Source organism: Castor canadensis, chromosome 4, assembly GCF_047511655.1.
Source record: "Castor canadensis chromosome 4, mCasCan1.hap1v2, whole genome shotgun sequence".
Classification (NCBI taxonomy): Eukaryota; Metazoa; Chordata; class Mammalia; order Rodentia; family Castoridae; genus Castor; species Castor canadensis.
In genome coordinates this window covers 123,367,929-123,786,286 of record NC_133389.1, presented here as the reverse complement: position 1 = coordinate 123,786,286, position 418,358 = coordinate 123,367,929, and the positions used below count along the sequence as shown (strand labels likewise).

Sequence of the window (418,358 nt, the reverse complement as noted above, 5' to 3'; positions counted from 1 at the left end):
TCTACCCTGACATTTATACACTAGAGTAGAATACAAAAGACAAACATACTCAATAACAAGGATAGTAATAGAAAATTTATATATTTCAAACGCTTGATATGCATCCAGTACTGTACTAAGGAATTAGCATGAATTATCTCATCTAATTCACATCATTAACATATGTGATGGGGTCTGTTCACATACCATTTTACAACATCAGTCATGGCTACTCTATTACCAAATCCAGTCCTAATTTTGGTCTTTCATGGCATAGAACTCACTAGCCTCTCCCTCCTTTGGAAGTTTGCCTATTTTGTTTCCTAAGACACCATAATCTTTAGGTTCTTATTCTCTGACCAGTGCTTTCTGTGGTTTGCTCTTTTTCTGCTGTCATTTATAAAAAGCTCTTCCATCATGCTCCATCCTAAGCCAAAACTAGTGTCATCGTGCCAATTCCAGGGGCTGAAGACATAACCAACTGTGGCAGTGAATCTTGATTTTCAATTTGATTAGATTCAGATGTGCCTAGCAGATCAGTAAAGCACACCTGTGGGTATGTCTGTGAGGGTGTTTCCAGAGAGAATTAACTAAGAAGGGAAGACCTGCCCTAAATGTAGGTGGCATATCCCATAGGCTGGGGCCTAGAAGAACGGAAAGATAAGAAGGAGAAAGCCAGGTAGTGTAAGCCTGTAATAATGTAAGCCTTTGTTATCTCTCTCTCTCTCTCTCTCTCTCTCTCTCTCTCTCTCTCTCTCTCTCTCTCTCCTTCCCCCGCACCTTGATGTGAGCTGCTCTGCTCCAGCCATGCCCTCCCTTCCATAATGGACTGACACCTCTTAATCAGTGAGCCAAACAGCCAAATAAATTTTTCCTCTCTTTAGTTGCTTCTGTCAGGCATTTTGTCATAGCAACAAAAAGTCTGACATATCATTCAACCCAAAATGTATTTGTTCTAGCAGCATTGGAATTTAGATCAAACATTTTGAATTATATTTCTAATTTTCCTTTTTAATTTGAGGAGGCAACCAATCCATTCAATCACTCATTGATAACCTGCATGAATTCCAGATGAAAACTTGATCCTTGTGGTTCTGATTCATTTCTGTGTGAATCATATTAACACTATATTCAAAGCTATGTGAATTCCCAAATTATACCTTTCAAGAGAGAAAGTACAATCTATACAGAGTCAACTGATGTGAACCTCAAACACACCTGTGCTGGGAGTTATTTTAGATGACTAAGTACCTAAGTACTTTCAAGCTTAATCATCTAAACTCAAAAATTTTATATGTCAGACCAAAACCATTCTGAAAAGATACATTTCAAGTTCCTTAACAAGGTAAAGTGAGCATAATTTTACCTTCTCCTAGATACTCAGGATCATCAATAAAAATATTAATAACAAATGATCCAGTCTAGAATAGATTTAAGACTCCAAGGATTGTTGTTATTATTATTATTATCATTATTTTGGGTGTACTGAAGTTTGAACTCAGGGCTTCACACTTACTAGGCAGGTGCTCTTCTACTAGCACCATGCCTCCAGCCTTCTCTGCTCTGATTATTTTGAGATAGGGTCTTTCTTTTTGCCCCAGTCAGCCTAGACCTTCATCCTCCTTTTTTAGGTTTCCCACCATCACTGGAATGACAGGCACAGGCCACCGTACACAACATTTTTCCATTGAGATGGGGGGGGTCTCATGAACTTTTGTCTGGGCTGTCCTCAAACTGTGAGCCTCCCAATCTCAGCCTCCCAATAGCTGACATGACAGGCATGAGCCACCACTCCAGCTCATTAACCCCATTACTAAATAGGACCAGAGAGTTGGTTTGAGTTCTTGGGACTATTATGGTAAGGTTTTATTGTTTGTGTGTTTGTTTGTTTTCTGCCTTTTTGTTAGCACCTGTCATTTCCTGCTGCCATCAGGTCACCTACCTGGGGTAGCTCCTTCTATATTTGTTTGCTGTTTTGTATGTCTGAGACTTTAGACAGCCTGTTAGAATTACAAAGTTCGTGTAAATGAATTCTGGCTAGAGCCCTGAGAGGTTTCACTTTGAATAAACTAAAGTTGTTCCCATGCTTTTTTTTTTTTTTAAAGCTTTTTTTAATATGTAGGGAATAAATAAAGAAGTGTGACATCAGTCCTGGCTTCTCCGTTGTTTTATTGGTTTTTGTGGCGTGTTCTACACCAGTTAGGTGGTGAGTTTCCCACCAGGGTCCAGGCCGTGCATGCACTTCACCGTGGACACACGTGGATGGAGATAAACCAGTCACGTGGACTAGCAATTCATTGCAATATTTCAGGAAAAGGCTTCCTGATGACTGTGGCAGGACACTGAAAGGCCCTGAAAGGCGTAAGGTGAATGCAAAATGCCACCTTTAAGCAGCTTGACATCTCAGGAGCTTGTGGTTGATTCTAATGAATGATCAGCTATGTTTATCTTTCTTTTCCCTGGAGCAAAAGCAAAGGAACCTCTTTCCTTTCAGTAGACTCTTGGTTCTGTATTTGTAAGTATCATTAAAGGCTATACAGTTTCTTAATGACAGGAAATTAAGGAATTTCTCTGTTCATCCTATCAGAACTATTTTTCCTTTTATTATTGGAAAGTTTTCTCCCCTCTCCCTCTCGGGGTCTCTAGGCACATAGTTGCTACGCAAGAAAGTCATTGGTTGAACGAGTAAAAGGATGAATGAATGGGTGGATGGGTGGTGAGTGGATAGACAGACGAATGAGAGATGGATGGAAACATGTCTCTGCATTGCTGTCTTCTGGAAACCTTCCAACATGGCATAGGATCCTCAGGATGCTTCATGGTACCTCTTCTTTAGGGACCTGCCTATCGAGGGGCCTCTCAAGCCTACAGAGAGTTCATGCAATAGAATATTAACAAAGACTCTTGCTTGTCTGTTTTGCAGACAAGGTGATGAAAACCTGACTGCCTTGGTGATGAGTAGAATTTCTCTGTTAATGGTTGGACAATCTTGTTTCTAGCACAAGTCAGTTCTGTCAAGCCCTTTGGCATCTACTTGGTTCTGGAACAGCTGTGCACTGGTTGGGGCCTGGATAGGAGTCCAAGTGTTTCCTCAGGGGCTCTGAAGCAATTAAAGTTAGGGCTTGTTCTTTGTCATGAGGCTGTTGGGTTTTGTGGTTTCTTTAAATCCTTGGCAACTACTAGCCCTGTTCTAGGGGACATCCTGCCTCTGATGTTCTGGAATACCACTGTCCCGGGGAGCCCTGCAAAGCCAAGTGTCAAGGATGCTGAGCCCACAGGGTACTGGAAGTCAGGGGCTCAGTTTCACAGAATCAGGCCAAGTTTCAGGGACTGTCACATCCCTGACCCTCTGGTCCTCCAGTCTTCCTCTCCCTTTCCTGGAGCTAAACCAGGCTTCTGGAGACAGTTTTCTGCTCTCCATGGGACTCCCTGATTGACATGTCCTCTCTCATTTTCTCTGCTCCAGTTCCATCTGCAGCTTCCTAAGCACAGCATGAGCAACTCAAATCTGATCTGATCCTGATATGGTGTACCTGAGAGGGCTTCGAGCCAAGACAAGAACACATGGTCATGAGAAAGGGAAGGTGTCTCCCTGGGAGGAAAAGAAGCCACATCTTTAAGGCATAGCGCTGGACATGGGAGTGCTCTGACAGTAGTAGTAGGGTATTTACATAGTGTTAAAGCGACTCCCACATGGTGTTAGTTGCAAAGGAGAAAAAATAACGGTTGTCAGGCAGTAGAGAAGTTGCATGACACCTTGAGCAGGTGATCAAATTTTTTTTTTTCAAAGACTGGTATTTTTAGATCATAGTGTAGTTTTTTTCTTTATTTTTTTTATTATTATTCATATGTGCATACAAGGCTTGGTTCATTTCTCCCCCCTGCCCCCACCCCCTCCCTTACCACCCACTCCACCCCCTCCCTCTTCCCCCCACCCCCTCAAGACCCAGCAGAAACTATTTTGCCCTTATTTCTAATTTTGTTGTAGAGAGAGTATAAGCAATAATAGGAAGGAACAAGGGGTTTTGCTGGTTGAGATAAGGATAGCTGTACAGGGCATTGACTCACATTGATTTCCTGTGCATGGGTGTGACCTTCTAGGTTAATTCTTTTTGATCTAACCTTTTCTCTAGTTCCTGTTCCCCTTTTCCTATTGTCCTCAGTTGATTTTAAGGTATCTGCTTTAGTTTCTCTGCGATAAGGGCAACAAATGCTAACTAATTTTTTAGGTGTCTTACCTATCCTCACCCTTCCCTTGTGTGCTCTTGCTTTTATCATGTGCTCAAAGTCCAATCCCCTTGTTGTGTTTGCCCTTGATCTAATGTCCACATATGAGGGAGAACATACGATTTTTGGTCTTTTGGGCCAGGCTAACCTCACTCAGAATGATGTTCTCCAATTCCATCCATTTACCAGCGAATGATAACATTTCGTTCTTCTTCATGGCTGCATAGAATTCCATTGTGTATAGATACCACATTTTCTTAATCCATTCGTCAGTGCTGGGGCATCTTGGCTGTTTCCATAACTTGGCTATTGTGAATAGTGCCGCAATAAACATGGGTGTGCAAGTGCCTCTGGAGTAACCTGTGTCATAGTCTTTTGGGTATATCCCCAAGAGTGGTATTGCTGGATCAAATGGTAGATCAATGTCTAGCTTTTTAAGTAGCCTCCAAATTTTTTTCCAGAGTGGTTGTACTAGTTTACATTCCCACCAACAGTGTAAGAGGGTCCCTTTTTCCCCACATCCTCACCAACACCTGTTGTTGGTGGTGTTGCTAATGATGGCTATTCTAACAGGGGTGAGGTGGAATCTTAGTGTGGTTTTAATTTGCATTTCCTTTATTGCTAGAGACGGTGAGCATTTTTTCATGTGTTTTTTGGCCATTTGAATTTCTTCTTTTGAGAAAGTTCTGTTTAGTTCACTTGCCCATTTCTTTATTGGTTTATTAGTTTTGGGAGAATTTAGTTTTTTAAGTTCCCTATATATTCTGGTTATCAGTCCTTTGTCTGATGTGTAGCTGGCAAATATTTTCTCCCACTCTGTGGGTGTTCTCTTCAGTTTAGAGACCATTTCTTTCAATGAACAGAAGCTTTTTAGTTTTATGAGGTCTCATTTATCTATGCTATCTCTTAGTTGCTGTGCTGCTGAGGTTTCGTTGAGAAAGTTCTTACCTATACCTACTAACTCCAGAGTATTTCCTACTCTTTCCTGTATCAACTTTAGAGTTTGGGGTCTGATATTAAGATCCTTGATCCATTTTGAGTTAATATTGGTATAGGGTGACATACATGGATCTAGTGTCAGTTTTTTGCAGACTGCTAACCAGTTTTCCCAGCAGTTTTTGTTGAAGAGGCTGCTATTTATCCATCGTATATTTTTAGCTCCTTTGTCAAAGATAAGTTGGTTATAGTTTTGTGGCTTCATATCTGGGTCCTCTATTCTGTTCCACTGGTCTTCATGTCTGTTTTTGTGCCAGTACCATGCTGTTTTTATTGTTATTGCTTTGTAATATAGTTTGAAGTCAGGTATTGTGATACCTCCTGCATTGTTCTTTTGACTGAGTATTGCCTTGGCTATTCATGGCCTGTTGTGTTTCCATATAAATTTCACGGTAGATTTTTCGATCTCTTTAATGAATGTCATTGGAATTTTGATGGGAATTGCATTAAACATGTAGATTACTTTTGGGAGTATCGACATTTTTACTATGTTGATTCTACCTATCCATGAGCATGGGAGATCTCTCCACTTTCTATAGTCTTCATCAATCTCTTTCTTCAGAAGTGTATAGTTTTCCTTGTAGAGGTCTTTCACATCTTTTGTTAGGTTTACACCTAGGTATTTGATTTTGTTTGAGGCTATTGTAAATGGAATTGTTTTCATACATTCTTTTTCCGTTTGCTCATTGTTAGTGTATAGAAATGCTAATGATTTTTCTATGTTGATTTTATATCCTGCTACCTTGCTATAGCTATTGATGATGTCTAGAAGCTTCTGAGTAGAGTTTTTTGGGTCTTTAAGGTATAGGATCATGTTGTCTGCAAATATTTTGGAGTTTCTGGGATATTTTGACAGTTTCTTTACCTATTTGTATTCCTTTTATTCCTTCTTCTTGCCTAATTGCTCTGGCTAGGAATTCCAGTACTATGTTGAATAGGAGTGGAGATAGTGGGCATCCTTGTCTGGTTCCTGATTTTAGAGGGAATGGTTTCAGTTTTCCTCCATTAAGTATAATGCTGGCTGTAGGTTTGTCATGTATAGCTTTTATAATGTTGAGGTACTTTCCTTCTATTCCTAGTTTTCTTAGAGCTTTTATCATGAAATGATGTTGGATCTTATCAAAGGCTTTTTCTGCATCTATTGAGATGATCAAGTGGTTTTTGTTTTTGCTTCTGTTAATGTGATTTTTACATTTATTGATTTTCATATGTTGAACCACCCCTGCATCCCTGGGATGAAGCCTACTTGGTTGTGGTGAATAATCTTTTTGATGTATTGTTGAATTTGGTTTGCCATTATTTTGTTGAGGATTTTTGCATCAATGTTCATTAAGGAGATTGGCCTATAGTTCTCCTTTTTGGAGGTGTCTTTGCCTGGTTTTGGGATAAGTGTAATACTGGCTTCATAAAATGTGTTTGGCAGTTTTCCTTCCCTTTCTATTTCATGGAACAGTTTAAAGAGGGTTGATATCAGTTCTTCTTTAAAGGTCTGATAGAATTCAGCAGAGAATCCATCAGGTCATAGACTTTTCTTTTTGGGGAGACTCTTGATTGCTGCTTCAATTTCATTTTGTGTTATAGATCTATTCAGGTGATTAATTTCCTCTTGGTTCAGTTTTGGATGGTCATATGTATCTAGAAATCTGTCCATTTCTTTAAGATTTTCAATTTATTTGAATATAGGTTCTCAAAGTAGTCTCTGATGATTTCCTGGACTTCCATGGTGTTTGTTGTTATCTTTTTTTTGATGGGTGAATTAAGTCTGTTAACATTAAGCGTTAGTACTGATAGGTATGTGGTGATTCCTGTCATTTAGTTGTCTTAGTTGTTTGAAGGTTTGATTGTGTGTACCTAAGTTGAGGTTACTCTCTACTGTCTTGCTTTTTCTTTTCCTGTGGTTTGGTGCTGCCTGTCTTTTCATGGTTAAGTTGGGTTTCACTTTCTGTATGCAGAATCCCTTGAAGAATCCTTTGTAGTGGTAGCTTTGTGGTCACATATTGTTTTAGATTCTGCTTATCATGGAAGACTTTTATTGCTCCATCTATTTTGAATGATAGTTTTGCTGGGTAGAGTATCCTGGGGTTGAAGTTATTTTCATTCAGTGCCTGGAAGATCTCACCCCACACTCTTCTTGCTTTTAATGTTTCTGTTGAGAAGTCTGCTGTGATTTTGATGGGTTTATCTTTGTATGTTACTTGTTTTTTCTCTCTTACAGCCTTCAATATTCTTTCCTTAGTTTCTGAACTTGTTGTTTTAATGATGACATGTCGTGGAGTAGTTCTATTTTGATCTAGTCTGTTTGGTGTCGTGGAGGACTCTTGCATCGGTATGGGAATATCTTTCTCTAGATTTGGGAAATTTTCTGTTATTATTTTGTTAAATATATTATGCATACCCTTTGCTTGCACCTCTTCTCCTTCTTCTATGCCCATGATTCTCAAGTTTGGTCTTTTGATGGAGTCAGTGAGTTCTTGCATTTTCTTTTCACAGGTCTTGAGTTGTTTAATTAATAGTTCTTTGGGTTTTTTTTCATTACCATTTCATCTTCAAGTTCTGAGATTCTGTCTTCTGTTTGTTCTATTCTGCTGGATTGGCCTTCTGTTTTGTTTTGCAGTTCTGTTTCATTCTTTTTTCTGAGGTTTTCCATATCCTGGGTGGTTTCCTCTTTAATGTTGTCTATTTTTGTCCTGAGTTCATTTATCTGTTTATTCATCGTGTTCTTTCTTTCACTTTGATGTTTATACAGTGCTTCTATGGTTTCCTTTATTTCTTCTTTTGCTTTTTCAAATTCTCTATTTTTGTCGTCTTGGAATTTCTTGAGTGTCTCCTATACATTTTGGTTGATCCTATCCAGTATCATCTCTATAAAATTCCCATTGAGTACCTGTAGTATGTCTTCTTTTAAATTATTCTTGTGGGCTTCATTGGGTCCTTCGGCATAGTTTATCTTCATTTTGTTGGTGTCTGGCTCTGAGTACCTGTTTTCTTCATTCCCCTCTGGTTCCTATACTAATTTTTTGCTGTGGGGAAACTGGTTTCCCTGTTTTTTCTGTCTTCCCATCATTGTCTTTGGTGTTGTTACTGTCCCTGTACTGTGTGCAGTTAAGTATTTTCTAGCTTGTAATAATAACAATGGTAATATTTAGAATGGAAGGGTGAGCTGAGATGGAAAGCAAGAAGTTAAAGAAATGGGAAAAACAAATACACAGACTGGAAGGAGAAAACAGAACAAGGTATCAGACAAGAAGGTTTCAAAGGTATAAATAGGGAGCTTTAGTGTACTAATCAACAGTAAGCTGAACAGACATTAGAGAGACAGAGAGAGGATTGAAAATCAAAAACAAAAAAAAAGATAAGAATAAAAATAAAAAATAAGTAAATGAAAGAAAAATCTATATATAAAAATGTATTAAAATAAAATGAAAAAATAGAAAAATTTTAAAAACCCAAAAAACCAAAAAACCAAAAAACCTCCAAGTTCAAATGCAATGAAGTTTCAGTCTTAATAATTTGGGTGTCCATCTCAGTCTCCAATCTTGGAGATGGTGCCTCAGATGTTGTTCTGTAGTTGTCTCATCGAATGGGACGCATAAAGTAGAATAAAACTACACACACACGCACAAAAAAAACCCCACCAAGTGTCCCAAGTTCAAATGCAATATAGTTTCAGTAAGTTTTTCAGCTTGCAGTGTAATTCGGTTGTTCTCTCATCAAAGGTAGGGAGAAAAAGAAAAAAAGAGTCTGGAGACAGTTCTGAGAATGGTATCTCCAGCTGTGGCTTGCCTGCCCGCTGCTGTCAGCCTGCTGTTGCTGGAGGCGTTATTTATGCAGATCTCAGGGGTGAGCTTAGCACTCACCTGGCCCTGCAGGCTTTGTTTGCTCAGATTTCTCCTGTGCGTGAGCCTCTGCTACAAGCTTTCCCCTTTCCAAGCACACTGGGAAAAGTGACACTGCACCCGCGTTGTCAGGCCTGTATGTTTATTTACAGTTCATGTGGGAGGTGGGTCTTCCCTCCTCTCCTGTGGAGTTTTCCTCCCACCACCACTTTCACAAGCTTTCCTGCTCCTGATTACTGGGCGGTGCTGCTGCTCCTGCCAGCCGCCATGTTTGTTTACAGTTCACGTGGGAAGTGGGTCTTCCCTCCTCTCCTGTGGAGTTTTCCTCCCTCTGCCACTCTCACAGGCTTTCCCGCTCCTGGTTGCTGGGCGCGCGCCCCCGCTCCCACCAGAGGCTCTCTGGCCAGGCTGGCTTGTTTATTTACAGTCCTGGGAAGGGTTCCCTTCTCCCAATCTTCGGCGCTCAGTGCGCCCCACCCTCTTTCCCACTTGTCTTTATTGCTCTTATTGCTTATTACTCAGTTTCTCTTTTTTTCCCCGGGTGAAGGTTGGTCTGTCCAGGGGACTATGCTGCTCTGGCCCATGGTTGTCTGTGGGAGTACCACATACCACGAAGCTCACCCGGTCTGTGTCTTCCCAAGCCATCTGGGTGCCGGCGACTGGCGGCCCGGGGGCCCTCCTGGTTTCTCCATTTAATGTGAAGTGGAGATTCTCTGCGCCGGCTGGAGATGTGGAGGGGTCAAAGTTATGCCTTTTCTTGGTGATTATTCCTGCAAAGTGTGTCTCCAGCGTCTCTCCAAGATTTCACTATAAGAGGCTCGCTTTCTGCTTCCTCCCTCTAGCCGCCATCTTGGAATCTCCCAGGTGATCAAAATTAATGTCATTTCATGTGGCTCTTGATGGGGTACCTGGGTATTACAAGTATCACTTGGGTAGCTAACCATGAGGAACCATCAAACCAATACACAAGGAAGAATGTGCTGTTCAAATAAAATGGTGTGTCCTGTTCAGGTTGGCAGCAAACATACTCAACTGGAATGATATAGGGAAGATTGGCATTGTCCCTGTACAAAGATGACACAAATTCATAAAAACAAAACAAAACAGTGCTGGGGTTGGTACAGGGGACCAACATTATAAAAATCAGATAAAAGAAAGCTAAAGAACACAATAGCTGACTCTAGTCTGGATCCTGTTCTGGGGGTGGGAAAGTGCTATAAGGTCATTAATAAGTCAAGCAATAAAATCCACATATGAAAGGTAGATTAAATAAAGTAACTTACCAAGTGTTATGGTTATATTAAAATATTCCTGTCCTTTGAGGTATCATTCAGGACATTAAGTATTTCACACACTGAAATATTTAAGGGTAAAGGGCCATGAGGCAAGTAACTTAACCTCAAATCATTCCAAAAAATTATGGTGTGTGTGTGTGTGTGTGTGTGTGTGTGTGTGTGTCTCACAGGGGAGAAACAAGCAAGTAAGGAGCTCCTTATAGTCTTCTTTTGTAAATGAACTTTTTCATTTTATTTCCAAATAAAATCTCAAAATAAAAATTTCAAAAAAAAAAATAAGCTAAATCCTAGCAATCACTCATCCTTTTTGAGATTGTCCAGTGGCCTCTGAGTCACATTAAGATTCTGATTTGGGTCCTAAATGCTCATTGCCTGCACATCGTTTGCCTATTGGAGGCCGGCTGTCTGTGTTTCTAACACTCTCTTCCCTTTCCCCTCAGTCTGAATTCTACTCCCAGCATCTGGGGGTCAGGGGCCCACTGTCAATGCAAGGCACCAGGGATGCTATTTTATCCAGGTCTCTTCACATGGTGCCTCCACTCATTCATGCTGCAGACATCTGTTTATGTCCCACTGTTATGGGTACTGGTCTGGACACCAAGGAGGTGTGTGGAGATGATGGAGCTACCATCCCTACTCACAGGAGCTCGGCATTGTGAGATGAAGAGATGGTCAGGGTGGGGTAGGGTACAGCTCAAAGGCCCACACTGCGTTTCTCAATCCACCTCTGTGCCAGAACCCCTAAGCAGCCAATTAAAAACAGCCTTCAGACCCCAAACTCCAGCCCTACCGAATTTCATTCTCTAGGTGTAAGACACCTACGTTTTACAATGGAATCTTCCAGATGCCAAAGCTGAAAACCTACGGCTCTGTCCTCCACTGCAGATTTAGACACCTGTGCACCTCTGGATGCTCAGCACCATAGACCCCTTGGAAATCCATTTCTATGGGATTCCTCAGAGCCCACTGGACTGAAAAAGCTATCGACAAAATGGCAGAGCCTAGGAATGCTCTGTAAGAAACAGGAGGTGCAAGGCTTTAGGAAAACAGAGATGAGGAAGGACCCTCACACAACCCCACTGGGAGACCCCATAGTGACACAGGAGAAGACTTATGGAAAGCCTGGGGTTGTCAGGTCCACATCCCACATGAGGAAAGAAAGAGCTAAGGAGGTCAGTGCCCCCAGTCTGGCACAGCTGAGGTGAGGTGCTCTTTGGGGGCTCCTGATGCAATCATGGAATTTTTAGGGGTTGGGGATGATGGTGAGCTGTCCACACCAACACTGTCAGTGTTTCCACTTGTCTGCATCGAGAGAAATGGTTCTGGATTGTCCATCCCAACTGCCACGGCAGGCTTCATGCACACAGAGTTCGAATGGAACCTCATCCCCTGAGTACTCTGTTATGGCCCCACAGCTGTGCCCATATACCAGGTTGGCCACCAGTGTTTCAAACTTAGGCAAGTCTGAATGCTCAGGTAGGCAACAGTGAGACCCAAGCCAGGTCTGCTGCACTGGTACCACATTGCTCCCATCAGATGCACTTGGTTAGTAGATTTCTGTCTCTGAGAGTCACATGGTTACAACTAGCTTCAGCTTGCAGTTTCCTTGGTACCCAACCAGCCTGCCACCAACCCCTTCCTCAACGCTGCTTTCTTCCTAAGTTCTACAGTGAGCTGTGAAGACCATGTGTGTGTTAATACATGGAATCCCAGCTCTGCCACTACCTTCTTTGTGCCTCAGTTGTCCCATCTATTAAACTGGGATGATAATCTGTATGTCAGTATTGCTTACTAAACATCAGCCACTTTCCACTTCTCTGCAGTCGAGAGTCATAAGTAATAGCCATTTGTCATTTGAAAAAAAAAAACCACATTTATAACCAGTCGTTTTGCTTGTTAGTTCGAATATTGATCTCAATTTGAACAGTTAGTGAATGGAAAAGACTTCATACACAGCAAGGATTCTCCACAGCTGTTTTTCAGCAGGCAGTCAGTTTTAAAGTATGTCTGGACCTTTCTGATTAGATGGTAGACAATTCCTGCCTCTGCCTGAGAATTCAGACTAATCACTGGTGAGGCTTGGTTGATGAGGTCTTTTGTGAACTCCCTCCCCAAATAAGAAATCTTTAACTTTTCACAAAAACCAATCTCATTTTGCTGCTGATTCCTCATTTTTCTAAATAAAAGTTTGGCCTCTGGGCTTTTGTAGGCAAATAACCCAAATCAAACCAAGCGGCGCTGCCAAGAGAAACATCTATGTTGTGCAAATCTACTGGAAGAAACATTTGGAATTACCATAAAGAAAGAGTGGCCCGTGGCCTGCTCAAACCGGAGGCCATGATACCATGATATTACGCCACTGGGCTGGAACGGCTGTTGAGATGCCCCAATGTAGACGCTGACCTATTTCAGAACTCACAGTCTTCAAGCTACTCTCTGACCTCAAGTCAAACACCACACACAGACACAGGGCCAGGTTCTGTGCCTAAGGCAGAGGCAGCCACCCTCAGGGAGGCCAGTTACTGTTCTGCATCAACATGACAGGAGGCAAGAGAAGCCTGAGGCATGAGACACCCTAGTTGTTACTAAGGTGACAGGGTCACCCAGCAGTAGGATGTCATTTGAAGAGATACATGTAAATGCTGATGGGAGGAGAGCGATAGGTAAACCAGGGTTCAACAGAACTCTAGCAAAGAATCCAAAGTGGCCCAGAGCAAGGTGCAGCCCCTACCCTCAGGTTGAGGGACCTGCTCCAGCAGTCTCCAGTGACCTTGGAGCCATGTCTGAAATGTCCTACCTAATAGAGCTTCCTTCACAGTTCTTCCTCACCAGACTACTCACAACTGTTGAAATGCAGGTCAAAATGGAACCCGGGACTGCTGGGTGCCTTTAGGACATTTTTGTGGCACTAAATGGCATTGAATTGCTTCCTAGCTGACCCTCAGCTCCCCTCCTATTGGATTTTCACCAGCTCTGTTGGCTCTTTCCAGAAACTCTGAGATGATAGATGATACTGGATTTCCTGCCTCTAGAACTGTGAGAAACAAATGTCTGTGGTTGAAAAGGAAAAAAAGTGTCTAGATAAAACAAAGAGGAATAGAAATGGTTTGAGGACATAAGGACAATAAAATTGTAATGGGAGTGTTTGGCAAAATGTAGGGGCCCAGTTGCTCTTCCTCTTCTCCACTTGGCCCAGAACATTCTGACCAAGAAGCTTGCCACACTTCTGTTCTCCCATCCATTCTTCACACGTGTACCCGGCTGTAGGAAATGAGCTCAGAGGCCTCAGTCAGCACGTGTAAGGCTCTCTCCCGCGTTAAAGGTCAGTGGCTAGACAGACAAAGAAAGCCCCTCGTTTCCCAGTGACCATGGACCTCATACTGCAATATATGTACATACCGGCTGGGGAGCCTGTTCCTGGTCCTTCTTCCAGTGACAGGTCTGGGTAGGGGTCAGAAATGTGCTGGGGGGGGTTGGGTTGATTTGGTTTGGTCTCACTATACAGCCCAGGCTGTCCTAGAACTGGAAATCCTGCCTCCGCCTCCTGAGTTCTGGGATCACATGCGAAGCCTCCACACCCACACTGGAATGTGAGTGTGTATTTTTCAAGTCCTTCTAGGTAATTCTAATGCAAGTAAAAAGAAGACACTTTTGAAAGACTGTTTTAATACCCTTTGCACATAATAATAAAGTCTTAGAGAAAAGTACAACTCCTAAAAAGAGTGAAAGATCATCGCCCTCTGCTTCTGTATACCAAAAAGAAGTCCTGGGGGCTTCTCAAGCTTTCACTGGATCCATCCACCTACTCCAGGATGGCCTCCTGGATGACTCTTGGTGTGCGCCTGTGCACAACAGCTGCTAAGTCTTTTTTTATTTTAGCTTTTTTATTTAAAAATTTTCTTTTTAAAAAATTTCTTTTATTCATATGTACATACAATCTTTGGATCATTTCTACCCCCTTACCCTTACCCCCTCCTTCCCCCCCCCCCTGCTTCCTCTCCCCCTCTACCCCCTCGCCACCAGGCAGAAACTTTTGCCCATATTTTAATTTTGTCGAAGAGGGAGTATGCTCTCCTTCATATGTGGACATTAGATCAAGGGCAAACACAACAAGGGGACTGGACTTTGAGCACATGATAAAAGCGAGAGCACACAAGGGAGGGGTGAGGATAGGTAAGACACCTAAAAAACTAGCTAGCATTTGTTGCCCTTAACGCAGAGAAACTAAAGCAGATACCTTAAAAGCAACTGAGGCCAATAGGAAAAGGGGACCAGGAACTAGAGAAAAGGTTAGATCAAAAAGAATTAACCTAGAAGGTAACACCCACGCACAGGAAATCAATGTGAGTCAATGCCCTGTATAGCTATCCTTATCTCAACCAGCAAAAACCCTTGTCCCTTCCTGTTGTTGCTTATACTCTCTCTTCAACAAAATTAGAAATAAGGGCAAAATAGTTTCTGCTGGGTATTGGGGCGGGGAGAGGGAGGGAGTGGAGTGGGTGGTAAGGGAGGGGGTGGGGCAGGGGGGAGAAATGACCCAAGCCTTGTATGCACATATGAGTAATAAAAGAAAAAAAAAAGAATTCAGGAGTTGCTTGTCTAGGTGGTTCTGGGCAAGGGTCTCTCAGGAGGTAGCATTTGGATGCTGGCTGGGGTTACAGACATCAAAGACCTGTTTAAGGCCGGGTAATCCACTTCTAAGATGGTTCTCTCATCTTAAGCTGGGAGATGAAGCTGGATGTTGAAACACACTAATGAGGATTTGTCTTCCTATGTCAGCCTCTTCGCAGGGCTGTCATGGTGCCCAAATGATGGAGTCTTCAACATCACACACTGTTACTTCGTCCATACTCTACTGGTCATCCAAGCCAGCACTGATTCAGTGTGGAAAGGGACCTGCATTAGTTTTCTATTGATGCATAGCAAGTCACCACAAAATTAGCACCTTAAACCTACACACATTTACTACCTACAATTCTGTATGTCAGATTCTGGGTGGACTTACTGAGTTCTCTGTTTAGGATATCACAAGGCTGAAAACAGAAAGAAATATTCACAAATAATGAATAGAAACAAATACTAAAATCATAAACCTAAATATAAACACATTAAAAATTATATTAAATGTAAATACTTGTTAGTTTGGTTATAAGATGTCTCCAAAAAAGGCTCATGTGTTAGGTAGGGCTGGGGATGTGGCGTACTGGTTGAGTGTTTGCCTAGCATGCGTGAGGCTCTGGGTTTGAGTGCCAGTACCATAAATAAACAAACAACAACAACAAAAAGGTTGTATTGAATGCTGGGTGCCCAATGAAGCAGTGTTCAGAGATGGGGCTTTGGGGAAGTGATTGGATCATGAGGAATCTGATTTTGAACATGGTGATCCATGGATGGAGTCATAATTCAGTGGCTTATTGGGAGGTGGGGCCTCGTTGGAGGAAGTAGGTCACTGGGGCATGCCCTGAGAAGATATATCTTGCCCCCAGCCCCTCCATTCTCTCTTCTCTGCTTCTTGGTTGCCACAGTGAGCAGGTCTGCACCATCGTGCCCCCTCCACCATGATGTTCTGATCACCTCAAGGCCAAAACTTTGGAGCAAGTTGATCACAGACTGAACCTTTGAAACTATGATCCAAAATAAATCTTTCTTCCTTTAAACTGCTCCTCTCAGGTATTTGTCACAATGAAAAAGTCTAACTACCACAGAAAATCTGTACCAGGAGTTAGGACATTGCTGTGACAACCTGATAATGTGGTTCAGAGCCTTACAGGAGGAATATGTAATGATCTGGAGAAGCATACGAGATGTGTAATCCCAGCGATTTAGGAGGCATAGATAGACAGATCATGATTTGAGGCCAGCCCAGGTAAAAGTTAGTGAAACCCTATCTCAAAAACAAGCTGGTGTATTAGAGGTGTGGCTCAAGTGGTAGAGTGCCTGCCTAGCAAGCATGAAGCCCTGAATTCAATCTCTAGTACTGTGCAAAAAACCCCCAGCAAGCTGGGCATCATGATGCCTGCCTGTGGTCCTAGATCCTAGATCCTTGGGAGTGGAGGTAGGAGGACTGTGGCTCAATACCAGCCCAGGAAAAGTTAGCTTTAGACACTATCTGGAAAACAAACTAAAACAAACAAACAAAAAAGACTGGTGGCATAGCTCAAGTGATAGAGCACTTTGCCTAGCAAGCATGAGGTCCTGAATTCAATCTCCAGTATCACCAAAAAAAACAAAAAAACAAAACAAAACAGTCTGGAAAAGCAGGCTAGAAAAATCTTGAAATGCCATAAGCAGAGCTTAAAGGGTGATTCTGGTGGGAGCTCAGAAGATCAGATGCTAGCCAGGCACCAGTGGCTTATGCCTGCACTCCTAGCTACACTAGAGGCTCAATCAGGAAGATCATGGTTTGAAGCCAGTCCTGGCTAATAGCTTGTGAGACTCTTGAAAAAAGAAAGAAAGAAAACACACACACACAGGGCTGGTGGAGTGGTTCTGAGTGGTAGAGCACCTGCTCAGCAAGCATGAGGCCCTGAGTTCAAAAAAATCAGATACTAACATAAAGGTGAACAGTGAAGGCCAGGTTTGTGAGGTTTCACATGGGAATAAAGACTCAATTTGTGTTACTTTGTGGCAAAGAATTTGTCTACATTGTGTCCATGCCCTGAGACCTTGTGGGAAGCTAAAATTAAAGGTGACTTAATAATTAATCTGACAGGAAATTTCAGGGCAGCCCAATATTCATACTGTCACATGGGTATTGCATTCTGCTTTTTGTTGCATTTATAGTGAGAACTGGGAACAAAAAGCCTACCAGAAGAGTTTCAAAAATTTGCATTTTGGCCAGAAAAGAAGCACATATAAAGTTCAGACCAAAGAAAATGTGGTTGTTGAAGAGATTAGCTCCACTAAATATAATTAGCACCAGGACACTGAGAAAGATGCCTTGAGGACATCTCAGGAATTGCCTGGGTCCCAACCTTCTCATATTCAAAATTGTAAAGAGTAAGCTCATTTGAAAGGCTTTGCATTGAGAAAGCTCAAAGGTGCCCTGCTAGCACAGGGCTGCCCAGAGGGTGTTTCCTTACATTCAGCCATCTGGGCACTCAGAGGCTGATGCAGCCATGGTCAAAGGGAGCCCAGCTATCGCACAAGCTAGCAGCAGAACTTAATATTGTCCATACGATGCTAGTTTTACAGAATGCAAGAAATATGGGGGCAAGAAGCTTCCACCCAGATTTCAAAGAAAGACCTAGAAAACCACACAATGTGTAGCAGGGTCCAAGTCCCTGTGGGAAGCCTCTGAAAGGGCAATATGAAGCAGTGAGAGTAAAGGCACAGACACTGTGGAGACCACAGGAAGTTGGAGTTGCACAACTTCCAATGTGGCACAACTGCTGAGGAAAGCTGCAGGTGGTGAGAGGAGCCAGCCCAGGAGAGAGGCCATGAGAGCTGCAGCCAGCAAGGCCATAGGGATAGGACTTCCCAAGACCTTTAGAGCTCAAATCACACCACTATTCTCTCTGGATGCTAGACATGTAGCTTAGGATTTAACATTTGCCTTGCTGGGTTTTGGTCTTGCTTTGTACCCATTCCTCCATTCTGTGACCCCATACCTCCCTTTTTGGAATGAGAATATTTACCCACCATTGCATATTGGAAGTACATAATTGTATACTTTTTGACTGTACAGGGGCTTACAGCTAAAATTTTTACCCTGAGTCTCTCTGGACTTGAACTTTTGGGAAATGCTGGAACTGTTAAGATTCTGAGGACTCTTAGAGATGGACTAAATGCATTCTGCATTGTGAGATGGACAAGAGTCTTTTGAGGGCCAGGGGCAGAATGTTATGGTTTGAATATGAGGTGGCCCCTACCAAAGGCTCATGTGTCGAAGGCTTGCTTCCCAATGCAGCAGTGCTCAAAGTGGGGCTTTTGTAAGTGATCAGATCATGAAGGCTCTGATTTCATCAATTGATTAATCCATTGATGGAGTCATAATTTGATGGCAATATTAGGAGGTGGGGCCTAACTGGAAGAATCAAGCCATTGACGACATGTACTGGAAAGATTTAAGTTGCCCTCAGATTTCTTCCTGTTTCTCATCCCTGCTTCTTGCTGCAACAAGGTGAGCAGCCTTCTCCGTCACACCCTCTCCACCATGCTGTTCTGCTTCATCTCAGACCCAAAGCAGTGGTGTAAGTTGGTCATGGACTGAAAATATGGTCCAAAATAAATCTTTGTTCCTTTAAACTATTTCTCTCAGATATTTATCACAGTAACAAAAAATTCTGACTAACATAATAGTCTACACATACAAGGTAAAAGACTGTAAGAATAATTTTTTAAATGTACTATGTGTTGTCTCCAAGAAATTCACTTAAGAACAGTAACAGTGAAGCTTATCCTAGGAATACACGGGTGATTTCAATAATTAAAATTAGTCAGTGTAGCACACTCTATCAATAGTATAGTATAAAGATAGCATCAGTTGACATTGAAAAAGAATTTGACAAATTCAGCATCAATTCATCATTAAAACTCTCAGCAAACTAGAAAAGTAGAAAGGACCCTCCTAAACTGATACTTTTCCCTCCAAAAGTGAGAACAAAGGAAGAAGGAGCTATTACCAATATTATTTAATATCGTAGTAGACATTCTATCCAATGCAATAAGGCAAGAGAAAGTGATAAAAGTCATACAAATTAGAAAAGATCAACAACAAAAACTGTCCCTATTAGTAGATGACATGATTTTCCATATGGAATATTGGAAGAAAGCTACAGAAAAGTCCTCCTAGAATAAGTGACTTTGGTAAGGTTGTAAGACATCAAGCAAGCTCACAAAAGTCTTGATTTCTATATGCTAGCAATGAGCAATTAGAGAGTGAGACTTTTAAAAGATACTATTTATAAAGTGGAATCTTAGATATAAATCTAACATTCAGGCTTAGCATGTTTTAAAAGTTCTTGTCAGATACTGGTGGCTCACACCTGTAATCCTAGCTACTTGGGAGGCTGAAATTATAAAGGATCACAGTTGGAGCCCAGCCAGGTCAAATAGTTTGCAACACCCCATCTCCAAAATAATCAGAGCAAAATGAATTGGGGTTGTGGCTCAAGCAGTCAAAGGCCTCTTTTGAAGTGTGAAGCCCTGAGTTCAAACCCCAGTTTCACACAAAAAAATTCTTACACTACTAAGGCATTTAAAAGTTCTATATGAAGAGCTGGGCACCATGGTGCATGCCTATCATCTCAGCACTCAGGAAGTTGAGGCAGAAGGATCACTTGATTCCAGGAGTTCAAGACTAGGCTGGGCAACAGAATGATCCCTTAGACACAGAAAAAGAGAAAAGCAAAAACCTTTTTTTAAAAAAAATTCTATATGAAAGCTCAAAAACAGACCAAAATAAGCCACAGTGTTAAGAGACAGTCAGGTGTTTCCCGTTGAGGAGACGGGCACAGCATAGGGTGGATTACAGGGACAACTGGGGTCTCTGCTCGGATTTTGTTTGTGGATATGGGAGTTGATATGTTTACTTTGTGATAATTCACTAAACAAAACAATTATTGATTGTGTGCTTTTCTGAAAAATGTGTTGAGTATCAAATAATTTTCAATAATAATGATAAACATAAAAGGGAATAAAGAGTGCACTTTGAAATTGTAGTTTGCATTTAGCATTCACCAACTAAACACCAGAAGAATGATCTGAGAAATAAATCAATTTAACCTCACCTAATTTACAGATATAATTAGCCTTCAATAAAATCTTTCATAAAATCTGCATCTGCATTACCCATATTTCCCTGTTATTATCTATCAACGACAGTAACTGTTATCACTGTGGCTAAAGTTGATAGTCCTTATAAAGAAAAAGGATGCTTTCTTTTGCAGGGTGAGCATAGGGTCAGAAGGCTGAGATAACCATCTCATATCTACACAAGGTCTGTCATTCCGGCACCCATAATTTATTTCCCTCCCTGTCCTCTGCTGTCCCCCACATAGGTACCTAAAGGATGCCCTTGAGACTATCCTTAAATGTTCATGTGTTCTTTAAAATTACAGAGAATTTTTGAAGGCCAGGTGTGGTGGGTAGTACACACCTGTAATTCTAGCACTCAGAGGTAGAGGCAGGAGGATCATGAGTTCAAGGCCAGCCTGGCTACTTAGTGAGGCCCTCTCAAAGTCCCCTACAATAATAAAATAAAATTTTGATGTACATAACTTTTAGTTTATACTGCCAACATAACGTTTTTGAGCAGCTGTCTCTGTTGTTCTGTGCACAGTTCCACATTGCTGACAGCTGCAGTTTACTTACCGTGCACCTAGTACTTTTTTATATGTTTGTTCCTTTTTTCATGAAGAGCAAAAAGCACTGCCAAGAGCATCCTCCTACCCTCCCCTATGTGAAAAGTTTCTCTGGAATGTATATTCAAGGTTGGGCACTATCATAAAGCATTGGTGCTTATCAGAATCCCAGAGACACAATCCTAAATGCTGAAGTTCAAAAAAAAAAAAAAATCCCTAAAGTCTAAAATCCCCCGCAAATCACAATCTCGAAATATTAAAATCCTAATTTTGAAATCCTGCATGTCCAAATCTCCCAAACCAAAAAGTCAACCTCAGAGGTTTAGAAATGTGAACTCTGAGGAAGTACACTTCAGTACAGCAATGATGGTAATCTCAGTTTAAAAATGTGTCATCTGTCTGTATTGGGATTCCTTCCAGCTGGTGAAATGCCAGGACCTTTTCATGAATTAAAGCTGCATTTGCCTGAAGCAGCAGGTGGAGTTACTGGCTGGATCAGAAATAATTATGTGCACCATATGAAAAGAAGGCACTTACACAACGCTGCTGCTGCCTGTTACCAGTACTGTCCACCATGTTCATGTCCCTATATGAGGTACATGTGGCATGGGTGTCCTCATACTCGAAACAACACAGAAGATGGGAAAACATAATACGGTATTCTCATGTCAGTCTATTTTAAATCATAGAGAGTTTCAAAAAGAGCAGTGCCATGTAGAAAATGAATGTGAATATATTCTCAGAGGAGAACCATGCCCTAAAAGAAAAAGAAAAAGAGAAAAACCCTCACTATTCATCTTCAGTCACTACTTCAAAATACGGTTGATGGTTGTGAAAGCCAGCCAGCCCTGTGGTCTACTTCTGTGCAATTCCTCATATCTATTCCTATAATACACTTTTTAATACATTGAATTTTCTATTCAGCTTTTATGTGTTTTTTCTTCTACTCTTTTGGCTTTCCCTCCACCCCCTTAAAATTGTCAGCATTCTTTTTTTTTTTTAAATAATTCACTATGCTACTTTTCATCTCTGAATCCACTGCAATGCTAGAGATATACAAAGACTATTGGAGAGTTCAAATTTGCTAAATTTTTGTAAATTTGACTCTGCAAAAGTACATTATCATATTAACTTTGTATGTCAGCATTGTGCATGTGTGTAAAAATGTTGAAACTTCTCAGTAAATGAAGAAATTTTCCTTTAGTACATCTGTATTTGTGAAAGATAAAATTTCTCTATGTCTTGGCCCTTTTCGCCACTGCACATGGGGTGTTGATCTTTGGTGGGTTTTGAGCAGTCTTGTCAAAAGACAGGTGGTCCACTTTGGAAAAAAATTTGGAGGTTACTTAAAAAGCTACACATTGATCTACCATTTGATCCAGCAATACCACTCTTGGGGATATACCCAAAAGAATGTGACACAGGTTACTCCAGAGGCACTTGCACACCCATGTTTATTGTGGCACTATTCACAATAGCCAAGTTATGGAAACAGCCAAGATGCCCCACCACTGATGAATGGATTAAGAAAATGTGGTGTTTGTACACAATGGAATTTTATGCAGCCATGAAGAACAAAATGTTATCATTTGCAGGTAAATGGATGGAATTGGAGAACATCATTCTGAGTGAGGTTAGCCTGGCCCAAAAGACCAAAAATTGTATGTTCTCCCTCATATGCGGACATTAGATCAAGAGCAAACACAACAATGGGATTGGACTTTGATCACATGATAAAGCGAGAGCACACAAGGGAGGGGTGAGGATAGGTAAGACACCTAAAAAACTAGATAGCATTTGTTGCCCTCAATGCAGAGAAACTAAAGCAGATACTTTAAAGCAACTGAGGCCAATAGGAGAAACAGACCAGGAACTAGAGAAAAGGTTAGTTCGAGAAGAATTAACCTAGAAGGTAACACATATGCACAGGAAACCAATGCGAGTCAACTCCCTGTATAGCTATCCTTATCTCAACTGGCAAAAACCCTTGTTCCTTCCTATTATTGCTTATACTCTCTCTTCAACAAAATTAGAAATAAGGGCAAAATAGTTTCTGCTGGATAGTGAGGGGTAAGGGGGGGTAAGGGGGGTAAGGGAGGGAGCAGGGGGCAGGGTAAGGGAGGGAACGGGGGTAAGGCGAAAGAAATGACCCAAACATTGTATGCACATATGAATAAAATAAAGATTTTTAAAAAACTATGTTATCCTAAAAAAAAAAAAAAAAAGACAGGTGGTCCAACGTGGTACTTCAGATGACTGTATTTATAAAGCTAGGTGTATACAGTCACCAACCATGGTGCTATACGTTTCACTTTGTCTTTGTTTTTTGTTTTGTTTTGTTTTTTGGTTTTTGGTTTTTTTCTTTGCAGTACTGGAGTTTCAACTCAGCACCTACACCAGCCCTTTTATATGAAGGGGGTTTTTTGAGATACGGTCTCAAAAACTATTTGCCAGGGCTGACTTCCAACTGCAATCCTCCTAATCTCTGCTTCCAGAGTAGCTAGGATTACAAGCATAAGCCACTGGCACCCAGCTCACTTTGACTTCATGAAGTCAGCAGATGAAGCATGGTTCATCTGCTTATAACTGCTATACCTAAATGACCGTCACTAACGTACGTGGGTGTTATGCCTGCAAAAATATATGTTATATTATTGCCTATTTTATTTTATAAAATAGCCTATGAAGTGCTCTGTCATGTTTTACATGTTTCTCAGATATTCCCCCCTTTAAAAATATAAATAAATATCTTTGAAAAGATTTTTTTTTTAGGGCTGGGGCTATGACTTAAGTAGTAGAGTGCTTGCCTAGGCAAGCACTGATCTCCAATCCCAGCAAAATTATGTTTTTGGATATCTCTTAGAATTTTAATCTTTTAAGATTTCAACCTTCAGGATTGTGTCTTTTGAAATAATGTCCCTAATTTATAACCCTTCGAATGAGTTAGAACATGTATATTTATCTCTGCTAGCTATAGGCAGAATGCTCTGTCTAGAATAGAATCTTACTAAACTTTCAGTTTGTTTTAGAGACTAAGTATTTCTTTCATAGTCATACTAATCTTATAGATTTCTGGTTCTGTGATTTACCCCTTTGTACTTTTTGCCCATTCTTCTACTCAGATTACAGGCACTTTTTACTAATTTAAACAAGTCCTCAGGCCAGATGTGATGGTGCACTGGCAATCCCAGCCCTAGGGAGGCTAATGCAGGAGGATTGTGAGTTCCCAGCAGCCTGGGCTACAGACTCCCCAAGTGGAGCGAGCTTTTTCTTGCTCCTGGTTATTACTGAACCTAACTGGGCCCAATTGGGGATGACAAGAGATTCAGAAAGGACAAAGGATAGAGAGACAGACATGCAGAAAGTTGGGGCCAGGTGTGTTGGGCATTCAGATGTAGACACACAACAGCCTCATTGTGTCTGTTCTCTATTATATTCTCTTTATTTACTCTGCTTCTTTTCTCTATCTTTATTCTTTAAGGCCTAAAACCTTGCTTCTAAAAGTCTTCTTTTCTATTCTTTAAAGTCTCTTTCCTTAGACTTGCTCTGTCCCGTGTTCTCTTAGCTTTTCTTTAGCATAATCTCTCTTAGAGTCTTTGTCCTCAGACTTGCACTGTCCCATGTTCTCTCATTAGCTTTAGCAATTCCCCTTTAGCAATCCCCCTTCAGCAATTCTTTTCCCTTCAGCAATCCTTCCTTTAGAAATTGTCCCTTCAGCAATTCTTCCTCCATCAAAAAGCCTCCCACATCCAAAAAGCCCCCCTTCATCCAAAGGCCTCATGTCCTCCTTCAGCGAGCCTTTTATATCCAGTGGTAAACAAGGAGGTGGAGCAGCAGTTCTGAGGGAAGGGCTTGACATTGTAACAAGAGGAACCTGTGTTCCTGCTTCTGAACAACTTAAGAAAAGCAGCTGAGCTTTATTTCGCCTTCTTGCTCTCTTCTGTGTCTGGGGCTGTGTCAAATCTCAGCCTGCAGATTATTTGATGTAAACTTCTTAGGAGAAGCAGCTGCTCTTCATCTTACTCTTGCCCTATTCTGCGGCTGGGGCTGTGCCAAACTCAGCCTATAGAACACTGAGTACAACTATGCTTATGTCCTCATAGGCTTCTCCTACTCCACTCCCCAAATCATCCCATTTTATTTTTTAAATGCTCCCAATGATGCCTGTTCCCCAATCCAAGGAGTTGTCTTGAAACCTCTGTTGTATGCCAGGGCTGTTAGGATCCAGTCTCTCAATCACAAGGTAAAACCTCTCTGTCTACGAGCCACCTGCAAGCAGCCTGTAGGGGACTCTTTGCAAGAGTGGGAAATCTCTTGGTCCATGGAGGTATCCCCAAATGCGTGGTTCCCCATACTTGATGTGCCAGAGCATCTTCCTGACCCTCCTCATCTGACACTGAATCAGAATCTCCAGACTGAACTTTACTTTTAAGGTGGGGCTGATGATTCAGTGCTTCCACTGCCCACAGCATCTCATTTCTGCCTCTCACACTCCTGTATGACTGGTTATAAGGGGTGAGTCCCACATCCCAGCTAAATACCAAAGGGAAAATCTTTTACTTCTTTCTTCTACCACTCTACTGCAATTCTTTTACCTTATTCTACCATATAATTTCTACTGCTCTACTGTAATTCTTCTACCTTATTCTACTGTAATTCTTCTATCATAATCTACCTTATAATTCTTCTACCATATTCTACCTTATAATTCTTCTTCTACCATATTCTACCTAATAATTCTACCTTATAATTCTATATCTTTTTCCTTTTACCTATCCTCTTTAACATAGCTCTTTAAAAGCCTATATATATAGTTTCCCAAGTTTTTACACCTGACTGTATTCAATTCACTCTCCCTCTCGCTTTGCTTTTTTTTCTGTTCCTTATTTTTCATTTCTATTATGTGCGCACTTCCTGGAGAGTGTCTTCTCATCTCAGGCTTTGAGTCCCCCCATAGTTAGGTCCCTGCAGTTAGGTCCCTGTTTGGGCGCCACCTGGAGTGAGCTTTTTTCTCACTCCTGGTTATTACTGAACCTAATTGGGCCTAATTAGGGGTGATGAGAGATGCACAAAGGACAAAGGATAGATAGACATGCAGAAAGTTGGGGCCAGGTGTGTTGGGCACTCAGATGGAGATGCACAACAGCCTCATTGCTTCTGTTCTCTATTATTCTCTTCATTTACTCTGCTTCTTTTCTTATCCTATTCTGCAGCTGGGGCTGTGCCAAACTCAGCCTACAGAACATTGAGAACAACTGTGCTTATGTCTTCATAGGCTTCTCCTACTCTGCTCTCCACACCCAGACACATACACAATTGATGAATTTGATACCAAACTAAGCATTTCTTTTCCAGGAGTGATACCATAACCACAATCCAATGTAAACAGACAGATGATCACATTGTAAATGAAGATATTTGCAGCAACCAAAGTTTTGAGGGAGCTCCCTTTCACTATGCTTAATCTCCCATTGACTCCAAAGCCAGTGCCATTACAGACCAATTTTATAGATGAGAAAGCTGACATACTCAAGATCAAATAGTTTATTAGAAGATAGAGGACAGCTTTAAACCATGATTTATCCAAATTAAAACTTGACGCTCTCAACAACTACCTTCTATTTTCTCTCATTGAAAATACCAGTCCTCCACTTGCACAACTGCTCTTGTATCTTATGTTTCCTTTTCTTTTCGCAAGGTCCATATTCCTTACCATCAGTCACCAACTCTGAGACATTTGTAATTCTACCCCACTACCTTTTGGGGGTTCATGATTGCACTACCAATTGTTTATATCCTAACCTCATCTCTCCAACCATGCTCATTTGCCCATTCTTTGGCCTCTTGTTCACTAATAGACAAGCTACACCCAACCTTCAATTTCTTTAGTCAGCGAGCCTTGTCTGCCTAACTTTCTAACAAGGACCACTACCCACTAGTACATCCTAGCAGTCATATCCAGCATTTCTCACAAATGAATGTGTTCCCCAGATTCTGTCCTCAGCCCTCTCTCATTGCATCTTACCTGCATGATTGCATGGAAACCACTGCAGGCTTGTGCATCTAGCAAAAGACAATTTACCACAAGTTAGCATGCTGTTAGCCCCCAGAACTATCCCAAACTCAACTCTATATTCCAAGAAAAATTTCCCCAACATGCTCCTTATTGAAGTGACCAGAGTCACTACCTGCTCAGTGCCCAGATTAGAAGCCTCATTACTCATGTCCCCCCACCTCACCTCCAGCATCCAATGGATTGGGCTGTTGAGCACCTTCTTTTAGCAGCTCCCTAGCTTTTTGTACATTTCCCGCAGATCTTGATTATTTCTCACATGGACCATCAAATAGAGCTCTTTTCCTCAAAACTGAAAAGAGGAAAGCATCACTCCCCTGCTCAGATATGAGTTGGGATGGCTCATTGGTTGAAAGTCCTTCTTGTAGCATCTGAAGGCCTCCTTTCCCCACATCCATGTGTGCTCTAAACCCCAACCACCTTACTCTCCTCCTTGACCTGTGGATGAAAGTCCTGTGCAGTCTTCAAGGCCACTTTCAAAAGCCATCTTCTTTGTTGAGAACTTTTTTTTTTTTTGGTGGAACTGGGGCTTGAACTCAGGGCTTCACCCTTACAAAGCAGGCATTCTACTGTATGAACCACACCTCCAGTCCACTTTGCTCTGGTTATTTTGGAGATAAGAGCTCATGAAATATTAGCCCAGACTGGCCTCAAATTATGATCCTTCCAATCTCAGCCTCCCAAGTAGCAAGAATTACAAGGGTGAGCCACTGGTATCTGATTTTTGAGCCTCCTTTGATCATCCAGGTGGAATTAATCCTCCAAGGCATTCCCATGGCACTTCACTCTAACAACTAATTTAAGTATGCTTAGACACGTATTTAAGGGAGGCAGTGTGGTTTCTGCCAGGCATGGTGGTACACACCTATAACCCCAGCACTGCAGCAATTAAGGCAGGAAGATTATGAGATCAAGGCCAATCTAGACTGACAGTGAGACCCTGTCTCAGAAAAAAAGAGACAATGGGTTTTAGAGTTAAACAAGGGTTTAAATTCCAACTCCTTTACTGACTTGTGACCTTATGCTAATTAGTTCATCTGGATCTAACTTATTCATCTCAAGTTGTCCAGTGTTCTCCTCTTGGTCTTTCTAACTTGCCAGAAATGGTAGTCAGTGGGCCATTCCATTCAATTATCTTTATGTCACCATTTCACAGTATTTGTAACAAGAGCAAATACTTTCACAAATACTTTTCTCAATTAGGTGGATAATTAGTTCACAAATTAGCCTTCCTCTTCAATCAACTCAGGATCTTGATCTAGTTCTCTCTCCTCTCTCTACTGTACCCAGTAGGCGTAGTTGGTAAAACAAAACAAAACAAAAGAAACCCAGCCAGCCAGCCAACCAAACAAACAAACAGAAAAACCATACCATGGGACAGTTAAGAGAAAGGAAATATACTTTGATGTTATGATAAATATCCTTGTGTTATAAAAATCCCTGCAACCTACCAGACTAAATGTTGGTGAGCTTAGAAACTAGGGGTGAGCTGGCAGAATGGTGCAAGTGGTAGGGCACCTGTCTAGCAAGGTGAGGCCCTAAGTTCAAACCCCAGTACCTTAAAAAAAAAAAGAAAGAAAAAAAGAGAGGGAAACACCTAATGGCACGTATGATGGGAGACCACCTTCTTGTTACCTCAAAGCTTGAGGTTTGTCTTATTTATTTTCCTCTATAAAATCAAATAGTATACCTAAGCATCAAACAGAAGACATAGAAGAACCAAAAGTACAATTTTTCTCAACAGATTTGAAAGACGTTTACTGTTTAAATCATCTTACAGACAAATAAAATTATGTGTAATAAACTCTAATACCAGTAGAGTTACTGTACGGTTATAATACAGATGAGAAACACAGGTTTTTATTTCATAAATAATGAATAATGGAGCCACGTATAGTGGTGCCTTTAGTCCCACCAACTCAGGAGCTGAGTTCACTTGGGCCCAGCTTGAGCATCATGGGAGATCCTGTATCAAAAAATAAATTAATAACAGAAAATTACAGAGAAAATAATTTCTTTAATGCATCTTTCTTTAAATGATCAAAGGGACTTCCAGGGTAAGATAGTGGAAAAGCAGCCTCCTCTGTGTGACTCCATGAATAATAAGAGCCAGGGTAATGAAGCATAGACTATATACCAAAGACAGAAAGACTGGAAGAGCATCATAAATCACAAAAGTGATGATAGGACACCTGAAAAGTTATGGAGAAACAAAAAGCTTTATAGAAAAAAGTAGGAAATAGCCTCCAGCTTCAAACATGGCTCCCTGGGGCAGAGGGAGCTGAACACACAACCATTAGGTAAGCCAGGTGGCCTTGGTGAAAATAGACTGGCAACCCTAACTGCAGGATAAGCCCACAGTTCTTGCAAGCCTTAAATCCAGTGGGGGATCTAGTGTGACAGTTACTCCTCCTCCTGCATGGCAGGCTAGCATGGTGGAAGAAAGCTCTCCTTTGTTACTTCCCATATGTCAGGGTGCTACAACCAAGAGCTATCTTGAGAGGGAATCTATTTGTTTCAGACTGAGTTACTCTATGGACCTTAACAAGGAACAATCACAGCACAGAGAGGCTGGGAACACCCTGTCACAGTGTCTGGATGGGAGACAAACAGGAGAGGTAATTGTGTTGAGGGGGAGGGACCTGCTGAGAAGCTTAAGCAATAGAAAGCTCTGATAGAGACAGGTGTGACAGCCAGTGGCTTCACCTTTGGTGGTAAGAAGAGAGGCACATCACTGACGATCACTGACAATCACTGAAGAAACAAAGCCCTTAGCCCAAGACTGAAGGATTGCTCAGACTCTGGAGCTTCCCCACATTGTGTTAGGTTTGATGGTGGGTGGGTCTCAGTGCTCTGAGTCCAGCTCCTGCAGGTTGCTTAATTTGTCCAGCCTCCTCTCTCTTGGATGGTGGCTAAGTGCTGGGAAGGATTGGAAAACACTGAGACTGGCAAGTAAAATGCTAATTTTCCTGGTTCTCCCATTCCAGTGTAGACCTCAGTTCTATGTTAGCTTCCCCCACACTCTTAACACTTTCAGGGGACATCTCTGCGAGGCTTGCATGGTTGCTGTCCCTGGAGATACAAACTGGGGGCCCTGTGGAGTGAGTAGGAATTTTCCCAGACCACCAGCTGCCAAGCTCATTGGGCCAGCAGTGGCTTCTGGTACACAAAGAATGGAAGCTTCTAAAGTGAATGCAACCCCTGAAGTAGACAATTGACCCTTGACCACCCAAGTCCTCAACCAGCCTGCATATAGCACAAGATTGCTACTAATTACCAAAAACTTCAGCTAGTTTTCTTCTGAGTGGTGCTAGGATAGAGACCAGTGCCTTCAGCAGGTCAGAGAATGGTTTTCTGATCTATATCCCAAGTCCAGCAGTAAGAAACTGCACCTCAACCCTGCCACTAACCCAGTGTTCCTGCCTGAACATTTCAACTGAAAGAATATAAGTGATTAACAATACCTGACTTCAAAGTATATTACAAAGCAGTAACAATAAAAACAACATGGTACTGGCACAAAAACAGACATGAAGACCAGTGCAACAGAATAGAGGACCCAGATATGAAGCCACACAACTATAACCAACTTGTCTTTGACAAAGGCGCTAAAAATATACAATGGAGAAAAAGCAGCCTCTTCAACAAAAACTGCTGGGAAAACTGGTTAGTAGTCTGCAAAAAACTCAAACTAGATCCATATATATCACCCTATACCAATATTACCTCAAAATGGATCAAGGTTCTTAATATCAGACCACAAACTCTAAAGTTGGTACAGGAAAGAGTAGGAAATACTCTGGAGTTAGTAGGTATAGGTAAGAACTTTCTCAATGGAACCCCAGCAGCTCAGCAACTAAGAGATAGCATAGATAAATGGGACTTCATAAAACTAAAAAGCTTCTGCTCATCAAAAGAAATGGTCTCTAAACTGAAGAGAACACCTACAGAGTGGGAGAAAATATTTGCCAGCTACACATCAGACAAAGGACTGATAACCAGAATATATAGGGAACTTAAAAAACTAAATTCTCCCAAAACTAATGAACCGATAAAGAAATGGGCAAGTGAACTAAATAGAACTTTCTCAAAAGAAGAAATTCAAATGGCCAAAAAACACGGGAAAAAATGCTCACCATCTCTAGCAATAAAGGAAATGCAAATTAAAACCATGCTAAGATTCCACCTCACCCCTGTTAGAATAGCCATCATTAGCAACACCACCAACAACAGGTGTTGGAGAAGATGCAGGGAAAAAAGAACCCTCTTACACTGTTGGTGGGAATGTAAACTAGTACAACCACTCTGGAAAAAAATTTGGAGGCTACTTAAAAAGCTAAACATTGATCTACCATTTGTTTTTTTTTTTTATCTTTATTTATTTTATTTTATTCATTTTTCTTTTATTATTCATATGTGCATACAAGGCTTGGTTCATTTTTCCCCCCTGCCCCCACCCCCTCCCTTACCACCCACTCCGTTGATCTACCATTTGATCCAGCAATACCACTCTTGGGGATATACCCAAAAGACTATGACACAGGTTACTCCAGAGGCACTTGCACACCCATGTTTATTGCAGCACTATTCACAATAGCCAAGTTATGGAAACAGCCAAGATGCCCCACCACTGACGAATGAATCAAAAACATGTGGTATCTATACACAATGGAATTTTATGCAGCCATGAAGAAGAACGAAATATCATTTGCTGGTAAATGGATGGAATTGGAGAACATCATTCTGAGTGAGGTTAGCCTGGCCCAAAAGACCAAAAATCGTATGTTCTCCCTCATATGCGGACATTAGATCAAGGGCAAACACAACAAGGTGATTGAACTTTGATCACAAGATAAAAGCAAGAGCACACAAGGGAGATATGAGGATAGGTAAGACACCTAAAAAATTAGCTAGTATTTGTTGCCCTCAAAGCAGAGAACTAAAGCAGATACGTTAAAAGCAACTGAGGCCAATAGGAGAAGGGGACCAGGAACTAGAGAAAAGGTTAGATCAAGAGGAATTAACCTAGAAGGTAACACACACAGCACAGGAAATTAATGTGAGTCAACTCCCTGTATAGCTATCCTTATCTCAACTAGCAAAAACCCTTGTTCCTTTCTATTATTGCTTATACTCTCTCTTCAACAAAATTAGAGATAAGGGCAAAATAGTTTCTGCAGGGTATTGGGGAGGTGGGGGGAGAGGGAGGGAGTGGGGTGGGTGGTAAGAGAGGGGGTGGGGGCAGGGGGGAGAAATGACCCAAGCCTTGTATGCACATATGAATAATTAATAAATAAATAAATAAATAAAAAAGAACATAAGTGATTAAAACCTCTGGCCACAGATTTATAAACCCCAATGCAGAAACACAAGATGTATAGAAAGACTAGGCAATGAGATTCTTCCAAAAGTCAACAATTCCACAATAATGGACTCTAATGATAGTGAAGTAAATGAAATCCCCACAAATTCAAGAGAATCATTGTAAGAATGATCAATGAAATTAAAGAGGACACACACACACACACACACACAACTGAATAAATTCAAAGAGAGTACAAATAAATAGGTATATGAGATCAATGCAGAAAATGAAAGATGAAATGAATAGAAATATGGAAATCTTGTAGAAAATCAAATTAAAATTCTGGAAATGAAAAGCTCAGTAAGTTAAACAAAACACTCAGTTGGAAGCCTTACCAATAGACTGGATCAAGTAGAATACAGAATATTAGGGGTTGAAGACAAGATAAATGAATTAGAACATTCAGATAATAATGAAGAAAAACAGTTAAAAGTACAAACAGAACATACAAGGCCTCTGGGGCACCATAAAAAACCAAACCTATGAATCATGAGCATAGAATAATGAGAAGAAATACAATCTAAACACATAGAAACATATTAAATAAAGTAATAGACAAGTTCCCAAATCTTGGGAAAAAGAATGGTCATCCAAGTACAGGTGGCTTTTAGAATGCCAAATAGACAAGACCAGAAAAGAACTTCACCACATCATATTATAGTTTAAAAATCAGGTATATAGAACAAGGAAAGAATGTTGAAAGCTACAAGAAAGAAGTGCCAAACCACCTATAAAGGCAAACCCATCAGAATAACAGATTTCTCAAGAGAAACTCTAAAATATAGGAGGGTGTGGAATGAGATATTCAATCCCTGAAAGAAAATAACTGCCAATCTAGATTACTGCACTCATACAGGAGGCAGAGAAGGGGAAGGAGTAGGAGGAGGAGGAAAGGAAGAGGGGGGGGAGTAATTTTCCACTTTTTTCTCCAATAATTGGAAAAACTGGAAGAAATGGATAAATTTGTAAAGGCACCTGTTCTACCAAAGTTGAATCAAGAAAATATAAATATCTTTAACAGACCAATAATGAGCAATGAGATTGAAGCAGTACTCATAAAAAACCAAAAACCTCCCAACAAAAGAAAGCCTAGGACCAGATGGATTCACTGTTACCATCTTTAGAAGACTGACATCAATGTTTCTCAAACTATTCCACAAAAGACAAAGGGAAACAACAACTTCCAAACTCATTCTATTAAAGCCAATATTACCCTGATACTATACCCAGATGAGGACACAACAAAAAATGAAAACTACAGATCAATTTCCTTAATGAAGATAGATGTAAAAACCATCAATAAAATACTTGCAAACTGAATTCAACAACACATTAAGAAGACCATATATCAAAGTTGATTTCATTTCAGGAATGCAAGATTGGTTCAACATACACAAATCAATAAATATAATAAAGCATATGACTAGAAAAGAATCACAGTCATTTCAACAGATACAGAAAAAACCTTTGACAAAATCCAACATCTCTTCATGATAAAAGCTATTCTAGTTTCTTCAGCATAATAAAAGCTTTATACGTCAGACCTACGGCAAACAAGATACTGAAGGGGGAAAAACTGAAATCGTTTCCTCTCAAATCAGGAACAAGACAAGGGTTTCCACTATCACCACTCTTGGTCAATACAGTGTTTGAATTCTTTTAACCAGAGCAATAAGGCAAGAGAAAGCAATGAAAGGGATACAAATACGAAAGGAAGAAGTCAAATTCTCCATTTGCAGATGATATGATCCTACATTTAAAAACCCCAAAGGACTTCATTAGAAGTCTTAGACCTGATCTACACTTTTAGCAAAGAAGCAGGATACAGAAAACAGTAGCTTTTCCATATACCAACAACAAACTCACTAAAAAAGAAGTCAGGAAAACAATCCCATTCACAGTAGACAAAAAAACAAAACAAAAACAAAAACAAACCCTAGGCATAGACTTAACCACCACAGATATTAAAGATTTCTACAATGAAAACTGTAAAGCACTAAAGAAAGAAATTGTAGAAGGAGACACTAGACAATGGAAAGACCTCCAATGTTCATGGATCGGCAGAATAAATATTATCCAGACGGCCATACTACCAAAAACAATACACAAATTCCATGCAATCCCCATCATACTTCCGATGTCATTCTTTACAAAAATAGGAAAACCAATCCTAAAATTCAGATGAAAACACAAAAGTCTCCAAACACTCAAAGCAATCCTAAGCAAAAAGAGCAAGGATGGAGGTATCACAAAAAGAAAAAAGGACATTTTAGGAGAAATGCTTCTAGACAAGCAACCAACCTGTATAGACTGGGAGTCAAGGCGATGGTGTCATCTTTTATAGACCTTCATCATGCCTGTCTCCTTTGGAAAAATAAACTGACTGGCAGTGATGTGAAGAAATCTTAAAAACCACAAGCTTGAAAAATCCAAATGTCATATGGGAAAAAGAATATGGAGGCAAATTTGCATAAGAAGGGCTCTGAAATTATCTATATGATGTAACTAGTTCTGAGAACTTAGATAAGTTAACAGGAAATGACTGGCAAAAGAACTATCAACCACTTCTTAAAAGAAGTCAGCAGGGCTGGTAGAGTAGATCAAGTGGTAGATCACCTGCCTGGCAAGTGTGAGGCCCTGAGTTAAACCCCCAGGACTGCCAAAAAAATAAATAAACTAGCTTGAGTATATGGATCAATATAAACAATGAAATTATAAAGATATTTTACCTCAAACAGAAATTCTCAAATATTGGCCAGGCACAGTGGCTCATGCCTGCAATCCTAGCTACTTGGGAGGTGGAGACAGAAGGATTGTGGTTAGAGGCCAGGTAGGGCAAAAAAAAAGTTAGTGACACCCTAACTCAAAAAACAAGTTTCACATAGTGGGGCATGTCTATAATCCCAGCAATGCAAGAGTCATAGTCCAAGGCCAGCCCAGGCAAAAAGTATGAGACCCTATTTTAAAACAGCCAAAGCAAAAAGGGCGTGGAGGCATGGCTTGAGTGGTGGAGCACCTGCCTAGCAAGTGCAAGGCCCTGAGTTTAACCTCAAGTACTGTCAAAAAAGAAAAAGAAAAAGAGAACTTCAAACATTTTAGTCCCAGAGCATTATTTAATTTCATCTAAATTTTCTCATTAATCTTAAGCACTTTCTACTTTTTTTTGGTGGCACTGGGATTTGAACTCAGGGTCTTGTGCTTGCTGGCAGGCACTCCACCACTTGAGCCACTCCATCAACCCAAGCACTTGGTCCTAGTTCTGTTTAGTCTTTCTTGTGGAACCAAACAGGCAGAGCTTCCAATACTTCCTGCCCTCCAACTCTGGGAATCAGCACACTGGGGGGGAATTAGCACACTGGGGGAGAACAGCACATCACGTCCTGGGGCCATTTCACCTTCTTTGGACTACTGGTGGAAGTGGGAGGGTTTGGGTTGGTGGATTCCCAGGGACTGAGTTGAGGGAAGAGTAAGATGCTAGTTTCTCTACCCATTGAAGGGCAAAGATGCTGGTAGCCTTGCATCTTGCTAGGTTTTTAACAGCTGGGGCTCTGGATTTGTAGGCCACTCCTCAACTTTTCAGCTCCTGCACAATTCCTAAGGCAGGTGACCAGTTACTGACATGACATACAAACCTGGCTCAAAGTTACTGACTGGCTGCCACTTGGAGACCCAGCTGTCTTCTGGACTATCATTGCAATGATTCCATCAAAGGAAGAACTGATGCAGTCATACACCATCTCTCTGTTATCTTTCACTTGTAGGTATGCATCACAATCATCATATTCAACCTGGTCTCTACTATTGACCAGCAAACTCAGCAAACCAGCCCACAGATGCTGCACGTTCTTTGGCAACCTCCAGGGCCATTTTCTTCCATATAGCTGGAGATGCAGTCATAAGCCTCTAAACCCACCTACCATTAACTCTTAAATCACTGAAACATATCTCATAATTTTTGATATAAAATCATTCCATTCCTCATACAATTTTTCTAACAGTAAGGATAATCTAGGTTATATTTTAATAATAACCATAAGAATCACAGCAAATTAAAACACCAGGGTTTTTTGCTCATGTTTATTTTGCTCATCTAGCACAGGGTAGTTTGTCCTCAAACTGGGACACAGGCTGACAGAGTATTCACCACCTAAAGCATAACCAGTTGCCACGATAGTGGAGAAACGACAAGGTAATCATGCCCTGGCTTTTAAGAATTCCACAAGGAAGCACAAATGACTTCGAATCCCATGGTGCTGGGCCAAGACTGCACCTAATTTCAAGTCCCAACATGGGACTGAAAGGAAACAAGATATTTGGTGGATGTTAATGACTCCACATCCTCCCATGCCTTTGTTTTGCTTCTCATGAGTCCGGCTATCATCTCGCTGGAAGAGATCTTTGCATTGTGTGACGCAATCTGCTCTCCACATCAGTACAATGTCTTTTTTTTTTTTTTTTTTTTTTCATTTTTCTTTTATTATTCATATGTGCATACAAGGCTTGGTTTATTTCTCCCCCCTGCCCCCACCCCCTCCCTTACCACCCACTCCACCCCCTCCCGCTCCCCCCCTCAATACCCAGCAGAAACTATTTTGCCCTTATCTCTAATTTTGTTGTAGAGAGAGTATAAGCAATAATAGGAAGGAACAAGGGGTTTTGCTGGTTGAGATAAGGATAGCTATACAGGGCATTGACTCACATTGATTTCCTGTGCGTGGGTGTTACCTTCTAGGTTAATTCTTTTTGATCTCACCTTTTCTCTAGTACCTGTTCCCCTTTTCCTACTGGCCTCAGTTGCTTTAAGGTATCTGCTTTAGTTTCTCTGCATTAAGGGCAACAAATGCTAGCTAGTTTTTTAGGTGTCTTACCTATCCTCACCCCTCCCTTGTGTGCTCTCGCTTTTATCATGTGCTCATAGTCCAATCCCCTTGTTGTGTTTGCCCTTGATCTAATGTCCACATATGAGGGAGAACATACGATTTTTGGTCTTTTGAGCCAGGCTAACCTCACTCAGAATGATGTTCTCCAATTCCATCCATTTACCAGCGAATGATAACATTTCGTTCTTCTTCATGGCTGCATAAAATTCCATTGTGTATAGATACCACATTTTCTTAATCCATTCGTCAGTGCTGGGGCATCTTGGCTGTTTCCATAACTTGGCTATTGTGAATAGTGCCGCAATAAACATGGATGTGCAGGTGCCTCTGGAGTAACAGTCTTTTGGGTATATCCCCAAGAGTGGTATTGCTGGATCAAATGGTAGATCGATGTCCAGCTTTTTAAGTAGCCTCCAAATTTTTTTCCAGAGTGGTTGTACTAGTCTACATTCCCACCAACAGTGTAAGAGGGTTCCTTTTTCCCCGCATCCTCGCCAACACCTGTTGTTGGTGGTGTTGCTGATGATGGCTGTTCTAACAGGGGTGAGGTGGAATCTTAGTGTGGTTTTAATTTGCATTTCCTTTATTGCTAGAGATGGTGAGCATTTTTTCATGTGTTTTCTGGCCATTTGAATTTCTTCTTTTGAGAAAGTTCTGTTTAGTTCACATGCCCATTTCTTTATTGGTTCATTAGTTTTGGGAGAATTTAGTTTTTTAAGTTCCCTGTATATTCTGGTTATCAGTCCTTTGTCTGATGTATAGTTGGCAAATATTTTCTCCCACTCTGTGGGTATTCTCTTCAGTTTAGAGACCATTTCTTTTGATGAACAGAAGCTTTTTAGTTTTATGAGGTCCCATTTATCTATGCTATCTCTTAGTTGCTGTGCTGCTGGGGTTTCATTGAGAAAGTTCTTACCTATACCTACTAACTCCAGAGTATTTCCTACTCTTTCTTGTATCAACTTAAGAGTTTGGGGTCTGATATTAAGATCCTTGATCCATTTTGAGTTGATCTTGGTATAGGGTGATATACATGGATCTAGTTTCAGTTTTTTGCAGACTGCTAACCAGTTTTCCCAGCAGTTTTTGTTGAAGAGGCTGCTATTTCTCCATCGTATATTTTTAGCTCCTTTGTCAAAGATAAGTTGCTTATAGTTGTGTGGCTTCATATCTGGATCCTCTATTCTGTTCCACTGGTCTTCATGTCTGTTTTTGTGCCAGTACCATGCTGTTTTTATTATTATTGCTTTGTAATATAGTTTGAAGTCAGGTATTGTGATACCTCCTGCATTGTTCTTTTGACTGAGTATTGCCTTGGCTATTCGTGGCCTCTTGTGTTTCCATATAAATTTAACAGTAGATTTTTCAATCTCTTTGATGAATGTCATTGGAATTTTGATGGGAATTGCATTAAACATGTAGATTACTTTGGGGAGTATCGACATTTTTACTATGTTGATTCTACCTATCCATGAGCATGGGAGATCTCTCCACTTTCTATAGTCTTCCTCAATCTCTTTCTTCAGAAGTGTATAGTTTTCCTTGTAGAGGTCTTTCACATCTTTTGTTAGGTTTACACCTAGGTATTTGATTTTTTTTGAGGCTATTGTAAATGGAATTGTTTTCATACATTCTTTTTCCGTTTGCTCATTGTTAGTGTATAGAAATGCTAATGATTTTTCTATGTTGATTTTATATCCTGCTACCTTGCTATAGCTATTGATGATGTCTAGAAGCTTCTGAGTAGAGTTTTTTGGGTCTTTAAGGTATAGGATCATGTCGTCTGCAAATAGGGATATTTTGACAGTTTCTTTACCTATTTGTATTCCTTTTATTCCTTCTTCTTGTCTAATTGCTCTGGCTAGGAATTCCAGTACTATGTTGAATAGGAGTGGAGATAGTGGGCATCCTTGTCTGGTTCCTGATTTTAGAGGGAATGGTTTTAATTTTTCTCCGTTAAGTATAATGCTGGCTGTAGGTTTGTCATATATAGCTTTTATAATGTTGAGGAACTTTCCTTCTATTCCTAGTTTTCTTAGAGCTTTTATCATGAAATGATGTTGGATCTTATCAAAGGCTTTTTCTGCATCTATTGAGATGATCAAGTGGTTTTTGTCTTTGCTTCTGTTAATGTGGTTTATTACGTTTATTGATTTTCGTATGTTGAACCACCCCTGCATCCCTGGGATGAAGCCTACCTGGTCGTGGTGAATAATCTTTTTGATGTGTTGCTGAATTCGATTTGCCATTATTTTGTTGAGGATTTTTGCATCAATGTTCATTAAGGAGATTGGCCTATAGTTCTCCTTTTTGGAGGTGTCTTTGCCTGGTTTTGGGATAAGTGTAATAGTGGCTTCATAAAATGTGTTTGGCAGTTTTCCTTCCCTTTCTATTTCATGGAACAGTTTAAGGAGGGTTGGTATCAGTTCTTCTTTAAAGGTCTGATAGAATTCAGCAGAGAATCCATCAGGTCCTGGACTTTTCTTTTTGGGGAGACTCTTGATTGCTGCTTCAATTTCATTTTGTGTTATAGGTCTATTCAGGTGATTAATTTCCTCTTGGTTCAGTTTTGGATGATCATATGTATCTAGAAATCTGTCCATTTCTTTTAGATTTTCAAATTTATTTGAATATAGGTTCTCAAAGTAGTCTCTGATGATTTCCTGGACTTCCATGGTGTTTGTTGTTATCTCCCCTTTTGCATTCCTGATTCTACTAATTTGGGTTTTTTCTCTCCTCATTTTAGTCAGGTTTGCCAGGGGTCTATCGATCTTGTTTATTTTTTCAAAGAACCAACTTTTTGTTTCATTAATTCTTTGTATGGTTTTTTTGGTTTCTATTTCGTTGATTTCGGCTCTTATTTTTATTATTTCTCTCCTTCTATTTGTTTTGGGATTTGCTTGTTCTTGTTTTTCTAGGAGTTTGAGATGTATCATTAGGTCATTGATTTGGGATCTTTCAATCTTTTTAATATATGCACTCATGGCTATAAACTTTCCTCTCAAGACTGCCTTAGCTGTGTCCCATAGGTTCCGGTAGGTTGTGTTTTCATTTTCATTGACTTCTAGGAACTTTTTAATTTCCTCTTTTATTGCATCGATGATCCATTCTTCATTAAGTAATGAGTTATTTAGTTTCCAGCTGTTTGCATGTTTTTTGTCTTTACTTTTGTTGTTGAGTTCTACTTTTACTGCATTGTGGTCAGATAGTATGCATGGTATTATTTCTATTTTCTTATATTTGCTGAGGCTTGCTTTGTGCCCTAGGATATGATCTATTTTGGAGAAGGTTCCATGAGCTGCTGAGAAGAATGTATATTGTGTAGAGGTTGGATGAAATGTTCTGTAGACATCTACTAGGTCCACTTGATCTATTGCATATTTTAGATCTTGGATTTCTTTATTGAGTTTTTGTTTGGATGACCTATCTATTGATGATAATGGAGTGTTAAAGTCTCCCACAACCACTGTGTTGGCGTTTATATATGCTTTTAGGTCTTTCAGGGTATGTTTGATGAAGTTGGGTGCGTTGACATTGGGTGCGTACAGATTGATGATTATTATTTCCTTTTGGTCTATTTCCCCTTTTATTAGTATGGAATGTCCTTCTTTATCTCGTTTGATCAATGTAGGTTTGAAGTCTACTTTGTCAGAGATAAGTATTGCTATTCCTGCTTGTTTTCGGGGGCCATTGGCTTGGTAAATCTTCTTCCAGCCTTTCATCCTAAGCATATGCTTATTTCTGTCGGTGAGATGAGTCTCCTGTAAGCAACAAATTGTTGGATCTTCTTTTTTAATCCATTTTGTCAAACAGTGTCTTTTGATGGGTGAGTTAAGTCCATTGACATTAAGTGTTAGTACTGATAGGTATGTGGTGATTCCTGCCATTTAGTTATCTTAGTTGTTCGAAGGTTTGATTGTGTGTACCTAACTTGATGTTACTCTCTACTGTCTTCCTTTTTCTTATCCTGTGGTTTGGTGCTGCCTGCCTTTTCATGGTTAAGTTGGGTGTCACTTTCTGTGTGCAGGATCCCTTGCAGAATCTTTTGTAATGGTGGCTTTGTGGTCACATATTGTTTTAGTTTCTGCTTATCATGGAAGACTTTTATTGCTCCATCTATTTTGAATGATAGCTTTGCTGGGTAGAGTATCCTGGGGTTGAAGTTATTTTCATTCAGTGCCCGGAAGATCTCACCCCACGCTCTTCTTGCTTTTAATGTTTCTGTTGAGAAGTCTGCTGTGATTTTGATGGGTTTACCTTCAGTACAATGTCTTGACAAGTCACCCTCTTCCCACAGCTGTGAGGGCTGCTCCTGTCCTTCAACCAGCACTCACAAATGCACAACTCTGTTTCTGAGCTTTCTACTCTGTGCCTATGGCCTATTTACCTTTCCTGCATCAATGGCACATAACCTAAATTGTGATAACAGACAGAACGAGCTTTCCCTCAGTTCTTATGGAAGAATTGTCTAGACTTACCTTGACCTCTAGAGTTCCATATAAAACTTAGAATCACCTTTGAATTGTGTACTTTTGAATTTTGACTGCACTAGCCATGACTATAGATCAACTGAAGGAAAAATAACATCTATGGAAGTAATGAGTCTATCAATTTATGACATGTACATTTGTTTAGTTCTTTTTGATCTATTTTGTTTTACTTAAGTCTTGCAAATGTATTATTCAGTGTTCAATACTTTTATGCTTTTGTAGATATTTTAAATTTTTTTTCCTTTTCTCATAGAGATACTTGATTTTTCTATATTATCTCCAGTAACCCATATAAAATCAACTTATCTTGTAGTGTTTTTGGATTTTCTTCCTTTTCAGTTATTACTTTTTATTTCTTTTGCTTACTTTATTGACCTCATTACAATGATGAATAGAAGAGAGGATATCTTATCCTGTTTCCAACCTCAAAGGAAAGTTTCCAATGTTGCATCATTAAATGATGTTTTCTATAGCTAATTCTTCTGTAGAAGCCTTTAACAGATTAAGGAAATTATCTTCTGTCGGTCCCTAATTTGTTAATAATTTTAACTACAAATGCATGTTAGCTTTTGTCACATTTGGGGTTTTTTTTTTTTTTTTTTTTTGCATTTATTAGATAATCCTAAAATTTTTGTCCCTTATCTGTTAATCTGACAAATTACATTGCCATTTTAATACTAAACCATCATTCCATTATTTGGGAGATGAGCCTAACTCAATCATAATTTACTATACAAAATTTCAAACATACATAAAATTTGAGAGAACATAAAAATTCCTACATGCCCATCCTCCAGCTTCACTAATTAACAGTTCACAGACAACCTCTTTTCACCCCATCTAGATTATGTAAAGCAAAGCCTAGACATTATTATGCTTCACTGTGTCTCTCTAGAAAAGTACTCTTTAAAAAATGTAGCCATAATTATTTTAGATGTCTCCTGTAAATAGTATATGTTGGTTTTCTATTTAATCTGGTCTGACAACCTTCAACTAGGAATTCAGGCCATTTGCAATTTAATATAATTACTATAAGTATGAATTTAAATTCCCACCTTCTAACATTTTATCTTCCTCTGCTGGCTATATTTCTTTTTAACTCTTTTCTTACTTTGAATTGCTTTTATTATTCCATTGCCCACTCTCACATTAATTTAGAAGTTTTACCCTCTTCCTACTCTATTTGAAAGATTTTTAAATTTTTCTCTAGAAATAGACTTTCCAAGGTGTAACATTCATCTTTTTCCATTAATATGTATTAAGTGTCCCTAAATACAGGATGAAGGGCAAAGCAACAGAGCTAACAACATAAGCTCCCCTGCCTCCATTACTGAAGAGCTAAAGTCTTAGATTGTTCTTCATTTTTCTTTTTAGTTTTGTTCTTTGGTGAGACTGGGGTTTGAACTCAGGGGTTTGCACTTGCAAAGCAGCGCTCTATCGCTTCAGACACATCTCCATTTTGCTCTGGTTATTTGGAGATGGGGGTCTCTCGACCTATTTGCCCGGGCTGCCTCACACCATGATCCTCCTGATCTCAGCCTCCCAAGTAGCTAGGATTACAGACAGGTGGCTTAGTTTTTCTTTTGAAGAATCTCTAGATTTACTACATTTTTCTTGTGTAAATATCACATACTTATAAAAAGAATCAACTATTTTACAAGCTGACTGTAGAGCCTGTCAAGTGTTTTATTACACCAATCCTTTCCATGTATTGATTTTTTGGGGGGAGGGGTTTTGGTTCATCATTTCAGAGGATCCAGCTGCCCTGAATCTTTATAAGTATCTTTGTACACGTTATGCCTATGATCACAATAATCTTAAAGTGAAGCATTATCTCCATTATACAGATGAGGAAACTGATTTCAGCAAGAGTAAATGGTGTTCCCAGGACCATACAGTCATTAAGTGGTGGGCTGGATTTGAATCCAGAGCTGTGTGTCTCTTAAATGTTTTTATTGCCATACCACCTGGCAGGATTTGTCAAATTGTAGGCTAGCAAGATATGGTATGCATTAACACTTTAAGACTGTATGATTTTTAGATATAATTCACATACCACAAAATTCATCCTTTTAAAGTATAAAATTGAGTGGCTCTCACTATAATATTCATAAAGCTGTACAACTGCCACCAATTCTAGAGTATTTTCATCTCCCACAAAAGAAACCCTGTCCCCATTAGCAGTCATTCCTTTCCCAAATCCTTGGCAAGCACTAATCTAGCCTCTCTGGATGGATTTACCTATCCTAGACATGTCATACGAATGGCCTTTTTGTGTAGCCTTTGTGTGGCTTCTTTATCATTTACCATATCTTTTCAAGGTCCATCGATGTTATGACATGTATTAGTACTTCATTCCTTTTATGACTGAATAATATTCTACTCTGTGGACATGCCACCTTTTAAAAATTCATTAACCAACAGATGAACATATTTTGAGTGAACATGTATTTTTCATTCACTCAGGTATGTGGTTAGGAGTAGAAATGCTGGGTCATATGGTTGGTTCTATGTTAAGCTTTCTGAGGAATTGCCAGAGTGAATGCATCACTTTATATTCCCACCAGCAACACATAAGGATTCCAACTTCTGCTTTTCTTCAACATTTTTATTGTCCTTTTAATTAAAACCACCCTAGTATCACACTAGTTTTGATTTGCATTTCCCTAATGAGTAATGAGGACTCAATTACTGCATACTTGTGTGTCATTTTTATCTTCTTTGAAGAAAAGTCTATTCTAGTCACTTGCCACTTTAAAATTGGGTTGTTTTATTAGTGATGAGTTCTTTACATATTCTGGAAATTAATCCTAACAGAAACTATTTGCAAATATTTTCTCCCATTCTATGGATTGTCTTCCACCTTTGAGGAGGGGTACTGGGGTTTGAACTAAGGGCCTCTTGCTTGCCAGGCAGGCACTCTACCACTTGAGCCATTCTGTCAGACCTTGTCTTCACTTTCTCATGTCCTTTTGTGTCCTTGAAACACAAAAGTTTAAATTCTAATAAAGTCCAATTTATCTTTCTAACGATCTCTATTACTACCAAACACTGACAGACACATATATTGAAATGCCATATAATGTATTATAATTTTATGTATTAATGTTCATTTAGCTATACTTACATATTTGTCACACATTTGTTTCTGTTTCTTTCTGAAATTCAATCTCCCACAAGGGAGATTTGTATTTTAATGAGTATTTGTTTTGTAGAGGATCTTTGGTAAAAAGTTGTTTTCCTTCAACACGTCAAAGATATTTCCTTTTGTTACTGCCTTCTTGTTCCCAATGTTCCTACTGAGAAATCTGTTAAGGCCACCCATCCTTTCTCCACTGGCATCTTTTTTTTTTCCTTCCTGTGTCACTATGGCGGGTCTAGGTATGGTTTCCTATTTATCTGATTTGGAATCTATTCAACTTCTTAAATTTATAAAGTGTTGTCACTCATCACTGCAGGAACCCTCCAGCCCTCTTGTCTCTTCCAGCATTGTCTAACCCCACACTTTCTGGGACTCCAACTACAAGAGTGTTTGATAGTCTCACTGTGTCCACTGTGGCTTCTACTTTTCTCATTTGTTTTCTTTTAGCCTCTGTGCTTTCTTCTGAATAGTTCCGATTTAGAACCCAGTTTACTAAGTCTTTTCTTAGCCACATCTCCTCTGTATTAAACAACCCCATTAAGTTTTTGATTTTGGTTATTGTTTTCAGAATCAGAATTACTTGGTTCTTTCTAAAAAAAAATTTTAAAAGTACCACTCTATGTATCAACTTCAGTATCTGGAACCCCTGTGGTCTGTTTCTATTCTTTTTCTTTTGACTCTCATTTATGAATATTGTCTCAACATGTTCCTTCACTTTATTTGAAATATTCTTAGGGCTATGGATGTAGCCCAGTGCTTGCCTACCTAGTGTGCATGAGGCCTTGAGGTTTGGTCCCCACCACTACCACCAAAACAAACAAAACCTTGAGAAATAATTTGAGAATTTAGATGACGTCCTTGTCCTCCACAGGATATCTTTAATGTCAGGTTTATTTTCCTTTCTGCTTCTATTGAGAATGTAGACTTACCATGTGGTTTTCAGTTATCAACTCCTTCCATAAGAACTCACATCTGGGCTAGTGAGGCCTCACTAGCCACAGTGAAATCGTATGCAACTTTTTATTTTTTTGGTGGGACTGAGGTTTGAACTCAGGGCTCTGCACTTGAAAAGCAGACACTCTATGGCTTGAGTCACACCTCCTCCAGTCCATTTGCTCTGGTTATTTTGGAGATGGGGGTCTCACCAAACTACTTTCCTGGGATGACCATGAACTGTGATCCTCCTGATCTCAGCCTCTCAAGTAGCTCCACTACAGGCATAAGCCACTAACACCCAGTAGCAAGTTTGGTTTAGGCTTTTTTGTTTGTTTTTTATATATAATATGCACAGCTAGGGATCAAACTTAGAGCCTTGTTTGTGCTAGGCAAGAGCTCTACTACCCCCAGTCCCTCTGTTGGGCTTTTTGCTCATTTCCCTAGTATATTTGTAGTTGGTTGAAGCCAATCTTTCAGTAGTGTTTTCTCTAGAAAGGCACATATTTTCATGCATAAAATTAGTTTTCTATGGTTCTGATACAAGAAGGTCAGAATGATCTTAAATAAAATCATTGAGTCACTTTCTTTTTTTAAAAAAAGTCTGTTCAACTTTGCCTTGCTTTATATATTGTTTATTAAAAAAAAAGACTTGTCTACTTCTCCTGTTCTTTTTCAGTCATTTGATCATAGTTTGCCTGTGAGCCCCCAAAACTTTATCTTTAGAGTCAAAAAGGTTTTCGAGAGCTGGTCTTGAAGTGGACTACTGAAGGTCAGTTATCCTGGTGCTAGTCTGTGTTCTCTTTCAATATGAACTTCTTTCATTTCAGGAAACAGACTAGCTATTTTTTTAAGCTTCCCATCTTAAAATCAATTTTTAGATCTGCAGAAGACTTGCATGGATAGTGCAAAAGTATTCCTATATATCCTTCACTCTCCTCTCCCTGTTACCTCACATAACCATAGCATTCAGAAATTACACTAGGTTACTACCACTAACAACAGGCCTTATTTGAAGTTTTCCATTTTTCAGTAACATCCCTTTTGGGTATCAATGTCTTATCCAAGATCCCACATTGCACTTAGTTATTTCTCCTTAGTCTTTCCCATTCTGTTAAGTCTTCAGTTTTTCCCCATCTTTTAACCTTGACATTTTCAAAGAGTACCAGAACTAGTAAGCTGGTCTGTAGAGCATCCTTTTGCTGGGTTTGTCTGATGTTTTCACATGATTGAAATGAAATTATATACTTCTCAACAAATTGTATTAAGGGGTTTAGAAGTGAGTATGCCTGGGGAAACTTTAATAACTTGACTAAAGTGGTGGTGTTGTGTCTCTACTAAGAAGTTACTACCTTTCCATCTTTCCCTTTGCAATTAACACAGACTTTAGGGGACATACTTTAAAGCTATACAAATCCTTGTTCTTTTTGCCCACTCATTTGGCATTTTAAGTTTTCTTCAGTCAGATGGGCTCTATTCCTTATACTCTTGTGCAGTTCCCTCCCACCGGGTTGGTGTTTGACAGAAGTATCTGGCCCTTCCAAGATTAGGTTATAAAGACACTGGAGTTTTCATCATAAGGATGAGCATACTTCTTTGTGTGTTCTCTTTCCCTCTCTTCTATCACTTGTTCTTGGGGAAATCAACTGCTGTGTTGCTAGCAGAACTATTGAGAGGCCCACATGGCAAGTCTCTGGCCAATAGCCATGTGAGTTTGGAAGCAGATCCTCTCTCTGGTGAGTGCAACCTTGGTTGGCACCTTAATTTCAGCCTTATAAAAGACCTTGGGCCAGAACCACCAAGCCAAACTGTTCTTGGATTCTAAATCTTCAGAAATGTAATGCAAACTGTTTTATAACACTAGGTTTTAGGGTAAATTGTTACACAGCCATGGATCTGAATCAGTCTGAATCACTTAATCTGCCACTACTAGAAGTCAGAAGTATTACCTATGTTCATTTAATAATCACATTAGGTATTGCCTCCACTGCACAAAGGAGAAACTAAAGTGTGGCAGTCACTGAATTAGCCACCAAAAGTCTTCATAATCATTTTTCTTCTGTGTTCCTCAAGCATAGGGATTCAAAAGGTAAAATATCTTTCCAGATTTCTCTACCACCTACTTTACTAACTATTGAGATGTATGTAAATGTGTGTTGGGAAAGGGCTTCTCTTGCTGAACAAAGGACAATGCCTTGGGAAGAGGCATTTGGCCTATTTGCCTTTATCCTAACTGGAAAACAAGGTAAACTGCCATCTTGCCTTCATTTGCATGGCAGCCTGGAGGTTAGCAGCTATTAGAATGAAACCAACAGAGTACTGATGTGGAAAATAGGAGGACCCTAGCCCTGTAATGATATCCTTGAACGGCTTCCCCTTCCTGGTATGCCTACTTTCAGATTTCTTTTTGTCTAAAAATCACAAACCCTTTACTTCTTCAAGTCATTGGTTAGTCAAGTTTTCTGTTGCCTGAAAGAGGCACATTGCTAAATAATATACTGAGGTAAGGAGAGGTAGTTCAAACACAGGCAGGTCCACTGACTCAAGCCCTAGACTCAAGACAGTAACCACCACCATCTGAATAAACACAAAAGCTACTTAGAAGTAGGTCTTGATGCACACATGAACAGTGGCCATGCAGAAGGGTAAATTCTGGCTATGTGGGAGTTAGAAAATTGTCTCCACATTACTCTCAAACTTTTCTACTTTCTCAGAAGTTAAGTTCTGGCTTCTACCTCTATCAGTTCTCTGGTTTGTAGCAATGACTCCCCAATCTAGCTCTTCATTTCAGAACTTTACCCTGACCACCTCACCTTCAAATTAATTCATTACTACATACCCATGTGGATGACTCACAGGAGCCTCAGGCTCAGTATGTCAAAATCTATGCACACCACATTCAACTTTATACCTCATCACCCCCTTTTACTACCTCTTACTTTTTCTGGCAGTACTATGGTTTGAACTCAGGGCCTCACGCTTGCTAAGCAGACACTCTAGCACTTAAGCCACTCTACTGTGGAGAGTGGATAGGTGTATCAAATAAGCTGCAGGTTTGAGTTTGGCACAGCCCCAAACCACAGAAGCATAGTTATGCCTGAGTTGGCACAGCCTCAGCTGCAGAAGTAGGCAAGATGAAGTACAGCTGTTTTTTCCTAAGATGTTTACGTTCAGAGAGAAGCTGTCACGGTTTCCTCCTGTCCCCAAGGATTACAATGCCACGTCTCCCTCCCCTGAGAACTGCCTCTCCACCTCGTTTTGTCACTATATATATTAAACTTGCTGGAGGTGGAGGGGGCTGGTGTGTCTCTATCCGAGTGTACAGCCTACCTGGCCCCAGTTTTATGTTGTCTTTTTTGGCATCTCCCGTCGCCCCCAGTTAAAATTTCTAGGACAAGCTCATGCAGGACACGAGACTCTACCAGCCCTCTAATGCTTCCTAACTCAAAATAACACTAGCAATCATCAGGTCAGAATACAGTGGTTTCTGTCACTGCCCTCACAGAAAACATCTTCATGTCTCCTGTGGCAACTAAATTACCTCCCTGAATGGTTTTTCCAAATCTTCCTGTTCCCTTCCTTTCCATTCCCTACACCAATGATTGGCCAGCTATGGCCTGCCTACAGTCTGCTTTTGTACACTGTTTCATTGGAACACAGACATGTTCATTCAGTTATATGTCTATGGATGCTTTTTCTTACAGCAGAATTGAATCATGTGACAGAAACCAGCTGGTCCTTTATAAAACAGGTTTGCATCTCTGCTCTAAACTAAGACGAAAAAATGAAGGCCATAAAGACCAAAATCCGTAAGTTGGCCCAAGCAGTCCCAATTAGATTCCGGCATCTTTTCTGCACCATCTCTATTCTGTTTTCTATGCTTCAACTTGTACTGTACTTCTTCGTTTCTTGAAATACATTGCAGTGCCTTTGTACTGAACCCTTCAGAATGCCCTCCCCCATGCCCTTCTTCACTTAATCCACCTCTACCCTTATTTCAGGTCTCAGCTTAAGCATCACTTCTTCCATGTACTCCCTATACTAAGTTCATTAGTATCCACAGTCCTCTGCCTAACTTGCTGAGAACTTCCAGTTGACCTATACCTACATAATGTGCTGTTTTCTACTACAGTGTAAGCAGATATGACCCTTTCTGTCTTGTTTAACATGGTAGTCCCAGCATGTAGCTTAGCATCTGGCACACAGTAAATACTTAATATTCTTTGCTCTGCCTCACTCCTCTAAGCTCTGTCCGTCCACATCTCTTGTCCCACCATAATTCCCCTACTTGGGTTAACTATCATGTTGTATCTGACCTCTCAATACATACCCAGTCTCCCTGTCTGGATATTTTTCCATAGTGCAACCAGACTCACTTTTCTAAAATGCAAATCTGATCACATCACTGTACTACTAAAGTCCTAAAAGAGCTTCCCATTGCTCTCAGTAAAAAGCATTAAACTCTTAAAATGACTTACAACACTCTTTAGTGGCTTAGATTCTACTTATCTAATCATTCTGCTTAGAGTCAGAATGATTCCCTTTCAGGTCCCTGTTTACAAGTGCTCTCTCGACTGTGGATTTTTGCAGTTTTTCCTATGCTTACCTTAAAAAAAGAAAAAAAAGTTCCTCACACTTCCTCTTTCACACCAATAACGTCTATACAATACTAGGGAGATCACCTTAGACATCTCTATCCCCAGTAGCCTCTTTACATGCCCCAAGTTTGATATGGAGGGCTCATTTATAGACCCTTCTTTTCTACTACCATCATCCCCAAACACATGCATTACTTGTAGCATTCATCAAACACAAAGCTATGTAAGATAAGGGACCATGTGACTCCTTTTCCACTGTATTTCTGGTATTTATCACAGTGCACAGAACATAGGATCTCAATAAATATTTACTAAATGAATTTAAATGTCTCAACACTAAAGAAATTTTTCATAATTTCAAAAGAAAACTTTGCAAGTTCCCATTAAATCTTATTTTGACTTTCAATCCTATAATCCAACATGTACCTCTCACTCATTTCAACCTTATTCTTTCATCAGCTTATATAATACCCTTACCTATTGCATCCACCTCTCTAATTGCCAAAATATGCATTAATTTATCAGCTTAATTTCTTTCCTTTGGTCCTACACTGGATCTTAGGGGCCCTACAGTCACAGAACATTTCTAATTGGCTCCATTAAATGGTTAGTTTTAACACCACTGGGCTCTCAATATGGCTTCTGTGGTGCTTCTCCTTATTTCTGGTCTGTTTTATCTTTTGGCATATATCTAAACTTTTACCACTCATCCCCAGCCCAAGTTCTGTTAGACCTACTCACTCTCAACACAAACTGGCTCCTGTCATCACGGGTAAGAGAAAATTAGACACAAATGTTTGTATTTTGCTCCAGACATTTTCTCTTAGACCTTTTTCTTTCCCTCTCCCAGCACAGGATTCACTAACTGTGCTCTTGACCCGATTTCTTCTAATGTGCTCTTGGGCTTTCCCTCATCAATTTGGTATTGACACATCTTACGCTAATTCACAAAAAGCCAACTCTACACAAGGTTCCATGGTATCTTTTCATTGTTGCATCAGTTGGAGTTACATTTATTTCACTGCTACTTGACTAATTCTATGCTTAGAGTCAGGATGATTACTATACACTAAGATAGCTGCTAATAGCTCTTCCATAGTTGATGTGCCTGACTAATAAATTTCTGTCCATTCTACCTCATCCCTGTTGAACTAAGTATTGCTTGATATTTCCAGCCAGATCATAAGGCTTTGAGCAAGGACTGTGTGCTTTGCACTGTGAGGGGACAGTACTCACAAGTCGTCAGCTCTCCCACAACCATTAACTACCAGACTTACCCACAGTGAATGCACCCTTGCCTTGACAATTTCATTCTAGTGGTTAAAACCATGTTTGTTTGTGTTTTTTCTTCCTATTCTGTTGTTTTCCAACACGACCTTAAATACTAGCCAACAACAGGAATCTCAATCAGCAAATCTACCTGATGATGGTAGAGAGAGTCTTGGGCCACATCTCCTTCTCTAATATTGTTATCTCTAAGCCTTCAGGGCTTTTAGTCAACATCTTTCCTAGATCACAGAAATCAATAAATGACAGAATACAAAAAAGCAAATGAAAAAAATCTGAGAAAGGAAATGGATTTCTAGCTGATCACTAGCTGGTGACCTTCAGAATGGAGGGACAGGGATAAGGATTGTAAATTCAAACAAAACCAGAGACTATTCAAAATAAATAATATCATAGAGCACTTTAAATTTTCAAAATCTAGTTGGGAACTTTCAAGAAAGCAGGGACAATAATGGTCCTCAGATCTACACACTCATTTCCTTCTTCCCCTATTCAAAACATACATACTTTGCAGGGGTCTGTGCAGAAATAGCTCTGCAAATAAAAGGCAAAAGGCAAAGCAAATCTTAAGGGATCTTTTAGGCCACGATCACTCACACATATTACTGCCAATATCTTTGAGGAAAAATGAGAAAAACATAAGCATTAAACATTTTAAGGATCTTTCACAAACCAAATGACAGTAGGTTTTTATTAACATATCTTACAGTGTTGACTATTCCTAGTTTTTTGACTTTCTGCTTAATTATAAAGGTTGATTTAGCTTCTACAGTAATGTACTGTATTTAAATGATCATTCATACAAGATATCACACTAGTACATTTTTTGAATAATATACACACATCACTCCAACTTGGACCTGCTAAATTTTTAAAAGTGGGTTTATAAATGGGACTTATAAAAATTATGGGGAAAAATTAAAGTTCTAGTTTAGCAGCATGCATGTATGTATTCAAGTACAATTTTCAACCAAGTGCTCTTTTAAAATTTACTGGTGACTAATTCACCAATATCAAAATAAACACTATCAAATACCCCAATTTTAAAGTTAAGGCTAATATTGTCACTTCACATCCATACACACAGCCACAAAACATTCCATTTTAAATATGCAGTAATCAAAGTCTGAATACATTATACCATGTATATATAGCATCAGAGCTTCAAGCTGTAGAATAATTCAAGTTCGTGAATCCTGTAACAGTATTTACTAGAGATGTAAATTAGCATTTTGCTCTTCAACCACACTTACAAATGATCTGGTATTCATAATGACCAATGCAAAAAATATGACAGGCTGAACTTATGATACAATATTTTAAAAAGTAGTGGTATGTTGGAAAGGACAGTGATTTAGTCAAACAGAATCATTCTAGTCTTACAGAAAGTTATCTTAACATTTTGGAAATGTATATAAAAATAGCAAGCTATTTCCATGTATTTTCTGATAGAGCTATAGGTAATTTTCTGATGTTTTGAACACATTTGAGTATGTACTGCTCTGCTTTCCCCATTTTAATGCAAGGCCATCATTTAATGTTCATTTTCATATTCTGTAAGGTCATATCATTCAATAACTTTTGGTGCATGGATCTGATGTCATTTTTTATATTTCATCATTAGATGCATTTAAGTTTATTTTTACACATAAAATGTAATTTTATATAATAAGTCATGAACTCCAAAGTACAAGAATTGCTCGATAGCATAATATATCATTGAATTACTGAATCATATGGAAAAAAATCTTGGTACCAATATGTAACAAGCTTTTCTGTAATCTTCCTTCTCTATTTGAGTGGGTTTTAGCTCAATTACTTCCATTCTTATTTAAAAATTCTACAAACATAAATTTCTTTTCACAGTAGTTTCTAAGAAGAGTACAGATGCATGGCTCATTCATGAGGGTCACCACCACTAAACCCTTTTTTTTCCTTGTAGGAAACCAAGCAGAATAGCAGTGATTACACTACATGAATACAAATAATGTAGCTGAACCTCTTGAGCTGATAGAAAGTTCCAAAATGTATGGTTCATCTGTTGGGAAGTATGAGCACTTCTAATCCAATCGTATAAACAAAAACTTGGTTGGTAATAAAAGGTGGGTATGCACAGAATCAAAATCTGCCATGTGTATGTTCTCAACCCTTTTGATTTTATTAGTAAAATCTATTTGGTACCAACTCTAATTCATCCAACTGAAATGGCAATTTGTTTTTTTTGCAGTGCTTAGGATTTAATCCAGGGCTTTGTGAATGTTAGGCAAGTGCTCTGTCACTGAGCTATACTCCACACAAATTTTGATTTTTAAGGACCGCCCCCTCACCCCACATATGCATCCCAGAATGTACTGTATTATATTACCAGCGGCTATCTACTTATTTTACATCTATTTCAATTATTTATGTGGGGAGAATATTTATGAAATTCCTGAGAATGAATTAAGTTTTCAGCAAAGCCTTAAACTTTTAGCAGATTCTTCACAATAAGAAAAAATTTTAAAGTTCTACTATTAGACCAATTTTTACTATACAATATTTCACATAAATCATGTTTTACATTTTTTTCTAATTACATACAGAAAAAATCTTAAATCAACACAAGAGTAACAGAGGAAAAAAGATGCATTATGTTAAGCAGATGCAAATTAAAACACAGAGCAATACAATTTCAAATTAATCACACCCACACTAAGTATCCATGAATAGCTGATATGCATTGCAGGGATGATAATTTCTGAATGATTTTGTGGACAAGTTGTGCTTTTTATTAATTGTGCACTTAAAAAAAGGACCACAAAAGAATGATTCAACTTATTTGTTTCCAGATACTTAAAAAAAATTATACCATTAACGTGATTTACCAAGCACCTAATTTTGGAAAGGCTTCATAGATGTATGTTTTCTCTTTTTCCCTCAGCAAGAGCATTAATCCCCCCAAATTAAGTTAAAGCTTACTTTTGATAAAATAAAATCTTAATGAAAATGATAGTGTAATGTAATGCCAAGGTGGTGAGTCATAGCCCATTATAATGTGGACCCCATCTTTTATTGATATGATCAAAAGTATGAGAAATCCATTGTTGCTCAAGAACTTTGTATCTTTCCTTACAAATGTAGAGAGGCTTGCCTCGCCTAGAATAAAAAGGAAAAAAAAAACACTATTAAAGGTAATATGATACAATAAAGATTTCACAGGCATTTCTTCTTTTAATTTGTTGTGGAAAAATCTTAGTAATTTGGTTTATTTCATGTTTTCTAAGTATGTTCAATAAGGAAAATACCTCAAAAACTATAATTAACCACTCTAAACTAGTGATTGTTGGATTTCTTAATATTTAAAAAAAGTATAATTATGAAGCCAGGAATTATCACACTGGTTTTTATTAACCAAGCTTCAATAACCCCCCAGATATATCCATGCCACTCTAACCTAAGATCCCGGTCTTCTTCTCCATGAGCATCCAAATATACGGAACCCCAGAGGCAGAAGCGGTGACCTCGAATGATGATAATTACTGATGCATTGATCAAAAGGAAAATCCCTGTTCCAGCACCACAGTTCTGAGAATGCTGAAAAAATTTAACAAAATCAAGAATATATTAATTAAATGCCTTCTAAATAATACAGATATTAACAAACTTAAATTAGATTTCATCTATGTTAAACTTATAACCCCATTTCCAATACTTTATTATTAATACATTAGGAAGAATTTGGGTAAGCATTATTAGGAAAGTAATTCAAAGCCAAGCTAATTCAGAGGCTAGCATTCCCCACAGCACAGGGATGTACCATTAAAAGACAGTTGGACAAGGGAGAAGAAATGGAATTGTGTTTAAGAAAGATTTTAGTTACTTACATATAGCCTGGTAGTTTTGTTTTTTACTCTTGCACTGAATTAAAAAGGAAAACACCTCCAAGTATAACATAAAATCCCTACACATATTGTGTTTAATTCAAAGACTACTTAAATTTGAAGAGCTGCCATGAACACATCTACCATACCACATTCCCATGAGGTCCAACTCTTCATACATTTTGTATGATTACTACTGCTTACCAATACACATTCACAGTAACTTTGTTGCTTGCAGCAAAGTCCTTTCAGGCATACAAAAGTACCACAAACAAGGCAAACAGCAGGGTCTTTAGGAACCTTGGTGCAGATACTACAGGTTTTTCTGTGGTAGTACTGAAAAATGGTGTTGTAATTCTCAGGCAACTGTAGTAGGTGTGGTAATTTCCATCTTGACTCTTGGATAAGCAAGGCCTAGAACATCCAAAACCAGTCATTAGTCCTATGTATTAAAGACATTAACACAAAATACTTATTTTCTAACAAGATTTAAAATTCACTTCCAAGAATGACAAAACTAGTACTTCAACAACTACCATTCTCTATTTTTCACATAGATCTCAAAAGATAATTTTTAGATTAAGCACCCTAAAAACAAAAGGCTTGTTATTTCTTTAAAAGAAAAATATTAGTATCTCTACACATGCATGGCAAATATATTTAAGTTTGCCCTTAAACAGGCTTAATGCAAAAGTTTTAAATAGATATAAATGTTTTGAAATCAAGTTTTGAACTTTCTCAGATAAACAATTCACAAGCTTTTTCTTTAGTGAAAGTCATAGTTATAATGCATTGTTTCTATTTTAATGTTTTATAATTTAGAATTGCTCTCTAGCATATGTAAAATTGCTCTTAGGATCATTTGTATCCACAAGCGCTGGAGCTATAATTCTTTTAATAAACTTTCTGCTTTTAAGAATGAAAAATAAATACCAAGTTAGTTACATTTCCATACAGAGTATACTTTATTTATTATTTCCAGTTGTATAAAACTACTGGTAATAGCACCAGATTTTCTAGATGTTATAAAAAAAGTAAAATAATAAAAAAAAAAAAGTAAAATAATAAAAAAAAAGTAAGATGTTACAAAAAAAAAGGTAAGATGTTATAAAAAAGGTATTATCTTAAGAAACTGTATAAATGGTAGGTAATTTATATGGTCTTTATCTCATATTACCTAAAGTCAGCCATAATCAATGTAATTCAATGGAGCAACGAAGGAGTTTGCTACTTACTGATGAGTTCATTAATAAAGTGGCATGGGAGCAATGATAAGAACAACATATAGGCTTAAACTATGCCACTTCCAATTCCTCTCTGCCCAACCTGGAACCCCAAAGAATGCAAATTCTGTAATGGGTTGATTACACTGGAATCCTTCCATTAAGCAGAAGGGATAGCAATCTATCTCCACTAAACTTACCACTTAGGATAGATTAGGCTGTGCATAATATGAGATGGCATCTCTGTAAGGATTTCAGTAAAAAAATAGAAAAGTAGAAATTTATGTTTACCTTACCTTTATTATTCACTTGAGTGTTTTAAAAACTAAGTCTAACCTGTCACTTCCATCTAAAATACTAATTTTTATTGTTCCCGATGCCTGATGTTCAAAATTAAAATTCTCATCTTATCTGAAACTTGGTTCTCCTTTCATCAGTTCTATTTCTACCCATGATTCCATTTCTCCACTTAATAGTTCCACAAATATTTAGTAGACAATTAGTCTCTACCAGACACTTTCTTGGAACTGGGGATTCAAGGATATAAATAAGAATTTCTGCTTTGTGAAGCTCCACTTAAGACATATAAATGACACAAATATGCCAGGCACAGTGGCTCATCCCTGTTATTCCAGCTACTAGGGAGGCAGAGAATGGGAGGATCAAGGTTCGAAGCCAATCCAGGCAAAAAGTTAGCAAGATCCCATCTCAACCAATAGGCAAGGCACAGTGAGACCATGTTTATGATCTAGGCAGGAGGCCGTAAGTGGGATGATCATAGTCTGAGGCCAGATGCAAAAACAAGAGATCCTACCTGAAAAATAACTAAAGCAAAAGGGGCTCGGGGGCATGGCTCAAGTGGCAGAGTACCTGCTCTGCAAACATGAGGTCCTGAGTTCAAACCTAGTACCTCCAAGAAAATAATAAAAATAAAAATATAAATTGATAAATATGGGATGAGGGTGTAACTGGGTGGTAGAAAGCATGCTTAGTATGTATATGAGACAAGCCCAGGGTTCAACCCCCACACCAAAAATGAATAAATAAATAAACAAATAAATAAATAAAAAGAAATGTGATAAATATGGCAACTGCTAGAGAAAGCGACAAAAGCACAGTTATATAGCAATATAGAGATAGGCAGTTAGAACTTAGAAGGAAGATGGGAATACTAGACCGATCTTTACAGAAGAGGTTAACAGTTATCTCAGCAAAGCCTTGAAGAGGAATTAATCCAACTGAAGGTTAGACAGTTGCTTTAGATAAAAGTAACAGCAATGAGCAGTGCTACAGCTGTTTCCAAATGTGGAGCACACTTATAAACACTCTTGTGACTTAAGCAAGGTAGTGTAGAGAAGTAGTACGGAATGAGGACAGAAACACAACCAAGATGTGAAGGCCTTTGCATGCCACGCAGAGCTCCATCCCTGAACGTGGAGGAAGCACAGCCTGAGAGCACACCATACACAACACTTAAGCAGAGCATGTTCTACCAGAGCTACAGCACACCAGTCACTGCTCTAATGATCTGAGTTAAAACCCCTAATATGTACATCTGGACACCACGTTCTATACATTTTTCTCAATGTCTCTTGCATTAGTTACTTTCTAATCTTTATCAGAAAAATAGTCCAGATTTTCTTCACCACTTAAGCAATCTCTGGTTTCCCTTGCTAACTAAAAAGCCTCACAATGGTACTTTCATCAAAAACTGTAGTTGTAGCTATAGAAGAATGTCTGTGCAGCAAACCACGCATTCACAGCCACCTGCTGTTGCCCCCACTCTACTGGTCTCCAACAATGACCCTTTCACCAGCTGAGCTGACAACACAGGCCCAGCACGTTTTAAAGTTAAGACTCAATTTTTTAAAAAAGAGACAGTTCTCCTTCAAACAAGAACACAAGTTCCTTGTTTCAAGTCTAGTGCTAGGCTTACTTCAGGAATTCAATAAAAATCTACTAACCTAAAACAAACTAAAAGTAACAACTAATACCTTATCTTTGTCAAATGGAGTATTTCTTCTTTTCTACTCATAAATGAAATCTATGCATAAATCATGTTTTCAACTGAGTCAGTTTAAAAAATCCTGCCAAGAACAAATGACCTGAAATTTAAGTCTTCATTATTAACTCTTCCCTATTAGCATAGCAACCTTCTGGCAAGTGAGTACTACTTTTTTTTTTTTTTTAACATACCTTCCCTTGTTCTGCATGCCTTTCCATGAATGATTTTGTCTCAAAACACCACTGAGTTATAATATCAAATGCTGGAATTGGCCAATCCAGACAAGAAGCACTGATGAACGGATGTTCAGTTTGGTAAAATGTTGGCAGAAGTCCCAGGCAGCTGGCAAGAACTGAAAATTCTTCTTCTTCCTTTTAGACATGAAATAGAAAAATCTCAAGATACTTCATCAAGAACATTTTCCACTACAGATATTTTAATTGTTATCCTCATCAATTACCTTAGGACAGTAAGAAAACTTTCTTAACTGAGTCAAGTGAAAAAAAAAAAGTGAAGGAGTAGGAGGAGCAACGAAAACAGGTTCCTAGCTGTTATGTCCAAATATCCCCAAAACATTTTTCTTTGAAATTTAACTACTAAGTATCATAGCATCTGCTTCCTTTATACACTTACTTTTAGATACAGTTGTTATATAACTGATGAATAGTCTATAGAAGCTAGTTATTCTATAAAACCAAAGTTAATTTAGGGCAAAGAAAAAGCTACTTTTAGCTTAAAAGGCATAGATTGAGCTGGGTATGGTGGTGCACACCTGTAATCCCAGTACTCAGGAAGCAGAGGATCTTAAACTGGAGGCACAAACAAAACAAAACAAAATCCCACAAAAACTAAAAACAAAAGCAAGGGCTGGGAATGTAGTTCATTGGTAGAGCACTTGCATAGCATACACAAAGCCCTGGGTTTGATATGAGCACTGGAAAAAGAAAAAGACACAGGTTGTCAGTGTGGCTAACAAGCAACATGGATAAAAACATGGGATTCACAAAAGGCAGCACTAAATAATTTGCCTTGACTTTGCATATGAGACAAAGTCAGTTAAAAAAGGAAGAGGAGTTTTTTTTTTTTTTAATCCTTAGAAAGATGTAGGAGCCAATCTGAAACTCTACTCAGAAATAAAAATCAAAGAAAAAGGGATTCAAGAATTTCTATACGTGGTACTGAATTTGAACTCAGGGCTTCACGCCTGCCAGGCAGGTGCTCTTCTGCTTGAGCCACTCTGCCAGCCTTTTTTGTGTTGGGTATTTTTGAGATATGGTCTCACAAACTATTTGCCCATGCTGGCCTCGGACCTTGACCTTCCCCATCTCAGCTTTTCAAGTAGCGAGGATTACAGGCATGAGACATCAGCACTGGGCTTCAACTCTCCCTTGTAACTGGATCAATTGCTACTGTCCTCAGGGATGGAATAAATGAGACTTCATAAATTCTCCTATTCTTACATGTATATTTTCTATTAAGAACTTTAAAAATAATTTAACCTTCCCTATAAGACTCTGAGCTCTGTAGAAGTGAGGACTGTATACTTCCAGTGAACATACATAATAGAGATTTAAAAAACATTTGCAAGACTGAGCTAATTATACACATTAAGTACAAAATTCCAAAATATGCCACAAGGAAAAATTAAGATGGAAACACAAAGTGATATATGTAAGCTGAAAAGATGTTAATTATTTAAAATTTCCAGAAATGAAGCTACAAATCCTCCATTTAGACAGCTCTACAAAGAAGGCATCTTTTTAAAAATATTTTACTGATGTATGATTTATATCCTATGACATTCACCCATATTAAATGTAGTTTGACAAATTTTGGTATATGTGTAGTAATAAAACCACCACTATATAAAATTATAGAGCAATTTCCATTTCCCCCAAAATTCACTCATGTTCCTATGCAGTCAATCTTTTTTTTTTTCATTTTTCTTTTATTATTCATATGTGCATACAAGGCTTGGTTCATTTCTCCCCCCTGCCCCCACCCCCTCCCTTACCACCCACTCCGCCCCCTCCCTCTCCTCCCCCCCAATACCCAGCAGAAACTATTTTGCCCTTATTTCTAATTTTGTTGTATAGAGAGTATAAGCAATAATAGGAAGGAACAAGGGTTTTTGCTGGTTGAGATAAGGATAGCTATACAGGGCATTGACTCACATTGATTTCCTGTGCATGGGTGTTACCTTCTAGGTTAATTCTTTTTGATCTAACCTTTTCTCTAGTACCTGTTCCCCTTTTCCTATTGGCCTCAGTTGCTTTAAGGTATCCTATGCAGTCAATCTTGACCTCTACTCTTGACCCCAAGAAACCACTGATGTGCTTTCCAGCATTACAGTTTTGGCTTTTTAAATTTTTCACATAAAGGGACTCATACAGTACATGGTGTGAATACGCTTTGTACCTGGTCTGTACATAGCTATGCCTGGCATCTTCACTTACAGTAGTATTTTGAGACTCATTCATGTTACTGTATATATTAGCATTTCATACCTATTAACTGCACAGCAGTATTCTATTATATAGAATATAGAAATTATATGAAATTTAATATAATGAATTTTAATGTATTTCTCTTGTATCCTTTAACCTTGCTGAACTTACTAGCTCATACATTCATGGGCTTCTGGGTCAGCTTTTCACTATTATGAATTAGGTTATTATAAACATTTATGTAAAAGTCTTTATGGAATTATGCCTTCTTTTCTTTTTTTAAGCAATACTGGGGTTTGAACTCAGGGTCTTGCACTTGTGAGGCAGGAGCTCTACCATCTGAGTCACACCCCTAGACTTTTGTTTTCTGAGCTAGTTTTCTTTTTATATATTTATATATTTTGACTCTAAATATTTTTCTAACTTCATCCTTCAAAATTCAATCACTGAGTCAATGTTCTCAATAAATGGCAGGTAATTACTCCCCCTTCATTGCTGCCTATGGTTAACTGTGTATACTATTACCAGTCAAAAAGAAATATATCTTCTAAAGTAAAAGAACATTTTGTATATATTTAGCTTTGTATATTCAAAATACATAAGACAAAAATATTTCTATACGTTTAAATTGAAAGTATCCCTAAAAAATCTACATGTGGTCAAATACAGAGGATAGTACCAATGATGGTATATCATTGACAAGGAAACATTTGTAATGGTTTCCTTTCTTTTGGTAGATACCCATGAGTAGAGTTCTTGGATTACATAGTAAATGTATATTTAAGTTTTTAAAAAAGAAACTGATAAACCTTTTCCAAACTGACTATACTATTTTGCATTCCTACCAATAATGAATGAGAATTCTAGCTACTCCAAATCCTCACTAACACTTGGCATTACCACTTGTGTACATTAATTTGTACTTCCCTAGTAACATGTTGAGTACTCTTCATCTATTTGTTGGCCATTCATACACATTCTTTCAAGAACTGACTGTTCAAACTTTTTTGCCTATTTTTAGGTTGGGTGTTTTTGTTTTCTTACTGAATTATAAGTTTTGATAAATGCTGCATATAAGTTCTTTGTCATAGGTATTTTTATTTTTTATCTTTTTTCCTCTGTTTTTATTATACTGAGTGGGGGTACATTGTGGCATTTACAAAAGTTCTTAAAATCTATCAAATATATCATACTTGAATTCACCACTTCTGTCACACAGATATTTTTAAATTGAGATATAATTCACTACCATAAAAACTACCCTCTACAATAAGGCAGCATTGCCACACTCTAATTCTAGTCTACTTTCATATCCTCTACTGTAATGAAATTACTTCATTTCAAGACTGTTCATTTGTAATGCATAGCTATACAGTGAATTTTAATTATCTTGTATCCTGTAACCTTTTAGCTCTAGTGATTTTTTAAAGGATTCCTACATAAAAAATAACCTAGTATATGAACAGAGATTGTTTTACATCTTCGTTTCTAATCTGGATGCCTTTTTTTATTTTTCTTGCCTAACTGCCTTGCTAGAAAACCTAGCACAATGCTGAAACCAGTGGTGGGAGCAGACATCCTTGTCATGTTCTTAGTCTTGTTTCTGACTTTCACTATTTAGTAGGATGTTATCTATGAGTTTTTTATGGTTATCCTTTATCAGGTTGAGAGAAAATTCTCTTATATTTCTAGGATGTTTTGTTCTGTTTTACCATGAAAGGGTGGTGGATTTTGTCAAATGCTTTTTCTTTTACTACTTAATTGTTTTTGTTTTCTATTAATAAGGCATAAAAATTGATTTCTCTTACGCCAAATGTGTCTTCCTAAGATAAACCCATTTGATCATGTTCGTATTTATTGCAACATTACTCACAATAACCAATGGAATCAACCTAAATGCCCATCAATGAGTTAATGAATAAATAAAATGTGATACACAAACAACGGAATATTATTCAGGCTTAAAAAAAGAAAGAAATCCTGCCATTTATGGTAACACATATGAACCTGAAGGACTATACTAAATTAAAAAGTAAGCCTGTTACAGGGAGACAAATACTGCAGGATCTTACTTATGCAATCTATAAAAGTCAGACTCACAAAAGGAGAGTAGGATGGTGGCTGACAGCAGCTGGGGCCAAGTGTGACAGGGGAAATGTTGGCCAAAGGGTATAAACATTCAGTTTAATAAGTTCTGGAGAGTCAATGTACAACATGGTGATTATATGTAATACAGCATTGTGTCTTTCAAGGAACTTGTCTATTTCATCTAAGTTGTCAAATTTATTGGCAAAAGTTATTCATAATATTCTCTTGAAAGTCTATATGAATGTATCCTCCTTCATTCTTGATACTGGTAATTTGTACTTTTTCTTTTTCCTAGCAATCTAGTGAGGCTCCTAATCTAGTGAGCTCCTAATTTAAAACCTATGTGTGGTTTTTCAGACTTAACCCTAGGCAACTACAAAGGCTTTCCTGAGAGGTCTCCTGGAGCAAAGCTGTCCTCCTACAATGGACGTGGTGCACAGTGGATGCACTGCAGCCTCTGAAGGGAATTTCAGTAAAGGTCACAGTCCACCTTGCATGGTTATGCTGTTTCACATACTTCCATTCCTAGTCCGCAGTGCATTTATCCCCAGTTTTCTTTATTTGAGGACTTGGACGGAAGTCTCCTCAGCAACCTCTGTGGAGGCCTCCCTAAGAAAGGGAGAGGGAGATATTTTGGAGACACTTTTCCTCACTCTCAGTACATAGTATTTGACCACTTCTATCCCAATGACCCCCAACCACCAACCCACAAAACTGCTACAGTTTGTTCTAGGATCCCTCAACAGTGAGATGACTTGCATATTTGCACTAATCCACCTGACCCTTGACCAGTGCACCACTCCATGGGGGAAGGTGGAACAGGGAGAATTGGTATTTTCTGCAGTTTCAGCCTATTGCTTACATCATCACAGTGGGTTATTAAAGGATTAACTCACTTCTGGTTTGTTGCTAACCTTAGTTGGCTATTCTGACACATGCTAGCTCAGCTCTCTCCACCTCAGCCAAGCAAATGACATCAAAATTTATCCATTTTATTGATCTTTGCAAAGAACCAAACTTTGGATTCACTGATTTTTCTCTACTGTTTCTCCACTACAACTTTGTTGGTTTCTCCTCTGATTTTTGTTATTTTTTTACCTTTTTACTTGTGAAAGAAAGTGGAATGTCATCCTAAAACAGTCTTCTTAGTTATACATATTTCTGAACTAAAGGCAACTAAGAAACAGCAAAGTGAAGAAGGGATCCTGCTTTCCATCTAAAGATAGAACACAAACTTTCCTTCACTGGACACAACTCTTGTCAGCTCAGATATGGCACCAAAAGACCTGCAAACAAGCCTTACTCCATTAGTTCACTGCCTTACATTTACCTTCTAATTTCTCATATGTAAAAATCTAAAACAGCTTTCCTTCTTGTTACCTCTTGAAAATTTGGTTTTTTTTTTGTTAAAGATGTTTTATAAGCCAGAGTTCCAAGCAACTGCTTTGAGTTACCTTTAAGGGTTTTCCAATGTGATGTGCATTGCACATGTTAATAAACTTGCTTGTTTTGCTTTTGTTAATCTGTCTTCTGTTACAGGGGCCTGTCCCAACTACAAATTTGTGAGGGATGAGGAGAAGTTATATTTCTTCCATGACTTTTTCTGGGTCTTATCTGCTCTATTTTTAGCTCTATACAGAAACATATTGATTTATTTTTTACATGGTAGAAATTTATATAAATGATTTTAACCTTCTTTCTTTTAAAATATAAGCATGTGAAGCTACAAATCTTCCTCTAAGGACTGCTTTTACTGCATTCCACAATTTCCCTCTTCTGTTTCCATTTTCAGTCAAAGATATTTTCTAATTTCCTGTGTTTTCTGCTTCAATCCAGTTATTTAGAAATGTGTTCTTTAATTATCACACACTCAGGGATTTTCTGTATTTTTTTTTGTTACTGATTTCTACTTTAATTTTGTGTGGTCAGAAAACACATTTTATGATTCAATTCTTTCAAACTTATATTTATTTTATGGACTGGTGAATGGAGTATTCTGGTGAATAATGTTCCACAAATACTTGTAAAAAAATTGCATTCTGCAACTATTTACTGGAGCAGTCTACAGATGTCAACTATATCAAGTTTATTGATAGTGTTGTTCAGATCTCCTTTATCCTAGTAGATTTTCTGTCTGCTTATAACTGATTACCAAGAAAGAATATTGAAGTCTGCCACTATGATTGTAGATCTGTCTATTCTTTCAATTCTGTCAGCTGTTACTTCATGCAACTTGGGGCTTCCTTGGTTCTTGTGTATGAATTTATAATATAAATTACAATAGCACTATTGAGAGAGAGCATTTACTTACAAAAAAAAACAACGGGAATATGGGAACTACCTAATGGTAGAAAAGTAGCAGTATTTTTTCAGTTTCTTTAATGACAGGAAATCTACCAATGGATAATAAATAATGAAGATCTATAAAATTTTTAATTCATAAGATACTTCAGGATTAGGTGGCCTCTCATATGAAGTAGATACTGGGTGGGTCACTAAAATGAGAGAACTTTAACTCAGGAATTTTTTTTTTTTAAGCTTCTGATTCCCCTTATTTAAAATTTCAATAAAATTGACAAGGATCACAGATTATTCTAAACGAAGAAAAAATTATGAGGCACTGTTTCTTTTAAGATCAATTACTACTCTATTTTCTAAAGATATATTGTATAACAAGAGGGTCACAGTAAATCAAAAATTCTCAACCCTAGGAAAGATGCAAATTAAAACTACATCCAAATGTAGCATTTTCCCACATGGAAAATCTGAAGGCAAAGATCAATGTGGTAGCACACTAAGAAGGCACAAGCACAGGGAACTTTCATACATTACTATGTTAACATAAATTGGCAAAACCTTAATGAAGGGCAGTTTACAATAACCGTCACAACTACAAATGGGGTCTCGCATGTGTGAGGCCATGAGTTCAATCCTCAGTAGCACAAAAACAAAACTACAAGTGGATGGAATGCTGACAGCAAATCACTGCTAAGAATTTGTCCTACAAATATAATTGAAAAATATCCCAAATAACATCTATACTATGTTCACTGTGGTATCATTTTGAAACACCAAAGGACTAGAAATACTCCAAAAGTATATTAGTAGGGCAGTGATTAAATAAATATATTCTACATCATAAAATGAAATACTCTAAATATACAAAACAGAATGAGGAAGGTCTTCATATATTGAATATGAAAATACCTCTAAGATGTGCTACTAGGGAAACATGCAAATTGTGGAACAGACTGTAAAAAGGGGGCTAAAGAGATAAAATATAAGCACATACACATTTGTTTATGTAGCATAAAATATCTAGAATACTACAGAGGAAATTTAGAGGCTAGAGAAGGGACAAAAGCGAGGTATTTTTTCACAAAATACCTTTATTGGTTTTTTTGAACTGTAAATATACAATAGGAATGTACCCACTCAAAAGTATTTGCCTATTCAAAAATATTTTTTTTGTAAACTTAATTGCTGTAGTACTATATCTACACTATTTAAAAATCAAGAAGTTAAAAACAGTATCATTAGACAATGTCCCTCCACCATCTTTGTTCTCCTTCTGAACAAATCTCAAACTTACTAGCCCAGCTCCTAGGTAAGAACTGGCCATAATTATGTATCTTTCCAGAATAGCTTACACAAATAAAAGACAATATGAATACTATTACTTCCTAACCTATTTGACTTAATTTAAGCACAACTTACCTTTAGTTACTTATCATATTTTTTGACATCTTCCCATATCAGCACATAGAAAACTTCCTATCTTTTCTTTTCTGCAGAAGTATATTACATTGTACTTAACCAGTTTCTCACTGATGAGCATTTGAGATGTTTTCATTTTTTTGGTATCACTGTAGGTATATTCAACTACCTATAAATCAATCACCATATTATTATACTGTGAGAAACATCTCTAGTGGAATACTAATGGTTGTACTGAGATCAAAGGGAATACAAATGTGATTTTATAGCAGTTCTTGCAGACTTAATACTAGTAGGAAATCACCTGTATTTCTTAAAAAAATGTTTTTGGGTAGCAAGCAACAACATAGCCCAGATGTTACTAGTATCTAGACTAAATACATTCAAATCCCAGATACTAATAATGTCTAAGCTAGGTGTGTTCAAATCCTTTCTGCTTAACTTACTAGCTGTAAGTCGTGAGCTAGTTGCTTCATCTCTCTGTGCCTGCTTCCTTGACCATAAACTGAGGATAAAAATAGATGCCTCATAGCTGTCATGAAGTTTAAATGAATTTAAATACAAGGCACTTAAAACAGTTCTTAGCATGTAGTTAGTGTATAATAAATGCTTGCAATCATTATTATTTGAGAAACTATTGACAGAAGAAAAAAGGATTAAAGGAGATATAATAGAATAGTGGTTTTCTTTTCTCTTTTTAATTTTATTAGCATAAATTAATTGTACAAAGGGGTTTTATATTTACAAATATGCATATAATGTACATTGATCAAATTCACCCTGTCTATATTAACAGCGGTGTTTTTCAACATTAACAAAGGTGTGTGGGACTGATCATCACAGGTCTCTGTGAGAATCTGGTAACTAGTTTTTTGCCAAGAAAATTACGCAAACTATTTTATAAATAAATTATCAAATTAAAAAGTCACCTGAAGTCCCTCTGTTAAAAAATTCAGAATTAGAGAATAAGTGCTAGGGGATATATTTAAGTAGTGAGAAAAGATAAAGGAATTATATATGATCATAATTATATAGCATCCCTAAAAGAATTAAAAGACAAACTATTGGAATAAAAGTTCATCAAGTAGTCAGTTATTAGAACACAGAAAAATCAACAGTATTCCCCTATGCCAGCAAAAGTAATCAGAGAATGTAACAGAAAATAATATGATTGAAGTAGAAACCAAGACCATAAAGCCTCTAGGATTAGCTTTATTAAAAATGCTCTTGATGTAATGGCTAACACTCAAGCGGCTGAGGCAGGATTGTGAGGGTGAGGCCAACCTAGGCCTTGTTTCCAAAAAGAAAAGAAAAAAAAAAATCAATGCTTTTGGCTTTAATTCAACATTTTAAGAATTCTATTGAAAAATATTAGAAGAGGCCTGAGTAAACACATTACACCATCAATTCAAAGAAATTCTAATCTAACATTGATCCTGGAAGAAACTTGACAAAGTGACATACATACATAAAATAAAGGTCAACTGGGGATGCAGCTCAGCAGAAAAGTGCTTGCCTAGCACATATAAAGCCCTGGGTTCAATCCCCAACACATAAAAGAAAAAAAGTACATACATAAGCTAACCAGGAAAAAATTAGCGAAAGTAAGTTAGAAAAAACATATAACGGGCAAAAGACACTCACCCTACAAGATATAATATGTATAATAAAACCACAGTAATGAACAGATGGTTACTAAGTACAGGAACAAAGAGCTTAACAACATATAATACAGAATCCAGAAATATTGAAATTTGATATAATGAAAAATCAGTACAAAAAAGTAAGATTATTTCATAAGTAGATTATTTTGTACATAGTGTTGGGGAAACTGTCTCAAATGGAGAAAAATATTAAGATCTTTACTTCATACCATACCATAAAATAAACCCCAGAACAAATCAGAAATTGAAATGTAAAGCTAAAACTATGAAAATAGCAGAAAATACAAAATAACTTTACAGTGTCAGATTGCAGAAGGATTTTTAAATAAGATTCCAAAAGCATAAAGTTATGAAGAAAAAAAATGATAGTTCTAAATTTAAAATTTCAATTCCACAAAGGAGACTACATTTAAATAAATAAAATCATGTGAAAAGATATCTGCAATGATTAGAAGTAACAGCAGGATAAGGACAGAAACTCAATTTTTAAAAATTGTCAAAGAATAGAAATAGGAAACACGTAGGGAAATTTAAATAGTTAATAAGAACATGAGCAGATGGACCAACTGTTTTTATAATTACAGAAATGCAAATAAAATTAACCATAAGCATATGCTTTGCACCCAACTGACTGGCAAATTTAGAACACTGGATAAGAAGCAGTCTGTCCAGTATATGGGGAAAAATAAGGACCCTCCCGCACTGCACTGGGGATGTGAACCGGGAGCAGCCATTTTGGAAAGCAAACAGCAAAATGTCTCCAATGTGTCCAGCAATTCCATAACTAGGAACAGAGCCTAGAGAAACTTCATATTAAAGTGTACAAGACATCAGGTTTACTATAGTAGTCAGTATTTTCCCATGGAAGCAAACAGTTGGAGACAGCCTACATGCTACCAATGGGGAATAAGTGGAGTGTGGGATATGTATCTACATCTATCTATATCTGTATCTCTATATCTCTATCTATCTATCTATCTATATATCAGAAAATCTTTGCTACAATAATACAGAATCGTTTAGTGCTGCATAATTTCAATGGCATAATATTTAGTTTTCTAAAAAGGAAGGACAGTGTCAGTTATGCAAATTAATCAACAACAAAAACCAACAAGCAGTTTATACTGACATATGTGTATTATTTCTTCTGAGAAGTAATGCTGCCCTCTACCACTTGAGCCACACCTCCAGCCCTACTTCTGAGAAGTAACAGATGAAAGTATTGTGTGGGCAACAAAAGGGAAATGATGATACGAGACATATTATGCACTGAGTTGTGTTCACAGCATTCCATGAGCTGAGGCGTATACCTCTATCTTTTCTCTCAACATAGAAAAGACAATTTCAGGTAGAGAAACAAATAAGGAAATCAATATAAACTGATCAAGTAAGGTAAACCCTACCTTCTAACTGATTTATTAGCTTACCCATTTTAGCTTAGACATCCTTCAATTACCTCCCTAAAAAACGACAACCAATTTTATAATAACTGATCGTTATAAACTGCTTTGTAAGTATCTTTGAACAAAGAAATATTTAGTCATTTCTCCCTAGGGGTTGTAAATGAATTAGTCTTCAGTTAACTTTGAGAAATACAAAAAAGAAAATATTGAGGAAAAATTGCTGAATAAAGATTTCCAATTAGAATCAAAGGTAATAAAAGAATAAATTTTAGTAAAAGTATGAAATATGACTATGAATAACACAAAATACTCTACAAGAAGAAAAGTGACACTGTCATAAAAGTACATATAACATTATGCCCATCCACACTGTAATTAATAAAAACAAAAAGCCAAAGTGAGTAAAGCATAAGAGCAGGAAAATACATACATGCACAAAGAATTACAGAAACCTATACAAAAAGAAAACAAACTTCTATGCAGAGCCCCACTTTTCTCACTTGTTGAGAAGACTGCCATTTAAATGGTCCAATTAGACCCTCAATTTGAATATACAAGCACTTTCTTCCATGCCCACAAATCTACTCTGTATTTCCTCTTCTATTAACTGTATCACAAAAGTTAACTCTCCCAGGCTCAAAATACACATACAGGGCTGAAGGCATGGCTCAAGAAGTAGACAGCCAGCCTAGCAAGCAGGAAGCCTTGAGTTCAAACCCTAGTGCCTCCAAACTAAACCAACAATGCTCCCCACAAGGACAGTATCACTCTTCCTTTTCTCTTGATTCCCACATGCTCAACTAAGTCCTGACTATTCTATGTCTGAAATCTCAAACTGCTCCCTGTCCTCTTCTACCTCCAATGTGTCCTTATCCAACTGGTCTTTCTGTTTTCAGTCCCTCCATTCCTCACAACCCAATCTTAAACTAAAGTTTTATCTTTAAATAAAATTGAATCATGTCATGGTTTTGTCCAATTTCTTTCAACAGTCCAAATTACCACATGTGAAAGTCAACATCCACTACAACTTTAAAAATTTTTTTTTATTTTTTAGATAGTGTCTCTCTCTGTAGCCCAGGCAGGCCTCAAACTTGTGACCCTACTGCTTCAGCCTCCCAAATGACGGGATTATAGTTATGTGCCACCATGCCTGGCTTACAACTTAATTTTAATCTCTTTCTGATTCTGTCTCTAACACTATTTCAAACACCCAATTCAACATATTTCTTCCTTGCTTTAGGCACACAGTTGGTGCTCCAATACAGGCATCTCTGAACACTCAAACTGCAGATCAACTTTCAATGCCCACTTCAAGAACTCCTACTTCTAGACATAAGCCGTAAGGTAGCAAGAACAGAAAGAACCATGGCCAATGGTCCTTAAAAGCAAAGAAAGTACAGTTGACAAAGAAAGATGTTGATTTTGTTTGGGCAATCTTCATGCTTAAGGATGCTAATTTTTTTTTTAACAGTTAATATTAAAAACCAAAAAAAAAAAAAAAGCAAAAGAAAAAAATCTACCAAATGAGAATTTTTAATTTGTTCAACTTTTTTTTTTTTTGGTCGTACTGGAGTGAACTCAGGGATTCATGCTTGCTAGGCAGGTACTCTACCACTTGAGCCACTCCACCAGATCTATTTTGTGTTGGGTATTTTCAAGATAGGGTCTCACAAACTATTTGCCAGGGCCGGCTTTGAACCACAATTCTCCTGATTTCTGTCTTCTGGAGTAGCTAGGATTATAGGTGTGAGCTACTGGCACCCAGCTTGTTCAACATCTTATAACTCTAAATAGGAGGTTTTGATGACAAATGTGCAGAATTTATCTACAAGCACTTGATAAAAACAAAAGAATCAAAGCATTTAACATAATGGTCAACTGCTTAAGACAAAATGAACAACAAAAAAACCTGCTTAATTCTGATATACTTCAGACATCCTAAGTATGACTGATACACATAATTCTTACATCAAATTCCCTGAAACTGAACGTCAGGGTCATATTCCATAAGCACACTGTGGGCTTACTTACCTTCTGATTTTCTACCCTGTTACTTTCTTGTCTACTCATTTTGACCCACAGTTGTATGGAACAGTTTAACCAGTAATAATTAATTCATTCACGTTTCAACACAATTGGTTACAAACCAAACATTTCATTGCTACAAAAATCATATAAATGCTATCATATCTTTAAACAACCAGTGTTCTGACCATCGTAACTTTTAAAAGGATATTAAAAGCAAATGATATTAGTAATAAAAAATGCCAAGAGACTAAATATGAGGGTCCTATTCAAGTATTGGGCACAAATTATCATCGATCTGATCCAAAACTGCTCAAATGTCCAACATTAACAATATTATCATAGAAAGGGTGGATGCTAATAAACACAAAAGTGTAAATATTGTATTTATTCCTTTGAGTTAAACTAACATATACTCATGACAGAGAGAGAGAGAGAGACGTAAGTATTATACTCTATATCCATATAATTCATAAAATTAGCTTATTATAAAAACAAGGCTCCCTATTCTCTACCTCAAATTATACCTGGCAACTAGGTAAATCTTCCCCAAAAAGGTGGTGCTGCAGAAGGCTGGTGATTCTGAGAAAAGGTAAGCAGAAGTCCTGTAAGTATTTTTCCATGGATTCAGGAGACCAAGCAATAGGACAAACCTAAAGTTAAAAGAGAAAATTTGAACAATTCGTTCTATAATAAACATACCTTTAAAAAAATTACATTCCTAATAGCAACAAAATCTACATTTTTAAAACTAAATAGCCACTACAGCTGATCTTAGCACAAGCATACCATTGCACACTCCTGAGTTCCTTCTTCATAGTATAACTTTCCTTTTGATAGTTCACTTATAACAAAGCTCAATAACACTTCATAAGACTTTTCTGCATCAGATGTATTCTAGGGAAAAATGAGGATATTAGTTACATTGGTCATTGAAAATTACAAAAAAGTTTCATTGGAAATAACTGTGGAATAAAACTGTAACTCTATTATTTTTCACGTATGCAGACTTCAGTTCTTCTAAATCTGGGTAAAACCATACACTTCTGGATTCACAATGAAGTTGAGTAGGCAGTCAAAGCTATTCTAATACTTCTTTAAAAGATGGGAAATAAATTACACAATGTATATGCAAAAATTCATTTTACCAGTAATGTCTAATCCTGAGAATTCGTCCTAGGGAAATAACACAAAAGAAAAATCTATATGCACAAGACATTCATTGCAGCACCATAATGGCAAAAAAGAGAAAAGAAAAAATTAGAAATAACCAACAAAAAGCAGGCAGTTGGCTGGGCATGGTGGCACATGATGGAATGCCAGCCATCTGGGAGGCATAGAAAGAGAGAATTTCAGTTAGATGCCAGTCCAGGCAAAAGAACATCAGCAAAACCCCATCTAAATCAACAAGTCTGGAGTGGTGATACCCTCTATGATCCCAGATACACAGGAGGCCACAGACAGGAGGATTATGGTCTGAAATCAAACCCTGTACCACCGAAAAAAAAAAAAAAGAAAGAAAAAAGAAATACACCACTTTATAGTCACTAAAATAAAAGGAAAGGATGACATGCAAGTTAAAGATAAAGCAATAATTTTAATAAGATGTCATTTACTTATTAACTATACTTTTAAAATATAAAAATATAATAAATGAGTAAACACTCACGGAATATAAGTTTATTCTGAACTTTTTCATGGCATTGATAACAAAATTTGCTATTCGGTGATACTTAGACCAAGTATTTTACAGTTCCTCATTGTTTCATTCAAGTTAGTGTATTCTTTTCGACTAGACTATAAACTCTAAAATGTCAGAAACTATGTTGTCCATTTACCATGTGTCCTTCATAACAAAAATCGGAGCAATAAGTATCTGGTGGCTAATGGAAGGAATTTATTTTGGTAATATTGAAGTTTTTCATCTTGGAATTTGCCTTTATATGGCTTTTTTTTGGGGGGAGGGTAACTGACATTTGAACTTGAGGCCTCACACTTGCTAGGCAGGTGCTCTACCACTTGAGCCACTATGCCAGCCCTCAATGTGTCTTTTTTGGTAATCAATTTTTGCATTATTTTAAAATTTCTCCTCTGCTTTCTGCTGTGTTTATTCAGCACATAGTATTATGACTTGATTCTAAACTATAAAAATGTATGTGACTCTCAGGCTGTTCTCCTTACACAGTGTGACCTGCCCCACCCTTGTCTACTTAACAACTATAACAGGATAGTTACTTGCTAATTATGATGGCCAATAAGTTTCACATAATTCATAAGAATTAATAACCCATTAAATATCAAAACAGAAATATATTGCTCTTAAAAATTGATTTAATCAAATTACTTTTTAAATAGGCAGCATTCACTTAAACCCAAAATATAGAAAACTGAAAATATAACCATGGATTTGCAACTTGTTAATCAATGTGACATATTTAAGATTCTCAGCCAGGTGCCAGTGACTCACGCCTATAATCCCAGCTAGCTACTTGGGAGACCGAAACAGGACTGTAGTTTGAGGACAGCCCAAGCAAAAAAGTTAGCAATACCCCATCTCAAAAAAATTGTAAGTCTCTATCTCAATGGAAAAAAAAAAAAAGCTGAGTGTGGTGGCGTGCACCTCTCATTCCAGCTTTAGTAGGAAGTTTTTTAAAATAGGAGGATTGCAGCCCAGACTGGCCTGGGCAAAAAGTGAAACCCTATCTCCAAAATAAGCAGCCCCAAAAGGGCTGGAGGCATAGTTCAAGTGATAGATCATCAGCCTAACAAGTGCAAAACCCTGAATTCAAACCCCAGTACTGAAAAAAAAAAAGATTCTACAATATATTATCCAGCCTAAAAGCTTCTTAAATTTAGTATACTCTTTTGAATCCAAGATTTATAGAATATAACAACAGAAAAGTATTTCAAGGATAATATTTTATGTTCAGATAATCCTAAATAAGTTCTATATCAACTCAGAAAGTTAAATATAATGTAATATTTACTAGTTTATTGAGAACTCCTCTCACCAAAGGAGAATTGGATGGGAAAAATTATTTAACTTTACACATACAGAAATGTAGGAAATCTTTGAAAAAAATCAAAGAGCAGGCTCATGAATCTTATGAAAGAATTTCTGAGAACATGGATATAAGACCCAGAGTCAAGATCAAAAGATTCCTGAGACAGGTGGCAAAAATAAGTGGATTAAATAAAGAAAAGGATCAAGAATTGACAGATATAAGAGGGTCTGTATTGGGTAGAATGCTTTGTCTAAATTATAATGTTTCTTAAACTTTGGGGGGCATTAAGCCCTTTAAGTATATTTTTGATGTGATGATCTGACCTCCAGCAAACAAAACAAAACTTATCCACAGATCTCAGATTAAGAAATTCTGGCATAAAGACTCTTAGCAAAATGCCATTGACCAAAAAAAAACAAAATTTATACACATTAATGATGATTTTTCCAGCAGAACTAGACCTCATTATGAAATTAACTCTAATATCATGGTCAAAAACACATAACATCTATATTTTTATTGCCCTAGGCTAGATTAGATCTGGCAAAAAGGTTTTCATTAGAATTATCATACCTGGGCTGGCAGAGTGTCTGAAATGGTAGAGTGCCTGCCTACAAAGCATGAGGCCCATGGAGTTTTGGTGGTACCCTAGTACCACCAAAAAAAAAAAAAAAAAAAAAATTATCATACCTAAAAGGAATTATGATGATGGAATAAATGAGTAAGACTCAATGAAGAAGGGAAGGAAAGACGGAAGTGACAGGCGGGAAGAACTAAAAGAATAAAATGAAAAAAGAAGAATGAATTATGTAGAAATCTAAGAACTTACAGAACTCACAGTGATATACTTCATAAATAAATACAGTCACTGCTATTATTTACAATCTGCTATGTATCTCAATGTTTAGATCTATTGTAGAAAAAACTAGTAATGTGGCAAACCAACCACCATAATTTTTTGTTTTAATTGGCTAATTTATACACATACATGCTAATATACTACTAATTTATGTCCTGTTGATACCATGCCTCATAGTAAGTGTTTATCAATTATGAATTGAGAAGAAAACTGATAGGATATTTCCCTGAATTGCATCATATTTCCTCTGTCACAGATTTATAACTGTTTTATTTTGTTACTAAATTCTCCTTTTAGCAGATAAATATAGACACAAATTACAAAGAAAGTTTTAAATATATAGTTTTTCATAACCAGACAGTTTACTAAGGAAACATTTAAACAATGACACAACGTAGAAATCTAACATACTTGGTCTGAATTCTATTTGAATACTAATAACCCAAATGTAAGATTAGATTGCATTCAGAGGAAATGAAAGAACACACAGAAGAAAGACAATTACAGAAGTCAAAGTTACCCAAGAATCAACTAAGAACAAGGGGAAAAAATGTTTAAGAAGAAGACGGGGCTGGAGGCATGGGTCAAATGGTAGAGCCCCTGCCTAGCAAGTGCAAAGCCCTGAGCTCAAACCCCAGTACCACCAAAAGTTAATTGAATGAATGAATAAATTAAAGGAAGAAGTCTGTTTTGCAAATTTAGCAAACAGAATTTTTAAAACAGAGAGGTCCATATATCATATAGTTCAAACTTCTCATTTACCCTTAAGAAATCTGAGGCTAAAACAGTTTTTATGCTTTGGTCAAAAAAGTAAAATCTCTACTCAGTGGCAGGAGATTGGCCTAGTAATCAGGTTTGATGGTCAACTGACCAATATCCTTAATTAAGGTATAATGCACTTTTCTATGTTAAATTTCTAGCTGGGTGCTAGTGTCTCACACTTGTAATCCTAGCTACTTGGGAGGCAGAAATCATGATGATCACAGCTCAAAGGCAGCCCAGACTAACGGTTCATGAGACCCTATCTTGAAAAACCCCTTCACAAAAAAAGGGGCTGGTGGAGTGGCTCAAGGTGAGGCCCTGAGTTTAAAGAGGCACAATTAAGAAAAGGTTAGGATTTTTTTCAGCTTAGACATGGAGACAAAAAGCCATCTTTGGGTTGTGATTGAGGATAGGGACAAAGAGAAGAAAAAATAATGAATAAATAAAATAGCTAAGTCTGCAGACAATTTACTATTCTGCTACTGAACTGGCTTTTTTTGTTTGGTTGGGATTTTTGTTTCTTTGTTTTCAAACAGAGTCTGGCTAGGATGTCTGCGCTGGCCTGGAACTCACTGTATAGTCCAGATTGGTTTCAAACTCATGCCTCCTGTCTTCAGCCTCTTGAGTGTTGAAATTAGAGGCATGTACCACATTCTCTCTCTCTCTCTCTCTCTCTCTCTCTCTCTCTCTCTATATATATATATATATATATATATATATATACACACACACACACACACACACAAATATATATGTTTAAGGCTTACAGAAAAGGCAAAACAAAACTTCTCAAATTTAAACAGATTAAGGCCAAGTTTAGAGACAGATGCAGAAGGCTGAACTGTGCGAGGAAACACTTTTAATTAGTTTTAGCCTGAAGGTGTTCCATTTACAATTCAAATACTGTTAACTTATTTGTCTTTCAAACACCTATTCTTGGGCTGGGGAGTGTAGCTCAGTGATACAGCAAAAATACAAAAAAAAAAAAATGTTGAGTCAAATACCTACTCTCATTTACCCATACCCTCAATGAAATGAGTTCCACAAACTACTGAATGACAAATTCAGAAAAGAGACTAACCTTCTTAAGAGCTCCAACATGTTTCCAGGCTGACCTATCTTCCTCACTGCATTTAACTGAAAGTGCTGCAAGAGCCTGTGTATACAGTAGGGTAAAAAGTACCTTCACAATGCAGGTGAAGTGCTCTACAAGAGAAAGAGAATATCATTATTTCTTTGGAATCTAGACAATTTGTATGGAAGATAATCTCACAAAGATATGCCTTTCCTTTTTTTAACACTTAAGCAGTTAGTAAAATGAAATTATAATGTGCTATATTTGCTGCTCAACAGACCTGAAGTTATATATGAAAGCAAAGCTCCTCTCTATACATCACAGAATATGTCAATGAGAAGCATTTAGCAGAATGGAAAGTATGCTCTCTTTTAGAAGACCAGAAAGCTAATGCTACTTAACCTGGAATACTCATGGAACCTTGCCAAATCCCCTCACTGGGCTTTAGGTACTCAATAACAATGTTTGAGAATCTCAGTGTTTAAAACCAAAATATCATCTACCTCTAATATGAGACATGGGGGCACACACTGTAACCCCAGAACCCAGGAGCCTAAGGCAGGAGTATCACAAGTTTCTGGCTACCATGAGCTACCTAGTGAGTTCCAGGCCAGCCTCAGCTACATAGGGTTTTGACCCTGTCTCAAAAAAATTTTATGAAAGGGGCAGGATATTGGGATGGCTTGAGAGACAGAACACCTGACTAGCAAGCGCTAAAACCTGAGTTCAAACCCGAAGACTGCCAAAAAAAAAAAAAAAGTGCTTGTAACATCAAAGATAATAACACACAAGATTCTAAACTTGAATCTGCATTTTTTTCTTCAAACTAAGTATTCCTTCTATAATAGCAGTATAATAGTATACTGCTTCCCTAGGAAGTGGATATTTCCATTTAATTCAGTTACTGGGGTCCAAAGTTTATAGGTATCTTTGATATTTTCTTTTCTCCTCCCCCATTAAAACAATAATCAAGTCTTGTCAATTATACTTAACAACCTACAGCCAAATTCCATCTTTCTTGCCTAGCTTAAGTGGTTTTGTAAGATCCCCAAGAATACTTTCAGGTTTGATGATTCACAGCACTATTAAGATCAGTATATTCATACCCATAGCTATCATTTATGGCACTGAAAGGATACAAATCAGTCTTCTCCCAGTACAATTACACAGAATGTGCTTAATTCCTCCATCAACAAGTTGTAAGAGCAGATGTGAATGTATACCAGGAAACCAAAGATTCAGTCCTCAAGGATCTTACTGTAGGCAAGCCATTCAGGCACTCTCTGCCCAGCATACACAAAAATTCCAGATCTCCAGGAGGGAAGCAGGTATGTTTAGCATGAACCACATCGTTTATACAGATAAGGCATAGTGAATCATGCTTATCAGTTCTAAAAATGGTAGTGCTCTCCTAAAATCCAAGCTCCCTAATGCCAGTCAAGACCCAAGCTTGCAACTAAGCCTTCTATGTTAATTCAACTTGCCCAGTAGTTTATCTGCATTACTTCTTAGTAATAGGTAGAAAATATTCGGGAAAAAATGGTCTGTACTGAACATGTACAGACTTATTTTTATCATTATTTTCTAAACAATGCAATGTAACTACTTTCATAGGATTTACACTGTATTAGTTATTGTACAGTGCAAATTATATTATTATAAAAATACACTGTACCATAAGTAATCTAAGAATTCCTTAAACATACCAGAGGAATGTAGGTATGTAGGTTATATACAAATACTATGTCATTTAATGTGGAGAACTTGAACATCTCTGGATTTTGATATCAATGGGGTCCTGGAACCAAGACATGGTTGTACAACTTTATTCACCTCTGTGGCTGGCTTATTTTATGTAGCATAATGTCCTCCAGGTTTATCTACATTGTTCTAAATGGAAGATTTCCTTCCTTTTTAAGGCTAAATAACATTTCTCTTTCTCTCTCTCTCTTTCTCCCCCTTCCATCTGTTCCTCCCTCCCTCCCTCCCTCTCCCTCTGTGTGTGTGTATACACATCCCATTTTCTTTATCCATTAATTCATCAACAGATACTTTTATTGTCACCATATCTTGGCTATTGACAATAATGCAGCAATGAACATGGGAGTGCAGATATCTCTTGAAGATAATGGTTTTATTTTTCCTTTGTATATATAGCCAGAAGTAGGATTGCTGCATCATATAATTCTATTTTTAATTTTTGGGGGCCTCCATACCCTTTCTACAATGACTGTACTAATTTTCATTCCTACTAATAGGTATAAGGGTTTCCTTTTTTCCACATCCTCACCAATGTTTATTAACTTTCTAACAGGTAAAAAGTGGTATTTCTTCGTGTGTGTGTGTGTGTGTGTGTGTGTGTGTGTGTTTCTTTTTTCAGTATTGGGGCTTGAACTTAGGGCCTCATACTTGCTAGGCAGGTGCTCTACCACTTGAGCCACTCTACCAGCCCTTCTTTGCAATTTTGATAATGAAATTCTCTGATGGTTATAAATACTGAAAAAAACTGATCTTTTAAAAAGAATTATTTGGTATCCTTCCACTAGGTCTCTTTATATAAGCTGAAACACTTTTCCTCGCCTCATAGTCTGGCTAACTCTTAAGTCAGCTGGATGAAATCTTAAAAGTCATTTCCTGAGGAAGTTTCCTTCAGTTTAAATTATGTTTGTATAAATGCACATGCCACACATGAGCTGTCTGTGATCCATGCTAATCATTTAGGGTGATGATGTCACATAAGCTGAGTTGGTCAGAGTAACCCCCTGGGATTATTATAATAAAGGTGAAGGGAAGATGTAAAGTGTGAGGCTGAAAGTGTCATTGGTCATGCTTCTGGCTAATGGCAGAACCTGTCTAAAGCAAGACTGAGAGGTAGGGCAAGATGACGGATTAGAAGCATCCACTGTTTTTGATTCCATGAATGAGAAGAGTCAAATAACACATGAGAGAACATATTCTGAAGAGAGAAAGAGAAGAAGAGCTTCAGGAAAAAAGTGTCCAGATGGCAGAAGAGCATGGAGAAACAAAGGCAACAGAGAAAAGCAGCAAACAGTTCCATGCCCTCTCCTCAGGTCTCAGGGGAGACCTGATGAAGCAATCACAAGGCAAGCCAGTTGACCTGGTGACAGACTGGCAATTCTAGTGGCAGGTAAAGCCCACAGCATGCCCCTAAGCCTTAAACCCAGTGCAGGGATTTGGTGAGACAGTGAATGCTCTGGTGTGGAAGGTTAGCCTCAGTGAAGAAAGACATTCTGTCGCCTATCTCTAAAAGCCATGGCAAGATGCAGTCTTGAGAGAGAACCTATTGTTTGAGACTCAGATACTCTGAAAATAAAGAAACAATCATGGTTGAAGAAGTCTTGGGATACCTGACCACAGTAGGTAGGAAATGGCCATTAGAGATGATCATGGAGAGGGAGAGGGTCTAACATGATTCCCCAGAGAAATACAAGTAACAGGGAGCTCAAGCAGCAAAGGGCATTGGTAGTTGGACGCCATGCCCTCTGCCCCATTCTCCCTGGTGAGACACAAATCCAATCTCATGAGGATCTCAGAGGACATGAAATACTGAGCCTGTGGTTACAGTAGTATTTGACCTCCAGAGCCTGCCTCTTAGCTGTGTTGGCTGCTAGATGGGTCTGAGGGCCTTAGCCCAGATGCTCCACAGTATAGTTCTTGAATTCTTAGCCAGAGCAATAAGGCAAGCAAAAGAAATAAAAATAATAGAAATAGGAAAGGAGCAAAGACAAATTATTCCTATTTACTGATGATATGATCCTATACTTAAAAGACCCTAAAGACTCCACAAAAAAACTCTTAGATCTGACAAACACTTTTGGGCAAAGTAGCAGAATACAAAATCAGCAGCTTTTCTATATACTAATAAGAACAGTGTGAGAAAGAAATCAAGAAAACAATACCATTCATAATAGCCTCAGAAAAATGCATAAACCTGACAAAGGTAATGAAAGACCTCTTCAATGGAAACTATAAAATCTTGGAGAATGAAACTGAAGACACCAGAAGATGGAAAGACCTCCATGTTCATGGATCAGAAGAATTAGTATGGTGAAAATGCCTATATTATAAAAAGCAATCTACAGATTCAATGAAATCCCCATGAAAATTCCAATGTCGTTATTTACAGAAATACAAAAGTCAATCCTAAACTTCATGTGGAAGCACAAAGGACCTTGAATAGCCAAAGGAATCCTAAGCAAAATGAGCAATACTGAAAGTATCTAAATACCAGACTTCAAGGGGCCATAGTAAAAAAAATAGCATGGAACTGATATAAAAATGGATACAAAACAAATGGAATAGAAAACCCAGAAATAAGCCCACACAGCTATAGCTATAGTCATCTGATTTTTGACCAAGGTGCCAAAAATATACAGCCTCTTCAATGAATGGTGTTGGGAAAACTGGATATCCACATGTAAAAGACTGAAGCTAGATGCCTATCTCTCACCCTGCACAAAAATCAATTCAAAATGGATCAAAGATTTAAATGTAAGACCTAAAACTTTGAAATTACTTAAGGAAAACATAGGGCAAACCCTTAGAAACAGGCATAGGTAATGACTTTCTGAATAGGATTCCTGTTTTTCAAAAAATAAGAATAAGAATTGGAAAATGGTATTATATCAAATTAAAAAGCCCCTGCACAGCAAAAGAAACAATTACCAAAATAAACAGACAACCCACAGAATGGAAGAAAATCTTTGCTAGCTATTTACCACACATAGGATTAACATCCATAATATATAATGAGCTCCAAAAATTGAACAGTAATACACATGTGCATGGAAGCAATACTAAGAGTCTCTCTGTATAGCTATCCTTATTTCAAACTAGCAAAAATGCTGTATCTTTCTTATTATTGCTTATGTCTTCTTTTCAACAAAATTGGAGAAGAGGGCAAAACAGGTTCTGCCTGGAAGACAGGAGGGGTAGGGGGAGAAATGGCCCAATGTGTGCACATATGAATTTTTTAAAAAGTTCTAACCAGCAGGACCTTGCCCTTTGCTAAGTGAAAACTGTTAAAACAATAAGTATATTTCCGAGAGGAAGGAAAAAAAGCAAAAAAAAATTGAACAAAAAAAGGACAAATTAATAAATGAGCAAATGAACTGAACATACAGTTCTCAAAAGAAGTAAAAATGGCCAATAAATACATAAAAAAAAGTTCACCGCCCACAGCCATAAAGGAAGTGCAAATCAAAACTACACTGAGATTCTATCTCAGCCTAGCCAGAATGGCTATCATGAAGAAAACAACAAATGTTGGCCAGGATGCAGGAGTGGGTTGGAAGGATCCCTTATACACTATTGCTGGGAATGTAAATCTACCCAGCCAATATGTAAATCAGTATGGAAGTTCCTCAAAAAACGAAAAATAGAACTACCATATGATCCTGCTATACTCCTCCTGAGTATGTATCTGAAGGCATGTAAGTTAGCATACAATAGACATATCTGTACACTCATATTTATAGCAGCACTATTGACAATAGCCAGACTATAGAATCAGCCTTTGTGTTCATTAACTGATGAATGAATAAAGAAAATGTGCTACATATACACAATGGAATATTATTCAGCCATAAAGAAAAATGAAATTATGTTATTTGCAGGGTACTGGATGAAACTGTAGATCATGTTAAGCAAAATAAGACAGATTGAGAAAGACAAATATCACCAATTGTCTCTCATATGTGGAACCTAGACCTAAAAAAAAAAAAAAACAATGACAGTAAATTGGGGGGAACTATTTGGGGTTGGGAACCAGCAGGAGGGGAAGGGTGAAAAGAGACAGTGAAGAGGTTTGAATATGACTGAAGTTTCATACTCATGTATGAAAATAGAATAAAGAGTCTGAATTTTAAAAGGAGAGCAGAGGGGATAACAAGAGTAATAGAGGAGATAAATTTATTAATTTATTTCCATACATAGGCATGTATGGAAATATCATAATGCAACTCCTATGTATAAATTAACATATGGTAATAAAAATAAAACATAAAACAAAAATTTAAAATAAAGAAAGACTAACTGAAGCTGACCCATGGCAAAAGGAGAGCACCAAGATGAAAAGAATTCTGCCAGCATCTCAACTCCTGGTTCAGGTTTACCCATAAACTGCCCCCAACTCTATAAGTTTGGTTACCTAAAAGCTAGTTTAAAATGGATTTCTTCTACTTGCAACAAAAATGTCCATCCTAAGAACTTAGCATATGGCAAGATACATACACAAAGAACTCAGTCTACAGACAGACGGACAGTAGATTACAAGCACGGACTGGGTGTGTTGGGAGCTAATAGGAGAAGAACTAATCTACACTAAAGTTGGAGCATTAAAAAATAAAAGACCCCAGTCCCAACCAGGAAAGTTAGTCATGAATAGGAAAAGAAACAAGGCATAACAAGGAAGGAAGGAACGTAATCAATAGGGAAGAAGAAGAGATCAGAAGCTGGAAGTAATCTTTATACTGAAGACCAAATGCTGCAAACTATAGGCTGACTGTCTGAAAGCAGCCTGCAGAAATATCTGGTCTGTCTTTACCTTGTTTTAAAAAAAAAAAAAGGCTGTTCCTAGTGATTACATAAGATAGATATAAAAGTTTGTTTGGGGGTGGGGGCCGGAAGTGGTAGTCCCAGCTATTCAGGAAGTGAAGGTAGGAAGATTTCGGCCTGAAGCCAACCAGGGCAAAGACCCTATCCAAAATATAACTAAGACAAAAAGGCTTGGAGGTGTGGCTCAAGTGGTAGAGCATTTGCCAAGCCCTGAGTTAAGGACAGCCCTCCCCCCACCCAAGAAAAAAAAAAAACATAAATAAATAAAGTTTGGGCAAAGTGCCAGGAGCTCACACCTATAATCCTAGCTACTTGGAAGGATGAGATTAGGAAGATCATGATTCGAGGGCAGCCAAGACAAATAATTCCTGAGACCCCATTACCAAAATAACCAGAGGCATGGCTCAAGCAGCAGAATGCCTGCTTTGCAAACATGAAGTCCTGAGTTCAAACCTTAGTCCCACCAAAAAAAAAAGGTTTGGTAAAGCAAAAGTATTAGCCTGATACTTGAAAAGTGAATTTTTTTCCTTGGAATTATAAATGTAATTTACATTCTTGATTTTCTATATCTCAACTACTGTGAAAACTAAACTACTCATTGCAATATTTCAGAAGATGAAGTTATTTTTGTCTTTATGTGCCATTTATCATTTAAAATTCTTGACATGTCACAATTAATGATATTAAAGTACATTTAAAATAAAGATCATATGTATATCTTTGCCTACATTTCCTATTTTTTTCCTCAAAATAAAATCCTAGAAAAGGAATAACTAGCTCAAAGAATTATTAACTTTCCATACAATTAGTCCACTAATAAACTCCAGAACCACAAAGCCTTGGTCTGAAGAAGCTATCAAAGAGTGCTGGGGTTGCATCAATAAGACAAGAGCCAATTTGAAGGATTTAAAGTTATTATTTACAATGAGACTGAAAGACAATGAAAATATTAAAATCTATGAATTTGTAATTGAACGTGAAATAAAAAAGCAATCATCTTCTTTGGAGAATGAGAAATCATTCTTCTATAAACTGGAAAAAGAAAAAATAAAGCATTTCACCAGATTTTCCTATATCAACTCTACCAAAGGGTAAGTAAAGAAAAAAAAAAAAGACTTCTTTTTATTAGAATTCCACCTAACAAAGTAATTAAGGAGTAAACCAAGGTAGTCATCAACACCCTCTAGTGACACATAAACAGGAACAAATGAAAATCATGTCCCCTGATCAAAGTTCTTAACACTACAAAGAAGTATTTCTGCAAAAGGAAATAAGTAACTGAATCCACTTATCTAAGTACATCTGTAGAAAACACACAGGGACAGAACATGTTACTAAACAAAACAATGGGCATGCAATTAACAAAATTTACATTATGGGAAATCACCAAGGACAAAAGACCCAGACCCTCCAACAAATCAAATGTTAGGAGGAAAGGGAGGGAAGGGAAATCACAGATTTAAAAGGGATATAACAATGAAATCCAATGTGTAGACCTTGTAAAAAAAAAAAAAATCATTTGTCTCCCAAGTACTGAGTCTAAAGAAAAAAGGGGGTGGGTGGGCTAAGGGGGTGGCTCAAGTATAGAACACCTGCCTAGCAAGCATGAGTTCAAACTCCAGTACCATCAAAAAAAAAATCATTTGTAAGAAGGAAAAATGGAAATCTGAACACTCACTGTATATTTAATGATATAAAGATGTAACTGCTCATTTTAGGTGTGTTCATAGTATTATGGTTATGTTTATTGAAAGAATTCTTATATTTTAGAGATATATACTGAGGACTATATAGGTAAAATAAATGTCATGTCTGGGATTTTCTTCAAAATAAACAAGGGTAAGGAGGAAGGAATGAATAGGTAGAAATATAAGTAAAACAATATTGGCCATGAGTTGATAATTTGTAAGTGCATAGGGTTTTGTCACTCTGCTTTTGCGGTTATAAATACTTGAGATATTCGAAAATAAACACTTATTTATAAAGTCTTGATTTATAGTAAAATAAACCTGAGATATTTCCTCTCTTACAGGGAATGGCAAATACAAACCAAACTTCTTTCTCTCGTTCATGGACCTTGCTTTTGAGATCTCAGAAGTCTATAATCACCAGTAAGAGAATACTGGAGACTTTACCCTATAAAGCAGAGTAGAGAAAAAAGTTGGCCTGGAAAGGGGTTCAAGTGGCAGACTGCCTACCTAGCAAGAACAGGGTCCTGAGTTCAAAACCAAAAGCACCACATTTTTTTTTTATTTTTAAACTCTGAAGATTCAAAATAAAAGAATTTTAGCCAAAGACATACAATTTTAAGTTTGATGTGGGTCTTTAAAGTGGTTTCTTAAAAGAGAGGGTAAAGTTCCTCCCTCAATTCTCCATCCTAGTCTCATAAACTAGATTGTGATAGCTGGAGGTCTAGCAACTACCTTATCACAGAAAGATAAAAGCTACACCATAAGGAATCTGTTGCTATAAAGTAAAAGCATAGACCTGCCTACTTTAACACTTTTTACATGAAATAAAAATAAGCTTTGATCTTATGTAAGTTATTGTGTATTTTTTTGTTCCTTTCTGTAATATATAACCAAACCTGAGCCTAAGTTATGAAATGTCCTTCCCCTTGAACATGAAGAACTAAACATGGATACCTGAAGACAGTGATGTATCCTAAGTTTCTTCTAAGCTTATTCTTTGGAAGACAGTAATGTAATGAGTATGATGACTGGTAAGACAAAAGAAAAACAAACATTTGTTTTTAATGTAGTTTGAGCTTTATATGAGACAATTAGTTTAAAAGTGCTAAAAAAAAAAAAAAAAAAAGCCTAAGCAGGGTTCAGGTAGATTTCTGCATCAACCTACTTTCAGATATAACCATGAGAACAATTTAACATTTAACATTTAAGTACATATAAAAGTTTCCTCCCTTTCCTTTACTAATAACAACTAATAACTAAAAAGTAACACAAGTACATATTTCTACAGTAAAAAGACAGACACAATAAAGACCTCCAATGTTAATTATTGGGTCAACAGAGAGTCAAAATAAAAATCTATATAAACAACTGTATTTCCTTTATATAAAACTCACCACATTTCAGAAAAAGCTGTCTGAGGAAAATTTAAGTTATGTCATATAATTACACTCTGAACTTCCTAGCAGTTAAAGTGAAGGTCTCAATGTGTAAAAGACTAAAAAAAATTAATTAAAAAATGTCAGTTTTTGTCTGGCCATGAATTTAAGAGGAATTCATCACAGTGACAGTGAGCAACATATTACATAATGTTTGATAGTATTTATTGTTTGTTTGTTTGTTTGTTTAGCTGGGACTGAACTCAAGGTCTTGCACTTGCTAGGCAGGCACTTTGCTACTTAAGTTATACCTCCAGTCATAATTAATTTATTTTTTGATTACAGTTTTTAGTAAAGAATTATGATTTGGATCTTAAATGTCCCCCAAAGGCTCATATGCTAAAGGCTGGGTCACCAGTCTGTAGAACTATTAGGAGGTAGTGGAACCTTTTGAAGTTGGGGTCTTCTGGAAGAAGTTAGGTCATCATGGCAGGCCTCTGAAAGGATACTGGGAGTCTAGCCCCTCCGCTCTTTTTCTTCCCTTCCCCTCCACTGTAACCGAAGCAGTTCCTCTACTACCTGCTTCCACAATGATGTGCTACTGCCTTGCCACAGACCCAAAGGCATCAGGACACAGTAACTATGGACTGAAATTTCTGAAACTGTAAGTCAACATACACCTTTCCTCCTTCACATTGATTGTCTCAGGTATTTTGTTACAGAAATGGAAAGCTGACTAATAAGATACAGATTGTTCAATCTCAAATTATTGTGAAATTTTAAGATATAATAAAGAGCACAGGTTTTAAGAGTAAATCTAACCACTGGTAAATTTAGTGACTTGTGATGGGTTTTTTGAGTAAGGGTCTTGTGAACTATTTACCTGGGGCTGGCTTCGAACTGCGATCCTCCTGATCTCTGCTTCCTGAGCAGCTAGGATTACAGGTATAAGGACCACCTGCGCCCAGCTCAAAAAACTAATTTTTTAAATGATATTACTTAAGGCATGTTTACTAACATTACAAATTTCTACAGAGGTTTTACCAAATCTATTCCATTCATTTAATCATTATTAAATTCAGCAGATCAATTTTCTTGAATCATTTGTAGCACAATTTTAGAATATGTTTCTACTGAATTAAATTATGTAGGTTTAGTTAACTCAGTGTATTGCAACCCCTTCAGCATTAACTACCTTCTGTTAAAAGGGCCAAGAGTTCCTCTATGACAATGATGTACCAGCTACAACTCTTAGTAAGTCCTTAACTATTAACTGAAATACTTTTCTCTTTAAATATAGATTATGAAAATAAAATTCTATCCATATGTCAAGTTTCTTTCCTTTAGCTTTTCAGGTTGATGTGCTAATTATAATTAGAAGGCAAATATTTAAATAAAACATTTAACTATTTTGAAGATAAAAAACAAAGTAACTTTTTATATTTCAAAAGTAATATGTGTAGTATAATTAGAAGAATACAACTGAAGAAAGCTACCATGATTCCCGGGCAACTGTTTCCCTAAACTAAGGAGGAAAACTAACCAAAGCAACACACACACACACCCTTAAAGAATGTGAAGCTAATTTTGCAAAGAGAAAAATTGCGCTGAGGCTATTTGACAGGTTTAGATTTTAAAGTCTATGAACACAACTGACTAAATTCATAGACAAAGTCAAACTCAAGAAAACCAATATTCAAAAATATCTGAATGTTGGAGGAAGAAGAACATGGAGAGTAACTGCTTATTTGTAAGTTTCTTTTGGGGCTAATGAAAATATTCTGGAAGTAGAAAATGGTGAAGGTTGTACAACATTGTAACTATACTAAATGACACTGCAATTATATACTTAAAAATTTTCTAAATAGCAAATCTTATGTCATATGACTCTTACAGCTTAAAAACATTAATTCAAAATTCATAGTGCTGGTATAAATAAAATATTACACTTATTTATTATTAAATTATTTTACCTTTACAGAATATCATAATTTACATGAAATATCATAGCTTGTCTATATTTAAGATATAAGATCACTTCCTTCCTTACCCTTACATAAAGGGACTTGTTAAATGACCAAGCTGAAGTACACCCAAAGAATGTCTTCCCCAGATGCTCATTATACTCTAACTTGTAACAGCAACAATAACAAAAAATGATTTTTCAACAGAGAATAATGTTAATTATCTGACAGAATATTTTAAATGCCTTAACGTGAAGACCATGGAACAATAATTAAAATGTTGCCAATATAATATGAAAACTGTTACTAAAATGCTATGTTACAACACTAATAGAACCACAATTAGTACTGTATTGAAATGCATATGTATGTAGATAATGTGCAGGCATTAAAGCTGACAGTTTGCTTTATTTTTTAACCTCTCATTTGTATTATCACTTCAATCTTTTAAAAACAAAGGTTTTCAGAGTGTTTTCTCCACATCTTTGCCTCTTATTGACTAACACTGAAAAGAATAAATTTACAAGAAAAAAGGTACTTTTGTTTCACTGTCACCTTCTAAAATGATTGCTATTTACTAATAACAGAAAAAAATGTTTTTTATCACAAAAAAATTCCATCAGAATGAATGTTCTAGTCACCCATATAATCTTCAAAACACTCATAATATAATCTAAGCATCTGAATTATAAACACCTACCTTTGCGTAATGGTTGGGGCATCATTAAGATCTGGATAAGTAAAAGGGATGTTACATCATGATAAAGAATTGGGACTTCAGGCTTTTGTTCTTCATTTCCAAGCCTAAAAGAAAAGTATACAATCACTTTATATAGTATTATATATTTTTTAAAAATCTAATTCACTTTATATTTCACACATATGTCTATGAAACAGAAACAAAACCTTTATTAAAAGAAAAAAAAGTGAGAACTCTCAAAAAGAAAAAGTTGGGAGTCTTTTTTTTTTTTTTGCCTAAAAGTGTAATTGTTTAAATAACTCATATATATCCTTTTTCTATTTTGAAAAAAATTACACAGAAAGCTTATTCTTACCAAAGAAAACAGCTAGCATACATTAACTTGAATATGAGTCTTTCTGATCTCTTAAATTACAGAAATCAAATGAAGCATTAAATGGAAAAGAAGAAAATTAGTTTTACTACAAATGTAGTAGTTCATGAGAAAGTATCACAAAATAAGTATGAAAGAATAAATACTCACATTATAAAAAAATGACAGGTACAGATCACAAACCAAGTCACATTGAAAAGGCCTGGCTAATATCTCTTATGAAAAAGTTGTGGCAACTTTATGACTAACATAAAAATCAAATAAAATCTTTAACGTTTACAAATTTTCAAAGAAAAGATTGTAATGACCAAAGCAAAACTTAAAACTTGCTGTAAAAACCAAAGCAGTAAATCTTAGGAAAGTATAGTACTAAAGAAAAACATAAGATATAAAAATAATTTTATATTTTAAAAGAATTTTTATTTTTAAAAGAATTCTTAAATTATCTTTAAAAGGTTAATTTTTATGTATGTATGTTGGTGCAGGGAATTGAACCTAGGACCTTACACACGCTAGGCAAGTGCTCTACCATTAAGATGAACCCTAACTCTATTAAATTTTTTAAATTGTATGTTTAATTTTTAATTATCAGAGAAGACACATAAATCTTAAGCTTCCAGAATTAGCTAAATTCTGAAACAATACTTCTGATTAGAATGGAATAGGCAAAAATTGTTTAATTCTTTACTAGGTTCTGTGATTCAAATTACTATATATGTACCAGGCTCCCGACACACTAGTGAATAAATTAATTCCTATTATTGCGAAGCATGTAACTGCCAGAGGAAGACCGCTCTTTAAATTTTTCCATTCTCTACAAATATCTCTTAATATACTATTCTTGTCTTTTTCACTAAGGCTATCGATCCTACTAGTATCTTGTCTCTCGAGTCTCTCTAACTTCTCTTCTCTTTACTTTATGAGCCCGAAGTTGAAAGAAAAGGGAGGAGGGGATGGGGGTTGGCGGGGAGAGAGAGAGAGAAGGAGAAGAGAGGAGAGTATCAATTTGGAGAGGCACTATTTCTATCATTCAAATCCACCATGCAAATAATTTTTCATATGATCAATAATGATCTCCTAATTATAAAATTTGTAGACATTTTAAATCCTTATCTTACTGCCTATGTCATGACTTTAGATATAGTTGAACACTACTGACTGGAAAATTCTCTTAGCTTTTGTGAAACACTCCCCAGGTCCCCTCTACCTCTTTGATTGTTCTTTAGTCTTCATGACAGGTTCTTCTTCCTCCAATTTACCTAGAAACACTGTCATTCCCCAAGGCTTCAATTTCCCTTTATTTTCACACTAAGGGTTCTATTTGAAAGACCCACTAGGGCTGAGGATGTAACTTAGTGGGAGATTGCTCGCCTAGCATATGTAAGACCCTGGGTTCCATTCCCAACACTGAAAGAAAAACAAAAACAAAATGCCATTGCTGAAAGACCTACCCTTGACCTCAGTTACCAGCTATATGTTAATGACTCACAAGTATATATGTCCAATCATGACTCTCTTGAACTCTGTATTTGAATACTCATTAATTCCACTTGTATGTATACATAACAGACAGCTCAAACTCAATGTGCCTGAAAATGAATCTTTCCATTCTACTCCATACTCACACTCCCATAATAGTTATGACCAACCTGTTCTCCTTTCTATAATCTTAAGAGTTATGTGGCATATTTCTTATATCCCCCAGCATTTAGCATAATGCTTAAAACATAATATTCATATAATAAAAGCACAATGAATAAATAAACTACAAAACAGAAGACATCTCAAACCCACTTGTTCTTGCTCACCCCATATTTAATTGCTATGAAATTCTGAAGATTCTATCTCTGTGCCTTCTTAAATATCCCTAGGATACTGCCTTATATTTATCAATCTCCTCAAAATATGCTTTTTTTCCTAATCTATCCTCTATACTGTTACTAAGGACAATATACCATGTTTATCATATCTCAATGTCTAGATTAATAAATAGAGTTATTAATAAAACTAGTGAGCTGGACATGGTGGCTTACATCTACAATTCCAGTAACTGGGAGGTGGTAAGTATAAGGAGTATAATCTGAGGCTGGCCTAGGGCAAAAGCACAAGATCCTACCTGAAAAATAACTAAAGTTAAAAAAAGAACTTGGAGCATGACTCAAGCAGTAGAGAACATGACTAGCAAGTTTAAGGCCCTGAGTTCAAACCCCAGTACTGCAAGAAAAAAACAACTGATTAAGCAAACAAATGAAAAATTAATGGAAAGGTGGATGGATGATGGATGGATGAATGAATGAACACAAAACAGGTAGCAAAAGAAAGAAAAACTAAGCAGCTAAAATTCAACTATATAGAAACTCAGAGATAAAATGAGTTGAGGAAAGAGATATCATGGTAAATTAATGAACTTATTGAGATTGAGGCTCACCAGTCCTACACAATCCTGCATTTCTGTGGTTTTATCAGAGTTCCTTTAATGAAACAAACCAAATGAGCTCCTTTAATGAAACAAACTGAATGACTTCAAAGGAATAATGGAAAAAAGATGAAGCCAGATCCAAAATGGGAGAAAAAAAGTGGGAGGAAAATAACAATTCCCTACCTATGTATAAAGAAAAAGATCCATTAAAAACTATATAGAATAAAAATGATTTTTGATTTTCAAACTGCCACTTGAAATCTAACAGCTGCCAGTAGACGCTAAGAATTAGAAGGCACTATCTGGACCCATTTAGGTTAGTCCAATCTCACCCTTGGGCAAAGATTCACTTTACTGCACTAAAATCAGACAGGCTTGAGAATTTCTTGCACCAAAACCTAAAGACCAACAAATCAGAGGACTTTTAGGTATTTTAAAATAAAAAAGTATGTTGGCTTCCATGATGGTGGAATAGAAGCTTCCTCCGAGTGACTCCATGAATGAGAAGTCAGGGTAACAAAGGACAGACCATATTCTAAAGAGAGAAGGAGATAAAGAACATGGGGAATCATAAAAGAAGCAACAGAACAGCTGGAAAACATGGAGAAAACAGAAAGGCCACGAAGAAAAAAATTAACAACCCATAGCTCCAACACTGTAGGGGAGAGAGAAAGGGTGGACAGGACCACAAAGTAAGTCAGGCAGCCCCTGACAAGAGACTGGTAGTCCTAGCCAGCCTTAACTCCAGTGCAGGGATTTTGTGTGACAATGACTCCTTATGCATGGCAGGCTGGTATTGGAAAAGAAATCCATTTTGTCACTTCCTGAACTTCAGAGTGCTATAGCCACATGTCATCTTGAGAAGGGGAATAGTTTTTGAAACTGAGATGCTCTGAAGACCTGAAAACAAGGAACAACCACAAATAGGGAGCCTGGGAACACTGCCACAGTGTGTGGGTGGGAGACCTCCATGGTAGGCAGTCATGGAGAGGGGTGGGGGCTCCAGCAGCCCAAGAAATAATAGGAAGAACTGTTCCAAATTAAAAAGCTTCTGCACATCAAAGAAAACAATTACCAGGGTGAAGAGAGCCTAAAAATGGGAGAAAATCTCTGCCAGCTATTCATCAAAGAATTAATATCCTGAATATATAAAGAGGTCAAAAAATGAAACACCAAAAGAACATAATTCAATTAATAAATGGGCAAATGAACAGACAGTTCTCAAAAAAAAGAAATACAAATGGCCAATAAATACATTAAGACATGCCAGCATCCTTAGCCATAAAGGAAGTATAAAATAAAACAGTATTGGGATTACATTTCACCACAGAAAGAATGGCTGTCATCAAGAAAACAATCAACATATACTGGTGGGAGGGGTAGAGAGTCCTTATTCACTGTAGTTGGGAGTATAAATTATTGCAGCAACTATGGAAATCAGTATGGGCATAGACCCAACAGAAACTAAGTGAGCATACAATAAGAGATACCTGTGGTCTATACCCATGTTTACTGCAACACTATCACAATAGCCAAGCTGGAATTGGTCTAGCTGCCCATCAACAGAGTAATGGACAAATAAAATGTGATCTATATATACACACAATGGAGAATTACTAGATCATAAAGAAGAATTAAATTATGTAATTTAAAGGGAAATGAATGAAACTAGCGATTACCACAGTAAGCAAAATCAGCTAGACTCAAAAAGATAAATATTGCATGTTTTCTCTCACATGCAGAATATAGACCTTTAAAAAAAAAAAAAAGAAAAAAAATGACATGAATGTTGGGGGGCAAGGGACATCAGGAAGAGTGAGGGATAAAAAGAGAGGGTGATGGAGGTATGTTCAAATTACATTCTATGCCTGTATAAAAACAACACAATGAAGTCCACTTAAAAATCTGTATTAAAAATAAATAATCCTAGCCGGGCACCGGTGGCTCATGCCTGTAATCCTAGCTACTCAGGAGGCAGAGATCACGAGAATTGTGGTTTGAAGCCAGCCTGGTCAAATAGTTCGTGAGATCCTATCTCAAAAAAACTTATCACAAAAAAGGGCTGGTGGAGTGGCGCAAGGTGTAGGCCCTGAGTTCAAATCCCAGTACCGCAAACAAACAAACAAAAAAAATAATCCTGAGTAGGCATTAAAAATTTATAACAAGTGCTGAGGATGTAACTCTATAATGGAGTGTATGCCTAGCATGTGCAAGACCATGGGTTTGATTTCCAGCACCACACACACACACACACAAAATCTACGTAAGTGGCAAATAAAAATTAATTTAAAGTTTATAGGTAAGATCATGTCTCTCTAAAATGAAATAAAGTTAGATAATTTTAAAATCATTGTATTAAAAACTGTGTAGAGACAAGTGGAAAAAAGTATCCCCAAATGTGTAAATTAAATATAGTTTATTAAAAATGGTGATTGTATAAGCAAATGAAAAACTTAGATAACAGAATTCTAGATTCTAGTTTATTTTATATTATATGTTACCTTTTGCAATATAAGTACTGAGTGTCTACCTTAAAAAAATTGAATAAATAACCAATCTAATCTTTCTCAAAATTACTTTTTTGCCTCTATTACTTATTTGCTTTATTGTTAATATTATTGCATATACTTTCAAATATTATTTAGAATTAGCCCAAATCTCCATATGCAGGTAAAAACTCCATACTTAGGATTGTATTATTTCATTCCATGTAGAAAACCATTTTTCTTACAAAGAAAGACAATACCCCCATTAGGATTATTCATATATACCTTGCTAAAAAGTTAGCATACCTTTATATTATGTACTAAGAAGGTACAATTAAAAGATGCTCAATACAGAAACATAGTATGCACACAATAGAATGATACAAAGAATGAATGAAATAAAGAATGTTACTAGTCGAGGAAATGGTATATTATAAAGATAATTATTTTCTCTGCAGATTGATTTATGAGTTTACAATATCTCCAATCAATGCTAATTCCACCACTCAGGAGGCTAAGTCATGAGGATCATAAGTTTGAGGCCAGCCTCCCTAACAAGACTGTTTCAAAAAATAAAATTCCAGTGAAAAAAATGTAAGTGAGGGGAAGGGTTTGAAAATGGCTTAAAGACCATCTGGAAAATAAACATGGAAGAATAGCAAAGAACAACTGGGAGGGGGGAAGAGAAATGAGAGGAACCTAAACCAACCAGATTATGTCCACATAATAAATTGCCTTAAGTAAACAAGCATGGCATTGTCACAGAAATAGGCATAGACAGATATAGATAGACATAGATAGACAGGCAAAACACTGAGAAAGCAAAAAAGAGCTGTGGGTGTGGCTCAAGTGGTACAAACTCTTGCCTAGTAAATGTGAGGTCCTGAAGTCAAACCACAGTAATGCCAAAAAAAAAAATAAAGATATGGTCATTCTGAAAAGCAATGTTGCACTATGTAACAGTGCATGGCTCGGTGAATATTTATCAAATGACTGATTAAGAATTTAAAATATTTATGTGCTCCATGAATATGAAATGTGAATGTTACTCCATAGTTCTGGGTATATCTGGCAGGTGTTAACACATCATATGATAGAAAACAAGCAAAAATTTAGTGATTAACAAGAAACAAGTAAATAAATTAAGCATATCATTTACAGAATTTTTAATGATATGGAATTTGGTTGTAATGTCTTAATTTAAAAAGCAGACTTAAAACTTATACAGCATGATTCAAATTATATTTCAAATTTCATGATATATATATATATATAAAGAAATGCCTAGAATGTTAACAGTAGTCACCATGTATAAATTTTTTTATTATTTCATTTTCTTTGTAAACACTTTTTGTATCTTATAGACACTGAACAATAAAAACAAGTTTTGCAATTAGAAAAAAAAAACAAAACAAAATTGGTCCCATGCATGTTGGCCACTATAATAAAAATAACTATTACAAGGACATATAAATGGATCTTTCCTGGCACATGGTAGGCATATAATTAGAATGGATGGATAGATACACCCCTCTATAGAAAAAAGAACCAATGTAGAGAACAGCATGGGCAAGACCCCATCTCCAAAATAAGCAGAGAAAAATGGACTGAAGGTGTGGCTCAAGTGGTAGAGTGCCTGTTTTGCAAATGCAAAGCTCTGACTTATAACCCCAAAAAAAGAAAGATCCAGTGGATTTGATGGGCTTAATACTATCATTGCGATAATTATCTTTTAAAATGCTGAATGTTTTAAAATACACATTTATTCCCACTAAGATTAGGAACAAGACAAGGATGTCTCCTTTCCCTGCTCCTTTCCATCACACTGGAAGTAGTAGGTAATACAATAAGACAAAAAAAATGAAATAAAAATATACAGGGTAAGAGAGAAAAAAATAAAACTGTCTTTTTGTTCACAGACAACCTGATCATCTATGCAGAAAATCTGAATGAAATAACAAACTAAACAAACAAATAAACAAGCAAAAAACCCCTCCTGCAACCAGTAAGTGATTATAGTAAGGTTGCAGGACAAGGTTAATAAAGTCAATACCTTTCCTCTATCTTGCAATGCATAAATGAATTAAAAACACAACATCATTTATGTTAGCATATCCCCAAAATGAAATACTTAGGTATGAATCTAGTAAAATACGTACAAAATCTACATGAAGAACACTATAAAACCGTGGTGAATGAAATCAAAGAACTAAACAAATGGAGAAACTCTCCATGATTGTTAATAGGGAGAGTTTTATTACCAAAATGTCAGTTTGTCACAACTTGATCTACAAATTCAATGTAATCCCAGTCAAAACCGTAACAAATTCTTCTGGGTGTTGACAAAATGATTCTAAAGTTATTTATACATAGAGCCCATAATGACTAACACAATATGGAAGGGAAACAGTCAAATTGGAAGGCTGATACTACCCAATTTCCAGGCTTACTATAAAGCTATAGTAATCAAGACAGTACGATACTGCTGAAACAACCGACAGGGGGAACAACAGAACAGAATAGAAATCAACACAGCTGAGCTCTTTTATCTTTGATAAACAGATCCACATAGGTGAGTCTTTTATTTTTGATAAAGGAGCAAAATCAATACAATGAGGAAAAGAAAGTCTTTTCAACAAATGGTGCTGAAATACTGGACATCCATATCCAAAAGAAAATAAAAGAAGCTAGACACAGACCTTACGCCTTTCACAAAAACTAACTTGAATGGATCACAGACCTAAATGTAAGGCACTAAAATATAAAACTCCTAGAAAATACCATGGGCATAGCGCTGACGGTTTAAGGTACAACACCAAAGACATGATCCATGGTGGAAAAAAGGATATGTTGGGTTTCATTAAAATTTAAACTTTCTTCTCTTTGAAAAACAACATCAAGAAAATGATAACATAAGCCACACACTGGAAAAAAGGACTTTCAGAAGGCAAGTTTGATAAAAGACTATTATCCAAAATATACACAGAACTCTTTAAAATTCAACAATAGGAAAACAAGTAATCCAAATTTAAAAAATGGTATCAAGGCCTTAATAAATACTTCAAAGAAGATATGCAGATGCCTAATAAGCATATAAAAAGTTGCTCCACATCGTATGTCATCAGGGAAACACAAATTTTAAAAATGAGATAATGCAAACAGGCAAAATCTGAAACACTGATGATACCAACTTCTGGTGAAGATGTGGAGCAATAGGAACTCTCATTCATTGCTGGTAGGAATGCAAAATAGAACAGCTATTTTGGAAGACAACTTGGTGGTTTTTTAAAAAACGAATCATACTATTACTATATGTTCCAGCAATCTTGGTATCTACCCAAAGGAGTTGAAACTACGTGTCTATAAAAACCTGCACACAGGTATTTATAGCACTTTTACTCACAATTACTAATACTTCGAAGCACCAAGATGTCCTTCAGTAGGTGAATGAATAAATATATTATGGTATATCAGACAAGGAATATTATTCACTGTTAAAAAGAAATGAGCTTTTGGGCCATGAAAAAATATGGAAGAACCTCAAATGCATATTGCCAACTGAAAAAAACCAATCTGAAAAATCTGCATACTATATGACTCCATCTACCTGACAGCCTTTCTAGAAAAGGCAGAATTATAGAGACAATAAAAAGATCAGTGATTGCTGGCATTATAGTGAGGAACGAATGGTTCTCAAAAACCACAGAGGAGGTTTTTGAGAACAGTAAAAGTACTTTATACTGTAATAGTAGACACACATCATTATATATGTATAAGAAACCCACAGAAAGTTCAACACCAAGAGTGAAACTTCATGTGAATTACAGGCTCTGAATGATTATAACTTCTCCATGTTGGCTCATCAGTAACAAACACACCACTCTGGTGGTAATGTTGAGAATGGAGGAGGCAATGCATGTGTAAGGACAAGGGGCACATGACAAATCTCTGTATCTTCCTCTTAATTCTATTGTGAACCTCAAACGGCTCTAAAAAGAAAAAAAAGTCTTTAAAACCAACATCATTAGACATAGAATTTTATGTTGGAAAAGTGTGAAGATGGGAAAATACAAAAAGATATTTTAATCAAAAAAATCTAACCAAGTGTGGTACACACCTATAATCCTAGCAGTAGGGAGGCTGAGACAGGAGAATCATGATCTTTTCATGTTAGTAAACAAAAAGGATCTTCACCCTTCTTTCCTTTTTTCTTTCTTTTATAATTTTAAATCTAGTATCATAGGAAGGTAAAGCAGTAGGACATTTGACAGCTACGTGGAAAAACAAAATCAGGTCCAATACTTACACCACATGCCATGATAAATTCTATGCAGATTAGGAACCTAAATGCAAAAATTAAAATCATAGAAATACTACAAGAAACATGAATGAAATGCTTTAGCTAGAGAGTAAGGGAAGACTTACTGTGAATTTGTATCTTCTACTAACTGGGTGAGCTTCTTCCAGGGATTATACTCAGAGTCGATGGTATAAAGCCGCATGTGCAAGGCTAATACATGGAACAGCTGATCTGAATAAATTAAAGAAAACATAATTAGAAAGTTCACACAATTCTTCTAGAACAAAATTGTCTCAAGAGTTCTAGTTATTTCATAAGGAAATCTGATTCCTTGACACTGTAATTCTTTAAAGTCCCAATTACTTCACATTGTCTTTTAGGGTAAATTATGACATATATCCAGATGAGTTCTACTAGAATCTAGATTATCCTTTATATAAATTCAGGAATGGTTTGTTTTCCTCACCTCCTCTCACAGATCTGTTTTTTCCTTGACTTTATGCTGCAGTTACACTACTGTGGTCACCTCCTAACTAAAACTCACTACTATTTTCAACTCCCTGTTCTGGGTAATACAGATAGTAATATCCCAACAGTTCACTGCTAGTTGACAAAGCTCTTTTTTGCCTAATATTTTTCTCTAAGTCTTGTTTAGATTGAGTAACAATAATTGCATCATCTTTTAGTTCAGCATGAAGAAACAATCACTGAAATAACTTTATTATTTAGTACTATTCTAGCTATTTTAATTTCTTACATCTGAATTAAAATGATATCCACCAGTTAGCTTTCAACAAAATTCTGCTAGTGACATTTAGAAGAAACATTTTTGTTTAAGATTCTGAAATTATTCAGGGAATAAAATCCTAAATTTTGCTTTTATGTCAGATTAAGATTTTGAAATCATTCAGGGGAAAAAAATCCTAAATTGTGCTTTTGTATCAAATGTCCCTTTTCTGGTATAAATGATAAGGATTGGATTAAATTATTCTGTCCCAAATACTCAAAGATATTTGTGAATCAAAAGTCAACTTCAAACAATACTTCTTGACGTATGATTAAAATTATTTGTTAAAAAAAAGTTGACTGAATGACACAAACCTATTGTTGTCACTTATTTCAAAACCAAATTTTGTGTCTCTAGTAAAAGAAATAGAAATTAACTATGCTTTTTGATTAACTTACTCAAGACCCGTCAATATAAAACTTGTGTGGTGGTTGTAGCGGAGGTGGTGTGTGTACATACAGTAGTTTGGAGAAGCCATTGTTAAGACATATGAGTACCAGAATATGAAAACAAAAAATGCCTGTTCCAGGGGCCAGGCATGATTGTGCATGCACGTAATTCCAGCTAATAGGGAGAAGAACACAGGAGGATCAAGGTTTGAGGCCAGCCTGGACAAAAAGTTAGTGAGACCCTATGTCAAAAACAAGCCTGGAGTGGTGATAAACACTGTAATTCTATCTACCCAGAGGTGGCAATAAGAGGACTGTGGTCTTAGGCCACCCCGCAGAAAGCGCAAAATTCTATGTGAAAAACAAACTAAAAAAGCAAAAGGACAGGGAGTGTGGCTTATGTATTAGAGCACTTTGCCTAGCAAATATGAGGTCCTGAATTAATTTTCTCCCCTCCCAAAAAGTTCCATTCTGTGAAGCACCATAGAGGAAATACATTCCTCTCATTTCAATATGATCTCTCTATATTGAAAGGAAGAATCAAAATATCTCACCCTGTTTCACTTGCTATTTGTAAATTAATGTATAGCCTAATTCCTCTGTTAAAAATTTTTTCATCCTTTTAATGGCTAAGAGTAGCTGAGTTAGCTGAGTTACTTATTACACGCCAAGCACTATGTTAACAGTTACTTTGTATCAATTGTCTCAATTTTTACAACTCAACTAGATAGACAACATTTCTATACCATATTTGAGACAAGTAAATTTCTCAACTATCCAGTTTTTTTCATAGTAGGCTAATTCCAAAGATGACACTGAGAACAAGAGATGTTTTAGCAGAGGGGTATCATGATGAGATATATATATATCATGATGAGAGAGATGTATTAGTAACTTTTATTCAATTCAATCACACATATTATTTTTATTATTTAAAAAATTATGTTTTTTTAAAGACTAAAACCTAAAAGTATCTAAAAGACTAATTTCTTCTAGTAGAAAAACATTAATATTATCTCATGTTGCAAGATAGGGAGTTTTGCATTCCTTTTATATAGATGTTAACTGGATTAAAGAGCTCTTTTTAATATCTCTTTTCAAGATGAAGGTCAATTATCTAAGTCTCCCTGATTTAATCAAAAGCTTAGAAGTTTCTATTTTACTAACCTACTTTGCATTGAAACCATGGTACCCAGAACAGAAACAATGTTGCAACTATCCTATTTTCTTAGTTCCTATCAAAAAGAATTCAACTTAAGAAAAGGAAACTTTATCTTCTTATAGTTCTTCCTGTTACTAAAGAAAGAAAGGAAAAACTTGCCAGGTCATTCTACTGTCCACTAGAAAAGCTAACAACAGAATTCAAGATTTGCTATTTCTTAGCTGTTTCTACCACCCAACTTTTCTTTGATATTTTTATGATTAAAAGTAAAAATCCCATTTTTAACAACAACAACAACACACACACACAAATTCACACACACATACACACACTCCTTCCCTTAACCCTGGGTCAAGTCTTAAAGCTGCAATATATTACAAAAATCTTCAATACTGACTTCAATCAGAACTAAAGAATAGCACAACTAATGAGGTATATCTACCTTTCTAAAACAATGCTGAAAATTATAGATATTCTGCCTGGAAGCGAGAGGGGTGAGGGGGAGGAGAAGGGGGACAAAAGGGAGAGATGTATACATATACAAATAAATGTATAAACAATTAAAAAAAGTAAACTATAGATAACTTCAGTAGAAAACCAAGAACTGACTAAAGAACCATTCATACCTTTTACTATATTGGTACAATTCATTATGCTTTCAAAATTTAGCATTTAGCCGTGAAAATACCATACAAATATTGAAGAACCTATAATCATGATCAAAAAGTTTAAAACTTAAAAAATAACAAAAAATGTACAGTATGACATTTAAAAGTTGAAAAATTATTAAAAATTTGAAAATAGCAAGAAGAATTAACTCCTTTTCTGAGTAACACATCTTAAACTTATTAAGTATGAGTTACATTCACAAAAGGGTTTGAAAATAAGAAACATTATTGAATTAACTGACAGGTGTGCTGTTATTTCAGCCAGTGGCTAACAAGAGCCAAGGTCCTGTACTGGCCATGTGTCCCTAAACAATTACATAACCCTAGTTTTATCAACTGCAGAATGGATATAATGCCACCACCCTTAGCTGTTATATGGCAATAGCAATATAGCAATAGCATACATGCAGACATATTATATACATATATACACACATATGTGCTTAGACATACATGGTAGTAAGAATAAATTCTAAATATGAAATAAATTTAATAAACTTGAGATTTTACGGTAAAATTATAGATTATGATAAATTACAAACATAGGGTTTTCCACATAAAACTTCCACTCCATAAACAATTTTAAGTTGTATTGAAATTTGCACTCAGAGTCTCTCTCATACTTCCTAGGCAGGCATTCTACCACCTGAGTCTTACCCCAGCCCTTTTCACCTTTAGTTTTTTGGTTTTTTTTTTTTTGAGATAGTTTCACACTTTTGCCTGGGGCTGGCCGGGGCCTGAGATCTTCCAATGTTCCCACGTAGCTAGAATTACAGATGTGCACCACCATGATCAGCTTGTTTTGTTGAGATAAGGTCTCACTAACTTTTTTGCATAGGCTGCGCTCAAACCAAAATCCTCCTGATCTCCACCTCTTAAGTAACTGAAATTTCAGATATTCATTACCACATCTGGCCCACAAACAAATATTAATACATACTCTTAACTCTCTTCTCTCTCTACCCTGAAGGTTTTGGTACCCCTCTTCCCTGTTTCTCCTCCAGTTCATTCTCAGATACATTATGTGCTCTTTTTCTTCTACTGCACCCTAAAGGATCACATTTTTCACAAGAAAGGAAAAGCATGCTTTCTTCATCCTCTTTCCCTCTCACTCTGCCTACATACTTCACCCAAGTCCATGTCTTCCACTTCTATCTCATAAGTTTATATAATTTACAAATCTCACTATTACTTCAGATGCTCAACAGGAACCTCAAGATCAATACATCCAAAACTAACTTGACTGTATGGCACGATCTAGCTCCAACATTTGTTTCCTTTTATAATCCCTATTTGAGTGTATGATATCACTGCCCATGCAAACATCCAAGGAAAAGCTTGAGAGTCATTCCCACATGCATGTTCAACTGATTTCCAATCCTACTGGTTCCTCCTCCTATTATGATCCATCCTTCTTCTCCACTAGGCCACTATATCATTTTTCCAACAGATTTACTCAACTCAGTATGCCTTTTGTTTTACCCTTTCTAATCCCTCTAAACAGTAAGTCTATTAACATTATTACATAATTGGTTGGTGAGTGAGCCCCTGAAGGAATAGGTATAGGAAGCCCTTCATGAGCTAGCCCTTATCTTCTTTTTCAGAATTATTTCTTAACCTTTTTTTTCCCTTTCTCCTCACAAGTATTCCCCAGTGTGTTACATCGTCTTGTTCTGTCTTTGCAAACTGTTCTCTAGGCCTAGAATAGTAACTTCTTGTTCTCCAGGGAAACTCAGTTCATTTTTCAAGAGCAAGTTCATATGCTCTTCTGCGAGGTTTTCTCTGATACCTCAGAAAATCTGATCATTCCTTGTTTTATGCATTCTCTATACCTTGAGTGAACTCTATTTTAGCACTTATACATCCTTACAATTATTTTTCACATTTTTCTCTCTTATTAGATGGTGAGATCTCCATAAGAAAGACAACTGTGTCTTCTCATATTTCTGCCTTCTAGGCTAGCACAGTGCTTGACAAGTAATAGGATTTTTAAAAACTAGGCTGAATATTCTATTATGAATAATCTATATTCCTAAAAAAAGATACAAGTATAAAATTCATGGTAGTTTTATTTTTATCCTCGTCTCTTTCTTTTATAAAGACAAATTGGTTTAGTAACCAAAAAACCAGCCAATTAATTAGCTCTAGGTTCTTTGGCCCAAAAGAGACTGACCTCTCAACTCTTCTAAAGCAGTGTTAAACTGACTTGTTCCTACCATCCTTTTCTCTATGCTGGTTGCTATGACAGCTCTCCTGAGACAACAAATTTCATTTTCTGCAATATCTAATCAATTCTTTACAACTGTGACAAGTCCAAGGCATTAAGATATGTTTAATCACAAGACACACATATCATTACAGAAACTGACAAAACAACATTGAAAGAATAATTTGTGCTAAAGATAACCTAAAAATTGTAAAAACTCTTATCTGGAATTAAAAAGGTAAAATTTAATAATCCTTTCTATCTATGTCAACATTAAGAAAAGGCTATTTTACCAAAATATCTATAAATTAAAAACACAACTCCAAGATTATTGTATAATTAAGAGTTTAACAAGTATGTCTAAGAATATCATACACACACATGCATATGCAAAATACTTTATTATGCCAATTTTTATAACCTCAAGAGTACCCACTTAAAAAAAACTAAACTCTAAGTTGTGTTTTAAAATCACTCAAAACACAAAAAAACTTTCAAAATTCTTCTCAAACAGATGTTTACTGAGCTCATGACCAGCTTCAAATTCTGTATGTCTGTCAGTTATTTCTAAACATGTAAGAAATCTAAAACTGGTAGATTAGTTCTTAGTATAACTCATAATGGTAATTAAGATATAAACATAATCATTAGCATTTCTAGACACTAATAATGAACAAACTAAGAAAGAATATATGAAAACAATTCCATTTACAATAGCCTCAAAAAAAAAAAATCAAATACCTAGGTATAAACTTAACATAGGATGTGAACGACCTCTACAAAAAAACTATATACCTCTGAAGAAAGAGATTGAGGAAGACTATGGAAAGTGGAGAGATCTCCCACGCTCATGGATTGGTAGAATCAACATAGTAAAAATGTCTATACTCCCAAAAGTAATCTACATGTTTAATGCAATTCCCATCAAAATTCCAATGACATTCATCAAAGAGACTGAAAAATTTATATGGAAACACAAGCGGCCACGAATAGCCAAGGCAATACTCAGTCAAAAGAACAATGCTGGAGGTATCACAATACTCAACTTCAAACTATATTACAAAGCAATAGCAATAAAAACAGCATGGTACTGGCACAAAAACAGACATGAAGACCTGTGGAACAGAATAGAGGATCCAGATATGAAGCCACACAACTATAACCAACTTGTCTTTGACAAAGGTGCTAAAAATATACAGTGGAGAAAACTGCTGGGAAAACTGGTTAGCAGTCTGCAAAAAAACTGAAACTAGATCCATGTTTATCACCCTATACCAATATGAACTCAAAATGGATCAAGGATCTTAATATCAGACCACAAACTCTAAAGTTGGTACAGGAAAGAGTAGGAAATACTCTGAAACTAATAGGTATAGGCAAGAACTTTCTCAATGGAACCCCAGCAGCACAGCAACTAAGAGATAGCATAGATAAATGGGACTTCATAAAACTAAAAAGCTTCTGCTCATCAAAAGAAATGGTCTCTAAACTGAAGAGAACACCCACAGAGTGGGAGAAAATATTTGCCAGCTAGCTACACATCAGACAAAGGACTGATAACCGGAATATATAGGGAACTTAAAAAACTAAACTCTCACAAAATTAATGGACCAATAAAGAAATGGGCAAGTGAATTAAATAGAACTTTCTCAAAAGAAGAAATTCAAATGGCCAAAAAACATAGGAAAAAATGCTCACCATCCCTAGCAATAAAGGAAATTCAAATTAAAACCACACTAAGATTCCACCTCACCCCTGTTTAAGAATACCACTAACAACAGGTGTTGGTGAGGATGTGGGGAAAAAGGAACCCTCTTACACTGTTGGTGGGAATGTAAACTAGTTACACTGTTGGTGGGAATGTAAACTAGTACAACCACTCTGGAAAAAAATTTGGAGGCTACTTAAAAATCTAAACATTGATCTACCATATGATCCAGCAATACCACTCTTGGGGATATATCCAAAAGACTGTGACACAGGTTACTCCAGAGGCACTTACACACCCATGTTTATTGCAGCGCTATTCACAATAGCCAAGTTATGGAAACAGCCAAGATGCCCCACCACTGATGAATGGATTAAGAAAATGTGGTATCTATACACAATGGAATTTTATGCAGCCATGAAGAAGAATGAAATGTTATCATTCACAGGTAAATGGATGGAAGTGGAGAACATCATTCTGAGTGAGGTTAGCCTGGCCCAAAAGACCAAAAATCATGTGTTCTCCCTCATATGTGGACATTAAATCAGGGGCAAACACAACAAGGGGATTGGACTCTGATCACATGATAAAGCCAGAACATACAAGGAAAGTATGAGGATAGGTAAAACACCCAAAAAACTAGATAGCATTTGTTGCCCTCAAGGCAGAGAAACTAAAGCAGATACTTTAAAGCAACTGAGACCAATAGGAGAAGGGGACCAGGAACTTGAGAAAAGCTTAGTTCGAGAAGAATTAACTTAGAAGGTAACACACATGCACAGGAAAGCAATGTGAGTCAACTCCCTGTATAGCTATCCTTATCTCAACTAGCAAAAACCCTTGGTCCTTCCTATTATTGCTTATACTCTCTCTTCAACAAAACTAGAGATAAGGGCAAAACAGTTTCTGCCTGGTAGCAAGGAGCTGGGGGGGTAAGAGGGGGGGAGGGGAAAGGAGAAATGACCCAAACATTGTATGCACATATGAATATAATAAAAAAGAAAAAAAAGACATAAACATATATTAAAGAGAATTGTATCACTGTTAAAATGTACCTAAGGTAAACTTAACTGGGTCTGCATTTCCAGACCATTTAAGATTTTAGTCTATCAGTCTAGTTATCTCTAGTTAAATAACTATCAATGAAAAAAAGTCTCAATTAGCCAAATGACTAGTGAATTTTCCACGGAACTGTCAATAGGAAAAAAAATCTCTATTCCTCTGTAACTAAACAAAGAAAAGAAATGTCTCTGACTTATTTCTCCCAGGACAAATGTAATTGGTGTGCATATACACCTCTCACAGCAAAGCCATTTTCCCCTGGTTCCTCCATACATCTCTGAGGAATTGCCATGGAGAGATGGGAAGAAGCTCCTCAAATGAAATCTGGGAACAACTCTAAGAAGAAAAGAACATCTGTAGATCAAGAGACCTTTCCTTATCCCATGCCTCAGCACTCCAGACAAGGAAGAGCTTGAGAGTATAGTGGCATTTATGGTAGAATTTTAGAGGGTTAAGGGATAAGTTTAATAAGTATTATCTGCAATAAAAATAATATAGTATATATAAAATCCTTCTGTTCCTATATCTAATACTATTTGATGCTTATACTGACCATGATAGATAACATCAGATGGTCAGCACAGGTATCATAACCCCCATTTCCACAACAAGGTAAAAAGTTGAGTGACTTTCCTGAAGTCCAACAGATAACAAATAGTCTAGGTCTTCTAAGTATAACCCACTGTTCTTTACAGAACTGTATTCTCTGTTGCCTCTAGTCAATAAGGGTACACACAAGTTTACTGTAGGATGGGGAAGTTCTGCTTACTTTGGAAAGGCTTCCCCACCCCTCATGTGAGAAACGGGAGATACTAAAGTAAACAGCTGTCTGTAATAACTTTCCTACTTTTAATGCTGCATTCCTCTTCTGCTTTCCTGGAGTTCCTATACCTCCACATTCAGGCAAACTATGCCACCTTTTCCTGGTTGCCTCAAGTATCGTAGATATTAGCAATAGCATCATCAAATTGTTCTCCTTCTACTTTCAGGTTTAAGTGACTAGCAGCCTCCCTTTTCACCTTTCCAACATGGTACTGAGAAAGGGGAACACAATTCTGCTTCTGTATATAGGTAGTCTTACAAAGCGGAGGAGAAAGGGCAGTACTTAGGACTTCTAATTTTCTCTTTACCCAAAAGAACACTCCATGAAGTCAACATTTCATTTAAAATATGTGAGAAGTGAAGTGGGGGGGCCTAATCTTCCCACAGAAGATCTTACTTGCCCTAAACCAAGAAAGCGCTGAGGATTCCTATGCCCTAATGGAAAAAGTTATTGTCTGTGGTACTTAGTACCTAGAATGCCCAAGGCATTAATGCCAAAGGGCCTGACCCACAAATCACAGACCCTTCAAGAAAGATTTTTAAATAATTTAGTTAAAATCACTCCTCTAATTCTAATTTTCATGCCACATTCTTACCCTCTACTTCACACCTCCCAAAATAATTATGTGATGGGAGTAAGTCCCATCCCATCCTAATAACCTCTCTCTTAACTGGTCATAAGAATGTCTGTTAAGTGTTAAAAAAAAAAAAAACCACCTGCAATGGACTTAATGTTTAATATGTCACCCCCCCCAAATTGTTGTGTTGAAATCCTAACCCAATGATATTGGGAGGTGGAGTTTTGGGAGGTAATTAGGTCATAACTGGGTGTTATACAAGAAGACTCCAAAGGGATGCCTGCTCCTTATACCATGTGAGAGTACAGTGAGAAAAGAGCTGGCTGTTATAAGGAAGCAAGCTATAACCAGACACTGAATCTGCAGGCACCCTGATATTGGAATTCCCAGACTTCAGAACTGGGAGAACCAACCACCAGTAGCTCATGCTTTATAATTCTAGCTACCATCAGAAGGATGGTAGTTCGAGGTCAGCCCAGACAAATAGTTCATGAGACCCATCTCCAAAATAACCAGAGCACCATGGACTGGAGGTATGGCTCAAGCAGTAGAGTGCCTTCTTGGCAAGCACAAATCCCTGAGTTCAAACCCCAATCACACAAACATACGTACACACAAACTGTGAGGAAATAAACTTCTGTTTTATATAAACCAGACACTCTATGGCATTTTGTTATTACTGAGTAGACTAAGATGAAAATCAAACTAAAAATTATTATCCGGCTCTTTCTCCTTACCACACATTGCAGTGGTAGAAATGCTGATGTCAAGATTTAGAATCTATAAGACTTGAATATGTATCATAAAATTGAAGTCTTATCTTAATTCTGGCTGAGTATTATATGAGGAACAGAATCTAAGAGTTTAAACCATCTGCCCACTAGTAAAGAATGGAGTAAGGATTCAAACCCAAGTACTTTGCCCTAGTCTTCTCCTCTATCTAGTCTACACTATGCAGCTTTTTTACAATCATCATCCTTTAAGAGGTTTGCCAAGTCCCTTGCCTATCACTGAAAGTCCTCAAACACAGAGAAATAAACAGTAAGTAGGGAAAAGGTGTCTAAGCTACATAACATTTAGACTAGATGACTGCTTAAGTAACTTTTCGTTCAAAGACTCTGATTCTATTTATCATGCTATTTCACTGATAGCCTCTACTTTATTTATTTAGGAATTAGTTAAAACGGAGAGCAAAAGAAAAGAGCTAAAATCTTCTGAATTTATAAGAAGTACAAAAAGAATAACCAAAAACAAAAACAAAAAAATTCCACCCAAGTCTTGCTGTATTCTATACTGTATGACTATAGATTATCTTATATATAATTCTGAAAGTTGGTAGACTATAACTCCTAGCCCAACTATTGAACTTTCACACTGACAGTGATGCTAATTAACGAGGGTAATTTCATATATGAAAAAAAACAAAGGCTAGTTCCCATGAACATTTCTAGTAAATAGATCATCCAGACTAACCCACTAATTTTGCAGATTAGGAAAATGGAACCATTAAGTGACTTGCCTAAGTATGTGCCTATTGACTCCTATTTTGGTGTTGTTTTCCACTATACATGTTTTTCTTTCTGAGACAGGATCGTGCTGTGTAGCTCAGACTGACCTCAAACTTTCAATCCTCTGACTAGTGCTCACAACCACACCAAGCTGCCACTATACCTACACCTTTCATGTTGGCCACAACATATGATTTCAGTCATTTGCTGTCTCCAGAAAAGAGATTTTTTTTCAAATACCACAAAATCAGCTTTTAACAATCAAAACTAGTAAATCACTGGTCTCAAGAGGCAATTCACATTTTTGTATTAATTTATGCATTTTGACCATTATAATAGTTTGATGGCCAGATTTTCCTCTTTTTATGTGGTAACAACAATATTATGATTCAGTCTATTTGCAGAATTCATAATTTTTTAATTTGAGAAAGATCTCTTTTAAATTTTAGATGTCAGAATTTTACCATTAATTGTTAACCAACAGGCCAGACTACTTAAGAGTAATTTTGGGAAAAATCACGTTTTCAACAATATCTTCATGCAACCTTACTAAAAGGAGAGATTAATGTCAAAATAATGTTCTCTAATTCTAAATTAACCACAAACTCATTCTTTGAGCAACTAAAAACTATTTTAAGTTGCCTGCATACATCTAAGCTGGGTTGCTTGCTATAAATTACATACACTGATGGAAGTCACTATAACGACTATGCATCATTTCCTGATAAGATCATAAATTTATCAAAATTAAGTAAATCAGAACTCCCAAATGAAAGTATCAAAACAAGAGCTTACTCTAGCCTCTCTTCATAAAGTTTAAGATTTTTTTCTTTTTTTTTGTTGTTTGTGGTGAAGATAGAACCCAGGGCCCTATGTATGCTAGGCAAGTGCTCTACCACTGATTTATACTCCCAAGCCCTAAAATTTAGTTTTTAATGCCTCTATAAAAATCATAGAATCTATGTGAGATGTAAACTTTGCCTTCCTAAGCTATAATAATAAGGAGAAAATCTCAGATCTAAAGATATGGAAAGATTTTGTTCTACCTGCTCCAATATTAATAATTATCAAATGACTTCTGAATGGTTTCAATGATTTCTACTTGAGATATATACTAAGAATATCACAGCAAAAAAGTGCTGAAAGACTGTAACTTCACCAAAATCTCTGAAGTTTTATATTTACTTTTTTCAAGTTACTTGAAAGAAAAAATAGAGTAAACTTAATATTTTTCTTAATAAAGTTATACCTTTAATTTTTATATGTGCTTGGCCCTACATTTGTTGCTAGCCAAGTTGATAGTGCTTATCAGTATACATACAAGTTTAACAGAAACTCTGTCACTTATCTTTTAAAGTCTGTTCAAATGCCAAGTCCACCCAAAACCACACTGATGCTATCAGATAGATATGATCTCAAACTTCCAAATTTCCTAGAACGTTATCTATAGCATCATTAGAACTTACCACCTTTTAAATCTTACAATAAGTGATCTAGAACCAGTCCCATCTGCTGAAAACAAGGTCCTAAATGACTGACATTGTTTGGTAGCTATGGGACTTGAGCCCTGACCCAGGAATCAGGAGCAAGGCTGTATGTGGAAGCTGACATAGATGGCTCTCAGAAGGATCAAGAAAGAACCAGCCAGTAAACTGGTGAGAAATACAGGAGAAATAAGCCCAGAGAAGGACTTAAGGTCTGAAGGGTGTCCCAAAGCAAAAACAGAATTCACAGTGAAAGGATGCCAAAAGAAAACAAATAAAATAAGCAAAAATCTTAACACAGCAGAGCCCAGAAAGATCCCAAGGCAACAGTGTGCAGTAGGATGTCTCTGACCAAGCCCATAGGTCTTAAAGGTTCTATTTCCTGTGGGGCACTTAAAGGCAGGGAATACGTCTTACATAACTGAACTTAGAGTCAGAAGAGCTGGGTTCAAGTGCAAGCTCTGACATTTTCCAGCTGTATGACTTGACAAGGCAACCACTCTGAACTTCAGTTTCCTTTTCTATGAGAAAGAGATAACACCTATTTCACATAGTCATTCTAAAGATTAAATAATTTATGTGTAAGTACTTTACAAACTTTAAAACCATGAGTAAAGTATTATTTAAGTACCACAGTATGCTACTATATATATGAACTAATTTTTCCCATTTGTTTCTCAGACACACTCTTAAGAATGGACTTTTATTTTGATTGGCCACTGGTAACTTTACCTCAACTATTTAAAAATTTGTTAGAAGCCAGGTGCTGGGGGCTCACGCCTATAATCCTAGCTACCTGGGAGGCAGAGATCAGTAGAATGGCAGTCTGAGGCCAGCCTGGACAAATAGTTCTCAAGACCCTATCTCAAAAATATCCAACACAAAAAATGGTTGGTGGAGTGGCTCAAGTAGTAGAGTGCCTGCCTAGCAAGCATGAGGCCCTGAGTTCAAACCCCTGTACCACAAAAAAAAAAAAAAATTATCAAGATACACATGTTAAATGGCATTGTTCTACTTTGTTTCATATTTATTTGACTTCTCAGCATAAATTAGGTAAGGAATGCTTTTCAGTTTCACTACAATAGAAATAACAATGTTCTTCTAGCTCCCAGCACCTTCCCCAGCGCTTCCGTGTGTGTGTGTGTGTGTGTGTGTGTGTGTGTGTGTGTGTGTGTGTTTGGTCTCCATCAGGTACCACTTAATCCTTTCCAGACAGAATTTATTAAATGTTTTTCTGACTAGGTGACTCTTCAGTATCATCAAGAAGTTGTGATGGAACAAAATTTCAAAACTGTAGTGTTCTTAGGATGATCAAAACAAACATTCCCTTATCACTTGCTTAATTATTTATTCTCCCCAAAGATATTATGAAAAAAGATACCTTAAAAATAAGATTTTTTTTAAAAAACAGTGAAGAGCAATGAATAGGAAAAGGAAAATACTGACATGAGAATTCCCTAGGAAAACAACAGAATTTTTGTTTGACAATATCATTGAATTCCACTGGAAGATGAAAAAATGACATATATGTATTCTCTGAGGTTCGATGAAATACTACCAATTTAAGTCCTGGTGTTCAACCTAATTTGAATTAGCTTTGAGTAAGTAACAAATACATTAAGTTTATATACTTGCAAAATAGTGGGATCTTATACAATATACAATGTATTCTACATAAATGACCCATAAGAACAGTTTTTATAAAGATTAACATAAACAATGCATTAAACAATTGAATAATAATAAGCCTTACATAAAATAAAAATATTAACACAAGTTTAGAATGAACTTCACCATCCCTTTTACTCACTAAAAGGGAAAGAAAACGTCTGGAAGTAACGCTCAATTTAACAACCGAAATCAAAATTGAGTTTGGTCACTGACAGGGATACCACTAAAATCTTATTAGTACAATCAGAATTCTGGATAAAGTCATCATTTACAAGATTGAATAAATTTAAGTGCCTTAGATAAAATAAAAAACATACAACTGTAATTCCTTTAATGAAACACTTTCTAGTAGAAGTTTCTACAATATTATCAGCCAATCCCAAACATCAATTAAGAATAAATAAGAGGTCCCATTTATCTATGCTATCTCTTAGTTGCTGTGCTGCTGGGGTTCCATTGAGAAAGTTCTTACCTATACCTACTAACTCCAGAGTATTTCCTACTCTTTCTTGTATCAACTTAAGAGTTTGGGGTCTGATATTAAGATCCTTGATCCATTTTGAGTTAATCTTGGTATAGGGTGATATACATGGATCTAGTTTCAGTTTTTTGCAGACTGCTAACCAGTTTTCCCAGCAGTTTTTGTTGAAGAGGATGCTATTTCTCCATCGTATATTTTTAGCTCCTTTGTCAAAGATAAGTTGCTTATAGTTGTGTGGCTTCATATCTGGATCCTCTATTCTGTTCCACTGGTCTTCATGTCTGTTTTTGTGCCAGTACCATGCTGTTTTTATTATTATTGCTTTGTAATATAGTTTGAAGTCAGGTATTGTGATACCTCCTGCATTGTTCTTTTGACTGAGTATTGCCTTGGCTATTCGTGGCCTCTTGTGTTTCCATATAAATTTAACAGTAGATTTTTCAATCTCTTTGATGAATGTCATTGGAATTTTGATGGGAATTGCATTAAACATGTAGATTACTTTTGGGAGTATAGACATTTTTACTATGTTGATTCTACCAATCCATGAGCATGGGAGATCTCTCCACTTTCTAGCAACTAAGAGATAGCATAGATAAATGGGACCTCATAAAACTAAAAAGCTTCTGTTCATCAAAAGAAATGGTCTCTAAACTGAAGAGAACACCCACAGAGTGGGAGAAAATATTTGCCAATTATACATCAGACAAAGGACTGATAACCAGAATATACAGGGAACTTAAAAAACTAAATTCTCCCAAAACTAATGAACCAATAAAGAAATGGGCATGTGAACTAAACAGAACTTTCTCAAAAGAAGAAATTCAAATGGCCAGAAAACACATGAAAAAATGCTCACCATGTCTAGCAATAAAGGAAATGCAAATTAAAACCACACTAAGATTCCACCTCACCCCTGTTAGAATAGCCATCATCAGCAACACCACCAACAACAGGTGTTGGCGAGGATGCGGGGAAAAAGGAACCCTCTTACACTGTTGGTGGGAATGTAGACTAGTACAACCACTCTGGAAAAAAATTTGGAGGCTACTTAAAAAGCTGGACATCGATCTACCATTTGATCCAGCAATACCACTCTTGGGGATATACCCAAAAGACTGTTACTCCAGAGGCACCTGCACATCCATGTTTATTGCGGCACTATTCACAATAGCCAAGTTATGGAAACAGCCAAGATGCCCCAGCACTGACGAATGGATTAAGAAAATGTGGTATCTATACACAATGGAATTTTATGCAGCCATGAAGAAGAACGAAATGTTATCATTCGCTGGTAAATGGATGGAATTGGAGAACATCATTCTGAGTGAGGTTAGCTTGGCTCAAAAGACCAAAAATCGTATGTTCTCCCTCATATGTGGACATTGGATCAAGGGCAAACACAACAAGGGGATTGGACTATAAGCACATGATAAAAGCGAGAGCACACAAGGGAGGGGTGAGGATAGGTAAGACACCTAAAAAACTAGCTAGCATTTGTCGCCCTTAATGCAGAGAAACTAAAGCAGATACCTTAAAGCAACTGAGGCCAATAGGAAAAGGGGACCAGGAACTAGAGAAAAGGTTAGATTAAAAAGAATTAACCTAGAAGGTAACACCCATGCACAGGAAATCAATGTGAGTCAATGCCCTGTATAGCTATCCTTATCTCAACCAGCAAAACCCCTTGTTCCTTCCTATTATTGCTTATACTCTCTCTACAACAAAATTAGAGATAAGGGCAAAATAGTTTCTGCTGGGTATTGAGTGGGGGAGCGGGAGGGGGTGGAGTGGGTGGTAAGGGAGGGGGTGGGGGCAGGGGGGAGAAATAAACCAAGCCTTGTATCCACATATGAATAATAAAAAAAAAAAAACAGAAGCTCAGGAAACTTACAATAAAAAAAAAAAAAAGAATAAATAAGAAAAATAACTTATGTAGTTAGAATGATAATGTCTACTAACTCAAACAGATGAGAAACTAACATTCCTTTATGTCAGCACCCTCTCCTTTAAAATACATTACTAAAGCACAGAGCACAAACAGAGTTTAGGTGGACACTTAAAAGAAAAACCTTCCACAGCCTTAAACTCTAGGAATCAAGTGGTAGTCCAAAATAAAATCTCAAAATTTATTATAAGCAATAAGACTTTTAAATAGGTACAAAAATAGTTAAAATTTCACACTTGCATCTTTATATTAGAAATTTTAAGGTACTTTTAATTACTCCTTTGCTTTAAAATCAATCCAAATAGACATCTTTTTGAAATACTATATATATGTATATGTGTGTATATATATATATATATATATATATATATATATATATAGTATATATATTTAATATATATATAGTGTACATGTATATACAGTTTAAAAGCCAGTATGTATGGATAATTTTGAATAATTATCATTTTTAGCATTTTCTAACCATTCTTCAAAAGAATGTATTATGTATTTTAAACAAGTTTTATTTCCTATAGCAATCACATTAGGCAGTACACTTCAACTCCAGTGAACTGGGGCCAATAATTAACTATACTGCAATATTAAATAAGATTACTTCTAGTATTCACATTAATTCTCTAAACAATGATTAATGAATGATACAATAGCATGAAAATCTAAGCTCATGAAAAAACGACTGTAAGTTCCAAATTACACTTCTCTAACTACTTCTACAGACAATGTTGAAGAATCATACTTACTTTATTGCACTTAAAGGCAAGCACCTCAATTTTAATACACTTATTAAACTATAACACAAAAATCTTCATTAATTAATAGCAACAATATAATAGGAATCTGTAGGCAATATAAGTTTTCTTTATAAAAAGATTTTTCTTACATCAACTCAGTATAAAAATTCCTTTAAAAAATTGAGTACAAGTTTTTATACCTAAGAATAACATACTTTGAAATTTTTGAACTAACAAATCTGATCAATTAGCATGGTGTTTATATACTGAGCAATCAGTACAGAAAGAACTAAATATTCATGATTCTTCTAAGTATAAGATTAGCCATTTAAAATATATATTACTATCAAAATTTATCATATAACAGACAGAATTTGAAAAGGCCACTTTCCCATATATGCTTTAAAAAATGACATTAAAGACATAAATAAAAATTTTCTAAAATTTAACACTGTTTAATACTTACTCAAACAAGACCTTTTGCCAGCTGTACTTGCACCACCTGAACACAAATTGCCTCCTCGGTGAATCAATTCAAGTTCTAAGTTAGTTCTATAAGTAAAGCATTAAAACATATTACAGTTATTAGGCTGAAGAGATTCTTTTTAATTTGCTCTAGTGATATGTCTGAATCAACCTAAGTGAAAAAGTTCTGCTACTTTATTATTTGCAAAAGCACAAATGATGCAGTACCAGTAATCATATTTTATCTGATATTGAGAAATAAAAAGGGTACAATTTATCCACCCTTACTTATATGTTCACATAAAAATTTGTATGTTCATCATATAATTGTTGCAAAGTCCCAACTGCTGGTAAATACTACAAACTAGGCCTTAAGGGAAATAAAGCCCTGTAGCATATTTCATAAACATGAATCTGCACATGAATCTGATGAAAGAATCTGTACTCCATCTGTCGGCCATTGGGTAAGTCATAAAAAGCACAAGGGCATACCAATTTTTCTACTAGAGAAATGGTTATCACTCATTGGAGCTAAGATAGTATCTGAAAATCAATATTAAGAAACAAAAAACAAATATCAAAGTATTATGAACAATTCATATAATAGCAGATCTCTTTTAGGGACTTCTACAATTACAGTTTTATTAAAATACACTGCTAAAAATCAATACTATTCACAAAGATCTGAAATTGCAAGGTATTAATTATTAACTTACAGAATAGTAATAATTAGTAAACTGACATTTCAAAAAGCAAATTTAAGCAGAATCTAAATGTTTACTAAAAAATAGTAACAAAATAACAATTATGCCAAAATAGTAAATAAAACTGGCTTACAATTTAAATTGTGTTATACTTAAAAGTATTCATCAACTTAAATATACCTTTATTTTTCACACCTGAAACTGAATTAACTAGTTTATATCCAAGATATGTCATATTAACTAGTTTATATCAAGATTTGACACTAATAGTGAGGTATCTTCCCCCCCTAAAAAAAAGCAACATTTTAAGATTACTCTTTGTAAGCAAATTCAAGAAAGACTATATATCCTATTTTATTTAAAACAAAACATTTTAAACTGGCTTTGAACATGAAATGTTTTTAAAATGCTATTTTTGTATATTTCTTATAAGAGCAAATTGTTAAAAATATTAATATTTTTAAGTCTGTACATTTGCCACCCATTTCTAAGGAATGTTTTAATCCTCTCTTCTCAGGGGGGTGGAAAGCAATTTAACATTGATAATGTTCCTGCTCAGAACTCCATCTGGTTGCTGCTGATAAGGGCATCTGTGTGACAAGGGAATTTTCCACCCTTCTGGCAATTTGCACTGCTCACTGAACCTCTAAAAACCTACCAGCAAGGAAGCAGGGACAAGGATTTCATATTAGTGGACAGAAAGCGAGCGGAGACCAGCATGTGTTCCTTCACCAAGGGAATATAAATGAGATCAATACATTTTGTTTTCACAAATCTTCTGTTGCCTAATCTGTAGAAAAAAATTAATGGCTATATTCTCTCATAAAACTAAGGTTTCCTAAGATAGTGCTTTTAAAAGTGCTAACCAAAAACATGAACAATTCTTACAAACCATACGTCAGAACCAGAATGACTACTTTTATTGCACCATATTTGCAAAAATATTCACTAAAATATAAGAATAATTCTGTTTACTAAATCACCAAACATGACTTTAAAGATGACAAGCGTGTGCTAGGAATTCATTTTAAAGGATACTTGAAATCAAACTATTAAATTCAATTTATTATTTCAGATTATGATTGGAAGATCTTCTGTACAACATTTCTTCTCTGTTAAAAACCAAAAACGACCTAACCAAAAGGTTAATATGTAATAATATCTAGGATCTAAAAAAATCAATGTCAGAGGCCCTAACCATCAATTTTTCCTTGCTCCATTTACTCCAAAATTGGCCCTTTAAGATTTGTGAGAGTAAAAAACACACAAATGGGTCATGTGCTGGATAGCTATCACCCCTCAAGGCTGAAAATCACAATACTTTGTTTCTGCCTCCCCAAATTGACGATGCAAAAGTAAAGACAGGCAAGGAGTAAAAGTTTCTGTGCTTCTTGTTCTTGGAAAAAAGCAAATTCTATTTTTTATATTTTCTAACATAAATATATTCAAATTCACTTGGGAGAAAATCTCTGCATTTGAAAGAATGATAAGAAAAGACTGCTGAAAGTCTATCATACTTAAGTCACCTAGATAGAGGTGTATGTGGATACACAAAAACTGCTCTGACTGCCCTCCAACTGCTTTTGCATAACCAAAGTCTGCCCTCTACAAGTTAGGCACTAGTTATTTTTCGTGTATAAATGTGTGCATACTTACACCACACATACATAAATTCACAACACAGACACTCAAAATCATATCAGCATCGTAGAAAGGGCCAAAGCTCTAGAAAAAGATCTGGTTTCAAAGCCTGAACCTACATTTTAATGGCTGTGCAATTTACTCAAGTTTCTCTGGGGGGCAGGGAAACACATCCACAGCACAGTCGATATCATATAAAAGATGCAACTTAAGTTACAGCTCTTCCAGAAAACCTTCTCCAGGCAGGAAAGAAGTATTTCCACACACTTTACATATCAATTTACTTATGTTCCTTTTTGAAGTTTTACAGCACTTTATCTAAGTGACATTTTAAAAAACACATTATATTCTGCTGTATATAAAGAGTTTATTAGTTTTGGTTCTCCGACTAAATTTTAAATTCCTGGAAAACAGTGACAAGTAATTTAGAAGTTACACAGCTTCTAAATTCCCAAAAGTTCCTATGAACATGTTTAAAAAAAAAAAAGTTCCTGGAACTGACAACTTCATTCTGATATCAACCAATTATGAGATTCTCTTTAGTCCCTGTAATTTATTATCTTCTTTTGCTGACCCTTATATTTCTTAAATGGAGCAGTGAAAAAAAAAAAAAAAGGGAAAAATTGGGGGACAGGAATTTTTTTTTATTTAAAAAAATTCATGATTTGATTCAGGCATAGTGGCTCCTGTCTGCAGTCCTACCTACTCAGGAGACTGAAGAGGACGGATTATTTAAGTATACACATTTGAGACCAGCCTGGGCAGCAAAGCAAGATTCCATCTCAAAAAAAGGAAAGAAAGAAAAAAAATTTCATAATTTGGCATTTTAGCAAGCATTCCTTTTATTTTGAACATAATTAGTTTACAAAGTTTAGATTTACAATAAAACTAAGTGAATTCATCCTGAGTACTTTACCTACTCATCATTTAAACTTGTCTGTCCACCTACATCTTAGATATTTCTATTTCATCTTTGTTCCATTTCCATTTTTCTTACAATATACAGGTCCAGTGCTACTCACCAGTGTCTCTAGACTATTACTTAGGTCCAAAAATCCTTGGAAATTTCAATTACTAAAATTCATGTCATTTGTTCTTTCAATTATGAAATGGTATTGAAGTAAGGAAAGCTTTCTTCCCCAGAACCAACTTTCCATAATCCATCTGAAAGACTAATATTTGTAACCGAATGGAAATTTTGGAAATACATTAAAACTTGAATAAGGTAATCTTGATTAATTTTTACATTATTTAATTTTAAAAAGATATTCCAGGGGCTAAGGGTGCAGTTCAGTGGTAGCCTTGCATGTGCAAGGCCCTGAGTTGAATCCCCAGCACCACCAGAGAGAGACAGAGTCAGAGAAACTGTCTTTCAAAGAAAAAAAAAAGCTCTCAAGCAGTTATTAAAGAAACACCTTTGCCAGAAATTATGTCTTTCTAACCATCAAAACTTTAAGCTCCATGAAGAGCAAATGAAATTATTTTTTCAGCTGTGAAAAATTCAGTTCTGAAAAAACTAGTATTCTATTCAAATTACCAATGCCATATATAAATAAATCTTCAGATTCTACTAGATTATACATTTAACTTAAAACTTAAATAATTCAAGGTAAGATTATTGCTAAATATTTAAACACTGCTAAATATTTTAATGTCTAACTTTTAGAAATAAGTATTTCTAAAACCATAAGGATTTATTATATTAGTTACTTGTTAGATACAAGATAGATTAAGCACTCTATCATGAGAAAAATGTATCTATTTAAATAGGCTAAACCATACTTTTTTCCTTCATGTTTTAATTGTTGAGTCAATTTGTTCTTTGTTTTCTTTGTAATAACTAAGTAAAATTTAGGGCATTGTAATCTCACTGTGAGAATTTTGCAATTATCACAAATAATTCCAATCAAAGGACAAGTCTTTTAAATGTTATATTCTTACATTTTCAGAATCATTGTCTTATGGCTTTAGAGTTTATCATTAGGGATCAAAGAAGAATCAGAAGGGCAGTATATTTTTCCTGTTTTTCTACTTATACTTTTACTAAAGCCTTTGACACCTGTCTCTGCTTTTTTATGAACTACAGCAAACAAAATGTGTCCCTCATTATCACCACCTTTACTTCATGTGTTATTTATATATTTAAAACCAGAAAGAGGGGTCTAAAATTGTAACTAAAATATATTTAAACAGTTTGATTTATCATACTATAGGAAAATTCCATGTATAGATCATTTCCTTTTGATCAGAAATTTTCTTGTAGAGCCAACTCTAATAAAATCAAAGTCATAAATGCATGAGTGACATAAATATGTGTGTGTTGCATAACTAAGTTGGTCTACATTCAACCAAGTTTTCTACAAGGCTATGATTATAATATTGAACAGAAGCTTTGTACAATCCTGGAGTTTTAGTGAAATTTAATTATATTCAATTTAGTTTTCATCCAAGTGTAATTACGCATGTGCAATAATTGATAATGATATAGAAATAAAGCATTTTGAATAAACAATAATAGCCTAATATAGGACTATGCAGACTAAAAAGCTGCTTTTTAATATTAGATCCTATTATATCAACCCTTGTCCAGGATTTGCACTTTCAGACCAAAGACTAATGTGCTTCATTCCTTGAGCTCTAACTTGCTTGTTGGCAATTTTTCTAAGTCTGTTTCCATTTTTCTTGGGTTCTAAAGGCTACATACTCTTTCTGTTATATTCTGCTCCAGGAGTGGGCACAGAGAATGGTCATGGTACACTGCATGCCTAACACAACCTGAACACAAGAAAGGTTAAAATATATATATAGTAATTGAAAAAACACTAAATCTTGACTCAAGAGATCTGACTTCTAATCATCCTCTGCCTAAGTAGCTGCATACAGGGAGTTCCCTTCCAAAGGTATCCATCCAGGGGTCTACACTATCATGTGTCGGCTTCCCCTATTTACATCTTTTATGGCTCTCCATTTTCAGTCAATTATTCTCTAAAATTTCTATCAATCTATTACTTAGGTGCTAAATACCTACTCAGTAAATGAGACTAATCCTTCCTAACCTGAAAGATGAGAAACAGTTCTATCTTCTCTTGAGCCTCCTACTCACTATAAACAGAGGTTTAGAACAACCTGATCTCTTGCTTCCTCTTCTTTATCTGGTTTCCTTAACTACCTGCCATTTTCTAGAATATTACTAGATCTTTCACTAGGTTAATGCAAACAAAGTTCTACTTCTTACTATTCTTGTTTTGCCATAAATTAAAAGTGTTTAACATATTACAATGTTTTGGTTCTCAGTATGGCCAGTTTTTGACAAGACTTCATCATATAAAATGCTCACATGTATCTGTCCCAAAATATGAATAATATACTTTTCTACAAATGTCCTGTAATGCTTAATAACACCTATTTGAATAGTCCATTAAAATAAAAAATTTAAAAACTCTTCAGGAAATAAAAGAAAAGTACATATTCATACTCCTCCTGGGAGGAGGAAAACTAACCATATTTCTCAACCAATACTAAAATTATACTCCCTTTAAGTAAATATAAATGTTAATAAATTTTAAAAGATTCACAAAACAATAAAGTGAACAATTAATAGTAAGTGAACACAAAAATATACACTGTATATACCTACCTTGCAACAGAGTACATAAAGAGAAAATCATTGTCTGGGGAGCCTGGGGTTTTGCTATAGTCTCTGTATTTCTTCTGAGTGGTATTTTTTATATCTTTCATTACAGATTCCATTTCTTTACTTAAGTTGGTTTCTGACTATAAAAAGTGCAAACAAACGTAGAAAGTTTATATTCATTTTCTTTAATAACGTCCTAAAACTACAAAGTTTGTTAAGGAATATATTAGGAAATTTGTTGATAAAAATCAAAATAGATCCAATATAAATATATTTAGTGCACAAACATAACACCAGTCAAAAACTACTTTCTGTTATAATCTTTCTAATTCTATATTATGATTGATAAAACTATAATCCAACTATGAATTAATGAATAGGATGACATTAAAATAATACTTTAGAACAAAGTTTCCATTTTTATTTTTTAAAGAAAACTTTCATTTAAGTTCAGATATTATTGTCAGATATTTTCAAAAAAATATTACCAATATCTCTTACTTCAAGCACATGAAAATTTGGATTTATAAAAGAAAAATATATCACAGATTCTAAAATTAGTTTCACTTGAGAAAGCAAATTGCCAAGAGATGAATCTTTCTGAATTGGTTTAATATATGAATTTCTGTTTCAAAAGTCAATTATTGACATATTCATAAATTTACATCATAAAGCATGCATAGTTGCCACTTCTCTTACAGACCATATCATAAATCTATAATGAAGAAAAATTCGTTTAAGAATTTAAACCAAATAAATCCTACCAGATGAGATAAAAGATGGGTTTACTTATACCAAACCCCACAGCAGACTGACTGGTGGTAAATGATCATACAATATTTTCTCCAGTATACACACATAGTAAATACATAAATGTGTGCATGTATGTAAATATATCTTCTTAGTCTTAATACAACAAATAGGAAATTTTTTAAATGGTTACGTTGTGTTTTACATTACTCACTCACACTACCTATCTAGTCATGTGTCAAATAATGACACCTCAGACAGTGACAGGCCATATATACAATGACAGTCCCATAAGATTATACTGCCTAGTGACATCACAGCCATTTTAGATTGTGTAAATATATTCTGTTATGTTTATGTGGCAGCAAAAATCACCTAATGACACAGTTTTTAGAATGCATCCCCTATTACTAAGCAATATATGTCTGTATATGGTTTGTATGTCTTGCTTTGTTTTTTTTTTTGCTTTGTTGGTGGTAGTGGAGTTTGAACTCAGAGCTTCATGCTTGTTAGGCAGGTACTCTACTTGAGCCATTCTGCCAGCCCTGTTTTGTTTTTAAATATTTCAACATTTTTTAAAAGCCTAACCATATTTAAACTTATAGGAGTTCATGATCTGGAAGATATTACATTAAAATTACAATGATTTGGACTAAGGAAAAGTATATATAACCTTTGATACTAATTATTTACAATTTTCATTTTTGTTTTTAGTAAGAAAAGAAGAGAAGATGAAGCCACTAAAATCAATTTCTACTACATGCACAAAAGTTTAGAGTAATTTAGAAACTGAAAAAAAAAATGAAAGCTGAAAAGCAAAGCTAAGTTAATCAGGATATTTCTGCCTTACACTGATGCTTACTGGGAAAGCTCCCGGCCGTCCCTGCAGCTCCTCCACTTCCTTTATGAGATCTTGTATGCTTCTGTTACTAGGACGTTGCCAAAGGTTATTTTCCACATTGCTTCCAGGATAACAAGGAAGAACACTGTTAGCAAACTGCCTACAGAGGGGGCAGGTGAATTCTCCTTTGTCCACTGAGAAGCCCTGAAGAACCTGGTCATTCTAAAAGATGAAATAAACATAAAGATGTATGATGCATACACTTACAGAAAATAAAGATTACACTAGTAAATGAGGTATCTCTTAAATGTCATGACCAAAATCTCTCCTTGTAGTACTAGCTTATCAAATCACTTCTTACACTATAACAATTATGTAATACTTGTCCTCACCAAAGAGCTGCTCTCAGTATGATACATTCAAATAATGAAGCAATCAACCTAAAGATTTAAAAAAATAACTTGAAAAGCAGTCCACATTCAAATGGGTTACTTTCTTCTCCCCCGCACCATTTTCATAATCTATAAGGGACAACTGGGGAGATTATCCCAGTGTTCATGTTCTTTGATATAGAATAGTTACTTTTAAAAGTAAATAAAAACTACAAAATGTCTCATGTGAGTGTCATCTAAGGTGTCTAACTGCTGAACACAAGTGATGGGACAGCTGATTTCATGCTCATTTAAAAACAACTGAATTCTACTTTTTACTTTTGGCATTAGTTTTTTAAGTCCTTAAAAATTTAACAACCTACCTTCTTAAATCCAATTCTACAAACACTAAGCTCCTACTATGTGTTCAGTGCTGTGATGGGTGATAGAATAAAGAATCAAGATGTATTGTCTTAAGGTACTCAAAATTTAAAATAAAATTAAACAAAATATACTGTGAAAAATTCAACAGAGAAGGCTTTCCAAAGAAGAGATGTGAGCTAAGATTTTAAGATACATAAGAATGTACTAAAAGGCTGAAGGAAGGGTCCTGGTCATAGAAGAACATTTTTGTGATAAGCTTCCCTGTAGCCTTAATTCCAAAAAATGCTAGGTCCTCTTTCATGCTATAATTGAAACCACGTTCTTTCCTGAAGTTTCCTCAGACACCCTCCAGTTTACTCTTACAATATCCCTCATACCTCCAGTGCTGGCTTGTGACAGTTACTCCTATATTCTCTTGTCTGTGGCTCATGTCATTTACTATCCCTCCTTTTCATTGTTGCCTACTGCCCTCAACACTGAAGACTGGTAAAGAGATCCACTTCCTCATTGCTCCAAGGCCTGCCATCTTCCCATGCAACTTCACTGTGTATATGTACAGCCAATCTTATACCCTAGTCCCTCAGCTCTTTGACTTCATCAACAACGATGGCTTTGACTTCCAATTCAGCACCTTATACAATGACTATTGCTCAGACTTGTAATAATCTCAAATTGTTCCATATTTGAAATATTAAATTCAAACATGTTACTTTCTATCGTCTCCTATCTCTTTTTGATTCCCTTCTTTTTATTCCAGTTTATCAGACCTGTCCTATTCTGCCTACACACTATGATGTACTACTTCAAAAACTCTTTGCAGGCTGAGGCCCTAGCACAGTGGTAGAATGCTTGCCTAGCATGAACAAGCTCCTGGGCTCAATCTTGGGTACCACAAAACAACAACAACAAAACCTCTGTTAGCAATACTTCTCCTCCCCTTCCATATGCCCTTCCATCATCTATACCTAACAAAACCATTACACAAAATTAATTCAATATATGCTTTTGCCAATTCTATGCTTAAACTCAATGTGCTCAAACTGAATGAAATAGCTTCTTGCTATGAACTATTTCCAATTTCCATTGAATCATGAATACTGCCTGGCAGTCTTTCTCCAACATCCTGGGAAGCACTCTCTCACTCAACTCCAACCCCCTTCCTCACTGGTCCAGTTCCTTAACCTACCCAATCCCTACCCCCTTTTATTCTAAGAACATGAAGCTCTCTACTTCAGAGAGGTATTTCCTCAGCTTTTTGCCTTCTCACTCCATAAGTACATAATTAATAAACTCCGTCAGTCCTTCCATCCACTTTATTCTTTCTACCCCCTTTGCTAATCTCTCCTAACTAGTTTCCCAAACATACTGCTGCATGATCTAATGTATCTAAGGTCTAATGTGAGACTTTATTATTTTAAATCAAAATCTCTCAATGACCACCATCATCTCTCATCTTTATTTCTTCCTTCTCTTCATGCTCCATACACAATTTATCACAAGTCTAGAATACCACCTTTCTAAGTAGATTTCAAACCTACAACATTCTCTCCATCTCCACTGCCAAAACCAAATCCAAGTCACCATTCTCTTACTTAAATGTGACCACCACCTTCTTTATTACTCTCTGTGATCCCCTTTCTAAACCATTGTCACAATGACCTTCTTGGACAATATCACTTTTTAAGAGCCTTTAATGGCTTTCTAAAGGAATCTACATAAAGTCCAAATTCTTTACATGGACCACAAAGTCCTTTATATAATCTGGCCCCTTATTAATCTCCACGCTGTCTCTCATCAATCAAGTACGTTACTTAACCAAATGTTCCAATAAGACCTTGTGTATACCTTATAACATTTAGCACTATTCATTTTTCAATAAATACATAGTAATCTCTTTGAGGAAAGGTCCTCTTATTCACTATTTTATCCTCAATGACAATCGTAGTTTCTAGAATACTGTAGCCATGAACAAATGTTTGTTTAATGAATGGTTAAATACAAGAGCATGAAAATGTATAGTGTGCTTAAGGTGCTATCAGCTGAAAAAGTTGTGTTTAAAGAAACAGGCCAGCCCAGATCATGGAGTGCCTGAATGCCACTCATAGCAGAGTGAACCTTATCCTGTAAGGAGGAAGCCAGCAAAGTGTTTTTAAGCCAACTACATTCATCATCAGATTTACATTTTAGGAAGATCAATGTAGTGACAGATTTACATTTTAGGAAGATCAATGTAGTGAATAAATTAGTCAGTGTAAGGAAATCAATTTGAAAGCAAATGCAATAGTCAAGATGAAAAGTGAGGGCATATACACAAAGGTAGCAATGGGAAGAAGGAAGGCAGAATCTAGTAAGTGAGATTCAGGAGACAGAATAAATACAATTTTGGTTAATGCCTAAAAATGACAGGTAAGGAATAGGAAGGAAGAAAGAAATAATTCTGAGTTAGGAACCCATGATTATAGGAGACCTGCTTTTACAGTAGATACGTTTTTAAGAAGTTGAACTGAAAGAGAAAAAGACTTCAGCCTGGAAATACAAGGTCAAGGGAAGGATTTTGAATGGGATAGAACTGAATAACTTTATGAACTGAGAAGGGACAGAAGAGGCAGCAAAACATGATATAGTAGAAAACAAGGTTACATACTGATCAATCAAGGTCTCTGAAATGTTGTGGAGGAAGACATCCTACAGAACAAACAGAAGTTGTTCCTGAAAAGAAGAAGAAATAGTACCTCCAAGAACAGAGAAAAAGAAGGGGTTGGCATGCAGTCATTTATTAGGGAATGAAAAAAAGCAAGGTAAGTGTGTGATAAAGGGACAAAAGGGACACTATTTTCTTATGGTGGCATAAGAAGAGATAGAAATAAAAGGGATCTTGGGGTTTAAGAGAAGAGTCAGGGATAGAAGAGGCAAAGGTCTGTAATAGCAGGAGAGGGAAATAATCAAAGCAGGTACATGAATTAATAAGTGTATGTATAGCCCATGGCCCTAATCTAAGCCACTGTTAGAAAATCACAAATTTGTGTTATCAGTTTACTTGGTTTTATGGTTGTTCTAGCAGGACCAGCTGTCTGCATCTAAATCAAAGGAGGCAGACTAAATGGGAGTAAAGGCAGAATAGGCAAAATATAAGAAAGTGAAATTAGGAAAGAGCTAAAAAAACTAGGAAAAAAGCCAAGGAGTTAGAAATGGTAATGAAAGTGAAAACAGGAGAAGCTGAGGAATCTCCATCTAATAAAATGATATGATAGGGTATGAGAGCTTACTATTTCAGAGCTAGAGAAGCAAAGTCTAAATTGTAGCTGTGGAGATCAGTTGGTAAAGTGAAGCCTAAAAATGAAAATCCCTTAAATTGAAGTGGCAGAATTGTGATGTACATGCTGTAAAAAGATTTAACACCTTAAAAGATACAAACACCTTTAAATTTTTTCCAATCAACTTACCCGTAACGATTCCATATATGATTTGTGACAATCTATATGCAACGTGTGGCCACAGGTTTGTACATAAACACCTCCTTCCCAGCCAATTGACACCGCCAAAAGACAAGAACTCTTTAAAAAAAGACAATTAAGCTTTATTTATTTATTTATTGTGATACTAGAGTTAGAACGCAGGGCCTCACACTTGGTAGGCAGGTGTTCTACCACCTGAGCCACTCCACTAGCCCTTTTTTGTGAAGGATATTTTCAAGACAGGGTCTTCACTTTCATTTTGCCTGGGCTGGCCTCAAACAGTGATATTCCTGATCTCTGCCTCCTGAGTAGCTAGGATTACAGTAGTGAGCTGCCAGCACCCAGCTATTTATTTATTGACACAGGGTCTCACTATGCAGTTCAGACTGGCCTGAAACTCACTATGTAGCCTAATCTGGCCCTGAACTCATAATTCTCCTGCAACTGCCCCCAGCGGGGATTACAGAAATGTACCACCATGCCCAGTTAAGATGATTAACTTTAAGTGAGTATGAACATATTTAAATATATCCACACAGACCTCTACATGATTTCATATTGTTATACTAATGTGGAGTTTGTAGTTTTGTTATACAAATTAACACTGACTAGACAGCCCTAAGGCAGTACCTTTAAAATCAGAATACCATGAAATTATAGCTTCCAAATACCTATGTTCATAATGAAAAAGAATAAATATGGACTAGCCATTCTCCACCCCATAAAATATAAGCTCCCAATATTAGAGTTTGCTATAAATTATACTGATGTTGATTATTTCATATGCTCTGATTGGTGGTTAATCTCTGTGATCTCTAACACTAACAACTTCCTTCTTTGAATGCTTACTTCCTTCTGGCTTCCATAATGCCACTCTCCCTTGGTGTTCTTTCCTTCTGTGTTTTCTAAGGCCCTTTTTAAAGACTATTCTTTCTTCATCTGACCCCAAGGTTCTATTCTCAGTGTTATTCTGTTCTCATTAAAACTATTCTCCCTATAGACTTGACTAGTAATTTCATTTACCCTGCAAGCCTGGATCTTTTGCCTGAGTGTTAGAAACATATACAGACTCTTGGTATCTGTGGGCATATGCTTCCAAGAAGACTGTCACTGAGGAAAATCTACAAATGCCCAAGATGCACAAAAATCAATACTGTACTCCAGATGCTTGATTCATTTTTCCCAAAATGTGGCCCAACTTCTACTAAAACCATGCTGTCTTTCAACAAATCTAAAAATTTCTACTTTATCACTTAGATTAAGCACATTAATTTTTCCTTTGCTTATTTGGGAACTATTTGCTTTTTGGAAGGCACATTTTCACAAAATTTATAGCAGGGAAACACTCAGCAGATCATACAATGATTTAACACAAATGACAGTGATGTGGGACTGACTGAGAGCTTCTGCATGGACTGAGCTATATAATGTGTGCATGAGTCTTTAAAATTTTTAGTTTTGAAATTTCTTTTGTATTAATTGAATGACTGATTTATTGACCATGGTTGGTCAAAATTATATGTAATAAATCCACAAGTAAGGTAGGCTTGCTGTACTCAGTTGCTAACCAGAAATCTCCAGTTCAGTGTCCTTCAGTAACATAAAATCTCTACATCAAAAATTTGTCATCCTCTCCATGAATCTTTCACTTCCTTCCCAGTTAAAAACTCCACATCAATATAGTCACCAAGTCAGAGAATTAAAAGTCAGTCTTCACAACCTTTATCTTCACATCATAACATTAGTTTCCAAACCCCTCTCAACCAATAAACATGCATAAGATTTTTCAAAATCTCTTTCTTGGAATTTTCATCATTTGGCCTTTGTCAAACAGCATTTGGGCCTGAACCTGAATCCACCCTCTAGTTTCTAAATAAATTGGCAGGTCAGCAATGGGGCACAAGGACTAACATGAGTGACAGTTACATGGTGAAAGATTTGAAAACTATCAAATAAGAATGTTTCTACATGTTTAAAAAACCGAGTAAACCTTTAAATTTTATTTTCATACTGGAAAAACTTTACATGTAAGATGACCAAATGATCTTTTAAATGATAGTGAAAAACATTCCAATATTAAATCAATACTCTTCATAAGTACCTGAAAGTTGAAAATACTACACAGTGCAAAATGCCTTTCCAGCTGATTTAAAAAGGTACAACAGCATAAATCAAATACTCACAGCAAGTGAGCAAGCTTCTACTGCTACAAATCAGAAAAACAACAGGAGGCCTGCTCGACTCTGTTTTATGTTTTAGGGTTATTTGAAATAGGAGATTTTGGTATTAGATCATTTGAGAACAATTTGTAGTCAGTTACTAAATAGGCTGCTCTCTTTAGCACTGTACTATAAAAATGTAATCTTTATTTTTAATAACAGTAGTTTTTAAAACTGAAGATGGGGGAGGGGTTGATAGCCCAAATAATGTATACACATGTGAGTAAATGTAAAAATTATAAAATAAAAAAAGGGTGGGGAGGGAACCATGTACCCTTAGGGTACCTGAAAATTAGCCTAAGTATATGTACAAGTCTGCCCAGATTTCCTCCTCCCAAGTCTCACAGGTCACTGGTGACCAGTAATGGCCCAGGATTTTCCCACCCTAAGTTACAGATGGTATAAAAAACACCTTAAAACAAAATTCATCCCCCCGCCCCGGTTTTTTTTTTTTTTTAACTGTGCCACTTCTTTACTTCTCCTGGCAAAGACCACACCTGCAGTCCCCTTCCCCCTTAAAAAAAAAAAAAAACCTGAAAATAGTAGTCATTTGTCTGTTAGATGTCTCATTTACTCTTGCTAGTCAAAAGTACAGAAAAGTACTAATATGAGATTAATATTTTGGAGACTTGTGCCAAGTACTTAGCACTGAATCTTCATGAAGTTAATATTTAAAACTCACCCAGTAGGGGGATGTTAGCCCTGTTTATAAGATAGGAATGAAAACCTAATGAAGATCACTATGTGTAAGTGACAGAGCCCAAGTCCAACCCCTAACTTCATGATTGCACAGCTCAAATTCCTTGCCTGTGTTACATCACATCTCTTGAACATAGTATTTCCAGTTTTGCCAGTGAATGTACTGACTTACATAACTAAATTTCTATATATTAACTCTGTAAAATGCATGCATTTGATGTGAAAAGGGAAGAATCTACAGTTTGATTCTATAATCAGTATGCATTAATAGTTCTCTATACAATCTGTTCTGGCTACAAACTCATGTACACCACATTAGAAGTAATCCCATAAGAAATCCAGGAAGCATCTACAACACAGACAACATGTTTAGCTCATGAGGGGACTGACTATAAAACCAATACAAGGCCCTAGACCCTCAAAGGCAAATAATCCAGAAAGCATGCCATATATAAGTAAAATAAATATTATGAACGTACATAGAAGTCATAAGGAAGGAATAAGAATCTCATAATCACTAACAAAAACAAAAGTCTAGTCCAGTTCAGATTTCAGTTCACAGTCTTTTTATTAAAAAAAAAAACTTTTTCTAGAAATGAGTAACTCTTCTGGCTTATAAAAAAGATACAGACAACCTTATCTCTCTTTATTAGATCTCCCCTTCCCTTCAATTATTATATTCTTAGGTCTTGGTTATATTTTGATTGAATCAAAATCCTAAATAGCTTTGAGATCCATTTAATTTAAAGCAATTCAAAATGATAAAATTAAAAGCAGGATTATGATAAATGAAATCTAAATAAAATGGCAGCAAAATTATACAAATAAGAACTTAACAATTTCAGGTTTTTTTGAAAAGATGGTATTTATTGGCTTCTGATTAATAAAGTAATATATGTACCCTGTAAAAAATTCAACTAGCAATAAGGAATATTAAAAGTGTGAAAGTGAAGCCAAGAGTAGTAGTGTATGCCTGTGATCTCAACTATGTGGGAAGCACAGGTAGGAGGATCATGGTTCCACACCAGCCTGGACATAAAGCAAGACCCTATATGAAAAATAACCTAAAGCAAAAAGGGCTAGAGGCATGACTCAAGTAGAAGAGTGCCTGCCTACCAAGCTCAAGTTCAAACACTGGTACTGCCAAAAAAAAAAGCGTGAAAGTGTTTGTTTGTACATGTGCATACATGTACCCAGAGGCTTTACAAAATAACCGTAATTTCATTTTAAAGTCTCAGGAAATATATCAAAGCATTATCCTTATTAACTACCCCAAACTGCCTCTTAAGGCCTAACCTGAGCTCTTCTATATAAGCCACCTTAAACATTCAAAACACTGCTTTACTTTTCTACTGACTTGTATTACATGCAAAGTGATCTAAAGAAACTCCTTAACCTAGTGCATTACTGCAGGAAAGACCATTCTAAACCCTTCACAGATGAGGAAATCAAGTCTTACAGTGTTTAAGGGATTTGACCAAGCTCACATAAGCTCAGAAATGGCAGAATCAGAATCAACTCTACGCAATGTCTCCCTAACTAGAACCACTAAGCTCCTCTAGGAGTCACCAAAAACCTTCGCAGTTCAGCCTACTAAGGAACCAGACTCTACTCTGGTTCTTATCATCACTAGCTTAGTTATTGTTTATTCTAATTAAATATTCTGTCTTCTTCCTATCCTACTAACTTCTTCCATTTAAACTAGCAAAATTTATAGGCAAGAAAGAAGTTCTATTTGGAAATCAATCAAGACAATCATCTCATATAGCTAACTAAAAATGATTTTATACTTTAAATTGTTATATGTTTATTTTATTCAAGATTTAGTAGATTCAAAAAACTACAACAGAATAAAGGAAATCACATTTGATAACCACTCAGGAAACATCAAAACTCATTCTCTCTCGTCTTTCTCCTCTCATTTCCTCTCCTCTCCTCTCCCTCACCCTCTCTCTCTTCCACGGATCCTTTCTCCCTCCTTCCTTCCCCAGTGCTAGAGATTGAACACATGCTTCAAACATGCTAAGCAAGAGCTCTACTGCTCTATCACTAAGCTATATTCCCAGCTGTAAACAGCAATTTAAAAAACAAGTTAACAACATTGATGCTATTAAATAAAGTTTATCTTCAAAGTTTAGAGACACTTCTGAGTACTAGAGCTTCCAGATACAATGAATTATATAAAAACCTATCAATTCATAAGTAGTCAGAAAAGACATGAAAGAAATCCTCCTTTACATTTTAAAAGGATCATAATGAGGTTCTATTGTGTGTCTTTACATGAAAGTAAAAGGAGACAGAAATCTTCACAAAATGCTCATATCCTATCTAAAAGTCTTTATAGTTAATGCTTATTATTTCACTGAATTGAATTGTGCATACTTCACAATAAATACCTAAAACACACATCACATTACTTGAAATTTTTACTTATTAACAGATTTCCATTTTGTTACTATCAACATATTAATTTTTTTTAGTTAACTACTAGATTTGAAATCAGAATGACATTTTGATAAAAGAAAATAATATAAAATAAAACTCTGGAGGGAAGTCACTATCAACTTTGCAGTCAAAAATACTATTTGAGAAAAAAAGTACTTACATCCTTAAAATAATGCTGTAATAATGAAAGCCTCTCATCATGAACTGCTGCACATGTGTCCCAAGGGTAAATCTGCTCTTCTTCAGAAATTGGCAACTTTTTTGGCTCAACATTGTCCCGGCACTGACCCAAAACTAAATTAGCAACAGAGATAAAAGCTCACTAAGTAACTAACATATAGATCTGATTTATCAAAATTTCCACTAATAAAATATTTTAAAGATCTTAAAAAGAGTGACATTTTAGTTCTACAGAGTAAATAAAGCTCCAACTATGTCAATAATTACTTTTTAAAATAATACTAAAGTATGAGTTTGAACTCATGATGAACAAATGGTTTCTTAAATCTGTCCATTAAAAAAGCCTAGAAGCTACAACTCTCCTATATCAACACATTTCATATTTAAATTTCTCACAAAAAATAGGCAGAGATCCTTAGAGAAAGAGATGAGTTCAGGGATGAGAAAAGCACACAATAAGCCTAGATTATGTGTGAAAAAGAGCAAGGAAATGTTCAACACCACAGGGATACTTTCATAATGACCCAAGAGAGTTCTGATAAAACAAATTTGAGAAAACTGAGTATCAGAAAGAATAATGGTAAGAGATAACACATTCATTGATTCTTTTCAAGAAAAAGAATAAAAGGATAAATGGGTAGCATTTCAATGCATCATCTTATGGGCATCACCAAGAATGAGACAAATCCACTCTATATGAGACTCCTACCTAATATGATGCCTGGAAAGGAATACTACCTTGTAATACCCTTGTCGAATGTTTAACTTGAATCTAATACTAGGAAAATAGTCACACAAACCCAGATGCTCAGACATTCTATGGAATAGCCAACCTGACTCTTTGAAACTTTCAAAAAGAACTGAGAGACTATTCTAAATTTTAAAAGACCAACGAGAAATGACAACTAAAAGCACTATATGATCTTTTATTGGATCCAGAACCAATAAAAAAAATCTGCTATAAAAAATATTTCTGGTTCTCACCACAAAGAAATGACAAGTAGGTGAGATGATAAATGGCCCTAATCTCTACTACTTTCTATAATCATTCTCTCTAGCCAGTCACTGTAACTTTGCAACTCCTTCCACCAAGTTACAGAGTTTCAGAGCTGGCCAGCTAGCACTGGTGATATACTATCACACTTTAAAAGAAAACTGTGTAACATAACAAGATCTCTTTGTTAAGGCCTTCTTCCAATATTCATGTCTAGGAAAGTGATAAAAAATAAGATAAAGAGTCTTTGCTATTTGGATCTAAATTAATCTTTGTTCTAAATATCTATAGTTATAACTAGACAAAGATATTACTTTCACTTAATACAGATATTTATTCATCTGTTTTATATATATATATATACATATCTTGCCTCTGAAATGTTCCTATTGAGTAATTAGTTTGAGCTTACCTGAGGATGCTTGTAATAGTACAACCAATCCCGTAGGTCGGTCTTCAGAGGAGGGCCCACTCTGTCCACAAATAACACAATCATATACTGCCTCAGAAACTTGTGGCTCTGCTGTAGTAATCTCCATGGGACTATCATTCTCAGGAGAATCTGAGGGGAAAATGTTACAACTCTTAATTCCTAAAGGAAAATATCCCTCTTTGATTAAAATGGAAAACAGAAACAATCACTTCAAATAATTAACTTCAATACCAATAAAGGTATACAGTAATAAAACTATAGAAGACCTGTTCAAGTAAAATGATTACTCAGAGAAAAAAATTAGACAAAAGTGTGGTGTTGATATAATGAAAGACTTTAAATAACATGATTATATACTCCTAATGTATCATTCACATTTAAAATTGATATCAAAAACAGAAACAAAGACTTTTGTATCAAAAAAGAAAAAAAATTTAATTAGCATTTTAAGGAAAGAAAGGGGAGGTTGTTTGTCATAATTTTCTGTGAGGCACCTAGGAAGAAATTTACAAGATGGCAACTTTTAAGGAAGAAAAAAAAAAAAAACAAAGATAGTAAGTATATAGTAGGAGGAAAAAGAGGTCACAATTTTTTTTCTTTTTTACTCTCAAGTCTACTGATTATATCTCAGAAATAAGTTATCAATGCTTATATATTCAAAGAAATAATTATATATATTACACATTAATAAAGAACTATTACAGAAAATAACAATAATCTTCTAGTGATATATCATTAACAACAAGAATTAAAATATTGAGACAAAAATGATCTGTACAAAAGATACTTAAATTTATGAACATCAAGGATGCTACCCAAAAACAAAACAAAAAAAAATGAGCAGGGAAGATTGGTAAACAGAAATGCTTTATGAGATATTTAGAAGATGGAGGCACATTCCATTCTGAAATGTACAAATACATGTCAGAAACAGGAAAGATGTTACTTCAGTATTTTTAATAAAAATTCATGCAGATAAATATATACCTGATATTTATCAAGAATAACTAAGAGGAAAAGGAGCAGGAATTTAAAATGGATCTCTGGATAATGCCTAGTATTAATGGAAATAAAAATAAGCCAACAAAGAAATGAGAAAACAGAATCAAAACCAGAACCCACAGTATCTATGAAAGTAGGTAGGATTAGAGGTCAAAATAAAAAGATTTCAAAAGATAGTAAAATTTTGAAATCTTTAGCTCATTAAAATTTGACACAGGATTATTTTGGGATTTAGGGAGAAAACTCAATACAAAAAAAGAAAAAGGTTTCTATTTGCTCTTAAGCTCAAAGAAGAAATCACAAATATTTGGTTTAAAGTGTAATGAAATAACACAATCTCATTTTAAGTGCCAAAGAAACAGAATTTCGTTAACCCTATAGCCTTTGTTTATCCCATGCACAAAGACAGTTTTCTTTTTAAAATAAGGCTTATATAATCAACTTGAAAAACCTCAAGAAAATCCTTTTACTGAAATGCATTATAAAGGAGATTGCTAAATAACCTTTTCTAGAGTTTTTTAAACAAAGGCTTGACAATCTCTCCAGAGATACAGTGCATGGAAATGCAACAGATGATCACTTTTTTCATGCAGAGTAATTTTTAATTGAATTGTAACTTTAATAATTATAAACACTAATGTCCTTTTCCCCAAGGAAACTAAAAAGATCATGATTCTTTATGTTTTGTAATGAATTAAAATATATTGTTGGTAACTTATTATTGATCTTATCATTCTAGTACCCAATGTTTACATTTTGGTAAGGATTTTTAAAAGATCTATGACCAAATTAAATGCTTGCATTTAAATGTGATTACTGTTTCTCACCTATAAAGATATGGAAAAATTTAATTAGAAGCATCCTATTCTGAAAGTAATGCTCAAGAAAGTACGTATTATATAGTTACATAGAGAACAGAAACAGGAAAACAACTGCATAGGTTAGAAACAAAAATACTGGTTACTCTTGAAAGAAGCATTGACAGAAAAAGAACACAGAGGGACTTTGGCGGATGCTGGTAATGTTTTGTTTCTCAATCTGGATGCTGGTTATATGGCTACACTCAGTTTGTAAACCCAATGAGTTCTATTCTAACTGAACAAAACTGGTATATTTTTAAATAAGCATTACAAATAAAGATACTTAATTCTGCCAACTACATGTACACATCAGTATCTGCACATATTTGTCACATACACACCCCAAAATTTAAAGGCTATACAGTTCTACAAAATTATATAATAAAGAGATTATAATGTTTTACAATCTATGTAAACTCTAAGTGCATGACTACAAATGCAAAACTGAGATTGTTAATAGTTAAAGGTGACCAAACCCAGATCATTCTCTAAAAATGAAGACATTGTCACCAAACAAACCTGGAATTTTTAGGGTTTAACTTTGAATTTTCAATATAATTAAACTTCAAAAATTTTAGGTTTTTCTCTATAAAATTCACATCCTTTTAGAACAAAAGTAAATACTTAAAATCACCATAATTGATATTATTACAATAAAGGCAAAAAAAAGATGAATACCTAGAGCAATAAGGTTGGGTTTCACATAAACAGAAAAGAATCTATCTGAATTAAACAGAAAAGCTATTTCATTTTGCGAAGTTCTGCTTACAATCATTTTGCAAAGTTCTGCTTACAATCACTTCAAAAATAGCCCTAATTCTCTACTATTTCCTATAACCACTTTCTTCATCCAATCACTCTGTCTTTGCAATTCTGTCCACCAAGCTACAGAGTTTACGAACTGGAGCTGGAGCCAGTGGTCCATCATTTGGTTAGCATGCATGAAGCACTAGGTTAGATCCCCAGTACCATCAAAACAAACAAACAAAAAGATACAGAGTTTATTTCCCCACACTTTGAATATAGGTTGACCTTAATTGGCTTTAACCAAGAGAACATGGCAGAAACAACAATATACCTTTCCAAGACTAGGCCTAATGTGAACTTGAAAGCTTTCTTTTTCTCCTGCACTCACTCTTAACTGTTATCATTCCCATAAAGGAGAGACCACACAGAGCAAGTTAAGTGGTCCCACAAGCTCAGGCCAGTCCCCGGTTTAACCATCAGAAGATCACAGGTTTATGAGTGAACCCAGATAAGATGAGTTAAGTCCCCTACAGAAAAGTTTAATCTAAATTAACACAACTATTCAGCCAGTCTACTGACTCATGAGAAATAACAAGAGGTTGTTGCCTTCAGTCACTAAATTTTAAGGTGTTTTTCTACATAAGATTACAAATTGATATGATTCTATTGTATGTTAATTACAATAAGGAATCATCCAAAGAATCAAATACTCTGTTTTATCAAGATTAAGTAGTAAGAGCTAATATTTAAAGTAATAAAGGTGTTTCAGAATCTTTCCTAGTTTATAAAAACTTGAGTATGGGTGATAAATTCTCTATGTAAGAATGCATACAGAAATCTTAAACTGGCTGAAACTACCATAGGAAAGGGACTAAAGTAGAATGTAGATAATTAGAGGAAATAAACTAATTGGGGGAATAACACATATATACATGGAAATATAATACGGAAACTCTCTGTATAGCTATCATTATTTCAAACAAACAAAAATGTCATGTTTTTCTTTTTATATTTTGCCTTTTGTCTTCTGCAAAAAGGAGGCAGAACAGATCCTACCCAGGAGGGAGGGATGGCACCAGTGGGAGGGGGAAGGTGCGGGGAAAGGGGGTAGGAAGTTGAATACAATGCAACAAATATGTATACATGCATGTAAATGCAATAATGATACCTGTTGTAACTATTCCATGAATCCAGGGAGGAGGGGATAAAGGGGAGTGGTGAAGGGGGTGAATTCAAGTGTGATACAAATGTCACAATGTACCCCCACACAGCAAAACAAGAAAAAAAATGAAAGAAAAAACAGAATATTTTCTAGTTTAAAGGATTAAAAAATCATTTCTCAAAAGGTAGCATTTTAATATCTACTTATAGTTTGTAACTATTTAATTTTTATCAATGTGAAAAGTTTAAGACTTCAGGAATATTATAGTTCTACTTCAGGAGTTTTCATTGTGATACAAAATTTCTTATTCTAACATTGGTTAATATAATTTAGTCTATTTTCACATTAAATTAATGCTTAATTATGAAGACTTTACTTTTAACTTTTATACTCATAAAGTCATTGGGTTAAGCTAAAATAAGTATTTGTAAAACAATGAAATATCTTGCTGCATGTTTTGCTTCCATGTTTATGGGGTTGTGTGGCTGAATAGAGGAAAGAATGGGTAAATGATATAGGGATAATGTATTTGATGCTCTCAAAGTTATGTGAAATACCATTTTTGTTCAAAAACATTAAGCCTCACTTGGAGAATGCTCAATTGCAAAACACCTGTAGCACAGGATAAAGTGTTGTCTGCAGTCAAGAGGCAGGCAAAAGAATTTTCCATGTTGTATAAATTAATTCAATGGCAGCTCATGGCAGGGGAAAAAGATAGTATATACTAGGAGATAAAAGAGATGGTTTGTTTTTTTCTTTCTTTCTCCCAATTCTACTGATTATATCTCAGAAATAACCTACTACGCATAAACTGTGTACGGTACCAGAGTTTACTCTTTCTTAAGAAAACTGACTTTCCTGAGAGTTACAGTATTATTTCACAATATCATTAGTTTTGGTCTGTGTCCTCATAAACAAGTGGGAGTATCAGATTTTTGGATTTTAGCCATAGCCATGCAGTGGTATCTCACTGCTGTTTTAGTTTGCGCTTCCCTAAATGGCAAATAATGCTAAGCATCTTTTGATATGTGTATTTGCCATCCATACATCTTCTTGATAAGTGTCTTGATAAGATGTTCAGAAATCTTGCTCATTTCTTAGTTGGGTCATTTCCCTATTGTGGAATTCTTTGTACAGTTTGGATGTGTGTTTTGCAAATATTTTCTCTCAGCCTATGGATTATTATTATTACATTCTCAGTAATATATCTCACAAAGAAGATTTTAATCTCAATAAAGTCCAACTTATCCACTTTATTTTTAGGGATCACACATTTAATGTTATATCTAAAAAATCACCATCAAATTCAGGGGCACATCGATTTTCTCCTATATTTTCTCATAGCTTTCTATGATCTTATCTTGCTTATATGCAGAACAGATTATGTTGGTTTTTTAAAAAATGTTTTTGGCTTGGTACCATTGTGTAATCTGATATATGGAACAAAAATAACACTTTTTTGGATGGGCTTTTTTTTTTTAATATATCACATCACAGATGACTGACTGAAAATGATACACACAGCAGCACCATCCCTCAAAATTGAAGATACTTATGTTTAAAGCAAACACATAAAAAGTAGTATATCCATGAGATGCTATTTTCAATGCAGAAGAATTTAAGTAGTTTCCATTTAGTTAACAAAACAATAATTTCACAAGTTAACACAGCAAAATTCAAAATTAGATTAAAATATTTTTCAAAATGATCCTTTACAATATAGATGCCATAGTCACAGGTACACAGAAGTATGCATTCTATGTTATTCCAATGCCACAAATAAGTCAATCCTACCTAAAAGAGGGCAAAGTTCACAGTCAGGAAAAAAATCCAAGGAAGAAGAAGAAGAACATAAAACAGAATCTAATTTACTATAGAGTCATACCCACAGTGTCCCAGCAGCAAAAAGATGTGTCTGGGAACAAGGAGCAAAAATTCAAAGATCATTCTCTCTCATAAAAGAAGAAATGCCAATTAAAACTAAACCAAGATACCACTTCTCTTCATCTATAAGATTAGCAAAAATACAAGTTTGACAACATAATCTAATGACAAGAATATAAAGAAACTGACACATTGCTGGTAGGAATGCAAAACAGTACAACCCCTATGGAGTAATTTTGATAATATCTACCAAAAATAACATGTGCATTTGCCCCTTCACCCAGCAATGCCACTTGTTGATCTGCCTCATTTTCCCACATCCTTTATCCCAATGGAACTGCTCTTTCTCTCTGTCCACTCTTCTCCTCCTTCCCTCTAGCTTCCTCAAGGGATGCATTCCCTTATGGTGGGCATTCCCTTATTCAAGATACTACTCAATCTCCTCGTGGTACTTTACATAATCAATTACTCAGAAAACCACTTTTGTTTTAACTCATTTGGAAGTGGTAGATAGCAGATAAAAACAATTTCTAAGAAAGGTGTCAGTGGCTCACACTTGTAATTCCAGTCACTTGGGAGGCTAAGATTGGGAGAATCTCAGTTGAAGGCCAACCCAGGCAAACAGTTCACAAGACCCCATCTCCAAAATAAACACACAAAAAATTTAGAAGTAAAATTTGCAATCTGATATTCTGTAATTTATTAGAGAGAGAGAGAGACCAAATACAGAAAACTATTATCAAGGCAATGGATATATTGGCATATGGGTGTCACAATACTATTCTTTGAGCTTTTCTGTATGTTTGGGATTTTTTGTAAGAAAAAGGTATAAACACTAGGAGGCAGGGGTCACTGAAAGTTATCCTAGAGGATTGTTATTTCAACACTAAGGGACACCACATGAAAATTTTTTCTCAGAGCTTCAGAAGTCGAAATCTTCAGACTGGAAAGGCACATTAAGTTCTAAGAAGGAAGAAAAAGATCTAACATAGATACAAATGGTAAACTCTCACATCTCTAAGGATCAGGTCATCATAAAAGCATCAAGGGGAAGGCAAATATGCTTACCTACAAAGGTATAAGAATCAGATTACCACCAACTTCTCAGCAAATGAATGATAAAAGACAAAAGAGCAATGCCTTCAGTTGTGACAGAAAATGTGTTATCAACCTAGCATTCTACATTCATCCAAACAATCAAGTATGAGAGCAGACTATCATCCCTTCCTGAGACAGGACCTTCCATGTAAGCATTATTAGGAATATGCGTGAGATTGCACTCCAACAAGACAAAATCAAAACAAGATGAGGTAAGATGCAGGTAATAGTAGATCAACCCTGCAAGAGAAAAAGCTCAAGGTAATGGTATATGTCATGCCTGGAGAGCAAATGAGCCTGACTACGACAGTATCCCACACAAAGGATAGGATGACTGAGTGGGTAGAATAATAAGGATACTATAGTTCATATAACACTTAAAATTTAAAACTGAAAAAGGACAGTTGGAAGCTTCAGGGAAAACAAAAGGCAGTAACAAAGTCAAGGCCCAAAGAGAAACAAATATAAAGTTTTATGGGTTTTTAGTGATCAAGGGACTGTAAGAAAAGAGGTAATATACTAAAAAGAGCCTTAAACTGATCCAGGAATCAGGTCACTGGAGTAAAAAGAAAAAAGTAAATGGATCCTAGTGTATTACTCTACTCAACAACATTTAAGAAGTCATATTAAAGTAAATTCTTCATTGTTTTAAAGTCAACTTTTGGATCAAAAATGTTATTGAAACTGCAAAACAAAATGTCAGCAACATTGGCAATTCAAAAATAAACAAGTAGCTAATAAAGGCAAGAGATGAAAATGGAAAAATAAAAGGAAGGATAAGAGTATTTATGAGTTTTATATGCCTTCATATAAAATAAACTATATCAATAAAATAGATACCATAATTATATTAAATATGTAAAAACAAAAATATATTTTATCACTTTTGGAAAGAAAAAGAAAGAGATGGTGAAACAGAAAGTAGTGTCAATGAATTAAGCCTTCATCCTTCGTAAGAGAAAGTCAACTGAAACTAAGCAAATCCCATAAACAGAATTCAAGTATTCTTTTCAGCAAGAACATAAACTCCCCTGCTAATTATTTAAAGGACATTAGGCTAAATATGGACTAGCCCCCTCTCCATGCCTCTTCTGGCCGCTGGTTATGTGTGCTTATGAGCACAAAAATGCATGGAAATACACACATATGTGTATCTCTGAGTATCCTTTTACACACATTGGAAAAATAAATTAAATCACAGTCTCAGTTTTCAGTCAACCAGTATACAAAAATCAGTAGCTCTTTTATCCACCAATAATGAACTCACCAAGAAAGAAGTAATAGCCTCAAAAAAATTAAAGAACGTAGGAAAAAGCCTAACCAAAGAGGTTTAAGACCTCTATAATGACGGGGAATTCCAAGATGGCGGCTAGAGAGAGGAAGCAGAAAGCGAGCCTCCTATAGTGAAATCTTGGAGAGACGCTGGAGACACACTTTGCAGGCATAATCACCGAGAAAAGGCATAACTTTGACTCCTCCACATCTCCAGCCGGCGCAGAGAATCTCCACTTCACGTTAAACGGAGAACCGAGGAGGCCCCCGGGCCGCCAGTGGCCGGCGCCCATACGGCTTGGGAAGACACGGACCAGGTGAGCTTCGCGGTACCGCGGTTCCCCCACAGACAAGCCTGGGCCAGAGCAGCATAGCCCCCTGGACAGACTGACCTCCACCCGGGAAAAAAAGAGAAACTGAGTACTAAGCAATAAGAACAGTTAAGACGCGCTGGAAAGAGGGTGGGGCGCCCTGAGCGCTGAAGATTGGGGGAAGGGAATCCTTCCCGGGACTGTAAATAAACGAGCCGGGCGGGCCGGAGAGGCTCTGGCGGGAGCGGGGCGCGCCAGCAACCAGGAGCGGGGACGCTTGTGAGAGGAGGGAAGACCCACTTCCCACGTGAACTGTAAATAAACACGCAGGCCTGACAACGCGGGGCAGTGTCACCTTTCCCAGTGCTTGGAAAGGGGAAAGCCTGTAGCAGAGGCCCCCGCACAGGAGAACTCTGAGCAAACAAAGCCTGTGGGACCAGGTGAGTGCTAGCTCACCCCAGAGATCTGCATAAATAACGCCGCCAGCTACAGGCTGAGAGCAGCAGGCAGGCAAGCCACAGTTGCAGACACCACTCTCAGAACTGTCTCCAGACGCTTTTTTTTTTTCTTTTTCTCCCTACCTTTGATGAGAGAACAACCGAATTACACCTGCAAGCCGAAAAACTTACTGAAACTGTATTGCATTTGAACTGGGGACACTTGGTGGGGCTTTTTTTTTTTTTCTTCTGTGTGTGTGTGAGTGTAGTTTTGTTCTACTTTATGCATCCCCTTTGATGAGACAACTACAGAACAACATCTGAGGCACCAACTCCAGGACTGGAGATTGAGACGGACATCCAAATTATTAAGACTGAAATTGCATTGCATATAAACTTGGAAGTTTTTTGGTTTTTTGGTTTTTTTTGTTTTTTTTAATTTTCTATTTTCCATTTTATTTTAATTCATTTTTATAAATAGATATTACTTTCATATACTTATTTTTTTTTTTATCTTTGATTTTCAATCCTCTCTCTGTCACTCTATTGTCTGTTCAGCTTACTGTCCATTAGTACACTAACACTCCCTGTTTATACCTTTGAAACTCTCTTGTCTGATACCTTGTTCTGCTTTCTCCCTCTTGTCTGTATATTTGTTTTCCGCTTTTCTTTAACTTCTTGCTTTCCATCTCAGCTCACTCTTCCATTCTCAATATTACCATTGTTATTATTACAAGCTAGAAAATACTTAATTACACACAGTACAGGGACAGTAACAACACCAAGGACAATGACAGGAAGACAGAAAAAACAAGGAAACCAGTTTCCCCACAGCAAAAAATTAGTACAGGAACCAGAGGGGAATGAAGAGAACAGAAACTCAGAGCCAGACTCCAACAAAATGAAGATAAACTATGCCAAAGGACCCAATGAAGCCTACAAGAATAATTTAAAAGAAGACATACTACAAGTACTCAATGAGAATTTTATAGAGATGATACTGGATAGGGTCAACCAAAATGTACAGGAGACACTCAAGAAATTCCAAGACAATAAAAATAGAGAATTTGAAAAAGCAAAAGAAGAAATAAAGGAAACCATAGAAGCACTGTATAAACACCAAAGTGAAAGAGAAAACACAATGAATAAACGGATAAATGAACTCAGGACAAAAATAGACAACATTAAAGAAGGAAACAGCCAGGATATGGAAAACCTCAGAAAAAAGAACGAAACAGAACTGCAAAACAAAACGGAAGGCCAATCCAGCAGAATAGAACAAACAGAAGACAGAATCTCAGAACTTGAAGATGAAATGGTAATTAAAGGAAAAACTGAAGAACTACTAATTAAACAACTCAAGACCTGTGAAAAGAAAATGCAAGAACTCACCGACTCCATCAAAAGACCAAACTTGAGAATCATGGGCATCGAAGAAGGAGAAGAGGTGCAAGCGAAGGGAATGCGTAATATATTCAACAAAATAATAACGGAAAATTTCCCAAATCTAGAGAAAGATATTCCCATACAAATGCAAGAGGCCTCCAGGACACCAAACAGACCAGATCAAAATAGAACTACTCCACGACATATCATCATTAAAACAACAAGTTCAGAAACTAAGGAAAGAATATTGAAGGCTGCAAGAGAGAAAAAACAAGTAACATACAAAGGTAAACCCATCAAAATCACAGCAGACTTCTCAACAGAAACATTAAAAGCAAGAAGAGCGTGGGGTGAGATCTTCCGGGCACTGAATGAAAATAACTTCAACCCCAGGATACTCTACCCAGCAAAGCTATCATTCAAAATAGATGGAGCAATAAAAGTCTTCCATGATAAGCAGAAACTAAAACAATATGTGACCACAAAGCCACCATTACAAAAGATTCTGCAAGGGATCCTGCACACAGAAAGTGACACCCAACTTAACCATGAAAAGGCAGGCAGCACCAAACCACAGGATAAGAAAAAGCAAGACAGTAGAGAGTAACATCAAGTTAGGTACACACAATCAAACCTTCAAACAACTAAGATAACTAAATGGCAGGAATCACCACATACCTATCAGTACTAACACTTAATGTTAATGGACTTAATTCACCCATCAAAAGACACTGTTTGACAAAATGGATTAAAAAAGAAGATCCAACAATTTGTTGCTTACAGGAGACTCATCTCACCGACAGAAATAAGCATATGCTTAGGATGAAAGGCTGGAAGAAGATTTACCAAACCAATGGCCCCCGAAAACAAGCAGGAGTAGCAATACTTATCTCTGACAAAGTAGACTTCAAACCTACATTGATCAAACGAGATAAAGAAGGACATTCCATACTAATAAAAGGGGAAATAGACCAAAAGGAAATAATAATCATCAATCTGTACGCACCCAATGTCAACGCACCCAACTTCATCAAACATACCCTGAAAGACCTAAAAGCATATATAAACGCCAACACAGTGGTTGTGGGAGACTTTAACACTCCATTATCATCAATAGATAGGTCATCCAAACAAAAACTCAATAAAGAAATCCAAGATCTAAAATATGCAATAGATCAAGTGGACCTACTAGATGTCTACAGAACATTTCATCCAACCTCTACACAATATACATTCTTCTCAGCAGCCCATGGAACCTTCTCCAAAATAGATCATATCCTAGGGCACAAAGCAAGCCTCAGCAAATATAAGAAAATAGAAATAATACCATGCATACTATCTGACCACAATGCAGTAAAAGTAGAACTCAACAACAAAAGTAAAGACAAAAAACATGCAAACAGCTGGAAACTAAATAACTCATTACTTAATGAAGAATGGATCATCGATGCAATAAAAGAGGAAATTAAAAAGTTCCTAGAAGTCAATGAAAATGAAAACACAACCTACCAGAACCTATGGGACACAGCTAAGGCAGTCTTGAGAGGAAAGTTTATAGCCATGAGTGCATATATTAAAAAGATTGAAAGATCCCAAATCAATGACCTAATGATACATCTCAAACTCCTAGAAAAACAAGAACAAGCAAATCCCAAAACAAACAGAAGGAGAGAAATAATAAAAATAAGAGCTGAAATCAACGAAATAGAAGCCAAAAAAACCATACAAAGAATTAATGAAACAAAAAGTTGGTTCTTTGAAAAAATAAACAAGATCGATAGACCCCTGGCAAACCTGACTAAAATGAGGAGAGAAAAAACCCAAATTAGTAGAATCAGGAATGCAAAAGGGGAGATAACAACAAACACCATGGAAGTCCAGGAAATCATCAGAGACTACTTTGAGAACCTATATTCAAATAAATTTGAAAATCTAAAAGATATGGACAGATTTCTAGATACATATGATCATCCAAAACTGAACCAAGAGGAAATTAATCACCTGAATAGACCTATAACACAAAATGAAATTGAAGCAGCAATCAAGAGTCTCCCCAAAAAGAAAAGTCCAGGACCTGATGGATTCTCTGCTGAATTCTATCAGACCTTTAAAGAAGAACTGATACCAACCCTCCTTAAACTGTTCCATGAAATAGAAAGGGAAGGAAAACTGCCAAACACATTTTATGAAGCCACTATTACACTTATCCCAAAACCAGGCAAAGACACCTCCAAAAAGGAGAACTATAGGCCAATCTCCTTAATGAACATTGATGCAAAAATCCTCAACAAAATAATGGCAAATCGAATTCAGCAACACATCAAAAAGATTATTCACCACGACCAGGTAGGCTTCATCCCAGGGATGCAGGGGTGGTTCAACATACGAAAATCAATAAACGTAATAAACCACATTAACAGAAGCAAAGACAAAAACCACTTGATCATCTCAATAGATGCAGAAAAAGCCTTTGATAAGATCCAACACCACTTCATGATAAAAGCTCTAAGAAAACTAGGAATAGAAGGAAAGTTCCTCAACATTATAAAAGCTATATATGACAAACCTACAGCCAGCATTATACTTAACAGAGAAAAATTAAAACCATTCCCTCTAAAATCAGGAACCAGACAAGGATGCCCACTATCTCCACTCCTATTCAACATAGTACTGGAATTCCTAGCCAGAGCAATTAGGCAAGAAGAAGGAATAAAAGGAATACAAATAGGTAAAGAAACTGTCAAAATATCCCTATTTGCAGACGACATGATCCTATACCTTAAAGACCCAAAAAACTCTACTCAGAAGCTTCTAGACATCATCAATAGCTATAGCAAGGTAGCAGGATATAAAATCAACATAGAAAAATCATTAGCATTTCTATACACTAACAATGAGCAAACGGAAAAAGAATGTATGAAAACAATTCCATTTACAATAGCCTCAAAAAAAATCAAATACCTAGGTGTAAACCTAACAAAAGATGTGAAAGACCTCTACAAGGAAAACTATACACTTCTGAAGAAAGAGATTGAGGAAGACTATAGAAAGTGGAGAGATCTCCCATGCTCATGGATTGGTAGAATCAACATAGTAAAAATGTCTATACTCCCAAAAGTAATCTACATGTTTAATGCAATTCCCATCAAAATTCCAATGACATTCATCAAAGAGATTGAAAAATCTACTGTTAAATTTATATGGAAACACAAGAGGCCACGAATAGCCAAGGCAATACTCAGTCAAAAGAACAATGCAGGAGGTATCACAATACCTGACTTCAAACTATATTACAAAGCAATAATAATAAAAACAGCATGGTACTGGCACAAAAACAGACATGAAGACCAGTGGAACAGAATAGAGGACCCAGATATGAAGCCACACAACTATAAGCAACTTATCTTTGACAAAGGAGCTAAAAATATATGATGGAAAAATAGCAGCCTCTTCAACAAAAACTGCTGGGAAAACTGGTTAGCAGTCTGCAAAAAACTGACACTAGATCCATGTATGTCACCCTATACCAATATTAACTCAAAATGGATCAAGGATCTTAATATCAGACCCCAAACTCTAAAGTTGATACAGGAAAGAGTAGGAAATACTCTGGAGTTAGTAGGTATAGGTAAGAACTTTCTCAACGAAACCTCAGCAGCACAGCAACTAAGAGATAGCATAGATAAATGAGACCTCATAAAACTAAAAAGCTTCTGTTCATTGAAAGAAATGGTCTCTAAACTGAAGAGAACACCCACAGAGTGGGAGAAAATATTTGCCAGCTACACATCAGACAAAGGACTGATAACCAGAATATATAGGGAACTTAAAAAACTAAATTCTCCCAAAACTAATGAACCAATAAAGAAATGGGCAGGTGAACTAAACAGAACTTTCTCAAAAGAAGAAATTCAAATGGCCAGAAAACACATGAAAAAATGCTCACCATCTCTAGCAATAAAGGAAATGCAAATTAAAACCACACTAAGATTCCACCTCACCCCTGTTAGAATAGCCATCATCAGCAACACCACCAACAACAGGTGTTGGCGAGGATGCGGGGAAAAAGGAACCCTCTTACACTGTTGGTGGGAATGTAGACTAGTACAACCACTCTGGAAAAAAATTTGGAGGCTACTTAAAAAGCTGGACATCGATCTACCATTTGATCCAGCAATACCACTCTTGGGGATATACCCAAAAGACTGTTACTCCAGAGGCACCTGCACATCCATGTTTATTGCGGCACTATTCACAATAGCCAAGTTATGGAAACAGCCAAGATGCCCCAGCACTGACGAATGGATTAAGAAAATGTGGTATCTATACACAATGGAATTTTATGCAGCCATGAAGAAGAACGAAATGTTATCATTCGCTGGTAAATGGATGGAATTGGAGAACATCATTCTGAGTGAGGTTAGCCTGGCTCAAAAGACCAAAAATCGTATGTTCTCCCTCATATGTGGACATTAGATCAAGGGCAAACACAACAAGGGGATTGGACTATGAGCACATGATAAAAGCGAGAGCACCAAGGGAGGGGTGAGGATAGGTAAGACACCTAAAAAACTAGCTAGCATTTGTTGCCCTTAATGCAGAGAAACTAAAGCAGATACCTTAAAGCAACTGAGGCCAATAGGAAAAGGGGACCAGGAACTAGAGAAAAGGTTAGATTAAAAAGAATTAACCTAGAAGGTAACACCCACGCACAGGAAATCAATGTGAGTCAATGCCCTGTATAGCTATCCTTATCTCAACCAGCAAAACCCCTTGTTCCTTCCTATTATTGCTTATACTCTCTCTACAACAAAATTAGAGATAAGGGCAAAATAGTTTCTGCTGGGTATTGAGGGGGGGAGCGGGAGGGGGTGGAGTGGGTGGTAAGGGAGGGGGTGGGGGCAGGGGGGAGAAATAAACCAAGCCTTGTATGCACATATGAATAATAAAAGAAAAATGAAAAAGAAAAAAAAAAAAAAAGACCTCTATAATGAAATAAAACATCAAAGAAAGAAATTGAAGAAAACACTAAAAACTGAAAAGACCTCCCACATTCATGGGTTGGGAGAATCAATATTGTTAAAATGACCATACTACTGAACGTGATCTACAGATTCAATGCAATCCTCATTAAAATTCCAATGACATTTTCACAGGATTAGGGAAAACAATCCTAAAATTCATATGGTAGCACAAAAGCCCCCAAATAGCCAAAGTTATCCTGAACAAAAAGAACAGTGCTAGAAGCATCATAACACCTGATTTCAAAACATACTACAGATCCATAGACTAATTAAAAGAGCCAGAAATACACCCGCGCAACTATGGCCATCAGATTCTTGACAAAAGTGACAAAAACATACATTGGCCTCTTTAACAAATGGTTAAAGAAAACTGGGAAAACTGGAAATTCACATGACAAAGAATGAAACTAGATCCCTACCTCTCACCTTGTACAAAAATCAGCTCAAAATGGATCAAAGACCTTAATGTAAGACCTGAATCTCTAAAATTCCTAATGAAAAACACAGGGGAAATACTTCAAGAAATTGGCACAAGTAATAATGTCCTAGGATACCAATATCTCAGGGAATAAAAACAAGAATTGACAAATGAAAGTGTATCAAATTTAAAAAGCTTCTGCACAACAAAGCAAACAATCAATAGAGTGAAGAGGTAACCTACAGAAAAGGAGAAAATTTTTTGTCAGCAATTCATCTGACAGATTATTATCCAAAGTATATTAAGAACTCAAAAAACTCAACAACAAAAGAACAAGTAATCCAAACACATCAGCAAGTGATCTGAATCATCACCTCTCAAAAGAAATAAAAGTGACCACTAAATACATGAAAAATGTTCAATATCTTTAGCCATCGGGAAAATGCAAATCAATACTATACTGGAGCTAGGCATGTGACACACAGCTATAATCCCAGTACCTGGGAGGCTGAAGCAGGAGGATTCTGAGTTCCAGGCCATCCTGGGCTACATAGCCAAATCCTGTTTAAAATAATAATAATAATTAATAATAATAATAATAAGTGCTGACACTGAGATTCCATCTTACCTCAATCAGAATGGTTATTACCAAAAATAAAATAAAATAGAGATAACAAATGCTGGTGAGGATATGGAGAAAAAGGAGCCTGTATATACTACCCAGGCAATGTTGGCCTATGATCCTATCTAAAAAACAAACTAAAAGCAAAAGGACCAAGGACACAGCTCAAGTGAAGGAGTGCTTGCCAAGCAAGCATGAGGCCATGAGTTAAATCACCAGGACCATAAAACAAAACAAAAGGATGAAAATAGAAGAGGGACCATTAGGATGGATGAATACAATCAAGCATAATACATACATGTATGGAAATGTCACAGTAATGCCCATTAATCTGTATAATTAATATACATTAATAATTACACATTTTTCTTAGAAAAAGAAAAGGTTACTCATAGCAATCTATCATCATACAGGAAAATGGTGTTCCTTCTCATTATAAAAATCCTAATACTAATCTGAACTGAACTAAAATGTCCATTTAACTTTTAGAAATACTGAGAGGTAGCAGAAAGAGGAGGCACTAAAAGTATTTGAAAACCATTATATGGATCTTAGAATAATTTCACAAGAAAGACCAAAGCAAATGCATATAACAGACCTCAAAAATGTCAGGGGCATTTTAATAGAAGAGAACAGAGGAAGCACACTGTACTGCGACCATCAAGAAGTTCTTCTAACAAGTGCTTCTACTCAACAACAGAATGTACTGTCTATAATAAAGATCTGATTCCCCATTACTCTATTGTTTAAATAAAGACAAAAAATTATCTGTCTATAAAGTTTAAAACTGGTGAAAGACTGGACTAAGTTATCCCTAAAGTAATAACTATAATTATGAGAGTTTCAAACTAAAAAAATTTGACTTACCAACATCCATTGCAGTTTCCATAAAGCTTTTCTGTCGTGAAGCAAACTCTGCAAGCAATTTCTGCTGCCTCTCTCTAGCTTTCTGTCGCCTAAACAGAAAAAATATTGTAAGTACCAGATGTGTTTAAGACTAATCTACTATCTTTCAGGAGTACATAATGTATGAAAGTCCCTCACATACAGTGGAAAATAAACTATTTTCTATATTACATGTTAAATTTTATGTTAAGACTTGATTGTCCTTGAAAGGACTCTATGGCTTCTAAGAGGCTTCATACTCACTGATTCAATAGGTAAACATAAAAGTCAATATTTACTTTAAAGTGTGAAATAATAATAAAATTTGGATTTCCAAACACACAATTTCTTCAGTATGTGTCAGCTGGCAAAGCAAGAAGAGTTTTTGTCAGCAAGAGACTAGCAATTTAACTGCAGGCACAAATGAGAATTAAGCTGGTTGCCTAAAAGCTATGATGTTCAGAAATAAACAAAATCTAAAAGATAAAAATAATCAGATTTACTGTTGCCCTAAGAATAGGTTTCTCCTAATATGGAATGAGGATAAGGCAGTAAATTTCCCAGTTTCTACTAAGAGAAATTTCAAGTTTGACTTATTTTATACAAAGTAAAAAAACTATTGAGAGTCAAAGACAACAACAACAAAGAATAAATCCGTATTTTAAATCAAAGAATAATTATTCCTTTGTATTAGTTTACTACATTCTTTTTTATTAATTTATCCCAAAGAATATTTTGAAACTGGTTACAAAATAAAACCACCGATACCAATAAAACAAGACCATAACTTAGAATAAGAAAATATCCCCACCCAGCACAATAAAATAGGAAAATAAAATTTAAAAAAAAAAAAACAAGAAAGAAGACAGACTTCCCTAGATTATGTGATGCTAAGAGTACTATTGAGCATAAAATTTTACTTCTAGTAAGTGAAGGTTAAAATAGTAATTTTAACAAAAGGGGATGAAAAGGAAGAAAAGAAGGTTTAAAAAGGAAAATTATATATTAACTCATCAGGAGAGACAAACATTTTACTTGAATGAAACTCAAAGAGAAACTGATCAAAGCCATGAGACAAAGAACCATAATGAAATATACTATAGCACTTTTAATGTCCATTATATCTATACACTATAAAAGTCAAATCATTATGTTAAACCAAGATTAAATGTAGTCATTACCATGAAAAACCTGAAAAATATTTTTCTATTAATCTGAAATGATTCAAAGATATAACACAAACATATGTATTACATTTTATACATACACACAGCAGAATACTATTCAGCCATTAAAAAAAGAGGAAGCTCTGTCATTTCCAACAATATGAATGAACCTGAAGGACATTACAGTAAGTGAAATAAGCCAAACACAGAAAAACAAATATTGTATGGTCTCATTTACAGGGAGAATTTTTAAAAATCAAACTCAAAGAGAACTGTAGTTGCTATGAGCAGTGGATGGTAGAAACGGAGAAAAAGGGCACAAATCTTCAGTTATACAATGTTTAAGTTTTGAGGATCTAATGTATAGCATGGTGAAAACAGTTAATAATACTGTATTGTTTACTTAAAATTTGCTGATAAATCTTAAGTGTCATCACCCCCCCACACACACACAAGGGTAACTGTAGCAATGGATGTGTTAATTAGATTTTAGTAATCATTACATGACATATATGTATATTAAACCATCAAGTATATAATTTTACTTGTCCTTTATACCCTAATAAAGCTGAGGAAAAAAGATATAACATGTAGAATTTAGAAGAATGAAATGCTAACAGAAATTTTTATATTGCTTACTCATTTGCTCCCATCAAATTAATGGAGGCAATAAGGAACAACCATAAAGACAAGCATTGTGGTTTGTCCTACTATGAGACGTTACATACTATTCTCAAAACATTTCTTTAAGATTGCTTTAAAATAAAAAAATTCATAAAAATTAAGTCTGTCCTCACAGGACAAATATTTGCCACAAAAGAAATGGAAATAAACAAAAATACGCTATAGATGTTCAACGTACTCTAGGAGACGTCCAAAAATGCTGAGGGACAATAGAATTGATAGAATACATGTTTGAACTCTTTTATCACTACTTCGTAAATTTGTAAGTTTTGATATGCTTTTATCTGAAATCTTGTAGCACTAAGCAATCTTGATAAATGTCTTCTTTTCTTAACTTCCTCCTTTTCTGTCTTCTCTAATACCAAATCATCCATTTACCTCCTACTCTACTCGTCATCCCTTTTCAGTCAGTTTTGTAGGTATCTCTTCTACTCATTCCCTTTTTTTTTTCCTTTAGATTCTTCTCATCACTGTGCACAGTCTTCCATATACAAGACTTCTACTATTACCTATATGAAGATATCTGAAGCTGTAAGAATTTTTCCCACTGGATATAGTGGCATATACCTATAACCCCAGTTAACTAAGGAAGAAGAGGATCACAGTTCCAGGCCAGTCTTGGCTCATAGCAAGATCCTATATCAAAAAAACAAAACAAAGCAAAACAAAAAGGGCTGGGAGTATGGCTCAAGTGGTAGAGACTTGCCTAGCAAGCTCAAGGACATTAGGTCAAACTCCACTACTGACTCAAACCCTATCTCTAGCTAGACATCTTTACCCAAATGTCCTCCTTAAATTCAGTAAAGTCCAGAAACAAACATATCAATTTTATTGCTGAACCTTAGCACCTTCTTATATTCCCTTAGTTGGTAAACAGGAGCATCGTGGAAGTTAGAACTCTCAGTTCCCATATCAAATTGATCAGCTAATATAACACCTGTACTTGTTAAATATCTCATACACATCTGTTGTCCAAATTATTACCCTATAGTTTAAACCATCACTACACCTGCCCTTCTAAATCCTTAAAATAGCCTGATCTCACAATTTCCACTCTTACCTCACTCTAAACCATGTGTATTTCCTTCACTGAATCCTGATGCTCAATCAATAGGGAGTGTATCAATAGTATAAAATCCATCTTGGGCTGGCTTCCATTGATCATTCAACTCATAATTGCCTACGTTTAATTTTAAAAGTAACTAAGAACATGAAATAAGTCCAGAAGTACCTCTAAAGTATACTTCAAACTATTAAATAATGTATTATTCATATTATTCATATTGTTCACAACAGTAGTTCAGACAATGTGTTTAACATGATTCTGACCTATATGAAAGAGCCTTAGATGTCACAAGTTCAAGGTTCTTAATTTAAGATCTTTAAGATAATATTGAGATGATCCCTTTAGACTCTCCATATGTTGGTTTAGTAGACAAATTTGTTTCAAGGGAAATTAAACCAATTATAAATTACTTATAATCTCAGAGAAGATAACAATAGAAATCTTTAATTTCATCTGAAAAAAATTTAATGTCCTTGGTTTTTTATTATGTACATGCATCAGAAGGTATGTGGGGTTTTTTTGTGTATTTGTTTTGGACTTTTTCCTTTTTTCTTTTTTTTTTTGGCAGCACTAGGGTTTGAACTCAGGGACTCATGCTTGCTAGGCAGCCTTTTGTTGTTGTTGTTGAGTATTTTCCAGATAGGGTCTCACAAACCATTTGCCCTGGCTGTCTTCCAACCACAATCCTCCTAATCTCTGCCTCCTGGGTAGCTAGAATTACAGGCATGAGGCCTGTTTTTTTGGGGTTTTTTTGAGTTTCAATCTCTCAAGGTTCACCTTGTGTTTATGGAGAGTAGGGTTGGCAATGGGGACAAAAATTTTGGGAAAACAAGTGGTGACAATGCACAATAACATAACTCTTAGCAAGCCATGTGCACTAAGAGTCATACCATGTTCACAGCACATGACCCAAAAATCCCACTTATAAAAAATCATTCCAAGAAAGTCAAAGATAAGTCTAAAAAAAGGAAGATTTGTAAGTTTTATGATTTAATAACAAATTAGAAGCAACCTAAAAGTCCAAAAACTACAGGCATAAGATACTTAGGGCATATCTAAAAACATTACTTTTTTTTTTTTTGCCTGTGGAATGTGACCTTTCTTTTTTTTTGTTTAATTTTCTTTATTTATCTTTACCTTATTATTGTTGTGCTGGGGGTACACTGTGACATTTACAAAAGTTCTTACAATATATCATAGTTGAATTCACCCCCTCCACTCTTCTTTATTCTCTCTCCCCTATTCCTGGAATAGTTTCAACAGGTCTCATTTTTCCATTTACATACAATGTATACACAGTATTTGCACTATATTCAGCCTTCCTACACCATCTCCCCACATTTTAATAGTTAGCAATTATATACTGATAAGGATTATAAAGTATCAAAGGAGTACTTATTTTAAGAAATATTTAAAATGCTTCTGTTTTTTCTATTTTCAGATAAAGTTGAATTGATACGTTTTTTTAAATAGCAAGAGAATTATAAGATCCCTACAGCAATAACAATACTAGAAAATTTTCTGATGAAGCCTATAAATTTAAAGGAACTCCGAATATTATACATATAAGCAGACCATGTTCAATTCCATTTATCTTGCAAACTAATCAGCTATTATGTGCTGCTAAAACATCCAACTAACTGATTAACCCTGGATGACAAAAAAGGAGAAAATCAAATCAAATCTTCAACTATACCATACATGTTTAAAATATTATTAATAAAAATTACCTTTCTTCCTTGTCCAGAGTTTTCTTCTCTGCTGCAGTAATTTTTTTGGGTGGTACTGGTGGGGTCACCTTTCTACATATCTCTTCAATGATGCGTTTGTTCATTCTGCTTTGCAATGCAGCTTTTAGTAAAATTCTTTCTACAGCAGTTATACCATCTCCATGACTGTATTTAGGAATTTCTGGTTGGATTAAAATTTCTATGTCATCAAGCCAAGGAGGATAGTAGGAGTTTTGTTTTCCTGAGAGTTTGTGGTGAAGTTTAATTAGCAAAGACAATATGCTTTCTTTAATTTCCAAAATGGCTGTTGTTAAGTGGGGAGCTGAACCAGGAGCAGACCACTTATTTGAAGTTTTGGGACGAACCACCTGATTTGCTTCACTGCTACTGCGATTGATGATCTCCTGAAATTTCTTTCTACGCTCTGCTACTAAGCTGAAAACTTGAGCTGTACCAGAATTCTACCAGTAAAAATGAAAAAGAGGAAAAAAGTATTAAGTTATTCATATCAATTCTAATTATATATCACTAAATCTTTCAAAAGGAATGATCGAAGTTTCATAAAAAGATTTATTCACTAGATTTTCTCTTTAAATAAACCTGTCCCTTCACTTTCCTTTCTCAAATAGAATTAGTTCCATACAATCTGGAAAAAGTAATGAAGAAAAAAGGAGATTATCAACAATAGCATCTCTTTCTAAACCTCATCCACCTATCTACAAAGGAAAAGAAACAATGTTTAAATAGTACCCACAGTCATATTAAAGAGAAATCATAAACCAAATTTCTCCTCAGTTTAAAAGAAGAAAAACTGCTCTAATAAACATTCAAAAACTATACATACTCTTTTACTAACATCTGATAGACTGCTATAGTTTCCATTTAAGACTATGTTAATTTTCAACATTTTTCTAAGTTAATAAATCTGAACTGGTGATTAATTTCACTTTTTAAAACACTTCAAAAATTTGAAAATTACTTCTAACAAATGCTTAAAGTTATCAAACTGAAATGTAGAGATTGATTTGTTTCACAATTAAATATCACTTTTGATTTGTTATTTGAATAGATTTTTTAAACTAAGTGTTTTTCTCAATAATTTATCTTCTAAATAGCTTTTCGTTAAGGCAGTTGAACTGCATTAGTGCTCTTAGAAATCATCTCTTAATTAAGATATGAGCCAATTTAATGGATTTCATTTGCTTTTTTTAAGGTTAGCACAGAAGGATGTTTTTGTGAGTCAAATTATAGTATGCACTGTTATTTAACATCCAGCTATTTTTTTAAGTACTCTACCATCATTAGGGGCAAAAGCTGCCTTTGATAGAGGTTCCAAGTTTTTAATTGAAACCTTTTACAATGTTCACAACAAAAACATACTGTCAAAAACAAAGTCCTTACACATAGCCTATACTATGAGAAATGTCTCATTCAATTCTCCCTACTCATAAAAATCTAGTTTGTAGGAACTAAAATGTTTAAATTCAACTATTTGCCATGTCATTTCAAGATTTTTCACTTCTGCTTTTTAATTAATAAAGCAACATGCAATAAGAGAGCTATTTTTCAAAATGAGTCCCAAAGCACTATCTATGGAGTTCAAGATTTTTATGGGCTTATTGTATCAAAGTTAATTAATTGCCATAGAAGCAAAAAAAAAAAAAATTAACATACATGCTGACAGTAATTAAATTAATATTGATTTAGGAAAGTCGCTTTTAAGATGTTAGCAATATAGCTGCAACGCTGAATGTAAGCAGATCCCATATACCATAATTGGCCAAAATATTTCTAACACTGTTAAGCGAAATCCACTATTAAATACTCAATATTATTTTTGAGATCAGTAATACGAATTCTTTTAAATTAAGCCTAAATTACTTTATTATAGTAAAAAAACACATGTACAATAAAGAATTTTTTTAATTTAACTGTATTAATCAAACACAAACACAAATACTTCAAATTGGTTTTTCCCCATTTCCAGTTAAAGCCATGTTGCTAGTTAATGCAAACATCATACACATCTACTACCTCTCTTTGGAGAACTCTAGGCCGTCGTGAACTCTGGCAGATAAAAGTAAAAAAACTGGTGAGGCAGAAGTTGTTTAAATATATCAGAGGAAATAAAGACAATTTAGTTATCTGTAAACTCATTTTTTTTCTTTTGGATATCATACATTCACCTAAATAATATATCCCAATATAACAAAGCTTTGCCTTGTTTTCTTTCTTGCTTTTATACTTACTTGTAAAGAACCCAAGCTATCAGAGCTAGTACTTGCAGGTGAGTCTCTCTTCACTTCAGGAGCAGTCTCTGGAACTCTCACTCTCACATAGTTTATAAAGTGTCTCATGTTTGATACTAAGTTACTGCCAGGGAACCAACTGTCATGACATCGTTCTGGTCCACCCACTGACACCTAAAACATTTTTTTAAAAATATGAATATGAAAGCTTGTCACATCAGGTCTGAGGTACAATGGAAATTTAACAAGCCTAATTAATCATCTACAGCCTGCCACAGTCCTGACTCCCTTACAGTTTCATCTGGAATTATAAAGTGAGTAAATAACCAAATCAAGTATAAAATACAGGGATAAATTTAGTGGAATTAGCAAACTATCTCCTAAAAGATAAACCAGATTTCCAAATTGAAATCTGGAAATACTTAACATTACAAAATATGTATTTCCCATTAGTAATACCTCATAATATAGTCAAATAATGCTCCCTTGGACTAATGATGGAAAAATCAACCAAAAGTATGACCTACCATAGTTTTTCCTTTTTTTTTTGGTGGGAGAGGGAGAGCAGCGGGAGAGGCTGGGATTAAACCCAGGGTTTTGCATGCCCTACCATTTGAGTCACAGTCTAGTCCTACTTATTTTTTTTTCTTTTGGTTATTATTAGGTTGTGTTCTATTTTGTCGTTTTGGAGTCAGGAAATCTGACAATTGTGAAATTAATTTCTAATGATTGCTTTTTGAAAATAATACTGTAAAGCCCTGAAACACATTAACAACTTGTATTCTTAAGTACTTTAAATATTCTCTTTGGGGGGAGAAGGGATAAAGGAAATGATGGATGGGGTGAATTTAACTAAGCTATATTATTAGCATTTTGTAAATGTCACACTGTACCCCCAGTACAACAATAATATAATTTAAAAATGCAATAGTAAGCTACAAAAAATTCTCTCATTTATTCCATTACTTTAAAATCTTTTCAGAAAGCACATACTGTTAAAAATAATCCCTAATCAAATTAATAGAATTTCTACACTGAAGTCCTAACTTAATGATTGCTTACCAATAATCAATATTCTTTTTATAACATCAAAAATGCATTAACCACTTTTCTTAATTTTTGTGATAATGATAATCTCAAACACACAAGTATTAAATCCCATAAGTATCAATGAATGCTCTAAAAGGCTATATATATTTGAAGATCAAAAAGGCCTTTTCTATTGCGCTTTAGCTCTAATATAAATTTAAAGAATTTGTAAGCACACTTTAAGGGTAATCCATAAACACACTTTATTTATATACAGACCTGGAATCAGTTGCATGGAGACAGATAAAGGCTGCCTCTTACCTAAAAATTCTGAAATATAAAAAATTACTTACCTCTTCATCTGATTCATCTTCAGCAGAGTTTTCAAGTCCTAATTCAATCAGATATAAAACCATACAGAGTACATGTTCTGACAGATTTTGGTGATCCATCAAAATCTTTGAAAAGGGAAAAAAATACATCTGATTACTTTTTATCCACAAAGTATCTTTCATTTAAAGATCCAAAAACATTTTAATAAAGATGAAAAATATAATCAGATACATAAAAATCAGGTATGTAAGTGAAGATACTATAATAAAAAAAAACCAGGCTTCCTCTGAAAATTACATAGGACTTAAAGCACTATCTAGAAATAGCAACTTGCACACTTCCTATGGATTAACAAATTAAATAGCCCACTAAAACCATTAATATAACTATACCAATATTTAGTAAATTAACAAGAATTAGGATATTTTATATCCTAATTTGCTGACACTTTTCTGAAGACAAAGATACCAGATTGTTTATCAAGCATTAACGTTCTTAAAATCTGTAAAATTAAAGTTGTGAATTTCTGAGTATTAGGTATGGCTGTATAAATGTTTTTGAAGACACAATTTTTTTGGTGGGGAGGGGTGGCTGAGATTGAATTCAGGGCCTTGCACTTGCTAGGCAGGCATTCTACCACTTGAACCATGCTCCCAGCCCTTTCTGATGGTTATTTTTGAGATAGGGTCTTGCTTTATGCCCAGGGCCATCTTGGATGTGATCCTCCTATCTGTGCTTCCTGGCATAGCTGGGATGACAGGCATGTACCACCACACCTAGCCATTAGTTAAGATGGGGTCTCGTGTACATTTTGCCCAGATGGTCCTCCAAACCCATCGCCCAAGCAGCTAGGATTATAGGTTTAAGCCACTTATGCCAGCTTAAGGACACAATTAATACTAGTCAAGTAAGTCAGTTGTATGTGCAAAGACCCAGGAACAAAACAAATCCTATGTAACAAGAAAGTAAAGCATCTTTGAGAAATGTTTACCAAAAATAAGCTTTTGATATTGCTACACAGGCACCTCACTCAAAGCCCTCCATGTCACATTCCTAATGAGAGGTAAAAAGCAAAGAGAACCACCCTAAACTAAGGTTACTTGTCTGTATAGCTGCCATCTAAATTTGTCATTTAATGGGTTCGGTGGGTTTTTTTGGTTCCTTAGTTCATGCCTGAACTCCTCTAGCTCCATAACATTTTACTTCTTATTATATAAAATCACAAAATAAATATTCCTATCTGAAGCTGAATAAGATGAATAGTTTTCCACAAAGGATGGTGTAGCTACATGGTTATTTTCAACATGGAATTCACATACATGCAATTATAACATCATGATTGTAACTCTACATTATAAATGTATAAATACACTTTGCTTTATAAGTGGTAGTTATACATAAAATTTCTTTAGCATTTTTGAGTTATGAAAAATTCTAATTTAAGTTTTTCAATTCAAATTACTACTGTACCTTGTAAAGCAGAGTGAATAGCACAATATGTAAAGTTTTACAGTGCAAAAGTCTCATGAGACCTTTATAGCTAGGATGGAGTGATGTCCTTTTCTTATAAGGAGGCCAGGGATTTCCAGAGAATTTTCCACTCTGTTTTAAACTGTAAAAATAAAACAAAACCAAAATTACATGATAGACTTAAAAGTAAGCTGCAGACATAATTTAGAGATGTCAATTTCTGTCACATTTTTGTAAGAACATTTTTAAGTAAGAACTGTTTTTAATCATAATTGCTTCAAAATGCCAGACAGATTTCTATTCTCCATATAATGAACATTACTCTTTTCTTTTCTGTTGGATAAAAATGAGAAGGAACTAAGTAAAAGAAATATGAAAGTAAAAAATGCTAATCAAGATAAATGAATAAAAAAGAATGTAAAGTAAAATACTCAGAAATTTCATACTCTTAATAATTCAGCAAAACAGATAACCTAAAAATTATCCCACTACCAACAACTGGAAAAGCTAGACGAAATATAAAATATATGCATATTTGACCTCACCAAAAAAAAAAAAAAAGAGAAATAAAGCAGAGTCACCCAGGTACTGGGAAAAAAAAAGAGGGAATTAACAATAAGTACTAACACTGTGTCAATGATTTATACGTCCTTTGAGAAGGCAGAGCACAGTGTTGAACTCACACAAAACCCAGAAATGGAACTCAGATCCACTGAAAGTCTTCAACCTCAATGGGAAAGATAACTCACAAAGAGAAATAAGAAGTGTTTCTCTTCAAGGATGAAGGAGTAACAGGCACCCCAAGAAGATAATTGCAAATTTACATGCAAATACTATAGACTCAAGACACAAAAGGCAAAATTTGAGAGAATTACACAAAGAATCTGAAAAATTCACAAATGTTGCAAGGGCTATTAACATACTTCTGCTGAGAGCCCAAAAAACCAAACTGGCAAAAAAATTTTTACAATATGATCAACAAGCATGAGGAAAGAACAATAACAAAAATAACATTTGGCAACTAGATGCACTTAAAACATTTATAATATTGCTATGGTACTATACACCTGTAATTCAAGCTACTGGGGAGGCAGAGGCAAGGCAATGGTGAGTTGGAGGCCAGCCCAGACAACGGTAATGGAGTGACCATGTCTCAGGAAAAAAAAAAAAAGTGGAGAAGACTCTCTACAAGTTGGGCTGATTAGAAGTAACCCTTCAGTTTGACAAAAGATAGCCAACACCTGGGTCCCCTGCCCAGGGCAAAGGGCAGGCTCTGGAGCAAGCTAGTCAGCTGCTCCCCAAAACCCACAGCCCAGACCAGCATACACACACACACACACACATTTAACACAGTAACAAGAGCTATTCACCCTTCACTCTGCAAACTAAACCAAATTGGACTCCTTGGTGAAAAAGGGCAAAATTTGCTGGGAACAAGCCAGAGCTACCACTGGATCCCCTGCACAAGGCAAGGCTGAGAGAGTGGGTCCACCCGCAGAGTGTTCCCTGGCCCACTAGCTGTGCAGAGCCTCTCCCCGCCCCCTGCCCCCACCTTCTAAACTGCTACTTCTCATCCATGGAAATACCCAACCCCCACCAAAACCCTGGCAAAGGAACACAACTGCCCCATCACAGAAACAGCTCAGCCCCTGGTAATCACCATCACTCTGTAGGACCTGCTCCACCTCACTCCAGCCACTTCCCCTAGTCCAGAGCTTTACCCAACCACTGAAAACCAAATTGAGGCTGCATCCAAAGGGGTATCCCATGCAATCCTGGACCCAGATAGAATATGTGAGTAAACACAACAGGAGAACCAGAGACAGAATGGTGAGGGCCAGAGACTGGAAGAGAACACTACTGCACTGATGGTGCCCAGCTGACTTATACGCTCTTCCTCAACAAGGAAGAAATATTGACTTCAGTCCCTTTCATATAACATGATTAGGGGTGTAGATGATGTTACCAATTCCTTCACATATTTCCCAACAGAAACTTTAAAAGCAAGGATGTATTTCAAGCCCTGAAAGAAAGTAACTGCCATCCCAGATTTCTCTATCCATCAAAGCTATCCTTCATAGTTGAGGAAGAAAGAAAACACCTTCCATGATAAACAAAACCAGAAGCAATTTATGACCACTAAACCAGTGCTGCAGAAGATACTTAAAGGAATCCTATACACAAAAGAGGAAGGTAAACACAACCATGAAGACATGGGAAAAAATAAACCTCATCAGACAAGTAGATGGGCAAATGAGGAATAGGAAAGAATCACATGCTATAAAAACAACAAAATGGCAGAAATTACTATATAACTTTCAATAAAAGCTCTAAATGTTAATGGCTTCACTTCTATCAAAAGACAAACACTGGCAGATTGGATTAAAAAACAAGACCCAGCCAATTATTTCCTACAAGAAAAGCACCTCACTTACAAAGGTAAACACAAACTTAAAGTGAAAGCATGGAATAAGACTTTTTAAGCAAACAGGTCCTGGAGGCAAGCAAGGGTAGCAACACTCATATATGACAAAGCAAACTTCAAATCAAAATTAGTCACAAGACTATGAGCACATGATAAAAGCGAGAGCACACAAGGGAGGGGTGAGGATAGGTAAGACACCTAAGAAACTAGCTAGCATTTGTTGCCCTTAACGCAGAGAAACTAAAGCAGATACCTTAAAAGCAACTGAGGCCAATAGGAAAAGGGGACCAGATACTAGAGAAAAGGTTAGATCAAAAAGAATTAACCTAGAAGGTAACACACACTCACAGGAAATCAATGTGAGTCAATGCCCTGTATAGCTATCCTTATCTCAACCAGCAAAACCCCTTGTTCCTTCCTATTATTGCTTATACTCTCTCTACAACAAAATTAGAGATAAGGGCAAAATAGTTTCTGCTGGGTATTGAGGGGGGGGAGCGGGAGGGGGTGGAGTGGGTGGTAAGGGAGGGGGTGGGGGCAGGGGGGAGAAATGAACCAAGCCTTGTATGCACATATGAATAATAAAAGAAAAATGAAAAAAAAAATTAGTCACAAGAGACAAAGAAGGTTACTTCACACTAATACAGAAAACAATTCAGTAGGAGGATATATCAACTGTAAACACACACACACCAAATGTAAGTGTAACGAATTTCATAAAGGAAACACTACTACACATAAAAACTCAGAGAGACCCCAACATAATATTTACTCACTTTCACCAACAGATAGGTATCTCATAAAGACAAAAAAAATCAACAAGGAAACTTCAGAATTAAATGACACTACAAATCAAATGGACTTAACATACAACCCAACACTTCAGAACACACACTCTTCTCAATAGTCTCTTTCTTTGAGAGAGATCATATTATAGGATATAAAGCAAGTCATAATAAATAGAAACAAGGAAATTATAATAACTTCCTGTATTTTATCAGACCACAATAGGATAAAAATAGAAATGGATACCTACAGAAAATATATAAACACATGGAGACAGAACACTTCAGTTTCTGTTATCAAAGAAATAAGGGAGGAAGTCAAAAAAATTCCTAGAATCAATAAGAAAATGAAAAGCATAACAAAACCTTTGGGACAAGCAAAGACAGGGATAAGAGTAAAGTTTATAGCTAAGTGTGCCTTCACTAAAAATCAGAGAGGCTGCAAATAAATAACCTAATGATGTACCTCAAGCTCTTAGAAAAACAAGAACAAGCAGCAGATGAAAAGAAAAAGTAATCATCAGGTCAGAAATTAAACAAATGGAAACATCCAATCAACTGAAGAATCAGTAAAACAAAAAGTTGGTTCTTTGAAAAGATAAAATTGACATACCCTTAGTCGACTGAACAAAAGAAAGATGAAGAACAGAGATCCAAATTAATAAAATTAGCGATCAGAAAGGAGATATCATACAAATACCAATGAAATCCAGAGGATCATAAGGGAATACATCAAAAGGCAATATTCTAATAGACTGGACAATCTAGAAGAAACAGATAAATTGCTAGATGCATATGACCTACCAAAATTGAATCAAGTGGATATAACTCATGGATATAACTCACTTAAACAAATCTATAACAAGCAATGTAATTCAAGCAGTAACAGTCTCACAACAAAGAAAAACTCAGGACTGGAAGGATTTGTTGAATTCTACCAGATCTTTAAGGAAGAACTAACCCTAATGCTCCTCAAACTATTCCATAAAATAGAAAAGGTATGAACACTGCCAAAGTCTTTCTATGAAGCCAGTATTATCCTGATACCAAAACTGGATAGGATACAATGAGAAAATTACAGACCAATTTACTTGATAAACATAGACACAAAACTTCTCAAAAACACACTTGCAAACTGAATTAAACAACACATTAAAAACATCATATACCATGATCAAGTTGTTTCACTCTATGAATGCAAGGATGGTTCAACACACACAAATCAATAAACATAATACAGTACATACAAAAATCACATGATCATCTCAATAAATGCAGAAAAGGCATTGACAAAACTCAACATCCATTCATGCTAAAAACATGAAGAAACTAGAAAGAGAAGGAATGTACCTCAATATAACAAATGCTATATATGATAAACTTAATGCCCACATTGTCCTAAATGAGAAAAACTGAAACAATTTCCTTTAAGGTCAGTAATGAGACCTTACTCAATATAGTTCTTGAATTCTTAGCCACGGCAATAAGGCAAGAGAAAGAAAAAAAAGGGATAGAAATAGGAATAACAATTCCTACTTGCAATGACATGAACCTATACTTAAAAGACCCTAAAGCCTCCAATAAAAACCTCTTAGACCTGACACACACTTTTGGTAAAGTAGGACACAAAACAGATATACAAAAATCATTATCTTTGCAGGGGTTGGAGGCATGGCTCAAGTGGGAGGCCCTGAGTTCAAATCCCAGTACTGCCCCCTGCAAAAAAAAAACAGTAGCTTTTCTATATACCAATAATGAACAAGCTGACAAATCAGGAAAACAATCTCAGTCACAATATCCTCAAAAAAGTTAAATACCTAGGAATAAACTGAGGTAGGCGAAAGATCTCTACAATGAAAACTATAAAACCCTGAAGAAAGAAATTGAAGACACTAGGAGATGGAAAGAGCTCCCAAGGTCATGGATAGGCAGAATTGATATGGTAAGAATGGCTATATTGCTAAAAGCAATTTACACATCCAAAGCAATCTCCGTCAAAATTCCAATGTCATTCTTCACAGAAATAGAAAAAAAACAAATCAACCCTAAAATTCATTTGGAAGCACAAAAGACCCTGAATAAAAGCAATCCTGAGCAAAATGAGCAATGCTGGAAGTATCACAATATCGAATTTTAAACTGTATTATGGAGTCATAGTAACAAAAAAACAGCATGGTACTGGAACAAAAACAGATAATGTAGAAGAGAATGGAACAAAACAATAAGAAATAAGCCCACACAGCTACATTCAGATGGCTTTCAACAAAAGTGCCAAAAACATATGTTGGAGAAAAGACAGCCTCTTAACAAACGGTGTTGAGAAAACTCTATATCCATACGTAGAAAACTAAAAATAGACCCTTATCTTTCACCCTATACAAAAAAACAATTGAAAATGGATCAAGGATTTTAGTGTTAAAACACGATACTATGAAACTGCCAGAAGAAAACTTAGGGAAGACCATTGAAGATATAGGCATAGGTAACCTCTTTCTGAACAGGACCTCAATTGCTCAGGAAATGAGAGCAAGAATTGACAAATGGGACTACATCAAATTAAAAAGCTTCTACATATCAAAGGAAACACCACAGTAAAGATACAACCTACAACAGAAGAAAATCTTTGCCACCTATTCACCAGATAAAGTATTAATATCTAGAATAAATGGGCATATGAATTGAACAAATACCTTTCAAAATAAGAAGTACAAATGGCTAATAAATACATGAAGAAATGCTCAACATCCTTAGCTATAAAGGAAATGCAAATCAAAATGACACTGAGATTCCATCTCACTCTAGTCAGAATGGCTAACAAGAAAACAAACAACAAATGCTGGTGAGGATGTGGGTTAATGGGATCTTTACACACTATTGTCAGGAATGTGTATTAGTGGAACCACTATGAAAATCAAGAAGGAGGTTCTTCAAAAACTAAAAATAGAAGCCAGGCCAGGTGGCTCACACCTGTAATCCCAACTCCTCCAGAGGCAGAGCTCCAGAGGATCATGTTTCAAGGTAAGCCCAGGAAAAAAACTAGCAAGATCCCATCTAATCAATAAGCCAGGATTGGTGGCTTGTGCCTCTGTCCCAGCTACTCAGGAGGCCATAGGTAAGAAGATCACAGTCGGATGCCAGTCCTGGACAACACTGAGAGACCACACCTGAAAAATAACTAAAAGCAAAAATAAAAACTAAAAATAGAACTACGTTATGACCCTGGGCATATATTTGAAGGAATGTAAGTCAGCATACAATGCAGACACCAACACACCCATTTTATAGCAGCCAAGCTATGGAATCAGTATAGGTGCCCATCAGCTGATGAATGGATAAAGAAAAAAAAAAAAAATATATATATATATATATATAAACATATGTAAACACACACACACACACACACACACATACATACATACACAATGGAGTATTATTCAGTCATAAAGAAGAATGAAATCATGTCATATTTATGAAAATAGATGAAACTAGAAATCATGTTAAATGAAATATGCCAGACTAAGACAAATGTCACTTGTTCTCTCTCATACGTGGAATCTATGATAGGAGTGTCATTGGGGATAGGGAGGTAGGAACCAGCATGAGGGGGAAGGGCAAAAGAAGAGAGTGCAGAGTAAGTGAAAATGATCGAAGTATTTTATATACATGTATGAAAACAGAACAATGAACCTTGCTTAAAAGCTGTTTTTAAAAGTTGATGAGAAAGTAATAGAGGAGGCAAATTTGATCAGTGTATTATGAACACGTATGGAAATATCACAATGAAATCTATCTGTAAAATTAATATATGCTGATAAATATGTATTTTTTGTAAAAACAAAAGGCAAGAGCTGGCAGAGTGACTAAAGTAGTAAACCACCTGCCTAATAAGTGAGAGGCCCTGAGATCAACCCTCAATGCCACAAAAAGAAAAAAAAACTTGGATGTATGGCTCATGATAGAGTGCTTATCTAGCAGTACAAAGCCCTGGGTTCAATTCCTAACAGCAAAAAAGAAAAAAGCCAGGTTTGGTGCTCAAGCCTATAATCCAGCTTCTCAGGAAATGAGGTAAGGAGAATCATGGTTCAAAGCTAATCTAGACAAAAAGTTAGTAAGACCCCCCTCCCCCATTTCAACCAATAAGCCTGGTATGGTGGTACATTACTATAATCTCAGCTGTGCAAGAGGCCATATATGAATCTGAGCCACCCCAGAGAGAAAAATGTGAGATCCTACCTGAAAAATAACTAAGGCAAAAGGAGTGGGTGTGTGGCTCAAGTGATAGAGAACAAGGTCCTGAGTTCAAACTGTGCCAAACTTTTTCTTATTAAATGTATTTAGAACATTTATTTAAAAAATTAGCTAAATACTAGGATACAAGGTAAATTTCAGCAACTACTTTAAGAACTGACATTTGAACCAGACCACAATCACTTGTCACACAGCAAATAAAACTAGACACCAAATGTAAAAGATAATCAAAACTACAGACATGTAAACATTTTAAAACACTATGGGTTAAAAATTCAAAGGTTGTTAAAAATCCTAACAGAATAATTTAAAAGTTTAGGATCTAAACTATATAGAAAAAAATGTCAGATACAACCAAAGCAGTATTTGGAAGCTTTACACGCATATGTTTAAGAAATCAAAAACTAAGCATCCAAAAAAAGGAACAAAGAAAATTCAAACAAAAGACAATAAGGAATAGTAAAGGGGAAAGAATGAAACAGAAAGCAAAGGGAAGGGAGAAAAGAAACAACAAAATCAAAAGTTGGTTCTTAGATAAAACAGTAAAACTAATTCAAACCCAAGGGAGGGAGGAAAGGAAGGAAGGAATGAGGTTGAGAGAGAAGGGAAAAAGGAAAGGGAGGAAGGGAGGGATTTTTAAATGGGAAAAGAATCCAGCAGCATCTGCTCCATCAGTAACTGCAGGTGGGGAGGTAGGAAGGATGGAAGGAGGATGGAATGAAAATTGCCTCTCCAACCCTGCAACAGAACTCTGGTGGGAAGGTTCTTATCTAAGGAGGACCTAAGATGAAAACCACAGTGTGCTTATTTGATGAGAAGCCCCTAGGCCCATCTCCCATTGAGTTCACAGAGTACTGGCAACCAGACCATTATTACCTTCTGTGCAATATTTGAGGGCACTTCTCTGAAAAATCTGACAAGAAAAAGATTTAAAGAGATCTTCTTGATAAACCTGCATACATAAATCACTCTATATTAAAATTTAGTGTCTACAAGCTTCACCAACACAATCAGAGCTCTTAATAACAAACATTCAGAACTATCAGAATGCCACACAGAAGCTAGAAAGTAAAGAACAGATAACATCTTAGAAGAGGGAGATACTTTGTAGGTGGAGGGGAAAAAAACCTTTAAAAATAAACATCATTGACATGCCAGAGAAATAAGCGCCATCTGTGATTCATACAGAGAATGCCATAAAATTGACTTTAGGAGGATTTTTAACTGTTTTCTACACAATACTATAGGGGTCATATATAAGCATAATTTTCAAAATAATTCCAATAGCTCGTGATGAAATAGAACATTACAATGTACAATGTACATTACAATGTTCTATTTCATTTGGCATAGAAAGGCAATTTTAAGTTTTTATTTTATTTGCTTTATGCAATACTCTCAAATATGCAGCACATAGATTAATAAAACATTACAAAATAAATGTTGTATATTCACAACAGCAGGTAATACATCACTTTGACTGTTCTTTTCAAAAGCATTAATGGAATAATGCAAATGAAATGCTATATGACAGCAAAAGAAAAATTTTAAGTGCCTCAAACCAACACCTAATTATTGACCAGTTGGAAACAAAAATGATACATAGATAAAACTCATAAATCATACTCAAACAGACAGCAGCCATTAACCTTCAAAATGAGAAATGGGAAGCAACAGAAATTACAGTACAAAAAATATACTTTCCAATTATTTAAAACAGCCACTGCATAAAATCACTTTTGCCTTTTGGAAAAGGCCTAAATGCTCATTCTAACACTGCCATTAACAAACATTTATTTCACTAAGTTTCTCTAGACTGCCATGTCCTCATTTGTAAAATATAACAATGAATGGATCATTTTCCAACTGCTGGTTTGCTTTTCTATTGTTTTTCCCTTGTTTGTGTTTTCTAAGAGCTAAGCTGTCCATGAAGAGGTATCTGGAAGGGAGGGAGAGAAGGAAGGACAGAAGCAGGATGAGCCACCTCCACGCCCTCAGGTCTCTTCAAGCTGTTGCCCCATCCCCTCTTTCAGTGATGGTCTCAGAGACATTTTCATGTAATCTACACTAGATTCTGAAGGTCTTTTCCACAAATAAGATTCTAAGATTCACCAGGCACTGGAGGCTCATGCTGTAATCCTAGATACTTGGGAGAATGAGATCAGGAAGATCACAGCTCAAGACTAGCTAGGCAAATACTTCAAGAATCCCATCTCCAGCTGGGCACTGGTGTCTCATGCCTGCAATCCTAGCTACTCAGGAGGCAGAGATCAGGAGAATTGTGGTTAGAAGTCAGCTTAGGATGGTAGAGTAGCTCAAGGTATAGGCCCTGTACTGCAAAAAAAAAAAAAAAAAAAAAGAATCCCATCTCCAAAATAACTGGGCTGGTGGAGCAGCTCAAGCAGTAGAGCACCTGCTATGTAAGCACAAAGTCCTGAATTCAAACCCCAGTCCCACCAAAAAAAGAGCCTAAGATTCTAAATATCACATAAGGCAATTGGCTCATTTTCACTTAAACTCCCTACACAAAAATTTTAAAAATTTATTTTTGGTGTATCTAACAAATGTTTACTGTCTTTAAAATGCCTACCACCAAGCTATATATTCTGAGGATACAACAGTTTCACTTATCCAACTGTTTTCACTACTATTATTCAAAAGGCCTATTACCTTTTTGTAAATAAAAAAGAATCTCAACTGGTAAAATCAATTAATAAACTGTCCCTTAAAACTAAAAGAGAAAGAAAAACCAACAACCAGTAAGTCCTACAGTTTAGGATTATTTTCCTAATTGTACTGTAACAGAAATTAAAACAGCTGTACAGACAAATACACAACAAAGATACCACACAGCTGAGAACCGGTGGCTCATACCTGTAATCCTTGCTACTCAGGAGGCAGAGATCAGGACAATCACAGTTCGAAGCCAGCCTGGGCAAAGACCCTATCTCGAAAATACCTATCACAAAAATGGCTGGTGGAGGGGCTCAAGGTGAAGGGCCTGAGTTCAAACTCCAGTACCACAAAAAAAAAAAAAAACCTCACACCAAGGACACAGATGCTATATTTCACATAAAAAAATAAATTTCAAAATTTTTAAGTTTTACAAAGAAACCAACACATCCTTCATGGAAGAAGTACACAAAATGTTGTCAAATGAATGTAATAATTTTTACATAAAATTTCAAAGATTAACTTACAAGAAAATGAGTAAAAGGTTTTAGTTGGATGCTAAAGTGTGGATTTGTCATCGTTTATTATTGCTTTTAGTATATATTTTCTCAAAATATAGATTTTCAAACTGCTAAGAAATATTATAATACTTCAGAAACATTTCTCAGAAACTATAAAAAATTGTACAAGAACTTAAAAACCAAATACAGGGGACTGAATTAGGGAAAATAAAGAGCAAAATAGAAAACTAGAAAAAATATGGTTAAAAACAACTTTGGGAATATGGTTGTATTTGATTATGTAAAGAATTTATAAACCAAAACATGATATAAATGTAAATAATTAATACAAGATTAATTAGAAAACACAAGATTCCTCAAACTGAAAAAGTGTACCTATAGGTTATTATGTATCTAAGCCAAGTTTCTCTAGATTGGCACCAGTGATATTTGGGGCAGATAACCAGATTTCTGGTTGCAAGAGGCAGACCTGTTCTCTACTAGATGTCCGTAGTAACTCTATCAGTCTTTAGGAAATGCCAAGCACTCTTTGGAAGACAAATATCACCCATAGTTGAGAACCACTGCTCTAAACAAAAGAAATGGACTCCTCAGAACTAACTGAAAGTTTGCTAAGTGAAAAATAAGATACTACTCTGTTTTACTTTCAGAATGCCTCGCATACAATAAGCACCCAACAAATGAGTACAGTTGAATAAAAATTTATTCCTTACAACTGTTTACAGTAAGAATTTAATAACTCCTTCAAGGCCTTGAGAGTTTCAATCCAATCCTAATCCTAATTTGTATTTGTTACAAAGTAAAATAAAACATTAAATTTACTGTATTTTTAATTCTTACATATTCAAAATGACTAAACACCACCATCCTGGAAAAAAGGGAGAACAACTTATAAAGCAACACTTTATGAATTCTACTTTTAGGTCTTCCATGCAAATGCTTCCTCCCTTCCATTCTTCAGTTTTCAACGCGAGCTATTCAGATTTATTTGTTCAACAAATATATATATATTGAGGTACTGGGGCTTGAACTTAGGGCCTTCACCTTGAGCCACTCCACCAGCCCTTTTTTTGTGAAGGGTTTTTTCCAAGATAGGGTCTTGCGAACTATTTTCCTGCGCTGGCTTTGAACCACATCCTCCTGATCTCTACCTAAAGTAGCTAGGATTACAGGTGTGAGTCACTGGCACCTGGCTGAACAAATATATTTGAATGCCCACTTTGTGCCAGTGCTGAGATAGAAATTAAAGATGGAAAAGAAATAAAGAGACAAAAACATCTTCCTTTAAGGAGCTAAGAACTTAATAAAATCCTACAAGCAAACAAATCATTACTAAACTACAAGAAAAGGGTAACCAGAGGTGGCTAACTAATGAGAGAAAGGAAAACCTCAAACTATCTCCTTAGAGGGTTTTAAAGAAAGGCAGAAAGAGTTGCTGATGGCTGAGCTGGGGTTTTGGTTTTATTTGTTGTTATTGTTTTAGGTTTTTTTGTTTTGTTTGAGGGGAAGGAAAGTATGCTAAAATTCCACATTACAGACTTTCTTTAGGCAGTTGTCTGTGATGGATCTTAAAGTAAACATGTATGTACTACTGCTAAATTTCAGCAAAAGAGAAACTTAACCTAATTACACCTAATATCTATAAACTACACTTTCATAGTAATTTGGGTAAATAGTTTCTCAAGATCAAAGACATTTGAAACATTTTAAACTTGTTTTAAACTCAATTTTTAAATTCAATTTAAGCTTTAGGAAAAACACAAATAAAAAGCAATAACCAATATGTTAACAATTAAAGTTTAAAGGAGGGATAAATAACACTTAAAAATAGTCTACAATTTACAATAAAGTATAAAGTCAAAGTATTCATTAAAAAGATGGCCTTTAAAACTTTCATTTTCTGCAATTAGCATTTTAAGCTATTTTGTTAGTTATGTATAAGTAAAATTCATTTGCTTTAACTATTTTCTCAGTTGTAAAGAACAACACACTGTTTTCACACTTTTTGTATTCACCCAACATCTCTGATACCAATGTTATTTTCTTAAACTTGTGCCTCCTCTGCTGGTTCAAAAGTAGAACAACACAAAACCAAGTCTCAAATTCTATTGACCAAACAAACAGCAACTAAATTTTCTTTCTTTGATTGAGAGTATAGTTTAATAAGAGCACATCATATGTGTTATAACTGAAACTTTTCTATATGAACACAACATTCCGCTATAACATTAATTTATTTGACTTACAATGCTGTGTATCTGTCCATTGCAGATTGCACATCCCTACGGTAAACTGTTCGAAGAATGACCATGACGGGGTCAAACTCTTGATCCCACACTTCAGCTATTATATAAAAGAAAACAGAAACAGAATACTGACTTCTTAGAAATAAAGCCAATTTCTAATGACTTACTACAATTGTTAAGTACATTTTAAATTCAAAACACTTAATAGTTCAACTTGATTGTATTTGCCTTAAAAAGTTTGATAGTGTGCCTTCTTTTTAAGCTAAAATTGCAATGTTGGCATTAGGAATGTTCCACAAGCACTAGCGAACAAGTTTTGAAATCTAGCAACACCTCACCATAAAAGCTTAGCTCATTATTATTTGGGGGGTTTTAGGTTTTTTTGTAAGGTGTCTATTAGGAAGTAAGAAAAACAGCATATTAATACCTTTAAAAGTATTCACAGGTTTAAAAAAAAATGAAAACTAGATTAAAAACAAAATGAGCTACTGATATTCAACTCTCACTTTAATAAACTTTTATTTTCTGTCCTTCAGCAAAAATTAGTAAATATCCTCCTTACCTTCTGTATAATTAGGAACCACTTTCCCATGTATTCTATGTGTACAATTGATGGTACACTAGATTAGATTAAATATTAAGTGTATAAAGCTTTTTATTTTAATAATTATATCATTATTTTAATGTATATTAGAAAACCTTAAGATGCAAATAAAACTCATGACCTCACTAATAACCATGTGAAGTTTAAAAAAGAAAAAAGAGATTAACCCATTTAAGGAAATGGGTTATTACAAACTAAGTATTAATAGTAGAAATGATATTTAGATGTAACCAAAATCTAAAAGATGGTCTAACAATAATAATTTCAGAAACCAATGCCTTAAGAGTGCTTTTTTCCTATGTTAAGGTTTTTGTTTCTTGTGTCATTCGCTCTGGCAAAATTCTTAACATTTGAAGACATGATAAGGAGCTTAAGCAAATTTCAACTTTTCTGTTAATTACTATCCGGAACTTGTCACAAATTATTATGCAGAACAACCATCTACAGAACTTATTGAATACGCTAATTTCCAGATTCTATCCACAGAGATTCCGATTAGAGACAACAGGAAATAAGGCACAGGAACTGGTGTTTTTAACAAGGACTGAAAGTGAAGCTGGAAAAGGTAAACCTTACATCACACATTCAAAAGCAATGCTCTACACAGAACACCACTCCACTACTAAGTTTATCTAAATTTTAGACAAAGTGCTCTTACTAATTAAGAAATATTGTGGTTTTTTTCTTTAATGGAATGCATTCTAACCAGGGACTCTGAATTGTTCTCACAACATATGAACTCCATGAAAAATGCCACATGATAAGGCTTTTCTTTTGTGCTTTACCAAACATAATACATGCTATGTATAACTTCAAAATGCACATTAGATTTCTACTTAGACAATAAATGTTGAGAGGGTCAAAAAGCACTCCTCTTCAAACTTTTAAGTGAAAATCTAAACGTTAAAAAAAAATTCTCTGTGAATCAAAACCTCGTGTATTTCTCACTCTTTCAAGCATATTATATATGAATCTAGAGGAAAAGCCTTAGAAAACCAACCACTTAAAAAATTCAAATTGTGTTATCAGCATTCTATACAGACTTTAAAGTATCTCAGTTAAAAAATGGGTAGTGAGAACTGTTTCAAATCAAATTGAGAAAGAAAATACATTTAAAATGTTTTTAAATAATTTTTGTTTTGTAATTTCTAGTTCACTCAGGGTTATGGTCACTTAATGACTGAATTAGAGTTCTTATCTAAAGTTCCTTTTACCTAGCAAGTGTGAGGCCTTGAGATCAAAACCCAGTACAGCCACACCCTAAATAAAGGATTACAAAGTTCCTTTTATAATACAGAGCCAACTAAGAAGGCTTATTGTAACAGAAAACAAGATTTGTAAATAAATGGAAACATATTACTGTTTGCCATAAAAGACATAAATTCATTAAGAAAGTTGAAAGAAAACAAAAACTGAATGAGTAGAATATAAACATTTTCTTTGAGTACAAACAAGAGTTTACCTTCAAAGAACTGATATTTGAAAGAATATATTTATATATATAAACATACCTTTGGGAGTATACATTCCTTGCTGCATAGAACCTCCAGGTTCAAAAACAGGAGCCTTAAAATCAGCTACTGCTGATAAAACTGATTCAAAGCTGTAACTGCCTGGGATAATACCACTTTTGGGGTTGGGATTTTCTGGAATATAATGTATGTGTCAAGAAAAAATATTAATGACTAAAAGCCAGCTTCATAGCCTTTGCAAATTATTCTAGTTTCTGATTTTACTAAAACAGGCAATTGGCTGTAATATAAAGTTGGCCACAAGAGGGCTATATAACAGTTCAATAATAACTTAATTGTGACTTCTTTTTTCAATATCTTAAATCTAGGAGCCAGGTAATATACTGTATGATGAAATAGTCCCCAGGAATATTTCCTCCCAAACAAATTCATCAAATTTCAGAAAATGAGAAAAAATTTTCTTTGATTTTTTTTCCTCATTTTGTAAATGTGCACCTTTCCTCTGAAAAACAGGAAGAATACGCTAAAAATTAGTCACAACTTTTTTGAGTAAAGGTTATTTTTCCAAGAATACAAAATTTTTGGAAAAATGAGACACAGATTTATGCAAAAGGAGAAAGCAGTAAAGCACACAGATTCTCTCCTATTTGTCTCACATTATGGTATATAATTCTCAAATTCAAAGTTACAGAGAATGCTTTTGCTGTGTAACAGCACCAAAACAGTACATAATGGGTGAGTGAAATTATCAGACAATAGTGAATTGATGCTGTTTAAGAAAACTTCAAGATAGTCAAACAAGTATTCTAATAGAAGCTATTTCACAAAATTTCATGGCCAACTCTTCCAAAATATAATCATAAGATACATAATACTAAATTTAATCAAATACTTTCATTACAAAATAACATTATAATCTCTAATCCATTATATGCTCAGTCTGTACAAAGAACCACAAGTTTCCAATTTGTAGACAACAATCTAAAAATTTGAAAATCCCTTAACATTGAATTCTAACAAAACAAAATCTTCATTTAAAATTCTAGTGATAATAATTACAATGTTTTAACTATTAACCATGAACTCTAGCCTGATGGACAGAAAAAGCAGACCTAGTCACATTTTACAAATGCTATCATTAGAAGGGCAGATCCTGGGTGTCCACAGCCATCTGTCCTGAGGTATACTCTAAGGAGAGCTTCCTAAGAGGTAATAATAGGGAATAAAAATACCTGTCACTAGCTTTGAACACACACTTGAACAAACAACTGATATACTTTTCCTACATTATTTTTCAACTTTAAAAAATCTTTAATTTAAAGGTTAATCCATAAAAAATCATTTCTTTTAGAACATGCCACTATCAACAAATTAAACTTTTAAAAGGATATGAGGTCCAGCAGTGAGCTATGTGTCCTGTCATTCATACATAGCTGGGCTACCATCTCTGCCCTGAGAATCTCATCATCAGACATTCCTAGAATTATTAAAAACAGAATTAATATATCTGGATTCATTTAACTTATAACCAAAGAACTTGCCACACATTGTATTAAGCTATTTTACCAAATATGAGATGTTTCAAAATAAAGAATGCAGCTGGGTGCCAGTGGCTCACACTTCACAAGCTAGTTACTTGGGAGACTGAGATCAGGATTACAGTTCAAGGCCATCCCAAGCAAATAGTTGTGAGATCTCCATCTCCAAAAATAACCAGAGCAAAATGGACTGCATGTGTTGTTCAAGTGGTAGAGCACTTGCTTTGCAAGTGCAACGTCCTCAGTTCAAACCCCAGTCCTACCAAAAAAACAGTAAAAAATGGAATACACAAAATTTAATTGCAATTTTACTACCCTATTTGCATTTCCCATAAGCAAAGGATTTTTAAAAAGATATTCTGAAAGACATACCAATTGCACAACATGTCAAAAGTTGAAACTATACCTAAATATATCCATCCTTTCTTTTTTCCATGAGCTAGTTACTAACACGGGGAGAGGGGAAGACGGAGAAAAACAGTTAATACTTAAGTGTTAGTATTAGCAGTTTACCTAAATGTAAACGAAGACTCAAAAGAATCACAAGAAATGTAAGAGCGCCTTCTAACATTGATCTCTCATGCTCTGCATCAAGTACTGTATTTTGATGTTGTGAAGCCATTGTCAATAAATCTACCACCTTAAATCTATAAGAAGAAATATTTGAGACAGATTTTTAGAAGTTAAAACAAAATTAAGTTAAATTCCAAATATCTCCTAATACCTGTCTTAATAAAAATATGCTTACCTTTCAAAGACAGATGATATAAAATAATCTGGATCAAGTCTAGAAGCACAAACCTTTAAACAAGAGAAAAAAAGCTTTAGTTCTCAATATGCAGTTTTATCTCTACTATTAATGATGTTCTTTGTTTTCTGTATTTTGTGATGTTTTGACATGGTGGGGACCATACATACTCAGCAAAGGAAATTAGGGACTAGTAAAAGATTATATTATAAACAGGGATAGCTAATTCCTAAAAAGTTTTAAAAAAAAAAAAACCACCATACTTGGGAACACACCCTTCATGCTAGCCATAAATCAACCCCTGGCTAAAAACCTAAAAAGCTAGGTACAGTTCCTAGCTTTATGGTACGGTGCCATAAAGCCCACCACAATTACTCAAACTGGCCAGTCCTAAACTGTTTGTCCTAGTCTACCTTGACTTTCCTACAGAATCCCCAAAAGGTGCTAATGTAGGGAGCTCTCATTCCTGCTTTTGGCTCCTACCCAAAACCTGATGCTTTCCTTGAGCCAATGTGGCATAGCGTGTATACTTCCTTTGGGAAGTGTAATAACAAACTCCTCTTTCAACGTACTAACCTCTCCATGTCATCACTTGGTTACCTCATATAAAGTAAAATCATGTGGTACAAATAAGGCATTTCTGAAGCACAGCACTGGCTTTACCGAGTGGGCTTACCTGTAATAGGTAAATGTCAGGATCAATCATAGAATTACAAAAATGAGACTGGACATAGGTCATTGCTTGCCCTTTGATTTGCAGACCATTTCTTACCCACATGTTGCTGTGGATTTCAGCAAGACTTGCCTAATAAAATTAAATAAATAAACAAATAAATAAATAAAATCATCTAAACTCAGTATTTATAAAATCATTTTTAAATATTTTATGACTCATAATATGAGCCTGTCATTCTGTCCAATGTTAAAGATAATTCACCTCAAATATATATTTTTTTAATTCTTTGTGATTCTAGGGTTTGAACTCAGGGTCTCATGCTTCCTAAGCAGGCATTTCTACCACTTCAGCCACTATACCAGCCTGTTTTTTGGGTTGGGTATTTTCAGGATAGGGTCTCTCAAACTATTTGCCCAGGTTGGCTTAGAACCACGATCCTCCTGATCTCTGCCTCTCAAATAGCTAGAATTATAGGCATGAGTCACCAGTGCCAGGCATTTATTTTTAATTCTATTGTGTGTATTTTTGTTTGTTTTTTGAGACAGGGTCTCAAAGGGTCTTGAGGCCCAGGAATGTGCCAACAAACTCAGCCTATTATTAAAATTTTTTAATGATTATGCTTGGTATACAGTCACCTTTTTTGGAGTATATACATGAGTTAAGTTTTCCATGTTGGCCTCTGGATATATTTATAATAATTTTAGTGAAATCTTTCATGAGAAATACCCATTTTTCACTCTTATTTCTCCCTCAATCCCCCCCCAAAAAAGCATACATACACTATGCTTAAAGAAAACACAATGAAATAAGCATAAAATACAGCTAACTGTTCAATCAATGAATACAGTCTACAACTTTAATTCCATCTAATCCAGCCTTCAACCTAAACAACTTATCTTCTAAATAACTGGAAGTAAAAAACATCAGATTAGAATAAATTTTCTTACTGTGTTAATGTTAATTTTTCATGTATTTTTGTTCAGTATCAATAAAAACTTGTTCCTAACCCCAGGAGCTGAAGTTCAAAAAGAATTAATCTAAAATGGCCAGGAAGAAAGAAAAGAAAAGAAATAAGATGGCCAGGAAAAATAAAATGTGAGTCTCTCTAATGTATATAGAAGGTTAGCCCACAAAATTATACTGTGATTACTAAAAGAAATCTCGGAGCCTACTTGAACTAATTCTCTCTTCTTTCTCTTCTCACATTATATAGAAGAAGAAACTGAGAACCAAAGAGGGAATTACCCCAAACTAAGTAAAAAATAAAATATTGGCACCAGGACTAGAATCTGTTGAGTCTCCTGATTCCCTAAACAGAGCTAAATACAATCAAATTCCTCTTTAAAAAAAAAATATATATATATATATACACTAAAAAATTCCTGGGGAAATTCAAATTAAATCTCATAAAACAACAGCAAAAAAAGCCTAAATATAATCTAGGAAAAAATACAAGAATTCAACTTTTTTTTAAGTTTTCAAACATTTTGACCATAATAAAAATGATAAAGGCACACAAAATAAGGGATGAATCACATAACCAAAGAATTCAGTTCAAAACTTTTTCAAAAGCCTGGGGCTGGTAGAATGGCTCAAGCGATAAAAGAACCTATCTAGCAAGTGTGAGGCCCTGAGTTTAAACCCCAATGTTGCAAAAAAAAAAAAAAAAAATCCTTTTTAAAAGCCTGAATACATACTTGAATTTGAAGTGGGTGAATCATTAGTTTCATTAACATTTCCTGATCTGGTAAAACAGAATCCAAATCTAGTTCTTGACATTTCACAGCCTAAAAAATTATGATTTAAAAAGTTAGTAATTCAATATTTTCCCAAAATAAAAGGAAGCTAAATTATTTAATCACAATCTTACCTTACTCAAAAACATAGCATAGTAACGATGCAGTGGCAGATGAAAAGTGACTTGGTTAGGTGCTGGCTGCAATAAACAGAAGCCACAAGTCAAAGATTCTGAGACGGTTTTAAAATGTTAGAAACATTCTCTGTGCAAGGCCCTGGGTTCAATTCCCAATGACACAAACACACACACTCTCTCCTGGATTTATCCCTACACTTTTTTATCAAAACTTAAAAATAACTATAGATATGATTACTCCAATTCTAAACACCAAGTGCAATTCCTTGAAGAAAGGAATTACATACTACTCATCTACGAATTCTCTGAAGCATCTAGCACAGATTAATCTTTTTTGTAACTTAATTAAGCTAAAGCAAATAATCATTATAGAAACAAAGAACAGAACAGATTTCCTTCTATAGAAGTCCATTTGAGACTCTTCAAACGCAAGCATACCAAACATGATAGCAATAATAATCACAGCTAACATTCACTGAGTACTTATTATGTGTCAGTCACCATGCTAAACACTTTATTTTCAATATCTCATTTAAACCTCCTCTAAGGTAGGAACTATTAATATTCCCATTCTATGATTACAAAAATTCAATTGTAGAAAAGTTAAGTGATTTCCTAAAGTTCAAAAGTGGTGAGCTCAGGAGCTAATGTGAACTCCACCGTTATACTCAGAGTAGTAAGAGGACTCTGACAGCTAAAAATAAGGGCATCCTTAGATTACTTCAACAGGTGGGTAAGATACCCCCCATATCAGTGTCAAACATATCAGCCGCCATAACAAAACTTAGTACATAATATGTCAATGACCTCTAGCAGACATAAATATTATTAAAAAATGTATTTTAATGAATAAAATATCACATGGATAATGACATCACTATAGAGCAAAAGTATACCATTCTTGTCTTTATTTTTTTTTAATTTTAATCATTTATTTTGCAATACTGGGATTTGAACACAGGGCTTCCTGTTAGGCATACTTTTTCCTTGAATGCAGCTGCCCTGTATATCATACATGATTCTACCTATCTGTAACTCCACTCCTGAGTCCAACCTTAATTCACTTTCATGTTATTTACTACATAATCCTCTGTGTATAATTTTCCCTCACTTCAAACTTTCTATTATCTTGGTGATACAATATCATATCAACAATAATTTCTGGTTTCAAATACCAATAAAAACTGAGTTGAGAAAAGCTTCAGCTCTAGCTGAGGGACTAATCCTGGATAGGGGAAAGTAGTAAAGCAGGCAGAAAGTAGGATAGAGCTGTTTTAGAAACTGGTGTTATAGCTTGGATATGAAGTGTCCCCCAAAAAAGCTCATGTGTTGAAAGCATAGTCCCAAGGGAGCAGTGTTTGAAGGTAGGGCTTTGGGAAAGTGATTGGATCATGAGGGCTCACACTTCATCAATGGGTTAATCCACTGATTGATTCATAGCTGATGACATCATTGAGAGGTGAAAATTAGGATTTTGGGACTACTCAGAGGAAGTATATAACTGGTGGTATGCCCTGAAAAGGTACACACTATCCTCAGTCCCTTCCTGTCTTTCTCCTCTCTGTTTCCTGGCTGACATTAGGTTAGTAGCCTCTGCCATACACTCCCATCACCATGTTTTGTCTTGCCTCAGGCCCAAACCATGAGCTTGAAACCTTGAAGCTTTGAGTCAAAATAAATCTTTACACCTTTTAAATTGTTTCTCTCAGGTATTTGTCACAGCAACAAAAAGACTAACAAACTGGAGAATGCACGTTCAACAGACAGACTCATTACTATTTAAATAAACAAAGTTTAAACTTAAGGACCAATAATTAAAGTCAAAAGAATTAAGGTGATTAAGAATTAAGGCAGAATCAAAATCCAGTTGGACAAACTCCAGGTTTTCCAGGCTGAAGGCTAAGAGTAGACACAAATGTTGGAGGAGGAGTGATCAGGGGTAGAAGATAAATTAGAGATAGGAAGGATTAAAGATCAAGGGAGCTCTTCCCTTCCTAAACAATTGATTCATAAAGTCACTGACAGAGAGCACAGGATAAAATAGGCATGTATAGGTAAGGAGCCTGAAAAAAGATAAAAGCCCATACAAAGGAGGGCAACTATGCAAGGGTGGAGGACCTAGAGATTTCAGACTTGCTCATGTCATGGTTGCTTCATGGTATCCTCAGAGGGAGTGAATGAGTTAACATAAGGGGATGTGGCCTGACATAAGAAGTAAGACCTAAGCAAAGTCAAAGGGTGCGAAGGTCTTATACACACACACAAACATGTAAACATATTATAGATGATGGAAGCCAGGTTTCTCACTTTTGAAGAAAATGTGAGTAAGTTCTATGATGTTAAACTCAAATTTTAAAATATCAATTTGAACTCATGTCTTCCACTATATAGAGATAGAGAAATAAAAATAGACTCAGATAGGTGTATATTATCTATATATCCTAGCCTCTTCTCACTGTGAGGGCCTGGAAAGAGTGACACTCAAATAGCAATCAGCACACCTAACAACCATTCTTTTTTTTTTCTTTTTTTTATTATTTTTTTAATTTTTATCTTATTCATACGTGCATACAATGTCTGGGTCATTTCTTCCCCCTTCCCCCCGCCCCCTCCCTTACTCCCCACCCCGTCCCTCTCCTCCCCTACCCCCTCGCTTCCAAGCAGAAACTATTTTGCCCTTATCTCTAATTTTGTTGAAGAGAGAGTATAAGCAATAATAGGAAGGAACAAGGGTTTTTGCTAGTTGAGATAAGGATAGCTATACAGGGAGTTGACTCACATTCATTTCCTGTGCATGTGTGTTACCTTCTAAGTTAATGCTTCTTGAACTAACCTTTTCTCTAGTTCCTGGTCCCCTTCTCCTATTGGCCTCAGTTGCTTTAGAGTATCTGCTTTAGTTTCTCTGCGTTCCTAACAACCATTCTTGCTTTATACATACTATTCTCCACTAAAAATCACCAGGGGTCCTTAAGAAATGAATGCTTCCAGGAATGAAACGGGAACTATATGGTAACTGTGAAACATTTTGTGGGGACATAAAGCATGAAAGCTCCCAAAGAATATGAAACAAATAAAAGGATACAGAAACCAACTTGAAGGGGTTCCCAGGGGCCAAATCTGAACAATTTGAACATCAAATAATAATGGTAGTGAATTATAACCCATTAAATAAACTACAAACTATGAATCCCTAACAGATAAAAATAAATGAATTGAAAATTGGATGAGAAAACAGTGTGTGTCTTCACAGCCAGGCACTGGTGACTCACACCTGTTATCCTATCTACTTGGGAGGCTGAGAGTGGGAGGATTAGGGTTTTAGGCCAAACCAGGCAAATAGCTCTCAAGATCCCCATCTCCAAAATAACCAGAGCAAAATGGACTGGAGGTGCGGCTCAAGTGGTAAAGCATCAGGGCCATTTGAAGGCCTGAGTTCAAATCCCAGTCCCACCAAAAAAAAAGATGTGTCCTCACAAAATATCTTATTCATTACAGTGAGAGAAGGATAACTTAATGGTGAAAAAAATCTAGCAGTTATCACCTAATCAAATGATCAAAGAGAACATCATCGGGACAAATACAAATCATAAACCATCAGACAGGATATAATGAAAAGACTGCAACACCACTTCTGTCATCTTTCTGGAAAAGATACACAATCTCAATTTAATCATGAAAAACCCAAACTGAAGAACATTCAACAAAATTACTGACATGCACTCTTCAAAATTTCACTGTGTGAAAAGTCAAAGAAAAACCAAGAAAGTGTTCAAGGAGGAGACTAGAAACATGGTAACAAAATTCAACCTGTGATTCTGAATCAGATTCTTTTGCTCTAAAGAACATCATTGAACAACTACTAAGACATAAATGAGGTCTAAGGATCAGATGGCAACAATATATGAATAATATATGAATGATTATATAAGAAATCTCCTTGATTTGTAGAAAATACACATTAGTGTTTGGGGGAAATAGGGTATCAAATCAACAACTCTCAAATGATTTGGAAAAAGAAAATTCTTTTGCATTCCCAACTTTTCAATAAATTTGAGACTGTGTCAAAAAATTTTAAAGGAAAAAGACAGCCTGGTGCTGGTGGCCACGCCTATAATCCTAGCTACTTGGGAAGCTGAGATTGGGAGGACTGAAACTCAAGGCCAGCCCAGGCAAATAGTTTGAGAGCTCTCATCTCCAAAATAACCAGAGCAAACTGGACTGCAGGAATAGCTCAAGCAGTAGAGTGCCTGCTTTACGAGCACAAAGCCTTGAATTCAAACACCAGTCCACCAAAAAAAAAAAAAAATATATATATATATATATATTTCACCACCCCTATACACACACATAAGCACACAAGACAAGAGGGGTCCTACCTGCCCAAGGTTTGAAAATCAGATAGTCAGATGGGAGGGGGCTATCTAAAATATGTTCTTCTACATGTGGCATATTCTGACCCTACTTCATAAAAGTTACAAAAGGGACTTCTGATGACTTGACTAATAAAAGTAAAGACTTGTTTAATTCCAACATAGCATGTTCTGTGACAACTCTTTATTAATAAAAATCACCTTTGTTCAAGCTCATCTTTTCATTCTCCAACAAGAACATTGTCCAACTATTAGAGTTGTATTACAACTTTCTTTAATCTCTCCTATTCTACTCACATTTGTGCCAACAATTTTACCTCTTTAACTGAAACTAATTTTCATGTCTGAGAAATAATGGCACATATATACTTAAAACAGAAAAAAAAGAAATTATGCCTGCCTCTCTTCTCTAGGAAATAATCAGACATGATTAAAGTATTTGAGAATTTTCCAAATGTCAAAGAACCTGCCATCCCTTTTAAACTTATCCTTATCTTAAAAAAAAATCCCTAATAATATTTTCTCAATTCTGACTTTTTTCCCTTATCCCATGAAAAATACTCATTATTTTCAATGTTAAATGATATCTAACACTTTTTTCTTAAATGTTTTTAAATATGTCAAAAACATACATAACTATGCAGGCTGGGGACGTAACTCAGTGGTACACTACTTATCTAGCACACAGAAGCCCTAGCTTCAATCCCCAGCGCCACAAAACAAAACAACAAAAATAGTAGGTGTACACACACACACATACCTACCTCATCTACAAAGTTAATAGCATCAAACCAGTCTTGAAGAGCTTCAAGGCAGTATCTTACAACATTTCGGGTATATTCTTGAGTCTCCTAAAGCAATAAATTATGTAAATTTTAAAGCAAATAAACAAATTGATAATCTGGTATTCTCAACATCAAATTATATATAATACATAATAATAATTATACGAATTGCATATAATGATAAAACGTATGTGTATTCAAGATAATCACTGTAATATTTACAATTTCAAGAAATCATCCCTCCCTAAACTACTAGTAACAACCAGTAACAAATATAAAAAAGAACTGATTCCTTTTATATAACATACCTGAAAATGAATCAAAGCTGAAAAAGATTTAAAATACACTTAAATCAGGTTCCATTTCAAGAGACCCCTAAAATATTATAAATTCCTAATGTTATCATTTAATAAATATAGTCTTTTGGGGACTGATGCAAAAGCATTAGAAACAGACAATAGTGATGGATTGCACAACACTGTGAATATACTTAATGGCACTGAATTGTACCCTGAAAATAAAATGGTAAATCTTATGTTATATATATTTTATACAATGATTAGTCTGTGGTATCTTGGTGTATAACACAGTATGGAAAAATAAATGATAAGTGTAAGCCACTTGAAATAATTGCATTATTACAATTACAATGCAATTGCAATGTTTTATGGTAAAACGGATCCACTGAAATAGCTAAGTTTTAAGTTAAATATACAAATCAAGAGAAAGCTTTCATATATATATATATATACATATATGATATATAATAAAAAATACACTGATATATGTAAGTTGAATAAACATTTCTTTTAAAAAAAACACAAATAACTAATAAGCACATGAAAAAATGTTCAATGGCATGGGAAACTGCAAATCAAAGCCACAGCGAGATACCACTTCGCACCCACTAGGAAGGCCTAATTTTTTAAAGGTAAAATACAAAGTGTTAGCAAAGATGTAGAGCAACTGGAATTCTCATACATTGCTGATGAGACTATAAAATGGTATAGGCAGTTCCTCTAGTTAAACATAAAGTTAACCATATGACCAAGAAATTCTTCTACTATATATTATACTCAAGAGAACTGAAAGCTTATTTTCACACAAAACTGTATACAGCTAGGCAATGATGTCTCATGTCTATAATCCTAGCTACTCAGGAGGCTTGCAGCCTGAGGCCAGTCCAGGCAACAAATCTGTAAACCCCACGTCAACCAACAGCAAGGCGCAATGGCAAGAGCCTGTCATCCAAACTACTGCAGGAAGTGTAAAATACAATCATGGTCCAGGCTGGACTAGGCAAAAAGTGAGACCTATCTCAAAAATAACTAGAGCAAGAAGAGCTGGAGGTGTGGCTCAAGAGATAGAGCACTTGCAGGTGTGAAGTCCTGAGGTTCAAACCCCTGTACCACCAAAAAAAAAAAATTAGTTCAGATGTCCACAGAAGCATCATTCATAGTTTAACAAGTAGAATCAAATCAAATACCATCAATCAGCAGACAAAATGTGGAATATCCATACAATGGAATATTATCCAGTCATAAAAAGGAATGAATTACTGACACATGCTACCACATAGTTGACCCATGAAAACATTACACCAAGGAAAAAAATACAAACACAAAAGGCTACATATGGTATGACTACATTGATATGAAATGTTCACATTAGATTCATAGAGAAAGTTAACTAGTGATTTTTCAGGGGATATGGGAAGGATGGAATTGGGAGGAATGTGGTTTCTTTTGGGGTGATGGAAATGTTCTGGAATTAAATAATGGTAATTATTGCACAACTTTGGGAATACACTACAAACTACTGAATTGTACACCTTAAACTGGTTAAAATGGTCACTTTTGTCACAGTTAAAATAACTTTTAAAGGTATACTGGGACATCAATTTGAGGGAGTAGCATCAAAATCAAATAGGTCACACTCATCAGCTATCCACTTTTTTTTTTTTTTTTTTTTTTAGGTAGTGTCTTACTATGTCTCCCAGGCTGAACTCAAATTCACTGTCCTCCTACCTCAGCTTCCTGAGCACTGGGATTACAATAGTGCACTCCCATGCCAGGACCCCACATTCATTCTCGATTTTTTTCACCCTGCTCATTCCCATGTCCTGTCATTTCTTCCATGACATTATCATATAGGTTCTGGCCTGTGTGCTTCCACCATCCTGCCCAAACAACCCTTATCTGGTCACCTTGCCAACAGTCTCATTCTGTTCCTGTCTATCCTGTATAAGATTTATCTTTATAAAAATGTTACTTTACACATCTAGTCTCTCTCACTGAAAAGAAAAAATTTAATGGCACAAGTTACCACAAATAATCTGTCTTAAAGTGACAGATGATCATGTATAAAACTCTGAAAACCAAATATTCTCACATTTTTCGAGAGGTTGGACATTGGGGTTCCATTATACACGCTTAGCACAAGTATAAAAAGGTACAACCCTTATGGAGGACAATTTGACAAATAGGTATCAAGAATATTTTAGTCAGGCTCAATGGCTCAAACCTGTAAATCTAGCTTCTGGGGAAGCAGAAATTGGGAGGATTGCAGTTTGAGGTCAACCCAGGCAAAAAGTTCGTAAGACAGTATCTCAACCAATAAAAAAGCTGGGCATGGTGGAGCGTGCCTGTGATGCCTGTGATCCCTGCTATGTAGAAAGCATAAATAGGAGGACTGTGGTCCAGGCCAGCATGGACATAAAATTTGAGATCCTATTCAAAACAATAACTAAAGCAAAACCAGCTAGGAGCGTTGGCTCAAATAGCAGAGTACCTATCTACTAAGCCCAAGACTCTGAATTTAAACTCCAGTGCAGCCAAAAAAAATTTTAAAAAGAGTATTTTAACTTTGAAGGATTACTAGTAATTCCATTTCTAAGTATGGTTTTTAAAAAAAAAATCCAGGAGAAGGGATAAAGGAAAATGATGGCAGGGATGAATTCAAATATAATATATTTGATATATTGTAAAAACTTTGTAAATGACATAATGTACTCCCCAGCACAATAATTAAAAAAAAAAAAACTTTTGAGATCAGCTTTAAACACAGAATTTATTGAAAGAAAGAAAAAGAGGGAGGGAGGGAGGAATCTTTGACAGAACAGTGGAGCAGTTAAGCAGGTGAGACCAATGGAAATAACCAAGAAAGAAAAGTACTTGCTTATATCATGGTTTACCAGATTTAAAAATTTTTGTAATTTCCAGATATTCAAAGAATATTTCTCAAAGCAACACAAAAATTTTATTCATTACCCCCACTTTCACTGAATAGACCCAAAGATATCCAAGAAACATTTTCAGATATAATCACCATATAGACCTCACCGTATAGGACAAAGTTTTGTACACTGGAGAAATTACATTTCAAGTGTGTAAGTGCTACAGTTAAAATAGTAAATCTAAGATCTCCTGCAGCGAATTAGGAAATTTAAAAAGAAACATTTTTAACCAGAGGTATCTGAATAAATTCAGATTTCTTGAAGGTTCTTTGGTATTTTAGAAATGGAAAAAAACAAAATCTAATTTTAACTCACAGCAGAGCTAAAATTAGCATTCTTTTATTAAATATTTATGTGCAAAACACCACATTCCAAACTCCTTAAGATTTTGGGTTGGAGAAAATAGAGTATTATGTTTCTGAAAAATGACAAAAAATTGTATGTAAGATTTATGGAGAGAAGTAAACATTTGTGCCTTATTGGTTTGGGATTATAAGAAAGACTGGCAAATGAGTCACATCAAGTAGAATGGCGCAACAGAAAATGATTTAGGTCTGGAAAAATTAGGAATGATGTAATCAACAGATAACAGATGAAGCTGCTGTGAAAACTGGCTCTCTAAGGGAACAGACACAGAGTTTGGGGTTAGTCAACAAATCACCCAAAGAACAGAGAAATTCAGGATCCTAGAAGAAAAAAGTGAACTTGTTAGTTGGTGATCAGTGGGTCAAACACACAAGTAGAAGCCAGAGAACTAAGTACAGAAGGCTCTGGCAAGTTGGGCACCAAAAGATCCTAAGAGAGCAGATTTTGGGGGACAGAAGATAAATCAGAAGAAAATTTAAGACTGAAAGCTTGGTGGAAAAAAAAGAAGAAGAAGGCCACAGGACAGGAAATATTGTAACAAAAGGGGAAAATGACCAAACAGGAATGCAGGTAAAGGCAGGAGAATCATGCAAGACTTAAACCTGGAAGGCTTTCACACAGTAATCCCAAAGGAAAGAAGCCACAGATGGAGAGGACAGTGGGAGAAGAGGCGCTTACATTTGGAGATAAAAAGACTCACAAGAATTTGGGAGGACTGGCGCTAGTGACAATGAAGAGGTCCAGCCATAAGGATCCTACAGCTCTGAGTGTCCCATGAGTGTGGCCTGCAGTTAGCACTGCAATCCTGGTGTATTAGACCAGACCATGAGTGCCCAACTAGGGCAGTTACTTGAAACTGATGTGTGAAAAGCCAGCTGATGTGTGAAAAGCCAGCTGATGTGGTGACCAATGTGTCAGACTTTTAGTAGTGGTTGCTCAAGAACAAGAACTAAAACAGTTAACTACTACTCAAGTGGACTTCAACTGAAGAAGGAATCAAGAATATTTACATGCTGCCATTCTAGTGATCTGCAGTTCCATCATGCCTGCAGCCTGCAGACAGTGCCCTTGGCTTGTAGGGTTAAACGTACAAAACTCCTTAGTATGTCTCAGACACAAAAAGGCCAGATTATGAACAGGACAAGGCACTACATTCATGCAACTCTAACTAAATACAGCGTATTTTAAAACTATTCTCAGATTCTCTCTCTTCCATCTTCCCACTACTACCATCACTATCCCCCAAAAATTCAGCATGCATATTATGCTGATTTACTACCCATTAGTTTATAAACTTTAGTAAATTAAATTTTCTGAGTCTGGATTTCTCCAAAAGTAAAAATGGTCATAATGACGACCTACCTCACAGTACTGTAATAAAGGCACAAATGAAATGAGGTGCATAAAATGTTCATATCATAGCCTAGCTCTGTGCCTCACCAGGTAGGTAAGTACTGCTAAGAGTCAATACAGGACTCAACTTCTATCAAATCTGTAGTAAATAAACTAAAGCTGCTACTAGGTGGAAATTTTGCAGTCTATTTGTTCCCCCTAGAGAGCAAAACTTAAAATTCTAGAACTGTGTCAACCTTTATCTAATCCACCTGTTAATAATCTGGTATTAGAAATATGATGCTCTACCAACTTACCTATCTGGGTATCTGGGTAGTATTACTTTTTTAACAAGCCCTTAATATTTTTCAGGATCTAATAGCATTCATGGCAATCATACAAAGACAACAGCCTAATCATATAAATCACACTTCACATGATTAATTATATCAATTAATCTTTTAGTTTTATATTTTATAGTGGAAAATGCTTCATATTACACCTTCCCCCCAACCCAGTCTTCACCAGCCTGTTAAATCTGCCTCCAAATTATATCTTAAATATTCAAAGTATGTCACAGCTCAAATATGACATGCTCAAGTTTATTTTTAGAATTTATGTTTAGACTATTACCGTGGCACTTTTTAATTAACAAATACTAATTGTATATATTTATTGGGTACAATGTGATATCCTGATACATGGATAGACTATGGAATTACTGTATGAAGTTAATTTACATATCTATTATTTTATATGCTTATCTTTTTGTAGTGAAAATATTTAAATCTTTTAGAATTTTTACAGTATACATTACTTACACATTTTAAAAATATACATTATTATTAACTATGGTCACCATGCTACACAATAGTTCTAAAAAATTTATTCCTCTGATCTAACTGAAACTTTGAACGCTTTGGTCAAAATCTCCCCATTTCTCAAGTCCCCAACCCAGCCTCCAGTAACCAACATTCTTCTCTCTACTTCTGTAAGTCATTTTTTAGATTCCATATGTAAGTGAAATCAATTTATTAAAGCCTCTTAATTGGTCTACCTACACCTAGTCTGTTTTATTTTGTTCTCCCCCCAGTGCTGAGGATCAAACCCAGGGCTTTGTATATGATAGGCAAGTGCTTTACTACTAAGCTACAACCCTTGACACTGATGTCTTGCTGCTTCACATTTCACCTTCCCCCAACCCAGTCTTCACCAGCAACAAGAATGATTTTTTTAGGTGTAAATGTGATTACATCAAACCCTGCTTTAAAACCTTTATGGACTTCCCTTTAAATTTTAATTCAAGACTTCTTAACATAATCTACAAGGACCTGAATAACAATCTAACCCCTGCCTATCTCTCTAATGTCATCTTATCTACTCTGTAGTTCCAGATAGGTTCCTTAAATGGAACAATCAATCACTTTCCTACAGGAGGTAGGCTTTTCTATCCTACCTCCCTACTCCCACCACTAACCTCATTTTTATTCTTCACATAGCTGGCACCTTCATATTCTTTCCTCAGAAAGGTCTTCTCTGACCCTTCAGCTTAACCCATTTCTGTATCTGGTAACAACATGTTATTTTCCTACAGAGTATGTACAAAGTAAATCTATGTCCTTACTGACTCAAGGTCGACCTCCCCGATTAGACTGTTCCATGAAAACAAGAAACACATCTATTCAGTTCAATGCCAAAAACCTAACCATCTAGATAGTGTCTTGCATGGAATAGCACTGGGTTAAGTGTTTTTAGAATGGATGAACAAACAAACCTCATATTATATGAGAGGTTTTGTTTTTAATAAATCTACAGTGGAGATTAAGCAAAATACCACGAAAACTTCGAGAGTAGAATCACAAATTTGACTAAAGAAACTTAAATGATCAGATTACATATCAGATGAGTCTTATGAGTAGAATATTTGATGAGCTAATATCAGTGGTTCTTCACTCTGACTAGAATCACTGCATATCTGCTTATCAAATGAATGAAAATCTCTAACAGTGGGACTTCGGCATATGTGTTTTTTAAGCTTCACAGATAATACTCACGCAAGAGAAGCACTTGGCTGAGAAAAGAAAATGAGACAGGATATGTCCACTACAGACTACCCTGAACAAAAGCAAGAAAGGTTACTACACACTGAGGAATAAGAATCAATCGGTACAATTTTGTGTGTTCCTATTGCAAAATCCCATTTAATAAAGTATTGCCAGATTAAAAAAAAAAGAATCAATCAGGACATGGAGGTGGAGTAAGATGATGAAATATTAAGATAATTGAGGGCAAATTGTGAAGAATCTTAAATTTAGACATTAAATACAAACATTACTCTACAGACAGATGAAAACCTGAATGATTTTTAATCAAAGGACAGATATGCAAAACTCAGAAAAGTAAAGTTTCTTTAGGATGGATTACAGTAGGAGGAGTCTAAAGACAGGAAAAGCAGCTAAGAAATTTCCTTAATAATCAAGATTTTTAAAATATAAAGAAAGAAGCAAAAGGCAGATATTTCTAGAATGGAAGAGAAATTCATGGTATCAGATTATAATTTGAACACAAAAAAATTCAGCTATTCTTTAAATGCAGATGTCTTACAACTTTGTTACAGTCTAAATAGGTCATATTTCAAATAGGTAGGGTTATTCATGTAACCCCAGGCACATGAATTTTATAGGTACGTGAATTTTCTTAGAAAATATCTATCTACTTAAAGGAGCACATAATACATTTAAAGGGTAGATGGAAATAAGCCGCATAAATGCCCATGAAAGCCAGGCACCAGTGGTTCACACCTGTAATCCTAGCTACTCAGGAAGCAGAGATCACAAGGATCTCAGTTCAAAGCCAGCGCCCAGCAAATAGTTCCCAAGACCCTATCTCAAAAATACCCAACACAAAAAAAGGACTAGCAGAGTGGCTCAAGTAGTAGCGCGCCTGCCTAGCCAGTGTGAGGCCTTAAGTTCAAACCCCAGTATCGCCAAAATCAATCAATCAATTAATTAATAAAATTACCTGTGAGGAAGAACAGACTTTACTGTCCCATTTCTGTTTAGTTTGTTTTGTTGTGTTGTGTTTTGTTTTGTTTGTAAAAGGATAAGAAAACTGACTAAGAAGCTCACATAGTTTTAAATGGGTTGACCAAGTCACCCAAGGAGAAAGAGGCAGAGCCAAAACTAGAACCAAGGGCTTCAAAATATTTTCACATAAAATCTCATCTAGCATATTTACTGGTACAAGCTAACAGGTTAGGCTTTATGAGATCATATATCAAAATCTTAGTCAAATCTTTAGTGTAACAGAAATTGCCCAGTTTCTGGAGACCCATCAAACCAATACTTTATTACATATATCAACAACTAGAAATTGCATGACATTTACTTTGTGCTTGGAATCTTAAAATTATAAACTTCACTGATGACAATCCTTATCCCCTGAAAGACAAGAAACGTTAGAAAACAGATAATGGGTAAAATGAAACAATAGAGATGAATGTAGAGACTGAGGAAGTTCCAAAGACTATCTGAAATGAGGGTAAACTGGGAAGATCTAATATAAATGAATTCTAATCTGCCTAAGAATAAAAATTACTGGTCAGCTTCCACAAAGCTGAATTCAACTTGAAGCAGAATTAAACACTAAACATTACATACAACTATACATATCAATGCCTTCACAAATTTTTTTTAAGTTATGATTTTAAAGAAACGTAAGATACAGAAATGAACAAAAACATTTCCAACATACCCTAATTTTACAATGTGATAAGAGTCCCCACATTGGCTGTGCACAGGCCTCAAGTTCAGCAGCAAAAGCAGCATAGTAGGTCTGAGACTCAAATTCCACATGCTCATTTAGTTCTCGCTTGTTTAAATTCATACCTTGCAAAAATTAAAGCACATATGGACTTTGTCAAATGGAGTAAGTATTCAAATTAAAATCAAGTAAAATATTTCCCAGTTCCCAGTACATTTTAATGTACACAAACAACATAAATGACATATAGAAATAATTATTTTATAATATATTATTGTAATTAATTCTACATACAACTAAAAGTTATTAGTCCTCTTAGAATTTTTTACAAGCTAGATTTTCTTAGAAACACTTTATATCACTTCGTATATAACATAATTAAGTATCTTTGAATAAGAAAGTCAGAACAACTTTAATTAATGCTAGTTGAAACTTTTATGAACATTTCTAGATTAATGGTTTGTCATGGTACAAAGAAGTTATACACTTATTTCCTTTTTTTTTTTTTTTTTTTTTTTTTTTTTGGTGATGGTACTGGAGTTTGAACTCAGGGCCTTATGCTTGCTAGGCAGATGCTCTACCACTTGAGCCACTCCCAACAGTCCTTTTTTTGTGCTGGGTTTTCTCCAGATAGGATCTTGTCACCTATTTGCCCAGGCTGGTTTCAAACTGCAATCTTCCTGATCTCTCCCCCATGTAGCTAGGATTACAGGCGTGAGCCACCAGCACCTGGCTTGTTTCCTTTTTAATAATGTCATATTTTTCCTAACTCCCTGTTATGTTTTTATGAATGACTTATTAAAGTTCCTAAAAAATAGTAATTAAAATATCAGATATTTCACATATAATCTGAATTATGTGCTATTATTTTTATTAATATTTGTATTTTTATTAGTAATAAGTATTACATATTTATTAGTATTATGTTTATTAGTACTTTATTTAGTAAAGCATCAGGCACTTTGTGAACCAATAAATAAATAAATTAACAAAAAAAGATTAAATTCTTACCTTGAAAGAAAGACACAAAGTTCATCCATGTAACTAACAAACCATGGTCTTCCAAAAATCTCTTAGCCACACTTTGATGAGAAAGAATATTAATAAAATCACTAACAAGAGGCCAATAAGTATTATTCTTCAGTAATGCTTCTCCACAGTTCACCACCACGTGTAAACTATTTTCTTCATCTAAAAAGGGCACACACAGCCCAAAGATAAATAAATAACTTAAAAAAGAAAAAAACAACTTTACTAGTGATAAAGACTGTTACACACATTAGAATCAGAAACACCTAAATTCTCACTCCAGTATACCATCTAAGATCTATATAGCTCTAGGCATGTTATTTAGGATCTGTGAATCAATTTCCTTACCTTTAAAATAGGGGGTTAAAAAACCACATAACTTCAAGAAATTAAATGAGATGTTAACATAAAACACCTACCACATTATTACCACATGTCCTATACATTACATGATATTGAGCTAACTATGTGCTTGAAACACCTCATTTTCTTGATTCTAAAACTATTTTCAGCTCCAATCAATAAGATTTTATCCCTACAGTAACAGCATTCCATCTTCTCCTCAAATCTGTATGATTTCATGTGAAAAATATGTTTTCTTCTATTCAAAGAATACATAAGTTCAACTTTATAGCAAAAGTGTTTTTCACAGAGAAAAGAACAAAAAGCACATGAACCTCTTAAGCCTTAAAAAAAAAGTCCTCAAAGTTTAACACATTTTTGGGCAGAAAAAATGAGGATGCATAAAAATCTTTATCGTTAACACCTACTAATATATATGCACTAGCTCTCTTAACCTATTCCAACTTAACTGGTTTAGTGCACGAAGGAGACCTTCATTCCCACTGTACAACATACTAATCCCCATCATACACAGAATGTTCAAGGATAGTAGTCTATTTCTTAGTAGACAAACTAAAGGATAGGGACTCAGAGTTCGTTTTTGTTTCTTTTCAGGCTAACTTCTTTTTATCGTAATTATAAAATTTAAGTCAAAAATATATTAACTAATAAAATATGAATGCACACTGTCAGGTATTATAGAAACTGGACCATATACTTTCTGAGAGGCAATAAAATAAGTGGGGGGAGGGTACAAAAGCTAAAAAGCCTTAGAGCAGCAAAATCTTAAAATCCTAGATGTATTTTATACCCAGATTACTTCACAAAATCTTTACATTCTAAGTCTACTTTAAAGAGATTGGAAATAGAGTTCATACATGATGATTTATAGATGCAGTATATATAAGAAAAATGAGACAAAATTCTAATCAAGGAAACCATATTTGAAAACATTTTACCTAAAATGAAAATACTGGAGAATGAAAATGCATTTCTGTGTTTAATGTTAAAATACAATATGAAAGGTGTGTATGTATCATTTTTAAATGATTCTTCACTTTAACCATCTTTTTCAACTAACCACCTATCTGTCAAACTTATCAGTAAGGAGGGCCTGTACTGCACTTCTTAATTTCCACATATTAAATTTACACTCAAATCCATGGAATTATTTCATCCAACTCTTAAATTTAATAATATATAAGAAAAAGACCCAATTGAGTCTGCTGTTTTGGACTGCTTCTCAATGGATGAAAGATGGTAACTTAGTAACTGAGTGATGATAAAGGAGTGAGGGGCCTTTCTTAAATTACCTGCACCCGAGAATGTGAAAAGTACCCTCCAACCCGCCCCGACTGATAAGTACTTCCACTACATACTGGTGAGCCAGCAACATTGAAGGGATAGTACAGAGGAACACTGGGATTAAGAAAATAGAATAATAAATTAAAAATTGAAAATTGCTGTCCTACTTGAGATCACAAGATGAATACACAAAATGTAATTAATCAAAATCACTGTTTTCCTAACACTGCTTTAAATACTACTGTTCTTGTGAGAAACACCTTGAAATCTTTAAATAAATAAACAATTAGGACTTCTACTTGTACCCAAAGTAGTACTTTCCTCACTAAAGATGTAAAGAGCAATGATTCAGTGTTAAATGAAATTCACTCATAAACAAAAAATTTATAGGGCACCTGAGGTCAGGTATTCTACTAATAAATAAATAAATCAAGACTTATATTTTCATTTCCATTCTCTCTCTCTCTCTCTCCTTTGCTAGTGTGGAATGTGACTAAAGGAAGATGGTAATAACTATAGATAAAGAAGTCTGGTGGGGTTGGGGTGTACCTCAAGTGGTAGAGCACTCGCCTAGCAAGCATGAAGCCCTACGATTAATCCCCAATATTGTAAGAAAATTTAAAAAATAAAATGAAATACTGTCTAATGACAATTTAGGCAAAGGTTAGGCAGAGGCTATTTTTTAATGTTTTAATTTTTAAGACAGAAACCCTGTAATATCCGTAGCTACTAAATATATTTAAGGCTCATTCTATTACCCTTATTATGAAAATACAGAAAATATGGTGCATTTAAAAAAGCAGTAAATAAACATATTATGAAATGCTATATACTATTACCATAAGAGGAAAAATACACCATGGCAAAGTTTGAAGGCTGCTAAAAATAATTCGTTTTAGACCGTGGCTTGGAGATAATGTAATTTATCTAAGGTATTTAACATGTGATCACATGCGCCAAGGAAAATTTCTGTAGAAAGCAATTTCCTTTTTTTTTCCCAGTGGTACTGGGGATTGAATTCAGGGACTCACTCCTGTTAGGCAAAGTGCTCTACCACTTAAGCCTTGGCCTCAATTGTTTGTTCGTTTTTTTGGGTGGGGAGTGGGAGGCAGCACTGAAGTTTGACTCACGATTAGCTAAGCAGGCACTCTTACCACCTGAGCCACTCCACCAGCCCTTTTTTATGGTAGTTTTTTTTTTGAGATAGGTCTTGTGAATTATTTGCCCAGGGCTGGCTTCAAACTGCAGTCCTCCTGATCTCTGCCTCTGGTGCCTAGTTCCCGAGTTCTTTTGATTTTAGTTTGCATTTCAAATAAGGTCTCTAGGTTTTTTTGCCTGCACGGGCCTCAAACAGTGATCCTCCCACCACTCCTCCTGAGTAGATGAGCTTACAGGTAAATGCCACCAAACCCAGCTTCTTTTTGAGGTAGTATCTCACTAACTTTTTGCCTAGGCTGCTTCAAATTGCAGTTCTCCTACCTCCACCTCCAAAGTAGCTGGAATTTCACCACTACACTTGCCCCACAGAGAACAATTTCAACAGAATGATGGAAGTGGACATTAGATTGAGGTGGGTTAATTGAGAAGTACTAATGAGTGACTGAAAGGTATAAAAACTTTCTTAGGAAAGCTGGTTATAAAAAAAAAAAAAAAAACAGGAGGCAGACTCATACATCTTTTTCTCAAACATTCTTCCTTAAAAACCAAATGAAAGTCATATATAAGCATAACTAAATCACTTAGTCAAGAAAAGACTCCAAATTCTTCTCAAAAGAGCAGATACTTTTAAATTTCAAATGTTTTTTAGTTTGAGTTAAACACACTATTTTTTGAAAAGTAAAAAGAATATCATTGATACATGTAAATGATGATAGATACTATTTTAAAAAGGAAAACTGAAAATGTAATTATACGTAGCTAAATCTCTAAGAAAAGGCTATGGTACATGAAGTCAGAAAAACTAATAAAAAGCAGCTTTTATATTTTCCTTTAAAAAAGTTTAGAGGTATATTACTTAATGTCAATAATAGGATATTCCCATCATACCTACAATAAAAAGGGAGAGTCACATAGAAAGATTATGGGCTTTGAAGTCAAACAGCCAGCCTTACCACCAATGACTTTAACTCCCTAAGCCACAGTTTCCTCATCAATAAAATGGAGCCAACAATATCTGCTTCATAGAATTAATGGCATTTAAATGACATAAAGTATATATCTTACCATATGCCAGGCATATGGTGAATGCTCAAAATATGCTAGTCATCATAAACATAAGGTATTATTCACGCCTTGCACCGTGCATTTATCAATTTTCTGAATATAGGTCATATCTTAGTACAGACTGTCAGTATAATAAGAAAACATGTGCTAAAGTGCACAAAGAAGCAACAGTGCAACAAGGCAAGGCTCAACTATAAAATCTCTCTTCAGGGAATCAAAAAGGTCCTATGATCCTACGATTTGAGTTATTGCTTATAATTTTTTTTTTGAAGTTTAGTTCCAGGTGCCAATGAATTAAGTCACGGCACTCTCAGGGTGGAACTGGCTGTGACATGGTAAAGAACAAAGGTTCTAGCATAAGGAAACATGAAATCCTTCTTGGCTCTGTCATGTACTAGATGTGCAATCTAAGCAAATTAACTAACTTTCCTAAGCCTCAACAATCTCATCTTAAAAGTAAGGATAATATTGACAATCTCAGGGAGTTGTTTGGAAGCTAAACTAAGACAACATATTAATAGTATTCAACACAGTGCTTGGTACATAGCAAATATTCAGGTAATATAAATTACATAAGGGAAGTTAAAATGAAAGACCACAGAGAAGTAAGAATAAAAAAAGTTCTAGAAATATTGTGACAGATCAAGGAGTATTAACCATATAGTGGGCCCAAAAGGTGATTGTAAAAGTTCTTGCTAAGGGAACAAAGAAAATTATATCCAATTTGTAAATTATGAAAGTATAAGAATATAAAAATCTCTGAATTTTGTTATAATTTTTATAAGCATATTAATTTTATAAGCATATTAAAATCTCTAATAGTAACAAACATGATAAAAAATAAGAACATGTCTAATAAAGAAATGGCTACATAAATTGTGATATAAACCATGATAGTAATATCTGCTTTTATTAAAATATATATTGGCATGTACACTATGGAAATTCTTTAAGTACACATTTGTATCTATACTGATATTACATAAAGAGAAAATAAATACAGTAAAGTATTAACAAAAGTTACTTGTGAATGACAAAACTATAAATGAATTTAACTTTTTCTTTAAACTTCATGATAAATTTTCTCAAAAATCTTTCCCAAGTATGCATTATTTTTAAAGTTATTTTTAAAGTTATTTTTAAGCACAGAGGTATTTTAGGGCTAGTTATATAAATATTTGTAATACAATTGATTAATATAATTCTGAGTTTACCTTGCAGCTCACTTTTAATAAGGCAACTTTCCATCATGTACAACAGCACAGTGACCATAATATCCAGTAGCTGACATTCTTCTGTTACCTGTCTGGCTAGCTCCTCATTGCTGAACAACTGAACACTAATATGCACAATTCTGTTAGACATTGTGTCTGATTCATGACTCTTCTTCAGTGTTTTCATAATGAAAGCATAATGCTGAACAAAAGTTTTTGTAAAAGCAACCTGTAAAATTTTTTAAATAAAAAAGGAAAAAATACATTAATTGAACTTTGAACTTGAGTTATTTTTCAATATATTATACTGTCCTTCTAAAGCTATTACTAGTTTATGGTGATATCTAAAGTAACTGAAAAAATAATCCAATGATGATGGTAGTTTTAAGTCTTATTTTGCATTTTTTGGAGCATTAGCAAAATACCCTGATGGTATTTTATTAAATGTTAACAGGCTATTTAAATTAGTTAAGTTTTAAAGCAATTGCAAATATTGTTGCTTAAGAATAAATTTTACTTTTCTCACAATTTTATCAATTTACTAAAGTTCAAATATATACTACCTACTCTTAAAGTCTCAACTACAGACCATCACAGAAGATTTAATATTACTAAACAAGTGCGCCAATATGATTATTCCACAAGAAATAACTTCTCCACCTTGATATGAAAACTGATCAATAATCTGATTAAACACACTGCAGTACTGATTATATTTACTTTTATTTCTTTTCTAAGTACCATGTATATTTCCTCTGTTGCACTTTTTAGCAGGTATAAAGACATACAAAATAATGATATTACTTTTTTTATTTACTTATTGTGGTACTTGGGCTTGAAACCAAGGCCTCATGCTAGCTAGACAAACACTTAACCACTGATGTACATTTCCAGCACCAATAATATTATTGAAGTGTCACTACTGACTACAGCAATAAGAACTATAGTATACTTTATTCTCTTCATACACTGAACTGTGTCACTTGGTCATAACTAACCATATGGTGCTCAGAAGTGGGTCCATAACCTCTGGGACTGGAAACTTCACCTACCTACATTTGTAATGACTCAATAACTATTCTTTCATTAACCAGTGTGGCCAGCAACTACAGGCTTTTCCCATGTTCACCCCACAATCTAAATTCAGTTGAACTACTAAACATTGTCATAGCATCTTTTATTGTTTGTCCCCCACCATTCCCTTCACATTACCATTCCATACAGAAAGGCAAGCCTTTGGAATTCTGGTTAGTAATGCTGCTTTGCAACAAAGCTAAGGTTCTGGACTTTTAATGCAAATCCTGTGTTAACAAGAGAATAAAGTAATGCTGTCTCATAGTTTTCCAACAATCCTCTGCTCCACAATACAGTAAACCCCAATTGAGCTATATATCAAAATAATGATTTAACAATGAAGAAGCAACAAAAACAAAGCAAAATTCAGAAAGGAAGGAAAAAATACATTTACCTTATACTCTTGATCTGGAAGCATGTTGAGTAAGAAAGTTACCATCTTCTGGGGAAATTCATACTTTATTGTCCAAAACAACAGTTCTTCTAGAAAACTTTTATGTTTCAAAACATCCATTATAGATTGATCTGCATAAGAAAGAGAAAATTCATCACTTAATTAATTAATTCTGATCAAACACCTTAAAGTTACTAAAAATTAAGTGTGCTCTTTCTATAATGGAATGATAATACCAATATGCTAGGTTTCTATAATTTCCATAGCATATAAATAACAAAGCATTTAATTTTTTTTTTTTTTGGTGGTGGTTCTGGGGTTTAAACTCAGGGCCTCACACCTGCTAGGCAGGTACTCTATCACTTGAACCACTCTGTCAGTCCCCTAAACATTTAATTCTTATATGTTAATATAAATAGAAACTCAAAAATAAGCATTGTTGGTCTTTATACCATTTATCTAAAATTTCTAAGACTCAAAATATAGGTCCTATATCCCTAACCCAAAAATTCAAAATTCAAAATGCCCCCAAATCTGAAACTTTTTGACCACATGACCAGTAAATTCTATGCAAATATTTCAAAATCTGAAACTGGGCCAAAGCATTTCAGGTAATGAATACTCAACCTGTAATTGTCTTATAACAACAACATTCATGGTACTTAATTTAAAATGATAATGAAGGAGGGTACCAGTCACTGGCCTAATTAGCTCCACTTTCATCCCTCTCTGACTCTATTTTGTCTCTCTAAATTTTTCCTCCTGAGTCTCCCTCTTGCAGTCACCTTGGATACTGAAGATGTTAAACATTTTTATGGTAAGGGACAGAGACTACTCCCAAGCAAACCTCAATAACAACTCTTCTGCAAAGAATAACAACTCCTGCAGAACCCCTTGTAAAACCAGGACTGAGATAATGATCAACTGACGAGGACTGTTTAGTTATATACTGTTTTCCTTTCTGCCTCAATTCTTCCTCTGTTTAAACCAGGAGGGAGACACTCAGGAGGAAAAAGTTAAAGAGGCAAAAATAGAAAGGGAAAAATGGAGTTGATTAGATCAGTGACTAGTACCCTCCTTCATTATTGTATTTCTGTAATTATTTGATTTTTCTTCTTGATGTACTGGGGTTTGAACTCAGGGCCTACACTTGGAGCCACTCCACTATCCCTTTTTTGTATTGGGTATTTTCAAGATAAGGTCTCTTGAACTATTTCCCCATGCTGGCTTTGAGCTTCAATCCTCCTGATCTCTGCCCCCATAGTAGCTAGGATTACAGGAGTTAGCCACCAGTGCCCAGTTATTGTTTTAAATTAAGTACCATAAATGTTGTTCTTGTGAAATAATTACAGGTTGGATATCCCTTTCCTGAAATGGTTAGAACAAGTTTCAGATTGTGGAGTTTTTCAGAGTTTCAAATATTAGCATAGAATTTACTGGTCATGGGGTCAAAAAGTTTCAGACTTTGGAACTTCTTCCTCTATTTAAACCTTCCTCTAGCTAAAGCTCACGTCAACAACCCAAAGATGGGCTGAAGTGTTTACTCTCCTTCTCCCTGAACTTGAATAAGTCTTTTTCTGTCCTTCACTACTAACTACTCTTCTCTTTAATTGTGTATTGGGGTGAGTGGCCAAGCCTGATGCTGGAACCCCCAAAGTCTGACTGCTGACCTAGGACTCCAGTTTAGCTGAAAATAAACATTATAAACAATATAATAAAGCTCCAAATTATCAAAATTTGCAATTTTTTTTATTCTAGAGAAAAGGATATGGTTCAATAATTTATCCATTTCTTTAAAATTATCCTTCATAATGAGGTACTAACTTCATTAAAGAAAATTACTAATGAAACTACTTACTCTAGTATATCTCTTTTTTGCTCGTAAGAATATACCCAAAAAAGCATAGAGAGTTTTAGACATAACTTGCAGTGGGCTCAAGATGCCTTCTTCATGCATAGGGGAAAAGGAAGTGATGCTCCTTTTGAATACATACTCAGAGACAGCCTTATCTACTAGGAAGCCTATGCTACAGAAACTCACAGGTAAGTTCTTCTTAACATATTCACAAAGTTGAACAAAACTAGTGCTATTAATCTTAGAACAAATAATTATGTCTATACCGCTCCCTGAAATTAAGATATATCAAAAGCAATAGTCACTGTTTAAAACACTGAGAATGGGTAGAGGGTTAGGGAGGAGAGTCCAATTCAAAACGTCATTTTTTCCATGTATATGCTTAAACCAAAAATGCTAACTGATCGAGTCTTAAATCTTACCACTAGAGAAAGCACTCCATTCAAACCCACAGGTGAAAAAAATTCATACTTCAAATTAAGGCTGCATAAAAAGTATCCTGAGTTAGAGTGACCAGGCTAAGGGAAAACAATGGGCCTCTTACACCACAACAGCAGTTTCTGGGCATCACTAAGGCTTAATTTCAAGTATGTGTCTAACAATCTGTTCCAACTCAGATGAGTCACAAGGACACAAGTAAATATATGGACAATTCTGGTAAGTTGAAGGGTTAAGCAGCCATATGAGTTTCTAATGTCCTTCAGGCTCTATGCTGAGCCAGAAAGAAGGGAAACCTGGACATGTTTGTGTACTGAACCTCAGATCGAATTTCATACTCTGCCAACATCCAATAAATTAAATACATGAGCGTAAGTAACTAGAATAGACTTAGAAAAGAAACCTATAATGAAAGTGCCCACATGCTTCTTTCCAGACAGCCCTAAATATACCACTAGATACATTAACTAGCAGCAGAAGTAAGAATTTTCTTGAATCAAAATAGTATTTTAATCTCGGACATTCTCTAGCAAACAACTAAACCAGAAAAAAGACCAACAATGTTAAAATTTGGAAACCCATGGCAAAAATCCAAAGCTTAGACTACAAACTAATAACAAGTACTCTAGAAAAGTTTTTAGTAAGGATCAAGAAAACACAGTTGGTAAAAGCTTAGGCTGTGCAACTTGAGTTAAACGATCTACTTCTCAATTGTGATCTCTAACATACCTCCATTTCCTCATTCATAACATGGTAGTAATATTAATAAAACCTGCTTCACAAGGTTATTTTGAGAATTAAGTAATGCAGTGAATACTTAGTATTGTCTAGCACATACAAAAGGCTCAATAAATATTACTCATTATTATTACCAATCTCTTCCCTCATTACAGCCCTATCTGCTCCCTCCTTTGAGTAAACATGTATGAGTCCTTACATATGTTAAGTACCTGTGCCCCCTCACTCTCTTTTTCTCACTATAAAAATTACATAGCCCGGGGCTGGAGACATGGTTCAAGTAGTAGAGCTTCTGCCTAGCAAGTCCAAAGTCCTGATTTCAAACCCCAACACCACAAAAAAAATTTTTTTAAGAAATTGCATACCCTTTAGGAAAAGGGGAACAGGTACTAGAGAAAAGGTTAGATCAAAAAGAATTAACCTAGAAGGTAACACCCATGCACAGGAAATCAATGTGAGTCAATGCTCTGTATAGCTATCCTTATCTCAACCAGCAAAACCCCTTGTTCCTTCCTATTATTGCTTATACTCTCTCTACAACAAAATTAGAGATAAGGGCAAAATAGTTTCTGCTGGGTATTGGGGGGGGGGGAGCGGGAGGGGGTGGAGTGGGTGGTAAGGGAGGGGGTGGGGGCAGGGGGGAGAAATGAACCAAGCCTTGTATGCACATATGAATAATAAAAGAAAAATGAAAAAAATAAAAAATAAAATAAATAAAAATAAAAATAAAAACAAATACCAAAAAACAGTGATTATAAGAAAGAAAAAAAAAAAAAGAAATTGCATACCCTAGATTACAAAAGGATATAAACAACTAACTTCACACCAAAAACACTGGATCCAAGTCAATCAGTCAATGAAAAGACTATAGTATGGCTCTACTAGGATAATGCATTATAAGGAAAGTAATAAATAAAATCCCAATAGTAAGAGTTTATTTTTGAGGTTCCCACAACTACCTCCCAACAATATTTTCTTCATCATTAGATAAACCTCATAACATTAACTCTCCCTTAAAACAGTTTTGATGTCACCACAGCTAGTCAAGTTTTCCTAGTGATTCTTGTTTGTGGGACTGTGATTTGAACGCAGGGCCTCACCCTTACTAGGCAAGCACTCAACTGCTTGAGCCATGCCCTCAACCCGTATTAGTGATTCTTTTTTGGAAGCACTGTGCTTAATGACAAATCAGAAGATAAATACCTTTGGTGCCACTGCTTAATTTTACCCTCTTTCTCTTGCCTAGGCCTTGACTCCCATCCTGATCCTCCTAAAGGAAAATAAAATCAGTATTATATAGTCATATTCATAACATTATATTATACATTTTATATAAATATAAATGTGCTTATAATATATGCATGCTTATATTCTGTTAATCAACATATTTCACTTTTACATATCTGGTATAATAAAAAATATTTTTATGCTGCTCATTTTTATTAAAATATATAGCTAAATTTCCTTAGTATTAAAATATAAGAACTCTTAAACTTAATCTGTACTTCAAAGGGAAGAAGACTCTTAAGAATCCCAAGAGGGCAAAATGAAAATTTTTATAACCTTATATAAATAACACTAAACCCACAAAGTGGCCAAAGGGGGTAGAAGGGCTTAACACAGGAAGGAAGGAAAGAAGAGAGGACCCAAACAACAAAGAGAGAAAAAGCTTCATAGAGTCTAAGAGAAAATGAGCTCAAGAAATCAAATTCTCAAAAATAAGCACAACATACTAGAAGTTGAACAGTTAAAAATAATAATAAAATATGCTTAGGAAAAAAATTCAAGTATTTTTGTTCCCATGTGATATATACATCCCTAAAACACCTCCCACTAAATATAACACAGATTACAGGGGGCGGGTAAGGAGCAACCATTCACAACCTATTCTAGTTTCTAACCAAAGAAGTAACAAAAGCAATAATTGGTTCCTGGGCAGATATAATATATATGCCAGGAAAATACCTTAGGGTGGTATAAGGCTGTCTTAGAGGATGCTGACCCAGTACAATAATAAAATGGGAAAGCTAGCCAGATGAGACCATGCAGAGGGAAAAGGAATACAGGCAGAAGTCTGTCACTTCAAAACCCAGGTAAAGCTGCAAGTGTACCTCTTGAGGAGTCAGCCCTGGGTATAGGTGATCATTTTTAATTTTCTTAAAATATTGCTGGAAAAACTCTGTTACCTTCAAAGCATAACTCAGGGTTTTCTGTCTCTGGCTAAAGGTTATAAGCATTTTTTTTTGGCGGGGGGAGGGAGATTTAAGACAGGGTCTCACTATGTAGCTTAGATTGGCCTTGAACTCATAATCCTCCTCCATATCTGTAATTCCAGCTACTTGGGAGGTGGAGATAAGAGGACTGAAATTGGAGGACAGCCCAGGAAAAAAAGTTATCAAGACTCTTATCACAAAAACAAGCCAGGCATGGTGGGAAGTAGATGTAGGAGGATGACAGTTTGAAGCCAGTAGCAGCAAAGTTAGCCTGAGACCCCACCTGAAAACCAAAGAACTGGGGGGTGTGGCTCTAGTGGTAGAGCATTTGCCTAACAAGTGTGAGGCCCCCAATTCAATCCCCAATAAGTGAAGGAAGTATTATTAAAACTAAGAAAAACCTAGCCATTATTTATGCCTTTTGAATGTCTATCTGATCATAAGAAATGTAGCATTCTAGCCATTGTTTTACCTCATCTGATGCACAAGTGCTATAACCCATTTGCCCAATCCTCTTCTGCTGGAAATCTAACACTTTCCTTTTGCATAAGATAGCACATAGAATATGAAACCACTGAAGTATTGACAACATACATAAAATCTATTAATATAATTCTTGTTATAGATGTTCAAAACAATCAGTGATGGACTAGAGGTGTGGTTCAAGCGGCAGACCGCCTGCTTTGCAAACTTGAAGCCCTGAGTTCAAACCTCAGTACTACCAAAAAAATTAATAATAAATCAGTGAAAAAAGCAAGCTATAGAGGAGTGCATATAACATGCAACCATTAAGATACACTATGCATAAATACCAGAAATACCAGGCTGAGAGCAAGGCTCAAGTGGTAGAGTACCTGCCTAGCAAGTACCAGACTTCTAACAGAAGAGGATTAGGCAAATAGATTATAGCACACAGTACCACATGGGTAAAAACAAACCCCACTACTGCAAAAAGAAAAAAAAAAATCTGCTAGAATACCAATGTTTAGAGAGGATTTTTTAAATTTTTTTTTCTACTTATTCAACAGTTAGTATGAGTTTCTGTTAGTTAGTTTGACAAAGTCTTGCTATCTTATCCAGGCTGGTCTTGAACTGAGGGGCTCAAGTGATCCTCTCCCCTTAGCCTCCCAAGTAGCTGAATCTACACATACACATCACCTTGCCTGGCTCATTATTTTAAGTTAATAAATATTTTTTAAATACTAGTCTGATTTCCAATCCTAATTGCAACAATCTGCTCAACATAATGGATTACTATGTATATTATTACAAATCTCAGATTTTTATTTCAAGAAAGAACAGTACTTTTTATAAGTTTTTTTTTTCTTTTTTTTTGGTGGGACTGGAGTTTGAACTCAGGGCTTCACACTTGCAAAGCAGGCACTCTACTGCTTGAGCCAAACCTCCAGCCCAACGAAGATCAATACTTTTAACAAACAGGAGTAACTTTTAACAGTGGGAATTTCAGGCATTAAGAAAGATGAAAACAAAAGTTATCAGACCACAATTTCCCACCCTCTAAACTCATGATATTGAGACAGGAGGTGAGGCTCTTTCCATTCATCCATGAGGAAGTAGTACTGGCCACTGGGAGAAGATGACAATCTAACTGACAAGAGGAAAATATTGAGTACAATCCTGACTCAACATTTGAACAACCCTCAGAAACCCTCTCCAGACCTTAATCTAGCCCATGGGCAGGGAAGTAGGCATGAATACATGTGTTTCTGACACAAAATAGGAACCCAGGTCCAAAATTACTGTGTGAAGTAATTAGATCTAAGATAAGAAACCTAAAGAAAAACAGGCTCAACTCCCAGTCTGCAAAATCTAAAGGTTTCTCAACTCAAATTAGCCTTTCTTTCTTTGATTTATGAGAAAGATGGAAAATGTGAGCTCCATAGTAAGAAGTCAGTTAAATTCATAGCTGGTTAAAATAATACTCAAAGAATGCTGATACAGAATATAAAAATCTAGAAGGACTATTCAACATATCAAGTTATAAAAATAAAACCCAAAGGAAATCTTGAAAGATGAGAACAATAAAATAAAACTTAAAGATTTATGTAATCTGAGACTGTTTGCTATAAAGCAACTTGATGAGCACATAGCACGGAGGAAGGTCTAACTTGCCAGCTATAAATGAGGGAAGAAAAAACAACTAGGCATTTCATTTAACCACCATGGCTCCTGCCAATAGTTTAAGTTAAATAGTTAACACTTATTTCTGGATGGTAGGACTAATGATAAATGTTTTCCTCAGATTCTTTTTTCTATTTTTCAATTTTTCCAAAGTACATTAATGCGGTCATAGCTTCACAGGAAAAAAGTGTTTTAAATTATTCCATCTGTATTAAGAGCTCAGCACCTCAAAGTCACAGTGATGAATGACCTGGCTATTGCATGCAGATAAACATAAACTATTTATAGAAAATTATCACAGTGAATATAATCTATCCTTGGAAACTTTTCTTAACCTAAAAGATTCTGAGACACTCTCTAATTACAATTAGGTCAACTTACATACAATACTGACAATAATTTTCTTTTGAATTAGATTCTCTGATAGTTATAAACTTAAAAGATAAAATTTATATTTTGAAATATTTCATAAAGTTGATGCATCCTTTATTTCCTTTCTGGTTCCATACAACATAAGCAACATTTTCTTCTCTTATTTCATATGAGCTACACTAAAAAAGAGTAAGAAGTAATAGTATGAAGAATGTCCTGTGTATAAATAGCAGTGCTGAGTACATAATGTTCTCTTACTCTAAGAAGAGCAGGGATAAACTCATATGAAGGAAATTAAATAGACTATATAATGCATATGCTCATTCAAATAAAACTGCAAAATAGAAAGAAATATTGCTATTGTTACAGTGCTAAATGTCTCTTCATTTTTCAGAATGAAGTGATTGCATTGGGTTAGAATTTCCAGTTCAAAATTCTACCCCCTCCAAAGGGATCAAACCTAGGGGCTTGTGAATGCTGAGCAATTACTCTACCACTAGGGCTATATCCCCAGTCCTTAACTATTTTTTTTAATGGCTACAATTACTCCCTCTATAGTAATTGAGATGTCACATCCTCTTCTTCTCATTTTTTCTTCCTGTATTTATAATTTGTTGAATTACAAAAATGAAATCATGAAAGGGACTGGCTTAAAATCCCATGGGTCTACAGGGTAAAGATGTAAAAATTCCAGTTCCTAAGCCATATTCAGTTCTTCATTAAATTTCAAACATAAATTCTAAAGCAAACATGGCATTTGTGCCCATAGATGCCAAAGGAAAGAGAGAGAGAGAGAGAGAGAGAGAGAGAGAGAGAGAGAGAGAAAGGGAGGAAGGAAAGAAGGGAAGAAGAAAGGAAGGGAGGAGGCTTTAAAAGCCTTCATGAAATTTTTAAATGGTATAAAATAGTTATCATTCAAGAACATCTATGTCTGGGTATTCTTCTTCTATCATATCCTATTTTCTCCTTAATCTACATATTCCATTCTTTATTAATTCTTGTGTTTTTAAACATTTTAAGTAATATATGCAAAAATTCTCTAAAAAGAATAAAAGTACAACACAAACTTTAAATGATATCGTTAGTGTTTAAGTGAAATTTCTAAGTAAATCATAATAAAACTCAGTTAACCCACTTCTTGCTTTCTAGCCCCCAAGGGAATTTTTTCTATGTAATGATCCCAATACAATGTTTCTCATTAAGAAATAAGAAACAAAAGAGATAAAGCCAAAAAGAGACTAACAGAAGAGTACTAGCAATATCATAACTTCAGTATTAGTTAAATTCAAAAGAATTTAATTAATTCTTTTGTAGTTTATTTTGTTCTATAAACTACAAAGAATGCAAGTAAAATTTTAGTGTATTTCTGCTAGGTATGGTGGTACATACCCATAATCTCCCAGCACTCAGGAAGCCAAGGAAGGAGGATTACAAATTTGAGGCCAGCATTAGCCATATATATAGTAAGACCCTGTCTCAAAAAAATAAAACAAAAAACCCAAAATTTTCTGTATATTCCCTTTTGCTTCACAAAGGTAAAAATCAACTCTCTAAAAATATCTTTCAATCTTAAATTCAATGTTTCATTTTCTTGTTGTATGTACAACAGTAACTATTATACTTAAGGGAAACTTTCACATTCTTTAAAACTCTTTAATAGCCACTACTGGCTACATTGATATTTCATAATCAGTTATAGTTTTTGTCAAGAGACAAGTCCCCTTAAGTGGATTGAAAAACCTATACTCAATTATTGGAATGCTACTTAGCTATAGTCACTAGTCATTATTGGATATCAAGAGAATCCAGGAAAAAGAACAGCTAATGTTACATCATGACTGTGAAAGTTTCAAAACATATTTACAATTTGACAATCCTCCCACCTGGAGGTAGGCTGTGTATCTCCTTCCACTGAAGGTGAACCCATCTTAGTAACTCACTTATAGCTAATAGGATACAGTAAAAGGGATGCTATATAACTTCCAAGGCTCACTCGGAAATGGTGCTGCAGGTTCTGTTCTCACTTTAGGAAGACTTGATCACAATGAAAGATATCCAACTGGACATCACCATGATGGAGAAGTCAGATGTAGACACTCTAAGCTACCCCTGGAAAACCAGCACCAACTATCAGCCCTGTGAGTGAGACAGCTACCTTAGACCTGTATCTAAATTTGACCTTCAAAAACTGCAGCAGCTGCCCTTCCCAAATTCCTAAGTCATAAAATTGCAAGCAAAATAAAATGCTAATTGTAAGCCATAACTAAGTAATAGCAGTAGTAGCTATGGCCATAGCAACAGTTTCTATAATAGTAACAATGGTGAACAATGATTTATCCACTTTACAGAAAGAACACTAGAACAGCAGATAGGAGTCTTAGTGTCCAATTTCAACTCTACCTCTAACTACATGAAATTCACTAACCTAAGTAAATCAGTAAATTCTAAGGAATTCAGCTTCTTCATCTACAGACAAGATGAACCTCCAGGTTCCTTTTAGCTACAACTTTCCTAATTTCTATAACCTTTAAACTTGCCTTGTCCTAATACTCAGTTTCATTTTCGTTATATCTCATGACTTTGTTTTTGTTTTGTTTTGTTTTGTTTTTGGTAGAACTGGAGCTTTAACTCAGGGCCTACATCTTGAGCCACTCCACCAGCCCTTTTTTATGTTGGGTTTTTTTCAAGATATGGTCTCACGAACTATTAGCCCAGAGATGGGTTCAAACCTCAATCTTCCTAATCTCTGCCAACTGAGTAGCTAGATTATAGGCGTGAGCCACTGGCACTGGCATCTTTGTACTTTTCATTTTAAATGCATGCATGTGACTATATTCATAAAGAAATGTAATCTATTAAAATTTAAAATGCATATATTCTGTGGCACAGCAATCCACATCTTATAGAACTACTGGTATATCTGCACAAAAAAAATGGAAGCATTGTATTTTCGAATAAAAATTGGAAACTGAGCAATGATTGAATGAACTATACTTTATTTATATTTTAGTTTTTTATACAGCAGATGGAAAGATGAATACAAACACAGATTTGCAGCCAGGAGAGGTGACTCACCCCTATAATCCTAGCTACTCAGGAGGTAGAGATCAGGAGGACTGTGGTTCTGAGGCCAGACCAAGCAAAAAATTTGTGAGAACCTATCTCAATCAATAAAAGTGGGGCACATTTGTCATCACAGCTATGCAAAAGTTTAAATAAGAGGACAGCGGTCCTGGCTGGTCGGGTCATAAGTGTGAAACCCTATTTGAAAAACAACTAAAGCAAAAGGGGCTGGGGGCATGATTCAAATGAGTGTGCCTGCCTAACAAAAAAGAGACAGAGAGAGAGATTTGCATAGTGTATTACAGAGTAAATAAAAGCATGTCACAAAACAGTATAACATTTTTTATTTACCCTCACAAACAAATGTGTATACACACATGTATACATTTCTATAAACACATTGTTATTTAACATACAAATGGATCTGTCAAGGACATCCAAACTATTAACTGTAGATACCGAGAGGAGGGCTGGTATTAGGGAAGATAGAAAGGAAATTTTTATTTTATCTGAATTATCCAGCAAAATAACCAAAATGTATCTGCACATTACTTAGGCAATTTTAACTAAATATTGAAATATAAACTTTATAACCTTTCAGGAATGTTTTAGTAACTGTTTCTCTGGAAAGACCATCCGAAATTTCTGTATCATGATCCACAATAACTCAAAAATTCAAATATTTGAATCCCTTTCTCATATAAAATGGAAGGACAGAAAACATTTATGAAGAGTCAGATTTGTGCCAGGTATATCATAGTAACTTCGTGTATATTATTCCATTTAATTTTAACATGAGACTTATCATTATTTTTTATGAGGAAATTGATGTTTAGAAGTTAAATAACATGGCAAAAAGCCTAAGAATATTATGAGTCAAGACTCAAAGTTTGGTCTGCCTGACTCTAAAGTTCAAGTTCTCCCTAGGATACATGTTATGCCACCTTGGGGAATACATGAAGAATTAACCGTATAGTAAAGGGAAACAAAATGATTTTCCTTTTTTTTTATTGTTGTGCTGGGGGTACATTGTGGCATTTACAAAAGCTCTTACAATATATCAAATACATCATACTTGAATTCACCCCCTCTAATGATACTCTTAAAGAAAAAGTAAAACAGGCATCCTTTCTATTCACTTCCACTTAAATACTTCAAATTCTTAAGCTTTAAATGCTCAAATAACTCCATTCTTATTAGAAAGTGGGATAAGTACATATAAAGTATGTTTAAGTAGACTAAAAGTTTAATTATAAATTATGACTTTAAGGTTAAAGAGTCTAAACTAATTTAAAATGTAAGTTAAATATACATCATACACTCTACAAGTAAGTCTTCTTAACTCCTATCACAAGAATAGTGTACTATGAGAATTCAGGGTGAAATAAAATATTTTAAAATATTCACCATCAAAAAGTATTTGCCATGATATCACACTGAGACATACTCATAATTAAGAAACAAATGATTACATAAAACATTATTACATGCAGAAGTTGCTGAAATACAGAATATAAGAGGAATAAACAAAAGAAGCAGAAAAGAGGGCTTAAAAAGCCAGATTAGAAACAACAATTAGAAATAACAGTAATAAACAGTCATGTTTCAAAGCCTCTGATATCAGTCTAGAAATTACTTATGGAAGAAATTTAAAAGCACACACACACACACAAGGATATCCTTCTAGCACCCAACCAGAAAACACAATGTTGCTGCAATGTAATTATGTAAACCAGTTTCCACTGGGAATTTAGAATTTAATCTGGGGAGTTTATGCCAAAACAAAAATAGGTTATTTCAGGCTGGCAGAGTGGCTCAAGGTGAGAGCACCTGCCTAGCAAGATTGAGACCCTGAGTTCAAACCCAAGTACCACCAATAAACAAGTAAGTTATCTCTTTCCAAGTCAAAGGAGAAAAGATCTACTTTGAAGATTGGTTTTCTTTATGCCTAGAAATCAAACTGAATTCATGAAAATAAAGTAGATTGTTAGCAAGTCTACTAGATGCATAATACTAGGCATGGTAAAATACATGAAGGTGCTAACCTACCACGTAAACACAATGACAAAACTATATACTTTTGTTGTTCTAAATCAAGTCAAGACATTTAAGGTATTTTAATAAGTGTTTTGTACAATCATTAAACAATTTCATTATGCAATCGTTTTCTAAAGTTTCTACTGGTAATAGCTACAAGGCTTCCTATCTTGTCTAGATAGGTATAGCCAAAGACATACCCATGCACCCGTTTATATTCAACTCTTAATCTTCCCAGAGCTCAACTTTTCATAGCTATTCCTCCTCCCCACAAAAATGCCCTTAAAGCAGAATAAGCAGTATAAAAACACATCTATTACCAATTACCATTTTCTTTGGCAAATGAAGAATTAGCATTCTTACTCTCATTTCTCACCCCTTGCCTCAAAATGTAATTATTACTGCTTTAGTTAATATAATAATGTTTACGTTTTAAAAAGTCTCTTCAATTTCTGTAAGTTTTCCATATTTGTCACTATACTAGTACTGTTCATAGAAGTAACTCTTTAGGAGGAGTGGCTCAAGTGGTAAAGCACCTGCTTTACAAGCACGGAAGCCCTGCATTCAAGCCCCAGTTCAACAGAAAAAAAAAAAAAAAGTAACTCTTTAAAGTTTAAGAAAGAAAAGCAAAATTCTTAAGCTGTTTACACCAATCTTTTAAAATGTTTTTACTATGTTTACAATATGCCAAGCACCACTGCTCTAAGTTTAAGTCATATATAATTCTCATAACATTATCTCCATTTTACAGACAAGCATGAAGACAGATTAAAGATTAAGACCCTTGCCCAAGGTCACATGAGTAATTAACCAGAATTCAAACTCTGCAGGTGGTGGTATGGCTCAAGCAGTAAGAGTGCCTGCCTAGCAAGTATAAGGCCCTGAGTTCAAACCCTAGTAACCACAAAAAAAAAAAAAAAAAAAAACAGAATTCAAATTCTTCACTCTAATTACAGAGTCAAATTCCTAAGCAGCATACTAAACTGCCTTTCCAATCTAATGAAAATGTTTTAAAATTGTATGAAGTGAGACACTACACAATGCTACATTTTGTGGGAGCCTTTTCAGAGTGGGGAAAATACTGATATAAAATTTAAATTTTAAGAAATTAAATCAATTACAACACTTCCATAACAGAAATCATCCTTTCTAAAAGGATATATTATCAACTCAAAATGGGTTTCAAAGAAAAAAGATATGTATGTTTAAGCATAGTATTTTTAATTTTAATTATTATAACTATTATTACATAGAAATGTAAATTTTAAAATTTGTCAACATCAAGATCATAAGATTAATAAAATATTTTCTAAGTACATAATATAAATAAATAAAAATAAAATATAAAGATTTATTAATATAAAATTTCAAATTGATCTAAGTACACTTTTTTTAATAATCTTTAAAATGTAACTGTTAACTTGTAACTTTGTTATGATAGCAGAGAAATGGTTAATATTAATATTCCTTTAATAATTTATTCTAAACTAAATATTTTAAACAACTTCATTGTAAAGTGAGGAATAGTGGTACATATCTATAATCCCAGCTACTTGGGAGGATTACAAATTCTAGGCCAGCCTTGGCAAAGTCAGCAAGACCCTATCTCAAAAACAAAATAAGAACAAAAGACTGGGAATATAGTTCAAATGGTAGAGCAACTGCCTACCAAGCACAAGGTTCTGGGGTTCAATCCCCAGTACAAAACAAGAAAAAAATTTCATTAGACATATGAAAACTATTTGGATACATTTGGGAATATTTTCCTAGGAAAAATCTCTATCTCTCACTTTTAAACTGTGAAAACAGAAATGAATTTAAACTTGAAGCAAAACTCTGCTGTAGCCTTGGTCTGCTGGGCTTCAGTATTCCTTGCCTAACAGAATGAAGAACTTGAACTAGATAATAACCATGAACGTTTATAGTTCTAAAACTGTTAAAATTCTATATAGTTAAAAGTTTTAGATTTTAAGTCTCACCTCATCTGAAGAATCTACTTGTCCCAATGTTCCTGTTGCACCTGCAAAACCTTTGGAGGGGAGGAAAAAAAAAGTTGCCCTTCATAGTTGTTACACATTGATTTACTTTAAAATTATTTTGAGAATTGTCAAAAATTTATGATTTGTTATATGAAGACATCTCATTCTAACAGTTATGCTGGTAAAGTGCAACATTTATCTTGAATAAATTTGGACCTTCTAGCTTGCCATTTCCAATTCTCTAGTGAAAACTCAGATTTAACCACTAGAAACAGTGTTTAAGAAAGATCTTTTCTTTTTAATTTTAAAGCATGAATTACTAAAACACTGAGCTAGGAAAATGTGAATAGTAACTACTACATTTCTCATGAGTAGAGAACCAGAGCCTTAAAAAACTTTAAATTCTCTTTAAAGAAAGCATAATTTATTCTTCCTTGCTTCTAATTTTTTAATTCTTTTCTTTACCAAGAATGGCACTGTTTTAGCTCAAAATAAAGTTACTCAAAAAGGAGTAAAGTTTGAGGAGTTTTGTGTTTTATACAGAAAAGTCATTATTATTCAAATTAAATACTTAGACAAACCTTGAACTGCCAGAGTGCTAGTACCAGAAGATGGCTCCTGCATACCATAAACAAGCTTATCCTCAGGATATGTGAGTCCAGAGCTCTTCAAAGCTATAAGGTACTTTTCATGACTTTTCTTTGCATAAGCATTTTCTCCAAGACCTAATATTAAAATAAAATTAAAATCAAAAGAAAACATTCCACTCAAAATCTATATACAATGATCTCATTAGCTAAAACACATTAGACAAAATAGATGAATATACTAATGGAAGAGAAACTCTACAGTAAACCATATGAAATAGCCTCAGCTAATATGCTTATGCTTATGTTTGGCATTAGCAATCCAAGAATGCACAGCTAGTAACATTTATTAAGTAGCTGAGCATCTAAAATATTTGATATACTATCTGCAAGACACAGAGGACACAAAAATTAATAAGGAATATCTTACCCTTCAAGGATCCTGAAAACCAGCAATAAAGAAAGTCAGATATAATATAGTAGATGACAACTACTAATCAAACTTCACATTTGGTTTGACAATCTCCATATGGAGTATGGAAAAATAGTAAAAGAAAAACAGATTGATGACAGAAAACTCTAACGGAAAAACTTAATCTCAAACTTCTATGACATTTGCCACCTGTTAAGTAGATTATGTATCTTAAATTAAGCTCTGAATATCTGTGATTATATAAATATTTAAATGAGTTTATCTGCTAAGCCTTAATAAAAGCAATAATACATAGTTTTTTCTGTGTGTGTTCATCTTCGATCTGTCCACCCTCATTTAAAAAAAAAACAGATTAAACAAAGAGAACACATACCTCCTTCAATTCAAGTCCAATATATTAAAAGAGCCCAATTAGTTTATTAAGAATAAAGAAAGGATGGACACAAAGAAAGGCTCAAGTGGTGAAGTTCCTGCCTAACAAGCACTAAAACCCTGAGTTTAAACCCCAGTATTGAAAAAAAGAGAACGAATGAACAAACCTGGGCTAGCAAGCACCTGCATAGCAAGCGTGAGGCCCTAAATTCAAACTCCAGTGCCAAGAAAAGAAAGAAGGAAGGGAGGGAGGGAGGGAGGAAGGAAGGAAGGAAAGAAGGAAGGACCTGTAGTTTCCTGCATAAGAAATGAGTAAGGGCTCAAGGTACAGCTCAGTAATAGAGTACTTGCCAAGCATGTGCAAGACCCTGGGTTCAAATTCAATTCCAGCATCAAAAACATAAAGTCTCCTGAATAATAAAAGCCATGTAGTGATCTCAATAATACTCATCTAACTAAATGTATTTCATCAACTCCTCACAAATATCCCTGAGAAAAACAAATGCCATAATCACCATTTGTATAAGCGAATAAAAACTGAGGCTTAGAAAGATGGCATGGCTAGCTACTGAATACGCAAGCACAGTAGAAGTGAAGCTAGCCTGCAAATTTCAAACTTTTCAATCAAAATCTAGCTTTAGTTTCACCACTAAAAATTAACTAAGAACCTGCCTGTTCTCTTTCTCAACAGTCAATAATTTCTGAATAAAGAACCATTTTCTAGTTAAAAAAAAAAAAAATCACCGGTGTCCAGGTATGGTTTTTTTTTTTTGGTTTTTTGGTTTTTTTAACTCAGCATCTCTCTGCATGGCCCAGGCTGGCCTTGGACTCACAATCTTCCTGCCTCTGCCTCCTAAGTGGCAGAATTATATATCTGCACACACGCAGAGGTCTAGCTATAATGTTCAAGACTCCAGCCTCACCACCAAAACTCACATACAAGCCCCCACCATCTTTATCCTAGACTGTTTGCTCTTAAGCTACTCTTCTTGCCCGTTCCGATTTATTCTTTTTGTTAGTTTTTTTGCTGATTCTCTTGACATCCCTAAACAAAATATCCAATTTATTCTTGGCAAAAGACGTCAACTTTTAAAAATGCGTATCTGATCGTCTCACCCTTCCCCCCGCACCAGTACTGGGATTTGAAATCAGGGCCTTCTTTGCAACTTGAGTCACACCTCTAGCCCTTTTGGCTCTAGGTGATTTTTTTAGAGAGGGTCTTGTATTTTTTGCCTGGGCTGGCTTGGACCTTAATCTTCCTACAGTCTCCTGCATAGCTGGGACAACAGGCACATCCCACCATATCCAGTTTGTAAACTAAGACGGGATTTCAATAATTTCTTATCTGGGATGGCCTCAAGCCTCCTGAATAACTGGGATTACAGGCACGATCCACCATGCTTACTCCTAATCATCTCACTCTTAAGGTTAAAGTATTTCCCTGCAGTGGTTCCACTATATTCATAGTAAGATATAAAATTTTACATGACCTATAAGGACTTGCCTACATCTAGTAGTCTAATGTAGTACTCATATATGGATCACTATCCTCCTATATCTATTTCACTTCAACCATCTTAGATTATTTTTTAATCCCTAGAAAGCAGAAAGAAATAGGCTCATTCCCATCTATAAATATTCCCATATGCCAGTATCTCTCCCCAGAATCTAGGTGATGCACAGGTGTGCTTTTCTTTGTATTTATCCTGGTTAGGATTCATTAAGTATCGATGCTATTCATCCAATTCAGGGAAATTTAGCCAAATTCTTCAAACATTTTCGGACTGAAATAATATGTGTGTTAGATCACCTGTTCACCATAGGTTCTGTTGTTTTCCTCCATCATTTTTCACTCTGTTCTCCAGAGTGGATAACCTATTGATGTGGTCTCAATTCACTGACTAAACATGTAAAACACATATATACGTACATATGCTAAGCCCATCAAGTGAATTTTTCAATTCCATTATTTCACATTACAACTTTCAGTTTTAGAATTTCATCTTGTATTTTTTTTGCATTTCTTTGTAAGATTCCTTGTCTTTTCATCACTCATTAACACCATATTTTCTTTAATTCTTTGAACACGTTTTCCTTTAATTTCTTGAACAAACTTATAATAGTTGTTTTAATGTCTTTATCTGTTAAATCCAACATCTAGGCCATCTTAAGTTCAATTTCTAGTGGCTATTTTTTTTTCTTGACTCCAATGTTCCTGACGCTGCTCGACTTTAATATGTCTATTCTGTCTAATCCCTAACTGTCACTCTTTAGTAAACCTTAGATAGTCTCCTCGTACACATACACAGCCAAGTACTTTTAGGTGTCCCCCACAAGTCTGCCTCTACTGTATCTCAGTGTTCTGACAAAGATTCCACAGCTTCCAACAATATCAGTGGCCCTATACTGTGATCAATCCATCCTTAACTCAGTCAGGAAATTTCCCAGGCAATCATGGGATTCATCTCATACTTTTTTCCTTTCTCTCAAGAGTTCATAGTCTTGTACTACCTATTGTCTAATGCCTGAAAATAGTTGCTTCATCTTTTGCAGTTTTTATTGTTTATAACCTAAGAGCTAGTCCAGTAGCCAGAAGGAGAACATATCATTACCTAGAATCTAACTCCACTCCAACTCCCCCCACCCTCTAGCTAATGACTTCCTAACTCAACCATGTTTTGCTTTATATTTTCCCTCCTCAGTGAAATCTCACCACTTACACACACACACACACACACACACACACACACACCAGTAAAATCAAGACTCTCTTTTACAACCACTTGCCTTACTCTTTCATAGTATTCATTACAGTTTATAAGTACACAATTTTTTGGTTTCAGGTTTTATTACTGCCATCTCAATTACTAGACCATTTACTTTAAAAGGGCAAATAGAATGATATGGTTTACTGCTACCTTTACCCCCCAGTTGCTAGCCAGAACAAAGCACAGAGGAAGTACTTAATACAAATTTGTTGAAGACATCTGGACATGGTGTTACCTATACCTCAGAAGGCAGAAGCAGGAGGATCACAAATTCAAGGTCAGCCTTGGGTACATAGCAAGTTCAAGTTCAGCATGAGCTACATAATAAGACTCTGTCTAAAAAAAACCTAGGGCTGGGGATGTTAACTCAGTGATAGAGTACTTGCCTAGCATGTGCAAGGTCATGAGTTCCATTCCCACCACAGCAAAATAAAAAGAAGAAAAAAAGAATTTGTTGAAGAAATAAGTACATCATACAAGACTATCTAAGCATATAGTAAACAATTCACGTGAACTTCAACTTTCAAAACATGCTGTTCATGGGCCAGGTATGGTGGTGCATGCCTGTAATCCCAGCTATTAGGAAAGAGGAGGTAGGAGGATCATGGTTCAAGGCCAGCCCAGACAAAACTAGCCTAAGACCTTATCTGAAACAAGTGAAAAGCCAAAGAATCTGGGGCATGGCTCAAGTGGGAGAGTAAGAGTGAAGTCCTGAGTTCAATCCCCAGTGCCAAGAAAAAAGAAAAAAAAAAAATGCTGTTCATGAGCCAGTAAGAAAAAAACAACATTTAAAATATTTGTAACAAGATTTTTAAATAATTGATGCATGTTTACACTATAATTCCTACAAAATGAAAGTGTTAAAACTGTTTTATATAACAGGATCCCAGATATACAAATGCTTAATTTCCAGTTTCATAATTTCAGTTTTGTATTAATATAAAATCATGGGCCATACAACCCACAAGTTTAGAGTGCTAAAAACCACAGACATAAAAGTGGTTGCTGCTATTGCTTAAAGAAAGAGAGGTAGAGTAGGAGTGTGTCATACTAAAGGCAGGAGACCTGGCTTCTCCAACACATATTAGTTGAGAGGTGTTAAGTGGGTCATTTAATTTTTCTGGGGCTCAAGTTTCCTCCTTTACAAAATAAGAAGTTCTCTTAATATGACCAAGCTTTAGCATTCTATGAAAAAGGCTACATTTTACTTTTAAGTTCTAAAGTATGCAATTTCTTATTATTATAGTAAAAAAAAGTAAATTTCTTGCAACATTTTAACTCACCAGAAGTCAGATCTTTGTAGTTTTGTTGGTTTGTCAAAACCTGAGTAAGAACAGACCTCATTGCTCCTCCCATTTTAGTTAGATCTTCTAAAAAGGAAATTTGAGGTTCCAAAAGCTGAAGGACTTTGTTAAGGTCTTTTTCTGATGGTACATCAGCTGCTAAAAAAAATAAAATAAAATAAATTAAAAAATTTTTTTTACATATATACATGTAACTAAGGGTAATTTTTTTTAATATTTTGCTCAAAATAATATTTTATTCTTTTAAAATTATAGTGGTTTTATGACAGTATTTTTATAATCAAAAAAGTCAACAGTAAGAACTCTGTTAGAAAATTGGTATCTGCCCAGCACTCAGCAATTCAGTCCTTCAATAAAAGTGGACAAGTAAAAGAGATGAACTATAAGGTATTAAGCATCTATTATGTATAAGAAACATTTAGTGTGAGGGTCAGGGGCCTCTATACATCTAGATACATAAATATAATCATAAAAACATTTCAAAATAAGATAGTGCTTAAGAAAAAGTTGATTATATACTAGAATAAAACAAGGTCGAACTCAAATACACTCAGAGTAGCATAAAAATATTAAGACAAAATTATGTCAACTCCATATTTAAATCTGTACAATAAAAAACTCATCAACTATCATATTCCAAAAATATATAATAGACAAATGGTCTTTTTTTTTTTTGTAGTACTGAGGTTTGAACTCAGGGCCTCAAGTTTGCTAGGAAGGCGCTCTACTGATTGAGTCACACCTCAGTCCTGACTCATGGTTTGTGAAGATAAAAGCAACTGAAATGAGAGAAAACTATTATTTATAAGTAAAAATAATTTTACTAAAAATCAAAAAATATTAGGGAAGCTATGCCTAGTAGAGCTGGAAGGAGAGTTTTGGGGAGGAAGGGGATCCTTGTCCAATAAATGAGAAAAAATATTAAAGATTATAAGAAGAATGAGTCAGGCAACAGTGGCTCATGCCTGTAATCCTAGCTACTTGGTAGGTTGAGATTGGGAGGACTATGGTTTGAGGCCAGTCTTGGCAAATAGTCTGTGAGATCCCATCTCCAAAATAACCAGAGCAAAATGAACTGGAGGTGTGGCTTAAATGGTAAAGCGCTTGCTTTGTATGTTTAAAGCCCTGAGTTCTAACTCCAGTCCCACAAAAAAAAAAAAAAAAAAAAAAAGAAGATGAAGTCTAAAAAAATTCTAAAAGAAGTAAATAGGGGCTGGAGTGTAGATTAAACCCCAATACCGCCAAAAAAAAAAAAAAAAAAAACTGTACAGCCAAAGGCAAAAAAGGACCAAACCATGTCACAAGGTACCTATCAAACTATAAAGTTTGATCACTTATTGTAGTGTTTTTATTCAGTCTCTGTTGTTGACAGTCATCTCTTTAAAAATGTTAAGAAAAAACAAATGATACAGAAAGAATTCACCTAGTTATTAATGCTAAAACTTTGTGAATTGATAACTTAAAAAGAATACTAAAGAGTAGATTAAAACACACCTGGTTCAATATAGCCTTCTCTTAAGTACTGAATAAGACAAAAAATAAATCTTGGGAGAACAAATTCAGACATCATCAGTAAGTCTTTGGGGACACAGGGAATATTTGAACTTGATTTAATTTGATGCCTTTTGCAAAACCTATAATGAAAAAAGAAAAGAAAAAAATTAACAGTGATATCCAACCAGCCAAGAACATATTACTTCATTTCCAATATTCACAAACAAAATAGAGGCTACTATCAAAGCCAATATAATCCTTCTTTATGATTTCTAAAGCACCAAGTTAAAAGAAAATAGCTCTAATCAGTCTAAATCAAAAATGACACTCATGTATATTTTCCCTAAGAAAAGACCATACTAGTCATGTTCCACCTAGAATACAAAAAGAAAATCATTATAGAATTTATGTTATTAAACTACAATTTATTACTTTCAAATACTATCTTATTATTTCCTTCCTATATAAACCACTAAGTACAAACTGATCATTCCCAAAGAATTTACATTTTCCACTCCTTAACTATTTCTAAGTTACTGCATTAATGAATAAATTATGTAAATATCTGGTTTATTTTTAAAGATTTACATTTAAGTGTACACATTTCTTCTAATCTTGCTTATACTCACTTTAAAGTATGATTGGAACACAAACAAAAATGGCATAAAGTGTTCTATATTCAAAATCCAAATGATCACAAATAAGCTACTTTGTTACCAAACAAAACATTACCACATTTAACATATAAAATGCCTAGAAATAAACATAATGAGGGGCACAGAAACTATTTTAGATTAAAAAAAATTAAAGATCTAAATAGGAAAAATACTACTACTAAATGGGAAAATTGATTTTATTTCTTTTAAAAGGGCAGTTCCCCTGTAATCCCAGCTACTCTGGAGGCAGAAATCAAGAGGATCTTGGTTTGAGGACAGCCTAGGCAAAAAAAGTTGCAAGGTCCATCTCAACCAATAAAAGCTGGACTTGTCATCCCAGTTATGTGGGAAGCATAAATAGGAGGATTGTATTCCAAGCCAGGCCAGGCAAAACCACAAGACCATATGCAAAAAATAACTAAAGCAAAAGGAATTAGAGGTGTGCCTCAAGTGATAGAACACCTCCCTAGCAAGTGTGAGGCCCTGAGTTCAAATCCCAGGTACAGTCAAAAGAAAAAAAGATATTTCCCCCAAACTTAAATTTGCAATTAGATTCAAATCCCAATGAAATTAATCAAAACTAATTTTAAAGTTCAAATGGAAGAGCAATATGTGTCAAAAATATTAGCAAAGTTCTTGTAAAAATGATTATGGATAATGAGCTGGACCTTAAGACACAGTACAAATTATTGTAATTAAAACTGTGGTAATTTAATGACATCAATGGACCACAATGGAATCCAGAATAAGAATACATAAATTTGTTAATTTAATAACAAACATTTGATAAATGCAGCATTTCAATTCAATGTGGTAAGAAGACTTTTTAATAATTGCTTTAGAAAAAACTGATTATTTAAACACAAAAGTAAATTTGATTTCAACCTTAAACCACATACAAAATAAATTCCATAGACATTAAAAAATCAAGTGAAGAAAGGAGTCTGGAAGAATATTAACTATTTTCCTATTTCTTACATTATTTCCAAAGTATAGAAAGCCTATCTAGGCAAGACTTAAAACCAAAAGTCATAAAAGTAAGAAAAAAATTAACTACATAAATCAAAAGCCTCTATGCAGAGATAATAACTGGAAAAAATATTTATAATATGTAAAACAGATGAAAGATTACTATCGATGATTAAAAATTCAAAAATGAATAAGAAAGTAATTCAACAAAAAAAAATCAAGCAAGGACATGAACAATTCACAAAAGAAGTAGTGATTAGTCAATAAACAGATGAAAAATGCTCCAGTTCCCTAAGAAAGCCATTAGTTTTACTAAAACAAAAAACAAGTAACTGAAAAATATGTATTTGTTGAAATAATTGACCCATACAATAGAACAAGTAGAAGAAAGCCTAATGTGAAATTCTCCACTAAAAGATCAAACTATTAGATCCTTATCAATCTTAGTATCCCAAAGTGAAAACCAGACATGGGATGCATGTGAAGCACACAGCACCATTTATGAAGTGTTCTCACCAAGTATGTTGAATTTGAATGACACCAAATCTCCAGGTCCAACTTCCATTTATAAGAAGTATGTTAGATAAAGGAACAAGTTAAATGACACCACAAAAAAATCAGAAAGCAAACTGAGAATGTGTGACATTATATACAAGATGACTATTTCTGCAACCTGTTAGTGTCAGAGGGGTAAAGTAGGTGGAAAGGTCACCCTAGGTTAAAAAGAGGCTCTAATGTCCCAATAATCATATGTAATATATGAAGTAATTCCAATAAACCACCTCTAAAAGGCATTTTTTAGTCAGTAAAGGAGATCTGATTATGAGCTGGGCACTAGTTCATTCATTTTTATTAGGTATGACAATGTTGTTGTGGTTGTATAAGAAAACATTCACGAATACCTGCTGACATTAAGAAATTATTTTCTGTGTGACAAAATCAGCATTGTGATTGTCATTGATGAGGGAAGTCCTTGCTTTTTAGGTAATATACAGAGACTAAGAAGATGAAATGTCATGCCATAATGTTATAATGTATGTCTCAAAATAATATGGTAAAGTGAAGAGAAAGAGTAAGACTATACCATTACCAGCTATGAATTGTTAACTGCTGAAATTGGAAGATCATTACATCACATTTCATTATGTTAAGCTCATTAAAAAGAATATAAGCCAATACCAAACCCATATACTACTTTGTTCCAATTTTTAACTCACCAACTTAAAAGGATATAGTTAAATTTGTCTTTAAGTCAAAAATGGTATCAAGAGTGGCAGGGTATGGTGGCTGAAATCTGTAATTCCAGCTTCTCAAAAGGCAAAAAGCAAAAGGATCAAGGTTTAAGGACAGCCCATAAAAAAATTAACAAGATTCCATCTCAACAAAAAACCTGGATGTGGCTAGTAGAGTGGCTCAAGTGGTAGAGTGCCTGCCCAGCAAGCCTGAAGCCCTGAATTCAAGCTCTGGTGCTGCAAAAAAAAAAAAAAAAACAGAAAAAACTTGGATGTAGCGGTACATGCCTGTAATCCCAGCTACGTGGCGGCATAGGTAAGAGGATCTCAGTCCAGGTCAGCCTGGGAAAAAAGGCACGAGATTGTCTGAAAAATAACTCAAGCAAAAAGGACTGAGTGCATAGCAAGCTCAAGGCCCTGAGTTCAAACCCTGTACCACAAAAAAAAAGGTGGGGTGGAGGGAGGGACTGAGAGATTTTTCCTAATAAAATACCATTCAAGTTAGGCTCATTGTGCTCACCGCTTTTATGTATGTTTGAAATTATCTGAACTAAAAGGTTAAGAATTATTTTAAAAAAAGAAAACTGTATTTTCAAAAGAATACCAAAGCCTATCAGGATGAAATGACGTGATTTTTGGGGGACCTGTAGGATTTAAAATACTTTAGTGTAGCCAGGCACCGGGGGTTCGTGCCTGCAATCTTAGCTACTTGGGAGGTTCAGATCAGGAGGATCATGGTTCAAGGCCAGCCTGAGCCTAGAAAATAACCAGAGCAAAATGGACTAGAGATTGTAGCTCAAGTGGTAGAGTGCCTGCTTTGCAAACTCGAAGCCCTGAATTCAAACCACAGTCCCACCAAAAAAACAACTTTAGCAAAAGGAAGCAAATGAGGCAAAATCTTGATAGCTGTTGAGCTTGGGTGATGGAACGTAAAGGTTCAACGTTCTATTTTATTTACTTTTATGTATGTTTAAATTTCTCCATAATGTAAAAGTACCTTTTTCATCTTGCAGGTTAAGGATTTACTAATTCAGAGTTGGAAAGCTGTATTTGTTCTCATACACATGGAAGTGTAAACAGGTTCAGTTTTTGGTGGCACTTTGACAATATTTATTAAAATGTTAAATATTCATAACACTGGTTTTTTTTTTCTAGGAATTTATTATACAGAAATACTTCTAAATTTGCAAAAATATATTTACAAAAAGATGTCCACTATACTAGTTTGCAATGCAAAAAAGTCAGAAACAACTCATGAAAGAAAAATTAACCAAACTGTAGTAGATCCACAAGTACTTTGGCACTTTTAAAAAAAATGAGAAAGGTCAACAAGCACTGAGGCATCTGAGGTACACTAAGTGAGAAAGCACTGCTCATAGTATACAATATCCTTTATAAACAATTTGGCAAAGGAGAAAATGTTCATACATGAAGAAGAAAAGTAATATGTCTCATATTTGGTGGAAATTAACTAGGATATGTCTTACTTTCCCTTTCTACAGTTAATTCGACCTGTAATATTTGAATTTTATATAACACATGTATAACTTTTTAATCAAAAGGAAAAACATTAAACCAAAAATAGTAAGCCATGCCATACATGTTTTTTCAGTGCATGGTTTAAAGCACTAATTCTTACCCTTTTTGGTTCCTGAATCCCTCTGAGAATCTAATGAAAGTTATAAATCCTGCTTAAGAAAAAACATATACACATACACATAAAATACAATATTCAGAGTACTCATACTTTGCTGAAGTTTATCAACGGTTAAGGTAGAACTTCCAATTCTTAGGTCAGTTGACAACAGTACAGACATATGGACACCCTCAGTCAAAGCAGACAGCACAAGGCTAGAGTAGCCTCCACAACTGCTGGGGGATGTCATTCTCCACATCTACCACATTGGGAAAAGGTTTAGGAAGCATGAACCTTAAGGGCCAAACTTTAATTTAAAGAGAATTTAAGAACTTTCAGCTAGAAAAAATAGCACCTAAATAAAATCAAGGAAACTTTTAAAATGTACCTTTCTATAAAAGCTTTGAAGGTAAAGGATAAACTGGCCTGTGTGGCAGGTTAGGAAGCCAATGGGGATCTAATTTAGACAATTTAAAGAGTCTGTAAGCATAAGTGTGAAAGAGATAAAATGGTAAAAGCAAAACCAGAAGAGAAGAATGGGAAAACATACTGGGCACAAAAATCAAGGGATATAACAGAAGATTTAACAGCTAAAAAGCAGGAAAACAGAAACAATCAGAAGGCACAGAAAGCCCTCTTGGCCACTTTCTGCACAGGAAAGAAATGAATTCAGAAGTGCTACTAGGCAAAGAATGAAAACCAATTTGAACAGTATCAAGTGGCTTTCAAGTGTGAAGTTTCAACTGGCATCTAAATCCAAGAATAGTCTCGTTAGTTTAGGGATTAAGGTTACAGGAGTATATCAAAAGGCTGCAGATTAGCCAGGTACTAATCTGTAACCCTAGCTAGTTGGGAGGCTGAGATGGGGGTGAAGCACAGTTGGGGGGAGTCCCCACCAGGCCCCTATTTTAACTAATAGTTGGGCATGGTGGTGTGTGCCTGTCACTCCAGCTACTTGGGAAGCTGAGATCAGGAGGAATGTGGTTCAAGCCAGCCCAAACAAAAAAGTTCACAAGACTCCATCTCAACAGAAAAAAGTTGATGATGGTGGTGCACAACAGTCATCCCAGCTATAGTGGGGATGCCCAAAATTAGAAGCCAGCCTGGGAAACAAGTAAGACCCTATCTCAAAAACAACCAGAGCAAAAAGGGCTGGAAGTTAAGTGTCTGCCAAGCACAAAGTCCTGAGTTCAAATCCCAGTACCACCAAAAAGTGGAGGGGAGTTTTTGCAGATTAAAAAAATAATAATGGCACTAAAGAGTAAACCAAGCTCTAGGAATTACTCTAAGTAAGGTAGGTGCTATGGTTTGGGTAAGTATTGAAAAGGATTGATCCTCAGCCTGTAGCTCTATTGGGAAGTATAGAATCCTTAAGAGCTAGAGCCCAGTGGGAGGTCTTTTGGTTATTGGGGAATGCCCTTGAAGGAACCCTAGCTCCTTCCTCTTCCTTTCTCATCCCAGCCATGAAGTGAACAGTTTTGTCACATGATGTATTGCCTCTCCACAGGTCCAAAAAAGAACACAGCCAACTAATCATGGACTAAAACCCTGAAACTATGACCCAAAATAAACCTTTTCTCTTCACAAGCTGATTATCTCAAGTATTTGTAACAATAATAGCTAATACAGTAAGACTGTCCAATGTGGATGTAACATACTATAAGACTGCCAAACAAAATTGGGTTTTTTTTATTTCAGGCTGAGCACAAAATGTAGAGATTAAAGCATCTTACATAGCATGTGCACAATAAAGCCTTGATGAAACAAAGACTTAAACACCAAAAACTATTTAAAGGCATCCAATTAAAGAATAATCTGGGGGCCCATTTAATAATCGCAGCTAGCACTATTGACAATAGTCAAGTTATGGAATCAGTCCAGGTGCCTAACAATGGATAAATATGAGATATGCATTGCATGCACACACATATATGCATGCAAAGGAGTTTTATTCAGTCTTAAAGCAGAATAGCCATAAAGAACAAAATTATGTGTTTTGTAGGAAAATGGATTAAGTGAAATAAGTTGGTTTCACAAAGACAAGTATTGCACATTTTCTGTCATGTGAAATTTAGGGGAAGAAAAAAGACATAAAGGATATATATAAGGGGCGCTATTAGGTATATGAAAGGGAGAAAGGAGGAGGAGGGATAAGAAAGGGTAATAAAGAGACTGAATATGATAAAGTACATTATATGCATTATGGAAATGTTATAAGGAAACCCATTACTTTGTATAATTAATATGTAAAAAATTTAATTTAAACTTAAATAATCTCAGCTACTCCAACACTTTACTTTTTACTACTGTATATTAATTGTATAGAGGTTTCACTATGATATTCCATACATGCATATATTGTATTTTGATATTAACCCCTTCAAATGCTCTCTCTTTTCCCTGTTCCCCTCAGCCCCCTACTTTTCAACAACTTTCAGTGGGTTTCTTTATGCCATCTTCATACATAGACAAGAGGTATTTTGGTATTATTCACCTCCCATCATTCTCTTTCTCTCTCCTCCCTTCCTCCCACGTCCCCCCAAAACAGTCTCACAATTTCTGTATGTGTATATATATAAATACACACACACACATATACATATATTTAGGTCTAGACTTCATATATGAGAGAAAAACTGGCTTATGTAAGCTTCGTCCTTCTAACCCTGGCCTATTTTGCTGAACACGATGATAACCAGTTCCACACATTTTCATAATTTCATTCTTCTTTATAGCTGAATAATATATATATGCCACATTTTTCTTTTCTTTTTTTTAGTTGTAAGATATGAAATTTATTGAAGTGAAAGAAATGAAAGCTCCCCCAAGACAGGAGGGGACCCAAAGAAGGGTTGCCCTATACCACATTTTCTTCATCCATTCTTCAATTGAAGGGCATCCAGGCTGATTCCAAAGCTTGGCTATTGTGAATAGTGCTGCAATAAGTGTGGGTGTGCAGATGTCTATTGTGTCCTGACTTACAGTCTTTTGGCCCAAAAGTGGTATCCACCAGATCATATGGCAGTTCTATTTTTAGTTTTTTGAGGAACCTCCCAAACTGGTTTCTATAGTGGCTGCGCAATAGTGTATGAGAGTTCCTTTCCCCCAACATCCTCTCCAGCATTTTTGTTTGTGTTCCTGATGACAACCATTTTGACTGGGGTGAGATGAAATCTCAATGTCATTTTGATTTGCATTTCCTTTATAGCCAGGGATGTTGAACATTTCTTCATGTATTTATTGGCCATTTATAGTACTTCTTTCAAGAATTGTCTGTTCAATCCATTTTACCCATTTATTAATTGGGTTGTTGATTCTTTTGGAGTTTAGCTTTTTGAGTTCTTTGTAGGTTCTGGTTATTAATCCCCTGTCAAATGAATAGCTGGCAAAGATTTTCTTCTATTCTGTCTCATCATTCTAATGACTGTTTCCTTTGTGGTACAGAAGCTTTTTATTTTTTTTTTTCACTTTTTTTTTTTTTCATTTTTCTTTTATTATTCATATGTGCATACAAGGCTTGGTTCATTTCTTCCCCCTGCCCCCACCCCCTCCCTTACCACCCACTCCACCCCCTCCCGCTCCCCCCCTCAATACCCAGCAGAAACTATTTTGCCCTTATCTCTAATTTTGTTGTAGAGAGAGTATAAGCAATAATAGGAAGGAAAAGGGGTTTTGCTGGTTGAGATAAGGATAGCTATACAGGGCATTGACTCACATTGATTTCCTGTGCGTGGGTGTTACCTTCTAGGTTAATTCTTTTTGATCTAACCTTTTCTCTAGTTCCTGGTCCCCTTTTCCTATTGGCCTCAGTTGCTTTAAGGTATCTGCTTTAGTTTCTCTGCATTAAGGGCAACAAATGCTAGCTAGTTTTTTAGGTGTCTTACCTATCCTCACCCCTCCCTTGTGTGATCTCGCTTTTATCATGTGCTCATAGTCCAATCCCCTTGTTGTGTTTGCCCTTGATCTAATGTCCACATATGAGGGAGAACATACGATTTTTGGTCTTTTGAGCCAGGCTAACCTCACTCAGAATGATGTTCTCCAATTCCATCCATTTACCAGCGAATGATAACATTTCGTTCTTCTTCGTGGCTGCATAAAATTCCATTGTGTATAGATACCACATTTTCTTAATCCATTCGTCAGTGCTGGGGCATCTTGGCTGTTTCCATAACTTGGCTATTGTGAATAGTGCCGCAATAAACATGGATGTGCAGGTGCCTCTGGAGTAACAGTCTTTTGGGTATATCCCCAAGAGTGGTATTGCTGGATCAAATGGTAGATCGATGTCCAGCTTTTTAAGTAGCCTCCAAATTTTTTTCCAGAGTGGTTGTACTAGTCTACATTCCCACCAACAGTGTAAGAGGGTTCCTTTTTCCCCGCATCCTTGCCAACACCTGTTGGTGGTGGTGTTGCTGATGATGGCTATTCTAACAGGGGTGAGGTGGAATCTTAGTGTGGTTTTAATTTGCATTTCCTTTATTGCTAGAGATGGTGAGCATTTTTTCATGTGTTTTCGGACATTTGAATTTCTTCTTTTGAGAAAGTTCTGTTTAGTTCACATGCCCATTTCTTTATTGGTTCATTAGTTTTAGGAGAATTTAGTTTTTTAAGTTCCCTGTATATTCTGGTTATCAGTCCTTTGTCTGATGTATAATTGGCAAATATTTTCTCCCACTCTGTGGGTGTTCTCTTCAGTTTAGAGACCATTTCCTTTGATGAACAGAAGCTTTTTAGTTTTATGAGGTCCCATTTATCTATGCTATCTCTTAGTTGCTGTGCTGCTGGGGTTTCATTGAGAAAGTTCTTACCTATACCTACTAACTCCAGAGTATTTCCTACTCTTTCTTGTATCAACTTAAGAGTTTGGGGTCTGATATTAAGATCCTTGATCCATTTTGAGTTAATCTTGGTATAGGGTGATATACATGGATCTAGTTTCAGTTTTTTGCAGACTGCTAACCAGTTTTCCCAGCAGTTTTTGTTGAAGAGGCTGCTATTTCTCCATCGTATATTTTTAGCTCCTTTGTCAAAGATAAGTTGCTCATAGTTGTGTGGCTTCATATCTGGATCCTCTATTCTGTTGCACTGGTCTTCATGTCTGTTTTTGTGCCAGTACCATGCTGTTTTTATTGTTATTGCTTTGTAATATAGTTTGAAGTCAGGTATTATGATACCTCCTGCATTGTTCTTTTGACTGAGTATTGCCTTGGCTATTCGTGGCCTCTTGTGTTTCCATATAAATTTCACAGTAGATTTTTCAATCTCTTTAATGAATGTCATTGGAATTTTGATGGGAATTGCATTAAACATGTAGATTACTTTGGGGAGTATCGACATTTTTACTATGTTGATTCTACCAATCCATGAGCATGGGAGATCTCTCCACTTTCTATAGTCTTCCTCAATCTCTTTCTTCAGAAGTGTATAGCTTTCCTTGTAGAGGTCTTTCACATCTTTTGTTAGGTTTACACCTAGGTATTTGATTTTTTTTGAGGCTATTGTAAATGGAATTGTTTTCATACATTCTTTTTCCATTTGCTCATTGTTAGTGTATAGAAATGCTAATGATTTTTCTATGTTGATTTTATATCCTGCTACTTTGCTATAGCTATTGATGATGTCTAGAAGCAAAAGCTTTTTATTTTGATGTAATCAATTTGTCAATCCTTGCTCTTATTTGCTGAGCTATTAAGAGTCCTATTAAGGAAGTTGTTGCCTATACCTATGCCTTTCAGTGTTTTGCCTTTGTTTTCTTGTAGTAGTTTCAAGTTTCAGGTCTTACATTAGGTCTCTGATCCACTTTGAATTGATTTTAGTACAGGGTTAGAGGCAAGGATCTAGTTTCAGCCTTCTACTTAAGGATATACAATTTTCCCAACACCATTTTTTGAAAAGGATATTTTTTTTCCAGTGTGTGTTTTTGGTATTTTGTCAAATATCAGCTGGCTATAACTGTGTGGGTTTATTTCAGGGTGTTCTGTCCTATTCCATTGGTCTACATGCCTGTTTTTGTGCCAGTAACATGCTGTTTTTGTTAGTTAGGTATTATGATACCTCCTCCAGCATTGCTCTTTTTTTACTCAGGATTGCTTTGGCTAATCAAGGTCTTTCGTACTTCCCTATAAACTTTAGGGTTGATTTTTGTATCTCTGTGAAGAATACCACTGGGATTTTGATGGGGATTACACTAAATATACACATTGCTTTTGGTAGTACAGCCATTTTCACAATACTGATTCTACCAATCCATGAACTTAGCATCTTCTAGTCTTACATCTTCTAGTGTCTTTTTCAACTTCATTCTTCAATGTCTTATAGTTTTCCTTATAAAGGCCTTTTACCCCCTTAAATTTATTCCTGGATATTTTAATTTTTTAGAAGCTATTGTGAATGGGACTATTTTCCTGATTTCTTTCTCTGTTCATTGTTGATATATGGAAAGGCTACTTACTCTGTATGATTTTTGAATAGCTACATTTATATGCCTGGCACTGAGGGTCGTAGGCCCTGTTTTCATGGAATTAACTTTCTACTATAGAGGCAGGAGTAGACGAGAGAAAGTGAATATGAAAACTGATAGTAATAAACTATGAAAATAATGTACAGCACAATGTATAGAATGGGTTTATCTGGGACAGTCTTTCTGAAGAAATATTATTTCAGTTACAGGCCAAATGATATGGAGGAGTTAGACTAGGCATGCAAAGCTCTGTAGGTAAAGCATACTGGTGAGAAAGGAGTTTACTTAGAGAATTTAAGTTGTAAACATTCAACTACCAAGACATTTATAACACATAAATTGATCCTGAAATTCATGTCACTATCACCAGCACCAAGTAAAACTATGGCTAAAGCTAACAAGTAAAATGATCTAACTAAAAGACAACAGTAAAATTAGTTTAAAAGCTGACAAATGAACTGCATACAAACAGGTACTAGAGATCTCTCTCCAGTGAACAGGAAGAGGGCTTTCTATACAACTAGCATTGCTCCAAATTAAAAATGAAGTAGGAAGTAATGTGTTAACAATTAGCAGTACAGAAGTCATAGGTACTTTCAAGACACCCAACAGTTTTGCAAGAAGGTTACATATTTCTTACAAAGGCAGGATGTGCAGCAATAATAGAATAATTAAATAGAATTTTTTTTAATTTTGTTTTCATTAAAATACATGGAGAAAAAGTTCCCAAAAGCTCATCTGTGTTACTCATTAGTGTAACTCATTAGAGTAACACAAAATGAACATATCCATGTAACCACTGACTTAAGATCAAGAAACAAAACATGATAAGCATCCCAGAGAAATTATGACTGATATTAAATACTTACTGATATCAAATTTCAATGAGTAAAAGCAGAATCTCTGGACTCTGAGAGCAGGAGGGGAGAGAAAAATCAAAAGGGGAGAAGGGGGTCCTGGTGATCCATTTGGAAATTACTGAGACTTGGTCAGTTAGGAAGGCAAGTACTGGTCAATTAACATTAACTCAACCAAATATTTCAAGAATTACCAAGGTACCCTGTATGCATGTATGGAATTATCACAATGAAATCCCCTTGTGTTATTGATGTATAATAATTCAAAAATAAAATTAAATAAGCAAAAATAAAAGAATTAAAAAAGCATCTAGGATAATAAACTCCTCTACAAATTACCCTTTGGCATGTATATCTCTTCCCAATTTAGCACAAATTATACAAATAGATTGTATGCATATAAATTTAGATAATTCACAGAAATCCCTAGAAAGCCATACAATCAGGATTAAAAGCCCCTGATAATATAATCTGTGCCCTACATTTCACAGATGGGAAAATCTTAGAAACACTAAAGGGCACACCAAACTAATAAAACTGTCACAAGATTTCTGGAAACCACAAAAAGCATACCAGAAAGATATATGGTATCTACCTAAATTAATCAGCATATTTAATATGACCTCATAAAAATACCAAAAAAGAATAAACAAAACTCATTCTACAGTTCATATAGAAAAATAAGCAATAATAATTAAGAAAATTCCACAAAATAAAAGTAATGAAAATGAAGCAGCTTGTGCAGGGTCCAGAAAGAGAATCAAATACATTTGGAATTTAGTTTATAATAAATGCAGAAATCAAACTAATAAAGAAAACATGGCTTATTTAGAGGAAGGGTACTAAGATAACTGGATAGAACAGTCAAACTGGGGTATAGATAAAGAATTTCCTCAAGGCTTACACCATGATAACATAAAGTTCTAACTCCCAAAAAAAGTAAGCTGGGAGCTGGTGGCTCACACCTGTAAAGCTACTCAGGAGGCAGAGATCAGGAGGATCAAGGTTCACGGCCAGCCTGGGCAAAATGAAATCAAGACTCTATCTGAAAAATACCCAAAACAAGAAAAGGACTGGCAGAATGACTCAAGTAGTAGAGCACCTGCCTAGCAAGTATGATGCCCTGAGTTCAAACCCCAGTACCGCATAAAAAAAAAAAGGTGTGTTGAGCTGGTGGAGTGGCTCAAGTGGTAGAGCACCTGCCTAGCAAGCACAAGGCCCTGAGTTCCAAAAACGTAAATAAAAAATAAACTGTACATATACATTCTATAAACTCTCTTTATACATAAATTTGGTAACAAAAAAACACAAGATTTAACACCAGCAAGGAGCCAGTGGTTCACACCTGTAATCCTAGCTACTTGAGAGACTGCGATTGGGAGGATCACAGTTCAAGGCCAGCCTGGGCAAATATTTCATGAAACACCATTCCAAAATAACCAGAATAAATGGGGCTGGAGGTGCAGCTCAAGTGGTAGACCTCCTGCTTTCAAGGACAAAGTTCTGAGTGCAAATCCCTGTCCCACCAAAAAATAAATTTAAAAAAAAAAAACTTATTTAACACCACCAAAACTCACAACATGACTTAAAATCCTACTCAATGTTTCTCCAGGGGCTCCTGTTGTGGCTCAGTAGTACAGACATGCTTAGCATGTACAGGACTCTGAGTTAGATCCCAGCACCAAAAAAGGGGGAAATACCATATTCAAATAAACATAAGCAAAGTATCGGCTATTTTCCCAATGAGAAAAAGAAGGGTACACAGTACTTGTCAATGTTAAAGTTCCAGTTTGCAAAAACCTAGCCCTCTCTTTCCCTGAGTACCTAATCAGAGGATGGGTAATTGAGCACATAATGAGAAGTCCATTTACCAAAGCTATGGTGACACAGTTCAGTAAGCAAAAAGCGTGCCTACTTTATAGCTTTTTCCTATTATTATTTTAAAAATGTTACTCAGGGTATCTTTTAGCTAGAGTTCTTAAACGAATTTGTCTTTTCCTTTCTTTCCCTTATTCCCTCCCATACCCACATACACATACACATATACAATACAAATCCAGTCCTACAGGGTAAAAAAAAAAAAAAAATCAAGGCTCAACAAGATCAACTGCAGCTACTCACTCAGGAGTCAGGATAACATGTATGAAGCCAACCCTGTCTAAGTTAATGAGACTATCTCAAAAACAAAAGAGCTGAGAGCATAGTTCATGTAGTAGAGTTCTTGCCTAGCAAGTGCAAGGCCCTGGGTTTAATCCCCAGTATTGAAAAAAAAAAACTCAACTAATTACAAGAAATAAATTTTAAATAAAAAGACACAAATAATTTCAAGAAAAAGACTTTTAAAAGTCCCATGCTGCTGAATGAGGGTGGCTCATGCCTAGCTACTTAGGAGACAGAGATCAAGAGGACCACAGCTCAAAGCTGGCCTGCCTGGCTAAACAGCTGGAGAGACCCTATCTCGAAAATATCCAACACAAAACAGGGCTGGTGGAGTAGTTCAAGGTGTAGAGGGCCTGCCTAGCAAGTGTGAGGACCTGAGTTCAAACCCCAGCACCACCAAAAATACTATGCTAACAATAATCAAAATAAATACGTGTGACTATACTAATATCAGACAAAGCAGACTTCAGAACAAAGAATAGTGCCAGGGATAAAGAAGAGCATTGGTTATATAATAACAAAGGAATCAATTCACCAAGAAGACATACATTCCTAAGTGTGGACCTAAGAACAGAGCTTCAAAATACAAAAAGCAAAAACTGACAACTGCAAGGAAAAAAGAGATAAATCCACAAATATACATGGAGGCTTCAAGACTTTCTCAGTAATTAACAGAACAAATAGAGAGAAAATTATTAAGAATTTAGGAGCTGGGCAAAAAGGCAAATACCGTATGTTTTCTCTCATGCAGAATCTAGATCTGAAAAACAAAAAGACATGAACAAAAAATGGGGAAATTTGAGGAGGAAACAGCAGGAAGTAGGAGAGGGAAAAAGAAAGAATGGGGAGAGAATATGATTGAAGCACATTGTATGCAGTATACAAAGGTCATAATATGGAACTGATTTTAAAAATTTTACAAGAAAGTTTTTTAAAAGAGGATTGGTGGAAGGGGGAATAAGAGTAATAGAGGGGTGAATTATGATCAAAGTACATTATATTTATGAATAGAAATGTTACAGTGAAACTCCTCACTTTGCACAATTAATGTATGTTAATAAAATAATTTTTAAAAAATAAGAACTAAAAAAATAAGAAAAATAGAACTTGGGAGCTCAGTGATAGAGCACTTGCTTAGCATTCATGACTTTGGGTTCTCTATGCTCAGCACCACAAAAAAAGAGCCAAGGATTTAGAAGACCTGAAAAACACTCTAAATCAACTTATAAAACTCTACCCTCCACAACAAAATAATACACACCTTTTTTTTGAGTGCACATGAACTATTCATCAAGAAACACTATATTCCAAACTATGGAAAAACTCTTACCAAATTTAGATGAACTGACATCATACAAGTATGTTCTCTAACAATAGCAGAATTAAACCATAAGTCACTAGTAGGCATGATCTGAAAAATCTCCAAATTATCTAAATAATTTCCAAAGAGGAAATCACAAAAAACATTTTGAATTGAATAAAAGTGAAAACATATTAAAAAATGAAACTCTTCTAATACTATGCAAAGAGGGAAATTTATAGTATTAAAGCTTTATTTAAAAAGATCACAAATCAATTATCTAACCTGCCACATTAAAAAAACAGAAAGAGATGAGAAAATTAAATCCAAAGCAAAAACAGATGATAGAAAATAAAAGAACAGATATTAATGAAATTGAGAACAGAAAAAAAATCAATAAAACCAAAACCTGGTTCCCTCTATGAACATGCAATTCCAGCCTCAACAAGCCACAGACACTGACTGGTCTACAACTCATGAGAAGTACATGAAGCACTGTACCCAGCAAAGCCCTGATTTGTCCAGAAAGCAGGACAAGGAGTCAAAAGATTATTCTCAAGTCTAAGATTTAATGACATTTGCCTTGCTGAATTTTGGACTTATTTGGGACCTATTACTCCCTTTTCTTGACTATTTCCTCTTTTGGAATGAAAGTGTCTACCCTGTGCCCAACCCATCATTGTATAATGGAAATAAATAACTTGTTTGACTTCATAAGCTCACAGCTGGAGAGCAGTTTGCCACAGGATAAAACACCTTTGAGACTCATTCATATCTGATTCAGATGACATCTAGATGAGACTTTGTACTTTTAGACTTTGGAGCTAGTGCTGAGCTGGAATAAGTTAACACTTTGGGAGCTACTGGGATGGCATAAATGTATTTTGTACAGAAGAGAACATGAATGGGGGGTAGGGGCAGAATGTCATGTATTTGAATGTGTGTCCCCTCCAAATTTTATGTTGAAACTTAATCCCTGGGCACATGAATTAAGCAGGGAATTCTCAAAGGAAGAATTACAAATGGCCAGTAAATATATGAAGAAGTGTTAAATTCCCTGGTTGTAAAGGAGATGTAAATCAAAACAACACTTAGATTTCATCTCACCACAGTCAGAATGGCCATAATCAAGGGTAACAACAACAACAAACGCTGGCGAGGATGTGGCAAAACAGAAACCCTTATACACTGCTAGTGGGAAAGCAAATGAGAACAACCACTATGGAAAGCAGTATGGAGATTCATCAAAAAACTAGAGATAGAACTGCCATTTGATCCAGTGATGCTCCTGGACATCTACCCAAAGAAATTTAAGACAGGATACAGTAGAGACACTTGTACACTGTTGTTAATCACAGCATTATTCACAATAGCCAAGCTTTGGAAACAATGCAGAGCCCTGCAACTGATGAATAGATCAAGAAATTGTGGTATATATACACAATGGAGTATTAGTCAGCCATAAGGAATAATGACATGTGGTTTGAAGATAAATGGATGCAACTGGAAGACATCATGTTACATGAAGTAAGCCAGATTAGAAAGACAAAAGCCTCATGTTTTCTCTGATACATGGAAGATAGATCCAAAGATAAACATATACACAAAAACAAGCAGGATCATATACAAACTCAGATGTAGAACATGTTTATAACAGTAGAACTACTCTGTGGAACTTGGGGAAAGAGGGAAAGGAAAAGAAAATGATAGAGCATCAGTAATGTCACATAACATAAGATGTGAAGGTAGAGAATGTAAGGATGTGTATTGAAAGCTGTTGAAAAATGGGGGGTGGTAGGTAAAGGGTTAAGGAAGAGTAATGGAAGGGGCTGAATGGACCAAAGTAAAGTACACAAACAGTGGGCGTACAATGAGACACCCCTTTGAACATTGACTTAAATATGAATGACAAAAACCAGGACTATAAAACAGGTACAGGGTGGGGGTAATAGTGGGACGGGGGAGGGTGAAGGAAGGAGATTAAGGTGACAGTATATGGCAGATGGACTTCATATACCTATATGAAACAGAACTAAGAAACCTCTTGCAATTGCTTTAAGTGAGGTAGGAAGGGGGTTGAGGGGGAGAGACAATGGGGCAATGTAAATAATGTACAATAGAAGTCTAACTGGAATTGTCACTATGAATCCCTCTCCCTGTATAATGCATATATCCTAATAAAAAATTATTATTAAAAAAAAAGAAGAAGAAACTTAATCCCCATAATGGGAGTATTAAGAGGTAGACCTTTGGGGAAGTCTTTAAGTTACGATGGCTCTGCCTTATGAAAGGGCTAGAGGAAACTAGCTTAGGGCTAAAAGGGTCCCTTTTTGCCTCTTCCACCAAGTGAGGGTGCAACAAGAAGGTCCTTACCAGACACCAAATGTCAGAACCTGGATCTTGGGCTTCCCAGTCTCCAGACTGTAGGGTATAAATTTCTGTTTTTATCAATTACTCAGCCTCAGGTATTATGTTATAACAATATAGACAAAAAAGATGGCATTATATTTATATATTCATTTGCATGATTAAGCCACATTCACTAATTTCAGTGTTTCCAATTTTTCCCTATTTCAATAATGTTACAATGGATATCCCTGTGTATGTTTCCTTCTCAAATTCAATGTAATCCAAATCACTATCTAACAGGGTTTTCCAGAGAACTTGACAAACTGACCTGAAACTGAAATGAAAAAATTAAGGGCCAAGAACACCCAAAATCCTTTTGAAGAGGAATAAAATGGAAATTCTGCCAAATTAAGATTTATTTCAATTTATAAGAAAGTGGTATGGTATTGTTGCAAGAGACGTCAATACAAGAGTTTAGAATACACATGAAGTTGGTATGTGACAGAGTTGTCCCTATAGATCAATGGAGAAAAAATAACTGCTCATTATGGTGCTAGAACAATTGGATCTTCATATTGAAAAAGGTAAAATTAGATCCCAATCTCATATTATATGTAAAAATAAATTCCAGATTTACTAAAACTAAATGTGAAATACAAAACTTATTTTAGAGAAAACATATAAACATGTTTTTAAGCCAGTGTGATTTTTTAAAAAACAAACAATACAGTACAGAAGAAAAAGTACATTTTTAATTAAAAATTTTAACAATACTTTGTCCATGTTCTGTTGCTATGACAAGTACCTGAAGCTGAGTACTTCATAAAGAAAAGAGGTTTACTTTGGTCCTTATTATTATTGTTTATACTCTCTCTTTAACAAAATTAGAGATAAGGGCAAAACAGTTTCTGCCTGGAAGCAAGGGGGTAGGGGAGGAGAGGGAGGGGGTGGGGAGGAAGGGAAGGGGGAGGAGGAAGGGGGGAGAAATGACCCAAACATTGTATGCACATATGAATAAAAGAAATTTTAAAAAAAGAGGTTTAGGGCTAGAAGAGTGGCTCAAGTGGTAGAGCGCCTGCCTAGCAAGCATGAGGTCCTAAGTTCAAGACCCAGTACCGCCAAAAAAAAAAGGAAAAGAAAAGAGGTTTATTTGGCTCAGAGTTTTGGAGCTGAGGGCCTCATGAGAGATAGCATCGCAATGGTGGAAGTACAAGGTGAAGAGATGACATAAAAAGACAAGAAACCAGAGGGGTCAGCTTTGCCCCCATTCCCACAGGAATTAATGGGGTCCCACAAGAACTACATTCCAAGGACAGCATCTCTAGTGACCTAATCACCTTTCACTAGGCTTCAACTCTTAAATGTTCCACCATCTACCAACACTGTCACACTGGGGACCAAGTTTCTAGCATATGAACCTTTGCGGAACACATTCAAACCACATCAAAACCACTACAAACACAAGCCACAGACTGGTAAATGAAATTAGGAATTCATATAACCCAGGATCGGTATCTAAAATTTTTGATATTCATACAACTCAATGAGAACAAAAAAAAATAGAAAATAGGCAAAGAATATGAACCAGTAGTTCACAAAGGAAGAAGGCTAAAATACAAAAAGATGCTAAATTTTATTAATAGAAGAAATGAATTTTAAAACTTATTTATATATAATAGACTAGCAGAAAAATCATAAATTTATATATATATATAAAACTAAGCTTTGGTAAATAGAAAAATAAGAACTTAAAAGCCATAGGGCAATGTAATTGCAAGTAAACTACATCAACCACTAGAGACCACTGCTTAGCTACCTAGCAATACTAAAGAACACAACAATCTTTAGCAACTCCTCTTGTAGGAATCTAGCCTAAACAAATTCTAATACTTCTGTACAAAGCAAGGATATTCACTGTAGCCCTTTTGAAAACCATTAAAAAACATAAATTATGTCACTGTTGCTCAGCAAAGAAACAGATCTAACTAACTATGGTTAGTTATAATATGGAATATTTAAATAGTTAGAAATTAATAAACTTATGCTTACTTCAGCAGCACATATTTAGGAAAAAAAATCGAACAACACAGAGAAGTTTAACCCCTGCATAAGGATGACACGCAAATCCATTTTTTTTGTTTGTTTTCTTTTTTTTCACATGTATGCACATGTGAATAAATAAAAAAAGCATTTCATTTTAAAAAAGAAATTAATGAACTTGTCTATATTAGCAACAAGTAAAAAAGACAAATTGAAAAAGGATTCATATAAAATAAAATCATTTATGTAAAAATGTAATGTTAAAATAATTTCATATGTATTGTTTCCATGCTGTGAAAGCACAAAAACATACATGGATCCAGCACAGATAATGGCAACTTCTGAGGAAAGAAAGGAAAAGGAAGGAAGGGAAAAAAGGGGCTGGGCTTAGTCTTATGGAAAGCAACTCCAAAGCAAATATGGCAAAAAGTTAATAATCTATTAATCTCAGTGGTAAATACAAAGGTATCTGTTTAATTATTTTTGCATTTTCCTACTTATTAAGATTGTTTCATAGTTTTAAATAGTTTAAGTTGTATAATAATAAAGAAAAAAATAATCACAACTAACGACTCCCAAATTGCTCTGTTGTAATAAAATTTCATTACATCAAAAATGACTAGAAAGTGTACTACCAGCTGAAGTGGAATCTTATATTTATTAGTAAATTAGCAATCAGGAAAAGTACAGCCAGGCAAGTGCCATCACACCTGTCACCCCACCTACACTACTAGGAGGCAGACTGGAAAGACTGCAGTTCAAGGCCAGCCCAAGCAAAATGTCAGCAAGACTCCACCCTCAACAGATAAGCCAGTGATAGTGGTGCACACCAGTGGTCCCAAACCATTCCGGAGGCTACAGTTAAGATGATCTTGTTTCAGGCTGACACTGAGCAAAAAAAAGAGAACCCCTATCTAAAAAATAACCTAAAGCAAAGGGGGCTGGAGGTGTGGATCAAGTGGCAGAGCACTTGCCTAGCAAGGACAAGGCTCTAAGTTCAAACTCCAGTACCACCAAAAAAAAGAAAATACAATGAACACAGAAGAAGGAAAAATACCTTCAGCTCTTCTTCCTCCAAGTTCTTACATCGTGGTAAGTGTTGTGTTTTATTTGAACTGGTGACTTAAGAGTCATGTGGGTATTATTGTAGAGAAAAGCTCAGTTTCATAGGGAAAAAAATTTTTACAAGTCATCCATGCAAATATATATATGTATGTACACACACACACACACACACACACACACACGTACAATGTAAGCAATTAGCTCTAACACTTTCCCTAGGAAACCAGTAACTACAAAATATGGCTCAATTAACCAATTTGCAAAACTCTCAATAAATGTGAACAAAAACACAACTGAGAGAAGATGTAATAGTTAATTTTGAGTGTCAGTGGGTGTAGTGGTATACAACTGTAACCCCTGATACTTGGGAAGATTGTGTTGTAGGCCAGCCCAGGCAAAAAGTTAGCAAGACCTCATCTCAACAAAGCAGCTAGGCATGGTAGAGCACATATATAATTCCAGCTATACAGGAGACATAGGTAGAAAGAGGATAATGTGCATAGTCCAAGGAAAGCCCTGGGTAAAAAGAGACCATATATGAAAAGTAACTAAAACAAATAAGGGCTGGGAGCATGGCTCAAGTGGTAGAGCACCCACCTAGCAAAGTCAAGGCCCTGAGTCCAAACCCCAGTACCAGAAAAAAAATGTTATGGTCAACTTGATTGGATTAAGAAATACCTAAGTGATTACCAAAGCATACCTCCAAGGTGTATCTGTAAGGGTGGAACAGAAGGAAAGGCCCCTGAAGACCTCCATTATGACTGACCTGTGACCTTAAAGGGTGGAAAGAAGGAAAGGCAGGACAGACCAATCAGAATGTTGCAGGAACAGCCAACCAAAATGCTGCTTTCTGCACATCTAATTAGCATAGAGAAATAGCAATCCCTCAGAGAGAATGGATAAAACCTCAGATCACATCACTTCTCAGACACACTCTTGTAGGACGCCCCCCCAACTCTGGGGGCTATACTCTCCCACTTTACACTTTTCTCATAAAGTTCATTCTTTGGCTTTGTGGGACAAGAACCCTGGTCTCTCCCCTTTCAAGGGCATCTCCAGAGATGATTGATTAAATCATGAGGGCTCTGGTCTAATGAATGGCTTGATCCTTTGATGGATTAAAATCTGGATGCTACTGGGAGCTGTTGGAACTTCCTGCCTACTTAGAGGAAGCAGGTCACTGGGGGCGTGTCCTTAGGGGTTATATCTTGCCTTGGCCCCTTCCTATTGCTGCTCTCTGCTTCCTGTTCACCATGATGGGAACTGATCTTCCATGTTTCCTGCCTTCTATAGATGTGAAATACTCAGCTCCACCACACCCTCCTTGTTATGGACTAACACCTCAGAAACCATGAGCCAAAATGAGTAATTCTTCCCTTTAAATTTGTTTATCTCATGTATTTGTCACAGAAATACAAAAGTAACTAACAAAATTCATATAAGAAAATTGGGGTCACTGCTATAACTAAACCTGACCATGTGGTTCTTAAGCCTTCAGAACTCGTCTGTGGAAGGAATTTGGAAATACTTGGAGAAGTAGACTAGAGAAGCACCTAGAATGCCATGAGCAGACCTTAATATGCAATTCTGGTGGGAGCTCTGAAGACCAGATCTGGGATCGAAGTGTGGACAGTGAAGGCCAGGCTCATGAGGTTTTAGGTGGGAATAGGTTCTATTGGGAACTGGACTACAGGCATTCATGTTACATTCTGGCAAAGAATTTGCCTACATTTTGTCTGTGTCCTGAACCTTTGTGGAAGGATGTTTAAAGGTAATGTTCTAATGAATTTGGCAGAGGAAATTTCAAGACAGCACAGCATTCAGGCTGCAGCATGGTTATTGCTGGCTGCTTTTAACCATTTTGCAGTGAGAATGGGGAGCAAAGAGCTGAGGAGTTGAAAGGTGTAGACAAGAAGGGTATGGTTGTTAAGAAGAGATTAGCACCATTAAAAAGAGGCTAAGCAGTTTGCACTGAGAAAATAGGAGAGGGCATCTCAGGAATTGGCCAGACCCATCCCAGGCTCTAGTGTGTAAAATTATAAACTCATTTTAAAAGTCTTTCCCAGGAAGAGGGAGCCCAAGGCACACCTAGCTTACAAGGGTTGGCAGAGGAAAGTGTTTTCCCCACATTCAGCTACCCAAGCTGCTGCAGCCCATGTTCTCAGGGAGCCTGGCGACTGCTTGAGCTGGCAACAGATGTTGGGATCATTTATGTGACACTGGTTTTGCAGGCAAGCAGTTTAAGAAATATTGGGTCATCGAGGTTCCCACAGAGATTTCAATGTAAGGCCTGGGAAGCCAGGCAATATGTGACCGGGTCAGATTCCCTGCAAGGAGCCCCTGAGAGGATGATACATGAAGCTGTGAGATGCCAGAAAAGTGAAAGTCTGCCCAGGAAAGCAACAGGCAACAAGTTGACCCAGCCCAGAAAAGAGGATATGTGGGTTGCAAACAGCAAGGCCAAAGGGGCAGGACTATCTAAGCCTTGGAGCTCACATCATGAGACCACTGCTCAGATGCTGGACATGGAGCTACAGGAGTTAATGTTTGTCCTGCTGGATTTCAGTCTTGCTTTGCTCCGATCCTTCCTTGCTATTCTCCTATTCCTCCCGTATGGAATGGGAATGTTTACTCTGTGCCAACATATAGTAGAAGTATGTAACTTGCTTTCTGATTTTTGCAGGGACTCAGAGCTAAGAATTGCTTTGAATCTCAGAGGAGAATTTGGGCTTTTGAACAATGTTGGAACTGTTAAGACTATGGGAACTCCTGGAGATGGAATGAATGCATGTTCCATTATGAGATGGACCTGTGCCTTTTGAGGGCCAAGGGTGGAAAGTAATAGTTTAAGGAGATGTACCTGGGTGTCAATTTGACAAGGGGTGCACTAGTTACGGCTAATTTTGATTATCAACTTGGTTTAAGAAAAAAAAAAACAGATCACTAGTAAAGCACACCTCTGTGTGTGTCTGTGAGGCTATTTCCAAAGATGATTATATCATGAAGACTCTGACCTAATGAATGGTTTAACCATTGACACATTCAAAATCTGAATATATTATTGGGAGGCAGCAGAAATTCCTGCCTACTTGGAGAAAGCAGGTCACTGGGGGCATGTCCTTAGGGGCTATATCTTGCCTGGCTTCTTCCTGTTGCTGTTCTCTGCTTCTTGCCTGCCATGCTGTGAACTGTTCTGCTCCAAAATGCCTTTCCTGCCATAATGGACTGACACTTCTAAAACCATCAGCCAAAATAAGTAATTCCTCACTTTAAGTTGTTTTTCTTAAGCCAGACATGGTGGTACATGCCTGCAATCCAAGCTACTTGGGAGGCAGATACAGGAGGATTGCAAATTCTACACTAGTCCAGGCAAAGTTAGTGAGACCTTGTCTCAAAAACAAAAAGGCTGGGGGCATGTAGAGCACTTGCCTATCATGTGCAGGTCCTGGGTTCAATCTCCACTACTGCAGGGGAAAAAAAAATGTTTTTCTCAGGTATTTGTCATAGTGATGCAAAAGTAACTACACAGTAGTCAAGGTACATGTCTTCATCATCAAACCTTTGTTGAAAGTTCATTATTTGAAGAGGAATAAACTAGGAATGAAAAAAAAATGTTAAGTCAGAAAGTCCGACATTGCACCATGGTTTCATACTAGTGTTACAGGAATGAGCTGCCTACAGATGAGCTTCCTTCACACTTAACTTCACATGACAGGGCACAACATAAGTCTTCATGGGTGGGGATGTGCACAGTCAGCTAAACATAATGGAGAGGATCTGACAGAACAATGGCAATGCAGTAAGACTGGTGTGTAGGCAGAGAACATGCTGAGGAAAACTTTGAAAATGAATTAGGGGCTCTAAATTTTAGGCTGAAAACAATGATAAGCTATTCTTTAAGTAAAAGAGTGACATATACAAAGCACAATTTTATGTGAATGGAGGTTAGACTGGACTGCAAAGTTATCACAGGTTGGGAAATAGCACCTTATCATGATATAGGTTATGATGTGATAAAGGTCCATAATAGTAGAGAATGAAAAGGACAAATCTGACACAAAAGAACAGATCTTGGTACCAAAAATGGGACCAGAGGGAAAGGGAAGAATCAAGAATGACACTAAGCAGGGACTGGGGATGTAACTCACTGATAGAGCACTATCATAGCATGACACCCAGTTTTAATCACCAGCACCACATCAAAAAGTAAAAAAAAAAAAAAAAAAAAAAAACAGGTGCTGGTGGCTCATGCCTATAATTGGGAGGCAGAGATCAGGAGGATCACGGTTCGAGGCCAGCCCAGAAAAATAGTTCTCAAGACCCTATCTTGAAAACACCTATCATAAAACAGGGCTGGTAGAGTAACTCAAATGGTAGAGCACCTGCCTAGCAAGTATCAGGCTCTGAATTCAAATCCCAGTACTAAACAAAAAAAAATCATTTAACCTATTTTTTTTGTTTATTCATATGTGCATACATTGTTTGGGCCATTTCTTCCCCCTACCCCCCACCCCAACCCCTCTGGCTTCCAGGCAGAATCTGTTCTGCCCTTATCACTAATTTTGTTAAAGATAAGACATAAGCAAAATAAGAAAGACAAAGCATTTTTGCTAGTTAAGGATAGCTATTTAGAGAGATTCCTAGCATTGCTTCCATGTACAAATGTGTTACATCCCAAGTTGATTCATCTCTAACTGACCTTTTCACTAGTTCCTGATCCCATTCTCATATTGACCTCTGTCACTTTAAGGTTTCTGTATTAGTTCCTCTGCAGTGGGGACATCAAATACTATCATGTTTTGGGTTTTCTACCTATTTCTATATCATCCATATGTGCTCTCCCCTTATCATGTGACCCAAGTTCAACCACATGGCTGTATTTGCCCTTGATCTAATGTCCGCATATGAGGGAGAACATACGATTTTTGGTCTTCTGAGCCCGGCTAACCTCGCTCACAATGATGTTCTCCAGTTCCATCCATTTACTTGCAAGTACTAAGATTTCATTTTTCTTCATGGTTGAGTAAAATTGTACATAAATTGTGTATAAATACCACATTTTCTTAATCCATTCATTAGTAGTGGAGCATCTTGGCTGTTTCCATAACTTGGCTATTGTGAATAGTGCTGCAATAAACATGGGTGTGCAGGTGCCTCTGGAGTAACTTGTGTCGCATGCCTTTGGGTATATCCCCAGGAGTGGGATTGCTGGATCATATGGCAGATCCATGTTTAGATTTTTAAGAAGCCTCCAAATTTTTTTCCAAAGTGGCTGCACTAGTTTGCATTCTCACCAGCAGTGTACAAGGGTTCCTTTTTTCCCCACATCCTTGCCAACACCTATTGTTAGTGGTGTTTTTAATGATGGCTATTCTAACAGGGGTGAGGTGGAATCTTAGTGTGGTTTTGATTTGCATTTCCTTTATGGCTACAGATGGTGAGTATTTTTTTCCTGTGTTTTTTGGCCATATGAATTTCTTCTTTTGAGAAAGTTCTGTTTAGTTCACTTGCCCATTTCTTTATTGGTTCATTGATTTTGGGAAGAGTTTAGTTTTTTGAGCTCCCTATATATTCTGGTTATCAGTCCTTTGTCTGATATGTAGCTGGCAAATATTTTCTCCTACTCTGTGGGTGTTCTCTTCAGTTTAGAGACCATTTCTTTTGTTGAGCAGAAGCTTTTTAGTTTCATGAAGTCCCATTTGTCCAAACTTTCTCTTAGATGCTGAGCTGCTGGGGTTCTATAGAGGAGGTCCTTGCCTATACCTATTACTTCCAGAGTGTTTCCTGCTCTTTCCTGTACCAATTTCAGAGTTTCAGGTCTGATATTAAGGTCCCTGATCCATTTTGAGTTGATACTAGTACCGGGTGATAAACATGGATCTAGTTTCAGTTTTTTATAGATGGATAACCACTTTTCCCAACAACATTTGTTGCAGAGGCTGTCTTTTCTCCATCGTATATTTTTAGCACCTCTGTCAAAAATAAGGTGGGCATAGTTGTGTGGATTCATATCCGGGTCCTCTCTTCTGTTCCACTGGTCTTCATGTCTGTTTTTGTGCCAGTACCATGCTGTTTTTATTGCTGTTGCTTTGTAATATAGTTTGAAGTCAGGTATTGTGATACCTCCAGCATTGCTTTTTGCTGAGTATTGCCTTGGCTATTCGTGGTCTCTTGTGTTTCCAAATGAATTTTAGGGTAGATTTTTCAATCTCTATGATGAATATCATTGGGATTTTGATGGGAATTGCATTAAACATGTAGATTGCATTTGGTACTAGTATAGCCACTTTTACTGTGTTGAGTCTACCAATCCATGAGCATGGGAGATCTCTCCATCTTCTGTAGTCTTCCTCGGTCTCTTTCTTCAGGGGTTTGTAGTTCTCCTTGTAGAGGTCATTCACACCCTTTGTTAAGTTTACTCCTGGGTATTTGATTTTTTTTTTTTGAGGCTATTGTAAATGGAATTGTTTCCATATATTCGTTCTCAGTTTGTTCATCATTTAACCTTTTTAAATGTATAGGGTAGGGCTGGTGGAGTGGCTCAAGTGGTAGAGCACCTATGTAGAACGTATGAGGCCCTGAGTTCAATCCCCAGCGCCACAAACAAAAAAAAGAAATGTACAGTATGATAGCATTAAATACATTCACACTGTTGTGTAACTATTACCACTATCCATTTCAAGAACTTTTTCATCTTCCTAAAATTAAACAGTAACTTCCCATTCTTCCCTTTCCCCAGCCCGATAATCACTATTCTGTCTCTATGAATTTGATTATTTCAGGCACCTCATATAAATAAAAGCATACAATATTTGTCCTCTTGTGACTGCTTATTTCATTTAGCATATTGTCTTCAAGATGAATACATGTTGTAGAATATGTCAGAATTTGGGCCTTTTTAAGGCTGAATAACTATTCCATTGTATGTATATACCACATTTTGTTTATCCGTTCATCCAACAATAGACATTAAGAGTTTTATGTTATTGGAGTTCACATCTCTCTAGTGAGATCATGCTCAAATATTTACAAGTTAAATTATAAAGTATCTGATATTTGCTTCAAAATACTCCAGTCTAAGAAGGTGAGAGGTATATGTGATAAATGAAACAAGATAATCACTTTTCACTTATGAGATTAATAAAGATCAGAAACACTAAGCTCTTTTTCCTCCAGACACCCAAGATGTCAAAAGGAAAGGAGATCAAGGGGAAGAAGGAATCCACAGACCCTTAAAAGTTCCCTTTCCCTGCTGTCATAATGAAGCAGGAGACTAAGAAAGTAGTAAATCCCATTTGAGAAAATATCTATAAATTTTTTCATTGAATAGGACATCCATCCCAAAAGGGAGCTCACCTGCTTTTAGGACCACTATAACCAGGTGCAATGGCAAAAGACTATCCTCTATAAGCAGTTGAAAGTGCCTCCTGCAATTAGCCAGTTTACCCCAGTATTGGATCACCAAACAGCCACCGGCCTGTTCAAGCTGGTCCACAAGTAAAGATCAAAGGAAAAAATAACAGCAGAAGCAGTAACTGTTGGCCTGGCTGAGGAGAATGCAGCTGGCAAAGAAGATGCCCCCACAGAGATCACCTGTCCATCAAGCACAGCTTAATACTGTCATCCCCCTGGTAAGGACAAACAGGCTCAACTGGTGGTGACTGCACCTGGCACAGATCCCACTGAACAGCTGTCTTCCTACCTGCCCTGTGTGGTAAGATGGCGACTCCCTACTGCAGCATCAGGGGAAGGTATAGCTGAGACATCTAATCCACAGGAAGGCAGGCTCCACCATTGCCTTCATCCAGGTTAACTCAGAAGAGAAAGGAACCCTAGCTAAGTTGTTGGAAGCCATCGGGAACAATTACAATGACAGAGATAAAGAGGTTCACTGTCGCTGGGAAGGCAACATTCTGGGTTGCCAAGCTAAAGAACTTGTCACTAAGCTGGGTTAAATGTACGCTGTTGAGTTTTCTGTACAGAATAAATACTGTCATATAAAAGAAAAAGAAACACATGACATCATAACATGTTGACCAGGATATTAAAAAAAAAACAAACTCATACATTGGTGATAGAGCAAATTAATTTTTTTGGAGGGCTCTATCAAAGTTTAAAGCGCACAACTGCTTTAACCTAGATGTATTTTCTGGAAATTTGTCTTCACACATATGCTGTCACATCCATAAGAAGTATATTCAGAGATATTGATTACAGTAATGCTTACAACAGTCCCAGACTGGAAATAACGAAAATGTCTATTAGTAGGAAACTGACCAAACAAATTACAGTACAATACAAAACTATGAAAATGCACTGGGGTAGTAAAGGAAACTGTTCTGTGTTCTACCTGAGACAGTGTCTGATAAACATGTTAAGGAAAAAGAACAATTTACTGAAGAAAAGGATAGTAGTTACCCAGACATTCACTACTTCCATTTCAGCACTGTCAGAGACCAAAAAACCTAAAAACTTTCCACAAAATATCTAGAAATGTTAAGTAAGTTACCACTACAATCTTTTTTCTCTTTTTTTCCTTTTTTTTTTTTTTGTGTGTGTGTGGTACTGGGGCTTGAACTCAGGGCCTACACCTTAAGCCATCCCACCAGCCCTTTTTTGTGAAGGGTGTTTTTGAGATAGGGTCTCGAGAACTATTTGCTTGGGCTGGCTTCAAACCGTGATCCTCCTGATCTCTCCCTCCTGAGTAGCTAGGATTACAGGAGTGAGCCACCAGCACCCAGATAATACTACCATCTTTTAAATGCATAACTAAGTTCAAAAGTATTGGAAATCTCTTATGAAGGAATGGGATGGAGAAAGGAACCCTGACTTCTTTACCCATTTATTTTTATGTTATAACTAATATGTATTACTTTGAAAATTAAAAAAGAAAAAATTATCCCTGAAGCGCTCTGAAAACAGCTGCTATGGATTTAATAATCAATGCACTACTTGAGTAACTAAAGCAATGTAATCTTTGGGCATCTTTTTAGGTATAGCCCATTTTACCACTTACAAGAGACTATGCTGGCATGTGGGTCCCTATTTTTTAAGGAGTTTTCAATCTGTAGGAAGAACAAGCAAGGCAAGAGCTGGGGATGTGGCTCAAGTGGTAGAGTGCCTGCCTAGCAAGTGTGAAGCCTTGAGTTCAAACTCCAATACAGTAAAAAATAAACAAAACAAATGTGTCAGTTTTTTAAGCAATCCAAAGAGATTTTTTTTAAATACAAGAAAATAAGATTTTTTTTAAATAAGAAAAGTCAAATAAATTTTGCCATGCCAGAGTAGTCCAGGTTTGCCCATGAAGAACCCTGCTTTAATTTGTTCATTTCCAGCTTTAAAAAGATTCCGGAGGCATCATTTTAGTTTGCTCTGCTGGCCATCATCACCCATCTCTCTAAAGGCAGGTTAGTTATGTAGCCCAGAAGACTTATTCAATCCAATCTAAGGAGTTATAAAATTTTCAAAATAATCATATGGCCACAATGCTATATATTATTCAATCTGTCCTTCATGAAACTGGACATGGCATGTACAGACATGCCATGAAATTCCTACAGGCAATAGCTCTGTGTTTCCAATAAAGATAATAAATCATTAAACACTACATATTGACTCACAGAGGACTACCACTGTGTGGAAAAATAAATTCTCTAAAACCTCAGTAAAGTCAAATGTCAAGAGATTAGAATGTGGACTATCTACAGCCTGTATGCCTTAAACCTATATAAGTACCTTCAACTCACCAACATATTTCTACCCCTACTCTGAGGCATCACAATTTTTAAAAATCAGACTTGCATCTCATCCAGGACAACCTGATAATTACTATTGTGTATCAAAATTCAGGGAGTGGGAAGAGAAGGGAAGGAGGAGGAAGAAGAGTAGGAGGAAGAAAAAGAGAAGGAGGAATAACTGAAGAAGAGGAGAAGAGAAAGATGAAGAGGAAAGTTTTTTTAAAAATAAGAATAGCATATTTAAAGACAAAAGACAAAACACAGTATTGAACTGAAGAACCAATAAAATGCTATTTAGGGGGTGGGGGTAGCTCAATGTAGAGAGCCTGAGTTCAATTCCCAGCACCAAAAAACAATGCTACTTAATAGAGGAAATAGGGAGAAGTGGTTGAGGGCAGGTTCTAGGAGCCCATATTCCTCGCTTACTACCTGTATGATCTTGAGCAAGTTTAACTCTGTGCCCTACTTTCCTCTTCTGAACAGTGGAAATAATAGCAGTAACTATTTCAAAATTTTTGAAGAGTAAATGAGTTAAATCACACACAACATTTAAAATTTGGTCACTTTTTACCAAACAGATGGATGAAAGTCCAAAGTTTTAATAACAATAGCCTCTACTAATGAGGTACTGGAAAACAAGCACTCTCATACATTATGAAGAGCAATTTTAAAATTCCACTTTTGAAAATTTATTCCACTGACGTTCTTGCACAGGTGGGAGAAGACAGGCATATTAAGTCTTTTGCCTCATACTGGACACCCAAATGTCCATCAAAAACCATTATTAAATCAAGAGTGGCAAATTCATGGAACACTGTGTAGCAATTTTTACAGAACAGACTGGCACTGACTTTACTGATAAGAAAAGACAGCTAAGATAAGTGAAAAATGCAAGACACAGAACAATGCTAAGTATGTTACCTTCTGCACAAAAAGAGACAGCAAAATTAGGAAACATATTTATCCTTGCTTGGTTTGCACTAAAAGAAACTAGTAACAGTGAGAGAGCTGAGCAAACAGGAGACCAGATAGAAGGGAAGCCAAACTGTGTACATATTTTTATTGAAGTTTTGGGTTGTTTTTTTGTTTGTTTGTTTTTGCTCTTTTAGCTGTATGAATATTTTATTAATTTTATTCAAACATTAAACTTGTAAGGTATTTTTAAAGTGTCAGGCATACATTCCCATATCTCAAATGTTAGCTGAAGCCTTTTTCTTACTCCCTCTTCACAGAAGCCTCCTCTCCTTTCTCTAACTTCCAGACTATTTAAGGGATTTATCACTTTCTGATGTTAGAAGATTAGTAAGTCAGTGTTTCATTAATTTTTGATATTCAAGGAGCCTTACTTGCACACATAAAAAGTAAAAATATTTTTGAGTAACAGCAAGCTACAAATACTCCAAAGAAGAAAAAAAGCAACCATTACTAAAAAGTATCGTTAACCACCTGTTTCATTAACTAAAAGACCTGAAAACTGAAAAACTTAAATAAATGGATTTGCTAATGTTCCCTGCCCAGACAAACTCTCTTTTCCACTAAATTTTTCCTTTTTTCTGAGGACCTTCCCTGACATCGACATCATGTCCCAAGCCAAGATCCTTCATGTACCAAGTCTTCATCACTGCGAACTGAAAAATGTTGTCCTCTGTCGTAAGTCCCAACACCTCATACACCACTTCTGACAAAATGCATGCTGTTGTCTCATTTTAGACAGATGTTCAGTATACTAGTCAATGATTAAAGTCCCCTTCGCTGGAGTCCTAACACATGATTTTGCTGTTTTGCTTGTTCTTGTGCTATGAGAATGTTCTGTAACTGAGTGCTCAGTAGCCCAATTCTAGATGTCACTTAGCACACCAAATACCCCTCTGACAGCAGCTCCACAGTCACTTTTTATGCAAGCCCCTCCCCTCACTCCTCCCCCAACTCCCATGGGCTCCAAGGCTCCTTCGCTCCGCGGTACAGACACACTGACAGTTCGGAAGCCCTTCCCCTCGGCGTCCTTTCCAGTAGTTACAAGACCGTCTCCGCAGCCATCACCTGCTGACACAATTCAGTCCCCAAACACCCCCTTCCCAGTCAATCCAAATCTCTTCCAGAAGCTGGCAGGAGGTTTACAGCGTTTCCCCACAAGTACACAAGTGACAGCTCCACACCAGGTATCCCCCACCCCCCACCCCGAGTACCCTGTCGTTCTACGCCGCACACTGCCTCTCTTCTCCCCATCGGTCACAACCCTGGCCTCCCCGAAAATTCGCAGCCCGGTTCCCTGGACATGCTCTGCGCTGCTCCCCACACCCTTTCCAGTACTGACAGCCAGTCAGCCACCTCCATCCCCATGTGGCTGTACCCTCGCTCCCCCCACCCCGGCCCTGACAGCTCAGGCCGGCCTCCCGACAGCCCGAACCCTCCCCACCCCCGACGCCGGCCGGGACGGCTCCGCTCACCCGCTCTCCCGCATCACGTTGCTGTCTCCGCAGTCGCAGGCGCCCCCGGCCTGGCTGCGGAACATGTTGAAGTCGTGGCCGGTGTGGTCGCCCTGGTGGAAGCATTCGGCACACAGCGACATGCATGGGGAGATGCCGCACGTCCGGCAGCGGTAGGCCACGAAGTTGGCTGTCCAGACCAGGCCGCAGAGCGCCGCGGGGTCATAGGCCCGCACCGCCGCGCAGAACTCGTCGTAGCCGCCGCCGCCCGCCAGAAGGCACTTACACCACTCCAGGGCCTCCTCCTCCGCCGCCCCCGGCCCGCCCCCGCCGCCGCCCGCCGCCGCCTCCTCGCCGCCCGCAGCCGCGGCCAGCGGCCGCTCGGCGCTCAGCACCCGCTCCAGCAGCGCCTGCAGCTCCTCAGCACCTGCCCGGTTGTCCGGTCGGCTGAGAGCGGCCTTCAGGTGTGCAGCGGTGGCCGCCTTATCGAGGGCCAGCCCCTGTGTGGACACCTCGGGCTGGGGCGGCTGCGGCCCCCCGACGGCTGCTGCGGCCGCCGCCGCCATGATGAGAGCTCAGAATTTGGAGCGTCCAGGGCCGGCAGCTCTTCCAGGGAGGGTGGGGGAATTAACTGCTGCGAAGGCTTGGCCCGCCCAAGTCTCGCGATACCCGGAGCCGCCGCGCACCTCCGCTGGTGCCCCGCCCCTAAGCACGCCCCTTAGGGGCGGTGCCTTAGCCCCGCCCCTGTTCTTGCCTCCACCTGTTGGCTCCCAAGTTGAGAGCGGTTAGTACAAGGGACTCACCTTAAAATCTTGAGCAAGAGCAATTTTTTTCTTTATTTTCCAGGACTGCAGGAATTTCACATATATTCCAGGTGCATTTTAGCATCCTCACTTCGTTTTGAGATGCTGATTACTGTTACCAAGCCTTTATTATTGAATTTCTACTATTACTCCCCTCACTCAATTCTTACCCTCCTGCTACTCCCAGGTTAAGAGCCTAAAGTACATTCTTGCTATATTCTCTTGTTCAAACTTTTTGTTTCCACTTTAATATGGAAACAAAAGCCAAACTCCACTACTCTTCAAATCTGACATTTATTTTGTATTTCCATCTTTATCTTCTGATGGTACTCCAAGTTTGCCATATTAAGGATTTTTGAAGATGCTTATCAAGTCTTGCCTGTGTTCTTTATTGTTCCTAGTTCCCTACCTTTCACTCCTAGTTTGCTCATGTCTGCTCAGGTCATGACCTTTCTTTAAAAAAAAATGGCTCTGACTTATTTGATAACTGCCTTCACCATAAAAATGTCATCCCTACCACCCTACTATTTAGTAAAATTCTTGGGGTTTGGGGTATTTTGTTTGGGGTTTTTTGAGACAGATTCTCACTATGTAGCCCAAGCTAACCTCAAATTTTGATGTCCTCCTGCCTCAGCCTCCCCTAATGCTGTGACTACACACTTGTGCCACCACACCAGGCTGGTAAATTTCTTGAAGGCAAAAAAATGAGTCTTCTTTATCATTGTCCATAAGTATTCAAATATTTGATTATTAAGTAGAAAATAATCACAATAGATAGCACCTCTTCTTTTTTTTGCTGCACTGGAGTTTGAACTCAGGACCTCATGCTTATTAGGCAGTGTGCTCTTACCACTTGAGCCACTATACTAATCTAGGTAGCACTTCTTGAATAACTATATGGGTCTGTTATTCTTTCTTCTGTTTTTTTGTTTGTTTGTTTGTTTGTTTTTTGGTACTGGGTTTGAGCTCAGGGTGTCAGACTTGCTAAGCAGGCGCTCTACCACTTGAGCCACTACACCCCTTCTTTGCTTTAGCTATTTTTCAGGTAGGAGCTCTCATTTTTGACATGGATCTCCTCAGACTGCCAGCCTCCCATCCGTACCTCTCTTGTAGCTGGGATTACAGTCTTGTATCACCATGCCTAGCTCATTTGTTGAGTTGGGGTCTTGCTAACTTTTTGCCTTGGCTGTACTCAAACCAAGATCCTCCTGATCTTCGCCTCCCTATGTTATTTCTTTTAATCCTCTCAATAATTCTATAAAGTAGGTACAAGTGGAGAATGCAAAAACTTAAGGAGGTGACTTATGTGTCCAAAACACACAGCAAGCACTGCGTGTCTCTTGTTCCAAGTACTAACCTCAGCTCTAGCAGGGGGAGGCTGGTAGCAGCCCAGCAAACATTTGGTGAGCTAATTTGCTGTGAGGTGGAAATCTTCTGGGCCTTAGCAAAGATGCAGAGAAGGAAACTTTCGTGGGCTTTTCTTTTAAGGGAGGAAACCAAAATTAGGACAGCACACAATGTTATTTAATGATAAAAAAAAAATTCCAGAGGTTTGTTAAGCATTTATAATCTTGAAAATGTTGCACAAACCTATCTGTAGAGGAGTTAATATAGGTCAAACTCTTAATACACTGCCATGCTTTTTTCCCCAAAATACTTCTAAAGCATGAGTTGAGAAACGTACTAAAAATGTTCTTGTTTCGATATTAAACAAATAGACCTTGCAGTTACAAAGGAGAGAAAAAGGAAGAAGGGAGGGAAGAACGGAGGCAGACGGACATCGGCAGATTCACAATGAACTGCTTTTCTTCCAGACTCCTTTCTTATTCGTTTAAAGGCTATGAAATGAAGGGTATTGCTGCTGTCTGTAAAGAAAGGATGACATTACTTCTGAGGGTTTTCCTGAATCTTAAATGTGGTTGACTGGAAGAGCACCTCGCAAACAGCAGGCACAATGTCTTTTACGGTACGATCTCCACAACTGCCATAAGAATAGATGAACTTGCTGCACACATGGGGAATATCTCATCTGTATTTAAAGGCCAAACAGAGACTCGGAAAGTCAGTATTATTGTGAGTGAACATCGTTTGTACTTAGGTTGTCAGCAGTTACCTCCTCTCCTTTCTGCTAATAGAGGTGGCAAGGGCCACCAGCTGGGTTAGTCCCAGTTCTTCCCCAGGGTTTTAAGTGGAGATGGCAGAAAAGAGGCCCTTTCACCTTGTTGAGAATTGGTGTCGGTCTGGCCTGGAGCTGGGGTCCGTAGAGGTGCATCCGCAGAGGCCGATGCAGGGACAAAGACGCAGCTCTCGCGCTCCATACCTGTCCGCTCTGCTGCTTATAGGTGGAATATGGGCCTCTTTTTTGGCTTTAAGCTGCTTTTTTTTTCTGGTGCAAATGAGAGTTCTAATAAACACAAAAGCAACTTTGAAGCTGCTTTTTATAAATATTCTGTTAAGGACTTTTTAATTTTGGAAAAAATTATGTTATCTATCATCTGTGTGGTTTCTTTTAATTTGAAAAGCCAATTTAGAAATATCACAAGATTCTTCTTCACGTTAACTAAACAGGATTGCATAAAAACATGTAGCTTTTAGATATTATTTGTAGCTTTCTATAACATCAGTGTGTTATATTGTTATTTACTACGTGTTGTAATTTTTTTTTTTTTTTTTTTTTTTGGCAATACTGGGGTTTGAACTGAGGGCCTGGTGCTTTTTAGGCAGGTGCGCTCTACCACTTGAGCCACTACACAGTCCTTTTTTGTGATGGGTATTTTCGAGATAGGGTCTCTGCAAACTATTTGTCCAGGCTGGCTTTGAGCCATGATCCTCCTGATTTCTGCTTCCTGAGTAGCTAGGATGACAGGCGTGAGCGACCAGCGCCTGGATTTTCTTTTAATTTTTTTTTTTTTTGAGACATGATCTCTCTTTTTTTTTTTTCTTTTATTATTCATATGTGCATACAAGGCTTGGGTCATTTCTCCTCCCTGCCCCCACCCCCTCCCTTACCACCCACTCCGCCCCCTTCCTCTCCCCCCAATCCCCTCAATAACCAGCAGAAACTATTTTGCCCGTATTTCTAATTTTGTTGTAGAGAGAGTATAAGCAATAATAGGAAGGAACAAGGGTTTTTGCTGGTTGAGATAAGGATAGCTATACAGGGCATTGACTCACATTAATTTCCTGTGCGTGTGTGTTACCTTCTAGGTTAATTCTTTTTGATCTAACCTTTTCTCTAGTTCCTGGTCCCCTTTTTCAATTGGCCTCAGTTGCTTTTAAGGCATCTGCTTTAGTTTCTCTGCGTTAAGGGCAACAAATGCTAGCTAATTTTTTAGGTGCCTTACCTATCCTCACCCCTGCCTTGTGTGCTCTCGCTTTTATCATGTGCTCAAAGTCCAATCCTGTTGTTGTGTTTGCCCTTGATCTAATGTCCACATATGAGGGAGAACATACGATTTTTGGTCTTTTGGGCCAGGCTAACCTCACTCAGAATGATGTTCTCCAATTCCATCCATTTACCAGCGAATGATAACATTTCGTTCTTCTTCATGGCTGCATAAAATTCCATTGTGTATAGATACCACATTTTCTTAATCCATCGTCAGTGGTGGGGCATCTTGGCTGTTTCCATAACTTGGCTATTGTGAATAGTGCCGCAATAAACATGGGTGTGCAGGTGCCTCTGGAGTAACCTGTGTCACAGTCTTTTGGGTATATCCCCAAGAGTGGTATTGCTGGATCAAATGGTAGATCGATGTCCAGCTTTTTAAGTAGCCTCCAAATTTTTTTCCAGAGTGGTTGTACTAGTTTACATTCCCACCAACAGTGTAAGAGGGTTCCTTTTTCCCCACATCCTCGCCAACACCTGTTGTTGGTGGTGTTGCTAATGATGGCTTTTCTAACAGAGGTGAGGTGGAATCTTAGTGTGGTTTTAATTTGCATTTCCTTTATTGCTAGAGATGGTGAGCATTTTTTCATGTGTTTTTTGGCCATTTGAATTTCTTCTTTTGAGAAAGTTCTGTTTAGTTCACTTGCCCATTTCTTTATTGGTTCATTAGTTTTGGGAGAATTTAGTTTTTTAAGTTCCCTATATATTCGAGACATGATCTCTCTATGTTGCCCGGGCTGGCCTTGAATTCTGAGCTTTCTGACTCAGCCTCTTGAGTGCTGGGATTATAGGGTATACCACCACACCCAGTTCCAATGCTGTCATCTAATGAGGTATAGCATTTAAGTGAGGGCAGTCCAGCTGAATTCCAATCTGACTTTCTTCTATGGATATATGACCTTTGTGGGAATTCCCATGACATAGCATAGTGATTCAAGAGATGGGTAATTTAAAAGAAAAGCTTTTATAGCTTTTATATTGCACTAATGCCTTAAAAGAAAAAGATGTCAGAGTTCCTGGATCCAAATGATAGGAGCCCTGGAATCCTGGAAGAAGTATATTCAAAACCTGTCATACTGATTTTAAATGCTAAAACAGTAATTTTTTATTCCCTATACAGAACGTATTTCACTCATTTCAAACAACAAGTAATATTACTGATTATTAACAGCTTTATTGAGGGATAATTTCATCTGCTTTTGGAGAAACCGATGGTGTTTAGAAATTTTACATAATAGTGAGCCATCACCATAGCCCAGCCCCTCATTCATGCACCACCCCTCACACTACTCTGATTTCTGTCTCTAGAGGTAACCCATTAGGACAGTTTATAAAGTACGTGTTCCTAGTGTCTGACATCTTTCACTGTCATGTTTTTAAATTTCATCCACAATGTAGCATAAATCAGTATTAAGATCTTTTTCATTGTTGAGTAGTATTCTATTATAAGCACACACCATATTTTTCAAGTTTGGGACTATTTTGAATAATGTTGGGTTGGGGAGTGGCTCAAGTGGAAGAGCACCTGCCTAACAAGCACAAGGCTCTGTTCAAACCCCAGGACCACTACCACCAAAAAAAAAAAAAAGATGAATAATGCTGCTCTAAATTCTCACATATGGCCAGGCAAAGTGGTACATACCTGTAATCCCAGCTGCTCAGGAAGCAGAGATTTGGAGGATCATTGCACAGAGATCAGGAGGATTTCTCTTTGTGACCAGCCCAGACAAAAAATTAACAAGACCCCATCTCAACAAACAAGACAAGCATGGTGGCTCATCTCTGTAACCCCAACTATGTAGGTGACCAGCAGGATCCTAGCTCAAGGCCAGCTCTGAGAAAAAAGTGAGAGACTCTATCGAAAAATAACTAAAGCAAAATAAAGGACTAGGGATATAGCTTAAGTGGTGGAGCACCTAACTAGCAAGCACAATGCCCTGCGTTCAAAGCCCTAAAATAAATAAATAAATAAATATTCACCTGTAAGTCTTTGCATAGAAACAAGTTTTAATTTTTCTTGGGTAGATTCCCAAGAATAGATTAGCAGGGCTCTTTGTTAAATTTATGTTTAATTTCTTAAGAAACTGCCAAACCATTAACCAAAGAGGTTGTGCCATTTTATACTCCCACCAGTGATTTCTGAGGGTTCCTGAGTTCCCATATCCTTGTTGACATTTATTATGGTCTTTTTTTTTTCTTTTTTTTTTTTTTTTTTTGGTGGGACTGGGGTTTGAACTCAGGGCTTTGAGTTTACAAAGCAGGTGCCCTACTGCTTGAGCCCACCTTTGGCATGGTCTATCTTTTTAATTATTGCCAGTCTAGGGGTGTATGTCTCCTTGCAGTTCTAATTTGCATTTGTTTAAAGACTGATGCATTAAGTATCTTTTCATCTGTTCAATAGATATTTCTATTTATAAAATGTCTATTCACATTTCTTGCCTATTTTTCTTTCTTTTTTTTTTTTTTTTGGCAGTACTGGGGATTGACCACAGGGCCTTACACTTGCTAGGCAGGTCCTCTACCACTTGAGCCACTCTGCCAGCTCTTGCCCATTTTTCAATGTGGATATTTTTATTCATAGTCACAGGTCTGATATGGTCATGAGCACATGGCTAGGAAATATGGCAAGTGTCTATGCCGCTGAAAAGGGGATTTAAACTTTGTCATTGTTGTTACCAAGCTGAGCTTACAGACTGGTGGAAGCTGAGGAGACATTGACAAGTGGCAGAATTCTGTAGAAATGTATGAGTGTGTGTAGACCCCTGTGGGCTGCTGGAAGGCTACACCTGCCTCAGGCATCTTTGTGAAGAAGCAGAGCTAGGGTCCTGTTTTTTCACCACAAGAATGAAATCCTCAAGAGAAACCAGCACCCTTACCCACTTGCCTTTACCCACAAACACTGACTGGAAATCACACACCACTTCTACCACCATTAGAGGTTCCCAGTCTTTATTTTGATTATAATTTGATAATCCACAAAGAGAATTATTGCACAATCTTTTTGTTGTTGTACTTTTTTTGCACAATCTTTAAATTACTTATCAGTGTTGAATGGTGATTGTGAAATGCTTTACTAATGTGCAGTGCCAGCACACTTGAGATAACGTGTTCCTGATGGCAGGTGCTGGATGGGAAGCAGTCCTGTCCTCCTGTGGACTGCTCTTCCCATAGTCGTCTTCTGTCCTACATTCCTTAGCTATATGTGAGATGCACTAGGTTTTCAGGTCAGGAAGGATCAGCGATGATCTCTCAAGATTCGTATTTTGTACATAGGACATGTAACCTCTGGATATTCTGATTCCTCTGCATGGGGGATCTTTTGTGTGGGTCAAGCTTCAGAGGACACCTAGGATCACGCAAATTTGGAAGCACTGATGCGGCAGAGCTCCAGGGGGCACCACTCCCACAGAGGACAGCACTCCTGACATGGAACTTACAGACTGGGGCAAACATATTATAAACTGTAACATAATCTAACATACATTATTGCTTTCATTGCCATTATTGTTAGTTCTGATCTTGAAGTTAGACCAGTTTTTTTTTTCTTTTTTCCTTTTTTTTTGGTGGGGGGACTGGCGTTTGTTAAGCAGGCACTCTACCACTTCAACCATGCCTGCAGTTCTTTCTTGCTTTAGTTATTTTTCAGGTAGGAGGATCATGTTTTTGCCCAGGGCTGTGATCCTACTATCAATGGCTTCCCCCATTAGCTGGAACCACAGGCACGCACCACAATGCCTAGACTATTAAAATAGAGTCTCACTAACTGTTTTCCTGGGGTGGTCTTAAACCTCTTGCTTATTTATTTATTTGGTGGTACTGGGGTTGAACTCAGGGCCTCATGCTTGCTAGACAGGTGCTTCACCACTTAAACTACTCCTCAGCTCTGGTCTTGGTCCTCCTGATCTTTCCTCCTGAGTAGTTGAGATTATAGATGTGAGCCAGCATGCCCAGCATATCATAATCTACCATATTCCCATTGGCTGTGTTCAGTTACATCTGCTATTGTCTCCGTAAGTTCATAATCATGAACTAAACTTATTTTGAAATCCTCAGTGTGTGTCACTTTCAATACATTTTTAACTTGACATTTCTAAATTCTGAATGTTTATCTAAAACTATTATCTTAAAGATTTTGTGTTTTATTGGTATTTACAGGCTTATTTTGTTTTTAACATTTAAGAATGAATCTTTGACTTTAAAAAACAAAATTAAATCTCTAAACATGACTAAACCTACTGTTTTCCTTATATTTATGCAGATTTGGTACCAAATAATCATGAAATATAATTTTCTGTGAGTGCTTAGCAACAAACTTATTTCACATTGAGATACTCATAGTATTGAATTTTTTTTTTCCGCAGTACTGGGGTTTGAACTTAGGGTCTCACACTTGCTAGTCAGGGGCTCTCTCACTTGAGTCACCCACCCACCCTGTTTTGCTTTAGGTATTTTTCCAGTTGGGTCTTGCATTTATACCTGGGCCAGCTTGGACCATGATCTTCCTATTTATGCTTTCCATGTACCTGAGATGAAAGAAATGCACAACCATTAAATGCAGAGATCTTCCTCCCTTCCCTGCCCCCACCATATGAGGACACAGCAAGAAGGCCACCACCCACAAGCCAGGAAGAGGGTCCTCATCACAACTGGACCCTGCTGTGACCCAGATCTTGGGTTCCCCAGTTCTCACAACTGAGAGAAATAAACGTGTTGTGTAATCCAACCAGTCTATGGCATTTGTTATAGCACTCCATGTAGCTTACCATTTTGCTCATGAGCTTTTTCCTGGAGACTTCCAGGATAACTTTAGTATGCAACAGAAGTGCTTTGTGATAACTACTAAGTCATCAAGAATATAGAGATGTGTCTTCATGGATTGAAATGTAATACATTAATATTTTTATTGTCTTATTGAAGACAGTTTAAAGTGAAACCACTTGCTTTCTGTCAGGATTGTGCAGAGACAAATACAATGACAACGAGAGAGTTTAGTGCTAGTGCAGTGATTCATACTGTTACAAGCAGTTTTATGCACATTCCTTTTATAAAATCAGTGCAAATGTCAATGCAGTTGTTCCAGAGTAAAATGAGATTCAAAAACTATTCAAGCTGAGCCCAATGGCTAGCACCTGTAATCCTAGCTACTCAGGAGATGGAGAACAGGAGGATGGTGATTCAAGATGGGGGGACGGAATTTGCAAGACCCATCTCAATCAATAGAAGTAGTTACGTCATGAGGACCACTATTCTTAACCTTACCTATGCCTAGTTACCGCTGAAAGCTTGACTCCTATTAACAACACACTGCGGCTAACGTTCAACATATGAATTCAGGGGGCAGGGAGGGACACGAATTTTAGTCTGTGGAAGATCAGGGACAGGGACAAGAACAAGTGGGGGAGAGAGGGAGCAGCGACAACAATCAAATCCCCCAAAATTCCCATCCAGGTGCTTGGCACTGCCTTAATCCATACTCTTTTTTCATATTAATTGTACAGACTAATGTGTTTCTCTGACAGTGTCTAAATACATAGCATACAATTTACCATTTTAACCATTATAAACACACAATTATGTGGTGATAAGTATACTCACAATGTTGTGTAACTATAACTACCATCCACCTCTAGAACTTTGTCATCATCCTGAACAGAAAGTCTGAGTCCATTACATAATAACTCTCCATTGCCCCACCCACTCACTCCCAACCCCTGGTACTTTTGTTCTACTTCCTGTCTATGAATTTCCTTGTTCTAGGTAGTCATACAACTGGGATCATACAATATTTGTCCCTTTATGTCTGGCTTACTTAGCGTAACTTTTCTGAGTTCATCCATGTTAGAGTATATATCTGAATTTCATCCCTTCTTATAATAGAATAATATTCTATTTATGTATACACGGTACCACAATTTGTTTAACCTGTTGTTCACCTGTTGATGAGTACTTGAGTTGTTTTGGTTATTGAGAAGAATGCTGCTATGAACATGGGTATACAAACTTCCATTTGAGTCCCTACTTTCAATTACTTTGGGTATATACCTAGAAGTAGGATTGCTAGGTCATATTGTAACACTATGTCCTTCATCCTTGTCAACACTTGTTATTTTCCATTTTATTGGCTGATGGTCTTGAGCATCCTTTTATGGTGTTTATTGATCATCTGTGTATCTTTTTAGGAGAAATGTCTATTCAAACCATTTGCCTATTTTTGAAATGGATTGTACATCTCTTTTGTTGTGAAATTGCAGGAATTCATTATGTATTCTGGACATTGGTCACTTATTTACTGTACATGATTTGCAAATATTTTCTCCCATTCTGCAGGTTGTCTTTAGACTATCTTGATAGTGTCCTTTGCTGTCAAAATGTGTTAATATTAGACTAGAGGTGTGGCTCAAGTGGTAAAGTGCCTGCTTTGCAAGTGCAAAGCCCTGAGTTCAAACCCCAGTCCCACCAAAATTTGTTAATATTGATCAAGTCAAGTTTATCTACATTTTCTTTTATTGCTTATGTATTTAATGTCATATTCAAGAAATCATTGTCACTCTCAATTTCATGAAGGTTTTCCATATGTTTTCTTCTGAGATTTTTATAGTTTTAGCTTTCAAGCTTAGGTCTTTGATCCACTTTGAGTTAATTTTTATATGCAGTGGAAGTAATTTTTGCTTGTGGAGATCCAGTTTTCCCAACCCCATTTGTTAAAAAGACCATCCTTTCTCCATTGAATGGCCTTGGTGCCCTTGACAAAAATCAGTTGACCTTATATATGAGCATTTATTTTTGGACTCCCTATTCTATACCTTTGGTCTATATGAATGTCCTTATGCCAGTACACACATTTTGATCACTTGAATCTTACTAGTAAGTTTTTAATTCAGAAAGTATAAGTCCTCACACTTTATTCTTCTTATTCAAGATTGTTTTGGCTATTCAGGATTACTTCAGATTCCATATGAATTTTAGGGTAGATTTTTCTATTTCTGCAAAATATTAGGAATTTTTTTTGTACTGGGGTTTGAACATAGGGTCTCATTCTTGCTAGTCAAGCACTCTACCACTTGAGCCACTCTGTCAACCCAAAATACTGGGATTTTGATAAGAATTGTATTGAATCTGAACATGGGTTTGGGTACTGTCATTTCAAAAATATTGTCTTCCAATTCATGAGCATGAGATGTCTTTATTTATGTCTTCTTTCATTTCTTTCAGCAATGTTTTCTAGTTTTTAGCAAACAAGTGTTTCACCTCCTTGACTAAACTTATTCCAAGTGTTTTATTCTTTTGATGTAATTGTGAATAGTTTTCTTAATTTTCTTTTGAGATTGTTCATTGCTAGTGAATAGAAATGAAACTGGGTTTTGTTGATTTTGTATACTGAAACTTTGCTGAATTAATTTTATCAGCTCTAAAACTTGTGTGTGTGTGTGTGTGAGAGAGAGAGAGAGAGAGAGAGAGAAAAGAGAGGGAGGAAGAGAGGGATAGAGGAAGGGGAAAGAGAGAGGACACTATCTTTAGGGTTTACTAGCAATTGAATTTTAAGGGAAAAATTATTTGAAAGTAAGACTGAGAGACAAATGGTGGATATTAAGACTTAGTTTTTGACAGGCATTTTAAGATAAATGGAATAAACAAGCATGTCACTTCAAGGGAAACATCAGGCAGCATTTCTTGCCAATGATAAAAATGAAAACTTTCCATCAAAATTAATGTTTTGGAAAAGTTGTATTTGCCATCATGAGCTTTACAGGCTTTCCAATAGTTAGACCTTTCTGGGGAGTTCGGGGTGGTGCTGAGGGGTGGGATTTTCTGGTATAGTGTAATGAAACATGGTGAAAGACTTTAAAATCTCTGTTAACAATCTTCCACATGACTAAAACAAGATACTGCAAAATCATGCATTGATAAAATGTCTCTTCAGAGTCCAATGGCTGGGGGTATGGCTCAAGTAATAGAGCACCTGTCTAGCAAGCATGAGGCCCTCAGTTCAAACTCCAGTATGCCAAAAAACATGCCAAGTCCAGGACAGACTAACTGATTGTAGTGTAACAGTATGAGAAGTTCATTGGTATAGTTCAAGATTCTACATTGCAAATATCTTCAAGAAATTACAACTTGTCCAAGGCCCTGGGTTCATTATCCAGCAATAAAAAAAAAAGAAGGAAAGGAAAAAAAGAAAGTATCACTTGTTTTGTGGTGTCACTTCAGAGAAGAATGTCCACAATTATCTGAGTAGGCCATGCCAGATATGGTTGTATTTTCTTCAAACACTTCAACAAAAACAACATATTATAACAAGTTGAATGCAAAAGTAGATATGAATTCAACTTTCTTCCATTAAGACAGACATTGAAAACATCTGCAAAAAATGTAAAACAGGGCTGGTGGAATGACACAAGGGGTAGCACGCCAGCCTAGTGAGTATGAGGCCCTGAGTTAAAACCCCAGGACTGCTAATAATAATAATAATAATAATAAAATGTAAAACAATACTACTTTTCACAAGAATGCTTTTAGTAATTTTGGGGAATATAGTTGTTTTTGCATATAATGTAATATTACCATGGAATGGAATTATTGCTGTGGTAAATTAATAGATTTTTAAAATTTTATCAGTGCTAATTTCCACTGTAAATGCCCAGTGTTAATAAATATCTTTACATATAGCCTACACAAATGAAAGCTTTTTTGAGGTCCTTAGTAATTTTAAAGAGTATGAAACTATCTTGAGATCAAAAAATTTAGCCAGGCACCAGTGGCACATGCCTGTAATCCTAGCCATTCAGGAGGCAGAGATCAGGAGGATAGGGGCTTGAAGCCAGCCCAGGCAAATATTTCATAAGACCCTATTTCAAAAAATACCTAACACACAAAAAAAGGGCTGGTGGAGTGGCTCAAGATGTAGGCCCTGAGTTCAAGCCCGGTATCACAAAAAAAAATTTTTTTAACTGTAGAATTAATATATGAATTATTGGTTTGACATTGTTATTTTTTTTGTACAGTTGAATTCGTTAAGATATAATTTACAGCTGGGTGCTGGTGCTCACACCTGTAATCCTAGCTACTTGGGAGACTGATATTGGGAGGATCACAGTTGGAGGTCAATAATTCACAAGAACTCATCTCCAAAATAAACAGAGGTAAATGTGCTGAAGGTGTGGCTCAAGCAGTATAGTGACTGCTTTGCAAGCATGAAGCCCTGAGTTAAACCTCAGCTCCCCCCAAAAAGATACATTTTACAAACTGGGCCTTGGTGGCTCACGCCTATAATCCTGGCTATTTGGGAGGCAGAGATCAGAAGGATCATAGTTCCAGGCCAGCCCAGGAGGGATAAAAAAAATTCATGAGACCCCTGTCTCAACAGAAGAAAATGGTGATGTATATCTGCCATCCTAGCAACTGCAGTAGCCTAAAATAAGAGGATCATAGTCCAGGTTGACCTGAGCAAAAACTGAGACCCTATCTCCAAAATAATCAGAGCAAAAAGGGCTAGAGGCAATGGCTCAAGCAGAACAGCACCTGTCTAGCATAAAGCCCTGAGTTCAAACCCCAGTACCACCAAAAAAAAAAAAGATAGTTTAATACAGTAAAATTTACCTTTTTTGAGGTACATCCTATGAATTCTGACAAATGCATATCCATACAACCACCACAGTTCATCACCTAAAAAATTTGTTCATATCCCCTCCTTTTTTTCTAAGATACAGGGACTCAGTGTGTAATCCAGGATGGACTAGAACTTGTGATCCTTGTGTCTCAGCTGGGATTACAGGTGTATACACCATGCCTGGCTCTTTTCATATCATTTTTATAGTCAATTTCCTCTACCCCTAGTCCCTGACATCTACTAATCTGTACTCTCTTTTGATAGTTTTGCTTTTCGAGAGTGCCATATAAAATGAAATTGTATAATGCAGAGATTTTTGTTCTGGTTTATTTACTTAACAGAGTGCTTTTGATATTCAAGCATGCTGTTGAATTCAATAGTTTTTTTTTTTTTTGCTGGGTAATGTACTAGGTATGGATGCATGTATGACAATTTATCTAGTCACCAGTTGATGGATATTTGGGTTGTTTACAGTTTGAAGATTTTGAATAAAGCTGTTTTAGTCCATTTGGGCTGCTCTAACAAAAGACCTTACAATGAGTAGTTTATAAACAACAGAAATTTATTTCTCACTGTTCTGGAGGGGGGAGTCCAAGGTCAAAGCAGATTCAGTGTTTGGGAAGGGCCCATTTCCCAGTCCACAGACTGTGCCTTCTACCCGTGGCCTCACCTGGTGGAAAGGCAAACAAGCTCTCTTGGGCCTTTTTAATCAAGGGCACTAATCCCACTCATGAGGACTCTGTCTTCAAAATCTCATCACTTCCAAATAGCTCCCCCCAATACCATCACCTGGTAAGGGTAGGATTCTAACATCTGGATGTGATGGGGCCATAGCATGGTTAACAAATAGGTTTCCACGTGGGTGTACATCTTCATTCTTTTGGGTAAATACCTACAAATATGAAAGCTGAATAACATGGTAAGTGTATGCTTGACTTTACAAGAAACTGCCAAACTGCTTTCCAAGGAGGCTGAGCATTTTTGCATTCCTACAAACAATGTGTGCCACATTCTCCCCAGCACTTGGTATTATTAGTTTCCCTCCCCCTCTTTTTAATTTTAGCCACTCTAAATAGGTACTAGTGGTTGTCACTAAATTTTTTAAATACTTATTTTCATTTTCCCCAAGTAAATAGTTAACTGCCTAGAGGAAGGGATTATACATCTAATGTAGCTGCCAGTTATCATTAGAACAGTGTCTGTTACATAGACGTAAATAGTAAACTTTACTAACCCATCAATCAAAATGTAGGAAAAGAGGTCCCCCAGTGATGTTTGGCAAGCACCTGTGGTATCTATTTAAATCACTATGTGGTCCTTTTTATCAAAGCTCTGTATAAATCAAATGATCTTGCCCATATAATTCTTCAAGATGTGGCAATAGAAAAGAAGCTTTCTCCACATTTAAGTGCTTACCACCATTATGGAGATTTCATTGTGGATAACCCTCCAGACACTTATCTCCTCCTTCTTCCCTGTACTCCACTGAGGCCTCACCTCAGCATTACTGTGTCTTGGAACTGATCCATATGCCAGTGTAATTTTTTTTTTGGCTGTACTAGGGTTTGAACTCAGGGCTTCACACTTTCTGTGCAGGAGCTCTACCACCTGAGCCACTCCACCAGTCTTTTGTGTGTGTGTGTGTGTGTGTGTGTGTGTGTTGGGTATTTTCGAGATAGGGTCTCATGAACTATTTGCCAGCGCTGGCTTCCAAACTGCAATCCTCCTGATCTCTGCCTCCTGAGTAGCTAAGAGTACAGGCATGAGCCACCAGCACCCATTTTTCCCATTTTTACATTTTAGCAGTAATAAGAGATACACAGGATCATTTGTGTATGTGTGGCACTAGGGACCAAACCCAGGACCTCAAACATGCTAGGCAAGTACCCTACCATAGAGTTACACCTCCAGTTCTCTATATGTCACTTTTAAGTGATTACATACCAATCTACAATTATCTAAAAATGAATTCAATTTAATTTTTAAAATACAAATTTGAAGTCAAATTTTTTTCAGGACTGATGGACTAATTGTCCTTTGTGTATCTGACTAGTTTCAGTCATCTTTTCCCAGCAACAGATAGCACCATCACCAACAACTCCTAACATTTATTGGGCATTTGTTTTATGATAAGGAACTCTGCATACTAATTTTATGTGCTAAGAACTTTACATGTACTAACTCACTTAACCCACATAACAACTGCAAATTCTACTTCTAGGAAGTAGCAGCCTCAGACACCATTTCTCAACTCCATCATCCACTTTCTACTGCTTTTCTTCCTTTACTAATGACAAGAGAAGTAGAGGAATCATCCTTCTGGCTAAGGGCAAACCTAGTACTTAAGCACTGGATCCCCTCCTCAGGAACCTCATTCCATCGGATGTCATTTTCCTTGTATTTTAAACTTCTCCCTTTGTTTGTGTTGCTAGAATTTAGATAAGTTTCTGTCTCCTCCTATCTTAAAAGTAGTAAGAATAGACTGGGGGGGGGGGTGTAGCTCAGTGGCGTTGGCTTGTCTAGAATGCCCTAGGCCCTGGGCTCATCCCTAGCCCCCAAAATAAACAAAATACTGAAACAATAAGAACAATAATAAAGCCTTCCCCCAACCTTATTAAGCATCAGCCCTTATCACTCTTCTTCAATTAATCACACTTTGGAACTGTTCACATTTACTGTTTCCACTTCTAAGCTTCCATCCTCTGCCCAATCCACTAAACCTGGTTTCTGCTCCCCCTTCAGGAAGCCAGACCTCTTTGTCGCATTTGACCCCAGCACCTTATTCCTTCATTTAAACCCTGGTTAGCCTCTCTTTGGGCTTCTCGGACGTCAAACCTTCTCCGCCCAAGCCCTCCCACCGCCCCTCCCCCGGGACAGTTGAGGTGACAAAAGTGACCCAAAAAAGAGGGAAAAAAAGTTACAATAAAGTGGGGCGTCGAATGGAGAAGGCGGCAAAGGTGGGTGTGAATCGCATTTTAAGAGGGGACTTGGAAGAAAAGAGTCACAGTGTGACTTTCGCCCTCACTTTTCATCCTCTGTCACGCATCACTTTCGCGCTCCTTCTTTCCTAATCCTTTGCAAAAAAGCTAGAGTTTCCTGACACCAGCAAGTGCCGAGGGCCGGCCCACGTAGCCGGCGGAACCCGGGCGTCGGACACAGGTTGCAGCTCGGCGGCGGCGGAAGCGTGCGCGCGTGCGTGGCGGAACTTCCGGCGCCGGGCCGAAATGCCTGATGCCTCCGGAGGTGTGGAAACATTGCTCTGGGCATCTCGTCGCGGTTCCAGCATGCGCGGCTGCAGTGCCAGTCCCCTCTAAGGCGGTGTGGGATTCCCGGAAGGCGGGGCGAGGCCGTTGTCCCCGCATCTTCTGCTCCGGCCTGCAGTGCTGAAAAGGAGCTAGGTGGGGACTAGGAGGGGACTAGAAGGAAAGACTGGGTTGCGTGAGGTTTTCCTGCACAACCTTGGTGGTTAAGCTTCGTAATCCCACACTTTGAAAAAGAAAAAAATAATGAAGAAACTAAAGCTTAAGGAGCTAGAGAGTCGCCTGCAACAAGTGGACGGATTCGAAAAGCCCAAGCTACTTCTAGAGCAGTATCCGACCCAGCCGCACATCGCAGGTAGGGCGGCTGGCTCGCCGTGCCTTGGGCTGCCGGGGTGAGTCCTGACCCCTCCCGGAGGGAAGTAACCTTGGTTTGAATACAAAGAACGTCCACATCCCTCCCTGAGATCAGGTGTCACGTTAGAAGCAACCTTCCACACCTCAACACACACCCTTGCTTTACTGTTTGGTTTTCTGCGAACCCCTTAACACGATCGGATCCCATTTCAGTCTGTTTCCCTCATCACACAACAAATTCTGGAAGGCCAAGGCTTTTTAGTCTGGTTCACACCCTAATTCCCAGTGTCTGCCAGAGTTGCTCGTTCTATTTTAGGAGCTCAGCTTACATTTGCTAAATAAGGATCGATTTCCTACTCGCAGCAAATTGCCAGGACAAGGATTTCTGTATTATCTCTAGAAATCGGACTACCAGAGTTGGTAGTGGAAGGACTGAACTTAACAGAACCAGAGTATATGCTTGTGTAAAAATGAGGATACATTTCAAGGTTAACACATGATCCTTTGCTCGATGCCAGAGATTGACAGAGTATGAGAGGATGGGAAGATCCACTCATAGTTAATAAATGTATTACCAAAGTCATTGGGAAGCATTAGCAAAATTGATTTGCTGGAAGTGCCTGCAAGGCACCATTTCCAAAATAGTTGTTTCTCAGCTACCAATGAAAATCATGGAGAATATGTATATGCATACTGCACTTAAAGATATTGTCATAATTCCAACCAAAGATTTGCACAAAACTACTATATCTAGGTTAGGCCAATTTTCTCAAATAATGACTTCCTACAGTCTTCTGTCTTCAGAGTTTTGAGGTGGAATCCAATTTTTGTAAAACTAAATATTAGTTGTTTCACAGTGGTTTGTAACATGCACATGGATGTGCTCTTTTTTGAGATACCAGCTTCAAAATTTCTAATGCCTTTAGCAATAATAAAAACAGGGGTTAAAAAAAAAAAACAGGAGTCAGTCTGAGATGTCCTTGTAATTGTGTTTTTAATCAAACCTCTGTTTCCTCAGACATGAGTGATGGCCAGCAGCCCTTGCTAAGTTCAGATATGCACAAGGAGTTAGCACAGTGGTGTTATTCATACTTAACACAGTGTACGTAAGAGACTTGTGTTTGAAAATTCTCATCTCAGCAGCTTCTGCCCTCATTTGTTCTGTTATCAGGTCTTATTTGTAGATTGTGCCTGTCTGTAAATAATGAATATGGGTCTAATGGCTATAGTGTGTAGGACCTTAGGAGACCTGTGTTCTGGTGACAAACTTGTTGCAAAAAAGTTCTGGGCCTTTTTTTTTTTTGCACAGCATTTGGGTTTGAACTCAGAGCCTCCCACTTGATAGGCAGGTGCTCTGCCACTTGAACCATTAGCCAGCCTGACTGGGCCCTTTTAATACCAGTGCTTGTTTGATATTAGTGGTTCCTAGACTTGCAGACTTCACAGATCAGTAAAATTTCAAAAGTTTTGGAGACTGATGCAGGGTTACCAAATTTATATTTTGACAAGGAAGGATATATTTAAAACCTATGTACTCTTACTATTCTGTCATTAAAATAGTTCGTCACCAAAGAAAAACTATATATAGTTGTGTGTGTATGTATGTATGTATGTATGTAGAGCAATGTTTTGAACAGGCTGAGGATAAAACCATCTTGACTTTATTTTTCTCATTTTACTTGAGAGACTGGTCAGAGTTTTGTTATTCTGGGTATAATCACCAGAGACAGGTTTTGGGAAACCATCGGTGTATGTTATCCTCTTTCATGGTGCCTCTTATTACGTACTAAATTGTCACACCTTAACCATTTTTAAATAATCTGTAACACCATTTGGGAGAGGACTAAAGTGATACAAATCATTTTAGAGTTACTTGCACAAATTGGATTTTAGTTATGATCTTGCTACTTATTCTTTAATTTTTTTTTTATCTTTTCAGCATGTATGCTTTATACAATCCATAACACATATGATGACATTGAAGATAAAGTAGTTGCAGATCTAGGATGTGGTTGTGGAGTACTCAGCATCGGAACTGCAATGTTAGGAGCTGGGTAGGTGATCCAGATTATCTTATTCAGATATGGGGTGCTTTAAGAAGTATAAATATGCCGGGTACCAGTGGCTCATGCCTATAATCCTAGCTACTTAGGAGGCAGAGAACAGGAGGATCACAGTTTGAAGCCAGTTCAGGCAAATAGTTTGCAAGACCTTATCTCAAAAAAAATACATCATAAAAATGGGCTGGTGGGGTGGCTCAAGGTGTAGGCCCTGAGTTCAAACCCCAGTACCAAAAAAAAAAAAAAATGTATAAATAGGGTCAACTGAATTATATTCATAGAACTCCACAGGATGAGATAAGGGAGCAATAATATGATACTGAGTATATTTTGAGTAGGCAGAAGATCTATCTATATGTACATGTATATTATTTAGAAAAAAAAATGGTAGCAACAGTCCTTTTTATACAAACCTGAGTTTCCAAACCTTAACAGGTTGGGATATCATGCTACTGCAAAGTAACACTATTGAAAAGTAACACTCCCATTTTGTCAGTTGGATTAAAAGATATATGGTAAAATAGCTACTTTTGTCTTGTGACATGGAAGCTCTAAGTTGTCACTCTGTTTTGTATTTGAAGGTTATGTGTTGGATTTGACATAGATGAAGATGCCTTGGAAGTATTTCATAGGAATGTGGAAGAGTTTGAATTAACAAATGTTGATATGGTTCAGTGTGATGTGTGTTCATTAGCTAACAGAATGTCCAAGTCGTTTGATACAGTAATTATGAACCCTCCCTTTGGCACCAAAAATAATAAAGGTTAGTAACAAGAATCAGGTATACTGCTGGATTTATAGAAAAGCAAATTTTATCTTTTTTATTTATTTTCTTTGGACAGTAGTAGGGTTTGAACTCAGGGCTTTGAGGTTACTAGGCTCTATCACTTGAGCTATACCTCCAGCCCAAACAACCAAATTTTAAAAATCATTTTATCATTGAGTGGGTTAAGCAAGTTTATTCCGGTTTATTAAATAAAGCAATCTTTCTCATCTTTATAGTTATTACAGGTTAAATTTGAACCTGCTTAGTATTTGATTATAAAATTGGATTTTGCAATCTTGTTTTCATAAATTTCTATTAACAGTCTGTCATTTATGACTGAGTGATTTGGCTGACCCTGATTAGGAAATCTGTAAAGGACTTTATACTTTCATGGGCTTGGGGAGGGGAAGAGAAAGAATCCAAGGGGGTTGAACTTAGGACTTCACACATGCTAAGCACATACTCTACATTGAGCCGCTAAAACATGTTGTTTAATGCCTTACCATATCTGAGGTTTCAGAACGTTCTCATCAGTAAGTGACTCACTATGGTTATTAATTTTGTTTGTACTGTGGGCAAGGAGTAAGACGTCCATAAGAAGAAAAAACATGTCCTACCATTACTCTCCATGTTCCCTTCTCCGCATTTTTGAAGTAATAACGTGGAATATGTTAGCCTCATTTCTTAACCAAAACAGTGTAATTCAGCTTTATTCTACCTATCTTAACAAAATATTTTGGTATTTTATTTATCTGTACCTTGAGAATGGAGAAATAACTTGAAGCAGCTGTTTTGGAGTTTGGAAAAAAATGCTATTTAATCTACTATTTTGAAAAGTACATGATGCAAATAGAAGCTTTGTTTTTTACTCTTCACAGGGACAGATATGGCTTTTGTAAAGACTGCTTTGGAAATGGCAAGAACAGCAGTATATTCTTTACACAAATCTTCAACGAGAGAAGTAAGTTCAAATCATAGTACTGTCAATTCATTTTTAAATTTGTGAGTGTTCTAAGGATTTGCTATGAATGCTAACTACTATAATGTCTATTTCTCCTAACTTTTTTGACATCTAGTACTAAGAAACTTAATTTTCCCTTTGGCTAGCATCTATGATTAGCTTTTCCCAGCCAACATGAGTGTGGGACTGTAGTTCAGGAATACAGCAATCAGTCTAATGAGAATTACAAAATGCTGTGGTTTGCCTGGGTAAGTCATGCTTGATTAATGCCTTTTGTCATCGTGCCACTATACAGCTCGTGTGCATAAGAGAGGCACTAAGGTCTATTTTTTAAAAACACTGAGCCTAAAGCAAAACAGATCTGACTTCACAAACCACCTATCCTATTATTCTTTTTGCCAGCATATAACACATAGGGGTGTGTAAGATGTATTCCAGGACAATTGGGGGTAGGGGAAATACTTTTTTTAAATGTAAGTATAATACAGTGATTGAGAAAACACTGGAGCTGGCAGTAATGGCTCAAGCCTATAATCTCAGCTACTCCAGAGGCAGAGATTGGGAGGATCACTGTTCGAGGCCAGTCCAGGCAAAAAGTTAGCGAGACCCCATCTCAGCAAAAAAGCCAGGCATGGTAGTATGCGCCTGTGATCGTAGCTTCATGGGAGACCTAAGTAAGAGGACCAAGGTCTAGGCCAATCTGAGCAAAAAGTACAAGACCCTACCTGAAAAAAATAACTTAAGGCAAAAAAAGGCTTGGGGGAATGACTCAACTGGTACTTTGTCAGCAAGTGCAAAACCCTGAGTTCAAACCTTTTTACTACCAAAAACAAAAACAAAACCACCAAACCAAACAGACTTGAATCAGATATAACCTCTGCTGTATTTCAGCTATTTTATCTTGGTCAAGGCACTTAAACTTCACTTCCCTTTACTATCCTTAGTGTAAAGAACTAGAGTGCCTTACTATACCTCAAACAGTTTTGAGAATTAAATGATTTAATATTCATAAAGCACTTAGTGTGTCATGTCTAATTGCCTATGTATTAGCTATTATTACTTTAAGTCATACATCTATTAAGAGGTTTTAAAGTGCTTTTTTTTTTTTTTTTTTTTTTTTAGGAAAAACATTATATTCACACCTGATTGACACCAGGTTTCCCCCAGTCTTCACTAGTGTACCTTTTCTTTTGCTGATCTGGCTCCCTTTTGCTGCAATAAATCACAGCCAGAAGTATGACCATATGCTGGGTCTTGTGAGGTTTCCAAGTGAATTATCAAAACTGAGGGTGCCTTGGGTACCATAACATAAGCTTTTTAGATACAAAATATGTACTGGTGTTTACTTTCATATCATGTTACTGGTATATTCTTTTGGTTTGATTTTATACCCCTTACAGGGTTATTAGAATACCATATACCTAGAATTATTTGTACCTGAGTTCCTATATACCGTTCATGAACTATGGCAACACAGTGAAACATTGCCAACCTGGGAAGCTCAGTAGTGACTCAGTGCATGTGGTTTTTATTGAGCACTGATCATAAGCATTCCCTCTTTCTGACATACACAAAATTCCATATTCAATAGAAAGACAGATGTTCAGCATATATAGTTTAGAAACAGTGGCCACTCATTAATTAAGGAGGTAGAAAATGGAAACCCTCCCAATTAAAAAAAAAGTTTCCATGCTCTAGCTAAGGGCCAAATTTGGAAATAGGCACTAGGAATTATAAGCAGTTGGATTTCTGTGAACTCTTTCCTGTAAAACTTGGCATAACATTAATTTTATATAATTCATACAGTTCATGCAGTAAAACTGCCAGAAAAAAAGAAAAGGTCCAACTATGCAGTATATCTAGTTAACTGTATTTGAATAACTCCATCTTAGCTCTTTGGCATTGCCATGTCTTATCACTAGGAGGCAGCATTCGTTAGCATTGCCTCGGCAGGCTTCATGGTGGAATTTTTTAGTGAATATTTCATTAAGTTCTTTTTTCACTTAGTGCAGAGATATTAGATATTGTGTATACTGGGAAGGGGGTATGAGAAATGAACTTCTAATATTAAGACAGTCCCTATTTTATACTTTAGCCATACACTGCTTTAGGCTTGATTTTAAGTATTTTATTTAACCAGTAACAATGTCAATGAACTTCACCCCAGACCCTTTAAATAGACTTTTTTAAAAAAGTGCCTGACTTTCTATTCATAATATATATGCTTTTGATACAAAGCAACTGATATAAATATTTAGGTTAAAAAATAAGTGTATACTGGTAGATATGCCAATAATCCATGACTCAAAGTTGGTAACTTTTTATCTCATGCCACACTGTTGAGAATGTAGTTCTTGGCTCATAGTTAGGCTTGACAAAGAACCCAAGCCTGTCACTGTTTTTTGAGTTTATTACAAGATTACCCCATTTGTTCTTTCACACCTCTAACGGAACAAACCATACCCTATTATATAGCCTTAGGTCAGTGTCACTAGCCATAGAGCTGAGGATAGCAAAGAAATGTCATGATTTTCATACATTTATCAAAATATCTTAAGAGTCAATCAAATTATAATATTGCTTGCAACAGAGTCCGTATACTTATGCAGAAGTCCTAGATTTTCTTTTTTTTAACAGTACCTGGGTTTGAACTCAGGGCCTATACCTTGAGCCACTCCACCAGCCATTTTTCGTGAAGGGTTTTTTCTAGATAAGGTCTCATGAACTATTTGCCTGGGCTGTCTTCAAACCAGGATCCTCCTGAGTAGCTAGGATTATAGGCATAAACCACCGGCACCCAGTTCTAGATATTTTAAATAGGAAGAAAATATGCCCAGAACTGGGATTAAGTTTAGGAAACCCCACAAGCACAAACATAGCCATATTACTTATAACACTGGAATCATCTGAACCTAAAATATTGGGAAAATGTAAGAAGACTACCAACATGGACAAAATGTTGGCATCTCTATCATCTCCAGAAAATTATGCATATGTAATTTATTTAGAGGATTTTGGTCAACTTTTTTCATTTTGGTTGATTTGGGAATGTTTTTTGTATATACACACGCACACATTTTATATACATGTAAAATTTATATCTATATATACAGATTTTTTATATATATAAAACAAATATATGTTTTAAATGAAGCAATTTAAAATAGGAAATTAGTAACTAAAAATTCTTTGTGAGGGCTGGCAGAGTGGCTCAAGAGATGAATGCCTGCCTAGCAAGTATGAAGTTGAGTTCAAACCCCAATACTGGCCCCAATAAAAAGCTAACTAGGTAAAATAAATACAAATTCTTTGTGAAGTGATTTAAGTTTTTAGACCTATAAAGAGCTAACATAGATGCCAAGATGACAACTAGAGGGAGGAATCAGAAAGTGTGCTTCCTAAACTCTTGGAGAGACGCTGGAGGTACACCTGGCAGGAAAAACCACCAGTAAGAGGCAAAAACTCTGATACCTCCACACCCCCAGCCCACGCACAGCGTCCCCAGTCCACCTTAAACAGACAAACCAGGAGGGCTCCCGTGCTGCCAGATGCTAGTTCCTAACCTTCTTGGGAGACCACCAGGAGAGCAAATATGTGGCATGTGGTACTTACTCCCTGGGACAAATCAGCATACCCCCTGGATAGACTGACCCCTGCCAAGGGAAAAAAGAAAAAAGTAATAATAATAAGCAGCTGAAAAAAAAAAAAGACACATAGCAAAGAGGGCAGGGAACCCTGAGCTCTGGAGAGTGGAGGAGGGGCACTCCTTCACACAAACTGTAAATAAACAAGCCAGCCCGAGAAGGCAGGACTGGCGGTCCCTGCCCAGCAACCTTGGAGAGGAGAAAGCTTGTAACAGCCATGGTCATGTGGAAAGCACCACCAGAGGGGGGCAGGGGCACTTCCCCACTCGAACTGTAAATAAACAAGCTGGAGAAGGTGGGTGTGGCACCACCTCCCCCAGTGTGCTTGCAGAGGGGAAGGTGTCCAATAGCAGCTACAGTGTGGAACGCTCAACCAGAGAGTGGTGGAGGGGCACCTGCCCATTCAAACACTAAATAAAAAAGGACTGCAATTGCAACAGGCAGGTAGGGCTGTATATTGGAGAAAACAAAAGGGGCATAAGGCCAGAATTCTAAATAAACAAAGCCTATGGGGGGGGGGGGCTAGGTGAGTGTAAAGCTTATTCCTGAGATCTGCAATAAATAAAGCCTGCAGCAGCAGTTGGCTGACAGGTGGCAGGTGAGCCACAGCCTCAGATAGACATTCAAAAAGCTGTCTCCAGACTCCTTTTTTTTTTTTTTTTCCTCTCATGAGATGATGACAGAACTACTACTCAAACACCAACAACAGGAGTGGATGCTGAAGAACTAACACCAAAACTATTTGAGCCTGAAACTATTGCATTTGAACTTGGGAAATTTTTTTTTTAATCCTCTGTCTCTCTAATACCTGATTAGCTCACTGTAGATTAGTACACTATCTCTCCCTGTTTATTTCTTCAGCTCTGTTTTTTGTTTTGTTTTGTTTTGTTCCCTTTTTCTTTACCTTCTTTGCTTTCCCTCTCCTCTCACCCTTCCATTCTAGATATCATTATTGTTACTATTACAAGCTAGACAATACTGAATTACACACAGTACAGGGACAGTAACAGTAGCAAGGGGAATGATGGGAAGATGGAAAAAACGGAAACCATTTTCCCCCCAATAATAAATTAGTACAGGAACCAGGGGGAAATGAAGAAAACAGATGCCCAGATCAAGACTCCAACAAAATGAAGATAAACTATGCCAATGAACCCAATGAAGCCCACAGAACATCCTGAAAGAAGAAATCATACAAGTAATCAATGAGAATTTTATAGAGATGATACTGGATATGGTCAACCAAAATGTGCAGGAGACACTCAAGAAATTCCACGACAAAAATATAGAATTTGAGAAAGCAGAAGAACAAATAAACTATAGAAGCACTGTGTAAACACCAAAGTGAAACAAAGAACACAATAAATAAAGAGATAAACTTAGGATAAAAACAGACAAGGATAAAAACAGACAATATTAAAGAGGAAGAGACTCAGGATATGGAAAACCTCAGAAAAAAGAATGAAACAAATGCAAAACAAAATGGAACCAATCCAGCAGACTAGAACAAGCAGAAGACAGAATCTCAGAACTCAAAGATGAAATGGTAATTAAAGGAAAAACCAAAGAACTATTAGTTAAAGAACTCAAGACCTGTGAAAAGAAAATACAAGAACTTACTCCATCAAAAGACCAAACCTGAGAATCATGGGCACTGAAGAAGGAGAAGAGGTGCAAGCAAAAGGAATGGATAATGGAGTAAACAAAAAAATAACAGAAAATTTCCCAAATCTAGAGAAAACTATGCCCTTACAGGTACAGGAGGCCACAAGAACACCAAACAGATCTGACCAAAATAGAACGACCCCATGACATATTATCATTAAAACAACAAGTACAGAGATAGTGAAAGAATATTCAAGGCTGTAAGAGAAAAAACAAATGACATACAAAGGTAAACCCATCAAAATCACAGCAGACTTCTCAACAGAAACATTAAAAGCAAGAAGAGCTTGGGGTGAGGTCTTCCTGGCACTGAATGAAAATAACTTCAACCCTAGGATACTCTACCCAGCAAAACTATCATTCAAAATAGATGGAGCAATAAGTCTTCCATGATAAGCAGAATATGTTACCACAAAGCCATCACTACAAAAGATTCTTCAAGGGATTCTGCACACAGAAAGTGAAACCCAACATAACCATGAAAGGGCAGGCAGTACCAAACTACAGGAAAAGAAACAGAAGAAAGTAGAGAGTAACATCAATTTAGCTACACACAATCAAACCCTCAAACAATTAAGACCAATAAATGACAGGAATCACCACATACCTATCAATACTAACACTTAATGTTAACGGATATAACTACCCCATCAAAAGGCACCATTTGACAAACTGGATTAAAAAGGAAGATCCAACAATTTCTTGCTTACAGGAGACCCATCTCATTGACAGAAATAAGCATAGGCTTAGAATGAAAGGCTGGAAGAAGATTTACCAAGCCAATGGCCCCAAAAAACAGGCAGGAGTAACAATACTAACCTAGGACAAAGTAGACTTCAAACCTACATTGATCATATGAGATAAAGAAGGGCATTCCATACTAATAAAAGGGGAAATAGACCAAAAGGAAATAACAATTATCAACCTATATACACCCAATGTCAACACACCCAGTTTCATCAAGCATACCCTGAAGGACTTAAAAGTATATATTAACTCCAACACAGTGGTAGTAGGAGACTTTAACACCCCACTATCATCAATAGGTAGGTCATCCAAACAAAAAAAAAATCAATAAAGAAATCCTAGATCTAAAACATACCATAGATCAAATGGACCTAGTTGATGTCTACAGAACATTTCATCCAACTTCTACACAATATACATTTTTCTTAGCAGCCTGCGGAACCTTCTCCAAAGAAGATCATATCCTAGGGCACAAAGCAAGCCTCAGCAAATATAAGAAAATAGAAATTATACCATGCATTCTCTCTGATCACAATGCAATAAAACTAGAACTCAACAACAAAAGTAAAGACAAAAAACATGCAAACAGCTGGAAAATGAACAACTCATTGCTTAATGTACAATGGGTCATTGATGAAATAAAAGAGGAAATTAAAAGGTTCCTGGAAGTCAATGAAAATGAAAACACAACCTACCGGAACCTATGGGACACAGCAAAGGCAGTCCTGAGAGGAAAGTTTATAGCCATGAGTGCATATATTAAAAAGACTGAAAGATCCCAAATCAGTGATCTAATGATAGATTTCAAACTCCGAGAAAAACAAGAATAAGCAAATGCCAAAACAAATAGGAGAGAAATAATAAAAATAAGAGCTGAAATCAATGAAATAGAAACCAAAAAAAAAAAAAACCATACAAAGAATTAATGAAACAAAAAGTTGTTTCTTTGAAAAATAAACAAGATCAATAGACCCCTTGCAAACCTGACTAAAATGAGGAGAGAAAAAACCCAAATCAGTAAAATCAGGAATGCAAAAGGGGAGATAACAACAAACACCATGGAAGTCCAGGATATCATCAGAGACTATTTTGAGAACCTATATTCAAATAAATTTGAAAATCTTGAAGAAATGGACAGATTTCTAGATACTTATGATCATCCAAAACTGAACCAAGAGGACATTAATCATCTGAATAGATCTATAACACAAAATGAAATTGAAGCAGCAATCAAGAGTTCCCAAAAAAGAAAAGTCCAGGACCTGATGGATTCTCTGCTGAATTCTATTAGCAAATAGAATCCTTTAAAGAAGAACTAATACCAACCCTCCTTAAACTGTTCCACGAAATAGAAAGGGAAAGAAAACTGCCTAGCACATTTTATGAAGCAAGTATTGCACTTATCCCAAAACCAGGCAAAGACACCTCTAAAAAGAGAACTATAGGCCAATCCCCTTAATGAACACTGATGCAAAAATACTCAATAAAATAATGGCAAACCAAATTCAACAACACATCAAAAAGATCATTAACCACGACCAAGTAGGCTTCATCCCAGGAATGCAGAGGTGGGTCAACATACAAAAAACAATGAATGTAATACACCACATTAACAGAAGCAAAGACAAAAACCACTTGATCATCTCAATAGATGCAGAAAAAGCCTTTGATAATATCCAACACCATCTCATGATAAAAGCTCTAAGAAAACTAGGAATAGAAGGAAAGTACCTCAACGTTTTAAAAGCTATATATGAGAAACCTACAACCAGCATTATACTTATTGGTGAAAACCTGAAACCATTCTCTCTAAAATCAGGACCAAGACAAGGATGCCCACTATCCCCACTCCTATTCAACACAGTACTGGAATTCCTAGCCAGAGCAATTAGGCAACAAGAAGGAATAAAAGGAATACAAATAGGTAAAGAAATAGTCAAAGTATCCCTATTTGCAGACTACATGATCCTATACCTTAAAGACCCAAAACACTCTACTCAAAAGCTCCTCAACACCATCAACAGCTATAGCAAGGTAGTAGGATATAAAATCAACATAGAAAAATTATTAGTATTTCTATACACTAATAATGAACTTAGAAAGAATATATGGAAACAATTCCATTTACAATAGCCTCAAAAAAAAATCAAATACCTAGGAGTAAACATAACAAAGGATGTGAAAGACCTCTACAAGGAAAACTATAAACTCCTGAAGAAAGATTGAGGAAGACTATAGAAAGTGGAGAGATCTCCCATGCTCATGGATTGGTAGAATCAACATAGTAAAAATGGTTAAAAGCAATTTACGTGTTTAATGCAATTCCCATCAAAATCCCAATGACATTCATCTAAGAGATTGAAAAATGTATTTGGAAACACAAGAGGCCACGAATAGCCAAGGCAATACTCAGCAAAAAGAACAACGCTGGAGGTATCATGATACTCAACTTCAAACTATATACAAAGCAATAGCAATAAACACAGCATGGCAGAAAAACAGACATGAAGACCAGTGGAACAGAACAGAGTATCCAGATATGAAGCCACACAACTATAACCAACTTGTCTTTGACAAAGGAGCTAAAAATATACGATGGAGAAAAGACAGCCTCTTCAACAAAAACTGCTGAGAAAACTGGTTAGCAGTCTGCACAAAACTGAAAGTAGATCCATGTTTATCACCCTATTCCAGTATTAACTCAAAATGGATCAAGGATCTTAATATCAGAGCCCAAACTCTAAGGTTGGTACAGGAAAGAGTAGGAAATACTTTGGAACTAATAGATATAGGCAAGGACTTTCTCAGTGGAACCCCAGCAGCTCAGCAACTAAGAGATAGCATAGACAAATGGGATTTCATAAAACTAAAAAGCTTCTGCTCAACAAAAAAAATGGTCTCTAAACTGAACAGACCACCCACAGAGTGGGAGAAAATATTTGCCAGCTATATATCAGACAAAGGACTGATAACCAGAATTTATAGGGAACTCAAAAAACTAAACTCACAAAATTAATGAACCAGAAAGAAATGGGTAAGTGAACTAAACAACTTTCTCAAAAGGAATTCAAATGGCCAAAAAACACATGAAAAAATGCTCACCATCTCTAGCCATTAAGGAAATGCAGATCAAAACCACACTAAGATTCCACTTCACCCCTGTTAGAATAGTCATCATTAGAAACACCAGCAACAGGTGTTGGCAAGGATGTGGGAAAAAAGGAACACTTATACACTGCTGGTAGGAATGCAAACTAGTACAACCACTGTGGAAAAACACTTGGAGGCTTCTTAAAAATCTAAACATAGATCTACCATATGATCCAGCAATACCACTCTTGGGGATACACCCAAAAGACTGTGACACAGGTTACTCCAGAGGCACTTGCACAGCCATGTTTATTGCAGCGCTATTCCAAGTTATGGAAACAGCCAAGATCCTCCACTATTGATGAATGTATTAAGAAAATGTGGTATATCTATACACAATGGAATTTTACTCAGCCATGAAGAAGAATGAAATCTTATCATTTGCAGGTAAATGGATGGAACTGGAGAACATTATCCGGAGCGAGGTTAGCCAGGCCCAGAAGACCAAAAATCATATGTTCTCCCTCATATGCAGACTTTAGATCAAGGGCAAATACAACAAGGGGATTGGACTTTGATCACATGATGAGGCGAGAGCACACAAGGGAGGTATGAGGATAGGCAAGAAACCCAAAAAAAAAGGAAAAAAAAGCATTTGATGTCTTCAATGCAAAGGAACTAATGCAGAAACTTTAAAGTGACAGAGGCCAATAGGAGAAGGGGACCAGGAACTAGAGAAAAGGTTAGTTCGAGAAGAATTAATTTAGAATGTAACACAGATATACAGGAAAGCAATTCGAGTAAACTCCCTGTATAGCTATTCTTATGTCAACTAGCAAAAACACTTGGTCCTTCCTATTATTGCTTATACTCTCTCTTCAACAAAATTAGAGATAAGGGCAAAATAGTTTCTGCTTGGTAGGGAGGGGGTGGGAGGGAGAGGGGGGACTGGCAGAGAAATGACCCAAACATTGTGTGCACATATGAATAAAAGAAAAAAAAAAACTAACATTATTTGGTGCTATATGTGGCAGTATAGTTGAAAACATTTTTCATAGTCTACAACAATCTGATAAAATTAACTTCATTTAGCAGATGAGGAAACTGAGGCACAGAATGAGTGATTTGCCCAGGGTTACATATATAGCTAGATCTGCAGTTCAAATGCAAGCAGTCAAGCTGCAGAGAGGGTCCTCTTAACTATGTTGTTCTGTCACAGAATTGTCTGTGGACATAGATCTCTGCTAAACAGTTCCCAGGAAGGTAACTAGTAGTATGTGTTAATGAATTTATTCTGCAGAAACTTTACATTATATATTTTGGTGGATTTCTGAAAGGTTTTTATCACTTTAACTGTGTAAAATTTGGGTTTCATCAGTAACTTAATTTCTGATTTTTAAAACAGTGGTCATCTAATTGAAATTCCTCAAATTTTTATTTTTTATTTTTTTATTTTTCCTTTCAATCTTACATTGTAAGTCACTTTCTCAGGAAAAATTATTTGAAAACTTAATCTCAAGTATTAGTAAAAGGCAGTTTTAAAAAATAATAAAAATCAACTAATATGAAAATGTTATCTGTGTTTAGCATATTCAAAAGAAAGCTGCAGAATGGAAAATCAAGATAGACATTATTGCAGGTAAGATAAATCTCAACCTTAATTGTCCAAAAGCATCAGTAGGCATTTACTCAACCAAAAATTTTTATACAGGCATTGAAAAAAATACTATAGAATGTTTTTCAGTGTGGTAAAATGTGCATGAGTGGTGGTGGATGGAAAATGCTGTAAAATGCAGGGGAAACACTGATCAAGGTTTGCCCAAATCTGTCCCAATTTAGGCATTTTACTGAAAATTTGTAGTAGTACTAAGGTATTTGGTTACTACACGGTTATATGTATTATTCCAGTGAGTTAAAAACATGGGCTTCAAACATGTGTTGTGGCATATGCCTATAATCTTGCTTAGTCAAAAGAATTGGAGGCCAGCTAGCACAAAAATGATGGTAACACCCCGTCTCAAAAAATAAAGACAAAAGGGTAGGAGCATAGCTCAAGTGATAAAGAGTGCTGCCTAGCACTTCCAAGGGCATGGTTTGAAATTCACTCATGGAAAATGCCACCAGTTTATGCATTAACCTTTCCATTTCAGTTTTCTAATTGCCTGTTGAATCAAAACACATCTTTTTCCTTTTTGGTGGGAGATAGAAAAAAATGCACACTGTAAGCAATCATGTTTGATACATTTTTTACTAAACTGAATAATATTCACAAACATCACAACAGGAAAAACAAAACTAGAGGCTGACTATAATCCAAACAATTTTGAAAAGCCTAAAATAAAAATGTCATGAGAGAACACTTTTTTACATAATAAACTTATCATGAATTGGCCCCATGGTATTAAAACATCTAGATATATTACTGTTCATAATTATCAATGGGATATTTAAAAGACCTGCTGATTTTCTGTTATATTCATTATTGTCATTCCTGTGCAGTTTAAGGTATTACAGTGTGCAGTATGGAGCACTTTAGAATAGTCCCAACAGTAACCAAACCAGAACTCTGGTATACTCTACATGTGGTCTTCAGACCATTCATTAGCAGGGACATTCCTGGAAGCTTGTTAACAGGGCAGGGGATGCAGCTCCATGCTAGAGCACTTGATTCCTAGCACTGCAAAACAGTAACAGTAAGAATTACGGAAAGAGTGGGGAGAGCATTAAAAAAACTAGAAATACCTTAATAAAATGAATTGGACCTGGAAGCTTGTTAAAAATAGGGACTTACAGGCTCCACCAAGACCTATTGATTCACAATCCACATCTCAACAAGATCCCAGGTGATTTGATTGCACATTAAAATACCAGAGTTGTGACCTATAGGGTTAGAATTTATTCTGCAAAATATGAAGGATAGGTAGATGACTGCCTCCTTCTAAAATCATTCCATAGCATTATTTAGAAGGAAAGAATATGAAAAAATGGGTTTTCATTTTAGAGCTTAGTAGAAAAATAATTAGGGACTTTACTATTACTAAAATCTAGACAAGACAATTTTGAGATAAGCATGGTTATTATGAAATTAAGCCATCTGTACATTACTAGGAAATTAAAAATAGAAAAGTCCTATCATTTTTGTAGGATATATTTTTTTTCCACTCCTAAAAACTCTTCCCATAACTTCAAATTTTATTATAAATGGCAAACAACAGAAATGCCATTTAGTACTTGGAAAAGTTAAAGTGACAGGTCTAAAATGTTAGGCCTACCAGCATTCAGTACTTTCTTAAAGGGTGGTAAATGTTTGGAAATAACTTTACTGTTAGGTGGTTTTTGTTTTACAGAGCTTCGATATGACCTGCCAGCATTATACAACTTTCATAAAAAGAAATCAGTAAGTCTCTTGATTCTGGCCTGTGTACATTCAGTATTGAAAAGCTTTGCAGTATGTAGTTATTTCCACTGTTTCAATTTGCCTGGGTAAACAGAAAGCCAGCCTAAGAGATTAATCATCTTGGGTTGGGTCCATACTCAACAGCCAATACTCTAGTTGAAGTTTTTTCGCAAATGTTTTAGGGGCACAAAAATGAAAAAAAAAAAAAAAGCTTTTTACTGTTTTTATACAGTGTATATTTATAAGTTTGTACTAATACGCTCTCATATTCATATTTGAATCATCTGAGCACAAACAGAATTATGCACTTAAAAAAATTCTCGTTTGGATAACAACAAAAAAGACAAATAACCAAAAAATCTTCATTTTTTACAGGTGGACATTGAAGTGGACCTAATTCGTTTTTCTTTTTAAAAGCCTCCAAAGAAAAAGCAGCTTAAAACCTAGGATGAATAAAAAAATTTGTTTACTAAACTACTGGTCTCCAGCACCATTTTCTGTTTTCTGTTGTTTTGAGGCAGGTCCTTCTCTGTCTGTTCCTTTTCTTGCTCTTTTCACTGGTCCTGTACAAAAAAAAAAAAAAAAATTTTTTTGTTGAATATAAGCACTGCTGTATTTAGTAGGGGGCACAATTATTAATAATTAAAAGAATTAGCCAACAACTTCCCTACACCAACGGGAAAGGCTTCTCCTTTGGCACAGACCTGATAGCTACAGTCATCTTCCAAATATCCTGTACCACCCATTTGTAAAACAGCCTAAGTCATAACAATCCAAGAATGTCATTTATAAAGGTGAAAAACCACATTCCTGTTCTCTCTGTTAAGTAATTTCTCAGGAAAGTATAAATTTCTTATGAAACTACCAAAGCACTCAGAAAAAAACTTACCAGCTCCACCCTTCTCATCATCACTATCAAATTTGGTTTTCTTGCCTTGAAACTGTACTTTTCCTCTAGCAGACCCAGGCTGGGCAGGCTTATTCCCCTTTCCTTTTCCTTTAAATTTGCGACCTGGAGTCATAATTAAGAACTTAGAAAATATTTTAAATATGTTGTCAACATTTTTGAAAACTAAAATTTTTATTCTATCAAATGAGGTAAAATAACCAAACTATTAAAGAAAAATCAGAATAAATGACCTTTTGATTTCCATTTGTTTAGGGACTCTTGTTGATCTTCTATGATTTTTTTCAATGCTTTTTTTTCCGCCTCTCCTTCGAGTACTTTCCAAGTCACTTTTTTGTTCCTTAATTGTAAGTTACCATTATTTGCATCTTTGGCTTTATCCAGTGCTTCCTTGGCTTTTTCTTTGAATAGAATTATTCCCTACACATCAAAGAGAAAAAATTAAAGTCATATCCTTAAATTTGTAGTCCAACAGTTAATTTTCCCTGTTCAAAGTAGTTTTTCCTATCTGGCAAAGTATCATTATTAGTTTCAATTAATTTTACTGAACAATAGAAAAGGAATACTACAAAAGTAAATCAGCCACCAATGCCAACAGTTATTTATCATATAAATCAGAAAATACTAGCCATCACATCAAGAACAGGACTAACAAAATGAAAAGTAAATCATAAAACAGAAACTATTATAAGCAACACAACTAAAATTGCTTTCTACTAATTTTATCTTCTAAAAAAGAAACTTTTATGGGCTTTTAAGCTGATTGCTAAAGAATATGAATGTTTCCAAACCTCTTTTGCTCCTCTGACAAAGTCTATCCACTTTATTTCACCATGATTTGAGAAAAGGATGTGTAAATCTTCTCTACAGGTCTGGTCATCTAAGTCACCTGAAAATTTCAGCAAGCATCCAATCTTTTCTTCTAGCGATTTCTATGAAAATACACAAAGATAATCACAAAGTTTCTTAAAAACAACCACATATCAGAAGTTTAGCTGTTCTAACTTCAATTATGTATGTATTAGATATCAGTACTACATACTTACCATTTCAGCATTTCCAATCAATTTTTGTTTTTCTTCTTGTTCTCTACAAATAAATATAGTTATGTTTATTTATACTTAACTGTATGAGAAAATTAAATCCTAATAACCTTGACCATTACCACTAAACTACTCAATAACCACAGCTAGTCCTTAGATTTTCTGATCTAATGCTATACTACAAACTAATGCCCTCCAGATTATCAAGACAGCTTAAACTCAGTATTTCACAACCAATACACAGACCAGTTACTATTCACTTCACAGCTCATCATCTTTTCCCACAACCACTAATTCTAACTTGTCAAAGTTTTAAGAAATTCAAATGTCACAATTAGTTCAACATACTTACTGTTTAGCTTTTAATTTAGCTTCCACTTTGTTTTGCTTTCTTTCTTCATTTTTCTTTGCAAAGTAATCTTCCCTAAAGAACACAAAATACAAAGGCTAATGTTGTAAAGAGAAAATTATTTTGAATGAGGGCTGGCAGAGTGGCCCAAGTGGTAAAGCGCCTGCCTATCAAGTGTGAGGCCCTGAATTCAAATACCAACACAGCCAAAAAAAAAAAAATTATTTTGAATAATTTAGGACATGACATATCAAGGACTTACACACACATTCTGTACATCTGTTGTGAGACAAGGTGTTACTACGTAGCCCAGGATGGTCTTGAACTTGAGGTCCTCTGCCTGAGTTTTGGGGGTGCTGGGAATACAGGCATATGCCAATTTGCCCAGCTCTATCACACACATTTTACACATTTTCTCTCTTTTTTTTTTTTTGGTGGTACTGGGGCTTAAACTCAGGGCCTTCACTTTGAGCCACTCCACCAGCCCTATTTTTGTGAAGAGTTTTTTGAGACAGGGTCTCGCCAACTATTTGCCTCGGCTGGCTTCAAACCGTGATCCTCCTGATCTCTGCCTCCTGGGTAGCTAGGATTGCAGGCATGAGGCACTGGTGCCAGCCAATTATATATATTTTCTATAAAAATGATCATCTAAAAATTCAAAATACGTCAAAGAAGTTACTTTTTTGTTTGAACACATGTACAAAGACAAAATGCACATGCCATAAAACTTACCCTTTAAAAATGTACCTAATTGTTTTTAGTAGTATATCCAGAGCTGTACAACTATCACTGTAAGTTGTAGAACATTTTCATGACTCCTACAAAAAGCCTGTACTCATGAACAGTCTCACGCTGGCTTTCATCTATCATTCATGTATAGAAAAAAAAGTCAAACTCAAGCAAGCACTTTAATGTTTCATAGTTTTCTATAACGTTAATTTCACAAAAGGAGAAAAATTCTAAGCTCCCTAACACTCAATAACAGTATTATAAAAATCACATGAAAAAATAATTTTCGAGTTGGGCATTGTAGCAAACACCCTGTAATCATAGTTACTTAGGAGGTGGAGATCAGGAAGATCACAGCTAGATTCCCTCTCAATCAACAAATGAGGCATGGTGGTGCATGCAGGAAGCACAGGTAAGAGGACTGTGGTCTGAGACTGGCTGTGGGCAAAAATATGGGGTTCTATCTGAAACAATACCTAAAAGAAAAAAATAGTAATAATTTTAGAAGCCTGGCATGGTGGCACATCTGTAATCCCCACCACTCAGGAAACTAAGGCATGAGGATCTCAAGTTCCAGGTCAACAGCAAGACCCTTTCCAACACAAACACACAAAATTCAGTATTTAATGCTGATAACACTATTCATCATCACAGTGCATCTCCAAGGGCTATATAATCAAAGACAGGGTACTATGGCCCTGTAACTTCATCATGAAAATTCCCAGTTCTTTTTTGTTGTTGAGACAGGGTCTCACTAAATAGCTCAGGCTAGCATTAAACTTGACATCCTCCTGCCTCGGCATTCCAAGTGCTGAGACTCCAAGAGGACAGGACTACGAGGTGTGCATCACCCACCTAGCTCATGGTCACTTTTAAGACATACAAGAATGTGATCTAAATCAATACTTTGTACTACATTAAAATATATGCCTATGTTAGACGGTTTAATCTACGAAAGACAAAATGGTGACTTATTCTCCATACAAAAAGCCCAAATTTTAGTACACAAAGTACTAAAACAATTTTTCTTACTAGTTATTAATAGTGAAAAGGTAGTACTAAACACTTTCTTTTTCTCCTCAAAGTCTAGTACAGTTTCCACTGAACATTTTTCAGGCATTTCTCAAAGGTTGCCTAAGGATACAAAAAATGCCAGCCTTAAAAGGGATGTTATCCCATGCACCTTACCCCTGTGTTAATTCCAAATAACTAAGTGGCCAGAATAAACATCAGCAAAAAGACTTACTTAAAAAGTATTAGCAGATCTGTGTTTTTGTATTTCTGGCCAGGGGTCTCCACAAACTTCTTAGCAGATTCAATGCTATCAAACACAGCAAATATTGATCCCTATAAAAAAGGAGGAAAAGATTTTTTTCTTTAAAAAAAAAAAAAAGGTATGTTCTATATATAACTAGAAGCAGCCTATATCATCATACAATCATACCTTAAATGCTTTGTGCAATGTTCTTCTCATCTGAATATTTAGTACTTGACCTTTAACTTCTAGCCATTCCTTTATGTCATCAAGGGTTGCATCAGTTGGAAAGCCTTTCTGTAAATAGTGAGATGTGTAGAATTAATGACTTCTTTAGTAAACAGTTCCTCAGAAATTCTAATTTATTCTGTCTTGAAATGAAGCCTCAATACACGTATCTATTCCTCTCTCATAAACATTTAACAGCCTTATTCTGAAGTGCAATAAAAGTGACTCTTCTGAGATTTGGTTCAAAATTATTCAGCTGGAACAAAGATAAAAACATTATTTACAGCTGGGCGATAGTGGCTCACACCTATAATCCTAGCTACTTGGGAGGCTGAGATTAGGAGGATTGAGGTTCGAGGCTAGCCTTTGCAAATGGTTCATGAGACCCCCATCTCCAAAATAACCAAAGCAAAATGGAATGGAGGTGTGGCTCAAGCAGCAGAGTGCCTGCCTAGCAAGCTGGAGGCCCCAAGTTCAAACCCCAGTCCCACAAAAAATAAACCTCACAACAGCTCAAGTAAGTAGAAAATATCATCTACATTTATAAATATACAGCTTACAGAGGTTAAGAACACTGCACAGGACATACAGTAGGTAGGGATACTGATTCCTTAGCTCTTACCCTTATCACTCCATATATTTTCTTTCTAAGTAAATGTAAGATACTCAATACATTAAAGACCCACTTACAATATAAACAGATCTGTTTTTCACATCATTTTTGTACTCATCAGTCACTTCAGGGAGGGGTTTGCTTGGTGATCTTCTGATTTTAGTTTTATCTTCACTGATTTCCATGAGTTTTGCTTTAGATTTGCTCAGTGCTTCCACAATTACATTAAAGTCTGTTGTTAGGCGGTTTAATCTAAGGAGTATATACATAGGAATGTTGTAAGACTTAATAGTGGTACTCATTATTTACATAAAATGTAAGTGACTTTTAAAAGGCTTTTGGGATGGGAGTGTAACTCAATGGCAGAGTGCATGGTCAGGGTCCTGAATGCAATCCCCACAATGAAAATGAACATAAAAATTCTTACCTGTTGAATTTGATCATAATTTCCAAAGGTACCCATCCTTCATCCAATTTGATCTGTTCTTTTAAAAATTTGTCCCGTGGCAAATTGAAGTCTCCAAAATAATACTGTGAGATAATTACAATATATTTCAGAGCATTATAAAATACTGAGTTCAACCCTGGAATTTTTTTAAACTGCCATTACCTTACCAAGTTCTGTTCTTTAAAAATGTTGTAATTTACAAGAGGCAAGAAACATTTTTCCTAAATACACTATAATTAAATAGACATAATACAAATGAACAAAAACATAAAACTAAAAATTGACTACAAAAATAGTATAATTAACAAATGTGTCACTAAAGTAGAAAACCTTAAAAATATTTATTATATGAAAAACATCCTGTTTCTAATCAGTATAGAAAGCATATTTTGAGGCCCTGGAGTCAATCCTCAAAAATCCTGCCAAAAATCTACAAGGATGACTATTAGAATGTCAAAGGTAGTATAAAAGGAAAAAGGCAAACACATTTGTTAAGATTCTCATAAATAAGGTGGAAGGAAAAAAAAATTAAAATGTACACAGAAAAATAGGTAAAGGACATTTAGAAATACAACAGAAAGCAATGAGACAATATTCTTCACCTAACTGGCTAAAAAATCTTTAAAAAAAAAAAAAGGGGAGGGGGGAATGTGGGGTTTGGGGATGTAGTTCAGTGGTAGAGCACTTGCCTAGCATGCATGAGGCAATGTGTTCGATCCTCAGTACTGCAATAAAGAAATAAGAATACCTCTGAAATGATAATGCAGGTAGTGATGTAAAAACCAAAATTTCTAAAAATGTACAGGCTCTTGAGTCAATGCATTCTTCCTAGGAATTTTATCTTAAATCAGGAAACCTGTTTACAAGATTTATATAAAGAATATTAACCACATAACTTAGTTTAAAAAAATTAAAAAGATCCTACATATTCAGGGGGATGGATAAAATATTGATGACACAAAACTTTATTACGTAAAAATGCATCTCATTTTTGATGGGGGAAGGAAAAAAATTATGCTAGTTACATACCACATTGGTGGTATGTTTGGAAAATCTCTATACCTTTGTACAATTTTGCTTTGAAACTAACACTGCTCTAAAAAAATAAGGCCTTTTTTTTTTTTAGAAATATTCTACTATTTGGAGCAAAATGTGAAAGGCTGTCTTTCTTTTTTTGCAGTATTGGTGTTTGAACTCAGGATCTCAAGCTTGCGAGGCAGGTGCTCTACCCCTGAACCACATCCTGCCCTTTTTTGCTGTATTTTTCAGACAGTCTTGCATTTTTGCCCAGCACTGGCCTTAGACATTGATCCCACATAGCTTCAATTACAGACAAGCCACTATGACTGTTTTATTTGTTGAAATGGGTCTCGCTAACTCTTTTGCCCAGGCTGGCCTCAAATTGCTATGCTCCTGACCACTGCCTTCAAGCAGCTGAGATTACATGTGTGCACCACCACGCCCAGCCTGGCTTTTTTTTTTTTTTTTTGGTGGAACTGGGGTTTGAACTCAAGGCCTTGCACTTGCAAAGCAGGCACTCTATTGCTTGAGCCACATCTCCAGTCCATTTTGTTCCAATTATTTTGGAAATGGGGTCTTGCAAACTATTAGGTCAGAATGGTCTTAAACCTGGATCCTCCCATTCTCAACCTCTCATGTAAGGAAGATTATAGGTGAGCCCCCGGTGCCCATCTCACAGCCTTGATTATCTCAAAAGGATGGGACTTCAGATGGGGCAGATTGTAGAGAGACATTATTAATCTTTTCTATATACATCTTTGAATTGTTCTAAGAATTAAAACACAGAATGGTCTGTCATGTTTTATGTTTTTTCCACATTTTTATTTAGGGAAATTTTCCCATGCAGCTATGGTTGATACCATTAAAGCTTCAACCTAAACATAATACCTAACAGGACTATGAAAATATATATTGTCAGTTCAAGGATCGGATCTAAAGTGTTATTTAACAGGGAAAGTGCCTGACCGTGAATTTCTGTTATCTTATAATGTGCCAGGCATTCTATTTTACATCTTATTAACTAATTTAATTTTCCAAACCACCTTTCTGAGATGGTACTACTGTTATCCCCATTTTACAGAGTAGGAGAACTGAAGTAAAAAATAGTTAAATGCTAGGCATAGTGGTACAGGCCGAGTCTGAGGCAGATTTCTCAAGTTAGAGGCCAACCAGTTTGGGCTGCACAGTGAGACCTTGCCAGACACAGACCCCATGGCTCAAGTGGAAGAGTGGCTGCCTAGCAAGCTCAAGGCCCTGAGTTCAAAGCCCAGTGGGGAGAGAGCAGGTTAAGTAATAACAGTCTTTAGTGTTTGTAGTGCTCGAGTTTCTAACTGTATACTGTATGTTCATCTAATTCTATGAATCAAAGAAAAGCCAAGTGTTTTAGTAGGTCCATATACTGAAAGGATATAAATGTTCTTTCTGTTGTTTGATGCCCCAAATTTCCTTTCAAGGAACTTGATTTTACAGTTTATAACACAAAAGTCGTACCTCGATTTGATGACAGATTTTGGTCTCCAGAACAGCCTTTTCATTATCACCATTTTCAGCCATCGTGGCTAGCTGCAGTTTTTCCCAAATTGGCAGAGAGAAGTTATTTTACTTTTTACATTAATACTCAAGAACAGAAAGAAAATGTTTGAAAATTATTAGTATGTCATTGCTTTCTTAAAAGCCAAACATTTCTTATTTTACAGGTTGTTTCCCTACTCAATTCTCAAATATCCCAACAATTGAAGAACTATCAACAACCTGCCTCCTCTTCTATAACAGAAAAATCACTTATCTTCATTTAATTGGTGAAGCAAGCTTCAGGGAAAAAAACCTGCTCAACCACTTCCAGTTTTAAACAGATATACAGTATACCCGTTGGTATATCACTATGGCTCTCAGCGCTATTCAGTGTGGGCTGTATTTCTTTTAAAATTACTTACAGCTGACTTACCAAAAGCTTATCAGCAGAGGTGAAAAAATTCCAAAAATTAAGGTTTTGGGGGTTAAGTTAACTATTGTACATTAAAGAATATATGCAAAATGAAAATTTGAGAACATGGACATGCTAAAACAACTTTAAACTGGGGTGGGGTGGGAGATGGGTCAAGTATGCCTACTAAGGCACTAATACATTGGTTAACTTTGTAGCTGACTTCCTGTTTCACAGCGTGATATTAGCAATGCAAGGAGAAAAAAGGACGCTGGGATGCTGATTTACTAGAACTCACAAACCAAGTCTTCTAACTTCAAATTACTTGTTTCCAGTGCTCTACTAAGCCACTCAGTCATCCTTATTGTACAAAAGTATGTAGGAAGAATTCGTGGCCAGCAGCACTAGCGATGAGTTATTGTTGGTGCACTTTCGGGAGGCATCGCTTGATACACTGAATTTGATATTTAACAGCCTGGATATCCACCGGAAGCTCCTGCAGTGGGGTTCTACACGGCACACCTTCCACTACAGAACCGACTTGGTTCTATGCATTGGTTTGCTTACCACCATGTAAAACCACAGGGTACCTTTACGCTTGCTTTATAAAGCAAGCAAATGACCTAGAAGAAATAGGTAGTCCTTGCAACACTTCTGCGGCCTACCCAATTTTGGAATCTTTTCATCAGGTACTTTGTCAGAGCGTATTAACTAGAAGTGAGACGTTACGTACGCTCCCACTTCACACAGAAGCAGCCTTGCTGGGAGTGAATGAAGGTCCTAAAGCCCAAAAAGTAATGCTGGGGTACACCTTCGGCCCCACCTTTGGCCTTCATTAAGTCCCCACAGGCTCCAGGAACCCTCTGGCATTTACCCCGCAGAGCTCTCCCGACACGGTGCAAAAAACATCTGCCTTCGGCGAGGCTGGAAAACGGTGGGGTTTAGAAACCCAAAGGGCGCAGTGGGGTTGTGAGCAGCTTATACCCAAAGACCCCGCCAGCGCCGCGTCCGACAGCAACACTGATCACTTGGGCCGAAGCCACGTGGGAGCCCCGGGGACCCGCATTCCTTGCAGAGGCCGAGTCCACCGCGGTCGCGCCCCGCGCCCCCTCGGCTCCCAGCCCAGCCCGCGGCCCACGCGGCGTTCGGCTGGAACGCGAGGGAGGCGACAAGCAGACGCGCTCCGCGGGAAGCAGCAAGAAGAGGAACGCGCCAAGCAAAGCAGACTCTTTTGTACCTTTTCATTAGCCTCGTAGAGGCTCACCTTTAAAGTCCAGTCTCCACAGACGCACCACAGGCTCAGTAACGACGACAGAAATGTCCCTACTTTCCTGCGCCGCCGGCTGGCCAAAAGCGCTCAAAGATGGGGACCGTCCCGGCAGCCCTTGCGGGCAGAGAGGGCGTGGCTACGGGCGCACTGGAGCCGACGTCGCGTTGTGCGCATGCGCCCTGGACGCGGGCTCCCACGACCCGCCGAGTCCCGCCCACAAGCCGAGGACATTGGCTTAAAATTTTCTGCAGGATGTTGGGGGATGGCTGGTAGTTGGGGTGAGGATAAACATTTGTTTTTGAATATTTCTAGATTGCTTTTGTATCCCACCCCTTCCTCTGGCTCTCCACTCCCTTTCTTCTGGCTCTCCACTCATATGAGGGATTGCTTTTTTTTTTCAAAAATTTTGTTTAAATATATATCTAAACTGTGTCGTGTCGGAGTACTTCTTACACACACACACACGATTTTTATTTTATTTTGGTTTTGGTTTTTGAGTCACGGTCTTATGAAGAATCCCATGCTGGGCTCTACCTCGCTATGCATCCCGGGCTGGCTTCAAACTCGCGAACCTCTTGCCTCCAGTCTCTACAGAGCTGGGATTAAGGATAAACAAGCGAAATCCTTTTTTTTTTTTTTTCCCTTAAATCAAAGTTTAATGGAATCCCAGAGTTGATAAAAAATAACAGTAGACTGTTTAAGACCTGGGACTCTGGAAACTAGACTCAAGTAACGATAATTCTGCGTGCAAACTGTGACCTGGGGCTCAACTTCTCTGTCCTTCCTATGTAAGTGATAACTACCACGTATTAATGCCGTTGTTCTGAGCGTTAAAACGTGCTGCAATGAGTAAATGTGATAAGAAATGTACCTGGCAAACAGTAAAAAGGGCCTTTTGTTTTAGTTTAAAACAAAAAACATGATTTTAGATGGTTAAAACTTCATCTACTGCAGAAACCTATTAGTGTCTCGCTAGTGCCATTTCCCTATTAGTACATTTTTTGTGCAATAATTTTCATCATTTAAAGAAAGTTTCCCTTTCCTTGTGGTGAAACAGTCTTTTACTTTTCTCCTCACTTTTCCTGAAAAGTTTAAATTGTATTAGTGAAGTAACCTGTTAAATTATCTAAGAACTTTTTGACAGTTCCCAAACAGATGTTATTTATTTGGGGAAAAATGCGTTTATAGATTGGATACAGACATTGCATCAGGCTAGACTGAAAAAAAATTAGTGTTATGCTCGGGTAGTTTAAATTAAAATTAATTAGGTTCTCTTTACTCCCTCAATATTTTTCTACTCCTTACTTTGTGTCAGGCAATTAAAACCTCAATTCTCCTTTGATCAAGTTGATGAGAATGTAGGCATTTAACAGAACTAAATCATGAGTGTCAGGGTACCCCTGAAGAAGATAGTAGGAACATACTTCTCCCTGGGACATTAGGATGAAAGTTAAGCACTGTTTGAGCATTGTTAAATATTGTTAAAGCACTGTTACTGATCATTCTTGCTGTAAACACCCTTTTGAAAAACTTTTTTTTCTTGAAATGTGCTGATGTGTTCAGGGCTGAAAAGACTTACTCCCTGTGAGATACCTGTTAAACCCTTCTCAGGGTGCCAACTGCCTTAGGCAAAAGACTGCTAATACCCAAAGCAGAACTCTAGCTCCAGAAAGCACTGCCCCAGCAAATAGCCCAACAGAAGACCAGTGACTGGTGCAAACACAATCCTTCATTTACATAATGGGGCAAGCATCAGAGGATTGCTGTGATTGGTGCAGATCCCCTTGTCCCCTCCCTCTTGAGCAGGCTACTCAAGGAACTTTGGGAGCAGTTACAAGACACTGTCCTAGCTTCCCTGATAACCAGGTCCCAATAAAAACTTTCTCTCCAGACTTGCCCACTTTGGCTGAGCTGTAACATGAAGAGAAGCACAGGTGTCAGGAAGAAACCTTCCGGGATAGCAAGGCAGCATTAAGTCAGGCAAGCTCAGGGGCCTGGTTGAAGCTCACCACAGCAGCAGGGGCAGGCTGTGGCTGGCAGCTGGTCTGGATCCTCTGGTGGAGAGACTCCTCCCAGCGTGGAAACTGTGCTGAATCCTGTGTCACCATTCAGGGGCCTCCAGCCTCAACTCTGAGACCCAAACCCTGTGCTACTTCCCTAGCTGTCAAAGGCCCAGGACTGACTACCACTGCCCACTGTTACCCATGCTGCTGCCTGAAATACCCAAAAGGGCCCAGAATAACTGCAGAAGCTTCTCCTGGCCTACCCATGCTTTCTGTCTTTGTAGAGTGGAAAGAACTCCCTCCCACCCTCCCAGGTGGTTTGTAATACTCCCACTCATCTGTTGAGCAAACCTTGATTACATGCCTACTAATGTCCTGGTATGGAGCATGACACAGGAATAGGAAAAAGACCCAAACTGCTTAGAAACAGAGCCATAAACAAATGCACCTCCTTTCTGTGCCACAATGTCTGGTAATAGACAGTACCTGCAGTCTATTACCAGAAAACAACTTCCTGAGGAGCACTTAGCTCTCTTGTCTCTTCTTGTCTGTCTTGGTTTCCAGGGGCCAAGTTCCATGCAGCTACACCCCTTGGGGAAAATGAATTCCTGGCAGCATACCAAGAAGTCTCACATTTCAGTAAAGAACTGGGAGAAGACTTTCATGCTGATATCCATCTCTCACAGCATGACTTTGTAGGCTGACATGCAAAACACATCTTTCTCAATATACCTTTAGTACAATCATTTTGGAGAGCAAATTGCTGACATTTGCTAATGTTAAAGACGTGCGTAGCTAATAGACCAACAAGTCCACTTTTCAGAATATATTCTAGGGAAATGGGAAGTGTCCCAATATGCACAAGAAAACAAGCTCAAGAATATTCATAGAAGCATGGTGTGTAAATGAAGGAAACTGGAAATCAACTAATGTCTGCCACAAAAAATGGGTAACTAAGTTAGTGGGGTAATTAAACACTGAAATACTATATAGTGATAAAAACAAGAGCTCCCTGCATTGATATAGATGAAATTCACAGGCACAATGCTGAGGGGAGAAATGGTCTCAGAAAAAATTAAAGTCACAGTCACTGTGACAATGAAAGAAAATTCCATCTACATTTCCAAGCACTAAGGAGTGATTACTGTACTCCAGACCATGTTAATCTAGGGTAATGATACTATTCTGCTTTGGACATTTACTTTGAAATTCTTATTAGTCGTCTAGGTACAGATGCCTAAGTGATAGAAAGACATTTTATTTTCTACTATTAATGACACCATTTTTCTTAGCACTATTTCTTAGAATTTGCAAATAAATTCAGTGGTTAGTTGCTATTCATTTATGCTCCCTATAGCTATTTAATAAATAAAAGTTAGAATAAAGGTTATGGAGGATAAAGGAGAATGGTGGAGGGGGTGAATTCAAGAGTGATGTATTTGATATATTGTAAGAACTTTTGTAAATGCCACAATGTACCCCCACCCAGCACAACAATAAAAAAATTTTAAAAAATACTATGTACAAAAAAATAAAATAAGGTTTTGGTAAAACTGCATGTAAAAAGCCAGAATTCCAGTATTCTTTCTTTTTTTTTGTGGAGGTGGGTGGGTGGGCCATAGGGGTAGGGGGGGCAGTACTGGGATTTGAACTCCAGCCTCCATGATTGCTAAGCAGGTGCCCTCACCACTTGAGCCATTCGGCCAGCCCAGGATTTCTACAAGTGTAATACTATAATACTTGTTTTGATTCATCTTCTATGACTATACAACTTTAGATTATTAAAACTAGTCACAGGCATGTACAGTTTTAAGGGGGAAATCACAAGTATAAATCATCTCGAAGTGGACACTTTTCTAAGCAATTAATAAAAGCCAATTTGACAAACTTATTAGAGGAATTCTGACTATTTTAGAGGGAAGACTGAATATCATTAAATCTTCTCTGTAGAAAATATTCCAAAATTACTGTATGAAGAGTGATCAAAGTCTATGTAGCTTAAAAAACAGGAAGAAAAACATTAGAGATGTTTCCGGTTAATTAAAAACGAGTTTGGGGCGTTCTCAGTGGTAGAATGTTTGCTTAGTGTTAGGTTCAATCTCTTGCACCAAATGGGTGGAGGGAAAGTTCTGAATTTCTTGATGGTTTGTATTTATCTTTGCTGTGATTTACTTACCTATTTTTTCTAAATAGATACTCATTTTCCTACTTATTTTTTTATTCGAAACTTGGAACTCTTTTTCTTAAAGAGGGCCCCACAAATACTGCTATTACCCAGTTTGGTATACACACTGAAGAAACAGGCAAGAGGCGAACTCGAACAGTAACAACGAGACAATGAATTAGAGCCTGAAGCATCCTCCCCGGGATGGAAGGGTAGCGTACACATGTGCTGGTTAGTTTAAGGAACCTCATTAAGTGGAGGACGAAAAAGCAAAACCAGCTGAGATGGGAGCGCTGCATTGTGGAGGAAATGCTAACCCACACAACTTTGGCAGCACAGAGGTGTGAAACCATCCCAGAAGCGGATTTCATCAGGAAATTGGCTGCGATGCAGAGGTCTCCCGGGAGAGCACAGCATAGGAAGGCCTGGATGAGCTCTTCTAACGAGCACGGTGAAACCAGGCTTTGAAGACAGCGCCTCCTACTGGGAGGACTGCGTTAATCACAATTGCGGAGCATAACTGCAGCTAACAAAAAGAAAAATCCCCGGGGAGATGATTGTACCTTAATCATTCAAACGCAAAAAATGAAGCGATAAATTAATTTGAAAGAGCCATGGGGAATTTTGAAAGACTCCCAGGGCCTCCAAAGGAAAGAAATCAGATGAAGTATTATAAAGCTATTGCTAATAAACCATTCACAGACTTTGGAAAGAATTCTCAAAGAGAGAGCTCAAGAGGCTGCAATTTGTTTTTAAACTGGCCTTTTTTTCTTTTTCATTATGAAGATTTTCAAGCACAGGGCTGCAACTTTTAAAACTGGACTTTTTATATTGTGGACATTTTCAAATATATTTCAAAAGCATAATGTGTAATATAAATAAGACCCTGAATATCTGTAATCCAGCTTTCACGTTCATCAGCAAATAACCTATCTTGTTTATCTACATGTCAGTACTTCCCCAGAGTGCTCACAAGACTATTTTAGAGAAAATAGCAGGCACCTTAATTTAATCCATTAAGTTTTATGTGTATATCCTTAAGAATCAGAATCCTTTTTAAAGCTATATATTTACCATTATCAAATTTAAAAAATTAAGTTTAATACAAATTATTTAATGTCATCAGCCAGTGATGACACTAAATTTTCCTCATTGCTTTATAAATATCTTTTCAATTGTTTCAGTCAAATCAAGATCCAAGTGCTTTTTACAAATTGCATGACTGTTATGGCTCTTAAATTTCTTCTAATGTATAGGATTTTTTGTTGTTTTTCTTTCATTTATTTGTTGATGAAATCAAACCATTTTCCCTCACAGAATCTGTTTTCTTATGGTGCTGAGGATCAAACCCAGGACCTTGTGCAAATGTTCTACCACTGTATCCCTTGCCCTTTATTTTTCCTGTAGAATTTGTTGTATTCTAGATTTGGTTGGTTGCATCCTAAGGTGTTATTTAACATGTTCCTCAGTCCTCTATTTCATACAAAATGAAAATTGGGTGTGAGATTGACAAGATTTAAGCTGAATATTTGGGGGGAATATTTGAGAGGTGATGCTGGATTCTTGTTTAATAAGATCAGAAGGCATACAATGACTGTCTTTTTGGAAAATCCAGTCAAATGTCATGTTGCCAGCCTGAGGCTGGACTGTACCTCAGTGACAGAGCCTGTGCTTAGCATGTGCAAGGCCTAGGTTTAATTCCAGGACACACACACACATACACAATGACTGTCAGACTGATCCATCATTACAAAGTTCCCCATCAGCCCCTTATCTAATGATTTTAGCAGCTATCAATAATCATTGCTTCTCATGAATGTGGCTAACTAGTGACAGTCTATCATTCCTTCTTCATTCATTAGCTGGAATTCTATATTTAAGAGATGTTGCACTCATGATTTATTTTTGTTGATGTACATATAGGAAAGATAATTAATGCCAGATTTTTTTCTTTCACCAATTTCCAGAATGAGGCAGCCACACTACCATTTGAGCCACTCCACCAGCCCATGAGTTGGTATCTTAATATTCTTCTAGGGTAACAATTAATGTGGCTGCCGGTCCAACAACTCTGAGGATGACACTGAGTTGAACCATCTGAGAAGGTGCCTGCCGCATGGACCTACTGAACTGATACGTCCCAGTCCATGGCATGGGCTCCTCAGCCAGTAGGGTAGGGCAGCAGACAATCTCTCATACACTATCCTCACTATTTATTCAATCTTGAAAAATCAACAATCAGCTGCAGATGATAAATCCCAAGTGATAACTCTTCTTGGAAACTCGAAATTTTTTTTACAGAGGCTCACAAGAGAGAAATCCAAGATTTTAGTTTTGTATCTACCCCTGCAGTGAGAAGTGAGGCATACTGGAAACAGTCAGGGACAATTAGGGAATTTAGGGTGGCAATAGCCAGTACCTCAGAATGAATTACTGCAATTGATGTTTCTGAGTGAAACTTTTTAAATTGAGTTATCAAAAACGTAGAATGCCCTTCATAAAGTACCCAGTTCAGAATCAGAAAGGACCTATAACCTCTGCCTGCATCTGTTGGAAGATACTGATGTCTACAAAAAAACCTAGTAATTTAAGAGTCAGGCTGGCTTAGATCAGTTTTCACAAGAATTCATATAAAATGAAGAAAAAGAGTGTCCATAAAATTAGGCAGCATGAAAGCTGTAGGTGAAGCCAGGCAGCCCTGAAAAAATATTTAGTGATGTGATGGAGATGGAAGCCCTGGAGAAGGCTGAACAGTAGGTGAGGAATTGGAAACAGAAAAGGATTGCTAATTCTCTCTCTCTCTGTGTGTGTGTGTGTGTGTGTGTGTGTGTGTTACTGGGAATTGAATTCAGAGCTTCCTGCTTGCTAAAGGGCTTTACCATTTGAGCCATGCCCCCAGGGCTTTAGCTTTTTTTGTTTTTTTCAGATAAGGGCTCATACTTTTGCCCAGGCCTGGCCTTGAACCTTGATCCGTCGATTTCCACTTCCTGAGTAACTGAGATTATATATAATTCTTTTGAGAAGTTTTTCTATGAAAGGGAGCAAAGAAATGGAATGCTCCTGAAAATGGATCTAAGATCAACTGATTATTTTTAATCTAGGATTTTTTTTAAAGACTTTAAGAATGGTAAGAAAAAAAAAAGAATGGTAAGATATATATAATAAAGGGAGAAATTGGTAGTCCATGAGAGAGGGGAAAAATTGCAAGATTGATGCTCTTGAGAAGATAGGCTCAGAGAAGCAAGAGAAAAACGCTCCATAGCACTTTGGTAAAGTGATATTTGTAATATGTGGGAAGATGGGAAATATTGGTGCAGATGTAAGAAGATTGGTGGTTAGAAGAACAGAACTCTTGTTTCCTCAGGAAAGAGAAAACATAAATAGTGACTCAAAGGGTGAAATATTGATCATGTAAGAAAAACCTTATAGGATTATGAAGCAGTTACTAAGTGTTTGCTTTAGCTCTGTGGCCATACATGTAAGACACTGTTCCAGTGCTCATCGGCTCTGCTGCAGGCCCAGGGAAGGTCTGGAGTTACACTTAGTAGGGTAGGTGAATATGAAAGAAGTAGAGCTGCTTTTCCTAACAGAAAACCAGGAAATCACAGGTGGATAAGGAGGACAATGAAGACAGGATAGACACAGCAGGTGACTTTTTAAAAATGTGGTAAGGTTAGTGAGCTGGGCATTTAAAATGTTGGATGGGAGACCATAAGAATAAAAATAACAAGAATCAGGGTGAAGTGAAGGACAATGAGCCAACTGTCAAATCTTCAGTGAATGAACCGGGTGACTGAGAGATCACTGGATTGTAGAAACAATGATCTTGGGCTCTTGAAGAAAGAAGGAGGAAGAGCTGGGCGCTGGTAGCTCACACCCATAATCTTAGCTACTTGGGAGACAGAGATCAGGAGGATTGTAGTTGAAGGCCAGGCCAGGCAAATAGTTCCAGAGACCCTATCTCAAAAGAGCTGGTGGAGTGGCTCAAGTGGTAGAGCACCTGCCTAGCAAGTGTGAGACCCTGAGTTCAAACCTCACTACTGCCAAAAAAGAAAGAAAGGAAGGAAGAAAGAGTTTGGAAGTGACAATGGGTCAAGGAGGAAAAATACACAGGTCCTGAGAAGAATAGTTGCTTCCCTTGAAAAGGCTGTGGGAAGCCAGTGTCCTCAGGAGATTGACACACCACGCAGTGAGCTCAAGGAGTCACAGAAAAATTGATGAGAGACAGGGGTGCATGTTTATTATACATCTGGAGCTCCAGGGTTCTAGAAAGCATATGGAAAGGGTTGTGGAGGAACTGGAAGGGTGGGGGATTTGGTCAGATTGGAACCTGCGCTGAACACAGAGAATGAGGCGGGATGGCTGGGCATACTGGAGCTTCTGTTGACTGTGGGAAGAGGGAGGTGAGAGCTGGAGACTGGTGGCTCATGCCTGGAATCCTAGCTGCTTGGGAGGTTGAGATCAGGAGGGCAAGGGTTCAAGGCCAGCCCAGACAAAAAGCTTTCAAGACCCTATTTCAACCAATAGCTGGGCACAGTGGTGTGTGTCTGTCATCCCAACTACATGGGAGGCTGGGATCAGGAGGACCACAGTTCCAGGTCAGCCTAGGCGAAAAAGTTTGCAGGGAAGTCTTTACTCCCATTTCCTGGGTGGAGAACAGGAAATGTTTCTCTCCTTCTCCACCAGAAACTTTATACTGTCATACTGAAATAAACCCTTGCTTTTTTTAAAAAAGAAAGTTTGCAAGACCCCATCTCAACAGAAGAAAAGGTGTGGTGGCACTCCCCTGTCATCCCTGTGTGTAGGAAGCTTAAAATAGGAGGATCACAGTCCAGGTTTGCCTGGGCAAAATTCAAGACCTTATCTCTAAAATAACCAGGGTATAGCTCAAGTGGTGGAGCACCTGCCTACCAAGCGCAAAGATCTGAGTTCAAACCCCAGTACTGCAAGAAATAAATAAATAAGAGGGAGGTAAGGCACCGTAATTATTAGATGGGTGGGGAGAAAGGTCAAGACAAAAGACATAGGTCTTCAGGTTTTAGTTCAGATATTATTTCTTTTTTTAGTTGTTTTAAATTAGCATATATTAATTATACAAAAGGGGTTCATTGCAGTATTTCCATACATGCATACAATGTACTTTGATCGAATTCGCCCATTACTTTCTCATTCCCCCTTCCACCCCCTTTTTAAACAATTTTAACAGATTTCATTGTCCTATTTTTATACCTGTATAAAGTATTTTGATCATATTCATTCCCCTCTTAACTGTCTCCTTCACTTTCCTCCATCCCACTGATTCTTGTCCTCATTTTACACTCTTGTCTCAATTCTACATGTGAAAAAGAACATGAGAAATTTGTCTTTCTTAGTCTCAGTTCAGTTAACATGAGAATCTCTAGTTTCATTCATCGTCCTGAAATGACATAATTTCATTCTTCTTTAAAGAAGAATGTATCTACTCCATTGTGTATCTACTCCATTGTGTAGATACATCACATTTGATACATCACATGATGTATCTACTCCATTGTGTAGATACATCACATTTTCTTTGTTCATTCATCTAGGTGGTCACCTAGGTGGATTCCACAGTTTGGCTATTGTGAACAGTGCTGCTCTAAACACAGGTGTGCAGGTGTCTCTATTGCATGCTAAGTTACCCCTCTTCTGTGTTCCAGAACCACTTGCTTCTCCCACTATAGCACCTCTTACTGTTTTTATCTATGAATTGTCTGCTCAGTCCCAGTTGTGACCTCCATGACTTATTGAAATGAACCCACACATGTTTCCTACAGTCACTCAGGTACAGTACATCCTACGTAGGAGCAACATATTAGGGTTTACCCAGTGTAACCCCAAGCTTTCTTTTCTCTGATGCTTCTTCCAATGCAGTAGTGTACTCTCTCTTGGGAGGCTGAGGTTCTGGGCAGAGGCTCTGGGCCTCATCTGGATAAGACCCTCACACCACACCCAGGCCACAGTGACAGTTTAGGAAACTGCCAGAGAAACAAAAAATCCACCTTTACAGGGTGGAAACTGAGCCATCACAGAAACAACCGAGAGATTAAGGTCCTATGACCTTCCACCACAGCCTCAAAGAAATGTGTGTGTGGTGTGATGGTGGTCTAGCTTAGATAGATCAAATAATTCCTTACTAGATAACCTTTTGTTATGTTTTAAAATTCTATAAAAATGTAATTCGAAAAGGCTAGTTTCTACACTCATACATGGAATGAAATGAATGTCTTCTGGTTCTATTTCAGGTCTTGGATCCTGTAACTTTGACATTGGTTTTGGTGATAATGGTTTCAATAGGTTTTGTTTCCCTTGCTTGATTGTTCTCTGGGGGCAGGAACATATTCCTGTGCTCTCTTAAGATAATACGTGCTCAGCTTGTCATCTTTTATTATGTGTTTGCTGTAAAAACAGAGTGGGACAATATAATGTAAGCTGGAAACTGAAATGTGATCTGAGTTTGGGAATAGAGAGAAGAAAAACTTGGATTTCCTTCAAGTTGTTTTTACTTAGTTGTGGATGAACTAAGACAGAGCAAAGAATATAAACAAGATAGAGATGCAGGAAGAGGACCATGGCTTTCCATGTCTGTCTTGTATCTCCAGAGTACACACACAGTTTACATTTCTTGCCAGTTCTGCAGAGTGTAATGTCCACCAAGCACAGACTGCCAGGCTCCCTGCCTTCCATTTTCCCAACAACATGATAACTTGTACTACCATATAAGGAGATCATTCTGGAATCAGTGAGCCATGCTGACAGCTTTTGGGGAGATCATTCTGGAATTGGTGAGCCATGCTTACAGCTTTTGGGGAGATCATTCTGGAATCAGTGAGCCATACTTACAGCTTTTGGGGAGATCATTCTGGAATTGGTGAGCCATGCTGACAGCTTTTGGGGAGATCATTCTGGAATCAGTGAGCCATGCTGACAGATTCTGGGGAGATCATTCTGGAATTGGTGAACCATGCTTACAGCTTTTGGGCTTTAATATTCTTGTGAGGCTCATATTTTCTGTGACTGCACGGCAGGGCCCAGGACTGCTCCATGCCATTGTCCCTGGGTTTTGTGTGAGCAGGCCCTGGAAAACGATGAGAAATTCATAAATAAATTTGAACTCGAGCATCATCAGGCAGTGTAAAGGAATTATGGCTGTGATTGCTCAGTTTAGCACTAATTTTTAATTCCACAATCCTATATCATGTGCCTACTATGTGCTTGGCCCTGAAAAATCCCAAAGTAAATAAAATCCAGGCTCTACCTTCTATCTCATGTAAGCTCAGAGTCTAGTTAAATTCATCACGTCTCTTCTCTAATAAGTCTTTCTTTATAGGAAGACAGGAAAAAAGCAGAATGTACTGGTTTGAAACTTTAAGAGCGTGTTATTATTAATTCCAGGTTGTTTAATAACCTTTTGATCTCTTTTTGTTCCTGCCCCCTTTCTGTGTTGTTTCCATTAAAGTAACACACAGTGTATCTATATTGCCTGTCTTCATTAGGTGGATGGGTTTTCTGTAAAAATAGCTCAGACTTACCAGCTACAATATTCTTCCCGCCTAGGTCTCCTTTGTCTCTGAGCAGTGCAAACTCTACATGGCTTGCAGAATGTATGAAGATGTTTGTTCTGATTTTCAGAGTCAAGAGTGCTAGAAACGACCACAGGCTGAAAAAGAGAGAATGTAACAATTCTAGAGTTGGAGGAGTAACACTGTGGAGGACCAAGTGTGGATGTATGTCCATCTGTAATCTCTGTGCAACTCTAAGTCCTCTGAAGAAAATGAACTTTTTTTCATGAGAATTCACAGTTAGCCTTTGTTATGAACTGATTGCTTAAAGAGTGCATGGAATTATTAATATACTTGAGCCTTGATTTTGTAGATGAAAAATATTGTAAAAGAATTAATTCTAAGAAAAATCCCTTTGGATAACATGTGTACAGAAGACTTCACAATATGTATGTCTCAATTCCTGTTTCCAAGGGTGCACCAATGTCATCTTATCAGAGAGGTCTTTGTTGACCACCCTATATAAATAACGTCTCTCCCCAAATGATGTCAGACCATCGACTTTATCCTAACTTTCCTTCGTAACACTTGTTACCATCTGACATGTATGGGTACATCCAGGCTTTGTGGGCGTAAAGTTCATACAATTTTAGAGTAGGGGCTTCTTTAAGAAACAAACTATAGTCAGGTGTGGTGATACATGCCTATAATCCCAGCACTTGAGAGGCTGAGGAAGGATGATTTCAAGTTTAAGGTCAGCCAAGGCTATTTACTTTGCCTCCAAAAAAAAAAAGAAAGAAAGAAACTTGCCATTTACTGTAATTTTTCCTGTACCAATGTTTTTGTTCTACTTATTTGGAAATTTTAAGATACTCAATTACATGCTGATTTAATCAAATGTAATTTTTTTTCATTTGCAAAGCAGGCACTCTCCTGTCTAAGCCACACCTCCAGTTCATTTTGCTCTAGTTGTTTTGGAGATTGGGTCTCTCAACTGTTTGCTCAGGTTGGCTTGAACTATTATCTTCCTGATCTCAGCCTTCCAAGTAGCTAGGATTACAGGTATGAGATACACAAAGGGGTCACAGTGCCTTGTAGACTATGTTGTTATATTTATCTGCTCATAAAACAAGGCAGATAGTGTGTGAGGTGCATATCCAATCAAAGAAGTGACTGCAAGGGGTCAGGCATGGCTCAAATGGTAGCGCCTGCTTAGCAAATGCAAGGTCCTGAGTTCAAACTCCAATACCAACACACACACACACACACACACACACACACACACGAAAAAGAAAAAGACCTGACTTCAAAGTATCCTCCAAGACCAGAAGTAAAGTCACTATGCAAGCAGAGGAAACGAGGGACCTGGAGGACTGGACAGGTGGCTCTCCTGTCCTTCATTTAAATTCTTCTAAATGTTTAGTTTTTATAGAAAAGGAAGGAAAAACAAAGGAAGGGAGCCTGATGGTTTCTGATCCTGAATTTGTGAGACAGGATGCTGCTCTCCTTGCACAGATGTTTTGTTATATCTTGGCCACTGTTTTCTCATCAAACTTTGAGCTTCCTCACTGAAAAAGTTTTTGGAGTTGCAGCTCATCGTTTGCAATGGCCAAGAACATTTTTACTTATAACTTAAGAAGTAAAAGCCAGAGGTTCACAGAAAGCAGGTGTCAATTTGGAAAGATGCCCAGTTAAAACTACTTTTCAAAATCTGACAGCTATGCAAGATAAAAACAAACTCAGGAAATTCAAAGCCACAAAATGCACTTGAACACTGAAGTTGTCCCCAACCATAGAGTAATGGTCATTTTGATTAGGTATATATTTTTTTAAATTTTCTAGCAATTTCATAAGTCATCTGTGCCCCTTGATGTTGATGAAGCTGAGCAAATCTGCATTCTTGGGACTTCTAAAGATGTGCAATTCCCACCCCAAAACTGCTTTTTTTTTTTTGAGACTGGGGTTTGAACTCAGGACTTCATGCTTGCAAAGCAGGCACTCTACCTGCTTTTGCACTGGTTATTTTGGAAATGGGGTCTTCCTATGTATTTGTCCAGCATGGGCTTGAACCACAATCATCCCAATCTTAGCTTCCCAAGTAGCTAGATTACAGGCATGAGCCACCGGCATCTGCCCAAACTTCTTACAGAAGCTACTTCTTGTCCAAGGACAGAAAATTCTAGATTCATCATCTTGTCTTACTAACTTCTCTTAAAAGCCTGAATATTCTCTGGCAGAGTGGCTCAAGCTATAGAGTGCCTGCTTAGCAAGTGTGAGGCCCTGAGTTCAAACCCCAGTGCTGCAAAAAAAAAAATTAATAATTTTTTTTAAAGAAAGCCTGAATGTTCAGCTTGCCTTTGTAAACCAGGCATAACACATCTGTAGTCCCAGCTTCTATGGGTTAAGGAGGGAGGATTGGTTGAAGCCAGCCTGTGAAACACAGTGAGACCCCTATTTCAAAAATTTTAAAAAGCCAGGTGCCAGTGGCTATGCTTGTAATCTTAGCTACTTGGAGGCTGAGATCAGAATGATCACAGTTTGAGGCCAACTTTTAGAAACAGTTCAGGAAATCCCATCTCCAAAATAACCAGAGCAAAATGGACTGGAGGAGTGGCTCAACTGGTAGAGCACATGCTTTGCAAGCATGAAGCTCTGAGTTCAAACCCCAGACCCACCAAAATAAATAAATAAATAAATAAATAAATTTAAAAGCAGGGGTATAAAAGGAACAGACATACTTTAAAAACCAACAAATTTGTTTTTATATATTTACTTAAACATACTTGAAAATAATTTTATCTCTCCTTTGTGTTGAGTTGGATCTCCTACCATGGTCAATATTATCTGCAGCGTCTTCCTACAAGCCCTCAGCCAAGCCTCTGCGAATGAAAATGGGAGTTAGAAAGGTGGAAGGAAATCCTTACAAGCCATGCTTCAAAGGCCTTCCAAAGAAAGTGTAGCCTCATGGCCTTTTGGCTCAAATCAAGTGTAGTATCTGCTCTTATCAGTTTAAGATCTGATAAGTCCTCTGTCCAGGAAAAACATATTAAACAGGTTTTGGAGCAGGGAGGTGGAGTTGGAGCCCCATGCACTGACCCAGTACTACAGTGCCTCCAGGAACACGGTAGCCCTCCCAGGAAAAAAATGGAAAAAAAATTATGAGGAGCAAAATGCCCGAACCCTTTTCTACTTTGAATGTATGTTTAGTGGTTCTGGCTGGAATTCCTTACCATTTTTTTATTTCGTTTGAGTAAAATTCCAAGTGGTAATTGGACAGCTTCAAACTCACCTTCTTATCTACTTTCTCTTCAGTATATTTAAGAAATCCAAAATTGGGCTGGAGCATTGATTCACGTGGTAGAGCACCTGCCTAGTGACTACAAGACAAAAATAAATAAATCAATCTAAATTAATAAGAATTCATTCCCACATTGCATGTATTGGTATTCCGAGAATGGCATGTGTGTGTGTGTGTGTGTGTGTGTGTGTGTGTGTGTTGAAGGGATACAAACAAGTTATGATGCAGTACCCTGAGGGATTTCCAAGATGGCGGCTTGAGGGAGGAAGCAGAAAGCATATCTCCTAAAATGAAATCTTGGAGAGATGCTGGAGACACACCTTGCAGGCAAGGCCACCGAGAGGAGGCAAAACTTTGACCCCTCCACACCTCCAGCCTGCGCAGAGCCTCTCACTTCACATTGAACAGGGAAACCAGGAGGGCCCCCGGGCTGCCGCCAGTTGCCCGCATCCAGACGGCTTGGGAAGACACAGACAAGGTGAGCTAAGTGGTACATGGTACTCCCACAGACAACCCTGGGCCAGATCAGTGTACCCCCTGGACAGACTGACCCCCATCCAGAGAAAAAAGAGAAACTGAGTGATAAGCAATAAGAACAATAAAGACACACGGGAAAGAGGGTGGGCCCTGAGCGCCAAAGGGGGGGAGGGGAATCCCTCCTGGAACTGTAAATAAACAAGCCAGGCCTGGCCGGAGAAGGCAGGAGCACCCAGAAACCAGGAGTGGGAAAGCTTGTGAGAGTGGCGGAGGGAGGAAAACTCCACAGAAGAGGGCAGAAGACCCACTTCCCGTGTGAACTGTAAATAAACACGCAGGCCTGAGAAAGCGGGTGCAGTGTCACCTCCCCCAGTGTGCTTGGAAAGGGGAAAGCTTGTACCAGTGGCATCGTGCACAGAACTCTGAGTAAACAAAGCCTGCTGGGCCAGGTGAGTGCTAAGCTTACCCCCAGAGAGCTGCATAAATAACGCCACCAGCAACAGCAGGCTGACAGCAGCGGGCAGGCAAGCCACAGCCGCAGATAGCCATTCACAGACCTGTCTCCACAACCTTTTTTTCTCGCTCCCTACCTTTCATGAGAAAACAACCGAACTACACCTGCATGCTGAAAAACTTACTGAAACAGTATTGCAATTGAACTTGGGACACTTTGTGGGTTTTTTTTTTTTTCTTATGTTACCCCTTTGATGAGACAACTACAGAACAACATCTGAGGCACCATCTCCAGGATTGGAGGCGGAGACAAAACCAAAATTATTAAAACTGAAACTTCATTGCATTTGAACTTGGAGGGTTTTTTTATTGTTTTATTATTCATATGTGCATACAAGGCTTGGGTCATTTCTCCCCCCTGCCCCCACCCCCTCCCTTACCACCCACTCCACCCCCTCCCTCTCCCCCCCAACAACTCAATACCCAGCAGAAACTATTTTGCCCTTATCTCTAATTTTGTTGAAGAGAAAGTATAAGCAATAACAGGAAGGAACAAGGGCTTTTGCTGGTTGAGAAAAGGCTTATTTTTATTTTATTTTATTTTTTTTCTATATACATATATACATTTTTTCTTTCATTTACTTATTTTTTATTTTTATTCTTATCTTTATTCTTTTTATTTTTTATTTTCAATCCTCTCTCTGTCTCTCTAATGCCTTTTCAGCTTACTGTTGGTTAGTACACTGCCTCTCCCTGTTTATATCTTTGAAACCTTTTTTGTTTGTTTCTTTGTTTTGTTTTTTGGTTTTTTTCTACTTGATTATTCGTTTTTCCCTTTTCCTTTAATTTCTTTGCTTTCCATCTCCTCTCACCCTTCCATTCTAAATATCACTAGTGCTATTATTATAAGCCAGAAAATACTTAATTGCACACAGTACAGGGACAATAACAACACCAAGGGCAATGACAGGAAAACAGAAAAAACAGGGAAACCAGTTTCCCTACAGCAAAAAATTAGTACAGAAACCAGAGGGAAATGAAGAAAACAGATACTCAGATCCAGACTCCAACAAAATGAAGATAAACTATGCCAAAGGACCCAATGATGCCCACAAGAATAATTTAAAAGAAGACATACTACAGGTACTCAATGAGAATTTATAGAGATGATACTGGATAGGATCAACCAAAATGTACAGGAGACAATCAAGAAATTCCAAAACAACAAAAATAGAGAATTTGAAAAAGCAAAAGAAGAAATAAAGGAAACCATAGAACCACTGCATAAACACCAAAGTGAAACAGAGAACATGATTAATAAACAGATAAATGAACTCAGGACAAAAATAGGCAACATTAAAGAGGAAACCACCCAGGATATGGAAAACCTCAGAAAAAAGAACGAAACAGAATTGCAAAACAAAACGGAAGGCCAATCCAGCAGAATAGAACAAACAGAAGACAGAACCTCAGAACTCGAAGACAAAATGGAATTAAAGGAAAAACTGAAGAACTATTAATTAAACAACTCAAGACCTGTGAAAAGAAAATGCAAGAACTAACCAACTCCATCAAAAGACCAAACTTGAGAATCATGGGCATAGAAGGAGAAGAGGTGCAAGCGAAGGGAATGCGTAATATATTCAACAAAATAATAACAGAAAATTTCCCAAATCTAGAGAAAGATATTCCCATACAAATGCAAGAGGACTCCAGGACACCAAACAGACCAGATCAAAATAGAACTACCCCATGACATATCATCATTAAAACAACAAGTTCAGAAACTAAGGAAAGAATATTGAAGGCTGTAAGAGAGAAAAAACAAGTAACATACAAAAGTAAACCCATCAGAATCACAGCAGACTTCTCAACAGAAACATTAAAAGCAAGAAGAGCGTGGGGTGAGATCTTCCGGGCACTGAATGAAAATAACTTCAACCCTAGGATACTCTACCCAGCAAAACTATCATTCAAAATAGATGGAGCAATAAAAGTCTTCCATGATAAGCAGAAACTAAAACAATATGTGACCACAAAGCCACCACTACAAAAGATTCTTCAAGGGATTCTGCACACAGAAAGTGAAACCCAACATAACCATGAAAGGGCTGGCAGCACCAAACTACAGGAAAAGAAAAAGCAAGAAAGTAGACAGTAACCTCAACTTAGGTACACACAATCAACCTTCAAACAACTAAGACAACTAAATGACAGGAATCACCACACAACTATCAGTACTAACACTTAATGCTAACGGACTTAATTCCCCCATCAAAAGGCACCGTTTCACAAAATGGATTAAAGAGGAAGATCCAACAATTTGTTGCTTACAGGACACCCATCTCACCAACAGAAATAAGCATAGGCTTAGGATGAAAGGCTGGAGGAAGATTTACCAAGCCAATGGCCCCCAAAAACAGGCAGGAGTAGCAATACTTATCTCTGACAAAGTAGACTTCAAACCTACATTGATCAAACGAGATAAAGAAGGGCATTCCATACTAATAAAAGGGGAAATAGACCAAAAGGAAATAATAATTATCAAACTATATGCATCCAATGTCAACGCACCCAATTTCATCAAACATACCCTGAAAGACCTAAAAGCATATATTAACTCCAACACAGTGGTCGTGGGAGACTTTAACACTCCATTATCAATAGATAATGACCAATAGATAGGTCATCCAAGCAAAAAAATCAATAAAGAAATCTAAGATGTAAAATATACAATAGATCAAATGGACATACTTGATGTCTACAGAGCATTTCATCCAACTTCTACACAATATACATTCTCCTCAGCAGCCCAGGGAACCTTCTCCAAAATAGATCATATCCTAGGGCACAAAGCAAGCCTGAGCAAATATAAGAAAATAGAAATTATACTGTGAATACAATCTGATCACAATGCAGTAAAAGTAGAACTCAACAACAAAAGTAAAGACAAAAAACATGCAAACAGCTGGAAAATGAATAACTCATTACTTAATGAATAATGGGTCAATGATGAAATAAAAGAGGAAATTAAAAAGTTCCTGGAAGTCAATGAAAATGAAAACACAACGTACCAGAACCTATAGGACACAGCAAAGGCAGTCCTGAGAGGAAAGTTTATAGCCATGAGTGCATATATTAAAAAGACTGAAAGATCCCAAATCAATGACCTAATGAAACATCTCAAACTCCTAGAAAAACAAGAACAAGCAAATCCCAAAACAAATAGAAGGAGAGAAATAATAAAAATAAGAGCTGAAATCAGTGAAATAGAAACCAAAAAAACCATACAAAGAATTAATGAAACAAAAATTTGGTTCTTTGAAAAAATAAACAAGATCGACAGACCCCTGGCAAACCTGACTAAAATGAGGAGAGAAAAAAACCCAAATTAGTAGAATCAGGAATGCAAAAGGGGAGATAACAACAAACACCATGGAAGTCCAGGATATCATCAGAGACTACTTCAAGAACCTATATTCAAATAAATTTGAAAATCTTAAAGAAATGGACAGATTTCTAGATACATATGATCATCCAAAACAGAGTCAAGAGGACATTAATCACCTGAATAGATCTATAACACAAAATGAAATTGAAGCAGCAATCAAGAGTCTCCCAAAAAAGAAAAGTCCAGGACCTGATGGATTCTCTGCTGAATTCTATCAGACCTGTAAAGAAGAACTGATACCAACCCTCCTTAAAATGTTCCATGAAATAGAAAGGGAAGGAAAACTGCCAAACACATTTTATGAAGCCAGTATTACACTTATCCCAAAACCAGGCAAAGACATCTTCAAAAAGGAGAAGTATAGGCCAATCTCCTTAATGAACCTTGATGCAAAAATCCTCAACAAAATAATGGCAAACTGAATTCAACAACATATCAGAAAGATTATTCACCAAGACCAAGTAGGCTTCATCCCAGGAATGCAGGGGTGGTTCAACCTACGAAAATCAATAAACATAATAAAGCACATTAACAGAAGCAAAGACAAAAACCAAAAAGATGATCTATTGATCATCTCAATAGATGCAGAAAAAGCCTTTGATAAGATCCAACACCATTTCATGATAAAAGCTCTAAGAAAACTAGGAATAGAAGGAAAGTACCCCAACATTATAAAAGCTATATATGACAAATCTACAGCCAGCATTATACTTAATGGAGAAAAACTGAAACCATTTCCTCTAAAACCAGGAACCAGACAAGGATGCCCACTATCTCCACTCCTATTCAACATAGTACTGGAATTGTTAGCCAGAGCAATTAGGCAAGAAGAAGGAATAAAAGGAATACAAATAGGTAAAGAAACTGTCAAAATATCCCTATTTGCAGATGACATGATCCTATACCTTAAAGACCCAAAACACTCTACTCAGAAGCTTCTAGACATCATCAATAGCTACAGCAAGGTAGCAGGATATAAAATCAACATAGAAAAATCATTAGCATTTCTATACACTAACAATGAGCAAACGGAAAAAGAATGTATGAAAACAATTCCATTTACAATAGCCTCAAAAAAAAAAATCAAATACCTAGGTGTAAACCTAACAAAAGATGTGAAAGACCTCTACAAGAAAAACTATAAACTTCTGAAGAAAGAGACTGAGGAAGACTATAGAATGTGGAGAGATCTCCCATGCTCATGGATAGGTAGAATCAACATAGTAAAAATGTCTATACTCCCAAAAATAATTACATGTTTAATGCAATTCCCATCAAAATTCCAATGACATTCATTAAAGAGATTGAAAAATCTACTGTGAAATTTATATGGAAACATAAGAGACCACGAATAGCCAAGGCAATACTCAGTCAAAAGAACAATGCTGGAGGTATCACAATACCTGACTTCAAACTATATTACAAAGCAATAACAATAAAAATAGCATGGTACTGGCACAAAAACAGACATGAAGACCAGTGGAACAGAATAGAGGACCCAGATATGAAGCCACACAACTATAACCAACTTGTCTTTGACAAAGGCACTAAAAATATATGATGGAGAAAAAGCTGCCTCTTCAAAAAAACTGTTGGGAAAATTGGTTAGCAGTCTGCAAAAAACTGACACTAGATCCATGTATATCACCCTATACCAATATTAACTCAAAATGGATCAAGGATCTTAATATCAGACCACAAACTCTAAAGTTGATACAGGAAAGAGTAGGAAATACTCTGGAATTAGTAGGTATAGGTAAGAACTTTCTCAATGGAACCCCAGCAGCACAGCAACTAAGAGATAGCATAGATAAATGGGACCTCATAAAACTAAAAAGCTTCTGCTCAACAAAAAAAATGGTCTCTAAACTGAAGAGAACACCCACAGAGTGGGAGAAAATATTTGCCAGCTACACATCAGACAAAGGACTGATAACCAGAATATATAGGGAACTTAAAAAACTAAATTCTTCCAAAACTAATGAACCAATAAAGAAATGGGCAACTAAACTAAACAGAACTTTCTCAAAAGAAGAAATTGAAATGGCCAAAAAACACATGAAAAAATGCTCACCATCTCTAGCAATAAAGGAAATGCAAATTAAAACCACACTAAGATTCCACCTCACCCCTGTTAGAATAGCCATCATTAGCAACACCACCAACAACAGATGTTAATGAGGATTTGGGGAAAAAGGAACCCTCTTATACTATTGGCGGCAATGTAAACTAGTACAACCACTCTGGAAGAAAATTTGGAGGCTACTTAAAAAGCTAAACATTGATCTACCATTTGATCCAGCAATACCACTCTTGGGGATATACCCAAAAGACTGTGACACAGGTTACTCCAGAGGCACCTGCACACCCATGTTTATTGCGGCACTATTCACAATAGCCAAGTTATGGAAACAGCCAAGATGCCCCACCACTGACGATGGATTAAGAAAATGTGGTATCTATACACAATGGAATTTTATGCAGCCATGAAGAAGAACGAAATGTTATCATTCACTAGTAAATGGACAGAATTGAAGAACATGATTCTGAGTGACATAAGCCTGGCCCAAAGACCAAAAATCGTATGTTCTCCCTCATATGTGGACATTAGATCAAGGGCAAACACAACAAGGGGATTGGACTTTGAGCACACGATAAAAGCGAGAGCACACAAGGGAGGAGTGAGGATAGATAAGACACCTAAAAAATTAGCTAGCATTTGTTGCCCTCAACGCAGAGAAACTAAAGCAGATACCTTAAAAGCAACTGAGGCCAATAGGAGAAGGGGACCAGGAACTAGAGAAAAGGTTAGATCAAAAAGAATTAACCTAGAAGGTAGCACATGCGCACAGGAATTCAATGTGAGTCAACTCCCTGTACAGCTATCCTTATCTCAACTAGCAAAAACCCTTGTTCCTTCCTATTATTGCTTATACTCTCTCTTCAACAAAATTAGAGATAAGGGCAAAATAGTTTCTGCCGGGTATTGAGGAGGTGGAGGGGAGAGGGAGGGGTGGAGTGGGTGGTAAGGGAGGGGGTGGGGGCAGGGAGGAGAAATGACCCAAGCATTGTATGTACATATGAATAATAAAAAAGTAAAAATTAAAAAGAAAAAAAAGTTTATAATAAAAAAAATGAGCATTTGCCCACTCCAGAAAAAAAAAAAAATGCAGTACCCTAATTCTGTCATCCCAGGTAACCTTGAAAACCAGAATATTTAATTTTTTTAAACAACTTTTTTGTTGCTTTTTGTTTTTTGAGACAGGGTCTTACTACATAGCCCAGGCTGGTTTTGAACTTATGATCCTCCTGCCTCAGCCTCCCAAGCACTGGGATTATAGTTGTGCACAATCACACCCAGCTAAAAAGACCAGAATAATTTCTGTGAGGAAAAGAAGGTATAGTTGTTGGGACAAATGAGGTTAGGAAGCACCCTAGCGTGCCTTTAGACTTCTCTAACATTTATTTTAACTCTAATTACCCTTCTTCTACATTTGTGTTAGTATTATCATATATTTTAATTTTAGGCTCAGAAAGAATGAACAATCCAGTAACAGTACACATCTGAGTGTCCAGACTGTGGTCTTGAAATATCATTTCTCACTAATAGAAACCAGGGATGCTCAAAGGGTTCACTCCAGGTGTGAGTCAGGAAATGCACAAAATGAGCCAGGAGCATCTTGTCATACCAGATAGCAAAGAAGTTATCAAAAGCTATACAGGTGAGTGTGGTAGCTTACAGCTGTAATCCCAGCACTCAGGAGGTTGAGACAGGAAGATAGAGAGTTCAAGGCCAGCCTGGGCTACAAAGGGACACTCTGTCACAAAACTAAACAACAAAAACCTATTAGAGTTCAAACCAAAGAAACTGGGAAACAATCTGCAGAGGTATCCACTGGCTCAGGATGGAATAAACTGGGGATTAATAAAAGCAACTCTGATGGCCCTGTGTTCAACCTCTAACACTGAAAGAAAAAAGTGACTAAAATGGACTAGTAGAGGCCATCATTTAAGTCCATGGATTCATAGTGATTTAAAAATATAATAAATCTAATCAATCACCTATGGCAGACGCTAATAACTGCTTATTTTCCAAAGAGGTAAACAAGATAAGACCACATGCATTGATCCTGCTGCTTCTCCTATACAAAGTGTGTCCTCTGGGCAGACAGCCAGTAAAACAGGGAAGTTTTCCTCTAGAGAGGTCTTTCAGCAAATGCCCCAAGAAGAGACAATAGCACTGGAAGTCACTGTTTCAGTCCCTGAGGAAGTAAGGATTTACTTACTGAGTGTGTGTGGCCTCTGGTATCACAGGGAGCAACCAGACCTTAGGTATCTTTTAACAAATGCATCACCACCACCTGTGAAGTAATCTGGACTAAAAAATCAAACTTGAATCTGAATAAGCCTCTAGATCTAACCACCAACTTATAGGAAATGCAGAGGACAAGGGAACATGCTAACATACATAATGGGAATATCACCAGAAAAACCTCAATGCTGGGGAAGGAGGCTATGATCCTGCTTCTTCCACAAGGCATGCCTAAGGGCTGAAAAAGAGATGGATAAGAAAGAGGAAGAGAGCTAAAAGAAGAAGGCAAAGCTAAATACAGTGCTTAGCTATCACACTTGGGCGTTGTAGTGGGCTGAATGATTTTCTGCCAACATGTCCATATCCTAGCCCTTACACCCTTATGTTACCTTAAATTGGAAAAAGGGTCTTTCCCAGATATAATTAAGAACCTAGAGATGAAAAAGTCACCCTGGATTATCCAAGTCCCCTAAATTTGACAAGTGTCCTTATTATAGTTGGGCAGAGAGAGATTTGACACAGAAAGAAAAGGAGACAATGTGGCCAGGTAGGCAGAGATTGGAGTGATGTGGCCACAAGTGGAGGATTGTCAACAGCCACCAGACACTGGAAAGGAATGGATTCTGCCCAGAACTTTCTGGAGAGCAGCTTGCTGGCGCCCTGATTCTACATCTCTGGCCTGTAAAACTTTGAGAGAATAAATTTCTGCTGTCTTAAGCTACCAGTTTATAGTAATTTTTTACAGCAGCCACAGGAAAGTAGTAACACAGGCGATAGTATTCAGAAGGAGAGAAAATGATGACCACAGGGGAAGACAGGTTGTTATTAATAGGATGTGTGTGCTTATGGATGTCTGGGTAAGGTCTTTTCTCCTGACATGGATGCCTGTCAGGGAGGTTGCCCTTGAACTCATTAAGCTATACGTTTGTTTCATGTGGACTTCTGTATTTGTATTATATTTAACTATAAAGTGTTTTTTTTTAATCACACCAAACCTGACAAAGGTCTTATTTCAAATGTCTGCCTGTGCATAAGGCCCCATCTTCTCTTGCCTGGGACAGAAGTGTGACTCAGTTCCATGGTGAGGAAGATGTGAAGAGAAAAAGTGAAAGGGATAGAACAGAACTGCAGAAATGCACTTTTGTGTGCCCATCTGTTCAGGAAAGAACTGGAACATCTACCTGTGGGCTTTCTGGAGGATATATTATGCTTAGCTAAGAGTGTTCAGAGATTACAGCAGGCCGTGTAAATGTTGGTAAGGGTTGGGGTGGGAAATAATGGGCTATGCCCTATTAAGACTGATTTATATAGTGTTGGTATTTCAGACTCGGCAACAAGAACTCCTGTAGCACTTGTAGGTATGCAGTCTGAAGTCTGATTTGAATTTCAGAGATGAAAGTTGAAATGTGGCCATCTTGTGTACGCAGCAGGGCGCCATCCTTGTGCACAATTTACAGTGATTGTTCCTGTAAGCCAGTCCAGAATACCTTCAGGATACAGCCAATTTGAATCTATCATATTTACTAGGGGTTTGAGCATGATGTTAGCATTACCCCGGTGAGACCCTAAAGGGACTCTTCTGTTTGACTCAGAGGACTAAAGAGTTGACAGGTCACACTTGTGAAATACCACCGAAACCCACGTAAGAGATAACGATGGTAAGATAAGACCCCTGATTTATGAGATGGTTGCACTGAAAATTATGTATTCATTACTGCATAGTCCATGAACTTTACATTATAAATTATTTTCTCTTTTCTTGCACTTTTATAATTATGTTCCCCTGATTTTACTAAGAATTACTATGTAGTTAGGTGGTGATAATGTATTTATTGCTTTCAATAAAAAATTAGAATATTTAATTTTTTGGCAATGGAATTAGTTTTATCTGAACTCTTCAAATGCAAAGCATTCATAAGTTATGTTCTTTACCATTGTGATAATGAAGCTTTAATATTAGTAGTAATATATTTTATAATTTTATGAAAATATTTTTGTCTTTCAGTGTTTTATTTCTTAGCTGTAAAACTATTTCTAGTATGAAATACTTGATACTATGAATTACTTTGTGTTGTCCTATACAGAGTGACATTTAAAGATTAGCAAAGAAATTATAAGAAAAAAAGTACATAGACTTATTTTTGGTGGTGGTACTGAAATTTGAGCTTAAGAAAGATGAGGTCCTTTAGAATAGCCATCATTAGCAACACCACTAACAACAGGTGTTGGCGAGGATGCGGGGAAAAAGGAACCCTCTTACACTGTTGGTGGGAATGTAAACTAGTACAACCACTCTGGAAAAAAATGTGGAGGCTACTTAAAAAGCTAAACATTGAGCTACCATATGATCCAGCAATACCACTCTTGGGGATATACCCAAAAGAATGTGACACAGGTTACTCCAGAGGCACCTGCACACCCATGTTTATTGCAGCACTATTCACAATAGCCAAGTTATGGAAACAGCCAAGATGCCCCACTACTGATGAATGGGTTAAGAAAACGTGGTATCTATACACAATGGAATTTTACTCAGCCATGAAGAAGAATGAAATCCTATCATTCGCAAGTAAATGGATGGAATTGGAGAACATCTTTCTGAGTGAAGTTAGCCTGGCCCAAAAGACCAAAAATCATATGTTCTCCCTCATATGTGGATATTAGATCAAGGGCAAACACAAGGGGATTGGACTTTGAGCACATGATAAAAGCGAGAGCACACAAGGGAGGTATGAGGATAGGTAAGACACCTAAAAAATTAGATAGCATTTGTTGCCTTCAATGCAAAGAACTAATGCAGAAACTTTAAAGCGACAGAGGCCAATAGGAGAAGGGGACCAGGAACTAGAGAAAAGGTTAGTTTGACAAGAATTAATTTAGAATGTCACACATATGTACAGGAAAGCAATGCGAGTCAACTCCCTGTATAGCTATCCTTATCTCAACTAGCAAAAACCCTGTTCCTTCCTATTATTGCTTGTACTCTCTCTTCAACAAAATCAGAGATAAGGGCAAAATAGTTTCAGCCTGGTAGCAAGGGCAGTGGGGAGGAGAGGGCGGGGATCGGGGGCGGGGGAGGGGGGGTAAGGGGGGAGAAATGACCCAAACATTGTATGTACATATGAATAAAAGAAAAAAAGAAAGAAAGAAAGAAAGATGAGGTCTTTACCATGTTGAGTCTACCAATCTCCTAGACCTCTAACTTGCTATAGCCAGAATGGCCTTAAACTCATGATCCTCCAGCCTGAGCCTCCCAAATGCTGGGATTCTAGTCGTGTGCCCACATGCCTGGCTCCTGTCATGTTTTGTTTTGATTTTTCCTGCTTCTGTCAGAATTTCCTCTCAGAAAAGCCCAAGATAAATTCAACTAAATGGAATTGATGAAGTCCCGATAAAACTTAATATATTATTGATGGTAAGAAGAATTTTGGCCCCTTGAAAATGTTCCTTCCAGAAGAACCTGTGAGCACATGAAGCTACATGACAAGGGAGCATTAAGGTTTCAGCCAGGTGCAGAGGTACATGCCCGTAATCCCAGTTACTTGGGAGGATCTCCAGTTTGAGACTAGGCTAGGCTACATAGCAAGAACCCATTTCAAAAAAAGAAGGGGAAAAAAAAAAAGAATTAAGGTTGCTAAAATTGACACAGTGAAATTAAGCCACACTTCTATCCCAAAGAATTGTAAGAAGCTTATATTGGTTCAGACTTCCAAGTTTGTAGCAATCTTGTTAAAGGATGAAAAATAATACTTTCCAGAAATATTTAAATTTAAAAAGAGACAAAGCACCTCTTTTTTTCCCTTTTTTGTATACAGACTTTGTGTATGTACACACCACTGAATGTACCCTTTTACTTTGCAGTGCTGGGGATCAAGCCCAGAATCTCATGGGCACTGAGCAAGCACTCTGCAGAGCCGACTTTATTCGACATTAGTCTATGCTGTTTTGGCTGCAAGAGACAGAATCCCAATTCAAAACCAAACAGGACTGGTTGGTTCTCATAACCAAAGTGTGGAAAAGACAGGGATGGAACTGTAAGAAGGCCAGAAGCAAGACATCAGTATCTCCTGTTCCGAGTTACTATGCCTTCTCTACCAGTTCTTGTCACTCAAACCATCAGGACACTTGGCCAGTCATAGCTCCGGACTCCTCTGAGGCTGGGGATGAGATGTGGACTGTCCAAGCCCCCTTGTTCCACAGGAAAGAATGCAGACCATCAGCAGACTCCATCTTTGAGAGGACCGCTGTGAGGAAGACAGAAACTCAAAGTTGTGTGTACAGTGCCTGCAGAAATGAAGCTGGATTTCTAGATCTGCAGGCTAATAAAATAGATGGTTTGGCTTTGCACATGTGGTGGGGTGAGGAATGGTTGTCTGTGGGACAGTTTATCTTCTACTATCTGATCCAGCACCTAAACTACATCATCTAAAGGCCTATATCCTTTGCAGGCTGCATTCATCAGCTCAGGCTGCCATGACACAACACCATACACTGGGAGGCTTAAACTTACTTTCTCAGTTCTGGAAGCCAGAAGCCCAAGATGGCTGAGTTTGGGGTGGGTGTTGAAGGGGAGGGGAGGGGCAGTGAAAGCAAGTGCACGTACAGGCAGGCTTTCTGGCTCTCTGCTTGTAAGGACACATCCTATTGGATGAAGGCCCCACCCCTAGGACCTCACATAACTTCAGTTACTTCCAGTATTTGCCCTATGTCCAAATACAGTCACATGGAGTTAGAGCTTCAACATAAGAACTTTGGGAAAACACAAACATTGAGTTCATGACACAGAGATATGCTTGCTGGGACTGGAAAGTCAAGGTTAATATGCCTTTAAGCAAGCACTCCAGATGTTGATCCTCTTTTAGCTAAACAACTAAAAGTAAAACCTGAGAGAAAGAGCAATTTTTAAAATTTGAATACTTTAAAGTCATCTTAGTTAAGTCACTCTTAAAATCAGCTCTATAGTTTTCCTTCGTAACAGTGTTTGTCGTCCCAAAGCAATCCCTTTCAAACTTAAACACATTAAAGTATTTTTCACTCACACTGCAGTGACTCAAAACTTGGCCTCCCTGACAGAAGACATACAAATGAATAGCAAAAAAGGATTTCTGAGAAGCAGCAAATTAAATACCTCAGATCACAAACTGTTTTCAAGATCCTTCAAGCACCTCCACAATGCTTTTTATAAAAATAATTTGTAGTACTGTCCTTCAAAAAATAAGGTACATATATATCTAAAGTGGCAGAACCTTGGGAGTACTAAGAATAATATGTGGTCCATGATGTCAAACCTGGCAAGAGATGTAGTGTGCATTCAAAACAATCAACACTCTAAGTGAGACAATGGAAGTTTCACTAAGGATGAAACTTTCAGGAAAAAATTCCCAGAGGTTGGAAGTGATAAGCTGATGAAGGAGGAGAAGGTGGTTACAACTGTTCTCATCTCTCCAAAAGACAGACTTCTAAAACACTACTGGGCCACATATTATTAGTCTACTATTAATTGCTAAATGTTCTTAAGAACAATAAATTAATCTATAACTAAAGATTAAAATAGTCTATAATTTGTTTCACAAATTCAGACTGTCCTTCAACACAATTTGCCCAAATCAAGCAGTCTTAGTCATATACAGTGATTTATTTTTATTGAAAATGCAAAGTAATATTAAAGATTTAAATAAATTAAAAAACATTCCGTATTCCCTTACACGAACACAACAAATGTACTTTGCATATTACCTCCCACATGCATGAAGATGTTACATTCACAATCATCATGTGTATACTATTTTGTATTGTGCTTATTTGCTTATCACAGACACATCCATGTTTCCACAGTCTTTCAAATAATTAGTCACAGCAGTATACATCATTACTTTTATTAGCCCACTTTCTCCTTTTACATGTAAAATTTTCCAATTTTTTACTATTATAAATAATGCAGACACAAACATTCTCATACATTTACCTTTTCCTGTTATTATTCTTTAGTTTAAAAATATATGAGTTTAGGGGCAAAGGATATGGTTGTTTTTACAGCCCCTACTATGTAGTGCCATATGGCCTCCTTGAAGGATTGCAGCTACTTAAAATGCCATCTGAAATGAATGTATTAGTGTCTTTCTAAAAGATTTTTTAAAATCAGAAGTAGTGTAAAACTTCAGTATTTAAAGTGAAAAACAGTTATTGTCTCTTAAAAAAAAAAGAGTACAGTACAGCTGGCCTCAGGTAACTAAAAGTTTAGATGAGCTAACATAAGCAGCGTTTCCCAACTTCTCTCAAATTGTGGCACATATGGGAGGTGACCCCGTAGGCAAACAGGAGACAATGGACCCAGGCCTCCCCTGGTTACAAGCATTGAGGGTCTGTATCCAGACACATCTAAGATCCACAGTGATAGTGTGCATGGTTAGGAAGCTCCAGTCACTGACAGGTTCAGTGACTCAAGTCACGAAATCTAGTTAGTGGTAGAGCTGGGAAATGAAGGTCAAGTTCTTCTCGTCAGTGTATTTTCTACTATATCACAATTGATCTACACGCTTTCCGGCTCTAAACTTCAATTTTATATGCAGATATGTAACTATCCTTTAAAAAGAGAACCTTCCCAACACGCGTAAACTAAATACAACTAAATTAGCAATTGATATCATAGCTGAAAATTGAAAATAGCCCTTAGCAAACACTTGACTATTTTCTCTGCAGCTTTTATACCTGCTATTCTTTCAAATTTAGTCTGTAAACTCTTTGAACAGTAATAATCTTTTGCACAGGATTTTGCATATCTTGGTAGTCAGTAAGAAAAGAATAGTAACAATAAATTACATACACTTACGAAGGAAAAAAACTGTACTTAAAGTCCACAATCTACATAGTTCTAAGGGGAAAAATTTTTAAGTGTTCATTTTACAGAAGTAGAGAAGATTCCCTCTTTAAATTTTAAACTCCTGCTAGCTAAATAGAACCTTAGTATACACTATCTATTATATCACAGGCTCTTTAAAGGTATCTTGTTACATAGAATGACTTTGACCTGTACCCAGTGTTGATGCTACCAGGAAGAAAATATTCACTCCAAGATATTTCACCTTTTACCAAGTGTCAGCTATTCCATACTATCTTTGAAAAGCAGAGATTATAGAGGTTAACCCCACTGATTCAACTGTACGTCTCCATAAGATTTTTCTTGACCATTCATCACTGGGTTTGGAATGGGTAGGATTATAGGAATTAGAATTTGTCAATCCCCTGTCATGGGGCAAACCACAGTAACAAGTAAGGGACTCCAAATGCTGCATTCTTTTTACTATACTCCACACAGTGAGGACCTGGTCAAGCCTGTAGATTCAATCAGACGTTATACACACAAACACATCCATGAGACCGCATGGCACTTGGAAGGTTGCCCACTATTTCCCACTTATTAAGGTCTGGGTCGTATTTCTCAATGCTCTGGAGGTATGTCCCCTTTGAATAGGAGTACCCTCCGGTGACATAGATGCACCCATTCATGGTGACAGCCCCGCACTCCATCCTCCTTTCCATCATGGGTGCTGCCTCTCTCCATGCGTTCTGTTCGGGGTCATAGCACTCCGTGATCGTAGTTTGTCCACCCACGAGATATAGCTTGTTTTCAAACGGAACTGAGCATAATCCATATTCTTTTTGAAAAGAAAAAAGAGCAAATTTTTATTAGGACAACAAACACAAGAACTATTGTAAAGCCAGTGCCAGTGACTTACACCTGTAATCCTAGCTACTCAGGAAGCAGAGATCAGGAGGATTGCAGTTTCTGAGACCCTATCTTGAAAAAAACCCATCACAAAAATGGGCTGGTGAAGGCACTCAAGAGATAAGAGAGCCTACCTTGCAAGTGTGAGGCTCGAGTTCAAACCCCAGTACCACCAAAAGCAAAAACACAAAGAGCTACCATAGTGTGGAGATGTAACGGTCCTTTACAATTTAGCACACACAAATAGAGTAGTGGGGGCATTTTGATTGGGACACACAACCTCATACTGAGGCTTAAAATCCAACCCCAACCATTTGATTCCAATCACCTGTTAGCACCACTCAGCCATTATCTCTCAGGGGAAAGGATACTATGTCAGCTCTTAAACTGGCTCTGCAGGATGACAAGAAGTCATCCCTCAGACTACCATCCTTCAGGATTGCTTTTATTTGACACCTGTCTGAAAGAGGGCAGTGGCTGCGTCCTCCTTACAGGACAACACAGTAGTTAACTAGTGTAGGTTCCTCCAGGTCTCAACAGCTGTCCTGTAACCAGGGCTAGGCAATCTGTAGTGTCAACTGTCACACGATGGCTTAGCTAGCTTCTTTTACACTGCTGGTCCTGGTAAGGATGCCGGAAGTGAGAGAAGCACACAGCCAGGTGACAGCAGTACCCCATCCTCAGACCCAGATGCTATGAAAGGCGTCTGAGAGCAGAGGGTGCTGTGGGATCTGGGTCCTGCGGTTGGAAGTCTCCTCCACGCTCAAACCTGCTGGCTCGTCAAGGCACCCCACTGTTTCACAACTCCACTTCCTCTACTTCTCAGAGCTGTGACAAGGTACAAAGCATAGGCAGGCATCACTCCCGGGGTCACTGAGCGACTCCTTAAACAGTGCCTCCCACATCTTCTGTGCCACACCCTCGTCCCTCCCCTGTTTCCTCCACATCCCCTTTTAACATCATTCCTAGCCTCTTCCTGTTAACTCATTTTCTGGGAGTAGCAACCATAAAGTCACACTGACACACTCCTAACTGCAGCCCTCAAAGAAGAAGGTTTGTCAGTAGCATTGCAACTGCCAATGGCATTGCTGCTCCTTCTGCCTTCTTGTCGCTCAGGTCTTACCTTAGTACCACCTCAGAGGCTTTCCCTGGCCATCTGACCTGTGGTGGCCAGCCAGGCACCTCTACCACATCACCATGTTTTAATTCTCTCTGCAGACTCTCATTACCCAAATGCATCTTGCTCCATGTCTCTCGCCCTCCTAGCGATGTAGGAGTTGTGCCACACTCCACTCCCAGCTGGAGAATGACCAGTGTCTGGCACTTTGTAAGGATTCCATACATCCTTGTTTGACAAACAAATGTGAATATGAGCCCACACCATGGTATGGAAGAAAGTGCAATCAGTGATGTGATCTCCTTTAACAATGGAAGACACTGTCTTCTCAGTACGGCACCTGCTGGATAGGTTAGACGGCTAAGGAAAGTCTCAGAAGACAGGAATTTTTACTTTGACTCCACATAATATTCTCAAGCTTCTGACATCCAAGAAAATAAGAATTCTACTTTTCTTTTGTTTGTTTGCTTTTGGTAATACTGGGGTTTGAACCCAGGGACTTATGGTTGCTAAGCCAGCACTCTACAACTTGAATCACATCCCCAGCCCTTTTTTGCTTTGGATTATTTTTCATATAGGTTTCGTGTTTTTGCTCAGGGCTGGCCTCAGATGAGACGCACCCAGCTTGAAAATATGGTTTCATTAACTTTTTGCCAGGGCTGGCCTCAAACCACAATGCTGCTGATCTCCACCTCCCAAGTAGCTAGGATTATAGGTTTACACCACTATACCCAGTCCCTGGTTAGACAGATGTAGAATTTTTATAGGATTAGTTGTTTTAAGTACTTGTGAAACATTGCTTACATAAATTAATCATTCCCATCAATGCTTATTAGAAAATTAATAATGGTTCAGTTGGTGGAATTCAACAATGAGATTACTAGGCCTTTCTCATCTTGTTCAAAGTTCAAAGTTTGAACAAGTTGAAGTTTGAAATTTGAATAGGTTCTTAACTTATTAAAAGTTCACCAAGAAAATCCTCAATCTTCTTTTAGCAACAAAAATGTTTAAAATAAAGCAATTCCTAATAGTTTTTCTTTTGTTATCTAAATACAACACAGTGTCTGTTACTGTTTTTTTTTTAATTTAATTTTTTTTTATTCATATGTGCATACAATGTTTGGGTCATTTCTCCCCCCTTCTCCCCACCCCCTCCCTTACCACCCACTCCGCCCCCTCCCTCTGCCCCCCACCCCCTCAATACCCAGCAGAAACTATTTTGCCTTTATTTCTAATTTTGTTGTAGAGAGTATAAGCAATAATAGGAAGGAACAAGGGTTTTTGCTGGTTGAGATAAGGATAGCTATACAGGGAGTTGACTCGCATTGCTTTCCTGTGCATGTGGTTACCTTCTAGGTTAATTCTTCTTAAACTAATCTTTTCTCTAGTTCCTGGTCCCCTTCTCCTATTGGCCTCTGTCCCCTTAAAGTATCTGCATTAGTTTCTGTGTTGAGGGCAACAAATGCTATCTAGTTTTTTTGGGTGTCTGTTACTGTTGATGGAATTCTTCCTCAGCTGTAACTGCCTTTTTTTTTTCTTGTCAGTCAACAACTGTAAGGGAGTTGGCTAAGTCCCTTTAGCCAAGGGACTGTGTCATGTCTGCTGTGCTCCGGGCACAACGTACGTAAGAAAACATAAGCAGCACTCGGCAAATGTCTGTTTGACAAATGAATGATGAACGAATGAACAATTTCAAATCACGCGTGAGAATGATGCTACCTGTCACGGCTCCAAGAATTTACACTCAGATACCAAACACAAGTTCACGGTGTCTGTATTCAGTTTTCCATGGTATACAACCAAGGCAACATTGGGATTCGGAGGCAAACCAAGTGAATTGATCTCATTTTCTTTGCTCTAAGAGTTTTGCCCCTGAAAGGACCGTAAGGCTTATGGAATCTGACGTCTTTCCTTCCTGGAAAGTAAGGTCAGCAGCCTAACCCTCTTGCCCAAAGTTAGGTGGGTACTAAATGGCAGAGCCAGGAGAGAATGCTCTGCCTACAGGTGCTCCTCCCCTATCAGGAGCTGCCCCTTCCTGCTCTTCCCGCCTTCTCCTTCCTGAGCTCATCCCTCAGTTTAGCCTGGTTGCCAACGCTCTGCCCACAGCCATCCTGCTGGTCCTCGCCAGGAAGGCATCTCATTCATCCTCACACTCAGCCATCACCCAAACACACAATCCCTCATCTCTGTATGCAGCACTTTTGGGTCACCCAGAGTTCTTCAGCCCTACACTACAGAGTACATCATCTCTCCTCTTCTCCCCCTTGGGTGGCTCCTTCTGTTCTCTCCATCCTCCCATGCAACTACCTGTGGTCCGGGGATTACTGTCAACTCCTTTCTCTCCCTCAATCTACCAAGGAAACAACCAGCTGTTTAATCTGTAACATTCCTCACATCTGACCCTCTTTTCTCCTCCTACCACTTCATCAGGCTGCCGGTGTTTCTCACCCAGTTTGTTATCATATTCTTAGCAAATCTCCCTGCTTTCTGCCTTTTTCACAACTTACTCTGAAAGGCACTCTTCTTCATCTTCTACATACAGGGTCTCACGACACAGCCTAAACTGACCTCAAACTCTTGATCCTCCTGCCTAAGCCTCCCAAATGCTGGGATTACAGTATGCACCACCACACTCAGCAGGAGTTCTCATCTTAAAATAAGAACTGAGGAGACTGCAGGTGTAGCTCAGTAGGAAAGTGCAAGTTTGGCACGCATGAGGCCATGGGTGTCCATCCTCAGCGACACATACACACTGATCACAAATTAATGTCTGAAAGCTTCGATGGGTTTCCATTTTTTAAATTCTCCAAACTGCCACTCAAAGGCCTCCATGATATGCTCCCAAACTGAAGCCTTCCATACTATCTTCCTTTCTCCCCTCTTCCGACCTGTTCATTCATGTCTACCCCCACCTAATAGAATATACCTGCAACCTTCCCTTCTGCCTGCCTTACTGAACTGACTTCCTGCAGACAAACCCTTCCTCAAAACCTGCCTTCCTTAATTGTGGTCATTCTTTAATTCTGGAACTATACTAAGATTTCCAGATTTCCCTTAGTTAGACTTATGCTCTTGAGTCTAATTTCCCTCCCCTCCCTTCTCCTTTTTCTTTCTTCCCTTCTTCCTTCTTTCTTTCCCTCCCTCCCTCCCTCCTTCCTCTTGGTGGGCTTTAAACTCAGGACCTCAGATTTCTAGGCAAGTGGGCCAGTGCTCTACCACCTGAACCATGCCTCCAGCCCTTTTTGTTTTTTAGTTATTTTTCAGATAGACTCTGGCACTTTTTGCCCAGGGATGTAATTGGACCATAATTCTCTTACCTACATCTCTTGTGTAGCAGGTGTTACTGGCATGCACCACACCACCAATCGCAGGCTTGTTTGTTGAGATGGGGTACTGGTAACTTTTTGCTCAGAGTGGCCGAGAACTGCCATGCTTCTGATTTCTACTGCTTGAGTAATTGGGACTACAATCATGAGCCACCATGCCTGCTGGCCTCTATTAAAATTCAATAGCACTTATTTGCATACAACTTTAACTAAAGATTGACTGATATTTCTGGTAAGTACGTATACTTGCTACTCCATCCTGAGTTCCTGTGGAGGTAGAGTAGCACTTAATCACATTTATGTCTTACAAAATCACTAGAATACTCCTCTCCCAGTGTAGGGTATCCTAATCAACATTACCTGAAAGGCCAGGGATGTGCTCAGTGACAAGGCACTTGCCTAGCATGCACAGGCCCTGAGTACCACCCCAAGCACCAGATACACACACACAGGCACACAAAGAAAATATGAACAATAATAAATGTTATCTTGAATTTAATGACGTTAAAGTTCCATATTTTTCAATTATACAAACCTACCCATTAAGGGGTTAAGATCAAAGACAACATTTATATTACCCTTTGAAAATATCAGCAGTCATTTCCTCCCAGTCTAGGCTATGTATCTGTATCAGACAGACTCAAGGACACTATTTTGCACTCCCCAGGCGGTGTCACCAAAGTGCGTAAGAAGCAGACCTTGCATGGTCTGAGGTTCTGGCTCAGTGGTGTGATTATGTGAGGCCCTGGGTTAGATTCCCTAGCAACAACAACAAAAACGCATCTTTGGCTATATTTCAACGGATGCAGATGCAAATGCCTTCAAGAGCTGAAGGAGACCATAGACTGGCTGAGTGAAGTAGGCCAGGAGTAAGAAAAACAACAGCACAGGCCCTGATCTGTGATGTAACCAGAACTAGAGGTACTGGGTGAAATGGATAATGGAAGTCTCATGTCACAATGACAGCTATTACTTGGCTCCAGTGATCGCTACCAAACCTAATTATTTTAAAGGCCAGAAATCACAATTTTTATTTGAAATCTCCTGAATTTTAAATTTTATTAACAAGACAGGTTAAAAATATTTTAAGCCCTGTGAAAGCCAAACAGTATATCTCAGTGTGCCAATTTAATATACATTTTAATACTACATGAAAAAAGTTCAATGTAAATTAAAACTCTGTAAGTGCAATTGTCTGTTCCTATTGATTTATGCTATAATTTAATTTTTTGGATTGATTTTCAATTTCCACAGCTACTAATACTACTTTCAAGTCACACTGCCTTTTAGACTCTTTTTCAAGTAATTAATAAGCTATATGTAGCTTATATATGTTATAGGATAGTTATTTTTAAAGGAATCTCCTTACCAAATATATTATATATATTATATATATATATAATATATTTGTTACTGGGGTTTGAACTCAGGACCTACACCTTGAGCCATTCCACTGCCTTTTTCTGTGCTGGGTTTTTCAAGATAGGGTCTTTGGAACTATTTGCCTGGGCTGGCCTTAAACTGTGATCCTCCTGATCTCTGCCTCCTGAATAGCTAGGATTACAGGTGTAAGCCACCGGCACCTGGCTGAAATATATATTGATTTTACTGTGTAAAAACTGTCCTCTAATTTGTCACTCTGGTTTTTCATGTATTGGATATTCTTTGGAAAGATAAAGGCTGACCACAAAATAAAGTAATACCTAACGATAAGGTGGTAACATGAGTTTTGAAAGACATAATGAGATGAAGGGTTGGTGCCAAGCAGACTGTCTGGGATGGCACCTCACTTCTAATAGGCACTAGCTGGCTAACCTTGGGCAGTTTACTTAATGTCACTGTCCCTCAGTGGCCTGTAAAATAACAGTTCCTGCCTATCTTACAGAGTTAGTATGACGTTTAAATAATGCTGCAGTCTGGATGTGGCTAGTGTCCCCCAAAGGGCTATATGTAAAGACCTGGTCCCAAGGTGGCATGGGAGGTACTATGGTCCTTTAAGAACTGGGGCCATATGGGAAGTCCTTAGGTCATCAGGGGCATGCCAGTCCTCTCTTACTCTGCTTCCTGGCTCTGAGGTGACCACCTACTCTGACATGTGCCCCAGCCATCCATTGCCATCCCAGTGCTCTCATCAGAGGCCAAACCAATGAACCACCCAATCTTGGATTTGAACCTCCAAACTGTGAACTAAATAAACCTTTTTTCTTTATACGTTCATTTCCTCAGGTATCCTATTGTAGTAACACAAAGCTGGCAAGTACAAACAAATTAATATAAATAAAATTATTGGGATAGGTAGTGCCTAGCACATACTGAGTAAATACTAGCTATTACTCAGCGTGACCTATCATTACTCCCCACTATAATTTCATCGGCCACAACAGAAAGTGGAGGAGAGTCTATGGTGTATATCTGAACTACTAGATCAAAGTTCACACATTCTATGATGTGGTCAGTACCAGGGCAGCTGATAGCTGAATTTCTTCTTATGCAAAAAGCCTGTGGCATGTGGACATGCAGTAGCAGACTCTGGTGTGCTCCACCTGAGTCACAAGATGAGAGAGCTGACGTATGAAGTGGAAACAGCTCCCTGGGCCAAAAGCAGGACGTCTGCTCTCTTAAGGAGAGGCAGATTGCTTGTTTAGTGGCCACAGCTCAGGTTCTGGAGTCAAGACTGTTAGAATGTGGATCCTGCTCCACTACTCTCAAACTGTGTGACCGCAGGAAAGTTAGTTGTCTGTTCTAAGTTAGTAAGCCTCCACTGCACCTGCTCACAGAGCTGCAGAAGGAGTTAAGATAGTACCTGCAAAGAGAACAGTATGTACTCAAGAAAGTCAGCCATTACTATTGTCCTCAGATGGTTCAAGCCCTCTCCAGTGAGCCCTGTGAAACCCTGATGCTCTACAGAAAAATGATTCAAAATAATATGATGACATCGTGATATGAATTTTCCCTAATGAAAAAAATCTTAAACATATGACGTAACTATAACAGGCTAAAAACTTTTTTTCCTCATGCTGGGGGTTGAATCCAGGGCCTCACACATGCTATGCACATGCTCCACTGCTGAGCTTGAAGCCAGGCCCTGCAACAGGCTAACACTATGCTCCCCCTGAGCGCTTTCCAGAGACAAGTCAGAGAAGAAGTCATCACAGGAGGCAGGTCATTCGTTCTCCTTTATGACTGTTGAGATAATATCAACGTATGTCTCTGCGACACCTAGGAATCAGTGCTTAACATAATTGGAACCCAGAAAGAACACACTTCTAAGACAAAAATAACCTCCTGCTGACCTTCAATCTCCAGGTACTGCTCCTCATAGCTGATGGACAGACTAGTGTTTTTGAACTCTATAATAAACTGTGCTTTGCGTAATGCATGTAGTAAATGAAAGAAAGCACATAACAAAGGAAAAGGGAACACAAAAAAAGAACACAAGTGCTGGGCTCTTGGGAGGCTGAGATCAGGAGGATCATGGTTTGATATCAGCCAGGGCAAATACTTTTTGAGACCCCCATCTCCAAAACAACCAGAGCAAAATGGACTGCAGGTGTGGCTCAAAAGGTAGAGTGCCTGCTTTGCAAGTATAAAGCCCTGAGTTCAAATCCCAATCCCACCAAAAAAAAAAAAAGGAACATAAGTGAAAAAAAGTTAGAAAGGAATCACTTTCAAACACACAGGTTTAAAATATATTGCATAAAGACATCAGAGGAATGTTTGTAGATATAATGTAATCAGAATTAATTATGATTATTGTAAATGGATAGCTATTTTGAGCTGTTAAAATGTGGTCTACTATAAAATTAGCATTTCCTTTTTCCACCCATTCTTAGCTATCCCTTATGCTGATGAACTGAATCGGGACATACATGATTTGAGATGGTATTTTGTTACCTGGGTGTGGACTGGAGGTGACGAGGCTCCACTCATTGATGTCTGAATTGTAGCTCTGCACCTTGTCATAGGTGCAGCTTCCTCTGTAGCCGCAATGGCCGCCAATGACATAGATAACTTCATGTAAGACACAGGCAGTAGCATTTCCCACACCTGTGTGCCAATTAAAATCACATCTTTAGGTATGGCAGACTGGCTTAAGTGGTAAAAGTGCCTGCCTAGCAAGCATGAGGCCCTGAGTTCAAGCCCTAGTGCTATAGGGGAAAAGAAAAGGAAAATCACATATTTAGATTGCTCATTCCTTTTTGGATGACTACTGAGTTAAGTTTCTTACGGTTTTGTTGTTACTGAGGGTAGATGAAAGGCACAGTGCTAGGTGCCATGAGGAATACAAAGGAAAAAGGAAATGTTCTCGTGCTGTTTTAAGAGAGTGAGAAATAATCAGAACATAGTTACAGAATGGAAAAGGTATCACAAAAAAGGAGGCAGACTATAATGAATTGGAAGAGCAACAAGACATTGCTTTTGACTAGGGAATGCCTAGCAGAAGGTGGCAGAATTTGACGTGGGCCTTGGTAGGAGGATTTGGCAAGCAGAGGTGACAGCAAAGCTCAGCAGAAGAAAGGCCAGCAGAAAGGCTTCCTGGGCAATGTCAAGTGGTCCAGTTTGACTAGGATGGTTGGCACACTGGAAATTGTCACATTGGAATTAAGGCTGGTACAGTAACTTGAAGCACATGGCAAAAGACCCTGTGCTCCCCTAAAAACATGGACTTAATTCCACAGGACTTTTTAAATAAAAGAAGGTAGGGACTGAAAAGGAAGGAGGAGAGGAGTCAGAAAGACATCAGTGTTGGGCTAGGTGAGAAACAGAGTTTTTTGACTTAGAAAGGGCTTTGCGTGTGGAGGAACAGGACAGACACCTGGCTGAGTCCAAGACAAACAAGACTGACTGTGAGGTCCTGAGCTGGGAAAACTGGGAGACCCTGATGTCACAGAGAAGTTAGGAGGAGGAGGAAATCGGTCCAGTGGGGGACGAGGAGGAGAGAAATGATGAGAGGCTCACTTGGGTTGAGAGCATCCAGTTGGTCTTTCAACCAACTTTCATTAGCACTGTCTGTGTCTGTGGCAGTTTTATCTCCTTTTCATTTCAACTTCAAAGTAAAAGTAAATTTATAAGCAAGACAGTTATGATGAAAAAAGAAAGACTTAAAGGTTCCAAGGCAGCCAGTGTTTATTTCTTCTCTGTACATCCTCTTCCTAAACCAAAAAAGGAAATGAATTTGAAATTTTACGTCACCCAAATTAAACCTTCCTTACCAGAGAGATAATATACTTCATGACTACAAAATAAAACAAACCAAGAAAAAATAATATTATCCTTTCTAGAAAAACTGGGAAATTTTGGTATGAGTCTACCCATTGGAACAGTACAAGTCAAAACTTCACAAAACTGACTGCGTGTTAGCCTTCCCCGGGTTGACCAGATCAAAACAAGGATCAAAAGCTCAAATTAGAAGAATAAATCTCTAGAATTTCAAGCCCAGCTGGCAGGTCGGGGGAAGTTTTGTGGGTTTGGGGGGGTCTCCCATTCAACCAAATTTAAGGCAAAAACATATATGGCTTTCTTTCTAGGTTGATACACACTTAAAGCATTTTCTTTTCATCAAGCATTGTTTGAAATATAATTTTCAAAGTTTCAATGAAGTAATAAACTTCCATCCACAAAGAAATGTACTCTAAACTACAAAATCATTGACACTTATCTCACCATTGAGAAACAGAAGCAGAAACATGTCCAGGTTTACATTCGAGTGCTGGTGGCGCACACCTGTAATCCCAGCTACTCAGGAGATAGAGATCAGGAGGATCACTGTTCGAGGCCAGCCCTGGGCAAATAGTTCGAGACTCTATCTTGAAAAAACCCATCACAAAAAAGGGTTAGTGGAGTGGCTCAAGTGGTAAAAGTGCCTGCCTAACAAGCATGAGACCTTGAGTTCAAACCCCAGTACTACCAAAATAATAATAAAAGAATAGTTGCTAAAATATTTGGATTTTTCTTGTTTCTTTTATATGAGAGGAGTAGGCACTCAGCACCATCCTCCACATCAGTTCGTGATGGTCAAGGTCAGGCAAAGCCAGAGAAGCAACAGCAACGGGCTCTCTGCTGCTTTCTCCCACCCTACCAACCAACGCTGCACCTGCAGACCTGCATGGGAGTGGTCCTGTTTAATATGAAAGACATCTCTACCTTGTCAAAGTTGACGTTCATGGCAATAGGGCCTAACATTTTCTGAGGAGTCACTCTGTGCCACACACTGTTCTAGGTGCTTCACAAATTTAGTTAATCCTCTCAATGACTCTAAACCATGTAATGTCATCCCCATCAGATAGACGGTAAAACTGGGGCCCAAGACACACTGAACAATCTGGCCCCGCTCACCAGGAAGTAGAAAGTTGGGGTTTGGACCCAGGCAGTGTAGCTTCTGAAGCAGTGTACCTAATCCCCAAACCATTCTGCCTTCCGGCTTCCTGCTGGTGTCCAAAGATCACACCAGGTCAGATTTCCAGAGCAGGTCACATTCCCACACCCTCGCTAGTGTTAAAAAAGAAACAGAAAGGCCTGGGAAGAAACATTTTGGACAAAATGACACAAATTTGGTAACAATCTACCAGCTGTTTTTGTACAAGTCCCCAGCACCAGTGAATAAATGTAATGCATTAAGTATGACTATTTTTCCAGTGGGAGGGAAGGACAGCGAGGCTAATAATATCCCCAAGCAAAAGAGAAAGTACACATTTATCAGACAGATACTGACATCCAGCCATGGGCTTGGCTGTGTGGGCCACGTGAGGAAAGCTATGGTATCTGCCTCTCTCCTTTATTCGAAGGGGCAAGCCTACATCACAAAAAAGCAGAAATAATTCATCTCCAATCCTGAGGTAAATGTCTTTTGTGACATCCTGTAGAGACTAAACCTTCCAAAATTTTAATGAAGGACTTGTTGAGAGATGACCAGTATGTTGGGTAAAAGGTAGAACTGAAGGGCCAGGCATGATGGGCACATCTATAATCCCAGTACTTGGGAGACAAAAGCAGGAGGATCATGAGTTCAAGGCCAGCCTGGGCTACACAGCAAGACCCTGTCTCAAAAAAACAAAACAAAACAAAACAAAAAACCTGGTAATAAAAGAATTGAAAGGGTCTGATTTTAAGAACAAGTTTAAAAATATTAAAACACAAATTAATAAAGCTAACCAGGTTTGTCTCGTCATTTGAGTTAAATATGTATTCTTAATACTTGAAGCACAATCTAGGGAAGACCTGAATAAAAGATACAGGGTAAGTAGAATGAATATTATTTCCTTATATAAATTCTAGCTTGAGTAACATTCTTTAATGACATGACTTTCAGATAAGTTAGGACTACCCTATTGTGTGCAACATTAATCTTAACTACGGTTCCTGGAGAACATCCCAAACTGATCTTTTTTTTTTTTTTTCCAGTACTGAAGATTAAACTCAGGGCCTCATGCTGGCTAGGCAGGCGGTCTACCACTTGAGCCACTCCACCAGCCCTTTTGGGTTTTTTTAGTTTGTTTTTCAGATGGGGTCTCCCCCTTGTGTCCTGGCTGCCATCTTCCTACCTCCCTCCTGGGTAGGTGGGGCCACAGGCATGTGTGACCACTCCCGGCCAATAAATTCTTTTTAAAGTTACTTGCAAGGGAAGTGAGACTGCTGACCTAACTCCAGGCATCTAAAAAAATACAGGATAAACAAAATCGAGACTTACCTTTAATCATGTTTGCAATAGGAAGCCATTTCTCTTTTAATGGATCATAGAACTCAGCCTCTTCTGCTGGAGCCCCTTTTCTGTAACCACCTAAGGCATAGACACAGCCTCCCAAGGTGACTGCACAGTGGTAATACCTGGCATTGAGCATCGGTAAACCTTCAGTCCATTCATCACTTTCACTGTGATATATCCACACTGTGTCAAGAGCTTCCGTGTTGTTTGTCCTGTAGCCTCCCGTTACATAAATGTTGGGTCCTAAACATGTAACCCCATAGCTCTCTCGGGTATAATCTGGGATTTCTGCTCCCTGAATCCAAACATTTGTCAAAGGATCCCATATATGAACCTCTGATAAAGGATGCCAGTAATAGCCTCCAATGATGTACATGGTGGCTGTGGACCTCTGGGAAATCTCCTTCTGCATAGGATTCAAGGCGTTGTATATTAGAGAGCGTATCTTATTTTCCGTTAGTAGGCAGGTTCTTTGAAGGCCTAACGCTGTTTTTAAGTACAGTGGATCTATGCCTATGTGGATATAGCTCAGTAGGTTATACAGGCATTCAATTCGATTTTCTACATCATGAGCGGTCCACTTAATAACTGGCTCTATGACAGCTTCTTCCTTCCAAACACTGAGATTCTTTCTGGACAAGATAAAGAGAAACTTTTCAAGGCTGATTTCCAGAAATTCTTCTTGTTGCCACACTTCCTTAAACCTTGAACACAGAATTCTCCGAGATTCCTTTTCTAGTTCTGGACACACATGAAATTCTGCAAAGGAGTGCATTCCAATGCAATTATCAATATCCAGGTGCCTTACCAAAAACTGCTCACAAGCCTTCTTTACTGAAAGGAACTGTAGCAGATCTGCTGCTTCCAGCAAGCTTTGAACATTTCTTTTAGTTATTTCAATTTGGGAAGTGTATGCATAATTGACAAGGTCTTCTAGAATATCATGGTGGATGCCGGAGAGTTTTATTTTATTTTTAAATTTTTCTTTCATGTCAGCTGTGAACATTGCCTTAAAATAATTGCTGCAAGCGGCTAAAACAGCTCGGTGACAACGGAAGATTATGCCTGAAGGACACTGAAGGGTAATATCAGTAAATAATCCATCCACGTAAAATGTTCTGAATGCACCCAGAAAATCCACTGGATGCGTTGAATCCTTGAAAAGGTAAATATAATCTTCTTGTCCTTTTAGAGCCATGGCTGCAATAAACAGGAAATAAACGCGTTTTCATTGTTTGCACATGGTCTCGAATAATCAATGGTAAATATTCCGATCACTAGAACCGGTTTAGCATCGGATATCCTCCAAAACTACACTTAAGCTCAGCACCCACGTAACAAAGGCAAAACGTGGTTGGACTGTTTCATAATTTGTATGGTGATCCATTGAAACCAAGAGTAGCTCGAGCCGGAAATGAGGCCCCCCGGATTTTTCGGCTGTCCAGTCGACTTGCTCCCCCATGAGCCCCGTCCTCGGCTGGCGGTCTTAGCCGAGATCCCGAGGGGTCACCCCGATCGCCTCGCTTCGGCCCCAATTCAACCTTTTCCCTAGCTCGGTCTCCCTTTCAAATCAAATCGAGATGCCACCAAAGGGGTGATCGCAACACAAGGGGAGAAGCAGTCCCAGACCGGGGAAGCCCTGGGCTTTTCTGCTAAAGGACGGAGAGAAAGGAAGGCGGCCGGGCCGGCCAGCCCGTGCTCCGCTCCGCCCGGCGACCGGGGCCCGCGTTCCCGCGCAGGGCCTGGAGCGGGGCTCGGCTGCGGGCGCCTCCCGCCGTCCGGTACCGGTGCCGGGTCCCGGTGCCCCGCGCTCCCGGCCCCGCGCGGCCATTGTCTGCGCCCTGCCCCGCACTCACCTTCGGCGGCGGCTCCGGGCAGTGGTGCGGAACCCGGCTAGCAGCGAGCGGGGGCGACGGTGCCCCCGGACCCTCTGACCATCTTTGGAAGCGCAGCGCGGCGCGGCGGAGGCCGCCTGCTGGTGCAGCGCCAGCCCACGGCGGCTCCTATTTTGGTCCCCGGCTGCTCCCCCGCCTCCTCCCGGACAGCCCCCCGCTCGGCCTGGACGCGGGAACTCCAGCCCGCCCGCCCCGCGCCCGTCCCGCGGGTGGGACGGCACCCAGGACCCTGCCCGGGAGCCCCAGCCCCTCTCCCGGCTGCGGCGACCCCTCGAGCACACTTTCCAACGCCTTCGCTTGGATAAACTGAATCCCGAGTTAACACCCCACGTGAGTGTGCCTGCTCCTTTTGTCTCCCTCTGTACCTCTCACCAGCCCAGGCCCTAATGGTGGGAACAGGGAGAGACGAAGTGAGCAGAGGACGCGGCAAAATTAAAGGTCTGGAATGGAGTTGCCTTCAACCTGCCAGAAGTAGCCTCCTCTCTCGCTCAAATGCCATCCCACCGCCAAGGGAGCACTCAGGACGGAGCCTGGGGCTGATTACACATCACGGTCAGCTAATCCAAACTTTGCGAAAAACTGGAGGCAGCCAGGACCAACGCCAAGCCCAGGGCTAGGATTCAGGTTACTGTGTTAGAACACAAGTAGCTGGAAGGAGCAGCTTCCAGCCTGCTCGTGACAGCCAGTGGGTTCACATAAAGAAAGTTCATTTTCTTCTTCCAACAAGAGCCAATATCAACTATTCTCATTTATCATTCATTAGCAAGATGTTAAGTGCTTTATGAGCACGTGACGGGATGGGAACTGAGAAGAGTGTTGAAAGATGGCGCACAGCTCTCATGGATCTCACGGTCCAGCCACCTTCCCAGGAAAAGGAGGGCAGGATGGAGCACCTGCAGAGGACTAGTGTTTCTCAAAGTATGGCCTGAGGAGGTGAGGCTCAAGTGGTGGAGTGCCTGCTTTGCAAACTGAGTTCAAATTCCAGCTCCACCAAAAAAAAAAAAAAAAAAAAAATTACTTTCACAGTATGGCCTGAGAGGCAGAACATACTAATGGACAATCGGCAGACCCTACATGATAGCAGAACTCTGAACTACCTAAGAAGCCCAGAAAGCCCAACCACAACCTCTGCTGCAAGTGGCCCAGAACAATCAGGAGGAGGGCAACTACTGCCAGCTTCTGTTTTATACCAACCAGAGAAAGTCAAATATGTTCTCCATGCAATCACATAAAATAGCCCTGCTCCTAGCCCATGCCTTGCTTTTCCATGCTACCTCCAATCAAAGCATACCTAGCGAGCCTCTCCCTCTCCCTCTCTTCCATTTTTATAGTCTTCTCACTTCCCTGCCTGCCTTTGGGCCTCTGCCAAAGACAAGTGAGGATGAATGACTCTCTTGTTATAGTGAGCTTGGAATAAACAGCATGTTTGTTCTCCTTTGGGTGGTTTTAGTTTAATTCCACATATGAGACCATCTTAATTGAATTACCTGGTTTGCTCGTTATGTAGAGCCTTGCAGCCTCCACCCTAGACTTTTCGGGGGTACTAACCCAAGAATCTGCATTCAAATCAAGATCAGCAGGTAAATAATGGACAAAAAATGAAAAGTTTAACATCCCAACATCTGGTCAACAATTAAGTAGTACAAAAGGAAAGCAAAGGAAATTCAGGTTTGGGCCTAAGGGTCATCTCTGCCACTTATGTAACTTATAACCTTGAGCAAGTCACTACCCTTCAGTTACACAGGCAATGTCGATACCTTTTCAACCTCACAGAAGGTTATGAGAAAGACAAAAGTTACGAATGTGGAAGCACTCAGGACAAGGTATATAAATGTTAGCTATTGTAATGAAAAGATATTTACACTTAATTCTCCATTGCAACCTTATTTTGGGAATCAGTACTTCGTCGACTCTGGGGTTAGGGGTGTAGCTCAGTGGTAGAGCACTGCAAAATTGATGAACTCTAGTTAATTGTAAAATTGTAATTGTAGATATATAGTTGGTCCTTTTACAACTGTTAGGGATGCTACTATCAGTGTTGGCATTCAGGGGCACGATTGTGACTGAGTGAAGATGGGACATTCTTTCTATTTTTGTCACGGAAGCATAAAGGTGGCTTTAGTTGCTACATGCCAAATCTGATGCATAAAAATATTAAACATTCCACCTAACTTATGGTAGGAGCTTCTAGCATCATAACAATACTGTATACAATTAATGATTCTTGAATAAAATTTACAATATTATTGCCCAGAGTTATTTCAAATTGTTGCATGGACCAATTAAAGCTTTTGCTTCCAACCTGGGCATGGCATCGGTAGCCTGTAACCCCAACATTTGGGAAGCTGAGGCAGGAGGATCATGTGTTTGAGGTCAGCCTGGACTCCAAAATGAGATCCTGTCTCAAAAAAACAAAACAAAACTTTTGCTTCCAGTACGAGGCGTTCCCTGCTTGTGAATTATTGCTTAGATGTTTATAGCAGTGTTAGTCTGCTTCACCTTGCCAAGAGCAGCAGGTCAGACAGGGGTTCCTCCTTATACCATGCTTTATTAAAAAGAACCCTGCAAAAGCTGGTAGGCTTAATGTACTCAGAAACATGGTTAGCATTCACCAGTTACATAAATTAATGACACTGCTCAAGAAAACACTTCAGTGCTGTTTGCAAGTCTAAACTTGGAGAAGTAAAAGGCCACCACAGAAATGAGACCTAGCTTGTCAGGAGGACAATGGCTCGCATTCCACTTGACCTTGCAAAGGACGCCCAATCAGGGTGTGGCCTAAGTGATAGAGCGTAAAATGGAGTGAAGCCCTGAGTTCAAACTCCAGTACGGCCAACTGTAAATAAATAAATAAATAAGCACGCCTGGTTTCCAAATATAATTTATTTTATTATTACTCCCTTATCAGTTTATCTCCCCACTAAGAACAACCCTGCTGTTACCTGTTTGATATTCTAATTGTAATATTGTCATCAATGTGTGTAGATGATAGGTATGGACAGAAAATTTTGTATGATTCATTTACATACTAGGTTAAACAGGTTGCTACTGGTTAAAAAAAAATAGGTATGAATTTTAAGGCTACCACATACAGCTGTGTAGGTTGGGCACTGCTTCATTCCAGCTCATGCTGTTCACATGAAGTCAGCATGAACACTGCCTTGACTGCGTACACAGTCAGCACAGGTATATTTGCCAGCCCTGGAGCTGACAGGTCTTGGTAAAGCCTTTTCTGGGTATGCTTCTTGTAAAATGAGAAAGTGAACATTTTAGTGACAAACACTTTTGCAAGTCAGAAGGTTTCCAAATCATGTTTCAACAAAGGTGAGAGGATTTTTGACAAATAACTTGGGAAGAATTCATAAAAGGAGTGGCATTGCTATAATAAAATTTCTCCCCCTCCTGTTCCATTTGTCTATGTGAATGCATTTTCTTGGGGATTATTTCTATAGAAATGAGAAACAGGAACACCATTGATCCTCAGTGCTCTCTCATTCCAGCAGAAAACAAAATTCCATCCAGGATCTATGCCCTGGGCTGGGAGTATAACTCAGTGGTAGAGCACTTGCCTACCATGCCTGGCACCTTGGTGTTGAGATGTGCTCTCTAAATGGAAAGAAAATAGCCCCATTCGTTGGATTGAAATAACTTTTACTTTTCATTTAATTAAATTAACTATCTCATCAATCATAATAACAATTATAATGTTTATTAGGTCAGACCTTTTAAAATACTTAATGACATAAAACAGTTTAAGTTTATGATAATTTTTTGTTACAGAGTTTAAGAGGTGATACAGAAGTTAAAAGGTGATTGATAAAAGATTTTTCTTTTGCAGTACTGGGGCTTGAACTCAGAGCCTTATGCCCTCTGCCATTGAGCCAAACCCCAACCCTTTTTGCTTTAGTTAGTTCTGAAACAGAATCTTACACTTCTTGCCCCAGCCCAGCCTCAGATGGCATCTCCTCCCTCCTAGTAGCCAGAATCACAGGCGTGCACCACAAAGCCCTGCCTCTTTTCTTTTTAATGTGATGTTTTGCTTTGTTTTAAGTTTTTTTCTCCTTCCTTCCTTCTTTCCTTCCTTCCTTCCTTTCATTCTTTCCTTCCTTCCTTTCCTCTCCCCCTCCCTTCTTTCCTTGTTCTTCTTTTAAATAATAAAGTTTATTAGGAAAGAAATTTACTATAATAAGATAAAAGTGGAGAGAAATGAGGAAAAAAGAGAAAAACATTTCCTCCCCCCCATGCAGGAAATGGGAGTAGAGACTCCCTTTCTTTTTTTAAACAGGATCTCGCCCAGGCTGGCCTCAAACTCAAGATCCTTCTGCCTCAGCTTCCTGAGTGCTAAGATTAAAGGCCTGTGTCACCATGCCTGGCACAATCCTTTCTATGAAAAGTTCCAATATAAATGAGTTTTAGTTAACCACAGTTTAAATAACACCAATCCTCTAAGAACAGGATTTAAACTTCAGCTACGATAGTATATTAACTATAATTGCATAAAATCCCTCTTCTCTGATAGCTCTTCAGTCAGTGAATTACCACATAAACAACAGATGGGCATCAGAATCAATGACCAACATCTGTGTCAGTGTCTGGTCATTGTGCATCAGTTATTCAGTTCACATAGACAGCAAATGTGTAGTTGCCAGTGATTTATAAAAATAGATAATTAAAGGAGGATATTGACCAGCAAGGATGAAAAGTGTAGCGAAAAATGAAAACTGAAAATGTTGGAAGATTAGGATGATACATCAACAGAGCGATAGAAGAAACAGCTGAGGAGGGCACATTGATGCTGTCACCTTTGAGAGACTCTGGATATGCAGCCACAGGAACTTAGAGCAGGGCACTTAGTGACATGAGTGTAGAAAGTGGCCGTGATGAAGGTGCCCCAGAGGCAGTGATACTGGAGGAGACCTTCACATTAGGGAACTCTGTATATTTTTTCACAACTTGGCAGATGCAAAATGGTCACATGCTGGACACCAACCCAAACTTAGAAGTTTGACAATTCACCAAGATATAGAAAGCTGGTTGCTCCCAATCCTGTCATATAACAAAAAGAAGGCTAGAACAGTTCAAACTGCTCTGGACAGGTTCTTAAAAAGAAATAACACTCTTTAATTCTCAATGCTTCTGATGTTTTAAGTTGCAGTAAGTGAATGTTAGTCTTGGTGTGCTTCGTATTTTCCTAAACATTTATGAGGCAATAAAAGAGTTTTTAACGCTGACAAAAAACTCCTTAAATGTCACAGGAAAATCATAATTTTGCCATTGATTACTAAGATTGCTTTGCACATTTTCACCTTGCATTGTTATTTATGTGGTCCTACACTCCTGTACAAAGTGAGAACTGCCTGCATTTTAAGTAGGACAACCTTCTCTGTTCAGAGTTAAAAAGGAAGAAAATATTGCATGTTTTTGCTCATATGTGGAATTTAGTCCTAAAATAGTAACAACAACAACAATAATAATAATATGACAAGGTTATAAAAGGGGGACTGAACAGAACTTTCTCAAAAGAAGAAAATCAAATGGCCAAAAAACACATGAAATAATGCTCACCATCTCTAGCAATAAAGGAAATGCAAATTAAAACCACACTAAGATTCCACCTCACCCCTGTTAGAATAGCCATCACTAGCAACACCACCACCAACAGGTGTTGGCAAGGATGTGGGGAAAAAGGAACACTTTTACACTGCTGGTGGGAATGTAAACTAGTACAATCACTCTGGAAAAAAATTTGGAGGCTACTTAAAAAGTTAAACATTGATCTACCATTTGATCCAGCAATACCACTCTTAGGGATATACCCAAAAGACTGTGACACAGGTTACTCCAGAGGCACCTGCACACCCATGTTTACTGCAGCACTATTCACAATAGCCAAGTTATGGAAACAGCCAAGATGCCCCACCACTGATGAATGGATTAAGAAAATGTGGTATTTATACACAATGGAATTTTTTGCAGCCATGAAGAAGAATGAAATCTTATCATTCGCAGGTAAATGGATGGAACTGGAGAACATCATTCTGAGTGAGGTTAGCCTGGCTCAAAAGACCAAAAATCGTATGTTCTCCCTCATATGCGGACATTAGATCAAGGGCAAACACAACAAGGGGATTGGACTATGAGCACATGATAAAAGCGCGAGCACACAAGGGAGGGGTGAGGATAGGTAAGACACCTAAAAAACTAGACAGCATTTTTTGCCCTCAAGGCAGAGAAACTAAAGCAGATACTTTAAAGCAACTGAGGCCAATAGGAGAAGGGGACCAGGAACTAGAGAAAAGGTTAGATCAAAAAGAATTAACCTAGAAGGTAACACACATGTACAGGAAATCAATGCGAGTCAACTCCCTGTGTAGCTATCCTTATCTCAACCAGCAAAAACCCTTGGTCCTTCCTATTATTGCTTATACTCTCTCTTCAACAAAATTAGAAATAAGGGCAGAATAGTTTCTGCTGGGTATTGAGGGGTAAGGAGGGGGTAAAGGAGGGAGGGGGGGAAGGGAAGGGGCAGGGGTAGGGGGGAGAAATGACCCAAACATTGTATGCACATATGAATAAAATAAAAATAATAATAATAAAAGGGGAACTGTTTGGTAGAGGAGGAAGGGAAAGCCAGTGGAGGGGGAGAAAGTATTATAAAGTACATTTTATATATATATACATATATATTATATATATATACACATATATACATATATATTATATACGTATATATACATATATAATATATATGTATACATATACATATATATTATACATGTGTATATATATATATATATAATATGTCTATACATATAGCATAATGAAACCCACTAAAAACTTAAAAAGGGGAGAGTAAGAGTAAGGGGATTTAGGAAGAGTAATATAGATCGGGAGAATTTGATCAAAATATATTCTATGCACGTTGTCAATATCATAGTGAAAGCCCCTTTGTCCAGTTAACTTACGCTAGTTAATTTTAGAAAGAATTGAAAACAAAGACGGCGGACATGCCTACAGTCCCAGTACTCGGGACACTGCAGCAGGAGGATTATGAGTCCCGGGCCACCCGGGCGACATAGCAAGACCCTGTCTCTAAATAAATAAATACATAAGATTTTTTTAAATCCCAGGTTTAAAGAATTTGTTTATGTGTTTTTAAGCAAATGATGGTGGGTTTTAAACTGCTATACTGGTTTGCTACTAAATACATTTAAAAGTGCTATTTAATGGTCTATTAAAGTGTCATTATTTAGATTATGGTAGAAATTACAACCAGGGCAACTATTTAAACTTATGATGAAAAATTTTCAATATCAATCTGAAAATGCAGAGTACACAGTTTTTTAAAGTTATTTGAGAAGTATTTGTGCAAAATCATTTGAAAGACTATGATCTAGTCTTAAAACAAGAATTAGCCAATTACTATTTTTTTTTCGCCACCCTCAGCCAATTACTATTTGGATGGAAGGTCATTTAAAAGATTAACAGTTTATGTTAAAATTATATTTGTGTGTGCCAAAGTTACAGCCAAATTCTAGGTAAAATTAATATAAGATGGAAGACAATAAAACTATGGTTTTTTTTTTTTTCATGGAAACTCAATTTTTCCAACTAGGAAAAAAAAATTAAAGTAAAAGCATTGGATCAAATATGTCAAGTATCCAAGCCTGTTTTCTCTTTCTGTTGGCACAACTGAACGTCATACACAGGGTAACTTACAAAGAGTGGAGTTTTTAGCTGGTTCTGAGGACCGGGAAGTGCACAGGGAACAAGTGCTAAGGACTTTACTGTTGCATCACAACATGGCAAAACAACAAATGTCAACCACCAGTGCCATCAGGTCCCACCCTGATGACTTTACCTAATCAGTTAACACCCAAAGACCCAATCTCCAAATACCATCAACACAAAAATTTGGTAATGAAGTTTCCACATGAGTTTCAGAGGGGACATTCAAACAATGACACCAAACAGACTAATGTTCTTAAACAAGGCAGAAATTAAAACTCTTTAAAGACTTCCTGTCTCGTTAAGTTAAAGGCAAAGTACTTACAATGACCTCCGGATTTCCACACCTAGCCCTGCTTTTGCCCTCGCCAGGAAGTGCTGGCTCAGGGCCCTGCTGCTAGCTCTTCCTCTTGCTGGGCTGCACTTCTGATGAGTTCATTCACTTTCATAAGGTTTTTGCTTCCATGCCTCTTTACTGCTTTATTCTAAACTAATGTTAAGGTTTGGATATGGAATGTCCCCCCAAAAACTCATGTTTTGAAGCCTCGGTCCCTAGTGCAATGTTCAGAGATGGGGCTTTGGGGAAGTGACTATACCACGAGGGCTCTGACCTAATCTCTGAATTAATCCATGGATGAACTCGTAATTTGATGACATTTGGGGAGATGTTGGAAACTAGAAGATGGGGACTAGGTGGAGGAAGTAAGTCACTGGGGGGTGTCCTTGGAGGGTATATGTGTTCCAGTTCTCTCTCTCTGCTTCCTGGCCACTGTGAGGTGAGCAGCTTTCCTTTGCCATGCCCCTCCGTCATGACATATCTGCCTTCCACAGTTCTAAAAGCAATGAGGCTAGTCGACCATGCACTGAAACCTTTGAAGTTGTGAGCCAAAATAAATTCTTCATTCCTTACGTTGTCTTATCAGGTATTTTGTCACAGCAATAAAAAGCTAACACAACCAAATTATTCATTGCCATCTGTAGTGTATTTTTCTTATCATTTTATTATGTGGTTTCTCCCAAAAGAACATAAATTCCATTAAAGCAGTGATTTTTTTCTTTTTCTTGTATATGTTAGACAAGAATTCTACTTTATGAGCTACACCCTCAGCCCAATTGTCAATAGATCTTTCATATTGAGCTGCACTCAGGAGGCTGAGGCAGGAGGGTTTCAAGTTCCAGGTCAGCCTGGGATATGTAGTAAGACCCTATCTCAAAAAAAAAGTTGGGTGCCTGTGGTTCACACCTGTAATCCCAGCAACTCAAAAAGCAGAGGACAGGAGGATTGAGGTTCGAAGCCAGCCCATGGAAATAGTTCACAAGACCCTATATTAAAAATATCCAACACAAAACAGGGCAGGTGAAGTGGCTTAGGCAGTAGAGCACCTGCCTAGCCATGTGAGGCACTGAGTTCAAACCCCCATATGGCAAAAGAAAAAAAATGTACTTTCATATTGAACCAAGCATAATAAAATAATGTTGTATTGTGACTGGTTGTCACAATATGACTGTAGAGGAGTAGAAAATTGTGAACGAGCAAGATTTCCACCACATACCAGTTATAAAATTCTATGTAGCAACCAGTATTTAGTTTAAGTGTAAATATTTTTTGCTATTGTTTACAAATATAACTGAAAATCTATCATTTAAATATAAGAGAGAAACCAATTTTTTTGCTAAGTAACATCTTCCACAAACAATGCGAGTTTCTAAAAATTTCTGTTAAGAAACATCAGTGATAATTCTTTGTTTCCATGTGAACCTTCACCACACAGACATCAATTTGTATGACATAAACAGATTTAACTTTTGGCCCAGAATGTATTACCCCATAATTCCTTATAAAGTACATCTAAGAATCTGTCTACAACAGACTACTACAGTCTCCACTTAAAAAAGAAATCCAATAGTGTATACAAAGTGATAGAATCATAGGTAAAAGAGTTTGTTCTTATTATTTAACTCTATATCCCCTAAAACTGGTCTTATCTGACAATATGCTGCAGAGTTATTAGTCCAGTAAAGGACTCTTTCTCCCATGTCCTGAAAAAAGTAAATCTGATACCAAGTAGGAAAGTTACTATATATCCCAATCCCATTCAGACACTAAAAACAGAGCCACTGTACTTCATCCTCTGCCTTCCTGAAGCAGAAATGTTCTATAAATCTGTCAGCTGTCCCTTGAAGCAGTTTATGAGATGGCAAAGAGAAATTTCTAACTCTCCCTCAAGGCTGGTGTCAACCAGGAGACAGAAATTCAAATGCATAAGAATAAGTGAATATGTGGGCATATCAGAGATAGCATTGTAAATGTAGTCTAGAGATATAATTATAGTTTGCAATACAAGTGACTTCTAAAAGCAGATTTACACTAACAGGTATGTATCACAACATATATGTAATACTTGGGAAGGAAAAGAAAGCCAATATGTGCCTATAACAAGAAGTATGTATCAAAATATTTATTAAATGTCCAGATAGAGATTGCTATGCTGTATCAAAGCTATGGGCTTGGTGATAAGAAAAATTTTATATAGAGAAGCCAGTATTTATGTTTAATATGTACTATTTCTGTATCTTCATTTGATCTATAAGCTACTTGCTTAGCTTGTGTGAGACCCTGGGGGTTCTATCAAGAGAGAAAGAGAGAGAGAGAGAGAGAGAGAGAGAGAGAGAGAGAGAGAGAGAGGGGAAGGAAGGAAGGAAGGAAGGAAGGAAGGAAGGAAGGAAGGAAGGAAGGAAGGAAGGAAGGAAGGAAGGAAAGGACTTTTAACTATTTTTTGTTGTCACAACTTGGGGTAAGGGGAGCAGCTGCCACTGACATGTGGTGAGTAGAGGTCAGAAATGTTGCTTAATATCCTACAATACACAGGAACTCCCTCTCCTACCATACCACCACCACAACCAAACCACACTGAAAGAAATTATCTGGTCCAAAATGTGTAAAGTAACAAAACTGAGCAAGTCTGCCTTAAGTCATACCAGGTTCCACTTTAGCAATTTGTTTCTGTATAATTCCTCTTTGATGACCAAGGGCATAGGAGCAGTGGCAGCTGTTAAACCCAAGCTTATGAAATCAAGAGATCTCTGAAATAAAATTTATCTAGCCATTATGGATGTTAGCCAGAAAGGAAGGACTGGTCCTAGGATAAATTCCTGCTAGCTAGTTATCAGTTAAAATAATTTTTGTCAGCTCTAAAAAGCTAGAGAACTTCATCATGAAACTTAGGGACAGATGGCATAAGTTATGTATGGTGAACCTGCATTAGCTGTAGAGAAGAGGGGCAGGATTACACCAGGGTGGGGAGGGCTTTGAGATAGGAGGGCAGTCTATCAGAAGAAGCCACCTTGGCCCTGGATTGGTTGCATGCTATAAGCAGGATGCTAGGACACCTTAGTGTCACTATCAGATTTGAGTCAAGGTTTTAAAATACATTGAAGGGGCTTGTGAATGTACTTCAATGGTAAAGCACTTGTCTGGCAAGTACAAATCACTGGGTTAATCCCTGGCTCTTGAGAGCTTTCTCCTAAACTCTGTTCTACCTACCTAACTGGGGCAACTGCAGATGCAGAAAGGAAAAAAGATAGACAAACATGTGTAAAGTTGGGGCCAGGTGTGCTGGGCACTCCCATGGAGATGCACAACAGCCTCAATACTTCCTTTACTTTGTTTCTTTTCTCTATCCTTTAAAACCTTATTTCTAAAGTCCTTCTTTTCTATTCTTTAAAGTCTCTTTCCTTAGACTTGCACTGTCCCATGTTCTTCATCTCTCTTAAAGCCTTGGCCCTCAGACTTGCACTGTCCCACATTCTCTCTTAAACTCTTGGTCCTCAGACTCGCAGACACACAAACAGCCAGCCAGCAGCAGCAATTCAACCATCCTCCAATCCAATCCCATCAAACCCCTACAACCTCCTTTCCCAAGTCTTTTATAAACAAGGATGTGGAGCCACAGTTCTAGGGGAGGGGCATGACATTGTGACAAGAGAAACCTGAGTTCCTACTTCTTTCTCTGAAAGTAAACAATTTAGGAAAAGCAGATGTGCTTCATTTTGCCTTCCCCCCTTCTGTGGCTGGGGCCATACCAAACTCAGCCTGCAGATTATTTGACACAGCTGTGCTTATGTCAAGTTCTCATAGACTTCTCATACTCTGCTCCCCACACCTGGCACCATGGGTGGGAGGATGGAGTAGAGAAGTGATCAAAACAAAACAAAAAGCCAGCCAGGTGGCTCATGCCTATAATTCTAGCTACTCAGGAGGCAGAGATCAGGAGGATTATGGTTTGAAGCCAGCCCAGGCAAATAGTTCACAAGACCCTATCTTGAAAAAACCCTTCCCAATAAAAGGGCTGGTTGCGTGGCTTAAAGTGTAGGCCCTGAGTTCAAACTCCAGCACTGCAAAAAAAAAAAAAAGAAAAACTCCAAAAATATTTGGTCTCTGGCTTGTTACTGATTAACCTCCTCCAGCTGTCTTCCCTTCCTTTCCTGGTGCTTTCAATTAAATTTAAGACATCTCAAAAAATTATTAAAAATTATGTTGAGGGGTCAGGTTGTACTCACTTTTAAAAGTTAAACTGATTCTCTGATTGTTTCTGTGACACCATGACTTGACCTACAGGCCAGTCAAGATTGCTTTTCAATTTTTATTACCTTTACTGGAACTGCGGAACAGCCAAGAAGTGCCAAGTATTTGTAGTAGCCATGCAAAGTAGGTCCTGGAGCATTTCTGTAAAAAACTACACTACCTCACCACAATTCTATGAATTGCTACTAGTTAGGGTTGTGGGGAAAAGATTATTAAAACAATAATTAATAATTAAAAAAAACCTCAGGGCTTTGTACTTGTAAAGCAGGTACCCTACTGTTAGAATCACAACTCTGGTACATTTTGGCTTGATTTCTTTGGAAATGGGGACTATTTGTCCAGGCTGGCTTCAAATCATGATCCTCCTGATCTCAGCCTACCAGGTAGGAATGATTACAGGCATAAGCCCCCGGGCCCAGTTTTAAAACAATTTTTTTTCCTTTTTCTTTTATTATTCATATGTGCATACAAGGCTTGGTTCATTTCTCGCCCCTGCCCCCACCCCCTCCCTTACCACCCACTCTGCCCCCTCCCTCTCCCCCCTCCCAGTACCCAGCAGAAACTATTTTGCCCTTATTTCTAATTTTGTTGTAGAGAGAGTATAAGCAATAATAGGAAGGAACAAGGGTTTTTGCTGGTTGAGATAAGGATAGCTATACAGGGCATTGACTCACATTGATTTCCTGTGCGTGGGTGTTACCTTCTAGGTTAATTCTTTTTGATCTAACCTTTTCTCTAGTTCCTGGTCCCCTTCTCCTATTGGCCTCAGTTGCTTTTAAGATATCTGCTTTAGTTTCTCTGCGTTAAGGGCAACAAGTGCTAGCTAGTTTTTTAGGTGTCTTACCTATCCTCACCCCTTCCTTGTGTGCTCTCGCTTTTATCATGTGCTCATAGTCCAATCCCCTTGTTGTGTTTGCCCTTGATCTAATGTCCACATATGAGGGAGAACATATGATTTTTGGTCTTTTGGGCCAGGCTAACCTCACTCAGAATGATGTTCTCCAATTCCATCCATTTACCAGCGAATGATAACATTTTGTTCTTCTTCATGGCCGCATAAAATTCCATTGTGTATAGATACCACATTTTCTTAATCCATTCGTCAGTGGTGGGGCATCTTGGCTGTTTCCATAACTTGGCTATTGTGAATAGTGCCGCAATAAACATGGGTGTGCAGGTGCCTCTAGAGTAACCTGTGTCACAGTCTTTTGGGTATATCCCCAAGAGTGGTATTGCTGGATCAAATGGTAGATCGATGTCTAGCTTTTTAAGTAGCCTCCAAATATTTTTCCAGAGTGGTTGTACTAGTTTACATTCCCACCAACAGTGTAAGAGGGTTCCTTTTTCCCCCTGCATCCTCGCCAACACCTGTTGTTGGTGGTGTTGCTGATGATGGCTATCCTAACAGGGGTGAGGTGGAATCTTAGCTTGGTTAAAACAATGTTTTAACAAAGCATGGGCTATATCAGACTACTGAAAGTGTGGTCTTGAGGGACCAGCAGCATTAGCATTAGCTGTGAATGTGTTAGAAAGACAGAATCTCATGTTCCTCCCCAGGTTTATTGAAATCTATTTAATATTTGATCTCTAGAAAATTACTATTCTAGAAAAAAGAAAGGAAGAGAGGAGAATGATGTTTTAAAGAGCAAAACGGATGAAGAATCAGTGACGTGATCCTTGAATACAGTGTTGTGGGGTTCAGGGACAGTCCTGAAGGTCAAAGAGGACTTACCACATCAGAGGAGAGATAAAAATAAAATAGGTTTCTGAGGATCAGATGAAAATTAGCTATTTAGCTCAAAGACAAAGAAACTAAGTAACATGGAGAATTCAAATCTATAATCTATTATTAGATAAAAAATACAAGCAAGGCCGATCCTTAAATGGTTTTATTATTATTAATTTCTGGTGCTGGGGGTCAAACCCAGGGTCTAATGCATGCTAGGCAAGTACTCTAACTCTGGACACAGAGCCAATTTTGTGGGCTTGTGATCTGTGCAGCCATGTAAGGTCCCATGTTTGAAGGATGCCACTCTTTCATTTTTTTGGGGTGGGGCTGGGGTTTGAACTCAAGGCTTTGCCTTTGCAAAGCAGGTGCTCTGCTGCTTGAGCATCACACCTCCAATCTGAAGGGTGCTATTCACGATTTAATGCTTTGCTGTCCTGATATATTTTATTTTAGTTATTGCAGTTCTGGGGTTGGAACTCACCTCTTGCTAGTCCGGTGCTCTACCATTTGAACCATACCCCCCGGTCTTTTATGCTTCAGTTTATTTTTCAGATAGGGTCTTGAGATTTTTGCCTTGGCTGGTCTGGGACTTGGATTCTCCTATCTCTGAGCTGCCCTCTGCCCCACCCAAAAAAATTTTTTAATTTGTGGTAGTTTTTTACATGGCAGTGGAAAACTAGCGTAGTCTCTAATTCCATCTCTCAAGAATGACAGCTTAAACCTCACATGCATGCCTACACCTGGCAATTCATATTGTACTGAATCATTTTTATTCTTTTTTTATAAATTTTTATTAAGATATATTCATTATACGGGGCGGGGAGATTCATAGTGACAATTCCCATTCGACTTACAAAGCAGGCACTCTGCCACTTGAACCACACCTGCAGTCCATTTTGCTCTGGTTACTTTGGAGACGGGGTCTTGCAAACTATTTGTGTGCGCTGGCCTCAAACCATGATCCTCCTGATCTCAGTCCCCCAAGTAGCTAAGATTGTAAGTGTGAGCTCCAGCAGCCAGCTACAAATTTAGTAATTTAAAACATAAATAATATTACTGGTTGTAAGTCAGGGCATGTTGTAACTAGGTTGTCTATTTAGAGTCTTATCAGACTGAAAGCATCCTGTCAACCTGGGCTGTTTATCATCTGGGGCTGGAGTCCTCTGCCAAGGTCATGAAGTTGCTGGCAGAATTCATTTCCTTGCATGAAGTTACAGAACTGAGGCCCCTGTTTTTTCTGGTTGTCACCCAGGTGCTGCTTTCAGTTCCGAGAGGTTGTCTACCTTCCTTTGTCTATCCCTCCTTTCAACCTTAAGCCAGCAAAGGCATATTAAACCCCTTCTTGTGTGTCAATTTCCCAACTTCTTGTACAACTGTGGTAGTTACTGCTGCATCACTGTGACAATGTACCTGACATAAACTTAAGGGAGCAAGATTTATTTTAGCTCACAGTTTCAGAGATTTCTCCATTACTGTGAGCATGAGGTGAGGCTGAACAACCAAACAACAGGAGCAGGAAAGGTGGCAGCTGGGCTGTACACCAACTAGTAGACATGAAACAGAAAGTGAGAAAGGGACTGGAGATCAAGTATAGCCTTCAATGTCATCCCCAGTGACCTGCTTCTTCCAGCTAAGCTACCTCCTGAACTGTCCACCACCACCCAAAAAGTGCTACCAGCTGCAGACCAAGCATTCAACACATGAGCCCATGGGGAACACTTCATATTCAACCATAACAGCAACCAGCCAAGGAAACTCTGATTTTTTTTTTTTTTTTTTTAGGTACTGGGGTTTGAATTCAGGGACTAAACCTTGAGCCTTTCCACCAGCCCTTGAAAACTGATTTTAAAGGCTTATGCGTTTAGGTCAGACCCACATGGAAAATTTCCCTGGATTTAGGTTAACTATGTTATAAAACACAACCCAATCATGGCACTAAATGCACCAAATTTCAGGGCTCACATAGGACATGTACATCAGGGAATGGAAATCCTGGGGGTCATTTCAGAGTTCTGCTTACTACAACTATCTTAGGGAAACTCTTGTGACAAAAAGTTTCCCGTATCACTGCTCTACTCAACTCTGTCATGACTTTAACAGTCTTCCCAATTCACGTCTCTAGCTACTCAGGAGGCAGAGATCAGGAGTATCACTATTTGAAGCCAGCCTGAGCAAATAGTTCACTAGAACCTGTCTTGAAAATAGCCAACATGAAAACAGGGCTGGTGGAGTGGCTCAAGTGGTACACTGCCTGCCGAGCAAGCATGAGGCCTAAGTTCATCCCCAGTATGGCCAAAAAAAAGACCTTGCCAGGCTTTTGTGACTCATGCTTGTAAGCCTAGGTACTTGGGAGACTGAGATCAGGAAGATCATGGTTCAAGGCCAGCCCAGGAAATCGTTTGTGAGACCCTTATCTCCAAAATAACCAGAGTAAAATGGACTGGAGGTGTTCAAACTGCTTGAATTAGCTAAAAACAAGAGAAAACCTTGGCATCTGTGGCTCCATTTTGTCCCTGTTGTCTTTTGCTCTGAGCCATTCTCTCCTATAGCCACCTTGGAATCAAGGAAGGACAAGAATGATTATAACATCTTTTTTGACGAGGGACTGAAACTGAAACTGGAATCTTGTGAAATCAGGGTCTGCTGTACTGGCTAGGTCATAGCTCTTTTTAGCTCAATGGCAGAGGGTTCCCAATTCACACTGAGTTCTTTGTCTCATGAGTGTGATGCATGCAATTCATGGACCACAGAGGATGAGGGTACAGACAAGAAGTTTATTAAGAGGATGGACAAAGCTTCCACGAGAGACAGGGAGGAGTCCCCAGTGGGTTGCCAGCAAATTGGCTGGGGGCTTTTAACTTGTCTGCTCCTGGTAATAGCCCATTCTCTATATTAGGTGTGCAGAAAGCAGCATTTTGGCTAGTCATGCCCCCATGATGGTGTGGGGGGGGGAGGGGTTGGTTCTAACTACACCTGCATGATTTCAGCTACCTACCTAGCCTATTCTTTCAAAACTACTCCTAAGGAACAGAGGAGAGTTCCAGGACACCCCATTTCCAAATGAAGACAATTACCAATAATGATGATGCTGCACCCTGGAGCTGGAGCAATCATCTCATGGGAACCAGATTGCTCCCCTCAAGTTATAACAGTGATTACACCTGCTCTGGAACCCTTGGACTGAGGTAATGGTCAACCAGAACATACCTGTGACTGGGACTGTTTATGCATACCTTTGTCCCCTGCCCCTAGTTCTTTGTGTACTTAAGCCTATTGCTCATGTCTGTACCCCAAAGATGGCTGAGCACTTACTTTGCCTCTTCCCACAGTATGTCCCACCCTGTGTAATAAATGTCCTTTCTCTGCCCTTCACCATGCCTCTTTTTTTGGCATATAGGGAAGTGGACAGACATGGCATGTGGAATTCCAGGAGTTTGGGCCTGGGGTCCAAAACTTTGGTGTCAGTGTAGATCAAGTGGCAGAGTGCCTGCTTTGCAAGTGCAAAGCCCTGAGTTCAAACCCCAGTCTCACAATGAAAAAAGAGCCTTGCTTATATTAATCCTACTTAGTGTATATCAATATATTTGTCTCATTAGGTTTAAAGCAATCTGTGAACTAAAATCCACACTTAATTTGTATGTTTATATTTTATAATATAAACATAATGAAGATTAGGACTAGATTATCTAGAAATAATAAAGCATAAGATTTAGACTAACACAATATAATCCTGTGAGAGAGTAAAACATCCTATCTCAAACATATTTCTTTAGTATATTCGGTGTTGGTTCTTCAGATCTCTGCAGACACAAGAATGGTTCTGAAAAGCTGTCCTTTTTCAAAAAAGAAACTTTTTTTACATTAGTAAAGTCAACAGCAGATATAAACAGAGGCTTTTCTTACCTGATTTATCCCCTTTCCCAAAGGTCTTTCTACAGGAAGAAGAGGTTGAGGAATTTGACACCTGGCCAAGACAAAGATTATCACATGTGGTTCCTACCTGGGAGAGCTCATCTGAATAGCATGACAACTCTTGATTATTGTGCACACCCTCCCGTCAACCTCCCACAGCCTGCAGCACCTCCCTTTCCCTCAGAAGTCCAAGCCCCTGACACGTTGTGAAGACTCAAAGGTTCAGGCACCTTGCCCCTCCTCAAGTTTACACTCCCTTGGCTTAGGCATGTAATACAGTTTGTATGTTTTTTCCTTTATGTCTATAGTCAGTAAAGTTACTGAAACTTCAGAGGGAACAGAGTAATGTAAAACTTCTTTACAAAGCCAAAGATATTTATGATAAATATGACAATGTTAGTATCATCTATATATGAAGAACTCAGACAAATAAATAAGCAGAACACAAGACTATAGATAAATGAGCAAAGAATATGCCCTACCCGTACAGTATGTGTGCAAGGTACTAGCATAGGACCAGTGCTGGTTGCTATTCAGCCATGGCTCTGTTATTGGTGTTTATAGTACAAATTCGTTCTTATTGATGTGTCCTATCATATTGGTTGGTACCTGTAGTGGATGGCAGAGTACCAGTGAGGAAGAAGCAAAATGAGAGAGTTCAAGAAATCTACAAAAGGACGATAGCTCCTTGAATCTGTGGGTGAATACTACTAAGACATATACGCGTAAGGTTAAACTTCTTACGTCTGGGCAAAAGGTGACCCAGGAACCATAAACTAAACAATTCCTGGAGCTCACTTGTAGCTGAAAGATACAGAGGCTCCATCAACCCCAGAAGCACCGATTTGATACACTGGAGAACAAAGAAGGAAAAATGGACATGCTTATGTTAAAAGGGTAAAAGAAAAAGAGGGTAGATAGATGAAGGGATGGGCAGATATGTGACAAAGGAATAAACTTTTCTCTTGTTTTTTGGTGCCAGGGATTGAACCCTGGGCCTCCATATGCTCTGCCACTGAGCTATGTGCCACCCCCTCCCCCTGCTGCCCCAGAAGAGTAAAATGTTAATGGTAGACTCTAAATAGTGGGTATATAGGTGTCCACTGTAAAATTACAGGATTAATGAGAATATTATGAAAAAATGTGTGTCCATAAAGTTCACAATTTAGGTGAAATGAAGTCCTTGAGAAATACTGGTGGTTTTTAATTACGTCTGCACATTCTTTGACTTCCACTTCCCAAAGAGTACAGTCTAATTTGAATGTGGACTAGACTTAGTTTTCTACTGTAGAAAATAGAATATGGTAAAGTATTAGTGTGTGGCTTCTGTGACAGGTTACAAAAAACATTGTGGTTTCCTTTTGCCATTTCTCTTGGATCATTCACTTGTCATGGAAACAGCTGCCATGTTTTTTGGGGCACTCAGCAACTATAGGGAGTCCTTTATGGTTGGAAATGGAAGCCTTCTGTCAACTAGCAATAAATTGAGCCTTCCTGATAATGATGAGGAACTGAAGCTCCCTGCCAAAAGACATGAGTGACTTACCTGAAACAAATCCTTCAGTCTCAAGTCAAGTCTTCATATGACTGTAGCTCTAATCAATATCTTGACCCATTTCTAATCCTGAGCCAAAACCACCCAGGCGATCATTTCTGAATTCTTGACCTGATGAAACTGGATAATTAATGTGTACTGTTCTAAGCTGTTAGGTTATTGCTGTTGGTTTTGAGACAGCATCTTCCTATGTTGTTCAGGCTATTCTCAAATTCCTGGGCTCAAGTGGTCCTCCCACCGGGCCTCCCAAGTACGTGGGATTACAGGTATGTACTACCACACATTAAGCTGTTGTTTTGGGGTAATTTATTATGCAGCAATAGGTAATATGCTCATAAACTACCAAAGTATACTCAAGAAAAACTAAACAAACTGAATCAATTAAAGAAATTGAATTAGTAGTTAAAAAAGCCTTCAAAGAAAGAAAACCTCAGGCTTTGATTTCAGTATTGAATTCAGCCAAGCATTTAATAAATAACCAGCTACCAGTTTGTTGATCCTTTCAGTGTAATATTTTTTTGGCCCCTTACACTCTTTCCATCTTTGGTTATCAGTTTTACAATGACATGATTTCATGTTTGTTTGTTTGTTTTTTATGCTGGGGATTGAACCCAGTGCACCATGCAAGCTGAGGCTAAGGTTCATAAGGGTTTCTAGGTTTGTTTTTTCCATGTTGCCTTGACTTTCCCAGAACTCCTGGAATCAAGTGTTCCATCTCTCTGTCTCCTATGTAGCTGGAACTACAGGTGTGTACCACCAAGCCTGGTTCATAAGGGTTCTTGAATTTGTAGTTTGATACCTTCTTCAGTTGAAATTTCTGTCACCATCTCATAAACTATCACTCATTTCATTTTCTTTTTCTCCCATGGATACCGATTTCTTATGGCAGATTATCTTTCTGTATCTTCTATGTTCCGACTTTTCTTTTGTATTTTGTTTGATTTGCCCCTCTCTAGATCATTCAGGATATTCTACCTTGTGTTCACTCACTACTTTTTTCAGCTATGAATGTTCTGCTGTCAAATCTATCCATAAAGATCCATGTTTCAAGCTGAACATGGTGCATATGCCTGTAATCCCAAGAAGTTGAGCACTCAATAACTTGAGAAAGTAGGATTTGAAGTTCAAAGTCAACCTGGGCTACCTAAGGAAACTCTATCTCAAAGAAAAAAATCCTAATTTCAGTGCATATTAATTTTCAGTTCTAGTATTTTCACTTTGTTGCTTTGAGACAGGGTCTTGCTATGCAACCAGGTTGGCCTCCAACTTTGATCTTCCTGTTTTAGTCTCCCAAGTACTAACTTCAACTGTTTTTAATATAATTTTCAGTTCCTTGTCAAAATTCTCAGAAGTGTAACATGTCTGAAAATCCCAGTATTTGGAAGGTCCTGCAGATGCTTTAGTGGAAGTTTCTGCTGATTTTCACTCATGTCTTTGTGTGGATAGTTATTTTTTGTGTGCCCAACAATGTACTTGCAGAACTTTTTACAGATTTGGAGTTGTAATGTATTAGTTTCTTACTGCTGTGTAACAATACTCCTGCACATTTAGAGACTCGACACACATTTATTACCTTATGGATTCTGTGGGTCAGGAGTCCAAGCACAGCTTAGCTAAGTCCTCTGGTTCATGATTTAAGATTGGAATGATGGTGAAGGTTGGTCTCAGGTGAGACTCCACTGGGGCAGGAGCCACTTTGAAAACCACATGACTGTTGGCAGCATTACGTTCCTTGCAGATTATTGGAATAAGGGCCTGACTGTTGTCTAGAGACCAACCTCAGTGGCTTGCCATAGAGCCCTCTCCAAAGAGCAGCTCACAATACAGGGACTTACTTCTTCAAAGTCAACATGGGAGTTGCTTAAGATGGGCATTAGAATTTGATGTAATCATGTATCAAATAATCACATTATCATCTTCACAGTATTCTATTGATTTGAAGTAAACTCTAGGTCCTCCCTCACCCAACCAGAATACCAAAAGACAGGAATTATGGGGGTTACCTTAGAGTCTGTTTAGGATGTTTACTCCCTAGATTTGTTTCTGCCAGGCAGTTGGAGCTGTAAAAATCTTTTGTTTCCAGAGACTGACAGTATGCTGAGCTGAGCTACAAACCCCTTAAAGGCCTGTTTACTTCTGGATCATTCTTACTTCTAACAAGCAACCATGTGGAGTCCTTACTCAAAATAAAGGACTTACCAATGTCTGTTCCTCTGGTCCCATGAGTTTATGAACATAACCACCTAGCACCTCAGCCACCACTTAACAACTTGGCCATCACTTACAGGGGAAGACAGCTCACCTATCAAAGTTTCTGTGCTTCCTTAGAAATTCATTGTTGTCAGTCCTCTGATTATCATTAAGTACATGGTTTTCTTAAATTCTTTGTTCAGCTGTCAACTTTTCTAGACATTTTCAGCAAAATATCTGGTCCAAATTACTTGGTCAACCATTACAGTACATGAGTTTTTTTTTTTTCAGTTACATAATTTGTAATTTGTAATTGGCCTCAATATATACACAAATGATAATTCATAACAGTAGATGTGCATTAGCATAATCTAACCTATTAAGGCAAAACAAAGACTTATGACTTAGAAAAATAGTAGCATACTAATTTTCTCCATTAAATTATACTGAATATTTCTATTTCTGGAGATTTCCATAATTTGGAAAAAATCCTAATATTAGTACCTAATGAGTATTTATGGCTAAAACATGAACCTACAAAGTAGCATGGATCATTAGTTGAGATCTTGCATCTTTTAAATGTTGAATATTCATACAGATTATATATCATATTGCTTAAGAATGCACTAAATACAGAAATAGTATACTGATTAGGATACGGAAGCCAGGCTGGTGGTAGACATCTATAATCTCAGCTACTCAGGAGATTGAGGGGGGAAGATCAGGAGTTTGAGGTCAGCCTGGGCTACAAAGACCTGTTTCAAAACAAAAACAAAATTCTAGTTATTATGTATGACTATGGTATAAACTTTAAATATTCGAAGAACATTGATATTTCATTTCAAAAGGAAAGCCTCAAGTTGATGAAAACTCCAACAAATGGTGCATTCCTATCTTTAAAAAATACTAATTTGGGAAGACATTATATAAATTTGAAACTTATTTTTATGTGATAAAGCTTAATGTTACTAGATACACTTTTTTTTTGGTGTGGGCGGGGACTGGGGTTTGAACTCTTACCACTTGAACCACACCTCTAGTCCATTTTGCTCTGGTTATTTTGGAGATGGGGGTCTTATGAACTATTTACCTAGGCTGGCCTCAAATCTCAATCCTCCCAAGTAGCTAGGATTATAGGCACAAGCCACTGGTGCCTGGCTCTGGATGCACTTTAAAAATAATTATCTAAGAGAATAAAACATGACCACTCTCTCCAGAAATAAATTAAAAACATATACCTAATCACCACCTTTACTATAGATCACCAGTTGCACCTACCTCAATTCTCTTAATTGCCAACTTTTCTTGGGCACATGAAGGCTGTATTTTCCATCCTTTGTTGCAGGTAGGTGGGGCACTGACTGTTTTGGCTAATGGTATTTTAAATAGAAGTGTTGGGTACAACTTCTGGGAAATATCCTTAAACCTAAGGGATTATTTAACCCTTTCCCACTGCCCTGCTTCTGGCTGGCAGAACATTGCTGTGAGGGCTGCAGCTCGAACAGCAATTGGAATCTAAGTGCTGATGCTGATAGAGTTAACATAGCAGTCTTGAAATACTTCTGGAATTCTTTGAAGAGAGAGGGGGAAAAAAAAATTTTTTTAAAGCCATCAGTATTTGGCATTTTAGTTTTATGTTAAGAACCTAACCTTAATACACATTTCAACTGTTGGTATATTATTCCTTTATTAGAGATTGTAAATGAGAAATTATTTCCATACCTGAAGACCAAACTACAACAGAAGATTCCATAGGCTCAAAATTTTGAGACATTCTGGAAAGAGTTTTATGTAAAGTATATTCTTTCCGTGGCATGGCAACATCATTCTTCTTTAAAAAGGTTACTGGACAGAGATCATTTCCACCATCACCTATGTAAACAACTTGTGTATAATTCACTCCCTGTTGTAACTGCTTATTTACAAATTCTACCAAAACTACATTTTTGCAAAGATTCTTTGGGCACCTGTTGCAAGAATGAGCATGATAATTTTCCACAGTGAGATGACCATTGCTATCAAAAGCTGCTGGATTTGTAAACACTTTATCAAACACATCATGAAAATTTCCAGCTTCCAAAACCCAATCTATGAAGACTGAATTTGAATCTGAAATAATGATACAGTCAAATTTATCCTTATTCTTTCTTATAAAGTTGAAAAGTTCTACCATCCCCGGAGTGAAAGGCATTGATGTCATTGCTTCCTTCATTTCATCTTCTCTTACACCTTCCTCTCCCAAATACTTAAAGACTCTGCCCATAAATTCTGTCCAAAGTCCTTTTTGATAAGAATCTTGTAGTTCAATAGGGAGCTTTTTGTCTGGAGCACACTGTACAATCCAGGTGTCACTATTGTCATCTATGATTGTATTGTCGAAGTCAAATACCAACAAAATTTTCATGGTTCCAGAAATAGCTTTGGGTTACCCTGAAAAATAAGAAATGTTCCCCCAAACATTCTGTATTAATAATTATTTAAAACCAGAAGTAAATGTTAACCTGCTATAAGGAAGGCTATAACCTAGTGATTAAGCAGTTAGAACCACCACTTAAGCCCTTTTTCCTTGGAAGCAAAGTTCAGATCTAAGTATTTTAAGTGGATGGAAAACAAAATATCTAAGGACATTCATATTATCATTGTGTTCCTGTGGGGGTGATTCTTTTATAGTACTCACAGTGAAACCACTGAACTATCCAGAAAGAGAAGTAATAAAAGAAGCTCTTATAATCAAACTTATAAAAGTTACTAAGAAAAATGCAGGTTAATCATATTACCTTTAAATTATCAATCACAGCCATATTTCTTTTATTAGTTTATAACATTTATATTACCCCACAAATTAAGTAATAGGTCATATACAATATGGATACTCTATATACTAACTAAATTCTGAAAATTTTAATGTAGCATATGAGCTTATAAAATAGAAAATAATTTTTAAAGAGGGCTTTTTAGCTTGAAATCGATGTCTACATACCAATAACTAAGCAACTGATTAATGTTATACTTGAAATTCTAAAACAATTACTTGAGATTTGGAGGTCAATTCTTCCAAACTATAATAACTGTTAGGCTTTTCACATATTTGTATCTTCTCTAGATAGTTTATCCTTGTAGTACCAAATAATCTGAATGTACCTGAGTAATTACATTACTTAGGATGCAACAAATAAGTTTTTGTGTTCATTAGAAGATAAAGGTCATTAATTATAAGTATCAAGAAAAGGGGGGGCTGGGAACTTGGCTCAAGTGGTAAAGTACCTGCCTAGCAAGTGTGAGATCTGAGTTCAAATTCCAGTACTGAGAGAAAGAGAGAGAGAACATACAGAATACCCAGAAAAGCTGTTAAAAAAAAAGAGTAGCAAATATATTTGAAAGATCACTGTATGTCAGGCACTGGACTAAGAACTTCACAAAGATCATCATCTCATTTAATTTTCAGATCCTGTTAAGTAAAAATGAACATCCTCATCTTAAAGATGTATAATCTGGAGATGAAAGTAGTTAAGTACTAGAGCTGGAATTCTAGATTCAGGTCAGTCAGGTTCCAGAGTTCATGCTTTTAAGTACATCATCCCAGTGCCTAAAAAATAGGATATTAAAGACTACTACTTTAAAAATAAATATTAAGTAGGTCACTTTGATGAAAAGGTGCTTAATTACATAAAATATTAGTCTCAAAGTAACATTTGTGGTCTTTTTTACAACTCTTCCAAGGTTTTAGCCAGAAATCCTAAAAATAAAAGTGGAGAACTTGACCAATAAGAAAAAGATTAAATAAAAATGGAAAATATAGCATGGCATCTAACCAAATGTATTTTCCAACTTATGACAAAAGATATTTAGTACTGAAGACAGAATAACACCCTTGATATATGATAAGAGTAAATATTCTTTGTCTCTCAATTTAGAATATCTAGAGAATAAATAACCTAGAAGAATATCTGTGGTTGTGTGAATTTAAATGGTACATAATATCAAGTATTCTCCAATATTCTGGATCCTTGTATTTGTAAATGCTCAATCCAGGTTTTTCTGACTGGCTTCCAGAGACATAACTGCAAAATTCACTTTCCCATGGAAACAATGTAAAAAATAGCAATAAAGCACAATAGCAGTAATGATCACATTAGTGTATACCTAAGCACATTTTTTTAAAGATTGACCTCACTTTATCTTCTTCATAAAAAAAACAAAAGATGGAGCTTAGAACTGGATCACTTGCCCCTTTCTCTTCTTATCTCCTCCCAGTTAAAAACGCTTGCATCTCTTAACAGCCAACATTCTCTTAGATCTGCAATTGGGCTCAACTCACTCAAGTCTCAGCACAATTTTCTTTGTAGTGTTAGCTTTTTCTGTGGAAAATCAGCTTAGTTTGCCCAACACAGCCATTCTATTCCTGCCATAATACCGTTTCCCTGGGCACACAGAGAATCCTCTTCCTTCCAGTACTGCGTCACTTTGTAAGGTTGGTGCCTACCACACTTGTTACAGAAAGTCCAGCAGGTTTTAGGAATGTTAACCATGATTATGATTATGTTTTATGAGCATTTTGAATGTGTAATTTATAATTTTTTTTTCTAGGCCTTGGGATGTAGCTCAGATGTATAGCACTTGCCTAGCATATGTAAAGCTCTGGGTTAGATCCCCAGGACTGCAGAAAATGTTTCAAACAATCCATTGTGGGATGAAAACTGCTTCAAGCTCAGGTTTAGTTTGCCACAAATTACCCAAATTCCCAAACTTTTATTTTCAAAATAGTACAAGACTGAAATCCACACAGTTTTAATGCTGATCTGAGTACGGTAAGCCTGCCTCATTCATAAGATTTAGTACATATGGTTTTGACGAGGCACAGTCAAACAAATTTTGTGAAAGTCAAAGAAATTTCAAAAAACATAGATTTTAAATTCCTGCTTGGCTAGGTGCTAGTGGCTCACGCCTGTAACCCTAGCTACTCAGGAGGAAGAGATCAGAAGGATCATGGTTCGAAGCCAGCCTGGGCAAATAGTTTTGGAGATTCTATCCTGAAAATATCCAACACAAAAAAAGGGTTGATGGAGTGGCTCAAGTGGTACTTCTGAGTTCAAACCCCAGTACTACCCCCCACAAAAACCAAATTCCTGTGTGAGCAATATGTAGCTCAGTTGATGTGGATGGAGCTCAGTCAGTCCCTCATTACTGTCAGTTGTGTTTAAATTGTTGCGTGATCTTCTGAATGTTTTTCTGACCTTAATTTTCTGACAATATGCCTCTCCAAAAGCAAATGATACCCCAAAAAACAAGGTAAAAATTAATGTGCTTAATGTAAGTGGTAAAGTGAAAATTTTAGATTTGTTGAAAGGTGGCATCGCTTTAGTGGAAGTCAGCCAGCATTATGGGAAAAATAAGTCAAGCATCCACGGCACAGCACTGAGTTCTAAACATTCTGAGCACTCATGGTTCTTCCTCAGTGGCAGTCTCCTTGGAACCATATATCTACAGTATAAAGGGTTGACTATGTTTTTCTTATTTTTAAAAATCTTTTTCTACATGTCTTTTCTCTTCATTCAACAAATACCACGATTAAAAATACTTACCCAAATTAATATTTTCCATACAATTAATCTTAAATCAGCATAGAGCTTAGGTTAGACAGTCATGACAATCTTCAGTCTCAAACACCAATCAGCTGACAATTATTTTTAAACATTACTCCAATTCTGTATGCAAAGACCAATGTCTTCTGATTTGGAGCAAAGGAATGGAAACTTCTTAACACCTAAAATTAATAAAAGTATTTTAAAAGTTTAAAATTTGTTTTCTAATTATGCTATTTTTCTTCTATCAAAAAACACCCATTGATAATGAGAGAAATAAAAATTTGATTACATGAGTTACCTGAAATAAATATAAAACAGGGAATGTCATGTGAAAATAAGTTTTTAATCCAGTGGATAAAATCCCAAGTGTTTAGTTGACTGAGATTTGCAGGTTCCAGTTTTTATTTTTCCTTGTTAAATAATAGGGAAATACCACATTTTATTGTCAATAAACATTCAGAAGCCAGGTGTTGTGGAAAATGCCTATAATCTCAGAAGGTTGGTGAGTTTGAGGGTAGCCTGGGCTATAGAAGAGTCAGTCTCAAAATAACAAAAACTCAGAGACTGAGTGATGTACTTGAAACAAAATTGCCTCCAAACTTAAATGAATACAGATTTAATTCTAATAATGTAAGTCTATTCTGAAACCCTTTTGTTAAAATTGCAAAAAGTTACTAACTATTCTCTTCAAAAGCACAGTGTCGGAAATCATCAGAGACTACTTTGAGAACCTATATTCAAATAAATTTGAAAATCTAAAAGAAATGGACAGATTTCTAGATACATATGATCATCCAAAACTGAACCAAGAGGAAATTAATCACCTGAATAGACCTATAACACAAAATGAAATTGAAGCAGCAATCAAGAGTCTCCCAAAAAAGAAAAGTCCAGGACCTGATGGATTCTCTGCTGAATTCTATCAGACCTTTAAAGAAGAACTGATACCAACCCTCCTTAAACTGTTCCACGAAATAGAAAGGGAAGGAAAACTGCCAAACACATTTTATGAAGCCAGTATTACACTTATCCCAAAACCAGGCAAAGACACCTCCAAAAAGGAGAACTATAGGCCAATCTCCTTAATGAACGTTGATGCAAAAATCCTCAACAAAATAATTGCAAACCGAATTCAGCAACACATCAAAAAGATTATTCACCACGACCAAGTAGGCTTCATCCCAGGGATGCAGGGGTGGTTCAACATACGAAAATCAATAAACGTTAATAAACCACATTAACAGAAGCAAAGACAAAAACCACTTGATCATCTCAATAGATGCAGAAAAAGCCTTTGATAAGATCCAACATCATTTCATGATAAAAGCTCTAAGAAAACTAGGAATAGAAGGAAAGTTCCTCAACATTATAAAAGCTATATATGACAAACCTACAGCCAGCATTATACTTAACGGAGAAAAATTAAAACCATTCCCTCTAAAATCAAGAACCAGACAAGGATGCCCACTATCTCCACTCCTATTCAACATAGTACTAGAATTGTTAGCCAGAGCAATTAGGCAAGAAGAAGGAATAAAAGGAATACAAATAGGTAAAGAAACTGTCAAAATATCCATATTTGCAGACGACATGATCCTATACCTTAAAGACCCAAAAAACTCTACTCAGAAGCTTCTAGACATCATCAATAGCTACAGCAAGGTAGCAGGATATAAAATCAACATAGAAAAATCATTAGCATTTCTATACACTAACAATGAGCAAACGGAAAAAGAATGTATGAAAACAATTCCATTTACAATAGCCTCAAACAAAATCAAATACCTAGGTGTAAACCTAACAAAAGATGTGAAAGACCTCTACAAGGAAAACTGTACACTTCTGAAGAAAGAGATTGAGGAAGACTATAGAAAGTGGAGAGATCTCCCATGCTCGTGGATTGGTAGAATCAACATAGTAAAAATGTCGATACTCCCAAAAGTAATCTACATGTTTAATGCAATTCCCATCAAAATTCCAATGACATTCATTAAAGAGATTGAAAAATCTACTGTTAAATTTATATGGAAACACAAGAGGCCACGAATAGCCAAGGCAATACTCAGTCAAAAGAACAATGCAGGAGGTATCACAATACCTGACTTCAAACTATATTACAAAGCAATAACAATAAAAACAGCATGGTACTGGCACAAAAACAGACATGAAGACCAGTGGAACAGAATAGAGGATCCAGATATGAAGCCACACAACTATAAGCAACTTATCTTTGACAAAGGAGCTAAAAATACACGATGGAGAAATAGCAGCCTCTTCAACAAAAACTGCTGGGAAACTGGTTAGCAGTCTGCAAAAAACTGAAACTAGATCCATGTATATCACCCTATAGCAAGATTAACTCAAAATGGATCAAGGATCTTAATATCAGACCCCAAACTCTTAAGTTGATACAAGAAAGAGTAGGAAATACTCTGGAGTTAGTAGGTATAGGTAAGAACTTTCTCAATGAAACCCCAGCAGCTCAGCAACTAAGAGATAGCATAGATAAATGGGACCTCATAAAACTAAAAAGCTTCTGTTCATCAAAAGAAATGGTCTCTAAACTGAAGAGAACACCCACAGAGTGGGAGAAAATATTTGCCAACTATACATCAGACAAAGGACTGATAACCAGAATATACAGGGAACTTAAAAAACTAAATTCTCCCAAAACTAATGAACCAATAAAGAAATGGGCACGTGAACTAAACAGAACTTTCTCAAAAGAAGAAATTCAAATGGCCAGAAAACACATGAAAAAATGCTCACCATCTCTAGCAATAAAGGAAATGCAAATTAAAACCACGCTAAGATTCCACCTCACCCCTATTAGAATAGCCATCATCAACAACACCACCAACAACAGGTGTTGGCGAGGATGCGGGGAAAAAGGAACCCTCTTACACTGTTGGTGGGAATGTAGACTAGTACAACCACTCTGGAAAAAAATTTGGAGGCTACTTAAAAAGCTGGACATCGATCTACCATTTGATCCAGCAATACCACTCTTGGGGATATACCCAAAAGACTGTTACTCCAGAGGCACCTGCACATCCATGTTTATTGTGGCACTATTCACAATAGCCAAGTTATGGAAACAGCCAAGATGCCCCAGCACTGACGAATGGATTAAGAAAATGTGGTATCTATACACAATGGAATTTTATGCAGCCATGAAGAACGAAATATCATTCGCTGGTAAATGGATGGAATTGGAGAACATCATTCTGAGTGAGGTTAGCCTGGCTCAAAAGACCAAAAATCATATGTTCTCCCTCATATGTGGACATTAGATCAAGGGCAAACACAACAAGGGGATTGGACTTTGAGCACATGATAAAAGCGAGAGCACACAAGGGAGGGGTGAGGATAGGTAAGACACCTAAAAAACTAGCTAGCATTTGTTGCCCTTAACGCAGAGAAACTAAAGCAGATACCTTAAAGCAACTGAGGCCAATAGGAGAAGGGGAACAGGTACTAGAGAAAAGGTTAGATCAAAAAGAATTAACCTAGAAGGTAACACCCACGCACAGGAAATCAATGTGAGTCAATGCCCTGTATAGCTATCCTTATCTCAACCAGCAAAAACCCTTGTTCCTTCCTATTATTGCTTATACTCTCAACAACAAAATTAGAAATAAGGGCAAAATAGTTTCTGCAGGGTATTGAGGAGGGGGGGAGAAGGAGGGGGCGGAGTGGGTGGTAAGGGAGGGGGCGGGGGCGAGAAATGAACCAAGCCTTGTATGCACATATGAATAATAAAAGAAAAATGAAAAAAAAAAAAAAAGCACAGTGTCTACCTGGTATACCTGCAACGTTTTCATGGTGTAACATCAGCCTATGTGCTTTTCACAGTAATGAAAACTAGAAACTACAGATATTCATGAATTGGGGATCAATTAAATAATCTGTGTGATACTCATACAATAGAATATTTATTCAGCCACTGAAAGCTAAGACAATCTGTTCAGTTTATTCAAGGAAGTCATGAAATAGCATTTACAGTATAATCCCATTTTCGTTTTAAAAAATAATGTATGTACAGTGGTAAGATTGTAAGTTGTTCAACTGTAGTTTTTTTCCCTAATGATTTTGTAAAAAAAGAAAAAAAATCATCTGAAGAAAAACAAACTGTTTCAGGTGGAAGCGCTACCCTCTCAAATTTACCACGAAAAACAGGAGTGGGAGGCAAAGAAGAATAACTAACTCAAGATGAACTTGTCTGTGAAGATCTATAGGTTTCAGGTGCAACCAGGAGTTTGAAGTCAAATGATATCTGACCACATTAGACAGATAAATTACTAACATCAAATCTTATGATATTCAATACTTTTTGTAATTTAGTTAAAATCATAGAGGATTTTTGCTGGGAGATTATTCTCCATGGTGTTTAGTGGTTCTATACATCTAATACGCAAAGCACTCACTGCTTGTGCTCTAGATTGTTGTGTCAAGGATGTCTGTAAAGTGAGGAACCTTGAAAGGCTTGCTTGTTGTCCTTGTAATAAAGATCTGGGTTCCCTCAACTCACAGTCCCTGTAATGTAATGCAACACACTCCACATCCACATGACTTCCCACCCACTCTGCATTACCTTGTGTGAACAGGGACTTGGGGAAACTACAGCAAAACTGCTGACATTCTGGCTGCTGCTGTAATTGATTTTGATTTAGGAGTCTTGTGTCTTATACAAAACTATATCAGGCTATTCTGAGCCTGCAAATATGGCAAAATCTTGCACTCTTCCCAGCTCTTGACATGTTTCAAACTATGCTTCCAAAAAGCCGCCAGTGTTGTATGTGCACAAACTAAGATGTCTACAGATATTTTATTAATCCTTTCATACTTACCAGCATTATTACAGTGGAACGTCTGATAGAAAACCTGAAGAAAAACAGCACAGGTATGTGTTAGAACTTTCGTTATTAAAAACCTCAGGTGCTTTCATTCTGAGCTACTGCAACTTGGTGTCTATTGTGTAAGTGTCTGAGTCAATTACTTAGTAAGGAAATCATTTGCACAACAATGTGTTAGAAAAAGGTCTTTTGAAACCAAGCGCCAGGGGAGCTCTGACAGGTTCCCCAAACACATTCAACTTACTATAAGTTATTTACCAAGCTGTTTAAAATATCGTAAAGCTTCTAATATGAATGTTCTGGGGACAACATCCAAGTTTTAACATCCCGATTCAAAAAAAACTCAGCCCCTCTAACTCTGACCATGCCTCAGAAATTAAAGAATTTAGAAATCGCCTGTATGTTTCGGTTTCTCTAGCTGGGGGGCTTGGTCTTCCGCATTCCACCGCGAGGAGCGTGTGGGCCGCATTCAGCAGCTAGGCCTCGCCCGGTCACACACCTGCGGGTCCACCCCAAGGTGGGCGTCGGGACTAGCTGGGGGTCGAGCCCCGTGGGGCGCGACCGTGCGGGAGGGCGAGCAGGCGGGCCGGGGCCGAGGCCTCCTCACCGACCCTGGCCCGGCGTCAGCAGCCGACAGCCGTTGGGGGTCCGAGCGGCTCCCTCCCGCGGGTTCGGTCCTCCGGCCTCGCCCCGACGCCTCCCCCCGAGCGCCGCACGACTCCACTCCGCTCCGCGCATCTCCGCTTTCCGCGCAGGCGCAGTCTCCGCTCTTCCCACCCGCCGCCGAGGTGGGACGCGTTTTTCGTATCTCGGCGACGGCGTGTGTCATTTCCGGCGGCGTTGCTAAGCAACCAAACAGCGAGGCTTGCGCTTGGCGCTAGTCTGCTAGCCAGCTCTGGACGCTTCAGAGCAATTGGTTGGGGATGTTGGTGCAGTTTGGACGGCGCTCTGGGCAGGCGAGGGAGGGCACCGGTAAGCTAACTTTCCCTGTTGCGGCGCAGGGTCGTTTCTGGTCCCCAGGCATGGGGTGAGAGGTGAGGGTACCAAAAAAAGGCTTTCGATGCCTTTTGACATGGGCTCCACTGAGTCCAAAGCATCCCCAGTAAGCATCCCTGAACTTGGTGGAAGTTAGACGGTTTGCCCTAGGGTGAAGGTGCGGAGAAGGAAAGGGACGTAGGAGCGTAGGAGAAAGTTTACAGAAATAGGCTTGGAAAAAACATAGAAAGTTAGAGACCCCTCACTGACCAGCTAGTCAGATCCTCAGCCAGTGGCAGCTCCCAGACTGGTGTTGACCGAAATCTGAGGAAGCTTAAGCTTTGTTATTCACAGACTGAATTGGAATGTCTATTGGAAATATCAATGACCTCTTTAGACTCTTGGCTCTGCTCAAATCTGCTGAGTGGTCTTTACTACTGGAAATGACCCAGTTCTCTCTTTCCCACTAAATCAAAAGTTTTTTTGGAGTTTTTTTTTCTAAGCTACTTAAAATATGTAATTCATGTGACCTGTTACAAGATTTTTATTTTGTCATATAAGTAGGCAAGTGAGACTTAAAAAGAATGCTATCAATTTCAATTACAGTAGTGTCTTATTTTATTGTTTGGTGGGACCGTGATTTGAACTCAGGGCTTCATGCTTGCAAAGAAGGTGCTCTACCGCTTGAGCCACATCTCCAGTCCATTTTGCTCTGGCTATTTTAGAAATGGGGGTCTCACAAATTATTTGCCTGGGCTGGCCTTCAGCCCCCATCCTTTCAATCTCAGCCTCCCAAGTAGTAGAATTACAGGTGTGAGGAACCAGAACCCAGGTACAACAGTTTCTTAAGTCTGTAAACTCCCAAGTATTATTGTTGTCACAGTAACAACAGCAGCCTTGGGAAGCTGAACTATCTTTATGTCATTACTGGAGTTTCTGTAGCAGTAGCTCCCCTTCACCAACCAGGGAGGGAGGGAAAGAGGGGGAGAGAAAGCCAGAGAGCTTGAGAGAGAGAGGTTCTCCCACTTGAGGATCAGAGGACCCTAGTGGGTTTTCACGCAGTGGAGACCTTATGCGTCTGGCAGTTCATTGGTTCTATAGTTTGAATATAGTTAGTGTTCCTCAAAGGGCCATGTGTTAAAGGCCTGGTCTCCAGTGTGGTGGGATTGGGAGGTGTTCTGGGCTGTTAAGAGGTAGGGCCTACGCAAGGAGCAGTGGTACATACCTCTGGAGGCTGAGGAAGGAGCATCCTGAGCTCAAAGCCAGCCTTTAATAGCCTATCTCAAAAACAAAACAAAACAAAACAAAACAGGGCCTAGTGAGAAGTCCGTAGGTCAAGGTGGGGCATACACTTGAACAGAACTGAGAATTGTGGGACTCCATACCACAACATGAATGAACCTTGCACACACTACTACTTTAAGTGAAACAACCAGACATAAATGATCCCATGTGTATGAAGTGTCTGGAATAGGCAAATCCATGGACAGAGTGCATGTTACTATTTGCAGGTGCTATGAGGAGGGCTGTGAGGAGTGGACTGCTAATGGGTGCAGTTTCCTTCTGGGGTGATGAACATGTTCGGGAACTAGATGGTACTGATAACTGCACAGCCTTAAGAATATAAGGGAGGAGGCGGGGGCAAGAGGGAAGAAATGACCCAAACATTGCATGCACATATGAATAAACAAACAAACAAAAGAATATATCAGAAACCACAGACTGGAACCTTTAACACTGGTGAATTTACGATCTATATATTATATCTTAATAAAAAGATTTTGTAATCTAAAGAAAATGTCAATAATGGTAGGCACATAGGCTGACTTCAGATATGTTTAGGTCACTGGCCACTGCTTTTGTCTCCATGCAATGCTTGAGAGTCTACCTATTTATGTTCTCTTTGCCCATCTGCCTCTACTCCCTTGAGCCATCTTCCAGCTGTGGCCTGCTCTCCCTACCTTAACTTCTCTAACAGCCTCTACTGGAGTTGTATGGGAGCCATCATAAAGGAGGAATCCTGGAAAGAAGATTAGCATCAGAGAACTAAAGGCCACATCAACCCCATGGATTGTAGTTCTGACATCAATCAGGGCTGCTCTTATCCTCAAAAACATAGGAGAACTTGGCCTATCTTCAGTGACCCAAAATAGTAAAAAGCCTTTACAAAGTTTTCTGTGGAGTTTTTCTTATTTCTTTATAGGTAACAGTTCTAGTCCTGCTTTTGTGGTTGTTCTGTTTATTCTATTCCTGAATTAGAGTCCGTGAAAAGATCTACCTGGATAAAGAATATCATGAATGCAGTTATTCTACTGAAGGGATCACATTGTGCACTGAGTCTTGGTCCCATGCTTGCACCCTAACTACAAGGGAGATGGAAAAAAATGAATCCTGCCTTCTACCTTAGGGTAGAAGTTAGGGCTTATAAGGAAGGAAATTCACCAAAAACAAAGGTATTTGAATAATGATGCATGGGCCAAATATAACAGAGGTAGTAAAATGCAGTGGATAAGATTAAACTGTGGAGCCAGATTACTGGGCTTTTTCTATACATGCCACATTTTTTTTTCTTATTTTTATTTTATTCATATGTGCATACAATGTTTGGGTCATTTCTCCCCCCTTCCCCCATGCCCTCCCTTACCCCCCCCCGCCCCCTCCCTCTCCCCCCCCACCCCCTCGCTACCCAGCAGAAACTATTTAGACCTTATCTCTAATTTTGTTGAAGAGAGAGTTATAAGCAATAATAGGAAGGAACAAGGGTTTTTGCTGGTTGAGATAAGGATAGCTATACAGGGAGTTGGCTCGCATTGCTTTCCTGTGCATGTGTGTTACCTTCTAGGTTAATTCTTTTTGATCTAACCTTTTCTCTAGTTCCTGGTCCCCTTCTCCTATTGGCCTCAGTTGCTTTAAAGTATCTGCTTTAGTTTCTCTGCTTTGAGGGCAACAAATGCTATCTAGTTTTTTAGGTGTCTTACCTATCCTTATACCTCCCTTGTGTGCTCTTGCTTTATCATGACAAGTCCAATCCCCTTGTTGTGTTTGCCCTTGATCTAATGTCCACATATGAGGGAGAACATACAATTTTTGGTCTTTTGGACCAGGCTAACCTCACTCAGAATGATGTTCTCCAGTTCCATCCATTTACCAGCAAATGATAACATTTCACATGCCACATATTGACCGCATAACTTTCTGACATCCTGCTTTCCTGCCACCATTGTCAAAGCCCATACACTACTATATACTTTATAGGGAGGAGTTCTGCTAGTATGGGCTGTTTGCCAAGCCCTTTATAAGTTTGGTGAATTAAATTTTCTCCATTTGATTTCATATTTTAAAGAATTGGATCAAAACATGACACTGTATCCAATAAATGTGTACAATTATTATGTGTCAATCAAAATAAAAACAAAAAAAATTAAATCAATCAAAAAAAAATCCCCCAAAGAATTGGAATGACTCTTGGGTCAGAGGAAGATGTTAATATGTTAAAATATAGATGATTTAACTTAGAGGTCATTTTTTGTTTTTGTTTGTTTGTTTTATAGTACTGGGGTTGAACTCAGGGCCTACATCTTGAGCCACTCCACAAACCCTTTTCTGTGATGGGTTTTTTCATGATAGTGTCTTGCAAACTATTTGACCCAGCTGGCTTCAAATCTCAATCCTCCTGATCTCTGCCTCTTGAGTACTAGGATTACAGGCTTGAGCCACAGGTACCCGGCTAGAGGTTGTTGTTTTGTCGCCTCTGATTGCAAGTAATGCAAACCAAGTTAAGCCAGTTGAGGTAAAACAAAAGAAATTTTCTTCGAGGCAGTAAGCATGTATTGTTCAGGACTTTTGGGTTGCAAGTGTTTAGTGTAACTCATAGTAGTAGAATATGTTGGTTCACATACCTGAAAATTCAGATATAATTTGATCCAGAATACTGTATTACTTCTCAGTTTTGGTTGACTTTATTCTGCATATATAGAGAGAGTTGGTAGGCAAGATGGTGTCTAAACTCACTTCAGTTTGGCAACCAATTTCTCACGTCACTCAGCCTTGATTCAAACCCTAAGGTGACTCTTAACTGAACCTGACAGCTTTTCTTTCAGTATCTTTCATTCTAGAGCCTGTGATTTTCTTCCTTCTGCTTTTCTCTCTATTTCTTCCTCTCCTAACAAAAATAGTAAAAATAATAATAGCAAATATTTATTGAGAACATATTGTGTACCAGGTATGCATATTACTTTATTTAATTATCACACCAGCCTTTTAAAGTACGTACTGGTAATAACCCGTTTCCAGTTAAGGAAACAGACTCAGAAGGGTTACATAATTTTGTCTGGATTCACATATCGATATGTGGCATGTATAGAAAAAGCCCAGTAGTCTGGCTCTAGAGTCCAATCTTACCCAGTCCATTAACCTACCTCTGTTATATTTGGCCCATGCATCATTATTCAAATACCTTTCTGTTTTTGGTGAATTTCCTTTCTTATAAGCCCTAACTCCTTAAGGTAGAAGGCAGGATTCATTTTTTTTCCGTCTCCCTTGTAGCTAGGGTGCAAGCATGGGACCAAGACTCAGCCAGGCAATTTTACATATGCCAGATTTATATTCTGAAAACAGCAACATAAAGAAGCAAACAGCACTTTGAATCCATTTGCTAGAGAAAATGGTAGCAAAAGTGTGCCAGTTTCAAAGGCAGCAGTGTGAAGGTTCAGCTATATCCAGTGGGAAAATTGCAAATTGAGCAGTTTGAGGTGTCTATCCATTGCCAGTTGCCATAGGCCTTCACTGGAACCTTTTGATGAGGTTTGTGTGATGTTTTGTACGTATAGCTGCTAAGGACAAATCTGGCTTTCTAGGAGATTCCACTGGATGCCTAATATCCCATAATAAATTCCTTTTCTGCTTAAACTAGATCAAGTGAGTTTGATTATAAGTAATTAAGAATATCATTTGGTTAAAAGAGTAGGAGCACTTCCGTGACGAGAGCTATTAATGAGCTCCACTGTATAATTTAAGATGCTTTTGAGTTAATAAACTAGAATATCCAACTCAGTAATGTTCAAAAATAAGGAAACTTACTCACATAACAGTCACTGTAGACTTCAGGTTGGGTTGATTAATAGCATAGTGAGATCAGCATTGCCCTACGTTCTTCCTGTGTTTCCTCCTTGTAGCTCATGCTAACAGCTTTATTCAAGGCTTGTTCCTTTTGTGGTCATTGGATGGTAACCTATCCATTTTGCTTTTTTTTTTTTTTTTTTTTGTGGTACTGGGGTTTTAACTCAGGGCTTCACACTTGCACGCAGGCACTTTACTACTTGAGCCATTCAACCAGCCCTCCTTCTTGCTTTCTTATGCATATCCAGCTTCAGAGTCTCTGGGATGTTTCTCTCAGAACAAGGAAGAACTTTTTCTCCTATTTCTTTGTTTATTAGAAAAATAATTATTGGCAAAGGAGCTACAATTATTCACAAATTAATTACACCCACCCCAAGAATTTATTCCATTCTCCAAATTGCATTGTGCTGCTCAGTGGGGAAGGGGTTGAAGGTGAACATCCCCTAGGTTATCTGTTTGTGAACTGTTAACTTTGAAAATGCTTTTATAGCCACCTGTCGGGTAGTTATGATTGATGTCATCCTTAAAGATGAGGATACTAAGGTTCCAGGAAGCTGCATGACTTGCCCAAATTTACACAGAAAGGAAATGACCAAGCAAGGATTTTAATCTGTGTCTTCTTATTTCAAGGCTTTATGTTTTTTTTCCATGTGATCTCAGCTGTTCTTAAGATAATAAGAAAAATAAATAAATATTAAAATTCCAGGTATGATGCCAATACAGAAATTTCTGAGAAAAAAATCACTTAAACTCTTCCTGGAAGTCTTTAATAATTATGTTTTAAATTTTATTAGAAAAGAAGAACTCCAAAGAAGATGACATTTGCTATCCACCTCTTCTACCTAGCAAGGTAGATCTCCGGCAGGTCACCATAATTCCACACAATGAATGGAAAAGGATTCAGGACAGCCTCGACAGGTTGACAAGAGAAGCAGCAGCTCTTCGTGCAGAAAGAAAGGCAAAGAAAGAATTGCATTTCAAATCCCAAAATGTGGTAAAGCACTGGACTAACACATATGCAGTAAGTATTAATCTTCCAGGAGTACACATGCATTTACTACTTACTCATTTCTTAATATCTCTTAAATTTCTGTTACGATATTATCTCTAAAATGTCATAAATGCATTGAAACATATTTTCAACAGTTTTATTTAGGTATTAGTAACATACAATAAATTACATATTTAAAGTGATTTTTTTGTAAGTTTTGACACATGTATATATACCCCAAAACCATCATTACAATTAAAGTAATGAACATATTCATCACCCAACAACTTCCTCATGTCCTCCTATTTTACTCTCACTCCTCCCTATCCTATCCTCCCGCATCCATAGGTCACCACCGATCTACTTCTTATTGTTATAGCTTTTATTCAGCACAATTATTTGAGATTCATTCATGTTGTTGTGTTCCTTCATTTTTATTGCTGTGTAGTATTCCATAGTATGATACACTACAACTTATCTGGTCACTTGATGGTTTGACAACAACCAGGTGTTGACATTTTGAGTGGTTTCCATTTTTTTGGCTATTTCAAATACAGTATTACAAATACAGAAGTCTATATGTAGACATATGCTTCCATTTCTCTTGGGTAGAATCTCCTGATGTAGAATGGCTGAATCAAGTGATGGCTACATATGTAACTTTGTAGGAAACTTCCAACTTTTTTTTTGTGGTACTGGGGTTTGAACTCAGGGCCTATACCTTGAACCATTCCACCAGCCTATTATTATTATTTTTTTTTTTTGTGATGGGTTTTTTTCGAGATAGGGTCTCATGAACTATTTGCCTGGGTTGACTTTAAACTGTGATCCTTTTGATCTTTGCCTCTTGAGTAGCTAGGATTACAGCTGTGGGCCACCAGCACCCAGCCAACTTCCCACTGTTTTCCAAAGCAATTGTAATTTTGCATTCCCACAAATATCAGTGTTCTATTTCCTCTACATTCTCTCCAACAGTTGATGTGATCAGTCTTTTTAGTTATAAACATTCTAGTAGATGTGAAGTTATTTCATTATAGCTTGAATTTGAATTTCTGTAGTTACAAATATTGTTGAATATCTTTTAATGAATTTATTTTCTACCTGTATATTTACTTTGGTAAAGTGTCTGCTCATATTTTTCTTCATGCTTAAATTAGGTTTGTTTCTTGTTATGTTTAGAGAATTTAAAAAATATATTCTGAGGCTAGGGATAGTAGTCACATCTATAATCCCAGCACTCAGAAGGCTGAGGCAGGAGGATCTTGAGTTCAAGGCCAGTCTGGGTTACATAGAGAGTTTGAGGCCACCCTGGGGAGGAAAGTAAGAGTCTCTCTCAAAAGAAAAAAGTTCTTTATTAGGCATTTTATTTGAAAACAGTTCCTCCCAATGTATATATTCACTTTTCATTTCCTTACCTTGCCTTTTGAAAAACAGGTTTGTTTATGTGTTCATTTGTTCATTTGGTGGTACTAGGGTTTGAACTCAGGGCCTTGTTCTTACCAGGTAGGTGCTTTTCCATTTGAGCCATGCCCCCAATCCTTTTTAGCTTTAGTTATCTAAAGCAAAAGGTCTTGTGTTTATGCCTAGGGTGGCCTGGACCACAATTCTCCTATTTAAGCTACCTGAGTAGCTGGGATGATAGGCGCCCAGCTTTTATTAGTTGAGATGGGGGGGTCTCGAGAATTGTTTTTTGCCTAGGCAGGCCTTGAACTGTGATCCTCCCAATCTCTGCCTTCTTAGTAGCTAGGATCACAGGCATGAGCCACTGCACCCAGCTTGTTTTTTGAGATAAAGTCTCACTGTGTTGCCCAAACTGGTCTCAAACTTGTGGACTTAATTGATTGTTTCGTCTCTGCCTCCCCAGTCACTGGGACTATAGACACGCAACACCATGTCTGGCTGATCGCAGAAGCTTTGAATCTTAGTGAAATCTAGTTTATCAGTTTTTCTGAGGTGGGTCATTCTTTAAAGGCTTATCTCAGAAATGGTTCCCTCTTTCCCTACTCTCAGTGCTGGGGGCTCAAACACAAGGCCTTGTACATGCTAGGCCAGCACTTTGCCACTGAGCTACACCCCCAAACCTTAGGGGTTTTTTGGAGACAGTGTCTCACTATGTAGCTCAGGCTAGCCTTGAACTCTAATGCGTTTAGCTCAGGCTAGCCTCAAACTTGTGATCTTCTTGTCTTAGCCTCCAAGTGCTGGGATTATAGGTGTGTGCCACCATGCCCAGCTTATTTAAAAAAATCTTTACCTAACTCACTTGAGCCATGCCCCCAGTCCAACTGGTTTTTTTTTTTGAAGTAACAAAAGCAGTAAGATACATATTAGTTATATAACTATAACAAGTATCTTTGGAAGAAAATATAGAAACTAATAGTAGTGATTATTTTAGAATGAGAGATTGGAGGTGGAATTTAGGGTTGGAGGGAGAATTCACTGTATACTTCTATAATACTTTGGATTTTGAACCATGTAAATGTGCTACCTACCTAAGTAATTCAATTAAAAAAATTAGCTCAAAAGTGTAACCTCATTTTTATTAATGAATTACACAGATACAAAAAATTCATAATGAAAATTCAAATGGTTGCATTACAGTGTTAAATTTTGGTAAAATTAAATTGAAAAATGAAAACAAAAGATTGGTTTTGGTCGGGCAGCTCAGTGGTAGAGTGCTTGCCTAGCATGCATAAGACCCTGGATTTTATCCCTGATACTGCAAAAAGAAAAATTGCTTTTGTCTTTATACAGGGGATGAAAGAACAGAAACTTAAAGCCAAAAAAAAGCGGGATGAAGAAATTGAGGCAGAGAGACAAAATCTTGATGTGGAAGAAGAAATATACAAACAAGGAGAAAGAAAAAAGGCTATTGAGAATGCAAAGCAATATCAGTTTTACCAAACAGAAAGAGTGAAAAACTTTAATGTACTATTTTGCTTTTCTTTTTATATACATTTGACATGCATAATTAATTGTAATCTATGCATAATTACACACCATTTTCTTAAAATACTGCCATTTTTTTTATAGTCAGGACTTCTTCTCAGTAGAGTTATGAAAGAGCGAGATGCCCAGATTGAATTCCAGAAGAGTAGGATAAAATCAGATAAGAAATGGGAGGATCAATTGAAAGTCAACATTGCAAAGGCTTTCAAAGAAGAGCAAGAAAAAGCAGAAAAACGACACAGAGAGAGAATAGCTCTTGCCAAAGATCATCTGAAACAGTACGTGCACATAAGTTACCTTTTTTATGGCTTCCTCTTTTCTCATGATGGATATAGCTTTTTCCTGATTATGAAAGTAATGCATGTTCAAATACTTAGAAGAAGTACAAAGGCTGAGGACGTAGCTCAGCAGTGGAACATTGCCTAGCATGTGCCAGGTACTGGGTTCACTCTCCAGCAGTACAAAATAAAACAAAAGAACTGTAAAATCACACACCTGGTAGTGGCAGAGCTGAACTTGAACTCATACAGTCTGGTTTCAGAATCTGTGCTCAGGCTAGGGTGTGGCTTAAGTGGTAGAGCCCTTGCCTAGGCTCTGATTTCAAACCCTAGTACCTCAAAAAAACAAAAAACAAAAGAACCATAAACAAGGAGTTAAAAATCCTTTAGAGCTGTGAGTGATAGCACACTGCTGTAATCCAGGACTCTGGAGAAAGAGGCAGGAGGATAAATGAATTGGAAGTAAGACAAGACCCTGTCTCAAAAAAACAAAAGCAAAGCTCACTGTTCCTCCCTCACCAAGCTTATGAGTTGGTCGCTATTAATGTGGTTATTTCTCATGCATTTGCTGGTTGGCTGGGGTTGGCCTGTCTAGGCTGGACTCAGCTGGGCAGCTTTGCTGCTCCTTGCCATGGGAGAGTTCTGGTCCATTCCACGTGTGTTCATTCTGAGGTCCGAGACAAAGCAGCTGCCCAGGGTAGACTTACCACACGGCACTGACATAGATGCAAGGGGACCAGCACAAAAAAAACATGGTCAAACCCAACAGAACGGAACAGAGAAGCAGACTGCTGTAGAAATGAGGTGGGAGAGCTGGACCTTTCTTGACCAGGAGTCTGATCTACCACAGAAAGTTAAAGCATTTGCATCCTTAGCAAGCAAGAGGCCCCTGACTTCAAATCCCATTCCCCTTCCACACCATGCAAAGTCTCTCTTTTCATACTGTAGTTCAGAGAAAATGAAAGGTAGCTCTCCAGCAAGCTACCTGGCAAGTGCTGGCACCCTTACAGGCTACCCGCCCAAGGGATCCTTGTATGTAAGCTGTGTTTGGCTCAAAGGATTCCCTTTTCCTAGGGTGCTGGACAATCGTTTAGAGGTCCAAGTAGGTTTAGGATTTGTCTAGTTTCTTTGATGTATCTTCAGTGCAGTCTAGAAAATGTTCACCAAGATTTGGGGTTAGTGTAAATTACCTTAGTCCTCACAGTGGGCTCTGTCCTTCTGGGTGCTGGCCAAGTGTTACTTATTCTTACTGCATCCTTTTTTTTTTTTTTTTTTTTTAACTACTGCATCCTTAACTGTCCTACTTTCCCCTGAAATCTCTTGAGAGTTCAAATATGTGGGTTAAGACCTGGCTTTAGTTTCTTATAATGGTATAGAAATTCCCCCATTATATTTGTTGCATTGTGGGGAACTTGGAGAGGAAATGTACTAGTGTGGTTTTTTTGTTACTATAATAAAATACCTGAGACTGGGTAACTTTATAAATTAAGGAGGTTTATTTAGCTCATTGTTTTATAGATTCAAAGGCATGGCACCAGCATTGGCTCAACTGTAGTGAAGACCTCATGGCAGCTGGTGTCACAACTGTGGGAACATGTATTAAAGTGAGAGATCACATTGTGACAGAAAGCCAGAGAGAGGTTCCGGGTCAGACTCAGGCTTCTATAACAGTTTACTGGGCTGGGAATGTAGCCCACTGGTAGAGTCCTTGCCTCGCATGCACAAAGCTCCAGGTTTGAGTCCTAACACAGTAATTGAAAGAAGAGGACAATATAAATATACTATTATACTTTTTTAAGTTTATGAATTTGTGAAATGATTACCAAGTTGTGTTCTGTTGAGTGTTGATTCATGCATCAGTTTTGTAGAATTTAGGATTGTATTACTGTACAATAGGAATATTTTGCAGTAGGATTAGTGATGAGTCCATAAAAAGCAAAAGAAATGGAAATTGCAGGATACTAAAAGGTAAGGCTCTTTTCATGTGCCCTATAGATTGTATAGGCAAGTACTGCCCAGGAATTTCCCTTGTGGTTGTGTAAAATATTTCTTGATTCTACCAAGAACCTTAAACATACATATTGGAAAGAAACAGCAGAGTATCTGTTGGCACTTCATAGCTCTGGTCCTTCTACAGATAGTTAAATGGTTCTCTGGGAAGAGGCTCATAGACTTTGCTTAAGAAAAATTAATAAAATAGTAGACTAATAATGAGTAATAATATACTAATAAATAGTCTAATAATAGACTAATAAAATTAATGACTGCCTATTAATCCCCAAAAAAGGAAAAAATCATGGGTAGTTTGCACCACTTTCCCCTGGATAAGATCATTGATGGAGAGGATGGAAAGAGAGAAGACCATTTGGGTGGTTGTATCATTTTATAGTCTTAACATACCACCCCAAATCTGATAATTTGAGGCCACTGCCATGAGCCCCAGCCTCACATACCCAGCTGCCTTCATATCTCCACTTCAGTGTCTCCTAAGTATCTCAAAGTGTCTAATGAGCCAGGAGCTGGTGACTCACGCCTATAATCCTAGCTACTCAGGAGGCCAAGATCAGGAAGATTGTGGTTCGAAGCCAGCCTGGGCAAATAGTTTGCGAGACCCTATCTTAAAAATACCTAATGCAAAAAGGGCTGGTGGAGTGGCTCAAGATGTAGGCCCTAAGTTCAAGCCACGGTACAGCAAAAAAACAAACAAAAAAAGTCTAATGGAGAATAATTGATTCCCTGCAGTGGACTTGCCAGTGGCATCCTTATCTACCCAGGTGTTCAAACCAGAAACTTAGTAATCCACCTGGACTCCTCATTTTCTTACTCCCATGCCAAATCTGTCAGCACTTGATAGTGATTTTTTTTCTGCAGAAATTTTGAGTTTGTTGCTGTCATCTTAGTCTAAACCTTCCTCCAGAGTCCCCGAATCATTGAAGCAGCCCCTTAATCAGCCCCACATCCTTTCTTAATCCACAATCCTTCATTGTTCATCTACAGAGATTCTGTTAAAATGAAAATTGACTGTATTTTTCTGCCTTTAACCCTTCAATACTTTTCATTCATTTAAAGTAAAATGGAAACTTGACCATGTCCTGCAAGATCCTGTGTGACGTGGCCTCTTCTTTTTTCAACCTTCTCTCCCACCACTCCTTTAATTTCCTTATTACATCTCTTTCTCATTGATCTTCCAGGGTCTTGAGCACCTACTCAGAACTTCCTTGCCTCAGTGCTTCTTACGTACATTTTCTTCTTTCTGGAATTTTACTCTCCTGTTCTTTATCTTCCTCCCAGCTCAGAGACACCTTCCTTTTCTTAGGAGACAGCTCTGCTCAGCATAATCTAAGTAACTCAATTGTTATTCTGTTCTTAGTCTCTTATTTTCTTTATAAGTACCACAATTTATAATTATGTTATTTGTCTATTTTCTTTGTTTGCATGTATCGCTCACTAGAATGTAGGCTTCCTCGGGGCAAGAACCATGTCTATTCATCATTATAGTGGAAATTCAATAAATAATCACTAGATAATTGAACAAAGAGGTCTGAGGATTACAGAAGAGTTAAGAACAATTCTTAGGTCTGTATCATAGGCAACTGACAAGATGGTGCTACTATTCAACAAAATAAAAGAGATCCAAAAAGGGCTATTTAGAAAAGGAAGATCAGGCTGGGGGCATAGTTCAAGTAGTAGAGTGCCTGCCTCTCAAGCGTGAGGTCCTGAGTTCAAACCCCAGTACCATTCCACTCCCCAGTAAAAGGGAAGAGGAACACAATGCATTTGGTTTTAGGCATAGTGAATGTCAAGCGTCTATGCAATAGCCAGGTGGTGGCGCCTCATGGATTGTCTCTACAAGAATCAAGTTTGTCTGTTAGAATAAGAAGGCAGATTTCATTTTTTACATTTGACTTACAACTTCCTTTTAGGCCTCAACCCTCTTGTTCCCTTTGTACCCACATCTGGACAGGCTAAGTTCTCCTCAATTCACCCTTTCCTCCTTTGACACCAATGGAAAATTTCTGTCTCCTGTGTACAGAAATTTTCCCCAGCCCTACTCAGCCATAAGAAAGGTCCAAACCCACTTCCATGTTGCATAAACCAGTCCAGACCTACTTGCCCAGCTCTCCCAGGAGTCTCCTTGTGTGAGTAATACTTCCCCTGATTTTCTTGGTACATAGTGTTGTCAGCCTTGCCATCTGAATCAGAAAAGCCATAGAATTCCCTCCTGTTTTTCTAGGAGGGCTAAACAAGATCTACATAAGCTCAAGAACCATACCTGTCTAGATAAGTGCTGATTTGGGGCCTTCACAATGCGGCCTTTTGTTGCTCTGACAAAACAGCTGACATAAACAACTCAAGGAAGAATTTATTCTGGCTCACAGTTTCAGAGGTTTCAATCAGGGTGTGGTGCAGCAGTGCAGCTCACATCATGGTGGCCAACGAGGAGAGCAAGAAAGAGAGAGAGAGGAGAGAGAGAAGAGAGAAGAGAGAGACAAAGCATGCAAGCCTACATGGGCTGACTGTCTGATTTCCCTTTTTATTCCATACCTCCCCCAGCCTATGGGATGGGCGGGTCTTCCCCCTCTAGTTAATCCTCTCTGGAAACACCGTCACAAACACCCCGAGAGAAGAGGTGTGCCTTGGTGCTTTTCAGTCCAATCAAGTTGACAGTCAAGATTAACCGTTACAGCCAGGCATGGTGTCCTTTCTAAGTAAGGATAAGGAACACTGGAATCTGGTGTAGAGCTCGTTTTGGTGAGGAATGAAACACATTTTGAAGGAAGGCGAGGATTGGCAGTTCTGGATTGTTTGGATCTGTCCTGCTTTTTAAAGTCTCATCTTTTCTCCAAAGACATTCACAAATTCTTCCTTAAGCTTTAAAATGGAACCCAGTTTTCTTACTTAGCTTTCAGTTATACTTATGTTTTTGCTTTAGAATAAAGGAACATGAAGAAGAAAAAGAACAAAGGAGAAAGCTTGAAGAAAAAGATGCTGAAGAGATAAAACGACAGAATTCACTATATGAAATAGAAATGAAAAATAAGCTAAACAAGAAAAAAGAAGAGATAGATGCAAGCAGGAGACGGTTTTTTGTAAGTTGAAAATACAAAACTTCAAAAACTACAAAGTTAAATGCCTAAGTTTTAATAAATTTTAAAAAATAGTAGTGGAGAAGAAAATACGTTGCTATTAAGTTGTATTTCTGAGAGAATGCCTACTTTGGGGGACTGTGTATTTGCCATGGTTCTGTGTGCGTGTGCGCTCACGTATGAAAGCATTCTTTTTCAAATGAACTCCCTGAGAGAGAGTTGTGAGGAATGAGCAGGTGAGTTAGGCTTGGTGTCTGCTGTGCTGGTGAAATGTGCTCATTAAACGGTAATGTCTTATGGCCATTGGAATTTATTTTTTATAACTTTTATGTTTTTCTTTAAAACTTATTGTTTTTGGTGAGACTAGTGTTTGAATTCAGGATTTCATACTTCCTAGGCAGGCGTTCTACCACTTAAGCCACATCTCCAGCCCATTTTGCTCTGGTTATTTTGGCAATAGGGTCTCACAAACTGTTTGCCTGGGCTGGCCTTGAACTGTGATCTTCTGATCTCAACCTCCAAAGTAGCTAGGATTACAGCCACCCAACCTAAAAAAAATGTTTTTGTTCTTAAATAATACACAGAATTAGAACATCACACACCAAAAGGCTCAAAACAAGAGTAGCTGTTCAAGGCTTCATCCCTTGGAGGCAACCATCTCCAAGTTCTTTTAGCCATTTCTTCTGGGAGGAATTGCATTCTAAGTATTCTATATTTAGACTTTAAAATATATATTAGGTTGTAAAAGATATGCATATTGATTTTTCAGTTTTAGGCACTTTCTGCCTTTTGTCCTGATGGTTGCGGACTTAGCTCTTTTTTTTTCACACTCCCTTCTCATCCTCCTCAACTCCCAAAATAATGTAACAATTTTACCTCAATCATTATTGTGATTGTATAAATATTTTCCTCTGCCAAGCCAATTAATATACTATGATTACATTTCTTTGATTATATAAATGTTCATTTTTATTTTATTTATTTTTGAGACATGTTCTTACCGTGTAGTAGTCCAGACTGGCCTTAACTTGCTGTGTGGCTCAACCTCAAACTCGCTATCCTTCTGCCTCAGCACACCTCCAGTGCTGGGATCATAGGTGGGCACCACACCTAATATAAACGTTTATTTTTCTGTGGTTAATATAATTGTCTTTGAATTCATTTGCTTTGATGACTCAGTTTTTTGACCCTTTTAAAATTTGATTTTGTTGACTTCAGTTTTCCCTAGTGTTCAATAAGTTCTGCCAAATGTATATCGATACGAGTTTTTAAATGTTCAACTAAGTGACATTCAATTACCTGTGCTGTTTTTCTTGAAGCTTATCCTCCAGAGTCCTCCATCCTTCCCTTCCTTCCATCTGTTTGCTCCCTAGGCCTGCAGCACAGTTGGCATCCTGGGATGTCCCAGTGCCACACCTCCTACTTCCTCAATCTGATGCCTCATTTTTTTCTTGGTTTACCTCCCAATTTGCCGAAATACATCTTTGAGTAGCTTCTGAGAAAGGACATGGAAGATAAAATTTTTGAATTATCTGAAAAATTTATCTTCTAAAGTTGTACCTGATTTATAATCTGACTGGATATGGAATTAGAATCCTGGGTTCAGAATTCAGAATTTTGTATTTATGGTTTCATATTCCTCTAGAATCCAGTATTGCTACTGAGAAACAGTAAATGACACCATTTATGGTATTCATCCAATGTGTATGATAGTTTCTCTCTCTCTCTCTCTCTCTCTCTCTCTCTCTCTCTTTCTCTCTCTCTCTCCCTCTTCCCCTCCCTCTCTGTATCTATGGTGCTGTAAAGTCTCACAAAGACGTGCCTCAGAATTCTCATTCATTTTGCTTAGTCCTCTGTTGATGCTTTCAATCTGGAAAATCTTATTTCTTTCAAAATAAGATCTTTTGTTGTCTTATTTCTACTTGAATAATTTTTGTGTTGGTTAGCTTTTTATCACTATAACAAAATGCCTGAGATAACTAACTTATAAGGAAAAAAGGTTGATTTTGACTCACAGTTTTGAGGTTTCAGTGCAAGGTCAGGCAGATCCCTTGTTCTCAGCTTCCAGTGAGGGAGCCAGATGACACTGTGGGGAGCAAACTTCTCACCTCATGGCTAGGAACCAACATAGAAAGAGGAGGGGCAGGAGCCCACAGCCCCCTTTGAGGACATGCTCCCAATGACCTAAGGACCTCTCACATGTCTACTTCCTATAGGTTCCACTACCTCCCAATAATGCCACTCTGGGGAGCAAGCCCTTAACACATGGGCTTTGGGAGCATTCAACATCTACTTTGTCTACTGTTCTAGAACCATTCTGATAGATACTCAAAATAACAGCAGCTTAGAGAAGTGTGGAGTGAAAGTGCAGGAGTGCTGACTCCAAGACTGCTGCAGCTCCTCCAGGCTCAACAGGAACTGGAGAAACTTCTTTTTTTTCACTCTGATATTCTTTTTTTTTTTTCTTTTAATGGTACTGGGGGTTGAACTCAGGGTCTTGTGCTTGGTGCTCTACCACTTGAGCCACTGCTACGCTTAAAACAGATTGTATCTGTCCTCACGAATGGGGAGGGAGCCCCATTCTTTCTCATGTTCACATTCATAAAGAAAAGATGAAGGTCAATATGTAGTGTCACAGCTGGGCATGGTGGTGGATGCCTTAATCCCGGCTACTCAGAAGGTTGAGGCAGGAGAATCACTTGAGCCCAGAAGTTCAGACCTGAGCAATACAGTGAGATCCTATTTCATTAAAACCAAAAAAGTAGTGCCCTCTCTGTTCTATCCCACATAACAATTTCTGCTGAATGTTGTTAATTACAATTTAGGGACACCTACCTGAAAAGAAAACTTAGAAATATCTTTATTTAGCTGAACATGTTCGCACCCTGAATGATGTCTGTGCAATGAAGAAGAGAAGAAAGAATCTTGTCTAGGCAATTAATTTTTCCTGCCATTTTTTTCCTACTCTTATAGTTATTCTCAACTTTATATTCCAAGCCTTCTGTTGAAAGTTTTTGTGTGCTGGGGTTCCAGCCCAAGGCCTCAGTCATGCTAGGTGAGCACTCTTGCCACATGGCTACACCCCAAGCCACTAAATCTTTAAATTTTAGCTGTCAGGTCTAATTTCTAAGAGTTTTACTTGTAATATTATTGCTCCTCTCTCATAAGTTCTTGTTCTTGGTTCAAGGGTACAGCCATTTTTCTTCTCAGTCACACTATGTGAGATAACCCTAGTTTTGAATGCTAACTTCCATTTACTGTCCATTTGACCTTGAGTTGAAGTTTTCAGTGTTTAAAAGTGAGAAGTAAATCTGTGTGAAGTTATCATTTCCTGTCATAAAGAGTCTATATGAGTATTACGGTAAACTTGAACAAAGCAGCAAAATAAAACTTGTAAGGAATCATTCAAAAGAATAACTTACAACAGTTTGATGTTTTCAGTAGTTCTCATATTGACCAATATATCTCCTAACCAGACTGCAGCCTTTAAAAATTAACATCCTAAGGTCTGGAGGAGTGGATCAAGTGGCAGAGCACCTGCCTAGCAAACACAAGGCACTGAGTTCAAACCCCAGGACTGCAAAATTAATTAACTAATTTAATTAAAAGCCTATGTAGCTGGCATGGTGGCTTAAACCTGTAATCCCTGATACCTGGGAGGCAGAGATCAGGAGGATTGTGGTTCAAGGCCAGAGCAGCTAACATGTTCGCCAGGCCCCATCTCCACCAATAAAAGCTGGGTATGTTGGCTCATGCTTGTCTTCTCCGCTACATGGGAAAAATAAATAGGAATTGTGGTTCAGGCCAGCTTGGGAATAAATGTGATACCCTATCTCCAAAAAAACCCAAAAAGGGCTGGAGTCGTGGCTCAAGTGGAAGAGTTCTGCCTAGCAAGCCCAAGGCCCTAAATTCAAACCCAATACCACCAAAAAGAGAGAAAGAAAAAAAGAAAAAATATAGCCCACAAAATAGATGAATATTTAAGAGTGCTTGCATATAGGAGACCCTAAGTTTTAAATACATTGGAAGACTGAATGCTGTGCCTGACAACGTTTACCTTAAATTGGTTTCTATTTATAGGATACACTAATATGTCTATTAGTGTTCAAAGGTAACTATTTTTACTATGGCTAAATAGTTAGGTATCAGAGAATGTATGCTGATAGGAGCAGATTTTATTTTATGTTTTAAAATTTTTTTAATTTTATGTTAGAATATACATCTATATTTTCTTCTAGGTATATGCAAAAAGAAATCCTGGACAAGAGACTAGTAACAGTGCTTGAGTCTAGCTGAGGGGTTTGGAAGAAGCAGATAGGGAATGAGGTAGAAGGACATTTTACATTGTCTATGTTAAAAATATTTTTATTTTTTAAACCATGTGACTATATAAGTATTCAAACATTAACTGAAAATCATGTATATTTAATGTAATTCATATGATTATACAATTATTTTAATGATATTTTTAAAGAAATGAGGTATTTGAAAAGAATAAGAGAAGCCTTAAGATGTAAAAGTCATCAATATCTCATACCTAGATGCTGTGCGTTTGCCATTTCTTCCGTTTACATGTATGTGTGAAATTGCGATATAGTATGTAATATTTCACATTCTGCTCTTTCCCCATTTAGTGATTATTGTATCTTCCTATGTCATTGAGATTGTGATTTATTTAACCATTTATCTATCATTGAATACTTAGAGATTGTTTCTAATTTATAAATATCTTTGAGATGAAGTACATAGCTTGTAAACCTTTATTTACATTTCTAATCATTTCTTTGGGATACATTTCCAGCAGAAAATTAACTGGGTCAAAAGCTATGACCATTTGACAGGTTCTGGTTAGATATTGATACGTTGGAAGATATTTTTGTGACAAAAGAATATATATTTATTTGCCCAAGGAACATATGAATGATAAAAATATCATCAAAGCTATAGAACAGCAGCAGCAAGAGGAAGAAGATGAAAAGATTAGAAAATTTATCAAAGCAAAAAAGCATCTTTTACAAATGGGGAGAGAAAAAGAAGCTGAAACACAAAGGTAGAATTTTTAAATCTGTATAATAATAAAATGCTGCATGAAATTATTTTATAATAAATCAAAAGTTATGGGAGTAGTTTTTAGAAAGACTAAAGGCCTCACTTTATTTATGACTAGGGCATTTAGTGACATGTTGTTTTCAGTTTGGGGCATGAAAAGACTTGAGGATTCTCCAGCGGATGGTTGAAAATACTAGTCTGCTATAGGAGAGACGAGCTGGAAAAAGCTCTGTGAGCCCCTGAAACATAAGTGGTAGTTAGTGGCAGTCACCTACAGGGACTAGCTAAAAAATACAGGTGGCATAGTCCACAGGAAACTTCATAGACCAGAGAATACTTTCCAGGCATTGGAGGAAAACCAGAGAAACATTGAGAAAGGAGAATGTCAGAAAGATGGGAGCAGTCATCAGTGTTCAGTCAATTGAGAATTAACTAAGATTTTATAAATGAAGTATCTCCCAGATTTGGAGGTCCTTGCTTATCTGAGTGGGAAGTTTGGGATGGAGTGGAGAAAGAAGGGCAGGGAGGCTGGATTTCAGTGTGGGGTGTTTCTCCCTAGATCATGCTTTTCCACTGTGCAACGTCCTCTCATTTTTTCATCTCTTTTAGAGTCTCCACAACGATCCATAAGCTCCACAGCACCCCAGTTCCCAGCTAGCCCCATCTCCATCTCTTAGACCTCCTCTCTGACTATACTCTCCTTCCCTCTTCTCACCTGCACTGGACTTCCTGTACACTCTGGGGGAATGTTCACCTCCAGAGGACACAGAACTTGCTTCATTAACTCTTTCAGACCTTTACTTAAATATTACTTTCTCATTGAGGATTTTCCTGATCACCTTATTTAAAATTATAGCCTGTAGATTAAAGAAAAAAATAAAAGAAAGGAAAAAAAAGTAAAATTTCACTCTCTATGCCTCGTCAGTTTTCCATCACTGTAAGAAATACGGAGATATTTTGGCTCACAGTTTTGGAGATTTCAATCCATGGTGGGTTGGCCCTGTTGCTTTTGGGCCTGTGTCAAGGCACCATATCGTGGGGGAAGTTGCTCACCTCAGAAATGACCGTGTGCAAGAGAGGGATGGAGAGAGAGAGAGAGAGAGAGAGAGAGAGAGAGAGAGAAAAGCCATAGTCCCAATATCCTGTTCACAGCTATGCCCCCACTAACCTAACTTCCTTATACTAGGCCACTAAGGGCTCCACCATCTCCTCCCCACAGGATGACACCAGGCCTTTAACACTTTGGCCTTTGGGGGACATTTCAAATCCAAACTGTACACTTTCTCCTCAGTTGCTTGTCACTTCAATTGCTTTCCTTTTCCTCATTGGTTGACATATAGTACTGTAAGTTTTAATTATTTTTTTTCTGTGGTTCCTCTCCCCTAGCAATAATGAAAGGTCCATGAGGGTAGAAATTGTCAATGTTTTGACTCACTGCTATGTTCCTAGTCCTAGACTAGTGTCTGGTACATAGTCTGCTTTGCATCTTTGAAAGTGTTTTTGCTGAGGAGTGGATCACGTGGTAGAGCACTTGCTTTGAAAGCACAAAGCCCTGAGTATAAACCCCAGTCTCATCGCCATCCCCTTGCAAAAAAGAATGTTACCTGCAGCCATGTTTATAATAGCGAGAAACTGGGGTAAAAACCTAAATGTCCATCATTGGGGCTTGTCATATAATGAAATACAGCCTGGTAATGGTGGTACAGGAGGTGGGGCAAAGAAAAAAAAAGTGTTTTTGCAATTCTAGCTGAAACATCCCCTTGCCCAGTCTTCCCTTTTCACTTCCTCTGTCCTATCACTTTTAGCATTCTCCTGGCGTGTATCACCTTTTGCCTTCCATGGTTATTTACAGAAATGTCTTTTCTCCACTTTACACCATACTGTCTTTGGGCCTTCCAAGGTGCTCTTTTCATCATCTCTCACATTGATTTGTGAACTCATTCAATAAGTTAGTGAATTTGTCACAATCAATTAAAATATCTTTGCTCAGTTTCCTCCCCCCATACCTTTAACAAAATATATTTATTCTTTATTCTGTGCCAGATACATAGCTGACCTTGGCCTAGAGAGAGAACTCAGCCAGTGCCTGTCCCCTAGAATCTCACAGTAAGCACAGTAGTCTAAGAAAGTATTTTAAAATATTTTCAGTTGTGGAGATTTTAATACCTTTTTTCCTACACACATATACATGCATATACATGCACACGACCATGTTACACACATTACTCCTTGGATTTTTTTAGAATATGTTACTTTCTAGTTACAAAAATTGCTTATTTCCTCAAATTGCTTATTTCAGGAAATAAAAATACATAACATTAATATACATTGGAAAAAGTCAATATATAAAGGGAGCAGTAGATCTCCCTTAACTTTATGGATTGTAAAATATCTCTGCCTCCCTGATGAAATCACCCTGGCTCCATTACAGATCTGGTCAGGAAGATTTAACAAGGATGGTTGTTTTGTTGTAGGTTAATGGAGGAACGGAGAGAAAGAATAAATAACTTCCTGGGTGAACTAATGAAAGAGAAACTTGGTACTGAAGATTTAATTACTGCTGGAGATATTGCAGAAGCTGAGGCTGAATGGGAGAGAAGAGAAAAAGAAAAAAATGAAAAAACTCAAGCAGAATTAAAAGCGATTGCGGAACATAGAGCCATTGTGGTAAACAATTCAATTATGACAAACAAAGAAAAACAAGTTTAAGACTTCTCCATGTGGTCTTCACCCCTCTGCTCTCTGACCCGAAACTAGCAGAGGTGTGAGACGCATGCATGAATATCTTCCCATATTCTTTAAATCAATGTCTATTTTCAAACAGAAGATGCCATGACAATTATAAATGAGAAGATCTTACTTTTCTCTTCCTATATTTCCTCCTTCCCTCCCTCCCTTCTTCCCTCCCTCCCTTTCTTTTTCCTTCCCTCCCTTTCTTTCTTTCTTCTTTCTTCCCCTCTCTCTCTCCTTTCTTTCTTTCTTTCTTGACAGAGCCTCAGAACAGATCCTCCTGCCTCAGCCTCCCTGGTGCTGGACTACAGGTGTGTGCCATTCATGCCCAGCCATATTTTCTTTTTTTTAAAACATCTGACATGTCCTGTATCACTCAACTTGTGTTTTCATTGGGTGTTTCCTGATGTTCAAGAAATAGAGTAACCCAGCCACATCAACACATGTGCACATAGATAGTTTTCTGCTCCCACATTGCTCCTGGCTGACTTTTTGCTTGGAGCATTCTAACTCTGTTCCTTTTTAATCAGGAGTGTTTGCCAAACTGGTTTAATTTTTTATTTACTTTTAAACATCCAGATGAAAAACAAAGAGGAGGAAGAAAGACAAAGAAAATTAGAGTCTAAAGAACAATTGCTGGCTATCATGAAAGCAGATCAGATTTACCAGGAGCATGAAAATGAGAAAAAACTCAAAGCTAATAAAGAACTCCTAGAAGTTCAAGATGCCCATATTCAACAAATGGTGAATATTCCTAAATATCTCCACTGACTTTAGCAATGACTGTGTGATACAGAATTCATGCTGATTGTGTCTCCCAAGCAGTCTACTTTGTTGGTCATTATGGTTATGACACAATAAAATATGTCAAAACTGTTAGGTCCTTTTCTGCTTTTGTCTGCACTGAGGCTCCCATGCTAGGTTTCTCTTTTACAGAAATGTGTTATCCTTTTTCAATGTCTATTGTAGTTCACTAAATATTTAGTAAAAGAAAACATAAATGCATATGACTGGCTGTAATGCTTATCTTTGTTTTATTTTTTCCCCTCATTTTAACTAAGTTGACTTTGATCGCATGGGCTTTGGGGTTGAGTTGAGAGGGGATGGCAGAAATTCTAAAAGGCGGACAGAGGATCTGACCCCAATCATTTGTGATTAAAGCCTGTTTTCCAAATAGGTAGTACCACTTTCTATTCCTACTAGTGAAGTATGTGAGCAGGTTGCTCTCCATCCTTGCCTACACTTGGTGTTGTCACCTTGTAATGTTAACTAATGCAGTAATAGCTCATGGCTTTACCTTGCATTTCCCTATGCCTGTCTTTTCATGTCTGTGTTAGCATCTATTCAAATGTTGCCAATTATTTAATGGAGTTTTTTATTGTTGAGTTTTTAAGTTTATTTTTTTATTATGTTAAAATATAACCTAAAATTTACCATTTTAACCTTTGTGTGTGTGATGCTGGGGATTGAATCCAGAAATGTTTGTATTTTCTAGCCTTTTCTTTTTTTTCCCCTTTTTTGCAGTGCTGAGGACTGAACTCAGGGCCTCACACACACTAGACAAGTGCCCTACCACTAAGCTATACCTCGGACACTGTTTGAACTGCTTCTCAGTGCACGATTTGGAGACATTAGCACATTCACATTGGCTGTCACCACTACCTGGCTCTAGAGCATTTTCATCATCCATTCTGTAGTGACTCCCTGGTCCCCATACCTCCAGCTCTAGCAAGCACTGCTCTACCTTCTGTCTCTGTGGATTTGATTGTTCTAGGTACCTCATAGAAGCAGATCATACAATATTTGTCCTTTCTGTGTCTGACTTATTTCACTTAGCATCACATCTTCAGAGTTCAGGGGTGTGGTAGCAGTACATGGCTCATTGAAATAATATTCCGTTGTGTGTATACACTACATTTTCTTTGTCCATCCATCCACCCATGGACCTTTGAATGGTCTTCTACCTTCTGCTTATTGCGAATAATGCTTCTGTGAATTCAGATGTCTGAGTCCTGATGGAGTAGAATTGCTGAATCATGTGAGTTCTTTTTTTTTTTTTGGCAGTACTTGGACTTGAACTCAGCATGTCACACTTGCTAAGCAGGAGCTCTACTACTTGGACCACTTCACCAGCCCTTTTTTTTTTTTTTCATTTTTCTTTTATTATTCATATATGCATACAAGGCTTGGTTCATTTCTCCCCCCTGCCCCCACCCCCTCCCTTACCACCCACTCCGCCCCCTCCCTCTCCCCCCTCCCAATACCCAGCAGAAACTATTTTGCCCTTATCTCTAATTTTGTTGTAGAGAGAGTATGAGCAATAATAGGAAGGAACAAGGGTTTTTGCTGGTTGAGATAAGGATAGCTATACAGGGCATTGACTCACATTGATTTCCTGTGCGTGGGTGTTACCTTCTAGGTTAATTCTTTTTGATCTAATCTTTTCTCTACTACCTGTTCCCCTTTTCCTATTGGCCTCAGTTGCTTTAAGGTATCTGCTTTAGTTTCTCTGAGTTAAGGGCAACAAATGCTAGCTAGTTTTTTAGGTGTCTTACCTATCCTCACCCCTCCCTTGTGTGCTCTCGCTTTTATCTTGTGCTCATAGTCCAATCCCCTTGTTGTGTTTGCCCTTGATCTAATGTCCACATATGAGGGAGAACATACGATTTTTGGTCTTTTGGGCCAGGCTAACCTCACTCAGAATGATGTTCTCCAATTCCATCCATTTACCAGCAAATGATAACATTTCGTTCTTCTTCATGGCTGCATAAAATTCCATTGTGTATAGAAACCACATTTTCTTAATCCATTCGTCAGTGCTTCACCAGCCCTTTTTTGTGTTGAGTATTTTTGAGATAGGGTCTCATGAACTATTTGCCCAGGCTGACTTCGAACAGCAATCATCCTGATCTCTGCCTCCTAAGTAGCTAGGATTACAGGCCTGAGCACCAATGTGGATTCTATGTCTAGTGTTTTGAGGAGCTGCCATATTATTTTTCACAGTTGCTGAACCATTTTATATTTCCACTAGCTGGGTTCCATTTTTTCCAATCAACAGTTGCTTTTTTTCCAGTTTTAGTATATGGGCTGCTGAAGTGAGCACAACACTTGCTTTTCTTTTTCTTGTTTATTGTAGATATCATAATGAGTTTAAAGGGATATACTCAGTGGCAGAGCACTGCTTACCATGTGTAAGGCTCTAGGTTCCATCTTCACTACTGCCAAAAAAAAAAAAAAATCCCCTGGGATTGAACCCAGAACCTCACACATCCTATGCAAGCACTCTACTGCCAGGCTACCTTAGCCACGTTAGCTGTTTTTTTATATCCTGAACAGTAACCTCTTGTCAGAGTGTGATTTTTTAAAATGCTTTATCCCATCCCATGGGTTGCCTTTTCACTCTGTTGACATCCTTGATGTAAAAAAAGTTTTAATTTTCATGAAGTCCATTTTCTCTAGTTTTTCTTGGTTGTTTTACTTTGTGCTTTTCATGTCATGGCCAAGGTATAACTTCCAAATTTAATGTTATGAGTTTTTCCTCTGTTTTGTTCTAAGAGTTTTCCTTTCCTTTCGTTCCTTTCTTTCATGCTGGGAATAAGCCAAGGCCCTGTGGCCTAGTGCACGCTAAGCACTGAGCTCCATCCCTAGCCCTGTGTCTTTTTGTACAATCACACCCTGTGTCTGTCTGTACTTTACAGAACATCTTTGAGATTAGGTAGTGTAAGTCCTCTGGCTTTGTTCTTTTTAGAAATGGTTTTGGCTGTTGTAGGTTCTTTAAATTACAACATATGTTTTAAAATCAATGTGTCAATTTTTAGAAAATGTCTGCTGGATTTTTATTAGCATTGCAGTACATATAGAGTAATTTGGGGGAGAATTAGAAATGTTTTAGGGAAATATAACGATCAGGCCTTCAAGTTCATGAATATTGTATATTTACTTAGTTCTTTAATTTTCCTCTGTAGTGTTTGTAGTTTAAGGGTGTAGAGATCTTTTACTTTTTTTTTTTTGAGATGAGGTCTTGCTGTGTAGCCTCAAACTTGTGATCCTCTTGCCTCAGCCTCCCAAGTGCTGAGAATTCAGGTGTGTACTGCCATGCCTGGCTGTTCTTATTTTTTAAAATGTCCTTATAATTTAAATTGTTTTTTTTATTTCCATTTGGACCATTTGTTTACAACATGTAAAAGCACAGTTCATTTTTGTGTATTGATTTGTGTCCTGAAGCCTATTAACTTTTTGGTATTTCTTTATAACTTTTTACATGTAGTCATTTTGTTTGTGAATAAAGTCAGTTTTAATTCTTCCTTTCCAAATGTATGTCAGTTCTTTTTCTTGCTTCACTCCACTGTGTAGAACCTAGTACACTATTGATTAAAAAGCTGGGAATTGTGGTGCATGTGTAATCTTAGCACTAGAGAGACTATAGTAAAATTGTGAGTTGAAGGCCAGCCTTGGCTCTATAGTAAGAGCCTCTCCTACCCCCAATCTTAAATAGAAAATATTGTGTCTTTCACCATGAAGCCATGATGTCTCCTATAGGTTTCCATAGATAACTATCAGCCGTCTCTCTTTATTCTTAACTTGCTGAGAGTTTTTAGCATAAATGAGCATCAAATTTTGTCAAATGCTTTTTCTGTATAAATTGAGGTGATCCTATGTGTTTTTCTCTGTTATTCTACTAATATGGTTTGCCTCATTATTATTTTTTTTTTTTTGAGATGGGGTTTAGCTATGTTGCTCAGGCCTGTCTTGAACTTTTGAGCTGAAGCGATCCTTGTGTTTTAGTCTCCTGAATAGCTGGGACTATGGGCCCAGTTTGGTGTTTTATCAACTTTAGATATTGAAACAACTTTATATTCCTATTTAGTCATGGTTGGCTTTACAAATTATGTCTATACTTAAATATATTCCTGAATTATATTGCAATATTTTGTTAAGGATTTTTGCATCTGTTTTCATGCAGAAAGTGGCATTCTTTTCTGATGGGGTGTTTCTTTACCTTCCTATTAGAACAACATCAGCCTCACCAACACACTGAACGGTTTTCCTTCCTTCTCCATTTCCACTTTCTGAAAGAGTTCATGGAGGATTGATGTCAGTTCTTAAATGCTTGATACAATTTGCCAGTGAAGTCATCTGGGCCTGGCCTTTTCTTTTTCAATTTTTTAGTACAATATATTCATTCTACAGGAGGGGATTCATAGTTCCAATTAAACTTATATTGTAATTAGTTACATCACCCCATCATCTCTCTACTTGACCCCCCTCCCCGCCCCAACTTAAAGCAATTGCAAGAGGTTTCTTAGTTCTGTTTCATATAGGTATATAAAGTCCATCTGCCATATACTGTCACCCGAATCTCCTTCATTCACCCTCCTCCCTCCCACTAGTACCCCCCATACACACTGTACCTACTTTACAGTCCTGTCTTTCATTATTAATATTTAAATTGGTGTTCAAAGGGGTGTCTCAATGTATGCCCACTGTGGGTGTGCTTTACTTACTCTCCCTTACCCCTTTACCCTGGGCTTTTCTAAGTGGAAAACTGGTGAGATGACTAAATTAATTCAGTTCATTTACTTGACATAAGACTATGGGTTTCCTATTTCTTCCTGATTCAGTTTTCATAACTTGTGTCTTTTAAAGAATTTGCCAGTTTACTTAGCTGGTTTGATTAGTTCTATAAAATGGTTCATGGTGTTTTAGTGTACTTTTAATGTGTATAGATTCTGTACTGGTGTCTTTTTTCAATCTTTTGTACATTCTTTTTAAAAAAATACTTTTGGTGGTATTGGGGTTGATTTTTAAAGATTTTTGGTTGTGCATTCTTAATATAACTAAAGGTTTATTAATTTTATTGTTTCAATGATTTGATTTTTGTTTTATTGATTTTTTTCAACTGCCCATTTTCTCTTTCATTGATTTTCATTTTGATCTTTATTAGATTTTTTTTTACTCTACTTATTCTCTTTTTGTTTCTAACAAATCTTATGCTGGAGCTTTGATAATTGACTGTAGACCTTTCTTCTTTCCTAATTAAAGCATTTGAAACCATAACTTTTCATATAAAGCAGTGCTTTCTTGCATCTCACGTTTCAGTGAGTTATATTTTCATTTACATTCATTTGAAGATTGAATTTCCACAGATTTGAGTATTTCTCAGATATTTTCTCTTTATTTGTAATTATTTTATTGTAGTTAAGAGAATAGTCTTTGTATGACTCCATTTTAAGTATTGAGACTCATTTTATGGTCCAACATGTTGTTTGTCCTGGTGAATGTTCCATGTAAATTTGACAAGAATGTGTATTTTGTGGTTAAATTCTATGATTGTTGACTAGATCACGGTTGGTTATAGTGTTATTTTCCTCTTCTCTGTCCTACTGGTTTTCTGTTTGTTCCATCATTTACAGAAGAAAGAGTTCTGAAATTTTCCACTATATTTGTTGAGTTACTTATTTGTTCATTTCTAGCATTTTTTGCTCCCTGTATCACAGAACTTTGTTGTTAGATGAATATGCATTCATAGTTGTAGATTGATTCTTGTTACATTGATTTTTCCTCATTATGAAATGCCTGTCTTTGCTCCTAGCAATATTTCTTGTCTTGTTGGTAGGCCAGTAGGTAAGATTTTATTATTCTAGAATATACCTAACAAAAAATTATAAAATGTACTATTTTAGTACTGGAGTGTGGCTGAAGTGTAGAGAGCTCGCCTAACAGGCATGAGGCCCTGAGTTCAATCACCAGTACTGTTAAAAGAAGTACCATTTTAACAATTTCAACCGTACTGTTCTGTGGCATTAAATACACTCACATTGCTATGCATTATTCCTTGTTTTAAAGTCTGTTTGGGGTAGGGGTATAGCTAAGTGATAGAGCACTTGCTTAGTATACAGAAGACCCTGGGTTTGATACCCAGCCCCATAAATACGTGTGTGCACACAATACACATGTCTTTTTTTAGAGTCTATACTGCTTAATATTTATGTGGCCACTACAGACACTCTTGCTTGCTTTCTCTTTGTATGGTATTTCTTTTCTCTTCCTTCACTTTTTAAATTTAAAGCACATCTCTTGTACGCAGTATATGGTTAGATTTATATTACTATATTCTGAAACTGTAAGTACAAATCAATTAAAGGTAAAAGTCATTAGGTGCAATACTTAACATTCCAACGTATTTATAACTCAGTCTACTATGTGCCAATCACTTTTTTTTTTTTTTGCGGCATAGTCTCATTGTGTTGCTCAGGCTGGCCTTGAATTCCTGGCTCAAGCCATCCTTTCACCTCGGCTTCCTGAATAGCTGGGACCACAAGCATGTACCACCATGCCCAGTTAAACATAAGTTTGTATTTATGCTCAGGGCATATGAAATTTGAGGTACTAATCTTTTGCCTACAGTAATCCTCTTTCCATTGTCACTTCCTTCCTGTGCCTCAAGTGGTTCTGTTTCCTCAATTTTTCTACAAATTATTACCAAACTAGCATATCCCTTGTTGCCTTTCATGCCATAGTTTTTAACCTTTTCTGACTTCCAATCTCATTGAGTACTATTTTCTATTTTTTAAACACTTAATATTTTATTGCCAACTCAAATAGCACATAAGCTTACTTAAATTGTAGAACAAATTTGATACTGACATTCATATGGTTGTTCCATTCCCTCATAAATTCCAAGTCATGGACAATACTAGGTTTTATGTTAAAGTTTTAGATTTTGAGAAATATTTTCATGAATATTAAATATATTCTTATGTAGAGAAAACATTTTTACAAACTCAGCATTTCTTATAATGCTTCTGACAAGACAGAATGACAAGTTGTCAACCAGAATTTCACAGAAAAGCTATTAAAACCATCTCATCCAGTGTAAATTAATATAAACATTACAAGACAAAAATTTTACAAAGTATTGGTAGACAGTGGATTCCTGATCAATTTACATTGGTAAATATCTCTCATTGTTCCAACTTCAAGTTCTTGGAAAACAGAGAATGTAATTGGACTAATTTAGTTCAGATATTCACTGCTGATGATCTTATGTGGATGGGGGCAGTGATTATATGCCTGCCAAAGTTTACATACAAATAGTAATCATCTACTCGATTTTTATTTAATATTATGCTTTTAACTATCTTGCTGTATTGCTTAAAGTTATAATACATAAAGCTACGAATTAAAGTAAGTGTGATTGGTCCACACTTTGAGCATACTATTCTGAGAAGCATGGGAGAATTTATGAAATAAATTACAGTATGTTGGTGTCAAATGAGAATTTGTAGCCAGGAGCTGGTGGCTCACACCTGGCTACTTGGGAGGCAGAGATCAGGAGGATCGTGGTTTGAGGCTCCCTGGACAAATAGTTCTGGAGACCCCATCTCTAAATAACCAGAACAAAATGGACTGGAGGCGTGGCTCTGTAAACATGAAACCCTGAGTTCAAACCCCAGTACTGCCAAAAAAAAAAACATTAATTTTCATTTGAAGATGTAATATATATATGTGTATGTATATATATTATATATTAGATATATTACTTTCATATTATGTTATAATTTATATATACAATATATATCAAATTTCAAATGCAAATTAATGTTCTTTTTTTTTTTTTTTTTGGTAGTATTGGGGTTTGAATTCAGGGCCTCACTTGCTAGCTAGGTGCTCTACCACTTGAGCAATTCTATCAGTCCACAGTTGATGTTCTTAACTGATACTAAATTGTATTTCCTTTCTTTCCTAAATAGGCAAAAAATAAGTTTAATGCAAAAGAAGCAAAACAAGAAGAACTGGATTATTGGAGACATACTGAAATGCTCGCAGCTGAAAAGGAGAAAGAATTTCAGAATTATGCCAGAGAAGTAATTAAATTTGAATCTGAATCAGGAAATAAACATATCTATCCTCTCGTAAAAGCTGCACAGAAAGGACCTGGAGGTGGCCGTGGGCCAGCCTTTGTGGACAGAAGTGGGGTGAAGCCCAGCTACCAGGCAAATGATAGCACTGGGGGTCAGCTTCCTTTCTATAACCCTCAGAGGGCGAGATACAACGATTTTCAGAAATCTAAGGGACGGCTAGGCTTTACATGGTAGAAGAAAATTTATTTTAAGACTGACAAAATTTATTGTCTCATATATGAGCTACAAATGTAAATGGATTATATACTTATAATTTCTATTAGTAAAACTGCTCTTCATCTCAGTATGACTAACTTGATACTTTACAATATTTCCATTGAGTATATGTAAAAGCCCAGGGTTTTATTGATTCAGATTCCCTTTTTTTGTTGTGATAAACAAATACACAATGTAACTTTTATTTAAAAATGTGCTTCCCATGGTAGGAGTATATTGACAGTATTGTTCACTCATGAGTGTTTCCTGTCAGATGGAAACCCTGCACCCATCACACGGTCACTCCCCTTCCCCTCCCCAGCGCGGCACCCGCTCAACTGCTTGGTCTCCGTGGATTTGTCTGTTCTGTGGATTTCAAATAAGTGGAATCGCTGTGGGCTCTGGTGTCGGGCTTATGTCACTAATATCAGATTTGTCAACTGTACCATGTTATCAACACCTGGTTCTTTTTATTTTTTGGCGGTACTGGGGTTGAATCCAAGGTCTGGCGCTTCTCAGGCAGGCGCTCTACCATCTGAAGCACACCCCCGGCCCTTTTTGCTTTTATTTTTTGAATAGGGTCTCAGTTTTATGCTGGAGTTGGCCCGGACTGTGATGCTTATATTTACACTTCCCACAAATCGGGGAGTTTTTTAATTGGTTGAGATGGGGTCTCTTGGACTTTTTGCCCAGACTGTCCTCCAACTACCGTCTGCCTGATTTCTACTTCCTGAGTAAGCCCCTGTGCCCAGCCTACCTCATTCTTTTTATGGCTGAATAATATTCCACCCAGATAGTTCTTTTCTTAGGAGAAATTCATGCTTGTTTTGTTGTTCATTTCTTAAGCTTTAGTGTCAAATAACATTTCACTATTGTTACTATCAGTGTGATTACTGAGCAGTTGAGCCGTGGTTTATTTTATAAAGGGCACCTCCTTAGACATGCAAATTACCATGTTTTGAAGTCATTTAAAGTAATTCTACATGTAGTCTTTTGGGGCTTTTGTTGCTTTGTAGTAAAAGTGATAGTAAAGTTTGTAAGGAATACAGTTTCAATAGAGAGAGGGTGAGAATGACCCTGCATGTAGTTTTGCCACAAACTTTATATACACTTTCAGTGTTTTGGTTTTTTTGGTGGAACTGGTGTTCCTCTCAGGACTCTGCACTTGCAAAGCAGGCGCTCTACCACCTCAGTCACACCTCCAGTCCATTTTGCTCTTATTATGTTGGAGATGTGGGCTCATGAACTTTTTGCACAGTCTGGCCTCAACTGCAATCCTCCCGATCTCAGCCTCCCAGGTAGTTAGGATTTCAGATGTCAGCCACTGGCTCCCAGCTGGTTCTTTTTTTCTTTTCTTTCTTTTTTTAATAAATTACATTCCCTTGCCCCTTTACATTTTAAAAATTGTGGTAAAGCACAGAAAACAAGTTACCATCGTAACCATTTCTAAGTGCACACAGTTCAGCAGTGTCAAGCATACTCACGTTCCTATTCAGTCTCTGGACGTTGCTTTCCTTCACAATCGAATGTTATTTTTTGGCAGCGCTGGGGTTTGAACTCAGGGCCTCACACTGCTTGCTAGGCAGGCACTCTTACTGCTTGAGCCACTCCACCAGCCCTTCTTTGTGATGGGTATTTTTGAGTAGGATGCTCCTGATCTCTTCCTCCTGAGTAGCTAGGATTGCAGGCATCAGTCACCAATGCCTGGCTCACAACTGAAATTTTATATCCACTAAACAAGTACTCCTGTTCACCACTTTCCTTAACTTGTGGGAGCCATTTTCTGTTACTATGAATTTCATCACATAGATACCTCATGTAAGCACAGACAGTATATGCTTTTTTTTTTTTTTTTTGAGATAACTCTTGCTATGAAGTCCAGGCTGTCCTTAAACTCATGAGCCTCTGGCCTCCACTCCCTGTCCCCAGTGCTAGGATTATAGGAGTGTGCCACCACACTTGGCTTCAGCATGTTTATTCATAACTATTTTACTTTGCATGTGTCCCGTGTTCAATGTTGTAATGTGCCAGTTTCCTTCCTTTTAAGACTGAATAATAGCCCATTGTATGTATACATACTGTCCATTCATTCCTTCATAAATGGACATCTGGGTTGCTTCCACACCTTGACTGTTGTGAATAATGCTGATATAAACATGGGTGTGCAAGTAACTCTTTGAGATGCTGTTTTTTTGGATATACATCCAGAAACAGAATTGCCAAATCACATTATCCTATTTAAAAATTCTGGGAATTGCTTGTCTTCTTCACTTTTGAATAGATATATGTAGCCCAAGCTAGCCTGGAACAGGTGATCCTCCTGCTTCTGCCTCCCAAGTGCTGGTTCTACAGGCATGCATTTCCAGGCCCTGCTGCCATTTTCTAAGCAGCTACACCATTTCATTCTTTTTCTTTTTTGCAGTACTGGGGCTTGAACTCAGGGCCTGGGCAAATAGTTTGCTGGAGACCCCTATCTAAAAAAAAAAAAAAAAACCAAGAAACAAAAAAAGTGCTGGCAGAGTGGCTCAAGTGTTGAGGGCCTGCCTGCCTAGCAAACATAAGTTAAAACCCTTGTGCCACCAAAAAAAAAAAAAAAAAAAAAAAAAAAAGATGCTTGGAGAGACCATGGTGAACACACAGACAGCTGATGGGACACCGAAAACCGTGAGTGGAATATGCAATATCTGACACTTACAGGATACCACAGATTACTAATGGCTTAAGATCTTCAACATATTAAATGCATCACTCCTTTTGATGACATCTTTGTAAGACTGCATTTGCAGCACTGGCAGGGATAAAAGTCCACTACACTAAAATCAATGTGCTATAGGAGAAAAGGTAGCAGTGTCCAATCTGGTTCCAAGGCTTGATAAACTGTGATATGACCAACAGTTGCACAAATCTCACTAGCAATGAACTGTGGTTAGGAATGGAACAAAATAATTTTAAGGGCTGGGGATGCAGCTCAGTGGGTAAGTGTTTGCCTAGCATGCACAAGGTCCTGGGTTCAACCCCCAGTACCACATGTGCACACACACACAGAATTTAAAAAAACTCAAGCCAAGTATGGTGCTGCACACCTGTTGTCTCTGCACTCAGGAGGCTGAGGCAGGAGGATGGCAAGTTGAAGGCCATCCTGGACTTCATCTCAAGAACCTCTATCCAAGGAAAACAACAAAAAACTATGTTGTTAGGATAAATACTTTAGCTATTTCTTTTGGCTTAGAAAACACCATGTCAAAATTACTGAGATGCAAGGGCAAACTGCACCAAGAAAGGCATACTATTTAGTGGTGATAACTAATTTTAGAGGATTTGGGGGTGTAGCATGTTTGATAACCCCCAAAATTTGGGCTGGCAGAGTGGCTCAAGTGGTAGGGTTCAAACCCTAGGACCACTTTCTTTTTGGGGCAGTACTGGGGCTTGAAGTCAGGGCCTACACCTTGAGCCACTCCACCAGCCCTTTTTTGGGAAGGGTAGGGTCTTGCGGAACTACTTGTCTGGGCTGGCTTTGAACCTCGATCCTCCTGATCTCTGCCTCCTGAGTAGCAAGGATTACAGGCGCGAGCCACTGGCATCTGGCCTTTTTTTTAAAGATAGAGCTATCTTCACATTGTAAACAGCAAGTAACCATTGTACAAAATGGTAATTACATGAATATGGTATATAGCCAACTTAGCTGAGTGAAGGATAATACAAAACAGCTTTACCAGGCTTTATTTTGTATACATTTATTTTACTTTCAATTGGGCTGGACTTTCTACTAGAATTGAATACATTAAAAACAAAGGAAAGGCTCTGCAAATGTTCTCAAAATTCAAAAACAATTTAATCAAAAGAACTCAGTAGTATCCAGATCAGCAGAAACACAAATGCCTCCACTGTGCCAATGTGGTAAGAAAGCCATGGATAAAGTCTGTGGCAACAACATAAAGTGGAACCAAAGCACTGCGTGCTGAGGATGATGATAAGGGAAAACCCAGGTGTAAAAACTATGAATTAGCACTTTAAAAGGTATTATAATACTAGGTAATGAAATGTTTGGAAGTGAAATCTAAAAAATAGAAAAAGCAAATTGATGCTTTTAAGTACTTTAATACACAATTTGCACAATTTGTATGTAGCACTCACATTTTACATATTTTCCTGGCTAAATAAAGCATTTTAAAAACACTTCCAATTTTGAGTCTTAATAATGTTCAACTGATAACACACAAACCACAGAATGTTCAGAATGTTTTTATATATGCACATTTTCAATGACAAACTCTCAATGAGATGCATTTCCTTAAATGTCTAATTAAAATAAAATCAAACAAAACCTAGACCTGTTAAGTATTTATATGACTTCACAAATATCAGGGTTATATTAAAACTGACAGGCACAGGACATATTGGAGTATTCCTAATGTTGAGAATTTGGGGTGGGGGGACTAAAAAGCAAATTCATTATTCTAGTAGAGAATAATGAATATTCCAAGTTCAGCCTTAAACCTTTATTGGGGCAAAAGACAGGCTACAGACAGAAGTGTTAAGCTTAAGCACACTATAATTTATTCCCAAACCTGGAAATCATCAATTCTGACTAAATTCTTAAAGAAGGTTTTGTTAACACTCTATTTGGTTTCCTCAAGATATATAAAAAATTTTTTAAAAATCTCCATGGGTACAATAAAAGTATATTTTTCTTGGTTCATTTTCACTATTTAACTTTTAATTAAAATAAAGGTTGAGTAATCCAATAAATTTTTTAAAAAATACAAATCTCAAACTGTTTTATAGTATACTTTATTTAATACAATGTTTTAACTATAAAAGTTAATACAGTTTTAAGTTTAAATTTTGTAAAATGCAGTTTGCAGAAAACAGTCTGATAGTCACTAATGATAAAGAGAAGCAGCATTTTGAAACCAATTTTACAATTGAGATGACAATTTTATTTTTAAATTTCATTAAAAAAATATACATCACAGTGACTTGTGAGCTAAGTGCACGGGCTTCGTGACGCTCTCCCGTCAGAGAGCATCCACAACTTTGAACATCCCCACAGAGAAACACCCAGTCCACTTATCAATCTTTCAAATCCTATAAACACACAAAGCGGGAAGGAAATATACAGCATGTGCTTTTGGTAACAAGAATTTGCTTTAAAAAAAAAAAAAAAAAAGAGGCAGAAACACAAATCAACCCCACCATACCCTCAGCTCTGAAAACAAAAAACGCCCTCAACAACTCCCTTCTCAACCTTGCTGATGGAAATTTTTTCATGAGTTGTTTTTCTTTTCCTTTAATATTTCGTTCTTTGACACACAACAGGTCAGAGAGTTTGCATTTGCCTGAATCCTTTCCAGGCAGCTGGGAAGGTCACCACAGATGTGTGCCAGTCTACACTGTACTTCCTGAGGCTTCATTTTTCAAACAAATATTTGTAACAAAACGTATCTTTTTACAATAAAAGTAAATTAACCTATAATCCATGGAGTTAATTTAATAGTAAATTCTAAACGGAGTAATCATAGTAAACATAAAACAAGACAAAAAAACCCACTTTGTTTTTCTATATCAGTCAGTTACATAAGAACTTTCTGGTAAAGGCAAACCCAATCAGTTTTATAGAAATTTACTATAAAAAGTTAAGTGTGACAAAAAAACTATTACCACGGAGAACAAAGTACTAAAAAACATATTAACTTGCCCCAAATACTAAACAGAAAATAAATTAGAATCATTTAATATTCAAAATACCAGAAACCCAATGTGTGCCTGTCTGTATCTTTTACCTTAGTTTCACACCTTCCACAAAAGTCATTCAGCAAAGTCAACATGCATCAGTATCACACTTTTGTAAAGAGTTATCAGATAAATTCTTTGCAACTTCTGAGGGCTTCAATTTAGTAACAAACTATATAGCTGTATGAACTCACCAACTAGAATTTAATTGAAGAATGTTTTAAAGCAACATAGTAGCTTCCCTACTGTCCATATTTCACCATTTCATTAAACATTGTCTCTCTGCAGTAGCAATTTCTGTGGCATATATCTTCCCCAGAAATACAATTCTCACACAATCATGAAAATTCTGCATATTAAAGTCTTTCTCATCTATCACTAATCAAGCAAAAACAAATGAAAATATCTTTATAAGGTTATTAAAGTGAACTGTAAATTCAGATACTACTATAAAATCAAACTTTTTTAGGAAAAGCAAAGATTAGGACACTATTAAAAGGTGAAACAACGGTGGGTGGCTATGCAAAGAAGCATAACATTCTATAAAATCAATTTGATGGGAAAAATTAAATAGCTGACTTTTGGGAAAACAGACA

At 37.2% G+C, this 418,358-nt stretch overlaps 6 protein-coding genes, 1 non-coding gene and 2 pseudogenes across 23 annotated transcripts; 4 read left to right on the top strand and 5 right to left on the bottom strand.

Annotated features, from left to right (window-relative positions):
* Nucleotides 1-10,041: 10,041 nt before the first annotated feature.
* On the top strand, nucleotides 10,042-10,147 carry LOC141422873 (U6 spliceosomal RNA). The gene has a single exon (XR_012447578.1). It is a non-coding gene; the product is annotated as a U6 spliceosomal RNA (small nuclear RNA).
* A 25,273-nt stretch (nucleotides 10,148-35,420) lies between these two features.
* On the bottom strand, nucleotides 35,421-45,101 carry LOC141422706 (transcription elongation factor SPT4-A-like; annotated as a pseudogene).
* A 6,967-nt stretch (nucleotides 45,102-52,068) lies between these two features.
* On the bottom strand, nucleotides 52,069-259,261 carry Ubr3 (ubiquitin protein ligase E3 component n-recognin 3). Of its 7 annotated transcripts, none has more exons than XM_074071067.1 (40): nucleotides 258,643-259,261; nucleotides 225,732-225,871; nucleotides 224,217-224,375; nucleotides 219,355-219,498; nucleotides 218,774-218,823; nucleotides 208,171-208,237; nucleotides 203,937-204,067; nucleotides 202,469-202,697; nucleotides 197,367-197,546; nucleotides 196,347-196,480; nucleotides 187,640-187,726; nucleotides 182,503-182,568; nucleotides 182,330-182,419; nucleotides 180,633-180,761; nucleotides 179,957-180,009; nucleotides 179,722-179,855; nucleotides 179,062-179,147; nucleotides 177,710-177,851; nucleotides 175,595-175,691; nucleotides 162,697-162,838; nucleotides 161,247-161,351; nucleotides 159,865-160,038; nucleotides 159,650-159,682; nucleotides 157,616-158,076; nucleotides 152,952-153,040; nucleotides 135,841-135,990; nucleotides 134,415-134,548; nucleotides 128,880-128,990; nucleotides 124,691-124,903; nucleotides 123,094-123,230; nucleotides 117,113-117,198; nucleotides 99,549-99,654; nucleotides 89,846-89,949; nucleotides 77,545-77,669; nucleotides 72,627-72,734; nucleotides 72,365-72,490; nucleotides 58,685-58,864; nucleotides 55,470-55,679; nucleotides 54,839-54,978; nucleotides 52,069-54,540 (listed from the first exon to the last, which is right to left on the bottom strand). In XM_074071067.1, the coding sequence occupies exons 1-40, from the start codon at nucleotides 259,185-259,187 to the stop codon at nucleotides 54,423-54,425; spliced, it is 5,715 nt and encodes a 1,904-aa protein (XP_073927168.1). In that variant the 5' UTR covers nucleotides 259,188-259,261; the 3' UTR covers nucleotides 52,069-54,422. The 7 variants fall into 7 exon arrangements, 6 of the variants coding, with proteins under 6 accessions (XP_073927168.1, XP_073927169.1, XP_073927170.1 ...); XM_074071068.1 differs by having other exon boundaries at nucleotides 224,217-224,372; XM_074071069.1 differs by having other exon boundaries at nucleotides 124,703-124,903; nucleotides 258,643-259,260.
* A 16,362-nt stretch (nucleotides 259,262-275,623) lies between these two features.
* On the top strand, nucleotides 275,624-292,837 carry Mettl5 (methyltransferase 5, N6-adenosine). 5 transcript variants are annotated; one of them, XM_020156767.2, is made up of 7 exons: nucleotides 275,624-276,034; nucleotides 277,973-278,087; nucleotides 278,675-278,856; nucleotides 279,738-279,820; nucleotides 290,554-290,605; nucleotides 292,314-292,363; nucleotides 292,739-292,837. In XM_020156767.2, exons 1-7 carry the CDS (start codon nucleotides 275,926-275,928, stop codon nucleotides 292,775-292,777), a joined length of 630 nt encoding a protein of 209 aa, XP_020012356.1. In that variant the 5' UTR covers nucleotides 275,624-275,925; the 3' UTR covers nucleotides 292,778-292,837. The 5 variants fall into 5 exon arrangements, with proteins under 5 accessions (XP_020012356.1, XP_020012357.1, XP_020012355.1 ...); XM_020156768.2 differs by lacking the exon at nucleotides 292,739-292,837 and having other exon boundaries at nucleotides 275,624-275,817; nucleotides 292,314-292,619; XM_020156766.2 differs by lacking the exon at nucleotides 292,739-292,837 and having other exon boundaries at nucleotides 292,314-292,619.
* On the bottom strand, nucleotides 291,196-302,302 carry Ssb (small RNA binding exonuclease protection factor La). 3 transcript variants are annotated; one of them, XM_074071064.1, is made up of 12 exons: nucleotides 302,144-302,302; nucleotides 300,447-300,518; nucleotides 297,915-298,018; nucleotides 297,565-297,739; nucleotides 296,836-296,943; nucleotides 296,638-296,738; nucleotides 294,666-294,737; nucleotides 294,317-294,359; nucleotides 294,062-294,202; nucleotides 293,504-293,690; nucleotides 293,253-293,375; nucleotides 291,196-292,926 (listed from the first exon to the last, which is right to left on the bottom strand). In XM_074071064.1, the coding sequence occupies exons 2-12, from the start codon at nucleotides 300,507-300,509 to the stop codon at nucleotides 292,838-292,840; spliced, it is 1,206 nt and encodes a 401-aa protein (XP_073927165.1). In that variant the 5' UTR covers nucleotides 300,510-300,518; nucleotides 302,144-302,302; the 3' UTR covers nucleotides 291,196-292,837. The 3 variants fall into 3 exon arrangements, with proteins under 3 accessions (XP_073927165.1, XP_020012354.1, XP_073927166.1); XM_020156765.2 differs by having other exon boundaries at nucleotides 302,117-302,277; XM_074071065.1 differs by lacking the exon at nucleotides 293,253-293,375.
* A 14,493-nt stretch (nucleotides 302,303-316,795) lies between these two features.
* Nucleotides 316,796-316,972, top strand: LOC141422762 (U2 spliceosomal RNA; annotated as a pseudogene).
* A 14,474-nt stretch (nucleotides 316,973-331,446) lies between these two features.
* Nucleotides 331,447-348,081, bottom strand: Klhl23 (kelch like family member 23). 2 transcript variants are annotated; one of them, XM_074071062.1, is made up of 4 exons: nucleotides 347,558-347,723; nucleotides 345,687-346,901; nucleotides 341,894-342,046; nucleotides 331,447-333,485 (listed from the first exon to the last, which is right to left on the bottom strand). In XM_074071062.1, the coding sequence occupies exons 2-4, from the start codon at nucleotides 346,897-346,899 to the stop codon at nucleotides 333,175-333,177; spliced, it is 1,677 nt and encodes a 558-aa protein (XP_073927163.1). In that variant the 5' UTR covers nucleotides 346,900-346,901; nucleotides 347,558-347,723; the 3' UTR covers nucleotides 331,447-333,174. The 2 variants fall into 2 exon arrangements, with proteins under 2 accessions (XP_073927163.1, XP_073927164.1); XM_074071063.1 differs by lacking the exon at nucleotides 341,894-342,046 and having other exon boundaries at nucleotides 347,558-348,081.
* A 22,884-nt stretch (nucleotides 348,082-370,965) lies between these two features.
* On the bottom strand, nucleotides 370,966-380,503 carry Phospho2 (phosphatase, orphan 2). 2 transcript variants are annotated; one of them, XM_074071059.1, is made up of 4 exons: nucleotides 380,236-380,503; nucleotides 379,731-379,764; nucleotides 374,878-375,059; nucleotides 370,966-371,725 (listed from the first exon to the last, which is right to left on the bottom strand). In XM_074071059.1, the coding sequence occupies exon 4, from the start codon at nucleotides 371,697-371,699 to the stop codon at nucleotides 370,974-370,976; it is 726 nt and encodes a 241-aa protein (XP_073927160.1). In that variant the 5' UTR covers nucleotides 371,700-371,725; nucleotides 374,878-375,059; nucleotides 379,731-379,764; nucleotides 380,236-380,503; the 3' UTR covers nucleotides 370,966-370,973. The 2 variants fall into 2 exon arrangements, with proteins under 2 accessions (XP_073927160.1, XP_073927162.1); XM_074071061.1 differs by having other exon boundaries at nucleotides 380,348-380,502.
* Nucleotides 380,504-380,588: 85 nt separating this feature from the next.
* On the top strand, nucleotides 380,589-416,691 carry Cfap210 (cilia and flagella associated protein 210). 3 transcript variants are annotated; one of them, XM_074071056.1, is made up of 9 exons: nucleotides 380,589-380,708; nucleotides 386,624-386,850; nucleotides 389,572-389,745; nucleotides 389,851-390,044; nucleotides 394,978-395,134; nucleotides 400,042-400,181; nucleotides 402,655-402,847; nucleotides 403,490-403,654; nucleotides 411,664-416,691. In XM_074071056.1, exons 1-9 carry the CDS (start codon nucleotides 380,660-380,662, stop codon nucleotides 412,006-412,008), a joined length of 1,644 nt encoding a protein of 547 aa, XP_073927157.1. In that variant the 5' UTR covers nucleotides 380,589-380,659; the 3' UTR covers nucleotides 412,009-416,691. The 3 variants fall into 3 exon arrangements, with proteins under 3 accessions (XP_073927157.1, XP_073927158.1, XP_073927159.1); XM_074071057.1 differs by lacking the exons at nucleotides 400,042-400,181; nucleotides 402,655-402,847; nucleotides 403,490-403,654; XM_074071058.1 differs by lacking the exons at nucleotides 400,042-400,181; nucleotides 403,490-403,654; nucleotides 411,664-416,691 and having other exon boundaries at nucleotides 402,655-402,834.
* Nucleotides 416,692-418,358: the final 1,667 nt, after the last annotated feature.

Coding starts and splice junctions, on each gene's coding strand:
- Ubr3 (XM_074071067.1), bottom strand. CDS start 259,187: ATGGCGGCGGCGGCCGCAGCAGCCGTCGGGGGGCCGCAGCCGCCCCAG. Junction 224,376..225,731: donor AGAAGGCTATATTGAACCAG/GTGTGTTTTAAT, acceptor TATTTTTTTTAG/CAGCTGATGTACCATCAGAA. Junction 219,499..224,216: donor CTACAAAGATCTGACTTCTG/GTGAGTTAAAAT, acceptor TTTTAATATTAG/GTCTTGGAGAAAATGCTTAT.
- Mettl5 (XM_020156766.2), top strand. CDS start 275,926: ATGAAGAAACTAAAGCTTAAGGAGCTAGAGAGTCGCCTGCAACAAGTG. Junction 279,821..290,553: donor ACAAATCTTCAACGAGAGAA/GTAAGTTCAAAT, acceptor ATCTGTGTTTAG/CATATTCAAAAGAAAGCTGC. Junction 290,606..292,313: donor CAAGATAGACATTATTGCAG/GTAAGATAAATC, acceptor TTTGTTTTACAG/AGCTTCGATATGACCTGCCA.
- Ssb (XM_074071064.1), bottom strand. CDS start 300,509: ATGGCTGAAAATGGTGATAATGAAAAGGCTGTTCTGGAGACCAAAATC. Junction 294,360..294,665: donor GCTAAATTAAAAGCTAAACA/GTAAGTATGTTG, acceptor ATTTATTTGTAG/AGAACAAGAAGAAAAACAAA. Junction 293,376..293,503: donor AAACAAATGGAAATCAAAAG/GTCATTTATTCT, acceptor TTATGACTCCAG/GTCGCAAATTTAAAGGAAAA.
- Klhl23 (XM_074071062.1), bottom strand. CDS start 346,899: ATGGCTCTAAAAGGACAAGAAGATTATATTTACCTTTTCAAGGATTCA. Junction 342,047..345,686: donor TATTGCAAACATGATTAAAG/GTAAGTCTCGAT, acceptor ATTGGCACACAG/GTGTGGGAAATGCTACTGCC. Junction 333,486..341,893: donor CACCTCCAGTCCACACCCAG/GTAACAAAATAC, acceptor CTTTTCAAAAAG/AATATGGATTATGCTCAGTT.
- Phospho2 (XM_074071059.1), bottom strand. CDS start 371,699: ATGAAAATTTTGTTGGTATTTGACTTCGACAATACAATCATAGATGAC.
- Cfap210 (XM_074071056.1), top strand. CDS start 380,660: ATGTTGGTGCAGTTTGGACGGCGCTCTGGGCAGGCGAGGGAGGGCACC. Junction 389,746..389,850: donor AAAGAGTGAAAAACTTTAAT/GTACTATTTTGC, acceptor TTTTTTTTATAG/TCAGGACTTCTTCTCAGTAG. Junction 402,848..403,489: donor CGGAACATAGAGCCATTGTG/GTAAACAATTCA, acceptor TTAAACATCCAG/ATGAAAAACAAAGAGGAGGA.